Below are 539,170 nucleotides of genomic sequence, written 5' to 3' on the forward strand. Positions count from 1 at the left end.
AGTAAATATGGATGAGCCAAATGTCTTCAGGTGAGATGGAGAACTGCACGATGTTTTTTAATGAAGTGAGAAAGGTGGGACAAAGAACGCTTAGCAATCAATAAGAAGAAATTTTGCTAAAAGCAGAGGATAACAAGTCAGTTGGAGGGGATAGATGTGTCTGGATGTATTGATTAACTGGAGGTGGTTGTACCTGCTTCTGCTGAAAAAAGACCCAAGGGACAGGGAAATACTAACATTCTTCTTCATGGCCTTGAAGATTCATTTAGAATAGTATGTTTAATCCTGGTTGCTTCAGACAGATGCACTTGAACTGCACAAAATGAGTGGTTTAGCTTCATGTGCAACCTATCTATGGTGTAGAAGAAAGTTTTTCACCACCTGAGAGATGAACTTGTGGACAATAAAAAAAGTCATTCTGTACATCTGAGAAAAATAATCCAAAATCTAAGGTAGGGCTTTGTAATACTACAAAAGGGATTTCAAGCAAGCAGAAAATACAGGTTGTAATTGTGCATTGGTATTTCCAAGGGTCTTTAGAAAGAGGCAGGGTTGCTGTAGCATCGTATTTATATTGTGTCAGTCTCATGCTTTAGGCTTTCAAATGTCTCAGCAAGCAGCCTAAAAGGGAATTTTCTCCTCCTAAATGTAGGAGATGGTGGTGCTTGTGTGTCTTGCTTGGTGACTCATAGTGAAATACATCACCACCTTCAGAAACTGAAAGGACAGTTCCTCAGGTGTGACTGGGAAGGAATACAGATTGCTTTCTAGTTTTTATTTCTAAAGTGGAGTGTGGTTTATCTTGTTTTTCTGGGAGTTAGGACTTAAGACACCAATAACATTCCTGAGATCCCCTAATCTCTGTTGTATCTACTCCCTATGGGTGCTTTTAATCCCTTAATATAAGTCTTAACCTTATTGTCAGGCTCTGATGATTGCTTTGTGGCTTTTGGAGCTGACAGTTTCCATAAATGGATCTTTCCACCCCATTATCGGGATGCTCTCATGCTATGTATGCTTGTTCTCTCTGTTCTCCCATAGCTGGACTTACAGAGCTATTAACTGTTCATTTTAGTCTGAAAGCTGTCTCTGGATTTTGCTTTGTGCAACCTTAATGCATCACCTACATTGGGATTTGTATGCAGGAGAATAGAGCGTCTTTTTTTTGATGCAAGGATCTTTGTGATGCCAGCAGAGGGATACCATTAGTGTTACTGTACCTCTTATGTGAGCTGTTGACTTCAGAGTCATCTTAATGCTTTATTTCATATTTCACTTAAGGCCAATTTCTGTTCACTTGAGGAAAGAATATAGCTTGCCTTGCTTCAAGCTGATTAAAACTTCAGAACAGGTACGCGTTTTATTAACCTGTTGTTTTTTTATGGCTTTTTGTTTTTGCTGGCTTCTTTTTTTTTTTCTTCTTCAGTAGCCAAGCTCTGATCATTTACAGCTGATTGGGAAAAAGAAAGTGTAAGTAGCTGCAGTTTACTTGGATGCTGCCTTGAACAGTTTATAGAAACACTGCTGTCTTAAGGCAACAGAGAAGGCTGGAGCTGAGATTTGGCAATGCATAAGCTCTGTGAGTCTCTGGAGGAGCTGAATGCCATGTATTGCTGGATGCCTTAATCTCTGTGGCTTTTGTGATGTTGTACCAGGAACAGTGCTGTAATCAGCCCTTTGACAGCCTCTCTGGTGTGTGAATTCCTGAGCTGTTCTGTGCCCATGGCCGTACATCTGTGGAGCTATGCTGCTCTCGCTGGAGGAGCTCAGGTATAAATATCTCTCTGTGATTGAAAAAGATGTGCTGGAAAAGAGTTGAGACCCAATCATGGGATGTCAGCACAGCTGTAGCCTCAGTCAGGCAGAAGTTCTTCTGTCATGCCAATGTCAAATCCCTGGTCCATAGACCTCATAGAAATTCAGATGGAGATCCACAGGTGAAGGCTTAGGCTGTTCTTGATTTATCTAACAGGTTTAAAAGCAAAAAATAATAGGCCAAATATCTCCATCAGCTAGCACAGTGACTGCTTTTATTTGTTACTGGTTGTGGGATGTGTACAGCTGTGTGTGGGCTTCTGAGCCTAACAAAGATCCTTCCAAATAATGGCCAAATGAGGGTGGTTTAACCCATGATCTGCAGCAGTCAGCACTGCAGACTAAGGCTTAAAATGATGTGAAGAACAACATGGCAACTGCGAAGGTCCAGAGATCCCCTTTCCACTCCAAAGGACAATTTTTTTTTTTTTATGCTTGTGACGTTTTATGATTTCCAAAAGGAAAGCTATTGATCAACACTGAAGCTTTCTGAAAGGCTTTGGGGTAAATGCAGAGCAAGGGTCTGAGGAAGGATCAAGATGCCACCACAAAAGGCCTGCCACACTGCTGTGGATATCTTGAACAGAAATAATCAACTCTTCATGAATGGTTAAACTGGGGGGGAGTTAAGAGGTGGCTGTGTTCCACAGCCAAATAACTGTGTCCTGTGGGCTTTGCCACCGAGTTAGCTGCATGTGGAAAGCAGGTCCCATAGTTCTAGTCAAGCTGTGCAAATACTCTGAGCACATTTAATATATGCAAATTAAATTAATGTTAAATCACCGTGTCTCTGCGGTAGTGAATAATACAGAAAAAGCAAATGGGATGCACAGCAAATGGAGGTGATTCAGCTGTCAGATCGTGCGCACGAATATTTCCCCAAACTCTTCTCTAAATTGAGAGATTACAAAAGTACAATTTGACTTAAAAGAGCAAATATTTAATGAATTCAAAAACGGTGACATTATTATGTTTCTGCTCAGTCCTGCAGTGCTCCAGCTTCAGCTTTAATGTTCGAGCTTGATAATTTAGTTTTCTAAAAATAGGCTGCCAGACTGTGCCTTACATTTCTTTATTTAATGAGTGCTCCTTTGGACATTTCAGGCCATAAAAATCAGCCCCCAAAACTCACACTCTAAAGCAAATATTGTGGCTTTCTCTGGTAGACGATTTGAGGATGAGCTTTTCGAGGGCAGCTAGTTCTGACGAGTTCAGTTTTGCAACAGGGGCTTTAATCTCGTGTCTGTGAGTTCTTAGTTCAAGCAAGAAGACATAAAAATGATGAAATATATATATTTTTCTAATGCTACTGAACTCTGAGCTAAGAGGAAAGGTGGTAGTTTGGAAGGTCCCCGAGAGCCCAGTGAATGGGGTCAAGGTGGGGGTGGGGGCAGGGCAGCACCTGTGCTCCACAAAGTGACTCAGGTTTCATCATGCTTGATGACTACAGGTGTTTTCTGTTTAAAACTATATATATATATTCTTAAAATCAGTGGATTATACTAATGCTCTTGCATGTTTTTAATGGAAGTGGGTATAGAGACAAGAGCAAGAATACAAATGCTTCTTTCTGCTTCCTTGTAGACAGCACACATTAAGCTTGCATTGAACAGAATGAAGAATAAAGCTGTCTCCAGGATAATTTTTTAAAATGATGTGTAACGTTGTTGTTTTACACATTTAGTTGGGAGGGAGTTACTGAAGTGTGCAAATGCTATTGTAACCGACTGGCAGCAGTGATCAAGCACTGAAGGGCTTTCTCCCCTGGAGATTTATTTCTGGCGGCTTTTCTGTGTTTTAAAGAAAAAACATCTGCCAACAAAGAGACTACGCAAGAAAAACCAAAACAAACAAACAAAAACCCCAATGGCCCAAAACAACTGGAAAAAGTAAACCAGACCTTTCTATATCTTTCTGGTCCTGCAAATGCATGGCATGTCTGTCCAGGGAGGATGTCTGTCCTATATATAGTTGGTGCATCTGCCTTGTGATGGGACATGAGCATCCTTCCAGCACAGAGTGGAATCTGAGCAGGCCTGGAGCACCAGGAATGTTTCTGTAAAGCTGTTTGGGTGAAAGTCATGCTCTTTATGGTCCAGAGTTTTCTGCTCTCCTATCCCTATCAGGGATGTCCTGAGCAGGTCTCTCTGCCTGCATCATTTGTCATCTTGGGTGCTGAGCAGAGTAGTTAGGAGGGCAGAGTGCAAGGAAGAGGGTTGAAGCCAAAGAGGAGGCACTGACTCAGTGTGTATATGCCCAGAGTATGTGATGCAGTTCAAGGTAAGCTGAGGGCATGAAGATGTCAAAGCCAGTGAGCAACTTGTCTCTGCATGGAATGGCTCTCCATCTGGGACAAATGTCTCTGAATCTGGGAAGTGAGCTAAGCCCAGACCCTCAAATGCTGAGCTGACAGCATGGCTCTGGGACACACAGCCAGCACAGCAGCCTGGGGAGCAGCCCGACATCACTGCTTTAACTGGGTCCACTTGAAACATTTTGCAGCCAAGCCAGCTGAAAATATAAGGCTGAGATAGGCTCCAGTTTCCATCCAGAGCCAAACAAAACTCTCAGTTTCAGCAGCTGCCATCCAGCTTCCACACTTTTGGCTGTCATCACTTTCTGTGTTACACTGCCATAAATCCATGTAGCTATTGTTCCTCAGTGAAACAGTGTGCTCTGATGGATAATGCTTTTATTATTCCTAGCAGCACTGTGCCTGTCCACAGCACCAGGAGACATTTATTGTCTGTATATTAGTCACCTAATAAATAATTGGCAGAAAATGAAACGTTTTTGAAAACATATCCAGTACAGATTTACACCAAAATGATTTGTGTTACAGCTGGGGCTTGAGCTGAGTTGAGTTGTACCCAAAGTCAGGTGCAACTCAAAACTGTAGTAAGGCAAGAGAGATGCCTCCATGGGTAATTTAAATAAATCACAGAGGGAAGGGATGGAGATGAAATAGGCTGCTTGGCCTGGTGTCACAGCAGAGACTATTGAAAGGATGGTTTTCTTGCAGAATGTGCAGTTTGTGAAGTTCAGATTTTCACGGGGCTGTGTTCACCTTTTCTAACAGGAATAGAGGAATTAATTCCAATGACAGTGGTGTGTCATTGGACACAGTACAGACAGTGCTTTTAATATATTTACTAATGTTTACCTTCTGTTCAGGAGCTGTGATACTGACAAAGTTTGGCACACAAGCATCAACTTACTTGGAAATTGTTGTTCTGTGAGGACACTTTCTGTATTTCAGAGCTGACACAGGAAAACAAAGCAGAATTCAAAACCTGCAGCTTTTTCTGTGAGCCGTGCTTTCTGCACATTGTTGGTGGTAGAACACAGAAGAGCCCGGGTCTTGAGAAACTCAGCCCTTCTCATGAGAACAAAGCCTTTTAATGCCAGGCTTTGCTGAGTACCCCTTTGTTATCGCTGATGTCTAGTGAATGCGCTTTAAAGTTCAAATCCTCTCTGTGTAGTCATGCTGTGAGATTGGCTACTTCGGCAGGAAACCCTCCTGTGGTGCAGGAAGTCAGAGTACAAGTAGGGTGCATGGTGCTGCTGGCACCAATGCCCCTGAGAGGGGAGATGGGTCTGCGCCTGTTCCTGGAGCATATCTGGGATGTGTCACAAGAATGCTGCTGCTTCCCATTCCCTAGCGTGCTGGGGCTCCTGATGAGCTTCTCTCAGCCTGGGTTTCACCCTGGTGTCTTTGTTTTCCTTAGCATGCCATGGTCATAGTGTCACGTCACTGCAAAAAAATACAGTGAATGGTATTTGAAGCTTTTAAAGCCAAAGAGAGATTTCACCACAGAACTCCTCTTGGAGTTCTGAGGTGTTTTTGTTTTGATTTGCTTTGGTCTACGATATAAAATATCAGAGCACAAGCTGGAGGCAAACGGTGCCACTCTGGCTGCTAAGGACCATTTGCTTGGAGCTGGTAATGACCATGAGACTGAGTTTTGGCACCACGCTAGCTCAACTGGAATGGGAGATGTTCTGGGGTTTGATTTTGGTTTTGTGGATTATGTAAAACATGGATGGGAAAGCAGTGAGAGACCAAGAGAACCCTCTTTTGTGATGCTAGAAGCAAACACGATTTGAGGTACTCTGTCCTTTTTACTTTCCTTTCTGCTACCTAAGTATAACCGCACTTGAAAGGATTGCGTGACATAAGAGCAAATGGCAAATTCTTCCTTTCAGAAATGGGGAAAGGCACTTCCTTATTTATATGTATTTTAAGTCAGGACCAGATTCATTCCTTTGATCACGAATTGCAGCCTGTTACCAGTATTATTTCATACTTCATCTTTTTCCATCTCGTTTCTTTCCCTTTTGATCTTGCTCTGTTTCTTCTGCCAGCTGTGCTACGTGAGGAGAATAAGCAAACTTGAGACCTGAACTGGCGCTGGTGAGACACATCTCCAGCTAGTAAATGACTCGTGTCGGGTGCTGGGAAGTTTGACAGGGATGTGAAAGCTTAGCAGATCTGCTGGGTAGCAAAGGGAGGACTTTGCTTGGAGTCCATCTGACATCCTCTGTAGAGCATTCCCAGTGCGCTTGGCTTTTTGCAGCCTGGTGTGCTGCGGTGCGCATCCAGCACGTGAGCATGCAGGCCTTTATGTTTCCTTTCAGGAGAAAATCCCAGCACAGACATGCAGCCCTGAGCTCTTAGGAACAAGTACCAGACTGAGGCATGTGGGGAGCACAGCCGCAAACACCTGTGGTTCAGCAGTCATCTGAATATCTGAATCACAGAGGTTAAAGGACTGTTTCTGCCTATGCATTGTGGTGGTTATTCTTTGTTTGTTTGGTTGGTTTGTTTTTCTCCTTATTTATATTTTTAATCTCTCGTCTCTATTTGTGTTCTTTTTTCTTCCTGACTGTCCAGGGCTGCATTGAAAGAGGGGCGGCCAGCAGGGAGAGGGAGGTGATTGTCCCCCTCTACTCTGCCATCATGAGGTTCCATTTGGAGTACTGCATCCAAGCCTGGGACCCCCTGAACAAGAAAGACATGGAGCTGTTGGAGTGCTGCAGAAATATTCAGATGGCTGGAGTACCTCTCCTGTGAAGAAGGGTTGAAGGAGTTGGACTTCTTTGGCTTGGAGAAGGGGAGACCTCGTTGCAGCTTTCAAGTACTTGAGTAAAATTTATAAGCAAAAGGAGGAGGACCATCTTTTTACATGATCCAATAGTAATAGGACAGGCTTTAAACTAAAAGAAAGGAAAGTTAGGTTAGATGTTATGAAAGAATTGTTTACTCAGAGGCCGGTGAGGTACTTGCTTAGGCTGCCCAGATAAGTTATGAATGCCCCATCCCTGGAGGTATTCAAGGTTGGGATGGATGGGGCTGAGGCAGCCTGATCTGGTGGGTGGCAATGCTGCCTATGGCAGGAGGACTGAGGCTTGATGATCATTAAGGTCCATTCTATGACTTTGATTCTTCCCTTTAGGTCCCTGTGGGAAGGATGGGTCTGCACTTCTGAGTACTGACAAACTTCTGTTGGTATCATATTGTAAGATACAGTAGTATATTTTTGCAAATCTACCTAGGCACAAATCTGTCATGAACTACCAAAGCTTTTATCACAAATTTCAGCTAGATTCAGCAGCAAGTTTATGTCTTTCACCTCCATTTTGAAGTCCCATTCTCCACTGTCAAATGATTTCTTGAGAACTTCAGCTTTCGTTTATTAAAAATAAGTTTTCAGTTCTCATAATCATAGGTGGACAGTTACAAAAAAATCTTGTGTTAATTGAAGGACCTGGGAAGAGAAGGAGGTTAAGGAGAACAGAATGTTGTTAGTTTACAAGTAATTGGTTTTAAGAATACTCTCCTGACCAGTTGGATTGAACTTTTTGATTTCAGAGTGCCACAGACTTTCAATACCTGTCTCCCTTAAAAATCTTTTCCTTACTCCTCTGATTTTTAAGCCTGGTCAGTCTTATGCTAACCTATATTTTAATTCATTTTGCCTTTGTTTATGTAACATAAGTAGTTGTGCTCCACATTATACTACTATAAAGCTGCAATTACTGCATATTTTACCTTTGATGTGTTAGAGTTATCTAATATAGACAGGAAGGTCCAAATGCATACATACTGCATGGGGTCTGCAGCACTTGGAGAGTCTACAGCTGTGCACTCTCTTCAAATCTGTTTCAGATCTGCTTCCAGCCCATTGTGACTGAGGTGTTCTGCTGATATTTTAAGCAAGCCAGTGTACAATGTTCATTGAACAAGCCAATGTAAGGATGAGAGCAGGCAATACACTGACTCTATTTCTCTCAATTTCTTATATTCTGTTTTATTTATTTATTTATTTTTAACTCCCGAACCACTGAATATTCTGGCCAAAGTGAATCTCCTTACCTCCCACTGGATGGGTTTGACCTCATTTTACTGTATCAAAATACTGGGTAAATAGTGATGTCCTTTGCATCTTGAAAGGAGAGCTGATGGCTGATGGCTGCCCAGTAGTCATTCAGCAGACTTAAATGAGAATACTTAAAGAGCCAAATTTAACATGTCAAGACCATGACTCGTTTTTTTTCTCTACATTTTTGTGGCTGTCTGAAGCCAAAGAGTGCACACTGGTACAGGAGCAGGCAGTAGGCTGTAGTATACCTTGACTGTAGTGTTGATCATGCCTAGGTTGTGGGTGAGACACTGGCACAGGCCTCTCAGAGGAGCTGTGGATGCCCCATCCCTGGAGATGTTCAAGGCCAGGTTAGATGGGACTCAGGGCATGCTGATCTAGTGGGTGGCAGCCATGCCTATTCCAGGAGAATTGGAACTGAGTGGGCTTTAAATACCCTTCCAACTCAAGCCATTCTATGGTTCCCATGAAGGCTGTGAGGTTTTTCTGATTAGCGGTGATTACAGAGAGAAAATAACCCAGCTAGGCTGTGTTCTACAGGTGTTAAACAAGAAGAAATAAATATGAGAATGGAAAACTTTAATTACAAACAATAATAATAATCTGGAATTAGGGAACTTTCTGCATGATCCCACGGGCTTGGAAGAAAGCCCCAGAGCTATTTTTTGCTAAGGTGGGTAATTATAGCAATAGCAAACACAGGGACCTGAGTTGGAAGTTCGTGGTCTGGTAGTTCGTTAGTGTTCTGGGTAACGTGGGCATGCACAATGTGTGAGACTGAGAAAGAGGGTTTCTTTGTTTGCAGATCTGCCTGCTTGTAAGCCTGCTGGAGCCTAATTGTTTTAGAGTGGAAGCAGAACAAAGCAAACAGGCTGCAGAAGGGCACGTGCAACTCTTCTTTAATGCTGAGAAGGGACGAATCTATTCCTTTGGGGAAGCATTTCAGAAGATGTGGTTGATCTATATTGTGATGGTTATTATTATTCTGGGGTGATTTATGTATCTCTAGCCTCATGTCTTAATTTTTTATTTGAAAACATAATCCTTAAAAAGCTTTGATGCAGACGTGTAATTGAGGAAAGAAGGCAATAAAGGGAAAAACATAAACACTGAAGTAAAAAAATTAAAAAAGAGTAGAGGCGAATTGGTGTAAATGAGAAACAAAGAGATGACTGATTCCTAATCCTGTCAGCAATCTGGAGTATGAAGACAGAGGAGAGATGGTCACAGCTTTGCAGCAAAGGTGAACCCTGTAGGAACATGGGAAGTGTTGGAAAGAATGGTGCAAGGCAGTTCCAAGCATCTCCACAACCTCCCAGGCCTGGAACACCCTCAGGGGTTCTGCCTCAACCCCAGACAGTGTGAGTGCCACTAGCCACCCCTCTGAGGACATGGATGAACTCTCTTCAGTCTCTTTCCCCCCGGTGACAAATGAGGGAAGGGAACAGCCTCAAGCTGCGCCAGAAGGAGTTTAATTGGGCATTGTGAAGAAGTTCTTCATGGAGATGGCTGTCAAGTATTGGAATGGACTGTCCAGGGGAGTGGTGGAGGTATACAAGATGTAAATGTGGCACTGAGGGACATACATGAGTTAGTGATGGTACTAGATAGATCAAGGCTCATGATCGGACTTGGTCCAACTAGGCATTGCCCTTCAGTGACACCAGCTTTTCAACAGCTTGCTTGTTTGCTAGCACCTTATTTCCACAATATGTGACTTTTGTTGCACAAATGAGCACCAAAACAGCTCCAAAACAAATGCTGCAGAAATTTTTGTAAGTTGCTGGAAAACAGCCCGATAAAATAAACAGATTCTGTCATTAAAAATAAAGCAGGAAGCCTGCTAAATAGAGCTGCCCCTGAAGAAAGAGAAAATATCTCATGCCTTGCACAGTGCATTAGCTGGTTTTTATTTTGGTAATTTTGAACTTCTTGATCTAGGGTTACCAAAGCCTCAGTTGTGTGCTTGCTGTTGTCATGCTGGGGAGGGCTACAGACCCCATGCTGTGGAAATGCGGTGCCTGAATTGTCCAATGATACCTTCACTTTGGCACATTGCATGCTCTGGCTTTTTTTAAGAGAAGCTGGTTATTTTGTTTTACATGCAAAGAAAAATAGTTGAAGCATATAAGGTTTGGACTCAGAGGTTTCCAGCCATTCCTACTTTTTTTTTTTTTTTTTACTTGAAGAGAACAAGGCTGCTTCTTACGGGACAGAAAACCTGCCAAGATGAAATTGGTAGAAGATGTTGAGAGCAGGCCTATGGTAGGGGGTATGCTTAAATGACTGTCCTAGTGCTCTGGGACAGTCACAGCTCTCTGGAAGTAAAAAAGGATAAGGACAGCTTCATCCTCTCATCCTTCCTGAGGATAAATATGACTGTTGCAGCTCAGGGGAAGTGGCAGAAGTGCCTTTGCAAACCTCAAGCTGTTTCCTGAGGAAGGTGAGAAGAAGGAAATCCTGCTTTCCTCAGTGGTCTACTGATATAAGCCAGACTTTGATGTTATAGGGAAGACAATAAATGATTTAGTCTGCATTAAATCTGCCAGTTTTATTGCTATGTGGCTGAATTACTGCTTCCCTGGAGGAATGCAATGAAGACTATTAATGAACAGACCGGGAGGTGGTAGGGTTGGTATGGTAGCAGTGATCCCGAAACAGCACTAATATCTGAGCCTATTTTCATCCCCCTCATGTCATGTCACTGCTAGTTTAAGCTTTGCTGACATCTTATTTTGCAGAAGACATTCCCATTTTAAGGTCTTGCACTCTCTGTGATTGCTTTTTTTTTTTTTTAGTGACTTTTTATTATTATTTTTTTTATACAGTCTAAACCATATTTGTTAGGTACACTGCAGCCAGCAGTCTATTTGCCAGTGAGGTGCTTGGATATCGTGGTGTCTGGAACATTTGGGAATGCACTTAGCTCTCTGTGAAGCTTTTTGAGTAGTTCCGTTCAGGAGGCTGCTTTGGATGTGGCTGGGCTTTGGCTCTCACTGTTATTCTGTAGGGAAACTCAATCAGGCCCGAAGTCGAGCAAACAAATCCATGTTGTAAGGTTCTTCTGATAATTATTTTTACAGATGTTAGGGGAATTAGTTCCATAACTTCTGTGTAGTTTGAATTTCCCATTCCTTGTCAACGCTTCAACCTCTTCTGAAGTTTTGATTTTTCTGAAGAATTTTCCTAGGAAGCCGATGTTGGAAAACTTTTCCCTTGTTATTTTTCTCTTTTTAAAGAATTAACAGACAAAAGTCTTGTAAGCGACAGCATTTAAGGCTAATCTTTTTTACAAGCCCACAAAAGCAAGGAAATGGAAAATGGCACTCTCTCTTGTTTCTTGTTCTGGTTACTAACAGGGGGAACTCCCAGCCTAAGAGCACTTCTCCAGCTCCAGCTAAGCTTCTCTTTAGCTCTGATAGATGTGCATTTTCTGTGGGTCAGGGAAGTAGAGGATCCAAGCAGCTAAAGTTGTATGTGCCAGTAGCTCTGATCAGAGAGCAGACCATTTTATCCTGTAAAAACATTGAGACTTTGAAGGAGCTCCCCTTCCTCACTTCAAATTAAGCACAGAGACTGCAAGAACTCATTTTATTTCTATTTTAGACTTCAGAAGAAAATGTAATGTAGTCCATACGGCTAGAAACTGTATGTTTTTGGTTTTTTTAAAATCCATATTTCAATATTTCTTTCTGAAACATTTGTGACAGAATAAGGCCCAACTTCATGAGATCATTTCCCTTTATTTTCTTCCAGTTTTGGTAGAAGCAGAGTAGCATTTCCCACTGAAAAGTTGTCAGTGAAAAGCCATCTGGTTTCTGGCCACCTCCTGTATGTGCCCCATGCAGGGATCTCCTGCAGCTATGGACCCAGTCCTGTCCTTAGACAGGCAGCCTTCCTGTATGGCCTTCACTGAACCTCCCAGAGCTCACAAAACTTCTTTGCTCTTCCTTGATGCTTCTCTGGACTTTGCCTCTACGTATTTTATGTAGAGCTGGAATTAGGCTCATCATTCCTCAAAAAGTAAAATACTTCTTATTGTGGGACCTTTTGCAGAGGTTGTGACTATTGTCAGTGAAAAACTTTTTCTTACTGGTGGTAGTTAATCATGTATGGGGGGTACATTAAGCTCTTCTATGAGAAGTATATTCTTTCTGATGGGAAAGGATGATACAGTTACCACACAGTCACCATCGCCTAGCTGTGCATTATGAAATGATTGCAGCACTGCCATGATAAAATCCAGATTGTGAGTACAGAAATGAAAGTTATAAGTAAAAATGTTAAGTTAAATACACTCAGGCTATATTTGGCAATGCATTAAGGCATCCAAGAAGGCTTGGAAAGATACCCTGAATCCAGAAAGTGGTGGTGAGTGGCTCATTGTCTGGATGGAGATCAGTGACAAGTGATATTCACAGAGGTTAATATTAGTTATTGGTTACTATTGGTTAGTATATCTATTTTAGACATAAGGAAAACTTTTTCTCTCAGAGAGTGGTCATGCACTGGAATGGCTGCCCAGGGAGGTGGTGGAGTCGCTGTCCCTGGCAGTGTTCAAGAGGCATCTGGATGAGGAGCCATTAGATATGGTTTAGTGGCTTGTGGTAGCAGTGGTAATGGGAGGACGGTTGGACTAAGTGATCTTGTAGGTCCTTTCCAACCTTGTGATTTTATGATTCTATGATTGGGACTGGCACTGTTTAAGATCTTCATCATCAGTGACATCAGTGACATTGGCAGTGAGATTGAGTGCACCCTCAGCAAGTTTGCAGATGACACCAAACTGTGTAGTGCAGTCTGCATGCCTGAGGGATGGAATGCCATCCAGAGAGAACTACACAGGCTTCAGCTGTGGGCCCAGGATGATATCCTGAGGTTCAATAAATTCAAATGTAAATTCATGACCTAGGTCATGGCAACCCCCATATCAATACAAACTGAGTGGTAAAAGGATTGAGCACAACCCTGCTGGAAAGGACCTTGGAATACTGCATCCAGAGGAGGGCCACAGAAATGATGCAAGGGATGGAACACCTCTCCTATGAGGACAGGCTGAGAGAGCTGGGGCTGCTCAGCCTGGAGAAACGAAGGCTCTGGGGAAACACAAGAGCAGCCTTTCAGTATCTAACAGGGGGCTATGAGAAAGAGGGGGACAGACTCTTTAGCAGGTTCTGTGGTGACAGCGCAAGGGGAAATAGTTTCAACTAAAAGAGAAGAGGTTTACATTAGGTAAAAGAAAAAAAAAATATACAATAAAGGTGAGGAATAGGTTATCCAGGTTGTACATAGGGGTGGTTGATGCTCCATCCCAGGAGACATTCAGGGTCAGACTGGATAAGGCTCTGAGCAACCTGATGTAGCTGTAGATATCCCTGTTTATTGCAGGGAAGTAGGATTAGATGATCTTTAAGGGTTCCTTCCCACTCAACCAATTTCATATTTCTATGATTCTAAGACTGATCTTGGTTGTTTTTTGGCACTCTGTTCCTTCTTAACTTTTCAACTTGTAAATACGATTTTTTTTTTATTTATTTGTCTTCTTTCTCTTTGTTACTTTGGTTTTCCTCAAAACTAGGTAAGCTTTTTTTTTTGCCTGACATTTTTTCTTGCATTAACTTTCCTCCAGTTCAGCTCAAGGGACAGCAAACAGTTGTGCCATGCTTCTCAGAGCTCACAGCAGGGCTCCTTGACCTTGGCACCTGTACAGAGAAGGACTGCCACCTGAACATCACTTCTCATCCTAGCCACTTACTGGCATGTAAACAATTTCTACTGTTACTGTTTTATATGCTGAGCAGATGGTCTTGCTGAAGCAAGCCGTGGGGATCAAGGTTTTTTAAAAAGTTGCTTGTGTTTTTTGGCAAGTAATTTTGATTCTCTAGTCCCTGATTGAACAAAACAGCATCTGTTTTCATAGTGGTGACAATTATGAAAGGGACAGGATCCTGAGAGAAGGCAGGGAGGTTGTTGGCTACTTTGGTTCTGAGAGGCACATCTGTATCCCAGCTGTTCCTCCATGCCATGCCAGCCTCTGCCCAAAACCTGGTGTTGAATCTGGATGCTCCCTGGACTTGCAGAGGGAGGCCAGTGCAGGACCCCTCTCATTTTATGCCAATGAGAAGGAAGCATAGTGCAGAGATGCTGGGGGATTCAGGGTTCCAATATGCATAACCCAGTGGAGGCAAGTGTATGCAGCAAGGTTTGCTCCACAGCTTGACATCAACTCCCACCCTGATCACAAAGAGATCTTTGTCTCCCTTAGCACCTGAAGATGCAAATGGGAACCTAGTGATTCAGCAGACTAAAGTGAAGCTTGCAGGGTCTGATGGCTGTGCTGGTATAAGGAGAAAACAATACCACCCATGTTGATGTTATCACTGCTGGTATTATCAGCACTTTCCAGCCATTAGCTCCTTTAACCTCTTCGCATTCTACACAATGTTATAAATTTGCAGAGTACCTTTTTTTTGTCTCCTTTCATTATATTTTGCTCCTGAAAACAAGCTTAATCGCTTTATTCTTATAGAATGAAAGGCAATGTCATGGGAATTGTGTCAGAATTGAAATGAGGCTTTTTTGCTAATGTGTTGTTGCCAGTAGTTTTTTGTTCGGTGAGTTTTGAGTTTTGGATAAAATGGAAAAGTCCAGAGACAGCTGGATGCACATTAATCTCAGCTAAAAGCTCTTCAGCAGATTAACCCTGGAAAGCAGACAGGATGTGAGCACAGCTGGAATGAAGGGTTGCTTTTTTATTTCAAAGGAGTATACATAGAGCTCTTTATTTTGGGGGATTCACACTATGTGTTACAAAATTCTCTCTCTTTGTCTTTCTTCAGACTTGTCTTTTAAAGTGTCCGGAGACTGCCTCACTACATACATAGATTTTTGTGGAGCTGTTGAAATACTTTGCCACAATCCTTTCAACCCCTCTTTTGCACTATTGGTGCAAGCTCTGATTTCCTGGAACTTTTATCTTTTTAAGCAAAGCATATTGGGAATCCTTTAGCTGTAAGACTAAACACTAGAATCACAAGGCATTCATGTAACTCAGTGCTTGCTTCATACTACTGTACTGGAAATCTTGTCTCCTAAAAGTACATCCTTTGGTGTTCCATCTTGGAGGGAAGCCAGAGTCCTCTCTCTAGGGTCTGAGGTTTAGTTACTGAGCAACCTGCGCCAAGGAGGAGTCAGAAAAAAGATGTCAGAATTTCATTTTAGAGGCAGAAACTGGATATAGGAGAGTAGTGTGAAGGATTTGAACACGCCTTTCACCTTTGAACAAAGCCTTTCTCCCTCCCAGTGCTGTACTATGCATGTGCAGATGTGCTCTTGCACACATGTGCTTGTGAAGACAAAGTTCTGATGCCTCTGCTGTGTGCTGCTGAAACACAAAACAAGATGCCAAGGAAGCCCCAAGAACCAAACTGAAAAGCAAAATGCCCACATTGCTCTTATGCTGAATGTTTCTACCTCTCCTTTACAGGTGACTTTGGGTTGGCTTCCCAAAAAAGCTCATTGCAAAGGAGCAGCTCAGCTTGTCTACAAATGGGCTCTAAGTGCTGCTGTGCACGCCAAGAGCATGGAGTTCTTTTATGGTGGTGCATGAAGGGTGTTTCTGTGGTTACTGATGAATGCAGCACTGAGAGGTGAGTGTTGCAGTAGGGCTTGAGGGACTTTACATGTGGAGGGAAACAGGCACTGGAAAAGGGCATGTTACTTACAGAGGCAGCATGATCTCTCCTTTAGTGGCTCTGTGGGTGGAGCAAGGAAGGGGTGAGGTGCCCATGGTGTGGAGAAGGGGGCTGGGGAAATATGCTTCAACTTGAATTACTGAGAAAATTTTCAGAGGCCTAAAACAAAGTGCATATAGAGTGTCTGCCTTTCTCTCTGCCTTCTCCATCAGAGCATCAGAAACTTTGTAAGGATTTCCAGGTCGTTCTTTCACAGTGCTGGGCTTGGATGTGCAAATTTCCTTGTGCTCATTTATGAAGGACCTGCAATAGCAGGAGAGAAGCACTGCACAGCCTAAGGGCCTGCAGTTAGCTGCTGACAGCCAAGAGATGACCAACCTCACACTGTGCTCACATTGAAACCTGAGGAAATAAAGCAGGGTGGATTTGGAGAGGATTTTTTAGATGAAAGTGGTATTAAGGAGTACTGTGAGGCAAAAAATCCCTGGTGACTTTTGACAAACCATTATTAACCTGTAATATATATATACATATATATATATATATAATATATATATATATATTTGCTACTGCTTAACTGGAAAAAATATAACAACAAAGGATAATAAAAAAACCTAAAACTTTTAGTGCCTGTATGACATCAAATGTCCTGTTGAGCTGCGGGATTTGATGAGAAAACACTGCAATTATATTTTAGCTGATTCTCCAGTGTCATTTCAGTGGGGATTAACCACAGGTGCTGACTGAGGCTGCATGTGCTCCAGCTGCCTGCTTTGTAATGGAGCTGCAGCCACTGCAGCTTATAAGGGAGGATAGGTTGTTCTGCTTAGACCAATTGGAGAGCTTCATTATTCTAGTTGAAATTTCAGATTCTGTTCTGAAAAATGGTGAGAGACTGCTGTTACAGCTACCTAGCCTACACAGCTCTTTTCTGTCACCTTCAAGGATGTTAGAGATTTCTTCTTGTATCTTTCCCATTGCTGGAGCAGGACACGGGTGGGCTGTTGCTTGCCCAGCATGGTTTGACATACAGTGTCCTGGTGGGACTTGGTCCTGTGCACCTTCTGCCCCAGCCAAAGCACCCTGGGTGCTTCAAGCTTACTGCATCAGTGCCTGGAGCTGGAGGCACTGGGGATGTGAATGTCTTGCTGAATTTCCAATGAAGAAAGAATCCTTCCCTACTGTTCATTTATCAGTGTTACCTCAAGCTCCTGGGGGAGGGAGACCTCAATATGCTTCTATTATAGTGTAGGCTCGTAATGAAATTTTGACTTTTGTTTCATGATCAGCATTTATCTCTGTTGTGCATTTCAATTTGGAGAAAACAGGGAAGAAAAACCTCAATCTGTTTTATTTTTCCTGGGGTTTATTAATCACCAGGGAGCAAGAAATATTTTCTATGGAAAGTGGTTATTATTGTTTTGTTCTTGCTTATGATATAATTTCTTTTCTGTGAGATATACTGATCCTCTGAATACGTTTGCACTAAATCAGTAGTTCTGTTTTGTTTATTAAGAACAAACTCTTCCTTATTGTCTATTGTTGTAGAATTAATTACCGGCCTTTATTGAATTCCTTCCTTTTTCAATAAGGAAGCATTGGAGCGGCAGACTCTGAGGATACGTGAGCCAGAGTGGTTTTCATAAAGCTCTGACAGGGCTGTTTTGTCATGCACATGGCTTGACTTACGTATTTCTGTATCAAGGCGTTAGAAAAAACCCCTTACATTTACGTTCAGTAAGTCTCTTCTAGGGTGGTCTGTAAAGAAGGCAGCACAATATTCTGCTGAGCATTTTCTGTTTTCTCCCTCTGATACAGCCTATGGCAAGAAGTAGCTCAGCCTTTTTCTTTTTTCTCTCTTCCGTGGAAGTGCCATGAAGAGCAGCACCCATGCTGACCTGCTGGATCTGACTGCTACCAAAGTTGGCTCCCAAAGCTCCCTGTGCTTTTGTCACACCTCGCTGTGGCTTTTTGGCACTGAACAATATGTGCAACTTTTTTTGCAGAAGTTCTAGTACAATCTGATTGTATATTGTTCTGTGAGCTCTGACATGAAACAGTTTGGGAGGTATTTGGGATGCAACTTACATGTGATCATGGCGGCAGAGTGGGTGTCTCGTGCTGAGACCTGAGCCAAGCAAGCTGGAACACTCAGGCCTCTATAAGCACCAGTCAGATTACTCCTAATGCTTCCAAGCCATCCTTGGTATGTGCTTCTTTGCATCTAGGACAGCCTCCTAATGTTTGACTTTGTGGTGGGAAAAGGAGCTTGGCTGAGCTATGTGGCTGATAGTTAGATATAAGAAATTAGCTGTGCTAACAGGAGTTGGATTACCTCTAGGCCAAAGCATCTCCTTTCCTAGTGAGCAGACATGCAGTTTGGCCTTCTTTCAGACTCTGTCATTTTTACTATGCTCTTCACCAAAGTTTGTTCCTGTTGCCAGCTTGCTGAGATTTGTCTCTTTGGTTCTTCTCCAGAGAGCCTGGGCAGGAACAAACCCACAGCATCACTGCAAACTGTACAGTATTTGGGCAGCAGAGTCTGGCTTTAAAAGGCAAATGCCAGGTAGACACTTTGAAGTGTTTTCAGTTTCAACAACTTCTTTGCTCCTTTTGTGCACTGGCATTTTTCTGGCTTAAGGTGGAAAGGAGTGAAGTGTTGTCTGGAGATACAGCAAGGTCTACAAGCCATAGTGGGGTGGAAAAACATATGTGCGACAAGGCAGATCTTGGCCAAGGCAGTTGCAAGGCTTCAGAATTTAGGCTCTTGGAAAGGACCCAGCAGTAGGGAACACTGGACAAAGCTGCAGAAACACGGCTCTAGCATCCAGCTGCAAGATCCCTCCACTGCTCTTGAGGATGCTCTCTGGAAAAATGTCTGGGCTGGAGCATGCTATCTCTGCAGCACTGACCCTGCAGCACTGGCCCTGCACCATGTGTCCTAGGGAGTTCAGGTGCAGGCTTACAAGGCCTGCAAAGGAGAACTGGAGCCTAACACCAGCTGGAGGAGTGGGAACAGAGACCTCAGTACAGACAAAGTACCTTTCTTTTATCTGTCAGGAAAGAGAAATGGCACTGAGAATTAATTTGCTCAGTTTGTTCATTCCTGCTGAGAAGGAATGTGTGTCTGTGCAAAATGATGCTGGAAGCTTTAATGCATGCTTTCATCCACATCATGGGTAGAAGGTGAAAAGAAAAGATTTCTTAATGTTGCTGAGTCTCCCCCATAACGCCATGACCTGATTTCCTGAGGTCTGACCATTGGGAAGCTGGAGGAGGAAGTAAGAGTAAGTGGTGTAAGAATGTGATGCATAAGTAACCCAAGTAATCTATTTTGTCTCAGTCCCGAATCAGTTCCGATGTCAGGTATGTCTGAGTGTCTGCGGTCCCTGTCCCCTTGCTGTGAGGCATGGCACTGCCACAAACACCTGGAGCTGCCTACTGTGCAGCCTGCAGGCTTTACAAAATCTTGACTGTGGGCCTGTGTGGTGTGTTTGTATGAGTAGCATAACTGAACATAAAATCTATGAGGCTGACAGTGTTGCATGGTTCATTCTGCTAGGGCTTGGGGCTTTCCACTTAATTTTTTATTAGCTACAAGGAAAGGATGTGGAATGCCTTTAACCCATTTCCGCAGAATAACAACAGACATAGCGCAGGGATGCTGTGTCTCTTTGCTGGATAAATTCCCAATTGGCTTTTTCTGTAAGAGTTCATTCAGAAAAGAGGATGTGTACTATGTAGTTAAAACTATAATTGCATATAGAGCCAGTCCTTGCTATCACATTGTCAGCAGGAGTGGTATGTCCTGCAAGGCTGCCACCCAGTAAAGGACTTCCCAATAAAAATGGTAATGCTGGAGGAAGTGAAATTCACAGTGAGCAGTCTGACAGCATGTAACATTAGTTATCAGTGATAATTAATATATTAATGATTGGGCTAGCAAATACTAGAGAAAGAAGCAGGTAGGTTCTCTGTGGAGGAGGTAAATCTTGAGGTCATCTGAAAATAGCTTTTTAGTTGCTCGAGTAAAGGGACAGAGATGGTTGAGAAGTATTAAGTTAATATTCCCTAGCTTTAAAAAAGTAGATAAATCAGAAAAATAAAGCAGCCTTGCATAATAAGAAGTATGTATGCAGGTGCACAACTGACATTAAGGAAGCTGTGTTGTTTTGGTGATGAGCACCAGCCCCTAGGAAGTGTGAGCTGCACTCCCACTGGGAAGCTGGAAGAGTGAGTACAAAGGCTAGGTTATGGAAGGATATTGATAAGAGACACGAGTTTCTTTCTCTCTAGGTGATTCTTCAGTTCATCTTAAAATCCAACAGATTTCTAATTATCCGTATAAATAAATACCGAAATTCTATCCTGAAATAAATCCCAGTGATTGCACTTCAGGATGAAACGATGCACTGAAAATGTAGAAGACCTTGAGGCTCTGTACAAAGCAGCATTCCAAAGCACAGGGTCAGAATTCTGACTCAGAAATTCAAGACATGATATGCTTACAACTGAATGCCCACACATGCCTAAAAGACCAGTGTCCCCCCAGTCTCCATTTTTATACATGGACTATGTTAACTGATGAGAACATCTTAAGAGGGCTCGACGGGGCTTTGTCATCTCAGAAGTAAATGTCAACTCTGAAGACATTTTTCTCTCTTTGTCTTTCTGTATGTGTGCATGGCGAGCGGCTCAACATCATCCTTTCTTTCTAGCAAAGCAAGCATGTAATTTAAAGGAACTGATGCTCCTGTTTGTTTATGAGTTGACGATAATGGCTTGGTAATGGCAGTCTCTAAGTCACTATCGACATCCTAACATCTTTTGTGGACTTTTCAGAGATATCTCATTTGCTCGCTTGGTATATAAAAGCTGTTCCTGCTGAGCATAATGTCTTGAATATAATTCTTACTCAATTACTAGAAATGCGCTGTAAACATTGTGGAAACTCGGTAAGGGAGCCGTAGCACACTTCATCTATCAATTTACAGCTTTTCTGCCATTTGTCTGACCTTATGAATGGATCTGTCTTCATAACTGCAAATACAGTTTGAGAAGGGAAGTGGGCTATGATTATTTGTAGCTATTTTTAAAATCATCTTTTGTCCTCCCATTCTTTGCCATATGTCTCTGTAACTGAGCACAGTGGGAAGTAATTGCAGTTGCAAGTAAAGGAAGAATTATTAAAGTGTTGCTTTAATGAAAATGTTCCATTTCTGAGCTGATGTGCGTAGATATCAAAACTGCAGGAGTGATCTTTATTGTAGGAAATAACTGCCATTACAATGGATTTTTCAGATACGCCTATACTTTAATTTTGATTTGATTTTCTTCTGCCTTTTCCAGTGTAGGAGAACATACATGGGAGAACCTGGGAGCTGCATGAGAGGAGCTGCTTCTGTCTGGGGATGCAGCTCACACCAGAGGGCAGGAAGTCCCTCCAGCTCTCCGTGCTACCATGCATTGTGCTAGGGCCCAGGGTCACTCTGAGTGCTACTGAAGATGCCTGAGACTTTTTCTTGAGGAATGGGTGAGTGGAGAAGTAACATTAAGTATAAGCAAGGCTGCCAACGCAGAACAGCAATTGTGTTTGTGTCTGTGAGTTTGTATGGGTACAACTTGGCAGTCAAAAATGCCCCCTTAGACTAGTCCAAAAGCTGAAATTTCAGCTAGGCATGCTGAAGATTTTCTGGAATATTGGCAGTGATGCCTCTTAAATGATGTGTGACAAAGGGAGTTGAGAGAGCACCATGTGCTTAGAAAGTCTGAGCCTTTCTGGGAAACTCCTTTGGTCCAACAGAAGAAGAAGAACGTAAGTCTTGCCTTGGTAAGCTGTGGATCCAATCTTTTTTACAGACAAGTTGAATCGTATTCACCTCACTTCAGCTGGGGTGGTGGGTCTGCCATCACACATGTGGAAAGCAGCATGGTGCATTACTTCTGCTCAGTTGCACATTTGGCTTCTCAGCTAGTCCTGAGTAGTGGAAAGATTATGTTTATTTCTAGGAGTCTTTGTTAAACATCCCACACTTTCCCCTTAAGTACCCGGTATTAGTAGCTGCTGGAAATGTGATGCAGAATTAATGGAGCATGTGTTGGCAAGTGCTACCTGTGACACCAATCTAAAGGCCTTAGCCATTTTTTTTTTCCCTTCCAAGCCTAAGCATCATTCCTTGTGCTAAATACACAGTCTTCTTCATTTCCACTTGTATAAACTACAGTGTACTGGTATCTGGGGATTTCCCTGCACGTGGAGAGGGAAGACATGAAGCCTGAAGCTACTGAAAGAAGTTGGAAACTCAGACCTCTAAAGCTATTCCAGATGGTCTTGAAACATTAAAGCAAGTTTTATTACAGAGAATAGTTTACATTACACTCATTTATTAAAACCTAAGGACATCTTTATAAAAACTACTGTATATAAAGACAAGAGCAGTGCAATAGCAGTGTAAAACACGTTTTTGGTTTACTTGGCAATCACTTTAGAAAGACAACATGATTCATAATATGAAGTTAAGTATGCTGCAAAAAACAGGACAGGTTTAGATCAAAAACTAGATTAGCAAATCACTGGACACTGGCACATATTGATTTCAAACATCGAGTGTTATGTAAACAGTATTATCGTCAGCATATCAATAGTGAGAAATCACTGTAACCCTAGAGTTTCTAGTTAGCTTAATTAGCCTAAAATTTGACTGTAGGCTATTAAAATGGACTACTGTACTGTATATACTGTCTTCTTAGTGATTTACTACTTATGTAAAAAGAGGACTAGAAAAAAATGTCTGTCTTACGCAATAGAATTTTCAAGGATGAGAAAATATGTTTCCTTCCAGTGAGTTGGTTGGGTTTTGAGTTTTGTTTCACTTGCCCTAATTTTCAGACATCACCGCTGGTAATTAAATAGAACTGGCTTTAAAAATTGCTTTGATGCACTACTTCAACGCTTCTGCAAGTGGACAGTCCTCGTATAGAAATTACAACCATAATAAAACTATTAAAAACAGTTATCTAAAATAGCTGCTACAATATGCTGATGTATACATTAAAAGGCCAGGTTGTTGTCACTTTCTGTTTTTGTACAATCGATAACGAGGCACGAAATATGGTTAATTACAACACTAAGTCCTGCACAAGCTGTATTATGTATCTTTTTATGTTCTACGTTATGCACAGCAATAATTAAGAAGTTGGACACTCAGTTCTCAGTGAAACGTAGGAGAGAAGATGAGTTGGACAAGGAAGGAGGCTCCTGGGACACGAGTGTAATTAACAGCCACTGAAGTAGCTGCCGTTGGTGTACAGGGTGTACAATGAAATTATGCACTTTTTGTTAATTTTATATCCTTTGATTTTTTCTAACTGTATCAGGATGGACACTGAGAAATATATTTTAGCCCAGGTCTTTTCTTTTATAGAGAAATTGTGTTTGAACCAGGCTCTTTCTGCAGAAATAATTGATTCATTGCAGTTCTGGTACACCACAATTACTTAGGTCAGGTGAATGCATGATGCTATCAGAGCTCTGCTATGCAGAACTTTTGCATGCTCAGGCTATCTTTTGTCTAGCAGTGCTCTTCTGCAATATCTTGTCAGTACAGGAAATCACTATGGGAGAAGGGCTGACAGCAGTTGAGGCTGGGAAACATGTATGTACTGTTTCCCCTTAGTTTAAGGCCCAGCAAGCGTTAGTCTTATTCAAGGTCCTATTATTCTGCAAAACTAGGTAGGCTATCAGGTGATAATAGCAACACAGTTGATGAACATCATCAGCTACTACGTGGATTTATCCATAAATTAATTGGTAGGCAAAATCAGAACTTCAGCCAGAGAGCATCTACCTTATATCAACTGGCTTTTATATAGAATCAAAGGAAAACAAAGAAAACCGCTCATCAATTACAGGGTATACATGTACTAGAAGTAAAGCATAAAACTGCTCATTAATAACACACAATTCCCAGAGGGAAAAAAACCCTTACAAAATACAGTAATTCACACAAACCAGTATCTAATACAAATTCCTCCATGAACATAAGTTTTTACAAAGCTCTCTGTGGCCCATCGCCTCACAATGAAAGAAGATGCTGACAGAAGGCCAAAGGAGCAAACAGCTACTACAAAACACCAAGGTGGGATCGATTGCTGTAGGCATAGGTACTTTGGTGGCTGCCTGCAAGGGACTGTGAATCTTGGAGCCATTGTGGAAGTGGGAGAGGACACAATGCCTGTAGAGGCATGGATAACGTTGTTTCCAGCTACTTGGCTTCCTTGCTGTTCTTGCAAGGTGGCCCTGCTAGCATCACTATGCATCCTCGCTGTGAGAGATCTGCCAGCACTCAGAGCTTAGCTCATGCCTCTGCTGAAACTCCAGGCTCCCACAATAGAGTGATCGGTGCCATGCTGATATCTGCAAGCTACTTACAGTGCTTGTTTGAGGGAGGTTCTTTTTTGTCCCCAGCTGAAGTTCCTTGAATGCTTCTGCCATGCGCTAATGAAACGTCCTTGTGAAAAACTAAGGTCTGCTGTGTTTGGAGTGAAACAAGGTTTAAAAAGTACTGACTGCTTTTTATTTGAAATGCTGCAAAGAAGAACACACACTGTGTGAAGAGAAAGGGCAGCCAGACTTCTGCTTACCTAGAGCAAGATGGAGCCTAAAGCCTGCAGGCTGGCAAACTTATCTGTAGCATTTGAGCTCTTGATAGTTAGTTGTTGCCTGCCTTTATACAGAGGTGCTCTGCTTTACTTATTTTTATCAGTTGGATTGCAAAAAAAAGGGACTTCATCATATCAGTATCTTCTTCAGATTGGGTCTTCTTTGGAGACTGGGCACTCCTATGCTCTCCAGTCCTGCTGGTTCCCCCAGCAGTAGTTGTTCCTGGGGGGTTAAGTTGCATACTGTCACATACTCCAGTAGCTGTGAATTAGCTCAAATCTCTCAGGAATTTATCCCTTTTGAGTTCGCCTTAAGACTAAAATGCTCTCAAATCAAAAAGGCTAACAAAAAAAATTAAATAAAAAATTCATTATTCACAAGGTGCTTCCTTATAATCACTGTCAAGGTGTTCTTCGTGCTGGCTGTACAATAAAATATGTTATTATTATAAAACTACTTGTATCTGCAGGACAAGAGATTAGGAAGGAAAAATTAATTTGGTATTAACATGATGCTGTGTTGCAATTTCTAGCTGAACTCTTTTCAGTTGTCATTGCCAGGTTCTCCATACATAGATCTTAACAAATGATTATATTTTACAGAATTTGCTTATCTAATTGATACTGTGTGATTTCTAAGTAAACCCGTCCTGTGGAAAGTTAAGCTATCATAACTTAGTGACCAAGTACTCCATGTGCTTCTGTGGCAGCATCTCTTTTGAATTACAAATGAACCCTTAGATTTGAGAGGGATAAACTCTGATGCCAGTCAGTGGCTGAGGGAATTGGATTATTGCCTTGTAAAGCAGAGGGACAATGGTATTATTGCTTTTGTAATATAAAGGTTGTTGCTTGCCTTCTAATATTCTTTCAGCTTCAGTGAGTATGGGGGAGGAATGGGTTGTCTGTTGCTTCTTAATAAAAGCCCCCCTCTTCAAAAAAGCATGTGAAGCTGAGATGTATTCAGATATTTGATATCTTAGCAAAATCATTGCCAATGATCTTAAAATGTGCGCTGAGGCTGAATCAGCTGCTATCCTGCAGTTTGATTGGTGGTGAAGGCTTCACATACCTTGTTATGCATGACAACACTGGGACTGCCAGCATCTACTCTATTGTGACAAAGTAATCACCAGAGAACTCTGAAAAAACTCACATTCCTTATTCTGACATTTAGATTAGGCTCAAATGGCAATAGATGGATGGGGAGGCAAAGAAAAGTTATCTACCAAAGGTTTGTCTCGTGATCTTTTTCTACCTTTGTCCACATTTGCCAGAGCAACTTTATTTTCTTCCTACTGAGCACTTTCTCAATCATTATGTTTCCTTTCAAACATGATATTGTTGATCTAAAATTAAAATATTGCTTACGGACTACTTGCTTCTGGAAACTCTTTCTACATTGTTTGCCTACAGAGGTTCCCTAGAAGACATTTCTCTCCAGGTGACTTGGTGAACCTCCATCCCGTCGTTTTTCTCTCTCTGCTGCTTATCCACCATTTCTTAAGCTCTTGTCATTGAGTTGGTTTCCTTGAAAGCTGCTCCGTGGAGTCTGATCTTACCTCTCCCATCCTGAGGCACATCAGTATACTTTTCTGGAAGACATAAAAAGACACAGGTTCCCACAATGTTTTGTAAGCATTCAACATCAAAGCATTTTCTGTAAAGACAAATGTGTCGTATTCTCAGGTGTGGATTTGATCTGGGAAGGCAAAAAAAGAGCAAGGAAAAGGGTGAGAAAGAACAAACTACAGTCTCGGATCTGAGGGAAAGACAAGAATCAGATTATATTCCATATCTCTTTTTTACTATGTGTATGTGGGTTTCTGTTTCACACTGTTGAGTTGCCTACTACCTGTGCGATGAAAAAGATAAAATATTTACTTAAAAGGTAACAGCTGCTGAATTCTTCATTTCTGGTGCAAGCTGTCAGTACGAAGTGCAGAGAACTTCCTTCTGCAACTATAAATTTACTTTGAAGTAAATTTTATTTGCCTACATAATCTTACTATAGCTGTTTACGTGAGCAAAAGGGTATTTCTGTGACCATATTGTAAATGCCTTTAGCAAATATCATGGAGTTTCCTTCTTGCACTTGTTACCAAGATATGCATCAGGCCAAAAACAGACTGCTTGCTCCAGCCTCAGTTCCTTTCACATCATGAGAAAATGCTGTTTTTTCCACTTCTGCATATGTACATGAGGATATGTTATAGTTATGCTTTCCTTACAGAAGTGTTGTGTTTATTTTTTTGCTTGCAACAACAATTCTGTAATTCCACCCATCTTCACATTGTGCAGAGTGTGTAACTGTGATATAGGAACTGTGGTAGCGTGTATAGTTGCCTAAAGACAGAAAGTGTTGAGGTAGATGGGGACTGCTAATAATAATGATAAGTTGAAGCGATGCATCTGCTTGCTTGAGTAGGAAAGCATTAAGGGTGTGAGTAGAAGCTGTTAAAGGCACAATTAAGTATCCTAGAAGCAGCAATATTTTATTAACTTCTCCCAGCAGATTTCTTTGCATATTGGGTACTCCCAAGTCCATGTGCTACATTATACCCGTTGAATTTCATTAACATATAAAATGTAAAGAAACATCTGGTTCAGACAGCAGAATATCCATGGGAATCAGCATGCTTTAGGTTGTTGATCTACCCATTAAGTCTTTTTGGCGTATGAGGCAGTATATGCTCACTATATCCTTGATAACCTTATTCATATTAGAAACAGAACAAAAGTACTTTGGATTCGGTACCTTCTTTTCACTGTTTTCTGGAGTGCTGCATGTGCTGTAGCTCAGATGGTATCAGACCCGTAGCATCACAGAGCTGCAGAATACCCTGAGTTGGAAGGTACCCCCAGAAACCATTCAATCCAAACCCTGGCTTCACCCAAAGTCCAAACCTTATGGCTGAGTGTGCTGCCCAGATGCTTCTTGAACTCCAGCAGTCTGAGTCTGTGCCCACTGCCCTGGGGAGCCTGTTCCAGGCCCTGACTGCCGTTTTCCTAACCCCCAACCTGACTCTCCCCTGATGCAGCTCCATGCCATTCCCTTGGGTCCTGTCACTGTCCCCAGAAAGAAGAGATCAGTGCTGCTCCTTTGTGCTCCCCATGAGAGGAAGCTTTAGGCAGCCACGAGGCCAGGCTTTTGCACCAAGCACAAAGCACTGGCCCACTGCTCTCCCAGCTCTGGCTGTGGCTGGTGAAACTGAGCCCAGTCAGCAGAGACGCCAGGTTAAGTGTTGCCAGAAGTGCTGCTAAAGGTGCGACCCTCTGCTCACAAGCTGTTGAGTGACACAAAGGCCTAGTAAATTCCACTTCATGACCATGTTCTGCTTCCTCTCAGCTTGATCCAAGCCCCAGAGTGAGAAGTGAATGGGGGCAGTGACAGAAACACTGATTTTCAGGTATGGTTAGCCAGAGTTCATTTGGCAACAGAAGCCTTGTCTTGGTCACTTGTGGTCTCTTCTGTTGGGTTTTTACGTATTAAGAGTTGATGTGTGTGCTTGGTGCTGGCTCAGCTTGCTGTCACTCACTAGCACAGGTCACCATCCATGTGGAACCCAGACTGCCATCATTACAGCACTGCCTGGCCATTTAGGGGACAGACCTGTCATGCCCTATCCATTCACACTGACAGACACGGAAGTAGCTAGCTAAGAGATTGCCTCTTCCTTCACAGCAATGGCTTTGCAAAGCAGCTTAGCTCCACAGAAGAAAATGACATCCATTAATAACAAAGGAGTGATTCAGAGCCTCTGGAGACAAGGCTTTTGGGGGGAACTTTTGTCATTTTCTGACAAATGAAGTAAACAGTTGCCACATTCCTGGTTCCAGGGCCTCTTGCAAAGTCAGTGTTCACATAAAAACACTATCAATCACTACAACCCCTCCAGAGCTGAGATAACAAAGCAAACAGCCTCTGCAACGTTGTCATCTCTCGCTGGTATAAAATTGTATTATGCTGATCAAAAACACCCACCCTGATCTTGAGGTTCTGGTGCAATGCCTTCAGCTCTGCTTGTGTTGGGAACAGAGGAAAAGCTTTTCATAGGAGGAGTTCAGCTGCTGGACTAAAAGACAGCTTTCTACAGCAGGAAACCCTGTGTGGATGCACTGATTGTTACAGGCACCAGGCATGTCCTCGTTTCCCATAAATGGAAGGACAAGAGAGAACAATGCACAATGCACTAGGTTCTGATAAAAAAGCCTTGCAAGTCTGAAAGGAAAGGATATGGGAAATGAATTGCAGGACAAGTACCAAATGAAAAGCCTTTCAGTCATCCAAATATATTGCAAAGCAGAAAGAAGTAGAACATAATCTAATCCCTCTGCCTATGGACTATGCAAAAACAACAACAACAACAAACAAACACAAAGGGAAATAATTTCCGTAGTTTGGCACCTGTACTATCCAATGATTATATTATACATAGCAAATAACATCAAAACTGTATGCTGAAGGAGTGCTCAGGTTACCAATTCTAAATCTTGAAAGCGATGAAATGCAAGAACAAATACTGCCTCTGCTGTCTTAATTTGGCCCTCTTGTTTGGGTGGAGAAAAGCAGAAAGCCTCAGACTTTAGATGGTTCTTTCTTTGGGAAAACTTTTCTTTCTTCAGGAGAACATCAGAATAGGTGAATGAATCAGTTTTTCTTCCAGCTTAGTGGCAACACTTCAGGCACAACTAACATTCGCTTCAGGTTGGAGCAGTAGCCTGAAGAGGTCACAGTTTTTGTTTCTCTGAACTGACTGAGCATTTCACCATCAGGCAGTGGCACGGGATGTTGCTTTTGACATAGAGGAGCATCAGCGTGGCCCTTGTTTTCAGCCCCAGGCTGTGATTTCTTGCTGGCTTACATCACCTCTGGGGCCTCACAGATTCTCCCCATGCATCATAGCACCTGCAGGGGGTCAGATAAAAGGGCTGCCTTTGAATGGAGGCAAATTGGTTTTGTTACAATCTTCGTGCAAAATTACAGCTGTCACTGGTAGCCATTGCTAATGTTTCTAAAACACCAGTTGGTTCAGGGCAGAGACATCTGCTGCTTAAGAGTTTAAACAAAACCCAGGCACTGGAAATTTTTGACTTGAGAAACAGACTCTGATCTTTCAACTCTTATGTGTTCTTTCTACTTTAGCTGATAGTTCTGCAAAGGTGGAAATGTCTAGAAGTGTTTGAAAGCCAGTACCTCAGGAAGTGTTAGGGACTGAATGGAATGAATACGTAGCAAATGTCAGGTTGATCAGAGTGAAGTGTATTCCTATGCTGCAGGCCTAAGAAAAAGAGCCAGAAATACCTGTGATGTGTGAAGAACAAAACCAGAAGCTTCTGCCCTGGTAGGGGGCATCTAAATGATGCCAATTGAGAGTTAGGCCCTTTACTAAGCAGTCACAAATGCCTGAGAAATTGGTGTCCATCAGCTGTTAAGATACACCATGGGACATAATGGCAGGCCCACAAGCCCAGGGGAGGCACAGAACTGATGGGTATTCTGAATTTTGCTCATATTCTTCTGGGGTGTTTATTAGGGCTTCCTTTTTTGAGGCATACACCAACTGCATTAAGCTGGTGGGCCATGAGTTACCCAGTGCACGTGTGAGAGCGTGAGTGGTGACTAGAAAGGTTACTTCATGCTCTGGACTAAGTGTAGATGGAGAAATGTGAATCACAGTTATGTTAGTCTCAGTTCTGGGGTGTAGCACCAGAGTGCTTATGAAACTGAATAGTTCCCCGCTGGTTTAAAAGATAGCTTACTGGCATTTCTCTGCCTGGCCCTTCTGGAAGACATAACCTGCTCTTTTGCTCTCATAGCTCATGAGCAATGATTCAAGCCATTCAAGAGCATCACCAAAAGGGTGGTGATGTACAGGAAAAAGTTGCCCAGGGAGATTGTTGATACCCCATCCCTGCAGGCATTCAAGGCCAGGCTGGATGTGGCTCTGGGCAACCTGGTCTGGTGGTTGCTGACCCTGCACATAGCAGGGGGGTTGAAACTACGTGATCATTATGGTCCTTTTTAACCCAGCCCATTCTGTGATTTGCAATGTGGATTGGAAGAGATCGCCTTTATCTGGTGTGTTTTGGAGGGCTGAGGCCTACTGTTAAGTCTTCTGCAGTGTGCTCAGAACAGTATTGGCATGTGTCAAGGACTTCAACACAAGGAGAGAAAACTTGGGGGTTCATTGCAGTCCTACTGAAGCAAATTGTGAAACTGAAAGCTTTGTTAGCTGTCTTCAATACTGGAGCACTGCAGCAATACATTCAACAGTAGCAATGATTGCTTATAATGCTCGAGAAAGGACTATGCAAAAAAAAGTTCAGAGTTTTTTGGTAAGCAGAGCTTGGGATGCGCTTGGATCCCAGGTCTGCTATTAATTAAGCTAACGGAGAAAAAGGGTTTTAATAATATTTATGATTGCACAAATTAAATACATCTTATGTCTCAAAAGTGGGGCTGGGTGGGAGAGGGAAGAAGATAAACAGGATACAGTTTTCTCTGTATTTTACTAAAGGCTGTATTTTACAATTCTCACATAGCATAGTGTATTGAAATCAATAGGGTGGCTAACATAAGTATTACTTACTGTGAATAATGGTTCCTGATCTGCGAATGATGGTTTCTGAAGTAATTCTATGCTTCTGAAAGCATGTATTTTTCAATTAGTAGTCATGAGTTTCATGTGATGGTTTCTGGCAGATACTCCCCACACAAGCACTCAGCTGGGGAGGCATTGAGTATTTCCAAAGGAAATACTAAAGTGTTCAAACTTCTGATTTATGAGCATTGAATAGAGAAACAGATGAAGGTTTGAGAACATAAATTGAAAGATGATCACTGAAAACTCTATGTGTTTTCCTCCACTGAAGTATGCAGATTCTTTAACGACTTGATTTTTTTTTCTTCCTTCTATTAATGCTATTAAAAAAATAAAAATAAAAAAATACTCCAAACACCCTGGGACTACCAAAGCACATTAGAAATGTGAATCACCACCTGTAAGTAAAACAGAAGCAAGCCTGACTGCCTGTTTTGCCTTCTGAAATCCATTGGTCAGTGTCTGATCAGCAGGGTCAGCTGAGGCTGCAGTTCCTCTGGCTGGTTGTTGCCCAGTTTCCCTGCAGGCTGATGTGTAGCAGCCATTAAATAACCGATGTACTTGAAGGCCAATTAATTTGCATAGTTCACATGAAAAACTGGCTTTATTATGTGCAGTTTGAACTACTTCTGATTTTTGTCAAGACTTCAAGGAATTCTGATGACAAACTCAGTAGGGGTATGTAATTACCTCAAATTTCTTGTTCCATTTGAGGCTGGGGTCATTCTCACATATTTTTAGCTAACTGGAGGGACCAGCATTTTTAATTGCATTTATATCATACAGGGAGAGATGACATATAGTATTTGGGCATGGAGAGGCTAAGAGGAACCATTGCTAGAGGCAAGATAATTGTGAGGGTGTTTTTTTTTCCTGCTTCTTTGAGCTCTGGGTCACATTTGCTGCTTCAGAAAGGAGATTCCAGCTATGTGTGATTTGTCTGTATAGATACTATCAGTGAATTTCACCTCACCCAATTTTAGACATCAAAATGACCAGATGTCCTCATTTTGAAAGAATGACCCCAGGCCCCCCACTGCCACCAGTAAGAAACAGGCATCTCTGCAGAGTGTTCTCCTGGGCCAGGCACTGAGCTGGGTGGGTGATGCAGTGAGAACTCTCCTTTGTCTTTACCACAATGAATGGTGCCATGATGACTTCAGGTGCAGATATTTGAAAGTAGGATGCCTATCTTAGGGCATCAGTAGCCCCACTCACTCAAAAAAGCTTAATGATAAAAATTTCTAACACCATTATGGATTTCCACTACCATCATGTTCAGGCTCTTGCTGACACAGGCCAACATATAATTTCCCATCTAAATATAACCGACCATTCTGTTTACTATCCAGTATTACTAAATGGAATCTGTTCTGCTGTCTCCATGTTTTGGCTAGAATAAGCTAATCTGATCCGCGTGTTTAAGACCCATAATATATAACAAGATTCTGATGGAAAACCCAAGCCAACCCAAACCAAACTTACTCCCTCACACACTACTGCATCTAGAAAGACAAGCAACTTCTTATACTGGATGTGCATGTGCAGTCCCAAATGTTTCTCCCCTCTCTTGTGAAATCCCAGTGTCTCAGAGGTGGGATGAGCGCGTAGCTGAGGATATACCACAAGCACAGTTATTCCGCAGGTGCTGCAGTAGATGGGCAGTGGATGAGCACACTCTAGGGCAGGCCTTGACATTCTTTTTATTATTATTTTTTAACAGTAAATGCTCTTTAAAACCCTTTTAAAAAGTCTGAGAACCTTTGAATATTTCTATGTCAGTGGTAAATGATCTGAATGATTTGAATGTCTCCAATTTCAGCTCATCCCGGTTTCCCAAAAGCTGATGTTACAGGCTTTCAAGATCTGTTTTCACAAAGGGGCCGTGACATACATAAGATATTCAAGTGTTCTTCACATTTGCAGAGCTTTAACACAGCAGTGTCAGATGTAACACTAAAATCCAAGAGAGCACAATGAGAAGTACAAGAGGCTTTACAAGAGCATGCCCTTCTATGTAAAATTGAAGTACATGATATGAGAAAAAGGCTCCTTTCATGCTGGCTGACAATTTGAATTTAACAGTTCCATATAATTTATGGGATGATCCATACGGTTTAGGAGTTGACGTTAATTGAGCTGCCCAGAAAAGATACCAAGCGAATGAAAAATGAGGTAATACGTAAGTATTGCAGGTAGATGTATAGAAGTATGAGTACACATGCATATATTTGTATGTACACCTGCATATTACATTGACAGCATGCCTAGTATTCATCATTTATATTTATCAGGCTGACAGGTTCTGTATATACTCTGCCAGATTCTTTAAGTAACTGGACACACACGGTATAGACACTCGCCCTCTTTCTTTGTAAGATTCAAGAAGGACTGACTGGGCTAACCTTCACCTGGTGACTAGCTTGCTCCTGGCATCCTATCTCTTTTTGCCCCTGTGCTCTTTCCCACCTTGGCATCAGCCAGATGCAACTTGTGTATTAGTGTTGCTGCCTGGCACATCCCAAGGGCCAACAGAAGATAAAACCCCTGTGTTCCAGGAAATGGAGCAATTAGAATCTTCTGAAGAGGTTTAGATTTGAGTGTGCTTGTGCTGTCTGCAGAGCTGTAAGGTTCTGATTTCTCTCAAGTTCTTTGGAGGTCAATAAAAGCAAAAGACATTGAATTTGCAGAGGAATTATATTAGAAGCAGGATATATATATATATATATATATATATATATATATATATATATATATATATATATATATATTTTCTGGATTCCACCACAAAGAAGGCAAGGTTGGTTTGCAAAGCAGAGAAGACAAATGTACTGCTTGGATCTCAGCTGGATCACCCACAGTAGCTCCTAGTGCAGTGGAACAGTCCAGGCTCTTCATTCCCTGATGGCAAGGTGGATGTGCAGGGATGGGGGGCTGCATGGTTGCCTGCAGACGGAGGTGGCCAAATCCTGCATCACCCAGCAGTCAGGGAGCTCCTGGGTCCCTCTGCATGCTGGAACCACTCCTCAGTGCCCACTTCACCTCAGCCCTTGTTTGACTTCCTCAGTTATGCTCCTCTCTTGCTTTTGTTTCCATCTTTTTTTCTCTCCTGTATGTTGAAGACTTTCTAGAGCTCTCATTTCCCCTCCAGGAGGGTTGGAGGCATGTGCTACGTCCCTCAGCCCTGTCTGAGCTGAGCTTGCTCCAGCTACAGAACAGTCAATGAAGAGGGAGAACTCCATTGCAGCACTGGAATTCTGATCCCCAAACCTCAGGGTCTTACATTTGCTCTTTGTTAAATCAACTTTATAAAATGTATCTTGGCAGCATAGATGAAATCCATCCATTTCTAGAAATTAAATGCTTATTGGTGACATATGGGAAAAAATCCACAACCCATGTCTCTTGAAATAGTTGTTCCTTTTACCAAAGAGGCTTACTTTCTTCTTACACTTTTCAGTACCAGGAAGGCTAGTCTGTATAGTGTAGAGAAAATAAGGTAGCAGTTTCTGTGATGAGAGCTCCGTTTCAGTGTAGGAGGAAGCATCGCAGCATTGTTTCCTGCAATTGCTCTTTTTCTGCAGGATTCTTTTTTTTTTTTTTTCCCAACAGAATTTGTGTGTCTTTTCCAGCAGTCTGAAATTTAAACCCGTTTCTGTTAAAATAAAAGTCTGAATACACTTCAGATAGGAACATTTTTAATGTTAACAGAATGATCGCGGCAACAATTAAATAGAAGAAAAGCAAAGCTGTGGTGGTGTAATCTGGTTATGGTGTTTGGTTTCCTGTTGTAGATCCAGTATATGCTTGTTTTGCACATAACTACTAAAGCAATATGCAGTTCTTAACTTTATTTGTAGTTAAGAGCAAATGCTGCAAGAGCACAGTGCTGCCTGGAGAAAATTTTCCTGCAGGATGTCCCTTCCTTCTCCCTCCCTACATCCCCCAGAAAGAGAGACCTGGAGAAGTGGAGATGAGTTGGTATGGACAGAAGAATCCAAGGGCCCTGGCTAATTTCAGCAGAGTGAGCAGAAACTTCCTTTTTTAATGTGGCTACCTGAGAAAAAAGCTTTGGTTCTGGTGGTGGGACTGTGACTGGCTTATTGCCTTCATATTATCTCATGGCTGTATTGGGTTGCTGGGGCAAAAAGCTTGCTTTGGTTGCAATAGGAGCTCTGTGTATGTATCAGTGACCGCACATCACCCCTGCTGAGGAGCAGTTCTTGAGTGCAGAAGAAGAAAAGCTGTGCTTGCCTGGTGTCATCTGGCTGAGGTGTTGCCCACTTGCTGTGGCTTGATTTGAACAATCATTTATGAAGCATGGAAATGTATGTTTTGAGCAGTTACGATGGCCAGCTGGATGTTGCTCTGTGTTCTGTGTTATTCATCATTATTTGTTCACTTGTTTGTGTATATACGTGTTTGTATTGTGGATCCATTGCATGCTCATTTTTTCATGACAGATATTCATGCTTTTTGCAGCTGCCCAGTGTGACTGTGCTTTTCGGGTTGTGCACTTTAATATTAGATGAGAGGCAGAAAGGAAGTAATAACTCAGAATGAATAATTCAACAACAGGTATCGCACGCATGCAGTGTAATGGAGAATCGTGCTGTGCTGTGTCCGTGTTCTCGTGTCCACTACAATTTTAGAGTACTTCCAAATAGAAAATGGGAAGCTGACAACAGACAAAAATACCCTTCACTTCCTCATCTCTCCTACCACCATGGGCTTTCTGTGCCCACAGAACAGAAGGGACAAGGAATTAGCAGGTAATGCTATGATCAGAATTTGCCCAAAGATTTTCATGCTTTGGTTTGCTTATGCAATCACCGCAGAGTCCTGCTGGCATCAGCAGCTATTGTGCATCAGCTGCATAATCAGGAGTTTATTGGTGAGATGGGGAGGAAGAAGGACATGTTTGTCCCATGTGTTCCCGAACAGAGGATGAAACAATTGGAAAAAGCATTGTGTGATTTTGATGTGCAGCTGTTGGTCCCTCTTCTCTGTAAGTCTGATGAGAATGCATTATTAGATAAACTGATGATGGTCCGTTGGTATGTGTCTTCTGGGATCCCAGCCTCACATGTTCCCCAACTGTTCTGCTTATGGTCCTCTGTTTGGCCTCCTGTGCAGTTTAGGATGATATAACCAAGCCAGGGACTCTTGCTTACACTCCACAAGTAATGCCTTGTTATAAAATCATACCTAAGGGGTATTTTGGTGCATATCAAGATATTTCCTGTCAGAAATGTACACTTAAATGAGATGAACACATCTGCCAAACTCCAGCTGCTTCATTGCTAGTGACACATATAAGCTCATCTTCCATTTTACTGACCAGAAACGAAATAAGAGTGAGAAGCACCCAAGTGATTCAGTCCATCCTAAGTGAAGGGAGATGAACAGACCTCTGGAAATGTTTCTCTCAGTGTGTCAGGCAGGATGTCTAAATAACTGGCTTGGGGTAAATCGAGTTTCAGATGGCTAAACTGACTGAGGTTAATCCTTCTCTTTATCACCACTCTAGATTTGAATAAATTGATCAACCAGATATTAGACATTTTCCGTCTTTGTTTGCTACAATCCTCTTTTATCTGAAATCTCCACACAAAGAATTTACAGACTGGGATCAAATTAACTTTTAATGCTCTTTTAGCCTTCAGCTTCTTAAAATTCTTACAGTTTATCAGACTTTCCGAAAGTCAGACCAGCCTACAGCTCTTTTCTGACTGCTTTCCAACCTGCTATTAGCATGTTTCCTGCTACAGGTGGTGAAGGTGATGTTTCCCTCCAGCACTCTCACCGCTGCTAGTGGGATAACAGCTCTCTACCTCTAATTGGCATTTCCATCTTTATATACTTAATAATTTATTTAGCTCACTTAGTCGTGATGCGGTGCAGGAAGCTCATAGTGGCTAATTACCTATTGTATTCCTGGATATTTTAAATGTAATCAGCAATGCCTGCAGCAGAACAGTTAAGAATAGGTTGTGCTTTTTTCCCTGACTCTTATATACATACCCTCCTTCTGCTACATAATGCATAATGTGCTCCTAGGTGCAATGAGGCAGGATCCTCCTACAGCCTCCAGTAAGGCAGGAACCTCCTCTGTCAGCCTCCAAGAACCTTGCCCTAGCATGAGATTTATATATGCAGATCCTCTCAATGTGCTGCCGTGTGGTTTCCACAAAACCCAATTGGAAAAACTAGTGTTCACCTATGTTGTATGCAGAGCAGGCTGGAGCCACAATCTGCAGACATCTACACACCTCCACAGTCCCAAGAATTACTGCCTGCTGTTTATAAAGGATGGGTGATCCCTGGAAACTGCGGTATTAGTTTGGGGGAAAAGGGCAGTGTCTGATTCTTGCCCTTGTCAAATACATCCTCCAGTGGGGCTTCCAGTAGCCAGGTTAGCTTTTCTGCCTCATCTGTCACACTAAAATAACAGTACTGTGAGCACTGTGAGGATAAATACATCTCAGAGCATTAAGCATTCATTTCCTTTTATAGCCTACAGAACAGTGTGTAACTCCAGTTATGGCTAATGGTCACGAGAACTGACTTCAAGAAAGATAAGGAAACAATAGCAAAGTCCTTAATTTTTCACTAATTTTGTTATCTAAGTTCCCCAGAGCATGTTTGCAGTAATCTAAATGGGAGAAATGGACAAAGGAAATAAGGCAGATTGCCCATGCAAACACTGGAAGATCAGTACTTGTAATGGGAACTGGATCACTCCTCACTACCCTAATGCTTAACAAGCTTTTTTGCTGCTATTGTGCTTCTCTGTAAACCTTCCCTTACACCTAGCATTATTTTGTGGATTACAGGTAATAGTGTAGTTGCGTCACTGCTTCAGGTATTCTCACTCTTTGAGTTCCTTTTACTTCACGTGCTCCCAGGGAAAAGAGGCCACCTAAGCAACAGCCAGCAAATACTGAACCAAATTCATTTTTGGTTTCAGTAGCACCACAGCCTGCTTGTATTTTTCACACATTCACAAAAATTCATCCCCATTTTTATCCTCTTCTAGTTGTACAAACAAACAGTGGGGCTCTTTTAGTAGGGACACACGTCTTGCTCTGAGCTTTCAGAGGCTTCATGGAAGAGTAAAACAGAAACAAAAGTAAAGAAGTCAGTCCCCATCCGCTTGTGTAATTTTCTTAAATGCCTGAAAAATGTAAATTAAGCAAGCATGTCTGCAGATTATTTCACTTAGTAACTTCAGCAGCATAAGAGAAGTCTGAATTCTTTAGAGATTGGAGAGGATTCTGGCCACTTTCCAATCAGAATTTCTTCAGAATATTGCAAGTGAAACTGTGATCAAGATGAGCTGTTTGTAAAAGTACGATAAAAGGTTCTGTGCTCAGAGCTTCAGTGACTCATCACTTTCAAGAGATGAGAACTTGGGAATGCAGTACAAAATAACGTGCCGCCCTCATCTGCGTGACTGATTAAAATCTGTATCGCTAATCAAGCTAGAATATAGTTAATGACTTTAATTAATTTACTGTAATTTTTGATGAAACTCACTGCAATTACTTGCCCACATGCTGCTACGTGATAGTAATGATTTTCAACAGGAAGAAGGCAGACTTTTCAGCGTGTTTCAGCTCTCCTGGCAGCATCGCTTTAATGACTGCAAGGAATTGCTCTAACGCAGAGCTCGCCTCAGCGGTGTGATTAGTTCCCATTAACACACACAAACTCCCTTAGCCATGAAGGCTCCTTCATGCATAACCTACTCAACATTGTGCCGTAGCATCAGTCCTTCAGAAAGAAAAACTGTAGGCAGTCCTTGTGCCCCTTAAATCCAAGGCCATCATCAGTCTCTGCTCTACCGGGTGATTGCATGACCCTTGGAGCAAACCCCTTATGCTGCTATAAAATCTGCTGTAAATGCTCATGTCTCCACCATCCTTCCATCTGCAAAGCTATTTGAAGCCTCGGGGTACCAATACACACAGACAGAAGGAAACAGAAGGTAGTAAAGAGAGGTGGTCTGAGTATTTCCCAGCTTCCTGTAGTTTCAGATGGGTGCCCACTTTCCACCATTTATTCCTTTGATGCTGCTCTGTGGAGGCAGCGTAACACTGTGCTGATTAGCATGTCTTCTCCAATGTTTAATGTCACGTGTTGCAGGTTTGCCTCCCTGTTATGTCTGGGATCACGTTATTACCTGCCGCTGGACTAACATTATTGATATTTTTAATTGCTTGAGCTATATTTGTCATACTCCTGCTGCTTAATGTTTCAAACAAAGTTCATCTCTTCAGCATTTCTGATTTCCTAGGAACTTTTTATGGCAAACTTTAAAGTCTTTCCAGGGGAATTTTTTTTCCCTGCAGTAAATAGATTTCCTTTATAATTACAGTTGTAGATATCTGTGAACACGTAGTCATAGAATCAGAGAGTCGTAGAGTCATCGAGGCTGGGAAAGACCTACAAGATCATCTGGTCCAACCACCCCCCTATCACCAAAAGATCTCACTAAGCAGTAACATTGTTCATGTAACTTCTCCAAAACCTTTTAAATGCTTGAAAATAGTTTGCTGAATGACACAAATATTCTCTCATGGCTTAGTGGACAGTAAAATGACTCTAACGTTTCTCAGATTTCAAAGGTTCTTCATCTATTTTGCTTTTGAGACTAGAACAACCGTTTATCTGATATCTTCCTAATGATGAACACACTGACTGTGTCTAATTGCTGGCCTTTTCTTGAACTGTGTGGTGAAAGATCAATATAAAACCAAGGTCATACAAACATGTTTTATCTCTTTTCTGATGGAATGCCTAATTGCTTGCTGTCCTTATCTGCATCATGAACTAATCAGCAACAATGACAATAGAAATAATGATGTAGCAGATCCCTGACCTCATCTTTCAGTGCAAATAACTGCCTGACACTGTTACCATTTATGGTCACGTTTGGCATTGTTAAATAAGATTCTGATGTTTTGATTATTTTTTGGTATTCCACAGCATGCTGTTATTTCATGTTAACACACTCTAAAAGATCTTCTGCAACTCTATAAAAGGTTTATTACTTATATCTTTTGCTTAGTAATAATTCTGAGATTGATAAGCTGCTCTGTACATGACCTACATTGTTCCTACTAGAGTTAGGAAGTAAGCTATCTACTTCTAAAATCTATGTTGGAGGTGACTTTCCAAGACACTGAAAGCAATGAAATTTTCATTTAATGTCTATGCTGCTGAGTGTCTGGCTCCTAGGAGGAGGTAATGGGTAGGAGAAAGAACTACTTAATGAACTATCCGTGACTTGAAAATTAAGTGGTATTTGTTGTGACGGAAATGATGGGATTTGTTGATAAAACTTGTGATATCTTGCCCATTCCTGTGTATGTCACTATAGTATTGTGACATTATGCAGAAAAATTGCAGGTTTAGTTGATTTCTTCTGATTTTGTATGGATTTTATGCTGCTATCTGCTAATTCAGCAGAATATCTCCAGATTTGTTATTGTGCAGGTGAACTAAGGATCTGACTCCAAGATAATCTAATCAAAATATAAGGGACAAATTGAAAATGTAAGTTGTTCAGGATCAGTTTTCAGTATTTTACTAGCTTTCATTTCTCAGTGCGCAGAGTTTATTTAGCAATTGTCTTCAGATAATCATTTAACTACACACTTTTCTACTAATTGCTGTTTTCTGACAATTTGTTGTCTCATTTAAGTTAGTTAAACGACTTTACTGGATCATTTAAAAGAAAAGACTTTCATGAAGTTGCTAAATACGGTAGTCCCTGTTTGATGGGAAGGTTGAGAAGTAAGTATGTAGACAGTATTGATCATCCCGTATCTAATGAATCTGCAGGTGGCAAGAACATACAGAGATAAATGTTGCAATACTGGGTTTGACTTAAGAAAAAGAAAAGGAGAATAGGTATTGTCTATTTGTGTCCTTGGTTTCCACTCATGACATCAAGTAGCAGCCCAGGCAGAAGGGATTTGCAATGCAAAATCATTTTCATTGTCTAGCTCTACTAGGAGCAGAAAGCGATGTCCCATCCCTAGCTTTGTTTTTAAGGGATTTCTGTTTCTCCAGTTATGCCAGTTCCTGGCAAAAACAAGAATATTCAGACAAAATCTGTTTAATAATATCTTTATTCTAAATAAATAAATTATGAAGAGAATGGATGATGTTACCAGATACATTTAACAGTTGTTACTAGACAGATATTCCAGGACTTTGTATCCTAGGTAGCCCTCTCATAGAAGCTCTAGCAGATTATTTCACTTTCTTTCTTTTCTTTAAAAAACAAACAAAAACTATTGGTGCTCTAGTTTGCTATACTTAATCTTGAACGTAATACAACAGTCTAGCTAGGGAGTTGTTAATAAAATCTGCCTTGAATGGGGCAGATTTTGTTCAATTTGTTGCTGTAAGTATCGTCTATGGCAGCAGCCTCTGCCCAGGATCCTCTCACCACCCCAGCACTGAGTACTTTTGCTGAACTGTGGCCATGGTCACATTGCACAACTGCCCCTCTTTAGAGCGAGTGTCCCTAGTGAGGTGACAGCAGCAAGGCTGCCTGGGCAGCTCTTAGTAATTACTGAATCAGAGGGCCCACCAAACGTGGATATTTAGATACAGAGGTAACACATGTTGTGTTTCAAAAGGTAGCAACAAAGGAATTATTTCACATTGATTTTTTAGCCACCAGCAAAGTGGCTGTGGCTTTTCTTGCATAGCTACTGTGGATGTGCTTAGTTATCCGCTAGCTTTTGTACTCAGCGAGTATGTTTTTGTTTTCTTCCCTCTCTGCAAGAGGTTTGGTAGTCATTGGAAGAAGCCTGAGGTACAGGTGTGCTAAAAACATTCTACTTTTTGTCTTAAAGACAATGCATCTCAGAGGAACTCACAGCAAAAGCAGGCTGCGACATTTCATGTAGGGAAGTTAAAACAGACTTGCTTTTGTCTAACCCATTCCAACTGCAAAAAGGAAATAAGCACAAGCTCACCCTGCTGGGCTGACAGCTTTTCTGATCCAGGGCAAGCAGCAAATTTATGAAACTGTGATTCATGTAGCATAACATATATGGTCACACACAGAGTAGACACGGCCCTGAAGACAGAGGCAGCAGTCAGCCTTCATGACAGCATCCCTGCACTATGCATCCTTGATGGATGTGGGGAGGAGCTTCACATCACCAGAACAGGGCAGATAACGGTCATCTGTTCCACAGCTACAACACAGCCACAGGAAATCTGGAAAACACTGCTAGGCTGCCCTTGTGCACAGTGCTTTTGTGTGATCACCCTGATCTTTTTTATTCATTATTGACTAATAATATTCCTGGGGTAGCAAGACCATTTTTTATCATTGGTCTGGATTTTGATTCTTCAGATTAGAATACATTTCCTTGTGTTGCTCCCTGGCTTGAACACACTCCTACTCAGCAGAAAGGGTTTCCATGCTGCTGGTTGCTGTTTGATATCCAGCTCTTAAAAGCCTGCTTGGGTTGCTCTGCCTGCAGATTCTCACATGGACCAGTAAGCATGGAAGGACACAGCTCACGCACCTCAGCAAGGACGTGGAGAAACCACCACAATTGCTTATGCTCAGCCACTTGCAGGCTGCTTTTTTGAGTCTGTGATGGTGTTTGTGCTGCAGGAGGTACATCCACCAGGACCTGGACTCAGACCACACAGGCTTTAGGACAGCCTTCAGATGGTTTCCATACTAAAGAAGAAATCAACATTAGTTGGGCTACAAAAATCTATACACTACATGATGAAGCAATGTTCTTCTAAATCAGACTCGATGTTTCTGAGATTAACGATTTTTCTTCCTGTCCTTACACAACACTGCAAGCCCTCTTACACATCAGCCAGCAGCTTGTATAAATGATTCCAGACTTCTTTAGCTATAATAATTACGACTATACATGGTGCTCCTTGTCTCAAATAAATAATGAAGTGGTCTGCTACAACAAGATGTTTAAACACCTTGGAGTTGGTTCCACCCACCATATTCTATTGGCTTGCTTTACCTTTTCTCTCTGACATCTCTGCCTCAGTTATTGGTTTCATAGCCAATTCACAATATATAAACTAAACATTAAATGAAATGATAAGAGAACAAGCATTTACATGATTTTTTTTTAAATCCAAGGAGACCCCGTGTTGCTTTACAAGCTGTATTTTAATCCTGCTACTTCTTGGGATATTTGCTTATACTGTCAGTCCTGTGCAGGAAGGAAACAAAGTCTGCAGTGTTGCTTTGATTCTTCATAGAATGATAGAATCATTTGAGTTGGAAAGGACCATAAAAGATCGTCTAGTCCAACTGCAGTGAACAGGGACATATGCAGCTTGATCAGGATGCTCAGAGCTCCATCCAGCCTGTCCTCGAATGTCTTCAGGGACGGGGACCTACCAACCTCTCTGGGCAGAATGCTATGCAAGATATGCAAGAATCACATTCCTGTTATCATAGAGTACTATCTTCTAGAATGAAGATGGTTTTTAACTGTATTATGAAAAACGCAGTACAGGAAACTAAAACTTTGACATCTTTTGTCATCATGGAACCCTGCAAGCTTTTTTGGAAAACATTTTTAACAATATGCAAGTACATGCATATCTTACAGGGCTAACAAAATCTGTTTTGCATTTTCATGTAGTATTTTATCATTTTTGAGCAGAAAGAAAGTTCATTTATAAATTGGAGCTGTTCTTATGGTATGACACCAACTGCATATACATAATTGTATTTGTGCGGTGTTAAAAAGAATTTTTATTTTCTCTGTGGAGGAAAAAGAAGGGATAAGTTTGAGGTTTTAAGTTGATTTTATAAAGTGAAATCTTGCTGTTAACAAAGCAGATCAAGAGGTTGGTGCCATCATCTGGAATAATGGAAATTCATGTATAAAATACAAAACTAAAAGAGACTAATAACTCAGCAGTCTTAAAAGCAGTGATGGAAATGATAAATCCAGTAGCTTCATTGCACTCCTTCACTGACAGAATGATTAAATTTTGAGAAGACAGTACTGAGATCATTTATCAAACACAGACTGCAGCAGACACATACTTGGAAACTAAATCTAATTCATACATATATTGCAAAATACCCATATTTTCATGTAAATAACCTGCAGATTATCTAATAGGGAAATAAATAGCCAGGCAACCTACACTTATTCCTCATGTCTTAGCATGTGCTGTAGTAGTCAAGAGTTGATTTTTCTGAGAGAGCTCCCTATTCAAATACCTCTTCCACACACTCATCACCTGCTCTGTGATCATCACTGCCTACTGTTCTTTCCTCTGTATATTCTCTGTGTTAAGTGCAGACTGAGACATCTGTGAATTTGGTTCAAGGGCTGCGAGTTTTCAAAAGTTGCAGGTTATAAGCTTGAAAATATGGTATCTTCTGCTGTGTCCTGAAATACAAGGGATAAGTACAGACTTGCTAAAGAAACAGCTACTTACTTCTTTCATTGAGCAATGAAAGGAACTAGAAAAAGGAAAAAAATTAATGGGAACTAATAGGGCCATAGACAGACAGTGAAGTGGGGAAGGGGTCAGTGTTACTAGAGTAATTTATCAATGCTCATTGCCTGCAAACACAGGAAAAAGAGCATGTGATATTCTCACCTGATCCTAACATACATTCTCCGCTTAATGCTTCAAAAAAAAAAAAAACAACAACAACAACAAAAAAACACAAATAAACAAAAAAAAAAGAAAAAAGAAATAAAGAAAAAAGAAAAAAAAAGATAAAAAAGAAAAAGAACAACAAAAGTCAGTAAAGGAAAGTGATCAAGAATTCTTCAAAAATTACTGGACAGTTTCCTTTCATATAGCAGAACTACCAAATGATATAGCTGAACCTAGTATTTTAAACATAAGTACGTATATTCACGCAGTCACATACACACATGTATTAAGCTGAAAATACAACCACCGTATGACTGAAGTGTTGGTTTTAACTTGCATGAAGTTCTGACTAAAGACTGGGAATTCCAGATGCAAAAAAGCTTCAGGGATTGAAAGGAGAAGAAAAGAGAAGAAAAAAAGAAGTAGAAGAATAGAAAAGATGAATGCTTTTATCTAAGTACAATCTTAAGTGACACTATTAGGATTCTTCCATTTGGACAGGACCTGCTAAGTCTAAGCTGCACCATATACACCCAGTACTGACTGCTATGACAAATGAGCTCCTCTTTCACTGATCCTTTTCATCACTAAATTTTCTGTCAATCACAAAAAAATCTTCAACAATTTTCACTCCAGATTTACATTTAAAGTTAAGGAGCAAGTTATGTAATAAAAGTACTGTTTCTAATATCACACTGTTTTCAACACAGTACTCCCCATATGTTTCAGATCAAGACCAACACTGTGACTTTACATGCTTCATGATATCAAGATTACCACCATCTTTTACACCTTGCTCATTCATGCATCACTTTACTTTGCCAAAACTCCACTTTCTGGAGCACTTCTCAAACACACTGGTGCAACCTTTTCCCCAACCTGAGTCTGTATGCTGTGTAGGAAACTCCTCTTGAGAAGCAAAAAAACCCAAAACAATCACCTGCCCCACTTGACATCTTATTCAGAATATCACGTTATTCGGGTCTCTTCCTTTGATTTCTTTTTGTTTAGTAAAAACAGTCAAAAATCATTTTGCGACAATTTGTCCCATGGTTATTGGTCTTTAGTTTCTTGTGTTTGTATTCTACGTTCTCACTGTTTCTGAACCTGTCTCCCATTTGGTCTCGTTGTGGAGTTTTTGTTTTGTTTTGGTTGCATTTAACTTTACAGTAGCCTACTTGTGTCATCCTGTCAAATGAGATTAAGCTATACTTTTTCAGCTATGCATATAAAAAACTAACCCGGTTTTCATGTTGTTTCTGTGTCTCATACCCCCAGATGAAATTGTGACATCTTATACTGAAGCAAGTGTTGTTATTTATACAGCCTTTTAAAACCAGACCAACAGACACATAGATACACATGGGAAATAGTCTTTGATATTAAGAATATCTTTGATATTCTATGATATTGAAAATTAACTTTATAATGGCTGATGTAGAAAAACAATTTATAATTGCTTTTATTTATACCACAAAATAGAATCTTTGAATGATTTAGGTTGGAAGGGACCTTAAAAACAACCTGGTTCCAACCCTATTGCTGTAGGCAGGAACATTTCCCACTACATTAGGCTGCCCAAGGCCACATCCAGTCTGACCCTGATATCTCCAGGAATGGGGCTTCCACAGCTTCTGTGTGCAACTTCTGTTGTACTGCCAGTGCCTCATCACACTCCAAGTAAAAAAAAAAAATAATCATAATATCTAAACTGTATCTACTCACTTTAGCTTAAAGTGAATACTTGTAGTGACAATATTTTTTCTGGAAATGAATGTATCTTTCCTATAGGTACCCTTAAGGCTTTCCCCCCAGAGCCTTCTCTTCTCCAAACTGAACAACCAAGTTCCTTCAGCCTGTCTTCATAAAGGAGGTGTTCCATCCCTCTGAGAAACTTCATGACCTCCTCTGGACCCACTCCAACAGCTCCATGTCTTGTGCTGGGTGTCCCAGGCCTGGATGTAGTACCCCAGACAGGGCCTCACAAAGGTAGAACAGAGGGGGACAGTCACCTCAGTCACCTCTCTTGCCGTGCTGGCCACCCTTCTCCTGATGAAGCCAAATTTACAGTTGCTTTTCCTGGCTACAAGTATACAGTGTGGGCTTATGTCCATCTTTTTGTTGACAAGAACCCCAAGTCCTTCTCTGCAGGGCTAAATCCATTTTTCACCCAGCCTCTACTGATGTCTGGGACTGCCCCTACCCAAGTGTAGTTCCTTGTACTTGTTGAACCCCATTTGATTAACATAGGCCCACTTCTTAAGCGTTGCCAAGTTGCTTCTGTCATACCAACTGCACCCTCATCTTAGAGTCATCAGCAAATCTGCCGAGGCTGCACTCAATCCCACTGGCTATGTCATTAATGAGGAGAGCAGATAATACCAATCCCTCTGTGGAACACTCCTTATTACTGATCTCCACCTGGACACAGAGCAGTTGACTGCAACTCTTTGGATGTGGGTATCCAGCCAATTATTTATTTAGCAAATAGTCCACCCTTCAAATCTCTCTCTCTCCTTTTTAGAGACAAGGATGTTGTGTGGGAGTAGCATAACTATTTACCTTTGAAAAATGGCAGCATCTATTTCTCTGACAGAACAGTATTACAAGATGATATAGGATATTCCAGAATAACAAATCACTCCTAAGCAGCAGTTACGTAAGACGATTCGTAATACAAAGAATTACGTCTTAGGTACTCAAATGGTACCACACACCCTGAATTTGCAGATGCTTCCAAACGCAAATGACTGTTCACACTACAAACTAACAGAGTCAAAAAATACATCACAGTATGGCTTAATTTACTTACCAGGCAGATGTACTCTGAAAAGACATCAAGGGTGGGCTTAAAGCATCTCCTTTTAGAGTATGTACTGTCTGTGATGTCTGAGGCTGTGGCTGAGGCTGAGTTTGAGGCTGTGTCTCTGGCTGAGGCTGAGTCTGTACTTGGCTTGGGTCCTGAGCAGAATTAATCCATCGGCTCTGTCCTTGTGTCATCCACTTTCCCTGGATTCCCCACCGTGCTAGGTAAAATTTGCAAATATCATAGTTCATTGAAGAATAATATAAAAGGTCCAGTATCAGCAAGATCACCACAAAAAAACCATAGATCCACACCCCTAACAGTGCACTGTAGTTGCTGTGAAAGAAAAGAAGGGAAAACAAGTCAGGTAATACATCAGTATTAGGTAATATGTCAGTATTACGTCATTGTATTAAAAGTTATTTGTTTCTTTAATTATGTCAGTATAATACATAGAAAAAATATACCTATTTTAAAGTACATAATTAAAAATTATAAATACTGTGTGACATGGGAGGCTTTTAAAAATGAAGACTTTCTGTCCTGCAAACGTTTAGATTTCTCTCTCATCTGCTCACATACACCAATGTATAAATGTGGTCTATGATTAACTCCAATGCTTTAAACGAGACCACATACGAACAGTTAATGATGTTAGGCATGGTAAGGAAGAGCAATGAGAGTGAATGTCCACCTCTTTTGGCCTAGGTCTACTCCTTCTCTGCCATGGGGTGCTGCCCAGTTCCCTGGGGTCTCTGCCCAGGCTGAGGGATAGGGTTGCTGCTTCTCCCTTCACAGATTCAGCCATTAGCAAAACTGAGCATACATTCCAGAGTCACAGATAGGTTGCTCCAGACAAGGGCTGCCTTCAACAGCACTTACACGCAGCACTCGTGTAGAACAGACATAGATGGCCAAGACCCCTTCCTCCTCTCTGCCTGGCAGAGACAAGGTCACCAGTACAGGCATACACACAGCTCTCTCTAGGCTCATGGACACACATACATGCAATCCTTCAAGCACCTGGTATGGGTCCTCTGTTCATCTAGCACTCCCCCAGGCCCCACAGGTACTGGCATGGACTCCTCTGCCCAGATCCTTGAGTAACGCTGGCACCCCTTCATGCATCCCAATCATCACACCTTCTCCATGGGTGTCCTACTTGCTGGATGGTCCAGCTTGAAGTTTGCTGGTGAATATATACTACCCCTTTCCCTGCACAGCCCCTCGAGTTTGCAGAGCTCTGTGGCATACTCCCAGTTCAGGCCCTGCTGGATCACAGTTGTATCAGCTGCAAGGTTCATACTTCCTAGGATCAGTGCCTGTAGCTCATTAGCTTGCCAATGAGTGTGACTGGAAGGTTTGTTTCTTGTGATGATTCCCACCTTATAAGTCATCCATCAGATAACTCTACTGGAATAAGCATTCCTACACTCTTGCCTGCCCTTATAAGTTAGTGTGACTGACTAGCTTTGGTGCATATCACTGTTTCCTTGTCTTATTATCTCTTGTTTCATTGAAAGAAAGAGGTTCTTGACCAGATACCCTTAAAAAAGCAGACATTCTCTTTCTACATACTGTTACAGACAGGTCCTATGCTTTATTCCACAAATTCCCTCTTCCAGAGAGTAACTCCTTTGGAAGAAACAAGGTGTTTATATAGAATCATAGAATCACAAGATTGGAAAGGACCTACAAGATCATCCAGTCCAACCATCCTCCCATTATTGTTGCTACCACAAGCCACTAAACCATATCTCAAAGCTCCTCATCCAGACACCTCTTAAACACTGCCAGGGATGGTGACTCCACCACCTCCCTGGGCAGCCATTCCAGTGCCTGTCCACTCTCTGAGAGAAAAGATTTTTCCCTATGTCTAATCTAAACCTTTTCTGGTACAACTTGTGGCCATTTCCTAGGGTCCTGTTTGAGGTATGGGAGAAGAGGTCAATCCTCTCCTCATTAAGACCTCCCTTCAGGATGTTGTATAGTGCAATGAGGTCTCCCCTGAGCCACCTGTTCTCCAGACGGAACAATCCCAGCTCCCTCAGCTGCTCCTCATAAGACTTGTGCTCCAGAACCCTCACCAGTTTCATTGCCCTTCTCTGGGCACATGAGTGAGAATAACCATAAGAAAATATGTAGTAATCATTGACCCTGAGTAGTAGGTTCTACTACTGAAAACAGTCACTGCTGACATGTATTACAAACCTCTAGTCTTAAAAGTTGCTTATTGTACTTGGACTTGCCTTCAGCGTTATGACTAATTATTGTTGGATGCAGCAGATGCTATGACAGGTATAGTCTCTCAAGTGCAACTGCCAAAGATCCATTAGTTTCTGGGTACTAAATTTAAGAAGGAAAAATACTGACAAGATCTTATTGTATTACGCATTCAATGGGAAGAAAAATTATTACTACATTTGTATGTACATGTTGATGTAGCTATAGGGTGTATATGGGTAAAGGCAGTAAAAATCATCAGCTGCTGGCATGGTACACAGAGCTTTACAGCTAAGACAGATGAGTAAAGTTATTAAAAGGAAAGAGAAAAGAAAGAAAAGAGGTCGAGAACTGGGAGATCAAAAAGGGGAAAAAGCACTAAAGGTCCACAGGTGATGCAGTGCTAAAAGAAAACAACGACTATCAGGTGTAAGTGCAGTCTGGATTGGAAACTCTGTGAGTAAGGAAGATGAGGTGAGAGCAGAGGAGGAAAGAAACAATTAGGTGTACAGGAAAGAACACTGATCTAGACCTAAGAGCTAATGTGGAAATAGGTGTAGAGACTATGAAAATAAACAAGCAGAAGAGATACTAATAAATAAATGTCATTAGGAAGACAATCATGGGAGAAAATGATCTCAAAGTAATACTACTATGTAAATACCCCCATCTGTTTGGAACTGAGTTTACACGGAGAGAATCTAATGCCAGCTCAACCACGCTCATTCATGGGAAACTTTGAGGGAACTGCATTTCATCATAGCGTCGATCAAACCTGAAGTGCTTTGCAAAGAAAAAAGGCTGGGAATGTGTATCATTGACACAAGAAGCAAAGATATTTTGACAGTTAAAAAAAAAAAGTCCCAAACTCTTTCAAACCTAAAACATTTCAAGATCCTGCTTTGAACATTCGCTTCTGTTTAAACTTTTGTGTGGCTCTTTCATTTTATACTTCAAAATAAATAAATAAATAAATAAAATAAAACAAATCAGTATTTGAAATAATAAATCATATGAGAAATCAGAATTTTAATTTCTGTTGCTGCCTGTGAGCACATAATGAGACTGATTCCCTTCTCCAGTGAATGATCTTTCCACTAAACTGATAAACATGCGTAGATTAAATGAGGTTCCATAGCAAACACTTGTGAGGAAGGAGAGGAAGGTTGGGGCTGTTAAAAGGCCCTTTCTATGTATATTGCAAGATCATTATCTGTGTAATTGGAAGAAATTCCAAACTTTTCAGTAAATTCCTGGAAGGATTGGAAGTATACAAAGCACAGTGCTCATGAGAGCCCTTAACTCAAAAGTCATAAAGAAATCCACTGTGACAAATCCTGTCCTTCTGAACCATTAATGCCAACAGGGTCTGTGTTATGAAGATGTGAGCTGTGTTTGATCCACAGGAAGAATGGAAATATTAGAAAACATGTTATTTTTGTTTGGGCAGCAATTTGAGAGGGAGGAACATTTCTTACGGTTACCCCAGAAGAATTCATTGCTATTTCAGGCATTTAGTTTTACCCATCAGAATTTTGGTTAGTGAAAATTAAGAGTTATTTTGAGTGTTCCAATTTAAAGCAACAATTTATTAATCATGCTATATACGAATTCTCCATCTGTTCCTTCTAAATAACATCTGTTCCTCGCAAGTACAGAAATGAAAGAGTGCCTTATTTAACTTAACAGACAGTGGGACAGCATCACTATCAAAGGAGCCTTGTGAAAGATCACAAGCAAAACTAATAGTGTGCTTCATACAAAGAGAGAAATGCTGCATTTTGATACACTTTGTTTCTCACACTATTGAGTTGGTAGAAAATACTAATTTTGCTGATCTTCACCAAACACATTAAAAATTAAAACTTCCCTACAAGTTGAGAAGATACCTTAATTAGATAATAAACAACCTTACTTCTGTACCACTGAATAACGGTAGGGCCAGAGACAGGGCAAAGAACTGGGAATCAAAGCACTTAGGACTCACTCCCATTTCATTGAGCGGAATGATTTAATTTTAAAAGTTTCACCCTGCAATTGGATTTTTCTGTACTTTTGTGCAGAAGTTTCATTTTAATCAAAAATAAGTCTGAATGGATTCCACATCTGTCAAGATTCCAATTATTGGAGTTTGTTCCTTCACAGGGACAGTCAAGTCTAATTGGCGTCTTTGGCATGGCGGTATCTCCTCCTCCCTCTCTCTGGATGAAAAGCCTGTCTTCACCTCCTAATTTGCCCACCCTCCTGGTAGGTGATTTTGGAGCTTTGCTTTTAGCTTCAATACAAGGCTTAGCATTGTAACGCTGTAAGTGATTTCCAAGGCCATCCTGCCTAGTCCTCTGCTGTCGCAGACCCACAGACAGAAAAACTGAATATGGAGTAAAGTTACATGATCATTCCCTCCTAGCTTGTACACGAAATAAGAATAGTTCATGGGTCTACCACAAAAGCTTAGGAGCTCTTTATTTCAAAGCACTTCGGCTTTTACAGAAATAGAATGTATATATGCTATAGAATTGATGCAGAGCCTACTTATGTAAAGATTCACTCTGGCTTCAAGAAGCCTTGAATTGGGCTCTCTGAGGAAAATAAAGACTTTTTACCCGTCTCATCCAATTCCATGTACAAAATCCTACACAGATTTCTCTGACACCCCTACAAAGAAGTGAAAACAGACAGATTATGTTATTATTTTTGCCCATGCAATTCCTTCCATCTGATTTATTAACTTTTTGATAGAGATGGCAGGCAGGTTTTGGACTACACTGTTTTTCAGAAGAGTTTGTTGTTTTTGTTTTTGTTTTATATGCTGCACACGAACAAAATAATTCATTAAGGAATTCGGACTTAAAAAAACACAACAAATCAAAACAATTGTGAGCAGAATTCTACAGCTGCAGAATAAATGTGGGCAGATGGCCATGGAAAATGCTTCTTTCCCTATTCTAGTTAAAAAGGACTGTTACTTGCAGTAGTAACACGTTTTAAGTGTTGCCCCAAGCAAATGCAAGCTTACCTCCTTGCAAATTCTGTGGTACTTCTATTAGTGAGGAAACCTCGCTATTTTTTACATGCACATTAAAATAGAAAATACCTAAAGGTATTTGTCCCGTCTTCTATTTTCCTGAAGAATTCACTGATGATGCAGTACCTAAGAGGTCTTCCCAGCTAAATTACATCTTTTTAGAACAGTTGGTGGTGGAAGTGAAAATTTTATGTATTTATTTAGCTTTGCTTTCTTGTAAAGAAGATTTTCTGGGAGATATTTAACCAAATGCCAGCTCTGCAGGGGACATGCTGCACATGGAGAAAGATACCGCTATTCTGTTCTCACACTGCTTTTGGTGCAGTGTTGTGTGCTGTGCTAAAGCCATTCAACTCTGAAAAACTGGAATAAAAGATAAGAAAAAACATGGATGCATTACAGACTGCCATAACGCTGTTCCAGTGTCAGATCAAGGACTCCTAACACAGTACTGCTGCTGATTCCCATCATGCAAAATAGAAAACCTGAGAGAGGACAAATTCAAGAATCAGGTTAATACTATTTTTAAGAGTAATCAAATAACTTATTAGACAAAGGGTTACAGAAAAAATTTTGGATGGCAGAACTTTTTTTGTCTGTTAGACATCACTGGTATTTCTATACTTAATACTACATGAATTGCTAACATCTAAAAATATTATAAACTGATTGGTCTGTGTGATTGCAAAGATATAGACCAGTATTCTGCGCTTACTAAAATGCAGAGATGTTTAGTTATGGAAATTTAAGTAATGTAAATAAACCTGCTATGGTTACACTGTATGACTATAGAAGAGAAATGTGGTTTTTCAGCTATGTCACAAGAAAAGAATTACGTATGACTTCATTAATTTTTCTTCTCAATGGCCTGATAAAACAAGAGATGTGTTTTGATGATCACAAGAATGGCAAAGGGGAAAAATAAGCCAAATATTAATAATATTGAATCACTCTTCCCTTAAAACTATAATGTTTTTTTCAGCTCGTTGCTACTCCCATATCCTAAATCATTCATTCTCTCCAGCCACAGTCCAATAGGTTTCACCAGAATTATTATTATTTTTTTTTTGCAGTGGTGTGTGAAATTAGATCTAAACAAATAGCTGTCTCTGTAACAGTATAGTGAAACCTGGATGTACTGGAATCCAAATAAGGTTAAATTAGATACGTTAAATAAAGTCTGAGTGTGCTAATATATTTATTATGGTGACCTAAGTGCAGGCATCTAGGCTTCACTTCTTTCAGTTCCTCTACAGCACATTAAAATCATAAGAAAGTCTTCTGCCAATCTCACTGAGCTCAGGATGAGGAGATATCTCTCTGTCTCTATACACTGGAGGATTTTTAATAGAGAGTTAGCTTCTCTTCATTTTTCTGATTCATCAGAAGTAATATTTCAGGAAGTTACAAAAAGGGAACACTGGTTTCACTCACGCACTTCTCTAAACTACATCTCCAAAAGCTCTTTATTGTATTTAACATGTTCACACACACCTTTGTTTTGCACCTTTGATCAGCACATGACTAATGTCCACAAGAAATTCTGGACTAAAGATGTATATAAGTTATGCACTCTGCAGGTGATTCTCAACGACTCATACCAACAAACACTACCAAGATAGCCTTTTCTCCACCACAACTATGTGAAATGGCTTTTAATGAAATGACTGCTGGATTAAAACTAAAATAGAGCTTACACTAGGTTCTAAGTATTTTAATTAAAGCAAGATCCCATATCCCATAGAATACCAACTAACATTCTTTCCCATTGATGAACTGCTTGCACATCACAGCCCTGAAACAGAAAGAACTCTATGTTTATTTCTGTTGGTGTGAGCATGTGTCTGTACATGCGCATGTGAATGAACATGTACACAACAAGGCAGGTGGCAGAGAAATATTCTACATCCCAGGGACTACTTTGCAAGTATCACTCCTTTACAGTATATACTCTACAGGCTCCTTTATTCTATGTGGTTGTAGCTAGCACCTTTTAAGTTACAGTATGCAATTTCTACATCTATACAAGATTCAAACATCAGAAGGCAGAGCTGTAGGAGAGGTGTTAAGGGAGACAACACCGAGTTGGCTGCTGCTTGCTGCAGTTAAAAGCTAAAGGAGCCAACATCAGTATTCCAGCTCTGCACCTTGTCTCATATGGATGAATGACAACAAGCTGACCAAGGTTTGCACCAGAAAACAAAACACCGAAATCCCTGTAGTAACCAAAATCAATAGGCTGGAATTCCAGTAGTCTTTAATCTGCCCCTTTCTTGCCCTGGATGGCCTGGATACCAGAATAAAATGTCAGAGGAAAGCAAAGAGATCAGAATTTGACTGTGGGAGTTTACAACAGCTGAAAGTGGCTGCACTAAGAGAAATCACAGTGGATTAGTATGGCCAGAATATCAAATAGTAATACAAGACAGATCACAAGTGAGTATTTTGCCATCATAAATAAGTAATCAGTAACAAACATCTGCTTGCCACAGATTAGCTTCTTATGAAAAAGAAAGAACAAAACACAACCAACAAAACAAAACCAACTGATATTTAACCTAAGGATAGGTCCCAGAATGACATGGAAGTATCTGAGGTAATAGGCAAGGAGACTGCACAGTGTAGGTATATAAGCAAATACATTCTATTCCCTTAAGGTCAGAGATTACAAGAGATTTACATGTGAAATATTAGAGATTCAATACAGGGCTGACATGGAAAAAAATCAGCTCCCTCCCTCTTCCCCCATGGACATGGTTTTGGTTTACTTTTACAGATGTACATTTAAATATAGTTCAAATAAGTCTGAAGTTGGGGAGAGACTGTTCATTTGTAACTTTTATATATATATTCATATCTCTTGTATTTATATGCAGCTTTTACTTACATACTGTCCAAACAATGTTTATAGTATACACTAAAGCAAAGCTAAAATACAGTTTCTTTTAAGAGTCCTGTAACAGCAAAAACCTTTCAGCAATGTTTCTCTATGTGTGATTATTTTGATTGCTCCCATCATTAAGCACACCTCAAACGACATTACTAGACCAGGAACAGTTTGGTTAAGAGCACTTAAAACTCATGTACTTACTTATGCATATATCCATCTGCATTCCCTGTTAAATTCATCTGCATAACAGTCTGAAATTCTGTCTCATTGCAGCAGTATTTAAATACTGTGTTGTTATGGTGACAGCAAAAGATGTAAGATTTATTGTCAGAAAGACGGGGGCAGTGAAAACCAAAGTGGTAGCGTCCTTTGTAGTCTGTATATGGCTCGCAGACCCGAAAATGCGCGGACAACACTGCAAAACAAAGAACAATATTAGAGTGGTGAGTCATTTCTGTCATTGGTGTGCTACGAACTATCGGTTTTTATTGGTTAAGCTAAAGCAGCTGTTCTTTGATTTCTGAAAATGTTAATGTTTCAGAACTTTCAACATTATAACATTTTATACTAAAAACCATAGCATTTAGAATTTGTTGTGTTGTTTTTTTTCTTACTTTTACTACTGCCATGATTCTGATAACTGTCATTGATTTCAAGGGAAGAGACTAACTGCCTTCCATGCCAAGAAACACAGAAGTATTTAGGAAAACATTTTCATAGCGTGCATATAGATATCCACAAAGACCCAACAATGCTCATGTTTGATTTTCCAGCAATGACTTCATGAAAACAAAAAGCTGATGTAAAAACTGCAACAAAAGTTTGAAGACGCTCGATCTACGGACACTGTTATTGATAGAAATCTCTCTTCCACTGTGAAGGTAGTTCTCCAGTAAGGATTATTCTGTCAGGAATGGGAAGTACAAAACTGTTTAACAGATCTCACCAGCTTTGAATTTGCAGTGAGACAGAACTAACAGAAATACAACTACTCCTGGGAATTCTTACAGATCTTCTTATTAAATTCTCATGTAAAGTGTTTATTACACCTCTGAGAACATTTTTTCCAGGACTGCCACAATGATTTTACCATCACTTTTCCTGAAAAAGACATAAAAGGAAGGCCATCTACACCCTTTGAATGTAGCTGACTGCTGCTGTGACTGGCACACTATGGTTACAGCTACATGGTAAGACTGCAGGAAACCATACTTGTTACCAGCAGCTCTGAACTGGAAGACATGCGTGCAGAGAGGCAGAAAGGAAAGATCTTCCAACATAGTTGTTTATCACTTACGTGTGAATTCTTTTTACACCTGAAAAGTCCAGTACAAGAAAAGCTCCATATAGTGCCACCATTCTAACTGATTCATTTTTGTGGAAGGCCATGTGCTATTAAAGGCTATATGTACCACAATGTGCCCAAAGGCCTTCCATTCTAAAGAGAACAAAATGTAGATGCTGAGAATCTGAATGCACAAGTGGTAGTGAAATGTTTTTACTTTGTTTAGAGAACAGAGGCACGGCAATGCTGTGGGCAGCTATGCTTCGTGAAGTTACACAAACTGAAGATGCTCATTTTAGGCTGGCTAACTCTACTAACTTGATGTATGATTCTCGTATCTGTTTATCAGAACATGAGGATACCTATAATGACTTGCATTGATTGAGCTTAGCTATACAGCATCTCTCCACACACATTTCCTGTTCACTGGAAATCGTGTTTTTTCATTATTATTTTTAGGTTTCTCACACTCTTTTACTGTGGGCCTAGTCAAATTTTAATGATCATTGCAGTGCAAACGACTTCTTTATTTATGTGTATAGAGGGGAGTATAGAACAAAGCATTAAACTGAGGAGAAAACAAGGTCACATACTCCCTTCTGAATGAAGGAGAACCACACTAAACTTTTTACAGTCTAAAATATGCATTTTTTTTTAACTAATTTTTTTTTTTTTTTTTTTTTTTTAGCTAAACTAAGGCCTAAAAAAATTTCACGAGGATCTCATGAAATGAGTGCAGGAATTCATTTGCATCCTCTCATGCCAAGTTTAGTTTTTCATTTACCTGAAATACAGTCCTCCTTGGTAATAGGATGTGTGGCTAGAATGCAAACTTAGGTTTTGTAACCACAGATTTCTTGAGGAAAAAAAAAAACACCAAACGAGATAGATGAAGGCCTCCAAGGACAATCAAATGTCTATAAAATCTGATTCACTCTTTATGAAAGTTCCTATCTCCACTTGACTCTGTTTCTACTGATTGAAGATCTTACAGCAGTTATCCTCCCAAAACAGTCCTTGAGCGCCCTTTGTATCTGTTATAATTTCCGCAGAAATAAAAAGGAGCCATATCTTTCAGAGCAACCTGCATACATATCTCATTATGTCTTCATTTATCACGCTAACTTGATATATAATTAGATTAATGTTATGACATATAATAGCATGGGTTCATGAAAGGCAGATCGTTCTTGACCAACCTCATTTCCTTCTATGACTAGGTGACCAGACTGGTACTTTCTTGTGCAGACTGGTAGATGAGGGAAAGCCTGTTGATGTAGTCTACCCAGACATCAGCAAAGCCTTTGACACGGTCTCTCACAATATTGTCCTGGGGAAACTGGCTGCCTGTGGCCTGGACAGGAATACCCTTCTTTAGGTAAGAAGCTGGATAGAGGGCCATGCCTAATGGGTAGTGGTTAATGGAGTTAAGTCCAGCTGATGACATGTTACAAGTGGTAACCCCCAGGGGTTTGTACTGGGGCCCATCTTGATTAATATCTTCACCGATGACTTAGATGAGGGGATTGAGTGCATCCTCAGTAAGTTTGCAGATGACAAACCTCCTGAAGGGAGGTTGTGATGAGGAGGGGCTTGGCCTCTTCTCCCAGACAACAAACAGGACCCGAGAAAATGGCCACAAGCTGTACCAGAAGGGGTTTAGATTAGACATAAGAAAGAACTTCTTCTGTCAGAGAGTGATCAGGCACTGGAATGGCTGCCCAGGGAACTGGTGGAGTCGCCGTCCCTGGCAGTGTTCAAGAGGCGTCTGGATGAGGAGCTACGAGATACGGTTTAGTGGTTTGTTGTAGTTACGGTAATGGGAGGACAGTTGGATTAGTTGATCTTGTAGTTTCTTTCCAGCCTTGTAATTCTATTATTCTATATACATGTAAAATGTAGGCACAATTATTTATTTATTTATTTGTTTGTTTGTTTATTTATTTATTTTGTATGATGCCCTTTTCCTTTAAAAATGTTACATTACTTCAACTACATAGTAATTTTTGCAGTGTTTAGTATAGATTGTTGTTTCAAATTTCGGACATTTTAAGAGAAAATGCTAGAACTAGCTTTGAAAATAATAGGATAGCAAAACTACTGGTTTTCATATATAATTCCTACAGCTTAGCTTGGGTAAATTAAAGCCAGGTTAAACTACTGAGAGAGAACAACAGCCCCGTGAAGTTAGGCCTGAGTTGTATATGGCTCTTGTGCATGTTGTTATAACTGTATCTCATTCTTTTTTTCATAAGCAATGGAATACTTCCACGCTTCTGAAACTATCCAGTGCTGAGAGAGAAACTGCACTGTGAGAATGAATTAGAGGGCTCCAGGTCTTTGGAAGGTTTAGATTACTCCTCACTGCAAAGCAGTTTACTTATCAGCATGTGAAATGTTCTCCGATCCCTAAACAGGTTCATTGACCATTGTAGAAGGAAAATTAAACACAGCTGACTTTGGGGATGAAAAGATGGAGAAGGCTGAGTACAGAGAGGAGGGAAAATAGAAGGTAACACTGGGTCAGAGTGTGAGTTAAGCTTCTAATAAAATATATTCCCAAACAAGCCCTTAAATAGTAAAATGTGCGTTAGTGATTAAAATAAATAGAAAAGAAAAAGCATGAAGTGATGTTTGAGTTGCTCATAAACTCCTCCTCCCAGTGAGGGGTGGGGGGAGAGAAGATCAGAAGGGCAAAGTGAGAAAACTCGTGGGTTGAGATAAAGGCAGTTTAATTTGTGAAGAAGAGCAGGAGAAAAAAAAATAGGTGACATGAAGGCAATCATGCACCGCCAGTGGAGAGAGGTCTATTCCATTCCCCAAGCAATGGTAATTATAGGAAAAACAAAAACAAATAAACAACAAACTTCTGTCCCAGTTTTATGGCTGGGCATGACATTATTTTCTCTGAAATATCACTTTGGTCAGTGTGGTTCATGGGGTCCAGCTGTACAGCCCCAGTGAGAAACAGAAAATGCCTTGATGCTGTGTAGGCAGTGTCCAGCAACAGCTGCAGCGTTGGTGTGTTATCAATGCTGTTTTGGTCACCAGTCTAAAACACAGCACCACAGAAGCTGCTGGAAAGAAAAATAATCCTATCCAGCCAAATCCAGTACACCATGAAAAAGCATTACACAGTTTATAATAAATCACTTATTTCACTTGCTGTATTTGCTTATTGGATCTCTGATTCCAAGAGCAAACTAAAGTATAATGTTTTACAAAGTATTTTTTTCTGAAAATAAATTAAATCCGAGCGTGAAAGAGCCTTATCTCCACAGCAATACTTAGGATAAAAGTAATGTAACTGAAAGGCTGTGGGTTGTCTGTTGCAAAGATGGCAGCTGTTTCTGGAGTGGATTTGCATGTGCAAATTCTCTTCCTGTTTTTGAAAGGCATTACTGAACAGGTTGATGATATAGATGCTCCTATCTCTGTTCCTACCAATTTCCAGAGAATAGTCTGTCATGCTTCAAATGACTGATTTGAGCTCATCTTAAAATGTATCCAGTCTACCATAAAATGTAAACAGCCACTGTACATCAAGCTGCTGCTTCCCTACCTGTTCATGGTTAAACTGCTCAATGCTGATTTTTTCCTAATTTAGTTACATAATTTTTCAAGTACTTATGTTTTCAGATTGGCTGATCATTATAAGCTTTCCAGATAAATCCATACAAATATTCACATATTTACATTTTACTTAGCACAACACCAATCATTTGAGAGTCTCTGACAATTTTACCATGTAAATATCCATAATTTAATTGAAAGGATAATTACTATGACATGCAAATAATGTCAAATTTTGCTTGCTAGTATAAGCTTTGATGCCATCCTGATGTATTTTTCAATCCATTACATGAATTTAACTATCAGTATTCCTGGAGAGTAAAAATAGGCAGTACAGTGGTCTGAAAGGATATTCTGACTGTATGACTGCATGTTGCTTTTCCCTCATTAGGCATTCCCTACTCAGTTAGTACAATTAATATATGTCCAGGTATCCTGAAATTGTGCATTACACCACTGAAACAAAATCAGTCTGAACTTTCAGTATGTCCAATTTGATTTTATCTTTTTCTCCTTTTTTCTTTTTCTTTTTTCTTCATGAGACCCAATGTCTATTTCTCCCTTCTCTGAGAACATTTTGTCCATGTTGGGAAATTATATCTCCTTTCTATATATTCTAACTACTTCTGCATGCATGAGGACGGGTTAGGGGATGACCTAATGGAGAAGGACATGGGGGTCCTTGTGGACCACAGGCTGGTCATGAGCCAGTAGTGTGCTCTTATGGCCAAGACAGACAAAGGCATCTTGGGGTATATTAAAAAGAGCGTGGCCAGCAGGTTGAGGAGGCAATCCTCCCTCTCTACTCTGCCCTGGTGGGCTATGTTTAGACTACTGTGTCCAGTTCTGGGTTTCCCAGATCAAAAGACACAGGGATCTCCTAGAAGTTGTCCATCAGAGGGCCACAAAGATGATAAAGCTCCTGAAGCATCTTCCATATAAGGAAAAGCTGAGTAACCTGGGTCTGTTAAGGGAAAAGAAGACTCAGATTGGATGTGATAAATATTTATAAATATCTAAAGGGAGATGGGAGGCAAATGGATGGGGCCAGATTCCTCTTGGTGATGTGTAGTTATAGGACAAGGAGCAACAGCCTAAAACTTGAACATAGGAAGTTCCATACTAACATGAGGAAGATCTTCTTTATGGTAAGGGTGATGGAGGTGCACTGGAAAAGGTTGTGGAGTCTTCTATGAAGATACTGAAGATCTTTCTGGATGCCTAGCTGTGCAATCTATTGTAGGGTACCTGCTTTAGCAGGGAGGTTGGACTTGTTGATCTCTTGAGGTCCCTTCCAACCCATGTGATTCTGTGATTCTAACCACACAGCTCAAGCTGCAGAATTTTATCCTCATCCTTAGCCACCACCACAGTACCAGACCTCCTGCCATTGTTTCCCTTTCTGACAAAAAAGAGTTTGGGCCCTGAGATCAGCTATTCTGGGAACTCTCCTGTTCCTTCTGCCCTTTCCTTCTGCCTGCAGAGCCAATTCCAATTCCAATTGCTGAGTGCAGTTCACAACCATGCATATAGATTTAAGAACGTGAGTACTAAGGTGGCATGTATTTGTACATCAAAGATTGGAAGTGAGGACAATCTTACAGATGGAAATCTGAAAATCTAGGAAACTCAAGATGTTTTGCCTTTAGATTTTCATTTCAGCTTAGTTTAAGAATGCTGTTTGTATAATTTCAGTGAGAGTAGCAGTCTCTTTTTTCCCTGTCATTCTCAGCACATGAAGCCATTAGTTTTTCTTTATGGCAGCTGATCCTAGGCAAAAACAAAAAACAGTATACTCATGCTGGTTGCAAAATAATAATAAATAATAAATTCTATCCTTTCATCCATGTCCCATGAAAGGTCATATAGCAATGGCTTAAACCTAATCCTACACATGTCAGTAGATGAGTGGAACTAAGCTAGCATGAAAGACTTGTGGTGACTCCAAATGAAGTCTGTACTCCACACACTGACGTTAGTAGCTAAATCATGTAGGAACTAATGGTCGTATATAACCAGTTTCAAATGAAAATCTGTATTTCAGAGGCACTAAATTTTGTTTCCTAAGAGAAAAATATGTCAGGCCACTGGCTTTTTGTTTGTGTTTGAAGTAAAAGGTGTTTATGTAGCAGCAGGTGACTACTACTGTTTGCATGCATATTGCAAATTCATTCTATTGGAACACAGTTATACTTAAATTATCTTGAGGAAAATGATTGGAAAAGTGAAGTCTCACGTGGTTTCTAGTGGAAGTCCCCCAGAATGAGCAGTAAAAATATGAAAACATAATAAAAATCAAAAGAAGAGATCAGAACAACTTTGTGATGTTTGATAGGTTGGATATAATCACTGAAGTCTTCTTGAATAACTGTCTTTTCTTTTATACCAGGGAAACAGCTTTCTGAAAGACTTTAACCTGAAAAAAGACAAAGAGGTTGCTCTAAATCCCCCATGCCTGATTCTTGTGCACAGAAGGCAGGTAGTTAGATAACTAGGGATGCAGAGCTATACATAGGGATAGCAACAAAAAGACTCCACAAGAGAATAACATTTTAAGATTACACCAAGAAGTAGTTTAGCTGATAATAGTGTAACATTTTCCACAAAAGGAGTGTCAGTTATACCTGGATAATGATTTGTCATTAGTAAGAATTAATCTGAACACTAGCAAACAGGCATCAGTGGGCAAGAAAATCCTCACATCACATAACTGATGGGGATATAACACTGCATATTACAGGCATCATACATACGTGATAACATGACAACTCTTACTGAATCACAAAGGTATCTGAAGATATATAATCCCTGGTAAAGTGGTAAGTATGGTGATTATGGATATGGTGCAGTGCAAAGGAATATAGAGCAATAATGGAAAAAATATATCAATCACATTTTCAGTTAAAAAGCACTTCAGGAATGGAGGGCAAAAGAGGTCTTACTTAGAGTTAAAAATTCATAGGACCAAATCTGTCCTGTGAATATTCACCCCACCTTTTTGTTGTTTAAACATTCATCTATCATTATAAAAAAATTCCACGTCTTCAATGTCACAGATAGCTTCTGAAGAACAAATGCCACTAGCAATCATAGCACTCAACTAGTTCTCAGTACAACAGCTAACAGATTGTTGCAAAATCTGTGTGCTAGTACCAAATTCCTAGGGCAGATCTGGTAAATATCTACAGAAAGAAACATATATTCCCTCCTGGTTCAGTCAGTTTTTCAGATTCTGGAAAATAATGATACTTGCATAATATGATGTCATGTATTTTTCTTTAAGTATGTGCGTGTATATTACATATATGTATATTTGTATGTAATATGTATGTATGTGTGTATATATCTATATATATATGCAATGTAACTTACATCATACCTAACGTGTACTCATTTCAAATACAGTTAAAGTTCCATCTTCAATCTTTCACCTGCTCATGTGTTTTTGTGTACACATATAAAAACATACATTTGGTACCCAACTTGCTTTTTTTTTTTTTTTTCTAAATAGACCGTCACTCAGCAAAATGGTTGGATTTTATGGTGGTGCAGATTTTTCCCTTTTTCTTTTAAGCAAGCTGAAAAACTACTGTAGCAAGAGTGTCTTTTTCTGTTGAACTATGTCAGTGTCCCACCACCTTTTCTTTTGTAAGCTCAGTTTTCAATTGCATTTCAGCTTTAGTTGTTAGATGCAAGCATGCTTTACTTGTTATTCAATTAACGATTCATTTGAACATTTTGGTTTTGTAGGAATTCGATATCAGGTTGTAACACCTTTTTCCTCGTGACGTTGATAGAGAAATTCAAGATATGAAAGTCATTTACCTGCTGACAAGAGTAATGAAAGCAGAACCATCAGCACATTCAAGGACTGTTGACCACAACTTGTCATTGTTGGCTTTCATTGGTCCATTAGAGAATCACCTGTTTGATGAGATGCAACACTGTGGTTAATTGTCTGTTTCATGTCACTTTCATTTGTTCAAACATTTACTTCTCCGCAAAGCTTTGGTTAATTGAAATAGCTTCACGCAACAAGAAAACAAACAAACAAACAAAAACCCAACAATATGCTTCTTTCTGGACCGTGTTTTATAAGAGAAAAAATATTCCTATTATTCCTTTCTCATTTTACCCTGAATGTACAGAGCTATTTACATACTTTTCATTAACTCAGGGTATAGAGAAATCACATAAAGTTTTCATTGGATATTCACACTTCTCCTGTAATCTAAGATCAGCAAGACTGTGCTTGTTTTATTGTCACATAAATGGGCTGTTGTATTATGTCTGTAAGAAGTAGAAGGATATAAACAACGTGAAAATAAATTATCTGCTTTGGAAGTTGGTCTGTTTTACCCCAATAGAGGGTGCAGTCGTTCAGAAAGTGGGCTGAACAACTGAGATGGCTGGAAACACTTGAAAAAATTGCTTTGATTCTAATGGACAGACTTTTGTAGAATCACTCTTATTTCTTGGTTTTCCTGGAAGAGAGGGTGAGATGTGATCAGTTTGGCTGGTAGTTATTCATTAAAAGGATAGCCTTGTTTATTTTGCAGAAAAGCCCTCCAAGTGGGGAAATGCATCTTACATCTGCATTGATTCAGCATCACCAGCTGTATGGCACAGCTATGGCAGAAGTTCCATCCCAGCACAAACATCATCAACAACACCAGCAGGAACATCTGCTACCTGTTGTCATTGCTAATGCAGACTAATGCTGGTCTTCAGCATCCTGAACTCACGTGGACATTGGAAAATAATAAGGAGGTAATTTGTTGGCCTGTATGACAACACTGGGAGCTCAGCCTCTATATCAGAAAACATAGTTTTTACTACTGAAGGCTGTTGGGGAGCCTCCTATACTTTGTCTGTAAAAAATACATATATAATTATGGCTTTTATAGGAGAGTGACTTGAAAAAAAAAAGGAAAATGACATTTAATGTCAAAAATTAAATTGATTGTTTTTGACATCTCAAGAGCAACACAGTGCCAAATGCTTATGAAATCAGTGCTATAACAGATAAATACAATGTAGTTTACTGATTGATGCCCTACAGACTACAGCAGAAAACTAAAATCCAAAGACAGTGGCACCTGCATTTTAAAAAGAAGGGGAATAAATCAGTATTATAATATATCATAATAACTGCATTATGAGTAACATTTGTGGGCATGGGAGGGGAGACAGTTCTATTTACAGAGTGTTTAGAGGCAACAGATTTCTCACTAAAAAAATACTGTGTCCAGAACAAGTAGATTTTGTAAGAAATCATCTTAGCAGATGAAGAAAACGGATCACAGACCTACAAATCAGTGGTAACTTCTGTATCATGGATGCTAATTAGGAGCATATTAAGAATACTTCTAAGCATCAACACTGCTTGAAAAAGTCATTACCTTTCTCCAGAACGAACATCACACCAGTTAAAACACCAAGCAGATATAAAGTCAGAATTTCATAAGAAAAGAGTAATTCTGATCATAAGACAGAGATTAAGATGTGGAAGTTTAATCAAGTAGAACAGGTACAAAGAATGAGTTACCTACTATATTGCGTAAGGAATAATTTCCTGAGTAAACCAAAACTGCAAGAATTCTGATAGTGATTAATTACCAGAAGGGAATCTTGGCTTTAGTGACAGTTAATTAAAGGGATCAATATGCATTTCTGTTGTGTATCTGGGAAGAGACAGATGTTTGGTAGGGCTGAGACTATTAAATATTTCCATATCAAGAATAATTTAGGATGACATTAATGAGTTGACACCAAAGTTTATAATTTTAAAACTGCAGTTCCGTGTAATTTGTAACTCTTTATTTTAGAAGGGATGGTGGGGGAGTATATAGATCCTTTTTTTTCCCCCCATTATTCCAATTGGAAAAACACGGTAGCCTTCAGAAGAATCTTAATGACATTTTAAGCAGTGAATTGGATAATCCAGGTAAATATAAGCTTGTAAGCCTGATGACAATACAAAAGAAAATGAATGGGATCATTAATGTAAGAAAAAATTAATAATTAACTATGGAGAGTAATGTAATTAACGTACATCTGTGGGCTTACAGAAAGTACATGTTATATCTCTCAATTCCGTTGTTGATGAAAGTTGCCTAATTAAGATAGTGATAATGTAGCAGATTTATCTCAAATATTTTGTTCAGTAGTATGCATTTTGATTAAAAATGACAAAAATGCAAAATAATAATAATGCATGTCAGTTGTCAACAGAAGATTAACTCAGACAGGAAAAAGGATGCTTTTTTTTTTTTCTTTTTTTCTTTTTCTTTAATTTCCACTCTTATAGGAAACAGAGTACAACCTTACAAGCAAACATAAACCTACAGAAACCTAGAACATTTTCAAGAAGAGGAAGATTTTACTTATGTCCAACAGAAGTAACAACAGTGATACTGACACTTTAATCCAAGGGGCCTATTTTGTTAAGTGCCAGCTCAGAAGGTAAAAGTGGGGAGACAAAAACAATAAAGACCTATAACAGAGGGAAATGACAGAGTTGGGTATGTTTGTGGATAGGAATGATACAGTGCATCATGTATCAGTCATTGCATATATACACACATGGTCATATGGTTTATCATGAAACCAGAGTGAGTATGTGATTATTGTTCCTATGAGGGATACAAATATTTTTATATGCATATATATATGCTATATGTATACATACATACACACACACACACATATATATATACACACACATACTTGTGTGTATATATATAGGGAAATGGGAACATAGGGAACATATGAACATATAGGGAACAATGGAAGATAGGGAAATGTTCTGATTTTGTAACCACTGATTCAGTGCATTACACTGAATATGACCATTTCAATGAGATGGAGATATAACTAAGCATTCACTACTTTACAATTTATCCAAATGGTGTTGTTCAACTAAAGCAATCATATTTAAGTGCAGCACTTTGAAGATCTCTCTGAGCTATTATGTATGTTGCTCCAAAAATAATGTCTCTGGAACATGGTTTGTCTTTCACATCACTGTTGCCACTGATGAAATGCAACACCCACCGTTTCACTATGTTCACATACACTGTTTGGGCTCCATGAACATTCAACAAGTATTGATGAGATTTTTTTCTGTATGGAGGAATTCGATGACACATCTTTGCTTCATATGCACTTCCAAGTCAGATACCATTTTGTCAGAAGGCCTTTCTGCTGCCATTTGTTGCACAATAACAAAATGTAATGGAATGCTGTTGGCAAGGTTCAGCCTGTATTGCCATAACACCAATACCTCTGATGCTGTGGGCCAACACAAAAAAATAGGAAGCATTACTTTTGGAGCAACCCTCATAAAACTCAATCAGCCAGGTGGAATGGATGGGGAGGAGAACTGGTAGTATAGAAAAAGAAGGGACTGAAATCATAAAGAAATCATCCTAATGTTACCCCACACGATGGAGTGATATAAGTATATATTAACAGTGATACAAGTATATATTAACAGTGATACGGCTAAATAATTCGTTCTGATTATTATTAGTCAAGACTGACAGAATGCTTTATAAATTTTATATATATATATATATATATATATATATATATATAAGGAAAGAGGAACTTTTCTGTTATTTTAATAAAATTTGAACAGCATGTGGCTAATCCAATAGAGAAGGTAAAGGGCTTGGAAGCTAAGAGGTTAGCTTTTCTTCCTCATTCTGTAAATCAGTGATAAGACGTGAGGTCTAATGCACCAATTTTAAATTTCCATGCAACATTTCAATTTATTTGAAGTTAATATGGTCATCCTTCTCCTTGGCTCTTGACAACCCACATTCTGTTTTCTGCTAGCAATCATAGGTACCACTACAGCTACACCATAAAGTAGGCTAACAAAACAGTTGAGGAATCATTGCTTTAGAGGGTAGCTGTTTTTTAATTCTCTGCCTGTTTCAACACTTCTAATGTGAAATAGAAGTAGCGGTCCTTACACATTTTTCTTAAGCTCTCTTTTTACAATATAGGGGTTATGTCAGGGATATTGCTTTCCCTTGCTAAAGATGCAAGAATGAATGATTCAAAGAGAACAAAATTCAAAAGAAAGGTGCTGTGATGTTAAGATCAAGGAGTACAGACATTAATATGAGACACAACAGGTGGTAGCTTTTTGTTCCTGCCAGCAGAGCCTGTGTTTGCCCTGCACTTTCTACTCCCACCACCACTACAGAAACTGAATTCATTTCCCTACCCACTCGCCATGTAATCAATAGATGTAGATATATGTATCAGAGCATTGCACCAGACTTTACTCTTTAGTCCCACACTGTGACATTCTAGCTTGTTCTTTGCTACTGTGTACACCGCTTTAGTTATCCGTATGGTTTCAACTAGCAGAGTGTTCTTGAGGGGAAGCGGTGAATCATTTGAAAGAAAAGCTGCCAAGAGAAATAACCATTTCATGTAGCAAGATTTTAGGCAGAAATATTATTCCCCTCAATTCAAAGGAAGAGACAAGTGTGTTTAGAAGAGACGCTGTGAACATTTTGCATTATTTATTTATTTGTTTGTTTGTTATTATAAAGAACAGAAGGTGCTAGCTAGAGGATTATTAAATACATCAGCACTGTCGCGGAAGTTAAGGAATAACAGAAGTCTAGTACTGATTCAGAAGATCACCTAACTCAACTGTCACAGGATCAAGTGCACCTAAATCATAGGTAGCACCACCACCAGAGCGGCTTGCTGGACTTCCCAGGATATTCCCCTTCCAGCACTTCTCTAATCTCATGGCTATGCCTAACTCATAGCTCCTTTGCTTTGATTAAATCTCTTCTTGAACTCAGCAGACCAGAAACAATTTGCCCAGACACACATCAGTTACACCACTCCATGTCACTCTTCAATTACTACATTCAAAAAGTGCCATCCTATCTATTCACTCAGTCCTTACTTAGGTTAGCATCTTCCACTTCTTACAATTTTTCATTTAAAATATATTTTCTATGCCATATATCTTGCCGTACGGTTTATGGTAAAGATGTAATATAGTTCTGTGCGCATGCCTTCAGTTGTTCAATTTATATTTTATCAGTACCCAGAAGGTCCTATTAAATTCCCCTGTGGTTGCCAACTCTTCCAAGTTAGATAAAATTACAGCATTACAGATGTGCAGAGAGCCAAAGATCTACTAATCCTCAGAGTTAATCAAAAGATATATAGGTATGCTGTACTCAGGTATACGTCTCTACATGTGACATAATTAAGGATGACTGTCTTTTCTCACCAATCTCCAACAGGCCTTCCAATCCTGGTAAGTACCAGCGACCTGGCCCCAGGAAATCATGCCAGTGGCAAATGCAATGATGGGCTTCCTTCCTCTTCATCTTCTATTTGCTGCAGGGCACTGAAGCCATCTTCTACATCACTTCACACACTGCTGGGACAAGGAGGGTCACTAGTATGGAAATGGCCTCCTCTCAACCTATTAGCTCTCTTCAAGGCAACAGACAACACAGCCTGGATTGTGACTGTAGTAAGGAGACTAATAATGTGGCCAACGCAGTCACAGTGGTTGAGAAAACTGTTTAAAATTAGATGCAAAAATGAGGCTGTGATCTAACCCTAACTTCTAGTTCAGCTCTACTAAATTCTCACATTAACTCAGAGTGAAAAAAATGCATCTAGAATGAATTCGTGCATGCTACTATAGTGAAATTACAGTCATATTACAAAGGTAGTAATGTAACTGGAAGGATAAAAAGAATGGTTTACACTGCAATAATCTCAAAAAGTGTTTGTGAAAAACAGGTACCAGTTTTAAGTTGACAGTTAGCTTACTTTAAATAACTAAGACAGATCTATGCAAAGGAATTGCTGGGAGGAACCCTTCTAGATTAAAGTTCACCATTAAAATGACTCATTACTTCCCCAAAAGCATCTTAATGCGTATATTCAAAGTTCAGCATGCAAGATGCAGAGATACTTATGTCTCTACACAACTGCAAATAAATTCCTGGCCATGAAACTCTTCCTCCTTACTTCATAAAATTTAAAATTGAAAACATAGATTTGTTTCACATCTACCCCACTGCTACAGTTATTATTCCCCCTTGCTAAATAGCTATGGGGAGACAACATGCATGAGTGCTAAAACATAAAGCTATGAATGAAAGACTTCCTGCAGATCATCTTGCAAGCTTCAAGTAGTCTATTGTTGCTACCGATAAGAGAAAGCCAAGAAACTTGTATGTACTACAACTGTCAGCTACACCAAGAAAAACCAAAGCTGCTCATTTATCTCCTGCCAGTCTTGCCCATTTCCCATTTCAGCCATACACTTAGTACTTCCCTACACCCTGAGAGACACATGTGAATGCCAGGTGGAGATGGATTTTAGCAGTTCCTACTCTGACCACGCAGTACATTGCACAGCAGAATGATAGACAAGTCAGAAAGATTTGTCAAGAAAACAGTATAATGGATTTTAGAGAATCAATGGCATATTCAGACTTCAAATTCACAAAACAGAGCTGATGAGAAAGTTCCCTAAGCTAGCACGAAATCTTTGTTGGCTGCCGAATTCCTTACCATCTCTGTTAGAAAAGTAAAGATTTTAAAGGTATTATGGCAATGCAGCTTTACTGCAGAATTCCTAAGAAACTTCAGGTAATTTCTTGGTGCAATTCATTTCCTGTTTGCATTTGATAGAATAAATACATTATTTCCTGAATTTATTGCCAATGAAGGTCAGAAAGTGATAGATGGCTTTCTGTCCTACAATTACCTCTCCACTGTGTGCATTAGAACTCAATTTAGGGAAAAAAAAATACCTAAATTACTTCATGGAGACAGTCAGATGTGTAAAAATAGCAGCTACAGTTGTGATGATTTACCGACATCAGTAACTAACTTCAGCTACAAGTTACTGGCAACTTTCTCGCTTTTCAGATGCAAAATTCCCTCTGCAGACAGCAGCAGCAACCTCTCCTAATACTCTGAACAGAACTTTTCTCTCTTTTTGAAGACTGAAATATTCATATGTTCTCATTTCCATGTACTGTATCTGCACAAGAATATGCAGCTGACAAAGACTTATTATAGCCATCCGGGATCCTTATTTTTAATCAACTCAACCCAGTTTTCTGAAGGCACACCTCAGTTCAGAAATGTACCTGGATATATATCTGCATTAAGCAAAGCAGCTGAGTGGTTCTGTGCAAACAGCTTCCAGTTCCAGCTCACACAGGTGGCTAATAGGACTGCTAGATTAAATTAATTAATACATACATACATAATCAAGGTGAAACTGTCAAGTCTGTTCTGATATTCACAGAATGAAGTAATCCGAAACAACTAAAATTTGACTCTGAAATTATGAATGATCTTCTTGGTCCCTCATGAGTCAGGAATGACAATGAAACATACACAGATTTGCAATAAGAGCTAAAGAGCAGGATGGGAATCAGTTTAAAATTATCACAAATCTCTTCTGGTTATCAAGATATCATTTCATTATGATGCCAGTGGTTCTCTATGCCAAATTCTCTAGGGAAAGTTAAGCTTATATTCTGAGCTATGTCCAGTGCAGAGCAAATATTTTAATTTAAAATACCACATCATCCCAATTCTTTAATGAAGCAAATTTTTACTACTTCATTGGAAACAGTTTTTCCATGAGATTTTAAAGCTGTTACAGAAAATTACAATGAAGTTGTGAAGGTAAGACTGCATACAAGCTTTATTATTGGCAAGTTTTGAAATCTCCCTAGTCTAACAGACAAATATTGCCATATATTTAAAAAACACTCCAGAAAGCTGGCTTTAAGAACATTACGTGCCAGTGCTACTGCAATTGCACTAGTGTATTGCCATTCTGATAAAAACAAAACACCAAGATTTTGGAGCCTTCAAAACACTGAACTGATAATAAGAATGCCAGTGAATCCTTTTTTCTCTCCTCTTAGGCAGAAATACTTGCAGGACAAAATGAAAGAACTTTGTTAGTAGTCAGACTGGCAGGTGGGGAGGTGTATATTTTTAAACTGAAATACCAAGTAAAACATAGCCGTGCTGCTGGTTGTGACATCAAAGGCATCAACATATCTGTTTCACATTATTTGTTTTACAGGTTGCAAAAAGTGCTTATTATGTATAGCTTAAGGTTTCTGCACGTTTTCTCCTGCAGAGGCAGGTGTGATAGAAGCTACTTGAAATGATCTTGTATGAGTTGAAAATGTTATTTCTTGATCACATATGGTAGAGAAATGCCCACCTCACTGAATCCACAAGAGCCGAGCAAAAAACCCCCAGTGATCTACCAGAATCATTAACTTCAGACTGAAGCTACAGCTTTTTAGAAGTGACATCTTTTGTTCAATACATATGTGTGTTCTTTGGGTGTCCGTGCCTTACATATATACTCCTTGGTGTTTAAGCAGCACAGTGAAACCCAGTCATAAGCCACAGACATCAGTGACATACTGTGCTCCACACAGACACATATCTAAGAAATAGCTTCTACCCCAAAAACTTGCTATTCATGTGTCTTTAATTATGGCAGTACACATGGCAATGTGTATCAAAAGAAGCTCAGAAAGCCTAAGATAAGCTAAGAGAGTCTGAAGGTCAGTTTATGCCTGAAACAGATTCTAACATGCTATTCTGAATCATACCTGCACAAAGCTAGCACTGATGATGTGACTTATATGTACACTTCTCTCTGCATAACCAATTGAATCGTACACTTTGTTGAAAAATTCCAATATTGATAGGCATTAGCTTTGCATTTTTAAATGGTGCAGCTTAAATGCAAAACAAGGAATGCCTAAAGAATGCAACTGCACTAAATGCTGTTATGAAGATGGATGAACATACTTTGCTTCAGATATTGAATGCAGCAGGACACCAAAATGTGCCACTGCAGATATAAAGTTTTGCTGTCACCTACACTTGAAACAATTTCACTTTGGCTTGGTACATGTGCAAGTCTGGTAGGAAGTTGAGGAGCCCACACTTTATTCTTGATATACTTTGATACAATTGTCCCACATTACAGTCGAGAATAAATGATCCATGAGCACAGGCTCATGACTGCAAAGCAACTAAGTGAGGAATTACCACCCTTGTGCACATGTCAGCTGCTGAGCTGACAACTGTGCACAGTGGTAGAAAACAAAGCATTCCTATAAAACCATTTATTCATCTTTAAGCCAGTATTTCATTTCCAGTGTCAGCATCCTTCTAAATCCAACTTAACATCAGCATGCACTGACAGGAAGCACCTTATGACTTGCAGATGGAATCTGCATTGAGTCACACATAAAATAAACATGACCCATACACACATTTTTATTTGGATCAATTGGTTTATGCTACATAAATTTCCTTCACATAAAAAAAAGGGCATCTATTTCTGCATATTGTGCAAACTTACTTTACCACAGAGTTTTGATTAGCTCTTTAGGTAACTTATAATTAAGTTCCAGGGTAAAACACTGGTTTTATGGAAGTTGGTGGAATTTTACTCCTAAAGTCAATAAGATCAGCTGCTTGCACCTGCAGTAACAAACTGTGTAGGTCACTCCAAAAGCAACAGCACCTATTTCTTTCCATGGAAACTACAACAGGTACAAAGAGCATAATAACATTATTTGACAGAGCAAATTCTCATCTACAAATGGCTATTTTTCAACACCAACCTTTTTAACAGTGATGAACAAGAACATGCATTCCACACTCATAAAAATCTACACCAGTGCAGATGACCCCACTGTTTCTGTGGCCGTTGCTGAAACACACCACTTACCATCTCACTGTGCTCACAACTACTGTTTAATCTCTGCAAACATTCAGTAAGAGTCGATGAATGTCAGTGGTTGCAATTTTTATACACGAAAGAATGCAATGACACAACTTTGCTTGATACCTACTTCCATGTCAGTTACCATTTTGTTGGGCTGCCCCTCTGGCCATCCCACCAACATCTATCTATGATACCATGGACCATCATAATAAAATAGGAAGCATTACTTTCAGAGCAACTCTCATCTTACTTGACTTCTGGTTGCAGTAGCCAATGTAGTTCCATTTGACAAACTCTCAGAAACTGCCTTTTTCAAGGTAACAATCACTTCCTCTTTACCTTGCAGACCAGCACACAGAACATCACTGACAAAACTGTAACTCCCAATAATTCATACATAAGGAATAAAATATGGCATTCATTGTACATTAGACAGCAGATATATTAGTAGAAAAGCAGTAATGCAGACAACAGTGAAGAGTTGGCAAATATATTTTGTTTCTTATATACATTAACTATACCATATACAGCCCAAGAATATTCCCAGGCAAGCCAAATTGTTTAACAGTCACGCTTTAAACCATCTTTGTACAAAACATACTTACAGATGAATTAGAACTTTCATATACAGATACATCAAGGAACAGGACTCGACTTGGATGCAGTAGCAAAACCAAATAGGTATGCAGAATGATCTGAAAAATTTGATGATATTTTTCTCTGGAAGTTGCTGTTGAAAGACTGCACTTCCTGCGCAGGAATATGACATCATATGCAATACCTTACTAAGGTCAAGGTAAAGAATCTCTTAACTGCACATGAAACTACTTCTCACAGTATAGTCCCAAAGATCCATTCTTTTGGGCATTTTAGAAAAGTGAAATTAGTTAATTTGTTAATTGCCGATTTTATTATAACACAAATAGCTCTAGCTATTTTATTTGAATGAGCAACACAAAAAATTGATCATAACACTTCGCATACAACAGAAAAGATGTTGTTACAGCTTCCAAAGGGAGAACACTGTGCATGCAAATTTTATGAGCAGAATATTAAGATTAAAGTAATATCTCTATGGGTTTTCAAGATCTGTTCACAAGCATTGTATCTATTGTCACAAAATCTTTGGATCCTCTTGTCTAATAGAACTGTAATTCTTTTGGCAGCTTCCACAAACACTCATTTTGCAGTGATTTTCTTTTCACTAACCATAAGGTTTTTCATACCCACTATGTAATATATTTATCAGTATGGATGAATATACCCCAGACAGTCAATTCTGTCTTGAGACAGTAAATCAGATTCAAAATACACTGAATTATGAAATCCTTAGAACTCAAATGTAGTTAAACTGACTCTAATGAGGTCTGTGAAGTGCAGAGTAGCTTTTCATTTTGGATTAACTCACTTCAGCTATAGGTTCCAAATCAAATTTCCAGTGAACCCCCAGAAGAAAAGGCCTGGTATTCAGAAAGAATAACTGAAATCTGTCTTCCTCATTTTACTTTAAGTATCAACTCAGAGAGACCTTTCTGGAAAACTCTGAGGAAGAGATAATTAATGTCTTATGAGGCAAAAGAGAAGATAAATTAGAAACTAAGTGACATTCTAATAAAAAAATGGGGTCTTCCAGTAAGGAAGTATGAGCCAGATGATGAAGTGATTTCTCCTCTCGTCTAACCTATCTTACTCCTTTCCAGTTTCTACCCACTTCAGCTACTAGATTCATGATTGAATCCTTATAGCCAAAATAATGGGAATAAAAATGACCAGAGGACTTCTGAAGAGCATTTCCAAATCTTGAATTCCATTGTTTCTGGTTGCCTCCAAAATCCTTCTCTATCTACTTGTCATCTCTAAAGCTTATTGATGTATGATCTTTTCTAGTCCAAAAACCAAGCCACAGTCCATTCTTCAGCTTCCTTGGTAACCAACTATTCTCTATTTTATAAATAACCTGTATTCTTTTGGTTGTGCTTGCCCATTTTCTCACACAAAAATCCTTACACTGATAAATTTCCCAGCCCCTTAACTCTTGTGTTATAATACCTGGTCTCCACATCAGTTATAAGGGTGGATACAGACTGCAATGTGTTAAGGTACACCTTGTGGCACGCCATCGCCATTCAAGATTACTACCCTGTTTTGAGGTCTGATAAACCACAAGCACTACAACAATAGCAAAGGACCCACTTCAGCCTTTTCCAAGGGCTTTTGAATAGCCAGTGCATTGGCTGTTGTAGCTACAATAGTTCTTAAACATAGCCAGGTAGCTTTGTAGTTATTATAGCAAAATGTATCAAATGAATGCAGCATTCCACAAGGAATCCAAGGTCTTCCACTCAAAAATGAATTTTGTTCCTATTTAGCATCTTATCCATTCTTTGATAATACAATTGAAAAGTTGAACCTGTCCCATTCACAATATTGAAAACATTCTAAGCACTGAAATCTTACTGCTTACGGGAAATCAGTTCCCCTAAGGATGGTTTATATTGTTCTCAAAAGCCAGAGTGATATCTTATTCTGCTTGCATGAGTTCTAAGATTTTTTTTTTTTTTCCTGCCTCTTATTTGCTCTCAGAGGGCTATACTCTAGACAGTTCAGCTCCAATCTATCTTTTAATACAAGAATCTACTTCTCTCCCATGTAATTTAAATCATAAGAGTTTACACAAGTTACCGTTTTTTATAAAGTCTACTCTGAACAGAAGAACCATTTCCTTTGTTTCCTACTAGTCTGTAGCATACATCAGGATAGGCTATTTTACCTGTAATTTATGCACCAAAACTTAAGATTTCTAAGGAGAATAATTATTCCCAAAGTCAGCCAAAATTGATGTTTTTTAAAAAATGGTGTTTCACGTCCTAAATGCTGGCACTGAAGAAAAATAAAGCAAGAAAAACAAAAACATAAAATGTTCTCCTAGTGCTTATTCTATTCCTTTCTGATTTATAGCGTAAGAGAAATGCGCATTACCCTGGGTCAAATGAAACATTCTTGGTTGACTTGACAGCTTTTTCTTCCTTCCCTGAAAAGGCAAAAATGTTTCTCATTAACCCTATTTAACGTCACTCCAGTCCCACGTATAATATGCTTCAATTTTACCATTTAACCACTAACTCAAAAATCTAGTTCTAACACCAACTTCATTACACTAAAGTCGATACCTTAAGTTTCAATAAAAGAACAAGAATGGAAGTTTCCATTCTTAATAGTTGATTTTTAGAAATATTCCAGTTGATCAGGAGAGATTACAGTGAAATTCCTAACAGAAATGGCTGTCACACCATTTTCCATTTCCATTTTCTTTTTCCAGACTAGACTGCTAGATATTTGAACATGGACATGAGCAGAAATTTGTCTTAAATTTCCTTGATATGCCTGTAATTAGAGGCTCACAATGTCTTGAAGATAAAATCTACTCTTGAAAACTCTAATTATTGTAACAGTGAATTATTACGCAGTTATTTTATTATTTCTGTGTTTGCTCTTCCGTGGAGCTCTTATCAGCACAGACCTTTTAGCTCAATTACTTCTCTTGATTAGTTTTAAACAAATAGTAAGTGCTATTTGACTAGTCTAACATCCTCTTTGTTATATCACTCCTAATTTTATATGACCTTTTTGAAGCCTATTTCCCAATATACAATCATTTCAGTACAGCGTCCTGTGAGAATATGGGGGTTCCAAAGTCTTTGATTAGAAAGCTAGAATTGCTTCTTCATATAACTCAGTTATAACTTGGTGCTTATTTCAGAGATACACTTAGAAAATGAAAATGTATTGAAACACCACTAATTTGAAGACATAAAGAAATGATTTCAAAGTTATTACATTAGATTGATGTTTACATAGCTGAAAAATTGTGTTTTCCTTAAGAACTTACATCATAAGTAGCTCAGAAACCCTACCAATTACAAATGCCATTCAGGAAATAATAAAGTCAATTTAAAGGACGCCTTGTTCTTAACCTAATATACCCCTAGCTAGAGCTGTTTTCTTGGGATGCTTTCAGCTCATATTCCCACTTTACCCAAATCATTACACTAACTGTATACTGAAAATGCCCAAGTAACATGATTGAAATCACAATTTCATCTTGCTTCTAAGCTCTACGTGTAGCAGTTTCTGAAAGGCATTTTAAACAAATTAATTTCCAAAGCCACTCATACAATCACCTTCCTCATACTGTAAGGTAATTCACAATAATTAGGAAGGTTATTCTAACTTACACACAACACAAATTCCTTTCACTCTTAAAAGAAAACTCACCTAAAAGTATAACACTGATTAAGAAATAATTTAAGAAAATCACACTTTAAAAAGTATTTCTTAGTTAATCAGGCTTGCAGCTTGAAACTGCACCAAGTTCTACTTAATCCTTCACAGAAAGGTTCATAATCAGGCTAAGCATCTGTACTGGAACTGCAATCTAATGTCATAAACATTTTCAAAAGGGTCTCTTGAAATGAAAACAACTGCAAAATATGCTCAGAGATGAGATCAAATTTCATCTGAAGAAGTGACAGTGAAACGAAGAAGTGTTTCTGTTTCCAGGGAAGTCAGGAGGCAAGAATAAGGAATTAAACTCTGCAGTCTGCTTCTTTGTAGGGCACAGTAGTTTGATAATTTTTAAAGGTAAAAGCTGCAAAAAGCACACACCTAAGAATTGCCAATGCACATGAAAGAGTAAACCAATTCATTTATCTAATAGGAATATATCTGGGATCTTCATCAGGAAGCAATTCATAAGAAAACTACAAAACACTGTTTGTTACAGCAAGCAAAAAGGAAAACTGTACATGGATGAAGACAAATATGACTACTCGTGTTTGTAACCCAAGAAGCAATGAAAGGAGCCAAGCAGCAGTGCATGTGTTGGCAGTGCATAGACTTCGAAACTAAAGACCTGTGATTGAGTTCTAAACACATGTAACACAAAACAAATAGAGGCACTTTAGAAGGGACCTGTGGGAATATCAACTCAATGAATTTGAAACAAGCTGTTAATAAAGTGCTGCCTCCACTGCAGCCATATAACAAAACCAGTTGAGAAGTGTATGCATGTTAATAGTTAACAAAGCATTTGCAATTGAAGTTATACACTTAAAAATCCAGGTGGTGTACTGGTATGACTACCCACAGACATTTACATAAACTCGGTGAGAACAGAGTAATCAGCATGGTTTTCTGAAAGCCAGCACAGCTCTTAAAAAGGCAGCTCTCCCACAGAAGTACATATACAAGGTTTCTCAGCAAATTAAGGATCAAAAGCCTGTTAACCTAAGGCAAGCATTTAAGTTCCGTTATTTGTCTTAAAGTAGGAGGAAAAAAAGAGTCAACTAAATTCAGCCTTACTCAGCATACCAGCACATTGGTGGAAACCTGAAAATACATAAACGTCAGTACCATCAGGAACATTAATCATGAACACTAGTGACAACTTTTATCTTTGTCTCATAACAAGGCAATAGCATCCAAATTACCCATGGTTTCTCCAGTCAAACCACCATTAGCATTACTAAGCTACTAGATAGCAAGGCAGCTGCAGGGAAGCAGCTGAGATAGGTGCCCCCTCCAGCACATCTGCTAGTTACAAAGCCTGGTCTTCCTGCACGCGAGAGAGTTTCTGGCAAAGTGTAAGCAGAAATAGACAAGGGAAAATGTATATGAGTGTCTCTGTATTTAAGAGAGAAAACACGTTGCAGTATCTAAGTTGTTTGGTTTTATTACAAGTAACATAGCAGGCATTACAGCAAAAGCATTTCCACTATTATGTATGTACCAACCTGTCAGCACCATACCACAGCACCCAATTAGCCTGCTACTTTTTATCCACCTTCTGTTATATTTCAATTTACCTCTACAGTTGGAGCATTAAAAGCAGATCTGGAAAGATCTGTCATACTCTAAGAAAAAATATACATACAAGCCTGAAGTATGTGTATTACACAACATATATTGATACCACCCGTTCTAACAGCTAGAAAACAAACTGCAGACTTTTTTGCTTTTAATAAAGTTTATTTTGGGGGAAAAAAAAAAAAAAACACAAAAAACTTTATATATTCTGTGTAATTCACATTGTTCTGACATACAAATCCAGTAATCATATTGTCCTTTGACATGGAGATAAACATGTTTATTATTCCACTGACTCAATGCTATGAGGAATTTGATTCAATCTAAAACTATATAACTTGAAGCGTGTGATTTAACACCTCAGAATTTTCTTACTGGAAAAAGATAATTGCATAAATAAATAAACCTGTTTTCCATCACGAAAATCATCAGTGTTGCAGTACAATACGACTACTGGTAAAAAAATGCGTCGTTTTTTCTCTACTATTGCAAACCTGATTCAAATTGAAAGTGTGTATACAGATTATTTCCAAATACTTAAGCACACTCTGCAGGCAGCTACTAGCAGCCTTAAGAGGTACTCTGTTTTCACCTACACAGAGGCTAAAAATCTGTCCAGTTACTTAAGCACTCCATGACCAATTAAGAACTCAGATCTTCCATTTGACAATCGAGTGGTTGACAGATTACTGTATGCACACCTCTTTCCCCTTTTATCTCTGTCACAGCATTGCAGTATGTAAGCATTGATGAAGTCTGGTTTATCAGGCTTCCTGAGAAAGCGAGAGCCAGATTGAAAAAAATAAAGGATCCTACATCTCTCAATGGTCTTGCACCTTTTAAAATATCTCTCCTTTTATGAATAAGTTTAATAAAAAATAAACAAATAAAATGCTTGTGCCACTAATGCAGGCAGCATATCTTTTATTCAGATGCTAGGAAATTTTACATCTAGAAAAAAGGTGCATGCTATAAAGTGATTCTCTATCACCCCATTACTCAAAAGATTCTTGTAGGATCTAGGGACAACATATTTTCAGGCATTCATCTTAAGTGTCAGAGATTTTTCCTGGATATTAATGTTCTTTCCCACTCCCCACAGTATTTGTAAAGGGTTTTAGAATCTGATGTATATATTAATACTGCCTTAACAACAACAAAGCCCCCACCTGCATGTAGTAGCTCAAATTTAACCCTTTGGATTCTGCAAAGTCACTGTTACGCTGGTTCTTTTGGTCATGGAGAAGGATTCTGTGTTGGAGAAAGTCAGAATACTTAATGCAAGCAGCAGATGGGAGCAGAAATGGATGCCAAAGATTTGGCAATGTTCTTGATTTTAATTTAATCACGGAAAGCTTGCCTCTGAAAGTTTATTGTTACACATGCTTCACAACGCAATGGAAATGGCATTTCAGGCTTTTCTGCTTTATTGTTTGTCCTCAGCTGTTTGTGCTGAAGTGATTCAAAAATCAGTTACCTGTTTTTCTTAAACAAGGCAACAATTACCATTTTCTTAAACAAGCCATAATGCTAGGATCCTTTTTCAGCAATGCTACACCCGCACCAATAATACTGTGCAGGTGCCCACTCTACTGCTGCTGTACTCTATAATCTGCAAAGCATGACACACTATCCTGAATGTTATAAAGAGGCCTTGTTTTTTTGGTAAACCACACTCCATCAGAGTAACTTCTCCTGTTACCCAGGCTTTTTCTACTTTCTGACAAGGAAGCAGGACGGGTTCGTAGAAACAGTAGTCACTTAGGACATAGCATTTAAAGCTTGAATGAGCAGCAAAGCGATGATTTACATCACCAAAACATATATTACATATTCGGTGTCATAAAACTTTAAATTTTGGTGAGCTCAGGAAGACATGTTCGCTTACTAGCTTGATCTTTTGGATCTGCACAAACTAAGACAATATAATACACTGTCAAGCTGCTAGATGTGACAAAGCAAAGTTTGTTTTCAAACCCACAAAAAATGTTTTAAAATCTATTCCAAAAACCTTCTTATTGTTTTTTAGCAGTGTCACCTAATAACAGTACTGGAATATGGTACATATGCAATGGGGTAAAAAAAAAAAATAACCCACCAGTAATATGAGGTGGGATATTAATAAAAACGAGGAGTGACAAGATGCTCCCATGAGTGAGAAAGCTTCTTAGCAACATGATACAGAAGTGAAAATGGTGCTGCTCATGAGGCAAGAAAAAAGTTTCCTACTGAAGAAGTATCTGTTTTTAAGTAATGAAAGCAAGGGAAATGTACTTAATAAAAAGTGTTGGCACTTATTCACTACTGATAAGTCATTTATGAGGTACAGACAAACTATTTTTGAATACTGTAATGGTTAAAAGGGTATTCTGCCCTAAATACAATTTGAAACTATGACCAGTTATGCAGGAATAAAATTCAAAGTCTGTTCCAATTCTTGTAAAAATCAGTGCAGCCGAAAGACTTAAATGAAGATAACAAGAGCAGTGTTTTGTATTTCCACAGTAATAACTATTGAGCAAATGTTATAAGTTGAATCACTTGTGCTTTCAAAGCACTGTCAGAGTTTTGTTATCCAGTATCTGAGATGCAAGTAACTCTTCTAATGTCTGTTTTGTTTTGGCAAACATCTAATCAGTACCACACAACAGGCACCTTTGCATGATCTTCACAGACACGTCCCATTTCCCCAGTTTCCTATCTCCAAAGAATGTGATGGTTGACAACCATGATCAGCCCCACAGAAATTACGACACTTAAAAACAATAAATAAAATATCATTTATAAGATTATCTGGCTAGATCATTTATTAGCTGCATGTACCTGTGAAGGCCCTGGATTTTCCATGCCCTAGGTGTCCCACTTTACTTCTCCAACTTTGTCAAAATGATGGACTGAATATTTATCTGGTATTAGTTAATAAGAAGAGAGGCATACTAGAAATAAGTCCTGTGAGTAAGCTTACACTGTGTGAAGCTGTCTACTGGCCTATCAATGTGATCATTGCTCTTGTTTCCCATATCTAGGTCCACTTACCATGCCTGGTGCAATTTGTTGGAAAGAATGCTGGGCTCCCAGCTTATATTATAAAAATCAACTATGTAATGGTATTCTGAGAAACAAAAAAGAATATAACAAAAGACCCAAATAAGTGAAAAAAACGGAACATGCTGTTGACTCTGCTCCATGATGGTGGATGGAGAAAACTCCACTGTGCATTAATACATCCAGTTTAACAAATCACATCCTACCTGCTAGAACTGAGCACCAGCAAGGGTATGTTGGCTTTAGAAAATCTTATTTATTCTGAAAGCAGTTAATTGCCTTTTAAACATTTTATCCCAGTTCAGCAGATGCAGGAAGCTATGTAGCATCCTTGGAGATAAATGAGGAATACTGTACTGACAAGGCTGATGTCTTGGCTGTAACTACAATAGGAAGCTAAGAACAACCACAGGAAGATGAAAGCTTGACCATTCGCAAGTAGATGAGGATTTGTCAAGTGAAACAAAGTTAAACATATGGTGGACAGACACTATACAACTTGCAGAGAACCGAAACTACTAAAAGCAAAAGAAATCTGATACAGAAAGCTGCCTATGAACCTATGGTGAACTGATGGCAAGATAGCTTCTTGCCTTATGAAGATTCAGTATGATGGAATCACATAATTTACCAAGAGAATTCAAAGCACCAGAAGTTGCACAATCCTGTCAACAAATAATTCACAAGTATTCTAAGAGTTACAGACAAAGTTTAAGCAGATGATAAACAAAAGTGTTGGGCTGAAGTCAGATAGACCACTTATAACCACCGCATTTGGAACACATGTAAAAGTTATCATGATTTGACTAACCATCAAAGCTCTAAAGTCCTCACAAAAAGAAGTTGAGGTTCAAGCGAACTTTTTTACATGTCGGGAAAAAACAGAATAAAATACTTAACTAGATAAACTGAGAAAGATACAACTGAGAACAATAAGACAGAGGAAGAATTATCCATCATTTTTATCATGCTGCTCACTAGACAGACAATTCATGTGTATCTAAAAGTGCTAATGAAAGATCGAAAGACATTGTTGTCATGACAAAGGAAAGGACAGAAGAGAACTCAAAAAGATCAAGCACTCTACAATCTATGCCTTAAGACAGACTTCAAAAGAAGCCTTTTGTCATTTGGCTACTGGATTAAAAGATTCAAAAGAAAAGAATAAATGCATTTGTAGTATAAAAGAACGTAGAACTTAAGGTACTGCCTCAGAAGAACCAATCAAATACACTGAAAAAGAAGTGGAGAGACCAATGACTCCAAGTATTTCTTATGCCCTAGGCAAAACAAGGTTATGCTTAAAGCTCTTAGAGAAACAGAAGGTATTTATGCCTTCTTGGTACCTACCTCCTATATTCTGTAGATTAACAGAAAATCATAGATATTTTCATTATATAAAAGGTTAATGCTCACAATGCTGATGCCTCAATCCAAAAGAAAAATTAAAAAAGGAGTATGATTAGTGAGTCTGAACAGCACTGGAAAAAACTATAATTAAGAGATAAAATCAAAGCAAGAAAATACGTCACCTAAAAATAGAAATCCCATTAATATACTTGGAAATTAAGGTACCTCAAAACGTTGAGTATGACCATGAGGATGCCACAACAGACAAAAGAGTACTGCAGAAAGGACTGCATTTTCTTTGAAATCTGATCTGAACTGATACTGTCCTGTGTCTTTGAAATAAACTGTCGTAAAGACTAACTGATCAGTAGACCCCTTCAGCATTTTGACTAGGTACATTTTGTGTAAACAGACACCAAACGAGATTATTTTTTGCAGTTACAGAATTTTACCTTCAGTAGAGCATGAGTCATCATTACCCTTTGGAAAAGTAAAGACTGGAGGAGGGAAAACCCCTAAATATCTGATGATACTGCTTGTTTCCCAAATGGGAAAAACTTGAGTTGAGGATTTGATTTGACAGCCTTAGAGAATTCCTTCATTTTGTGAGGAGACACATCTTGAGATTCTTTTACATGAGAAGGCCGAGTACCACACACAGAGGCATAGTATCATAGAATCTTCTGAATAGGAAGGGACCTTTCAGGCTCATCTCATCCAACTCCCCTGCAATGAACAGGGACATCTACAGCTAGGTCAGGTCACTCAGGGCCCCATTCAGTCTGACCTTGAACTTCTCCAAGGACAGGGCTTCCACCACATCTCTGAGAAACCTTTTCCGATGCCTCAGCACCCCTACTGAAGAAAATTTTCTCCTAATCCTCAAATGAAATCTCTTCTCTTTCAGTCTGAAACTATCTCCCCTTGTCCTATGACAGTAGATCCTGCAAAAGTCTGTTCCCTTCCTTCTTATAGCCCCCATTTAGGTATTGAAAGACCATTATCAGGTCCCACGGACCCTTTCCTTCTTCATCCTGAACAGCTCCAGCTCTCTTAGCTTGTCCTTGTAGGAGAGATGTCCCATCCCTTGGATCATTTTTGTGGGCCTCCCCTCATCACAACCCAACAGGTTCACGTCTCTCTTGTACCGAGGACTCCACATTTGGATGCAGTATTCCAGGTGAGGCCTCACCAGCACAGTGTAGAGGGGCAGGATCACTTCCCCCAACCTGCTGGTCACAATTCTTTTGATGCAGTCTAGGATACGGTTGGCTTTCTGGGCTGCAAGTGCACACTGCTGGCTCATGTCCAGCTTGCCATCCACCAGTACTCCCATGTCTTTTTCAGCATTCTTACATCCCCCAGCTTGTACTAATAGTGGGTGTTGCCATGACCCAGCTGCAAGATCTTGCACTTGTGCACAATTGAACTTCATCAGGTTCGCCTGGGCCCACTGCTAGAGTGTGGTATTCTGTCCCTTGGTGTGTTGACTGCACCCCAGAGCATCATCCGCAAACTTGCTGGATGTGCACTTGATCCCACTTGTTGATGTCACTGATGATGTGAAAGAGTACTAGTCTTGGTAATAACACATGAGGGACACCACTCATCACCGATCTCCATTTAGACACCGAGTAATCGACCACCACTCTCTAGGTATGATCTCACTACCTGCCCCTTGTCCACTGAACATCTCACCCATCAAGTCTGTATCTTTCCAGTGTGGAGAGAAGGATGTTATAGGAGCTCATGTCAAAGGCCTTTTCTCACATCCAGATAGATGGCACCAGAGGCTCTTTCCTTGTTCACTGATGCAGTTACACCATCATAAAAAGCCACTAGTTTGGTCAGGTAGGACCTTCTCCTGATGAAGTCATGCTGGTTATTCCACACCACCTCATAGAATCACCAAGGTTGGAAAAGACCTTAAAGATCATCCAGTCCAACTGTTCACCTATCACCAATAGTCATCACAACATCTAAATATTCTTTGAACACCTCCAGGGTTGGCAACTCCACCACCTCTCTGGCAGGCATTTCAGTGCCTGACCACTCTTTCAGAGAAGTAGTATTTCCTAACATCCAACCTGAATCTCCCATGGTGCAAATCGAGGCCATTCCTGACAGTCCTATCACAAGCCACAGGACAGAAGAGGTCAACTCCCAGCTCACTACAACCTCCCTTCATGTAGTTATAGAGAGCAATAAGGCCTCCCCTGAGCCTCTTGTCCTCCAGAGTGAACAATTCCAGATCCCTCAGCAGCTCCTCATAATGCCTGTGCTCCAGCTTAGTTGCCCTTCTCTGGACCTCCCCTCTCTTCCATATACCTTACCATAGCTTCCAGGAGGATCTGCTCCATGATCTTCCACAGCACTGAGGTGAGGCTAACAGATCAGTAGTTCCCTGTGTTATCCCTTCTACTTCTCTTAAAAGTGAGTGTAACATTGACTTTTCCCCAGTCGCAAGGGGCTTTGCCTGACCACCATGAGATTTCAAATATTGTAGAGAGTGAACAGGCAACTGCATCAGCCAATTCCCTCAGGACTCTGGGATGCATCTCATCAGGATCCATGGATTTTCAGGTTCCTCAAGTGGTTGTTTTCACTTACAGTGGGATGGGCAATGCTTTCCCAGATCCCACCTTCCAAATAATCTGCTTGAGGACTGTAGAGCAGTTGCTCGTGAAGACTGAGGCAAAAATAAATAAATAAATAAAAATGTTGCTGAATACTTCAGTCTAAATTTTAAACTAACCTGAATAGCACGCAGTCTCTAAATCATTTTGAAGGTCTCTTCTCCCAGCACTAGGGGTGTCTAATTCCTTCTACTGACCAAAACGCTGTGTAGCAACAAACTTCAAGTACCACTTCCATCTCTGAAACTGTCATCTGTGCAATAAAAATTGCACAGAGTCACAACATAGCACTGTGGAAAGGGAACAGAAGAGAATAAGGATAGTAAAAGGTAAAATATTTTCAAGCAATTAAACGAACAAGGAAGATTCAGTTGTAAAGGGAACTCAAAGGTCTATATGAGTGGCATGGATAAGCTGAATAAGCAACAGTTGTGCATCACTTCTCATGATACCAAGAACTGCAAGCCAAACAGTGTTGTCAGGCAGCAGTTCAAAAATAAACAAGAAGAGGTGCGTTGTTTTTTTCCCCCCACATAACATACAGCTTAACTGGATTTGTTGATGACAACAGCCTACTTAGATTCTAAAAACAAACACATTTCATGGATAAAAGCATCCATCAGCAGCTATTAAACTCCAAGCTATGATCCCTAATGCAGAAAGTACCTGTGGATGAAATTGGCCTGGAGCTGGGAGAGTATATATCTGGGACAGTGTATATCTAGAAGTAACTCCAGGCTGCTTGTGGGCAAATACAAACTGTCAAAGGCTCAAGATCAGAAAGTCAGGAAAAAAGATGTCACCAGTTGATACTTAGAACCTACTCTCCATTGTGTCTTACTGAAGAGTTAACCCACCTTTGAAACTTCTCATACCACAGTATTCAATGAAGCCACAACTAAGGGTCAGAGCACACAAGAGAACTTTTCAAATGGACTTTTACATCTTGAAAATCGATGCCTGAAAAAGGACAAAGTTCCTGTATTAACATGCATTTATCATTACGTATAGAAAACGACTATCTTTTTAACTCAATTCTGCATAACCTTGCACAGGGTATACAGCAGATAAAAACTTCAGCAGATTGAAGTGATTAGTCTGCATACTACTAAGTTGTTAGCTTCTGAAGAATAATGTCTTCAGGAAAAAAAAAAAAAAAGGCAAGAATTGTGCTTGTGCTTAAATTGCTTCAGCAGCAGATCCCGTTTGTTATCATAAGGAGACTGGAATTAGAATCTTCCCATTGTCTCGACTCACAATCTAAATCTCAGCACATATACTTCTTACTTTTGTCTTGCTGATTACCTGTGTGCTTTGAGAGTTCTGCTTTCTATTGCATTTTCATTTATTTGTTGATTGTGAGACTTTATCACCTCTAGCTTACAAAAGCATGTTCTTTAGACATTATTCCAGCCTTCTAATGGGGTAGATCCACAGCTATTTATAACACTGCATTTTCAGAGATCCTTCACTGTCCTGATAGAACAAAGCACCTCAGCAATATTGAAGTAACTTATGTGTTTTAAAACACTGACAAGTTTAGTCTTGATGCAACGTCTGGATCCCTTTCACAGGTACAGGAAGGTCTAAGTCTCTACCATCCCACTGAATATCAGTTACATCCATCATCACTCAGTGCTTCAAAATCCAGGCTCTGAATTTGCTGTATCATTACATTTATTACCAGTAACAAGCTGTGCAACAGATGGCTTACTTCTTTGGTTCTGCTTTGCTACTAATAGCTAGGTAATTTAATTCAAGCAACTTCCTCTTCCAGGCCCACTAGCCTCCTCCCAAAAGGAGCAAAATCTTTGTACTGATAGGTTGTATTCAGCATGGATACACAAATTACATACAAGACAATGCCGCCATATGACCCAGTTGGTATCTATAAAATTATTCTTTTACAGAATCACAGAATTATCACCAAGGTTGGAAAAGACCTAGAAGATCAGCCAGTCCAACCAATACTTCTCAGCTAAATCATATCCCTCAACACAACATCCAAATGTTTCTTGAACACTCCCATGGTTGGTGACTCCACCACCTCCCTGGGCAGTGCATTCCAGTGCCTGACTACCCTTTCTGAGAAGTAATGTTTCCTATTCCTTACATATATTTCATAGTAAGAACACTTTATTTGGACTTGTGTGACAAAGTGATTCTATAGCAAGTATTGCCATTAAGGGTATAGAATTCAAATTACAAACTTTCTTAAGGACCATGACTCAACTTTGTTTCCAAGAAAATGCTATGCACAGTTTACTTCCTTAAAACAAACTCTTATCTTTCTATCATGATAGTCTTTCATACAAAACATCTGTTTAACTGCTGTTTACCTGTAACTGTGCAATTGTATAACTGTGCACCATGACATCAGTATGCTACAGAACACAGTCTTGATTATGATAATTTATTAAAAAAGAAAAAAAAAAAGACAAACGTCCCATATAGCTCTCCACTATATGCCTGCCAAAACCCATCTAAAGAGAGAGACACGATTGAGAAGGCAGGAGGAAGAAAGGAAGAGAGTGCTCAGCTTGGTCTGTTAAGTAGTATCACTACAGCTTCATCTGTATTATTTGTTATACATGCCTTTAATTGCTTGTTGTAGGTAAATATAACTATTATGCAGAAAGTTGCAAAAACAATGCTTGCTTTGAAGGTCTCATTACCAAAACAGACAACACTATAAACAAAGCCTGATTAAGAAAGGTGTTGAATGCATTGAAAGTATTGCTCCTCTCATCTTTCCTTAAAAAAGCACCTAGCACCAAGAGTCTTCACTAAGGCTTACTGTGAGACAGGTGCAGTACAGAGCACATCTGAAATGCATGTGTGTATTTTTAGAGCTCTTACTTGATGTTTTAAGGCTGGACTATAAATACCAGTGATTAGATTGTACTACTGGCTTAAATTTCACATTTCAGAGAAGAACAGAAGGCAAGAAAAACAATTTATTAAATGTTTTAAACTATTGTGAATATGTTTATTCCATATTTCAGTTCCACCGCCACAGGAAGTTTAGAAAGCTGTTACTTACACTCAAAAGGTAAAGCAATAAATTTTGTTCCTACCAGTAATCAGTCATTTGGATCTGTGTTCAAGCTACTATTAATCTTCCACTGTAGCCTGAAGTCAGAAGATGTAGGGAGAAGTTAAGTGGAGTTGGAAAAAGTCATAATAACTGTTTCAAAATCTGGATAAAATTTGCCATAAGCAGTAAACTTGTTCCACCTCTTGCATTATCACTGATTAAAACAATTACAAAAGTACAAAGGGAACATATATTATGCAGATTCATTTAAGTGAAAGCTATGCACATACACCTATATGAGTGTGTGTTGATATATTAATTTCTCTTGAATATAATAGATTCTGTGGAAAAGAAGAAACAAAGCTTCAGACTCTGGCCTTCGGGCTTAAGACACTAAAGTTGGATAAAAACTTCCCCTGCTATGAATATGTCATTATGAGAGAGGATAGAGTCTAAGAAAGACAATTAGTGGACTGAACAGTTCCCTGCAGAGAATGACTCCAAAACATGAGATGCTAGCTATAAAGAGTAGAAAGGCAAAAGAAGTATTATTAATATCAGTACCCTTCTTCGCAAGTATCACGTTGTTATATTTAGATTATTGGCCAGTAGTTCCATCCTGATTCCTGCAGAGGGGACTCAGAAGGGATTTGGCTTTGCTTTCACAGTAGCATCCCTCACACACCTGGGTCTTGCCTCTGCTTCCATTCAAATAAATAGGAATTTGTCCACAGTCATGTAAAATTAGGGCCTGTGTCTTGAAAACAGTTATTTCAAATTAAAAATAAAAGTTTGAGCCTTGTTTAGTAATTCTTCACCTGTGCTCTTCTATTCTGAATGGGAAGGAGGGGGAGAAAAAAAAATGAGTTTTTTCTTTCGTCCAATATGAGCTTTTAATTTTTAAATACAGTTCTATTTACGAGGCTCCAAAAAGTAACGTACGATGTGGGCCAGTTTCTCACATAAAGTATACACCTCTACAGTCAACAGATGAATGGCAGAATGCATAAAGAGTCTTAAAAAAATAATAATAAAATAAAATAAAAAAGAATAGGAACGGGAAATAACTAAGAGTGACTGAATCTGATCTTTGCAGCACAGGTTCAGACTGCATATTATTTGTACACTTTGCCACTTTTCTAGCAAAAGAACAACTTGAGAGCTGTTGCAAATCATACATATAAGAAGTAGAACAGCACTGAGCTCAAGGATCCTTTCCATTTCCACAAGTCCTGAAAAGACCATGGGTCACCATGTGATCGAATAAGTACTGCACTGGCTAATGCCCCAATGCCCCTGCCCTTGTTGCATAGCTACTGAGTTACTTCACACGGGAATTCACAGATTTGCCCAAACACAGAAGAGAGCTTGCAATGCAAAGCAATAATTAACAGTCTCTGACTTGTGTATATAGAATCTCCTTGCATAGTTGGCTTCAGCGGATTGTTTATTCTCTGGCTAGAATCCAGCTTTCTAAATCCCTGCCAATAGTATTTCTAAGCATGAAAATTCAGCAGCGTCTTAATCAGGGAAATACTGCTGTGTCACCATATTTTACAACAGGATTGCAATGAATTGCTCAATCTCCACATAATCAAAAAATGATAACAAGGATGGTAATACTGAACTTACTTTGGAAACATTGTTCCAATATGGAGAAGAGCCCAGACCTAGTTCTCTCATGACTTTTCAGTTCTAGCCCAACATGTCAATGCTCAACATTTCCACTAAGCCGTAGATGCAACTAGCACTTTACTTTTGTCAGAGCTCCTATATGACTATATCTATAAGTGGAATTTAACACTTGATACAGTGGAAAATATTGTACTTAGAAGAATGGGCCTTCACATTTTTCATGACACAGCAATAAAGTATATCCTATAAAGATATAATTATTCAGTTTCCCATCAGTTTGGATAGTTTAAGTTTTCCATGAAGTCTCATGGTGTGGGCTAATTCTACTTCTGCCTTTAGATTTATGTTGTCTCTTACAGCTTTAAAGAAGTATATCAGTCAGTCAGTTTTGTATTCAGTTCCAGTATTTAGGGATGTTTTGTGTGAATACCTTCTCATTGAATCTATTTTGATAGCTTTCCATCCAAACTACACACAACTGAAAAGACGAGGCAGAAAGAAAGAAAAACTCATCCTTAACCACGTAGTGAAAAGACAGTATTTAGGATATTATTGCGTACTGAAAATTTATGTTTTCCACTCAAGATAAAGTATCTAAAAAGAATAATATCTCCTTGGAAAAGTTTACCTCTGCAGAACTTTGCCTATGTTTTTGAATATTCAAGATGAACAGTCTGGGAAGTGACGTAATGGGAAAGTGACATAATTTTAAAGTATAAGTATTGATGGTCAGAAGTTGGCTCTCAATACTGGGTGGGGAAAGAATACAAAAAAAACCAACTCACAAATTCTCACCACAAAAAGCAAATCAGTGCAAGATGAGAGATTACCATATGAAGCACGTTTAACAAAGAAAGGTGATCAAATTACCACAAGCTGAAAACGGTATGGAAAAAAATCAGTCCTGGCATCTTCGTGTCTCAGAATGTTACACAAACAAACGTGCAGAGTATATGACCCAGGCAACTACCTCCTTATACTTTGATAGCTTTGTGCAGAACAGTAGCCCTCTAGCAGCAAAATTAGCGAAATACAGAGATTCTGAAAAGCAATCATGGAGCTACAGAGTTCTGCAAAACATACTCTCTTCCTCCCATGAGTTCTAGGCACTTCAGCTCCTCCCAGCCTGTAACTGAACAAGTTACTCTGTTAAGTGAGCCATAGGAATGGCAGCAAGGCAATCACCAAGAGTAAGATTAAGAGAAGAAAGGGAAAAAAAAAAAAAAAATAGATAAGAAAATAAGACTAATATCCAAGCAGGGGAGAAGGATGATTGTTTAGGAATATGTCTAAAGTATCACAACTTCAGACAACAGCACGCAATCCAACGTTTTTCTTGGTATCTTCCCAACGTCTCCTCCATCAGTGCTGGGCCTTCTCCTTCACCAGGTAAACAGCAATCCCTCTGTCTTTTCTCTTTGAGAGAGTGAATCCTTTGTGTAATGCCGCTGAGTCAAACTTCACTGCTACTAGATTGTATCAGGAATGGAATTCTAATGGACTGAATAGTGCCCATTAGAATAAGTGAAGGTTTTTTTTTTATCAGTAACATGATCAAGACTCAATTGTTTCTCAGCACAGGCTGAGAGCTGGCAATCCTCCACAGTCCTTCCAGGAATGCCCTGAGGTTTGTTGTTTGCAATGCTTGGTCTGCAAGCATATTACTGTCCAGGGGTTTGAAGCATAAAACAATGCTCACTGTTATGCGCGATGTTATAGTCTGGTTCTTTATTAGGAAGTTTCTTTCTAGCTACTGAAGTATGTTTAGGAACACAACTTGTTCCTATGGAAATTAGTGAGAATTTTGCCCTTGACTCCAAATATAACAGGAACAGACTCCCTGTCTGCAACATCAGACATCCCAGCATAAAGTGACAAAATCGTGTGGGCCTGCTAAGCTTCAACGTTGTGAAAAGGTCAGCCTACAAATCAAGAGACTCAAAGGGAGAAGCACAGATGCCGCTGCTGGGGCTGCTGTGCACACAGACATTAGGTCTCTCCCTGCTTAACTCCAAAGAGCGCAGAAAATCAGCACCTTAAGCTTCCACCATGCACTGCCTGGTAGATCCATCGGCTGTTGTGCTCAGAGCCTATTGCCTGCAAGCCAAGAAATCAAGCACACCAGCCATAAAAGCATCAATGTGCTATTGTCAGCTGAAGATAGGCATTCAGATGCAGCATCAGCATCAAAAAGTTGTGATGTTACCTGAGGTACTCAGTGGCCCCTCTGTTGCCTTTCAATGTTGATAGGGAATATTGAGGTGTACCTGGGGAATACTATCTGTGTTGCATGCTGCTACTGATTTCTCAGGGGTGGGGTGTTCCTACTCCTCATTTCCACTTTGGTGTACACCTCGGGTACCAGTAAAAGCAGAAATCTGACCTGTACTGTAGAAATTGCTAATGGGTTAATTTGCCTTTATTTTTCCCACCATTGTAAAAAAAAAAAAAATAAAATAAAATCAGATTTAAAGCAAATTAACTGCAAGAAAGGTTACACTATGCTGTTCTTACATTTTCAAGATGGTTGAGGATTCTCAGGTCTACTGGATATTATCTGCCATATCGTATGTTTTGGCATTCATGTGATTTTTGCTTCCCTCTTGAGAACAGACATCCTCTCTCAATCAGACTTACACCACAGACATTTCCAGTCCCAGAAAGATGAGCTCTTTACAACTGAGGCTAAGTAAGGCATGCAGATCATGAAGACTTCATATGGGGGAATCTACAAAAGCCAACTAACAGCTTTATTTTCAGTGTCTTTGAAAATTCATTGTTTTGTTTGGTTTTTCTGAGGCAGAGGCAGCAGTCAACTTGCTGCCAGGTCTGATCCCACTTTTTCTGGGCTTCTGGTGATCATTAACACCACTGTTACTACTTGCACCCCTGGTATCTGCATAAATCTTTTGAAATGTCAGTCTTCACAGAGTGCCATATGCCTTTCTGAATTTTTAAGTCTGTATAAGCTCCCATGTATTCTCTTCCTTCATGTAGGAGTCCATATCACATCCAGTGGGACTTTGTGATAAGGAATATTTGCCTTTCTCTTCAGAGTTCCTATAGTTTATACTGCAATGACATACAAATTGATCACTGGCTGAGCCCTACAGCCACTGAACTCCATTGCCTAAGCAATAAAATTTGGAGGTAACGAATTTAAGCTGATGTATCCTTTCACCTGTCCATTTCATAAGTAGGAAATAGACCCAGGTCCAAAGTTTCCCAAGTCACTAGTGAATTTATGAGGGTCAGCTTGCAGACTTGCAACATCAAGTGTTTTAGAGACCTGTCCTTTCCTCTGCCAGGCATATTTAAAACAAAAAATCCTTTGGGTTGTTTCATATTCATGCCTTAAAATTCTAGTCACTTTGAAATCGTTCTACAGAACTCATTAAAAACAAGGCAAGTAAATGAAATGATGGAAAAGAGCTTTTCTAGATCTCCATATGTAGAAGTTCCCATCTTTAAGAAGAATACAAAATGGAAGAGATTTACTTCATCTTCCAATAATATGCAAAAAATGTATTCCTCACCTTATTTTACTTTATTTTTTCAACTAAATCCTGACAAAAGAAGTCAATCTATTATCTACAGCAGAAATGCGATTAGTTTAAAATAAATAAATAAATAAATAAATCAGTTTTCATCTGTAAAACTTTCCTAGAAAAGGACCTCAGCCTAAAAGCCCAGTTTGTCTGAAATCTCCAATATCCATTATGAGAGTAATGTTGAAAAGTATGACCAAACCAAAAAAGTTGTAGCTGGATTTACCCCAAGTATATCATATTTTGAAGTATAAACATTCTTACAGTAGTTTAATCGAGAGCATAATTAAGCTCCCAGCTGGAATAATACAGCGACAGCTCTCATACCTTCCTAATGCCATTACTTACTGCTGTTATATGAAGCTGTGTGCTTTATAAGCTTGAAAAGGATACTTGGAAACTCATCTGCCTTTCTCCCACCTACAAACACAGGAAAAAGAGAAAGAAAGAAAAAATAAATAATATGGATTCTACTCCTTTCTTTAGTGCTCAATTCTTCTGTTGACGAGCCTTCTACCACCACCATGCAAATCTTTAATTTATGACTGCATTGTTTTTACCTCCAGAAGCCTAGTACATTCACCCCAACAGCAAACATACACATATACAAGAAAAGCAGGAATGAGACACTGCTCAAATTCTGTGAACTTTTCCTCCAGAAGCTTTAGCAAAAGGAACAGAAAGGTACAAGCAATAGAAACAATCCCCCCATTATACCTTCACACTGATCTGTAACAATCTTACTGCCTCTCAGACAGCAACTAGTTTTCATAAACAGCTCGGTGACTGATACAGAAAAAAATGTTGCCTATCATTTCTCATATCTTACTGCTGTAACATTTTGCTGCTCCAACAGAGATCTCTCTGGGCACCATACCTGCACAAAAGAAGATTTTACACTGAAGCACCTACACTCCAAACAAACAAGACTGAAGATAAGTAGAGGGACAATGAACAGAGAAAAGATGAAATAGGGGGATAAAGCAATTTGCCCAAAGCAGATCAGTTACAGAGAAAGTAGCTCAACCATCTCCTGTATTTACTTCTTTCCCAAACCACCTGAAGGACTTCCAACACCAAACAATGCTAAGTTTACTTCTACGTGTCAGTAAAGTTGAAGCGACATACAGCTTGAGCAGCATGTAGCTTGGATATGAACACTCCCAGAAGCACTTTCGTTTATATAAATGAAAAAAAATACAACCAGTGCATTGTGACCAACTTATGTTGGAATAGTAAAACATAGAACTCTTATTATCATCTACAACTATGGGTTTAGACTTCATATCTATTTGCTTCCCCCACCCTTTGCTTCTTCAAACAGAACACCCTTAGCAGTAGCAGCTCATACAATTAGACAACTCCAGAGAATAGGAGCCTCAAAATCAACTATAGAAATCATACAGACTTTATAGAAAGTATCTTTCCACTCTGTTATCAGTCTTAAGAAATACATATTTCTCTGCCCTCTCATAGCAACCAGGGTCAGAGAACTGAAATGGAATACCTGTTGGTCTTACTACTACAAGTAATAGAAGACTGAGCTTTACAGAGGGCACGAAGCACAGAATAAAACCTGGCTCACTTTTTGTCTACCTGCATTAACTATGCAGCACTAAGTAGTAAAAATTTAATAGTTCAATATAGAAGCATTATTCAGTGACAACTAAAGGAGATGAGATACTCAGACGTCATTTCTTTTTCTTTCTTTATGTAGGTTTGTCATTAAGTTTCTTCACTAGGTCTGGTAACGGTCAGAAGGTTCTCAGTTCCTAAGTGATGTTTTCAGACATATGTTTCACTTCCAAGCTGCTAAGAAGACAAGGTCACAGGCTTGATTCTTTAGAATATTTAAGTAAGTGCTTGAAGCACAGTTTGTCTGCTGATATTAGAGAACACTAATGCATTTGGAATGAGGCATACGTTTTAGCACTTTGCTGAACAGAGCTTGGGATAGGCTCTTCCTCAGGGTATGAAGGAGATACGTATTTTAGAACAGATACGGTTTATTCACTTGAAAGGAGCATTTCAACAAAGAAATGTACACTTCCTACTGAAGTTCCCCTGCTATTCTAACATACTACTGCTATCACCTTAGATGTTTATTGCCAAACATCAGTCAGGCACTGTTTAGGTTTAGAAATATATAGCCTAAAGCATTTTACACACTCCCTCTCAATGCTTCTATGAAGAATGCTATGTATCAAAATGTTTCTTGGAAAACTATGAAAATTGGTTGGAACCATTTTAGACGTTTAACTTGACATACAGTTAAAAGCGTGCGCTCATTCTCTCTCTCTCAAAACAAAACACCCAAGAAAGAAAAAAGCTTTTCAGTCCCTCTTTCGTTGCAATTCTAAGTGACCAACGTCATCAGTCAATTCTACAGAATTTTCTTTCTCTGCTATTTTATCTCCTTGCTAGATGTACACTCTTTGTCATAGTTGATATTCCTACAAATTTAAAACTGCCAAAGAGTTCCATTTTTACCTGAACCCGACAGAGTTAACATAAGAAGGCAGTCACTGGTTGTTCACGTAAATGGGATTAGAGTTATTGATTTCAGCTGGATAATGACAGGAGAGAGCATCTTGAAGAGGTAGGGTAACCACCCTATGTTAAATAAAGACTGGAATTAAGAAAAAAAAAAAAAAAGGAGGGGAAGATTTGCACCTAGGTCATTACAGAAAAGGAATGCAAAGGATGCATTTACTGCTCATAGCAAAACGATATGTTCAAATATAACACTACTTCACCTCAGAAGAACCGTTTGCCTGATTAGCTGAGAGCACCACAGGTACCAGTGGGCAGTGTTTCCTCCTATTAAGACCCCAGAGGTTACAGGGAAGTTAAGGACTTGTCAAGGTCACACCACAAGAAGGTGACAAAGTTACACAGTAAGTCAAGAAGCCGATCCCCACTTCTGTGCTGCAGCAATAAACTACAGAGATCCCAGCACAGAGCCACTCGGATTTGAGGGGGGGGGGGGGGGGGGGGAGGAGGGAGGGGGAAATCCGAGCTCATCAACGACACACAAAGACAACGAACATCGCACTTCCCCAGTACTCGCGTCTTGAAGAACTGGAGCAGGTGACGATTCAAACTATGTTTTAGTCTGAGCTTTACGGTTAGAGAAGTAAAACAAACACTGAGAGATCTAACACAACTCACACTACTGCTCAGTCCCGTCCATGCATCGTTAAGGAAGGCACCGCAGCCGAGAACGCTGAACTGGGGCCGCGGATCGCTCCGGCTTTATTGCTTGTTTTCCTTCTCGGCGGCAAAACACGACAGTGGCATGAATCCATCTCACGAACAGGAAAGAAACGACGGCGGGCAAACCAATAACCCCGAAGCCTCAGAGGGGTCCCGTTGTCATGGAAACGAGTCACCACTAATGAGCCTTCTAAGACGCAAGCGGTTAATACCTGAGTCCCGCAGATCAATATTGATTCACAAGCCCAATGCACACACAACAATCTCGCTGCCAGTAGCCCGGCTCGTGGCCAAACCAACCAGCCGCCCCCGGCCGCTCGCACACCGCACAAAGTTTCCGGAGCGTGGCAGGTAGCGCCCGGGAACCAACGGGTAAAGCACAACCCCTAAACAGCGAAAGCACCCCGACATGCGGTCCGCTCACCTGGCACCCAGTCGCTCCCGGGGCACTTTTTCCGATGGTCGCACGGGAAAGCCTCGGGGGCAGCCCGCAGCCGGCGCTGAGCCGCTGCCGAGGCAGCACGTCAGAGTCCGAGCCGGGGGACGAGGCGCTCCGGAACCTCCACCTCCCACCCCATCGCCCGGCTCCGCGTCCCCGCCCGCGTCCCCACCTCCGCGTTCTCCCGCCGCCCTCCCTCGCCCCGCCCCAACCAGCCGCTCTCCCTCCACCTGGGCCGGCTCTCTCACGCGCGGCCCCTGTGTGCGACGGGAGGAACGCCGGATCGCCAGCTCCGCCTCTCCCCGCACCGGCTGCCGGCTGCGATCGTCCCGCCCGCAAACTTCCCCCGACCAGCTGGGAAGGACGGCCGGGCCAGGTGCAGCTCCCCACGACTGAGAACGGGAGGTGCGGAGCTCCGAGGCGGGACGGCGCCTCAGGGTGGGGCCGCAGCCGCCAGCGCTTCGCCTCGGTCTTGCGGGGCGGGCACCGCACGGCCCCTTCCTAACGGTACCACAGGGGCGGCTTGAGCCGGACAGCAGCCGGGCGCTGCTCGCTAACGGCGTGACTCCAGGAGACCGGGAGCTCCATGCGGTCTATAGAGCCGCACTGCTGCTGTAGCAGAGCCTACCTCCGTAAGACAAAGCAACTCCGAGAGAGGAAGAGGAGGGTGCACGCCGCTTTACGGGCTCACTTTGCTAAAAATGGCAAAGCTTCCCTCCGCCCGCCCTCCTCTTGTGTCGCAGCCGCCCGGCCCAACAGGAGCCGCGATCGCGGAGGAGACGGCCCTATAAGCCACTGCCTCGGAATGGTCTCTCGTACGGATTCGATGTAAAATAAAAGCTCTCTTTCATTTACACTTTAATGCGTAAACCGTGCAGAGCAGGGAGCTCCGCTGACGCGGTTGCGGGAGCGATGACTCATGCCCACCACATGTACGTTATTTACTGTTTGGGGATGGAGCTATGCTAAATGAGGTGGCCGGATAACACAGTGTTCAGGCTCTAACTGCTTCCCTACAGGCGGGATCTCTCTCCCTGACATATGCTGATTGATATCCCCGGCTGAAGGTATGCTTTGGATATCCGAGCAAGTGAAGTGCACTTTTTGCACAGGTGTTGCACACGGAAAGGAGCAGCTGCAGATGTACCTCTGAAATCAGACAGCAATATAAGCTCTCGCTCTCTTCGCATCACCAAACTCAGCCAGTTGTTTAAATCTGTAAGCTGAATGATTCCAAACAGAAATCAAAGCCCCCTGTCATCTTGTGCCAGCTTTTTGCAGGAGGATCCCTCGTTACGCAGCCACATGAAACTAGGCTATACTGTCCCAGTGGGACTAATTCTTCTCCAGACACCAGATACAATTCCTTATGGCTAGGTGGGTGCTGCTGTTCTTTCATAAAATAATTACAGAGCACAGGAATGGCGGACCAGCAGTTAATAACGTTTGTTGTTTTGCCTATGATTCTGTGGTAGGGCTGATACCTCAATTTAACTCAGCCCTGATAGGACAAAAGCAATGAACCGTTTCCTATTTCTTCCATTTATTTTTCTTAAGCAGATGGTAGCATGGAACCTCTCCCCACGTGGATGCAGATTCACAGCCACTCTCATGTAGGGAGATGCTCAGGCTTCAGACATTCCTGTTTCCTTTCTGGGCTTCTCTATTAGAGTGACGCTTTCACTCCATTGTCCTTAGAGATCAAAGGAAAAGCTCCCTTAAAGAAGACACAAATGATTGTGGATTATTTATGCCTATTTCCTGAGGAGCAGACAATGTGGAATGCATGTATGCACGAGAGGAAAAAGCAGGAGGGAAGATGTGTATCTTTGACTCTTTTTTCAGGACAGAAGGAAATACTGGACTTTTACTGGTGTGAGCCTTCAGCTGGTCAGCTCCCAAACCCATGGGCCCTTTAGTTGCAAATTAGGGCAAGAAATGGAAATTAAATCCTGATCAGAGATTTGACCATCCTGTGCTAATTCCAAATGCAGCAGGCATTTGCCTGTGTCCCAAGTGCCTCATCATCATCTATTCAATGCTATGGCTCTTGTGCAGTAAATATAAAATTTATACTGTTTTTTTTCTTAAATAGTGACAAGTCTTCCTGCTCTAGCACTGATGTCCCATACAATAACATCTCTAAAATCACAACTTCAGTCACTGTGTAGACTTGAAGTACATGCCTTGCTAAGGAGAGTGACACTAAACCAAAAAGAGGAGAAGCGACTGATGCATCCTCTCACCCCTACCTAAACTAGTGCTGAAGCTGATATTAGGATCAAGGTCTGATGGTGACAGAGCTCCCAATGAAGCCCAAACTATTTCAAACTTACACCATTTCAAGATTTCAAATACAGAGTTCTGTATAAAAATACCAAAAAAATATGGTTGCATTCCAGGCAGCAATTGCTTGTGACTTTGTGGTATAAAGAAGGCCTTGAATGGGAACCTCATTTGTGCCTTGAGATGATACCATAGTCAACAATATATTCACAAACCTGTGTAGCATTACTAACTGTAGATTTAGATTTCTTTCTCGTCCCAAACCAAAAGGAAAGCACTATTTTAAAGTTCACAACATCTGTGTAGCTAATTTACTATGTTAGCCATGTCCAGAACAGTGATGCTGGCTCACGCAGATAACTTGGCTCACAGTGAAAGTCCCATCCACTAACTCCAGTAATGGCAAGATCACACCTCAGGCTTTAAAGCACAGAACACTGTGCTGAAGCAGACATGGCAGAGGCCAAGTGGAATGATTTGCACACACAAGTTATGCATAAAGATAAGCATATGTGTAAGCCTTTGTAGGATCGACCCCAAGTTTCTCAGGTTTTCATCACTAAGGATCACGCTCTGCCAAACCCAACAAGGATGTAGTGTTCCATCCTTGCAATACCATGTGTTTTTGCCCTCTGTGTAACTAATATCATATACGCTGCTTTGTTACTATGCCATCCAAGGGAATCTTAATAATGCCCTATAAGCACAAAAGTATAGATATGTCAGTATCAGATTCATTTCTGAAGTGGCTAATTCACCTTTGCTACTTTGAATAGCTTTCATTGGACTGTTATGACATGGAACACACAGAGTTTCCACACTGTGTTTGGAAAAGAGACAGTGTTCTAGTATCGTTTCAGCCATCTTTTACGACTCATCTTTGAATATCATCGAGGGGGAACTTCCATGCAATTTTTTGTGAGGCACTTGCATGCTAACAAGTTATACTCAGAGCATTAGATGAGAAGTGTTGACATCTGTAGTGAATTAATAATCAGAGCGCTGACTGCCAACAGGGAAGTCCAAACTCAGGTGGTTTGGATGTAGCCCTGGCTACCACATGGTCCTGAATAATTGCCAAAGATGTTTTTCAAAACCAAATGTCAAGGAAATGACTCAGGGACAGACCTTACTATTTCTCTCCAAGCAGTGTATTCATGAACACGTATATGTACGTGCTATTTGCAAGAAGAAACTGATACTTAACATGGGTGAGAATCAAAACCACTGGCATATACTTCTGTGAGCATTACTGGAGCAATGACTTTGGAAGGATTAGCTATAGCTAAGACATTTTGTTACTGTTTTAATTTGCTTAGCCTTCCGAAAGAAACATTAAAAAACAAACAGACAAACAAACAAACATAAGATACCAAAGGTAAAACAACACTCAGTGATAGCAGTGCAAGCAGGCACGGTCCTGTGATTTACAGAGGAGTAAATACATGCAGATATGCACATGTACACGAATATACATTTTTACTTTCAAGCCCCTGTCCAGGGAAGCAGAATGAGTCACAGCTTTACACAGTGCTGGTGATGGATCGTGGCAAGGATTTGTACTGGTAAATTCACCTCAGAACACACCCTGATACCTGGGACTGACATTAATCCTATAATCAAGGAGGGAAGGACATGCAGGGAATGCAGAACTCCATCTGATTGCCAAGCAAGTCAGACTGCAGCACTTCTCTCCCACTCACGTGCACCCCAGGCAGGTGCTGTTCAGCAGGCAGCGACAGGAGGGGAACTATTTTTGTGAAGCAAATAAAAAAAATACTGGTTATTTCTTTGCGTAGATGATGGGCTACACTACAGCACCTGACATTTAAAACCCATTAGCACTTGTCATAGAAACATTATGCAGTGGGTTGGTTATCCTGCAACAGCTACGTGGGACCATCCCCAGCCTAGCTTACATCTTTTCTTTCTTTTAGATACTTTTTGCTCTTTCCTTTTCCACTGAATATCTAAGAGAAAATGTATGATTTTCATTGTTCCCAAAAGGTTAATAGACCTATCTGTGCTTTTTATGGGGTTACAATGGGCTTGTAAAGCAGAAGGTAAAGAGCTGGAGCAGTGCTCCTGTCTGACATGAAAAGCAAAAAGGGATCTTCTTAACTTTTTTTTTTTCAGAGACAATCCACCCTTCTGAATCATCCTGCACATGGCAGAGAAGGAACAGGCTCCAGAGAACTCAGAGCTAGACAGGACCACTTAACTCTGAGTCGGTGAAGATTGGAGGAAGGGAGTGGAAAGGAAGAAAAAGAATTGGCTCTATAATACCGCAGCAGGTCTTTGTGGCCACATGGCCCAGACAAACCTTCCAGTTCTGTAAAAAAAAAGATGCACCTAGATGCAGTTTTTGGACTTCAATATGGAATCCTTAATAAGGAAACTATAAGTGATGGAGAAAAATTGCAATGTAAGTGAAGTTATTCTAATTAGATGGAGAAGTGCGAAGGGAAAAGTCAGCAAACACTGGGACAAGTTTTATATTCTCTACAATTGATGTTTTAAACTACTGTACAATGTGTCTCAGCTAATACTTTTTCCAGAAGTTTCATTTTGTCACTGTTCGCTTCCTGACAGGGATTACACAGAGCTGGATTGCTTAGCAGTGGCTACATTTCAGCTTCAATAAGGCTGCACTTAAGGGGTGGAACTGCGGCTGCTGAGTGGTATCTTTTACAGTTTTTAGAGGAGTCTGCTATCCTTGACATGGAAGGAGCCAAACAGATGTCTGATGACTATATTTTAATAGGAAATACTAAACCAAGGCAGGGAGAATAGCAAATAGGGTAGGTTTTCTTGTGGTTACTGCACAATCTTGGGAATTGTTGTTTCCCCCGATTCTCTGAATACCCTTGAAGAGTGGATAACATTTTAGTTTAGCTACCCATAACATAGCCACAAAAATATACCTGTTCTCCCAGATGCGCTGGGGACACACTGTTTGTAAGCTATTTTAAGATTCTTCAAGGAAGAAGGAATTGGCATTGTTGCAACTTGCTTAACATGAGCCAACAGGAGCTCTCCTGCAGTTAAAACCCTGATGGCAGGCTCACTTTAAGGGGTTTGGAATCTGGTAGAGACGTGTGGCACAAGTGAGATGGGCTGCAGGCACATGGGACTGAATGTATGTCCCAACTTCTTAGCTGGAATAAGTGACCTTTGCATGATAGATTGTCTAGGATTTTGCTAGGAACATAGATTAGGTTCACCAGTCTCCAATCCAGTGGTTGCTGTAGTGCAATCAATGATCTGGTGTAATGAGAGAGAGAAGGAAGGCTGTTTTTCTTTAAGACAGGAGAGGTTTTATTTTGATGGGCACACAAAATGAGATATCCCCCTAATCTCCCGTGTAATTCATTCACATAATCTCTTTGTAGGCACATTATATTAATCCCTGTTATTAAGAGAGAAAACCTAAAACATTGAAAGTGTCAAAATGTACCGCTCAGCAGAAGAAGCCAAGATATTGAATGTCCCTCCTCTTTCTACTACAGTAAAGATTTGCATTGTTTATGTCTCAACATATCACTGGGAATATTGCCTGAAGTTGATATTCTCAACTGGGTGGAAAAAAAAAAAAAAAAGAAAAAGTAATTGAATGAGAAATACGTAACAGAGCTACCAATAAAGGGATTTTTCTATAGTAATGCAATCAACTGCAAAAGCTGGGTCAGAGGACTTTTAAGAGGTGAGCTGAATCCAGAGACTGAAGTACAATTCACAGAGTTGCTTACGTTTTCCTTTATAGTCAATTTCTCTGGAATCTGTCAGTGCGGAGAAATGACACAGCAAAAATAAACTGTAAGACCATCATGTAAATAGACTTCTTTTGCACAGTGTTCCACGTTCACAGGCCCTAGGCTGCCAACCTCGTGCTAGGGATTTGTATACAATAAAAATATCTGTACTATTAATGAGAGTGGTTGGTAATCTAAAACCTCTGTGGACTAATAGCCAATTACGTCCAGAACAATATTCCGTCATTCTGTTTAGGATTCGTTACTGATGGGCCAGGAAAGGATGCAGAGGTTCCTTTAACTCCACAGAACAATTCGTCTCCTGCCTGAAATGGAATCTCGCTGTGATGGCTTATTTCTTCCTCATGTTCCTGTTGAATCCTCCCTTCTGCACGTAGAATCGCAGAATCATAGAATATCCCATGTTGAAAGAGAACCCTAAGGCTCACTGAGCCCAACTGCTGGCTCTGCACAGGACCACACAAAATTCAAACCCTATGTCTGAGAGCGTTGTCCAAATGCTCCTTTAACTCTGGCATCTTGGGGCCATACCCACTGCTCTGGGCAGCCTGTTCCAGGTGGAGAGCCTATCCCTAACCCCCAGTTGCCCCTTCCCTGATGCATCTCCATGCCGTTCCCTCGGGCCCTGTCGCTGTCACACAGAGCAGAGCTCAGTGCTGCCCCTCTGCTCCCTGTGAGGAGCTGCAGTTGCCGTCAGGCCTCCTTTAGCTCCTCTGGGCTGAGCACACCAAGGGACCTTAGCCGCTCCTCAGACATTCTGCCCTCTAATCTCTTTGCCATCTTTGTAACGCTCCTTTGGGCACTCTCCAGTAGTTTTATGTCCTTTTTGTACCGTGGCAACCAGAACTGCACACATTAATGAGTCGGTGCTATTGCAGCTTAGAGTGAGACAATCACTTCCCTTCCTTACTTCAATCATTTACAGAAATACATATGAAGAGCCAGTAAACCAAGCTGCACCAGTACTTTCACCATTACACAGCTATTTCCTAGTCATTCTCAGGAGTTTGTACAATGTTTTCATTTCTCTGTTATGCACTGTAGTACTCTCTAAAGCATTTTCCCCTTTGCAAGCCTTTCCTTAAAGGAATACACTATAGTCTGGAGGACAGAGTTTTAGCCATCCTTCTAAGTAATCCCTACTCATAACCTTAATATGATTTAGGCATGGGAGTAAAACTTCTACATCTCCTTGAGGATCTGGGTCACAGATGTATTAGAAAATGTTATCTCCACTTTGAAGTGCAACTTCAATACAAATCTGCTTGCTTCATGCTGCTCCTTTCCCTTCTTGCATATTTATTCCAGAAACCTTTTTATTTGTGAATAGGAACTGAAGTAGGTTACTTGGCATTTCAGTCCCTTAACCATGCACTGTGTTTATCTTGAGGATAATAATAATAATATTTTATGTGCTATACCAACATTAAGACACTGCACATCACTGACAGAAAACAAATTGTTTTGACTAATGGGCTGGGAGTCAAACCCAGGGAGAAAGCAAGCAGAGGTGACCTGAGTGCATTAGAAGTTCTTGCACTTTCTGAAGCACATGTTGAAACTCAGCCACTTCTGTCTCAGCAAGATAAATCTTGCTCTTCTTCTTGTGGGAAAGGATTATGAGTAAGACTTAAGAAAACCTAGAGTTCTTTTCTGTTCAACACAAGTCTAACAAGATGTTTCAGTTTTGCTACCCTTGCTAAATGATGGTTGTAGAGCTATGGTGTTTTGTGTGCAGAGACGGAGTTTTTTCAGGATGAAATATATTAAATAATATCAGCTTATGGAAGTAGTAACCAGCTATTTGATGTCATAATATTAAGGTTATTTTTCCATGATTGTCATAAAAAAAGAGGACTGTTTTGAATGCTGCTTTACTGGGGAGATTTTGATTTATCTAGGTTAAAATATTTTTCTTTCTTGTGGAATAAATTCTGTATTTTTCCAGAAAACACATCATTTTGGTATTCTGTCATATTCAGGTTGCCTGAACCACTGAGTAATATCCTTTGCACTGAGCTTCCCTTCGTGCATGAACAGGGAGAGCAACTTGGATCTCTGGGAAGTATGTGGGAAGGGAGAGGCTTGGGAAAAGAGAAAAGGCAGGTTTTGCAGGAGAACAGAGGTTGGAAAGATAAGAAGGAGATAAGGGGTTGCAGATGCAAAGGGAAGAAATGTAGAATTATAGGGAAAGTCAAGGCAGAAGAGAAGCAACTGAAGATATAACATGCAGGGAACTGTAAGGGCTGATATGAAAACCAAGGTTTTAAAGGCTCCTGCATGACACGTGTTCAGAAGTAGAAATCTTATGTTTTTTAATGTTAATTATGGTGATAGTGACCACAATTCTCTCTTACCCAAATGCATGGTGGCATTTACACGTCAGGGTTTCTGAATCCTGTTGTGTGGACACTCATGCTAAAGGTAGCTAGGGATTGCTACCAGCATGACCAGACATATGCAATGAAATTCCAGACACTCTCTTGAGTCAAAAACACTTGCAAAGGAAAATGTACAGATAAGTAAATAAAAAGAAGTCACAAATATTTTCAGAGCTATTTCTCAGTTGTGAAAGCAAATGTTCACAAATACATCCCCCTCATCCCTCCCACATGGCAAGTGCTTGTCCTAGTCTACTGAGGACCAGAACTGAGTGCGAGAGGAATTGCAAATAGTTGCAGTAGGGCATAATAATATCTCTTCTGTCTTTATTTTACACAGTTCTAATATTTTTTTTTTTTTCACAGATTTTTCATATATTCTTCTTGTACTCTTGCATGCATCTAAAATGATACGGTTTAATCAGTGATTGTTACTGCTTTACTTATATTAGCAATATTTGCTCTACAAAGATATGCAAATCAGGCACTCTCACACTGTGATGCATTCCATTTATTTGCAGTATTCTTAAGAGTCTTGTAAGAATTATTTAAACTGCCTCTAGTCCTTTCTACTGAAGGAGAGATTTGGCTGGATCTACAAACGAAGTCAGTATAGCGTTATTCTTCTCTCAGGTTGGTCACAGCCCAGTTTGAGATGGGGACAAGATAATAAGATTTTCTGGGAAACCGGTGTCTAGTGCTGCACAACAGTAGGTAAAAAAGTCACACATTATTTTCTGCTTTTTCCTTCTTTGCCAAGGCTTGCCCAGAATCTGGGTGGTTTAGGCAGAGCTGCTAGAATAAATACAGATTCAGCTGATAGTTCCTGCTGTGATTGGTATCAATTGGTAAGGGCTGAGAAGGCCATTTTTGAATATGCTCAAGTTGCAGATATGAGGTTAAGTATTAATAGCAGATTCTAATAAATCTTCATGGGACCAGAATCAACATCCAACTGTTGCAGCCTTTTAAGCACATGCAGTTGTGGCAGATCCTGCAGTCCTGACACAGAAAGATGTCCCACTAGGATTACTAGGCATTTGCCTGAACCAGGATTGAACGCCTGCAAACTTGCGGCCCAGTCTTTCCTCATGACAGCATCCAATTAAAATTAATGAAGTAACTTGTTTGGGATCACCCAAGGAAATGATGGAAGAGGCAGGAGGGGAACTCAGAATACGTAAGTTCCAAGTCTTCTTGATGCTGCTAAGTCAAAAATATTTAGAAAGCCAAAATACTGAAGAATACTGAGAAATGAAAGCCATTAGTTAAAATGTATCCCAGGAAATCAATCTGGCCTGATCAGTTTGTTATGAATCACTGTATAGGAACTGTTGATCATGGACTGAACCACTGATGGATTACCACAGGCAAGTAATGAGTCAGCTGTGGGAGCACAGGTGAAGGCAGTTCATCTGTGCTACTGGAAGGGGGGGAGCCTGGCTGCACCTTTCCTAGATCCCATTTAAGGAAGGATCTGTCTCTGGAGATTGCTCCTTTGTTTTACTGTGAGCCTTCAACATCAGTGAGCATTTCCATTTATTGTTACTTGTCTTTCCATCACAATAATCTTTCTTAACCAAACATATGTTTAACCTCTGTTTACTTATTGATTGTGCAATCACCACTGAGGTAAAATCTCCTGCCTTCCAACACTAATTCTAGCCTGTCTCACATGTAATTGGGTATTTTGATTAAAACATAAAAGTATATTGTTTTTTATAAAGGAAAAGAATTGTCTTAACATGTCAGGTTAAGATTTCTTCTATGTTATTTTGACTGTCCTCTGACATATCAGAGCAGTCTGGAGATGATGCTTTTTCACGTGCAGCTGGCTGGGCCTGATTTTGCTCTTTGCCTAGCTCAAAGTATTAATTTATATTCTGTCCATGCCCAACTCTCCTAGTTTGTTTAGCTCAGCTTAGATGTAGATGAAGGGTGACAATGTCCCTTTGCAAGCTAGCTGGAAAGACATCAACTAAATGTTACCTGTGGCTTTAGAGTGGTATAAAGGTAGTGTGGGAGATGTAAGGTTTTGGACTGCTACTTGTAGAATAAGTGAGTTTGTTTGTGTTGCAAATGCCATGTGGGAGTCACTAAAAACAGGAATAGTTTCAGAAATCTAATTTACTTTCATTGTATATGCTGTTTGATTACCTTGTACATTTCTTTCTGTTTGCAATAAAAATAGTTATTTTACAGTCATTTTTATTTTAGGTCTCTCAAGCGCCCACACATCAGTATAACATTTGAATTGCAAATTGTGTAAGAAATATTTATTAAAGACAGTAATTTCCTTTGGCATTTTATGTATATTTGCATCTATATCTTACTATTGTTTTAAGTTACTATGAGGGCTTATTCTAGCTGTCTTCTAGCAGGCATGTTTTAACTAGCTCTGTGTCTCTGTGTAATGACAAAGTGTATTTAATGTACTTTCTCAGAATTCAATCATAATTTTGAAAGAACAATCAGAGGATTGTGCAAGAACTTCAATGCACAAAGTCTCCTTGGCTAGGCAGACAGCATCACCTTGTCTGACACAATGCAACTTGAATGATTAAATGAATTCAAGAAGATGTTCCTAAATTGGATACTATATTTCCGTGCTCCCATTAGCATGAGTGTCCATGCAACAGGATTCAGAAACCCTGATATATAAATGCCTTCCAGTCAATTTTACTCAAAGAAAGGAGCTTTCGTGCTGTTGTCCACTAGACTCTGAAAGTATAGAAGAAAGATTATCTGAACCATAAATTAAAAAAATGTCAACACATTGGAGGAAGTGTTGATCTGCCAGAGGGGAGAAGGGCACTACAGAGGGACCTAGATAGACTGGATCGATGGGCCAAGGTTAACAGCATGAGTTTCAATAGGGCCAAGTGTCGGGTCCTGCATTTTGGTCACTGCAATCCCAGGCAACCCTACAGGCTTGGGGAGGTGTGGCTGGAAAGCTGCCTAATGGAAAGGGACCTTGGTGTGCTGATGGACAGTTGTCTGAATATGAGCCAGCAGTGTGCCCAGGTGGCCAAGAGGACCAATGGCATCCTGGCTTGTATCAAGAATAGTGTGGTGAGCAGGACTAAGGAAGTCATCCTGCCCCTGTACTCAGCATTGGTGAGGCCTCACCTCGAGTACTGTGTCCAGTTTTGGGCACCTCAGTACAAAAAAGACATGGAGGTACTGGAGCAGGTCCAGAGAAGGGCAACGAGGCTCGTGAAGGGCTTGGAAAATTAACCCTATGAGGAGAGGCTGAGGGAGCTGGGGCTGTTTAGTCTGGGGAAAAGGATGCTGAGGGGAGACCTTATCACTCTCTTCCAGTATCTGAAGGGTGCTTACAGTGAGAGTGGGGCAGGTCTCTTCTCACTGGTGACAGGTGACAGGACAAGGGGAAATGGCCTCAAGTTACGCCAAGGTAAGTTTAGGTTGGACATTAGGAAACACTTCTTTACAGAAAGGGTAGTTAAACAGTGCAATAGGCTCCCCAGGGAGGTGGTTGAATCACCATCCCTGTATATGTTTAAGAGCTGTTTGGATACAGTGCTCAGAGAAATGATTTAGCAGAGGATTGTTAGAGTTAGGGTACTATGGTTAGGCTGCGGCTGGACCTGATGATCTTTGAGGTCTTTTCCAACCTGAGTAATTCTATGTCAGTAAACACCATGATAGTGTAATCCAAGTATCTGAGCTCCTGAATGCAATGTATTTTCTCCAGAATGCTACTTTTTCTCCTGGAAACAGTACAAGAGGATTAAATTCTCCCTAACATGCAGCAGGACAAATCCACACAGACCACTGCTAAAGGCAAAACTGCTAAGTCCCTCATGGGAAACACGTCTTCCCTGGTTTCTTCTGGGGGGAACTGGATGCATTTTTCCATTAATATGGACACTGTTAACTTCTTCTGAGAAGGACCACACTGGATTTTCACACCTCTGAGCTGAAGTTGCAATATTCTGTGTGGCTGTACAGGTGGAAAAAGGAAAATGTGGTTCATAGTGAAACACTGTGTTATAGAAATAAGGTCTTAGCTTTTTGCTCAGTGTTATGACCAGCATAGCACAGCAACCAGAAACTTATATTTGCTGCTTGGTGAATATTTTGGCTTTGAGGAACCTGGTTAGACTTTTTAGACTTTGGTAATACAGTAGAATGTTAGCAATTTGTGTCTGTAGGAACTGGCTTGTCTTTCATAAAAATCAGTTGTAAATACAAACAGCTGGTATAAACCTTTCTTGTTTCTGTAAGGTCACTGATCATGGTGCTATTGCCTATGATGTGGCCAGTTTGTCTGGTTTCAGTGAAATTATTCATTACAATCATCAATACAAAGAAGATTAGGAGAATCATAGAACCATAGAATCACAGAGTCATAAAAATGGTTTGGGTTGGAAGGGAGCTTTAAGATCACCTAGTTCCAACCCCCTGCTATAGGCAGAGACACCTCCCTCTAGACCATGTTTCTCAAAGCCCCATCAAGCCTGGCCTTGAATGCTTCCAGGGAGGGGACATTCACAACCTCACTGGGCAACCTGTTCCAGTGTCTCACCACCATCACAGGAAAGAATTTCTTCCTACTATCTAGTCTAATTCTACACTCTTCCAGCTGAAAGCCATTTCCCCTTGTTCTGTTGCTACCTGCCCTTATAAAAAGTAAGCTTTTCTGTAGGTCCCTTTTGGGAGCTGAAAGGCTGCTATAAAAGCCCCTGGAGACTTCTCTCATCCAGACTGAAGAGCCCCAGCTCTGTCCTCACAGGGGAAGTGCTCTAGCTCTCTAATCATCTTCTTGGCCCTCCATTTAACCTGCTCCAATAGGTAGATTCTTTTTTGTGTTGAAGCCTCAGAACTGGACACAGTGCTCCAGGTGGGGTCTCTTGAGAGCAGAGTAGAGGTGCAGAATCCCCTCCCTCGATCTGCTGGTCACACTTCTCTTGATACAACCCAGGATACAGTTGGCTTTCTGGACTGCAAGCACACATTACTGGTTCATGTTGAGTCTTCCATCAACTGACATCACCAGACCCCTCTCCTCAGGGCTGCTCTCAAGCCATTGAGAAGACCCATTGAGTTTCTCTGTTTCTGTATTTTTCATCTATTCCATTTGCAAATCAGAGATTCTATCTTTTATTTTTTATTTTTTTCTTAAATACGTTGGTAGAATGTTGTCAGCTTAGGTACTTTGCTACAGCTTTTTCCATTGATCTCATTTGAAATGGAAGGAGATAAGAAATACTAGTCTGAAGCTATCAGTTTGCCAAAGCTCTTCATCGATCATTTGCAGTGGTGAAAAGGAGGCTTCCACCCCTTCACAGCTATCCCACAATGGTTACAGAGAGTCAGAACATCTGGCTTATATTCTACAGGTAATATTCATGTTGCTGTCAACTCAGCTAATGTGTACTGGCTTTCAAAGTGCACAATATTTAGCATTGTATGGTAGGCTGCCTGATATATTATGTAGCATGATACTACAGTGTAATACAGATGAAAACTAAACAGCAAATTATGTTAAATGTTTTTTGAAATTGTTCAGTGATACACAAAAAATAAGCCAGAGATTCAAGTGAACAGAATAAGCTACTTTCAGCAAAGCCAGTACATGCAGCACACTGCTACACTGCAATTCCCAATTAACTCTTGTAGCTCTTAGGAAATATGGCATGGCAGTGCATAAGTCATGAAGCCAAAGAAAATGAAATACTATTCAAGAATGGAACAGTAAATCGTAATGTGGAATCATCAGGAAGGCATACATATACAGGCTATACAAAATATTTTTGTTAGCAGTGCTTATAATTTCAATTAGTCTGATGGTTTATCTCTAGAAGTAATTTACACCATGTACATGTAAATCTAGTTCCTGATTTCATTCTTCCAGCCTCTATGATAGCTTCAGTTGTGATCACACTAAAAACAGGGACATGAACTCAAGAAACAGACATAGCTTTGGTCTTTCTTCCTTGAAGAATGTTCACATTGTTCACAATAAATACAAGCTCACCTTGACTTATCTATGAAAAAAAAAAATTACTGGGATGTTTTATTCTGTCCTTCTTAAGAGGAAAATTGCTTTGCCAAAATACTGGCTTACTACAGACTGGAAGAACAAATGCTCTGCATTTGTGGACAAACATAAATCTCAGTGTCAGTCAATAAGGAGAGAAGGGAGAAAGGAAGATTTTGGTGGGGCCAAAAGGTGAAGACTTGATATTTGAAACAACTTTCCATTTTCATTCTTCCATATAAGACTAGTTGGAGAGAAGTCAGAAGTCAGGCTAGGTTGGTGATGCTTGTCTGAATGAATTGAACCTTCCTTTCACTTACAGAGCAAAATAATATGATTTACTTCAGTCACTTTCATTTCTGTAAGATGCTTGTGCACTTTACCTCAGACCCTGGCAGAAACTGGATGACTTGTGCTGAGAATATACTTTTGGTTTGTTTGTTGTCCTTTGTTTTTATTTTTTGTATTTTTTATTTTTTACTTTTTTGTGCTTATGCCATTGTCGGAGCACACAGGAATACATTAAGGCCTAGCCAATGTAGCCTTCACGCTTGCCTAGGAAGCAAGACATTAAAAATATGTGTTTGGGAGAGTCACCTTTCTGGCTATTCTGCCATGGAGTTTAGGTATTTCTGTAATTTCTGCTGACTTGCATTTAGTAGTGTCTTCTGCCACTTAGATTAATAAAAGCCTGTTAAAATGAGCGGGGCTGTGTTTTGGCAATAGAAGGAGCTCGTTATTTGGTCACAGTGAACTAAGCTCTTTCAATTCTGACTGAATGGAAGTGCTACTTCATACACTAGGCACTGTCAAACATCATTAGTGAGTCAGAAAGAGAAATGCTAATATTCTAAAGTGGAATAATAAAACTACTGTGACATCATGCCATTGCCAGACTGTCTTTTATAATGACCATGGCTTTACTGGGGGGACATGAGAATCCAAGTCTCTCTTGATGCTAACCATATCTTCTCAAATCTGATGAATGCTGAAAATAAATTCGGAATGCGGACAATAGTACAGCTCCTTATGCATTTTGAGACACAATGTTGTTAATTTGAGAAAAGTTGGTTCTGTTTTTGACATTTGCTCATATATTCATGGCAATAAAGCTCTGGAAATCTTTAGAAGCATTTTCTTCATAGTTTGGCTTTAAGAAAAAACCAAGAATACCCAGCCAGCTAGATAGTCCAACCAACAACATATGTCAACTTTACTACTAATTGCCTGTTTTAAGCCATACCAGCTGAGTGTCTGCTACCTTACATTTTTACTGGGCTAAACCCAATTAGTTTTATTTTGAGTAACAGTTTGTAAAAGAAATCATTCCGAGTTACTAAATATTTTGGCTGACCAGAATAGAAGTGCAGAAGTGTTACCCTTCATTTTTACTCTTTACGTTGGCAACTTCAAAATAATTTTGAAGGCAAAAATAGAAACATCTTGTTTGAAAACATTGAATTACAGTATTTTTATACTTCCAATATTTTTCTTTTTTTTTTTTTTTTTCATTTTTAAGTTATCAGCCAAGTCAGTGAAGAGCTGTGACTATTGAACAAATGCATTTTTTGGTAAATAAATCATTAGTCAAATTTATGAATCTGAGTCACTCCACTCAAGGCATTGCCTGTCATAATTCTCCAAAATCATTCTTTGCCTAGCAGTATGTCTCAGCCTGATCCATTTGTAAAATACTAAGTGTATATATCTAACCTTGAATCATGCCACTGATTGATGAATGCTCACTAAGATTTTCAGTTTTTACTAGAGTACAGCCCAACATCCCCACTAATATAACTCCCACTGAATTACTCTGAGCAAACAAAAGTGGTCTCTCTGTTTAAAGCATTCATAACACAAGTGCTTATAAAACATCAGAGTAGAAGAAGAAAGTTCCATGATCTGCTTTTTAGTTTAGAATGATTTGTCTTGTTTTGCCAGAAACCTGTAGAAAACATCAGAAATTGAACCAACATCTATTGAGGTCTCTGGCAATGCTTTACTACAAGACAATCCTTCCAGGAAAGAAAGGACAAGCTCCAAATATATGGAAGCTGCTAGGGCAAGGATCGCTGCTGTCTCCAGTCCTGCATGAATGGAATAGTTTTCTCATTATTATTTGCTATGTGCATTGGCATGTTGTCTTTGATTTGAAGCTATTGATCCAGATCAGACTGCAGTAGACACTATACAATCACAGACCAAACAAAAGAGCACTTTCTAAAAAAACCTCACACACTAAGCACTACTGGTACCTCTGCTAACCCATGTGCTTATGACTGCAAGTGAAATCAAGAGTGTAGAATCATGACAGATGTAAGACATCATTATTTTTATAAATAGTGATGGGCTGAGAGGTGCATGAGGATTTGAGTTTTAATATGTTGATGAAGGGTTCTGTGTTCATATTCTCATAAATAGAAGTCTTTGGGAGGCATTTATCAAAACAGAAAATTCTTCCTTTCTCCTACTTGGCCTGTTTTTGTTTTTTTTCTTTGGGAGGTTTTGAGTCTTGACTTGCAATAAAATTTCTGGGAAAAAAAGAGACAAAGGAAGAAAAGATGATTTAAAAAAGAAGAGAAATTACCGGGGAACACTTTGACTTCATGGGAAAAAAGAACGTCTTAAAGAAGATGGTAGAGAAACCATCTGCTTACTGGTGCTTGATTCCTCACTTTGCAAACACCAGTGGGTTTGTAACTGTATTAGCTGGAGTAAGAGATTTCAAATAAAGTTTCCTTAATGTAGGAAGGCATGTTATATGCTTGAAATCGTCACTGGAATTTTCTCAGAACAGATTGCACTGCCATTTGCTTTGAATTATTGATTTTTTATTTTTCTGGGGGAGAGTGTGATAAACTAAAAATGACATCCTGAGGTTTCTTGCAGGTTCTCTTTTTGTTGTTTCAGTCTTTGCTGGTAACTCTTTCTTTCAGGAGCTCTGTAAGACCATGTGTTTCTCATGGTGTTCTAACACAATTCTTTGTCATGGTGGGAACAGTTGATATCATTCCCATGGCTGAGTTGCTGTCAGGCCTTAACACTAAAGATGGGTAAGAATGAGTTGAAGCTGGGATAGAAAACCTTTGGAGAACACAAAGTTACTGAGAAACAGTGGAAAAGCTGGAAAATGATGGGACTGTTGGCTTTAGCATGAGACAGAGCATCACAGTTCCAATCACTTCCAGCTATTGTTCACATCACCACACTGGCTTGATGGTATGCAAATATTCTTTTCATATTCAGAGTTGGCCAAACATTTCTTGCTTCCTAAGCTCCCTTTGTGATTTAGTTGCAAATAAGAAAGTTCACTCTTTCTGCCCCAGCTTTATGCTTACTATATGATTTCTGACTGCCAGGATGGAAGGTCCACAAGCAGCTCTGGAGCAATGAGAGCTGTTCCTTGTCTTAATGGCTTACTGGGAGAGGATTTTTCTATCAACAAGTTGGAGTTGTAGCACAAACACCTTGTAGACGTGCCTCAGCTGTCTCCAGAAGAACTGGTAAAGTGCCCAGGTGAAGTATCAGGATAAAGGAAACTACATTGTATGTAGATAACACAGACAGGTACCTAGTTCAGGAATCTCTTTTTACTGTATTGATGTGTATTAACTTATGTGATGAACAGTCAAGGTTGAGATCTACTGGTCTTGTGTTGAGTTCCACTGTTAAACTGAGGCTATACCCATTCAGTGACTGAGATTACTTATGGGATGAGAAGTCTCTACTACACATTACAAAAGTTCATCTGCTGGGGACTGGAGTGGACTCTAGTGTAGCCTTCCCAGGTAAATAGCATATTATAGCATGGCCACTAGCATTTTTGTGAAGTTCTGTCGACACTCTCAAGGGAAACAGTCAGTATCATGGAAGAAGTGGAGGTGAGGCTCTCTGGATGCATATGAAGATATTTGAACAGGAGTCTTATGTGTAAAATGAGAATATCTGGATATTCCAGACAAAAGAAACTTGAAATAAGTACTGAAAAATATTACTTTTTGGTAAACCATTATAGTTGGTTTACCAAACACAATATGTTTATGAATCATCTCTTCATAAAATAAAAACCAATTTGGTAAAATCATGAGAAATAGCACTTAACCCTCATATTCTGTGTGGATATTAACAAAATGGTTAACAAAACTGCTCTTACTCATCTAATAAAACTCTTCAGAAAATAAATAATAAATAATGGTTTCCAGAGCTCTGCTGCTAGAGAAAGAAGCAATACTATACTGATATGATAACAGTGTGTAACTGTCCTTTGCCAAGTAAAAATTGTTATGTGATCAGTTTTATGAATCATATTCCATTAGTCTGCTTACAGGAGACCTCAGTTATGCATCTGCTTCTTCTTTCTTTGCAAAATGCAGAATTAAGTTATCGTGACATTTTATTGTGTACAAAATTAGCTCAATTACTAAATCAGAAAGGAATTCCAATAGAAACGGATATAACAATAGTATGGCAAATAAAACCCTTATGGCTTCTTCTTATTGTACTTGGAAAAGGAAGAATGATAAGTCACGTCAAGCAGGACCTGTACTGTTGGCTATTTAGTGGAAAAATATTTGTTTTACATGGTGTTATATGCTGTCTATTCTGCTTATTAAATTTGTTCTTTTTATAATGTTCATCTTTTTATAAAAACTAATTGGAAACGGAGGATTCCAACCTTCCTTTTTCTTTTTCTTTTTTTTTTCCTTTTTTTTTTTTTTTTTTTTCTTTTTTTAAATTATATATTTAGATTTTACATTTCTGGCACAACACTTATATCATGGTTTCTATGGATTAGAAGTTTGAAAGAGGCACTGACTTTTTACTACACACGCACATAATAAATCTCTAGAATGCAGGAACAAGGGTAGTAAGTTATGTTCCTTGCTAACTCGAGGCCCTGACAAGTTAGACATTTAGCTGATGTGCTTAAATTAGAAACAAGGTCATGCTAGGCTTTCTACATAGTTAATTCATACTTCCTGAGGGAGATGCAGCCCACCTATGGAATGAATCACCCACTGGAGTTGCATCACTTTCTTCATTGACTGCAGAGAGACCCTATGGTGACCTTGATCCAAATATAGATTCTTGTGCTTGATACTTGAAGTTAGGTTAAAGGAATCCAGGACTCTCTAGATGGTTAGGTCATTTTAGATTAAATAGGGAAAAAAGGCAAGATGAAATGAAACACGCTGAGTTTAAAGAATTCATACACCAAGGTGTATGGGGTTTTGAAAAAAAAAATAAAAAAAATCAGCACCTTGCAGAAGAACTTCTGTTCCTCATTCTCAGTGTTCCATTTTGGCCTCTGACCTGCTATCCCAAAAAAGAACCCAAGCCAAAAATACCTCCCCCCAGTGAAGTTAAGTGGGTTATTTGCTGAGGGCTGTAAGATAAGACACGTCCTGGATCAAACCAATTGCCCATCTCTGCCAGTACTCTGTCTCCAGCAGGAGCCAGAAATACCTGTAAAGGGGGAGTGTAAGTACTGATACAAACAAAGCATGACATTTTCCAGCAACATTCTTTCAGTTTCTAAAAGCTTGTTGTTTAGGGGCATCCTCTGTATTTAACAATCTTTGATTGCATTTCTCTTATATGAACCTGTCAAATGTCCTTTTTAAGCTGTGTAAGCTGCTGTCACCCACTATTTCCCAGAGCAAGAAATTCTACTGCTTAATGAAAATGTTGTTTTAAGACTCCTTTTAGTTCTCTTTCATTTCATGGTGTTTTCTGTACTGCATCCTCTTCCAGTCATCACAGTGAATTCCTGATGGCCCTTCCCTTCTTCTAAACCTCTGAAAGGTAAGTGGGTAGCTATTTGCTGCAAGCTGACAAGGGGCTGAAAGGAAATGTGCCTCCTTTTCCTCTCTTGCCTGGCTCACACAATTACTCAGCTGGAGGAAGTGGCTAAGATACAAACTAAAGGACTTGTAAACACCAATACTATGAAGGAAGCAAGTCAAATGGAGCATGCTGGTGATGTGCCAAGTACAAGAGATTCAAAGATATGTCAGACCTAAATGGGAGAATTTCAGAGATTATTCTGCAGCTGTAGGAGTTCCTGAAGAGACAAGACAACAGCACTCTCCGAAACTACATCCCCTGCTTCATGAAGAACTTTTAGATTAAAATAAACTTAATTTTGATAGGTTACAGGCTTCTAAGCCAACATTGAGTGCTTAACTTCAGGAATTGATTGATGCAGCTAGTCTGTGATAAGTAAGGAAACTGTATTAGGGAACAGAGATTATGAAGACAATTGTTTTTCAAGATTTAGGCAAAAGACATGGAAGACGATAGATGAGACTTTTAAAGGGATTAGACTAGGCAGGGAAGACCATGTTTTTCCACAAACTTTTCAGACTGGTTTTAGTTCAAGATTCATTTTCAGAAAACAAAGAAATATATATATATATATATATATATATATATATCCATGCTAAATTATTTTTAGTTGTTACAGTTGTCTATCTTACTTGTGTACAAAAAATTAACCAATGGCTGTGAATGATGCATCTAGTAACCTCTTCTGCTCCATTCTGCTACTTGATTATCTCCTGAAATAGGTACAAGTTTACTAAATTGCTGAATCAGGAAGGGAGTAAAAGGAGAAACTAATTCCACACAGCTCTTAGGGGAATGAAGTATCAATGCATTTAAATTGTGTTATCTGCTACATGAGCTTTCTGTGAATCCTCTAGCCATAGCAGTGTTAATGACATGTTGGCAGACACACCTAGCTAGACGGATCAATACGGATAATTTGTTTGCAGATACTGCAATGTTATCTCAGCACTGAAGTACACCGAAGAGATGGTTTCCCTGCAGGAAAGCACTCACTTTCCTTCAGAGAATTAGTGCTCACAGAAACCCCCTCCATGCCATCATGTCTGACTTCTCAGAGCCCACAGAAGTTTGTGACTGCATGTGCTGGAAGCACAGATGAAAACTGCTCTCACAAAATGGCATGATGTATGAATAACCTGAATGACACACTGATGGGACAGCTGAAAGAAAACAAATGTAATTACTGGTTGTTGACTACGGAGTACAGTGACTTCTATCCATCTAGAGATTCTCCTCTGTCCTTCTTTTGTTACCTTTGACTTTTGTCCCCTCAAATGTTCCCCTGTTTCTCCTACCAGTCCCCTCTCTTCCACAGGCACTGACTCTTCTCCTGTTTTCCAACCCCTCTTACCCAGTATCTGAGATTCTCTGTCCCTGACTTTTGGCCAGGGCTCAGTAGGCGTGCTTTGATCCTGAACATAGCAACAACGATTATGAAATGCACTAAAATAACCTTAAGAAGAGAATTTACACTTTGGGACAACAGACTTATTTTTCTTCAGTGCCTTTAAGAGAAGAAATGATCTTTGTGTGCTAAGTTTCCTTGTGAAGAGAATAAGTTCCCAAGGTGTCTAAGATCTCAGTTCAAACCCAAGCTACTGTGACTGCTCTCTTAGGAAAAGGTATTAATATGAAGCAATAATAGGCAGAAATATTTTGACATCAGTTAAAGAACACCACATTTTCTAAGTTTCCAGGTTCTATGCCCCTACATATGTCCCTTATTGTCCTGCCACGTGAAAAGCAGAGAATCTGAAAAGGTACTAAACGATAGAAAGATTCCTGACAAGCACGTCATGCCTTTTTGTCTTGTCCCACCTCCGCCTCCATCTCAAATGCACAGGTTAGTAAGCTTGATTGGGATGCTTTTTCATCACAAATTGTTATTTAGCTGATGAAAGAAAGGATGTTAACAAATGTCAAGGAGATACGTCCACTGTGATGGTGAACTTCTAGCCACCAAGCTGGGAAGTCAAGCCATGAAGACAAGATCAAATCAGCGCATGTACAGCTTAAACAAGGACCAAGGATGAGGCCCGAGCACAATGTGGATCCCAGGATAGAAGGGGAGGTCTCCAGCAAGGTTTCTCACAGTTCTTCCTCCTGATCTAGCTGCTTTCCCAGCAGCCCTACCTAATATCTGCATCACATCAGCCAAACTCCCAGGGTGAGAGAAGAGGTTGCGAAGCTTGGTGGTGTCCCTAGGGTCCTGACACCAAGATGAGGATGGATCCAATGAATTGCTGCTGGTCTGTATGTATTAACCCAGCTTCAGGGGTTAGGATGCTTTTCCAGCTATTTTTTTTATTTTTATTTTTTAATATATTACACACATGGCTGCTATCATTGCTTTGGTATTTTATTTCCCTTTATGGGCACATCTAGCCCCTAAAGCTGTAAGCCAGTCAAAACTACAAGGCTGCTGCAATAATATTTTGAAGATGGACATGTAAGTAATGTCTGAAAGCTCATGTATCCAATAGACAGAGATCATTCATACTTTTGTTATTATCTTGGTCCTGTGCTCCTATTGATTTCTTTCTGCTTTGCAAAAGCTTGTTAATTTTCTAGTTGACTTCCCTGTTGCCACAACTATTTTCTCTGATCGAGCATCTGTAATGCTCTGGATGGCAACAGATCCAAGCAATAGACACATGGGAAATAGATTAAAAAAAAATAAATCCAAAAGCTTTATGGAGGAAAATCAACTTTCTAGTGCAAACTGAAGAAATAAACTCCCTCAACATGTAGAACATCCACAACCAGATATGTCTTGCTGAAAGGTTAAAATGTACTGTTATGGAAAATTAAGATACCTTGGTGGAAAAAAACAAAACAAAACAGAGGAACTTTGATTTAGCTGATGTTGTAGACTGTTTCCAGATATGTAGCAATCTTTGGCTAATAGCGGTATGGATTCCAAAAAGTACATGCATGTCAAGCTGAATTTCTCTTTTACAGATAGGCATTAGTTGAAAACATAGGCATTTCTCAGCTGATTAAGGCTGAAAGATCTGATTGCTTTAAACAGACCTTTTGAATAGGATAGCAGCGCTCTATAACAAGAAAAGGTAAATTATTAACATCATCTGAAGGTTTCTGGTAGAACGGAAGAATCATTTCAGTTCTCAGAACATGAGGGCTTAGTGGGTGTAAGCACACCAGTGTAGTGAGGTCAATTATCCCAAAATTGCCAGGAGCTTAAGGCAATCCAGCTGAGAAGCTTTCATCAGTGTGTGCGAGGGCTCTATATTAAGATCTTGAAAGTGAGGAAAGCCTGGAGGACATCACCACAAGAAACTCCACATCATGCCTTACACTTCTTTCCTTAATAGATACTTGGATGGTTTAAGGAATCATTTTTGGACAGTGATAATGAGGAAAGTCCTAATAGCGTGATTGCTGACTAAAGCAGGGAAGTCATGCTATCTGTGTTTGAACTTCAATTTAATATTTCTGTTAAACAGTGTTGTCAGAAGGCTGGTTAGAAACTAATATAGATAGAATGAAGTCCTAGCAAAGAGCCTGAAAATGCTTTTGGGCTCCTTTTTTTCCACATCCAAATCAAGTTGGATTTGTTAAAAATTCTGACAGACATTCACCAATTATTTGAACCTTAGCATGAAACCCAGTGATCTCAGTGTGATATATTGGGCGTATATAAGGAAAAGGAGACTTACCCACCATCTATAAACTTTTGGATTTGAGCCTGTGCTTAGCTCCAGCATCCAGATCTTGTATTCTCACAAGCATCTCACACGATGAGATAAAGAGTCTGTCAGTTTCATTACCCTTAGAAGCATTAAGCCATCATCATGTTATTTCTTTTGATTTGCTTCTGAGGGAAAAGCTTGGTGAGTTCATTTAGACAGCAGACATTACAGAGTCACTCAATAGGACATACATTAACAGCATATACTGATAATACCCCATGGTACATATATCTGACTCTCCAACTCAAGAATTCAGTCCTATTATCATCTCATTCTGAAAATGAATGAATATTTGAGTCTGAAATTAAGTGGAAAAAATGTGAATTGTTGGAAATCTCCCAGCAGCCATGTAATGGAGAATCTCTCTCCAATGAACCTCCACAGGGAAATGAATGCAATTAAGGACCAAGGTAATGAACTGCCAAGAAATTTTAACTTGCCAGAGAAGACTTATTTAAACCCTGAGTTTCCCCACTGAGGCTAACAGGGAGTGCCATCTCTTCCTGTGCTACTGCAGAAAGATTTTAAGTATGAAAATGAAGATGCTGTATAAATATATCTACATTTTTTTTTGCCTCCCTGTGTATACCATTCTAACTCATCAAACAGGAATTTATAGCATTTGTTGGGGTCTCCTGTGTGATTCTGGTTAGCACCCTGTCCATTATTTGAAGAAATCAAATAGTATTATGGGTAAAGTGGCGAATGTATTCTCCCTTTCCCAATACCGAACAGTGTTCTGACTTAATGTCTTTACTATTGTGTAGATAATTAAAGCTAAGAAGCTCAGTCAGATACTCTTGAACTGCCACAGGTCCCAGAGTGCCCTACAACTTCTCTCACGTATACTTTGCTAATGAAGAACTTGATGTGCCTGCTTTATGAAAGCAGGTTTTGACACAGAAGGATCCCTGTGACAGAGTGTATATTGTAATAGAAAAGGTTTTTTTTTTAATGGCTTGTAGAATTCTTCATACAACAAATATTAATATCAGACACTATCCAGTTTGAGCTAGGCAAAAGCCTTTTTCACTTGGGAGCGTTACAGCAATGAAAATAGGTCTGTCCAGCAGCCTGGCAGCTGAAGGAACAGAGAGAGACTCAAGAATTAAAGCCATCTTCAGTAGCCAAACTTCTGTTGTGAATCACATTCACTTGTTCATTTGCCAAAATATATTAAGTCAGACCATGATGAGTTTGGTCTTTGACAGCTGCAGAGATCATGCCTGCATCAAGTTCATGAGTTTACAGAAAACCAGGAAAGAAGGCTGAGCCCAGAATAGAAAAAGGGTACTTGGATTTTCTGAAGGAACAGCCAAAGAGTGAAGAGCTTTCCACCCCAGAGAGCAATAAGACAAGCTCAGAAACACTTGGAACATGCAGCTAGATACAATTGTTTAAGAACCACTGAGGCTGCTGAAGGAATTTCAGTCCTCCATTTCTACCCCATGCCCTCAGTTCACTCCTTTCCCTATTATGCATGTTGCCTCTTATTTTATAACTAACAGTCTAATGTGTTATGTCTAGGCTGTATTGTCTGGTCGTGCATTGTTTGCAGCTTTGACAAGTTTTAAAATTGCCTAATTACATAGCTCTATTTGAGATACTGGGAAGCATGCAGCATTTAGAAACATTAAATATATGGCACTTTTAACTTGGTTTTCTGACTTTGTAGAAAAAAATAAGTAAAATGGCTGCCCCAAAAGGGTCAGAATATAAATTATCTGAAGAGAATTGTGGTAAAACTTTCTAATCACATTAAGAACTTAGTGTTTGCTTTACACTGTAGTCACCAGGAGCCACTTTACTTCCACTGCACATAATTGTGAGCAGAGAGCAGCAGCATAAGTGCGCAGCGTGGCAGAGGCTGGTGCTGGAGCAGGGGCAGGCACTGCTCTGCTTCTGTAGGAGGAGGTCTGCTGAACCATACAGAGAAGGAGCTACATCTCACAGTTGCAAGAGTAGTTTCAAGGGCAAAATAAAAAGACAAGAAGATATATGTGCCTGGAAGCAATGGGATGGGTGCCAGGTAGAGACTTGAGTCTAAAGACAATAGTGTCTAAAGACAATCACAAGACAAAAGATTGCTTAAAGACAATCTTGCAGGAAAGCTCACGAAAAACAGAAGTTTTTGGGAAGATACAGTGCTCTGGAAGCTGTGAAAGTGAATAAAGGGAAGACAGTGTGACTGCATCAGTAGAGCACAAAGTATAACATACAAAGACCTTGTGTAAAAATAGATGAGTTAAGGAAACAAAAATAGAGTCAATGACTTGGATGAAAGATGCAGTCAGTCCAAAGTGTAAAGTTAAAGAATGCATAGATGATTTTGCCAACTCAAAGTATTGTAAGGTTGAATACCATAAATTTGATATTTTAAAAAAATCTATTTTTCTATGTATTTCAAGATACATATACAGTAAGAAAAAGATCATTGTCAAATTAACCATGAAACTATAATCTAGAGCAGCAGCTGCTATGTTTTCTGTCCTGTAAAACTTCTCAACCATCTGAATTCCTTGTGGGCCACTATCTGAGTAGAAAGCATATCTTGTCTAAAACTTATATTGTTTCCTAGACCAATTGCCATTGTTTCATGGACCAGCTGTTTGAGAAATAAACCATTTCAGAGGCTCCAGAGATCTTAAGTCTGAAGAAAGAAACAGCAGAAGGAGCTGGGCAGTATCTTTGGACAAGGAAAAGAGAAGATCTGAGACTGGAAACACGGGGAATCGAAGATGAAGGCAGAACAGCGGGATATTCTGAACCAGGAGGCTTAAAATGTGGATGCAGGACAAGAGATGGTGGATGTGGAAAGGGTTTACCTCAAAGACAGGCAGGTAAAATGGGGCAGGAACAGCTCAAAATAAGGAGGGCTTTGTCTCAGGAGACTATACTGATCTGAATCTCATTAATCTCCTGATGCCAACAAACTTATTATGTCTACTGATGGAGTAATCTGGAATTGGTCTACACAAAGGTTAACCATCTTTGTTACTACTGTCAGTGGTAGCTGACAGCTGTCCTAGCTCAAGTAGTGTAAGATATGAAGTTTGACTGAAGATTTCCATCTTTGGTAATGGAGCACACTGAGTCAGTAGCTATATATCTGATTATTCTGCTGATCCTGTTCTTCAGTATTTTCATTTTGATATTTTTACTGAAGCTATAATCACCAAGGCAGGTTTCAAGAAAGTACTCACAGTAAGTCCAAGATAGCCTTCCAACTTTTTCCCCTTAAAATATCAAGACACTGAGATGCTTGCGTTAGTGTTATACTGAGAATATCATGCTCACACTGTGCAGGGAATGACAGCCCTGAGAGGACACCAGCTGGCAGACAGATTTGCGCTTGGTATCTCTAGCATGAGTTGTGGGTCTGGCTTGTGCTCTGCATCTGTCACAGTTTTTCTGCTTTCCTGGTCTGTGTTATTGCTTAAGTTTCCTTTCGAGTGCTCAGAGAAAGCTGCAGGTGGAGACAACAGAGAAAAGACTGCCACAGACTGTACTTCATGTACTGCAGAAAAATTCATTAGGATCTAGCACTGTGAAATAAGAAACCTAGTACTGCCCTGGAGTACAGTAATGAAAAAATTAGTATGTACAACATTAACTGCTAATAGATGTGTAAATCATTTCAGAATAAATGACTGTCAGACCCCACATCACTGCTAATTTTCCTTTAGCTTAGTGTCCCCATGCTTCTACTGAATTTCTGACCGGGCGGTGCGCAGACAGCAGCAGTGTTACTGTAGCTGTAATTATCTTCAGCTAGATAAAGATTGTCCACCAACTAGATAAAGTCGGTAAGGAGTGGTAATATTATAGTAACTGATACAGCTGGGCATAAAGAAGCATGGACAAAACCACAGGTGCTCTTTATTATTATTTTTCATGTATATGTCTCTCGTTGATGTAAATCTATGATTTTCAGAGAAGACGCTAGGAATTGGTCTGAGATTTTCCTTTCTTGCTGCCTTTTGAAGATATTCATCAGAATGACATACACATGAGAAAACTATATCACGACTTCTGGTTAGGAAATCAAAACTCTGTTGACTAAAGTATAAACATACGCCACAGAGACGAATTAATCTTTACACAATTTCTGAACGTACAAATAGTTGGAGCTACAATCCTAGAACTGATTTTCTTATTTAATCAGAACCAACATAAAGACTATTCTCCTCTGAAGCCATAAATTTACGGGAGCATAAATTTCCTAGACACAATTGAGACCCTACCAGAACACACTGGCTAGACAATACAAGGCTATTTGTTCTGACTGAATTAAAAAATTCCCTTGTTTGTGTATTCATAAATTGAACTGAAGAGCTAGACTCTTATGTTAAGAATGTAACTGCAGATGTGAGGAGCCTAAGTTACATATGGAAGGACAAAAACTTGAGTTCAAATATCCCATATTGATTAAATTCATCTGCTTACTCTCCAAAAAATCCCAACTCATTTGGGAAGACAAATGCATGGGTTAAGTCTCACTGAGGAATAAAGTTAGTTTCATGCAAGGAAATTTATTAGCAAAATTAATAGCAAGACCAAGAATTCAGGTTGATGTACAGCAGTGCAGCTGTAGAGTTACGCTGGCTATTCAATATGTGTGCCAGCAGAGTTCTAGCTCCAAATAAATAAACATAATATAGGCTTTGCCTGCAAAAGAAAGCAGCAGTGGTTTCACTAGGGTTGTTTCTTTAAATCAGTTTCATTAAACATGATGCAAATCTACATGTGCACACAGTTAAATTGATTTACAACTGGCTTATGTTTATTTAGCTTAATTCAAAGGATGGAATTTTATATGGCGACTATAAATTGATTTAAGTGCATCTACACATGGCTACAATGTTTCAGTAGACTTAAACCAGACTTCACTTAAGCTGCTTTTACAACACTTCAAGTAGCAGGTTAGATGTTATGGAGTAAACAAACACACTGGTAAGTGAGGGCTGCATTTCCAAGAACAGGACATTTACATCAGCCCGAGTTCTTCTTAATGGTCTTGTCAGTGGTTAGACTTGATTATCTTAAAGGTCTTTTCTAAACAAAATTACCTTATGTTTCTATTTGTACAAAACTACCAAGGATTAATTTAGAGGCTAACTTGAAAGTTTCCTTTATTGATCCACAACCAAGCTGTGGGGTGTGGTTGACATGCCAGAGGAAGGGACACCATCCAGAGGGATTCAGGATTTAGTAATGAAACTCATGAAGTTCAACAAACTCAAGCTTGAGGTCTTGTACCTGGGTCAAAGCAACATCCATTACCAATACAAGCTGGTAAGAATGTGGTGGGGGACCGTGTTAAAAGACCTTGCACAAGTCCAGGTAGATGACATTGGTAGCCTCCCCTTCGTCCACTGATTTCATAAAATCACGACATATAACTATCGTATTAGAAGCTGGTACTACTTTTAAAAAGATTTAATATCTTCCAGAGATCCTTTATTTGGTCTTTATTTACTTATTTCTTACACCTATATACAGCATCCTTCCATTCCCATAGTGACTTTTAGTTTGTATCTACTGAAAAGCCATATTCAATATTCAGCAGCACAGAACATTTTTTGCATAAGAAATTTAAAACCTACCATTTTTATTACCACAATGATTTTCTACAATGCACAGAAAGAAAAAAAAAAAAAAAAAAAAAAGAGAGAATTTGATGCAATACTGATTACCTTTTTTTCATTGATATGTTCAAGTCATGCTCCTGAAGCAGTTATTTTGTTGCACTCCCAGTGGAGGATCTAGGCCATGTAGCATGGAGCAGAGGAGATTACTGATTTTCATCTGCTTGCAATCCTCCAGCTAAATTGCCAATCCTCATTTCACATCTAAACATATGGGGAAAAAAAACACAGAAGAGAAAGGGTAGTTTTTATATTATCATTTTTGGCAAGTTTTTAAAATTACTTTTTCACTAAAAAGTTTCCTGCAATGTGACAGATGCAAAAAGACAAAGTAAATAATGCTTACTTGGACTAAATACTCACTTGTCCATGTATGTGAGAATGAGATACAGTGACTACTCATTGCAGTGGTGTCATCAGAAAAAGCCAGCAAGCATTCAACCCTTTTGAAAAAGCAGACATTTATTTCAGAGTCTAAATCTGCACTTGGGAGCTGGAATTCAGGCATATTTCTTGGTGCCATGCCTGCTAGCCTCTGAGATGCAAAACCCCAGAGCGGTGATCCAAATAAAATCTTAATGTTTTATCCTGCTGAAGGCAGAGGAGTTTTTAACTCTTCCAGTGTTTCAAGATTTCATCCTCTATTTTTTCTGTGTTTAGTTTAATGCTTAGCACACCTTCAGCAGTTAATACACACGGGATTCACTTATTTGATGAGAGTGGGACTGTGGTAATTGTGATTTCCTCATTTATCAGCTTTAACAATAATTGTTTGCTTGTTTGTTTTGTTATCTTCCTGTCATAACTAGTGAAGAAAACACCACTAATTTTCAATAATTTTATAGTTGAAAAAAATCTTAATTTTGATATTGTTCTTTAGTGACTGTATAGTTGGAATAATACAAATATAGTTGTAATTACAGAGTAAATGGATAGTCAGAGGGTATCTAAGGAAAATCTCACCAACACTGAGGCCTTTGGTCAAGATGGACACTCACCATACCACAAAAACTCCACACAAGAACAGCCTCCAGAAAGAGAGGCTACCTTAGTGGTGGTCAGCCCTTACATGGGACCTAGGAGAGGTAGAGACAAGTTCCACCCCTTCTGGAAGCACAGCTGAATTACCTTCACCTCTGCTCCCGCAGCTGACTTGTTGCTTGCCTCAGATGGTTAATCAGAGGTTCAGGCAGTTCAACAGTGTCCCTTAGAGTGACCATTGTATGAGGTTAGAAATGAGGGATGAGGGACTTTTCTAAGGGAATCAGGAAAGTCAGCGCTACTGGGAAATATTCAGGTTCCTTTCTCTGGGAATTTTTATACGTCACATCTCTTAACATTTTACACAGTATAATGCATGTCACAAGGCTAAACATTTTTATGAGCCTCAGAGGTAAGTCATCTTTCATAGTCACGGTTAAATGATACGTGGAAAATGACTGATCTCTGAGGCAAAGAAATTTCCACTTACAAAAGTAGAATTTTAACAAGACGAGTTCCCTCCTAGCACAATTCTTGGAAAGACTACTTGCGTCATTACCAGTCCCCTAAGCTAATGACTTCTGCACCAAAGAGGCTGGTGCTCGAACAGATGGCAATACAGACCTGCATTCAGTGGCCAACCAAGGCACGATGGCACTGCTGCTGATGCTCCTTCATGGATCTTTGGTGACCTTTAATCTACTCCAGACCATACACCCAATCACAAAAAGAGCAATATATTTACCATGTATTCAGAAGAAAAGAAGTCTGTAGTTAGTCTTTGAGCATGACAGGACACTTGGAGTCTGCCTACAGTTAAGAAATGAAATAAAAACCAGTACACTGTAGAGTGGTATACTGATTGTTAGAAGAGCCATCAGAAAGGAAGGACAACAAATACTGATCAAAGTGGGACAAGTTGGATTTCTGAAAATTTTCTGCAGTGTCCAGTGGAGTAAATACAAAACCAAACATGCAGACAACTTAAATCCTAGTTCCACTTAAGTCATGGCAAAACTGCCGTTAACTTCAGCAAGACCAGAATCACTTTTACAGCAGTCCAATGCTTTGTCACTGTTATGAGATGCCAGCCAATAAAATACTCTGCTGCAATTATCATTAAGATGTGATTGAACCTGGAAATATTTTGCTGTAATCTTTCCCCCTTATGGTCCAATTTCAGAGTATTTCCACTTCCCAGAGAAGCACACATCTTTAACCTGATTCAGATCACAGAATCAAAGTTTGTCAGGGATTGGAAAGGACCTCCAAAGATCATCTAGTCCAATTTCCCTGCTGGAGCATGAACACCTAGATTAGGTCACACAGGAACATGTTCAGGAAGGTTTCAAATGTCTCCAGAGAAGGAGACCTCACTGTTCTATCAACCTCACCTCACCATAAAGAAGTTTTTTCTCATATTTATGTGGAACCTCCTGTGTTCCAGCTTGAACTCATTGCTCCTTGTCTTAATGGTCTCTGACCATGGCTTGACCAAAGGGAAGTCTTCCATTCCCCACACTCTCTCTCTTACCATTAGGGTCTGGGGTTCCCAATGAGAAATCTTTGTAGTACAGACTAAAGTAAAGAAGGTGTTCAGGATCTCTTCCTTCTCAGTGTCCCCTGTTTACCAGGGCAACCCCCTCATCTAGAAATGGAACACTGCTCAATATTAGGCTCAATTCTGTAAAGCATAGTTACGATAGTTACAGGATGAATGTTTATCTCATTTCAGAATTTACATGATGTCAACACCTGTGTTCATTTATTACAACTAACACTTTAAAATCACAAAATCACCTGACCTCAATCAGGAATTATGGATTTTAGCATCTAAAATGAATGGGTATTAACTGAATGATTGGTTTCTATTGTACAAACAATTTTTACATTCAGGATAATTACAGAGTAACTGGAGCTAGATTGCAAAATAATCATTTTTGTTAGTTGAGCTTAATTAAACTGCAGGATCTGAGGATGTGAGATCAGTTCCTGGAAGGTGTTGGGCTGGGGGTATCATATGGTTGAATGCAACACTAAGGCCCAGTAGTGTTGCTTAGCAACTTCTGAGGGCTGACTTTGGCAGTTGATTACTGTTTGTGTTGTAGATACACCATGGCTTTATTCAGGAAGAGAAAAGGTGGAGCAAATGGTCCTCCAGGAGAAACAACAGCAAAACTGGGACTTGCACTGAACGGCACTGTGAAACAAGGCCTTGTGCAGTAGCTGTTTCTTGACAAGTTCCATGCAAACATAACATGCTTTTGTAAAGGATTAATCAATATCAGACTGCACACATTTGTTAAAGAACAAGAACAAACATGCTTCAAAAACAGCTGTTTCATTTTACATTCGTACTTGAATCTAAACTTGCTTTCAAGTGCAAAAGCTGCAACCTATGACCTGTCCAAGAAACTGTACTGCTTGTCAGACTAAGTATCATTTTATTCTTTGTTTGAAATTACGCTTAATTTTGCCTCAGTTTGAGCTAAGGTTACCGAAGACACTAGGAATGGACAAAGAGGTAGAAGGAGATAATTGTTCCCTTTTGCTCTGCTCTTGCAAGGGCCCACTTGCAGTACTGCATCCAGGCCTGGGGTCCCCAGCACAAGAAAAATGTGGAGCTGTTGGAGCAGGTACAGAGGAAGGCTATGAAGATGATCAAAGAGCTGGAGCACCTCTCCTATCAGAAAGGTTTAGGGAGTTGGGCTTGTTCAGCCTGGAGAAGAGAAGTCTCCAGGGAGACATCATTGAAGCCTTCCAATAGTTGATGGGAGCTTGTAAGGAGGTCTGAGGCTGACTTCTTACACAGTCTGATAGTGATAGAAAATGGGAGAATGGCTTTAAATAAAAGGAGGGGAGACTTAGGGTAGATTTTAGGAGGAAATTTTTACTCAGAAACACTGAAACTGTCTGCCCAGAGAAGCTGTGGACACCCCATCCCTAGAGGCATTGGAAGCCAGGGTGCATGGGGCCTCGGGCAGCCTGACCTGGTGTCAACCCCTACCATGGGAGGAAGGTTGGAACTAGGTGATCTTTAAGGTCCCTTCCGACCCAGCTACTTTTATGATTCTGTAAAAGAAAATGCTGAGTCTATGTTGTCTTCTCAGTGACGGTACCAGGTTGCTCCAGTGCCCTTCTCCTATGTCCAAGTCTGAACAAATCTTCCCAGCCTTCTCCACTCCGCAGGCAACTCACTTGTTCTTCGGTCTTCTGTGATGAGGGGGGCCTCAAAAGAGGGAATAAAGCTCGAAGGAGCTTCTAACTTCTCCACCTAGTGACAAAAGGTGGGTCACTGAAAGTCCTGTTTGCAAGCACAAAGCAGCAGTATTCCCCATTCAGCAGCCAGCTTTATGTCATTCCTACTGGATGCCCACAGTGTATCAGTTGTGTTTATTTTGCCCTTCGGGTGGAGGTGGAAGCAATGCTATCAGTGTGTGGGTACATTCAAAATTCTGATTCATTTCTATAAAGCTTTTGCGTAAACACATACAACTGAATTATTTATGAATTTCTACCTTCTCCTCCCACAGTGATAAAACAACTTGCTGAAAAAGGCCAGAATATGGCGGAAGACCTTTTATAAAGAACTAAAAAGCATTTCTTCTGTGCTGGCAACATCATTTGTTAAGGATTCTGAAAGCAAAAATTATTGCAGTGAAAAAAAATATTGCAGTGAAAAAAATATTACAGTGAAAAAAAAAAACAACCTGGAAGTCAGAAAGTGAGGGGAGCTACAATTCTCCTTCATCCAGAGTTCTGAAGTTATAATGTACTCTATATCTGAACTATGGAAAGAACGTGACAATACATCTCAAAAAATCAACTAGCTTGTTTTATAACAGACAAAAATAACTACTATATATTTTTTTTTCTTCTTTATTTCTGCACTTGAATCATTTGGAATTTGACAGCGCTCTTGTCTTTCAGCTTTCCAATTGGCATTTGCAACAAGATTGATGCCTTGTTATTACAAATGCCTCTTTTGTCCACGGAGTCAAGCTGTTTGAAAAATTATTTCATGATGGAAAACTGCCCTAATAACAATGAGTACTATTTTGAAAATTATTTCATTGCATAAAGAATTCTACATGACTTACACACATTAACCGATTTTTAACTTGCCAGTGACTTATGAGGCATGAACCAAAGAAAATACCCAGCAAAAGACAATGTCTTGTGAAGACTGCTCATTTACATAGCGAGTTGACATTTAACGAGTAGTTGATCATGTAGAATCATGGCCCTTTAAACAGGCTGAGCTCTGCCTAGATATGCCAGCTGTTAAGCACAGCGACAACTAAAGATATGCTATTTACTGGACAGCTATCTGGGGCTAAGCAGCTCTCTGCTCACCACACCTGTTTGGATCACCCACCATGTGGGGCATGGACATGACCATCCAAACCCACCAGGGAAGAGAAATTATTCAATAAGTATAGCAGCACCTTGCTTTCTTTATCATCATGAATAGACAGAGAGAGAAGGGAAATAAACAGTCCTAAACTACGATTGCTCTAATTATTTAACATCAGGAAAGGACAATTTGAGATAAGGTTTGAACTGGAAACACTCTACCTGCCTGGATGTCCCCCAGCCAACAACAGGCTGATGGGACTCTACAGCCTCTGCTTCCTTATTTCTACACTTTTTATTTGCCTGGTAAACATTTTTGGCCTTTTGTTGTTGTTGTTTTGCCATCTTTGACAGTAGGGTTTTATCATCAGTCAGAAATAAATTGACCTAAACATGTAATCTCTCTTATGGGAGCTTCAGTTATTTCAGCTTTTGAAGAGAGTGAGTATGTGGGAGTGCCAGGAAGAAACAGTTCCTTCTGCCAGTGCAGCTTGAACATTCACTTTTTGTTTTCAGGCAGTAGTCTCAAAGACAGAAATTCCCATAAGCTTTGGGCTGCAGATATTCGACCCAAACTTTGTTGAAGAAAATTGATTCTGAAGTTAGTTTTTCAGCTGTTACAAATGTTCCTGTTTTCTGAAATATAACTCAAACAGATATGAAAACCTGTGTCATCGCCTCATATTTGTCTTCCCACCCACACACTTTCTAGCTAGATATTATGTTGTCTGTCTGGAAATCGAATTAGTTTCCAGGTTGAATGAAGTTCATAAAACTTTTAGCAAAACTGGGCTGAATTTGATAAGCATTAATCCATGTTATGGCTTGAGAAGGAGATCAGAGAGCTCACTGTAATTGCATTGCTTCACCAGAAATCATACAAAGGTTTTCAGATTTCTCTGTATTTTGCTTTAAATTCATAAAATTTCTAAACTTCTAAATAAAATATAGGCTTGTAATTTGCCTGAATTCACCACGAGAGCAACATATCCATGAGCTACCCCTCAGCTCCTTCAGGCCCAATACACTGATCTCTGTACACGAGATCTGACAGCATTCCCAAGCAGCAGAGAAAATTGTATTTGCAGCCACTGTAATCTTAAAAGATTTTGTCCCATTTGCAGAAAACTTGTATCATAAAGAATTCTGCTGTGTTCCATCCTTCAAAGCATAAACGTTTCCTTCTACAGCACGGTGTTCTTTGTGGAAACACCTAGAGCACTTTGTATGTTCACAAGCTGTACTGACTATAAAATCTGTGCTGTAGAATAGGAAAGTCCTTCCTTCAGCACAGACTGCAAGATTTCTGTTAGGAAAAGGTAGTTTACATCCACTTTGGGGGTACGGAGAGGGATATCCACAGGTGTTTGCTCTCCACAGAATCACAACTGAGGGTGCATACGGTACTAAGTGACCAAGGAATGGCAATGTTTTTTGGCTCATTAGTCAATAACTCCACTCCAGCTGTCACCACTGATGCTCATAGATAAACTGGTGAAGTACAGCCTAGAGAAGTCAGCAGTGTGGTGGTCTGAAAACTGTCTGAACCTCCAGGCTCAAAGGGCTGTGACCAGCAGCATGAAGCCCAGCTGGAGGCCAGCCACCAGTTGTGTACTGAAGAGTTCTATATGTCAGCACCTACAGCACCAAAGTGTGCCACAGCCATCAGCTGTACCTTACATAGCTTCTATTACAACATGGCTAGCAGTTTCAAGCAGTCGACTCTAACAAATACTCCTCTTCACCTTTTCTAATCAGATTAGGAGGCATGTAACAAAGTATCAGCTTTTACTAAATCAGCAGATTGATGACCTCTTGTTAAGTATTGGCAGGAGGTGGAGCTGGAAAACCTCTGTGTATTCAGTGGAAGGAACCAAAGGATGAGGTTCAGGAGTATTATAATGTCAGAATGAATTATAAAAAAGAAACTCAAACAAATTCCATTAAAATAAAATTGAAGATTATGCTAGGCCTCTGAAACAGAGCAGAAATACGCAGAACTCCATTCAGGGCACACATTCTCCCCTCAAATGATGCCCTTTGAGTGAGAAGCACAGCATATTGGTAAGAGGGGAGAAAGCTTCTACTGTCTGTACTGGTGTATGATGTTACTTTCCCATGAAGGAGACAGTTTGGTCCACAAGGCTTTCAGTTTTACAAACTCATCACACTGAAGCCCTGCGGTACTCTGTTGAAGAGAACATTTTCTGCTCTTCTCAACAGTTACCAGGCCCAATTATTGAGAAATTAACTCAGGAACCAATACAGATTTTGAAGCAGCTTTCACCTCTGACTTCATCTTGCTCTGAGTCACAGGCTTTCAAAAACTGTTTTAAAGAGCTGTGCTGCTGTTGTGGCAGCTGAGAGTCAAATTATCATTTGTTTAACAGCACAAGCAAAGCAAAAAGCATTCAGTGGTCCAGCAGCTGGGTGAGGTTAAATATCCCTGCAAGAGATGTCCTGGTAAAAGCAAGGTGCCCTGCCAATGGGATCCTGAGCTCCATCAGAGGAGGGGTGGCCAACAGGGACAGGGAAGTGATTGTTTCTCCCTATTCTGCCCTCGTGAAACCCCATCTGGAATACTGCATCCAGGTATGAAGCCCCCAATACAAGAAAGACAGGGAGCTGTTGGAGAGGGTCCAGAGGAGGGCCACAAAGATGAACCGAGGCCTGGAGCACCTCCTCTATGAAGACAGGGTGAGGGAGCTGGGCTTGTTTAGCCTGGAGAAGAGAAGGCTAAGGAATGACCTCATTGCAGCCTTTCAGTATCTAAAGGGAGTCTATAAGCAGGAGGGGAGTCAACTCTTTGAAAGTGTAGATAATAGCAGGACAAGGGGAAATGGTTTTAAGCTGAAGGAGGGGAGATTTAGGTTGGATATCAGGGCAAAGTTCTTGACCAACAGAGTGGTGAGGTGCTGGCACAGGCTGCTCAGAGAGGCTGTGGATGCCCCATCCCTGGAGATTTTCAAGGCCAGGTTGGATGGGACCCTATGCAACCTGGTCTAGTATTAAATGTGGAGGTTGGTGGCCCTACCTGTGGCGGGAGGGTTGGAGCTTGATGATCCTTTAGGTCACTTCCAACCCAAACCATCTGTGATTCTAGGAAAGCAGGGTTGGGATGGGTACAAGCTCACTTATGTCCAGACACAGAGTTTAGGAAGTTCAGACTGATCTTCCCTTCATCATTCTTAAGTCCATAGCACTTGACAATGGTACCTGTCACTGTTCAGTGTCAAAATCTGGTCAAAGAAAATTTGGTCTACTGACTTATGACCAGGGATACAAAATGAAGGCACCAGGGAGAAGAAAATTAATTGTGACTGTTAATGGATTTAATCTGAGCAGCTTTTATCTCATACATCACACATTAATGCAGCCTTTAAAATTTTATTATTTCTTTTTTTAAGTCAGTAACAGCAAAAATTTAACTATGCATCATTAATAATATATCTTAAAAAGATACTAAAGACATTCAAGAAGGTAAGAAAGGATTTCCAAGTTTCCATTGCAAAAATTGAGATTGTGGTGCTATCTATGGAAAGAGATATTGGAGTCCTTTTTAAAACCTCTCCAAAGCATGTCTCTGGATGCTATCAACATTTTCTGCTGGGGTGGCAACTCTCAAGGCTGATGGAAGAACAAAACTGGAAACAAAGCTGGATTTGCTTTTCAGGTCTGGTTGCCAAGAAGTCCCCAGACAAAGTGCATGTCAGGCACAGATATGGTTTATACAGTAACATTTGTTGAAGTGAAAGGTTGTTCCATGGGACTCGTTGGTCTGAAGACAATTACAGACCTCATAAAAAGTAATTGTCATGAAAAGCACCTTGCTTCACAACAGAGATATGGAAAACAGAAAATCAAGCCTATGAGGGAGTCTGTTGGAAGGAAAATCCCCACAGAAGTTGCTGTGTCAATGTTATGGAGATACATGAGCTTAAGGAGATACATGCAATATCTCATACATGTGAGGTTAAACATCAAACAGAACTAGGCAATTACAAGTAATCTCATGCCCACAAAAACAGTGAAAAAATAGGATTCACAAAGCTCTATCATGAGAAATTGTGCAGAAAATCTGAGTTGCAAGCCTATAATTGCCCTGAGCATCAGCCCTGCTCATCCCAGTCTCAGCACACTGCTCAGGGGAATAGGCAGAGCTGTGCTCCATTGCCTTTTAGAGACCTCCAGGGCCTCACTGCCTCAAGGCTAGTGCTGTAGTGCTGCTCTAATAGTCAAATCTCTGCTTTAAAAGGCATTACTCCCACTCCATTTAAACACCTTGTTCTGTGTTGATATGCATATTGAACTGCTTTCTCTACAAAGTATAATATATGGAGCAGAGCCCTTCCTGTAGCATGGCTAAATGGATATAGACATATTGCTATTTCACTGTTACTGTTATCTAAAGGTAAAAGAAGAAGTATTGACAACAGTGGAATGGATCCATACTAAGGATTCTATCAGTACAACCATAAACAGATCCCTCCTTAGCTATGATAGCTACGCTAGCACAAAAGCTGTGCTAAGATGATTGTAAGCCTATGGTCATACAATCCAGAGTACAGAAAGTACTGGGATTTGTGTTGCTGCTCATCAACAGGTACCATGGTAATCTATAGTCTTTGTTGTATGCTAACTAATGAGTGCATAGTTTCCTTAAGCTAATTTTACTTCTCCATTCAGATGGATTAAAAAGAGCATGAGCAAACAGAAATTTGCAAAGTGGTGGTAATTTAATAATTGTAAGTCACAAAGCAGTGTTCTACTTTTCTTATGCTGTCAGAACTGAGGTGAAGCAACTGCAGTGAAAAAGAAGAAGATGGCTCCTGAAGAATTCCTGGTGTACAGACAAGGCCTTTCCATGGGGTAGACCATGTCAAACAAAATCAGCCCTCCTTCCCTACTGCAGTAATAAATAATAGCCAAACCAAAGCAGCCAAGGGCAATTGCCAATGATCTTAAGAAAGGTTATTTTAAGAAGAAACAGAGCACTGCTGAAGCAAGTACATTGTTGTAAACAGCAACAACAAAACACAGAAAACTGCACACAACAGGATTTCAGCATCTGAAGGTTTGTAAACCTATCAATGCTACTGCCATATTTTCAGCCAGGAATGACTTTACACCATGGCCCTAATCTATTCCACAGTGCTGCTTTCTCTGTCATACTCCTTCTCCCCAAAGCCCATACGTGCTTTAGCAGTGGAAGGCAGCAATCCCTGCCTGCCACAATGATAGGTTATACAGTCACCCTGCCACACAAGGAAAGTCTGTCTCAGATCCTCAAGTGTTTCCTTCTGAGAAGGACTGGGAGTCAAGAAAGGAACTGTGTGCCAGAGATCTGGGAGGGAGGGAAGGTTTTCTGTAAATCACAACATGTTTAATAGAAGAATATCAAAGTGACAAACCTTGAATTCAATTCAGGACACTTATCCTTGGATTGAAATTCCACAATAAATAAATAAATAAATACATACATACATAATTATAACTAAACAAAGCAATAAAACACAGCTTTGTTACGTGCTCTCAGTTTGCATATTATGTGTGCTTAAGTTAGATTAGAAGCATCCAGTATTGAACTGAACTTTTTGATTATGTGAGTTATGTTTCCTCCCAAATGAACTACAGTATAGAAAATAACTGAGCATTTTTCCTTATATATTGTCAGAAGCTTTCATTATATTTTCTTTTCATTGTAGATTTGTGTAGGATAACATGAGATAACACCCCGACCTTTATCTTGAGTCTTCACCTATTTAGAGTCTCCCAAACACCAGTAAAAGAGAGAATGTTTTCCTCTTCTTCTCTTGCACATATTTCTGGAAGGGGCATCTAACACTCAAATGTGGATGAACTGCCATGTAAAGGAGCACTGGATGTGCCCAGTCTTTTCCACGTGTGGGTTCCCTGCAGGTGGATTTGCTGCCCATGTTCAGCTGAGATTCTATAGGCAGCTTTACATTGTGAGGATCTTTCTGATTAAATTTCAGGGGCTTTAAATGCTAATACTGCTTATGAGATTGACTTCCAAGCCCTTGGAACATTTCTCTTCTTCACTGTCTTTTCTCTAATACATTTTTAGAGAATTATCCCACTAATGAGGGGATTAATATTAAGTCATTTCATTTTAAATGGGTTGGATGCACTGTTAATATCTCAAATTAATCTGCATTTGGCAAGCACAACCCTGCTTTTGTCCATCTTTCCATAATATATTTAGAATGACAGGTTTCTTAGATGACATAAATAAAACTACCAAAGGTAACCGACTTGTGAGACAGGTCTGAATACATTTTACAATGAAGTAAACTAAGCACATCTCCCAGGAAGTTATGTAAACTACACAAGGCTGCGTATTTTTTGTTTGCCTGTTTGTTTTTTTTTTTTCCTCATTTTTTTCCCAAACATAACCGCATAAATCCCGAGGACTCAGCTCTTATTTTTTGTCAGATGCTGTATGGGCAATAACAACGGAAAGGCTCACACATTTTTCCTTGAGCTTGCCAAATATGGTGAGATTGCTTTGAGAAGGCTCTTGCCTTCTGGCTTGTCCAGTTCCAGCCACTGCTCAAGCTGGAACCCTGTTGCTACAGATGATACCTGCACAGATGACACCGCTGACTGCACCGGTAGCTGATCACCCACGCCTGTCCCACAGCCAGCCACCTCCAGGCTCTTGCAGTACACAGGCTCAGGATGAAGCAAACTGTGTTCTGGTTTCTGGAAAGGGATTGGGGAATTGGGCAGCACTAGAGGAAAAGAAAAAAGACTTTGTGAGTCATCTTCCCCTTTGCAAGGCAGCCAGCTAAATGCAGCCTCCATCTTTCCTTTTGGTGCAGGGGCATCTGGAACTGGATCTTGCTTCCTGTGAGAGAGCAGAGGAAGCTGTCAAAGGGATGAGAAATGTTCCTTCTGAGGAGGAAATCTGCCCTCTGAGGGTAGGCTGTGGACAGGCTGATCTCCAGGATTCACCTTTTGACAATGGTACAAAAGCTGGTTTTGAGGACTTGTTACTAAATACTGTGCTACTGGCCCAGTAAATCAATAGATCTTCCTAAAGTAGCAAAGGAGCTGGACTCACGCACCAGGCAGTGCACTGGATGAACTGGGGTGCAGGAAATAAGGGATGCTACCTCAGTCTTCTACTAGCTTTGAAGTGAACTATTGCAGGCAAGAAGAAGAAAAAAAAAAAGTCAGGAGAAAAGGAAAAAAAAGATTGATTTTCCTTTTGGCAAATATTTGGCTACAAGGATGTGCTCATCTGTCATTTGTCTTGTCTCAAGAATTGGCCTTTTCAGAATGAAACAAACAAACATTGCTACACTGTATGGCATTTTGTATTGACACAAAAGCCTCACTGAGGATAACAGACATTTATAGAGCAATTCACATGACTTTAAAATTATCCACCTTTGCCTTTGCTTAGTGATATTTCATCTAATAGTTTGCATTTGCCATTTGATGTGCATGCAGAGTAGACTGCGCTGCAGACAGCAGTGTGAAAAGCCTGCCTTCTTTTAAGATGTACCATTTTTGTATGTCCTACATGATAACAGGATTTTATGTAGACAGTCAGAAGAAGACTACACACTCCACCTGGTTCTTAGAGGGGGCAGAGAATGGCTGCAGCAGCCAAGATTCCCTAGATGATATATATAACTCCCCAGAAGATCCACACAGAAGTTTTCCCTTCTCACACTGTATAGAGCAGGTTGGAAATGGAAAATACAAACAATTGCTGAAGGTTGGCATAATACTGTAGATTCTAGAAAACTCTGTGTGGCCAGGCAAAATTCAGGGAAATGAGGGTAGCTTGCTTGTACCAAACTTCCCAAGGGCTCATCCTTTGTATTTCCTATCGCCTGATCACAAGTGCTTCAGAGTGATCACAAGTGATCAGGAGCACTCCTTATTTCGTGGGTGCTTGGTGAAACAGGGAACTGAGCTTTGGTTGCCAGAAGCCTTATCCTGTGCGTCCCTCCTGGGAGATAACTACTCCTGTGATGCAGAGAGGATGTGGTCACCGGGAAAAAAAAGACAGAAGAATTATTGCATCTTTCAGAATAATTTGATTCTTGGATCTTCACCTCAAGTCCATTATCCTTCACAAAGAGTTAATCTGGATTATTAATATCTGCATTCTGATCACCATCCCCTCTCACGCTCTCCTCTACTATCACAAAGCAGAGATGTGGATAATTTAATTGTCTGGCTGACAACACATACAAAGAATACTCTGTGAATAGCATTACCTGTGCCTGGACGTAGGGCTTGCATTCCTGTTTAGGTAGTTGGAAAAGCACTTTGATTGTTGGGGTTATTATCACATCAAGAGTTTAATGGCAGCTGATCCTAATAGCTTATGCAAAGATGCCCCATAGGCCCAGTTTTTCCTTCTTCTTTTGAGGATCTCTGAAACCCACAGTAAGCAAATGATGTACAATTTGGTTTGATACTGAAGCAACATGTTTTACTGACAATCAGTGGAAAGCGTAAAATTCACTGAGCACATCGCTATTTTTGCATGAATTCTAGGCTATTTTCTGCAGAGTATTAACCTCTGAAGTACAAGAAAAGTCAGTGAGAAGCTGGGAACACCCTAGCCATCAGAGATTTCATGTCCATACCAAATGATTTGATCAAGGATACCTCTAAGGGTAATCTGGTATCTTCAGTGCTATAAAAGGCAAGACAACCAGGGACTACTAATACCAGCGAAGAGCAGCAAATCATCAACATAGTATCATAGTATCGTGCGAGTTGGAAGGGACCTTAGAGATCATCGAGTCCAACTCCCGGGTTTCGAGCCCCCTGTGTAGCGAAGCGGCACTTCTACCCCTGCGCCACAGGGGGGATTCGAACCCGGGCCCTCCAGTGCCGCAAGCAGCAGCTTATACCACTGCGCCACTGTTTCTCAGTTGCCTAATCTAAGGTGTTCCAAGGTTTCAGAGGAAAACCTTATATCATTGTATAAGAACACATGTCCAAGCTTTTGGTTAGACCTTGTTGGTGTGTACGTGCATGAACTAGCAAATGCATTTAGTGTAGGATTTACCAGAGATATCTGACTTCAGTGTAAAGACATGGCATATCAATACTACGCTGATAAAGGAAACATTTTCTGTTTCAGAGAGTCCTTTTCAATAATGACAGAGCAGCTGTTTCAGTAAATAATGACAGATATTCTTAAAAAGTCATTTTCTAGGTATTTGTTGGAAAACCAGTGCTAATACCACTCGAGGAACAGTTTAGTTCTTCCTTTTGATGGGGGAGAAAAGCAGTATGTAATACCTCAAAGCCAGCATCAGTTCCCCATATAAAATGGTCTCCACTCTGTGAAAACCCTCAGCACTAGCAGCAGTGCAAGACAAGTGGGAGCAGCAGCCTTTATAGCTAACCGCAGCTGAGTGTAAATGCAAGTTAGCAGACTTCTCTGTGTTAGACTGCTTATGTTAATCATTTAGACAATCTGAATGAAAAGGTGGCTGGTACCTGTGAAATGGCATGAGGGACTGAAGCATGAAGCTGGCTGAGGCTGCTGGAACAGGGAAGCACTACAGCTCCTAGCAGAGATGCCTGAGATGCCAGGATTAGGATATGTGACGTTTTCACAGCGTGAGCCTCATGCCAGCGGGCTCTTAAATCACTAAATGTCCAGACAATTTTCACTGTGCTCTCATCCATTCCCCACAAAGCAAGATCAGCAGGGGAAAAACTGTCACTGTATATGAAGTGAGACTAGTGAAACACCTGCTGGGACAGAAACCATATTCATGAGGTATGTAAATGAGGTGACAACAGGAGGACGATGTAACTGGTTCTGAAGCATCAACTCTGCTGCACTGAAAGCAGCTTCTCTAAGCATATGAGGCTTGTGAATGAAAACCTTGCTGTTACAGAGGCAAGCAGCATGTGCTGCTCAGGAAGTATATAAAATGCAGGGCAATTAGCCTCATCTCAGGGAAACAAACAAAAACAATGAAAATAGCATTTCCAGAGCATCAGAAAGGCCTAAGAGACTTGCAAATAGCCATCCACAGAAGCTAAGAAGTACCCAAACCTGTGAAAGCTCCTGCTGGAGCTATCTTTCCATCAGAAGCAATACAGCCACACGAATAAAACTGTCATCACCAGGATGACAAACCTGAGCAAGGTGGCACGCTAATTCACCTCCCAGCACACAGACTGGGTTTGTCTCTGCCTGACAGAGGGCTGGGGGCCCTCTGAAGTCTTTTCCAACTTGAATTACCTTATGGCACTACAAATAAACCATCCTAAAATCTGGTAAAAACAAACAAACAAACATAAAAACCTGAAATTAAAACCACATATCTGATTTCTGCTATTTCTTCTTCCTGAAGAGCATGTTTTTGTTTGTTTGTTTGTTTTTCTCACAGGCCAAAATAAATATTTTTCATATAGATGTCAAAATACATTGCAAAATTATTCCCTCCATGGGGAATTCATTTCAGTGAGACTTTTGCAGTAAATAAATGCTTATCCAATGGAAGTTTTGACCATAGTTTCAAAATGAGGAGGAAAAGATTTTGCCATAAATCATATCAGCCAGCGACTAGATACAAGCAGCATGTCAACAAAATGCTGAAGGACTTTCACTGCCAGAAGTAATTTCTGGTTCCATTTCTATTTCCACCCCCTCCTTCTTCTTTCTGAAATTTTGTCATTATGTGAACTGATGTATTGATAATGAAACTTGTCATAACTCCTTTTCTAGGACATTCGTCAATTAAACTAAATATAGCCATAAAATCCTGTTAGATAAGATAATAGAGTGCTGCAGTAATAGTGTGCCAGCTGTTAACAAGAGCTGTTAGCTCCCTCTGAGAGTGTCAGAGGGTCTGGGACTGCTGCTATTGATGAACTGAAACTCTCCAGTGACAGTACAATACATGTAGACCCAACCAAGAGTGGGCTAAGGCAACACCAGCATATGTACTGCAACACCTGCTCAAACTTCTAAAGGCCAGCTTAGCTCTGATGTGTTTCTGGAAGACAGGTAGAGTTTAAATGGAATAAAAACTGATGCAGACAGTTCGTATCACATAATAGAGATGAACAAACTAGCTTCATTACTGTTCAAGCAGTGCTGAAATATTTTTCTATAAGCTATTAAGTTCCTAAATTAAGAAATGTCTGGTTTAGGTAGTGCTGGGTGGTAAGTTCTTGCTTTTGGTGGAGGGTGAACATGACTGACAACAAATGCCTTTTCATTTCAAGAAAATGTCCAGACATATCCAGGCTACGAAGGAGAATGAGTGGCTTAATTCACAGCACTCAGGCTGCTGTTAAGGTCTTGTCTACAGAGCAAATTTTTCTGCTGTTGTATTGTAACTATATTGCCGTTACTGTATGTAATGCTATGGTCTGTACATATCATAGACTGAACACAGCATACTTGCACAGTCACAGCTGTGAACACTGTGTGAAGGACATAAAAAAAACCCAGAAAAGTAATAGATGATAGAGAAAGGAATAAAGAGTGAAAAATAAAGAGAAGGGAAAAGAAGGGAAAAGGAGTAAAGGAAAAGAGAAAAAAGGAAAAGAGAAAAGGGAAAAGGGATCAAGGATGCCTACACAGAAGTTTACAAAGTTGTATGTCTTCTTAGTACACATTTCTGAACAGGCAAGGATCCAGGCAGCTCTGACTGGTGGGAGGCTGGAGCCAGTTCTTTTAGTAGGCTGCTTGGGGAGGAGCACTCCCTTTCCTGGACACAGCTTCCAGTTGTACCAAGCCTCTGTTATTAATATACAAACATCGCTTTGATTTCACATTCTAATTCCTAACAGTAGAGCTTCCTACAGATCAGTACTGAAGGGACAAATTTGGGAATGTTGGATATCTTTGGGTACAAAACATCTAAATATTTTAGCCTTGCCTCAGTAAGAATAAAAAGAAAAATAAATAAACACTAAGAAAATCAAATTCTCTAGGGTGCTTCCTTGCTTCCTCTGAAAAGATATCAACTGACTATGCAAAAATTATTTCTCCTATGCTGAGGAATTTGACCTGGCGGTTGCTATTGCTTTGCATGGCCCTTTGAGACAGAAAAGCCTGAATCTTATACTGTAGCTATCCAGGATCATGAGAGCAACTGTGGGCTGCAGAGAATCTGAGGAGAAAAACACACAAACTGAATGAGTAGTAGATTTGCCAGGCTGATATAAAAGGCCTATGGGAATGGCTATACAAATAGAGAAGGGTTTAATTGGAGTTGTGCCTTTAAAAAAAATGACCAAAAAATACCCAAATTGTTTCACTTACCTGGGCTACCAAAAAGTTAAGCCTCCATACAAATTGTAAGCAAGGAAAAGGTGGTGAGCACTACATCCATTTATAAGCTAGATGAATCACCAGTGCAACAGTTTGCTTTGCTATGCTGATGAACAAATGAAGGCTTTATCTTACTTGGTTAACACACTTACTGTTGAGGAAGATAGTGCTTGCTGCAAGGCAAATAGTGACTGATAGAAACTCAGCTCTCTCCCTTTTGCTCAGAAAGGAAGAATGAGATGGGACAGCTTGGTATGCAGTTAGTGACTTGTTTGCTAGGACTTTGCTGCTGTAAAGTCCAGTATCACCATGAGCATATCTGTGCAGTGCAGTTCAAGGCACAAATCACTTATTGCTGTGCTGCTGCATTAGGCTGGGACTGCATCCAGATAAGAGGCAGGAGCACTCTCAAAAGATCTCATTTCTAAACTGCATTACACCTCCAGAACATTCAGGTAATTGTGGTGACACTGATTCTAATAAGGTCAGAGTGAAACGGTGAAATATGGGCACGTCAGAGAGATGTGAGGAAGAAGAGCTTGGGTGGAATGAGGACAAGGGGAAAGAAGTGCAGAATGGCTGTGGACTACCAGCACTTGCCTTGTCAAAACTGGAATACCTGAAGCAATCCGGCTATTTCCTTCATATAACCTTAACCTCTCTCTGCCTACATTGTGGGGAAAGCTCCCCACATTGTCCCATTGAAGGAGCTTTCACAGAGGACTTGTATAGCATGCATGGATACTTTTGCCAGACCCCCTCTGAATGAAAAAGGAAACTGTTCAGCTTCCAGCATCACCTGCATTTGGTTGAGAAGTACGGTGCCTGCAGGACTGTGACTTGAAGCTGCTGCCAAAATGCCCAGTGTGATGATGACTCACACCCTCCAGGTACACCCTGCAATGTTAATTGTGCAGCAAAAGGCAGTAAAAGTGCTTTGCACCGTGTGGTATCCAAGGTTTGGCAGCCATGGGAACAGATGGGAGGGAGGTGTGAGTGAGGCTGGGAGCATTTGCACTTTGCAGGACTGTGGTAAAGATGACATCCAAACGTAAGTGCCCAGTGTCTCAAGAGTGTGGAGCATCCTCACTGCACAGAGTGTCAGTTCCTTGCCCTGAGCCTCTGGGTGTCTAAGCTGTTGGCACAGGAAGCTAACAGCCCTCTCACATCTTACTGCAGTACAGCAGGTGGAAAAGGCAGCTTCAGCTTAGCCAGAAGCTCATTCCTGCTCTCACCTGCTCAGTTTCATAGTGTAGAAAGATTGTGTAACTACCAAATCTGTTCTGAAGCTAGTACGGAAAGTAAGTTTATACTTGAACCAGAAGAAGCTGATGCTTCTCCACTCAATAAATAAATAAATAAATAAATAAATAAAAATTATACTCCTTAATGGGGGTGGGGGGTAGAAAGAAAAAAGAATAAAAAAAGAAAGGGGTAAAAAGAACACAAGAACTCAAGAAAGCTATTAGAGACAATTTTGTCATACTAATTCCTCTTCCCAGCATTTGGATGGAATGTGGCTCCTGCGGACTACAGATGGACTGTAGAATATTTCACACGCTATACATGCCAGGCTTAAGTAGCCCAACCAAAAGAGTAAAACAGCTTTAGTACAATAGGATTCAATAATCTCAACTCATTTATTTACATTTTGAAAACCTCACTTAGGCGCTTTCCGTTCCTGTCTTTGTAATGTTTCAGATAAAAACTTTCATCAAACAATTCTGAATTTTTATGTTGTCGTTGTTAAAACCAATGATGCCACATTATGAATGCACAGAGTAGCTACTTTGGGGCGTTTCTACTATTTACCAAATATTCTTTTCTCTGTCTGATGTTTCAAAATTCTGAAATCGCTTGAGAATCTCTGGGAAGTGAAGTTTAATTCAGCCTCTTGGCATGTGCGATCAGTTGGTTGCCTTAGCTACTTCTCAGATAAATCTGTGGCATCCAAATGAAGGCTGAGCCAACACATCTATGTTGAATTGTTGGTTAAAATGAGATTTAGAGACCAATGTGTATAGGGTTTAAGCAACACCAAAAATTCTGATAGCTCATCAAAACCTCACTGTGCTCATGTTAGTGGGAGCTTATCATGATGTTTAACGCACTCAGCAGGATGAAGATTTTGCTCTCCAGCTTTATTTGCACGCAGGGATATCAGCCTTTTTTTGAAGTATCAAGTGGAAGTTGATATTTTATTTCAAAAGAGATACTGAGATATATGTGCTTGGATAGATTTTGGTAATGCCAGTGCATTTTGCTCAAAGCAGTTTGATCTCGGCTTGGAGAGCCTGTTTTGAAGATCTTTTTAAAAGAACAGGATATTGATCCTTCTCATTCGACCTAACATTGAAATATCAAAATGCAGAAGGTTCAATCCAATTGCACACATGTAAGCCTTCATTGCATGCCTGGCAGCCACTGCCATCCCAAAAGAACACTGGTCTCATGCACATCCTGTGTCACATTTGCCCCATGGATGTCCCTGGCACCACATGGCATCACAAATGCACTACGAGCATAGACTGCGTATTTTTTTCTTTTCCTGTGGTCTCACAAAGGGCAGCTAGTACATTATTAGATAAATGCATGAAATTGCTTATGTACATTAACCAAATACTTGGAAAATCTGCAGTTGTTTTTAAATGCCCCTCAAATTAAGTGTGCTCAGAATGACTGTCCATTTGCCTATCCCCTTCCCATAAAAAACACACTGGCATGCAGCCCCTCCACTAACCCACATACTACAAATTTTCTTTGCTGAAACACGGGTTCCAGTTCTAGCAAATACTTGCTGTTGGGTATGTCTGCTTAGAGAAGTGTAACTATGCATGCTAGTAGAACTAACTTGTACTCAGTCTTAATATGGGGATGACAGCTTGAGGACAAAACTGAGCTGGATATTTCTCTGCTGACTTACTCCAGATGAAATCTCCGGGCTCTTGAGCAGACTGCTTGCAGTACCCTCACTCTGATCTCAGTTACCTTTGACAGGGCATAAAGACCTGTCTGTAACTGAGAGCAGAATGGGCATGAAATTCAGTATTTCTGCTGATACTATGGCAAGAAACTATACTTCCCTCACAGCCACATTATTTCTATTAGATTTGATCAGGGCTTTTGTGTCAATTTATGCTATTTATACAATATACACATATATATTTGCATATATATTTGTATACATATTTATGTATACAAAGGTAGCTATAACAACAAGAAACTATTAGGGCTCCAACCGACACTGCTTAAACAACTGTATCAACTTCTGTCAGTGTAAATGCATCAATGTTAAAATATGGATTATATTTCATGAAATGCAAAAATAACATGTAGCTTTAGTCTAAATCAGGACAGAACTCTGAATGTGTTTAAACAGCAGAACTCTTCATTCACATGGGTACTCTTCCCAAATTCACATCTCAAGAGTGTAATTGTACTTTAAGCCGTGCTTCAATCCACTTATGCTTCCCAGTTATAAATTGTCTTTTTTTTTCATTATTGCCTAACATTTGGTGGCTTCCAGCTTACATTTCTCCTTGACAGACTGAACTTAAATCAAAAGGACCACATACTTATTCTCTTCTATAGGCAGCTCAGCAGTGAAGTGCGCTTGCTTCTCACGTTCTGTCACTGACAGTTACTGTAGAAATAACTCAGAAAAATGTTGTCTAGTCCAAAGGTCCTTTTCAAAACTATGGTCTGCAGTCAAGATGTAATTAACTCACTGTACTGATTCAAGGTTCCTGTCGTGGAGAGAATCCCAGTAAGCTACCAGCAAGGCTGCCCATGAAAATTTCATATTTCCTGATAATACATTCTAGGAAGTACTGTGTGGAAATGAAAAATGCGTTGCTTATAAATTTGAAACATTTTCATTTAGAGTTGGCTTTAATGGCTCCTTATTTCTCAGCATTATTATTAATATGCAAATAGGAAAGCAGTCTTGTATAAGCAGTGACTGTGATTTATGCTACCCGAGCACATTTTCTGTTAGGAACAATGACATTTGTTATCATGAAAAAGCAACGTGATGACAGGTTAGGGAAGAGAAGCCAACAGAAAGTGGTTATAATCTCTTTCTGATGTGTGTGCTTCAAGTTTCTGTAGTTCCAATGAAAAGTACAGAATTATTTTAAGAAGGTCTTGTGGACTCAATGGCTTTTGCTGTATCCTAGCCCTAGCTCTGTTTGCAGGATGTTCCCACTTGAGATTTTGCAAGATGTTTTGGTCAGACGTTTTTCTTTCATATTAGACTTGAGGACTTCAGATGGCAAGGGAAATACCTGTACGTTTGTAACATGTCAGATAAGAGGGAGACTGAATGAAATATTTCCTCTGCTTCCCTAAACACTTTCTCACATACGCAGTTGCTTGAGAAATATAAAACTACTTAGGAAAAAAACATATAGCGTGCATGAGCACTGGACTGAAACAAAACCCAGCACTGTGAGGGACAAAGCATCCCATATAATTGTAAAAGAAATCATTTGAGAAAGCTGGTTCCTGAAAACATTATTCATTTTTTTGTATTAAGAGCCTAATGCTGCACAGGGATTTTGCAGGTGGCTTGCTGCATATTTATTGTCTCCATTTAATTAAGCATTGCACAAACTTGGTGCAACTGAGCTAGAGTCTCAAGGCCCATGGTCCTGACTCAGAGAACATTAAAAGCAACATAAAGACTTCCATCACCTCTGATGGTTTTAGGTCAGGCTACAAATGAGCTGAAAATCTTGAAAATACATTTCTGAACTTGTCTGGAAATTTCAAAGTCATGACACTGGCACATTCTCACTTTTCCCTTTATAACAGAAAAGCATCTTTTCATTGAAATTAAATCCATCATTCTCCTCATAACATGTCTTAAGAATTTTTACTTTATTTTGACTTACTGAATTGACTGAAATATGGAAGAGAAATAGAGCTACAAGGAAAGGAAATCATTTGTAAATTGCCATGTGTCATAACAGAATGCAGCACATCTGCATCACTTAGAAAGGTTTTTTCACTAAAATACTCTGCAGGAGAAAATGGCCAAGGAGATTAACTAAATGAAGAGATGAACTTAACCTCTCACATTCACCCCTTTGCCTCCTTCTTATCATCATAACTGTCCCTTTTGCATACATGATGTTTTCTAGACTTATCTCCTATCTTGGTTTTCCAAAGCACTGCTTTTCCCTTCCATAGCATTCAAGGAACTACGTGATCCACAGCCCAAATTCCTAGACAGGGAAGGCAGCTCACTTTGCCTCAGAGAGCAATCAGTATGAGCACTCCTGACCTCAGGAAGAGCCAGGCATGGAGGCAATATCAGATGTAAGATGCTTTCTGTAGGGATCCCTGGGAGTGGCAACAGGTTTGCTGCAGGCCAACAAGCCAAAGACAGATGGCAGACAGTCCTGGAGGAAAGGACTGGGCTTGTGGGATGCAGCGAGCCAAGGAGAAAGTCCCCTTGCTTTCTCTGTTTTTTGGATTTCATAGTTGAAGGAGATGATCTTACAAGTCTTTTCCAACCTTAAATATTCTATGATTCTATGACTTTTTTGGGGGGGCTGGGGGGGAAGGGAGGGAATACTCTTTTTTTCTTAAGTTCTCCTATTCATGGACCAAGAGTTCCAACTAGTTTAAGGTTTCATCATTCCTTCTATGAAATGACTTCTGCTTTTAGGTTGATGTCCAAAAAAGCTCTAATGAACAAATAACTGACTACATGCTTTTGCCAAGAACAAACAACAGAAGTAAGACTGCACATTTGTTCCATTCTTCATCCTTTCTCTTAAACCTTCTGCATGTTGTAAGAGTAGAAAAGGGGAGAAGAGGGGGGTAGCGATTCAGTGGGAAATAAAAAAAAAACAAACCCAGAAAAGACAAATTTTTTTTGGTCATTTGTATAGGAAAATGAAAAATGGTGAAAAAAAAATCCATCAAATGACTTTCAATGTTCTAGTTATAATGCAGTTATTTATCATAGTTGGAGACTGTCTTTTTGATTTATGAACTGTGAAGTTATTCATTGAAACAATATGTAAATATCTATGACCTGAAGACAGAAAAGTGAGCAAAAAAATAAATAAATTAAAATTCAGCTCATTGGTTTGTTGTGTGTTATTTACTGAGCTACAGTGCTGATACCTTGCTTTGATTCTGGGCAACGACCCCAAGCATCTTGCTTTATGAAGATAAGAGATTTGAACTGGAAGAAAACTTGGTTTGTGGTATCTGGTGACAATGCAGTGACTGCACCCAGTTATCACAATGGACAGGTCCAGCACAGCATGTGGAAAACTGCTTGCTGTGCTGAACTGCCCAGAGAGGGCACGAGTGCAAACTGCTGCTGTTTCCCTGTGAAGATAACGGTGATTTATTGGGCGAGGTAGCAAGGCTTGTTCTGCTGACACTAACCATCTCAGGGACTGCTGGCTGAGAGAAAGCATTAATCAGCAGGACATCAAGGTGAAGCCATTTGTGGCTCTTATGTACACCAAACCGGAGGTATTTTTTCCAGGTACAGGGTGCAAAGACTCAGTTGCAGTTATTGCCTGCTCAGTCTTGGCTTTTAACTGAAGTTCGTGGCAAAATAAAGAAATGCCAAGTTCAACTGCTGTTTCAGGAAACTACGTGCTGTACAATCCTTTCAGAGCACTGATACAGACACAGGGCATAGAGAGGATAAAGCTCTGTGAAGGAAAAACTCCTAGGCAGTACTGCCTTGCTGGTGGCCATTTAATATTTTCTGAGGTCTCCAGCGTTGTTCAGTTCTGCAGGGTAAAAGCAGAAGATTGGCCAGTCTTTCTAAAAGGGCTTCTTAATTAAAGCAGATGGACAGGGAGGCTGCCCAGGGAGGTTGTGGATGCCCCGTCCTTGGAGGTGTTCAAGACCAGGTTGGACGGGGCTCTGGGCAACCTGATCTAGTAAAGACGTATGTTTGGTGGCCCTGCTAGGCAGGGGGGTTGGAACTACATGATCCTTGAGGTCCCTTCCAACCCGGGTCATTCTGTGACAGATAATGCAATATGGACACAGAAGGGCCTTTCTGAAGGGTCTCAGAGTTAAAGCAAAGTTTTCAATGTACTCACAAAGTATTGCCACTGGAGAAGCACCCCCCTACCCCAGCAACAATATGTAATTTCTTATACAAAGTACAGAGGGAGAAAAGAAAAAAGATGGAAAGATTTGAGAGTAATGAATATGATTAACGTCAATATGATTGTTATTTAACCGTATGGTTATTATTTTACCATATTGATGCATGAAAAAGATAACAAGGTGTGGCGCACAAAGCCAAAGCCTAGCGTCTCCTCATGCTGACTCTGAAAACTCTGCAGAGAAGGAACATGTCAGGTAAACGTCTCTGTTTTACAGGCCTGGGAATGCGTGCCCAGTGAGATGAAATTATATATCAAACTGTTCAACAGATAGCCCCAGAATGAGGAATTGGAACTCATGCCTCTTGAGGCAAATGTAACATTCTATTCCCTACACATTTTCTTCTCCATTAAAATATACTCCTCCATAAAGCACCCACTGTGCGGAAAAATCTGTATTAGGTCAAAAGAAAGAATTGAGAGAAAACACTATTAAGAGGGAAACTGCTTATTCTGTCACTTAATATTGGAATTGCAGAAAGCTGGTGAGGCACAGCCTTCACTATATGGGTACATATAAGCACTAATGGCATTCATTTAACACACACACTGTCGAGTCACAGCCCACTGAAACAAGAAGAAAAGCAAAAACTTGATTTTCATAAGCTTTGCATATAGTTTGGAAAGAGAAAGGTAGAGCAAAATCTTCTTTCGGACTGAGGCACAGAGCTAGCAATAGAATTGTAAGAGGGCTGCTCTGAAAGTAATGCTTCCTATTTTACTGTGTTGGCCCACAAATTCAGAGGCATGGCAGTAGAGGCTGAACCTTCCCAACAATATTCCATCACATTTTGTTGCTGTGTGACAGATGGCAGCAAAGGGGCAGTCTGATAAAACAGCATAAGATGAAGATGATGCGAAGGTATGTTGGCAAACTGAAACAGGTTGCGCAGAGAGGCTGTGGATGCCCCATCCCTGGAGGCATTCAAGGCCAGGGTGGATATGGGCAGCCTGGTCAGGTGGTTGGCGACCTGCACATAGCAAGGGGGTTAAGACTAGATGATCACTGTGGTCCTTTTCAACCCAGGCCACTCTATGATTCTGTGAATTCCTCCAGGTGGAAAAAAATGGCACCCACTGAAATTCATTGATGCCTGCTGAGCATTTATGGAAACCAAATGGTGGGTGTGAGCAGTGAGCTGATTGGCGGCTCTTGTTCATTGTTGGCAAAACTGTATAGCTAACGGTTGTGACTATGTTGAAAAAGAGCACGCTGTAGCTGAAAAATTGGTCTATCAAGCAGTATTATTGTGCTCTTTGTATCTGTTGTGATTTCCGTGGAAATAAATAGGAGGCATTACTTTCAGAGCAACATATGCATCAAGCCAAAAAAGGAAAAAAAAAAAAAAATCATAAAAAGGAGACCTTGTGGCAATGCCTAAAAGTTTCCTTTTACGTGCATGGACCTTGTTCCACTTGAAGTTCACCATTTGCCTGCAAAGCAAGATTTTTCAAAGGGGAATAAGTAAGGGAAAAAGCAAGTATGGCTTATAATAAATCAGACTCAAAGTTCATGTATCTGATCTGATGAACTTTGCTTTAGGGATTTTAAAATACTCAAATCTCATTGTTGTTTTGGTTAAAAGTTACTGTCAAAGCAATGTCCTGTTGTGTTACGGTTATTTTTGCTGCAAGGTACATGATTCACTACAAAGGCGCTCTGCAAAAGGTTCCTTATCTCAGTGTGCTGCAAACTGTGTCTTCAGCAGTTTGCTGTTTGTAGCTCCTGGATGCATCAGGAAAAGTCAAGGCCAGGAGGAAAATGGGGATGCTAGCTCTGGTTACACTGGCAGAAGCTATCAGGTGGGAATTCACAGATGGACACTTAGCACTCAGGTTTGATGAATTAGATTCTGTTTCTTAAGAGATTTTCTCTTCCTTCTGAGAATTAACAGATGTTTATACATCAAAAGCACTCTAAGCCTGGTCACTGCCTAATGGCTCCAAAATAAGTCAAGAAGCCATCCTAGTGAGGCAATACACCGACACTGTAAAAAGCTGTAGTTATTTGTGAACAAAAGGGAAAAGGGAAACACTTGCTGCATATGGGTGACAGTTAAATTGTACTAAATAGTAGCTTGTTAAGCCATCATTTGGCTAGACAGTCTTTACCATGCTTAAATACTAATTAAATACTTGCATGTCATATGGTTCTCTCATTCTGTGTTACTCCACCAACCCTTTTCTGCCTTTCAATAACAATTTAACACCCTCATGCCAAGCTGCAGAAAATCAGCTTGCAGATGCAGCCTGTGCTCCCAGGGTGACTCTATGGATAGGTGTGGTTACGGTACTAAAGCTACAGCTTTGCACACTGTTTTACTAGCAGCTAAAGGACTGTGGGGTCTCTCATTTCCTCCCCAGGTTTCAAATGAGAGGCGTTTGGTCAGAGTGTGTGTAATAAATGCAGTATAGCTATGAAAAAAAAAATAAAGAAACAACCACCCCCCATTCATAACGAGTTCTCTTGTGGGGAATATTATTCTTTGTTGTGCTGAGCAGAATGAAAGTATGTGTTCATTTTGGGAGAGATCAACTTTAAGACAGGAAGATCACTTTCAGCTTCTGGCTGGTGATGACTTTTAATTGAACATAATATTCTGCCATGCTCGCCATGGATACATTTCAATTGGAAAGAGCACTGAAAACAAGGGTGTATGTTATTTTCATATTGCTTTTAAGCTTGAGCTACCATTTTCCCAGTGTAACTAATAATTTCTGCTCTCCACCTCTTAGTACCTTCAAACAATATGTTTCCCCAAATTCCAGAGCGAGAAAGCTTTATGAAGCCTTATGTTAGTGGAGTTCCTAATCATCATTTTTTGTTTTTCAAAACAAACATACCTGGTCTTAGTATTAGATTTGGAGGTTGGTGCTCTGCATGCAGCAGGGGAGTTGGAGCTTGATGATCCTCAAAGTCCTTTCCAACCCAAGCCACACTATGATGCTATGAAACAAACTGTGGTAGCTCCCAGCTATTCAATCTCACAAACATACTGTGCAAGACATCCACTTATCCGTGGAGAAGTTGTGCAATGACAAAATGCTTACATGTGGATTCCAGGTGGTGAGCCTACAGGTCTGTTCTGTGTAATGCTTTCATTTCCTGATACTATCTTTAATAATGCATTATTTCTGCTGCTTCTAATCATGGGCATCTCTTCTGGAAGGAAAACCAATCATGGCTTTTTTTTTTTTGTGATAATTTCTTAAAAGCTCAGCTTTTATGGTCTCCTAAAACAAAAGCTAGTGCATATTATGGAGTTGGTCAAAGTGGAAATACATTAACTATTTATTTTCTAACAGCTGTGCTACCCAAGCACAACAGTCATAGCCTGAAACTTCTGTAAAATGTATAGAAAAATGATGCATCTTAATAGGAAAAAAAGAAAAAAAGAAAAAAAAAAGATTTTGTTTTATGTCAGATTACATTTGGATTTTGTTAGAGGGAGGACGGCCTTAATAACAATTGCAGTGTTTTCTTCACCATCCTCCAGATTATTTTTTGTTTTGGGCCTTTCTTAGAGTGAGGAGAAAGATTAAGAGCTACATTTCACAGCTGGCATTCCCTTCAGTTTGTAAACAATCAGTTACAGAAGCCCTGATCCTCCAAAATAAATTTCCATTTAGAGTACCTTGTAATAAATTATGTTCCATCACGATGTTGTTTTTGGTACCTACAGTCAATCATGAAACACAAGCATACAAAATTAGAGCTGGTTAAACGTCATCCATCTTTCCCTCACCTCCAACAAACACTGTTCGTGTGTGTATAGTTGGAATAATACAAGTGTTGTAATTACAGAGTAAACGGGTAGCCATAAGGTAACTAAGGAAAGACTCATCAGTGCTGAGGCTTTCAGTCAAGGTGGATGCTCACCAATGCTGAGGTTCACCACAAAAATCTTCACAGAGGAGTGATTCCCAGAAAAAGATGCTACCTTAGTGGTGGTCAGTCCTTAAATGAGATCTAGGAGTGGTGGTGTCAAGCTCCACCCATTCCAGTAGTACAGCTGAATTATCTGTGCTCCCGTATCTGACTCAGATGGTTAATCAGAGGTTCAGGCTGTGATCAACAGCTTCCATTACAGTGTGAGAATAAATGGTTCAGTAAGAGAATTTCAAATTCACAAACAGGTGACAAAAATACTTAAAGATTTAAAAACAAGTTCCCTGTTGAAAGATGAGCAGCAGATGAACTGAAATCAGTATATCTTGGAATCTTGTCATTTGAAGAAACAAGGTCTATTTTTGCTACTTCTTTCATCAGTCCAGGAGATTGTGTATTTGTTTTCAGAAAAGCTGTATTTTTTTTTTTTTTGCAAGATATAATTCCACGAGTTTTTATCACTTTGAGCTGCAGTGGGACTCCCATCATGGACTGATTTTTATCATTCAGGGTTATTGTTACATTATGTTTCATGGTATTAAAAAAAGTAATACTGAAAGAGCCTCCCAAAGAAAGCTGATTACAGCCAGCTTCCTCCTGCCTGAGATACAGGAGTGTTTAAAGTATTCTTTACTTATATTATCCACTTACAAGCTCATGTAACTGTTCAAATACACTAATTTAATTTACATGATAGCATTGTTCCTATTTTATGATCACATACTGAAAACCTATTATTATGTTTCATGATCTCATTGTAAGACTATTACATTTATCTTCGCTGTTCTACATTACTACCATGAATACACTCCACCTACGGTCTGTGATTAGCTCTTTTATATTTCTTGTCGTATTAAGAATGCAATAAAGAAATGAATTTAACATCACCCAAGAAAAAAAAAAATAATAAAAAAAAAGAAAATAAGTTGTTGGTGTTAACTTATCTAGATGGTTCCAATGGACGCATTTTTTGAGTAATTGCTAAAGAAGAAACACGTAGTGGCAGAAGTTGGAATACTGTATTTTAATCATCTTTCTCCAAAACTGTTGTTACAACAAAGGTAAAAATGCAAAGCCTGTATAAGTCTCATGCAGAATGGGGTTTTGTTTGCATATGACAGTACCAAGATTTCAGTGCTAACATGCAATTACATATAAGGTAGAGTGCCCTCAATGGTCAGAAGATGTGGTACTTATAGGAAATCTGCTGTTCTCTCTGTAGACCATTCAGTCTGAGTTTCTGAGGATACCTGGGGCAATCATGGGTACAGTCTCAGAGCCCCGTGCATGTGCATTTTGTATTGAAGGGTGGAGAAGGTTGCTGTCTGCGCCCTGGTCATGAGCAGCAGTGGAGCTAAGGGATGGGTTGGGTACATAATGCTGCAGCAAAGAGAGACTGCAGTCAGAAGACATCAAGTGAAATATATTCATCGTCCTCCTTTCTTTGCTGCTAGCTATACATTTTCCTTGACAATAGCATATCTCATTGCTTATTCAACAGCCTGTTTCTTATTTCCCACTTTTTATTGAAATCTTCCTCCCTTCACGATTGCCCTAAGCAGTAAGTTTTTAAAGGACTCAGCCAGGCATCAGCATTATTTTATTTTTAAAATTGCTTCTTCTGTGTGGTTTAGGATTTTCAAGGCAATGTGCTTGAGGGAGCTGAGCTGGGTGCCTACATTTTTCTCTCATGAAACACTGCCACATGAACAATTTTGCTTCATCTGATGCTTCTTCTGAAACTGATGATTTTTAGGACAGCCCCTCGACTGGCAGAAATTGAAACCATTTATTGGTGGCCAGCACAACTTCTGTCTGAAGAAAGTGCAGCCCTTAACTCATGTAATCAACAAACATTCCTAGTCTGTCAAATATGTTGTTCCACTGTAACACAACTACAGTTTTTCTTGTCTGTAACATCAGATCATAGAATAGAATCACAGAGTATCCTAAGTAAGTTGCAAGGGACCCATGCGGATCAGAGAATCACAGAAGGGCTTGGGTTGGAAAGGAACCTAAATGTTGTCTAGTTCCAACCTCCCTGCCATGGGCAGGGTTGCCCAGGGCACCATCCAGCTTTTCCTTGAATGCATCCAGGGATGGGGCAGCCCCAGCTTCTCTGGGTAGCCTGTGCCACTGCCTCAGTGCCCTGTCACTGAGTCCAGCTCCTGGCTCCACACAGGATAACTCAAAATTCACACCCTTTGGCTGATTGCATTGTCCAAACGCACCTTGAACTCCAGTAGCTTAGTGCCATGACCACTGCCCTGGGGAGCAGTGTGATGTTAACAAGAGTTTTATTTGACTTTTATTATGTCAGGAAGTTGATTACTGGAAGAATTTGCTCAGTGGAACAATTGTAATGCCACATGAGGGTGCTGAGAAGATGCACTGAGGCTATGGAAGGAAAAGTTTTGACAATGTCTGTAGCACTGGACATGGATACATGTGAACCACCTGTATGATCACAGCAGCATAACGCTGCATAGCATCACGACTAAACATTCTTATCCTTTAAGAAGTGATGGAGGTCCAGGTGGGCTGGGAGCATGGCCATTCCCAGACCTATAGGCATGTAGTATGGGCAGATGCCTGTCCCCTAATCACCTTCAGCTCCCTGAGAAGTGCACAGAGTTAAGCTGCAGTAGACAGTAAATTTATGTTTGGCTAGAAGATGATTTCAGTGGGAGCCAAATGCCCAAGGAACTGGACCATTCCATTATGAAGCATTAAGATGAGTTATCTCTCACAGATATTCTCCAGGATATATACTTAAGAGAGAGAGAGAGAGGATGTTTCTCCTTTTGGTACACTATCATTACTCTGACAATTTAATGCAGTTTCTTATAACAGTTTCTCTCTTCTTTGGCTACCACTGTCTAAATGCACAATTCATGTCTCATATAAGACATCACTATGGGATCCATCACTTCCTTTTCCTGATCCCCAGGGTACCCTTCTATATAATGTACTTCAGGAGCTCTAGACCCTGTTTCCATCAGCTATCAGCTCATCCTGGCTGGGCAAGAACAACACCTGGCCTTAGTACTTGGCCATTAAATAAATAAATCTTATTTAATGGGTCCCTCAGTTGCCCTACTCAGGAAGAAGGAATGAAGGAGCAGCCAGGCATATTTTTCGACATCCTAAAGCCCCTGCAGAAAGGATGCTGTGCTGCAAGGCTCCCAGGCACAGCAAGGTCCCACAAGCTGCTCTCACCACCCATTCCATTCTGCTGGAAGATGATGTCCATCCTCAGGCTGGGCTACCTGATTCACAGAAACTGGCATGGTCAAAAGCTAGAGCTAGCTCCTGCTCCTGAGGGCTAACTCCACTTCTTCAAGATGTTGCTTTGTTTTCATGGGATACAAATAAAAAAGCACTGTTGAAGCTTCTCGCACCCAAAGTCATACCACAATGATCACAGGAGACTCCAACAGATTTACTCAATAAGCATGTTCTTTTGTCTACTCCAGTTTAACAAACTACATAAATATGCATTTCATCGGTTTAAAAGTAGCCAGATGCTTGAATGTGCAATCCACTGGCATTCTTGACTGAGTTGATTATTACAAATTGAGCTTTTAAAATACCAAGGCCAGAGGGAGGCACCACAAAAGGTATTTTCTAACAAGCCTGAGCATGCTTATTTTCTATTTCTGAGCTGTTTGTGCCCACTAGAAGTTACTCCTACACGTGTTTTGCATACAAACAATGCAGATGGTTTCTCCCCTACTCCTTCAAAGCAGATCTTCCTGGAGCAGTGGTGCTCAGCCCATCGGCCCACTTCTCCCCTCCATTGACCGGTTTTCCTTGCCTAGAGCCGGTCCATATTGCCTTTCCAGTGTCAGACTGATTAGTTTCCACATTATTGTGCAATTCCACAGCACAGTGATGCAGGACTGCCTCCAGGAGACACAATGATCCCAGGAGAGGTTTGTTAGCAATGTGCATGGCTCACTGTTAGGGCCAAAGCTGTTCAAGCATTATAAATCCAATTTCTACAAAGCACAGTGTTCCCTACTTTCACTTAAATGAGCATTCCTGTGCTGGGCCAATGGGTTTGAACACTTCCTAGCCTCTTACCACAGCTTCAGAGACCACCTGTTATATAAAAGCAGCTACAACATATAAATATACAGAGTTCTTTTAAAACTAAGCCCCATAAAACAAGGATTGAAGCACAGGCCTCAGTATATATGGGGCAATATTAGCTCCACGCTTAACAGCCCTTCTAGAATCAGGGCCTCAGAGTTCCCAGTAACCGTTTGGATGGAAGTGTTACCTCAAAGAAGGAGCTGAGTATGTCTGAGAAATAATCTGAAGCAGCACGCAGAAGTGATGTTGCACCAGTCTGGGTTAGTAAGGGTCTTAATAGCTACTTCACAATAACTCTTGCTTCTGCTATCTATTCATTTATGGTGCAGTTTATTATTCCCAAGCATGCTATTTAAGTAAACAGTGGGCAGATACAGCCAGTTCTGTATGTGACTTGTTAAAAGCTTTTAATAATACATGATGAACCAGGCTGAAAAAGAGGTCAAGTAAGTAGTTACAACAAGACTCTAAAAAGTATGTCACATTAAACATTAAAACCAGTTGCTTTCCTACTACTTAAAACTGTTTACTTTGTGCTGTTGCTCTGCAATATTTTAGAAACAAATTGCTTTACGTTTATCGTGATAACATGCTGCAGATGTGCTAAGACTAGCCATGAAGTGCTGGCAGTGGAAGTCCCGGGGATCTGTCAGCTTGCATTATGTAGTTTCTTAGTATTTGTCATCTTCTAATAAGACATAGCTTCATTCCCATGGTTCCACACCCAGAGACAGATATTCTACTTGTTTAACATTAAGTGACACCAATGAATGGAGCTCAAGTGCTCTGCAACCAGCAAGGGAATTTTCAGAGGACAAGACTGAAAGTTTCATTTTTGGCTTTTGTCTATTGTTAAAACCAGTGGGGAGTTCCAGACATCACTTACTATTACTATTTCATTTAAACATTTAATGACAAACACACAAAAAAGGGAAGGGAAGGGAGTGGAAGGGAAGGGAGTCTCAGAATTCACTTACTGTTTCTTATTTTTGTCTAGACTCTAGGTAACTTTATCAAGTCATGGCCGGTTACTTATCCTAATAGTTCTAAGTTAACCTTTTACCCCATTGAAACTTGGAGGGAAAGACCAACAGAAAGAGAGACAGAAAGGCTGAATGATTAAGGATTGCAACCTGAAAATTGTGTATGTCTTAAGTTAGCATCTGGGTATCATGAGTTGTTTTTTGAATGTATTGAAGTTGGGTCCGTGGTACTCAGTACAGACAGAAAACTCACTCTGCACCAAGAAAACAGGAAAAAAAAAGGAAGTTAATGCCTCAAATAATCTATGAATTTGTGGCTATATAGCTTAACCTTCTTTATAGCAGTGTGCATAGGTAATGACTTAATTTGGGGCCAGTTATTAAACATCTGGTTGAAGAAATGGATTGAAAGAGTTAACTCTGTTATATAAATAAATGAGATCATGACCATAATTATTGTTAGGTGAGGTATTTTGCTTTATTGCATGTTTTTCTACCCCTGACATCTAATTTTAATCACCCCAGAAGAAGTATGTAGCTAGATAGGTAAAGGTGGATTCAGTCTACCCTACGATCACATTGTTTTGTATGTATTTAGATTTTGAAGTGGCAAACATTAAAGTTAGCAAAAGGAAACCTTATATGAAGTTTACCATGTAGGCCTTACATGTTCAATAGCCACCAGTTTTTCAGGCAAAACCACCAATATTATTCAGCTGAGTCCTCAGCTAAGCCTCCAAAAATGACAGAAATTTCACTGGATTTTGGATCAGGCTCTTGACATTTATTCAGCTCTGCTTTTGGCACATTCGAAAAATGTATTCAAATAACATTATGCATGTTTACAGCAGGATTACAAGTACTTCAGGAGGTACTGAATAATTGCAATGCTGAATAATGAAGTGTTTCAAGGAAGTGCTTGCATATGCAGATAAGAATGCAGTACCCCAATTCCTGAATTTGGAAAATTATTCTATGGATTTGTGAAGAAGTTGCATACTCAGAGAACAGCTTACCACAAGCTCATTCAGAGAAACTACAGCAACACCAACAACAGCAAATGGCTTGAAGTGTTTGCAAGCTGTCTTGTCACCCAACAGTGGACAATGCAGTGTATGTCTGTCCCTACCCTACGTGATGGCTGCCTAAGCGCTATGTCCAGATGTCCTGTAAATGCAATTTTTTTCCCCCAGTTTGAATGGTTAGCAGGGATCATAGCTAGGAGTTGATGAACTTCCTAGCTGGAACAGATCATCAGAACTTTCACCTGTAAATAGAAAACAAACTTGTGCTGTTTAACCTTGTTTTTCATTTTTTACCTTTCTTGATACTCTTCTTTTGTTCCTGGTGGCAGAGGCTGTTGATGTGTATGAAGAACATGAAAAGAAGCTGCAGCTTTGACAGCTGAGCTCTGCAAAACCTTGTTGTGAATATTTAAGGTGTCTGTACTCCCAGCTGCCAGCCCAGCCCTTCTGGTAGAAGCTACTGCAGTAAAGTAAGCAGAAACAATCTAGCTAAGAGCCTGGTATCCTAGAACACATTCAGTGGGTTAAGATAAAATACTGAAACTGCAATGACAAGGTGTGAGTTTCCTTGCAGGCTGCAATAGAAGGCTTGTGTGACTGGAAAGAAAGCTGGGAACATGTAACCTCCTACAGCGAGATATACCAAGGCACATCAGTCAAAACCCACTATTTTATTTTCTATTTTATTTTAATAGTGCCTGCAAATCCCATTTTCATCTAATGCAGCTGTGTTATATGTTTGTGGATTCTTTTTTTTTGGTCCAGAATGGCTGTTTTCTCATTATGGAATGCATGCCTTGATAAAAGTCCCACACATTTTACAAACCTGTGCCTCACTGGATTTCCAACCAGAATGAAAATCGTAGCCTCATCTGAAAAAAGGGATGTTAACTGCACCCCTTGCCCCATCACAGAGGAGCTGCTCCCTGAGGGCTCACAGGATAGGGCTCATAGATGCTTAGTTTCATAAAAACAATTAAGTCATGCTGAGACAGGTGCCAAAAGGAAGAATCACACCGGTTTTTCAGCTACACGCAGAACATTCTTGGGAGAATTAAAAAACAAACAAAAAACCTTTTTCCTAATTACCAAAAGGATCCACAGAACAATGCTAGACTGCAGAGACCTCTCCTTCGTTTTACTGTGGCTCACATCACCCTACCTACTACTGCAGGCAATGACTGGCTCATATACCAGCTGATGGAGGCTCATTAACTCATTTTTAGGTGATGCACACCTGAACTATTTTAAGAGAAATAGAAATAAAATCCTTTCTGTGGCTATGTTACCGTAAGATGGTTACCCATAAATCTCTGGGAAGCTATGAAAACACTCCTCAGGGACAAAATAATTGCTGATGACTCAGACAGAAAAGTGATAGTAAAGGTTAACCGTCTCAAAAAGAAAATTTCTCTCAGAGATGCAGTGTGATGAAAATGAAATCAGAATTCTGTAATTTCTATAGCATTGCGGAACTGAATCATGCATCTTTCTAAAAAGATCAATATAGGCAAATTCAAACTATTAAAAATGTTATAAACAGAAGAACACAAGTGTCCATGCATTTAACATCTAAAACAAGAGACTGATGTATAGGTGTGGGTGGAAAGGGACTTCAGTGCAGACCTTAAGACCTTCCATGGATAAATTCACTATCATTTTAAAGAAGTTCCTAGCAGAAATGCCTGTGTCCTTGAGGCATTTTCTTCTCTTTTGAGTATACTTTTGTGAACTTTTTTGTTGGTTTTCAACCTACAGACACTGCACAGAAGCCGTACCATACTGCTGATTACTGTTGCCCATCCCCTACTTCTTTTCTAGGAGTACCACTGCATGCTAGTTAAAAAAGAGAGGTGGGAAATCAAAACTGTGCTTAGCATTAAAGATGAAAGCACACCATAAATGTATAGAGCTGTTTTATATTACTGTTTACTGGTTTCCTAATAATATAAAATGCTGAAATTTTGGTTGTCTCTGAGCAGTTGTGTTCCTACAAGTCTTATAACTCTACAATCTCTTTCCTGCATGGAAATAGTACCTTAGAGAGCCCCTTGCTCTTCATATATAACTAGAACTTTGATCTTGTCTGGCAGCACAATAGATCCTATTGGTTGAAGACCTCTTGATGAAGACTGATAATTCACCAAAGGGAGACACTGACCAGAACTGTAACTGTGTGTATCCCCATACTTAGATTAAACCATAAGTTAAACCATTTATCAGCTGATGTAATGTCACACTATAGGGATAGCCTTAACTTACTCATAATATGAAACCAACAAATAAAAGACTGAAAAAAAATTATATTTTAAGAGAAATAAGTGACTATTTCCTTAAAATCTTAGATGGTATCCATCTTTTCCTTCTAGTGTCAGACAAAGGAAAAAAAAAAAAAAAAGACTTGGCCAATCTGAGTTAAAGAAAGTTCCAAACACAGTATCTGCCCACAGTATCTTACCATATCTTTTCACTGGCCTACCCCAAACATACGTTTGAATTTTGAGCATCACTTCTTCATGCCCAGCATTCAAAATGCTGAAGTATGGCTCTAGATATAGTTAGACGTAGCCAGAAGACAGCAGACAAGAAGGAACAGCAAAGTTCTTGAAGAGATACTAGAGTGGGGAGTTATAGACATTAGAAAGATGAATTAGGTGAAAGGCACGGTTTAATAATGGCCTATTAAAACCTAGTTTTGATATACTTTGCTAAATTTTCCAGACTCTGAGCAAACAAAATTTTTAGAGCTGAAGACATGATCTTCTTGTGAGGATCCTAGAGAAAAATCTCAATTTTTGATATATTCTTATATGTTTACAAGTTTATCACTGCAGTTTACAGTTTGCAATTTACCACTGCTACTGGTTGCCATTTAAAATGTTTAATAGGCTGTGGTTGAACTTTATGATCTTCAAGATATTTTCCAACCAGGGTAATTCTATGATTCTATGATTTATTACAGTCATTGACTTTAACTTCCTATGTACACTACCTTAAGTATAATGAAATAATTTTAAATCAATGTTTGTAGTTGCTAGGTGCAACCTCTACTAAATATAGTGAAAACTTCCAATACTGAAGTCATACTACTTGCTTAGTAAACGTGAAATTGGAAAGTGATAATTTATAGTTTTTTATGAGCAGGGAATCCAATAGATAGACATGTTAATGCCACTCAAATGAGAAAAAAAAAAAAAATAAAAAAGGAATGGATTCAAATCAAGCATATCAGCAGTTTCATTAAGGCACTTGAAAATTCATGGAGATTATTAATTTCATTCATTTATACATCTTGCCTCTCTTCTTCTCCCTCATGCCACCTTTGTCTCCCAGCACGCTTCTACATACACAACAGTCTTCTGCAAAGAAGAAAAAAATCATTCTCCGTCCCTAAACAAAAAGGAAAAGTCATTTTCTTGCTACATTTTGTTATCATTGTTTTGCCGTTACCGCTTTGCACTTGCATTCTGTCAGCTCAGCCAGCGGAGCTTTCCAATTTACCCTGTGAAAGTGGAAAATGCAAGTGGCAAGACAGATGCAATTTGTGCAAAGATTGGCATTCAGGTACAGAGTTGAGATATTAAAAGGTACAGGAAGTTATGAGTTGCTATTGCTAGCCAATGGGCCACCTGCTTCATCCATTCTTCTCTAACATAACAACTTATTAGCCTAACCCCTTCTGTATATTCCTGAATTATAACATTGGTATATTCATTGATTACACACTTGAGTTAGATGTTATAGGTAAGAGGTGGCAACTTTGCATTGTGTGCTATTCTGTTTGAAAGAAAATTGAATTAACTCCATTAATGGGAGAACAACTGACAAGAAATTCTACACAGAAATATTTCTCACCAAAAGGCACCCAGAGGTAACGCTGTTTAAAAAGGATGGGATCACAATAAAAAATATTTGGAAAATATACATTTCTGCTAATACTGTTGACATGCCTTGTTTTAACATACTTATAAATGAAACTAGTTTTATAATTCATTCAGGTTTGTAATATGTGTTAGTAGCATAGGAATTAATCTTTTTAAGGATTTGTATTCAAAAATAACTTCTCAGATGACCATTGCAAAATAAGGCCCAATCAGGGAACTTGTGGGATTTCAGAGGGAACTGTTGCTGACTGGAGGCAGGGGAATTTGTTATAAATCTCCCCTCTTGTTACCTGTGCACAAAATGCCATCATGCAGCATCACTCATGGGAGATGGTTTGCTTTCACACATTAAATGCAGCATATTTTCACAAGAAGAACCCGATGCAGTGAATATACATATATTTCCCCAGGGAAATATATACATATTTTTCCCCAGGGAGGTGGTTGAATCGCCATCCCTGGATGTGTTTAAGAGCCGTTTGGATGTGGTACTCAGGGATATGATTTAGCAGAGGTTTTTTTTAGAGATGGGGTACTGGTTAGGCTGCGGTTGGACTTGATGATCTCCAAGGTCTTTTCCAACCTGGGTAATTCTATGATTCTATGATTCTTGTTGTTGTTTAAGACAAAAGTCAAAACAAATCCTTTCAATAGGTCTAATTGCACGAGACTTCTTTGAACATACTTACGCAGTTTTGATTTTTCATTCTCTACCAAGACGGAATGAGCATGTCTTTTTTAATTCTGACAATTAGATCTTGCAGTACATTAATTATCATTTGACTATAGAATGCCTCATGGAGTTCATATGTTGAGGAAAGATTGTCTACTCCATTCATATCAACTTAAGAAGAAAAAAGACATGAAGAAGAGAGGAAGAAAATACAGTCTTTTCTACATATCCCACAAGTGTCTTCAATTGTGAGGTCCCCAGGAGGTCAGATGCTCAGATATGCCAGCAACAAGAGAAAAGCTGCGATGACTGCATTCTTTGCACGTGCTGGAACTTTCATGCTACTGACAGGAATAAAAGGCAAGAAAAAAACAAACAAGCAACAATGAAAGCACCAGCACAAAACTAAGCAAAGCATGTAATATTTCCTATTTTTATATTTCCATGCTGAGGAATACAATGCCTTTGAACACTAGCCTGGAAGGCGGCAACTGCTGAGCACTTAACATGCTGAATAATAGAAAGGGGTGGTGAGTGCCAACACTTCGTCTCTTCTCCTGGCACACAGCAGAAGTAAACCCAGTTTTGAATACTTAATGACTATACATTAATTAGTATAATTAGGACTTCAGATTTTAAGTAAATTACAGTTCTAACTCCATAGTGGTTTGAGAGAGTGATTCAAGTATTTTGATAAACGTGTCCTGTGCTGTTTTAGGTACCCCATGATATCCGAGAAGTCTGTACAGGTCTGGCAGATATCAAGCAGTAACTATTAGCACTTGCAGAAGGTAGTGGATGTGCTGATCAGTTGATGCTTGACGATCTTAGGTCTTTTCCAACCTCAGTGATTCTATGACTATACCATGATGAATGCTGATGTCATGTTTGTCATCACTTACTACCTACTATACCAATGACCAGTATAGATACCATACCTTTAGTTTGTAACGCAAATGAAATACAAAGCAACCTTGCGTTCCAAGCTTTAAAGTTAAAATTTTAAAGCTGTTAATAAGATCTCAAATTTTTAATAAGAATCAAAGAAAGGGAAGGATTTTTAGGTGGATTTCCTATAGTGGATTTCCTATTTTCTCATTTCCTTACATACGAACATTTTCAAATTCCCTTCTCTATCCGATCTACAGAATTAAAGAAAAAATAAATCAGAGACCTACTACTCCAACTGGACTGCCACAAGTCCATGGGACCGGGTGAGATCCACCCGAGAGCGCTGAGGGAACTGGCGGAGGTGATAGCTGAGCTGCTTTCCATCATCTTTCAGTGCTCCTTGTTGACTGGTGAGGTTCCAAAAGACTGGAGGCTTGCCAACGTGATTCCCATCTACAAGAAGGGTTGTAAGGAGAGTATGGAGAACTGCAGGCCTGTTAGCCTGACCTCAGTGCCAGGGAAGGTTATGGAGGAGATTGTTTACAGGGAGATCACGTGGCATGTGCAGGACAACCAGGGGATCAGGCTTAGCCAGGATGGGTTTGTGAAGGACAGGTCCTGCTTGACCAATCTGGTCTCCTTCTATGATCAAGTGACCTGCTTGTTAGATAAGAGAAAGGCTGTTGACGTGGTCTACCTAGACTTCAGCAGAGCCTTTGACACTGTCACTCACAGTATTCTCCTGCAGAAGATGGCAGCCCATGGCTTGGACAGGTATGCTCTTGGCTGGTTAAGGAACTTGGTGATGGGTAGATGGCTGGACTAGGTGATTCTGTGATTCAAAAGAGGAACAAAAATATATAACTAGTGGAATTTTTGACCTTGTATCAGTCTGGTTTGATGGTAGTTGTGACAATTCTTAGAGTTCTTAAGGAGTTCATCAGAGATTTTTGATGAAATTTTACTCATTCTGTGCTTCATCCTTAACAATTATTCACAAATGTGCATACTGCTAGAAACTGATGACCTGAATCAAGTGCAGTTGTCAAACAAAGGATATTTCTCTCTGATAAGAAAGGGATTATGAAAGTCTGTTAAAGAGACACGATCAGATTTTTCAGTTAAATGTCTGATTGCAGCTCTATGCATTCTATTTGAAAATTTGCAGATGACATTTATAACAACTGAAAATGGTCTTTGCAAATATAAATTGATTATTTCTTTCAGTTTTGAAACCTATTCTCAAATTCCTTTGTCAAATCAGAAAGCATGGCAGTGTATCCTTTGCTGTTCAGAGCCCTTTGTTTAGCCAGTGTATCAGAATGCATACAGCTATGTGCTGCTGTCACTTGAGTCAGCACTGCACAGTGTTGCCTTTCCAGTGCCCTGCTTTCAGTTGACACAGTATTAATAGTATGCTGATGGCTTGTCTGCTTCTGAGTGATGGGAATTTGGGGCCACCCTACACTGAAGAGTTGCCTCTGTTATAACATGGGGCAGGAGGCTGGCTGCATTGCCAGCCAAGCTGGGCTGCATGTGGCCTGTGGGCTGTAGGTTGAACACACGTGTGCTAAGCTCAACTTGATGGCATTCCTTTCTGCAGTAGGTTGACAGCTGAAGTGCATATGCAGTCAAAACATTTTAGACAGGATTGTGATTATTTTGGGAAAAGAAACAAGGAACCATAAGTGGGAAATGAGCCTCAGCCTTACTTCCAGGATTCTCTGTCCAACTCCCCCCCTCAAAGAAACAGCTGATCACATCTATTAGCAATTTTCTGCCTACTCATCCTTCAGCTCCATCTGTCCTCTCAGTTGAAGCATTTTTAGCTGTTTCACTCTGAAAAAGGTTATGAATGAGAAAAAAAAAGGAGGAATAGGAACAGACATGCAGCCAGTTGCTTCAGAAGAATGAGTTACACCAATGAGAGACTCTCCAGAAAGTGCTCAATAGAGGAATTGAGAGGAAAATGGACGACAGCATGCAATGATAGGTAGAAGAGCACTTCCAAGGCACCTTCCTTGAACCAGCTGCTCATAAGAAGCCTCAAAAGAAATACAAGAATGGGATGACTCTTCTACACTTCACAAGCTCAACCTATGGGAGCTAGTGAGCACAAGTCCATTAGTAAGGATTGCATTATATAGATCACTATGGTAACCATCTTGTTTACTCTTCAGAACTTTTACAATTAAGAATTAGGACACAGCATGTTAATCAGCATCTGGTTAAGAAAAGCTATTTGTGGGTTAACGCAGCAGGGGTTCTTCAGATGGAACAATAAATACCTGCAACTGCAGCCCTTCAAAATGTATGCCAGTGAACTTTCACGGTACTGACAGTGGTGTTCTCATCCCTTCAATACCTGCCATTCCTTATTTCACACATTCTCTAGAATAATGAGACCCATCTTCTTTTGATGAGGCCGTGGGAGTTGATATTCCCAAAATACAGCATTACACTATCAGATAATCACCACTACTTAATACTTTCATAGGGAGACTATTTCTAGTGAAAGCTACTGGGAATACAATAGCAACATGGGAAGTCAATACAAAAAAGTATCTCTCTGTTACTACAGGGAATAGAAAATGTAATTAGGGACAAACTCAGGTGTAGACTTTAAGACCCTAGAAGTCCGCAGCTGGGCCAATTACCGAAATAACACCAAGAGGGTGAGTGGTAAAATGGCGATTTCTTAAAGCAAACACACACTTATATAACCTACGCCCTTCGTGTACGCCTCTCTTGTACGCGTCATCGATCCTTCCAGAAATTAGGGAGGGCCTGTCGCGTGACAGCCCGATATCCCCGTATTTCGCCTAATACAACACTCAGGTAGAAACATTAAATACTTCTAAATCTGCTTTTGTAAGACTGTAAGTCTTCTGAGTTGAACTAGGGACAGAGGCCAAGACAAAGGAAAGCTCACCCTATTACATATACAACAAAACCACTTATGAAGTAAGGCCCAGACCATCTTGGCAAGGCACTGTATTTTTGGATGAACTAAACATTCCAGAAGTACAGGAAAATGTACTTGAATATCTTATAGCAGCACAGAAGTGGGGCAACACTGTTTCTGGCAAAGATACGAGAAAGGATGTGGCTAGAACATATGGAAAAAGTAAAAAGAATCAGGGAATATTCTTCCTTCCTTGAATTATCATAAGCATTTTTCCAACAAAAAAATGTAATTGATAAACAACTTCTGAGATTATTGCAAGTGGGGAAAAAAAATGTGGCTAAAATTTTCATGGTAAGATTTTATCATTTTTATTCAGTCTAGCACGTATTGTTACTGATCCAGGCTAGTATGCAGGCAAGGAGTGATGTAAAAACATACAAATCCATAAGCCTCAAAGCTTCCACTGGGAAGAGAAAAACTCAGAGTTCACTGTGCTAATGGGGAAGACAAGCATTCTTCAAGTCTTTATGAACTGTCAAGACTTTCATAGAATCATAGAATCACCAAGGTTGGAAAAAGACATAAAAGATCATCCAGTCCAACTGTTCACCTATTACTAATAGCTCCCACTAAACCATGTCCCTCAACACAACATCCAGTCTTTCCTTGAACACCCCCATGGTCAGTGACTCCACCACCTCCCTGGGCAGTCCATTCCAGTGCCTGACCACCCTTTCTGAGACGTAATACTTCCTAATGTCCAGCTTGAATCTCCCCTGCTGTAGCCTGAAACCATTCCCTCTGGTCCTATCACTAATGACACAAGAGAAGAGGCCAACTCCCAGCTCACTACTACCTCCCTTTAGGAAGTTATAGAGGGCAATGTGGTCTCCCCTGAGCCTCCTCTTCTCCAACGCTGAACATTCCCAGCTCTCTCAGCCTCTCCTCATAAGGCCTGTGCTCCAGACCCCTCACCAGCTTTGTTGCCCCTCTGTGGACATATTCCAGGACTTTGATGTCTTTCTTGCAGTGAGGGGCCCAAAACTGAACACAGTACTCGAGCTGGGTTCTCACCAGTGCTGAGTACAGGGGAACAATCATTTCCCTGCTCCTGCCGGCAACACTGTTTCTGATACAAGCCAGGATGCCATTGGCCTTCTTGGCCACCTGGGCACAATGTCGGCTCATGTTCAGCCGAGACCCCTAGGTCCATTTCCTCTATGCAATATTCCAGCCACTCCGCCCCAAGCCTGTAGCGTCGACCAGGGTTGTTGTAGCCAAAGTGCAGGACCTGGAATTTGGTCTTGTTGAACCTCCCCATTGGCGTCAGCCCAGCTCTCCAGCCTGTCCAGATCCCTCTGTAGGGCCTCGCTACCCTCAGGCAGATCCACACTTCCAGCCAATTTGGTGTCATCTGCAAACTTACTGAGGGTGCACTCAATGCCCTCATCCAGGTCATCAATAAAGGTATTAAAGAGGACAGGCCCCAAAACCAACTTCTAAGGAACACCACTTGTGACCAGTCACCAGCTGGATTTAACTCCATTCACCACCACACTCTGAGCCCAGCCCTCCAGCCAGTTCCTTAACCAGCCAAGAGCATACCTGTCCAAGCCATGGGCTGCCAGCTTCTGCAGGAGAATACTGTGAGTGAAGTGTCAAAGGCTCTGCTGAAGTCTAGGTAGACCATGTCAACAGCCTTTCTCTTATCTAACAGGCAGGTCACTCGATCATAGAAGGAGATCAGATTGGTCAAGCAGGACCTGTCCTTCACAAACCCATCCTGGCTAAGCCTGATCCCCTGGTTGTCCTGCACATGCCACGTGATCTCCCTGTAAACAATCTGCTCCATAACCTTCCCTGGCACTGAGGTCAGGCTAACAGGCCTGTAGTTCCCCAAGTCCTCCTTGCAACCTTTCTTGTAAATGGGAGTAGCGTTAGCAAGCCTCCAGTCTTCTGGGGCCTCACCAGTCAACAAGGAACACTGATAGATGATGGAAAGCAGCTCAGGTGTCACCTCCACTGGTTCCCTCAGCACTCTCGGGTGGATCTCACCCGGCCCCATGGACTTGTGGCAGTCCAGCTGGAGCAGTAAGTCTCTGACCGTTTCTTCCAGAATCACAGGGAGGTTAGTGTGCTCCCCAGCCGAGACTACCAGGTCAGAGAGAGGAGTACCCTGAGGATAACTGGTCTGACTTTTAAAGACAGACGTAAAGAAGGCATTCAGAACCTCTGCCTTTTCCTTATCCTCAGTGGTCACATTCCCAGCCTCATCCAGCAAAGAGTGGATATTCTCCTTTGTCCTCTTCTTACTGTTAATGCATTTATAAGAGTTTGTTATTCCTTTTCACCCCAGCGGCCAGGTTAAATTCAAGCTGGGCTTTTGCCTTTTGGATTTCACCTCTACACATCCTAATGACTTCCTTGTATTCATTCTCAGTTGCCTGTCCACAGGCAGTAGATTCTCTTTTTCTCCCAGAGCCTCAAGAATAGCTCCCTATTCATCCACACCGGTCTTCTTCCCTGCTGGCAGTTCCTCTTGTGGGCTCCCTGACCAGCTGCATCAGTAAGTTATCCTCTATGCATTCCAGAAACCTCCTAGACTGCTTCTTCTGTGCTGTGCTGTACTCCCAGCATATGTCAAGGAGGTTGAAGTCCCCCATGAGGACAAGGGCTGGTGACCATGCAGCTCATGCCAGCTGCTTATAAAATACCTCATCTGTTATCGCTGTTTAGGTGGGATTTTGACTTAGAGGCATTCAGTCATAATCCCACAGATGGTAGGCTTGTTCCAGTGGCTTCTCAGCCAAGCACATGCGCCAAATGTCTGAACCTGCGGTTCCTCTTGTACTGAGCAGGATTACTAGTGCAACAACACATCATCAGTAGGGTAAAACTAACCTGTCTCATGACGGTCTAATGCTTCAGCTCAGTCTATTAGTTAAGAAACTCTGGATTTCTTTCTTACTAGTTTTCTTTAGAGAATAATTTGACCACCAAAACAATCTAAATAATCAAAATAATCTGTTTGTGCAGATTATTAAACTACATTTCACCTTGTTAAAAAGTTGGTACAGGTTTGGTAGGTTCTGTGGCTTTGCTGAAGCCTAACCTGACAATACATCCGGATGATAGAAACTGTTGCACATAAATGAGTTGAGAGCTTCATTCTAGGCTGAGTAACCCTGAATGAGAAGGAACCCAATAAGCACAGAGAGGAGGAAAAGAAAGTCTGGGGCTGACTTTTCTCTTGTCATTTTCTCTTGAACACTAGAGCTGAGCTCAGTGAAAGTAGAGTTTCACAAAGCATACAAGTTGCACTTACTGTGGAAATTCCACTTGCTTATCCTCACTGTCAGAACCATAGAGCTGTTTTCCAGCTCGTGGCAAAGCAGTTGAACAAAGAGAAGAGAAAGCAGTGTTGATAGGGCTTTTGAGAGTTACAAGAGCAGTAGTAGGTCTTGATGCAGCTTCCATCACTGCAGTCAGCGCTTATCTCAGCTAGAGACATTGCAAAGTCAATCTGTTTCTAATACAGGTGCTTTAAAGGCTTGTCAGCAGTTACAAACATGATTGGTAGTTATCACCAAATATGGCCTGTCCCAAATGGGATCATCTGGGTCATTCTAACATTTCCAGGGCCTCACTGAGTTAGCTGAAGGAATCTCAGATCTTTTTCAATGAGCTAATCAATGAACTAACTACTTACCCCCTTGGTGTAGGTGATCAAGACACTCATTCAGGGTGAAAGTAATATGCTGAGTGGTCCATCTACCCCTACAATTGCTTACTTACCTGTGTGCCATTGTCCAGCAACTGCTTGATTAGGCCACCTGATTGCTGCAGCTCCTGACTAGCTGGAGCTAAATCTGCTCTTGGCTCTGAACATCCAGCTGGAAGTGCTTTAACTGGAGAAATTTCTACCTGAGAGACATGTCTGTAGGACAAGATGGTATCTGACTCCTCTAAGCCATTAACAACTAGGGTTTCCATTACTGTAACCAGAAAGAGACCTCAAACTGGGAGCCACATCATCTGGCTGCAGGATGGGACTACTCTTACGCCATGGATTGCCACCTAGGAGCTTCAGCATGCACAATGCCATCTGCATTGCATTACTCCAAATGATTCCTGCAGTCCTCAACTTATAACTTCTCACTGACATAGGACAGAATAACATGTTCGTCAAGATCTGTGGCCTAGCTTCAGGAAGCTACATGGGAAAACTTAAAAACCAAGGAGTCTTCCATCTCATCTCCCAGATTCAGTCAGCCTGCAGCTACGAAAAAGACAAATCCAGAAGAAACAGACCTCACTTCAGGTCTCTCATTAACGAAGACAAGCAGCTCCCTCTGACTAGAGGCAAATTGTTAGTTGCCTTTGAGACTATCAACATTAGAGCAGCAAGACTATTGACTATCAGCTGTATTGGAGGAGGAATGGGATACTCGTACATTCTCTCAAACATATGGGCAAGACGAAATTCACTGGAACTGTCTAGGACTTAGAGAAATTCATTCAGGAGCAAGCTGAGATGTTTCCTTTCTGCTGTGTAATAAGAAAACATAATGTACTCTGAGTTCCTGTGCACTTCTGAAACCTACTGAATATTGTGTGTCATAAAACACTGAACAAAGTCTAATATGAGAATCAAACTACACAAGCACAGCCAAACTCTCCCAGAATTGAAGATATGCCTTGATAACCTTAGGTGAATCTACTTGTAAATACATAAAGTATCTGTCATCATTTCTAAGGCATTAATAGAACCATAAGACTCTTGATTTTTATTTTTTCCTTCAGTAAAGGAGATGCATTAAATTCCTCTAATGTCTACATGTATAAAAGGTATAAGCACAACACTCTGAAAATCTTGGATTTTCTGAAGTCTATCAAACATATCTGACAAAGAAATCACCTTATTCTCTCAGCAAAATTACTGAGATTACTGGATTACTTTGACCAAGTCTCAAGTTCCTTAAAAGGTCAAACAATCTGGGAATTTTAAGCTTGTAGTCACAAATTCCTAGAACGCTTTTAAATTCAATATTTTGGTTGACATTTGCTCATTTATAAAGAAAGATAAACGTACCATCTGTTTTCCAACTTGAAACTCAGAATATAACATTCTTTACTCAAACAAGAAAAGTACCAAAAAGTACCAAAATCCTTAGCTTTCTGCAGCCCTTCTTCAACAGAGCTGTAATCATTTATTGTTCCTATTTATATATAAACTCAACAATTTACTTGGTTAAGAGCATTAGACAAACTTGGAAAAAAATCTGTATTTTTTAGAGTTCAGTTCCCTATTAGCTACCTTCCTCCCCCCCCAATTGAGAAGGCAAGTTAATTTTTTTTAGGTACATTCATATTTTACTGCATAGCCCAAACTGTGGGTCCCCTCTGAAACAGAGGATATTGCTTTCTAGGTAATTTCATCTAATTTCAACTATGAAAAGAACAAAGCAGAGAAGATATGTTCTGTTAAAAGCTAAAGTTATGTGCAAGAGATTAAGTGCTGAAGGTGAAAAGTAAAAAAAAAAAAAAAGGGAATTCTTTAAGATATAGGCTATTAAAAAAATAATCTGTTCAGTAACCGTGTGGGAACAGGTATAAAGAGGCTATAGAGGTCACAGATTTAATCTTGATGAACTACTTAGATGACTGTCCTAAACAAAGCTCACACATTATTAGTAGCTTAATTCATCGTTTTTCCCTAAGGAAAGATTAGCATGTCCTCATGTTACAGGCTCTCATGCTTGCTGGGAAGAAAGGAATAAGTCCTAGTTGGGGTTAGATGATCTCCAAGATCCCTTCCAACCCAAGCCATTCTATGACTGTGATTTCAAGGAACTGGGATGCAGGGAATTCTCCAAACCCATGATAGGAGCATCACATCAATCTATCTCACCTTTCAAGTGTTAGTGATGATGCAGTTTGTTCCTAGTATGTAGCTCTTCCTCATCATTAGATAAGCTATCTTAGATAAGCAAAGCGTCTGAACTCTGAACATCCTGATGAGATGTACCACAGTGACCACTGGGAACTGAATAGGGATGGAGTGGGAGGAGAGTTCAGCTCTCCTTCAAAAAAATCCTTTTAGCGGTGCCTCTGTGTACTTGCCTGTTCTGTTGAAACTCGTACTAAGCCAGTGCCACCGGTGTGCAATTTGATTATGCTTTCACTAAGAAACAGGCTGAATGAAGAGTTCTATCATTCATTTTGTAGGCAGTAGGAGGAAGGGAGTGACTTACATTTAGTACTTAAAAAAAAAATAAAAATAAAAAATAAAAAATAAAAATAAAAAGACCACGAACTGTGAACCAGTTGTAAGAGATAATGCAGGAAGGAGGAACAGCTATTTCCAAATAATTAATTGCTATAATTGCTGTCTCCCCAAACAAATCTCCCTCAGGTCAATTTTAATAAAAGCCAAGAGCAATTCTAGGTCTACAGAACTAACCAAACCTTTCTACAGAAAAGACAGAATTCTCCAGTGCAGGCTTATAGGTGAAGAAAGATTAACTAATTATAAATCATTTTAACAAATATTTGTCAGGGCACTTAGGAGCACTAACAACAGTTCAGAATTTAGGATTGTGGATGTATTCTGTGAAGCACTCCAGCTGTTTTGCCTTTCTCTGGCAATACTCAGAGGTTATAAAACTGACTTTGTTTGGCTGGTGTAAGAAGTTTACAGCCCTCCTGCATCACCAAGGCTGCACAAAACAACCAGACTGGTGAGTTCAGCCCAGTATCTTAGCTTTAAGGTTTAATAAATGGAAGGAGGAAGGAACAATCTTGTTTTGTTTCAAGGTCAACTTGCTAAGTAACAGAGCTATCAGAGTGGAGTTTTATACACCCCATTATAAGAATGGTTAATGGCATTTGGAAAGTACAGGAGCTTCATGCATGGCTGTAGCTGAAGAAAAGTGCAGGAGGCATTTGCCTCCTACTTCTGTCCAATTTTGTTAGAATATCTTGACTAATGACAATTTATCTCATACCTTATTGAAACTTATTGAGCCTACTAACATCAGAAATGGGATAACTTCATAGGTGTGTTTCCACTCTACAAAATCCCTTTACAAATGTATCAGATGTTCCTGTAACAGATTACTAGTAAAGATTTGCAGTCTCTAAGACCACTCTAAATCAGAACTCCTTAAAACTTCAGTTTCTAAATCCTGTGCTCTAAGCTATGTGCTGCTCACTGAAGTTAATGGAAATTATTTTACCCTCTTCTTCATTTTTGTAGCTTGCTAATGCATTTCAAGAGCAAAAGAACAGATGTTTGACAATTTTGGCTCTAAAAAGAAACATAAAACAGTCAAAATGGCATCTGCAGCTAACAGAAAACACCGGTATATTTCTCATACATAATTCTTGAGGAAAACTCATTTTTGTCACATATCACACACGCACAAAAAGAGAATTTATAGTGAGTTATGCTGCTTAGAGGAAAGGCAAAGGAAAAATGTTGGCTAGTATGCAGTATCAGATTAGCAGAGGCCCAGGCTCTACCTGCTCCTAGAGTAGGAGGACCAAGAGTTGCACTGTTGCCTTTGAGTCTTCAGAAGAAAAATAAATAAATAAATAAATAAATTGATTTGATTCTGCACAGCAAAAACAACCCAGGATTATTTTTTGTGTCCTTTGACACAAGGACATCTGCTACTACAGATGAAGTCAAAATGCATTTATACAGCAGTGGGCCTACAAAACAGCAAGGTTTTAGGCAATGCCAGCATACATCAGTAAATCAAATGGAAACTATGCTAACGCACGTGGAAGAGAAGGAGATAACATAAGAGAAACTATACAGCTTCACCAAAGGAAGTCCTGCCTGACCAATCTAGTCACCTTCTACGGTAGCTTAACTGCACCAGTGGACAAGGGAAGAGCCACTGATGTCATCTATCTGGACTTCAGTAAGGCCTTTGACCCTACAACATCCTTCTCTCCATATTGGAAAGATATAGATTTAAATGGGTGGAATGTTTGAGGGATGAGGAACTGCTTGCAAGTTTGTACCCAGAGAGTGGTGGTCAATGGCTCAATGCCTGGATGGAGATCAGTGGTAAGTGATGTTCCTCAGGGGTCAGTACTGGTACTGATGCTCCAATGCTCTTTAATAACATACTTTGACAGTGGGAACCAGTGCACCCTCAGCAAGTTTGTGGATGACACAAAACTGTGTGGTAGTATCAGTACGCTTGAGGGACAGGAGAGACCTAGACAGACTTAAGCAGTGGGTCCAAGAGACCCCAATGAGGTTCAACAAAACCAAGTGTAAGATCTTGCACCTGGGTCAAAGAAACATCCACTACCAAAAAACAAGCTGGGGAATGAAAGAACTGTGCCCAGCCCTGCTAGAAAAGACTCATGGGTGCTAGTGGATGGCAAGCTGGTCATGGGCCAGTAACATGCCCTCGCAGCCTAGAGAGCCAATCGTATCCTGGACTGCATCAAAAGAAGTTTAGTTGGCAGAGCAAAGGAGGTGATCCTGGTCCTCTTCTCTGCACTGAAGAGACTTCACCTGTGTCCAGATGTGGAGTCCTCTACAAAAGAGAGGTAGAACTGTTGGAGTGCATCTAAAGAAGGGTCTTAAAAAGTGTTTTAAGGGATGGAACACTTCTGCTAGAAGTACAGGCTAAGAGAGCTGAGGCTGTTCAGCCTGTAGAAGAGAAGGCTCTGAGGAGACATGAGAGTAGCCTTTAGGAATCTAAAGTGGGACTATAAGAAAGAAGGAGACAGAGTCTTTGAGAGTCTGTGTTGATAGGACAAGGGAAAATGGTTTCAAAATAAAAGAGGGGAGATTTAGATTGGATAGAAAAGCTTTTTACTGTAAGGATCGTGAAGCACTATAACAGGTCGGCTAGAGAGTTAGTGGATGCCCTATCCTTGGAGATATTCAAGGTCAGGCTGGACAGGGCTCTGAGCAACCCGTGGATGCTCCTGTTTATTGCAGTGGAGTTGGATTAAATGGTCTTTAAAGGATCCTTCCAACTCAATCACGTAATTCTATAGTTTTATGATTCCACTTTGCTTTACCCTGGAAGCCAGGATCTTCAAGGGCAGGAGGGAGGTATTTAGTATAGGATCCTTTATTATTCTTCTATTCCCAAAGTAAGATCCACTCTTTCCTGTCATTTCTGACAAATTTATTCAGCTGCTCTTAAAGGACTGTAACAATGGAGACCCCACAACCTCCATAGCTCTCACCAGTTTCAATACATCATTCTCTTTGTTATAAAACAATCTTCCTTGCTGTAACACTAGCCTGTTAATTTGCAGTTGCTCAACATTAGTGGTTTCATTTACATAGTTCAAGAAAATCTGGTCATTGTGATTCGTTCCTAGCAGTAAGTAAATGTCAAACTACCAAATGTCCCATTAACAATAACATATTCCTGACAAAGCTGATGAGATGAGAATGGATGTTGTATGAATGCCTCTGCCAGGCAAGCATCATCAACTTTTTTTTTCCCTCTCAAAGCTACCAATTCTAATTTGATTGAGCTTAAACAGTAAGATTGTATAAACTGCTAATAAGTATTGATGAGTAATGATTGACAAGTCTCTCCAAAAATCCCTCTATTATTCAAAACTTATAAGTATGGGAAATAAACCAGCCTTGATTGCTTAATCCAAATTCCAATATTAAATAAAAGCCGGAATGAAAGACAGGACAGTTGGCAGTTGCTAGAGGGTCCTCATCTTGAGATTTGGTGCTGAAAGATTGTTAGTTGCTCCCTGTGTCTCAGTAAAAACTTAATATAGAGCCTCTGCCAATTTCACTGCTTACCTTAAAATATCTCAGCTTCCCTTGGGTTTGGAAAGAGAGGGTTATGTTACAAACATAAACTTAGTTCAGAAAATATTTGATCTAGCCCAGGTTTGTGGGATTAAGCAGATGGAAAGATTTACCTTTGCAGACAAGGAACATAACTTGTTCCTTTTAATTGGCAGAGTATGCAATAAAGAACAACATGGATTTGTAAGCAGTAAATCTTGTGACAACTTTGCATTTATATAGAAAAGGCCTGAAGACTGGTTTTAGTACACAACTTTAAATGTCAGCCTTCTGTTTTCTATCCAGTACTTCCTTATCCATATCAATAACCTACTACCTGTTTTAATAACATGAATATATCCACAAGGGACAAAGAGTTTCTGAGAACCACTAATTCAAATCTAAATTTCAGAAACATGTCAAAGGTTGAAACTTAGCTGAAACCAGCTATAGGAAAGGATGCGCCTAACTAGCTCAAGAAAATACTGTCTGAAAACAGACATGTTTCCATGTGAATGCAGAACATACAGACAGTTTTTTAAAGATAGATGAAGAATTAGTTGTGTCTTCAAGGAGATAAATAACTTCATCTCCTGGAAAAGAAACTAAAAGATTATTTGTATTTTCCAACTAAAGTTTTAGTACCACCCACATGTGATCAACGTGGAAGACTTGCAGCTTGAGACTTCTATAGCAACACACTTGCTAAACTGGAAACACAAAGAGGTTTCACATTCTCCTCTGAGTCTGGAAGCCCAGTCTTAGGAAGGAGCTCAGGACAGCACTCTTGGTCTCCAAGGTGGATTTTCACCCTTAACATAAACACACACACACAGTATCAGTATCTGAAAAGCGATTGCTATTCAACTCCTAACCTTAGATTTTACTCACAGAAATAATATATGAATATTTACTAATATTCTTTTGTTTACCCACTGGGGTCAGTATCTCTAAGATCTTAAACCTGGAAACAATTTCCTATGGGCTCACATCTGCACTCAGGCCAAACCTCACTGATATCAAATTTACCTCCTGGAAGGAAGTTCCCACATCGCTTCTCTTTAGCACCAAGAAGTGTGCTGTAAACAAACCACTAGCCCCTTATTTCTGCATCTAACCTGGTTATGTGGAAATGAAGCAGTGCTATCTTTGACTCACATATGAGCATAATGAACAAGTGCTGCTTTTAAATTATGGCCTAAGATAAAATGCAAAGAGATTTCTGCTTGCTCTCCCTAGATGCATTAATGCTACCTTATTAACAGTAATAACAGTGATTTCTTCTTTTGAGAAATGAAAAACTTTAGATAAAGCTTGGAGCCCACACAGGAAAGAACTTTCAGATGTAATAGCCTGAGCTCTGAGGAATACAGACTGACTGATTCACTAGCACACTCAGTGTCTTTGGAACTATGCACAGTCACTAATCAGGCAGATTTTGGTTTCTAACAGCTTGGTTTCCAGCCAGTTTACATAACTGGCCTGGTGCAACATCATCAGCATGTTGTGGTGGGTCTGGCCCTAAGTCTCAGTTACTCATGAAGCCAAAGGTTTTTCTGCAAACTATAGATTTGCTCGTGATAAAAAGCAAAATATGCCCAAATTCAACTGTGGGTGACTAAGATTCATAAAAAAAAACAACTATTCAAGATGCAATAATTAGAGCAATCACTGCATTTTGATTAACTGATTACCACCTTTCAACTGCCAGTGGCAGAAATAACATCCTATAAAATCACAAACTCATCCAGATTAAATTGGGAGCAGATGGAAAGTTGTTTATGTTGTTGACATTTCAATTCCTGAATACCCTTCAAAAGCATGTAGTACTGCTATATTATAGTGTAATTAGAATAAAGCAACAAAATCAATCTCTTTTCACTCCACTTATACAAAGACTATTATCCAAAAGGTCAGCCTGGCATATAGCAAAAATATTGACAGCTAGAAATACATAGCTTTCCAAATGTCCTTCAGCAGTGTTGTCATGTGTACAAATGGAACTAGATACAGATTCATTCAGAAAATTCATAGTATAAAAAGATTTGAGGATTACTATACAAACAGGTTTATACCATCTCAGTCCATTTGATGCATCTCAAACAAGTTTCAGCAGATTTTCTACTGTCTTTTATACTATAAGAGAATGTGGACCACAGACATTTCGAAAGAAGGCAAGGGCGTTACCAAACAGTTCAGTTTGAGAAAGCTGTTTTGAATAGACTCTCAGCTGCTAATCTGAATTTTGCATGATTTTTCATAGAATCATAAAGGTTGGAAAATTCCCCTAAGATCAACTTTGTCCAACTGTTCACCTCCCACTAACTTTGCCCACTCAACCATGTCCCCCAGTACCGCATTATACTGACCTACTCTGTTTTCAGTGAAATGGCAAACATTCCTCTCTTCTGGGAAGTGATTGTGGTATCTACTGCTTTAAAACATTTCTGCTTCCCACCCCCCACCCAAAAAAAAAGAAAATTAAGCTTTGAATATTATTTTTTATTTTGAAGACATTTGTCTACATATAGATCCAGGGGCCACAAACTCAAGTGCTGAGTTTTCAACTGAACAATCTTCCCAGAAGGTTCCCAAATCTTCCAGCAAAGTCAAGGTCATTTATTTCAAGTGCCACTAGGCGTATACATGGAATGCATTCTAATCACATCCTGTTTCAAGCTTCTTCATATCTAGATAACTAATTCAGGAACCACTTTGGAAAGGACATATAGGCTTAGACATAACTGCATTCTGGATAGTTCTGTTACAGTTAACACAAAGGAGCATTATTTGTGGACACCGTACTCATTATACAATGTATAACAGCACTACTGAAATAGTTATTACATGCATGATTTTCGCATTCCAGTATATCTGAGGAAGCAATTTGCATCAAATGGACAGATACTAACACAGGTATAGGCTTTCAAAGCCTTAAAATCACAGAGTTGGTTGGTTGTTATAGAGCTAAGCTGTGTTAAAATTCCATTCAGCATCAGTATGATTTCATTGAAGTCCATACAGTGTCCTTTGGACTGGCAGTGCTTCTAAGTGTGGAACATAAAAACAATGCTAATACTCAAAAATGCACTGAAGAGCTGAGATGAGTTGTAATCTTGAAATCATTGCCACAAAACGTAGCTGTTTAGATATTATATTTAAAAAAATACAAATTCACTTTAAATATACTTTCAATTTCTTAGAGCAAAGACAGTTTTAAGGTAAACTAAAATATCTTTTTCCTGCTTCAATTCAAAATTCAAAACAAATGTTTCTGAGTTTTAAGAATGTTTTCTCAGCACTTTCATCATGTATAGCATCAAGGATGCTTTCTAAAATACTGATAACACTATTGCTCAAATAAAAGGATTGGTCCTTTTTAACTCTGAAAATACAGATTAAACAACCTTACTTGCAGCAATATAAAACGTTCAATTATCTTGCTTCTACAACCTAACTTTAAAGGCAATACAAAATCCTTTGGATTTTACTGTATGAAACAACAGATGTTAACCAAAATAGGACAAACTGAACAATTTTCAGCATCACTGTTGTCGTGGGTTACCCTAAAATCTACCTGCACCCATGACAGGGGGCAGTCAGCCCGCAGGCCGCTGGCCCAGAAAGGAAAAAAACACAGGGAAAAGGAAATAAATACAGTGGCAGCGATCTAAGGAGGCACACTTATTTACTAAATACTATATCGGAATACAGAATAACACAATATAATACAATATAATTGGAATTAAGGCTAACAAATCAAGTCCCGAAACCGAGAGGCCTACTGTAACTCTAGGCGAAACGGATGGAACGCTCCCACATGGCTCTCCCCCTGGCTGGCAAGGTCCAAGAGAGCGAGTCCAGCACTGAAGTGAGATTATATAGTCCGTGTCATATGACTGACCGTGGTGTTCCCTGGGACATTCAGTCTTCTTTTGTGAGTAGCAGATTCGTCAAAATTATCTATGCTTAACATGATGTTATGATGTGGAATACTGATAGCAAAATTACAACATTGCAAAACCATGACAACTGTTGAGTACCATACAGCACCAAATCAATACAAAAAGTCTGCCATTATTTGGCTGTAGTATGTTGATAATTAGTAGAGGACTACTATATGAAATATGACTACTTACCCCAGTACCGCCTTTTAACTTGTTTTTACAGGCTTTGCTGTCTAAGGCAGAAAATCCTGACTTCAGGTCACTCTAATCTTGTTACAAAGTGAGCACATTCCTGCATACTGTCTCAGTTTGTTCTTGTACTGTCTTGATCTCAAATATTCATTAGGTGTTTATCTGTAGAACACAACATGCTTTCCTCCAAACAAAAGAAAACTAGTCCCTAGAGTGACCAACAAGAGAACCAGGACAAAGGTGGGAGTGGGCATCAGGACAGGCTACAAAAACAGAAACCCTTTTGCCATTCTTTTCCTCAGAGTTTTAGAAAAGGCTGCAGAATTAAAGCTTAGATTGGCTCCATATCAAGAGATGCTGTTCCACTGATCTAATCACCAGTAATTAAAAACAGTACAGAAGCCAAGAAGGCATTTCACATACAGAAACCTTATGAAGACTTGAACAGGCTGAGAGTGATATTCAGGTGATCTAAAGGACCTCAGTGCTCATCACCTTCTGGAGGCATTCCCAGCTAAGACAAGAACCAATAGCACTACACTGGAGATTTTAGAGTCATCTTAACAGATGAGGACCATAGATTCTTTAAACACAGAGGATACAAATATTTACTATTAATAAAGGTTTCCAGGGAAAGTATGTATCTCAATTAAGATGCACAATTAAAAATAAAATTGGTTCTATTCTTATAGTGCTTTTCTCTCATCCTCCAGACTGCCGAAGTGAAATGTTTCAGCAGTAGCTGGTGTTGCCTGACACCAGGGAGGTTTTCCCTCAGCAGATCCTATTGCCCAACACTCCGAAGAAGGTGGTGGAAAGAGATGAGGATCAAGCTTCCTGACCTTCCTCAAAAGTTAATTCCTTGGATAAGGGTAGGGAATCAATACGTTCATTATCAGCACCAACTGTTAGTAAATAGGTATGACAACTCTGTAGCTGTAGCATCAGCTTCTACAGATAAGAGATACTTTGAATTAGGCTGTCAAATCTTTTCATACCCATTCACTCATTCTGAAAGGATCACACTGTAGTTGCTGAAGGGCATCTTGCCAGCACTAACAAGAAGCATTTCAGAAGATCCACTCATATGCAAGTCTTAAGTTGAAGTGCTTCAAGCATTGCAAATTAGGAACAAAATAATCACAAGCATTGTCTAACTCCTTGTATGGAATACATACTGCAGGCATTCTCTCTTTTTCATTGAGTTTTCTGTTATTTAGTTGTTTCTGGACTTCTGTTGCTTTCTGCCTTATTGCTATCAGCTATAGAAGTCTACGCAAGTGCTGGAAACAGTCCACAGTAGACAGTCTCTTGTGTCACTTACTACAGTTAATCTTTTAAACATAGAGATGATTGCTTAGTTCTTCCTAGGAAGACTAAACAGAGTTTGTGTGCTCCACACAAACCTTCTTATGCCCCCCTCATAGTTCCAACAAACAGCAGGGAGTGAAGCCCAGGAGCCCCTCCTCTGCTGCCTCATCACTTCTTATAGAAAAGGTTCCCTGAATGAAGATAAAAGCATTTAAATGTAAAGCAAAGGCCTTAAAGCAGAGTGGTGAACTTAAGTGTGAGCTGGATAGCTTTGCTGAACCAAGACTTTCTACAGGATGAGCGTGCAAGTACATAAATCAGAAGGCCCACCATTGGTGAGGACAGGTGAATAGCTTCAACTAATCAAAATAACCCCCAGAGCTGAGTGAAACTGGTAATTTTTTTCCAGTAGTTAGCAGATCAACTAGTACTGTTATGCTGGATCATGGCGCATTAAATAGGCTAAGTATTATATTAAAACAGAAATCTTTGGTTATTCTACAACAGGTCACTAACAAACAGCATTGAAACATTAACAAATGCCATAGAACTCTCTCTCACATTGTTATGCATTAATAACTTGTTGATTTCAGTAACTTACTTGAGATCAAATGTAAGTCATGCTTCTAGTTTTAGATTGGCTAGTTTGAAATTTTCTTCACTAAGTGTTAGTTCATTTTACATTTAGGAGCTTGAGTAATAGGAGAAGATTTTTAACTCCTAAACCAATCCTTCTGCAAAGCCAAAACCATTCACAGTTGACTATCAATTGGTATACTCAAAGTTATCAATGTGAACAATATAGTGGCTGCTTCTTCAGTGCCCTGAGTGCCTAATTTGCTCCTCTGAGTAAATAAAACACTGGGGTGATTTATGAGTACAGAGAACACATTTCCCCATTTCACTCAACTACTATTAAACTGAATTCACAATTTTGAAATTAAAATGACAACAGCTATGTTTAGTATTATGCACACAACTGCACCGAATTAAACTGATATTGCATTTTGTGTTGCATTAGTATAGCTAAAGCATTTATGAACAGTTTATAAGCAGTAAACAGTATTTCTTTATACTAACTGGTCTTGTTCATGAGTTCAAGTCGTTTTATAGAAAAATGAATCAACATGCTTTCCCAGTGAAATGACTTCAGCACATACTAAGATTCCTTCATTCAGTTACAAGACCCCAGAGATATTTCATGAATAAATTTACAATTAAAGAAAAAAACCATCAACTTGTTTTCCCTACTGCTTTAACTAAAACATTGGTTTTACATGTAGCATTAGGTAGAAGGAATAATTTTAGACTTATTTTCATTATACTGTTTATCAGTTCTGTCTAAGGAAAATCAACTTTTCCATAATTACCAATATGATGGAACAAAGAGAGCTCAAATCCAAGGTTTACACTAATATGTAGGGACTCAGACTTCATTACTTGCATTTGACTTATACCAGCATAACAGTTCCTAATCTCATTCTCACTTTGAAACCATAGACAAATGGCTGATTTCTGACTTATGCAGCAATTCCTTTCTTTTGCAAACACCACTGAGATCTCAAAACAAAATAAAACCCACCACTTTCAGGAAAGCTGAACAGTTGGCTATTCATTACTGATTAGGTAGAATCATTCAGAAGAGTGTTTTGGTGGGAAAGGGAAGGATAGCTAATACTACAAGTTGCAGAAGCAGTTCTAGATAGAATTTGAAGGATTAAGATGCTACTAGTAAATATACAGATGTTAGATCCTGTTGAAATACATCTTTTGAATTCCTCCTAGGAAAGAGTGTAAGTGTACCCATATCTTATTTCCTTTGCCTCTTTCTTGCTGAAAAAGAAATGGAAGAAAGAATTCCCGCAAATGCCAGCAAGGTGGGATGCCAAGTTGCCTGTGGACTGCTATCTTCCCTGCATCTTTGTTTTGCCTCATTTTAACCAGAGCTACAGACAGAAAGACTAGGTAAAATTTTGGATAGCATATTCTGACATAAATTCCTATATTTGCTTTCATACAGAAAAGAAGGTGAATCCACACAGATATACCCCTTACCTCTTTCCAGTAAAGACCTATAAAACTATTTATCTTGATTTGGCTTACAGGTTTAAAGCTGGAATACTTCCCATTTGCTGCATCTTAGAACAACGAGTGTTTATTTCCTGCTGTTCTGTCAGTTTTACCTGATGCAGCTCAGAGATGAATGAGAAGTTCACAATCTCTGGGAAAATTCTGTCTTAGAAGCTTCATGTAATGATCTGAATTAGATACATTCAATTCACATTTTCCCTCCTCTCCAAAAAACCGTATCAGGCAGAAACCTGCATAAACCAAAACATAAGGACAGAAATTCTGGGGAACAAGGTAACTTCAATTTGGTGTATGAGCAAATGGCATCTGTTTCAGGGACATGCTGATAAATAGAGGCTACTACAGTGACTTGACATAAAAATTATTAGTTAGTTCTCCTTAAAACTACAAGGACTCCTTAAAATGAGGACATCTTTCTCTGGCATTTGTATGGCACTTTACAAAACACTGTGCAAAAATAATATTGCTTTAAAGCTACGGAGCAAAATGCAGACAGTTCTTCCAAACAAACAGCAAATGAATCCAACACAAGTACACAAGTAACACAAGTACACAAGTAACTCCATTATGCTTGAGATGATGAACATCAGTACAGAAATGAGTAAGCCACTTAGAGAAGAATAAGCCATGTGCTACTTTCTTCCCCCCCCACCTCATTCAGGTTTGAAATACCAGTTTTCTCCATGTGCAAGTGAAGGCATTGCAATTAATTAATATTATCTCTCAGAACATATAACACAATATCTTTTATGTATTTCTTCCATATCCAGCTCTGGAACTCAAAACTAAACAAGAACTAGCTCCAGCTTAGCTGCGCAAGATGCATTTCTTCCAAACACCTCTCCATAAAGGGGAACCAAGGGAAACTTGTGTGCTAGGAAGAACCAAGGAGAGAAGAAAACCAGAAGGCTTCAAATAAAATGAGTGATGCTGGAGGGGGAAGGAGGACCCAATTAACTGTGGCACAGGCAGACTGATGCACAGTGGAAGAGTTCTTTGTGTATTATGGTTTCTAAACTAATAACACTTTATACACCAGACTCAACAGTGGAGAAAAGGTCTCTGTTGGATGATGCCCCCACACCAAAATGCATTCAAAAGCCTATAAACCAGCATGTTCTTTTTGTTGCTCAACCCAGAAATTGCTTTGCCTGAAGCCTGACTCTGGTTTACAGCCTATCTATTACTTCTTTTTACTGCAGTCTTTCAGGGGGTCATATGCCTTATGAATAACCAAACCATTCAGTTCTGCCATCTGCCATTGTCCATGTTATTTTATTGAAAGCTCTAGCTGAACTTGTTTTCTGGGAGATGGCCATAAATAGTTTCATTATGATTTGCAGCAGCTATCACAGAAGGGTAAAACAGAGGCAAAGACAATACATTCAGTCACCCGTAATATACTGATGACACCAGCAAATTATTTAATAAGTCATTTGGTCTGGTAGAGCCTAGCCAATACCATTACAGTTTCCCTTTTCTGTCCCTATTTTCTCCTGTGTACACAGAATCACATCTGTCCACTGGTGGATAACACATGAATTTGTAGAGGAATAAAGACTATACAAAACAGAGCTGAGCATCAGCTTCTTCACAGCATATGTGAAGAATCAGAGATGCAACATACCCTGGGACTTTAAGACCCCTACAACTCAGTGATTCTGCAACAAGGCAAGGCATCTGTTGGAAGACACTCACCATAGCCAAGCATGGTGCTTTCTGCCAGGAACAACTCAAGCTCAGCACAGAGCATTACTGGAAGGATAATCCAGAACAGTTATATGGGCATCAACTGATAGCAGTCTGAAATCTTATATGTGCAGTTACCATGGCTCTGTTTTGCTACAGAACCCATTAGACACAGTTCCAAGGGCTGTAGAACAGTGCTGATATTCCCACTCAGTGTGGCCTCATAATCAAAGACTGTACAAGGCATGGAAACATCCCATAAATATCACAAGTACCTACACTTGCAGGAGGAAAACATTTGTTGCTTTGTTTAGCTCCAGAACAAGCAAATCCTGTAGAGTGAACCTACTTCAAAAGTAAAATAATAATAATCATCATCATTAATTTTAGGCTTTAAACTCCTGATCTTTGGTGATTGACCTATTTTATGATCTTTCTACCAGATTAGTAAGCCTTTACTAGCAAGTGGGATTCTATCCATCCTCACATGACTTCCAGAGGCAGAGAGAGGCATGTGAAACTAGAGGCAGTTCATCCAGTTGAGTTTAACCACGCAGAAAGATCACAGTGGCTGTCAGTTGTGAACAGAGAACAATGATTTGTCACAAAGGTGGGTTTTCTCCTTAAGTTTAGTTTTATCACTGACTAGTAAATCCAAACAGTAACACCAATACTAGGGACACCTCTCTACCTTTTTAAATGTCTTGGGGGCAGCAGCAAGAGATGAAAGGGTTCTGGAAGAAGTGCTTGCCTGTCACAGAAACCCACTAGAAAACAAAAAAGCAGAAATCAAGTGAACCATCTCTGATATCTCAGGTGTGTGATGATGCTCATATACACCACATTCTTCACTCTTCCTTAGTGAGATTGCTACATTTGTACCCTAGACCCTCACTTACTTGATCACTATAGCACAATTCAAAGCACCACAGCAACATCTCTGCAAGAATGCAACAACTCTGAGTGCACAGGCATTTTAGCAGTAGGAAAGTGACTGTGGCAAAGCAGTACTAGCAGCTGGGCTTCAGGCTGTTGGTGACTTAAGAGAACAAGACATGCTTCAGTGTGAGGAGCATGAGGCAGGCATAAAGGCACCACCTTGAAGTTACTGCACAAAACAGTGAGCCTGACTGCTGCTCAGCTGCATGCCAGCAGCACTGCTGTACCTCCTCTTGCCCTCAGCATTCAGATCTCTTGGAGGAAACCTGCCTTGCAAAATGCTTCATTTTGATTTCTCCTGCCTACTGTTGTTTATTTGCTGTTTCCTACCTGCCAGATACAAATCATGTTTGTCTGACACTCATTTTGCAGCAGTATTGAACTCATATTCTTCCAGGGCAACAGTGGAAGTATTTTCACGCAGCAAAGTATCATGCTTAGACCGACACCTGTGAGCACTTTCAAGAGCTGAGGAAGTGGTAGCAGTAGCTTAAACACAATGGAAATGCTGTAGGAAGCACTCTTCTGCCTGGTACTTACTCTTATTCACTCAGGATGAGGATGTGAATGTATATCTTTCTCCTGCAGACAAATACTTTATCTTAGGTCTTCTTGCCAAAGTTATTTTGCTTTGTTCAGAAAGTGCCTGTATTATCCAGCATTAGAACAAATTAAAGTCACTCAGCATTCAGTCCCTGTCCCAGAAAATATTATTTGTGCAGAACGTTGATTGTGGAGTCTTCTTACAGGCTTTTCAGATCTGACCCTGAATTACTCTGTAGCATTACAAGATCACCAGTTACAAGATCAGCACACTGCCCTGAGAAATCAATAATACAAGCTCTTTAAGCAGCTGGACTCTAAAAGCTAGCAAAATGCATAAGCAGTAAGCTATAAGGCAGAGATACTAATGAACATTTTTTCTTTCCCCAGCATATTTTATATAAAATATGTTTACTATCCTAAACATTGCTCACTAGTATTATTTAAGAATAAAGCAAGAGCATGGAAGAAACATTAAGACACTACTGCTTTTTCCAGTTAGATACTGTAAATATCCTCAAGTTAAAACTTTTCCAGATACGCAGCCATTTAGGATGGCAAAAGCAGAAAGGGTCCCAAAAGAGTGTTAAGAGCGTAAAAGGATCAAGAGAAAAAAAGTCATTTTGCAATGGGTAAAATTCTACAGCATCAACATAATACCTCACTGATATTTTCTCACTTGTACTTCCTATATTGGGCACAAGTAGTACAGGTCTTGGTTATGAACTACCCATTATTAATAAGCCATTAAACTCCTAAGTTACCTACAGTTTATTATTCAACACTTTATTGAAGTAATTACTGGATTTGTTTCCTTTTCTTTTTTTCTGCTTCCTTTGAGCACAACACTGTTCCACATTGGATCTCCTGGTAATGTAAAACAAGTTAATGGGAAAAAGTCAGATGTCACGGCAAAAGTCTTTTAATGAGAATGAGAAAATACAATTCCTGAAAGTTTAGTGTTAATCCAAATTGAAAAAATAAAGAAAGGAGAATTAAAACTTAATGAATGAAGCATTGTGAATGATGTTATTCTGCACACATGCACCACAGCAGTGGAGGAAGAGAGGTGCTGTAGTGGAATTGAGAGAAAAATCATAACTGCATTGTACCTTGCTCTCAATAGCATGACTGAAGCATTAACATTTACTCAAACTAGAATAAACCTTTAAGTTCGTTCTGGAAAAAAAAAAAAAAAAAAAAAGACTATAGAATCAGAGGTATCAGAATTCATCATCAACTCCAATGAGTCATACAAAAGTGAAAGGTAGCAACAAAGAATTCTAGTGAGCGCAATATTATATTCCGATATTCACTACTGCCTTCCTACTTCTGTGAAAGTGCATTACTCCATAAATGAACAGCTACAACCATTTATTATATTTTTTTAAAAGGAGCTGCACTCTGTTTGGAGATAGATACTTCCAACACTGCCAGCTGGAGAGCACAGATGTTTGAACATGCCTGCACTGCCTTGCTAGTAAGAAATTTCCCTACATAATCTTGGTTTTATGCTCTTCTTGGCCACCATCTCTAGAAAAATGCTCCCTGTTTCCAGTTCCTTTGGCCCATTCAGCATTTTTCTGAAGCTAGAAAATACTTTTTCCCCCCATACAAATTTTTTACCTTCAGTAAAAACATACAGGGATTGTTCCTTGATCCACTGTGTGCAACAATCCTGGTTTACTACAAGTTCAGATTGAAAACCCAGGTCTGAGTGGAAGGCATTTATTATGCTCTCCCATTATGTACTCTCATTATGCACAGTACTTTTTTGCTGCTTATATAATCAAGGACATGCTGCAATTAATAAAAGAGCAAAAAGAAGATCAAAGAAACTCCACCTCCTACCTACATCTCAGCTTCAGCTCTCTGCTATTGACTCACCAACCATCATTCAACTACTTCAATTCCTTCAAATATTTTCCTAAGTTAATTGGTAAAGGATTTCAAATACTTTCACACAGCAATTACACAGAAACAATGACCTGAGCAAGAAATCTCTATCTACTAAGGACAACAAACAACTGGCAAATGTATAGGCTACAAATATTCCCTAAAAAGTGATTTAGAAGATATCAATGATACAGAGTGAATGTGGACTTCAATACAGCTGTTCGCAATGCATACTGCTCTTAAAATATAGCTCTTTAAACATGCCATGTATTACTTGCAATACTACTCCTGTTTCCTATCAAACCATTTTATGAGCAATGATTTAAACTGAACTCTTCCTGCCCTTAAATGCATTATGCTCCATTCTTTAAACCTCAGAAATGAGGAAAGCAATTCAGCTCCCATGATCAAGAAATCATAACATATAGAAAATAAGGGAGAGATGCTCCAGGTTGTAAAAGAAATATGCTAAGCACTGTAGTCAAAGTTGTTCACAACCAGATACTTCAGAAGCTAAGAAGTAATTTTGGAGTGTGCAGCTCACGTGGGAAATAAGATAGCCTCTAAAAAACATGATGCAACATATTCTGTTCTAGGCACTAGCAAGTTTACCCTTGTTATCCATGCATGTCCAACATGATGTTACAGAAAGGAACTTCCTAGGGGTGTGTACTACTCTGCTTGCTACAGTGTGTGTTTTATACTATATTTCAGGAGCTTTTCCTGCTTATGGTTTTACTTTAGAAAAATAAAAACTTTTAAGTTTGCCAAATTTCCGTGGAACTATGCACACAAAGCTCGTACGAATTACTGGGGGGATGCTATATGGTATTTAATGAACTGGTAGTGAAATTTGAACTAGACTGGTGGGCAAGGTGTGAAGAACCTTTAAGATAATGCCAATTCAATTCCATAGATTCAGGAAATGAATGGCTTTGAAATGAAATAGTCAAGTTATTCTTTTTCCCTACTTATGGGCTAAAAGGGGGGTGATTGCTGTACAGCAGTCAAGCAGTAATAGGCTGATGTTTGGTTTAAAGAAAATGAGATCGAGAGCAATATCTTCTAGCAAATTCAAACAATTATTAGCCAAACTGTATCAGTATTTGAGCAGCTTTTACCTGTATTCTGCAAAATCAGAAAAATATAACTTACAGAAACACTCAGCATCACTATACCTAACAGTTACTGCAACTCTGTATAACAGATATGCAACATTGGCAGGACTACCACCTATACTCTTGAAGTTAGATCATACCTAACACCAATACCAAGTGATCTGTTATAATATGTTACTGGGCATGCACATGAAGGAGGCACTATCTATCTACACAATAAAGCTGCATATTTTATTCAACATAGGAATAAAGCAACTGTAAACATCTTATAAAACATCAACATCTGTTAGAATGAGGAAAGCCTCATCTTTCCTCAAGGAAAACATAATCCTAACAGACAACTAAGAGACAAAGAGGAAAAGTCCAGTCTGTCTTTTCTGTATGGGTGTAACACTATAACACAGTGAAGAACACACCAATGATAGCAGGGTAGCAAAGTCCTAAACTGCAACAACCAAGGATATGCTCAAATACAGCAGCTACTGACACAAAGGGGAAAAAAAAGCTGCTTACCCTTAAAAAGCCCCAGATACACAGCAATCTCCAGTAGGATGCCCTCGCTTCTTACTGCCAACCCATAAATGAGGTCTGGGAAGGGGTGGATCCTGGCTCCACTCCTTCCAGTCACTCAGCATGTACCTGAGCTCCCTTGGGTTGGCCCTGCCTTCCCACCAGGTGCTCAATCACTGGTTCAAGCTGTGACTCAGCATTACCACTACAACTGGGTACTTTCAGATGCAGTCTGAGTACAACTACTAGTATCAGGTATGTAACAATGTAGGAAGGTGTATGTACCTTAGTAATCACTAACACACTTTTTTAAAAACAAAGTTTAGCAAGATAACAGGGCATCCTGTAAGCAGATAGAAAGCACAAGGATGAAAAGTGTTTATATGAAAAAGGCCACAGATAACCACAATGAACACTGAAGACCACATTAGTGCTCTTACGGTTTTACTCCAGTCAGATTTTAGGATAAACAGATCTGGAAATTTAACTCTAATTAAACAAGGACAAATATAATCTAGTGCAGAGATAGTTTTAGAGTTAATTCAGTGAACCAGAGTTTATATTTTACAGAAGAGAGAGAGATCTCTGTAGGTAGAAAACATCTCTGTAGAAGACAGGGGATATGCAGTCTGCAGAAGGGGTTCTTTATGGAAGTTAGCATTACTTTGATTCTGTAGTGATTTTGTTCCCTGTGCTGGAGTAGGAAACAGAACAAGTCTGTCCAAGTAAGAAAACAGCTTAAACAGAACTAGAAATGAATTATTTTACATGACATAACAAGCTATGTAGCAGTTTTTATGCAATTTTGCTTCATAACTTGAGCGCTCGGTAGACTTTCCTTTTGCTTTAAGAGGAGCTTTCATTAAAGGGGGCTATGATTTAATCTAATTACAAGAAATTTAAAGAAAACCAGTTTAGAACAGCTCTAAACTAAACCTAATAAAGGGAGAAGAGCTCATCTAGAATAAAAATCTGTTTAGCATTTAGAATTAATGCTCAGAATACATTTAAAAAATCTTTTAGAAACTGAGAATTTAGGTGATAAGATTCCTGAAGCAGCTTAGAAGACTTAGCATTAGAGCAGTTCTTTCAGTGAGGCATTAATGCCATCCAAGATATTTTAAGCAGCATCTGTCCAGTAATCTACCTCAGTGGCTGGATATTGGGACTTTAAGTGTTTTATAAATATAATGTGCTAATAGCTAAGGTCTTTTTGTTTTGGTTTGATAGGTGCTTTTTGTTTTTTAACAGCTTCTCTGCAGACACTCGAGAAATTCCTTATCCCTCTCTTCCTTAAGAAAGATGCAGTACAATTAAATGTATTTATCATAGTTTTCTCCACCAAGCGGGGAGACTCGAAGGCTATTTGAGATTTATTTTTTGACCCTTGTAGCTAAATGAAAGCACAGGGGAGATCACAGAGAAGTTGAAAGTCAAATCTTCTTTGAGGATCTCGAAGGATGTGTAACTGAGGTTACCATTTCAGTTTTAGGCCACTTTTCAGCAAAAACAATAGAAAAAAGAATTTGACACATTACATTGCCCCATTCTCCACGTCATTTTTAGCTAACAATATTAAGAGTTCTGTGTTTGCTGTAGAGACATCAGACACACCTGAGAGCATGTGGAGCTTATGCAGGCCGTCATCCCAGCAAACTTTTTCTCCTCTGTGAAGGGGAAACAAATAGGAGCTTGGCCAATCCATTTGACTCCCATCTGTTACATATTTAATCAAGAAACTGAAGCCCTTCTCCCATGAAGAAAAGCTGAGGGAGTTGGTCTTGTTTAGCCTGAAGAAGAGAAGGCTCCTGGGAAAACTCATTGCAACCTTCCACTACTTGAAGGGAGCTAATAAACAGGAAGAGGAGTGACTATTAAATGGTCTAATAGTGATAGGACAAGGGGGAATGGCTTTAAACTGGAAAAGGAAAAAACAGGTTAGATGTTAGAAAGAAATTCTTTACGCAGAGGGTAGTGAGGTACTGGAACAAATTATACAGAGAAGCTGTGGATGCCCCATCCTTGGAGACATTCAGTGCCAGGTTGGATGGGGCCCTGGGCAGACTGACCTAGTGGGTGGCATTCCCACTCATGTCAGAGAGTAGGAGCTTGCTGATCCTCAAGGTCCCCTTCCAAACCAAGCCATTGTAGGAGTCTGCGATTCTATAATATTTATAAGCATTGAGATAAGATCCTCCTCAGTTTCCTCTTCTCCAGGCTGAGCAGTCCCAGGGCTCTCAGGCTTTTCTCACGAGACACATGCTCCAAGACCCTAATAATCTTTGTGGCCCTCCACTATACTCTCTCTCAATGTTTCTTGTCTTTGTTGAACTGGGGAGCCCACAGCTGGACAAAGTATTCCAGATGTGGCCTCACTCTGTAGAGGGGGAGGAGAAGCTCCCTTGGCCTTTTGGTTATGCATGCTCCTTCTAATTCTAAGGCCAGAATACCACTGGTCTTGGATTCAAAGGCACATTACTGGTTCATGGTCAACCTGTTGTCCACCAGGATACCTAGGTCCTTATCTATAGAGCTTGTTTCTAACAGGTCAGCCCCTAATCTGCGCTGATGCATGTTTTTATTGCTCCCTGGGTGCAAGACTCTACACCTGCCCATGTTGAACCTCATCAGGCTCCTCTCCACTCAACTCTCCAGATCTCACTGAATGGCATCACAGCCTTCTGGTGTGCCACCCACCCCTCCCAGCTTTGTGTAATCATCACTTGCTGACAGCATATTCTAAACATTCATCCGGGTCATTGATGAAGATGTTGAACAAAGCTAGAATGAAATGGCATCATCTGTTTTGCCATATAGCTGCTACTTTCCTTATAGGTGATTAAAATATGGGACAATACCAAGAAGGAATCTAAGAAATATCATTCAATTCCAATTGAAATAATTGGAATACCGTGTTATCTGGAAAAGGAGAAAGTGGAGAACTTGTGATTCTGAGGCAGCAAGAAAAGTGAGATTAGGAAAAGTCTTTTGTTTTATAACAGCCATAGACTTTCGGCATCCTTACCTGTAGCCATTCTGCTAAAATCCAGTCTAAAACAGAGACACAATGCAATAGCTTTCTTAAATTAAAAGCAAAGAGTGTTCCCCATGAAGTTCCATTCAGTTACTTTGATGTTGCATGTGTTTTGAAAGTAAACTATGTATAAGGCCAGCTGTAGAACTCCATTAAACACTGTTTAGAAGGTCATTGTGATTCACAAGGTTTTTAACAAGGTTAACAAAAACAAAAACCCTTGTCTCCAGCTTTATAACAAAGAATCTTGGTTTGTTGTTGTTTTAATCAGAATAAGTCCATAGTACATTCAACTTACACAGGTTAAAAACAAGAGCAGGTGAAATTGACAAAAACTGTAGTTATTGGCATTGCTCTGGATTGAATGGATATACTACTGACACACTGTCTTCCATCCCAATGAGATCATAAAAATTCCAGCAGAGCTGTTTTTTTGTTGGTGTTTTGTTGTTGGTGTTTTGTTTTTGTTTGGTTTTGTGTTTTTGTTTTGTTACCATGAGATCTGATAATACCTTCAGCCACATTCTGCAGAGAAGTCTTTCTGACAGAAACCACAACAGTGACTTTCCTTCCAGTAAGAGATGATGACATTTGGGCTTCTGAAATACTGCTTGCTTGGACTGTTTTATGAAGGCCCATTTATGATGGTATGACACAATGGAAGTGACCTAAAACATAACATAAAACATTTCATTTCAAGTAATTCTTTAGTGCTCTGCTAGTGTAAATCAAGTGCAGTATGTAGGAATGAAGTCCGCTAAATGTCAAGTACAGCAATGACCACATATCGCCTTTTCAGTGGCAGAATCATAACTATTCTGTTCCACTGTTCAACTAGACTCATTTAATTATTAATTGTGTTAATTAACACCAAAGTTAAAAGCTTCAATAATTATTATAACCTTAAACAATGTTTTCAAGTAATTCTAAAGAAGCTTTCTTGATGCTTTGATTTTATGCAGAATGGCTACATTTACAGATAATCAAACAATATCAACTTTGTTTTCTAGGTGTGCTGAGCAAAAAAGGGATACCTCTACCTGGAAATAATGACTTTTGGACAATGTGAGCTCATTTAAATTCCAAACTACTTCAATATTACAATTTTCATTATAATGGCCATGGGGTTATTAAGGGAATAGTTGCTCTAACAGTTGCTTTTTAGCTTACAGAGCTAAAGTAGAGCTTAAAACAATGACGTAGGATTTGTAGACCAGAATGAAAAATGTATTATTAGGCACAGTGAACATGGCTTATCAAGGGAAAGTCCTGCCTTAGTAATTTGACCACTTATGATAAGGTCAGATGCTTAGTAGATAAAGGGAAGATGGCAGATGTACTCTTTCTGGATTATAGTATTGCCTTTGATGCTGTACCTCCTAGCATGCACAAACTGCCCAGCTGTGAGAGGAACAAATCCATGCTACGTTGCGTGCTAAATGCAAAGCTCAAAGGTTTGTTGTAGTGAAAGGGCTACATTTGGCTGGCAGCTGGTCACTAGCAGTGTTCCCCAGGGCTCAATTCAAGGACCAGTTCTGTTCAACATGTTATATCAGTGATCTGGAGGCAAGAGTGAAGCACATCCACTGCAAGTTTGCTGATGATACTGAGCTGGAAGGTGCTGCTGACTCTCTAGAAATATAAGACTCCAGTGGAGCACTGGGCAATAATCAGCAGTACAAAGATGTACAGACAAGCCTGATGCTGCAGCTGGAATAGAGCAATTCCAGAAAAGTACAGAAGCAAGATGCTGGAAAACAGCTTAGCAGGAAGTAATCTGAGAGTTCTGGAGACAACAGGTTTAGCATGAGTCAGTGGTGTGACAGTCGTGGACAACCAATCCAAAACTGCATTTTGGAGTGTATTAAGCACAGCACAACCAGCCAAAGAAAGTGATTCTCCCCCTATATTTAGTATTGGTGTAGCCTCATGTATTAAGAGCAGCTCAGCTATGGTTGCTCACCAGTCACACAGCAAAGTTTTTAAGGTTGAAGTGTAATATTGCATAATCAGCTAAAGAAACATTAGCCTTGAATCAGAGAGCCAGGAAACAAAGTAATTTTATGCCCAACCAATGATTTTCTTGAGGCTTACTGTGAAGCAAGTGCAAATATATTCAGTGATATTATGCTATTCCAAAAAAAATTTAACTAGTCTTTTCATCATCTTATGTATCGGGAATGTCAAAAAATACCAGAGTTACTGCAGTTAAATATATTTTAATGGAAAATAAACAAACAAACAACAACAAAACACCAACAGAAAAAAAAAAACCCAAACCTAACTGCAATCTCCACAATTGATACCTAGGCTTTGGAAAGCCTATGAATGCTAGTATATCTTCAAAGCATTTTACAGATCTGTCCTTTTTAGCACCACTCCAAGAGTAGAAAGAATACCTTTATTTAATGGAGAAACAAGCTGCAGCACAAAGACACGGTGACTCATCTGCCAGTTAAGTGCCTAGATACCATGGGGATGATACAAGAGCAGAGAACAGAGTGTCCAGAGCAGATCACATCCTCTGCAGCTAGTTTCCAGTACATTAATCACATCTCCTTTCTATATTTATTCTTTCATTTATTTGTTCTGTTGAGCATTTTCTATGCCCATGCTGCACTGCAGTTTGTTCTCTTCTCATACCTGCGCATCATCCAACCAGTTCCATCACATAGGATGTTTAGTTCCCCTGCCAAGCAGTTATTTGTCTTATACCAGTGGTTCCTGGAAACTGCAAAGATTTTTATCCCCCTGTATCTTCTGAGATTCCTTTCTCAGTTGATCCAGGCAGCTGGGCTCCTTTGAATTTCCAGTGGCTCTTTGAAAATACCACAGTGGAGAAGGGCTTCACACTGAAAATCAGTTCTGCTGTTTTTTGTCCTGAAGGATAGCCATTTTCCAGTAAAATTCTAAGGGTGCAAGCCTGAAGCAGAGCTCTCTGTTCATCAGCTTGTGCTCATTTTTCAAAGCTTTCATGTATTTAAACATCTTCAAAATTCTCTTTTGCCGTCAATAATTCAACACTTTCTAACTATTCCTACTAATCTCACTGTTTATTTCATATATTGCTCATACACACAACACTTTTCTTTAGCCATTCAAAGAATTAGAAAACAAATAAATAGATAATTTGAGCTCTACATAGAGACTCTTCTTTCAGGTGTTTAATTGTACAGCAACAATCGAAACCAATGATGCTTTCATATACAAATAATGTAAGAAACCAACAACTGTTGATATCTATTTCTGCTTCTGGGTATGCATTTCAGAGTCCAAATTTAGGCATTTGGGGAGATGGGATGAAGGCAGATGTCAGCTCAGAAAATTAATGCCAAATTCTCTGTGCTTCATAACACTTTACCAAGACCAATCTTATTTAGCAACCTCTAGTTGCCACCTGTTTCACTTAATTTAGGCCTAGCAATCTCATCTTGCTTTAAGAACAGCTTGGAAGAGACTTAGGCAGATTACCTTATCTTCTTGTGTTCATGAGATTACAGCTCTTTTGTTCTTATAGATAATCATATCTGAAGTTCTGATAACATAATTATACGAATTACGAACTTAAAGACTGGAACTGCCTTCTGCTACCCAGATCCATATCTGTGCTTAAGCTCTATAAAAGCATTTGACACTCAGAGAAATATGTGGGGTAAATATATACTCAAAATATGCTAGTTCCTCCTCTTCAAGATGTTCTTAGTTCCTCATCTGTGAAGTACTGTGATATCACTAAGACTGCAACAAAGCTGTTTAGATTTACTGGTTTCTTGTATCTTTTTTTCTTTTTTCTTTTTTAATTTAAAGGGGTTCTTCCTGATAAATGTTCTTTTAAACTCTGCAAGGCACCTTTACCTTTGAGGACAGAGTGACCCTAACACTTAACTAACTGGGAAATTACTATAATATGATTTTATCTAACATGCATCGTTAAGATCATCACGTCCCTCTTTTTGGCAGAAAACTTTCTACCAAAAGACTTATTTCAACATATACTTTTAGTTCTGTTTGACTTCAGAAAAAGGCTACAGATATGAAACAAGATTATTATCATTCTATAGGTGCCATTTTTACACACTTTTCCTAAGCATCTAATGTTGTTTGGACAAACCTAAGTGGATTTGGTGCTTTAGGACTATTCCTAGACTCATAATGAGATTATAATCTAGGCAAAGCAACAGATCGAACAAACTCTGAGAAGACTGTTCCTGTGTTGGATGGATGCCTCAATAAAAGACAGCAAAGCAAAAATGCAGAAAATACATGATCTAGATAACCACTGAGGCAGAGTTATGCAACCAGAAATATATATTATTATGGCAGCAGCATTATTAACTTAGCCTTCAACTTTTATTTAAATTCAAAATAGTAGCAACAACTGGCACCACAGTAGTTAAATCAGTGTGGAACAATTACATATTCATTCAAAACAAACCAAACAAAACCAAAAACCCAAAAAAAAACCCCAACCATCTATTGTATCACCACGAAAATGGTAACATCTTCTCATTTTATAATGCCCTCACTGCAGCTTTACATTTCATTACATCTTAGTGATGGAATCCTCTTCTGTAACAACTGATGGTTATTAGTATGCTATTTAGACAGCTTTTAGTATAACGGTTCTTAAATCAGGCTTCTGGAATTATACATAATGCATAGCAATAATCCCTATATTCTTTCAGTACTGTAACAGGTAATTACAGAAAAATTCATGCAGTTGAGTAGTAATGAGTTTGCCAGTGTACACTGTACAGTCACATGCAACTGAGATTTAAGTAAATAAGCCTGTAGCCATGACCATTATTGATGTGGCCAAAACTTTTGCTTTGGAGAAAGCCTTAAAAGCAGCAAATGTCAAACAGAATTCACAAGACACTGGAAAGTCCTCCAGTTCGGTGTTGTTTTCTTTCCCCCCTATGCCTGATGTTTGCCTTCTCATCTTACCCTACTCAGACCCCTGGCTAAGAGAAGAAAGTCCTTACACAGCAGTTAAAAGAGCATGGCATACTCACACACTGGAAACAGACAATCATCAATAATGTTCAAATTCAATAATTCCAACATGGCTGCAACTATGCAGGACAGTCCCTTATGGAAGACTACTTCATCTACATGCAAAAAGGATTGTCTAACATTTACACAGAAAGGGAAAATCTACTCTAAAGCTTCCAATGATAATGGTGCAGGAGGAAACATGGCATACAGATTTCATATTTAGCTGTTCTTTGCAGTTCACAGGGGCCACGTGGTTCATGCAACCCGTATTTTCAGTTAGCAGGAGTCCATTGTCTAAAGACACTTCTACAGTCATGCCTTAATTTTATACTCTGAAGTACTGGAAGCGTAACAAATCCCTGCTGTGAGCTCGTTTGCTAATGTGCCTGTCAAAATGATTTTTTTGTTTATTCATCTTAAGAGTCAGATAGTTCAAATCCACTTGCAATTGGTTCTGGCCATCATCAATTTAGGAAGAAGTCTAGCAAAGAAAAGGGTATCACATTTGCATCCTAGGAACAGAAGCAATCCTGGATGCCTCAAGATTTTAACAATCTGCCTTTTCACAAGGGAATTTGGATCAAACCTAATCTTTTTTGCCTTAAATGTCCCTTATACAGATCAGGCAAGGAATCCACTTAGGGAGAAATTTGTATTCAGTTGTGTTCAAATATAATAGGATAAAGCAAGCTCCCGAAGCATCAAAGGAAACCTTTTCAGTCAAACAAGAAAAAAAGGTAGTTTATTAGAATTGTGTCACTTTACATGGTTCATCCATAATATATTTTTATCACCCACAAAAGTAATTGCTTTCAGTAACTGGATAACCTGAAGTGTCTGATCTGCTTTCACTGAAACACTGACATGGCTATTTCTCATCGCTAACAACTTGCCCACTCCCTTCTCAGCATGCTGAGTGAGGACAAGAAGTTACCTTTTCCAGTCTGATACAATGGCTTTGGACTCTAGAGACTGGAAACATAAATCACATTTTTCTAGGCATTCATTTTGAACCAGGATGCTGTTTATTCAGAAATTAAAAAGCTTCAGGAGCTCATATATGATATATTGAACATTCTATTGTAAACTATTCTACCAGACAAATTTTTCAGCTTGCAGATTTCTCAGTTCCCAAATAATTTCAGTTTTCTGCTAAAGACCACTTTAAAAGCAATCTAACGGCAATTTCTTAAGTACACATAGCATCATTATAGATTAGAATAACATTACAGCAGAAATCCCAGGGAAATAGCATTTGTTATCCTCAGGAAAAAAAAAGAAATAATAATCTTAGTCATTTTGGACCATGCAGATGGTCTCCTGACAGAGAAATCTAGATTAATTTGCCGGTTTGATTAAAAAAATTAAATCTCTAACTTAACGCCAGAAACTTCTCTGCACATATCTCACAAGTTTGATTTTTTTTTGGCATGAACTAAAGCTTTCAAGAAAAGCTACTAGATTTCAAAATCTATTTTGTTTTAATGCAAGTTCCAGACATCTGTCAAAAAGCTTGATTTTGGCAATGAGCGTTAACTCGATCATTGCACTTCAAGGAACTGCTGACAAACTGAAAGGGAAAAAGTGCTGCCAAGTATTTAAGAATGAACACTGACCAATATTAATGACAGTCAGTTTTTTTTTTAATAGCTGCAAGAAGGACTATAAATAACATTACCTGTTAGCAAGTCAGTTGTCACCACTGATGTGTCTGAGAAACAAATAATGGGTTTCAAAGTGGCTGCCTACTGATGAACATAATCCAAGCTTCACGTACGTTCAGATGAACTGCAGGTCTGAATGAAAAATCACTTCAGAGAGCAGATTCCCTTGGATGCCAGCTTTGTAACATTCCAAAATACAGAAAACTCTCCATCCTCGCCCAGCCAGAAGGGCAATGTCAGATGTCCTCTCAAGCCACCTGTCTTCACATTTTCTAAAGCACTGCTCCAATTCAAAAACAGCTCAAATCTTAAATGCAGGTTAAATTGATACATAGCATTTGGTAATCTGCCATCAGAATATTGGTTCGGAGATTCTTTTTCTAACCGTGAGCTCCTTGACTGTTTCTCTTCGTACGTTGTCTGAAAAGGTTTATATTTAGCACACAACCCCTTTCAACACAGGAATTACGGGAGAGATTTATGAAGATTTTAAAATTGAGAATTGCAGCCTGTCAGTTTTTCTACATACAGCTCTGAGCCCAGTTGTGAATTCATGGAGGTGGAGGTGGATGTGTGGGGGAGTTGCAGGCTTTCTTTTCCTTCTTGCCGATGGGGAAAAAATAGGCAAGAGAAAAGGAATACCAGGTTCATAACATAAGGACCCTAATGTTCATATTGCCACAGAGCACAGCAAGCAGATGGTGGTCTCTAAGGGAGAGCCATATATCAGTGCAACCACTCAACAACCCAAGGGTTGCCTAAAGCTGCATGCAATTTTGAACACTAGAGTCGATGAGAGTGAGATGTGCTTTAAAAATAAATAAATAAATAAATAAACAAAGAAAAGCTGCACATAATATAAACATGTTTGGCTTTAAGGAGAAAAAAAGATGCCTATTTTTAAAAGCATAAACAGGTTCATATGGTGTATGACAGCTTGATATACTACCTTCACATTTTAACTCCTAGTCCACTTCGGTATTTTCAAGAGGACTACATTCAGTATTTCACTGGGTAAGAAGCACTGCATTTAAGCCTTCAATTGAGAATCTCTCCCATACTCTAGCGGACAGAACTTTCCATTGGAAGAACACAGATATTTTCAGAATATGGCGTAGTTTGGCTACAATTAGGAAAATTAACTGCTGAACTACCTTACCATGACACGCTGTATTCCTCGCTGTCAAACATATTGAAGGCCACAATGTTTTTCTACAGCATGTCAGAGATTTAAGCGCAAGAGAAGGGAAATAGGGTCCAGGTGCTGCACCAGCAAGATTTGGGCTTCTAAGATTAAGTGATACTATTTAGGGAGCATCTGGGGAGAAATGAAATCTCCCTGGTAAAATAGAACAAAAATATCTTCAACAGGTTTTCTAGGCTATACGGAAGTCTTGAAACTGAACTTAAAGTGAATCTGAAGTCCAAAAAGGGAAGGAATGAGAAATGGAGGAAGTGTGGGTATACCCACCATATACCCAACAAATCAGTGGAGGCTTTCACTTTCGCCCTTGTGAAATGGATACAATCAGGGACCCATCTGAGGTGTTTGTACAGGAAAAAAGGACAATCAGATTTGCATGAACCTGAGGAGCTATGACCATAAAAATGATATGAAACATGTTGGGATAACTCAAAGAGCCTTAATAGGTGGATAGATGTTTTTTAGAAGAAAAGACTGAAAGGGCAAGAAGGAGATGTGCACAATATAAGCACTCAGTAGCAAGATCGTTGCTACAGGATTGCCAGTAGGGGGTGGGAGCTTATGGACCAGAATCAGAAGGATGACAAAGCAGGGGTACCTACAATGGATGCCTCCTACAAACCTCCAAATCAAAGCCTCATCTGATCAACAGGAAGAAGCCTAATGAACAAAGGCCTTTGTTTCAACTACCTTAAAGCATAATATAGTGACATTCAGGCAATTCAGGAGATTTAAGTAGCTTATCCAGGAGAATTTTGATAGAAATGCTGACAAATGGCTCAAGATAGTACTCTGCTGGACCTGCTACTTATGACTAAGAAAGAAGTTGCTGGGAATGTGCTTGGTTCAGCCTTTACCACAGTGATCATAACTTAACAATTTCAGATCTTAAAGGAGTGAGGAAGACAAGTTGCAGGGCAAGATCCTGGGCTTCCAGGCTTGTTTGTACAGGTGTAACCCTATGAAACACTGCTTTGACAGGCAAGGAGGCTTGGAAAAGCTGACTGATCTTTAAGATCTACGTTCCAGGAACAGAAGCAATCAATTCTGGTGAGCCAGAAACTGAGTAATCACACCAGGAGTTCAGCTTGCCTTAATACAAAAACTCCTGATTAAGAAAAAGGGGCGTATATGGAAGTTGGAAGTTGAGACGGGTGACCTGGGATACATACAGAAGCATTGCCTGTGTGAGGCGTAGCTGGGGAGACAATGTTGGACTGAAGCTGAAACTCAGTGAGGGCTGTGAATGAGTCTAGCAGCTGGAGATGGTTAGCTAGTGGTGACAAGTGCTATGCCACAGCAAAGAAGAAGCATGTTGTGAACCATTTAATCAGCATTTTATTACCCAGATCTATGAGACCAGAAGAAATGCATTCAAAGCTGGCTAATGCTTCCAACAAAAATAAATAGACTGATTTAGTTCAGATAGCTTTTACTGAGAATACAAAATTGAATACTCAAAGTTCTTCCCTCTCAGATCAGAAACCTCAAGATGGTCAGGAGGAATAGAGGAAAAACAAGTGTGGTTTTTAAGGGAGGATACCTGAAGGGAACCATTTTGTTTCAAAGGATCTTTTTTTCATTAGAAACAATATCAGAACAAGGCAACTTCACAGCTTCCAATAGAGAAAAAATAAAAAAATAATTAAAAAAAAATAGAGTAGATTCAGTGTTTTCAAGTAAAACTCTAAGGTTCCACTTTTATTTGATCTTCCAATGAAGATACTGTACTCATATCCAGAACTAGGTGAACCAGGCAGGAAATCACCTCCTTTCTTACTCAAAACAAGCTTCAAAACCATATTCAGTCTGAAACCTTGAGGACAGATCATTAAAACCACCTTGCCATATCTGAAGGGTCTAGCAATTTCATTCTATTTTGAGAATATCAAGAAAAATGTGGGGGCTCTATCACCCCCCCCCCGAAAACATATATATATGGAGGAAATACATGTTAAGTTGTAGCTGACAATGGAAGTACTGTATACCGGGACTAGGCAAGTAAGTTTCCCTTAATCTTCAATAAGATCCCTGCTAGACTTTGGATAAATTTTCTGTCACAGATCTCGTTTCAGAAGAGGGCATATAAAATTCACCCTAACACAGACCTTCTGGGACTATGTTAAGAATTCTCTGTTGTACCATAACACAAGTAAACAGCAAAACATTGGATAACTGGCCTTTCTGGGCTGAAGTATACGTGGCAATAAGAGAAAAAGCTCAGAGTCATTCAAAGGTGATACTTCCGAGTTTGTTATTTGGCTTTCTATGCTCAGAGGGATGGCAGGGTCTTCGTGCAAATTTAAGGTCAGTACTTAGAAACATTTCTGCATGGAATGGTAACATACACAATGTAAAAATTCAGACCAAAACAGTCTTTCAAATATAGCTTCAGTGTTTGGGTATTTGAAAAAGTTTCTAGTTTGTTCCCATGCAGTACAACTTGTGATTTTTCCATTCGAAGTTAAAGTCATGAATCTGAAAGTCTCTCTTTCTTTATGTAAACAATCAGCATTCCTTTTAAGATTCACTTTTCTTTGAGTAAATACTCTGTCTCAACTATAATTTCTAGCTATTTAATCAGTAACAGGTTTCCTAAGAACAGAAAGCAGAAAGTGATTGGTTTAAAGTAGAACCCGTTTTTATGAGCATCTCCTTCAGCAAGCAGATTTTCTGTAGCATATATATTCCTAAAGGTTTTTCAGTCTTGGTATCTAAATAAACAAGACTCCTACAGGATGAAATGCACATTAATAATCCCAGTTGTAGATACATCATTACCTCTTCATCAAACATGCTGCAGGTTGATTATCAGTATAATAAAAATTCCCAGGGACAGCTGGGCTTTTGCTTTCCATTTCAATTCCACTTATCCCATTCCATACAATTCTAGCATCAAAAACATTTCTGTACACAGCTGGAAGTACCTAAAATGTCTGCTCCTTCCTGTCAGGACACCCATCTCAGACTGCCTCAATGCCTCCTGAGGGGAAGGAAGTCAACATGAAGCCTCTAGAAGAAGAAAGGGCTTTTCCTCCCAGGGATGCAGTTTTATCTCAGGCTGAAAGAGGATTAACAGGAGCAATTGCCTAAAGACCCATAATAGATTTGTTGTGAAATGGGAAACAGATTAAAAACATATGTGCTTTCTATGCTTTCTGTTGTCCATACATGGCACTGAAAAGTCTTAGTTTAAAAATAAAAAATAAAAAATTGAAGATCTTTTAAAGGAAATGCTTGCAAAAGAAAAATCTACAAGGTAAGGTAAATAGTCAAATTAGATCCTCAATTTTTCTTATAAATCTCGTCAAAAAGGAGAACAAAATTCCAAGCCACCTTCATTTCAGTCATCCTTACAAAAGTATGCTTATACTGGATGAAGAAATTGAAGATCATAGAATCATGAAGGTTTTCTTTGGGCACACTCCAGGGCCTCAGTTTCTTTCCTGCAGTGAGGAGCACAAAACTGAACACAGTACCCACAGGTACTGCCTCACCAGAGATAAGTACAGGTGGGTGATCTCTAGTCCTTCTGACTACACTAGCTCTGACACAGGCTAGAATGTTGTTGGCCGTCTTGACCACCTGGGCACGTTGCTAGCTCACGTTCAGCTAACTGTCAGCCAGCACTCCTGCCCTTTTTCTTCTGCACAGCTTCTCAGCTACTCTGTCACAAGCCTGCAGCATTGCATGGGATTCTTGTGACAGAAGTGAAGGACTCAGCACTAGAATTTGTTGAACCTCAGACGATTGGCCTCGGTCCATTGATCCAGCCTATCCCGATCCCTCTGTAGAGCCTTCCTACCCTGAGGCAGACTGAAACTTCCTCTTGACTTGGTGTTTCATTTAAAACCACATACTTGCAGTACATTGTTTTTCAGATTCTGTTTTTGTCTACGTATATTACTGAAAGAATAAGGAGACACCCACCATATCAAAATTCTCCTAAACAGGAACTCTCATCATTAAATACAGATAGCCAATGTGTTCAGCTGAATGGTATGAAGTCCTTAACTCATGTACAGGTAAAAGAATAACACTGTTAATGATCTGCCCATTAAAGTCAACCACCTACATTTCATCACCTGAGATAAAAGTGGTGAAGGAAGAAGTAATGCAGGAAAAGTCTAGGCACGGATCTAGTTCCCGTCTTAACAGTAAAGCTGTGAATACAACCCTACCTTGTGATAATGGAGTATATACCACATTGTCTACTGTTGGTGAATTGAAAGAGTGCTCAGATGCCTTCCTTTTTCATCCCACAAATGTGCCATACCATTTTTATTCCTGAGGTCTCACAGGATTCTTTTTCATTGCTTTAGGACTTACACATCCATTTTAATGACAACATTAATTGACGTGTGGCACCGAATCACATGAAAATGAGAGAACAGGTGTTTCCAGGGGAGAAGGCCTGTTGTCAAGTTAGCAGGCAAATATTTAATTTTCAGACTTCAGAGACAGTTATTCAGTATGTATTATCAATGTAGTACACAGCCTAGAAATGATTTCAGAGTCTGAATCCTCAGTTTGCTTGTTATATCTGGTAGCTGGAGGACATACAAGGGAAGGTGTCTGATTAACAACATGGCCTGACACCACTGAGATTCCTCAACAATATGGAACTGCACAGCGCTACAGGTAAGACCTGAGCTTGCAGCAAAGTGGCATGCAAATGTCAGTTCTCAAGAGGGAGCAAACCTGTGAGTAAGTCCTCAAAAACCAAACAGTACTTGACCGAACCTAAGTCACTCTCTGTAGAAAATAAAAGCTCAACAGTTTCAGTGCTAGAATCATGGAATCTTCAGAGTTGGAAAGGACCTCTGAGGGCCATTTTAGTCCAACTCCCCTGCAATGAATATGCACAGCCAGATCATGCTGCCCAGGACTTTACCCAGGCTCACCTTGAAAGTCTCCAGGGATAAGGTACCAACCACATCACTGGGCAACCTGTTCCAGTGCCTCACCATCCTCACTGTGAAATATTTTTTCCTTATAGAGAAGGTGGATGTGGCCGTGCAGAAGGCAAATGGAAGCCCTCATGTGTAAGCCTAAAGGCCGAAAGGAAACATGCAGAACATTATTTCTTTGTTTCAATAAATATTCAGAAAATAAGTCAAGACTATTCCAGTTCTGGAGCCCCCAACACAAGGACATGAAGCTGTTAGAGCAGGTGCAGAAGAGGGCCATGAAGATGATCAGAAGGCTGGAGTAGCTCCACTAAGAGGATAGGCTGAGAGAGGAAGGTTATAACATGTCTGCTATGGGGTTCTGCTTCCGCTTTCCAGTTTATAGAGGGATCTGAGATTAACCGGAGAGGTGTGGTGACACTGCCTGTATTTAGAATGATGGAAGAATGAACCGACTGAAAGGAAAATTCACTCTGTGTTTTGAACTAAGTCATGGAACAACCAAAACTTGCTGATGGACTTTGATATTTTAAATAGAAAGGAGGAAACATGGATACTTATTTCAGTAGCTCAGTACACAAACCCTCAGAGAGGTTTCCTGCACAACCCGGCTGGTAAAGATCTTATAAAACTTTTCCCAAACCAAATAATCTTGCTATTCAGTGTAGTTTACAAATTAGAAATGACAAGGGAACATGACTTGGTCAACTCTAAGGACTAAACAGCTGTTCCCTATATCATAAGATCATAGAATTATTAAAGTTGGAAAAGACCTCTAGAATCATCTAGTTCAAACATCAACCCATCACCAACAAACCAAGTAAACCATGTCCCAGAGTGACACATCTACTCATTTCTTGAACACCTCCAGGGACAGTGACTCCACCACTTCCCTAGGCAGCCTGTTTCTCTGCCTTGTCACCTTTGATGAGAAGTTTTCTTCCTTCCAACCCTTCCTGTAAATGAATGCTACACAGGAGAGCCTCCAGTTGTCTGGGACACCTGGTTGACCAGAACTGTTGATAAGTGACAGAAAGTGTCTTAGTGAGCACCTCCACCAGCTCCCTCAGTGTCCTGTGGTGGATCCCATCTGACCCTATGGACTTGCAATTGTCTATGTGGGGTATCAGGTCATTAACTGTTTCCTCCCGAATCGTGAGGGGTTTATTCTGTCTTCCAGCTCAAGGTTCTGACTACTCTGAGAATAACTATTCTGACTACTAAAGACAGAAGCAAAGAAGGTATTCAAACCTCAGCCTTTTCCTCATCCTGGTGGCAACGTTTCCTGCTGCATCCAATTTTGTTGTTAACATATTTGTGGATCAGGCTTTTCCTTGAATAGTCATACATACATTGGAGGCTGCTCTTATAATACACTGCTGATTGTTAACTATCAAAACTGGAATCCACTGATTTTCAGAGAACAGAGCAACTTAAAAATGATCTCCCTCTAAAAGCAAAGAAAGCAAAGTACTTTTTAAAAATAAACAGAAGTTGAGGAAGAACATCTACTACATTGTGGCTTCAAAACAATAGCAGCAATTCTTACATGGTATCAGGCATTTTCTAAAGAGGTTATTTAAGTCACTGGAAGACCTGCATCACACTTCTCTTTACATCAAAGAAATTACATTGTTTCTCCTAATTTAAACGCATACAAGATCCTGCCAAATCTGATAACTGTCCTGGTTTAAAAGTCTGTAAATCATTTTAGATAAACAAAATCCTATATTCTCCTTCGTAACAAAAATTCTTCATGCTTACTGAACTTTCATGACCTGTACCTGCTGTATAGTAAATGGCACATGTATCTTAGAACACCATTACTTAGTCACCATAAAGTCCTCACAAGTTAGAAAATTTAGGCTTTTTCTGACCTGAGGAATATGTAAGGTGAATGCCAATTACGCTTGAAAAATGATGAAATACAAAAACAGCCAGCCATAGGATATGACTATAGGGTCATGTCTATCTATTTTAATTCATATGATCTCATAAAAACATCACACTTTCCTTTCCCATTGGGAGCAAGAGAGCTATATTAATTCCTTCAGCTCAGATATATTAGGATAGCAGTACACATGATGGACATTACCCATGTAGCTGGTTTCAAGGCTCTTGGGAAGTTTCTGGCCCCAAGCAGAAATACACCAGAAATTTGTCACAGGAGATGCTTATTTCAGTATCTGAGGGAGCTGAAATCTTTCTCAGGCACACTTCCATTAGCAGTGTAGGTTATTAGCTTGGCCAGTTATGTCTTATCCTATACACAAAAGTGTCATTGTGAAATCCCCCATGACTTGCATCAGGATGTCAATGCTAAAAGCTTAACCCTACACTTAACCTGTATCTCTGCTTCTGAATGTCCAGATTTCTGGCACGAGTACACCTTGGTAGGCAAAAATATCCAGAGAAAGCCAAACTAAATAATAATAATAATAATTAAAATAAATAAACAAATCAATGTTCAAGTTTCCAAACAGGCGTTTCTCGCAAATGATTTGTGAAATTAAAGAGCAACAAACAGCAACATCTTGTGCTATCTCGGTCTACCTCTTTTTCTGCTCTAAGAAGTAGGTTATAAATATCATACTTGGGCAGTATTTCCTGTCAGACATGTGGATGTCATGCATTTACTATCAAAGCAAGTATAAAATATTAATTTCTTATTAAAGATTTAGTTAAGTCAGATATGATTTCTGCTTCATTTTATCATTGGGATTGGTGGTGAAGAGTGATTTGTTTTATCAATACCAATATCCACAGGATACAGCAGTGCAGAACCTGTGCTTTCCACTGCTGACAATCATTACACTTAAGTAACTGTACTTTCTCTTAGTGTTCAGAATTTCCACAATTGTCTGGAAATGTCATTGAACTGTAAAAATTCAGGGGTTTCTTCCCCTGCACAACAGCAAAGTGGCTCAGTCTTCATGTCTTCTAAACATCTTTACTTGCTCAAGGAATTAATTGTTAGCAACTAAGTGCAAAACAGGCCATTACATAGTACCAGACCATTTAGTGCTACGGTAGGGCAGGCATTCTTTTTTCTCACTGGGTGTCCTGTGGGGGAGAATGGTGGCCATCAGGAGACAATTGCAGCATGATAATAGATTGAGCATATTTAGCTCTGAAACTTTGGACTAAGGTTGCCAAGAGGAAAGTCATGAGATTTCCACCTTCCCCTGGACCCCCATGAGATCTTTTGCTATTTGTACTGTTCTTTAAGCTTTTCCTTGGACAATGGGAAGGGGAAGGTGAGCAGGTGAATGCAAGCCAAACAAAATTACACTTTTTTTCCCTTTCTCATAGAATTGCTGAGCATTGAAGCTTTTAACTGCTGCATGTGGAAATGAAAACACTTATCCATATTCTTTCTGCTCTCCCCTATAGATAAGTTTTTTTTTTTTAAGAAAAAGTTTGAATTTTCCATGTTCCTTTTCTCTGAAGTAGGGACTGCATTCCTTTAAGGATAATTCACAGCCTACAACTGCAAACAGTGGCCCTTCAGTAAGGGAGATCACAGAATCTGTTTCCTTAACCCCTAATAGTGCAATATTTCTGTAGAAATGTCCTTTCCAAAACCCTAAATACTGAAAAAAATATGCCAGCCTGAAGCACAGCGCTGACAATAGGAAACAAAATGCAAATATCCTCAGTTGCTTCCAGTTCTGAAATCTTGTTAAGAGTGCAAGGTGCTTCAGTTCTTTATTTTTAGTAACAGAGGCCATGCATGCAGAGGGATTTCCCCCAGCCAATCCATCCCAGACGGTGTGAGCTGCTAGATACAGCAAAAGATTCTGTGGAAGAGGAAAGGCCAACCATCTGCTGAGAGAACTTAGGGCTTTGTGTGTGTTTTTCCTTCTGACCTAAAGGGCAGATGCTTCTTAATAAGCTTCTAGCATGGCACAACAAGATAACAAGTGTTAAGATAACAAGTAGCTTGCTGATGCAAGTGTGAGACAGAAAAGATAAGTTCATACAAAGCCTATTCACCAAAGGCAGACATCAGAGGTAATGCATGTACAAGTGATGTCCACCTCTTGCAATCTTGCCGTAACATGTATGCAAAGCTGTGAGAACTGTCTATGACATGAGTCTATAGAAGACAGCAGACTGGGATCAAAAGTACGCAACACAGCAGGCAGTGTCTTGCCTATTTTTCCAAGCACATCCATCTGCAAAAAAAAATAGTAGTCTTGCTTGCTTTCATGGGTATCTCTCAACACAGGACAAACATGCCTAAATTATTAAGAGTGAGCATGCAAGTGTGCATAGTCTGCATTAACAGACTAAACACAGCTGAGGATATTATTCCTTCAAGAGGCTGTTTCCATTTTTGCTATAGAGGATTCCCAGGAAATATATGAAAACTGAACACAATATTCAGGCATCGTAGCAAAGAGACATATGGAGAGAAGGAGTGCTACTTTTCAAGTAGCTTAACTAGACAAATATGGCAGCTGCTTTCAAATAGTTCACAGGTTTTAAAATGCTGCAAACAGTCTTGAGATGTACTTTTACACAAGGTGTGAGCAAGCAGTGGAGGTTCGGGAAAAACTGCATTTGATTCTTCAGCATGCATCACCCGCTTATTTCCGTGGATATGAATACAAAAACATGCTCAGTATCACAGATGAAAATGCAGCATATTTACAGTTCTTTTGTATCTGGAGTCAGAGTTAGTTCCTAGGAATGGGTATGAAGCAGTCAAAAGAATATAACCATGGACATATTTTTAAGAGACTTATTATTTAGACATTTTTTTTTTAGAAATAGCAGAGTCTGCAGAAAGATGAAGCCCTGTGACAGATGGCAACCATTATCACCTAATGTGGCTCTGCAAGGCACTTCACTGAGTGTGATACACAAATATGAACAGAATGGGGACTAAATGTAAGTAGATACTAAAACTACCAGTACAAGCAAATTAAGAACGTGTAGACCAGTTTTGGCCACTGGGATCTAGCAGCAGTAGATTTAGAATGCAGTCTACGTATAACAGTGAGGAGGCTAAGTAAGGCTGGTATCACTGCAGTAAGCTTGTTTGGATTTAAGCCAAAAGACACTTACTTGATGCATGCTACTGTACAAAAAATATACACAAACATTAGAAGCAGCAGGAAGCTAAACAGCTTAGCAGGACATGCAAAGAACAGCAGATAAGTAGGATGAACATGAAAGTGTATGCTACTGTGAGAACAGTCCAAAATGATTAGCGATCAATAGTAAGATATTCTGCTTAGAAAAGGAATCCAGAGAGTTACCTATTTCCTTGCTTCAATGAAAATGGCCACCCCTGAACTGAACTTGAAACAAAGAGCCTAATACTGCATATTAAACTGGGCAGAGTGTGACCTTCTGTTAGCTTGGTAAACGTAAGTGAAAAGTTTCACTGAGAATTAAATGCCAAAGTGAAGGCAACCTTGTCATCAGCATGAGGGCCTTTCCAGAGACTACTAGGATAATGCTTATGGGAACACTACACCATACAGTGGCTGTCAGACAGATCTTTCACATCAACCCAACAGAAGGAAAACAGAATACAAATGCCCCAATTTTGTCCTGGGCATAGCCCAGTGTACCTCACTGGGCTACAAGTGAGGTCAATGAATCATGGCGCTATCTTGTATTCCTGTTTTGAGGCTCTAATCCTCAAAAGACTGACCAGTGCCATTAATAAAATCCCCAACCATGGCTCCTCACATTGTTTGAGCCTACTTGTCATGTCCTTTGTGTTACCAGTTTGTCTGAGCTAGATACAGACATCTCCCTGTGAAGCTTTCCGCTGCAGATCATGAATGTCCATCCTCGTTCCCCTCAGAACACATTGCCCTGATTGTAGCTGCACACACAAACTCAGACATCTCATTAAAATCCATCAGTGAACACAAAAATGACAACCTACATCTTCCACCAGCCCAGCATTCAGCATAAGAAAAACTGAAGTGGCCATGATCTTTGCCTCAGAGGACTCTGATTCTTAGATGGTGATTGCTTCACTACTGCCCTTCCTGTTTGACTCAGAAGATATCACTACTTCAGAGAGGCTTCATCTTCTCACAAAACAGCTGCAAAACTGTCAGAAGTTACCATGCTACAAGAACATGAAATCATTTCCAATTTACCTGAGTATCAGCTGTACTATGGCAGTTCAGCAGCTGTGCCTGCAGAAGGGGCAGAAATGTTTTTGAAAGGATGAGGGAACAGCTGGGGACAAGAACAGCTAGAGCCAGCCTACAGTAAGACACCTCCTAATTGTTAATTGAAGACTTGAAAGGGTGAAACTGCCATAATTAATAGACTGAGAATCAGGAAAAACAAGATTAGGCAGAAATTCCCTTGAAGTAAATTCTGTGAATATAATAATGCAATTATGAAGCATTATTGCTCAAATACATGAGAACCATGTAAATTGCATACTGCAAATATCCTCAAAGTTACACAGGAATTAAATGCTATTTATAAGTCACTTCAGCCCAAGTCTTATGTCTCATATCTTAAAAGTGACGAAATGGAGAAAATCCAATGGTTGGTGATAGCTGGTAATTATTCCACATGAGATGGAGATCCAATCCTCCAGATGGTTCTCTAGATTCATGTGAAACTGAAAGCTGTTTCTTTTATTTAAGAGAGAAAAAACTTTGTGGCAATGCTTACTGAAGTCATTTCCACTCTGTGCATCTCATTTGTAGCCCCTGGCACAACAGAGCATGTGCCTCACTTTGAGCAGCCGTGTTGTGAACAAGGTCAAGGAACTGATCCAAAAAGACAGACAAATATCAAAATATTATTGCTGATATCATCATTGTCAAGCGCAGTCTTTGAGCACACTCATTTTGAGGAAATCAGGCTGTTAATTATGATAGTCAGGTCTATCAACACAACCAGGCAACTCAACATTCTAATATACTGCAAAGAGTCCTCAAATACTCTTTTTTGCTGAAAATCAGATTAGAAGCAAAACCTAGCCTGATCCATACCAGAGGGAAACATCCTCTGAATTCAGAGCCAGCAGCTCACCCTCATGTTTACAGGACCCTTGTGAGAGCTGCTGCAAAAGTAATGCCCTCTATTTTATTATATTGACTCAAAATTTCAGATGTAGATGTTGGCGGTCTGGCAGTAGAGGTTGACTCTTCCCAGTAGTATTCATTACATTTCGTTGCCATGTAACACATGGCAGCAGAGGAGTGGTCTGACAAATTGTCAGACATGGAAACACGGATAAAGCAAAGATTTGTCACCGAATTCCTCTCTGGGTAGAAAAAATGGCACCCGCTGCCATTCATTAATGCTTATTTCAGGTTTTTACAAAGACCACAAAAGTTTCTTTTGTTTGTTTGATTTTAACTACTTTCGTTACATACTCAGGGTGCTTCTTTTTAGTGCTACAGGTCTCTCTATTCACCATGACCAACACTTCTGTAAGAACCTCCATTTCCAGAATCCCAAAGCTATGTAATAGGTACTGTTGAAAAGAGAAGTGAATGTGAGCACAGTGAGGTAGTGAATCATGCATTTCAGCAGTGGCAACAGTGACATGAAAGATAAGCCACATTCTGGATGGCTATGTGGATTTTTACCAATAGGGCATCCAGGCTCTTGTTCATCAGTGGTGAAATGCATAGCAAATGGTGGTGACTATGCTGAAAAATAGTGCTTCGTAGATGAGAATTTGCTCTATCAAATCACAGATGTTCTATGTGTTATTGTGCTCTTTGTGCTGGTTGCATTTTCAGTGGAAATAGTCAGGAGGCGCTACTTTCAGAGCAAACTATGTACATCAGAAGCAGACCTGCAGAGATTGCCTTTTCATTTCTGAGGGAAACCTAAAAGCATCCAGACTCCAGAGTAAACATCAATAAATAAATAAATAAATAAATAAATAAATAAAATAAAATAAAAGGAAGTTCTGACAGTTTTCATTTCCACATTTTGGACCCATTTAACAATCATGAATCAGAAATCTCCCCCTCGTGTTCATCAATATAGTTCTGTTCTTTTCTAAAAGAAAACTTTGCAAATGGACACGATCACAGTTTCAGACAGAATGAAGACACAGTCTGTCAGAAAATTCTGTATAAATGCTCATCAGAAAACAGGAACTACAGTAAAAATATAAGATCATCATAGAAGACAGCTTATAAAAACATCGTAACTTCCCACAGAGCTTCATTGGACAACATCTTAAGGAACTTCAACTAGCTTTCAACTGCAGTAGTTTGAATGAAGAGTCTCCAAATTACGGATTTCATGAAAAAAATTATATTCATTTTCAGGAGTTTGACTAGTTGAGTACATACTATAAAGCTGTTGCTTGAAGAGAATTTTGAAAGTTTATACCGTGTAATGCACTACCAGTTGGAACAAATGGACCTAGACCTTAAGATTGCTTTCCGTCTAGCTGTGAGTCAAATTACATTTCTGCTTTTAAGATTCTGATTTAATTCATACTCCCCAGTAGCAGGTGATTTAATAAAATGAAGTCTAATCTTTGCCACTGAAATATAGGCTTAGTAAAGTAGCAAATGGTCTGGCCAACAAAGCACAAGAAACAGGAGCTAGTTATCTGGGATAAGGCTGGTTATCCCAAGTGTCACAGTATCCAGTTAAGCCAACACAGCTCTACCTCTGGCTATGGAAAGGTGTCCCAGCGTACTCAGATTAGACCCAGAGGACCTCTTGTGCACCCTGAGCTACCCAGTACGTTTGCCACCAACAGGAGAACACAGGCTCTCCTTCCGCTGACCCAACATTTAGAGCACAGGTTTCTTCCTAGGTAAAATCCAGTGTTCAAAAGTATAATAGGTATTCCTACAGTTCCCTAAAGCAACCAAGTACTTGTTCTCAGAGGATAAAAAGAACACATTAGGTTCCTTTTGTTCATTTGTTTTTGACTACAGTAGTTAAACACTCAAGGTGCATCTTATTTAACTTCTGAAGACTTTGGTGCCACAGGTCTCCACTGGTCATTACCAGTCCTGCTGTAAGGACCTCCATTTCCAGAATCTCAAAGCCATGTAACAGGTGCTGAAACTGCTGAAAAGATACTCGATAGGCAGCAGCTCATCACTTCCAGAAAGTACTTCACGATGAGGAAGAGAGCGTCGCCAAGGTGGGAATCGCATTCACCTGGGGGAGGGCAATGCTGCCCCTGTAGTGCCCTCCAAACACAGGGGACTGCAGCCCATGGCAGCATCAGCCCCTGCTGCATCCTCTCTGTGGATGGGCTCCAAGGAATGCAGTCTCTGCTGCTGCTTGGGCTGCGGTACCATCCCAGCTCTTTGGCAGGCCTTCCAGAAAGCCTTCCTTAGTGCCGCACAGTTCCTGTGCTGGAGGCGGTTGGAGCAGCTGGCAGAGGTGGCATAGTTCTGGCAGATCAGCGAGTGCACAGTATGCATATTCCTACAGCCCAGGACTGGGTCGGGACCACCCTGCGCTCACCCCATGCCCTTTTCTCTCCAGCTGGTGGAGAGGAGGAAGGGTGCAACACAGGACTACCTGGGCCAGAGCCTGCTCTACCTACAGAGCCCGCAGGAGCCCCTGCAGTGGGAGGCTGGGAGGTTCATCAGTGAGCCACGAAGCTCAGGTTCCCCAATCCCTGGCCCTCCATGATGCACACAGCCTGAAGCTGGGGTTGGTGATGGGGCTGTATGTCACCAAGACTCTTAGGGCAGCACAAGAGGGATCAGCAGCAGGCTGAGAGAGAGAATATCTACCAGGGTGAGCCAGCAAGTGGGATATCAGGGTAGCTGGCAGGTGATGTGCCTGTACCCTGATCCCTCCTGCCGGTGGGGAGAGCTGGGAGCCCTGCAGGTACATGGCTGTCATCAAGCCTCTGTTCCTGTGTTATCTCAGGCCTTCACAGCGTGCAGCGAGACCCCAGTGGATCCATCTCTTTGCAGGCCCTTCAGACAGCACGGAGAGAAACAAGGCCACCACCACTGTCAGGCTTCAGCTTTTGGCAGCTCTTCTCCAGACTCCGCAGTGTGTGGCATTGGTGGCACTCCTCCCCGGTAGACAGCTGAGCACACTGGAAATCTCTTGGCATCTTCTCCTGCCCTCTGCTCAGCTCTGCTCCTCATGCATCTCCTCCTGCCCTCTGCTCAGTATGTGAACCTGAAGCTAAGGGTTGTGCAAATCAGGCTTTGGCCATTAAAAACGGAGAAAGAGGATTGGGCAAAAAAACCAATGACTTCGGATTCCTTAAAGTGACGCTTTGAGCTCTCAAAATGGCAGTTTGATTGGCAAAAGAGACTTTGAGCCCTAAAAATCAGGCTTTGGCCCCCAACATGCAACTTTGGGCCCTCAAAAAGGGAGCTTGAGGCTACTGAGGACATGTTGGGCCTGAAAAGAATGAGAACCAAGAATGGTTCCCTGAACTCCAAGCAGCAGCTTTGATCCTACAGGAGGGACAGCGGGTGCTCCAGAAGAGGCTAGGATAACTACAACAGAACATTGGGTCTGCATGTAAGCATGTGAGCACATAAGCAATACAATGGCATATTTGGATCCAAACCAGAGGCTCAGGGCCCTGATGACAAGACTTTGGTCATGAAAAAGGAGACCCTGAGCCCCAAACCTGAAGGTTTAAGTGACCTGAGCGTATTTGGGCGCACCTCTGTTTGCGGGAGGTCATGGCTCAGCCCTGCACAGCTCTGCCTCAGCCTCACTATTGTGGTGGGCAGCCACAGTGTTTTTGCCAATGGAAGGCTGCTCCCTGCTGCACTCAGAGAAGAAACCTCACAGGAACAGCACTCGTTTGTGTTACAGCACACACGCACCCCACCACTGCTGCTCCTGCCCTGTAACAACCCGATGCTTAACCAACAGGTTCGCTTTTTCCCTTGCCAGAGAAATACGGGCTACAGATTAGGGACACTCATATGAAAATAACACCCTTGTGCTGATTTACTGGCACTCCTAACATCTTTAATGAGAATGCCTGGGTACCAACGGGTGCAAGCAATTGTTTGCATTGCAGTACTAACACCACTGAGGAAATCAGGCCCAGGGGAGGCCTCACTTCATGGAACTCCCGGAAAGGTGTTCCATGGTGGGAGTCGGCCTCTTCTCCCAGGTAACAGCGATGGGACCAGAGGGAACGGCCTCAAGTTGCAACAGTGGAGGTCCCTGTTGGATAATAGGAAGAACGTCTGGGCTGAAAGAGCAGTCGGGCACCGGCACACCTGCCCAGGGAGCTGGGGGAGTCAGCGTCCATGGAGGTGCTCCAGAAGCGTGGGGATGTGGCCCTGAGGGACGTGGGCAGTGGGCAGCTGGGGGGTGGTCGGTGGGACTTGGTGATTTTAGAGGTCTTTGCCAACCAGAGAGATTCTGTGATTCTGTGAGTCGTTTATTGCAATGAGTGGTACAACTATCAGCGGGCAACAGCCCACAGGCAGAGCCTGGAGAACATCACGGCAAGATGTAAACGCTCGACTGGGACACTGCTGGAGCCACAGGCCCTGTAGCGTTCAGGTGGGGCCAGGAGGGTGGATGTGCCGCCCAGTGCCTTCGGCAGCACCAACACGCCGGGTTCCAGCAGGGCTGCGTCCGGCACCGGGCCCCTCACTGTGCGCTGGCTGCAAGAGCCGCCTCCCCCCTGCAGCCCCTCCATCTACAGCTGCAGCACCATTCCCTCATGGCCAAGGGCATCTAGACGTGGTGCATGACCACCCACACCGGCACTCGGCAGAGCTCGACCAGGCGACACCAAGCTGAGCCTGCAGCTGTGCTGCTGTAACCGTGCCACCCTCTGTGACACCATCACACCTCCCAGGGCTGAGGGCACCCATGAATGACATCAGAATGGAACGGCCATTGTGACACGCGGGCTGCGGAGCAGAGCTGAGGCTGCGGGGCTCAGTCCCAGCTCAGTGCGACTTGGTGAGGTGAGCAGGGAGGAAGGGGCTGCCTGAGGCTGCCGAGGGAGGGAGGCCGGTTCCCCAGCGCTCGGGGGCCTGAGCCGCCAACTCAGCCTCGTCCCTCTTCTCCCATAGGTTTGCACGCAGAGGACGGATCCCAGCAGTGATGGGTCAGAAACTCTGCAAGTGGTTGCGGTCGACGCGCACGGCGTGTGCGGAGACACAGGAGGCTGCCGGCTCGGAAGAGCCAGGTGAGAGCCAAGTATCCCTGCATGCGCGGCCTGCGGCCCTGCCCCTCAGCTGGCACAGCCGGCACAGAGCAGCCCCTGGGACAGCCCAGGGGGCACCTGGCCCCGCAAGGCGCTCACTGCTGTTACTCTCTCCTCTCCAGCATGCGTGCTTTGTGGCCGAGTGGATGAGGACTCGGGCATCCTTGGCTGCAAAGTAGAGATTGATGGATTGTACATCCATGAGTTTTGTGTGGTGAGTTCCCTTGTGGCTCCTGCCACCTGCCTCCAACCAGTGATTCCCTCCTTTCTGCCCCAACTAGACCATGCTCTTTCCCCTTGTACAGATATTTGCCAGCGGCCTTTGTCAATACATGGAAGGCAGCAACGAGGCACGTTTTTGTGCAGAAGACATCACACGCACAGTGAGGGAGGCAGAGCAGACGGTGAGCACTGGACCGGAACAGGGAGCTTGGTGCCAGGAGAGCTTAGCCTGGTCCCAAGAAAGCAATCCCAGCCCCTCCTCCCAGCTCCAGGAGACACTCCTGCACTTGCAGACCAGCCCTGTTCACCAGGCAGCTCTGCAGAGTGCCGCCCAGCCCTGCCCGCATCCTGCGCCCTGCCCAGAGGTGCGGGGCCCGCTGCGTAGGCCCTGAGCCTGCAGCTGATGGGGGCTGCTCTGCTCTTTCCAGCTCTGCTTCGTCTGTGGCAGTTCGGGGGCCACCGTCATCTGCGCAGAACCGGGATGTGAGCGGAGCTTCCATCTGCCCTGCGCCTATGAGGGTCAATGCGTCACCCAGTTCTTTGGAGCGCTCAGGTAAGAGCTGCCAGGTGCGGCCTGTGGCCTCCAACCCTGCTGTCAGCACCAGCCAAAGCAGCGAGGAACGCGCTGTGAACCTCCCAGCAGCCTGACAGAGCCAGAGCCAAGGCCTGGGGCTCCTTCCCGTTCCTCTGCCCTCCTCGCAGCCCTTCTCACCTCGCCCATCCCTTCCATCTTCCCCCAGGGCCTTCTGCAGGGAGCACAGCCCGCAGCAGGCAGTGCAGGCAGAACCGGCGCCGGACACGACCTGCCTCATCTGCATGGAGCCTGTGGGTGACAGCAGGTCGTACGGCACCATGGTGTGCCCAGCCTGCCAACACGCCTGGTTCCACCGGGCCTGCGTCCAGGTAGGAGCCCTCCCCTCGACCTGCGGCACCGCAGGCGCTCAGCAGCAACAAGCAGCACTCAGCTCACACCCACACTGCTTGTGTTTCTGCTGCAGGAACAGGCACTGAGCGCAGGGATTTATTGCTTCCGGTGCCCCCACTGCAGAGACAAGGAATCTTTCCTGCGAGAAATGCTGAATGTGGGGATCCGAATCCCATTCAGGTTGGTGTCCTTCAGACAGCTCTTGAGATGCCTGGCCCTTGGCAGCCATTAACGTGGGCCTGAGCATCATTGGGAAGCTGAAAGCAGGGATAAGGTGGATGGGGATGGATGGATTTCAGGGGTTAGTTTCAGTTCTGGGCCAGTGAGTGCTCATCACATTCTCTCCCTTCTCTGGCAGAAAACCAACATGGGATGACAACTATACCTATTCATCCCTGGGTGTTCGGTACGAGCGCTGCGTGGCCATCAACTGCCTTTACCCCCTTGGCAGAGGGCATTCAGGAGAGGGGTGAGTGAGCTCAGCTGCCCTCTGGGGCTCTGCGTGGCATCGCAGCCTCACCACAGGCTGGGGGAGCACAGACTGAGCACCAGAGCTGTGCCGGGCACTCCCTGGCTCAGGGCACTTTGTGCTCACGGCCACAACCCGTTGCTTTCCACAGACCTTGGGAGATGCTCCTCTGCAGCTCCTGTGCTGCACGAGCCACACACCGCCGCTGTTCCCAGCTGAGTAACAGCACAACCAGCTGGGAGTGCGACAGCTGTGCTGCTGGAGAGGGCACCGGTAAGAGGAAAACAGCCGCGTGCTGCTGGGCTGGGGACAGGCGAGGCCTGGCAGCGGCTGCTCAGAGCGGCCTTGCTCAAATCCCTCCAGCCCGGGACAAACAGGAGCCAGTTCCACCCCATGGCTGGGATGCCATCCTGCTCACCTTCCTGCCTCCCCTTACAGCCTCCAGCACCAGATCACGTCTTGCTGGCCTCGGCACCACCAGCCAGCAGGGACTGCGGCCATCCCGAGGATCCTCAACAGAGAGCAGCAGTACCGGCACCTCCATCCAGGCACCATCGGGGCCAGCTCACCGCTCCGGTGTGCCTGAGAGCAGCGGCCTGTCCATCCAGCGAAGGACAGACCGCAGGAGAATCGCTCCACGTGCACGCCGGGATGCAAACAGCTTGAATGAGTCCCGGGGACGCCGTGGAAGAACCCGCAGTGCTGCCCCGATTGCCGGGAGCAGCAGCACAGACTCTGCCAGCCAGGGGACATCTCGGTCCTCGAGGCGCTGCCCTGCACTAAGATACAACCGCAGGTGCAGGCAGGGACAGCGGGCCCGGACAAGAAGCCGCTCTCCGTTGCGGCGCCGGGCCCCAGCATCTCCAAGCCGGCCCCAGAGACACCGTGGACGCAGGCAGACAGCAACCCCAGGTGCTCAGAGCTGCACCCGCAGCTCCTGCACACCAGCAGCACCGGGGTCCTCCAGGGCTTCCCCAACGGCCCACGGAAGCCCATCCAGACATCCGGGGCGGGCCCGCACTCGCAGCCGCTCGCCTCTCCATCGCCGGGCTGCGGACACCGACAGCCAGCCCCGAAGACGCCGCACCAGCCGGTCCAGGCGGCGAGGGCCAGCCCAGGGGCGGAGCCGCTCCCGGGTACCACGTGGGGCCCAGCACATCACCGGCCGGCCCTGCTGAAGCCGTGGGAGCAGCCATCTACAAGCTCCGTTCCAACCTCTTACCCTAAACCCCATCCCTAATCCTATCCAATGTCATCCAAACCCATCTCAATAAAACTTAAATCCCTTATGCCACTGTCAGTTTTGTTCTTCTTTGCCTTTCCCGAGGTGGGCAGCTTTAGGGCCTGGATCCGCGGGCTTCCCTTCCCCAGCACCCAACCCATTCCTTCCTCCCCACAGCCCGGTTCATGCTGAGCTGGGTTCTGGCCCCGACTCCAGCGGGGCGCAACGTTTCCAACGCACACCGTGGAGGAGGCCAGGCTGGCAGCTGCAGCCCCGTACTGGGGCGCACATCTTCCACACACTCTAGAAACCTCCCAGGCTGCTGCTTGTGCACCGTTCTCTATTTCCAGCATAGATCGGGGAAGTCCAAGTCCCCCATGGGAACAAATTCTGCCAGCTGCTCATAGAGCGCCTCGTCCATTTATTCATCCTGGTTAGGTGCTCTATAACAGACCGCCACAAGGCTGTCAGCTTTGTTGGCTTTCCCCTTGATCCACATGGACTCAACCTTATTATTCCCAGGCCCAAACTCAGCAACACACTCTTATAGAGCCCTTATGCCCCTTCTTCCTTGCCTCTCCCTTCTGATGAGTTTATTGCCCTTCACTGCAGGAATACAGTCATGAGAATTGTCCGACACTGTCTCATCAATGGCAACAAAGTCACAGTTTGCCTGATGCACAATGGCTTCCAGCTCCTCCTGCTTGTTGCCCATGCTTTGTGCATTGGTGTAGAGGACTCAGCTGAGTCACTGGCCTCCCCCCCAAACCCATCATTGCTCCCTCAGGCTCATCTAGCAAACCTTGTTTCATCCCTTTCCCCCTTCATACCTAGTTTAAAGCCCCAGCTCCTAGGCTTGGGATCCACTTTTCCTTTTGAGACAGATGGAACCCATCTTCAGCCATCAGGCCAGGTGCCAATTAAATCACCTCGTGTCAAAGAAACCCTGGAATTCCTGCAAAAATGCTGGAATTTAGTCAAATTAATTCTTTATGTCCTACAAAGCTGAACTAGATTTCTTTCTGAAACTTTCTTCTTGTGACTCTTTTTGAGAGGGCAGCTGCAGTGTGTGTAAGCCTCATTCAGTGACAGGGAAAGGTGAAACTCAGCTGCTTAAAACTTTGCAACTCTTTAAAAACTCTTTGCACCTGGACTGTTTGTCTGTAGGTCCCCTGCTACAGCAGATGGGTGCAATGGGCAGCAGTGTTTTCTGCAGTGTGCAACTTCTTTGATTCTGTATCAAGATGAAAACAAGAGAGAAGAAGAATAGGAGCCCAAACCAGGCAGTACTACAGTGAACGGCCTGTACATGGAGTCAGGGCTGCCCCATGGACACAATTCAGCACATGCTCTTGTAAGACATCATATGGCTGGTGATTGCACAGCCATTCCACTGGACAGTACTAAATCATAGATGACAGCATCACAGAATGGTCATGGCTCAGCCCTGCACAGCTCTGCCTCAGCCTCACTATTGTGGTGGGCAGCCACAGTGTTTTTGCCAATGGAAGGCTGCTCCCTGCTGCACTCAGAGAAGAAACCTCACAGGAACAGCACTCGTCTGTGTTACAGCACACACGCACCCCACCACTGCTGCTCCTGCCCTGTAACAACCCGATGCTTAACCAACAGGTTCGCTTTTTCCCTTGCCAGAGAAATACGGGCTACAGATTAGGGACACTCATATGAAAATAACACCCTTGTGCTGATTTACTGGCACTCCTAACATCTTTAATGAGAATGCCTGGGTACCAACGGGTGCAAGCAATTGTTTGCATTGCAGTACTAACACCACTGAGGAAATCAGGCCCAGGGGAGGCCTCACTTCATGGAACTCCCGGAAAGGTGTTCCATGGTGGGAGTCGGCCTCTTCTCCCAGGTAACAGCGATGGGACCAGAGGGAACGGCCTCAAGTTGCAACAGTGGAGGTCCCTGTTGGATAATAGGAAGAACGTCTGGGCTGAAAGAGCAGTCGGGCACCGGCACACCTGCCCAGGGAGCTGGGGGAGTCAGCGTCCATGGAGGTGCTCCAGAAGCGTGGGGATGTGGCCCTGAGGGACGTGGGCAGTGGGCAGCTGGGGGGTGGTCGGTGGGACTTGGTGATTTTAGAGGTCTTTGCCAACCAGAGAGATTCTGTGATTCTGTGAGTCGTTTATTGCAATGAGTGGTACAACTATCAGCGGGCAACAGCCCACAGGCAGAGCCTGGAGAACATCACGGCAAGATGTAAACGCTCGACTGGGACACTGCTGGAGCCACAGGCCCTGTAGCGTTCAGGTGGGGCCAGGAGGGTGGATGTGCCGCCCAGTGCCTTCGGCAGCACCAACACGCCGGGTTCCAGCAGGGCTGCGTCCGGCACCGGGCCCCTCACTGTGCGCTGGCTGCAAGAGCCGCCTCCCCCCTGCAGCCCCTCCATCTACAGCTGCAGCACCATTCCCTCATGGCCAAGGGCATCTAGACGTGGTGCATGACCACCCACACCGGCACTCGGCAGAGCTCGACCAGGCGACACCAAGCTGAGCCTGCAGCTGTGCTGCTGTAACCGTGCCACCCTCTGTGACACCATCACACCTCCCAGGGCTGAGGGCACCCATGAATGACATCAGAATGGAACGGCCATTGTGACACGCGGGCTGCGGAGCAGAGCTGAGGCTGCGGGGCTCAGTCCCAGCTCAGTGCGACTTGGTGAGGTGAGCAGGGAGGAAGGGGCTGCCTGAGGCTGCCGAGGGAGGGAGGCCGGTTCCCCAGCGCTCGGGGGCCTGAGCCGCCAACTCAGCCTCGTCCCTCTTCTCCCATAGGTTTGCACGCAGAGGACGGATCCCAGCAGTGATGGGTCAGAAACTCTGCAAGTGGTTGCGGTCGACGCGCACGGCGTGTGCGGAGACACAGGAGGCTGCCGGCTCGGAAGAGCCAGGTGAGAGCCAAGTATCCCTGCATGCGCGGCCTGCGGCCCTGCCCCTCAGCTGGCACAGCCGGCACAGAGCAGCCCCTGGGACAGCCCAGGGGGCACCTGGCCCCGCAAGGCGCTCACTGCTGTTACTCTCTCCTCTCCAGCATGCGTGCTTTGTGGCCGAGTGGATGAGGACTCGGGCATCCTTGGCTGCAAAGTAGAGATTGATGGATTGTACATCCATGAGTTTTGTGTGGTGAGTTCCCTTGTGGCTCCTGCCACCTGCCTCCAACCAGTGATTCCCTCCTTTCTGCCCCAACTAGACCATGCTCTTTCCCCTTGTACAGATATTTGCCAGCGGCCTTTGTCAATACATGGAAGGCAGCAACGAGGCACGTTTTTGTGCAGAAGACATCACACGCACAGTGAGGGAGGCAGAGCAGACGGTGAGCACTGGACCGGAACAGGGAGCTTGGTGCCAGGAGAGCTTAGCCTGGTCCCAAGAAAGCAATCCCAGCCCCTCCTCCCAGCTCCAGGAGACACTCCTGCACTTGCAGACCAGCCCTGTTCACCAGGCAGCTCTGCAGAGTGCCGCCCAGCCCTGCCCGCATCCTGCGCCCTGCCCAGAGGTGCGGGGCCCGCTGCGTAGGCCCTGAGCCTGCAGCTGATGGGGGCTGCTCTGCTCTTTCCAGCTCTGCTTCGTCTGTGGCAGTTCGGGGGCCACCGTCATCTGCGCAGAACCGGGATGTGAGCGGAGCTTCCATCTGCCCTGCGCCTATGAGGGTCAATGCGTCACCCAGTTCTTTGGAGCGCTCAGGTAAGAGCTGCCAGGTGCGGCCTGTGGCCTCCAACCCTGCTGTCAGCACCAGCCAAAGCAGCGAGGAACGCGCTGTGAACCTCCCAGCAGCCTGACAGAGCCAGAGCCAAGGCCTGGGGCTCCTTCCCGTTCCTCTGCCCTCCTCGCAGCCCTTCTCACCTCGCCCATCCCTTCCATCTTCCCCCAGGGCCTTCTGCAGGGAGCACAGCCCGCAGCAGGCAGTGCAGGCAGAACCGGCGCCGGACACGACCTGCCTCATCTGCATGGAGCCTGTGGGTGACAGCAGGTCGTACGGCACCATGGTGTGCCCAGCCTGCCAACACGCCTGGTTCCACCGGGCCTGCGTCCAGGTAGGAGCCCTCCCCTCGACCTGCGGCACCGCAGGCGCTCAGCAGCAACAAGCAGCACTCAGCTCACACCCACACTGCTTGTGTTTCTGCTGCAGGAACAGGCACTGAGCGCAGGGATTTATTGCTTCCGGTGCCCCCACTGCAGAGACAAGGAATCTTTCCTGCGAGAAATGCTGAATGTGGGGATCCGAATCCCATTCAGGTTGGTGTCCTTCAGACAGCTCTTGAGATGCCTGGCCCTTGGCAGCCATTAACGTGGGCCTGAGCATCATTGGGAAGCTGAAAGCAGGGATAAGGTGGATGGGGATGGATGGATTTCAGGGGTTAGTTTCAGTTCTGGGCCAGTGAGTGCTCATCACATTCTCTCCCTTCTCTGGCAGAAAACCAACATGGGATGACAACTATACCTATTCATCCCTGGGTGTTCGGTACGAGCGCTGCGTGGCCATCAACTGCCTTTACCCCCTTGGCAGAGGGCATTCAGGAGAGGGGTGAGTGAGCTCAGCTGCCCTCTGGGGCTCTGCGTGGCATCGCAGCCTCACCACAGGCTGGGGGAGCACAGACTGAGCACCAGAGCTGTGCCGGGCACTCCCTGGCTCAGGGCACTTTGTGCTCACGGCCACAACCCGTTGCTTTCCACAGACCTTGGGAGATGCTCCTCTGCAGCTCCTGTGCTGCACGAGCCACACACCGCCGCTGTTCCCAGCTGAGTAACAGCACAACCAGCTGGGAGTGCGACAGCTGTGCTGCTGGAGAGGGCACCGGTAAGAGGAAAACAGCCGCGTGCTGCTGGGCTGGGGACAGGCGAGGCCTGGCAGCGGCTGCTCAGAGCGGCCTTGCTCAAATCCCTCCAGCCCGGGACAAACAGGAGCCAGTTCCACCCCATGGCTGGGATGCCATCCTGCTCACCTTCCTGCCTCCCCTTACAGCCTCCAGCACCAGATCACGTCTTGCTGGCCTCGGCACCACCAGCCAGCAGGGACTGCGGCCATCCCGAGGATCCTCAACAGAGAGCAGCAGTACCGGCACCTCCATCCAGGCACCATCGGGGCCAGCTCACCGCTCCGGTGTGCCTGAGAGCAGCGGCCTGTCCATCCAGCGAAGGACAGACCGCAGGAGAATCGCTCCACGTGCACGCCGGGATGCAAACAGCTTGAATGAGTCCCGGGGATGCCGTGGAAGAACCCGCAGTGCTGCCCCGATTGCCGGGAGCAGCAGCACAGACTCTGCCAGCCAGGGGACATCTCGGTCCTCGAGGCGCTGCCCTGCACTAAGATACAACCGCAGGTGCAGGCAGGGACAGCGGGCCCGGACAAGAAGCCGCTCTCCGTTGCGGCGCCGGGCCCCAGCATCTCCAAGCCGGCCCCAGAGACACCGTGGACGCAGGCAGACAGCAACCCCAGGTGCTCAGAGCTGCACCCGCAGCTCCTGCACACCAGCAGCACCGGGGTCCTCCAGGGCTTCCCCAACGGCCCACGGAAGCCCATCCAGACATCCGGGGCGGGCCCGCACTCGCAGCCGCTCGCCTCTCCATCGCCGGGCTGCGGACACCGACAGCCAGCCCCGAAGACGCCGCACCAGCCGGTCCAGGCGGCGAGGGCCAGCCCAGGGGCGGAGCCGCTCCCGGGTACCACGTGGGGCCCAGCACATCACCGGCCGGCCCTGCTGAAGCCGTGGGAGCAGCCATCTACAAGCTCCGTTCCAACCTCTTACCCTAAACCCCATCCCTAATCCTATCCAATGTCATCCAAACCCATCTCAATAAAACTTAAATCCCTTATGCCACTGTCAGTTTTGTTCTTCTTTGCCTTTCCCGAGGTGGGCAGCTTTAGGGCCTGGATCCGCGGGCTTCCCTTCCCCAGCACCCAACCCATTCCTTCCTCCCCACAGCCCGGTTCATGCTGAGCTGGGTTCTGGCCCCGACTCCAGCGGGGCGCAACGTTTCCAACGCACACCGTGGAGGAGGCCAGGCTGGCAGCTGCAGCCCCGTACTGGGGCGCACATCTTCCACACACTCTAGAAACCTCCCAGGCTGCTGCTTGTGCACCGTTCTCTATTTCCAGCATAGATCGGGGAAGTCCAAGTCCCCCATGGGAACAAATTCTGCCAGCTGCTCATAGAGCGCCTCGTCCATTTATTCATCCTGGTTAGGTGCTCTATAACAGACCGCCACAAGGCTGTCAGCTTTGTTGGCTTTCCCCTTGATCCACATGGACTCAACCTTATTATTCCCAGGCCCAAACTCAGCAACACACTCTTATAGAGCCCTTATGCCCCTTCTTCCTTGCCTCTCCCTTCTGATGAGTTTATTGCCCTTCACTGCAGGAATACAGTCATGAGAATTGTCCGACACTGTCTCATCAATGGCAACAAAGTCACAGTTTGCCTGATGCACAATGGCTTCCAGCTCCTCCTGCTTGTTGCCCATGCTTTGTGCATTGGTGTAGAGGACTCAGCTGAGTCACTGGCCTCCCCCCCAAACCCATCATTGCTCCCTCAGGCTCATCTAGCAAACCTTGTTTCATCCCTTTCCCCCTTCATACCTAGTTTAAAGCCCCAGCTCCTAGGCTTGGGATCCACTTTTCCTTTTGAGACAGATGGAACCCATCTTCAGCCATCAGGCCAGGTGCCAATTAAATCACCTCGTGTCAAAGAAACCCTGGAATTCCTGCAAAAATGCTGGAATTTAGTCAAATTAATTCTTTATGTCCTACAAAGCTGAACTAGATTTCTTTCTGAAACTTTCTTCTTGTGACTCTTTTTGAGAGGGCAGCTGCAGTGTGTGTAAGCCTCATTCAGTGACAGGGAAAGGTGAAACTCAGCTGCTTAAAACTTTGCAACTCTTTAAAAACTCTTTGCACCTGGACTGTTTGTCTGTAGGTCCCCTGCTACAGCAGATGGGTGCAATGGGCAGCAGTGTTTTCTGCAGTGTGCAACTTCTTTGATTCTGTATCAAGATGAAAACAAGAGAGAAGAAGAATAGGAGCCCAAACCAGGCAGTACTACAGTGAACGGCCTGTACATGGAGTCAGGGCTGCCCCATGGACACAATTCAGCACATGCTCTTGTAAGACATCATATGGCTGGTGATTGCACAGCCATTCCACTGGACAGTACTAAATCATAGATGACAGCATCACAGAATGGTCATGGCTCAGCCCTGCACAGCTCTGCCTCAGCCTCACTATTGTGGTGGGCAGCCACAGTGTTTTTGCCAATGGAAGGCTGCTCCCTGCTGCACTCAGAGAAGAAACCTCACAGGAACAGCACTCGTCTGTGTTACAGCACACACGCACCCCACCACTGCTGCTCCTGCCCTGTAACAACCCGATGCTTAACCAACAGGTTCGCTTTTTCCCTTGCCAGAGAAATACGGGCTACAGATTAGGGACACTCATACAAAAATAACACCCTTGTGCTGATTTACTGGCACTCCTAACATCTTTAATGAGAATGCCTGGGTACCAACGGGTGCAAGCAATTGTTTGCATTGCAGTACTAACACCACTGAGGAAATCAGGCTCAGGGGAGGCCTCACTTCATGGAACTCCCGGAAAGGTGTTCCATGGTGGGAGTCGGCCTCTTCTCCCAGGTAACAGCGATGGGACCAGAGGGAACGGCCTCAAGTTGCAACAGTGGAGGTCCCTGTTGGATAATAGGAAGAACGTCTGGGCTGAAAGAGCAGTTGGGCACCGGCACACCTGCCCAGGGAGCTGGGGGAGTCAGCGTCCATGGAGGTGCTCCAGAAGCGTGGGGATGTGGCCCTGAGGGATGTGGGCAGTGGGCAGCTGGGGGGTGGTCGGTGGGACTTGGTGATCTTAGAGGTCTTTGCCAACCAGAGAGATTCTGTGATTCTGTGAGTCGTTTATTGCAATGAGTGGTACAACTATCAGCGGGCAACAGCCCACAGGCAGAGCCTGGAGAACATCACGGCAAGATGTAAACGCTCGACTGGGACACTGCTGGAGCCACAGGCCCCGTAGCGTTCAGGTGGGGCCAGGAGGGTGGATGTGCCGCCCAGTGCCTTCGGCAGCACCAACACGCCGGGTTCCAGCAGGGCTGCGTCCGGCACCGGGCCCCTCACTGTGCGCTGGCTGCAAGAGCCGCCTCCCCCCTGCAGCCCCTCCATCTACAGCTGCAGCACCATTCCCTCATGGCCAAGGGCATCTAGACGTGGTGCATGACCACCCACACCGGCACTCGGCAGAGCTCGACCAGGCGACACCGAGCTGAGCCTGCAGCTGTGCTGCTGTAACCGTGCCACCCTCTGTGACACCATCACACCTCCCAGGGCTGAGGGCACCCATGAATGACATCAGAATGGAACGGCCATTGTGACACGCGGGCTGCGGAGCAGAGCTGAGGCTGCGGGGCTCAGTCCGAGCTCAGTGCGACTTGGTGAGGTGAGCAGGGAGGAAGGGGCTGCCTGAGGCTGCCGAGGGAGGGAGGCCGGTTCCCCAGCGCTCGGGGGCCTGAGCCGCCAACTCAGCCTCGTCCCTCTTCTCCCATAGGTTTGCACGCAGAGGACGGATCCCAGCAGTGATGGGTCAGAAACTCTGCAAGTGGTTGCGGTCGACGCGCACGGCGTGTGCGGAGACACAGGAGGCTGCCGGCTCGGAAGAGCCAGGTGAGAGCCAAGTATCCCTGCATGCGCGGCCTGCGGCCCTGCCCCTCAGCTGGCACAGCCGGCACAGAGCAGCCCCTGGGACAGCCCAGGGGGCACCTGGCCCCGCAAGGCGCTCACTGCTGTTACTCTCTCCTCTCCAGCATGCGTGCTTTGTGGCCGAGTGGATGAGGACTCGGGCATCCTTGGCTGCAAAGTAGAGATTGATGGATTGTACATCCATGAGTTTTGTGTGGTGAGTTCCCTTGTGGCTCCTGCCACCTGCCTCCAACCAGTGATTCCCTCCTTTCTGCCCCAACTAGACCATGCTCTTTCCCCTTGTACAGATATTTGCCAGCGGCCTTTGTCAATACATGGAAGGCAGCAACGAGGCACGTTTTTGTGCAGAAGACATCACACGCACAGTGAGGGAGGCAGAGCAGACGGTGAGCACTGGACCGGAACAGGGAGCTTGGTGCCAGGAGAGCTTAGCCTGGTCCCAAGAAAGCAATCCCAGCCCCTCCTCCCAGCTCCAGGAGACACTCCTGCACTTGCAGACCAGCCCTGTTCACCAGGCAGCTCTGCAGAGTGCCGCCCAGCCCTGCCCGCATCCTGCGCCCTGCCCAGAGGTGCGGGGCCCGCTGCGTAGGCCCTGAGCCTGCAGCTGATGGGGGCTGCTCTGCTCTTTCCAGCTCTGCTTCGTCTGTGGCAGTTCGGGGGCCACCGTCATCTGCGCAGAACCGGGATGTGAGCGGAGCTTCCATCTGCCCTGCGCCTATGAGGGTCAATGCGTCACCCAGTTCTTTGGAGCGCTCAGGTAAGAGCTGCCAGGTGCGGCCTGTGGCTTCCAACCCTGCTGTCAGCACCAGCCAAAGCAGCGAGGAACGCGCTGTGAACCTCCCAGCAGCCTGACAGAGCCAGAGCCAAGGCCTGGGGCTCCTTCCCGTTCCTCTGCCCTCCTCGCAGCCCTTCTCACCTCGCCCATCCCTTCCATCTTCCCCCAGGGCCTTCTGCAGGGAGCACAGCCCGCAGCAGGCAGTGCAGGCAGAACCGGCGCCGGACACGACCTGCCTCATCTGCATGGAGCCTGTGGGTGACAGCAGGTCGTACGGCACCATGGTGTGCCCAGCCTGCCAACACGCCTGGTTCCACCGGGCCTGCGTCCAGGTAGGAGCCCTCCCCTCGACCTGCGGCACCGCAGGCGCTCAGCAGCAACAAGCAGCACTCAGCTCACACCCACACTGCTTGTGTTTCTGCTGCAGGAACAGGCACTGAGCGCAGGGATTTATTGCTTCCGGTGCCCCCACTGCAGAGACAAGGAATCTTTCCTGCGAGAAATGCTGAATGTGGGGATCCGAATCCCATTCAGGTTGGTGTCCTTCAGACAGCTCTTGAGATGCCTGGCCCTTGGCAGCCATTAACGTGGGCCTGAGCATCATTGGGAAGCTGAAAGCAGGGATAAGGTGGATGGGGATGGATGGATTTCAGGGGTTAGTTTCAGTTCTGGGCCAGTGAGTGCTCATCACATTCTCTCCCTTCTCTGGCAGAAAACCAACATGGGATGACAACTATACCTATTCATCCCTGGGTGTTCGGTACGAGCGCTGCGTGGCCATCAACTGCCTTTACCCCCTTGGCAGAGGGCATTCAGGAGAGGGGTGAGTGAGCTCAGCTGCCCTCTGGGGCTCTGCGTGGCATCGCAGCCTCACCACAGGCTGGGGGAGCACAGACTGAGCACCAGAGCTGTGCCGGGCACTCCCTGGCTCAGGGCACTTTGTGCTCACGGCCACAACCCGTTGCTTTCCACAGACCTTGGGAGATGCTCCTCTGCAGCTCCTGTGCTGCACGAGCCACACACCGCCGCTGTTCCCAGCTGAGTAACAGCACAACCAGCTGGGAGTGCGACAGCTGTGCTGCTGGAGAGGGCACCGGTAAGAGGCAAACAGCCGCGTGCTGCTGGGCTGGGGACAGGCGAGGCCTGGCAGCGGCTGCTCAGAGCGGCCTTGCTCAAATCCCTCCAGCCCGGGACAAACGGGAGCCAGTTCCACCCCATGGCCGGAATTCCATCCTGCTCACCTTCCTGCCTCCCCTTACAGCCTCCAGCACCAGATCACGTCTTGCTGGCCTCGGCACCACCAGCCAGCAGGGACTGCGGCCATCCCGAGGATCCTCAACAGAGAGCAGCAGCTCCGGCACCTCCATCCAGGCACCATCGGGGCCAGCTCACCGCTCCGGTGTGCCTGAGAGCAGCGGCCTGTCCATCCAGCGAAGGACAGACCGCAGGGGAATCACTCCACGTGCACGCCGGGATGCAAACAGCTTGAATGAGTCCCGGGGACGCCGTGGAAGAACCCGCAGTGCTGCCCCGATTGCCGGGAGCAGCAGCACAGACTCTGCCAGCCAGGGGACATCTCGGTCCTCGAGGCGCTGCCCTGCACTAAGATACAACCGCAGGTGCAGGCAGGGACAGCGGGCCCGGACAAGAAGCCGCTCTCCGTTGCGGCGCCGGGCCCCAGCATCTCCAAGCCGGTCCCAGAGACACCGTGGACGCAGGCAGACAGCAACCCCAGGTGCTCAGAGCTGCACCCGCAGCTCCTGCACACCAGCAGCACCGGGGTCCTCCAGGGCTTCCCCAACGGCCCACGGAAGCCCATCCAGACATCCGGGGCGGGCCCGCACTCGCAGCCGCTCGCCTCTCCATCGCCGGGCTGCGGACACCGACAGCCAGCCCCGAAGACGCCGCACCAGCCGGTCCAGGCGGCGAGGGCCAGCCCAGGGGCGGAGCCGCTCCCGGGTACCACGTGGGGCCCAGCACATCACCGGCCGGCCCTGCTGAAGCCGTGGGAGCAGCCATCTACAAGCTCCGTTCCAACCTCTTACCCTAAACCCCATCCCTAATCCTATCCAATGTCATCCAAACCCATCTCAATAAAACTTAAATCCCTTATGCCACTGTCAGTTTTGTTCTTCTTTGCCTTTCCCGAGGTGGGCAGCTTTAGGGCCTGGATCCGCGGGCTTCCCTTCCCCAGCACCCAACCCATTCCTTCCTCCCCACAGCCCGGTTCATGCTGAGCTGGGTTCTGGCCCCGACTCCAGCGGGGCGCAACGTTTCCAACGCACACCGTGGAGGAGGCCAGGCTGGCAGCTGCAGCCCCGTACTGGGGCGCACATCTTCCACACACTCTAGAAACCTCCCAGGCTGCTGCTTGTGCACCGTTCTGTATTTCCAGCATAGATCGGGGAAGTCCAAGTCCCCCATGGGAACAAATTCTGCCAGCTGCTCATAGAGCGCCTCGTCCATTTATTCATCCTGGTTAGGTGCTCTATAACAGACCGCCACAAGGCTGTCAGCTTTGTTGGCTTTCCCCTTGATCCACATGGACTCAACCTTATTATTCCCAGGCCCAAACTCAGCAACACACTCTTATAGAGCCCTTATGCCCCTTCTTCCTTGCCTCTCCCTTCTGATGAGTTTATTGCCCTTCACTGCAGGAATACAGTCATGAGAATTGTCCGACACTGTCTCATCAATGGCAACAAAGTCACAGTTTGCCTGATGCACAATGGCTTCCAGCTCCTCCTGCTTGTTGCCCATGCTTTGTGCATTGGTGTAGAGGACTCAGCTGAGTCACTGGCCTCCCCCCCAAACCCATCATTGCTCCCTCAGGCTCATCTAGCAAACCTCGTTTCATCCCTTTCCCCCTTCATACCTAGTTTAAAGCCCCAGCTCCTGGGCTTGGGATCCACTTTTCCTTTTGAGACAGATGGAACCCATCTTCAGCCATCAGGCCAGGTGCCAATTAAATCACCTCGTGTCAAAGAAACCCTGGAATTCCTGCAAAAATGCTGGAATTTAGTCAAATTAATTCTTTATGTCCTACAAAGCTGAACTAGATTTCTTTCTGAAACTTTCTTCTTGTGATTCTTTTTGAGAGGGCAGCTGCAGTGTGTGTAAGCCTCATTCAGTGACAGGGAAAGGTGAAACTCAGCTGCTTAAAACTTTGCAACTCTTTAAAAACTCTTTGCACCTGGACTGTTTGTCTGTAGGTCCCCTGCTACAGCAGATGGGTGCAATGGGCAGCAGTGTTTTCTGCAGTGTGCAACTTCTTTGATTCTGTATCAAGATGAAAACAAGAGAGAAGAAGAATAGGAGCCCAAACCAGGCAGTACTACAGTGAACGGCCTGTACATGGAGTCAGGGCTGCCCCATGGACACAATTCAGCACATGCTCTTGTAAGACATCATATGGCTGGTGATTGCACAGCCATTCCACTGGACAGTACTAAATCATAGATGACAGCATCACAGAATGGTCATGGCTCAGCCCTGCACAGCTCTGCCTCAGCCTCACTATTGTGGTGGGCAGCCACAGTGTTTTTGCCAATGGAAGGCTGCTCCCTGCTGCACTCAGAGAAGAAACCTCACAGGAACAGCACTCGTCTGTGTTACAGCACACACGCACCCCACCACTGCTGCTCCTGCCCTGTAACAACCCGATGCTTAACCAACAGGTTCGCTTTTTCCGTCACCAGAGAAATACGGGCTACAGATTAGGGACACTCATACAAAAATAACACCCTTGTGCTGATTTACTGGCACTCCTAACATCTTTAATGAGAATGCCTGGGTACCAACGGGTGCAAGCAATTGTTTGCATTGCAGTACTAACACCACTGAGGAAATCAGGCTCAGGGGAGGCCTCACTTCATGGAACTCCCGGAAAGGTGTTCCATGGTGGGAGTCGGCCTCTTCTCCCAGGTAACAGCGATGGGACCAGAGGGAACGGCCTCAAGTTGCAACAGTGGAGGTCCCTGTTGGATAATAGGAAGAACGTCTGGGCTGAAAGAGCAGTCGGGCACCGGCACACCTGCCCAGGGAGCTGGGGGAGTCAGCGTCCATGGAGGTGCTCCAGAAGCGTGGGGATGTGGCCCTGAGGGACGTGGGCAGTGGGCAGCTGGGGGGTGGTCGGTGGGACTTGGTGATCTTAGAGGTCTTTGCCAACCAGAGAGATTCTGTGATTCTGTGAGTCGTTTATTGCAATGAGTGGTACAACTATCAGCGGGCAACAGCCCACAGGCAGAGCCTGGAGAACATCACGGCAAGATGTAAACGCTCGACTGGGACACTGCTGGAGCCACAGGCCCCGTAGCGTTCAGGTGGGGCCAGGAGGGTGGATGTGCCGCCCAGTGCCTTCGGCAGCACCAACACGCCGGGTTCCAGCAGGGCTGCGTCCGGCACCGGGCCCCTCACTGTGCGCTGGCTGCAAGAGCCGCCTCCCCCCTGCAGCCCCTCCATCTACAGCTGCAGCACCATTCCCTCATGGCCAAGGGCATCTAGACGTGGTGCATGACCACCCACACCGGCACTCGGCAGAGCTCGACCAGGCGACACCAAGCTGAGCCTGCAGCTGTGCTGCTGTAACCGTGCCACCCTCTGTGACACCATCACACCTCCCAGGGCTGAGGGCACCCATGAATGACATCAGAATGGAACGGCCATTGTGACACGCGGGCTGCGGAGCAGAGCTGAGGCTGCGGGGCTCAGTCCCAGCTCAGTGCGACTTGGTGAGGTGAGCAGGGAGGAAGGGGCTGCCTGAGGCTGCCGAGGGAGGGAGGCCGGTTCCCCAGCGCTCGGGGGCCTGAGCCGCCAACTCAGCCTCGTCCCTCTTCTCCCATAGGTTTGCACGCAGAGGACGGATCCCAGCAGTGATGGGTCAGAAACTCTGCAAGTGGTTGCGGTCGACGCGCACGGCGTGTGCGGAGACACAGGAGGCTGCCGGCTCGGAAGAGCCAGGTGAGAGCCAAGTATCCCTGCATGCGCGGCCTGCGGCCCTGCCCCTCAGCTGGCACAGCCGGCACAGAGCAGCCCCTGGGACAGCCCAGGGGGCACCTGGCCCCGCAAGGCGCTCACTGCTGTTACTCTCTCCTCTCCAGCATGCGTGCTTTGTGGCCGAGTGGATGAGGACTCGGGCATCCTTGGCTGCAAAGTAGAGATTGATGGATTGTACATCCATGAGTTTTGTGTGGTGAGTTCCCTTGTGGCTCCTGCCACCTGCCTCCAACCAGTGATTCCCTCCTTTCTGCCCCAACTAGACCATGCTCTTTCCCCTTGTACAGATATTTGCCAGCGGCCTTTGTCAATACATGGAAGGCAGCAACGAGGCACGTTTTTGTGCAGAAGACATCACACGCACAGTGAGGGAGGCAGAGCAGACGGTGAGCACTGGACCGGAACAGGGAGCTTGGTGCCAGGAGAGCTTAGCCTGGTCCCAAGAAAGCAATCCCAGCCCCTCCTCCCAGCTCCAGGAGACACTCCTGCACTTGCAGACCAGCCCTGTTCACCAGGCAGCTCTGCAGAGTGCCGCCCAGCCCTGCCCGCATCCTGCGCCCTGCCCAGAGGTGCGGGGCCCGCTGCGTAGGCCCTGAGCCTGCAGCTGATGGGGGCTGCTCTGCTCTTTCCAGCTCTGCTTCGTCTGTGGCAGTTCGGGGGCCACCGTCATCTGCGCAGAACCGGGATGTGAGCGGAGCTTCCATCTGCCCTGCGCCTATGAGGGTCAATGCGTCACCCAGTTCTTTGGAGCGCTCAGGTAAGAGCTGCCAGGTGCGGCCTGTGGCCTCCAACCCTGCTGTCAGCACCAGCCAAAGCAGCGAGGAACGCGCTGTGAACCTCCCAGCAGCCTGACAGAGCCAGAGCCAAGGCCTGGGGCTCCTTCCCGTTCCTCTGCCCTCCTCGCAGCCCTTCTCACCTCGCCCATCCCTTCCATCTTCCCCCAGGGCCTTCTGCAGGGAGCACAGCCCGCAGCAGGCAGTGCAGGCAGAACCGGCGCCGGACACGACCTGCCTCATCTGCATGGAGCCTGTGGGTGACAGCAGGTCGTACGGCACCATGGTGTGCCCAGCCTGCCAACACGCCTGGTTCCACCGGGCCTGCGTCCAGGTAGGAGCCCTCCCCTCGACCTGTGGCACCGCAGGCGCTCAGCAGCAACAAGCAGCACTCAGCTCACACCCACACTGCTTGTGTTTCTGCTGCAGGAACAGGCACTGAGCGCAGGGATTTATTGCTTCCGGTGCCCCCACTGCAGAGACAAGGAATCTTTCCTGCGAGAAATGCTGAATGTGGGGATCCGAATCCCATTCAGGTTGGTGTCCTTCAGACAGCTCTTGAGATGCCTGGCCCTTGGCAGCCATTAACGTGGGCCTGAGCATCATTGGGAAGCTGAAAGCAGGGATAAGGTGGATGGGGATGGATGGATTTCAGGGGTTAGTTTCAGTTCTGGGCCAGTGAGTGCTCATCACATTCTCTCCCTTCTCTGGCAGAAAACCAACATGGGATGACAACTATACCTATTCATCCCTGGGTGTTCGGTACGAGCGCTGCGTGGCCATCAACTGCCTTTACCCCCTTGGCAGAGGGCATTCAGGAGAGGGGTGAGTGAGCTCAGCTGCCCTCTGGGGCTCTGCGTGGCATCGCAGCCTCACCACAGGCTGGGGGAGCACAGACTGAGCACCAGAGCTGTGCCGGGCACTCCCTGGCTCAGGGCACTTTGTGCTCACGGCCACAACCCGTTGCTTTCCACAGACCTTGGGAGATGCTCCTCTGCAGCTCCTGTGCTGCACGAGCCACACACCGCCGCTGTTCCCAGCTGAGTAACAGCACAACCAGCTGGGAGTGCGACAGCTGTGCTGCTGGAGAGGGCACCGGTAAGAGGCAAACAGCCGCGTGCTGCTGGGCTGGGGACAGGCGAGGCCTGGCAGCGGCTGCTCAGAGCGGCCTTGCTCAAATCCCTCCAGCCCGGGACAAACGGGAGCCAGTTCCACCCCATGGCCGGAATTCCATCCTGCTCACCTTCCTGCCTCCCCTTACAGCCTCCAGCACCAGATCACGTCTTGCTGGCCTCGGCACCACCAGCCAGCAGGGACTGCGGCCATCCCGAGGATCCTCAACAGAGAGCAGCAGCTCCGGCACCTCCATCCAGGCACCATCGGGGCCAGCTCACCGCTCCGGTGTGCCTGAGAGCAGCGGCCTGTCCATCCAGCGAAGGACAGACCGCAGGGGAATCACTCCACGTGCACGCCGGGATGCAAACAGCTTGAATGAGTCCCGGGGACGCCGTGGAAGAACCCGCAGTGCTGCCCCGATTGCCGGGAGCAGCAGCACAGACTCTGCCAGCCAGGGGACATCTCGGTCCTCGAGGCGCTGCCCTGCACTAAGATACAACCGCAGGTGCAGGCAGGGACAGCGGGCCCGGACAAGAAGCCGCTCTCCGTTGCGGCGCCGGGCCCCAGCATCTCCAAGCCGGCCCCAGAGACACCGTGGACGCAGGCAGACAGCAACCCCAGGTGCTCAGAGCTGCACCCGCAGCTCCTGCACACCAGCAGCACCGGGGTCCTCCAGGGCTTCCCCAACGGCCCACGGAAGCCCATCCAGACATCCGGGGCGGGCCCGCACTCGCAGCCGCTCGCCTCTCCATCGCCGGGCTGCGGACACCGACAGCCAGCCCCGAAGACGCCGCACCAGCCGGTCCAGGCGGCGAGGGCCAGCCCAGGGGCGGAGCCGCTCCCGGGTACCACGTGGGGCCCAGCACATCACCGGCCGGCCCTGCTGAAGCCGTGGGAGCAGCCATCTACAAGCTCCGTTCCAACCTCTTACCCTAAACCCCATCCCTAATCCTATCCAATGTCATCCAAACCCATCTCAATAAAACTTAAATCCCTTATGCCACTGTCAGTTTTGTTCTTCTTTGCCTTTCCCGAGGTGGGCAGCTTTAGGGCCTGGATCCGCGGGCTTCCCTTCCCCAGCACCCAACCCATTCCTTCCTCCCCACAGCCCGGTTCATGCTGAGCTGGGTTCTGGCCCCGACTCCAGCGGGGCGCAACGTTTCCAACGCACACCGTGGAGGAGGCCAGGCTGGCAGCTGCAGCCCCGTACTGGGGCGCACATCTTCCACACACTCTAGAAACCTCCCAGGCTGCTGCTTGTGCACCGTTCTGTATTTCCAGCATAGATCGGGGAAGTCCAAGTCCCCCATGGGAACAAATTCTGCCAGCTGCTCATAGAGCGCCTCGTCCATTTATTCATCCTGGTTAGGTGCTCTATAACAGACCGCCACAAGGCTGTCAGCTTTGTTGGCTTTCCCCTTGATCCACATGGACTCAACCTTATTATTCCCAGGCCCAAACTCAGCAACACACTCTTATAGAGCCCTTATGCCCCTTCTTCCTTGCCTCTCCCTTCTGATGAGTTTATTGCCCTTCACTGCAGGAATACAGTCATGAGAATTGTCCGACACTGTCTCATCAATGGCAACAAAGTCACAGTTTGCCTGATGCACAATGGCTTCCAGCTCCTCCTGCTTGTTGCCCATGCTTTGTGCATTGGTGTAGAGGACTCAGCTGAGTCACTGGCCTCCCCCCCAAACCCATCATTGCTCCCTCAGGCTCATCTAGCAAACCTTGTTTCATCCCTTTCCCCCTTCATACCTAGTTTAAAGCCCCAGCTCCTGGGCTTGGGATCCACTTTTCCTTTTGAGACAGATGGAACCCATCTTCAGCCATCAGGCCAGGTGCCAATTAAATCACCTCGTGTCAAAGAAACCCTGGAATTCCTGCAAAAATGCTGGAATTTAGTCAAATTAATTCTTTATGTCCTACAAAGCTGAACTAGATTTCTTTCTGAAACTTTCTTCTTGTGATTCTTTTTGAGAGGGCAGCTGCAGTGTGTGTAAGCCTCATTCAGTGACAGGGAAAGGTGAAACTCAGCTGCTTAAAACTTTGCAACTCTTTAAAAACTCTTTGCACCTGGACTGTTTGTCTGTAGGTCCCCTGCTACAGCAGATGGGTGCAATGGGCAGCAGTGTTTTCTGCAGTGTGCAACTTCTTTGATTCTGTATCAAGATGAAAACAAGAGAGAAGAAGAATAGGAGCCCAAACCAGGCAGTACTACAGTGAACGGCCTGTACATGGAGTCAGGGCTGCCCCATGGACACAATTCAGCACATGCTCTTGTAAGACATCATATGGCTGGTGATTGCACAGCCATTCCACTGGACAGTACTAAATCATAGATGACAGCATCACAGAATGGTCATGGCTCAGCCCTGCACAGCTCTGCCTCAGCCTCACTATTGTGGTGGGCAGCCACAGTGTTTTTGCCAATGGAAGGCTGCTCCCTGCTGCACTCAGAGAAGAAACCTCACAGGAACAGCACTCGTCTGTGTTACAGCACACACGCACCCCACCACTGCTGCTCCTGCCCTGTAACAACCCGATGCTTAACCAACAGGTTCGCTTTTTCCGTCACCAGAGAAATACGGGCTACAGATTAGGGACACTCATACAAAAATAACACCCTTGTGCTGATTTACTGGCACTCCTAACATCTTTAATGAGAATGCCTGGGTACCAACGGGTGCAAGCAATTGTTTGCATTGCAGTACTAACACCACTGAGGAAATCAGGCTCAGGGGAGGCCTCACTTCATGGAACTCCCGGAAAGGTGTTCCATGGTGGGAGTCGGCCTCTTCTCCCAGGTAACAGCGATGGGACCAGAGGGAACGGCCTCAAGTTGCAACAGTGGAGGTCCCTGTTGGATAATAGGAAGAACGTCTGGGCTGAAAGAGCAGTCGGGCACCGGCACACCTGCCCAGGGAGCTGGGGGAGTCAGCGTCCATGGAGGTGCTCCAGAAGCGTGGGGATGTGGCCCTGAGGGACGTGGGCAGTGGGCAGCTGGGGGGTGGTCGGTGGGACTTGGTGATCTTAGAGGTCTTTGCCAACCAGAGAGATTCTGTGATTCTGTGAGTCGTTTATTGCAATGAGTGGTACAACTATCAGCGGGCAACAGCCCACAGGCAGAGCCTGGAGAACATCACGGCAAGATGTAAACGCTCGACTGGGACACTGCTGGAGCCACAGGCCCCGTAGCGTTCAGGTGGGGCCAGGAGGGTGGATGTGCCGCCCAGTGCCTTCGGCAGCACCAACACGCCGGGTTCCAGCAGGGCTGCGTCCGGCACCGGGCCCCTCACTGTGCGCTGGCTGCAAGAGCCGCCTCCCCCCTGCAGCCCCTCCATCTACAGCTGCAGCACCATTCCCTCATGGCCAAGGGCATCTAGACGTGGTGCATGACCACCCACACTGGCGCTCGGTGGAGCTCGACCAGGCGACACCGAGCTGAGCCTGCAGCTGTGCTGCTGTAACCGTGCCACCCTCTGTGACGCCATCACACTTCACAGGGCTGAGGGCACCCATGAATGACATCAGAATGGAACGGCCATTGTGACACGCGGGCTGCGGAGCAGAGCTGAGGCTGCGGGGCTCAGTCCGAGCTCAGTGCGACTTGGTGAGGTGAGCAGGGAGGAAGGGGCTGCCTGAGGCTGCCAAGGGAGGGAGGCCGGTTCCCCAGCGCTCGGGGGCCTGAGCCGCCAACTCAGCCTCGTCCCTCTTCTCCCATAGGTTTGCACGCAGAGGACGAGGCCCATCAGCGATGGGACAGACACTCTGCACTTGGTTTCGCTCCATACAGGAGGATGTCGGCTCGGAAGAGCCAGGTGAGAGCCAAGTATTCCTGCATGCACGGCCTGCAGCCCTGCCCCTCAGCTGGCACAGCCGGCACAGAGAAGCCCCTGGGACAGCCCAGGGGGCACCTGGCCCCGCAAGGCGCTCACGGCTGTTACTCTCTCCTCTCCAGCATGCGTGCTCTGTGGCCTAGAGGATGAGGACTCGGGCATCCTTGGGTACAATCAGAGCTTTCGCACATTGTCTTACCACGAGTTTTGTGCGGTGAGTTCCCTGGTGGCTCCTGCCACCTTCCTCCCACCAGTGATTCCCTCCTTTCTGCCCTAACTAGACCGTGCTCTTTCCTCCTGTACAGCGATTTGCCAGCGGTCTTTGTGAAAACGTGCAAGATAACAACGAGGCACCTTTTCATTTTGAAGACCTGACGCGTACAGTGAGGGAGGCGGAGCAGAAGGTGAGCACTGGACCGGAACAGGGAGCTTGGTGCCAGGAGAGCCTAGCCTGGTCCCAAGAAAGCAATCCCAGCCCCTCCTCCCAGCTCCAGGAGACATTCCTGCTCTTGCAGACCAGCCCTGTTCACCAGGCAGCTCTGCAGAGTGCCACCCAGCCCTGCCCGCATCCTGCGCCCTGCCCAGAGGTGCAGGGCCCGCTGCGTAGGCCCTGAGCCTGCAGCTGATGGGGGCTGCTCTGCTCTTTCCAGCTCTGCTTCGTCTGTGGCAGTTCGGGGGCCACCATCACCTGCGCGGACCCGGACTGTGAGCGGACCTTCCACCTCCCCTGTGCCTATGAAGGACAGTGTGTCACCCAGTACTTTGGGGAGTTCAGGTAAGAGCTGCCAGGTGCGGCCTGTGGCCTCCAACCCTGCTGTCAGCACCAGCCACAGCAGCGAGGAACGCGCTGTGAACCTCCCAGCAGCCTGACAGAGCCAGAGCCAAGGCCTGGGGCTCCTTCCCGTTCCTCTGCCCTCCTCGCAGCCCTTCTCAACTCGCCCATCCCTTCCATCTTCCCCCAGGGCCTTCTGCTGGGAGCACCGCCCGCAGCAGGCAGTGCAGGCAGCACCAGAGCCAGAAACGACCTGCCTCATCTGCATGGAGCCCGTAGATGACAGCAGGTCGTACGGCACCATGGTGTGCCCAGCCTGCCAACACGCCTGGTTGCACCGGGCCTGCGTCCAGGTAGGAGCCCTCCCCTCGACCTGCGGCACCGCAGGCGCTCAGCAGCACCAGGCCCGGCTCACACCCACACTGCTTGTGTTTCTGCTGCAGAGAATGGCCCTGAGCTCTGGGATTCGCCGGTTCCACTGCCCCAACTGCAGAGACACGGAGACGTTTCTGCAAGAAATGCTGAATGTGGGAATCCGAATCCCATTCAGGTTGGTGTCCTTCAGCCAGCTCTTGAGATGTGAGGGCACAAGAGCTGTGCCTGCCCAAGGACTGCCCCGGCAGGCCTGGCCCTTGGCAGCCATTAACATGGGCCTATGTGTCAGTGAGAAGCTGGAACCCGGGAGAAGGTGGATGGGGATGGATGGATTTGAGGGTTAGTTTGAGTCCTGGGCCAGTGAGTGCTCATCACATTCCCTCCCTTCTCTGGTAGAATTCCAATATGGTGGGAAAACACCGCTTATACAGGACTGGCAGTATGGCACCGACGCTGCATGGCCAGCGACTGCCTTTACCCCCAAGGCAGACTGCGGTCAGGAGAGGGGTGAGTGAGCTCAGCTGCCCTCTGGGGCTCTGCGTGGCATCGCAGCCTCACCACAGGCTGGGGGAGCACAGACTGAGCACCAGAGCTGTGCCGGGCACTCCCTGGCTCAGGGCACTTTGTGCTCACGGCCACAACCCGTTGCTTTCCACAGGCCTTGGGAGCTGCTCCTCTGCAGCTCCTGTGCTGCACGAGGCACACACCGCCTCTGTTCCCACCTGAGTATCAGCACAACCAGATGGGAGTGCAACGCCTGTGCTGGAGAGGGCACCGGTAAGAGGCAAACAGCCGCGTGCTGCTGGGCTGGGGACAGGCGAGGCCTGGCAGCGGCTGCTCAGAGCGGCCTTGCTCAAATCCCTCCAGCCCGGGACAAACGGGAGCCAGTTCCACCCCATGGCTGGAATTCCATCCTGCTCACCTTCCTGCCTCCCCTTACAGCCCCCAGCACCAGCTCAGGTCTTGCTGGCCTCAGCAACACCAGCCAGCAGGGACTGCAGCCATCTCAGAGCTCTGTGGCAACAGAGAGCAGCAGCTCTGGCACCACCAGCCAGCAGGGACTGCAGCCATCTCAGAGCTCTTTGTCACCAGAGAGCAGCAGCTCCAGCACCTCCATCCAGGCACCATCGGGGCCAGATCACCGATCCTGTGTGCCTGAGAGCAGCGGTCTGTCCATCCAGAGCAGGACGGACCGCAGGAGAATCTCTGCACGTCAGCGCCGGGATGAAAACATCTTTAGTGAGTCCCCGGGACGACGCAGGAGAACCCACAGTGCTGCTCTGATGGCCGAGAGCAGCACAGACTCTACCAGCCAGGGGACATCTCGGTCCTCGAGGCGCTGCCCTGCACTAAGATACAACCTCAGGTGCAGGCAGGGACAGCGGGCCCGGACAAGAAGCCGCTCTCCGTTGCGGCGCCGGGCCCCAGCATCTCCGAGCCGGCCCCAGAGACACCGAGGGAGCCGGCAGACAGCAACCCCAGGTGCTCAGAGCTGCACCCGCAGCTCCTGCACACCAGCAGCACCGGGGTCCTCCAGGGCTTCCCCAACGGCCCACGGAAGCCCATCCAGAGATCCGGGGCGGGCCCGCACTCGCAGCCGCTCGCCTCTCCATCGCCGGGCTGCGGACACCGACAGCCAGCCCCGAAGACGCCGCACCAGCCGGTTCAGGCGGCGAGGGCCAGCCCAGGGGCGGAGCCGCTCCCGGGTACCACGTGGGGCCCAGCACATCACCGGCCGGCCCTGCTGAAGCCGTGGGAGCAGCCATCTACAAGCTCCGTTCCAACCTCTTACCCTAAACCCCATCCCTAATCCTATCCAATGTCATCCAAACCCATCTCAATAAAACTTAATTCCCTTATGCCACTGTCAGTTTGGTTCTTCTCTGCCTTTCCAGGCATCGCTGTGTTCATCATCCTGCACACAGATCTGGTTACTGGGGACTCTGCTTTTATGGGGTGTCTGGGACCCCCCTCTGCTGCACGCACCTCGTTGGGGTCTTCCTGCCCCTCGGTGTGCAGCAGCACCAGGGTCACTCCGGGCTGGTGTGGGTGGTCATGCACCACGTCTAGATGCCCTTGGCCATGAGGGAATGGTGCTGCAGCTGGAGATGGAGGGGCTGCAGGGGGGAGGCGGCTCTTGCAGCCAGCGCACAGTGAGGGGCCCGGTGCCGGACGCAGCCCTGCTGGAACCCGGTGTGTTGGTGCTGCCGAAGGCACTGGGCGGCACATCCACCCTCCTGGCCCCACCTGAACGCTACGGGGCCTGTGGCTCCAGCAGTGTCCCAGTCGAGCGTTTACGTCTTGCCGTGATGTTCTCCAGGCTCTGCCTGTGGGCTGTTGCCCGCTGATAGTTGTACCACTCATTGCAATAAACGACTCACAGAATCACAGCATCTCTCTGGTTGACAAAGACCTCTACGATCACCAAGTCCCACCGACCACCCCCCAGCTGCCCACGTCCCTCAGGGCCACATCCCCACGCTTCTGGAGCACCTCCATGGACGCTGACTCCCCCAGCTCCCCGGGCAGCTGTGCCGGTGCCCGACCGCTCTTTCAGCCCAGATGTTCTTCCTGACATCCAACGGGGACCTCCCCTGCTGCAACTTGAGGCCGTTCCCTCTGGTCCCATCGCTGTTAGCTGGGAGAAGAGGCCAACCCCCACCTGGCTACAGCCTCCTTTCAGGGAGTTACATGAAGTGAGGCTTCCCCTGCACCTTCTCCGTACTGAACAATCCCAGTTCTCTCTGCCGCTCCTCATGGGACTCTTCTTCCAGACCCTTTCCTGACCCATTGCCCTGACACAGTGCAGGGTGTCCCTCTGTGCTCCTTGTTCCAGTGATGTTCTTTTCTTTTCCTGAATCTCTGGAATCATCTGCATGGAAGGCAGACTGGAGCTTCCCATTGTACTTTATCCCAGTAGTCCTTGAAAAGCAGGAGTGTACCTGTAGAGCAGAGGGAGCAAGGCTTTGAGATTATCTGGTCCTGCTCTGATCTGGAGGACAAGCCAAACTGTTATCTCCCTCCTGGTCGTAGGTGTAGAAAACTTTTTTTGTGTGACTGTTTATCCAAATGTCCTGTTTAATCAGTTATCTGCTGTATGATTCTGTTAATGGATATTCTCACATAAAGATTAGGGTAAAACAGTTGGGAAAGAAGGGAAGGAATTGCAGCAGGTGGTGAGAAGGAAGGAAGCACAAACAAGCTGAGCATGACACGTCCTTATGAAGCCTGCCTTTTATTTCCTGTGTTTAGAGAAAACAGTTCTCACTTTATGACTTTTGTTCAATCAGAGAGAAAATGAGCTATAAAAGCAGAGATAGGAAGGGGTTAACCAGCTTCCAATTCAGTGTGTTACAATTTGCTTCAGTAATAATAATAATAAAAAAAAAGAACAATCCTCGGAAACATAATTTTTAAAACAAAGACTACTAAATCAATAAGCGCTACATGACTAATCATTTGCTGCTTTCTTGGTGGAGGAAGGTAGAGCTGTGATCAGAAACCAAAAGCGAGGCCCCCAGCTTCTCTGCAGTCCTGACAAATTCTGCTTTGCTGTAATCCACGAGAAAGGAGATTTCCACAAAGAGCGTAAACTAATGCTGGTAAATGGCATTAGGATCTCTGCCCGCTACTATCGCCTCGTTTTGTGGAAAGAGAATGAAATCCATCTGATGTTAGAGGAGTTAATTCTTAAGATCACAGAATCACAGAATCACAGAATTATAGGGGTTGGAAGGGACCTCTAGAGATCATCGAGTCCAACCCCCCTGCCAAAGCAGGCTCCCTACACCACGTCGCACAGGTAGGCGTCCAGGTGGGTCTTGAATATCTCCAGAGAAGGAGACTCCACCACCTCCCTGGGCAGCCTGTTCCAGTGCTCCGTCACCCTCACCGTAAAGAAATTCTTGCGCACATTCGTGCGGAACTTCCTATGCTGAAGTTTCAGCCCATTGCCCCTAGTCCTGTCCCCACGCACTACTGAAAACAGACCAGCCTCGCCACTATAGCTCCCACACCTCAGGTATTTATAAACCTGGATCAAGTCCCCTCTCAGCCTTCTTTTCTCAAGGCTAAACAGACCCAGTTCCCTGAGTCTCTCCTCACAGGGGAGATGCTCCAGGCCCTTCACCATCTTTGTGGCCCTCCGCTGGACTCTTTCCAAGAGATCCCTGTCTTTTTTGTACTGGGGAGCCCAGAACTGGACACAATATTCCAGATGAGGCCTCACCAGGGCAGAGTAGAGGGGGAGGATCACCTCCCTTGACCTGCTGGCCATGCTCTTTTTAATGCACCCCAGTATGCCATTGGCCTTTTTGGCTACAAGGGCACACTGCTGGCTCATGGCCAACCTGTCGTCCACCAGGACGCCCAGGTCCCTCTCAGCAGAGCTCCTCTCCAGCAGGTCTTCCCCCAACCTGTACTGGTGTATGCAATTATTTCTACCTAGATGCAAGATTCTACACTTGCTTATGTTAAACCTCATCCGGTTTCTTACTGCCCAGCTCTCCAGCCTGTCCAGGTCTCTCTGAATGGCCGCACAGCCTTCAGGCGTGTCAGCCAATCCTCCCAGCTTCGTGTCATCAGCAAACTTGCTGAGGGTGGTCACTATCCCCTCATCAAGGTCGTTGATGAAGATGTTGAACAAGACTGGACCCAGCACAGACCCCTGGGGGACGCCACTAGTCACAGGCCTCCAGCCAGACACCGCACCGCCAATGACAACCCTCTGCACTCTGCCAGTCAGCCAATTCTCGATCCACTTCACCGTCCACTCATCTATCCCACACTTCCTCAGCTTTGTTATAAGGATGTCATGGGGGACCGTATCAAAAGCCTTACTGAAATCAAGGTAGACTACATCTACCGCTCTCCCCCCACCCACCCAGCCAGTGACATCTTCATAAAAGGCCACCAGGTTGGTCGAGCACGACCTCCCCTTGGTGAACCCATGCTGAGTACTCCTGATAACCTCCTTTTCTCCCAGTTGTCTGGAGATGGCATCCAGCACAAGCTGTTCCATCACCTTCCCTGGGACAGAGGTGAGGCTGACTGGCCTATAATTACCCGGGTCATCCTTCTTGCCCTTTTTGAAGACTGGGGTGACATTGGCCATCCTCCAGTCTTCAGGCACCTCCCCAGTTCTCCAAGACCTTTGAAAAATTACAGAGAGCGGCTTAGCAATAACCTCCGCCAGCTCTCTCAGCACCCGCGGGTGCACCCCATCAGGTCCCATGGATTTATGGACATTAATGTTTCCTAAGCACTCACGGACCACCTCTTCCCTGACTAAAGGGAAATCTCCCATTCCCCAGATTCTCGCATCAACCACCGGGGGCTGGGATTCCTGGGGGAGAGCCCTTTCACTAAAGACAGAGGCAAAGAAGGCATTCAGTATTTCCAAAAGCTGCATTTGTTGGCAACGGAGTGTTTCAGGCTGAGATGCAGAGGTTGGGGGTCCCCAGCTGTGGTGGGACTTGATGTAACAGCTACCTAAGCATGGGTTTGACTTAAGGCTCGTGGGCAGTCCTGTGGGCTTCAGTAAGAAAGGCAGGTCCTTCCGTGCTGCTGCTGTGGGGCTCGCGCTGGAACAGTTATGGGCAGCCAGAAATAACACACAAAAGCTTTTCCTTCGTAAGCACACGAGCATCTTACCTGGTGTGGGGAGCAGCCTTAGAGCCTGTTGCACAGATACAGAGGAGGAGGCAGGGGCTGTCTTCTGCTAGGGAGCAGAACCGGTTGCTCTCTCTCCTGCATAGCTATGGCCAACACAACAGCTTTGTCAGCTGCAGTACACAATCCCCTCTGTTTCACCAGAGCAGTTTTTCAAAGGTCCATAGTGTAAAACACATCACCCAAAAGATACAGATTCACCTCTTTGAAGAGTTTTGTTTTTCACATGGTCCCGTTTGCACAGTTCCCCACATGACAGCAGGCTGAGCGGTGCTTACCATACGAGTGATGCTATCTAAGCACATCCAAACCCATGATTGCTTCTGAGCAGAGATGGAGAAATGGACATCAACAAAAGCAATTCTGGTTTGCCAGGAAGACCTGGTGTGTGATTGCAGGCAGGAGAAAACAAACTCCAGATTAGCTGAACTCCTTCTGCAACCGAACCTGTGTTTTTGAAAGAGCCTGCTTCAGTACCCAAGCGTTTGTGGGCGATTAGTCCCTATTAACTAATAACCTTTGATTATGTTTATTCCCACAGCTGGTTTGCTCAGGTGTTTGTCACACTAAAGCAGAAGTATGCTTTGGTGACACAGCTTGTTCATGGCTCAGCCTGCAGTTCTGTGATTTCTTGGCACCTGAATGATGGGTTACTATTTTCTGAACGAATCTCTTCTCTGAAAGGCCTTCCATGCAAGGACTCTGGAGGAATTAGGAAAACAATAACCTTGGCATACCGCCTTGATTTGTTTTTAATGAAATTAGGTGTGGGGAGGGTAGATGCTTCGTCCAGAGTCAAATAGTGAGTAAGTGGCAGAACTGACAGTCCTTGTTTCTGCTCCGTGCCTCCAACAAGCAGTCCAGCCGGCTTCCCCTGCCCTCCAGGCTATTGGGTGGCTAGGATTACTAGCGCAACGACACATCATCAGTAGGGTAAAACTAACCTGTCTCAGGACGGTCTAACATCTTGTGTGGGGAAGCCTTGCACTGACACAGACTGGATCTGATTAATTAACAGAACGCACACCGTGTCCTCAGCCAGTGCTCAGCAGCTCAGCTGTAGTAAACTGAGCGCATCCCAGCCATGTATGGATGTTACCTTTAGAACAACCCTGTGAAAGCATCATCTCCATAGGGATAGGGAAATGTAAGCAGAGTGAATGAAGTTATTTGCCAAATCCACAGAGGGAATCTTGGCCACAGCTGTGGTCTCCTCTCTGTTAGACTGCACTGCTTCTGGAATTAGCACATCTCTGCCTGGCTGCTAAAACCAAACGGAGCTCCTGGACAAATGAGTGAGGAGCTTCCAGGACCTCAGCCTTGAATTTGAAAGATTCACATTTGAAAGATTCACATTTCTAAAATGTTGCATGACTTGACTATTCATAAGAGTTCACCTCTCAGATTCTCAGAATCCCACCTCTGTGACCCAAACCACCGTTTTCCCACTCTTATAAAGTTGCCTGGAAGCTCTTTTCCAGTTGGACTAACGTAGTTCATCTCTGCAGTGGTTACTCGGAATTGTGACATTCTATGAGAGAGCATTCCTTTCTTCTGTGCAGCATCAGCTACCACTTCAGTCCAAGGCAGACTGGCACTTGCATCCTCTTGCCTTGTAAGAGGACCGGGAAAGCCCATCTCATAAATATGTGGATGAGAGGCTGGTGCAATTGCAGGAATTCCCAAGTTTTTTTGACACGAGGTGATTGAATTGGCACCTGGCCTGATGGCTGCAGATGGGTTCCATCTGTCTCAAAAGGAAAAGTGGATCCCAAGCCCAGGAGCTGGGGCTTTAAACTAGGTATGAAGGGGGAAAGGGATGAAACGAGGTTTGCTAGATGAGCCTGAGGGAGCAGTGATGGGTTTGGGGGGGAGGCCAGTGACTCAGCTAAGTCCTCTACACCAATGCACAAAGCATGGGCAACAAGCAGGAGGAGCTGGAAGCCATTGTGCATCAGGCAAACTGTGAGTTTGTTGCCATTGATGAGACAGTGCCGGACAATTCTCATGACTGTATTCCTGCAGTGAAGGGCAATAAACTCTTCAGAAGGGAGAGGCAAGGAAGAAGGGGCATAAGGGCTCTATAAGAGTGTGTTGCTGAGTTTGGGCCTGGGAATAATAAGGTTGAGTCCATGTGGATCAAGGGGAAAGCCAACAAAGCTGACAGCCTTGTAGCAGTCTGTTATAGAGCACCTAACCAGGATGAATAAATGGACGAGGCGCTCTATGAGCAGCTGGCAGAATTTGTTCCCATGGGGGACTTGGACTTCCCCGATCTATGCTGGAAATACAGAACGGTGCACAAGCAGCAGCCTGGGAGGTTTCTAGAGTGTGTGGAAGATGTGTGCCCCAGAACGGGGCTGCAGCTGCCAGCCTGGCCTCCTCCACGGTGTGCGTTGGAAACGTTGCGCCCCGCTGGAGTCGGGGCCAGAACCCAGCTCAGCATGAACCGGGCTGCGGGGAGGAAGGAATGGGTTGGGTGCTGGGGAAGAGGAGCCCGTGGATCCAGGCCCTAAAGCTGCCCACCTCGGGAAAGGCAGAGAAGAACCAAACTGACAGTGGCATAAGGGAATTAAGTTTTATTGAGATGGGTTTGGATGACATTGGATAGGATTAGGGATGGGGTTTAGGGTAAGAGGTTGGAACGGAGCTTGTAGATGGCTGCTCCCACGGCTTCAGCAGGGCCGGCCGGTGATGTGCTGGGCCCGACGTGGTACCCGGGAGTGGCTCCGCCCCTGGGCTGGCCCTCGCCGCCTGGACCGGCTGGTGCGGCGTCTTCGGGGCTGGCTGTCGGTGTCCGCAGCCCGGCGATGGAGAGGCGAGCGGCTGCGAGTGCGGGCCCGCCCCGGATGTCTGGATGGGCTTCCGTGGGCCGTTGGGGAAGCCCTGGAGGACCCCGGTGCTGCCGATGTGCAGGAGCTGCGGGTGCAGCTCTGAGCACCTGGGGTTGCTGTCTGCCGGCTCCCTCGGTGTCTCTGGGGCCGGCTCGGAGATGCTGGGGCCCGGCGCCGCAACGGAGAGCGGCTTCTTGTCCGGGCCCGCTGTCCCTGCCTGCACCTGCGGTTGTATCCAAGTGCACACAGTATCCGTTCCGTGCCACCCTCTGTGACGCCATCACACCTCCCAGGGCTGAGGGCACCCATGAATGACATCAGAATGGAACGGCCATTGTGACACGCGGGCTGCGGAGCAGAGCTGAGGCTGCGGGGCTCAGTCCGAGCTCAGTGCGACTTGGTGAGGTGAGCAGGGAGGAAGGGGCTGCCTGAGGCTGCTGAGGGAGGGAGGCCGGTTCCCCAGCGCTCGGGGGCCTGAGCCGCCAACTCAGCCTCGTCCCTCTTCTCCCATAGGTTTGCACGCAGAGGACGGAGCCCAGCAGTGATGGGTCAGAAACTCTGCAAGTGGTTGCGGTCGACGCGCACGGCGTGTGCGGAGACACAGGAGGATGTCGGCTCGGAAGAGCCAGGTGAGAGCCAAGTATCCCTGCATGCGCGGCCTGCGGCCCTGCCCCTCAGCTGGCACAGCCGGCACAGAGCAGCCCCTGGGACAGCCCAGGGGGCACCTGGCCCCGCAAGGCGCTCACTGCTGTTACTCTCTCCTCTCCAGCATGCGTGCTTTGTGGCCGAGTGGATGAGGACTCGGGCATCCTTGGCTGCAAAGTAGAGATTGATGGATTGTACATCCATGAGTTTTGTGTGGTGAGTTCCCTTGTGGCTCCTGCCACCTGCCTCCAACCAGTGATTCCCTCCTTTCTGCCCCAACTAGACCATGCTCTTTCCCCTTGTACAGATATTTGCCAGCGGCCTTTGTCAATACATGGAAGGCAGCAACGAGGCACGTTTTTGTGCAGAAGACATCACACGCACAGTGAGGGAGGCAGAGCAGACGGTGAGCACTGGACCGGAACAGGGAGCTTGGTGCCAGGAGAGCTTAGCCTGGTCCCAAGAAAGCAATCCCAGCCCCTCCTCTCAGCTCCAGGAGACACTCCTGCTCTTGCAGACCAGCCCTGTTCACCAGGCAGCTCTGCAGAGTGCCGCCCAGCCCTGCCCGCATCCTGCGCCCTGCCCAGAGGTGCGGGGCCCGCTGCGTAGGCCCTGAGCCTGCAGCTGATGGGGGCTGCTCTGCTCTTTCCAGCTCTGCTTCGTCTGTGGCAGTTCGGGGGCCACCGTCATCTGCGCAGAGCCAGGATGTGAGCAGAGCTTCCATCTGCCCTGCGCCTATGAGGGTCAATGCGTCACCCAGTTCTTCGGAGCGCTCAGGTAAGGGCCGCCAGGTGCGGCCTGTGGCCTCCAACCCTGCTGTCAGCACCAGCCACAGCAGCGAGGAACGCGCTGTGAACCTCCCAGCAGCCTGACAGAGCCAGAGCCAAGGCCTGGGGCTCCTTCCCGTTCCTCTGCCCTCCTCGCAGCCCTTCTCACCTCGCTCATCCCTTCCATCTTCCCCCAGGGCCTTCTGCAGGGAGCACAGCCCGCAGCAGGCAGTGCAGGCAGAACCGGCGCCGGACACGACCTGCCTCATCTGCATGGAGCCTGTGGGTGACAGCAGGTCGTACGGCACCGTGGTGTGCCCAGCCTGCCAACACGCCTGGTTCCACCGGGCCTGCGTCCAGGTAGGAGCCCTCCCCTTGAGCTGCAGCACCGCAGGCGCTCAGCAGCAACAAGCAGCACTCAGCTCACACCCACACTGCTTGTGTTTCTGCTGCAGGAACAGGCACTGAGCGCAGGGATTTATTGCTTCCGGTGCCCCCACTGCAGAGACAAGGAATCTTTCCTGCGAGAAATGCTGAATGTGGGGATCCGAATCCCATTCAGGTTGGTGTCCTTCAGACAGCTCTTGAGATGCCTGGCCCTTGGCAGCCATTAACGTGGGCCTGAGCATCATTGGGAAGCTGAAAGCAGGGATAAGGAGGATGGGGATGGATGGATTTCAGGGGTTAGTTTCAGTCCTGGGCCAGTGAGTGCTCATCACATTCCCTCCCTTCTCTGGCAGAAAACCAACATGGGATGACAACTATACCTATTCATCCCTGGGTGTTCGGTACGAGCGCTGCGTGGCCATCAACTGCCTTTACCCCCTTGGCAGAGGGCATTCAGGAGAGGGGTGAGTGAGCTCAGCTGCCCTCTGGGGCTCTGCGTGGCATCGCAGCCTCACCACAGGCTGGGGGAGCACAGACTGAGCACCAGAGCTGTGCCGGGCACTCCCTGGCTCAGGGCACTTTGTGCTCACGGCCACAACCTGTTGCTTTCCACAGACCTTGGGAGATGCTCCTCTGCAGCTCCTGTGCTGCACGAGCCACACACCGCCGCTGTTCCCAGCTGAGTAACAGCACAACCAGCTGGGAGTGCGACAGCTGTGCTGCTGGAGAGGGCACCGGTAAGAGGCAAACAGCCGCGTGCTGCTGGGCTGGGGACAGGCGAGGCCTGGCAGCGGCTGCTCAGAGCGGCCTTGCTCAAATCCCTCCAGCCCGGGACAAACAGGAGCCAGTTCCACCCCATGGCTGGGATGCCATCCTGCTCACCTTCCTGCCTCCCCTTACAGCCTCCAGCACCAGATCACGTCTTGCTGGCCTCGGCACCACCAGCCAGCAGGGACTGCGGCCATCCCGAGGATCCTCAACAGAGAGCAGCAGCTCCGGCACCTCCATCCAGGCACCATCGGGGCCAGCTCACCGCTCCGGTGTGCCTGAGAGCAGCGGCCTGTCCATCCAGCGCAGGACAGACCGCAGGAGAATCGCTCCACGTGCACGCCGGGATGCAAACAGCTTTAATGAGTCCCGGGGACGCCGTGGAAGAACCCGCAGTGCTGCCCCGATTGCCGGGAGCAGCAGCACAGACTCTGCCAGCCAGGGGACATCTCGGTCCTCGAGGCGCTGCCCTGCACTAAGATACAACCGCAGGTGCAGGCAGGGACAGCGGGCCCGGACAAGAAGCCGCTCTCCGTTGCGGCGCCGGGCCCCAGAATCGCCGAGCCGGCCCCAGAGACACCGAGGGAGCCGGCAGACAGCAACCCCAGGTGCTCAGAGCTGCACCCGCAGCTCCTGCACATCGGCAGCACCGGGGTCCTCCAGGGCTTCCCCAACGGCCCACGGAAGCCCATCCAGACATCCGGGGCGGGCCCGCACTCGCAGCCGCTCGCCTCTCCATCGCCGGGCTGCGGACACCGACAGCCAGCCCCGAAGACGCCGCACCAGCCGGTCCAGGCGGCGAGGGCCAGCCCAGGGGCGGAGCCGCTCCCGGGTACCACGTGGGGCCCAGCACATCACCGGCCGGCCCTGCTGAAGCCGTGGGAGCAGCCATCTACAAGCTCCGTTCCAACCTCTTACCCTAAACCCCATCCCTAATCCTATCCAATGTCATCCAAACCCATCTCAATAAAACTTAATTCCCTTATGCCACTGTCAGTTTGGTTCTTCTTTGCCTTTCCCGAGGTGGGCAGCTTTAGGGCCTGGATCCGCGGGCTTCCCTTCCCCAGCACCCAACCCATTCCTTCCTCCCCGCAGCCCGGTTCATGCTGAGCTGGGTTCTGGCCCCGACTCCAGCGGGGCGCAATGTTTCCAACGCACACCGTGGAGGAGGCCAGGCTGGCAGCTGCAGCCCCGTTCTGGGGCACACATCTTCCACACACTCTAGAAACCTCCCAGGCTGCTGCTTGTGCACCGTTCTGTATTTCCAGCATAGATCGGGGAAGTCCAAGTCCCCCATGGGAACAAATTCTGCCAGCTGCTCATAGAGCGCCTCGTCCATTTATTCATTCTGGTTAGGTGCTCTATAACAGACCGCCACAAGGCTGTCAGGTTTGTTGGCTTTCCCCTTGATCCACATGGACTCAACCTTATTATTCCCAGGCCCAAACTCAGCAACACACTCTTATAGAGCCCTTATGCCCCTTCTTCCTTGCCTCTCCCTTCTGAAGAGTTTATTGCCCTTCACTGCAGGAATACAGTCATGGGAATTGTCCGGCACTGTCTCATCAATGGCAACAAACTCACAGTTTGCCTGATGCACAATGGCTTCCAGCTCCTCCTGCTTGTTGCCCATGCTTTGTGCACTGGTGTAGAGGACTCAGCTGAGTCACTGGCCTCCCCCCCAAACCCATCATTGCTCCCTCAGGCTCATCTAGCAAACCTCGTTTCATCCCTTTCCCCCTTCATACCTAGTTTAAAGCCCCAGCTCCTGGGCTTGGGATCCACTTTTCCTTTTGAGACAGATGGAACCTGTCGCCTCCCGATCCGGCGACAAGTTAAGTCTGCCGTGTGAAAGTACCGTGCCTCAGCACACGGGGAACAGACAGGACTCACACACAGTGCATAACGCCGAAAGTACAAGTTTAATGCCTCACAACAAACCCTATATAGTGGTCCAGGTGACCGCCCCTGTGTGACACTCGTGACCTCCCTGACTCCACCCTAGGTGCACGCAGGCACCACCTACCCAATACCCAACATCTCCCCCCTCTTTATCATCTGCAAGTCCCTGTAAAGGTTTCCCCGCTTACTCCCTGTTACCCCAAAGTTGATTCTCACATTTAAGGCTATTCCGCAAACAAATCAAACATTAAACATGTGCAAAGAACAATTAAGCCGTCACAATAACATACCAAAGAGATGCAGCTGCAGCGCCTACAAACCTGAAAATACATAACAACAGCTATCTGCCTAACAGTTTTTGAAATGCTGTATGGCAACACATAGTCAACATGAAAAGAACAATGCATTCAAGTTCAAGATAACAGCACAGTACACAATGGAGTTACAGTTTTTCCAAGTTCAGTGTAACACTATTGTAAAGAATCTTCATGGCATTCCAGATCAGTCCAGTGTGCATTACAAATATCACACTCCATAACCAAATAACAAGACACAAACATACTGGTTGTGCAGAATCGTTCCAAATGTCCACTGCTGGGGAATTATCCAGGAACAAGGTCTCCCCCGCTCATGAACTATCAGTCTGGCATGAAGGCTGGATTCCCAGTTCGTACCTTCAGGCACATTGGGAGCAACGCTGTCTCATGTGCTGTTACCAGTAAGCTGCTGGCCAGTGCTGACGTCAAATCACTGGCTGCACTGGAGACATTAACCAAGGAGACGTTGACCAAAACCTGGTGCTGAAATGTTCGGATCCTCACGGTGCGCAGGATGGCTCGTCGTTTGGTGCTGGCTTAACCCAACGTGCCGGCAGCCAGCGGGGCCCACTTGGGGTCCCGACACAGGCGTATCCCCTGCCCATGACAAGGAGTGGCATAGAGACTGGGAGCCATGGCCCTCCGTCAGGTCTGATCAGGACCTGACCTATTGGAGTCCGTTCAGTCAGCTGATGGTCTCCCATCCGATTCTCCAGATGATTTAAACTGAACAGTGCACACAGGAGGAGAGCATGTGGGCACAGCTCAAGTCCCTCCAGCCCTCCCCCCTCTTTAAGTGCACGAAGACGCCCCTTCAAGGTCTGATGTGCACGCTCCACAATAGCCTGGCCGGTGCTGTTGCCAGGAATACCAAAGGTATGCTTAATGCCCCAAGCTGTACACCAGTGTCCAAAACGTGCACTTCTATATCCTGGGCCATTGTCAGTCTTTAACTCCTGAGGTGCACCCATGATAGCGACAGCCATGTGCAACACTCTTATGCACTGCATGGCAGTCTGTCCAGATTGTGCCACAGCCCAGAGAAAACCACTGCATGTGTCAACTGTGACATGCAAGTGATGGAAACACCCAAACTCTGGGAAACCCGTAGCATCCATCTGCCGAACCTTATTTGGTCTCAAACCTGTGCAACAACAACTGAAATGTGAAACATCTAGAGTTTACCCCTGCAGGAAACGTGTTAGCCGAATGGCAACCTGGGCAATTCTGTACAACATCACATGCAACAACAACTGAAATGTAAAACATCCTGTGTAGTGGCCATGCTGACTGCTGGAACCGCCCACGTGACACTTCAGCAGCGGCACACAGACCAACCGCAGCCATGCAGCAAGCGGCACCAGCACACACTGATTCCCCCCCACAACCCCGGACGCCGTCCCGACCACCCCTCCCACAAACTGCACCGTTGGCTCCAGCGGCCACTCTCCAGGCCAAGATCACAATGGGAGTGTGGCAACGTCTGCAGCAGTATCCACCAGAAACTCCAGGGTCGTATGGGGTCAACAAACCAACAATGTCTATGCAGACCCGGAGACCCCCAGCTCCGCAACCTACTAGCACTGAATAACACAATCTACGGGCATTTATCTCAGGGATCAGATCGCACCCGGTCAGAATGCATTCTTGTGCCTTGATGGTCCAGAGTTCAGCAGCCTTGGCTGCTTCCCTCCCCAAGTCCCGATCACTCGGACTCCTAAAGGCTTTATTCCGACAGCGCAAGGATGCCTCACTGCCTGAGGCTGACAGCTTTTTTATCTGCGTTAACTCTGTTTCAAAGTCTGCCTCCTCCCCGCTAGTCGAGGACTCCTCGGCGCCACTCCGTTCTGCTTCACCTCTCTTCTCTGTTTCCTCAGAGACCTTTAGTTGAGGGTACGGGGGCTTCTGCGCCTCCTCGTCCCCTGCACAAGCTCGCTCAAAGAGCTCCTTGCTAGCTTTCTCTAATGCCGACCGACTCACACAGTGAGAAACTTCGTCAGCCAGACCTCTCCGCATCATCTACTTAATAAGCGGATCGAGGTCCTCAACATCCACTTCACACCACACCCGTGAAGCCATCCCCCACAGCATACTCACCCACTGTCCCATAATCAGAACTATAATGGAGTTGCTGTCTCACACACACCGATCTGGACCACTCTCACCACATCACGTCGGGGTCACCAATTGTCGCCTCCCGATCCGGCGACAAGTTAAGGCTGCCGTGTCAAAGTACCGTGCCTCAGCACACGGGGAACAGACGGGACTCACACACAGTGCATAACGCCAAAAGTACAAGTTTAATGCCTCACAACAAACCCTATATAGTGGTCCAGGTGACCGCCCCTGTGTGACACTCGTGACCTCCCTGACTCCACCCCAGGTGCACGCAGGCACCACCTACCCAATACCCAACAGAACCCGTCTGCAGCCATCAGGCCAGGTGCCAATTAAATCACCTCGTGTCAAAGAAACCCTGGAATTCCTGCAAAAATGCTGGAATTTAGTCAAATTAATTCTTTATGTCCTACAAAGCTGATCTAGTTTTCTTTCTGAAACTTTCTTCTTGTGACTCTTTTTGAGAGGGCAGCTGCAGTGTGTGTAAGCCTCATTCAGTGACAGGGAAAGGTGAAACTCAGCTGCTTAAAACTTTGCAACTCTTTGAAAACTCTTTGCACCTGGACTGTTTGTCTGTAGGCCCCCTGCTACAGCAGATGGGTGCAATTGGCAGCAGTGTTTTCTGCAGTGTGCAACTTCTTTGATTCTGTATCAAGATGAAACCAAGAGAGAAGAAGAACGGGAGCCCAAACCAGGCAGTAGTACAGTGAACAGCCTGTACATGGAGTCAGGGCTGCCCCATGGACACAATTCAGCACATGCTCTTGTAAGACATCATATGACTGGTGATTGCACAGCCATTCCACTGGCCAGTACTAAATCATAGATGACAGCATCACAGAATGGTCATGGCTCAGCCCTGCACAGCTCTGCCTCAGCCTCACTATTGTGGTGGGTAGCCACAGTGTTTTTGCCAATGGAAGGCTGCTCCCTGCTGCACTCAGAGAAGAAACCTCACAGGAACAGCACTCGTTTGTGTTACAGCACACACGCACCCCACCACTGCTGCTCCTGCCCTGTAACAACCCGATGCTTAACCAACAGGTTCGCTTCTTCCGTCACCAGAGAAATACGGGCTACAGATTAGGGACACTCATACGAAAATAACACCCTTGTGCTGATTTACTGGCACTCCTAACATCTTTAATGAGAATGCCTGGGTACCAACGGGTGCAAGCAATTGTTTGCATTGCAGTACTAACACCACTGAGGAAATCAGGCTTAGCGGAGGCCTCACTTCATGGAACTCCCGGAAAGGTGTTCCATGGTGGGAGTCAGCCTCTTCTCCCAGGTAACAGCGATGGGACCAGAGGGAACGGCCTCAAGTTGCAACAGTGGAGGTCCCTGTTGGATATTAGGAAGAACGTCTGGGCTGAAAGAGCAGTCGGGCACCGGCACAGCTGCCCGGGGAGCTGGGGGAGTCAGCGTCCATGGAGGTGCTCCAGAAGCGTGGGGATGTGGCCCTGAGGGACGTGGGTAGTGGGCAGCTGGGGGGTGGTCGGTGGGACTTGGTGATCTTAGAGGTCTTTGTCAACCAGAGAGATGCTGTGATTCTGTGAGTCGTTTATTGCAATGAGTGGTACAACTATCAGCGGGCAACAGCCCACAGGCAGAGCCTGGAGAACATCACGGCAAGACGTAAACGCTCGACTGGGACACTGCTGGAGCCACAGGCCCCGTAGCGTTCAGGTGGGGCCAGGAGGGTGGATATGCCACCCGGTGCCTTCGGCAGCACCAACACGCTGGGTTCAAGCAGGGCTGCGTCCGGCACCGGGCCCCTCACTGTGCGCTGGCTGCAAGAGCCGCCTCCCCCCTGCAGCCCCTCCATCTCCAGCTGCAGCACCATTCCCTCATGGCCAAGGGCATCTAGACGTGGTGCATGACCACCCACACCGGCACTCGGCAGAGCTCGACCAGGCGACACCAAGCTGAGCCTGCAGCTGTGCTGCTGTTACCGTGCCACCCTCTGTGACACCATCACACCTCCCAGGGCTGAGGGCACCCAAGAATGACATCAGAATGGAACGGCCATTGTGACGCGCGGGCTGCGGAACAGAGCTGAGGCTGTGAGGCTCAGTCCCAGCTCAGTGCGACTTGGTGAGGTGAGCAGGGAGGAAGGGGCTGCCTGAGGCTGCAGAGGGAGGGCGGCCGGTTCCCCAGCGCTCGGGGGCCTGAGCCGCCAACTCAGCCTTGTCCCTCTTCTCCCATAGGTTTGCACGCAGAGGACGGAGCCCAGCAGTGATGGGTCAGAAACTCTGCAAGTGGTTGCGGTTGACGCGCACGGAGTGTGCGGAGACACAGGAGGCTGCCGGCTCGGAAGAGCCAGGTGAGAGCCAAGTATCCCTGCATGCACGGCCTGCGGCCCTACCCCTCAGATGGCACAGCCGGCACAGAGCAGCCCCTGGGACAGCCCAGGGGGCACCTGGCCCCGCAAGGCGCTCACGGCTGTTACTCTCTCCTCTCCAGCATGCGTGCTTTGTGGCCGAGTGGATGAGGACTCGGGCATCCTTGGCTGCAAAGTAGAGATTGATGGATTGTACATCCATGAGTTTTGTGTGGTGAGTTCCCTTGTGGCTCCTGCCACCTGCCTCCAACCAGTGATTCCCTCCTTTCTGCCCCAACTAGACCATGCTCTTTCCCCTTGTACAGATATTTGCCAATGGCCTTTTTCAGTACATGGAAGGCAGCAACGAGGCACGTTTTTGTGCAGAAGACATCACACGCACAGTGAGGGAGGCAGAGCAGACGGTGAGCACTGGACCAGAACAGGGAGCTTGGTGCCAGGAGAGCTTAGCCTGGTCCCAAGAAAGCAATCCCAGCCCCTCCTCCCAGCTCCAGGAGACACTCCTGCACTTGCAGACCAGCCCTGTTCACCAGGCAGCTCTGCAGAGTGCCGCCCAGCCCTGCCCGCATCCTGCGCCCTGCCCAGAGGTGCGGGGCCCGCTGCGTAGGCCCTGAGCCTGCAGCTGATGGGGGCTGCTCTGCTCTTTCCAGCTCTGCTTCGTCTGTGGCAGTTCGGGGGCCACCGTCATCTGCGCAGAACCGGGATGTGAGCGGAGCTTCCATCTGCCCTGCGCCTATGAGGGTCAATGCGTCACCCAGTTCTTTGGAGCGCTCAGGTAAGGGCCGCCAGGTGTGGCCTGTGGCCTCCAACCCTGCTGTCAGCACCAGCCAAAGCAGCGAGGAACGCGCTGTGAACCTCCCAGCAGCCTGCCAGAGCCAGAGCCAAGGCCTGGGGCTCCTTCCCGTTCCTCTGCCCTCCTCGCAGCCCTTCTCACCTCGCCCATCCCTTCCATCTTCCCCCAGGGCCTTCTGCTGGGAGCACCGCCCGCAGCAGGCAGTGCAGGCAGAACCGGCGCCGGACACGACCTGCCTCATCTGCATGGAGCCTGTGGGTGACAGCAGGTCGTACGGCACCATGGTGTGCCCAGCCTGCCAACACGCCTGGTTCCACCGGGCCTGCGTCCAGGTAGGAGCCCTCCCCTCGACCTGCAGCACCGCAGGCGCTCAGCAGCAACAAGCAGCACTCAGCTCACACCCACACTGCTTGTGTTTCTGCTGCAGGAACAGGCACTGAGCGCAGGGATTTATTGCTTCCGGTGCCCCCACTGCAGAGACAAGGAATCTTTCCTGCGAGAAATGCTGAATGTGGGGATCCGAATCCCATTCAGGTTGGTGTCCTTCAGACAGCTCTTGAGATGCCTGGCCCTTGGCAGCCATTAACGTGGGCCTGAGCATCATTGGGAAGCTGAAAGCAGGGATAAGGTGGATGGGGATGGATGGATTTCATGGGTTAGTTTCAGTTCTGGGCCAGTGAGTGCTCATCACATTCCCTCCCTTCTCTGGCAGAAAACCAACATGGGATGACAACTATACCTATTCATCCCTGGGTGTTCGGTACGAGCGCTGCGTGGCCATCAACTGCCTTTACCCCCTTGGCAGAGGGCATTCAGGAGAGGGGTGAGTGAGCTCAGCTGCCCTCTGGGGCTCTGCGTGGCATCGCAGCCTCACCACAGGCTGGGGGAGCACAGACTGAGCACCAGAGCTGTGCCGGGCACTCCCTGGCTCAGGGCACTTTGTGCTCACGGCCACAACCCGTTGCTTTCCACAGACCTTGGGAGATGCTCCTCTGCAGCTCCTGTGCTGCACGAGCCACACACCGCCGCTGTTCCCAGCTGAGTAACAGCACAACCAGCTGGGAGTGCGACAGCTGTGCTGCTGGAGAGGGCACCGGTAAGAGGCAAACAGCCGCGTGCTGCTGGGCTGGGGACAGGCGAGGCCTGGCAGCGGCTGCTCAGAGCGGCCTTGCTCAAATCCCTCCAGCCCGGGACAAACAGGAGCCAGTTCCACCCCATGGCCGGAATTCCATCCTGCTCACCTTCCTGCCTCCCCTTACAGCCTCCAGCACCAGATCACGTCTTGCTGGCCTCGGCACCACCAGCCAGCAGGGACTGCGGCCATCCCGAGGATCCTCAACAGAGAGCAGCAGTACCGGCACCTCCATCCAGGCACCATCGGGGCCAGCTCACCGCTCCGGTGTGCCTGAGAGCAGCGGCCTGTCCATCCAGCGCAGGACAGACCGCAGGAGAATCGCTCCACGTGCTCGCCGGGATGCAAACAGCTTGAATGAGTCCCGGGGACGCCGTGGAAGAACCCGCAGTGCTGCCCCGATTGCCGGGAGCAGCAGCACAGACTCTGCCAGCCAGGGGACATCTCGGTCCTCGAGGCACTGCCCTGCACTAAGATACAACCGCAGGTGCAGGCAGGGACAGCGGGCCCGGACAAGAAGCCGCTCTCCGTTGCGGCGCCGGGCCCCAGTATCGCCGAGCCGGCCCGAGAGACACCGTGGACGCAGGCAGACAGCAACCCCAGGTGCTCAGAGCTGCACCCGCAGCTCCTGCACATCGGCAGCACCGGGGTCCTCCAGGGCTTCCACAACGGCCCACGGAAGCCCATCCAGACATCCGGGGCGGGCCCGCACTCGCAGCCGCTCGCCTCTCCATCGCCGGGCTGCGGACACCGACAGCCAGCCCCGAAGACGCCGCACCAGCCGGTCCAGGCGGCGAGGGCCAGCCCAGGGGCGGAGCCGCTCCCGGGTACCACGTGGGGCCCAGCACATCACCGGCCGGCCCTGCTGAAGCCGTGGGAGCAGCCATCTACAAGCTCCGTTCCAACCTCTTACCCTAAACCCCATCCCTAATCCTATCCAATGTCATCTAAATCCATCTCAATAAAACTTAATTCCCTTATGCCACTGTCAGTTTTGTTCTTCTTTGCCTTTCCCGAGGTGGGCAGCTTTAGGGCCTGGTTCCCGGGCTTCCCTTCCCCAGCACCCAACCCATTCCTTCCTCCCCGCAGCCCGGTTCATGCTGAGCTGGGTTCTGGCCCCGACTCCAGCGGGGCGCAACGTTTCCAACGCACACCGTGGAGGAGGCCAGGCTGGCAGCTGCAGCCCCGTTCTGGGGCACACATCTTCCACACACTCTAGAAACCTCCCAGGCTGCTGCTTGTGCACCGTTCTGTATTTCCAGCATAGATCGGGGAAGTCCAAGTCCCCCATGGGAACAACTTCTGCCAGCTGCTCATAGAGCGCCTCGTCCATTTATTCATCCTGGTTAGGTGCTCTATAACAGACCGCCACAAGGCTGTCAGCTTTGTTGGCTTTCCCCTTGATCCACATGGACTCAACCTTATTATTCCCAGGCCCAAACTCAGCAACACACTCTTATAGAGCCCTTATGCCCCTTCTTCCTTGCCTCTCCCTTCTGAAGAGTTTATTGCCCTTCACTGCAGGAATACAGTCATGGGAATTGTCCGACACTGTCTCATCAATGGCAACAAAGTCACAGTTTGCCTGATGCACAATGGCTTCCAGCTCCTCCTGCTTGTTGCCCATGCTTTGTGCACTGGTGTAGAGGACTCAGCTGAGTCACTGGCTTCCCCCCCAAACCCATCATTGCTCCGTCAGGCTCATCTAGCAAACCTCGTTTCATCCCTTTCCCCCTTCATACCTAGTTTAAAGCCCCAGCTCCTAGGCTTGGGATCCACTTTTCCTTTTGAGACAGATGGAACCCATCTGCAGCCATCAGGCCAGGTGCCAATTAAATCACCTCGTGTCAAAGAAACCCTGGAATTCTTGCAAAAATGCTGGAATTTAGTCAAATTAATTCTTTATGTCCTTCAAAGCTGATCTAGTTTTCTTTCTGAAACTTTCTTCTTGTGACTCTTTTTGAGAGGGCAGCTGCAGTGTGTGTAAGCCTCATTCAGTGACAGGGAAAGGTGAAACTCAGCTGCTTAAAACTTTGCAACTCTTTAAAAACTCTTTGCACCTGGACTGTTTGTCTGTAGGTCCCCTGCTACAGCAGATGGGTGCAATGGGCAGCAGTGTTTTCTGCAGTGTGCAACTTCTTTGATTCTGTATCAAGATGAAAACAAGAGAGAAGAAGAATAGGAGCCCAAACCAGGCAGTACTACAGTGAACGGCCTGTACATGGAGTCAGGGCTGCCCCATGGACACAATTCAGCACATGCTCTTGTAAGACATCATATGGCTGGTGATTGCACAGCCATTCCACTGGACAGTACTAAATCATAGATGACAGCATCACAGAATGGTCATGGCTCAGCCCTGCACAGCTCTGCCTCAGCCTCACTATTGTGGTGGGCAGCCACAGTGTTTTTGCCAATGGAAGGCTGCTCCCTGCTGCACTCAGAGAAGAAACCTCACAGGAACAGCACTCGTTTGTGTTACAGCACACACGCACCCCACCACTGCTGCTCCTGCCCTGTAACAACCCGATGCTTAACCAACAGGTTCGCTTTTTCCGTCACCAGAGAAATACGGGCTACAGATTAGGGACACTCATACGAAAATAACACCCTTGTGCTGATTTACTGGCACTCCTAACATCTTTAATGAGAATGCCTGGGTACCAACGGGTGCAAGCAATTGTTGGCATTGCAGTACTAACACCACTGAGGAAATCAGGCTCAGGGGAGGCCTCACTTCATGGAACTCCCGGAAAGGTGTTCCATGGTGGGAGTCGGCCTCTTCTCCGAGGTAACAGCGATGGGACCAGAGGGAACGGCCTCAAGTTGCAGCAGGGGAGGTCCCTGTTGGATAATAGGAAGAACGTCTGGGCTGAAAGAGCAGTCGGGCACTGGCACAGCTGCCCGGGGAGCTGGGGTAGTCAGCGTCCATGGAGGTGCTCCAGAAGCGTGGGGATGTGGCCCTGAGGGACGTGGGCAGCTGGGGGGTGGTCGGTGGGACTCGGTGATCTTAGAGGTCTTTGCCAACCATAGAGATGCTGTGATTCTGTGAGTCGTTTATTGCAATGAGTGGTACAACTATCAGCGGGCAACAGCCCGCAGGCAGAGCCTGGAGAACATCACGGCAAGACGTAAACACTCGACTGGGACACTGCTGGAGCCACAGGCCCCGTAGCGTTCAGGTGGGGCCAGGAGGGTGGATATGCCACCCGGTGCCTTCGGCAGCACCAACACGCTGGGTTCAAGCAGGGCTGCGTCCGGCACCGGGCCCCTCACTGTGCGCTGGCTGCAAGAGCCGCCTCCCCCCTGCAGCCCCTCCATCTCCAGCTGCAGCACCATTCCCTCATGGCCAAGGGCATCTAGACGTGGTGCATGACCACCCACACTGGCGCTCGGTGGAGCTCGACCAGGCGACACCGAGCTGAGCCTGCAGCTGTGCTGCTGTAACCGTGCCACCCTCTGTGACGCCATCACACTTCACAGGGCTGAGGGCACCCATGAATGACATCAGAATGGAACGGCCATTGTGACGCGCGGGCTGCGGAACAGAGCTGAGGCTGCGGGGCTCAGTCCCAGCTCAGTGCGACTTGGTGAGGTGAGCAGGGAGGAAGGGGCTGCCTGAGGCTGCCAAGGGAGGGAGGCCGGTTCCCCAGCGCTCGGGGGCCTGAGCCGCCAACTCAGCCTCGTCCCTCTTCTCCCATAGGTTTGCACGCAGAGGACGAGGCCCATCAGCGATGGGACAGACACTCTGCACTTGGTTTCGCTCCATACAGGAGGATGTCGGCTCGGAAGAGCCAGGTGAGAGCCAAGTATTCCTGCATGCACGGCCTGCAGCCCTGCCCCTCAGCTGGCACAGCCGGCACGGAGAAGCCCCTGGGACAGCCCAGGGGGCACCTGGCCCCGCAAGGCGCTCACGGCTGTTACTCTCTCCTCTCCAGCATGCGTGCTCTGTGGCCTAGAGGATGAGGACTCGGGCATCCTTGGGTACAATCAGAGCTTTCGCACATTGTCTTACCACGAGTTTTGTGCGGTGAGTTCCCTGGTGGCTCCTGCCACCTTCCTCCCACCAGTGATTCCCTCCTTTCTGCCCTAACTAGACCGTGCTCTTTTTTCCTGTACAGCGATTTGCCAGCGGTCTTTGTGAAAACGTGCAAGATAACAACGAGGCACCTTTTCATTTTGAAGACCTGACGCGTACAGTGAGGGAGGCGGAGCAGAAGGTGAGCACTGGACCGGAACAGGGAGCTTGGTGCCAGGAGAGCCTAGCCTGGTCCCAAGAAAGCAATCCCAGCCCCTCCTCCCAGCTCCAGGAGACACTCCTGCTCTTGCAGACCAGCCCTGTTCACCAGGCAGCTCTGCAGAGTGCCACCCAGCCCTGCCCGCATCCTGCGCCCTGCCCAGAGGTGCAGGGCCCGCTGCGTAGGCCCTGAGCCTGCAGCTGATGGGGGCTGCTCTGCTCTTTCCAGCTCTGCTTCGTCTGTGGCAGTTCGGGGGCCACCATCACCTGCGCGGACCCGGACTGTGAGCGGACCTTCCACCTCCCCTGTGCCTATGAAGGACAGTGTGTCACCCAGTACTTTGGGGAGTTCAGGTAAGAGCTGCCAGGTGCGGCCTGTGGCCTCCAACCCTGCTGTCAGCACCAGCCACAGCAGCGAGGAACGCGCTGTGAACCTCCCAGCAGCCTGACAGAGCCAGAGCCAAGGCCTGGGGCTCCTTCCCGTTCCTCTGCCCTCCTCGCAGCCCTTCTCAACTCGCCCATCCCTTCCATCTTCCTCCAGGGCCTTCTGCTGGGAGCACCGCCCGCAGCAGGCAGTGCAGGCAGCACCAGAGCCAGAAACGACCTGCCTCATCTGCATGGAGCCCGTAGATGACAGCAGGTCATACGGCACCATGGTGTGCCCAGCCTGCCGACACGCCTGGTTGCACCGGGCCTGCGTCCAGGTAGGAGCCCTCCCCTCGACCTGCGGCACCGCAGGCGCTCAGCAGCACCAGGCCCGGCTCACACCCACACTGCTTGTGTTTCTGCTGCAGAGAATGGCCCTGAGCTCTGGGATTCGCCGGTTCCACTGCCCCAACTGCAGAGACACGGAGACGTTTCTGCAAGAAATGCTGAATGTGGGAATCCGAATCCCATTCAGGTTGGTGTCCTTCAGCCAGCTCTTGAGATGTGAGGGCACAAGAGCTGTGCCTGCCCAAGGACTGCCCCGGCAGGCCTGGCCCTTGGCAGCCATTAACATGGGCCTATGTGTCAGTGAGAAGCTGGAACCCGGGAGAAGGTGGATGGGGATGGATGGATTTGAGGGTTAGTTTGAGTCCTGGGCCAGTGAGTGCTCATCACATTCCCTCCCTTCTCTGGTAGAATTCCAATATGGTGGGAAAACACCGCTTATACAGGACTGGCAGTATGGCACCGACGCTGCATGGCCAGCGACTGCCTTTACCCCCAAGGCAGACTGCGGTCAGGAGAGGGGTGAGTGAGCTCAGCTGCCCTCTGGGGCTCTGCGTGGCATCGCAGCCTCACCACAGGCTGGGGGAGCACAGACTGAGCACCAGAGCTGTGCCGGGCACTCCCTGGCTCAGGGCACTTTGTGCTCACGGCCACAACCCGTTGCTTTCCACAGGCCTTGGGAGCTGCTCCTCTGCAGCTCCTGTGCTGCACGAGGCACACACCGCCTCTGTTCCCACCTGAGCGACAGCACAACCATCTGGGAGTGCAACGCCTGTGCTGGAGAGGGCACCGGTAAGAGGCAAACAGCCGCGTGCTGCTGGGCTGGGGACAGGCGAGGCCTGGCAGCGGCTGCTCAGAGCGGCCTTGCTCAAATCCCTCCAGCCCGGGACAAACGGGAGCCAGTTCCACCCCATGGCTGGAATTCCATCCTGCTCACCTTCCTGCCTCCCCTTACAGCCTCCAGCACCAGCTCAGGTCTTGCTGGCCTCAGCAACACCAGCCAGCAGGGACTGCAGCCATCTCAGAGCTCTGTGGCAACAGAGAGCAGCAGCTCTGGCACCACCAGCCAGCAGGGACTGCAGCCATCTCAGAGCTCTTTGTCACCAGAGAGCAGCAGCTCCAGCACCTCCATCCAGGCACCATCGGGGCCAGATCACCGATCCTGTGTGCCTGAGAGCAGCGGTCTGTCCATCCAGAGCAGGACGGACCGCAGGAGAATCTCTGCACGTCAGCGCCGGGATGAAAACATCTTTAGTGAGTCCCCGGGACGACGCAGGAGAACCCACAGTGCTGCTCTGATGGCCGAGAGCAGCACAGACTCTACCAGCCAGGGGACATCTCGGTCCTCGAGGCGCTGCCCTGCACTAAGATACAACCTCAGGTGCAGGCAGGGACAGCGGGCCCGGACAAGAAGCCGCTCTCCGTTGCGGCGCCGGGCCCCAGCATCTCCGAGCCGGCCCCAGAGACACCGAGGGAGCCGGCAGACAGCAACCCCAGGTGCTCAGAGCTGCACCCGCAGCTCCAACACACCGGCAGCACCGGGGTCCTCCAGGGCTTCCCCAACGGCCCACGGAAGCCCATCCAGACATCCGGGGCGGGCCCGCACTCGCAGCCGCTCGCCTCTCCATCGCCGGGCTGCGGACACCGACAGCCAGCCCCGAAGACGCCGCACCAGCCGGTCCAGGCGGCGAGGGCCAGCCCAGGGGCGGAGCCGCTCCCGGGTACCACGTGGGGCCCAGCACATCACCGGCCGGCCCTGCTGAAGCCGTGGGAGCAGCCATCTACAAGCTCCGTTCCAACCTCTTACCCTAAACCCCATCCCTAATCCTATCCAATGTCATCCAAACCCATCTCAATAAAACTTAATTCCCTTATGCCACTGTCAGTTTGGTTCTTCTCTGCCTTTCCAGGCATCGCTGTGGTCGTCGTCCTGCACACAGGTTACTGGGGACTCTGCTTTTATGGGGTGTCTGGGACCCCCCTCTGCTGCACGCACCTCGTTGGGGTCTTCCTGCCCCTCGGTGTGCAGCAGCACCAGGGTCACTCCGGGCTGGTGTGGGTGGTCATGCACCACGTCTAGATGCCCTTGGCCATGAGGGAATGGTGCTGCAGCTGGAGATGGAGGGGCTGCAGGGGGGAGGCGGCTCTTGCAGCCAGCGCACAGTGAGGGGCCCGGTGCCGGACGCAGCCCTGCTGGAACCCGGTGTGTTGGTGCTGCCGAAGGCACTGGGCGGCACATCCACCCTCCTGGCCCCACCTGAACGCTACGGGGCCTGTGGCTCCAGCAGTGTCCCAGTCGAGCGTTTACGTCTTGCCGTGATGTTCTCCAGGCTCTGCCTGTGGGCTGTTGCCCGCTGATAGTTGTACCACTCATTGCAATAAACGACTCACAGAATCACAGCATCTCTCTGGTTGACAAAGACCTCTACGATCACCAAGTCCCACCGACCACCCCCCAGCTGCCCACGTCCCTCAGGGCCACATCCCCACGCTTCTGGAGCACCTCCATGGACGCTGACTCCCCCAGCTCCCCGGGCAGCTGTGCCGGTGCCCGACCGCTCTTTCAGCCCAGATGTTCTTCCTGACATCCAACGGGGACCTCCCCTGCTGCAACTTGAGGCCGTTCCCTCTGGTCCCATCGCTGTTAGCTGGGAGAAGAGGCCAACCCCCACCTGGCTACAGCCTCCTTTCAGGGAGTTACATGAAGTGAGGCTTCCCCTGCACCTTCTCCGTACTGAACAATCCCAGTTCTCTCTGCCGCTCCTCATGGGACTCTTCTTCCAGACCCTTTCCTGACCCATTGCCCTGACACAGTGCAGGGTGTCCCTCTGTGCTCCTTGTTCCAGTGATGTTCTTTTCTTTTCCTGAATCTCTGGAATCATCTGCATGGAAGGCAGACTGGAGCTTCCCATTGTACTTTATCCCAGTAGTCCTTGAAAAGCAGGAGTGTACCTGTAGAGCAGAGGAAGCAAGGCTTTGAGATTATCTGGTCCTGCTCTGATCTGGAGGACAAGCCAAACTGTTATCTCCCTCCTGGTCGTAGGTGTAGAAAACTTTTTTTGTGTGACTGTTTATCCAAATGTCCTGTTTAATAAGTTATCTGCTGTATGATTCTGTTAATGGATATTCTCACATAAAGATTAGGGTAAAACAGTTGGGAAAGAAGGGAAGGAATTGCAGCAGGTGGTGAGAAGGAAGGAAGCACAAACAAGCTGAGCATGACACGTCCTTATGAAGCCTGCCTTTTATTTCCTGTGTTTAGAGAAAACAGTTCTCACTTTATGACTTTTGTTCAATCAGAGAGAAAATGAGCTATAAAAGCAGAGATAGGAAGGGGTTAACCAGCTTCCAATTCAGTGTGTTACAATTTGCTTCAGTAATAATAATAATAAAAAAAAAGAACAATCCTCGGAAACATAATTTTTAAAACAAAGACTACTAAATCAATAAGCGCTACATGACTAATCATTTGCTGCTTTCTTGGTGGAGGAAGGTAGAGCTGTGATCAGAAACCAAAAGCGAGGCCCCCAGCTTCTCTGCAGTCCTGACAAATTCTGCTTTGCTGTAATCCACGAGAAAGGAGATTTCCACAAAGAGCGTAAACTAATGCTGGTAAATGGCATTAGGATCTCTGCCCGCTACTATCGCCTCGTTTTGTGGAAAGAGAATGAAATCCATCTGATGTTAGAGGAGTTAATTCTTAAGATCACAGAATCACAGAATCACAGAATTATAGGGGTTGGAAGGGACCTCTAGAGATCATCGAGTCCAACCCCCCTGCCAAAGCAGGCTCCCTACACCACGTCGCACAGGTAGGCGTCCAGGTGGGTCTTGAATATCTCCAGAGAAGGAGACTCCACCACCTCCCTGGGCAGCCTGTTCCAGTGCTCCGTCACCCTCACTGTAAAGAAATTCTTGCGCACATTCGTGCGGAACTTCCAATGCTGAAGTTTCAGCCCATTGCCCCTAGTCCTGTCCCCACGCACTACTGAAAACAGACCAGCCTCGCCACTATAGCTCCCACACCTCAGGTATTTATAAACCTGGATCAAGTCCCCTCTCAGCCTTCTTTTCTCAAGGCTAAACAGACCCAGTTCCCTGAGTCTCTCCTCACAGGGGAGATGCTCCAGGCCCTTCACCATCTTTGTGGCCCTCCGCTGGACTCTTTCCAAGAGATCCCTGTCTTTTTTGTACTGGGGAGCCCAGAACTGGACACAATATTCCAGATGAGGCCTCACCAGGGCAGAGTAGAGGGGGAGGATCACCTCCCTTGACCTGCTGGCCATGCTCTTTTTAATGCACCCCAGTATGCCATTGGCCTTTTTGGCTACAAGGGCACACTGCTGGCTCATGGCCAACCTGTCGTCCACCAGGACGCCCAGGTCCCTCTCAGCAGAGCTCCTCTCCAGCAGGTCTTCCCCCAACCTGTACTGGTGTATGCAATTATTTCTACCTAGATGCAAGACTCTACACTTGCTTATGTTAAACCTCATCCGGTTTCTTACTGCCCAGCTCTCCAGCCTGTCCAGGTCTCTCTGAATGGCCGCACAGCCTTCAGGCGTGTCAGCCAATCCTCCCAGCTTCGTATCATCAGCAAACTTGCTGAGGGTGGCCACTATCCCCTCATCAAGGTCGTTGATGAAGATGTTGAACAAGACTGGACCCAGCACAGACCCCTGGGGGACGCCGCTAGTCACAGGCCTCCAGCCAGACACCGCACCGCCAATGACAACCCTCTGCACTCTGCCAGTCAGCCAATTCTCGATCCACTTCACCGTCCACTCATCTATCCCACACTTCCTCAGCTTTGTTATAAGGATGTCATGGGGGACCGTATCAAAAGCCTTACTGAAATCAAGGTAGACTACATCTACCGCTCTCCCCCCGTCCACCCAGCCAGTGACATCTTCATAAAAGGCCACCAGGTTGGTCAAGCACGACCTCCCCTTGGTGAACCCATGCTGAGTACTCCTGATAACCTCCTTTTCTCCCAGTTGTCTGGAGATGGCATCCAGCACAAGCTGTTCCATCACCTTCCCTGGGACAGAGGTGAGGCTGACTGGCCTATAATTACCCAGGTCATCCTTCTTGCCCTTTTTGAAGACTGGGGTGACATTGGCCATCCTCCAGTCTTCAGGCACCTCCCCAGTTCTCCAAGACCTTTGAAAAATTACAGAGAGCGGCTTAGCAATAACCTCCGTTAGCTCTCTCAGCACCCGCGGGTGCACCCCATCAGGTCCCATGGATTTATGGACATTAATGTTTCCTAAGCACTCACGGACCACCTCTTCCCTGACTAAAGGGAAATCTCCCATTCCCCAGATTCTCGCATCAACCACCGGGGGCTGGGATTCCTGGGGGAGAGCCCTTTCACTAAAGACAGAGGCAAAGAAGGCGTTCAGTATTTCCAAAAGCTGCATTTGTTGGCAACGGAGTGTTTCAGGCTGAGATGCAGAGGTTGGGGGTCCCCAGCTGTGGTGGGACTTGATGTAACAGCTACCTAAGCATGGGTTTGACTTGAGGCTCATGGGCAGTCCTGTGGGCTTCAGTAAGAAAGGCAGGTCCTTCCGTGCTGCTGCTGTGGGGCTCGCGCTGGAACAGTTATGGGCAGCCAGAAATAACACACAAAAGCTTTTCCTTCGTAAGCACATGAGCATCTTACCTGGTGTGGGGAGCAGCCTTAGAGCCTGTTGCACAGATACGGAGGAGGAGGCAGGGGCTGTCTTCTGCTAGGGAGCAGAACCTGTTGCTCTCTCTCCTGCATAGCTATGGCCAACACAACAGCTTTGTCAGCTCTCATATGCTGCAGTTCACAATCCCCTCTGTTTCACCAGAGCAGTTTTTCAAAGGTCCATAGTGTAAAACACATCACCCAAAAGATACAGATTCACCTCTTTGAAGAGTTTTGTTTTTCACATGGTCCCGTTTGCACAGTTCCCCACATGACGGCAGGCTGAGCGGTGCTTACCATACGAGTGATGCTATCTAAGCACATCCAAACCCATGATTGCTTCTGAGCAGAGATGGAGAAATGGACATCAACAAAAGCAATTCTGGTTTGCCAGGAAGACCTGGTGTGTGATTGCTAACACGTACCACACAGCAGGCAGGAGAAAACAAACTCCAGATTAGCTGAACTCCTTCTGCAACCGAACCTGTGTTTTGAAAGAGCCTGCTTCAGTACCCAAGCGTTTGTGGGCGATTGGTCCCTATTAACTAATAACCTTTGATTATGTTTATTCCCACAGCTGGTTTGCTCAGGTGTTTGTCACACTAAAGCAGAAGTATGCTTTGGTGACACAGCTTGTTCATGGCTCAGCCTGCAGTTCTGTGATTTCTTGGCACCTGAATGATGGGTTACTATTTTCTGAACGAATCTCTTCTCTGAAAGGCCTTCCATGCAAGGACTCTGGAGGAATTATAACAATAACCTTGGCATACCGCCTTGATTTGTTTTTAATGAAATTAGGTGTGGGGAGGGTAGATGCTTCGTCCAGAGTCAAATAGTGAGTAAGTGGCAGAACTGACAGTCCTTGTTTCTGCTCCGTGCCTCCAACAAGCAGTCCAGTCGGCTTCCCCTGCCCTCCAGGCTATTGGGTGGCTAGGATTACTAGCGCAACGACACATCATCAGTAGGGTAAAACTAACCTGTCTCAGGACGGTCTAACATCTTGTGTGGGGAAGCCTTGCACTGACACAGACTGGATCTGATTAATTAACAGAACGCACACCGTGTCCTCAGCCAGTGCTCAGCAGCTCAGCTGTAGTAAACTGAGCGTATCCAGGCCATGTATGGATGTTACCTTTAGAACAACCCTGTGAAAGCATCATCTCCATAGGGATAGGGAAATGTAAGCAGAGTGAATGAAGTTATTTGCCAAATCCACAGAGGGAATCTTGGACACAGCTGTGGTCTCCTCTCTGTTAGACTGCACTGCTTCTGGAATTAGCACATCTCTGCCTGGCTGCTAAAACCAAACGGAGCTCCTGGACAAATGAGTGAGGAGCTTCCAGGACCTCAGCCTTGAATTTGAAAGATTCACATTTGAAAGATTCACATTTCTAAAATGTTGCATGACTTGACTATTCATAAGAGTTCACCTCTCAGATTCTCAGAATCCCACCTCTGTGACCCAAACCACCATTTTCCCACTCTTATAAAGTTGCCTGGAAGCTCTTTTCCACTTAGACTAACGTAGTTCATCTCTGCAGTGGTTACTCGGAATTGTGACATTCTATGAGAGAGCATTCCTTTCTTCTGTGCAGCATCAGCTACCACTTCAGTCCAAGGCAGACTGGCACTTGCATCCTCTTGCCTTGTAAGAGGACCGGGAAAGCCCATCTCATAAATATGTGGATGAGAGGCTGGTGCAATTGCAGGAATTCCCGGGTTTTTTTGACACGAGGTGATTGAATTGGCACCTGGCCTGATGGCTGCAGATGGGTTCCATCTGTCTCAAAAGGAAAAGTGGATCCCAAGCCCAGGAGCTGGGGCTTTAAACTAGGTATGAAGGGGGAAAGGGATGAAACGAGGTTTGCTAGATGAGCCTGAGGGAGCAGTGATGGGTTTGGGGGGGAGGCCAGTGACTCAGCTAAGTCCTCTACACCAATGCACAAAGCATGGGCAACAAGCAGGAGGAGCTGGAAGCCATTGTGCATCAGGCAAACTGTGAGTTTGTTGCCATTGATGAGACAGTGCCGGACAATTCTCATGACTGTATTCCTGCAGTGAAGGGCAATAAACTCTTCAGAAGGGAGAGGCAAGGAAGAAGGGGCATAAGGGCTCTATAAGAGTGTGTTGCTGAGTTTGGGCCTGGGAATGTTGAGTCCATGTGGATCAAGGGGAAAGCCAACAAAGCTGACAGCCTTGTAGCAGTCTGTTATAGAGCACCTAACCAGGATGAATAAATGGACGAGGCGCTCTATGAGCAGCTGGCAGAATTTGTTCCCATGGGGGACTTCGACTTCCCCAATCTATGCTGAAAATACAGAACGGTGCACAAGCAGCAGCCTGGGAGGTTTCTAGAGTGTGTGGAAGATGTGCGCCCCAGAACGGGGCTGCAGCTGCCAGCCTGGCCTCCTCCACGGTGTGCGTTGGAAACGTTGTGCCCCGCTGGAGTCGGGGCCAGAACCCAGCTCAGCATGAACCGGGCTGCGGGGAGGAAGGAATGGGTTGGGTGCTGGGGAAGAGGAGCCCGTGGATCCAGGCCCTAAAGCTGCCCACCTCGGGAAAGGCAGAGAAGAACCAAACTGACAGTGGCATAAGGGAATTAAGTTTTATTGAGATGGGTTTGGATGACATTGGATAGGATTAGGGATGGGGTTTAGGGTAAGAGGTTGGAACGGAGCTTGTAGATGGCTGCTCCCACGGCTTCAGCAGGGCCGACCGGTGATGTGCTGGGCCCCACGTGGTACCCGGGAGCGGCTCCGCCCCTGGGCTGGCCCTCGCCGCCTGGACCGGCTGGTGCGGCGTCTTCGGGGCTGGCTGTCGGTGTCCGCAGCCCGGCGATGGAGAGGCGAGCGGCTGCGAGTGCGGGCCCGCCCCGGATGTCTGCATGGGCTTCCGTGGGCCGTTGGGGAAGCCCTGGAGGACCCCGGTGCTGCCGATGTGCAGGAGCTGCGGGTGCAGCTCTGAGCACCTGGGGTTGCTGTCTGCCGGCTCCCTCGGTGTCTCTGGGGCCGGCTCGGAGATGCTGGGGCCCGGCGCCGCAACGGAGAGCGGCTTCTTGTCCGGGCCCGCTGTCCCTGCCTGCACCTGCGGTTGTATCCAAGTGCACACAGTATCCGTTCCGTGCCACCCTCTGTGACGCCATCACACCTCCCAGGGCTGAGGGCACCCATGAATGACATCAGAATGGAACGGCCATTGTGACACGCGGGCTGCGGAGCAGAGCTGAGGCTGCGGGGCTCAGTCCGAGCTCAGTGCGACTTGGTGAGGTGAGCAGGGAGGAAGGGGCTGCCTGAGGCTGCTGAGGGAGGGAGGCCGGTTCCCCAGCGCTCGGGGGCCTGAGCCGCCAACTCAGCCTCGTCCCTCTTCTCCCATAGGTTTGCACGCAGAGGACGGAGCCCAGCAGTGATGGGTCAGAAACTCTGCAAGTGGTTGCGGTCGACGCGCACGGCGTGTGCGGAGACACAGGAGGATGTCGGCTCGGAAGAGCCAGGTGAGAGCCAAGTATCCCTGCATGCGCGGCCTGCGGCCCTGCCCCTCAGCTGGCACAGCCGGCACAGAGCAGCCCCTGGGACAGCCCAGGGGGCACCTGGCCCCGCAAGGCGCTCACTGCTGTTACTCTCTCCTCTCCAGCATGCGTGCTTTGTGGCCGAGTGGATGAGGACTCGGGCATCCTTGGCTGCAAAGTAGAGATTGATGGATTGTACATCCATGAGTTTTGTGTGGTGAGTTCCCTTGTGGCTCCTGCCACCTGCCTCCAACCAGTGATTCCCTCCTTTCTGCCCCAACTAGACCATGCTCTTTCCCCTTGTACAGATATTTGCCAGCGGCCTTTGTCAATACATGGAAGGCAGCAACGAGGCACGTTTTTGTGCAGAAGACATCACACGCACAGTGAGGGAGGCAGAGCAGACGGTGAGCACTGGACCGGAACAGGGAGCTTGGTGCCAGGAGAGCTTAGCCTGGTCCCAAGAAAGCAATCCCAGCCCCTCCTCTCAGCTCCAGGAGACACTCCTGCACTTGCAGACCAGCCCTGTTCACCAGGCAGCTCTGCAGAGTGCCACCCAGCCCTGCCCGCATCCTGCGCCCTGCCCAGAGGTGCGGGGCCCGCTGCGTAGGCCCTGAGCCTGCAGCTGATGGGGGCTGCTCTGCTCTTTCCAGCTCTGCTTCGTCTGTGGCAGTTCGGGGGCCACCGTCATCTGCGCAGAGCCAGGATGTGAGCAGAGCTTCCATCTGCCCTGTGCCTATGAGGGTCAATGCGTCACCCAGTTCTTTGGAGCGCTCAGGTAAGGGCCGCCAGGTGCGGCCTGTGGCCTCCAACCCTGCTGTCAGCACCAGCCACAGCAGCGAGGAACGCGTTGTGAACCTCCCAGCAGCCTGACAGAGCCAGAGCCAAGGCCTGGGGCTCCTTCCCGTTCCTCTGCCCTCCTCGCAGCCCTTCTCACCTCGCCCATCCCTTCCATCTTCCCCCAGGGCCTTCTGCAGGGAGCACAGCCCGCAGCAGGCAGTGCAGGCAGAACCGGCGCCGGACACGACCTGCCTCATCTGCATGGAGCCTGTGGGTGACAGCAGGTCGTACGGCACCATGGTGTGCCCAGCCTGCCAACACGCCTGGTTCCACCGGGCCTGCGTCCAGGTAGGAGCCCTCCCCTTGAGCTGCAGCACCGCAGGCGCTCAGCAGCACCAAGCAGCACTCAGCTCACACCCACACTGCTTGTGTTTCTGCTGCAGGAACAGGCACTGAGCGCAGGGATTTATTGCTTCCGGTGCCCCCACTGCAGAGACAAGGAATCTTTCCTGCGAGAGATGCTGAATGTGGGGATCCGAATCCCATTCAGGTTGGTGTCCTTCAGACAGCTCTTGAGATGCCTGGCCCTTGGCAGCCATTAACGTGGGCCTGAGCATCATTGGGAAGCTGAAAGCAGGGATAAGGTGGATGGGGATGGATGGATTTCAGGGGTTAGTTTCAGTTCTGGGCCAGTGAGTGCTCATCACATTCCCTCCCTTCTCTGGCAGAAAACCAACATGGGATGACAACTATACCTATTCATCCCTGGGTGTTCGGTACGAGCGCTGCGTGGCCATCAACTGCCTTTACCCCCTTGGCAGAGGGCATTCAGGAGAGGGGTGAGTGAGCTCAGCTGCCCTCTGGGGCTCTGCGTGGCATCGCAGCCTCACCACAGGCTGGGGGAGCACAGACTGAGCACCAGAGCTGTGCCGGGCACTCCCTGGCTCAGGGCACTTTGTGCTCACGGCCACAACCCGTTGCTTTCCACAGACCTTGGGAGATGCTCCTCTGCAGCTCCTGTGCTGCACGAGCCACACACCGCCGCTGTTCCCAGCTGAGTAACAGCACAACCAGCTGGGAGTGCGACAGCTGTGCTGCTGGAGAGGGCACCGGTAAGAGGAAAACAGCCGCGTGCTGCTGGGCTGGGGACAGGCGAGGCCTGGCAGCGGCTGCTCAGAGCGGCCTTGCTCAAATCCCTCCAGCCCGGGACAAACAGGAGCCAGTTCCACCCCATGGCTGGGATGCCATCCTGCTCACCTTCCTGCCTCCCCTTACAGCCTCCAGCACCAGATCACGTCTTGCTGGCCTCGGCACCACCAGCCAGCAGGGACTGCGGCCATCCCGAGGATCCTCAACAGAGAGCAGCAGTACCGGCACCTCCATCCAGGCACCATCGGGGCCAGCTCACCGCTCCGGTGTGCCTGAGAGCAGCGGCCTGTCCATCCAGCGAAGGACAGACCGCAGGAGAATCGCTCCACGTGCACGCCGGGATGCAAACAGCTTGAATGAGTCCCGGGGACGCCGTGGAAGACGCCAGGGGACATCTCGGTCCTCGAGGCGCTGCCCTGCACTAAGATACAACCGCAGGTGCAGGCAGGGACAGCGGGCCCGGACAAGAAGCCGCTCTCCGTTGCGGCGCCGGGCCCCAGCATCTCCGAGCCGGCCCCAGAGACACCGAGGGAGCCGGCAGACAGCAACCCCAGGTGCTCAGAGCTGCACCCGCAGCTCCTGCACATCGGCAGCACCGGGGTCCTCCAGGGCTTCCCCAACGGCCCACGGAAGCCCATCCAGACATCCGGGGCGGGCCCGCACTCGCAGCCGCTCGCCTCTCCATCGCCGGGCTGCGGACACCGACAGCCAGCCCCGAAGACGCCGCACCAGCCGGTTCAGGCGGCGAGGGCCAGCCCAGGGGCGGAGCCGCTCCCGGGTACCACGTCGGGCCCAGCACATCACCGGCCGGCCCTGCTGAAGCCGTGGGAGCAGCCATCTACAAGCTCCGTTCCAACCTCTTACCCTAAACCCCATCCCTAATCCTATCCAATGTCATCCAAACCCATCTCAATAAAACTTAATTCCCTTATGCCACTGTCAGTTTGGTTCTTCTCTGCCTTTCCAGGCATCGCTGTGTTCATCATCCTGCACACAGATCTGGTTACTGGGGACTCTGCTTTTATGGGGTGTCTGGGACCCCCCTCTGCTGCACGCACCTCGTTGGGGTCTTCCTGCCCCTCGGTGTGCAGCAGCACCAGGGTCACTCCGGGCTGGTGTGGGTGGTCATGCACCACGTCTAGATGCCCTTGGCCATGAGGGAATGGTGCTGCAGCTGGAGATGGAGGGGCTGCAGGGGGGAGGCGGCTCTTGCAGCCAGCGCACAGTGAGGGGCCCGGTGCCGGACGCAGCCCTGCTGGAACCCGGCGTGTTGGTGCTGCCGAAGGCACTGGGCGGCACATCCACCCTCCTGGGCCCACCTGAACGCTACGGGGCCTGTGGCTCCAGCAGTGTCCCAGTCGAGCGTTTACGTCTTGCCGTGATGTTCTCCAGGCTCTGCCTGTGGGCTGTTGCCCGCTGATAGTTGTACCACTCATTGCAATAAACGACTCACAGAATCACAGCATCTCTCTGGTTGACAAAGACCTCTAAAATCACCAAGTCCCACCGACCACCCCCCAGCTGCCCACGTCCCTCAGGGCCACATCCCCACGCTTCTGGAGCACCTCCATGGACGCTGACTCCCCCAGCTCCCTGGGCAGCTGTGCCGGTGCCCGACCGCTCTTTCAGCCCAGATGTTCTTCCTGACATCCAACGGGGACCTCCCCTGCTGCAACTTGAGGCCGTTCCCTCTGGTCCCATCGCTGTTAGCTGGGAGAAGAGGCCAACCCCCACCTGGCTACAGCCTCCTTTCAGGGAGTTACATGAAGTGAGGCTTCCCCTGCACCTTCTCCGTACTGAACAATCCCAGTTCTCTCTGCCGCTCCTCATGGGACTCTTCTTCCAGACCCTTTCCTGACCCATTGCCCTGACACAGTGCAGGGTGTCCCTCTGTGCTCCTTGTTCCAGTGATGTTCTTTTCTTTTCCTGAATCTCTGGAATCATCTGCATGGAAGGCAGACTGGAGCTTCCCATTGTACTTTATCCCAGTAGTCCTTGAAAAGCAGGAGTGTACCTGTAGAGCAGAGGGAGCAAGGCTTTGAGATTATCTGGTCCTGCTCTGATCTGGAGGACAAGCCAAACTGTTATCTCCCTCCTGGTCGTAGGTGTAGAAAACTTTTTTTGTGTGACTGTTTATCCAAATGTCCTGTTTAATAAGTTATCTGCTGTATGATTCTGTTAATGGATATTCTCACATAAAGATTAGGGTAAAACAGTTGGGAAAGAAGGGAAGGAATTGCAGCAGGTGGTGAGAAGGAAGGAAGCACAAACAAGCTGAGCATGACACGTCCTTATGAAGCCTGCCTTTTATTTCCTGTGTTTAGAGAAAACAGTTCTCACTTTATGACTTTTGTTCAATCAGAGAGAAAATGAGCTATAAAAGCAGAGATAGGAAGGGGTTAACCAGCTTCCAATTCAGTGTGTTACAATTTGCTTCAGTAATAATAATAATAAAAAAAAAGAACAATCCTCGGAAACATAATTTTTAAAACAAAGACTACTAAATCAATAAGCGCTACATGACTAATCATTTGCTGCTTTCTTGGTGGAGGAAGGTAGAGCTGTGATCAGAAACCAAAAGCGAGGCCCCCAGCTTCTCTGCAGTCCTGACAAATTAGAGCGTAAACTAATGCTGGTAAATGGCATTAGGATCTCTGCCCGCTACTATCGCCTCGTTTTGTGGAAAGAGAATGAAATCCATCTGATGTTAGAGGAGTTAATTCTTAAGATCACAGAATCACAGAATCACAGAATTATAGGGGTTGGAAGGGACCTCTAGAGATCATCGAGTCCAACCCCCCTGCCAAAGCAGGCTCCCTACACCACGTCGCACAGGTAGGCGTCCAGGTGGGTCTTGAATATCTCCAGAGAAGGAGACTCCACCACCTCCCTGGGCAGCCTGTTCCAGTGCTCCGTCACCCTCACTGTAAAGAAGTTCTTGCGCACATTCGTGCGGAACTTCCTATGCTGAAGTTTCAGCCCATTGTCCCTAGTCCTGTCCCCACGCACTACTGAAAAGAGACCAGCCTCGCCACTATAGCTCCCACACCTCAGGTATTTATAAACCTGGATCAAGTCCCCTCTCAGCCTTCTTTTCTCAAGGCTAAACAGACCCAGTTCCCTGAGTCTCTCCTCACAGGGGAGATGCTCCAGGCCCTTCACCATCTTTGTGGCCCTCCGCTGGTCTCTTTCCAAGAGATCCCTGTCTTTTTTGTACTGGGGAGCCCAGAACTGGACACAATATTCCAGATGAGGCCTCACCAGGGCAGAGTAGAGGGGGAGGATCACCTCCCTTGACCTGCTGGCCATGCTCTTTTTAATGCACCCCAGTATGCCATTGGCCTTTTTGGCTACAAGGGCACACTGCTGGCTCATGGCCAACCTGTCGTCCACCAGGACGCCCAGGTCCCTCTCAGCAGAGCTCCTCTCCAGCAGGTCTTCCCCCAACCTGTACTGGTGTATGCAATTATTTCTACCTAGATGCAAGACTCTACACTTGCTTATGTTAAACCTCATCCGGTTTCTTACTGCCCAGCTCTCCAGCCTGTCCAGGTCTCTCTGAATGGCCGCACAGCCTTCAGGCGTGTCAGCCAATCCTCCCAGCTTCGTATCATCAGCAAACTTGCTGAGGGTGGCCACTATCCCCTCATCAAGGTCGTTGATGAAGATGTTGAACAAGACTGGACCCAGCACAGACCCCTGGGGGACGCCGCTAGTCACAGGCCTCCAGCCAGACACCGCACCGCCAATGACAACCCTCTGCACTCTGCCAGTCAGCCAATTCTCGATCCACTTCACCGTCCACTCATCTATCCCACACTTCCTCAGCTTTGTTATAAGGATGTCATGGGGGACCGTATCAAAAGCCTTACTGAAATCAAGGTAGACTACATCTACCGCTCTCCCCCCGTCCACCCAGCCAGTGACATCTTCATAAAAGGCCACCAGGTTGGTCAAGCACGACCTCCCCTTGGTGAACCCATGCTGAGTACTCCTGATAACCTCCTTTTCTCCCAGTTGTCTGGAGATGGCATCCAGCACAAGCTGTTCCATCACCTTCCCTGGGACAGAGGTGAGGCTGACTGGCCTATAATTACCCAGGTCATCCTTCTTGCCCTTTTTGAAGACTGGGGTGACATTGGCCATCCTCCAGTCTTCAGGCACCTCCCCAGTTCTCCAAGACCTTTGAAAAATTACAGAGAGCGGCTTAGCAATAACCTCCGTTAGCTCTCTCAGCACCCGCGGGTGCACCCCATCAGGTCCCATGGATTTATGGACATTAATGTTTCCTAAGCACTCACGGACCACCTCTTCCCTGACTAAAGGGAAATCTCCCATTCCCCAGATTCTCGCATCAACCACCGGGGGCTGGGATTCCTGGGGGAGAGCCCTTTCACTAAAGACAGAGGCAAAGAAGGCGTTCAGTATTTCCAAAAGCTGCATTTGTTGGCAACGGAGTGTTTCAGGCTGAGATGCAGAGGTTGGGGGTCCCCAGCTGTGGTGGGACTTGATGTAACAGCTACCTAAGCATGGGTTTGACTTGAGGCTCATGGGCAGTCCTGTGGGCTTCAGTAAGAAAGGCAGGTCCTTCCGTGCTGCTGCTGTGGGGCTCGCGCTGGAACAGTTATGGGCAGCCAGAAATAACACACAAAAGCTTTTCCTTCGTAAGCACATGAGCATCTTACCTGGTGTGGGGAGCAGCCTTAGAGCCTGTTGCACAGATACGGAGGAGGAGGCAGGGGCTGTCTTCTGCTAGGGAGCAGAACCTGTTGCTCTCTCTCCTGCATAGCTATGGCCAACACAACAGCTTTGTCAGCTCTCATATGCTGCAGTTCACAATCCCCTCTGTTTCACCAGAGCAGTTTTTCAAAGGTCCATAGTGTAAAACACATCACCCAAAAGATACAGATTCACCTCTTTGAAGAGTTTTGTTTTTCACATGGTCCCGTTTGCACAGTTCCCCACATGACGGCAGGCTGAGCGGTGCTTACCATACGAGTGATGCTATCTAAGCACATCCAAACCCATGATTGCTTCTGAGCAGAGATGGAGAAATGGACATCAACAAAAGCAATTCTGGTTTGCCAGGAAGACCTGGTGTGTGATTGCTAACACGTACCACACAGCAGGCAGGAGAAAACAAACTCCAGATTAGCTGAACTCCTTCTGCAACCGAACCTGTGTTTTGAAAGAGCCTGCTTCAGTACCCAAGCGTTTGTGGGCGATTGGTCCCTATTAACTAATAACCTTTGATTATGTTTATTCCCACAGCTGGTTTGCTCAGGTGTTTGTCACACTAAAGCAGAAGTATGCTTTGGTGACACAGCTTGTTCATGGCTCAGCCTGCAGTTCTGTGATTTCTTGGCACCTGAATGATGGGTTACTATTTTCTGAACGAATCTCTTCTCTGAAAGGCCTTCCATGCAAGGACTCTGGAGGAATTATAACAATAACCTTGGCATACCGCCTTGATTTGTTTTTAATGAAATGAGGTGTGGGGAGGGTAGATGCTTCGTCCAGAGTCAAATAGTGAGTAAGTGGCAGAACTGACAGTCCTTGTTTCTGCTCCGTGCCTCCAACAAGCAGTCCAGTCGGCTTCCCCTGCCCTCCAGGCTATTGGGTGGCTAGGATTACTAGCGCAACGACACATCATCAGTAGGGTAAAACTAACCTGTCTCAGGACGGTCTAACATCTTGTGTGGGGAAGCCTTGCACTGACACAGACTGGATCTGATTAATTAACAGAACGCACACCGTGTCCTCAGCCAGTGCTCAGCAGCTCAGCTGTAGTAAACTGAGCGTATCCAGGCCATGTATGGATGTTACCTTTAGAACAACCCTGTGAAAGCATCATCTCCATAGGGATAGGGAAATGTAAGCAGAGTGAATGAAGTTATTTGCCAAATCCACAGAGGGAATCTTGGACACAGCTGTGGTCTCCTCTCTGTTAGACTGCACTGCTTCTGGAATTAGCACATCTCTGCCTGGCTGCTAAAACCAAACGGAGCTCCTGGACAAATGAGTGAGGAGCTTCCAGGACCTCAGCCTTGAATTTGAAAGATTCACATTTGAAAGATTCACATTTCTAAAATGTTGCATGACTTGACTATTCATAAGAGTTCACCTCTCAGATTCTCAGAATCCCACCTCTGTGACCCAAACCACCATTTTCCCACTCTTATAAAGTTGCCTGGAAGCTCTTTTCCAGTTGGACTAACGTAGTTCATCTCTGCAGTGGTTACTCGGAATTGTGACATTCTATGAGAGAGCATTCCTTTCTTCTGTGCAGCATCAGCTACCACTTCAGTCCAAGGCAGACTGGCACTTGCATCCTCTTGCCTTGTAAGAGGACCGGGAAAGCCCATCTCATAAATATGTGGATGAGAGGCTGGTGCAATTGCAGGAATTCCCGGGTTTTTTTGACACGAGGTGATTGAATTGGCACCTGGCCTGATGGCTGCAGATGGGTTCCATCTGTCTCAAAAGGAAAAGTGGATCCCAAGCCCAGGAGCTGGGGCTTTAAACTAGGTATGAAGGGGGAAAGGGATGAAACGAGGTTTGCTAGATGAGCCTGAGGGAGCAGTGATGGGTTTGGGGGGGAGGCCAGTGACTCAGCTAAGTCCTCTACACCAATGCACAAAGCATGGGCAACAAGCAGGAGGAGCTGGAAGCCATTGTGCATCAGGCAAACTGTGAGTTTGTTGCCATTGATGAGACAGTGCCGGACAATTCTCATGACTGTATTCCTGCAGTGAAGGGCAATAAACTCTTCAGAAGGGAGAGGCAAGGAAGAAGGGGCATAAGGGCTCTATAAGAGTGTGTTGCTGAGTTTGGGCCTGGGAATGTTGAGTCCATGTGGATCAAGGGGAAAGCCAACAAAGCTGACAGCCTTGTAGCAGTCTGTTATAGAGCACCTAACCAGGATGAATAAATGGACGAGGCGCTCTATGAGCAGCTGGCAGAATTTGTTCCCATGGGGGACTTCGACTTCCCCAATCTATGCTGAAAATACAGAACGGTGCACAAGCAGCAGCCTGGGAGGTTTCTAGAGTGTGTGGAAGATGTGCGCCCCAGAACGGGGCTGCAGCTGCCAGCCTGGCCTCCTCCACGGTGTGCGTTGGAAACGTTGTGCCCCGCTGGAGTCGGGGCCAGAACCCAGCTCAGCATGAACCGGGCTGCGGGGAGGAAGGAATGGGTTGGGTGCTGGGGAAGAGGAGCCCGTGGATCCAGGCCCTAAAGCTGCCCACCTCGGGAAAGGCAGAGAAGAACCAAACTGACAGTGGCATAAGGGAATTAAGTTTTATTGAGATGGGTTTGGATGACATTGGATAGGATTAGGGATGGGGTTTAGGGTAAGAGGTTGGAACGGAGCTTGTAGATGGCTGCTCCCACGGCTTCAGCAGGGCCGACCGGTGATGTGCTGGGCCCCACGTGGTACCCGGGAGCGGCTCCGCCCCTGGGCTGGCCCTCGCCGCCTGGACCGGCTGGTGCGGCGTCTTCGGGGCTGGCTGTCGGTGTCCGCAGCCCGGCGATGGAGAGGCGAGCGGCTGCGAGTGCGGGCCCGCCCCGGATGTCTGCATGGGCTTCCGTGGGCCGTTGGGGAAGCCCTGGAGGACCCCGGTGCTGCCGATGTGCAGGAGCTGCGGGTGCAGCTCTGAGCACCTGGGGTTGCTGTCTGCCGGCTCCCTCGGTGTCTCTGGGGCCGGCTCGGAGATGCTGGGGCCCGGCGCCGCAACGGAGAGCGGCTTCTTGTCCGGGCCCGCTGTCCCTGCCTGCACCTGCGGTTGTATCCAAGTGCACACAGTATCCGTTCCGTGCCACCCTCTGTGACGCCATCACACCTCCCAGGGCTGAGGGCACCCAAGAATGACATCAGAATGGAACGGCCATTGTGACACGCGGGCTGCGGAGCAGAGCTGAGGCTGCGGGGCTCAGTCCGAGCTCAGTGCGACTTGGTGAGGTGAGCAGGGAGGAAGGGGCTGCCTGAGGCTGCTGAGGGAGGGAGGCCGGTTCCCCAGCGCTCGGGGGCCTGAGCCGCCAACTCAGCCTCGTCCCTCTTCTCCCATAGGTTTGCACGCAGAGGACGGAGCCCAGCAGTGATGGGTCAGAAACTCTGCAAGTGGTTGCGGTCGACGCGCACGGCGTGTGCGGAGACACAGGAGGATGTCGGCTCGGAAGAGCCAGGTGAGAGCCAAGTATCCCTGCATGCGCGGCCTGCGGCCCTGCCCCTCAGCTGGCACAGCCGGCACAGAGCAGCCCCTGGGACAGCCCAGGGGGCACCTGGCCCCGCAAGGCGCTCACTGCTGTTACTCTCTCCTCTCCAGCATGCGTGCTTTGTGGCCGAGTGGATGAGGACTCGGGCATCCTTGGCTGCAAAGTAGAGATTGATGGATTGTACATCCATGAGTTTTGTGTGGTGAGTTCCCTTGTGGCTCCTGCCACCTGCCTCCAACCAGTGATTCCCTCCTTTCTGCCCCAACTAGACCATGCTCTTTCCCCTTGTACAGATATTTGCCAGCGGCCTTTGTCAATACATGGAAGGCAGCGAGGCACGTTTTTGTGCAGAAGACATCACACGCACAGTGAGGGAGGCAGAGCAGACGGTGAGCACTGGACCGGAACAGGGAGCTTGGTGCCAGGAGAGCTTAGCCTGGTCCCAAGAAAGCAATCCCAGCCCCTCCTCTCAGCTCCAGGAGACACTCCTGCACTTGCAGACCAGCCCTGTTCACCAGGCAGCTCTGCAGAGTGCCACCCAGCCCTGCCCGCATCCTGCGCCCTGCCCAGAGGTGCGGGGCCCGCTGCGTAGGCCCTGAGCCTGCAGCTGATGGGGGCTGCTCTGCTCTTTCCAGCTCTGCTTCGTCTGTGGCAGTTCGGGGGCCACCGTCATCTGCGCAGAGCCAGGATGTGAGCAGAGCTTCCATCTGCCCTGCGCCTATGAGGGTCAATGCGTCACCCAGTTCTTTGGAGCGCTCAGGTAAGGGCCGCCAGGTGCGGCCTGTGGCCTCCAACCCTGCTGTCAGCACCAGCCAAAGCAGCGAGGAACGCGTTGTGAACCTCCCAGCAGCCTGCCAGAGCCAGAGCCAAGGCCTGGGGCTCCTTCCCGTTCCTCTGCCCTCCTCGCAGCCCTTCTCACCTCGCCCATCCCTTCCATCTTCCCCCAGGGCCTTCTGCAGGGAGCACAGCCCGCAGCAGGCAGTGCAGGCAGAACCGGCGCCGGACACGACCTGCCTCATCTGCATGGAGCCTGTGGGTGACAGCAGGTCGTACGGCACCATGGTGTGCCCAGCCTGCCAACACGCCTGGTTCCACCGGGCCTGCGTCCAGGTAGGAGCCCTCCCCTTGAGCTGCAGCACCGCAGGCGCTCAGCAGCACCAAGCAGCACTCAGCTCACACCCACACTGCTTGTGTTTCTGCTGCAGGAACAGGCACTGAGCGCAGGGATTTATTGCTTCCGGTGCCCCCACTGCAGAGACAAGGAATCTTTCCTGCGAGAGATGCTGAATGTGGGGATCCGAATCCCATTCAGGTTGGTGTCCTTCAGACAGCTCTTGAGATGCCTGGCCCTTGGCAGCCATTAACGTGGGCCTGAGCATCATTGGGAAGCTGAAAGCAGGGATAAGGAGGATGGGGATGGATGGATTTCATGGGTTAGTTTCAGTTCTGGGCCAGTGAGTGCTCATCACATTCCCTCCCTTCTCTGGCAGAAAACCAACATGGGATGACAACTATACCTATTCATCCCTGGGTGTTCGGTACGAGCGCTGCGTGGCCATCAACTGCCTTTACCCCCTTGGCAGAGGGCATTCAGGAGAGGGGTGAGTGAGCTCAGCTGCCCTCTGGGGCTCTGCGTGGCATCGCAGCCTCACCACAGGCTGGGGGAGCACAGACTGAGCACCAGAGCTGTGCCGGGCACTCCCTGGCTCAGGGCACTTTGTGCTCACGGCCACAACCCGTTGCTTTCCACAGACCTTGGGAGATGCTCCTCTGCAGCTCCTGTGCTGCACGAGCCACACACCGCCGCTGTTCCCAGCTGAGTAACAGCACAACCAGCTGGGAGTGCAACAGCTGTGCTGCTGGAGAGGGCACCGGTAAGAGGCAAACAGCCGCGTGCTGCTGGGCTGGGGACAGGCGAGGCCTGGCAGCGGCTGCTCAGAGCGGCCTTGCTCAAATCCCTCCAGCCCGGGACAAACGGGAGCCAGTTCCACCCCATGGCTGGAATTCCATCCTGCTCACCTTCCTGCCTCCCCTTACAGCCTCCAGCACCAGATCACGTCTTGCTGGCCTCGGCACCACCAGCCAGCAGGGACTGCGGCCATCCCGAGGATCCTCAACAGAGAGCAGCAGCTCCGGCACCTCCATCCAGGCACCACCGGGGCCAGCTCACCGCTCCGGTGTGCCTGAGAGCAGCGGCCTGTCCATCCAGCGAAGGACAGACCGCAGGGGAATCACTCCACGTGCACGCCAGGATGCAAACAGCTTGAATGAGTCCCGGGGACGCCGTGGAAGAACCCGCAGTGCTGCCCCGATTGCCGGGAGCAGCAGCACAGACTCTGCCAGCCAGGGGACATCTCGGTCCTCGAGGCGCTGCCCTGCACTAAGATACAACCGCAGGTGCAGGCAGGGACAGCGGGCCCGGACAAGAAGCCGCTCTCCGTTGCGGCGCCGGGCCCCAGCATCTCCAAGCCGGCCCCAGAGACACCGTGGACGCAGGCAGACAGCAACCCCAGGTGCTCAGAGCTGCACCCGCAGCTCCTGCACACCAGCAGCACCGGGGTCCTCCAGGGCTTCCCCAACGGCCCACGGAAGCCCATGCAGACATCCGGGGCGGGCCCGCACTCGCAGCCGCTCGCCTCTCCATCGCCGGGCTGCGGACACCGACAGCCAGCCCCGAAGACGCCGCACCAGCCGGTCCAGGCGGCGAGGGCCAGCCCAGGGGCGGAGCCGCTCCCGGGTACCACGTCGGGCCCAGCACATCACCGGCCGGCCCTGCTGAAGCCGTGGGAGCAGCCATCTACAAGCTCCGTTCCAATCTCTTACCCTAAACCCCATCCCTAATCCTATCCAATGTCATCCAAACCCATCTCAATAAAACTTAATTCCCTTATGCCACTGTCAGTTTTGTTCTTCTTTGCCTTTCCCGAGGTGGGCAGCTTTAGGGCCTGGATCCGCGGGCTTCCCTTCCCCAGCACCCAACCCATTCCTTCCTCCCCACAGCCCGGTTCATGCTGAGCTGGGTTCTGGCCCCGACTCCAGCGGGGCGCAACGTTTCCAACGCACACCGTGGAGGAGGCCAGGCTGGCAGCTGCAGCCCCGTTCTGGGGCGCACATCTTCCACACACTCTAGAAACCTCCCAGGCTGCTGCTTGTGCACCGTTCTGTATTTCCAGCATAGATCGGGGAAGTCCAAGTCCCCCATGGGAACAAATTCTGCCAGCTGCTCATAGAGAGCCTCGTCCATTTATTCATCCTGGTTAGGTGCTCTATAACAGACCGCCACAAGGCTGTCAGCTTTGTTGGCTTTCCCCTTGATCCACATGGACTCAACATTATTATTCCCAGGCCCAAACTCAGCAACACACTCTTATAGAGCCCTTATGCCCCTTCTTCCTTGCCTCTCCCTTCTGATGAGTTTATTGCCCTTCACTGCAGGAATACAGTCATGGGAATTGTCCGACACTGTCTCATCAATGGCAACAAAGTCACAGTTTGCCTGATGCACAATGGCTTCCAGCTCCTCCTGCTTGTTGCCCATGCTTTGTGCATTGGTGTAGAGGACTCAGCTGAGTCACTGGCCTCCCCCCCAAACCCATCATTGCTCCCTCAGGCTCATCTAGCAAACCTTGTTTCATCCCTTTCCCCTTTCATACCTAGTTTAAAGCCCCAGCTCCTGGGCTTGGGATCCACTTTTCCTTTTGAGACAGATGGAACCCATCTGCAGCCATCAGGCCAGGTGCCAATTAAATCACCTCGTGTCAAAGAAACCCTGGAATTCCTGCAAAAATGCTGGAATTTAGTCAAATTAATTCTTTATGTCCTACAAAGCTGAACTAGATTTCTTTCTGAAACTTTCTTCTTGTGACCCTTTTTGAGAGGGCAGCTGCAGTGTGTGTAAGCCTCATTCAGTGACAGGGAAAGGTGAAACTCAGCTGCTTAAAACTTTGCAACTCTTTAAAAACTCTTTGCACCTGGACTGTTTGTCTGTAGGTCCCCTGCTACAGCAGATGGGTGCAATGGGCAGCAGTGTTTTCTGCAGTGTGCAACTTCTTTGATTCTGTATCAAGATGAAACCAAGAGAGAAGAAGAACGGGAGCCCAAACCAGGCAGTACTACAGTGAACGGCCTGTACATGGAGTCAGGGCTGCCCCATGGACACAATTCAGCACATGCTCTTGTAAGACATCATATGGCTGGTGATTGCACAGCCATTCCACTGGACAGTACTAAATCATAGATGACAGCATCACAGAATGGTCATGGCTCAGCCCTGCACAGCTCTGCCTCAGCCTCACTATTGTGGTGGGCAGCCACAGTGTTTTTGCCAATGGAAGGCTGCTCCCTGCTGCACCCAGAGAAGAAACCTCACAGGAACAGCACTCGTTTGTGTTACAGCACACACGCACCCCACCACTGCTGCTCCTGCCCTGTAACAACCCGATGCTTAACCAACAGGTTCGCTTTTTCCCTTGCCAGAGAAATACGGGCTACAGATTAGGGACACTCATACACAAATAACACCCTTGTGCTGATTTACTGGCACTCCTAACATCTTTAATGAGAATGCCTGGGTACCAACGGGTGCAAGCAATTGTTTGCATTGCAGTACTAACACCACTGAGGAAATCAGGCCCAGGGGAGGCCTCACTTCATGGAACTCCCGGAAAGGTGTTCCATGGTGGGAGTCGGCCTCTTCTCCCAGGTAACAGCGATGGGACCAGAGGGAACGGCCTCAAGTTGCAACAGTGGAGGTCCCTGTTGGATAATAGGAAGAACGTCTGGGCTGAAAGAGCAGTCGGGCACTGGCACAGCTGCCCGGGGAGTCGGGGAGTCAGCGTCCATGGAGGTGCTCCAGAAGCGTGGGGATGTGGCCCTGAGGGACGTGGGCAGTGGGCAGCTGGGGGGTGGTCGGTGGGACTTGGTGATCTTAGAGGTCTTTGCCAACCATAGAGATGCTGTGATTCTGTGAGTCGTTTATTGCAATGAGTGGTACAACTATCAGCGGCCAACAGCCCGCAGGCAGAGCCTGGAGAACATCACGGCAAGACGTAAACGCTCGACTGGGACACTGCTGGAGCCACAGGCCCCGTAGCGTTCAGGTGGGGCCAGGAGGGTGGATGTGCTGCCCAGTGCCTTCAGCAGCACCAACACGCCGGGTTCCAGCAGGGCTGCGTCCGGCACCGGGCCCCTCACTGTGCGCTGGCTACAAGAGCCGCCTCCCCCCTGCAGTCCCTCCATCTACAGCTGCAGCACCATTCCCTCATGGCCAAGGGCATCTAGACGTGGTGCATGACCACCCACACCGGCACTCGGCAAAGCTCGACCAGGCGACACCAAGCCGAGCCTGCAGCTGTGCTGTTGTAACCGTGCCACCCTCTGTAACGCCATCACACCTCACAGGGCTGAGGGCACCCAAGAATGACATCAGAATGGAACGGCCATTGTGACGCGCGGGCTGTGGAACAGAGCTGAGGCTGCGGGGCTCAGTCCCAGCTCAGTGCGACTTGGTGAGGTGAGCAGGGAGGAAGGGGCTGCCTGAGGCTGCCGAGGGAGGGAGGCCGGTTCCCCAGCGCTCGGGGGCCTGAGCCGCCAACTCAGCCTCGTCCCTCTTCTCCCATAGGTTTGCACGCAGAGGACGAGGCCCATCAGCGATGGGACAGACGCTCTGCTCTTGGTTTCGCTCCATACAGGAGGATGTCGGCTCGGAAGAGCCAGGTGAGAGCCAAGTATTCCTGCATGCACGGCCTGCAGCCCTGCCCCTCAGCTGGCACAGCCGGCACAGAGAAGCCCCTGGGACAGCCCAGGGGGCACCTGGCCCCGCAAGGCGCTCACGGCTGTTACTCTCTCCTCTCCAGCATGCGTGCTCTGTGGCCTAGAGGATGAGGACTCGGGCATCCTTGGGTACAATCAGAGCTTTCGCAGATTGTCTTACCACGAGTTTTGTGCGGTGAGTTCCCTGGTGGCTCCTGCCACCTTCCTCCCATAAGTGATTCCCTCCTTTCTGCCCTAACTAGACCGTGCTCTTTCCTCCTGTACAGCGATTTGCCAGCGGTCTTTGTGAAAACGTGCAAGATAACAACGAGGCACCTTTTCATTTTGAAGACCTGACGCGCACAGTGAGGGAGGCGGAGCAGAAGGTGAGCACTGGACCGGAACAGGGAGCTTGGTGCCAGGAGAGCTTAGCCTGGTCCCAAGAAAGCAATCCCAGCCCCTCCTCCCAGCTCCAGGAGACATTCCTGCTCTTGCAGACCAGCCCTGTTCACCAGGCAGCTCTGCAGAGTGCCACCCAGCCCTGCCCGCATCCTGCACCCTGCCCAGAGGTGCGGGGCCCGCTGCGTAGGCCCTGAGCCTGCAGCTGATGGGGGCTGCTCTGCTCTTTCCAGCTCTGCTTCGTCTGTGGCAGTTCGGGGGCCACCATCACCTGCGCGGACCCGGACTGTGAGCGGACCTTCCACCTCCCCTGTGCCTATGAAGGACAATGTGTCACCCAGTACTTTGGGGAGTTCAGGTAAGAGCTGCCAGGTGCGGCCTGTGGCCTCCAACCCTGCTGTCAGCACCAGCCACAGCAGCGAGGAACGTGCTGTGAACCTCCCAGCAGCCTGACAGAGCCAGAGCCAAGGCCTGGGGCTCCTTCCCGTTCCTCTGCCCTCCTCGCAGCCCTTCTCACCTCGCCCATCCCTTCCATCTTCCCCCAGGGCCTTCTGCTGGGAGCACCGCCCGCAGCAGGCAGTGCAGGCAGCACCAGAGCCAGAAACGACCTGCCTCATCTGCATGGAGACCGTAGATGACAGCAGGTCGTACGGCACCATGGTGTGCCCAGCCTGCCGACACGCCTGGTTGCACCGGGCCTGCGTCCAGGTAGGAGCCCTCCCCTCGACCTGCGGCACCGCAGGCGCTCAGCAACACCAGGCCCGGCTCACACCCACACTGCTTGTGTTTCTGCTGCAGAGAATGGCCCTGAGCTCTGGGATTCGCCGGTTCCACTGCCCCAACGGCAGAGACAAGGAGACGTTTCTGCAAGAAATGCTGAATGTGGGAATCCGAATCCCAATCAGGTTGGTGTCCTTCAGGCAGCTCTTGAGATGTGAGGGCACAAGAGCTGTGCCTGCCCAAGGACTGCCCTGGCAGGCCTGGCCCTTGGCAGCCATTAACATGGGCCTATGTGTCAGTGAGAAGCTGGAACCCGGGAGAAGGTGGATGGGGATGGATGGATTTGAGGGTTAGTTTGAGTCCTGGGCCAGTGAGTGCTCATCACATTCCCTCCCTTCTCTGGTAGAATTCCAATATGGTGGGAAAACACCGCTTATACAGGACTGGCAGTATGGCACCGACGCTGCATGGCCAGCGACTGCCTTTACCCCCAAGGCAGACTGCGGTCAGGAGAGGGGTGAGTGAGCTCAGCTGCCCTCTGGGGCTCTGCGTGGCATCGCAGCCTCACCACAGGCTGGGGGAGCACAGACTGAGCACCAGAGCTGTGCCGGGCACTCCCTGGCTCAGGGCACTTTGTGCTCACGGCCACAACCCGTTGCTTTCCACAGGCCTTGGGAGCTGCTCCTCTGCAGCTCCTGTGCTGCACGAGGCACACACCGTCTCTGTTCCCACCTGAGCGACAGCACAACCAGATGGGAGTGCAACGCCTGTGCTGGAGAGGGCACCGGTAAGAGGCAAACAGCCGCGTGCTGCTGGGCTGGGGACAGGCGAGGCCTGGCAGCGGCTGCTCAGAGCGGCCTTGCTCAAATCCCTCCAGCCCGGGACAAACGGGAGCCAGTTCCACCCCATGGCTGGAATTCCATCCTGCTCACCTTCCTGCCTCCCCTTACAGCCTCCAGCACCAGCTCAGTTCTTGCTGGCCTCGGCACCACCAGCCAGCAGGGACTGCAGCCATCTCAGAGCTCTGTGGCAACAGAGAGCAGCAGCTCTGGCACCACCAGCCAGCAGGGACTGCAGCCATCTCAGAGCTCTTTGTCACCAGAGAGCAGCAGCTCCAGCACCTCCATCCAGGCACTATCGGGGCCAGATCACCGTTCCAGTGTGCCTGAGAGCAGCGGCCTGTCCATCCAGAGCAGGATGGACCGCAGGAGAATCCCTGCACATCTGCGCCGGGATGGAAACATCTTTAGTGAGTCCCCGGGACGACGCAGGAGAACCCACAGTGCTGCTCTGATGGCCGAGAGCAGCACAGACTCTACCAGCCAGGGGACATCTCGGTCCTCGAGGCGCTGCCCTGCACTAAGATACAACCTCAGGTGCAGGCAGGGACAGCGGGCCCGGACAAGAAGCCGCTCTCCGTTGCGGCGCCGGGCCCCAGCATCTCCGAGCCGGCCCCAGAGACACCGAGGGAGCCGGCAGACAGCAACCCCAGGTGCTCAGAGCTGCACCCGCAGCTCCAGCACACCGGCAGCACCGGGGTCCTCCAGGGCTTCCCCAACGGCCCACGGAAGCCCATCCAGACATCCGGGGCGGGCCCGCACTCGCAGCCGCTCGCCTCTCCATCGCCGGGCTGCGGACACCGACAGCCAGTCCCGAAGACGCCGCACCAGCCGGTCCAGGCGGCGAGGGCCAGCCCAGGGGCGGAGCCGCTCCCGGGTACCACGTCGGGCCCAGCACATCACCGGCCGGCCCTGCTGAAGCCGTGGGAGCAGCCATCTGCAAGCTCCGTTCCAACCTCTTACCCTAAACCCCATCCCTAATCCTATCCAATGTCATCCAAACCCATCTCAATAAAACTTAATTCCCTTATGCCACTGTCAGTTTGGTTCTTCTCTGCCTTTCCAGGCATCGCTGTGGTCGTCGTCCTGCACACAGGTTACTGGGGACTCTGCTTTTATGGGGTGTCTGGGACCCCCCTCTGCTGCACGCACCTCGTTGGGGTCTTCCTGCCCCTCGGTGTGCAGCAGCACCAGGGTCACTCCGGGCTGGTGTGGGTGGTCATGCACCACGTCTAGATGCCCTTGGCCATGAGGGAATGGTGCTGCAGCTGGAGATGGAGGGGCTGCAGGGGGGAGGCGGCTCTTGCAGCCAGCGCACAGTGAGGGGCCCGGTGCCGGACGCAGCCCTGCTGGAACCCGGCGTGTTGGTGCTGCCGAAGGCACTGGGCGGCACATCCACCCTCCTGGGCCCACCTGAACGCTACGGGGCCTGTGGCTCCAGCAGTGTCCCAGTCGAGCGTTTACGTCTTGCCGTGATGTTCTCCAGGCTCTGCCTGTGGGCTGTTGCCCGCTGATAGTTGTACCACTCATTGCAATAAACGACTCACAGAATCACAGCATCTCTCTGGTTGACAAAGACCTCTAAAATCACCAAGTCCCACCGACCACCCCCCAGCTGCCCACGTCCCTCAGGGCCACATCCCCACGCTTCTGGAGCACCTCCATGGACGCTGACTCCCCCAGCTCCCTGGGCAGCTGTGCCGGTGCCCGACCGCTCTTTCAGCCCAGATGTTCTTCCTGACATCCAACGGGGACCTCCCCTGCTGCAACTTGAGGCCGTTCCCTCTGGTCCCATCGCTGTTAGCTGGGAGAAGAGGCCAACCCCCACCTGGCTACAGCCTCCTTTCAGGGAGTTACATGAAGTGAGGCTTCCCCTGCACCTTCTCCGTACTGAACAATCCCAGTTCTCTCTGCCGCTCCTCATGGGACTCTTCTTCCAGACCCTTTCCTGACCCATTGCCCTGACACAGTGCAGGGTGTCCCTCTGTGCTCCTTGTTCCAGTGATGTTCTTTTCTTTTCCTGAATCTCTGGAATCATCTGCATGGAAGGCAGACTGGAGCTTCCCATTGTACTTTATCCCAGTAGTCCTTGAAAAGCAGGAGTGTACCTGTAGAGCAGAGGGAGCAAGGCTTTGAGATTATCTGGTCCTGCTCTGATCTGGAGGACAAGCCAAACTGTTATCTCCCTCCTGGTCGTAGGTGTAGAAAACTTTTTTTGTGTGACTGTTTATCCAAATGTCCTGTTTAATAAGTTATCTGCTGTATGATTCTGTTAATGGATATTCTCACATAAAGATTAGGGTAAAACAGTTGGGAAAGAAGGGAAGGAATTGCAGCAGGTGGTGAGAAGGAAGGAAGCACAAACAAGCTGAGCATGACACGTCCTTATGAAGCCTGCCTTTTATTTCCTGTGTTTAGAGAAAACAGTTCTCACTTTATGACTTTTGTTCAATCAGAGAGAAAATGAGCTATAAAAGCAGAGATAGGAAGGGGTTAACCAGCTTCCAATTCAGTGTGTTACAATTTGCTTCAGTAATAATAATAATAAAAAAAAAGAACAATCCTCGGAAACATAATTTTTAAAACAAAGACTACTAAATCAATAAGCGCTACATGACTAATCATTTGCTGCTTTCTTGGTGGAGGAAGGTAGAGCTGTGATCAGAAACCAAAAGCGAGGCCCCCAGCTTCTCTGCAGTCCTGACAAATTAGAGCGTAAACTAATGCTGGTAAATGGCATTAGGATCTCTGCCCGCTACTATCGCCTCGTTTTGTGGAAAGAGAATGAAATCCATCTGATGTTAGAGGAGTTAATTCTTAAGATCACAGAATCACAGAATCACAGAATTATAGGGGTTGGAAGGGACCTCTAGAGATCATCGAGTCCAACCCCCCTGCCAAAGCAGGCTCCCTACACCACGTCGCACAGGTAGGCGTCCAGGTGGGTCTTGAATATCTCCAGAGAAGGAGACTCCACCACCTCCCTGGGCAGCCTGTTCCAGTGCTCCGTCACCCTCACTGTAAAGAAGTTCTTGCGCACATTCGTGCGGAACTTCCTATGCTGAAGTTTCAGCCCATTGTCCCTAGTCCTGTCCCCACGCACTACTGAAAAGAGACCAGCCTCGCCACTATAGCTCCCACACCTCAGGTATTTATAAACCTGGATCAAGTCCCCTCTCAGCCTTCTTTTCTCAAGGCTAAACAGACCCAGTTCCCTGAGTCTCTCCTCACAGGGGAGATGCTCCAGGCCCTTCACCATCTTTGTGGCCCTCCGCTGGACTCTTTCCAAGAGATCCCTGTCTTTTTTGTACTGGGGAGCCCAGAACTGGACACAATATTCCAGATGAGGCCTCACCAGGGCAGAGTAGAGGGGGAGGATCACCTCCCTTGACCTGCTGGCTACGCTCTTTTTAATGCACCCCAGAATGCCATTGGCCTTTTTGGCTACAAGGGCACACTGCTGGCTCATGGCCAACCTGTCGTCCACCAGGACGCCCAGGTCCCTCTCAGCAGAGCTCCTCTCCAGCAGGTCTTCCCCCAACCTGTACTGGTGTATGCAATTATTTCTACCTAGATGCAAGACTCTACACTTGCTTATGTTAAACCTCATCCGGTTTCTTACTGCCCAGCTCTCCAGCCTGTCCAGGTCTCTCTGAATGGCCGCACAGCCTTCAGGCGTGTCAGCCAATCCTCCCAGCTTCGTATCATCAGCAAACTTGCTGAGGGTGGTCACTATCCCCTCATCAAGGTCGTTGATGAAGATGTTGAACAAGACTGGACCCAGCACAGACCCCTGGGGGACGCCGCTAGTCACAGGCCTCCAGCCAGACACCGCACCGCCAATGACAACCCTCTGCACTCTGCCAGTCAGCCAATTCTCGATCCACTTCACCGTCCACTCATCTATCCCACTTCCTCAGCTTTGTTATAAGGATGTCATGGGGGACCGTATCAAAAGCCTTACTGAAATCAAGGTAGACTACATCTACCGCTCTCCCCCCGTCCACCCAGCCAGTGACATCTTCATAAAAGGCCACCAGGTTGGTCAAGCACGACCTCCCCTTGGTGAACCCATGCTGAGTACTCCTGATAACCTCCTTTTCTCCCAGTTGTCTGGAGATGGCATCCAGCACAAGCTGTTCCATCACCTTCCCTGGGACAGAGGTGAGGCTGACTGGCCTATAATTACCCGGGTCATCCTTCTTGCCCTTTTTGAAGACTGGGGTGACATTGGCCATCCTCCAGTCTTCAGGCACCTCCCCAGTTCTCCAAGACCTTTGAAAAATTACAGAGAGCGGCTTAGCAATAACCTCCGTTAGCTCTCTCAGCACCCGCGGGTGCACCCCATCAGGTCCCATGGATTTATGGACATTAATGTTTCCTAAGCACTCACGGACCACCTCTTCCCTGACTAAAGGGAAATCTCCCATTCCCCAGATTCTCGCATCAACCACCGGGGGCTGGGATTCCTGGGGGAGAGCCCTTTCACTAAAGACAGAGGCAAAGAAGGCGTTCAGTATTTCCAAAAGCTGCATTTGTTGGCAACGGAGTGTTTCAGGCTGAGATGCAGAGGTTGGGGGTCCCCAGCTGTGGTGGGACTTGATGTAACAGCTACCTAAGCATGGGTTTGACTTGAGGCTCGTGGGCAGTCCTGTGGGCTTCAGTAAGAAAGGCAGGTCCTTCCGTGCTGCTGCTGTGGGGCTCGCGCTGGAACAGTTATGGGCAGCCAGAAATAACACACAAAAGCTTTTCCTTCGTAAGCACATGAGCATCTTACCTGGTGTGGGGAGCAGCCTTAGAGCCTGTTGCACAGATACGGAGGAGGAGGCAGGGGCTGTCTTCTGCTAGGGAGCAGAACCGGTTGCTCTCTCTCCTGCATAGCTATGGCCAACACAACAGCTTTGTCAGCTCTCATATGCTGCAGTTCACAATCCCCTCTGTTTCACCAGAGCAGTTTTTCAAAGGTCCATAGTGTAAAACACATCACCCAAAAGATACAGATTCACCTCTTTGAAGAGTTTTGTTTTTCACATGGTCCCGTTTGCACAGTTCCCCACATGACAGCAGGCTGAGCGGTGCTTACCATACGAGTGATGCTATCTAAGCACATCCAAACCCATGATTGCTTCTGAGCAGAGATGGAGAAATGGACATCAACAAAAGCAATTCTGGTTTGCCAGGAAGACCTGGTGTGTGATTGCAGGCAGGAGAAAACAAACTCCAGATTAGCTGAACTCCTTCTGCAACCGAACCTGTGTTTTTGAAAGAGCCTGCTTCAGTACCCAAGCGTTTGTGGGCGATTGGTCCCTATTAACTAATAACCTTTGATTATGTTTATTCCCACAGCTGGTTTGCTCAGGTGTTTGTCACACTAAAGCAGAAGTATGCTTTGGTGACACAGCTTGTTCATGGCTCAGCCTGCAGTTCTGTGATTTCTTGGCACCTGAATGATGGGTTACTATTTTCTGAACGAATCTCTTCTCTGAAAGGCCTTCCATGCAAGGACTCTGAAGGAATTAGGAAAACAATAACCTTGGCATACCGCCTTGATTTGTTTTTAATGAAATGAGGTGTGGGGAGGGTAGATGCTTCGTCCAGAGTCAAATAGTGAGTAAGTGGCAGAACTGACAGTCCTTGTTTCTGCTCCATGCCTCCAACAAGCAGTCCAGTCGGCTTCCCCTGCCCTCCAGGCTATTGGGTGGCTAGGATTACTAGCGCAAAGACACATCATCAGTAGGGTAAAACTAACCTGTCTCAGGACGGTCTAACATCTTGTGTGGGGAAGCCTTGCACTGACACAGACTGGACCTGATTAATTAACAGAACGCACACCGTGTCCTCAGCCAGTGCTCAGCAGCTCAGCTGTAGTAAACTGAGCGCATCCCAGCCATGTATGGATGTTACCTTTAGAACAACCCTGTGAAAGCATCATCTCCATAGGGATAGGGAAATGTAAGCAGAGTGAATGAAGTTATTTGCCAAATCCACAGAGGGAATCTTGGCCACAGCTGTGGTCTCCTCTCTGTTAGACTGCACTGCTTCTGGAATTAGCACATCTCTGCCTGGCTGCTAAAACCAAACGGAGCTCCTGGACAAATGAGTGAGGAGCTTCCAGGACCTCAGCCTTGAATTTGAAAGATTCACATTTGAAAGATTCACATTTCTAAAATGTTGCATGACTTGACTATTCATAAGAGTTCACCTCTCAGATTCTCAGAATCCCACCTCTGTGACCCCAACAACCATTTTCCCACTCTTATAAAGTTGCCTGGAAGCTCTTTTCCAGTTGGACTAACGTAGTTCATCTCTGCAGTGGTTACTCAGAATTGTGACATTCTATGAGAGAGCATTCCTTTCTTCTGTGCAGCATCAGCTACCACTTCAGTCCAAGGCAGACTGGCACTTGCATCCTCTTGCCTTGTAAGAGAACCGGGAAAGCCTATCTCGTAAATATGTGGATGAGAGGCTGGTGCAATTGCAGGAATTCCAGGGTTTTTTTTGACACGAGGTGATTGAATTGGCACCTGGCCTGATGGCTGCAGATGGGTTCCATCTGTCTCAAAAGGAAAAGTGGATCCCAAGCCCAGGAGCTGGGGCTTTAAACTAGGTATGAAGGGGGAAAGGGATGAAACGAGGTTTGCTAGATGAGCCTGAGGGAGCAGTGATGGGTTTGGGGGGGAGGCCAGTGACTCAGCTGAGTCCTCTACACCAGTGCACAAAGCATGGGCAACAAGCAGGAGGAGCTGGAAGCCATTGTGCATCAGGCAAACTGTGACTTTGTTGCCATTGATGAGACAGTGCCGGACAATTCTCATGACTGTATTCCTGCAGTGAAGGGCAATAAACTCTTCAGAAGGGAGAGGCAAGGAAGAAGGGGCATAAGGGCTCTATAAGAGTGTGTTGCTGAGTTTGGGCCTGGGAATAATAAGGTTGAGTCCATGTGGATCAAGGGGAAAGCCAACAAAGCTGACAGCCTTGTAGCGGTCTGTTATAGAGCACCTAACCAGGATGAATAAATGGACGAGGCGCTCTATGAGCAGCTGGCAGAATTTGTTCCCATGGAAGACTTCGACTTCCCCGATCTATGCTGAAAATACAGAACGGTGCACAAGCAGCAGCCTGGGAGGTTTCTAGAGTGTGTGGAAAATGTGTGCCCCAGAACGGGGCTGCAGCTGCCAGCCTGGCCTACTCCACTATGTGTGTTGGAAACGTTGTGCCCCGCTGGAGTTGGGGCCAGAACCCAGCTCAGCATGAACCGGGCTGTGGGGAGGAAGGAATGGGTTGGGTGCTGGGGAAGAGGAGCCCGTGGATCCAGGCCCTAAAGCTGCCAACCTCGGGAAAGGCAGAGAAGAACCAAACTGACAGTGGCATAAGGGAATTAAGTTTTATTGAGATGGGTTTGGATGACATTGGATAGGATTAGGGATGGGGTTTAGGGTAAGAGGTTGGAACGGAGCTTGCAGATGGCTGCTCCCACGGCTTCAGCAGGGCCGGCCGGTGATGTGCTGGGCCCGACGTGTTACCCGGGAGCGGCTCCGCCCCTGGGCTGGCCCTCGCCGCCTGGACCGGCTGGTGCGGCGTCTTCGGGGCTGGCTGTCGGTGTCCGCAGCCCGGCGATGGAGAGGCGAGCGGCTGCGAGTGCGGGCCCGCCCCGGATGTCTGGATGGGCTTCCGTGGGCCGTTGTGGAAGCCCTGGAGGACCCCGGTGCTGCCGATGTGCAGGAGCTGCGGGTGCAGCTCTGAGCACCTGGGGTTGCTGTCTGCCGGCTCCCTCGGTGTCTCTGGGGCCGGCTCGGAGATGCTGGGGCCCGGCGCCGCAACGGAGAGCGGCTTCTTGTCCGGGCCCGCTGTCCCTGCCTGCACCTGAGGTTGTATCTTAGTGCAGGGCAGCGCCTCGAGGACCGAGATGTCCCCTGGCTGGTAGAGTCTGTGCTGCTCTCGGCCATCAGAGCAGCACTGTGGGTTCTCCTGCGTCGTCCCGGGGACTCACTAAAGATGTTTCCATCCCGGCGCAGATGTGCAGGGATTCTCCTGCGGTCCGTCCTGCTCTGGATGGACAGACCGCTGCTCTCAGGCACACAGGATCGGTGACCTGGCCCCGATGGTGCCTGGATGGAGGTGCTGGAGCTGCTGCTCTCTGGTGACAAAGAGCTCTGAGATGGCTGCAGTCCCTGCTGGCTGGTGGTGCCAGAGCTGCTGCTCTCTGTTGCCACAGAGCTCTGAGATGGCTGCAGTCCCTGCTGGCTGGTGTTGCTGAGGCCAGCAAGACCTGAGCTGGTGCTGGAGGCTGTAAGGGGAGGCAGGAAGGTGAGCAGGATGGAATTCCAGCCATGGGGTGGAACTGGCTCCCGTTTGTCCCGGGCTGGAGGGATTTGAGCAAGGCCGCTCTGAGCAGCCGCTGCCAGGCCTCGCCTGTCCCCAGCCCAGCAGCACGCGGCTGTTTGCCTCTTACCGGTGCCCTCTCCAGCACAGGCGTTGCACTCCCATCTGGTTGTGCTGTCGCTCAGGTGGGAACAGAGGCGGTGTGTGCCTCGTGCAGCACAGGAGCTGCAGAGGAGCAGCTCCCAAGGCCTGTGGAAAGCAACGGGTTGTGACCGTGAGCTCAAAGTGCCCTGAGCCAGGGAGTGCCCGGCACAGCTCTGGTGCTCAGTCTGTGCTCCCCCAGCCTGTGGTGAGGCTGCGATGCCACGCAGAGCCCCAGAGGGCAGCTGAGCTCACTCACCCCTCTCCTGACCGCAGTCTGCCTTGGGGGTAAAGGCAGTCACTGGCCATGCAGCGTCGGTGCCATACTGCCAGTCCTGTATAAGCGGTGTTTTCCCACCATATTGGAATTCTACCAGAGAAGGGAGGGAATGTGATGAGCACTCACTGGCCCAGGACTCAAACTAACCCTCAAATCCATCCATCCCCATCCACCTTCTCCCGGGTTCCAGCTTCTCACTGACACATAGGCCCATGTTAATGGCTGCCAAGGGCCAGGCCTGCCGGGGCAGTCCTTGGGCAGGCACAGCTCTTGTGCCCTCACATCTCAAGAGCTGGCTGAAGGACACCAACCTGAATGGGATTCGGATTCCCACATTCAGCATTTCTTGCAGAAACGTCTCCGTGTCTCTGCAGTTGGGGCAGTGGAACCGGCGAATCCCAGAGCTCAGGGCCATTCTCTGCAGCAGAAACACAAGCAGTGTGGGTGTGAGCCAGGCCTGGTGCTGCTGAGCGCCTGCGGTGCCGCAGGTCGAGGGGAGGGCTCCTACCTGGACGCAGGCCCGGTGCAACCAGGCGTGTCGGCAGGCTGGGCACACCATGGTGCCGTACGACCTGCTGTCATCTACGGTCTCCATGCAGATGAGGCAGGTCGTTTCTGGCTCCAGTTCTGCCTGCACTGCCTGCTGCGGGCGGTGCTCCCAGCAGAAGGCCCTGGGGGAAGATGGAAGGGATGGGCGAGGTGAGAAGGGCTGCGAGGAGGGCAGAGGAACGGGAAGGAGCCCCAGGCCTTGGCTCTGGCTCTGTCAGGCTGCTGGGAGGTTCACAGCGTGTTCCTCGCTGCTGTGGCTGGTGCTGACAGCAGGGTTGGAGGCCACAGGCCACACCTGGCAGCTCTTACCTGAACTCCCCAAAGTACTGGGTGACACACTGTCCTTCATAGGCACAGGGGAGGTGGAAGGTCCGCTCACAGTCCGGGTCCGCGCAGGTGATGGTGGCCCCCGAACTGCCACAGACGAAGCAGAGCTGGAAAGAGCAGAGCAGCCCCCATCAGCTGCAGGCTCAGGGCCTACGCAGCGGGCCCCGCACCTCTGGGCAGGGTGCAGGATGCGGGCAGGGCTGGGTGGCACTCTGCAGAGCTGCCTGGTGAACAGGGCTGGTCTGCAAGAGCAGGAATGTCTCCTGGAGCTGGGAGGAGGGGCTGGGATTGCTTTCTTGGGACCAGGCTAAGCTCTCCTGGCACCAAGCTCCCTGTTCCGGTCCAGTGCTCACCTTCTGCTCCGCCTCCCTCACTGTGCGCGTCAGGTCTTCAAAATGAAAAGGTGCCTCGTTGTTATCCTGCACGTTTTCACAAAGACCGCTGGCAAATCGCTGTACAGGAGGAAAGAGCACGGTCTAGTTAGGGCAGAAAGGAGGGAATCACTGGTGGGAGGAAGGTGGCAGGAGCCACCAGGGAACTCACCGCACAAAACTCGTGGTAAGACAATGTGCGAAAGCTCTGATTGTACCCAAGGATGCCCGAGTCCTCATCCTCTAGGCCACAGAGCACGCATGCTGGAGAGGAGAGAGTAACAGCAGTGAGCGCCTTGCGGGGCCAGGTGCCCCCTGGGCTGTCCCAGGGGCTGCTCTGTGCCGGCTGTGCCAGCTGAGGGGCAGGGCCGCAGGCCGCGCATGCAGGGATACTTGGCTCTCACCTGGCTCTTCCGAGCCGACATCCTCCTGTGTGGAGCGAAACCAAGTGCAGAGTGTCTGTCCCATCGCTGATGGGCCTCGTCCTCTGCGTGCAAACCTATGGGAGAAGAGGGACAAGGCTGAGTTGGCGGCTCAGGCCCCCGAGCGCTGGGGAACCGGCCTCCCTCCCTCGGCAGCCTCAGGCAGCCCCTTCCTCCCTGCTCACCTCACCAAGTCGCACTGAGCTTGGACTGAGCCCCGCAGCCTCAGGTCTACTTCACAGCCCACGTGTCACAATGGCCGTTCCGTGCCACCCTCTGTGACGCCATCACACCTCACAGGGCTGAGGGCACCCAAGAATGACATCAGAATGGAACGGCCATTGTGACACGCGGGCTGCGGAGCAGAGCTGAGGCTGCGGGGCTCAGTCCGAGCTCAGTGCGACTTGGTGAGGTGAGCAGGGAGGAAGGGGCTGCCTGAGGCTGCCGAGGGAGGGAGGCCGGTTCCCCAGCGCTCGGGGGCCTGAGTTGCCAACTCAGCCTCGTCCCTCTTCTCCCATAGGTTTGCACGCAGAGGACGGAGCCCAGCAGTGATGGGTCAGAAACTCTGCAAGTGGTTGCGGTCGACGCGCACGGCGTGTGCGGAGACACAGGAGGCTGCCGGCTCGGAAGAGCCAGGTGAGAGCCAAGTATCCCTGCATGCACGGCCTGCGGCCCTGCCCCTCAGCTGGCACAGCCGGCACAGAGCAGCCCCTGGGACAGCCCAGGGGGCACCTGGCCCCGCAAGGCGCTCACTGCTGTTACTCTCTCCTCTCCAGCATGCGTGCTTTGTGGCCGAGTGGATGAGGACTCGGGCATCCTTGGCTGCAAAGTAGAGATTGATGGATTGTACATCCATGAGTTTTGTGTGGTGAGTTCCCTTGTGGCTCCTGCCACCTGCCTCCAACCAGTGATTCCCTCCTTTCTGCCCCAACTAGACCATGCTCTTTCCCCTTGTACAGATATTTGCCAGCGGCCTTTGTCAATACATGGAAGGCAGCAACGAGGCACGTTTTTGTGCAGAAGACATCACACGCACAGTGAGGGAGGCAGAGCAGAAGGTGAGCACTGGACTGGAACAGGGAGCTTGGTGCCAGGAGAGCTTAGCCTGGTCCCAAGAAAGCAATCCCAGCCCCTCCTCTCAGCTCCAGGAGACACTCCTGCACTTGCAGACCAGCCCTGTTCACCAGGCAGCTCTGCAGAGTGCCACCCAGCCCTGCCCGCATCCTGCGCCCTGCCCAGAGGTGCGGGGCCTGCTGCGTAGGCCCTGAGCCTGCAGCTGATGGGGGCTGCTCTGCTCTTTCCAGCTCTGCTTCGTCTGTGGCAGTTCGGGGGCCACCGTCATCTGCGCAGAGCCGGGATGTGAGCAGAGCTTCCATCTGCCCTGCGCCTATGAGGGTCAATGCGTCACCCAGTTCTTTGGAGCGCTCAGGTAAGGGCCGCCAGGTGTGGCCTGTGGCTTCCAACCCTGCTGTCAGCACCAGCCACAGCAGCGAGGAACGCGCTGTGAACCTCCCAGCAGCCTGACAGAGCCAGAGCCAAGGCCTGGGGCTCCTTCCCGTTCCTCTGCCCTCCTTGCAGCCCTTCTCACCTCGCCCATCCCTTCCATCTTCCCCCAGGGCCTTCTGCAGGGAGCACAGCCCGCAGCAGGCAGTGCAGGCAGAACCGGCGCCGGACACGACCTGCATCATCTGCATGGAGCCTGTGGGTGACAGCAGGTCGTACGGCACCATGGTGTGCCCAGCCTGCCAACACGCCTGGTTCCACCGGGCCTGCGTCCAGGTAGGAGCCCTCCCCTTGAGCTGCAGCACCGCAGGCGCTCAGCAGCACCAAGCAGCACTCAGCTCACACCCACACTGCTTGTGTTTCTGCTGCAGGAACAGGCACTGAGCGCAGGGATTTATTGCTTCCGGTGCCCCCACTGCAGAGACAAGGAATCTTTTCTGCGAGAGATGCTGAATGTGGGGATCCGAATCCCATTCAGGTTGGTGTCCTTCGGACAGCTCTTGAGATGCCTGGCCCTTGGCAGCCATTAACATGGGCCTGAGCATCATTGGGAATCTGAAAGCAGGGATAAGGTGGATGGGGATGGATGGATTTCAGGGGTTAGTTTCAGTCCTGGGCCAGTGAGTGCTCATCACATTCCCTCCCTTCTCTGGCAGAAAACCAACATGGGATGACAACTATACCTATTCATCCCTGGGTGTTCGGTACGAGCGCTGCGTGGCCATCAACTGCCTTTACCCCCTTGGCAGAGGGCATTCAGGAGAGGGGTGAGTGAGCTCAGCTGCCCTCTGGGGCTCTGCGTGGCATCGCAGCCTCACCACAGGCTGGGGGAGCACAGACTGAGCACCAGAGCTGTGCCGGGCACTCCCTGGCTCAGGGCACTTTGTGCTCACGGCCACAACCCGTTGCTTTCCACAGACCTTGGGAGATGCTCCTCTGCAGCTCCTGTGCTGCACGAGCCACACACCGCCGCTGTTCCCAGCTGAGTAACAGCACAACCAGCTGGGAGTGCGACAGCTGTGCTGCTGGAGAGGGCACCGGTAAGAGGCAAACAGCCGCGTGCTGCTGGGCTGGGGACAGGCGAGGCCTGGCAGCGGCTGCTCAGAGCGGCCTTGCTCAAATCCCTCCAGCCCGGGACAAACGGGAGCCAGTTCCACCCCATGGCTGGAATTCCATCCTGCTCACCTTCCTGCCTCCCCTTACAGCCTCCAGCACCAGATCACGTCTTGCTGGCCTCGGCACCACCAGCCAGCAGGGACTGCGGCCATCCCGAGGATCCTCAACAGAGAGCAGCAGCTCCAGCACCTCCATCCAGGCACCATCGGGGCCAGCTCACCGCTCCGGTGTGCCTGAGAGCAGCGACCTGTCCATCCAGCGAAGGACAGACCGCAGGAGAATCGCTCCACGTGCACGCCGGGATGCAAACAGCTTGAATGAGTCCCGGGGACGCCGTGGAAGAACCCGCAGTGCTGCCCCGATTGCCGGGAGCAGCAGCACAGACTCTGCCAGCCAGGGGACATCTTGGTCCTCGAGGCGCTGCCCTGCACTAAGATACAACCGCAGGTGCAGGCAGGGACAGCGGGCCCGGACAAGAAGCCGCTCTCCGTTGCGGCGCCGGGCCCCAGAATCGCCGAGCCGGCCCCAGAGACACCATGGACGCAGGCAGACAGCAACCCCAGGTGCTCAGAGCTGCACCCGCAGCTCCTGCACATCGGCAGCACCGGGGTCCTCCAGGGCTTCCACAACGGCCCACGGAAGCCCATGCAGACATCCGGGGCGGGCCCGCACTCGCAGCCGCTCGCCTCTCCATCGCCGGGCTGCGGACACCGACAGCCAGTCCCGAAGACGCCGCACCAGCCGGTCCAGGCGGCGAGGGCCAGCCCAGGGGCGGAGCCGCTCCCGGGTACCACGTCGGGCCCAGCACATCACCGGCCGGCCCTGCTGATGCGGTAGGAGCAGCCATCTACAAGCTCCGTTCCAACCTCTTACCCTAAACCCCATCCCTAATCCTATCCAATGTCATCCAAACCCATCTCAATAAAACTTAATTCCCTTATGCCACTGTCAGTTTTGTTCTTCTTTGCCTTTCCCGAGGTGGGCAGCTTTAGGGCCTGGATCCGCGGGCTTCCCTTCCCCAGCACCCAACCCATTCCTTCCTCCCCACAGCCCAGTTCATGCTGAGCTGGGTTCTGGCCCCGACTCCAGCGGGGCGCAACGTTTCCTACACGCACTGTGGAGGAGGCCAGGCTGGCAGCTGCAGCCCCGTTCTGGGGCACACATCTTCCACACACTCTAGAAACCTCCCAGGCTGCTGCTTGTGCACCGTTCTGTATTTCCAGCATAGATCGGGGAAGTCCAAGTCCCCCATGGGAACAAATTCTGCCAGCTGCTCATAGAGCGCCTCGTCCATTTATTCATCCTGGTTAGGTGCTCTATAACAGACCGCCACAAGGCTGTCAGCTTTGTTGGCTTTCCCCTTGATCCACATGGACTCAACATTATTATTCCCAGGCCCAAACTCAGCAACACACTCTTATAGAGCCCTTATGCCCCTTCTTCCTTGCCTCTCCCTTCTGAAGAGTTTATTGCCCTTCACTGCAGGAATACAGTCATGAGAATTGTCCGGCACTGTCTCATCAATGGCAACAAACTCACAGTTTGCCTGATGCACAATGGCTTCCAGCTCCTCCTGCTTGCTGCCCATGCTTTGTGCACTGGTGTAGAGGACTCAGCTGAGTCACTGGCCTCCCCCCCAAACCCATCATTGCTCCCTCAGGCTCATCTAGCAAACCTCGTTTCATCCCTTTCCCCCTTCATACCTAGTTTAAAGCCCCAGCTCCTGGGCTTGGGATCCACTTTTCCTTTTGAGACAGATGGAACCTGTCGCCTCCCGATCCAGCGACAAGTTAAGGCTGCCGTGTGAAAGTACCGTGCCTCAGCACACGGGGAACAGACAGAACTCACACACAGTGCATAACGCCGAAAGTACAAGTTTAATGCCTCACAACAAACCCTATATAGTGGTCCAGGTGACCGCCCCTGTGTGACACTCGTGACCTCCCTGACTCCACCCTAGGTGCACGCAGGCACCACCTACCCAATACCCAACATCTCCCCCCTCTTTATCATCTGCAAGTCCCTGTAAAGGTTTCCCCGCTTACTCCCTGTTACCCCAAAGTTGATTCTCACATTTAAGGCTATTCCGCAAACAAATCAAACATTAAACATATGCAAAGAACAATTAAGCCGTCACAATAACATACCAAAGAGATGCAGCTGCAGCGCCTACAAACCTGAAAACACATAACAGCTATCTGCCTAACAGTTTTTGAAATGCTGTATGGCAATACCTAGTCAACACGAAAAGAACAATGCATTCAAGTTCAAGATAACAGCACAGTACACAATGGAGTTACAGTTTTTCCAAGTTCAGTGTAACACTATTGTAAAGAATCTTCATGGCATTCCAGATCAGTCCAGTGTGCATTACAAATATCACACTCCATAACCAAATAACAAGACACAAACATACTGGTTGTGCAGAATCGTTCCAAATGTCCACTGCTGGGGAATTATCCAGGAACAAGGTCTCCCCCGCTCACGAACTATCAGTCTGGCATGAAGGCTGGATTCCCAGTTCGTACCTTCAGGCACATTGGGAGCAACGCTGTCTCATGTGCTGTTACCAGCAAGCTGCTGGCCAGTGTTGACGTCAAATCAGTGGCTGCACTGGAGACATTAACCAAGGAGACGTTGACCAAAACCTGGTGCTGAAATGTTCGGATCCTCACGGTGCGCAGGATGGCTCGTCGTTTGGTGCTGGCTTAACCCAACGTGCCGGCAGCCAGCGGGGCCCACTTGGGGTCCCGACACAGGCGTATCCCCTGCCCATGACAAGGAGTGGCATAGAGACTGGGAGCCATGGCCCTCCGTCAGGTCTGATCAGGACCTGACCTATTGGAGTCCGTTCAGTCAGCTGATGGTCTCCCATCCGATTCTCCAGACGATTTAAACTGAACAGTGCACACAGGAGGAGAGCATGTGGGCACAGCTCAGGCCCCTCCAGCCCTCCCCCCTCTTTAAGCACACGAAGAAGCACCCTTCAAGGTCTGATGTGCACGCTCCACAATAGCCTGGCCGGTGCAACAACAACTGAAATGTGAAACATCTAGAGTTCACCCCTGCAGGAAACGTGTTAGCCGAATGGCAACCTGGGCAATTCTGTACAACATCACATGCAACAACAACTGAAATGTAAAACATCCTGTGCAGTGACCATGCTGACTGCTGGAACCGCCCACGTGACACTTCAGCAGCGGCACACAGACCAACCGCAGCCATGCAGCAAGCAGCACCAGCACACACTGATTCCCCCCCACAACCCCGGACGCCGTCCCGACCACCCCTCCCACAAACTGCACCGTTGGCTCCAGCGGCCACTCTCCAGGCCAAGATCACAATGGGAGTGTGGCAACGTCTGCAGCAGTATCCACCAGAAACTCCAGGGTCGTATGGGGTCAACAAACCAACAATGTCTATGCAGACCCGGAGACCCCCAGCTCCGCAACCTACTAGCACTGAATAACACAATCTACGGGCATTTATCTCAGGGATCAGATCGCACCCGGTCAGAATGCATTCTTGTGCCTTGATGGTCCAGAGTTCAGCAGCCTTTGCTGCTTCCCTCCCCAAGTCCCGACCACTCGGACTCCTAAAGGCTTTATTCCGACAGCGCAAGGATGCCTCACTGCCTGAGGCTGACAGCTTTTTTATCTGCGTTAACTCCGTTTCAAAGTCTGCCTCTTCCCCGCTAGTCGAGAACTCCTCGGCGCCACTCCGTTCTGCTTCCCCTCTCTTCTCTGTTTCCTCAGAGACCTTTTGTTGAGGGTACGGGGGTGGCATAGCGGAGAACACAGGCGGCTGAATAGGGGCAGCCGCGTCCGCCACCAGTCCTGGCAGTTTCTCCCCCGGAAAATAGATAAACCCTCGCCCCCCCATAGCCCACAGCCCTCCCGACTCATCCTCCCCCCACTTCAAATGTCCCATGGGGGGAGCAGAGGGGGCTGTTGGAATCTGTAAAAAGGCTAATAATGGGGTTTTCTCCTCAGCTATTGAGGCCCTTTGTTTCTCTAACTCTTCTACCGAGTCTCCCTCTTTTGTCTCCTCTCGATCATCTAGCTCCTGTCGTTGAGTCTTCTCCTCCTCCTCCCCTTCAGAATCAATAGGCCCCAACGAGGTGTTAACGGCTCGCCATAGCTCCTGCTCCCCCTTGGCCGATCTAGTTAACTTTCTAAGAGCGCCAAGGGCGGGTAGCAGCTTCTGCGCCTCCTCGTCCCCTGCACAAGCTCGCTCAAAGAGCTCCTTGCTTGCTTTCTCTAATGCCGACCGACTCACACAGTGAGAAACTTCGTCAGCCAGACCTCTCCGCATCATCCACTTAATAAGCGGATCGAGGTCCTCATCATCCACTTCACACCACACCCGTGAAGCCATCCCCCACAGCATACTCCCCCACTGTCCCATAATCAGAACTATAATGGAGTTGCTGTCTCACACACACCGGTCTGGACCACTCTCACCACATCACGTCGGGGTCACCAATTGTCTCCTCCCGATCCGGCGACAAGTTAAGGCTGCCGTGTCAAAGTACCGTGCCTCAGCACACAGGGAACAGACAGGACTCACACACAGTGCGTAACGCCAAAAGTACAAGTTTAATGCCTCACAACAAACCCTATATAGTGGTCCAGGTGACCGCCCCTGTGTGACACTCGTGACCTCCCTGACTCCACCCCAGGTGCACGCAGGCACCACCTACCCAATACCCAACAGAACACGTCTGCAGCCATCAGGCCAGGTGCCAATTAAATCACCTCGTGTCAAAGAAACCCTGGAATTCCTGCAAAAATGCTGGAATTTAGTCAAATTAATTCTTTATGTCCTTCAAAGCTGATCTAGTTTTCTTTCTGAAACTTTCTTCTTGTGACTCTTTTTGAGAGGGCAGCTGCAGTGTGTGTAAGCCTCATTCAGTGACAGGGAAAGGTGAAACTCAGCTGCTTAAAACTTTGCAACTCTTTAAAAACTCTTTGCACCTGGACTGTTTGTCTGTAGGTCCCCTGCTACAGCAGATGGGTGCAATTGGCAGCAGTGTTTTCTGCAGTGTGCAACTTCTTTGATTCTGTATCAAGATGAAACCAAGAGAGAAGAAGAACGGGAGCCCAAACCAGGCAGTACTACAGTGAATGGCCTGTACATGGAGTCAGGGCTGCCCCATGGACACAATTCAGCACATGCTCTTGTAAGACATCATATGGCTGGTGATTGCACAGCCATTCCACTGGCCATTACTAAATCATAGATGACAGCATCACAGAATGGTCATGGCTCAGCCCTGCACAGCTCTGCCTCAGCCTCACTATTGTGGTGGGCAGCCACAGTGTTTTTGCCAATGGAAGGCTGCTCCCTGCTGCACTCAGAGAAGAAACCTCACAGGAACAGCACTCGTTTGTGTTACAGCACACACGCACCCCACCACTGCTGCTCCTGCCCTGTAACAACCCGATGCTTAACCAACAGGTTAGCTTTTTCCATTGCCAGAGAAATACGGGCTACAGATTAGGGACACTCATACGAAAATAACACCCTTGTGCTGATTTACTGGCACTCCTAACATCTTTAATGAGAATGCCTGGGTACCAACGGGTGCAAGCAATTGTTTGCATTGCAGTACTAACACCACTGAGGAAATCAGGCTTAGCGGAGGTCTCACTTCATGGAACTCCCGGAAAGGTGTTCCATGGTGGGAGTCGGCCTCTTCTCCCAGGTAACAGCGATGGGACCAGAGGGAACGGCCTCAAGTTGCAACAGTGGAGGTCCCTGTTGGATAATAGGAAGAACGTCTGGGCTGAAAGAGCAGTCGGGCACCGGCACAGCTGCCCGGGGAGCTGGGGGAGTCAGCGTCCATGGAGGTGCTCCAGAAGCGTGGGGATGTGGCCCTGAGGGACGTGGGCAGTGGGCAGCTGGGGGGTGGTCGGTGGGACTTGGTGATCTTAGAGGTCTTTGCCAACCATAGAGATGCTGTGATTCTGTGAGTCGTTCATTGCAATGAGTGGTACAACTATCAGCGGGCAACAGCCCGCAGGCAGAGCCTGGAGAACATCACGGCAAGACGTAAACGCTCGACTGGGACACTGCTGGAGCCACAGGCCCCGTAGCGTTCAGGTGGGGCCAGGAGGGTGGATGTGCCGCCCAGTGCCTTCGGCAGCAACAACACGCCGGGTTCCAGCAGGGCTGCTTCCGGCACCGGGCCCCTCACTGTGCGCTGGCTGCAAGAGCCACCTCCCCCCTGCAGCCCCTCCATCTCCAGCTGCAGCACCATTCCCTCATGGCCAAGGGCATCTAGACGTGGTGCATGACCACCCACACTGGCACTCGGCAGAGCTCGACCAGGCGACACCAAGCTGAGCCTGTAGCTGTGCTGCTGTAACCGTGCCACCCTCTGTGACACCATCACACCTCCCAGGGCTGAGGGCACCCATGAATGACATCAGAATGGAACGGCCATTGTGACGCGCGGGCTGCGGAACAGAGCTGAGGCTGTGGGGCTCAGTCCCAGCTCAGTGCGACTTGGTGAGGTGAGCAGGGAGGAAGGGGCTGCCTGAGGCTGCCAAGGGAGGGCGGCCGGTTCCCCAGCGCTCGGGGGCTTGAGCTGCCAACTCATCCTCATCCCTCTTCTCCCATAGGTTTGCACGCAGAGGACGGAGCCCAGCAGTGATGGGACAGAAACTCTGCAAGTGGTTGCGGTCGACGCGCACGGAGTGTGCGGAGACACAGGAGGCTGTCGGCTCGGAAGAGCCAGGTGAGAGCCAAGTATCCCTGCATGCACGGCCTGCGGCCCTGCCCCTCAGCTGGCACAGCCGGCACAGTGCAGCCCCTGGGACAGCCCAGGGGGCACCTGGCCCCGCAAGGCGCTCACTGCTGTTACTCTCTCCTCTCCAGCATGCGTGCTTTGTGGCCGAGTGGATGAGGACTCGGGCATCCTTGGCTGCAAAGTAGAGATTGATGGATTGTACATCCATGAGTTTTGTGTGGTGAGTTCCCTTGTGGCTCCTGCCACCTTCCTCCCGCCAGTGATTCCCTCCTTTCTGCCCCAACTAGACCATGCTCTTTCCCCTTGTACAGATATTTGCCAATGGCCTTTGTCAGTACATGGAAGGCAGCAACGAGGCACGTTTTTGTGCAGAAGACATCACACGCACAGTGAGGGAGGCAGAGCAGACGGTGAGCACTGGACCGGAACAGGGAGCTTGGTGCCAGGAGAGCTTAGCCTGGTCCCAAGAAAGCAATCCCAGCCCCTCCTCCCAGCTCCAGGAGACACTCCTGCTCTTGCAGACCAGCCCTGTTCACCAGGCAGCTCTGCAGAGTGCCGCCCAGCCCTGCCCGCATCCTGCGCCCTGCCCAGAGGTGCGGGGCCCGCTGCGTAGGCCCTGAGCCTGCAGCTGATGGGGGCTGCTCTGCTCTTTCCAGCTCTGCTTCGTCTGTGGCAGTTCGGGGGCCACTGTCATCTGCGCAGAGCCGGGATGTGAGCGGAGCTTCCATCTGCCCTGCGCCTATGAGGGTCAATGCGTCACCCAGTTCTTCGGAGCGCTCAGGTAAGGGCTGCCAGGTGTGGCCTGTGGCCTCCAACCCTGCTGTCAGCACCAGCCAAAGCAGCGAGGAACGTGCTGTGAACCTCCCAGCAGCCTGACAGAGCCAGAGCCAAGGCCTGGGGCTCCTTCCCGTTCCTCTGCCCTCCTCGCAGCCCTTCTCACCTCGCCCATCCCTTCCATCTTCCCCCAGGGCCTTCTGCTGGGAGCACAGCCCGCAGCAGGCAGTGCAGGCAGAACCGGCGCCGGACACGACCTGCATCATCTGCATGGAGCCTGTGGGTGACAGCAGGTCGTACGGCACCATGGTGTGCCCAGCCTGCCAACACGCCTGGTTCCACCGGGCCTGCGTCCAGGTAGGAGCCCTCCCCTCGACCTGCAGCACCGCAGGCGCTCAGCAGCAACAAGCAGCACTCAGCTCACACCCACACTGCTTGTGTTTCTGCTGCAGGAACAGGCACTGAGCGCAGGGATTTATTGCTTCCGGTGCCCCCACTGCAGAGACAAGGAGTCCTTTCTACGAGAGATGCTGAATGTGGGGATCCGAATCCCATTCAGGTTGGTGTCCTTCAGACAGCTCTTGAGATGCCTGGCCCTTGGCAGCCATTAACGTGGGCCTGAGCATCATTGGGAAGCTGAAAGCAGGGATAAGGTGGATGGGGATGGATGGATTTCATGGGTTAGTTTCAGTTCTGGGCCAGTGAGTGCTCATCACATTCCCTCCCTTCTCTGGCAGAAAACCAACATGGGATGACAACTATACCTATTCATCCCTGGGTGTTCGGTACGAGCGCTGCGTGGCCATCAACTGCCTTTACCCCCTTGGCAGAGGGCATTCAGGAGAGGGGTGAGTGAGCTCAGCTGCCCTCTGGGGCTCTGCGTGGCATCGCAGCCTCACCACAGGCTGGGGGAGCACAGACTGAGCACCAGAGCTGTGCCGGGCACTCCCTGGCTCAGGGCACTTTGTGCTCACGGCCACAACCCGTTGCTTTCCACAGACCTTGGGAGATGCTCCTCTGCAGCTCCTGTGCTGCACGAGGCACACACCGCCGCTGTTCCCAGCTGAGTAACAGCACAACCAGCTGGGAGTGCGACAGCTGTGCTGCTGGAGAGGGCACCGGTAAGAGGCAAACAGCCGCGTGCTGCTGGGCTGGGGACAGGCGAGGCCTGGCAGCGGCTGCTCAGAGCGGCCTTGCTCAAATCCCTCCAGCCCGGGACAAACAGGAGCCAGTTCCACCCCATGGCTGGAATTCCATCCTGCTCACCTTCCTGCCTCCCCTTACAGCCTCCAGCACCAGATCACGTCTTGCTGGCCTCGGCACCACCAGCCAGCAGGGACTGCGGCCATCCCGAGGATCCTCAACAGAGAGCAGCAGCTCCGGCACCTCCATCCAGGCACCATCGGGGCCAGCTCACCGCTCCGGTGTGCCTGAGAGCAGCGGCCTGTCCATCCAGCGAAGGACAGACCGCAGGAGAATCGCTCCACGTGCTCGCCGGGATGCAAACAGCTTGAATGAGTCCCGGGGACGCCGTGGAAGAACCCGCAGTGCTGCCCCGATTGCCGGGAGCAGCAGCACAGACTCTGCCAGCCAGGGGACATCTCGGTCCTCGAGGCACTGCCCTGCACTAAGATACAACCGCAGGTGCAGGCAGGGACAGCGGGCCCGGACAAGAAGCCGCTCTCCGTTGCGGCGCCGGGCCCCAGTATCTCTGAGCCGGCCCCAGAGACACCGAGGGCGCAGGCAGACAGCAACCCCAGGTGCTCAGAGCTGCACCCGCAGCTCCTGCACATCGGCAGCACCGGGGTCCTCCAGGGCTTCCACAACAGCCGATGGAAGCCCATGCAGACATCCGGGGCGGGCCCGCACGCGCAGCCGCTCGCCTCTCCATCGCCGGGCTGTGGAGACCAACAGCCAGCCCCGAAGACGCCGCACCAGCCGGTCCAGGCGGCGAGGGCCAGCCCAGGGGCGGAGCCGCTCCCGGGTACCACGTCGGGCCCAGCACATCACCGGCCGGCCCTGCTGATGCGGTAGGAGCAGCCGTATGCAAGCTCCCACCCAGGCTCTAACCCTAAACCCTGACCCTAATCCTATCCAATGTCATCTAAATCCATCTCAATAAAACTTAATTCCCTTATACCACTGTCAGTTTTGTTCTTCTTTGCCTTTCCCGAGGTGGGCAGCTTTAGGGCCTGGATCCGCGGGCTTCCCTTCCCCAGCACCCAACCCATTCCTTCCTCCCCGCAGCCCGGTTCATGCTGAGCTGGGTTCTGGCCCCAACTCCAGCGGGGCACAACGTTTCCAACGCACACCGTGGAGGAGGCCAGGCTGGCAGCTGCAGCCCCGTTCTGGGGCACACATCTTCCACACACTCTAGAAACCTCCCAGGCTGCTGCTTGTGCACCGTTCTGTATTTCCAGCATAGATCGGGGAAGTCCAAGTCCCCCATGGGAACAAATTCTGCCAGCTGCTCATAGAGCGCCTCGTCCATTTATTCATCCTGGTTAGGTGCTCTTTAACAGACCGCCACAAGGCTGTCAGCTTTGTTGGCTTTCCCCTTGATCCACATGGACTCAACATTATTATTCCCAGGCCCAAACTCAGCAACACACTCTTATAGAGCCCTTATGCTCCTTCTTCCTTGCCTCTCCCTTCTGAAGAGTTTATTGCCCTTCACTGCAGGAATACAGTCATGGGAATTGTCCGACACTGTCTCATCAATGGCAACGAAGTCACAGTTTGCCTGATGCACAATGGCTTCCAGCTCCTCCTGCTTGTTGCCCATGCTTTGTGCACTGGTGTAGAGGACTCAGCTGAGTCACTGGCCTCCCCCCCAAACCCATCATTGCTCCCTCAGGCTCATCTAGCAAACCTCGTTTCATCCCTTTCTCCCTCCATACCTAGTTTAAAGCCCCAGCTCCTGGGCTTGGGATCCACTTTTCCTTTTGAGACAGATGGAACCCGTCTGCAGCCATCAGGCCAGGTGCCAATTAAATCACCTCGTGTCAAAGAAACCCTGGAATTCCTGCAAAAATGCTGGAATTTAGTCAAATTAATTCTTTATGTCCTTCAAAGCTGATCTAGTTTTCTTTCTGAAACTTTCTTCTTGTGACTCTTTTTGAGAGGGCAGCTGCAGTGTGTGTAAGCCTCATTCAGTGACAGGGAAAGGTGAAACTCAGCTGCTTAAAACTTTGCAACTCTTTAAAAACTCTTTGCACCTGGACTGTTTGTCTGTAGGTCCCCTGCTACAGCAGATGGGTGCAATTGGCAGCAGTGTTTTCTGCAGTGTGCAACTTCTTTGATTCTGTATCAAGATGAAACCAAGAGAGAAGAAGAACGGGAGCCCAAACCAGGCAGTACTACAGTGAATGGCCTGTACATGGAGTCAGGGCTGCCCCATGGACACAATTCAGCACATGCTCTTGTAAGACATCATATGGCTGGTGATTGCACAGCCATTCCACTGGCCATTACTAAATCATAGATGACAGCATCACAGAATGGTCATGGCTCAGCCCTGCACAGCTCTGCCTCAGCCTCACTATTGTGGTGGGCAGCCACAGTGTTTTTGCCAATGGAAGGCTGCTCCCTGCTGCACTCAGAGAAGAAACCTCACAGGAACAGCACTCGTTTGTGTTACAGCACACACGCACCCCACCACTGCTGCTCCTGCCCTGTAACAACCCGATGCTTAACCAACAGGTTAGCTTTTTCCATTGCCAGAGAAATACGGGCTACAGATTAGGGACACTCATACGAAAATAACACCCTTGTGCTGATTTACTGGCACTCCTAACATCTTTAATGAGAATGCCTGGGTACCAACGGGTGCAAGCAATTGTTTGCATTGCAGTACTAACACCACTGAGGAAATCAGGCTTAGCGGAGGCCTCACTTCATGGAACTCCCGGAAAGGTGTTCCATGGTGGGAGTCGGCCTCTTCTCCCAGGTAACAGCGATGGGACCAGAGGGAACGGCCTCAAGTTGCAACAGTGGAGGTCCCTGTTGGATAATAGGAAGAACGTCTGGGCTGAAAGAGCAGTCGGGCACCGGCACACCTGCCCGGGGAGCTGGGGTAGTCAGCGTCCATGGAGGTGCTCCAGAAGCGTGGGGATGTGGCCCTGAGGGACGTGGGCAGTGGGCAGCTGGGGGGTGGTCGGTGGGACTTGGTGATCTTAGAGGTCTTTGCCAACCATAGAGATGCTGTGATTCTGTGAGTCGTTCATTGCAATGAGTGGTACAACTATCAGCGGGCAACAGCCCGCAGGCAGAGCCTGGAGAACATCACGGCAAGACGTAAACGCTCGACTGGGACACTGCTGGAGCCACAGGCCCCGTAGCGTTCAGGTGGGGCCAGGAGGGTGGATGTGCCGCCCAGTGCCTTCGGCAGCAACAACACGCCGGGTTCCAGCAGGGCTGCGTCCGGCACCGGGCCCCTCACTGTGCGCTGGCTGCAAGAGCCACCTCCCCCCTGCAGCCCCTCCATCTCCAGCTGCAGCACCATTCCCTCATGGCCAAGGGCATCTAGACGTGGTGCATGACCACCCACACCGGCACTCACCCAGCTCAGTGTGACTTGGTGAGGTGAGCAGGGAGGAAGGGGCTGCCTGAGGCTGTCGAGGGAGGGAGGCCGGTTCCCCAGCGCTCGGGGGCCTGAGCCACCAACTCAGCCTCGTCCCTCTTCTCCCATAGGTTTGCACGCAGAGGACGAGGCCCATCAGCGATGGGACAGACACTCTGCTCTTGGTTTCGCTCCATACAGCAGGATGTCGGCTCGGAAGAGCCAGGTGAGAGCCAAGTATTCCTGTATGCACGGCCTGCAGCCCCTCAGCTGGCACAGCCGGCACAGAGAAGCCCCTGGGACAGCCCAGGGGGCACCTGGCCCCGCAAGGCGCTCACTGCTGTTACTCTCTCCTCTCCAGCATGCGTGCTCTGTGGCCTAGAGGATGAGGACTCGGGCATCCTTGGGTACAATCAGAGCTTTCGCACATTGTCTTACCACGAGTTTTGTGCGGTGAGTTCCCTGGTGGCTCCTGCCACCTTCCTCCCACCAGTGATTCCCTCCTTTCTGCCCTAACTAGACCGTGCTCTTTCCTCCTGTACAGCGATTTGCCAGCGGTCTTTGTGAAAACGTGCAAGATAACAACGAGGCACCTTTTCATTTTGAAGACCTGACGCGCACAGTGAGGGAGGCGGAGCAGAAGGTGAGCACTGGACCGGAACAGGGAGCTTGGTGCCAGGAGAGCTTAGCCTCGTCCCAAGAAAGCAATCCCAGCCCCTCCTCCCAGCTCCAGGAGACATTCCTGCTCTTGCAGACCAGCCCTGTTCACCAGGCAGCTCTGCAGAGTGCCACCCAGCCCTGCCCGCATCCTGCGCCCTGCCCAGAGGTGCGGGGCCCGCTGCCTAGGCCCTGAGCCTGCAGCTGATGGGGGCTGCTCTGCTCTTTCCAGCTCTGCTTCGTCTGTGGCAGTTCGGGGGCCACCGTCACCTGCGCGGACCCGGACTGTGAGCGGACCTTCCACCTCCCCTGTGCCTATGAAGGACAGTGTGTCACCCAGTACTTTGGGGAGTTCAGGTAAGAGCTGCCAGGTGTGGCCTGTGGCCTCCAACCCTGCTGTCAGCACCAGCCAAAGCAGCGAGGAACGCGCTGTGAACCTCCCAGCAGCCTGACAGAGCCAGAGCCAAGGCCTGGGGCTCCTTCCCGTTCCTCTGCCCTCCTCGCAGCCCTTCTCACCTCGCCCATCCCTTCCATCTTCCCCCAGGGCCTTCTGCTGGGAGCACAGCCCGCAGCAGGCAGTGCAGGCAGCACCAGAGCCAGAAACGACCTGCCTCATCTGCATGGAGCCCGTAGATGACAGCAGGTCATACGGCACCATGGTGTGCCCAGCCTGCCGACACGCCTGGTTGCACCGGGCCTGCGTCCAGGTAGGAGCCCTCCCCTCGACCTGCGGCACCGCAGGCGCTCAGCAGCACCAGGCCTGGCTCACACCCACACTGCTTGTGTTTCTGCTGCAGAGAATGGCCCTGAGCTCTGGGATTCGCCGGTTCCACTGCCCCAACTGCAGAGACACGGAGACGTTTCTGCAAGAAATGCTGAATGTGGGAATCCGAATCCCAGTCAGGTTGGTGTCCTTCAGCCAGCTCTTGAGATGTGAGGGCACAAGAGCTGTGCCTGCCCAAGGACTGCCCCGGCAGGCCTGGCCCTTGGCAGCCATTAACATGGGCCTATGTGTCAGTGAGAAGCTGGAACCCGGGAGAAGGTGGATGGGGATGGATGGATTTAAGGGGTTAGTTTCAGTCCTGGGCCAGTGAGTGCTCATCACATTCCCTCCCTTCTCTGGTAGAATTCCAAGACGGTGGGAAAACACCGCTTATACAGGACTGGCAGTATGGCACCGACGCTGCATGGCCAGCGACTGCCTTTACCCCCAAGGCAGACTGCGGTCAGGAGAGGGGTGAGTGAGCTCAGCTGCCCTCTGGGGCTCTGCGTGGCATCGCAGCCTCACCACAGGCTGGGGGAGCACAGACTGAGCACCAGAGCTGTGCCGGGCACTCCCTGGCTCAGGGCACTTTGAGCTCACGGTCACAACCCGTTGCTTTCCACAGGCCTTGGGAGCTGCTCCTCTGCAGCTCCTGTGCTGCACGAGGCACACACCGCCTCTGTTCCCACCTGAGCGACAGCACAACCAGATGGGAGTGCAACGCCTGTGCTGGAGAGGGCACCGGTAAGAGGCAAACAGCCGCGTGCTGCTGGGCTGGGGACAGGCGAGGCCTGGCAGCGGCTGCTCAGAGCGGCCTTGCTCAAATCCCTCCAGCCCGGGACAAACAGGAGCCAGTTCCACCCCATGGCTGGAATTCCATCCTGCTCACCTTCCTGCCTCCCCTTACAGCCTCCAGCACCAGCTCAGGTCTTGCTGGCCTCAGCACCACCAGCCAGCAGGGACTGCAGCCATCTCAGAGCTCTGTGGCAACAGAGAGCAGCAGCTCTGGCACCACCAGCCAGCAGGGACTGCAGCCATCTCAGAGCTCTTTGTCACCAGAGAGCAGCAGCTCCAGCACCTCCATCCAGGCACCATCGGGGCCAGATCACGGTTCCTGCGTGCCTGAGAGCAGCGGCCTGTCCATCCAGAGCAGGACGGACCGCAGGAGAATCACTGCACGTCAGCGCCGGGATGAAAACATCTTGAATGAGTCCCGGGGACGACGTAGGAGAACCCACAGTGCTGCTCTGATCGCCGAGAACAGCACAGACTCTGCCAGCCAGGGGACATCTCGGTCCTCTTGGCGCTGCCCTGCACTTGGATACAACCGCAGGTGCAGGCAGGGACAGCGGGCCCGGACAAGAAGCCGCTCTCCGTTGCGGCGCCGGGCCCCAGCATCTCCGAGCCGGCCCCAGAGACACCGAGGGAGCCGGCAGACAGCAACCCCAGGTGCTCAGAGCTGCACCCGCAGCTCCTGCACATCGGCAGCACCGGGGTCCTCCAGGGCTTCCCCAACGGCCCACGGAAGCCCATGCAGACATCCGGGGCGGGCCCGCACGCGCAGCCGCTCGCCTCTCCATCGCCGGGCTGCGGACACCGACAGCCAGCCCCGAAGACGCCGCACCAGCCGGTCCAGGCGGCGAGGGCCAGCCCAGGGGCGGAGCCGCTCCCGGGTACCACGTGGGGCCCAGCACATCACCGGCCGGCCCTGCTGATGCGGTAGGAGCAGCCGTATGCAAGCTCCCATCCAGTCTCTAACCCTAAACCCTAACCCTAATCCTATCCAATGTCATCCAAACCCATCTCAATAAAACTTAATTCCCTTATGCCACTGTCAGTTTTGTTCTTCTTTGCCTTTCTCGAGGTGGGCAGCTTTAGGGGAGTCAGAATCCATGGAGGTGCTCCAGCACCATGCGAATGCGGCACTGAGGGACATATGCAGTGGGCTGCTGGGGGGGATGGACTTGATGACCTTGGAGGTCTTTGCCAGTCTTCATTCCTTGACACGAGTATCCGATGGGTTTGGGATACATGTTTACCCACCTTCACTACTACTCACATGGAAGTCAATGCAAAGACAGCCTTAGTTTAGGTGAGGCTCCCACCAAGAATGCGTCCAGCCAGGGTAGTGCAGCGTTGTGGGAACAAACCAGCCAGCTGAACTCTGTGGTTTGGTGGTACAAATCCAAGCTAAGGGCTCTGAGCTGCTGTCACTCCACTCACCCCTGCTCCACAGCCAGGAGTGCCCAGCTACGGCAGCAAGTGCAGAGTCTGACAGTGCACGCTGTGCTTACATTGGGACCCCACTGTGTGCTGCCACTGCTGCATTTCAGTAAGGGTAAGCAACCCATGCATCAGTTTGGGGGTATTCTTTAATCGCTCTGCTCAATTAGAAACCCCACTTTGTGCCAAGCGTCTCAATAAGTGAAACTGCTCTTAAACATCACATCTCCTCACACACAGAAGGACAGAGAGTGTGCTAAGTTTGGACGCCTGACAGCATCCTTGTGAGCAAACAGCTGCGTGGTGATGTGAGCGGCTGCAGGCCAGGCTGTCCTGCACTGGATGAGCCCCAGCCAACCCCATGGCTTTTGCACAAGTGCAGTGCAGGCTTTGGAGCAAGTGTCCTTTTGTTTGTTCCTACACAGTCTGATGCTTTCTGGTCAGTTCTGTACACTGCAGCATGCAGTCTTTTAAAGCACAATAAATGTCAGATCAAGCCTTCCTTCAAGACACTGCTCAGCAGAGAAGGACCTGGGGGTCCTGATGGATGAGAAACTTAACATGAGCCAGCAGTGTGCTCTTGCAGCTCGGAAAGCAAATGGTACCCTGGGCTCCATCAGGAGAGGGGTGGCCAGCAGGGACAGGGAGGTGATTGGCCCTCTCTACTCTGCTCTTGTGAGGCCCCATCTGGAGTACTGTGTCCAAGTATGGAGCCCTCAGTACAAGAAAGACAGGGAACTGTTGTAAAAAGTCCAGAGGAGGGCCACCAAGATGATCGGGGGGCTGGAGCACCTCCCCTATGAGGATAGGCTGAGGGAGCTGGGCTTGTTCAGCCTGGAGAAAAGAAGGCTGTGGGGTGACCTCATTGCAGCCTTTCAGTACCTGAAGGGAACCTATAATCAGGAAGGGGAATAAACTCTTTGAAAGGGCTGATAATAGCAGGACAAGGGGAAATGGTTTTAAGTTGAAAGAGGGAAGATTTACATTGGATTTTAGGGGGAAGTTCTTTACTAGGAGAGTGGTGAGGTCCTGGAACAGGCTGCCCAAGGAGGTTGTGGATGTCCTGTCCCTGGAGGTGTTCAAGGCCAGGTTGGATGGGGCCCTGGGCAACCTGATCTAGTAAATGTGGAAGTTTGGTGGCTCTGCCAGACAGGGGGGTTGGAGCTTCATGATCCTTGAGGTCCCTTCTAACCCGGGTCATTCTGAGATTCTGTGATTTTGTGATTTGGAAAGCAGTTCAACCAAAAACATATTCCAGGTGACTCGAATAATTTTCCAAGGATGTGAATACCCTTATAAATAATATCAATAAATGAAATTAAGCTGGAATACAACATGACTCAAGGATGGATCTGACTGGCAGGTAGCCTATAAGTCATGAAAAAAAAAAAGGTAAGGTATCAACACTCCAGATTACATCTACATTGACTTGGTTTCCTCCTAAGTGTAAATAAAAATAATCAGGAAATTGATATTTCATGTCTGTCATTCTACTCATCACTTAATTCCCTCAACATGCAGTGCATCATCATCATTTAGCATATGGCATTAATTTTAAACATACTGTGACAGTTTTTGACACAGATTAATGATTTCATGGTAGCTTCTGTGCTAGTGACTGCTTTGATTTTTTTGGGAGAAATTTCTCCTGCAAGCATTAGGAAATGCAAAGGCCTGAGCACCAAGACCTGCTGTGCTTCTTTATTCCTGTTCATTCTGCTTTCAGTCTCTTTACCTAGAGAACCTTACAAACAGCAGAGAAACAGAAAAAAATGGCTATCATATTCCCCAACCTACACACCAATAGTGCATCATCTGCCTTAAGCCTTACAAGGGAAAGCTGAAGCTCTGACAGATGCATACACCAAGGCTGAAGTTAGTGGCATAGCAGCCTCTAACCCACACCCCATTACAGGAATCACACTCTGCCACAAAACAGACTCCATGCAAAACCACTGACAGCTGCATTAGCAAAGCACCTCATGGTTCTCTGTATGGCCATTGTGGTAGTACTAAACACTGCTGACATTTTTCTTCCCAGGGCAGGGGGAAGATATATTCAGCATGTAAGACAGTTTTATTACAACCATCTCTTAAATAATTTTGAAGTATGTTTGTCATTTTCTGTAAGTTATGCATGCCTCGGGAGCATAACCCTGTTAAAAACAGAAGGGTGGCTCTGACACGTAAGCTGAAGATATTTTAAAAGGCAGCTGAATAAGTGAGATGGCTCAGGAAATAAAATTGATAGACAGAACATCCTGAGCTAGAGGACAGCTCTTATTTCCTAACGCTTAATGAAAAAAGAATAAAAAAACATAATATTGTAAAATATGCAGCCATTCCTCCTTAGAAGCCATATTTGTGTCCATTTATCTTAGAGACACCAACCAGAGCCCTGAGGAACCTGACCGACAGACTTAGGAAAATCAGACAGAGAAAAATCAAGCAAGCACATGCTCTTCCCAGAAGGACCAGAGGGTACAGGGCAGATCCCAGGCGTGCAGATATGTACCTGTGTATCAGGCTTCTAAGAGTGACTGCAAAACCAGTAATAAATAATTACTGTTTCTGATCTCTATTGCCAATTTCTGTTTTCTGAAAAGAGTACTGAGAAAAGGAAGGGAAAAACTCTATGGGTAAACACATTTGGTTTCTGTCTCCTGCATAAATGTTAAGATTAAAAGACTGAGAGTCCCCCAGTTCCCCCAAACTTTGCAAAACAAAGCAAAGCAATTCTTTTTGAAAGGGAGAAACAGTTTTGTTTTTATTTGGAAAAGTCAGCAAATAGCCTACAAGGCCTAAATTATAGTTAATGACCCACATGCTTTACTAGCATTAGGATAAAATCCAATTTTTATATCTTTATGAGCTTACAGAATTGATCTAGGTGGAATCAGAGTAGCTGGAAATGATCTGGGATGTAAATAGCTGATATTCCCTGGAAAATAACCGTTCATGGCTATTTTTTGAGGAAGACTGATTAAATTGCCATGCCTCTTGTTGGGAAGGGAATATCAGCTGAGTTTTTTCCTATGATGCTTCTGAAGTTTAGACTGACCATTTTTCTTCTTTGTTAGGAAATGTGTTACCCCACAACAAATAGTGGTATATTCATTGTTTGGTTGCCACTTATATTTAAATCCAAGATTTGTTACTGAGTGTATTGGACAGTATAGAAGAAATTTTGGTCAATTATTCTTAGCAGATGCACAGGAAGAGAAATCTACTGAATTTATTCCTAACTTTTCTCCTGGATAGTCTGATTTACTGAAATGAAACTAGCTAGCGTAGTAATAGCTAGCTTTCATATAGTACTTCTGTCCTTCAAACGCAAAGGTTTAATATATATATTTATAAAGTGAGTCAAAACTATTTGACCAGGGTCACAGATTGTATCACTGACAGACTAAGGAAAATGATTTCTGAGTCCCAGAGTATCATTCACTTTGGAAGAGAGACGGAAAACATCACTTCAAAAGGAAATATCAACCCCTCAGCAATGAATTTAGTTAAAGGAGAACTTCCACCTCCTTCTCATGTCAATTATTTTGATTTACTTTGAACTTTGTTCATCCTATTAATATCTGTGTAGCCTCAAAGACAAGAGCAAAGCAGAAAAGCATATGGCTGAGAAGCTCATAAAAGGTCACCATGCCCTCTAGAATTTCCAGGCATAAGCACAGTGCTGAAATATTTTTTCAAACAAAGCACAGAAAGTAGAATTTCTTTTAGATTTGCTTTTGAATGTCAACTGGACCAACACCTTAACCTCACTGCCACCCATTCAGGAAGTACTCCCACAAATTTCAGACTTAATTGAAAGCCTTCATTTGAAACATTTAGGGCATAATAAAGGTAGGAAGTTAGCTTAAAAAATAATAATAATAAAATAAAGAAAGAAAGAAAAAGAAAAAAAAGAGTGATCTAAGACTGTTTATGAATTCCTATAGGTAATACAATAAAAGTAGGCTTTCAGTAGTTTGCAAGCCTGGTCTGCAGATGAGGACTGAAATTATACTGGGGCTCTGTTACTGACTCCCTTGTAGCTCTCTGGATTAGTCACTTCATCTTATTTCTTTCTCTCTTTCCTTTTTCTCTTTCTCTTTCTTTTTCTTTCTCTTTTCTTTCTCTGTCTTTCTCTCTTTCTTATTTCTTTCTCTCTTTCATTCTCTAGCTTGTCTATTCAGCTTGAATGCTATTTAAGGCAGAGACAGTCTCTCTTTTCCTGTATAACACCCATCCTGATAGGACTGTGGACTGAGATACTTGGCTTCCTGAAAGACAATATTAATTGTGTTGGGTTTTTTTTGACGTCACGGCCTTTGTCTCTTGTGCATACACTCTGCATGCACCCAGCTTGAAAAATGCATTTGAAAGAGCTATCAAAGTCAATCTCCCAAGTTCTAACTGTTAATTCAAGCTGTGGTCATTTGCATTCAGCTAAGAGCTTTTACACACAATGTTGGGCAAAGTATTGAAACTGACAGGCAGAAGCTGGTCTTGCAGCTGGAAACCACAATTAAGCAGCGTTAATTCCCAAAAGAAAGACTTTCATGTTTCATTTTCTTCATCCAAAGAACTTGAAATATTTATTATATCAATGTATGCTATTCACAAAATCAATTCCAATGCAATTTAGTCTTACAAAGGGCTGCTTTTTCTCAAGCCTGTTTATTCTTGCAAAATGTTGCTGGCGCCAATAAATGGCAGGTTGCTGTAAGTAGATACAACTGCTTTTGTCAGGGCATTCTGCAAATGCACCAAGGAATACTGTATTTCACACCTCTGACATGAATAATTCTTGGGAGTACTTTGAGATGCCTGACACCTATTTACAGTAGAGGTCCTTGCAAAATAATTAACTCAGACTATGCAGTATTTCTGGATAACCTGACTGCTTTGAAGGGTTCCAGATTAGGGCTCAGTATTTAAAGGAGGAACAGGCGGTACTTGCAGTATTTCATTCTGTTAGCAATTACTTTTTCTATTAGGTTTGCATCTCAATGTCAGTAGTCAAGGACAAACAAATATACCAAGGTAATATACCGAAAGGCATGATTACACTTCAATCTGCCTTCATACTTCATAGACATACCTGCATTTGTAAAGTTCAGTTTTTCTCTGGTGCTGTGTTGGAAGAAGTTGAAAGACCTAGTTTATCAGGATGAATGTTTTGCCTTTATTTTAGTGCTGTTTCAAATCAGACTCAACGAATACTTCAGCAAAATGAGGTTGTTTATTAGGAGAACCAGAGCTCGTTCTTCTGTAGCAGTGTATACAGTAGCATAAACTAGAAAATATGGTCCCTATCAGGGTTCATCGTCCCATATGAAGAAATCAAGTTCCCTGTGTAGAAACAGGAAGTTAGGATTCCAATCTGGTGCTGATGCAGGAGGCAACTTAGCCAGAGTGCTGGTTTTTGTGGCAAGAAGATCTTACGCTGTGAGAACAAGCTCTGTGCATGGAACATCTGCCTCTGGGTTACCCTAAGATCATTTTCATTTACTTTTAAAATCATCACCAGCACCAAAGTGATTGAAGTTTACATTTTTTTCACCCTGTACCTGTTTTGCTCTACTCTCAACATCCCTATTCACATCACACAATTGCAGTGATGGTGACTGAAAAAAAGAGGTGTGTAAGATGTGAGCTGCCCAGGGAGGTGACAGAGCCACTGCCCCAGGAGGTGTTCAAGAAACATTTAGATGTGGCATTAAGGGATGTGGTTTAGTGGGGGAAATACTGGAGGTAGATGTCAGTTGGACTAGATGATCTTGGAGGTCCTTTCTAACCTTGGTAATCCTATGATTCTATGAGGAAAAACTGAAAACGAAGCAAAAAATGTCAATAAAAAGATAAAAGCGTTCACAGTTTTAAAGGTCATCAGTCTGAAGAACTCCCAAGGACAGTAGGAATAAGAGGTTCTCAGTAGAAAAGGATGCAGATGTGAAGGAATAACAAAACAGTTATTTTTAGTCACATCTGCTAGTTGCTTATATAAGTGATCTCATAACAAACAAGAAAGGTGCTTTGAAGTAGAATTCTACATAAAAGGAACTTAAGATTGACAGAATAATGGCATACCTAGTTAATGCACTCCTTTTTGTATTTGCTAATTGGGGTGCTGTAGAGCACCAAAGATAATTTGAGTTACAGGAGTACTAGCATTGATCTAATAGCATTATTTATCTATCTACCTATTTATTGACAAGGGGGATCAAAGCACTGCAAGACTTGTATGTTTTCTTTCTGTAATTTTGGAAAATACTAGAAAAGCTATATTGAAGTGAAAATGCATCTGGGAGCAAGCTGAAGATTCAGGACAATCAGAATAATAAAACACTCTAGAAATAGGTGATAATAGACATAGATAATAATGAGGAACCATTGATTTCAGGCGAATTTATTCCAAATATTTGTCAATACAGTTTTATGCTATAAATCTGAAGGCCAATAATCAAAATACATTAATGTCATAAAAACAGAGAGTTCTCATTCTTGACTAAAACTTGCATGCACTTCTTTCACTTTTACCTAGCTGAAGCAGTCTCAGTTTTCTATGTTGACACTTAGTCACTTGTTTATTTCAATAGGTAACTGGAGATCTGACTGGCATCAAAATGCCTGGAATTATCCCTTTGTACAAACAGCTCACATCCATTTTGAGATCAACTGCTGGCAAAAGCATACCAAGGCACCACAGAGAGCAACACTAGCTGATCATAGGCACTAATTATAGCTTCAATGCCAGCTATTTTCTTTGACTTGAGTAAATTCCTGCTGTGGACCACAGTCCTCCTATCTTCTAACAGGAGTTAAACTCTTCTATGTTGGAAGTTGCGAGGATTAGTTAAAGTTTGCAGAATACTTGTCATGTGACACAGTAATGACTATCCTTAAAGTGACTCCCTCATTTTAAGAATCAGTTGTGTGGCCTGGGTGATTTAAAACATATGCAATTTGTTTTAAATATCCACCCATTTCAATGCAAAATTAAGGAAAATTTATCAGTTTCAAGTCTCTGCTTTTGTAATGCTAAAGCTCCCTAAATAGGGAAGGCTTCTTGTAATAGAAACCTAAAATAAAATACCGAGAAGAAATTGGATGTAAGGGGAAAGAATGCTGAAATAGTCTATATGGAAATCACACAATTACCTACTTTATGATTTTCTTGCTTTTTATGGATCTTCCTGGGCAAGAAAGCAGATTCATGTTTATTTCAGAGATAAGAATTTCCTTATTATTAAGTCTCTTACCTTGCTCACATGGCTCTTTTCTCCTTCAAGGTAGAATTGTTTTTATTATTCATTAAGTACTAAGAATGTAAGTGGCATCAGATGAGACATGCTGTCCCATGCAGCTAGGAATTTGGATAGGTAGACTACATAAATCATGTGCATAGTGCAATGAAATACTTGCCCAGGAGAATGCCAGAATAAAGAGGTCAAATGACCTTAGTTAGAATCAACACCAGAATTAAATTTAGAGCACTGCAAGCATTGTATGTCAAATACTATTTAAAATAATATCCTCTTGTTTTTGTTTTTGTTTTTCCTTGAAGACAGTAGATCTGCATAAAAATGCAAGATTTCAACTGGATAATCAAGCATTTTTAAGGAAGCGGTGTAATATGCGATATCAGCTAGTCTTATCTTCTGCATAATTTCCATAAAATAATTCTAAAGCTTATAGAATCATATAATGTTTTGGGCTAGAAGGGACCTTTAAGATCACCTAGTTCCAACCCCCTGCTATAGGCAGGGACACCTCCCACTAGACCAGGTTCAAAGATCCATCCAGCCTGGCCTCAAGGGCTTCCAGGGAGGGGACATTCACAGCCTCACTGGGAAACCTGTTCCAATGTCTCACCTCCTTCACAGAACATAATTTCTTCCTCATATCTAGTCTAAATCTAACCTCTTCCAGTTTAAAACCCTCATTCTTATTTCCCCACATCCTTTTGCTACATGCCCCTTATCAAAAGTCCCTCCCCAGATTTCTTGTAGGTCCCCTTCAGGTACTGGAAGGCTGCTATAAGGTCCCCCAATGTCTTCTTATCTTCAGGCTGAAGAGCCCCAGCTCTCTCAATCTGTCCTCATAGTAAAGGGGAGGAGTTCCAGCCCTCTGATCATCTTCATGGCCCTACTCTGGACCTGCTCCAACAACTCCATGTCCTTCTTGTACTGGGGACCAAGAACTGGATGCAGTACTCCAGGTGGAGCCTCATGACAGCAGAGGGGCAGAATCCTCTCTTTTGACCTGCTGGTCACACTTCTCTTGATACAGCTTAGGATACTGTCAGCCTGCTGGGCTGCAAACACACATTGCTAGCTCATGTTGAGACTTTCATCAACCAACACCTCCAAATCTTTGTCCTCAGGGCTGCTTATAAATCAAGCCTATAACTTCTGGTAGAAGCTGTTGTTTAGCTGTTTTTTTGTTGTTTAGCATGACAGTTTGGGAAGACAGAGACAAGAGGCAATGAAGGCTTCTGTCTCAAGGATATGCCTATATGCTATCCCAGCTAAACAGTTTGTTTAGCAAATAATCACCTAGGTAGGCTAAGAAACACGTCATCCCTACCAGAAGGTGCATAATGCTTTTCTGTGAGCACAGTTTGTTGCAATGTTAAAAGTTCCTTCCCTGTCAGCATTGCTTAAGGATTGTAAGATCTATTTTTGTGCATACATTTCCGTGTACAAACAAAAGTGAAGCACTGCAGTACTAATATCCATGGGAGAGGAGGGAAGATGAAAATCACCAAGGTTTCCTTCGGAAATAGACACTTATCCAAACTGAAAACAGCAAGCCTAAATTCAGAAATCAATCTGTTAAACCTACAGGGCTAACTGACACAGACTTGCAGTGGCAGGCAGACAGACATGTTTACTCACACAGGTACAAATTCCTGTCAGCTCCACTTCACCCTCATGTAGTACAGAACTATGGGTATTTCACTACATCATCCTCATATGAAACAGACCTGACCGCAGCCCTTGGAGTTTCCATTCCTAGGCCAGGCCTGTCCTTTCCTCTGCCTTGGCCTTATGTAAATCTCTCTGTTAGGTCTGTTGTTTTCATTTCATCTTGAGTGTTGTTCGTAGGTTTTATGGAATGTACAAAGTCTTATCGCGTGCCCTATCTCAAAGCAAGCACATTCATTTTTCATTAGACATAATTGACATAAAAACCACTTCAGCAGCTTTGCTCCAAAGTAATCAGAAGAAGGAAAACCAGCTGACAAATTGGAAACCACACTACGTTCCATGAAATGAGTAGATGAGGAACAGATGCCATTGCTGAAAGTGAGAGGTTAACCTGACATAAATAAGGAAGGGACATCAGTGGGGAGCCCAATCAAGGCTGAATCACTGCTCTGATCTTGCACAGCCTGACAAATCTCTCTTGCTATTTATGGCTTCAAGCCTCCTCCGCACTCTGGGATTGCAGGTGGCAATTATGGGAATCACTCTTCAGGCATTTTTTTCTCATTTCTTTTGTCACTGTCCAGCTCGTGAAACCTGCCAAAGATTGCCACTAACTGAGGAAATGGAGTTTGTCAGCATCATGTCCACAGCTGCACAATCTAAGTTCTGCATTGTCTATGGCATGTCTTTTCCTTGTTAGTTACTATGAAAGACAAAAGACATTTATACCCTTCTTATGCAAAAGGACCAGTGTCAGCCAGAAATGATGTTACTTAATAAATCACCTTGTTGTATAAGAACACTATCATACAAAATAAAACTAAACATGGGTAGTGCTTCTACCCATCAACAGTTAAGTGCTTGCACTGTAAAATCTTAAATACAATGTTCACAATAGAAATTGGACACAGCTTAAAATATATCTTAAGTGATGATGTAGTTCATCTTTCCATTAGCGGAGCTCATGGAAGGCCTTGCCTGGTGTTATAAATAAGAAAAGCAGAAAAAGCATGAAAGGCAAATTTTACCCAGAGTTAAAAAGCCTTTCAACTTAAATGATCCCTGCCCCAACCCACCCTGCCAAAATATCAGGTCAGAGAACAAACTGTCTCCTAGGCCTAGACCCTGTTTGGAGACACCGGATTCAAACTTCATCCTTGAGGCAATTTTGCCTTCTCCTCCTGGAAGACATCTGCATATTGTTTCCCAGTTCAGCCTCATTGTCCCACAGGGAAGATTGCTGTGACCTTATTTGTGGCTTTCAAGCCTGCCAACATTTTTCCCCAAACACAAAGCCATAGACTCCACTTGGAGCCTGCAGGCAGGAGAAGGCAGACAGGGGCATCACTGCATCATCTCCTGCTGGAAAAAACAACTTTTCAAAGGGGGAAACTGATAACAAATTACTAACAACTCAACGTCTCCCTCAGAGTATGTCTGATCCCGTAACAGAAATACATCTTTTAAACTCATGAGCATTTGTTCACACTTCAGTGAACAGAACTGAAAGACATAAAGGTAAGACTGTTAGGCAGGGCAATGAGCAGTTCTGAAAGGCTGCAGAATTGTTTCACTTCCAGCTGGTATAAATAAGAGAGTGCCTGGAAGAACAAAACAAATGGAGTTGTGCATGTTGATTGTGGTGGCAGGGAGAAGGAGGGATGTGAAGCCACTGAGAAATCTCTGGTAGAGACAGAAAGTGAATTTGGCATGCAGGGTCTGATAAAGTCTCCAACATTTTCTAAGTCCTCTCAGTAATCGCTATACCACGGCATCCTCTGAAATGCACATCCTCTTCTTCATTATTTATTTTTTGTCTAAAACTACAATCATGGTGGTCTCAGATGTAGCTGCAATGTATAAGCAAATGCATTTCCATCAGAGGAGAGGCATACCAGTGCAGGATGAGCTGTGTGCACTCACTAGTTTCAGCTGTCTGCATGTGAGCTGGCACAGCGCAGGGAACACTGCCGACATCTGTAAGTGCATGGCTTATTAAAAGGTAGGTCAGACTGATACAGAACAAGAGAAAACTTTCTTCTTGAAGTCTTAAACAAAAGGAAGACCCATCTTTGGACTCCATTCCTTTAACGAGTACCATTTCTCTGTTTGCAGAACTTTAGACTGCAGTACTGCTCTGCACAATGGTACAATTGTACTTTGCATTACAGATGCTATTGCAGATTCACTATAGACTCTTCATGTTGATTACATACTATTTCTCAGTGTTTCCCCCCCCCCCGCCCTCTGCTTAGTCAATGTGATTACCAGGCTGCCACACAGTGAAATACAAGGCTCTTTATGCAACTCGATCTCCATAACATTTCTGATCATAATTTCTGACCAATTCCATTGTCAGTGAACCCTGTAGCTTTACTTCCATGATTTATTCCAGTTTTACTCACGCTATCTGCTTTTTCAGGCCCTTCTTCCTAACCCCAGTGCAACAGATTCTCTCTAATATATATTTATTTTAAATAGATATTTCTGCATGGGCCACAAATAGTGCTCTGCTTCAGCAAAATTCTCTTTCCTCTTCCCCCCTTAGGGATCTCTGAAAGGCCACCAGCTTGTGCATTTCCCAGGGTGCAGTGGTGTAACCTTTCTGTGCAGAACTGCAAGCATGTAAGAATAAAAGGTACAAAGCATGCCTCCTCAGCTACAAAGATCCCCAAGGTATTTTCCTTTGAAGTAACCTCCCATTAAACACCTTTGTTCTACTGTTTTCAGGAATTCCCCATCCACTTACTTTCTGATTTTCCGTACGCTTATGCAACGCTCTTTTTTTTTCAGAGGGGAAAGAAAACAACACAGCGCTAAACCTTTGAAATTAGCTTCTTAATATTATCTATACCTCTTCTACAATCTCTCTTTAAAAACAAGCCTAAAAAAAAAAAAATAGAAAGAAAAAAGAAAAGTAAAAGAAGCATCCTTAAACTCCTCTGATTTTAATGATCAGACTCACCATGGGATGTTGCTGGAATACAAAAAGAAAAGATCAAATTGCAGCACGAGGTGAGTGAGGACAAAAGGCAAACCAGGGGAAATTGAGGGGAAGGAATGACAAAACCAAAGAAAATAAAAACGAACGAATAAGGCTGGAAGGGAAGTGGGGATGGACGGAAAGCTAAGACGACTGGCATGCTATCAGGGAGAAAACCTCAAAGCTCAGAGATGTGTTTAAAAATTTCGGGCTTGCTGAAACTCAACCCAACCTCCAAACCAACTGACTTAAGTATTCTAATAGAAGACATATTCCTGCATAATTGCAAGTGACACATGGAGAAAATGTGACTTTCAAAGTAATAGTTCTTGTAAGCCATTTAATCTTTGCTTTATTGAAGGCAAAAGAGGGAAAAAGTAAAATGACTGTCAAAGAGGGAACACTGCTGTAAATAGCATTTAAACATCATGAACCCCATGGATGAGTAATGCTTATGTTCAAGAACAACTGCTGAATACAGTACAAAGGCTATTTCACACTTCCGTGACCTTTTTGCCGAGGGAGCTGCTATTTCACTTCTGAATAATGAGATTTCTTTAGTGCTTAGAAATTCAGGTTGAATTGGGAAAGCCACAGGAGCCCTGATGCAAGGTGTTTTTGCTGAAAGAATTATCCTTGCATTTTATGAGTGAAAGATCAATATTAAATTATCCTTCTCATTGAAAGAATGGTGCTGTTTCCTTGCAGCAGGCTATCACTTCACATCACACAAATCAATATCTAACCATCAAGAAAGCCCCTGATAGCTGTAAAAGCAGCCTGAATAAAAATCCCACATGACGCTTGGTTGTTTTATCTTCCTAGAAAACAAGCTAAAGAAATGTACTTGATCCAAGAAATGTACTACAATCAGATGGGAATTCTGACTTCGTTTCTGGCTCTGAATCTTCAGTCTAAACACAAACCAACAAAAATGGCTGGAACTATGTATGACATTATGTCAGTGGATCCCATTGAACATGCACTAACATCAGAAAATGCCAACACTGATTCACTACTGACACCCCCCCAGGAGGAGCAGTCTATTCTGGCTCCCTGCTATGCAGTGAGGTTCACAGATATTAGTTACATGCAGAAATCTGTGTGGTGTCTACACATTAATTATTTTCTTTTCCTGGTACCTCTGCTACATACTGGGCTTGATAATAAGTTGTACTAGTGAAAACAAAAGCTTTTACTGCCTGATTTTTGAGGTCAATTGCTATGGGGAATTGGCATTTAATCTACTATTACAGGCCAAACCTACAGAACAGGAATCACAGAATCACCAAGCTTAGAAAAGATCTCCAAGACCATCTATAGTCCAATCATCCACCTACCATCAATATTTCCCTAGTTATGTTTTCTTAACTCCTGTAAGGTTTGTTAGGTTTTTTGTTCAGTGTTTGTTTGGCTTAGGAGAGGATGGGAAGCACTTGGCTATTTCCAGGATGAGAATCACCTGAGTTCCAAGGCTGGCTGCATTTGATTCATCTCTGATTCTTGCCGTTCAGGAGAAGTACGTTTGTTCTGCCTAATTCTCTTAACAGATTTGCTGCTTAAAGACATTATTGAGCATAAATTTCATTAACACTACCTTCTGTGAGTTTGTACTGTAGGTATCAGGAGCTGAAGCAGCTGCCAGCTGTTGCACTGTCCCAGGTGCCACTTGCCCACCTGTGCTCACCTCTCAGCAGGCAAATACTGCACTCATTTAGAGGGATGAGATCACGCAGCATGGGGATGTCACACAGGTTTGGGAAGCTGAACTGCAGCAGCAGAAAGAACTGGCATTAATGTAGAACTGCTGTTTCCAGCATTCCAAAGAAGAGAGACGAGTTTACTTGAATCAGAGGGAAAGAACACTGAGAATGAAGTGTAGCATCAGTCAGTACAGCAGCCCCAGGAGTGACACATCTCCTGTCTCAGGAACATAGCTGTCCAGGATGCAGTGGTCACTGCTGAAGTGTTTGCAAGCATGTGTTAAGTTAAACCTCCATTAGGCTCCCCTGAATATTTTATGAAGGGAGCTAAAAGGTTTTCATTCTCAGTCAAACACAGCATTTACTTTTGATTTTCTCTCTAGCAGCTACTGTTATGGGAGGTGTGTGTGAGGGGGGGGAAGGGGGGGAGGAAGGGGATCCTAAAACATGTGCAAACTCTGACAACTTCAATTTCCTGACAGGTTTGTGAAATCATAAAATGGAACATTTATCAAGTAATAAAGGAAGAAAAAGGATGTAAAAAGGATATACATCTAAAAGTTACACTTAATGTATCTGGGACCCCCACCACAAGAAGGGCATGGAGTTGTTGGAGCAGGTCCAGAAGAGGGCCACAAAGATGATCAGAGGGCTGGAGCACCTCTCTTATGAGTACAGACTGAGAAAGTTGAGAGACTTTTCAGCCCAGACAAGAGAAAGCACTGGGGGACCTTATAGTGGCCTTCCAGAATCTGAAGGGGGCTGTCATGGTTTTGCAATTTTGTAATTTTGCTATCAGTATTCCACATCATAACATCATGTTAAGCATACATAACTTTGACGAATGTGCTGCTCACAAAAGAAGACTGAATGTCCCAGGGAACACCACGGTCAGTCATATGACAAGGACTCTATAATCTCACTTCAGTGCTGGACTCGCTCTCTTGGACCTTGCCAGCCATGGGGGAGTGTGTGGGAACGTTCCATCCGTTTCGCCTAGAGTTACAGTAGGCCTCTCGGTTTCAGGACTCACTCTCTCTTATTTTACTTGATTTCGTTAGCCTTAATTCCAATTATATTTTATTATATTGTGTTATTCTGTATTCTGATATAGCATTTAGTAAATAATTGTGCCTCCTTAGATCATTGTCGCTGTATTTATTTCCTTTTTCCCTGTTTTCTTTTCCTTCTGGGCCAGCGACCTATGGGCCGACTGCCCCCCTGTCATGGGTGCAGGTAGATTTTAGGCCCCCATGACAGGGGCCTACAGAAAAGCTGGGGAGGGACTTTTTAGGAGGGTAGGTAACAACAGGATGAGGAGAAATAGTTTGAAACTGGAAGGGCTGACAGAGCTCAAGAATCAGGGAGGAGACGGAACCAGAGCAGCTAATGTGAACTGGCCAAAGGGATTTCCCATGCCATATGACATTGTGTGAAAAAACTATATAACTAGGGGGAGTCAGGTGGGCAGCTGCTTCTCAGGAACTGGCCGGACATCAGCCAGTAGATGGTGAGCAATTGTACTGTGCATCACTCATTTTCTATATACCTCCAGACACCATTAGATAAAGGCAAGATCCTAATTTGGGGTCTTGCAAGGTGAACAAGGTGAGCTGATTTATAGCCATTTCATGTCTATGCATTCAGCAGAGGCAGATAAATCTAACTGAACTGAGAAAAACATGAACTCAAGATGAAGAACACGGAAATTACCCTAAGCTACAAATCATGTTCTTGCCTGCTTAGCTTCCTGTTATATGGCCTCTGTTGACTTCAGAATATCAGCAGAAACCTTTAAAGATGACACCTTAATGAATCTCAGAGGAAAAGATTTAAAAACTCTGGAGTTCTGTGCCACTTGCTCCTTCTGCACATCTCCAGTGCAACTCTTGAGTAATCCTATGTATCTTTCATGTCAACCTTACGCTGACATAAGCCCTTGGCTTTAAGGTACAACTGAGTAAAAACAGTGTACATGAGCATTCAGCAAGACCCACCAGACCTCACAGATGATGTACTACTAAAATAATATTCATTGTTGTTAAAGGATCCCTTCCAAGAGGGGCTTAGTAGGAATGAAGAAATGCCACAACAATACATATTCACATGCAGAACACCTGAAAATCATCTCTTCCCATGAAGGAGAATCAGGGACAGGACCATATACAGAGATCAGATAGATCAGTGCAATGAATTCCAGCTATCCAACTGAAATGAACTTCCTAAGACAAACCAACATGAGCATACACCTCCAAGATTCATTCAGAAGCCAGCTATACCCAGCTCCTGCTTGCAAGAACACAGAACTGCTGCCTCTACACTTCATGTCTAAACTTCGAAGCCTGTTACGTGTATCAAGGTAAAACAGCACCAGCAACAGAAGATGAACCAAATGAACCTTAATGCAATTTGGATTAGCAGAAAACATTGCCTGTCAACTTAAATAATTCAAATAATTATTTTCCATTTACAAGCATCGTAAAAGACACAGAGGGTAGCCAAGTCACTGACAGCTGCCACTGAGCACTTGTCTCAACCTGGCTTCAATATTAGAATGACAATGAAGTACCCAATACAAGCATAGAATATTATAGAATGGGAAGTTTAATGCAGCAGGGAGTGCTCCAGATTCAGCTATTCAGCTGATAAATGTTGGTGGAGCTCTAGTGACTGGACTGGGATATGCCATTTCATAGCAAGATAAGATTTAGCTCCAGGTTTATGGTTGTCCTCCAGCTTTTCATGTTAGAAGAGAAACGCTTGCAAACAAAATGCACAGTCTTTCAATGTAAAGGTCAACATTCTAGTTGTTAACAAGTGTTCAGACTAGTAAATAATGTATTCCTTGCCTATTCTGAGGTATGATGGCAGAAAAGTTTGCTGCATAAAATAGCAAAATATTGAGGTCTGATGCTTTGGTTCATGGTATGGCTGAGTTTTAATGCCTTTAGTAAAGTAAAATGATCTCCTTTCTCAGCATTCAAGTATCAAGGGAAGACTCACTTCACAGGCATGAGTCATTTAACTGAGATGTCTAGGGGAAATGTGGAAATGCATGATGGCCCTCCACTGACAAATTAAGAAGCAGAGAATCACTCGTCTTTCTGGATTTGGATGCACCAACTTTAGAGGAAGTTCAAACCAACCAAACTGAGGTGAATAACCTCAGACCTATTCCCAACCCCAGGTGAATCACAGAGCCACAGAATATCCCAAATTAGAAGGGAACCACAGCAATCATTGAATCCGACTTCTGGCTGTTCACAGGAACACTCAAAACCAAACCCTGTGTCTGGGAGTATTGTCCAAATGTTTCTTAGTAGAGTGGAAAAGTCAATTACCTCAGTAAGGTGAGCAAGCACAAATGGAAACATAACACACTTCTGCCTTGATTATATGATTATTCCAGTTGGGATAAATTCCAATATTAAGAAGGTATATTCATTTAGAGCATGATCTGTTATCCCATACTCTTGTAGATCTGCAGAAACACCTTGGGACTCCATATTTGCAAATCTTTACCAAAGTCTGTCTGGATGCCTTTATGACTGATGATTAGTTTAGTCAGCCCACAAATGGTTTTACTACTGCTAATAAATATAAAACATTTTTTCTCTTCTGTAAGGGAGAAAAAGCAATATTTGAAGGCCTTAAGCACAAATTACCTATAAACTCCCTGTTTCAAACATTTAGAGATCTCTAAGTACAGCAATGCTAGAAAACCAAAGGCAACCTTAAATGTTAGTGCAATGGTAGGTTTGAGAACTCTGTACAAAAAGCAAAGTAGCTGAAATATATAATATTAACCACATAACACGATTCATTTCAGTGACTTTCTGGATACCGTACGGAGAGTTACTGATTTCTTTGTAAAGACTGGTACAGCATTTCTTCTTTTAAATTTGTGCTTTACAGATTTAAAAAAACATCGGGGAAGGTAGATGTGATTAGAACAGCGATCTAGAGGAAAGATACATAACTATTAATCAAATAAAATCTAAATAACTGTTTCAGGAAAAAAAAAAAAGGCAATTAAAAAGAGAGGAAGGAAATCTGTGATATCAGTCAGGTATAGGCAAGATGGAACAGCTCATGCCATGAAATTTCATGTTTATTTCAAAAATCCTTACATGTGAGAAGCTGTGAATTATCACTCTATTCCATCTTGATATTTTGCAGCTTTTTAGAATTGCTACAGCTCTGTGACCAAAGAAAAGAAGGGCGTGTTTGAAAGTGCTAAATGCTATATTCTTTCTCAAGTGAAATACTGAGTCTCAGCATCCCTCACTCACATGTCTCTCAAGTCCCATAAAATATTTACCAGCCAACACAAGTACTGGTCAAGCAAAAGCAAAGCATCTCCCCTCTTCACTTCCTTGTACTAATAAAACCCTGTCACAGGATTCTCTCTAGAGCTCCCTCGTGACAGAGGAACAAACCCAGGGGAGTAGGAACAAAAGTACCTCCCTTCCCTAACAGCGCGGTGCGGCGCGGCGCGGCCCGGCCACGTGCGCTCCGGGAGAGGGGACGGGAAGGGAGACCGCGAATGGGTCTAGGAGGGAAAAAAAAAAAAAAAAGGATGATCTGAGAACGAACGGCAGTTTAATAAACCCAGTAACACTAAACAACAACGAGAGAGTTTCAACAAGGAGAAAACCAAATCTCACCGACGGGCTGCGGGAGGCGAGAAGTTCCGACCACGCTGTCTCCTCGCAGGGCCAGAAACCCCGTCCCCTTCCCGACCTCCCCTCCGGTGCCGCTCCCCACATGCCCCACGTGGCAGTCCGCAGGAAAAAACTTGTCCCCTTAACTCCCATTATCCTACATGATGTTCTGATGTGGAATACCAACACCAGCCAAAGGAACATGATTCAGATTGCAAAGCTATTTATTTATTTGGCGTTCAAATGCTACAGTCCTGCTTTAGTTCCATGATCAGATAGCATACTTTAAAGGACATGCAGCACTGAGTACTGTTCAATTTTTATTCTCATGATGCAATTTTTGGTGCATGCCTTTTTAATTGAAAAAGAATTTAGACTTCATTTTGAAGACGTAACAATTATTTTCATCCAGGACATTTTGATGTCTCTCATGTTGGGATTCACAAATGTTAATTGTAAATTATAAAACACATGGGACAAAAAAAAACCTTGAATTCTACAAAAAGGAAAAAAAGCACAGATAAAAAAGAACCATGATATTGGGTGCCCAAAGCACGCCTGTGAGCTGAAAAATCCCCTTACTGTGATATGTTCTCAGCAGTGCAAGTAAATAGCTGACTGTAATGGCTTGTGGATTCATCAGATCTCTTAGGCTGAAGGTCTTGCTGTCACAGATCTGAAGCATTAGGCAGAGGGAAGAAGCTCCAATGCCAAAAAGGATTCTTAATCATGCATACGATTATCATTACAGCGATAGTAAATTTGAAACAGTGGACACCTAGTCAACATTCAAATAACAAGGTGAGAAAAGATGGGCATTTTCAAAAGCCACAGGGAAAAAAAGAAGTGTGTAAGCTAAAGGTTGCGGTTCTACAGCAACACAGAGGCTCAGATATAACATTTCAGAGTATTCAGATTCCACTTTTCACAAGAAGATTTGTGTGGTCAACCAGGCATAGGTCAGTCGGTTTCACCTGACATCATTATATTCATGTTTGTTTTCAAATGGGGAGGTTATTTAATGAAAATGGCACTGGAGGACACTAGAGATCCATAAGGGTCTTTAACAACAACACAATTCTCCTTTATCATGTCTTTTTCCCCCACCCCATTTCCAGAAGTACTGCTATTTTGCATTGTAAATTCAAACCTAGATCCAGATATGATTCTCCTGTAATACAAAGATATTCAGAAAAGAATGAGATTACAGTGCTGGTGAAAGCAGGGGAAATACTTAAATTTCATTACAGCCAGGATTTTATGTAACTGTCTGAGGCTGACCTTGGCAAACTCTACATATTAATTGCTAATCAATGGAAAAATCTTCTCTGAACGATACAAATGGAATACGGGTTGTTAAAAGATGTTCTGTTAGGCCCTGGAGAATAAGAAGACTTTCATTGCATAACCTCCTCACCTGAAAACTCATGTAAATATTGCTATGTCTATGGCCCCTTTGTATTAACTTTCCAGATATTTTAATGGTTTTTCTTTCTTTAACTCAAAATACATCAAGTCCCTGTGTTTGAATATCTGCCAGCTTTTATTGCACAGCTATGATATTTTCAGTTCTCATAATTTAAATCCACAGTGTTTTGTCTGGGCTTGCAAATTATCTAATTAGTAAGGCACAAACAATCCCAGTGATTTACAAAACCTAGAGACCATCATCAGGACTGAAGTTCAGCTATTCACAATGAATTACTCACAGGATATTCACATGGAAAACCTGTTTGCAGGGAATGCACAAATCATCTCAGACCTTCGTAATGAGCTCATAACGGAAGCAGACGCAGTTAGACTAATTGTTCATTATAAATTATTCACTCAGCTCTATGCCAGCTAATCTAATGTCAATTGATATTTACGTGGAAAAGGAAGAAGATATTGCACTTCGTAGACTGGCTGGCTTCAGCCATCATGTATGGTTTGTTGTGATTTATGATGGCTTCACCTCCGCAGTTGCCTGAACTACAAATTGAGCAAAATCCCCACTCGCAGTCCCTGATGCCTGGAGGTGACACAGCTATATTATGCTCACAGAAACTCAAATACATTATAGAACCCTAAACACATAATAGCTAAATAAAACATACATTACTCCGTAATGTAAAGGACTAGGTGTCTTCAAGGGATACTTTCTTCCTGACAATGATTAATAGCTTTTTTTTTTTTTAAGCAAGTCAGCACTATTTTTCTGAAATCTGATTTGAATTAAGAATAACTACCTCCCAGAGGGAGTAGGGAGCAAAGTTGTCATCCCTGGGAAGACAGCTGTCAGAGTTCAAGCAACAAAACCTGCAGGCATTCAAAGCAGCAGAGAAAACAACAGATCAAATGAAAACTGCTGTACATAATTTGAATGGATTGGCTATTTACTTTATTGCATATGGATATATGAATATGCAGATAGAAGTGTTTGCAGTAGTTGAATACCTTTGTGACATAGTATTTAGCTTACTTTTCATAGATCCCTCTTACAAAGAAACTTGAGAGAAGAAGCTCTGTAACTTTGGTTTCCAGTCACAGGATTTCCTCGCTTCTGTTCAAGATTAATTTAGATTGACATATGGAATTCTAAAGCTGTCTTCAAACACACAAAATACATTAGAAAAGAACAGCTTTTTGAGCTGACTTTAAGAAACACTCAAGCCCACCTTCTACTTTCTGTATCACCTGCGGCTAGAGCAGGGAGTGGTGGGGAGCAGATAAGAGAATGCACCTCCAAGTTAAAAATCACCTGCTTCCCCTCTGACCTGGGTAGCCAACAAAAGAAAATATGAAACATCCTACAGAAGTTTGGTTTATCAGCTTAATGGCTATTTCACCACCTGTAGGGTAATCCTGTCTCACTCACTGCTAAGAAGGTTAACAACAGAGAGGTCTGTTAAATAGAAAACATTCTTTATAAAAATCTACTCCATTTGTTATCTCCCCCTCACAGAGACTGAATGAAGCCTGGTGGGTTCTGATAAAAAGGACTGTGCTAGACAAATGAATGGAAAGGTGCTGTGCCCAGCCTTTAAAACTTGTCACTCAGTCTAAGCAATTCATTGTGCAGATAAGCTTTCTCTGTGAAGGCCATTTAAAGGGGGGGGATGCTTGAATATTCTTATTTTCCAGAAGAAGAGAATTGATACAGACTGAATACAAACTGCATAGCCAAAAGCAAAGATATTGTTTGGATCATCACTAATCATCTTTTCAGCATAGACCTCATACCAAATAAATAATGTATATATATGTATTTTTTTGTAGTCACTTCATACCAAACCAAAATCATAGAATGATAGCTGTAATGTAATGGAAAGCACAGCAATGACTGCAAAGCAGTAAGGCCCTAGGTTGCAGCAAACAAGGATTTGCTCAAACCATAGATACAGAAATTAAGGAAAGAAGCTATTTACCTGTAGAAGGTCTTGGATATGCAGGGATCTCCGGCAAGAAATCCTTACCTTCACTGCCAACCCTTAAATGAAGTCCAAAAATGGTAAACTATCAATGCCAAGTCATTTCAGACTGCTGTTTGTTTTTCCACACAAGGATCCAGATCCTCAGCAGTGTAAATGTAGCCAACATCATGAACACCAGTTATCACCAGGAAAGGGGCTGACCAAAGATCTTAGGAATACCTAGAAGTAATATTTATAGCATCTATAAGATCTCTCTTCAATGCAGCCTTACAGCAGATCTTTAAAGACATTTTCATTGTTTCTCTGAAGGTCTGTCAGGTCCCTTACAAGATATGTGATTGAGCACATTTGATTTTTTAAATGTCTGTTCGCTATATACTTGATTCCTTTCATGGTCTCTGTCCCGAATCTGCAAAGACCACAAACCTCTTCAGTTTGCAAATATCCAAACTGCAGCCTTGCTCCATCTACTTGAAGTCAGTGTCAAAAAACTAAATTCAAAGAATGGATCTTGCCAGCCTTGTAGTACTGTGTTAAAAAACATAGGAAAAGAATATTCCTTAGGCAAAGGAATATTTAATAACAGGCCATCTTGTGGTGTCTTTGAATCAGGTGAGACTCCACTTTAAACAATGATACTATTCACAAGCATATGAATGCGCAGGGATAAAGCAAGTTTCAGGACTAGAAGAGAAGTAATAAGATGCATGCTATTTACTTAAAAAATATTTTGGGGACAGAAATCAAAGTACTACGTCACTAACATCTAAAGAGCCAGTCTTTGCCTGATTTTCTAGTGAAAACCACTTACTTACTGAACTTAGGATGTACTCGTTCAATAATACCTATATCTGCACTTTCTTGTCTTCAACAGCCTGGTGAGCATAATCTTTCATGTTTATTGTCAATTTCACTTTCTGGCTTATATGGATGAACTTCTTTATCCATTCTTGTAGTTCTTGTCTGCTTTGCACAAAGAAAGATATTATCCTGGAACCTGAAATGATTCAGTAATATTTTTTCTTCTTCTTGCTTCTAAAACCTCCAGTTCTTTGCAAGAAAAAAAAAAACATTTCATCCTTATATATATATATATATATATATATTTTTTTTTTTTTTTTCCAGAGGAAAACAAAAAGTCTGAATGAATAAGAACAGTTCCTAAAATCATAATACAATTAATGTCCAATAATAAAGAATTTATTTTATATGCTGAAGAACAAATATATGCAGTGTGCAAGAGAACGAGAGTTCATTCGGTATATTTCAGTGTTGCCACTATGACTGTTCATGGGCAACTCTGAGTCTATTTTGCACAGTAACCTTGTGAGGAAAGGGAATGTTATTCCTATTCCACAGCCAGGGGTTCAAGGTCTAGAGAAGACAGAAGAGTATTTGTAAGACATAGAGACAGCCTTTCTTCCACAGAACAAGGCAACACTGGAGTTTGAATCTTGTCTTGCACTGTAACTGGAGAAACTTCAGTCTGTCCACAATGATTATATAGGAAAATCTAAATCTTCTGGAGTTAGCAGTTAAACCAAGTGCCTAGAAGTATATGTTGGGAATATATTAAAGGCCAAATATCACCACACCAAAAAATGAAAAGAATCAGAGTTTTCTTTGCATGTCTTCTGTACAGCAGACTCGGTTTCCTAGCTTTTATGCTAGAGAGCCTATAAGAACACGTCTGGGAGTTGGTGGTTGTGCCAAAGCAGAAAACTGTAAGTTCCAGAGATGAAAAGCAGATGATATGTCCAGTGGTTCTAGATGGGTTAGCCTGAACTGTACAACATTTTTAAACAGATTTCTGAAAAAGTCACAAAATGTCTCTTCTAACTTTGTAGAACTTATTTCTTGTTGTACCTGTGTTTCTGTTCCTGTAGAATCTTGCAGAAACGCAGCATGTTTCTCTTGTACAGAAATCCTTTCTGGCCTACTAGGAATGCTCTAAATACTGTCTGTCAGAAGGTATACAATGACATGGGAAGTCTTACAATAAGTATTTTGAAAGCCCTACACAAAGGTACGGATGCAGAAATAGTGTACCTTTGAAGTATCCAACACTGTGATCATTTAAGAATAGCCATCCACTTTCAGCTGATTATATCAATCATTCTGTTACTTATTGATGTATTTTCCAGTGACTAATTCACATCTCTGTTGGTAGGAAGCCTGTCCATCCCTATGCAGCAAAAAAACTAGCTCTGCAGGGAGTTTTGTCTATTTACAGTCAGGAGAACCTGCAAACAACCTTCTCAGGAGCAACTACAGTCTTCCATTTATGTCACTGCTGATCAAGAAATTAGTTTATACTAAGTATAAATACTTGCAAGAAGTATTTATTCACCCTTCTTTGTTGTTGTTGTTGTTGGATGTTTTGTAGGATGAACCTATTAAGGAATTTTCATTTGAATGTGTAATGATTGTAATGATTACCTTACAGTGGCTCAAATACAATTTACCACAGCATCTATATGCCTGTACTACATAGTTGTTGGGGTGAGAAACAAGAAATACTGAGACTTTCTCAGGTAGATCTAAATAAACTAGGTTAAAGCATTCATTTGGGACTCAATGAAGATACTCCACGTAAAACAACAACAACAAAAACAAGAACAACAACACAGCAAAATGAGTTTATATTTAAAGTATGATACAAGAAGAACCTCACTGATAGTTCTTCATTGGGTAAGCCACAGGAAGATACAAGCCCTCTGATTCCTATTGTAACTTAATCAGTGAGTTAAAGCAGAAAATAGTTTCCTCTTAAATTAATCCCCTCAAGATTATTCCAGAAATCTCTTCTGCAGGCTCAACATGCTGATTCCAGCCTCCCTTCCCACACAGAGTATTACTGCTTTTCTCAAAGATGTTATTCAAGCCACAGTCTGGATTGGTGGGAAGAGAATACTGAAGTCATCAGGTGGGCTGATGAAGCAAGGTGTCACATCACTTTGTGCTACATGTGAGTGACAGTACTGAAATATTGTTTGCTTAAATACCAAAAAACAATGTAGAGCCATCCAAATCAAGATTTTTTGCATGTTTCCAAGGAATCTTGAAGTGAACTAAATCAGCTCTAAGCTTAGCTTCTGTGAGCTACCCGAGGGATATAAAATTGAGAAGACTTCCTTGAATCCGACTGAATCATAGAACTGCTCTGGCTAGAAAAGACCTCAAAGGTCAAGTCCAATTGCAACCTAACCATACTACCTTAACTAACAACCCTCTGCTAAATCATGTCCCTGAGCACCACATCCAAATGGTTTTTAAACATATCCAGGAATGGTGACTAAACCACCTCCCTGGGGAGCCCATTCCAGTGCTTAACAACCCTGTCTGTAAAGAAGAGTCTCCTGATATCCAACCTAAACTTACCTTGGCACAACTTGAGGCCATTTCCCCTCATCCTGTCACCTGTCACCAATGAGAAGAGACCAGCCCCGCTCTGGCTGCAATCACCTTTCAGATAGCTGAAGAGAGCAATCAGCCTCCTCTTCCCTCAGCCTCCTCTTCCCCACACTGAACAGCTCCAGTTCCTTCAGTCTCTCCTTGTAGGGTGCATTCTTCAAGCTCTTCTCAAGTCTTGTTGCCCTTCTTTGGACATGTGTATTTAATTCTGGAAAAGATTTTTTAAAGACAGACAGTATCCTGCTAAAAAAATCATCATAAAAAATAAAAAATAAAAATAGAAAGGAAATATGTATAATCTTGGGTCTACTTATTTACATACATTTCCATATGAAAGTAGGTAGGTCACTCTGAAAGTAATACTTCTTATTTATTTCCATGGACACTGCAACAGATACAAAGAGCGCAGTAACATTATTTGTTAGAGCAAATTCTGAACTGCAAAACATTATTTTTCACCATAGTCACCTCCATTAGCAATTCACTTTTGCCAGTGATGAATAAAAGTCTGCCTGCTGTGCTTGTAAAAATCTGCATCAGTGATGGTACTGCTGTTGCTGTTGCTGCTACTGAAATGCACTACCCAGTTCCTTACTGTGCTCACATCCACTGCGTACTTGCCATAAACGTTCAGCAAAAGTCGATGAATGTCAGTGGACACCATTTTTTTTCTGTATGGAGGAATTTAATCACACAGCTTAGATTTGTATGCTCTCCTGTATCAGATGGCATTTTGTCAGACTGCCCCTCTGCTGCCGTCTGTCACTCAGCAGCAAGATGCAATGGAATACTGGTGGGAAGGTTCAGCCTCTACTGCTATGCTACCAACACTCACCTCTGCCATTGTGGGTCAACATAATAAGATAGGAGGCATTACTTTTGAGGCAACCCTTGTGCATTTCTTCCCATTTTTGCTGAAATTCTTGGACTTTGCTTGCTAGGAAATGCAAATTAAGCCTGGCAGGAAATGTTTTTCTGAATAAACCAAACCTGAACTGAAATCACTCATGCTCTGTCCTTTTTGTCTGAACGCAGAATAGAAGACCGACGGAAAGCACTCGAGCTGAGTCTTCTTTGTGTTTGGTGCCAATTATATTAAATGAAACGTACAGTTCTGATAGTTGGGCAGGGAGTATATTAATGAATTCTGAAAAATGAAGTACCTCGTGGGAAGTCCCTGAGCTTTTACTCCCCAGCTGTGCTTAAAATGGACGCTTCATTATGTGGACATTACAAATACGTGCTATGCAGCTGACTTTCAGATGAAAGTCAGTCAAGGGGGATGGGAGCCCAAACTTCTTCATTATCTGTCCAGTACTTTCTGCTACTGCATAATTATTTTTTTTAACATTCAAAGCACTATGTGGAATGGAAAGGGCATACTTCATAACAGCCTTCAGTAGTTAATGAATGTAATTGAGAGACATTTCTTCAGCGGGTCTTTCTGCCTTATCATACTAGCTCTACTTTTTCAGCATGTTCCAGGAGAATGTTTACTGGCATTAATAACTGTAATTTCAAAAATATCTTTCCTATGATTCCATATGAGTCTCTATTATTTCCTTGTAATAAATCCCCATCTAACTGAAGAGCTTGTCAGGACTACCTGGTATTCCTCTGCTCTAAACAAACTGGGAGGTTTTGAGGTTACCTGTCCTCGTGATTGTCGTATTGTTACTCATCTACATTATCCAGAGAAGAAAGCTTTCAGTAAAGCAATTTTAAGATTGTAAGCTGCCTCACTGACAAAAAGAATTGGATCCATCTGCAGAATCATTCGGGATTCCTGGTACTTCAGGCTCAAGACTGACTGAATTTGAAAGCCAGTCATTTGATTGTTTTACCTCATTGTGCCCTCTCTGTGTATTAGTACAGAATGTACACCTGAGTTAAACAATGCTGGTATTTAGAATTGATATATCTGTTCCTCCTTCCTCCTCACTGACTCAGCTGGTATTTTACAACCTGATTGAGTTAGTGATAAGTAAAACCCATCAGCTACTGAATCTATCCCAGGAATATAGTAGTTTTCCATCTCTCATTGTCACCATATTCATTTATTGTGCTAAATTTTGTACATACAGATAAAGTTAGCATGGTTCCTTTCTGCTAAACAACAGTATCTGTCAGCAAAAAGAATAATATGGAAGAATTTAACAGAGTTTGATTCTGATTCTCATTAAGATGAAATAGTGACTCTCAGTGAAAAATCAAGAAGTTGTTACAAAATTTATCAGTGACTGTGGGGTAACTTGTTATTGACTAATCTATCTTTGCTGTGTATCTGTCTTAAGCATTTCCATAGCTTCCACCCTGCTCTAGAGCCTTAAAGTCTGTAGTATTTTAAAATCTATAGGAAGCAGGAAATAATAGAATCTTAGTATAGCCTGAGTTGGAAGGGTCTCACTGGGGTCCATCAAGAACAACTCCTGGCCCCACACAGGACCACTCAAAAAAGTGCCATAAGGAGATGGCTGAGGCACAGAGTGATGGGAGGCCAGTGGTCAAGTTGAGAAACTGTGCATTTCATACTCGGTATTTCAGTGCGTGCAAAGTAGTTGACTGGCTGCAGGTCAGTAACATGCTCAGGCCAATGCAAGATCTCTCTACCAGTAAAGGGTAAGAATCCAGCATGGATATAGCTGCTGCAGAGAGCACATTCACTCTTTTAAAAGGCAACCAGTAATTCTTTAGCATGATAGATAGCAGGTAGGACAAAGCAAGCAGTGGCTCTGGGAGATGTTAGCCTTAATGTGATGAGAAAGTTAGACCCCCTTTTTTAAGTCTAATGCAAGAGTACACATAATTATAAGGCTCTAGATTTGGTTGGGGAAATAAATAAAATTTTCATTGTAGAGCTGTTTTCTCCTCGAGGATTGCTTATATATTTTGTGCTGATAAAGGAATTATTTTCTTAGAAAATAAACACGGATTATTTTTCTTTCAGATAGGTAATTCCATGTATTCACATGAATGACAAAAGATTCCTTAATTTTTAATAAAGTAGATGTATTTTCTCCCTGCTCAGAAGTTTCTTAGCTCTGTTCTTCTTCAGTAAATGTTCAAATAATTCACGTTGCTTTGTCATACAGCTTTTCAGTGGGTGCATCTCCAGTTAACCCTCGTTTCCTCATGAGCACATAAGGCCTCCTTCCTCTTCATTCTGCTCTCTTCTTCCCCGACTTCATACTCTTCAACTTGTTTATGTTAGAATTTCACCTGTGGGTGAATAGGCTTTCTTTAGTATTCATTACTGGAAGCTATTTACCAAGGAGGCTGCACGATCACCTAATAATTATGCAGGTGATCACCCAAATACTTAAGTTGGCTATAACATAATAACACATTAGAGGAATACTCACTGCATTTATGCATGAACTGTAGAAAAGCTGGAGTGCTGTGACTACAAAAGGAAATCATAAGCCACCAAGCCCTGTCCCATATTTTCAAAGTCCTCAAACCAGTTCCTTTACGTTTTGTGGTTTGTTTCAACCCCGGTTTTAGTTCCTAGGGCAGCAAATATCTGTATGTGCATTGTCACTCTGAGATCCAACTGAGGGAGCAACCTAACACTGATTCTAAACTCTGGCATTCTGCTTGCAAGAATTAAGGCTTTATCACACATTAAGAAACAATGCTGGATTTTGATGGAGTTATAAACAGCTTATCATGAATGTATTAAGTTTATTAAAGCTCAAACCCTTATGTCTGCTGTGAACTTGCTAAGGCAATCTGTTGTTCATACCTTGCAGGTTTCAGCAAGATTGTTCATTATCCTAAGGCAGGGATAAAATGATTCAGGAAAAGAGTAATGGACATTATTTCACTTCTCTGTTATAGGTGGCTGAACAATGAATTTGTTATAAATCACTCTTTTCTGTTTCCTACTTGGCCATAGGAATCATTCAATTTAATTTCTATAAGATATGCTGCCTATTTTTTTTTAAAGGATTTTATTTTATCATATTCTTGCCCACAGCTTGCTCATTAACTGTCTCAGTCCAGCCTTGCTTTCGGCATTCTTTAATTTTAATGTGCTGTTCATGCAGTGCTGCTACCTTCTTAAATCCCAGGCTGTTCATTTGGATAGCTCCATCATCCAATCACATTTCTAAGGTAAAAGAAAAACTTCAGTAAGTTTTGTCACGTGAAAATTCATGCAAACACAGTCATCAGAGAATTCACATCACTTTCAGGGCAAATGCATATTGGCTTGATTAATTTCAGGTTGTTTTTTTTTTTCTTAAAGAATGTTATTGCTAAGAAAAATGCAGCTTGTATGAATATTCATGGGAGCAAATAAACTTTCAAATACCAGACTGAACTAATTTCATCAGAATGCATTTTCATAATGGCATTTTGAAGAAGTCTCACAGCTCTCGTTTTAATTATTTAATTTTTTAAAAGCATTATTATTTCAATTTCCATCTGCTGGTGCACTGACATATCAGTGGTAATCTGAATAATACTGAATAAAGTAAAGTAACCTCGCAAATCTTTAAAGGCTTACAAAGGGAAGAGCCGCATACATTCTCCCACGTTAGGTCTATATATGTTGGATGTTTTGGAAAGCATAATTGTAAAAATTATTTCTGCCTGTTAACAGCAAAAAATGCTGGATATCTGAAAAGATGAGAACATGGATCTTCAGACCCTCAAGATAAAACTTGAATTATGGAAGGACTTTTCAGAGAATATCTTCCTTCACCTTGAGTTTGTATTTGTGTGATCCAGACTTGGTGACTGAGGCAAGCCAGCTGAGTCTGCCTTAAGAATTTTAGTGTGCACAGTCTGCTTTGCCAGCAAATTCATGGGATGGCAATCTCAGTGAGTGAGGAGAAAAGGAGCAACTGGGAATCCCCACAACCATCAACATTTCTGTACCCACAGGAAGGTATTTATTAAAAGACCGAGATGCTGGAGGAGTCTCCATACATTTGTGTATGAATTAAATTGACACAGCTTTTCAGTGAAGATCTGCATTGAGAGTGGAAATGAACATTTCTGTTGGAGCTCTGTTGGTATCAAGTCAGAATCTACTGAGAGAAGGGACATGGTACTGAGTTTTGTGGCATCCCCGTCATTCACAAGAGTCCTAACGTCTATGCCAACTCCTGTATTCTACAGTTATAAAGACTGGGTAACCAAAAACATCCAGTCTGAACACAGCAATTCCCATGCGATTTCTTAAGACTGTAATCTCTCACATGCATAGCCCAGCACTATTGCTGGAGCCATCAGAACAGCAGCTGTCAACTCCTGTGAAACTGGGGTGCCTGAGGCTGATGGCTCCAGCCCTTCCCATTGCCTTTGCACCAGAAGACAGCAGTCAGCAGGAGGGCTGGGTGCCACTCCAGCTGTGGGAGGAAGGCTTCCACATTCTCACCACCCACAGCTGTGCCCTGCAAACACTGCTTTATGGCCTGTCTCTTTCATTCTCATTCTCATTCACTTTTTCTTTCTAAAACAAAATAACTTGTTCTTTCCTGTTTTCACTCACCACCCACTTGGCCTTTATTCTCTACATTTTTGTAGACTCACAGAATGGTCTGGGTTAGAAGGGACCTTAGAAACCACTCAGTTCCAACTCTGCCACAGTCAGGGTTGCTACTCAGCAGCTCAGGCTGCCCAGGGCTCCATCCTACCTGGCCTTGAATACCTCCATGGATGGAACATCCATAGCTTCTCTGGGCAGCCTGTGCCACTGCTTCACTGCCCTCCAAGTAAAGTTATATCATACCTTATCACCACATCCCATCCTGCTCCTTGTTTTCAGGTCTCTGCCTTTTTCCTTAATAATAGGAGTAAAAAGAATCTCAGGGGACACAAAGCTGGATTTCAAATGAAACACATACTGTGGATATGAGATTCTTCACCAGCCCAGGTCTGTTTGCCAGAATGAAGAATACCTCCAAAAACAGGTACGTTATGAAACGTTATGAAACATGCCAGATTCTTCTCTGAGAAATACTATAATCCAGTACATAACACTACATAACTTATCAGATAACACCTTGTGATTATGCATTTCATATATATATAATATGATAATTATGCATCATATTTTGACCATAATTTCTTTTATTGATTAGGAAATAGATGTTTCCTTCCCACAGAATAGGTCAACAAGGTGAGCATTTGCTTGTCTGCTGCCTAGCTCTTCATCCTCTGCACTTTCTCACTCCCAGTCCTATGGTTATTGACCTCTGGGCATTTATTCATAGTTATCAAACAATGGACTCTTCAGACTGCTCAGGTTTTCTTGTGAGTGTTGGTGATAAAGATGAACTCAGAGGGAATGCTGATATAGAAAATAAATACATACAGAAATTAGAGATGAGAGCTGAGGACTTCAGAAAGACGATGCATATGAATATGGCATAAATTAGAGCATCTTGGTATTTAATAATTTGCTGGCTTTGATATAATGCTAAAAATAATTAACTCAGCTCCTCTAACAGTACTTGCAGATCTTTATTATTGCCAAACTGTATAATCATTCGGATGATGATGGATCCAAATTAGTTTGCCAGATGTTTTTTTGGTTTTCATTTTGGTAATAACAGTAAAGCTCATTTCTGAACTAAAATTCAGAGCAGAAATATGCCATATTTGCATAGAAATATGTACATAAAACTGAGAGAACTGACAGATATGGATCTGCTTTTAGTATTTATGAATGAATATCTATTATTACTGTTTTTTCAGTTCTTTTTTTTACTGTATGGTATGTTGTGTTCAAAGTAATTGGGAGTATTTTGGGGGAAAAAACAGGATGGCTCACAGTGACCATTTTACCCATTTTACCATTCTTCTTTACTCGGGGTGATACAAAAGATTTTCTGACAGGGAAAGGTTAAAGGCAACAAGAAAATGAAAGGAGTCTAACTTTCCTAAAATGTCACACTCAGTCAGTGGGGAAATGCAGTTGTTTAGATCTGAAACTGAAACTATGGCATGTGCACACAGATGTTCTTCTGAAGAAACTCTATACATTTTTGGGGCGGGAACTCACCAGGAGTGACAAAAAAATAACGTAGGTCTTGTTATATGAAAGTCTTGTATTGCTCAGAATAAGAGGTACAGCAAGATCTTCACTTGTAACTACATATCATAGAATGGCTTAGGTTGGAGGGGACCTTAAAGATATCTTGTTCTAACTCGCTGCCATCGGCAGGGTTGCCAAATACCTGGCAGCCCATGTTTTTGCTGGTAGTACAGGTTAAGTTTTTCAGACATGACTCGTGATTTGCTGTGTTTCTGATATCAGATACCCAGATGCAATTCAGCGGAAGACTGATTTTTAGGAAGTACTCAGAACCTGTCCATTGAGGAGAAAGCCTCATGCACTGCCTTAGCACGGGACATGCAGAAATTTGACTACATCAAACATGTCTGAAAAGCTTGACTGCTGAGTGTGGCTAAATGGTTGCATTAGAACAAAGTTTAATTAGGAGTTCCTATGAATCTTCTCAGAAAACCCCACGAGGGAAAAAGCTTTCCAAACCAGAGAAGGCAGTCTTCTCTATCAAGTCCTGATCAAGCTTAAAAAATAAAAAACAAGGCTGACTTATTACAAAGTTGTTTTTGCCTAATTTCAAAGATTTTTTGAGCTACTGTAAATGCATTTATGTAGCCTCCTGTATGACACAGTATGCATCAGACTTGCACACTTTTTCTGCTTATCTGTAACTAACACCCTCTTTATTCCTCCCTTTAAATCCTCCCTGTTCTCTTGACAGTTCTCAGCAATACTTCTGTTGTTCTGTTATATTGACTCTATTGACTATTGACTGTTATACTGACACAAGCACTTTGTCTGAAATTGTATTACTCTTCCACATTTCTATATTGTGTACTCTCTAAAAAATATGTCTGGCTCTACTGAGTCCTGTTTTCACTACACCCTTACTGAAGTGAATAGAGTCAAAGTAAAATAACAGGAATATGTTTGAAAGATACTACAGAAAGTAAGATGAAATGGTTCCCCTCTTCAGCAGTCCATTCAACACTCTCACAGCGACTAAGAATAACTATCCTACTGAAATCTGACTTTGATGTCAGTTAGGTGTGAAAAGTTCTATTAGTTAATCAGGTACAAATGAAGCCCGGTTCTGACAGTGGACTTGATAAAAAATGGAACCCCAGGTTCCCATTGTTATGGTAATAGGTTATCCAGCTCATGTGTGCTATTTAGAAGAAAAATATCCTTTTACTGCCACCTGCATTGCACAGTTCAGATCAAATGTTCATGTCAAGCTGTCCTCTTTCATTATTGTTTTTAATCAGCAAATTGTTTGAAGTTCTGCAAGCCACCTTTGCAATCTCTTTGTGTCATCTCCTGGATGATATCTCTATTATATCAAATGCATAGTTAGCCCCTACGTAATCAGCAAGTTGGTTTCCCACTTGTATTCATGATTGATTTGCTTTGCCAGTTTACCTACCAACAGCAATCCAACATTATTCTTCACACAGTCTCATGGATCAGAGAGATTCACAGCTGTATTCTGGTGATTAACAAAAGATGGCAAAAGACAGGCCTGCCTCTCAGTGCTCACTGTCCCTTCTGCTCTGAAGCAGGAAAACTATGGGTTATGTGGGGTGGCAGACTGGACTCTGAATATGGGACATCGTTGGGTAGTCTGTATGATGGCTTAGCAGAATGCTGCCCTTCTTGGTTCAACAGAAATGAAGTTGTACATTAACATGGTAGTCATATGTGGCATCAGATGTCAGGAGGGAGATCTAGAGGGGGAAGTAAAAATCATACAAATCTGAAAAAGTTGTCTTGCCACTCCTTCACGTTATGAAAAAGCTTTACAGCAGATTCCTCCCTGCAGTCACACAGATCCAATTTATATTATTCCAGTGACAGGTTAAATATTTATGATGTAACAGTGACATTTCCACTTGCATCGTTTGGACAGTTTCATTCCAGTTTCTGCACAGATTAGATTAGCATAAGTTGCATTCATTCCACACTTTTTATTCTCTATCATAAGTCCAGTGTATTTTTGTTTCTCTAAAAATGATATTCCAGTTAGCAGAAGGAGGCATCCGCTCAAATTGCTCATCACTGCTTGACATAATTCAGACAAAATTGATATAAGTTTGGAGGACTAACTTTAATTGCAAAACAAGCACAGCAAATAGTACTGTTTGGGAAACAGGCCTAAGAAAAACATATCAAAAGAGGTGAAAATAACCTTTTTGCGAAAGCTAGCACATAATAATACCAAAACTTTGCTTCCTTCAAGTTTCAGTATTGTTAGCTACATGTAATTTTTGAAATATTCACTTTTCTTTGTCATAGGTTACCCTAAAATCTACCGGCACCCATGACAGGGGTATAGACGGCCTGCAGGGCCGCTATCCCAAAAGGAAAAGAAAACAGGGAAAGAGAAAATAAATACAGCGGCAACGATCTAAGGAGGCACACTTATTTACTAAATACTATATCAGAATACAGAATAACACAATATAATACAATATAATTGGAATTAAGGCTAACGAATCAAGTAAAATAAGAGAGAGTGAGTCCCGAAACCGAGAGGCCTACTGTAACTCTAGGCGAAACGGCTGGAACGCTCCCACACGGCTCTCCCCCTGGCTGGCAGGATCCGAGAGAGCGAGTCCAGCACTGAAGTGAGATTATATAGTCCTGGTCATATGACTGACCGTGGTGTTCCCTGGGACATTCAGTCTTCTTTTGTGAGCAGCAGATTCGTCAAAATTATCTATGCTTAACATGATGTTATGATGTGGAATACTGATAGCAAAATTACAGAATTGCAAAACCATGACATTCTTATAGTAGTTGCTTTGGGGACATATGAATAACAGTGGAAAGCATCCTTTACTTCCTTTGACTACACTGAAAACTGAGGATGTGCTGTATTCTCTGTCAGCTACCTGGTGGTCTTGAGTTTAAGGAAACACAGGCTCTAAAATGTATTATATTTAGAGAAAATGCCACACTAAACACTTTCCTGAGCGAATTACCCTAGCAAACCCTGTCTGAATTGGGCAAGTGGACGACGCATCTCAGAAGTCCCCTCTCAGCCTAGGTGTCACTGTGGGACACAACTCACTGATTATTGTTGGAAATGGACACAGGGCATCTGGTGTTCACTTAATGAATGCTCTTGTCCTTGTGATTCAGACTGTGCACAGAGAGCTCAGTGGTGTGCATCTCCCTAATGATCTCATTCTTGAATCATGTTAATTGATTTCCTGAGGAGCTCACCTAACATGCTGTTTACTTTATAGCTGCCCTATAGTATGTCCATGTGCAATGTCCTGTATGTGATTATTAACTTCACAGCTCTATGTCCCCTGGGCTGATGCAGCCCGGAGTAAGTTCTATGGGGAAGTCACTCTGAGTTCTGACTGGATGAGAAAATCTAGTTTTCTCTTTATTATTAAGTCCTGGTGTCTAAATACAGTGCTATTCTTTAGAACTATTTACTGACCCTGGAAGAAAAAGAAATCAGGGAGATACTTCAAGCCATCCCATGTGTTCAGGCTGTCCTGCAGCCACTTGATGCCCCAAATCGTCATAGCAGACCCTCTGCCCCACTAAGTGGTCTGGCCCTACTCTGGGTGTGTACCCATTGCTCAACAAAAAACAAACACTGTTGTGTCATTGGCACTGGCTGGGCTGAAAACAGGGCATGGGGAGGATATACAGTGTTGTGCTAATTCAAGTTATGGAAAATAATTATACCCTCTGATGCTTTGCCTGAACACCGTCTTGTGAAGAGTGAAAAATGTGTAGCTGCGCTTTTGATAAAGGAATTTGAGACTGGGTTTCAAGATCATTGAAATAAATAAATAAATAAGTGTATATATATATGTGTGTGTGTGTATATATATGTATATTTGTATGTTAGCAGTTCCACTTTCAGTTGACATAAATAGATTACCTGTGAATTTTCAAATTGAATGCATAGAGTTGCAATCAGATATTAAACTCAAAAATCTGACCATGTCTTTTTACCAGGCTTTATATAAGACCTCCCTTATCAGATGGAAATAGCCCTCACTTCACAATCACTTCTTATTCATGTTGTTACTTTTTGGCAGTATGTACATTTGTGAGGAACTCTTTTCAAGGATGAAGCATGGGAAGAGTAACATTTCATCAAAGAGACACCTTGAGATCTCACTAAGAATTGCAGCCACTGCCATCAAACCAGACTGATGCATTAATTTCACAAAAACAAGATCAAATATTCCATTGCCTTTTTTGTCCCTATGTTTTAATAAAAAGTATTAAAACTTTAAAGATGTGTTGTTACTTACATACGTTAACTGTATTATATACTTTATGAGGGCTGCTCTGGAAGTAATATCACCTCTTTTATAATGTTGGTCCATGACGTTAGAGTTGGATGATGGTGGTATGGCAGTAAAGGTTGAATCTTCTGCCAATATTCCATTACATTTTGTTGCTGCGTGACTGATGGCAGCAGAGGAGTAGTCTGACAGAATGATTTCTAACACCGAATTTCGTATGAAGCAAAGGCGTGTAAGAGTTACTCCAACAGAAGTAATGGTGCTGATTGAAATTCATCATGGTGGACATTTATGGAGACTAAACAGTAGCTGTGAGTACAGTGAGGAAGTGGGTAGTGTGTTTCAATAGCAATGAATAAACGTGGTACATAAGTCATGTTTTGTATTGCCTTGCACAGCTGTCTCACTATGAAGAGCATTTCAATCAGCTCATACACAAATCTGCCATAGGTGGTACTTATGTGGGAAAATAAAAATAAAGTGTTTTGTAGCTGAGAAGTTGCTCAAACAAGCAGTGTGACTGTACTCAGTGAAATGGTTACAGTTTTCATAGAAATAGAGGCAACATTTGGAGAAAAGTATAACTCTATTATTTCTGTTTCCACTCAAAATGCTATCCACCTGCTTGAACAAATACTGTCAGGTAGCAGAATGAGCTGGCTACCATTTCTTAGAGCTCAGATGTTTTAGCGAGAATTAATCCCCATGTCTTCAGTTACGGCACCTGTAGAGCAGCCCAACAACCGTAACCAGTCCAACTGGTCAATTGCTGCTCAGCCCTTCACATGGATTTGCATCTGGTTCTGCCCCAATAACAGTAGCAGCAGATCCACGTCCAGGTGGTTCCACCTGCCAGCATAAGGGAGGGGATAGTGGAGATCCCTCAAGCCATTTGGGACACACTGTCCACCCTTTCATGGAAGGGATCCCATGAATGGGATGAAGAGGTGGCTGGAGCCCCTAGAGTTGCCTGTGCCCAAGGGGAAGACATTCTTTGTAGCAGGAAACATGGCACGGGAGAGCCATCCCCAGGAAAGGGAACCTCAGCACCCCCATCCTTCCTCCTCCTTCAAAACCAGGGCAAGTCTTAGACCCAAGCCCCAAATCCCAACGCTGCCATGTTTTAGTCACCATTGGACATTCTTAGAATGGCATCACCACGGCCTCCTGATGTCACAAGTCACCTCACAGCCCAGTGTTCCAAACCCTATCAATAGGGGGACCCTGCGCCCAGAAGCCCAGTCGCTGAGCCAGAGACGCCAGTGGCAACTTTCAGCTTCAGAGCCAAGTGTTGGTTTTGGTTTTGTTTTGTGAAGGAGGCAGGATGGATTGCTCTCCTCCAAAGAAGAGGCGGCTAATTGAGAGGCTCCCCACTATCGAGCCCATGGAGGTGGACCCTCCTGAGAGCGATGAGGAGCCCATGGAGGTGGGTCTGGAGACAGACGAGGAACCAATGGAAGTGGATCCACCTCCAGCAGGGCAGAGCCACCACCAGCCCGTCGCTCTCAGGAAGTGGCAGAGAAGAGCCAGACCCAGAGCCCACCCCTACTACTGGAGTGGCCTGAGGTCCGGTCCACCTCCCTGCAGATAGCCGCCTCGATGCCAACCCTGATCCTCCCATCCTGTAAGTGTGCAATTATCTGATACAGCCCCAGCTTTCAGATCTCTCTGCAGGCTCACATGAGGCATTCATTTCCTGGGCATTCTTCTTTTGACAGCCAATGTTCCTGTGGACCCCTCCTTCCCGTCCCCACCTCTTGTCCCTCCCCAAGTTCCCTCATCTCTTCTTCACCAAGAGGAAGAAGGAAGGGCAGGGACTGGCATCCTCGGAGCTGCTGCGCTGGGGCAACAGGAGGAGTCCAGCGGAGGGACCTGAGCTGCCCGGGGACATGAGGAGCTGTAACAGGTGTCACAGAGGGTGGCTGCTGCTGTGGAGAAGCAGAAGGCTTTGGCTGTGACAGGAGCAAGGCTGACATTCAGCATGGAGGATTTTTGTCAAGCTTGGACAACAGAAGATTTAACAAATAAAAAACAACAACGAAAAAAAAACTATGAACAAATATATCAAATAAGCAAGCAAAAAACCCTAAAGCCATAAACACAACTATAAGAATAAATGTTTGTTTTGAACTTGAGAGTATGTGTGTATATTCCTGCATTCTCTCCTGGAATAACACAGGCATACAGGGTGAGGGCCCACTTAGGGCCTCAGGGCTGGGTTGGGGCCAGGGCACCTGGCATCCCAGTGATGCCAGGAGGGGCAAGCTGGGGGTGGAGATCTCAGTTAGGTTGAAACAGTGTGCTAATTGCAGTGAGGAGGGACGCTGGAAGCAAGACTGTCCTTATCTATATAGATGTAGGAAATCTGATCTCTCTGTGTTAGCCATCAGAACTAGGGACTGAACAGGACCATAAGAATCTTGCCCAGCAGAGCCTCCGGTTAAAATTAAACTGGGGTAAGATTAAACTGAAATAGGATGTTTGGTTGGCATTGGAAGTATTTATTCTGTTTCAAATGCAAGAAAACACAACGGTGATATGTTGAGGAATACCCTTTTGTAGCTGAGAATTTTCTCAATGAAACAAGTGTTGCATTGCTTTTTGTATCTGTTATAGTTTCTGCAGAAATAAATGAAAGGCATTACTTTTAGAGTAATCTATATATGAGTGGACCAAGATAATTCCTCATCACTTAACATGGCCTGGGCAGGCCAAAGTATTAAACATCCACGGTTTATTTGGAAATTTAGAATACTTAAGCTTCTTCCATACTAATATGCTCGAATATCAACTTTAAGTCACCCCTTTTGCATACATCAACTACTTTTTGCCTTCTCCCATGCAAACTCTGAAAACATTCCCTTTCCTTTTTGACAGCCTCTTACATATCTTAGTCATGTCATTCTTCAGCCATTTTTCTCAGGTAAAGTGATCCCCACTGTCTCATACTTTCTCTTTAAGATGTCTTTTCCAGAACTCTGATTACACTGCTCTATGCTAGAGTGTCCCCAGTCAAACTGCATTTTACATGAAGTATCATGTACCAAGCTGGTCACTGCTTCATGTGAAACTTCCCTGGTACCAAACAGAAGTAAATAATTTACCTACTTTGCAAGCCAAATTTATCCTTCTACAAAACTACATATTTGCCCTGTTCTGAATATCTCAAAAATAGTACTCCTGCTTGTAATCTACTTTAATCCATAGTTCCTCATTATTTCTGATCAAATATAGAATTTTTTGTTCATCTCTACTAAATAACGTTCTATTTTTGTGATCACATTTGACAAAATCTTGGTCCTACTATTGGCTGATACACAGTCTCATAAGCAAGACTTCCATTAGAAATGCGTGATATTTTAATTGTTGTACTGTTCTGCAAGGAATCAATATTTAAAATGAACCGGGCTGTTTAATTCAAGATGGAATAGCACTGAAAGGCTTAAAACCATATATTGCTTGTAAAATTAAAATCTTTCCACTGTGGTTTTGCCTTGACCACGTTATCCTGGAGGCTATTGATAATATTGATAGTATAAATAGTAGTGAACTGTAGCCAAGCCTCTGTGGATGTGAAGGTTTCAGGATGGGAAGAAGCAAAACAAAAATCATTCTATTTGTAGTGCTCTTTGAATCCTCTATTTTGCACATTTCCCACTTTAATGGCAATTTGCCACTTCAGAATTATGAGCGTATGTATCTGCTATTTTGCTTTCAGTACTATTTCCTTTACCAAACCCGCCTCACTGGCTTGCCTCCCTTCCCTGTTGCATTTTGCCTTATAGATAAATCAAGGCACTATAATTACTTCTCATATTAGAAGCTAATATAATAGTGCTCATCTGCTTGGTATTTAGTCACTACAGGAAAAATATGTCAAATAAAGCAAAAGGGCTGCGACCTTCCTTAGACCCACAAACACTTTAAATCAAAGACTATTTAAAAATGTAACTGCTGTAAATATCTTTGCATCTCCAGCGCAAGCAAAATGAACAGATTTATCAGTGGAAGCACTGCAAAGCAGCAGAGGAAATCAAGGAGTGATAAACAAGATAGTTTTAAGAGGAAAATAAATTCTGCTTCATAAAAATGCCAAGTGATGCAAACATTCCAAAAGCAAGGAGGAATCTGGTGAAATACATTCAGGCCACAGGAGAAGGTTATAAATGAGGTAGGAGGCCTGAATCAAAATTGAATCTGATCTCGGCATTTATTTGACACAACAATTACAAGCTATCATTTCAAAGTGAAATAATTCATTTCAAAGCATGCCTATAAATCATTATACAAGCAAGTATATATAGATACATTTTTCAGATGTGTGAGAAGTCAAGAGATGAACTCAATAATTTCTTAAACAGAGATTGTCTCCTCTGATGTTCTTCAGTGTTTTTCATCTCAGGGCTCTAAGGAAGATCTGACTGATATTGCTAGCTTGTCTAGCAGTAGTACTGAATATAAGCAAAGACATCTCTGGGGAATTTTAAGCTTCCTCAAAAGTATTTGGTGCCCTTATAAAAGCAGAATTTCTGAATCTGAGGATACTATCCTAATGGTGCCTGTCAAATCAGAGGACAGATATTCTGGAATAACAATGCAATATGATCAATGAAAATGAAAAGAGGAAAAAAAAAAGGAGAAGAAAAAGCTCATGTATTTCAGGTAGGGTGAGATCATAGCATATGCTTGCACAGAGTTGACAGAATGAGAGGACTTCCAGCTTTTTGTTTCTATGATATTATCCATCCTTGAGCAGACCCAAAGAGTTTTGGTATGTATTAGCCAGAAAGTCTGTATAAATAGTTGCATAGGATCAGCTCTCAATTTTCTTGGTTCCTTGAACAACCAAGGGAGAAATACTGACACTAAAGCCAATGGAACATTTATCCATGCATTTCAAACACAGCTCTGCCAGCTGTTGGGGGGACTCCCTAGCCACATTTCCTGTATTCTCTCTCAGTCCCCATGCCCATTTATGTGTGTTTCAGCACTCAGGAGCCTTTCTTTAAGATTAAAAACTAGGATGCAAGCACAATTTCTTCTGTCTACAATAAATTAAAACTGGAAGTAAAGCTGATGATCCAATGTATTCTAATAAGGATTAGCATAATTTATCAGGTGTGGCAGGACAAAATAGTTCACAATGTACTTAAGAGTTCATTCCTTATTGGCCATTAGGCCCTCAGAACAGTAATTCTATATAAAAAATACATTTTAACTACTTTACCTACAAACAAGGTCATCTGTCAAGCTTATCCTTGTGCACTACAGAGAAGCAACAGACCTCACGCCTCAAGAAAAATTGTAACTTGGTTAGCTTAAATACAGAAGTGTTTCCAGTGAGATGAATGAGCTTTATATCTCAGAGAAGTGCATGAACGTGTTTTATAATCAGTGCCTTGTTATAAACGTATATTAAATGCACCAATGCATTTAAACAGAAAGGAAAGGAAACTTTTGGCTTACCCCTTCTGAAATCTTGCTGCTCCATTTGTGAAGCAGGTACTTCCTTCTGAAGGTTTTTTACTGCTGTGAAGAAGCAACCATTAAGGTTGTGAGGAGCATTAGTTGTGCTTCTACTTCACAACAGTCATATTTGTTGTGAAATAATGTCTGAGGAATAAAAATGGTGATAGAGTAGTATTTATTCTACAGCATACAGATAAACTCTTCTAACTGTGACAGTCTGAAAAGAGAGGCTAGAATGGCCTCTTTTTAAGTCGATGCATTCAACTGTGTCAAAATAAAGTTCATTACTCACTGATCCTGAAGGAAAAAATATAACTGCATTCAGGTTCAGAGTGTGTGTGTGTAGAGATCAAATATTAATAAAGATATCTAAGGAGCCTGTTCTCTGTAGGAAAGAAATAGGCAAATACTTGATGATACCCAACATTAAAAAAAGATTTGAATATTTGCAGAAAACTTAACGAAAATACACTCTTATAGCCACAGGCCCACCAGACAGAGACAGGGTCTTCTGTTGGACACTGCTGTATTCCCTCTGATCTGTTCTCTGGGATTCCTGACAACCTTAGTGAAACATGCATAGGATTTCTCACAAAGAGCTGTGATGAGAATGATTTGCAGCAGCTTCCATTGTACAATAACATAATTTTGTGCAAATCTGATATATGGCGGTACAAGTCTAGTTTAGGGGAGAATGAAGTCAAGTTCTGTTGTGCTGTGTTGTGCAAAGGTTTAGCCCTTTTGGTAGACAAAAATAGCATTTATTGTGATGCTGTCAGGCAGCTGATAATAGTGTGCATATGAGTGGGTGTGGATGAGTGTCTAAAACTGAACTTTTGCACTCTCAGGAGCAAGCCAATCTGCTTGCTGGCCACAAACACTAAGGGCTGATTGTAGATTCTGATAATACCTAGACAAAAACAAAGGTGATATTCGAAATCCTTCAATTACTATAAACCAGTTAAAGCAGTGGGTGCAAGCAGGTCTAGACTCAATCTGGAGACTAAAGGGAAAGAACAAATAATCACAAATACTGCAAAGGCTGCAAAATCATGAAAATTAGTCAAACTTTCACAGGCTCACTGAGATCAGAAAGTAGGAAGGAAAGATGAAGAGATCTCAGCATATCAGTCTGCACAGTTAATCCTGAATGTCAGGCAAACACACTGACAAGCTGATCATAACTAACAAGTCATCCAGCAACCATTTCTTAATATTGCCTAAGGACACTTAAAGGAACTGACTCAGTAGAAACAAAATCTTGTTGCTGGCTCTGAATTATTTTACTTTTTGTTTCTTTTGAACAGCTTTTTTAAGGGCGGATCAGATCTATTTTCCCAGATTAAATGTTCCTTTAATGACTGACTGCTGCTTGTTTAGAAAGCAGGTGCATACTTCTTAGTTCCACTAGGCTTTAGACTACTGCTTGTACCAAAACTAGAAGTCAATCAATTGCAATACATGGGAATGCACGCAGCCATTGCCACAGTGGCAGGTACAGGCGGTATTGCCTCTCATTTTCATCTTGCTCAGGTTTATTATTTTACTGACAGAAGTGCAAGACTTTTGGTATTTTTTGCTAATTATTCATCTGTGGCATTTTGTCAACTGCAGTGTTAAATCCACTATAAGCCTCATGTTTACAAAGGTGCAAGAGCAAAAGGACAAACTGTCAGTATGTAACAACATGTCTAACTGATCTTATAATCTATATGGACAACATAATCTTATTAGAAGTACAAAATTCTGGCATCCTGGAGGCCTGTGCCCTGCTCCTGCTTCATTTCTATTTACTGGGTTGCATTGCTTTGCTTTTCTACTTGTAAAGCATGGATAAAGGCACTGATCTGACTTATAAACAGCTTAAGGATCCAAGGCTGAAAAGTCTTAGATGATACCTAAGAATTATTATTCACTTATAAAAGAAGGAAAAACTACTAAAAAATGTGTGGATCTCTGACCCACCTGGGATTTGTGCCCTACTGCTTCAACTGTGTTGAAGTCTCTTTCTCCATGTTTCCTACTTAACCCTCTAACAGTGTCATGGCATGGCCAATTATAGATATCTCATTGCATTAGAAACACTCAAGAGGTAGAAAACTGCACAAGAATATTCCAGGGACTTATCAGGGATGGATCAAGGCTGGATCTCCTCCATTCAAATCACAGTGAAGCAACTGTAAAGATATGGACATAGGTACAATTGGACTAATATTGCTGTTTGTCATATTTAAATCAGATTTACATCTCTATGCAAAAATGTCCTCTGCGAATAGGCTTAGTTAGTTAAAATCAGTGTACAAATAACTGATTTTAAGGATCACAGCTTGGGTCATCTCAGCATGGCAATTACTACTTTGGAAAGAACAATTTTTACTGAAAATTTATTTTATATGTTCTTAAAGAATCCCTGACAGTTGTGTAGGTTAACAGATATAATATGTAGAACAAGAGTGTTTAAAAAGCCTGGCCTGAGGATGATCTGGGGTAGGGCAATGGCAGGATAATATACTTACTGTCACTGAAAACATCTGACTAGGATGTTAATTACTTGAAACACTGTGTACTTAATTAGTCCCCTGGGTCTTCAGGCACTGGCTTTTGTCCCTATGTCTGCAAGTTAGTGCATGAATAAAGGGAACTGAACAGTTCATTTCAGCTTTAATTAACAGATTCTATACATAAACAAAGATTATGGCCCTGACAGATGACAAATACGCACAGAACCATCCTGTCATCTCCAGACTGCTGTCTTTTCCTTGGAGTTTTCCAACCAGCAGATTCTCACTTCTATGTATTTTCAGCCTCCACAACAGCTGTGCCAAATTTCCTTGACATCTCAGCAATGTCAGACCGAATAACTTTTCAAAATATTTCTTCTGGCTATTCTTTAAGATACTGGATGTAAGATATCGGATGTCAAGCCATCTGCAGTCTGCCAGGTAAACACAGGGCAAATGAGCTGATGAGCAGGTAAGCAAACACTTGTTGTCTTACTCAGTTGTCCTCTTCTACCAACTTACTGTGCACTTTTGCATTTCACAGCAACATACACATGCTTTATTCATGAAAATGGGTAAAAGTAACTCAAAAATATGCATACAGCTTTACATGCAGGCAGATCAACAAAAATGCTGAGTACTAGACGCTACCAGTTAACCTATCTGCAGAATCCTGATGATGTATGACATCATGTTTGGCTTCCTTCCGCTCACGCTTTCACAAACAACACAACAATACAGTTTCATAAAACCAAAAGGCTTGCATAGCTCTCTGAGCCTCTATTCCAGATGGATTTTCCACAGATGTTATAGAAAGTTTAACATATGTGAAAGCATAACATCTGTGAAAATGCCATCAAAGTGTTGACTTCATAGGGCTACTGTGATTTCTGTTAAAAATTGCATAGTGTTTAGCAGCAAAGAATCATAGACCACAGCAAGGAACTTTACAACTACTTGCTATGCACACATTCCACCTGCTCTTCAAAAAGACTTCTGTACATCACATATGCTACACAAAACAAGAGAAGTCCTATGGAGTTGTGCAATGCTTTAGCTGGCCTGTTTGAGCTCAGTGAGCCATACATATGAGAAAAAAACATAACCTCAATTATTTTTAGAGGTGTATAATCCAAGTTTGTATGTATAAATTAGGCTGTCTGCACTCAGTATTAGCTGTATTACCTCTGAAGGGTCAAGAGGACTAACCACAGACAGTGCAAAAGTCAAATGACAAATATGAAGAATAAATGGGAATTACTCTATGGAAGTAGAAGAAACCCGTTTCGTAATCCCATATCAAATCAAGTCCACATTTCCAGGATAAAAAATTTATTATTTCTTAGTAAAATTTTGATTTTGAATTCCAGGAAGGTGAAAGTACCATTCAGACACTGCCTGATATGAAAAGCAATGGGATAATCATATCATAGATGAGAGAGTTTCAAAATGCATTTTAGAGAACAAAAATCAGTTAAGCCAGTGTTCTTACTAAATGTTTGTCTGGACTTCTGCAAGATTGGATCGTTCTTTGTTTTGAATTCATACTTCTGTCTGCATGTGATTAACAGAGTTGAAGAAAGGGGAAGAAGACCACAAAGTCTTGTAATTCTGCATCAAATACCAAAACCTATTGTTTTAAGGCAGAACGTTACAGAATGCCAGCTCTAATGGTTTTTAGAATCCACAGGGATTCTTAGAACTGTTTGCTTTTGGTGTGCTAGTGGCTGGTAGTTAGGCCCTCCATCCTTTCCCCAAGCAATTCTTAACAAAGTATATTTCTAACAGGAAACTTTAAGTCATTCTCTGTGATTGGTGCTAAATATGTTTACTGCAATATCTTCTTGTCTTCTCTAGAAATCCAGAGCAAACAGCATTTCATTTTGGGCCAGGGTTATGTATGAAGATACCTCAGATCCTAAAAAGGCAGATTACAAATTGCTCATGACCAGACTTCTTGTAATCATAGAAACATAGGACCATTAAAGTTGGAAAAGACCATTAAGATCATCTAGTCCAATTGCTGGCCCACAACCACCATACCCTTAAACCCCCAACCCACATCTACACATTTCTTGAACACCTCCATATACGGCATCTCCAACACTTCCCTGGGTAGATTGTTCCATTGCATCACCACTCCTTCTGAGAATAAACTTTTCCTCAGATTTAACTTGAACCTCCCCTAATGCAACTTAAGACCATTCCCTCTTTGTCCTGTTGCTGTTACCTGGGAGAAAAGACCAACCCCTATCTCAGTACAACCCCAGTTCCCTCAGTGTCATGGTTTTATAATTTTTGTTGTCGATATACCACACCATAACATCACACAAAGCACTCAGAGTTAAAGCATTAACACCCCACTTCCACGGACTGCTGATTTTCTGGGTACCTGATTCTCAGGAGAGATGAAGAACGACATACCCTGAAGGACTTTGCATTCAGAGGGAAAGACAAAACTCCTTGCAAGTCACGAGACTGCTCTCTTTCTCGCTGCCTGGCAGAGTGTGGGTGTGCTCCCCAGCCTTTTTGCCTTCAATTTTAGAGTAAGGCCTTCGGTTTCAGAAACTCATGTTATTTATTAGCCTCAATTCTAATAATATGTTGTAGTATATTGTGTTATCTTGTATTACAATAGCATACTAAGTAAATAAACTTTCCTCCTCAGATTGTTGTTGCTGTTCTGTTTTTAGGCCCATTTCCCAACCCTTCCATTGGACATGGGTCTGTGGGTTCCCTGTCCCATTAGTCACAAAACTGCAGACACCTCCCCCCCTATTTCCCCTTTCCAGGCTGGTGGTCCTGCTGCTCCCCTGTCAAGGATACATGTAGATCTAGAGATAACTCTTTGACAACCTGCTGGTCCTCCTAAGACCTGTTTTCCAGACCTCTCACCAGCTTCACAGCACTTCTCTGGACACAGTCCAGGACCTCAGTGTGTTTCTTGTAGTGAAAGGCCCCAAACTGAACACAGTACTCAAGATGTGGCCTCATTAGTGCTGAGTACAGATCACTCTCCTAGTCTTCTTGACTGCATTATATCTGATACAAGCCAGAATGCCACTGATTTTCTTGGCTACCTGGGCATACTAGTGGCTCATGTTCAGCTAGTTACGTCCAAGCCTTGAATCATTTTCCTCTATGCAGCTTTCCAGGCACTCTGCCCCAAGCCTGTAGCAACATGCAATCTTGTTGAAGCTCATACAATTGAGTTGAGCAATCCATCCTATCCAGATCATTCTGTACAGTCTTTCTACCCTCAGGCAGATTAACACCTTCACCTAACTCACCAAGCTTACAAATGGCACTGCATGTGCACTCCACCCCCTTGTCCAGATGCTCATTCTTTGGCGCGTCATCAGAAAACAGAGCTATACATGCTCAGCTCATTTATCTCATTGATGCCCACTTGTTTTTGAGAAGGACTCAGCCCCTTGAAGGCTTGCAACCCAATCAGCCTGTGGCACTGTTCCCCTGAGGTGTTGGCACGGTTGCAGCTGGCTGATGGGTTACCCCGAGCCTCCTGGTGCTTAAGGCCCCAGCAAGTTGCTCAGCTGTGGGGTGGCAGGAGACCTGCTGCTGGGAGGCAGGCCTGTGCAGGGGGAAAGCTTAGCCACCCGTCTAGTAAATATTTTTCAATATTTCACTGCTTTCAGTAGCACTTAAATTGAGGCTAAGGGGTTAGAGAGAAGAAAGGATGTTACCAGCATCACTAAAGAGTATTTAATCTTTTCTAACCTTAAAAAAGGGTCAGAAACAGTTTATCCTTTGTTCCCTTTTTGAGGGGAAGGATGGCTGTGGGATTATTGTTATGCTCCACCATCCACCCCAGAGCAGAACAAAGGCAATTCCTCTCATTGTTTTCCTCCCTAATTCTGCCTTTTCCCTCACAGCAAAGTGCAAATTAAAGTATTCAGAGGTTGAATATAATGAGGCCCTGTTCTCTGCTACCTGAAGGACATAATCACCACTTCTTGGAAACAGTCTTTCGCTGACCAAGGTTTTGTTGCTATGGCGACTTCGGTCACCATTTGCTTTGGTGTTTACAGTCTGACAACGCGTCAAAAGCTTTAGAAAATAATAATAATCCTTTCTCTCACCTTCCTAACACGTGGCAGCTTCTGCTCTCCTTACCCCCTGCCCCAGATTTTTTGGGCATATTTAAGCATGCAAGTAACATTTGGCATTCCACAATAACATTTTTAGAGTAGGAAAAGCTGCTTCAGGTTGTTAAACCTGAGTATCTTATGCCCTGCTGCAGCCTTTTAGCTCAGGTACTTGCTTGCTACACGCTGCGTGCCACTACAGACAGTGACAGCTGAGGCTCCATAGAAAAGTGGGGTGTTGTTCTAAAGTTTCACATTAAAAGGCGAAGAATGAAATGAGAATATATTTGACACAAAAAGAAGATTTGAATGATCCAGATGTGGACCCTTTGAATCCAGTTGCATTCTGAATAGTGCTGTATATCCACTCTGAGACTTGGGTTGTGTTTCTGCAGATGGGCTGATGCCAGTTTTGGCAGAACTGCTGTGACAGGTCAGTACCATCCTTCAGATTTGCTTGGTATACAGCAAGCATGGTTAATTCAAAAAGTGGCCATATTAATGCAGTGCACAATCTAGAAGCATTTATATTAATATACTATAAAAGCATACTAGATTTTCTTTTTTCACCTACAAATATTGTACTGACTGGAGGACATAGGAAGAGTAGTAGAGATGTTTTATGGCAGACAACAATCAGAAGCAATTACATGCCATCAAGCAGACAGAATGTTCTGCTGCACCTTCTTACGTATGCCTCCATCAGGTCATGACAGCAGCTTCCCTGCAGTCCCAGTTCCTAGTGGATGGCTGCAAGAGCTGACATTCCCAGCTCAGTCCACCCCAGGGTGCTGCTCACTCAGGCCAGCAACAGTAGTCAAGCCACTTACACTATCACTGTGGGCCTTGTTGATCTCAACATAAACCATAGACTGATGTCCTATCTCCACCCCTGTCCCCACAGAGATGTGCAATAGCCTGGGTTCAGGCTGCCCCGCACCATTCTGCTGTTGGCCATCGGGAGACCTTAGCTCCATTGCACCCTGGTTCTATGCAAAGACAAAGCATCACAAGGAAAACATATTTTGGTGGTGCTTCTGAGAATTATGAGGTGAAGCCAAAATGGGTCTCCTGACATGAAAAGCAGATATATGTGACAGGCCTGAAGACAAGGGTTGGGGCAGCACGGCAGGATTTGCACTGCTCCCCTAATGAGATTGGGTGGAAACCCCTCAGTTTCCAGGGATCATCGCCATGGATATCCATTGTCCAAAATTACTTCTGCAGACACAGTATACAATTATACAATTCACTTTTGTACAGAGCTTATTTCTCCTCTAACCTGTGGTAGCTATCCTGGCTAATTAACCTAAAACCAGTTCTTTAGACCAGAATTTTTCTTTTTATCATTTTTCTCCCTCTTTTTCTTATGTTTCTCTTTTCCCTTTATTTATTTATTTATTTATTTATTTATTTATTTATTTATTTATTTATTTTCCCTGATGATTTCTCAAAATTTAGTAACAAATTTGGAGACACTGTGAAAAAGAGCTAGCAGAAAAACCCAAGCCATCATGAGCAATATTCAGCCTGCCTCCAGATATTTTGCTTGACTCATGACAGTTGCTTCTAGGTTGCCTCCAGCTTGTGGGCCACTTATGCATGGTGCCTGTGGCCTAGTTATACAGATAGGTGACTATGCCAGGTCACAAAACTGGCTCTCACATGCCTACCTCAGTACTTGGACATGAAACCCAACACACTTTGTAGATGCGGGTGATTCTTCTGCCTCATTACAGATACTGATCATGATACTGGGAGGTTATTTATGTGCTGAAGTCTCAGGATGATCTTGCTCAGATCAATTGTGTACATCTAAGCAGAGTGGATCACCTATGCCGTTCCTGCTGAAGACAAAAATCACTCATGCAGCGCTTTTTCTTACGGATTTTACTAGCAAAATCCAACCTGACGCTTCTATTGTTTACAAGAAAAAAAATCCATTTCCAATCTAGAAAATCTGATGGAAGCTAAGTAGACATTTTCATTGATTTAAAAACAACTGATGAAATAATAGGAAACAAAGGGGTGGAGAACAGATTATTCTTTGAGAGCTCAGACACCAAGATGCCTTGTATGAGAAAACTTATTAGTGATCTGATAAAGAAAATGCAAAACAAGCTGTTCAATTGCATGGAAAGTAAGACTTTCATTTGATGGGCCACAGAGGCAAGTAAAAAAATTCCACAGCCATATGATGGTAAATGATGAATACTATCCTTTGAATTACCAAACCCCATTGAGTTTTGAGGTTTTACTCCTTTGGAAATTCCTGCTGTTTTGTTAAAAGACCAAAGCACTCTATATACGTGCCCAAATGACATCTTCTGCACTTAATAACATTACGTATTACTATGTCCTTCTGTTCCCTTTGGCCCACTGACCCAGCAGCCAAGTTTGCCTTGATAATCTTCATGGACTGCCTTGGATCCCATCATCATAAATCAATTTCTGAATACTTCTGCAGCCATCTTGCCCTTGCAGAGGCAATGCTTTCTGTCAAGTGGGTGGTGACATACAGATGAGGAGAAATAAGGTGGTTTTTTTTTTTTATATATGAAGATGGACATCTGATCATAGATTAACTATCAAACACTAGAAGTCCATGGCTCAGAGGGGATAGTGTGTGGTTCTCTGTTTAGGATCTTCGAATACTGCTAGGCTGGCAGAAATAGGGACCCCTCTCCTCTGTTCACAGCTGGTAGTATTTTGGACATATTTTATGTTGAGTGAAACAAATACTTTATGCAAGACAGTTGAGGTTTGGTCCAGTATTAGCATATTAGTCCAGATATTGGTAGACGCTAAATATTACCGAGAGTACATTAGTCCGGATACTAGTGTATGCTAAGGATCTGTAAGTTAAATGAGTTTCAGAGTCATTTGAAAGTCTGGAGGCATAAGTAGGGTACCTTGTGTGGGTTACAACTCCTAATTTACATAAATTTTTGTTGAAGATGAAGTGGATCTCATTGAGAACAAAACAAATTTAAAGCAAAGGATCACAGAACAGCATCTTCCAGACAGTCTTATCAAGAAAGCACAGCACCGAGTTTGTATTATAAGACATTTAAACATTTTTCCTGAGCACTGGTTTTAGTTCATGCCAAAACAATTTGATATTCCAGTGCTAGCAGTCACTGAAATTGAGTTTGAACTATTGTATATTGACTTTTTATGGTCAGTTACCATGAAAATCTTTTAGAAAACCTGTATTTTCTTAAGATATGTTAGGGGGAAAACTCCTAAAAGTTAAAATTTATGAGTTTTGTGGCTGAATATTACAGCTCTTGTGAGTAATCCAAGGTATTTTGTGAGTGATTTGTTATAAGTGATTATGCAGCTGAGCTCAGTTGTTGAAACAAAGATTAAATGCTTATAGGATTTCAACTAAGTTCATGTCTTCTGAAGTTAATATTCTACAGACTACACAGATACTAAGAAGCACAAGAATGTGCCTTCTGATGGAAACACTTTCTTTAAACTATTTACTTTCAGAAGAGGCTCTATCCTCTTTGCCATTGAGGCTTTCAAATTGTGATCCATAGATCAATCTGAGAATCCACAGAGACTTTCTAGGGAGCTGCATATCGTAACTAAGAAAGCATTTTACTCCTATCTGTAAATCAGCCTTATTGAGCCTACTGTTGCATATTTTAGGGTTTGATAGATCAAGAAAGATTGAAAATGCCTGGTTCAGCAAAATTAAACTAACCAAAAAGAACGAAAAACAAACAACAAAAAAAAAAAAATAATTCAAAAAGCAGTATTCACATGGGACATTCAATTAGCCCTGGATTCTGCCAAAAATAATTCCTAAAACAGGCTTAGTAAATAAAACAGCTACTAATTAGTTGACCTTCATTTCTCTTGCAGCAATTGCCAATGGAGAAGCGTTGTTAATGTTGAAGTAGAAAACCCTCCTCACAAATGAGGAGAAAGTTTTCAGAGAAGGTTATTCTACCTGTCCGCACTTCAAACTGCTTCAGCTCTGTTCTTTCCTCCTGGGTTACTCTTATCAGAAAGATTGTAGTGACAGACAAAAAAGCAGAAATCTGGGGGACATGTCCGAGGAAAGAAAATACCTCCAAACTTCAAGAGAAAAATCATGAAATACACAATCAGACAACAGTTATTTTAAGACTCATTAAAACAGAACAGAAATAACATCGTTTATAGCTCTAATTAATATTAACTAACCCCTTTTAAATTTTCAAATCAAAGGCTGCTTATCTGCAGCCCATAGCAAAGGAATTACTAGGACAAAACTAGACGTGCTTTTTGAGGAATGAGCTAGTTCACTAGAAAAATGGCCAAAGAGGCTTAGGACAGTCTGAAAGATGGAAGAGAAGTTTCCTGGACAGTGCAGTGGTGCAGTCTCTCTGTCTTACTTTCTCCTGGCCACATTTGATAATGCCAATAAAACAGTGGTTTTAAAAAATAGTTATGCTTTCAGTGGTACTTAGTGCTTTTTTACAAGCCTCATTTAGACATCTCTTGCCTCATCAAAATCTATTTTTCACCTGATCCCTGTTCACACCATATCAGGCCTGGAAGTATGCCTTTCTCCCAGTGTGATAAAGTAACACCCTCCGAGTCTTCTCCTCTGTTAGCTGCCCACACAATCCTGACCATTAATCTCTTTGGTGTTCCTCGTCTCATAACTGGCTGAATTCATCCATATGACCAAAATAAATATTTTAAGCAGTTACAGCAAATGAGAGGCAAACTGTGACTGGAAACATTTCATAAATTAAACATGAGAAAGAAGAAGATATACTTTAGATATCCTTTCAAACAACCACTTCACAGGTTAAACAGTGTTCACAAGTGCTTTTATTGTAACGGTTGTCATGTCCACCTCAGTGCCAGAATCAGAATGTTAGAAGTGTAACATGTTAAAGTGAGTTGAAATGGTAACCTCAGGACCATACAGGTGGTAACTGACTAAGTCAGGAACATGACCAATGCCATACTAACAGATTAAATCTTCCTGTCTGACAGAAATTTTTATCCAGCTACACAGCCTTTCAGTATCCTTCTACTTAATAAAAAATAAAAAATAAAATAAAATAAAACAAAATAAATCTTGGCACATGCTCATAGTTCACTTAGCAGATGAGCTGGAGGGGTTATTGTCTTCAGAACCAAGGGAGATCTCTAAAGTGGAACATAATTAGCACAGTCCTTCTCCTGGTAATGCTGAAAAGCACTAGTGACACACTGACATCAGGAAAGCAATAGATGCTTAGCACAAGCTACATTAGTGACTAAGCATTCAAAAGCAAACCTATTTGATGTACATCAAATAGCAACTACATATCCAGTATAAAAATGTATACAAGTAGAATGAGGACATACTATTCCAAAATGAGGGCATGTTATGTTTTGGAATGAAATAAAAAGTATTTGACAATTGCATGTCATCAAGAACAGTAAGATCTTGCCATGAAGTTTAAAATTAAATGTTTCAGTGCCAGCCAAAGGCATTCCAAATATATAAATAGGATCTAAGAACTTAGAAGTGAAAACCGTAATAAAAACTTGTCACTGGCAGACAGTGTATTTCCCGGTTCTACTAACATGATCAGGATCACAGAACCTCAGAAGGGATGGGGTTAAAGGCATTTCTAGAGATATCTATCTAATAAACCCTGCTTGAAGCAGGGCCAAATAAAGCAAATTTCTCAGGATCATGTCCAGTTGGGTTTTGAGACTTCACAATCTCTCTGGCCTACCTGCGCTAGGGTTCAGTCATCCTCACAGTATCAAGGCTTTTTCTTATTCTTGGGTGGACATACCAGTATTTCACTTTGTGGACACTGCCTCCTGGTCTGACACAGGGCACCACACAGAAGGGTCTGGCTCTGTCTCCACTGCTCAATCTCAGCAGATACTTGTACACACCGATAAGATTCCCTCTGGACTTTCTCTACTCTAGACTGAGTAATCCCAGCAATATTGGCTTCTCCTTGTATGACAGAGCCTTCGATCCTTTAATCACCTTTGTGGCCCTGTTGTGGACTTGATCCAGGGTGTTTACATTTCCCTGGTACCAATGAGCCCAGAATTGAATGCATAACCTTCTAAGACATCTCAAGCCAGGGCTAAGTAAAGGGGAAAGATCACATTCCTCAACCTGCTGAAGAATGACCTTCCTAAAGAAGCTCAGGAGGAGGCTGACTTTCTTTGCCACGAGGGCACATTTCTAGCTTCTGTTAATTTTTTTCTTTCCTTTTGATAGGCCTGTGGCATGCACTGGTGCATGGGATTAGTCCTCCTCACATGCAGAACTTTGCATTTCCCTTTGTCAAATTTCTTGAGAGCCCTGTCAACCTTCTTCAGCCTACTGTACAGCAACACAGCTGTCTCATGCATCAACAGCTTCTCCAGCTTTGTATCATTCACTCATTTACTGAGGGTGCACACTATCCTATCAATCATCCATCTCATTAACAATGACATTAAGCAGAATTGGCCCCAGTATTAAAACTTGGGGCATACCTCTAGCAACACGCCTCCAACTGGACTTCGTGTCACTGACCATAACTCTGTCAGCTTGACAGTTCAGTCAGTTTTCATCTTACCTCATTGTCCATTTACCTAGTTTGTATTTCATCAGATTGTGTATGAAGATCTTATGGGAGAGAGTTGAAAGCATTACTAAAGTCAAGATAAACTACATTCACCGCTTTTCCCCCACCCAACGTGCCAACCATCTCATTGCAGAAGATGGTTGGGTTGGTCAGGCAATGCTCCTCCTTCTTGAACCCATGATGACTACTTGCAGTCACTTTCTTGTTGTTTATATATCTTGGAATGTTTTCCAAGGTTACTTGGAGTACTACCTTCCCAGCAACAGACATGAGGTTGCCTCCACCTCTGGGTCTCTGTTCTTCAGCAACAGCACACACCAGGAGCCTGAGGGCTCCTCACACCCTCTCTCTTAATTCTTCCAAAATGCATTTCCTTCATCACTGTTTCATCTCCTATCTTTACCTGTCAAACTTTTCTACTCCTTTCTTCTCTTTCTCCTCTCCATTCCAAGACCATGTCCAAAAAGTTCCTCATCATCCTTTATAGCATCTCTTTCAGCAATTAATCCATATGTATTAAGTGGTGTGTGTTACAGAATAGAATGGTCTGACATATTTAGGAATAATCCTATAACACCAGGATCTGATTCATTCCCAAATATGGCTTTAGGAATTTATTTGTGCTGGGGATGGACACTGAGGTCCCACTGAGACCTGGTACGACAAACTTTGCCCCCAGAATGGCCTTCTGGTGGATTGTGATTTTCTCTGTAGCCCAATAGGACATCTCCATTACCTGAAGGTAGGAGAACACTACTGTGAAAACAATCATGCAGCATGTAAATACGATCGCAATAAAACATTTAGGAATTTGCTCTGAGGCTTTATATTTCTCCATAATCTTAACAATCACAATGAATTTCTCTGCTGCTAGTGCCAAATTACATACAGCTCAGCATCAGCTCTTGGGAAGACTGTTCACAGTAACTACCCAATTTTTGACTGATTTGTTTGCTCTGTGTTGCCACTGCCCTAGACTCATTCAGTTGTCTTAGTTCTGTGAAAATAGGCCCTCAGGTTTGATTTCGCTAATTAGGAGTGTATTTTTGAGAGCATTGACCTGAGGAACATAACTGAAGACACTGTTAGTAAGCAAAGTGAATAGCATATCATTTAACTAATGAATACTTCTAATGCCTTCCAAGGACAGAGTATCATGTTTCCTCTACTCTAGCATTTATGATTTTCAAAGAACTGATGTTACTCTCTCAGCCTAACTGTGCCTTAGCTTCTAAAGTAATATCACCAAGCAGATGGCATGAAAACCTTATGATGAATCAAAGCTGTTAATGCATGCACACATCACTGTAACTTTTTGCATGTAGCAGTACTGAAAATTCTACTTTCTCTTCAAAGCATTCACAGTCAGAGGCCAAACACACACGTTTAATCAAGAGAATGCTACTTCTAAAAGCATTACTGGGGAAAAAAAGAAGTTTTAGATGTCTGCAAAACGTATTCATACTGGGTTATTTATTTTTTTTTAGTTCTGCGTGTAAGAAAACTTGGTTTTCCAACATATTAATTTCTTAATTTTCTTCTGCTTTTTTGAAGAAGATAAGCTAAAATCTGACTGATTTAAAAGCTGTCATTTGGAGTCTCTTATTATATTCTTATATTCTGAATATACTATTACTTTTGTGTAACTATGTATGAAATAGAGTAAGTTGAATTTTATCTACATGGGCGCATGGTATGAAGAGTGACGTAACAGTCACATAGTCATATACTAAATTAAGAAGTAAAATTACTAGAAAACATAATTAAAATGCTCTTAGCAATACCTCATGATCCAGTGATCAGTTTTAGAGACTCTATCACTCAGTTCAGAATTCAGTAAAGCACACCAGCCTCCATTAAGTCATGGTGTAAGAATTTGGACTTCTAATATTGTTTTGTAACTGATAGTCATCAGATTTCTTTATACTTCCTATAGAATTCTATAATAGTAACATTGTAGATAGCATTTTGATAGAGGCAAATTAATAGAAGTATTTAACATTTATTTATAAACAACAAACAGATGGTAATAGAAGCCCATAGATGACAAGCTCTTGCATGAATTTTGGTTTCAGCACTACATCTCCAGCCTCCTTTTTCTTCTTGCTGTTTCCCTGCCTAAAATGCTGTTAGTTTCATTACTCAAACACCATCAGTTACATGGGAAACAGCTTAGTTCATGCCTTCTTCATCCTGCTCATGTCAGAATACAACAGGTTTCCTTTGCCCTTTTCAAAAATCTTCCTGAACATATATATAATATGTTATATAATATATAATATAATAATTTTCCCCCCAAACAGCTTTATTGCAACTGTACTGTCATCTGTTGGTGTCAAAGCACCTCAGAGTCTCTCTGAAGGCACTGAATCCTAAAGATAACAGCTTCCAATAACTCTGGTAAATTCCTTTCTTCCTTATTTTTCATTCAATCACACAGAAGAATAGCAGGTAAAAAACAGCAATTTGATTAGCTCTGACTGATGTTTCTGGAAATTAAAGAGCAGCTGTACTCTGAAGTGTATCTCTTTGAAAACGGTACTTTGTAGTATCTCATTACAGTACCTCAGTGATTTCAACCCTGAAAAGTGATCACAAATCCTGCTCCCTATTGCTTTCATGTCGCTACTGGTAAAGACCAGTAACAAAGCAATGTTTACAAGAGTGGAAAAAAGAAGCAATAGTCAAATGCATAAATTTGTCTGGTGTTCACTAAAGAACCATGTAAGAATCCATCAGGCTTGTTCTGCCATGCTATGATTTCATGTTTAACTCTGCTAAAAAAATCTTTTCACAACTATCCTTCTCTCTAAAACAAGGTGAAAATCATTGCTAACATTCAATACTCGAGTATTTATTGATAAAAAAATTAGTTCTAAAGCTGACTCAGATGCTACTATCAATAAGAGATGGTTACATAGAAATCCTCATCTTTCAGTTTGCCTCTTTATGTATAATTCACTGTGCCATAGGTAACTTTTTATTTCACAAGAGAGGTCATCTCAGTACACTGTGGAACACTCTTACCATAGTATCTAGTCTGCTCTAGAGGCAGCTTGTAAATTGTCATATTCAGAAAAAGATTTTTTTTTTTCCAGTAAAATATTAATGATAAAATAATGAAAATACTTTAAAAACAGCATCTGGTGCTGAAAATCCTGAGACTATTGGCTGTTTCCCCAGAAATATTCCTTTTCTCTGCAGTATCCACTTTACTGTCTTCCCTTTGAGCACTTTTGTAGTTAGAGAGGAAATCTGAGCCAGACTTCTATGCCCCAGAGACTCCTGGCTCATCACAGACATGTTGAAGTCAGAAAGGTGTGTGTGTACCTGCAGTATGTATATTACAAGGGGTTCTCTGAAAGTAATGCTTCCTACTTTATTATGTTGGCCATAACATCAGAGGTGGATGTTGGTGATATGGCAGAAAACACTAGCAATAAAACATCGAGGTTGCTATATCCTTCCCTATACTTCTCACATCCCTTGAGTCTTGTCAGCCTAGTGTGTAAATGTTACCATATATGTATATGGAACACCATATATACTCAATCAGCAAGCAACTTAATTGTTTTCTTCCCTCTTCTCTGTGAAAGAAATTCCACAACAGAAGGCAAGTATTTAGGAAAAGAGGATTGAATGTTCCCAAAATGACACTCAACATCCTCTTTTTTCATATACTAGGTAGTAAGGCATACATTTCTGCAACATATTCATATTATTTGGTAGGACTTCAGCCTTTTTAATCCAGTCTTTTCGTGTATTGTACTGCCCTTCCCCACTCCTTGCAGTTTAGGTGGTTGTTCCTGGTAGCTCCAACAAGCTTCTGTATATGGATCTGTTCACGCAGAACTCAGTGCAAATGAAGTCAGAGGAAAGAGCAGAACAATGTCATTGTGAGTGCTGTCCAAAACAGTGAGTAAAGCTTAAAAACTTTACTTAAAATATCCAATCTTAAGTTATTAACACTGATAGCATGTTAAATAGCTAAGACATTCATGCAGTAGATTAATTGCTTTGTGTTGTTTGGAACTACTCGTGTGTATATGTTATGAAAGTAATAGCCTTAATTGCTTTTTATCATTTATACAGTTTTACTATTTGCACCAAATTCAGATATGTTCAAGTTCTGGAAAGAATGCATTAGCACAATGCTGAAATATTTACATTGCAAGAACAGCAGAGAACTTGTGCCCAGTGAAAAGACTTTAAAATATTTGTCAATATATCTCTATTAGAAGTTCCAAACTGAACACTGAGCAGGTACATAAACTTTCTTCCATCAGAATCAAAGCAAAGCAACAAGGCAAGGTACATATAGCATGTATTTTTAGATTTTAGAACAAGAGAAGCTGAGTAAAGGAAAAAAATCTTTCCTTATCCTAATGTTAGGAACTGTAGTAAGACCAGGTCCTGACTTTGAATGCATCACTGCATACAAAAGGAAACTGCCATCTGTTTCATAGTAAACTTTTTTTCACATCACAAATATCAATGCAGTGCTACTTTTGGTGTGTCTTTTGATGAATCCGACAATATCTTGGCAAACTTAATTACAGAGATCCAAAACAAAAGTTGATAACAAACATCTGAGCCTTACCAGCAGCTTTGCACTACCTATGCAGCATACAGTTTTCATCTATCACATTTATATCTTCTCAGGATACCAATAAAAACCTAGTTCTCCCCTTAAATCATAATTAATAGAACTCAGGTATTTAAAAGCATTTCATTCTGCTTAGTGACAGATACTCCTAACAGGATTTTTCCACTAACTTGTGCTCTGGGAGTTGCTAACTCAGTCCTGAAGGTCCATCACAAAACATGTTCTTAAACACTGTCTATTAGAAGTAAAAGGGGTTCTTTGACAATGAGTCTTTTACCAGGATTTCCCAAGAAAGAGTGTCTGAGGAGAGAGGCTGGGCTGCTGGAAGGAATCGCATATGGCATTACCCATCCCACCTGTCAAACTCAACATTGGGGTGTTTGATAGTATCTGAATCCCAGTTTTTGTTCTTCTCAAGAAACTTTTGTATGTTAAGCCTCTATTACAAGACTGTATTGCAGATGATAGTTGCTATACATCAGCCCAACACAGCTTCATTCCAGTTCACTTATTCATGAGTTCCAGATTTGATTTCATCACTTCTCATACACAGTTGATTAGAATTTCAGTACTGTTGAAAGCTGTTATGATTGAAAGTTCACATTTATATTACAAATGCTGCACGGAGTGATGCAATTTCCAAAAAGAAAAGAACAAAACCCAACGATACAAGAACTTACAATGAATACAGCTATGTGGCACCTTTTTATAAATCTTGTTTGAATTCTTTCATTAAAGGCCTCATATGGTGAGGAACTGAATGTAAATTGGGTCAACAAAGAGATGCATACATTCTTCTCTATTCTGTTATGAAGACAAGACCAGACTCAGTGCTCCTTATTACAACTCATTTCATAGAATCATAGAATTCTGTAGGCATCCCTCTAGAGCAGGTTGCTCAAAGCCCCATCCAGCCTGGCCTTGAATATTTCCAGGGAGGGGGTATCCACAACCTCACTGGGCAACCTGTTCCAGGGTCTGACCAACCTCACAGTAAAGAGTTTCTTCTTAATACCTGGTTTAAATCCACCTTCTTGCAGTTTAAAACTGTTTCCCCTTGTCCTGTCGCTACATACCCTTGAAAAGTCTCTCCCTCATTTGTGCCTTTTAGTTTTTAACTGCCATTACAATGGCAAGAGTGAGATCTAACATTTTCACCTGAAAAACTGTGAATAGAAAATATTGCTAAAGAAGTAAGAACAACATTTTTCCTGTTGTTTTCCCCCTTGATCCAACATTTATTAGCATTGTGAAAATTTGTCAGAGCTCCCAGACTGGAGTACCACTTTCCTGATTCTACCAGCTTCATGTTTGCCTATACATTTGTCTCATGTACTGGCAATAGTGTCATCACCCACGTGCATGGTATATACACTCACCCTTTCCTAGAGCACAGCATGATGATGGTTACAGGAACATACGTGGGGCAACAGCTACAGTTCTAGGTAGTTACATATGATACTCATCAACTTTCACTTAGGCAGATAACAAACAAGGTAGCTCAGAACAACCACTAAAGCTCCCTTGCACCAGTGGGAAACCCGTTCCCAGACAACTCTCTGCAATGCAGAAATCCCTTCACATCGTTGGCTACTGCTGCATTTGCCATACAGCTCACATCACAAGCTGTGCTCTTTCTCCCTTCTCATTTTGCTTTTCAGGGGCCATAAAAGTAACGCAACACATATTTGAAACATAGCTGACTCATATCGCAATTGAATTCTTCTTTCAGACTCTGTTTCATGGGAAATCTCAAGGAAAGCCCCTTGGAAAATACCAACCATTGTATTTGCACAACTGTGGGGACAGAAGTCACATTTTAGATATCAAGTTCTAAGGCCATTTCTCAGAGCTTTTAAAGAAAAAGTCACAGGTAAATACTACATCATTTTGCACTGGAGGAAGAAGTAACATCTTGGATGAAATATCTCAACAGATTTTGCATTTCATTAGCTGAAAGAAACAATTATTTCCTTTTTTCTTCAGTGAAGTTACTAATTTTTTTTCTCTGCCCACAGAAATGCATTAATAAACTAATTCATTTCTCTCTGAAAAAATGATGTTATAATAATTTCTTCTCATTCTAAGGCTCTTAGAGTCTTCCAGAAAACACTGCCATTGAAAAAAAAGAAAACACTAAGAAAATATGAAATATAGGTCTTCTTTCTTTCCTTCCTTCCTCCCCTCCTTCTACTTTACAAGATGTTTGGTATGGTAACCTTGTCTTACTCTGATTCTGTAAATGACCATCTCATTATAAAGGCTCTATGCTTAGGAATTGAGGAATATATGAAATGGCAAAATTCATGATGAACTATCTGTGAGAGCACTGGTAGTCCTACCCATTTAAATTAGTTTGGCAATTACTTTGGGAAGAGCTCAGCTGAGATAATCATCCAATGTATTTTAGTTGTCTGCCAATTATTTCACAGATTTCTGCCAGCTCTTTTTAGCCTATATTGCAAACGAACAAGTCTTGCTTACTGGATGCAATTACTACCACTATCAACTTCAGCTGGACTACACCGGGAATACAAATAAGATTTGGCCTGTATCACTGATAGCCAAAGTTGACAATTAGTTCTCAATTGTTTCTTTCTCAATTTTGAAAGCTATAAGTAAGGTGACTGCAAAAATCATCCTCCCTCCCACTCCTTTACCCAGGATGTTTCAATACCATTGTTTACTATAAGGCATCCTCACAGCAGTGTAACTCAGTGAGAGATGCATGAATAGACTTTTGTCTGTTCAAAGGTTGCAGCTGTATTGTTGCCAAATGAATTCAATAATTTACCCCAGTGTTTAAATGGGAAGCTATATGCCATTCCCCACCTGCTGGAGTAAGCTGGCTAGAGACATTTACAGTACAGATGACAAACAAACACCGCAGGAGAGCAAAAAGTTTGACTTCCAGGTTCACCCAGACGATAACAAGACCTGTCTGCTACTTGGGAACTGGGGACAAAGATCCACAGGCTGCAAAATAATTTGACAAGAGCAAAAGGGCCATCTCAGTAATTGCTGCCGACACCAGTCCAAATCGCTGCTCGGGATGCTTGTGCTAAAAGGGTTGTCCCTTGTCTCACCGAGATTGATTTGAAGGCAGTTCTCCAAGAACCTTGGCATGCTCTTTCATCAGCCAACTTGTCAACTAGGTGATGAGAAAGCCGTAATGCTGTTGCTGCTTATCTCAGTGGAAAACAGAGCTGAGCACTCAGCATGCTGATAACACTGCAGCCTCATCACCCAAGCCCTGGCTTTCTCTAATGACCTACCCAGCGAGGAGAGTTGAGGCACAGCTGGGCTGGGGAAGGCTAGAAGGTGTCCTCATCATATGCTGCACTTTATTATTGCAAATAAAAGTGGCACCCTCCCCCCAGCCTGATTACTGACAGCAAGTAATTTCCTGAAACACATTCAAAAGAAACAAAAGGGATGCTGTTGAAGTGAAAAATGCCTGATACCAAGACCTGTCAGGGGAAAAGCTGAGAAATCTTTCCACCAATTATACTGTTTGCACAAGAGAGTTACTTTTACTTGGTCCTTCTACCCACCTTCTACCTACTTGGTAATCCAGCTGCAGCTAATAGCAGTTCAGAGATCTTGTCTAGAAATAGTGTTTGGCTTGCACTGCTTTAAAGGGAATAATGTCCTTGTTTAAGTAAGATGCAAACCATTCATTTAGATTTTAAAAATGCAACTGGTGTTTTTTAAGCTTTCACTTTTCCTTTGCAATGTTTTTTCACATTTTTTCCTCACAATTTTAACTCAAAAATATCAATTCAAAATTAACTGGCAAAGTGTCCTGTAACGACAGATTCTGTCAACAGATACAAGAAAAAGCTCCTGAAATATGAACACAACGCCTGTGATATAATAATATATTTTGGAACAATGTTAGCATTAAGAATTGCATGGTATATCCATTCAGAATCAAAAAGTTGCCAAATGCAGAAGGCAACAGCAGACGTTATCTACAATATTCAGCACTGCCTCTACTCAGATGGAATTCAAATGCCTCTAATGGACAACAATTTCCAATGCACATTTGGCTTATTCACACAGAGACGAGGTTGAATTCTCCCTGCAGCAATCCTGGGCTGTTTCTGGCAGTCACAAATGCCTGTGCTAAACAATGGAGCAGTTGCCACGCAAGCACAAGGCCTACCTCCAGCACTGGCAATTCACTCCCAAGTGCACAGTTTCTGAGGGGTGTCACACACTGCTCAGGAGACATGACTTGGAGCCTGGGCCAGGCTCAGAGCATGTCCCACAACACCTCACTGCCCGCACCTGTGACACACTTGGGCCTGTGTCTACAACCATGTACAGAGGCTGGAAAAAGTACAAGTATTCAAGTACACCTTCCTAACATTATGACTGCTGGACACAGGAAAAACAGGGCATGTGTACAGTTGGAATAATACAAGTATATAGTTGTAATTACAGAGTAAATAGAAAGTATCTAAGAAATGATTCACCAACACTGAGGCTTCCAGCTGAGATGGATGCTCACCAGTGTTGAGGCTCACTGCAAAAACTCCACACAAGAGCCATCTCCAGAAAGAGATGCTACCTTAGTGATAGTCAGCCCTTAAATGGGATCTAGGAGAAGTGGAGTCAAGCTCTACCCCTTCCAGGAGCACAGCTGAATTACCTTCACCTGTGCTCCCATAGCTGACTCACTGCTTGCCTCAGATGGTTAATAAGAGGTTCAGGTTCAGGCTGTGATCAAGTACATTTTAGGATTCCCCATATTGCATGAAGCATCCCTAACCAGGGAATGGGATTATAGCATTTTGTCACAGACTGACAGAAATCTGATAACAAAAGAACATTAGCTATTCCATGTAGGTGACTGGCTTTGTTCCATAAGCTTCCCAGTTTGCTTCCCATTGCATTTTAATACTCCTGTGCTGAATAGATAGATACAAAGGGTTCTGTCATCTGACACAATGGGAGCAGAACCAGAGGGCACTGAAATATTAGTATACTCTGTGAGTAGAGCGTATCTGGAGGCACAAGTAAGTGTTTAAGTTCCACTTGGCTGATTTAAATATTTCATCATCATTTACAAAAGGACAGAGTTTAAATATCATTTGTAACTCTACCATTCCCCTGAAGCTATGCTTTGTGAACAGGTCTCATTCATGATACAGGAACTCAATACAAGTAGTCATGCTTCCAGGCAGGTACTCCTGGATGACTGCAGGGCTGAGTGAAGACACCTGTGGGATCGTTTCAGGCTCCTGCCTGCAATGGATGCCCCTGGTGAGCAATGTGCTGCTCAGCCAGGCAAGAATGCCACTGGTTGTAGGAGGTTTCCTCTGCCCTTACTCACAGGTCATGTTTCCAGCCAAGCAGTCTGAGTTACTCAGGCACGTGAAAGCACTTGCCTTTGGCAATTCAGTCTCTGTTTTATCACAAGACTTTTCACAAACTCAAACCTTTCTAACTTACTGTTCTGAAAACAGACTTTGTGTTGCTTCCCATCAGTGGTCCACCGTACAAAGAGACACAAGATAAAGGTACTTTTAAAGTTACCTTAGACTTGGGAAAGGCTATGTAAAAGACTAATGAAAAGCATTTTCTGAGTATGTAAAGTAACTTTCTCAATAACATCATTCAGGTATTCAAAAATAATCACCTTAAGATAAATTAAGAAATTGCAATACATTCTGGATATTATCCTTTGCCTTTTTTTCTCTCTTGGTTTTAAAGATTTGATATTCTCAAGTGTTCTCCCTCAGTATGAAATCTTCAAAGTAAATCTTCTTACAAGGAAAAGTTTGGAGCTTTGCATACTGTAAAAAAGCTTTTGTAACACTATCATATTTTAGTCGAAACACTTTCAGTTATTTTATAAATACCCTGAAGAAGACAAATCCTTTATACACATACATAAATACTTTATACATATATGTACAAAACTGCAGTCTTCACTCGAAAGGATTTTACACTAGAGTTTGAATAGGAATAAGTGAAATAGAAAAACAATATGAACTAGAGTTATTCTTTCTTTCAGCCACAGCCAAGCACCGACAAGTACTTCTATATAATTTCTATTTTTTCAGTAGCACCACTACATCACACGGTCTCTTTATAGTTGCTGTATAGTTGCTGAGAAGGCCCAAACTCAATTTTGCTGTTTCTTCTCTCTTTTATTTCCTTGTTGTTCTTCTTCTATAGTTTTACTGTTCCTTCTCTTTCTTTTTTCCTTTTTCTTTCTCTTTCTTTTTCATATCTATTTCCTCATCCTCTTCTTTGCCATTCTACATTCTGTAATAGCGAAGTGGAAGAAGGGAGGCTACGGTCTGGAGTGATGACCCCAATTTTAGCATTGGCTTTTGTTTTGTGAGCCACTGTAGATAAATTAATTTCTAAAATAAGAGAATCTGAATTATTATTTACAGATATATTTTTATAGCACAATACTTTTTTATTCAGACTCCAAGTCAATAAATTCAAGGTGCAACAAAACCCGAGTGGAAATATTTTCCATTGCAAAGTTTCACGGTTGTCTTCTTTTTCCAAGATCTTCCCTAGTTTTCTGAGCAGTGCTTCCTGACAGCAAAGCAGGACACTAAATGATCAGTGAGAGCATTTGCAAATAGTCCAATTGTAGAGAACAGCAATGCTTCAACTGCCACATCATTTCTCCTTTTCAGTAGGAGGATGAGGTCAGTCTTGAGGAATTTTTTCTGATGTTGAATTTTCAGAAACAACATACATTTTGAATAGGTCTTTGGAATTTTTCAGGTTTCATTTAATGCAAATCTTTTCCTTGCCTTTCCTACCCTTGTGTAAATATTGCTGCAGGAACAAAATGTTGTAGGCCATGACATTGTGCAACACAACTGCTCCAAAAAAAAAACCAACACCAAAACATCTAGGCACTCCCTGTTGTTTTTATTAGTAGTTTATCTATTTATACAGGAAAGAAAATCAGATTTCCAGTCATCTGTTTTCTGATAACTGAAAGCTTGGAAGTTTGTTTTACCCTTTTAAACCTACTCATTAAGATATAGAGAGTTTGCACTCCAGAGACATCTGTTCAGCTACTGAGTGAATTATTTATAACCCATTTAAAGGCAGTATTGCTGTAAAATATTTAAATGTAGTTTAGCCTCTGTATCAGAGTCAATAAAAAACAGACATGGTTTTCCAAAGGGAATTCCATACTCTGCAGAGTTCCTTTCCATTCTATTTTCTTTCCTTTATGACACTTTTTTTTTCAGCAGGATGTCTGTCTCTAAAAAATCTTTTCCAGAATTAAATACATATGTCCAAAGAAGGGCAACAAGACTTGAGAAGAGCTTGAAGAATACACCCTACAAGAAGCGACTGAAGGAACTGGAGCTGTTCAGTCTGGGGAAGAGGAGGCTGAGGGGAGACCTTATTGCTCTCCTCCAATACCTGAAAGGTGCTTGCAGTAATAGCAGGGTTGGTCTCTTCTCACTGGTAACTGGAGACAGGATGAGGGGAAATTGCCTCAAGCTGCACCAAGGTAAGTTTAGGTTGGATATCAGGAAAAATTTATTTACAGAAAGGGTTGTTAAGGACTGGAATAGGATCCCCATGAAGGTGGTTGAGTCACCATCCCTGGATGTTAGCATGGGTAGGTTGTGGTTGGACTCAATGATCATTAAGGTATTTTCCAAAATGAGCGATTCTATGATTCTCTGTTTTGTTAGGGAAAAGAAAGCCAAAAAACTGAAGCTGTGTTGAGAAAAACAAAACAGAACGAACAAAAAACACCACAGATCTCAACCAAACCAGAAAATTTTACACACAGCATTTCTCAACTCTGGCCAATCATGTTTCACCAGGAGTTATAAACTGCCTAGATTTACTTCAACTGACACATCTTCTGTAGCAAAGAATATTTCATATTTTCAGGTAATTTTTTTTAAACCATTACTTAACTTTTGCAAGGTTTATTTGGGACAATGGATGTATATGTTATTATTATGCACATGAAAGACAAATAAACATAACCAAAGTGTTTTATGGGAAAAAAATATGTTCCCACTCTTACAACTTCATCCATTTAACTCATCAAATTACTCATGTAAATAATAGCACATTTACACATTTACAGTTACTAGAAATGTTCATTTTTCTAAAGGTAGCCATGAATTTTTGTAGGCTGAAAGCCAAGACCTATGTAATGGAGCAGGCATCAAAATTATATTGAATTTATTCCAGGAATTTGGGAAGTTTGCCATTCTTGACAAGCTTAGAAGCTCCAGTAAGCTGATATGATTCTAGGTTTATTTCAATCATAGGTGACATCTTAAAATGCATAGATATGTGTATGCACAAACATATCAAAATTCCTCAGTGTTTCTACCAATATACTAAAAACAACAAAAATAAAAAAGACATAAGTAAAGCAATTTCTTCTTGTAAAAAAGCAAATAATTAATTCTGGCAAGTGTTTCCACTATAGCATTGCCATAGGCAAGAACATGCCTCACCACTAAATCTCTGAGTAAAGAATTTCTTCCTAACTTCTAATTTTCCCCTTTTAATTTAAAGCTATTCCCCCTTGTCCTATTGTTGTGGTTTAAGCAGGTGGCTCAGCATCACACAGTAATTCACTCCCTCCCTTCCCAGCGGGATGGGGGAGAGAACTGGGGAAAAAGAAAGTAGAAGTCATGGGCTGAGATTGTACTGTTTACTAAGACAAGGAAAAGGAAAGGGGTTATACACATATATATGTATAAATATATATATGAACGTATGTAAAAAGCAATGCATAAGCAATTGCTCACCATCCCCTGACCAAAGCCCAGCTCACCCCTCAAGCAGTGAAAAAAAGTGACTGAACTCACCTCCTCATCAAAACTCCTTCAGTTTGATGCCATATGGTACAGAATATCCCTTTGGACAGCTTAAGACAGCTGTTCTAATTCTGTTTCCTCCCTGCTCCTTGGACCTTTGCTGTGAATGGCCTTGGCTCTGTACAACACTACTTAGCAACTATAAACATCTGTGTGTTATCAACTTTGCTTTTCTCCTAGAATCAAAAACGTAGCATCATACCAGACACTCTGAAGGAAATAATTCCATCCCAGCTGAAACTAAGAGACCTATCATAATCAAACCATGTAAAAAGTCAATCTCCCTTCTGTTTATAATCTATGCCCTAGTACTGGAAGGGTGCCATGAGTTCCCCCTGGATCCTTCTCCAAACCGAACAAACCCAACTCTGTCAACCTCTCTTCATAAGAGGGGTTCTCTGATGATCATTGTGGCCTTCTCTGGTCCTACTCCAACAGTTCCACATCTTGCTTGTGCTGGGGACCCCCGGCCTGAATGAAGTACTTCAGATGGTGCCTCATGAGGGCAGAGAGAGGGGGACAATCACCTCCCTCACCCTGCTGGACACTGAGCTGCAAGTGTATAATGCTGGCTCATATCCAGACTTTCACCCACCAGAACCCACAAGACCTTCTCTGCAAGGTTGCTCTCAATTAGTTTTTCTCCTTTTATTATACTAACTGCACAACTCAGCTTAATATAATCAGCAAACTTGCTTAGGATGCAATTCACCCCACTGTATACGTCATTGACAAAGATGTTGAAGAGCACCAGTTCCAAGACAGACCCCTAGGGGATGACCAGCCTCCATTTGGACATAAATCCATTGATCATAATCATATGGTTATGACTATCCAACCAATTATTTATCTATCAAATAGCACAGACTTCAAATCCAAATCTCTCTAATTAGGAGATGAGATGTGGCATGGGACCATGTCAAAGGCCTCACACAAATCCATGCAGACAACATCATTTGCCCTCTCTTTGTCTACTGATGTTGTCTGTAATAGAAAGCCACAAGAGTGATCAATGAATGATCACTCAGTGAAGCAGTTCTTACTGTTTCATATCAAACCTGCACCTCATAGAATCATGTGAAAAAGATCATAGGGTTGGAAAAGATCATGGAGATCATCTATTCCAATTGTCAACCCATCACCACCATGTCCACTAAACCACGTCCCTAAGTGCCACATCTGCATTTTTCTTGAACACCTTGAGTGACAGTCCAGGATATCCCTGGGCTGACCATTTTTATGTATTACCACTCCTTCTGAGAATTTTTCCTAACATCCAACCTGAACCCTGAACCTCTCCTGGTGCAACTTAAGGCCATTACCTTTCATCCTGTCACTAGCAACCCAGGAGAAGATGCTGATCCCCACCTTGCCTCAACCTCCTTACAGATGGCTGTAGAGAGGGATAAGGCCTCTCCTATATACTTCTTCTCCAGACTAAACAATACCAGTTCCCTCCATTTCTCCTCATAAGACTTGTGCTCCAGATGTCTCACCAGCATCGCTGCCCTTCTCTGGATGCTCTCCAGGGCCTGAATGTCTTTTCTGTAGCGAGAAGCCCAAAACTTAACACACTACTTGAGGCATGGACTCAGCAGAGCTGAGTACAAGGGAAAAATCACCTCCCAGGTCCTCCTGGCTATACTATTTCTGATACAAGCCAAGATCATGTTGGCCCTCTTGGCCACACAGGCACACTACTGTCTTATATTTATCTGGCCTTCAACTTACATCCTCTTCACAGCTTTCCAGCCACTTTACCCTGAGCCTGTAGCATTACATGGGATTGTTGTGATCCAAAGTGCAGGACCCAGCACATGTTCCTGTTGAAGTTCATTCCATTGGCCTCAACCCATTTATCCAGCCTGTCTAGATACCTCTGTAGGGCCTTCCTACTCTTAGGCAGTTCACCACTCCCATGTGACTTAACATAGCTTAAAGGAAGGAAGCACAGACATGAGGCTCTATGGATCTATTTGGTTTGCTGGAGCTGAACAAAACCAAAATGGTTTTAAAATAACAACAGCTACTTACAATAAAATAAACATATTTTTTCCCCCATTTGATTAAAAACAGTTACTTTTCAAATGAGTACAATTCTAAATTGTGATGATGTTTTTATCATTCTTAGTATTACATCAAATTCCATCTTTGGCATATCATTAATATAGTCTTTTTATTTCTAAAACTTTCTTCCACTGACTGCCATTATGTTTGGACCCAAACAGCACAAAACTCATTTTATTACTGAGGAGATTTTTCTCCTCCATTGGCAACCCCATCAAAAGGATGCTACTTATGTTACCTTAAAGTTTAGCATTAATATTTACTGTGCATCTTCCTGTATCTGAGAGAAAGATACATAAGCAAAGAGGTCAGGATAGAAAGTGACAGCAAAAGGGATAGAGAAAGAGCAAGAAGAGTACACGGGTGACTGCACATCCTTGCCTGACTTAAATAGTAAAAGGAAGGTGAGCTGGATTGCCACAGTGATCACACACTCTGGTATTCCCTTTTCAGCCTCCTGCTCAAAACACTCCCGCCTCTCTACTGGCTTACCGTACAGCCAAGATTCACAGCCTTTCCTCTGGAGAAAGGTGATTTTTATTGCTTCCTTTTTTTTACAGAGAAAGTGAGAGCTGGGAAGCTGCTGCTGTGGGCAGACTGCAGTAGATATCTGCCCCCTTGCTTCTGAGCATTTTCCCAGCACCCAGAAGGCACATATTAAGCTAACTGGTACAGTTATATGCAAATTATTACCAAATGTACAAAATAGCTTAGTCAATATTTTGCATAAGTCTTATCCAGAGGTTCACAAGGCTTGGCAGCAATGTCACCACTATTGGTGAAAATGTAAGGGAGAAGAAGTAGTAATGAAATCCTGATGAGCTGATTGTGAATAGCACATAATTTCAGCATTACCCGAGGAGCTTTGAATTTGGTACGGGGTGTGTGTGTGTGTGGGGGGGGGGGGGGGGGGGGGCATTGAGGGGATCGTCAACCCCTCTTTGCCAGGCAGAAGATAAATGGGACATGAGAGATAAGGAAGAGGCACTGGGTTGAGCTCAGTTTTAATTATAGATGGAGGAAATCACTGTGTGAACAAATTCAGCTTCAGCACACAAAGCATACTGTCCCTTATTCCCAGATTTCCACTGTCAACATACCTGACAGCTACTCAACGTTTTCCAGCATTTATCACAGTTCAAATCCGCTGTGCTTGGAGAAGCTCAGTGAGAAACTGCCACAAGTTCCCATCCTGCACTGTTAACCAACCAGATAAACTTCAGACCTGCAGCATTTGCAGTGATAGTAGCCCATTACCACTGGAAGTGCCTGGAAGAAGTAAAGAAGCAACGAGTTACTATTTTGGAATGTATTTGATTCACAGATTATTTTCATCCAACTCCATTTGCTGAACAAATTTACATTATTAAAGCTCACTGTGTATTTGCTTTTGTTTGGTAACTCACAGTTCAAACATTTACAGGGTAAATATGCCCTGGTTAAATGGGTTCCCCTAATGAAAGCCTTGAATAAGGTAACCACAAAAATGACAAGAAAAGTAGGCCTTTCCAAAAGCCTTTATTGATGAAAGTAGTCCTTCATAAAACCAGTGAGACAGTTCTACTCTAGGAAGGAAGGTCTTGCAGCAGTGAGTCCACAACACACAGAGATTGAAGACCCCTATTCCAAGGTGGAAGCATGCTGAGGTGCCTAGCATCTGCAGTGTTTTCCAGTGCCTAGAATATCCAGTGAATGGGAATTGTTCAAAACCTTACTGAAGACATTATTTGGCTGTTGGTTGACTTGTAGCCCTGTCCAGCCTTTAGGAGTGTCTTTTACTTATAACACTGACAAGTTTAGCCTTGCATATGCAGACCATTAAAGTTTCAAAAACAAGATTTATTACCTAAAGTGAAAATGCTAACTATATGCTTGGTTCCAGAAAAAGACCCAACACAGATGAATTCTTTATTGCGTAAGTCAACAGAGTGCTGGAGATTACCCTACCAATGCCAATGTTAGATAAATTCCATCAAAAATTATATGTGAGGATTTTGCTGGACAAAAGCTGATTAATATTTTGTAAAGTAAACCTGACAAATTAAAATTAACTCAGTGAATTTGCTAAAGTAGAGGTCTTTTGACTTAACTGTTCCATAGGAAGCATAAGTTAGGTTCTTAATTTGGTAATAAATTTCACATTTCCTGGCATCTGAGTATTTAGCTATGAAACTTTATTTAGTATTAACAGAGAGGGTTTTCTGCTTGTGTCTTTGTTCTCTGTGTGTTTACAATGTGTTTAGAGGTAAATAGGCAGCAAGAAGAGACAGCTGTGTCCATAGGATCTTACAAATTTGTTTTGTGCCAAACAGAGCAGTACAAAGAACACATTTGTAGTTGAGCTGTACATATTTGTCCTAGGCATACCAGATACCTTACAGTGGCAGCAAGAGAAAACACGAAATGTGGTACGCTGCTTTGATCCAGGAGTACATCAAATTCAACTTGTAACTGAAGAAGGCAGATAGAAAACTGGGGAATGACAAGATTTGTAATGGTGAAAAGAAGTGAGGTAGATCACACACAGTCCAGTATTTTTTCTTCTGCAAGAGATTAGCTGCTTATTTTGCAGAGAACCTAGATTTCTGTAAAAAACTATTTTCTGTAGAAAACTGAGAAGCTGAAATAAACAGTGCTTCACCACTCTTATCACAAAAAAAAATGTTTTTTTTACATCCAATCTAAATCTCCCCTCTATTAGTTTGAAACCATTTCATCTTGTCCTATTACAGCAGACCCTGCTGAAGAGTTTGTCTCCTTCTCTCTTATAGGCGCCCTATAGATACCAAAAGGCCCTTCTGAGGTCTCCCCAGAGCCTTCTCCAGGCTGAACAGCTCCAGCTCTCTGTCTGTCCTTGTAGGAGAGGTGTTCCATCCCCTGGATCATATTTTTGGCCCTCGTCTGGATGTGCTCTAGCAGGTCCATGAGGATTCCACCTCTGGATGCAGTACTCCAGATGAGGTCTCACCAGCACAGAGCTCCCTCACCCTGCTGGTCACGCAGCTTTTGATGCAGCCCAGGATATGAATTAAGCAGTTAAATGCGATGGGGTGAAATCTCGTCTGCAGAAATTAAACTCAAGAGGCTGGTTTGCTCTCAGAAAAAAAACAACCAAACTCATCACCAGTTAAAATTTCTCTTTCTGGGGAATATTGCAATAATAGTGAACTGCAATTAAAAGCAGAGTAAAGATGGCTAATTCAGCCCTGGAGGCAGAGGAAGATGAGAAATACTGTATTTGCTAGCAGGTTAACAGTCTGTATACAGAGATCACCTTCAATCACATAGAGTTATTAACTTTTGAGCTCCAAAAACTCCACTATATTGTATGCTGAACTCCACTAAAAGTTCAAAAATGCATTTTTTTTTCCTCATTCTCCAACAAATACAGTACAAATGCATTTATAATCCATATGGACTTCACTGTTTCAGACAGATAGGGAAATCTTCAGTAAAATTAAACATAAGATTACAAAGTTATTTGTGTGAAAAAAGCAATTGTAGATAGAAAATCAGTTATGAATGTCACAGAGAGGTATCAGAGGAAAAAAGCCATTTCTTGCATGGAAAAATTGTACAAATGGAAAACTGCACTGTGGGAATGCTTAGGGTATGACGAGAGAAGCCCTGTTTCAGATTCTTATTCTAGACACATCTCCTTTGCTTCCTAGTTTCACTTTCAAGTTAAAATAGGAGTTGTTTGTGAAATCTATCTTCTGTTTTTCAGAAAACAAATTTATTTAAAAATACCTGGCCTAGATTGCTAACAAAGGAACTTATCAAAATCCCCCATATCCTAACACTGTTGATTCAGAAATATGTGAAAATTGTACTAAGGAAAACATTAACTCAAAATACTTACACATTGATGCTATCTAAAGAAAAAAACAAAGAACTTAGAGAGGGCTGCAGGGCAGAGCCAAAGTCTAGGCCCTGCTGTTTGAGAAGTCCTAGGAAGCAACATTTTCAGAACACAAGGAAGATGCTTCTGGAAACAGAGAGAGCTTCCTTTCAACAAGTAAGGATTTATTCACTTGTTTGATTTGCTTTAATCTTTTAAACAATTGACCAACCTAATCTGATTATTTATCATCCTAAACAGGATGGCGGGGTTGTGGAGCATAGAACACTTTGAAGGAACAGAGTGGCATTTGGATCAGATAACACAAATGAAGTATAAAACAAAATAAATCACCTAAACCCCAAGGCAGACACTGAATGGATCCTCCAGCCGCTGGCAACTCATCCTGCTCAAATCTCATTATTCTGCTATTTAAGACATTGGAGGAAAGAAAAGACTAAGCACTGGCTGATACATATAACAGCACTGTGTTTCACTAGATGAGGAATGAGATGCAACAGAGATATTCATGAGACAAGTGCTTTTTTCAAAAGCTAGTCTGATCCAGTCATATATTGTGAGTATTCTTCATGTTCTTTCCAAACAACTGCTTCCAGATAGACTATTTCCATCTGAAAATCACAGTTTAGAGGACTTAATATCTGTGCTCCTTGTCTGTTCTGTAGTCATCATCTATTCAAACATTATAAAGACAAAGTTTGAATGAGAGAAGATGTAGAATCAAATCATCTGTCAGACACAAGCTACCTCAGAAGGAGCTAAACTTCCATGTAAATACATCTTCTAAGCTCTATAATGGAGGGAGTTTGCAACTCTATAGCTGATTGCCTGACTTGTGTATTATTTCAGTGTGCCGTATGATGGGCTACTGGTGCTGCACACCATTGTAAAAGATGTTAGATGTGGTATATGAAATGAATAGATGTGTGAGAAAACAGTTGTTGACGAGCTGAGAGTGAACTTTCCCATTTGCTCTGAGCAGCCGATCATTCATGAAGGCACAAAGATTGTCTCCAGCAAATCTGAGAAGCACCAAGGATAAGCCTCCTTGATTATGATGGCCCTGTGGTATCCCAAATGTAGGATCACCATTTGAATTTGGGAAGCACTAGGAAAGTTCAATAAAGCTATGGGTCGGGGGAGGTCACAAAGCAATCATCCTTCTCCAACCAGACTGTTACGAATATGCCTTACAGGAGCACTTCCAGTTCTTTCCTACACTGCTTAAGTAGCGGAGCCCTACACATTTATTTTAGAGGCAAGCTAGAACTACTATTGAAAATTAATGTAATTATTACAAACTTCATAATTATGGTGATGCACTGCTGTGCTCTGTGTGATATATATGAAGTCTGAGAAAATACTAAACAGAGATAAATGAGCTGAATTTTGGACTCCCATGGATTACCTTGATAACTTGAGTCAGTGATAAAAACATCCATCTTAATGTACTCCCTATCAGCAATACAGACTCAGGTTCAATACTGGAAAATGAAAATTCAAAATGTCTTCTGCGCTCGTATCCTTCTCAGTTGTGGTGATCTGATGGTTGTTTTCTCTCAAATGCCAACACTTTGTTTCCTCTGTAGTTTCTGCTTTATTGTGGAATACACTGTACTCGTATGTTGCAGAACTTTAAATCGGTTGCCGTATTTGGCAAGTTTAAGGTTCTTCATCCTGTGGAAAGGAGCCACTAATCTTTATAAAGTATATTGTTTCTCAGTAATTATAAGGATGACATCGGTGCAGGGTGATTTCTTTAGGATATAAAATCTTGCTGGGAATCTCAGTGACTGCTGGTTTATGTTCTTGGAGTGCCATCTAACTGACTTACACAGACTTCTTACAGTTTTTCGATATTAAACAAAAAACCTTTTGTCACAGCGGTGGTAATTTACTTTTTGTACGAGTAACAACACACACTAAACACAGGCACAAAGAGGAGAACAGTAAATGTCAAGCAAAACTTTACTAAAGTCACAGTTATAGTTCTGGAAGAAAAATTAATGTGCAGTGAGCGGAGCTGGCTGCTTGTCCTCATTAAACAGCCAAAGAACTGTAGAGTGTCACACAAAGTGCAATAAATTAAAATGCAAATCAGAAACAATTAAACAATTCCCAGGTTCTGCCTGTAATTTCAAACTACATGTAGATGGATTACAGCATCTCTGCCCCTTCCAACTTCTTTCTGGAAGCCTGGGCATCATGATGTTGCATGTGACCCAGGAGCATAAGAGCTGTTCTCCCTCTTGCAAGATTTTGAGCCATCTGTGTCCTGAGAAACACATCATTTCAGCTCCTAAGGAGCCAGCAGAAATGCTCTGCAGAGTGCTGCAGGGGGAGCATGAGCAATTCTATGTGTTTGACCAAATACAAGCAAAGGAGCTTGTTTTGCCAGAAGGACTCTATCTTCTCTGGTGACTCACTGAATGCAAGGCTCTGCCCAGAGAGCAGACTCAATGCAGGGTCTACTGCTTGGGTCATGCAGAACCATCACATAATCCCAGATTGGTCTACAGTTCACTTCTTTTTTCAGTACATTTTACATTCTCTAACATCCTCTTCTCCTTTTCCTCTTGTGTTTCCATCTCTGGGAAGCACCTGGAGCTTTGTACTCCTGTTCAGCATTTTCAGAACAACGACATCACACATTCCTTCTCTTTTTCCTTTCTTGGTGACACAGATGTGCTTAATCTCTGAAGTGGAAGATCCCTAAGTGACTGCAATGGCATATTACTTATTGTTCTTCCTTAAAGAAGGGGAAAAGAAGTATTTATTTTCCTTACTTTGGTTCTGCATTGCAAGACCACAGCTGACACGCTGTAGCCATTTTATATTCTTTTTTTGTTGGTGAACTCATCTGCCTCTGAACTGCAAGTGTCAGCCAACAAGACAAACAATGGCACATATCAGAATAAGATTATTGAAGAAAGTGTTATTTTATTAAAACTTTCTTGAAAGTCCAAAGTAAATATGACATTTCTTCTTCCTGAAAAGGTGGTGGCTGGATAAGATTAACAGATTTTCTGTTGCTGACCCCAGTTCCAAAAGCTGCTTCAATACAAGCAACACACTAAGCACATGGCACTAACAAGAGAAAGCATTAACAAGAAAGAGAGAAACTAAAAAGTAGTCTTGGATGGAAGGTGCATAAATCCTGGAGTGTCCTCTCCCATCCTCTCTCATTTATAGGAGAATACTACCATGGGCAGGGATCAGTGAATTCAGCTCTTGGGATACTGGCACACACTTTGTCAGCCTTCACACAACAAAAATTATGCTGGTCATCTCCTCTTCCTCACAGTATAGCTGCCATGGCATACCTTCACACAGTACATGTTTCCACTGTGCTATGTGTTCCTATCACTGATGTCAACAGTGTTTTTCTTTGAACCCTACTCCAGGTGCTAGGAAGAATGTGACTCACTTTCTGTTCAAGGGTTGCACGCTGGCAGCATGCTCCTAGCATGGCAGGCCACATGATGACCAGTGGTCTGGAGTGTCAGCATACTGTGCCCACTGTCTGGGGCAGCCCCAAGGAAAATATGCAACCAAACCAAAGAATGTGATAGAAAGTACCATCCATCTCCCACAAACTAGAGGGCAGCGGAGTAGTCTGCAACAATAAAAGAGCAATGAAGGAGCTATTAAGAGAACATCTGTAAAGAAATACTTATTTTTCATGTCCAGATGCTTCCAGATGTGCTGTAATAACACTTCAGTGCAATGGAGTGGAAAGGGTAAGGACAGCTCAATTGGCTGCATACTTGAAACCTGAACAGCACTTACAAGCTCAGACTATATTCAGTCAGGGAAGGAGGATAAAGTTTTTTAGTGTACATGGGCACAAGTAATTATGTAAAGTCCAGAAATAAGAATAGAATTTGTTTTCAGCTACAGAACAAAAGAGATTCTGTCCTGGCATTTGTAAATACAAAACACTCCTTTGTGCTTTACACCTCACATAGATGAGAAACATATCTTTATGATGTAATTACATAAAGACTTAAAAATATTTGTTATTAGTGCTGGCAATATATAATCTGTTACATTTTACATTCAGAGTAGGGGAATTAATGGCTTTAAGACAAAAGTCAGCAAAAATTTAACAGCTGGTATTTATAATATTTGTAGTAGTTCAGCTTTTTATCCACACGAGGCCATTCCTTAGGTCATATGAGCAAAAAATTATTGGTCTTTTTCAAACTTTATTGTTTTAGTCACAGGACAAACAGAAAGGAAGGACAGTACTGTGTACCAGGTAGGATACCTTTCCTTACCTAGACAAATTTTGTGTCTTTTCAGCTCCAGAATATCATAAATACAAGTTAAAAATTACCAAAGGTCTTGGGAATCTCTGGAGGTCCCTGCTGACTGGAAGCTTGCCAGTGTTACACACATTTACAATAAGGGCACAAAAGAGGACCCAGGAAACTAGAGACCTGACAGTTTAACCTCATCACCTAGAAAAGTTATGGAATATATCACAGAATTATAGCATCATTGAATCATTAAGGTTGGAGAACACCACTAAGATCATCTAGTCCAGTCATCGACCTACTAACAATATTGCCCACTAAACCACATCCTTAAGTACTACATCTACCCTTCCCTTGCACACCTCCAAGGGATGATGACTCCACCACATCCCTGGGCAACAAATTTCAACACATTATCATGCTTTCTGGGAAGAAATTCTTCCTAATATCCAGCATGAACCTTCCCTGGCACAACATCCCCTCTCATCCTGTCAATATCTAAATGGCAGAAGAGGCCAACACTGACCTCACCACAGACTTCTTTCAGATAGTTGTAGAGTCTGTTCTTCAGACTGAACAGTCCCACTTCCCTCAGCTTCTTTTCATAGGGTCTGTGCTCCAGACTCCTCACCAGCTTTGTTGCTTTTCTCTGTAAACACTCCAGAGCCTCGATGTCTTTCTTGTAGTGAAAGATCCAAAACGTAACACAGTATTTGAGATGTGACCTCACCAGAGGTGAATTACAGGGAGATAATCACCTCCCTGCTCCTATTGGTTACACTATTTATGATACTAGCCATCAGGACACCCTGCTGGCTCCTGTTCAGTTGAACTTTGCCTAGCACCCCCAGGTCCGTTTCTTTCACACAGTCCTCCAGCCACTACCTGTATCAATGATGGGGTTGTTGAGACCAAAGTGAAGCAACTGGCACTTGCTGAACTTCATCCCATTGGCCTCAGTCCACTGATCCCACCTATTCAGATCCCCCTGGAGGGTCCTCCTACCCTCAGACAGATCAACATTTGGTGTCATTTGCAAACTTACTGAGAGTACACTCAATTTGCTCCTAGTGAGATGGTTGCTGCCTCATTTCTGACAGTGTTCAGGAGGCATTTGGATAATGCCCTTAACATTTTGTTAGTCCTGAAGTGATTAGGCAGTTGGATTCAATGATCTTTGAAGATCCCTTCCCACTAAACTGTTCTATTATTTTGTATTATTAAAAGGCAGCTAATGACACATCATTTGCAGTCTTGTGCAAGTTACCATTAAAAAAGATGCTCTGAAGAACTTGCATCAAATATTGTGGATAGCCTCGATCATCCAAGTCAAGGAAGGACTAACTGAAAAAGGGCACAGAGGCTCTTTAAGATGAACAGGGGCTGTGCAGCCCTTCCATAGCCAAACACATTGTAAAGCACCCCAAAGAGAGAAGACAATGACAGGAATGTCGTCTCATCCTTGCTTACCATTCATTACCTCATACCCTCTTGTAAGTGTCATACAGGAAGAAAATTATTTAATCTGGTGGATAATATTGGAAAAGAATAAATAAATATAATCTGACTGTAAATAAACCTACCCAAGGAACTAAGAGTGATCCATAACAGAAGAAAGGCATGGCTCTGAAACATTGTCCCAGGTGACACTGAAAAAATTGAGTTGAACTGAAAATGTAAGATGTATTTTGGTAGTAGACAGTGTATTACTGCATATCATGCCTCTGAGAAAAATAAATTAGACTCAGCACCAGAAAGTCCATTCAATACTAAATTCCCCACGAAAGCTACACAGGAAATATATCTTTCCATTCTTTATCTTTTTTTACTTGTAAAGTCATAAGTCATCTGTATCTACAAGGAAACAAAGTGATTATCACCAACACAGTGCTATAAATAACCTCAGTGCAGGAGCACTGTAACGGGGTCGTCAAAACGGGCTCATACTTGGACAGAGAAGGATTTTATTTCATAGGCAACATCTTCCTACCACAACAATCTTTCAATGGCATATCTCCATGCAACTGAAATTCAAAGCTCAAAAAACTAATGTGAACATAAAATACTTGGGATTTATAGCAGATTTAGAGATTTCTTGCCTTATATTTTCAAGACGGAAGACAATTTTTTTCTGTTGCTAGGAGTTTTTAGGTTGGGATGGGGGAAGAACAGAACCCTAGGCAGTGGGGCAGTGCTACTTCAGACACATATCTTTCCCACATCTCAACAAGCAGCTCCATGGAAATTTTATGTGGGAAGTTACGTACAGTGATGTTACATTGCTTATCCTTTGAATATACTCCTTAAGACATCACTCTGTAACTGAGACAATCTCTACTCTGGAAGGTGAAAACTAAGCTGCCAAGAAGTGTGGTGATATAGACATGAATACCTCATTTTATGCTGATCCAGCTGGCTTGGAGAACATTCCAGACTTGTGAAAGGAGATTAGCATCCCAGGTCACCTGCTTGCACCATATAAAAAGAATGGAAATATCACTGAAGGAAAGTGACCAGAAAGGAAGGACAGGCAAATTTCAGAAAGGTTTCTCACTTACCCATGTTTCCAGTAATTTGTGTGTGTGTGTGTGTGTCTGACACATGACATGTCTCTGCAAATATGGGCTGCAAACTTCACAGGAACACTTATTTCTATGGGGAATTAGTCTAATAGTAATAGTTCACAGTGAGTCATTTTTAAATAGTTCAAGCTTTTATCTATTCATGAGGAATATTATGTCTTCACATTTATTTACTACCCAGAACTATTCATTTTATGTCTATTTATCTGTGAAGATTGTTCTCAAGTGAGTTCATTATGTGTGCCTAGTATTTCAAATGCCAGGTTTACTGGTTATTGTAACATTATACTATTCCCTTAGCAATGCTCCTGACTGAATAACTACTACTACCCTTAAATGATCTTAGATAATATTTAGTGGAAGTAATATTTAAATACACAAAGCTCCAGACATACTTTTAGAAATATTCTCTTTTTCTCAGGTTACTATCTGACACTTTTGTGGACACTCTAACAAACAGTTCACTGTTGGGAATATTTAGAATAAATGAGTAAGGTCCAAAAATGCCAAGACCCAACTTTGCCTTCTTTCATGATCAAATAAGACCAACACTGTGGTCTATTTGACTGAGCAACTCTTCTGAGACTTTCACTCGTATTGATCTTTGATCCTAACCAGAAAATACAAGTCTCTGTGTGCTGTTTTTTGTTGTTGTTGTTTTTGTTTGTTTGTTTTTTCCTCTTCTCAGGGACAGAAGTTAATAAACAACTTATTTCAGAATTTCAATTACAGACTTCCTCTCTTAGCTCTAAGCTGCCTTCAAAGGCCACAGAATCAAGAAGGGCACTGACTACCTAGCCTTCTGGTCCCCAGACGATTCATTAATTTTATGTAGGGATGCAGATAACAGGAAGTCAGCTCTGGTTCATGAATTTAGAGAGGCAGTGGTTCCAGAGAGGCACATGGTGGTAAACACAAACGAATTAAATCAATAGCAAAGATTCAAGTGACACTAGCAGAGTAGGATTAGTGGTACTATAAAATTAGACTTATGTAGATATCAAGAATTTTTAGCTTGAATTTGAATAAGACACACTCCTGTGCACTGTCAGAATCCCAGCTGAGCTGAGCACAAGTTTTATTTTAAAGCAGTCTCAGAATTTTTCTGTGTGGAATTTGTAACAGCTAAACTAAAATCACCCTTTTCCTCATTAGCTTACATGGAAACCTTCCTTAAGTACAACATATTAGCACCTTTCAGTGTTCTTTTGTTTGTTTTGTTTGTTTGTTTGTTTGTTTATTTTTTAAGCACTTGCAACACTGAAAGAAAAGTGCTATTTTGGCTTTAGCATTTATATAGTCATCCCTAAGAAGATCTCAGAGTGTACAAGGACAATATTTATTCAGTGCAAGTAAGGGAACAGCAACTAGGTGTCAGTAAATAACTTGATCCATCCACATTCAAAAACCGGTTAGGATCAACAGGTTCAAGAGCACTTCATAGTATTTTGCTACACACCAAAAGGCTTTGCTGGCTGCTATGAGTTACTGGAAATCACAGCTTTTCACAACTCTGTTTTAAATAATAAAAATAATTTTGTACTAAATCCAGGCATGATGGGGTTTTCAACATTCCTTTAGCTTCCTAAGGATAGAATACCTTATTTTTCCATGAGCAGATCAGAACCTCCCCTTTCTCCAACAGTTAACAATCAGCAGAATCATGGATGAAGAGCATTCTGTTTAAAGATGCTTTTACTAATACATCATAAATTCTAGAGCAGCTATGATCTTAAACAAGGAGAATCATAGATGGTTATTTGTTCCCCCCATTTAGGAATTACTCCCGGGTTCATGTTGTCTGTTTTCTCCTTCCCCTGACATTTTCTGTCTGTCCCTTTGGCAGTGTGTAGCACCAAGGGTCCACTCTTACCATTCTGCAGGCAGAAAACATCCCAAAAATCCCAAGTGTGCAAGCCCCAAAGAGTAAAGGTGAGAGGTGCTTCAGTTCCATCAGAATGGAGCTAAAGAACACGTACTACCTACTCTATTCATATACCCTTTACCTTAACCAACAGCCTATATTTTTTAACAGTATGTTATTGGGCTTAACTTTTATAGAGTGGTAATTGTGGGGAACAAAGAGAAGATAAATCGTCACATTAGCATCTGTGAAATAATGACTCATATACCCACAGACTCGTTGTCTTACACTAACAATTTGCAAAGCCCACAGAAGCTTTTGTTAATGATCTCTATTGATGTTAGCAGGAATGGCTGGCATCTGCTGTTCCAGAAATGAACTAAATGAATTTAATTTCTTCTCTTGAAAGAAAGTAATATCCAAAGAAGTGTCAGACACAGTTTCTCTGTGATTCTCTTATTTTGCAGACATTCACATTCATTGCAGTGACAAGCTGGGCATGCAAATATGAGGCTGTAAAGAAACTTGTCAGCCTTTGAAATGGGAAATCTTACGAAGCAGACACACGAAACAAACTGGAAATGGACTGACATACAAGTGACAGTATAGTAGCACAAAAATGGAAAAAGGAGAAGAGCGAGTAGAAATCATGCTATGATGGGAGGATTCATTACCTCAGATTTGCATTGTCTGTACACTGGAGGACTCTACTGAAAGTCATCCAACAGTAAGAATCTGGTTTTGCTTAGCAGCTGGTACTGCCTAGCCAATTGATGCATGAGAAATTATATCTTATGACCTCAGTAACTCCCTGAAAAAGCATTTGAGAAATCACCAAGTTCAGTGCCTGCAGTAGAGATTCTCATTTGTCCCCCTCAGCTCTTGTGAGGCCCCATTTGGAGTACTGTGTCCAGGCCTAGGGTCCCCAGTACAGGAAGAATGTGGAGCTCTTAGAGCAGGTCCAGAGGAGGGCCACTATGAGGAAAGGTTGAGGGAACTGGGATTGTTTAACTTGGAGAAGAGAAGACTCCAGGGAGACCTCATTGTGGCTTTCCAATACTTGAAGAGAGCTTATAAACAGGAGGGGGAACATCTGTTTATGAGGGTGGACAGTGATAGGACAAGGGGGAATGGTTTTAAAATAAGACAGGGGAGATTTAGGTTAGATATTAGGAGGAAGTTTTTCACACAGAAGGTGGTGACACACTGGAACAGGTTGCCCAAGGAGGTTGTGGATGCCCCATCCCTGGAGGCATTCAAGGCCAGGCTGGATGTGGCTCTGGGCAGCCTAGTCTGGTGATTGGTGATGCTGCATATAGCAGGAGGGTTGAAACCAGATGATCACTGTGGTCCTTTTCAACCCAGGCCATTCTATGATTCTATGAACTCAACTAAAAGCAAACAATCTCCATCCCCCTTCAATACAATTGCTTCTCATTGCCGATTATAAAAGAAAGTTCTGCATCTGGGATCTTGGGTCCTTTGTGTGTTTGAAAATGTTTTTTGTTCTAAATGTTAAAGAGCATAGCACTGAAGTAAGAGAGTGGAAAGTAGTTATTAGTAGCCAGTATCCAGACATCTCACTGCAAAGAATCAGACCTTTGCAGACTCCTATTCAGATACACAGATGTTAAATTATCATATTCCCTATTGTACATTTGTATTACAACAAATATTTTAAGGACTTACTTTTTTTCTGTATCCTACCTTCCCACCATAGGTGATTAAAGAAGTACATTAGGTTGTATAGTTAGACCTCAGCTCCTTGAAAACTGACTTTCCATCCTGAAGTGTTTCATATTACAAAAGAAAACGGAGGTAGCAGCTAAAATACCACTAGATCCAAATTCTTGGCTGAAATAAATAAACAAATATCACTAATATGAACAGTGCTGAAGTGATGGGTCCCAACACAATGATTCTTAATCATTTTAACTGCGCTTTATCCATTCATTTTATTTCCTGTTCATTCCCATGCCTTCTTTTCCTTGATGTAAGGAGTATGTTTGTTTGTTTTTTTTTCTCATAAACCTCATCTATTCTACCTCTAGAATTTTCTGGGAAAAATAAAAAATAATAAAAAGGAACAATGCAAGAGCTACACAAATTCTGCCAGTAGTATCAGGCATGCTAGAGCTCCATTCTAAATTGTAGTTTGATGATGACTCATCTGATACTACACCGACTTCCAAATCTGACAAATTTTTTTAGACAAGTGGTGACAGATGTTGTGGATCTGAGTCAGGATAACAGTCTTTAGTATTTAATGCGGTAATGAGAAATTAAATTGCCTGAGGCATGAAAAATAATTGTTCATTTACACTGAAAACATATTGATGCAAAATAATAATAATAATCATTACAGTAATGGATTGACAAAACAGTAAAACAACAGACCCAAATCTTCTACTAAACACTGCGCTGAAACTTTAATACCTTCTCAAGTCAGTAATGTAGCTCTTGTAAGCTTGAATTCCTTGCCCACATCCAAAGCAGATAGAAGTAAAAAATGCAGCACCTTAAATTCAAACTTCTGTGCGAAACTTCATACTACATTACCAAAACAACTGTGAAAATAATGCTGTCATTATTAACTTTATTAACTGGATCTTCCTGTTCAGAATGAACTATTCTGATCCAATATATTACCAAATATTTGCATGCAATATTTATTTATTTATTTATTTATTTGCAGTCTGCCTAGTAAATGTCATACAAAAAGAACTGATGGAATTTCAGGAGCTCAATTGCTTTGAGCTTTTATACTAAGAAGGGTCTATCTGCGACTATATTTGACTTGGAGCTAAACCTATTAATTAGATACAATGGAAGCTGTTTGTTTGATTGTGAAGCAATAAAGCTTCCAGCTTCTTACCAGGGAGTCAACAGCATTATTATTTGTCACTGTAATTTTCTTCCTCTTTATAGACAGGCAACAATAGATCTTGCTTGTAAAATGATGGGCAGCAGCTTTACTCCCCACCAGTGTCTCTCGCAGGGAGCTGTAGGTGGTGGCACTGTTGACTATTCCCCCCAGTTCTGGATGCCTTCCATAAATAATGAAATGTCACTTCCACGATGCTGGCTGGTACAGTAAACAATTAAATAACTTCTCCACCAATCCTCCCTGGCAAAAAGCCGCTGTCACTGAGGGCTCAGTGATTCTGTCTCTATGCCTTCAGGCTCAAAATAAGGAGCTATCAGCCTCTGGGTCAGTAACTGCAAATGGACAAGTCAGCAAAAAAAAAAAAAAAAAAAAAAAAAGAGAGAATCTATCAGTTCACAGAGGAATTTTACTCCTTCCCCTACTTCAGAGAAAACATCTTCCCAAAACAGTCTCCCATGGAATTTAATTCCTTTCTTCCTGGAAAGGAAAATAGACACAAAAAGCACAACTTTGGACCAAAACAAAACAAAACAAAACCACCAACAACAAAACAACACAACCACCCAAAAAAACCAGATTTTGTGCTGTTGATTTTGGCCAGTTTCGTTTTTATTTTCCCCCTCCTTCTTTTCTACTCTCATTAAGGGAACAGTATAGCACAGAAAGCTTTTGAAAAACAGTAGATGCTTTCAACACTCAGTTTGTGAAATACTAGTTTTTCAGGAAGTGCTGTAACTGAAATGTAGCTTCCAGATGCAAGAAGAGACACTGCTTTGGAGAGAAATATATTGGTCAGGCAACCAAGGCCTAATGTCACCAGATGCTCACAGGGAGCCAACAAATTCCCATGATTAATGTCTGTAAGAAGCAAAGCAAAGGTACGTTCAGTGAGGGGAAAAGGTAAGTACTCCATCTGCCTCAGAGCAATCAGATGGCTAAAGCAACTGACAACATATTTTTCTAAGCTATATGATACTGTAATTATAGAAAGAAAAACAGGGAACACTACTGGATGAGAGCTGAATGTGATACGTGGAGTAACGTTGAAATAAAAGGAAAATATTGTACAACTAAAACAGATATTAGTGCTATAAACAGATGGTCTGAACTAGAATTATATTTCATTCATTCACTAAAAATAATGAGTATTTGGGGATTATGTAAAACATTTTTATTTTTTTTTCTCCACAAAGGAAACCACAAAATCAGCTTGTACCACGTGAAAGAAAGCAGTCAAATAACAACTCCCTTCCCTCCTGAAATCTTTTTGTTCAAGTAAAACACACTGAGGAAAACACTGCAAGGAAAAAGAAATGTTTCAGTTTACCCTGAAATAACATTTTTTCCATTAGAAAAGGAAATAAAACAGGCCAAATCTAGTACGAAAGTGAGTTAAATTTCCGAAGTTAAAATTGGAAGTAGAAAACGTTGCCTTCTTCATTTTGTCCCTAGGATATTCTGAGTTAAAGACAACAACAACAACAACAAAAACCTCAGGAAATCATTTAACTCTATAATAACAGCACATCATTTCTGGACAATATTCAGACTCTTTATGTTCATAAAATCCCTTCTGATTTAACCCTTGTATCATTAAGGTAGTGCTTTATATGTTCTACTTGCAAGTGTGTCTGCTTGAGGTTCTACTTATTTCCTAAGGATATCATGTGGCTGTATATTTATCTTTATCAAGGAATTTTCCTATTCACTTAATCTATACCTATGTTTGTTTGTTTGTTTGTTGTTTTTTTTTTTTAATACATTTGACTATTTCATAATTTAATTGCATACTTGTGGTATAAAAAAAAATCTACTTTCATCACTGAAGTAAGCTGTGACATTCCTCTATTTTTCTCTTTGTTTCAATCATTTCTCAAATGAAGGACCCAAAACAACACAGACTATCCTCACTTACACAATGTACAGTAAGTTATTTCACTGTACTCTGTTGTTCCACAATACTAATTGAATGCAACCTTTTTCTCACAGAGTACTGTCGGCATTTTTTAGCCTAAATTTTCAATAGAACTGTTCCTGGCACATAGGAATTTTAGTACAAAATCCCCTGTCTCTTTAATAGAAGGACAAGACAGGATGTGCAACACTATTCCAAGCAACAACATTAAAGTTTTATTAGATGTAACCAACTGTTGTTCTTCCTTGTTGAAGCAAGGAATTTCTTTACCCAGTAAGGCATTTAATAGGTTGTGGCTTGACTTCAGTAGAAAATGACTCCCTCTAAAACAACCCCCCAAAAATTTATAAACTCCATATGTTTATCAGTTACCCTTGTGCAGAGATTTCTGATGGATTCTTTACTCATGAAATAAAAAGGAGATGCATTTAAGCCTGCAGACACTTTAAAGATGGTGTTGGTGGAGAACACAGTCTTACATGCTCACTTAGGGCTGGCTAGCTTAGATTATAAATAGGCATTGAAATGACTTCACGGATCCTGTCCATCACATCAGTAGTTCTACTGTCATGCCACTTTTCCTGTCCTCTCCAGCTGCCACTCCATTTCTCTTTCTTCTGAGAGTCAAAAAATATAACTTTCTGATGGGAAAAAGCAAACTACTTTAAAATACAATAAGAACTTTTAGGTGGCTTTGTTCATTTGACAAAATGAGCACCTCTCTTCTGCTCTGCTTTCATTTTATACTCAGCTCTGATATGGACTATAAAATTACTTACCATTTTGTGATAAGTGCATCATCCTCGACATAACACAACGTAACTAGACAGACAAGCACTCTATAGCTCACACATAGCTTTGAGAGCACTTTAGGAGAGCTGTTCTTTCCTAAAATCAGTCTGAATGCAGTCACTGAAAAACAAGCCATAAAATGGCTCTCTCAGCTAAATTTATTCAGGTTGTACATCAGATGGAGAGTGTGTTGCTCTAAACTTCAAAGGAGAGGAAAAGATGAAACACAAGTCTTCTGTAAGCATTCACTGATGTAAAAGAGTATATATTTAAACAGGTACAGTTTGAGTTGATGCATCCACAGTTTCAAGGTGAGACTTTTAATCTTTGCATTGTTAGTGTTCCTCTATAAGTAACTGCTCTTTCAATCCATCACCATTTTTTTTTAGAGAGATCTTTTTAAATGATAAACCTTACAAAAATATAATTATAATGTGTGGAGCGACAGATAAGTGACACATATCCACTTCGTGCTGATTTTTGGTGAAGAATGAGCACTGAAGCACAGTTTCTGTTGTAGAAATGTTGATTCCTACCACATAAACTTGCATCTTTTACCTTCAGAAGGAAGAAAGAAGGAAAGTTGTTTCAAAAGTAGGATAACACTGGCAGAGGTTATTATTTGTCATTTTATTTGTCATTTCAAGCAAGAGTTTGCAGGGATAGTTAAGAATTTATGAACTTGTTTTCCATCTTAGTAAAAGAAAAACTAACAAACATATGGCCAAAGTACATGTCTCTTCTCCTAGTCTCGCTTTGGAGGTTTTCAGCGTGACTTTGCCATTAGCGTTGAGCCATGAAGAGAGATAAAAATACATGCTTTCAGGGATTTCCTAGAACTTACATCAAAAGCAGCTGCAATAAAAGTTGTTTTTCATTTCTTATTTATGAATAGCGAATGGTAGCTAACAAGTAGAGGAAGAAAGACAATGGAGAGGCATCCTCCTCCTCCAGAGATGGTGTAATGGAGAAGATAAGACATTCATCATTTTTTTCAGGCATTAGCCACTTTCAACCTCATGCATCACTTGCAGATGAATTAAACAGAAGAAAACAGCATCTGTTTATTTCTTTAAGATAACAAAATGCTATTATTAGGATTAAAAAAATTTGATGAAGTCTCTTCTCCAGCAAAAACTTTGTTTACTTCTAATGTATCTAAACAGTACAAACAATTCACTGAAAACCCTTTTTTTGTGTGTGTGAGTTTATAAGTGGGAAACTGAGCTTATGAAAAAAACATCATGGTATTTGGCATGCAGCTACAAGCCACAAGACATAGGACACAACCACTGTCACCAAACCAAGGGAACAGTGTTACTCCAGAAGGGTACACTTTCTAGCTAACATCAAATCTTCAGGGGTCTCACCTCCTCAACGTAGAATAGTTCCTCAGCAGCAATGGTGTTGTGTTCAGCTTCCCCCAGCCTTTAATTAGAAAGACAATCTTTACAAGATCAAGACTATCAAGACACCATAGGAACTGTGGATAGCTAAAAACTAGAGAAACGATAGAAGCAACTGGCTGAGGGAAAAGACATCAATGGGAAATATCAAGTAGGAAAATAAGAACTGCTTGAGGAGACAGCAAGTAACACAAGCAGAAGGAAAAATATCCAGAAGAAGAAAAAAATATATGAAGCTACTGTTTTGTGTTTTCTTTTTTCTTTTTCTTTATAGCCTGACTGTTTGGGTGGTATTACTCCAGCTTTTAGATTTCAAAATTAGGTAATGTATTTGCCATGCAGGTCATGGTGCCTCATGCTGAACTGGAGCAGTCTTCAACAATTTCCATTCTGCTGTGATCCAGCAGTCTTTCTTATCTAAGCTAAATGCTGCCCTCCTCATGTGTTTAAGAACTACGAATTGCATTTCTTCTAATCAGTTGAGCTTCTTTTAATCTTAAGCACAGATGAAAGGTTTTCTGGCAGTCCAATTCATTATCTGTAACTGATATTACCAAAGGCAAAGTAGTACTGTCCGTGGGTCCAAACATCCTCAATCTCCTTTCAGGGGTCAGAGTTATGATAACTCAGTTAGATGAGAAGATTTGGTGAGGACAGATTTGAAGTAAAGGATCTGGAGGGTTAGCAGCTCCAAAGCTGTGGAGAGAATTATAAATGAGAGGAATAAATGCTTAAAATTGGCAGGAAATGCAAAAGAAAAATCAAAAGCAAAAAGTGGCAGAAAAAGTTTTAATATTCTACAAGGATTACTAGACGGTAAAAGTTGATTTAGGTGAGTATGTTGAATTTAATCAGATTTTCTGCCCAATATATTTCCATGCATCATTTAGGTTAAGTTCTCATATAGCTGATAAATGAATAGCACAGTAGGATCTCTGCTATGTGATAGAAATACCTGAATTGTCAGGCTGGATCAGATTAGTGGCCCATCTCATCCAGTCCCCTTTCTCCAAGCAAAGCTTTAAGCATGCTGAAAAGCATAAAGGAAAGAGATACTCTCAAGTTACTCTTGCTACAAATAACACAAGCAGAATAGCTCTGTGAATACTGCTGTTTTTTCATTAAAAAGAAGACTAGAGAGCAGAACTGCCCAACTTTAAATGAGCTGATAAATACACACAAGCTCATGGCAGGAAATTCATTGTTTTCCACCTCAGACAGAGATATTAATTCTCTTAACTCTCATTATTCCTGCTGCCAATAAGAACTACTGCCAAGCATCAAGCATGAATTTTTGCTTATTCATGGATGCTACTCTTTCTGACCAGACTTGTGAATGTTCTTTTAAGAAGGAAACAATAAATCAAGCATTTTCATTACAGAAAGGACTTCTTGGTCTCTGCTTCATTAAAATGAGTAAATGTCTTCCTGTCTCTGCCTAGAAATCACCAACAGTGATGGTGCCATTTAGGCTGAAACTCTTTATAAAGAGAAAGAGAACATCACCTTTTTCTGCAGTCCATTCATATTCCTTTGCATCTAGAAGGGTCAAATGGGAGGTGTTAGAAGGCACATCCATGCCTCAGCCATTTAGAAACATTTATGAGACTTTTTTTCAAGGAATTTGTTTAATTCTTTTTTTGACAGTGTAAATATATATTCACTTCTCAAAACACCAGCAAGCTCCAGAAGTTATCTCTCAGCAATGGAATGTTCCCTCAGTTTCAAAGTCATTTCCTACTGTTTTTCCATTTTCTAATGGAACAAGCTGGACCTACTGTATCTAAGGACGAGACAGTGAATGTTACTTCCAAAAGGGATTATTAGATTCCATTAGAGTGAAGTTAGACAAAGGTTTGCATAGTAATTCCTTTAACGGTTGCTCTGTGCACAGAGAGCTTGAGGCTCTCTCACAGAATAATGAAAACCGACCCAAACTTTGATATTATGTACAGATTCTCCACATTTCTGACTGATGCCACAAAATGGAAATGTAGACATTGCAGACATGACTTCACGCAAAGTTACTCTTTTTGCAGAGTCCTCCATGTAAAACATTACTTGACCTAAGCATCATTGCAGAAAGCAATCTATTTTACCCTCTAAGCAACATCATCAAGTTTCTCTTGCAACTGTACAAGAAAAGGAAAAGCTAGTGCTGGCAAGCAACAACCATCCTTGTCACCCCGTGTGCCAACTTTCAAAGTGTATGTATTTCGTGGTTCACAACATGCTACCTGACAAATTGTTTTGATATCAAAATTACGAATAAAGGTAGATAACAAAGTTATAATCAGCTAAATAGAGTGATGCTCTGAGGACTGTATTGCAGGCAGATCTCAGTTGTTTCTGCTTTCTGCCATTTGGTTAAGGCTGCTGGAGAGGCAAGATGGACTAGAGTAAGCGTTGCTGTGGCATCAAGACGGCAGATGTTCTTATCTGAGAAAACTGCATTTTTATTTCTTACTTTTTTTTTTCCAATTCAGTTCTGAGAAGGAGATGCTGAAACACTGAAAGCAGTAGCTTCAAACGTAAGGAAAAAGACTGAAAAAATTTAAGAAGGGTGAGTACTTCTCAACTGAATTCAGAAATAAATGTTTGTGCCTTACTTTCCAACCAGAGCTGAGAAAGAAGTGGCGCCCTCATTTAATGAAACTGAGGTTTATCTAAGAGTGTAATTCAATAACAAGTTGAAACAGAACTGAAGAAAGGAAGGAAGAAAGCCGAGAGAGCAAACAGTCACAGTTAGGTTACTAACATACTCATACATGTCTCAAACCCTTTCAAACTGTGTAATATAGACCAGAGATTTCACCAGGGATCCTTGATATCTCATCTGAGCACTCCAGATATCTAATTCTTTGTTATGACATGAGAGTGATGCTCTCAGTTTGGTCATAAATAGAAATTTTCCTTGATGTTAATCAAAACTGTCCAAGTTTCCACACGAAGTCTCTGTTCTTGCTTACTAGAAATAAGATTTCTAATAAAGTTTATTCTATTGGTAAGCTTTCACCTCTTTCTAAGTATTAAATCAGTGCTAAAATTTATAAATTGAAGCTCTTCAATAAATACAGAAAAATAAGCAGAAAAAAATAAGTCTTACAAATCCATTTTTGTCTACTTTTGAAGACAGGGACATGTACAAGAAGAATTGTTTCTCAGACTAGAATGACTGTTCCAATGGAATTCTTCAAAAACTGCAGAAAATTGTGCAAGGTACTGTCTGTTGATGGATTTTATTGACATGTACATTTGTGTAACAAATATGCAATAAATCAGGTTTTTTGTTGTTGAGCACTGGATTGCCTTTGCTAAATTTTATCCAAGTCTTTTAAACTGGCTATAATAGTACTGACAATCGTGGTTAGAAAAGTGCTTAAATACCTTGCCAATTAGGTATGCAATATCAGAGCACAAACATTTTGAGAGGAGGCTCCTAACATTCACACGTTCAACTCTGCTTTAAACGTCCCCTTTGCTCTCTCTTGCAGTTCCTTACCTCAGAAGGCAACATGGGGTTGTAAGTGCTGGCTCCATTTTTACTGCTGGTATACCTACTTTTAAGGTAGGCTGTCCAAAAATCATCCTTATTCTTTTCAGTAGGAAAAAGGAAAACAAAAAAAAAAAACAAAAAAAAAAAAAAACAAATCAAGCATAGATAAAACTTTCCAGCCTCAATAGCCAAGCTTTTGCCAACTCAGGACAATCTATGTGCCTGAGTCTCAGCCACACTTTGGGGAGCGTCAGAGCCATCTATACAAGCTTAAGAGCAGCTGGATTATATTCAGGAATAAATGATAGAGAAATATCTATCATTTTTAGAAAGCAAACATGAATCCATGGACATGCACAATTCAATTCCAGAGTCCTCCTCTTTCAGAGAAGTCAATGTTAGAAACTTATCATTGTTGATTATAGAACACGACTGAATATACAAAATCATCAAATCAATCGAATTAAGCATTTTTGAAGGACAGAGACAGTTTCAGGATCTATAGTAGATGAGGCTGTGTCACAGAAAATGAAATTATTTATATATAAAAATACAAGTTAAATGACATAAGATCAAGGTAGAATAACATAACTATGTATTATCATTAGTTCTTCATACATTCAAGCAAAGGGAAGTTTGTTCATTCCCAGAACCACTGAGTTGGCTGAGTTTAATATCTAAGACTGAATACCTAAATATTGTGCAATTCCTTATCTAATCTCCAGAAGAAATGAGTTTTACTTAAAAGGGCTTAGTACTTAAGCACTTGTACAGAACGTTTGTGAACAGACTGCCAGCCCAGAATCCCATCATACGGATTTACAATTAGACCCTGTATGTTTTTATCTCCTCACATACTGCAGTGGACTAAGCAGCTGGTTTGTCATTTCTATTTTACAATTGAAAATATCAGACCAAAAGCCTAACATCTTAATGTCTTCAGCATGGCTAAGAAATATTGCCTCTGCTCTCCAAATTACAAAATGTAATATTCAGTCTTCAGTGAAAAAAAAAGTCATTTCAAGTTTATAAAGCAAGTCTACTTCTTCACTCGCAGTTTATTAAGTAAGAAATTCACACAGTGTCTACGAATTACTTAGACAGACATTGATAACTTTTTGTGCATACCTTTCCTGAGGATGTACGGCACCTGAACACATTGTTAGCATCTGTAAGAAGGGGTTTGCAAGGGAAGAAGAATGTAACTTGATTGAGGTTTTGTGCTTTCCCTCAGCATTGGGTGAAGGAAAGGCCACCTTCGGAGCAGAGAACACAGAGAAGCAGAGCTCTGTTCTCTCTCTTTCCATTTGCTGGTAAAAGATGCCCCAGACTGCCACGAACCCTGGTTTGGATTTGCCCTCCTGCAGCTTCCCAGCCTATTCCACTGCAGCTCAGTACAGAATCAGATTGTGTACTGAGCTGATGGGCCAGGAGAACAAACACAACAAGAAACCTGGGAGTCAAACAGGTGAACAGCAAAGCAAACAGGTGATGGTCTAGAAAAATGAAACGTCAGTAGCAGAAGAAAACAAAGAACATAAGAAGGGAACAAACATGCAAAGAAAAGAAAAGAAAGCAAGAAAGAGGATAAATAAAGAGTGGGAGAAAAAGAGGACAGAGAGTGCATTTTCAGCACAGAAAAGGGAAAAAGAAAAAATAGGAAAAAATATTATTAAAGTAAAAGGAAAAAACAATGCAGTGCTCCAAGCTTTATTAGAGTAATTGCTAACAAAACCATCCTAACTCACAATACAGCTGCAAAAATTGATATTGGTATGAGTATTGTACAGGGTTGGTCAAAGTCCTCCTGTGTACTGGTGTCCTATCACGTATGTGCCCTGCCTGTGCTGGTGGGACACATCATTACCCTGCCTGCAGCCTCTGCTCTCAAATACCAACAGCCCGCTTGGGATTTCCTTTTTTGCTTTCAGTCTTTGTAATGCAAAGGAGAGTGGCAGCTTTGTCAAAAAGGATTAAGATTAGAATTGGAAAAAAACAATTATGAATTTAAACTGACCTCGGTGATTTCAATCTGCATAATGAGGACAATCCTGATAAAGACGCTACACAACTTCAATCAGTTGAATGCGTAATCGCATGCTACGTTAATGGCAATATTATCTTGAATTTACATCTGTTCCAACCTGCAATAGTTTGAGGTTCAGACAGAATAAAACATTATGTCTTAACCAATTTAAGCCCAGTCTTGTAAGTGTACATCTGCAATGTAATTAACTGGAATTAATTATTCTTGGACAGCCCAAGATACTTAAAATTAAAAGAACAGAACCGTCTTTTCTACAAGAAACATAATATAGCCAGCACAACAGGTTTTTATGGTGATAAATCTTGGCATGTAGAACACTGCACAATGCTAAAGTAATATGCAGATGAAAAGAGTTTTCAAATTTTTTATTGTATCTTTCTTCACTATCCAAGGAAAATTCAAGATGCTAAACAACATCCTGGATCATCGCCACAGGAGCAAAACCTGAAGCTTCTCTATACAACAGAGAAAAAAATATATGAAACTGGAAAATGCAATTGGAGGATACGTAGGAAATGTACATGCAAGGTAAAACTAAGAAGAAAGCACAAAACTGGAATGAGTGACTGGCATGTAGATGGAGGCATTCAGGACTGGGTCAGGCCCTCCCTTTTATCTTCCCTCTGATACAGAACAGCTGCAGACGCTAAGGAAAGAATACAAGCAGGGAGGATGGATACTTTTCTACAGACACTTTCTATAAAACACATATGACTTGTTTAATAGCCCTGAAAGCAATTTTGCATAACTTCACTTGTCTGAAGCTTGCTGAACAAAAATAGTTATATGTTCATATGCATATAACCTGCAAATCACGTGTAAAATATAACATCATCCTGCTCAATGTCTAGTTATACACTCTGAGCCTCTTTGCATTGCCCCCATAAGTTGCTTCCCTCCCACATGTAGCCACTCAGTGATGAACTGGCATGTTGTTAATCTGCAGGACAATTTCTATCTTCTCATGCTTGATATCTGTTTCCCAAAGGAGAAATTATTTTACAAGCACTTATATTTAATAAGCAGATTGTTTACAAATATGAATGTGAGCGTAGTTCTGCTGCCCTAAGGAAGAAGGAGAGTGAAAAAGAAATTGTTCACGCTGTAATTGTCCAATCTTGTTTCTTCATCCCCTTACAAATTCTGGTTTTATTTCACATAGTAACTGATAATAAATTGTGTTTCTATACATGAAACAGTAGAACAGACTGTTCTGTAATTTCTGAATGAGTTGCACATGGTTAGGCAGATGCATGGCTTGCACCGTGGTGATTCACAAGGAAAGAGTAAAGAGTACATAGTAAATGGACAGCAGGGAGATTCCCAGGCAAATAATCCCTGTTTACATGCAATCACTGAAGCTAAGAGATAAACAGCTTTATTTTAATCAGGAAACATGAAAAGTTTAGATAGAGTGGATGCGTTTATTAGACAGACAAATCCCTCTGATGAATCCCAGACTGAGAGTCACGCTACTGAGAGAACAAATGGGTCCTTGATGCTAACAGGGCATTATGATTTCAACCAGGACAGAGTTGATTTTATTCATATGTTTGGTATGATGCTATGTTTTGGCTTTGGGAGAAAACCACTGTTGATAATACATTTATACTTCAGTTGTGCTGAGAAGTCCTGCACAGAGCCAAGGACTTAAAAGAATTAAATGAATCAAGGACATTTCAGTTTTTCAGCATCTCATAATGTCCTGCCAGCAAGGGACTGAGGGGGTGCAGAACCAGGACAGCTGACCTAAACAGGCCAAAAGGATATTCCACACCATATGACATCAAGTGAAAAAGCTATAAAACTGAGGGGAGTTGTCCAGGGGGGCAGCCTCTGGTCAGGGACTGTCTGGGCATCAGCTGGTGGGTGGTGAGCAATGACATTATGCATCACTTGCTTTGTAGTTGCATCTTTACGTTGACATAATTGATTCAGGACACAGGGCAGCATTTACCCAAAATCTATTTCCATGCTTCCAGGATGTTTACTACACAAACTTCTGATACCAAAGAGATTAAGAGAGCATTGCAAACATTTCAGTTGGCTAGAAGATAGCTTTCTCAGCCTACAGCTGGTCAAAATTGGGCTTCAAGTGATAGCAGGTAACATAAAGTTGCTGAATACGTTGGTTATTGGAATAGCAACTCACAGGAAACATTGAGTTTGATGCATTTTCTGTGTTTTGTTGTTGTTGTTGTTGTTGTTTTGTTGTTTGTTTGTTTTCCTTTTTAAAGATTAGGAGATTGCAATATGTTATCATTTTTTAGTGAAGAGGTTCCTATGTTTCTATTCCAGCTGATGCAAGATTTCTTATTTACTTGAGATAAAACACTAAAAAATCACATTCTTAAGTTTTCTGCTAAAGAGATTTTCACTGACATGATACTTCTTTCCCACACCTCCTCCCCTTTGATTTGGTTTCTGACAATTTCAAAGTCTTAGGGCAGCTCTTCCACACCAAGAGAAAAGCATTCTTGTGCTGGCTTCAGCAATGCCTCAGCAGAATTGGGGATTTCCACTCCCAGTGGTACAGAATGAGAACACTCAGACAGGGACAGGTCCCAAGTCTCTTCTCACTGGTAAAATGTTTTATATTAAAGGCATTCTAGAGCTGTGCTCTGAAACAGGCAGCACAGGGAATCCCTAAGATCTGATGATGCCACACAAAGCACTGTGAAAAAAGTATTTAAACAAGAGATGTGTATAGATGTGTATTGCTAATCCTACGTCATTACTAGGAAACAAGTTCACAGTGCAGCAACACAGTAGTGATTTTAATGAAAAAAATAACAGCATTTTTCACATTTATCTAAAACAAATCAGGCAGATTCAGTTGCATAAGACCCTTTATGTTATCCTACCAAATCAGCACAGGATGCATATGCAGTAAGAAAATTAAGGACATGAGCCAAACCTTTTCTTCCATTGTATCCCCGTGCAGCTAAATGCTGACAGTAACTATGAGTTCTAAAGCAGAAAAAAAAAAACCAAAACCAAACAAAAAGAAATCTCAAAATGAAATTTCTATTCAGAAGAACTACATATGATAGAATACAGGGCATATATCTGCATACTGAAGAGAGAAAGGAATAATGTCTTGTTTACCAAACCAGAAGTTTTGTGCCACACACGTGCTTTCCAGAACTCACAGGCTGGCTGCCACCCATGGGACCCACTAGTGATAAGATCAATAGAGAGACTCTTCCTGCACTACCAGTGTCAACTGAACATGGACATGAGTGTCATGGTCCAGTGCATAGAGCCCAGCATGGGCCTCATCACTGCACTGCTGATTGATAACTTCATTGACAACATCACCAGCTGGTGCAGATGAGAGGCCTGGAAGGTGCTGGGACATGAAGGGCACTACCCAACTTCACAACCACCTTCTCACAGGAGACACTTACCCCCACTGTCTCACCACTGCACCCAGCCCTGGTGAAGAGGAACAGCCCTGGGAGGAGTCAGGGCAGGAACAGCAGGTCCCCGTGCCCATAGCTGCAGCTGCAGTTGTAGCTGTTCCGCTCCCAGCTAGGGCATGTAGTGATCCTCTGGAGCAGCTCAGCACCCTAACAAGTGGCATTGTGGCAGTGCCCAGGATGCCCCCCTGCCATACTAGAGCTCACCTTCCTGGCCTCTCTAGCAGAGATGACTCTTGTTTTTAATTAAATAAAAGAAGTAAAAATTTAAAAAGGGCTGCTCTACTGACTGTCTTCTTATTCAAAACAGAGCTAGTGCTGCCATGAGCATGCTGGTTCTATGTGGAGGCAGTCAAAAGTTGTGCTCATGTGGCACTCAGGGGCATGGCTTAGTTAGTCACTAACCTTTAGTGCACAGATGTCCAAACATCTGTTTGGGTTGTTTGGGCTGCATTGAGTGTGGAAGAATTGTCTGGGCCTGCATATAAAATATATACTATAGTTAATGCACGTAAGCAACAAAACTTCTTTTACTAATGTATGTTTTTTATTAAAACATAAATAAAAGAGAATGCCAAAACCATAATATCGGTGGGCTAATTGACCTTGTTTTTTGTTAAATCATTGAATGCATCAGTCTGGTTCAGTGCAGTGGTTGCAATTCTTAGTGAGCTTTCAAGGAGTTCTTCAGAGATATTTGAGAAGATCTTACTCTTCCCTTCTTCTGATTATTCTTTGGAAAGCTAGGTCTCCTTTGAGACCGGTAACTGTAATCAGGATCTCATTCACTGAAATGGATTAACATCTTTATGTCACCATCAGAGAAAAATATTTATATCCAAAAAATCAGCTCTTAGACATCTGTTAAAAAGTACTATTCTTCTGGATTTCTTAGTTTAGAGACAAACTTTTGGAAGATGTCTTATTATTTATGTATTATGTATTATTATTATTAAAGAAATACTCATTCCTCATACAGTCTTGGGGATTTCAGAGTTCTATCTTCAGATATTGGATAGGTAAGCTCTATTTATGATGCAGGTGACAGCAAATGAGAATCTTCAGACTATACTCTGTTGCTGCTGTACCTCATAGAGAAACTTAATTATGAGAAGACTTTAACAAAACAGAATTGAGGGTAAGTCTTATTACTGTTACACAGGAAATATGATCCTGGGCAATATGCTTAATCTATAGTTAATATTAATTTTGCAAATGACAAGAGAAGATATAATTTGATACAAACCAATTAACATTTTAAATGAGACAAATGATTATAATTATGTGAAAACCCACTAAAACCTTCTCTGAACACATGGCAGTTTCTATGATATAAAAACAGAAAAATCCCTGAGTCACTGAGATGAGTAGTAATATGTTTCAATGATAATATTACCAGGAATGTGTATTTTGAACACGGGTTATATTTGCTGAAGTTAAAATTTCTCTTTACTGGAGCTGACTTTGGGTCAGCCTCTTGTCTGTTTTCAGAGATACGCTTACATGCTAGAAGCATTTGGCCATTGTCTTTTATTGCCACATTGCATAGTACCACATGTTGTGTAGTGGTGCTGTTGGAAATAATGCATTTTTCCATCAGCATAACAATTTTTCTTAACGTACTGCTTAATGGTTCCACAAAATGTATACATTTTTTTCTACCAATTGCTGCTACTTTTTGATAGCAAAATAAACTGTAACAGAGCTTAAATGCAAACTTGCAGAGGGATATCAAATTTACCACAACACCATTTTTTAAGCAGCACTTAATGAAATTACAACATGAAGGAAAAATAAAAATCCCATATTAGCTCTAATATGCTAATCAATAGCAGTAATAGGAGTTAGTTATTACCTGGCCATGATCCTATCATATATTCAAATTGGAGGGTTGAATTAGATGAGTGGTTTTTGTCCAGGTGTGAGCACAGGTGCTATAGAGAACTGGAGGACAAGGCTGTGCAAAGCTGCTCTTAAGGAAAGAGCTCCTAATCCTTTCACCCTAAGCCTTGGGACATCAGTCTCTGATTTTGAGATGATCTTCACCAGAGGGCTGGATTTTTTACGCATTGGCTTTCCCTTTTTGAGGCTAGGATGGGTCTCTGAGCATAGTAGAAGTTACTTTGCTTTTGTTAGACTTAGTTGTTTATCTGTGCTCCATTTGGTGCTATTCCTATGGAGGATAATGTCTTGCTAATACTACGGAGGAGGATACTCTCACATGCAGAAGTAGAACTGCAGAAGTACTGCAGTAACTGAGAGTAGTACAAAGAGCTTCAGAGAACACTTTTTCCTCTTCTCAGATCAACAGTGACAATGGTAACTTTTGATAATTTTACAAGGGTTGCTCCAAAAGTAATGCCTTCTTTTTATTACGTTGGCCCACAACATCACAGGCAGATGTTTAAAAACAAACAAACACGAGAGGTAGGACCAACTTTTGAGGGTTTGATTTTCTAGGAACAAAAACAAATAACACCACTCTGTAGGCACCCCTTTTAAAAATCTGCTTTTTTCAACTGTTGCAACTTGAGCACTCAAAACCTATGGCACCAAAGACAGTGGAATTTTTGCTGACAGGGATCTTTCCAACTTTTCTAACAGATTACTAAGGCAGCTGGGGGCGGGATCATTTGGGATTTTGTTTTGACATTTTCCCAAGAAAAACAATCAATCAAAATAAGACATTTCATTTGTGCTTTCATTTCATGCCTTTCGAGTTACTGAAAGCAGAAGCTACGTAGATGTTTATTTGTCATTACAAGGAACAACTTCTCCTACAGCAATGCCATCCATAGCTGTCTGCAGATTGCTCCATATTGTATACTGCACACACCAGTGTTACCTCAGGCAACACATAACCTGACAGTTGCCAAGAGAGTGGTGAGGTGCTGGCACAGGCTGTCCAGGGAGGTTGTGGATGCCCTGTTCTTGGAGGTGTTCAAGGCCAGGTTGGATGTGGCCCTACCCAGCCTGGTCCGGTATTAGATATGGAGGCTGGTGGCCCTGCCACTGGCAGGGGGCTGGACCTTGATGATCCTTTTGGTCCCTTCCAGCCATTCTATGATCTATTAGTTATAGGAGAGAGATTAAGCCCACTCATTGGAAGGCCCTTAGGTGTTTCTGTTCCCAGTAATCATCTCATCTAAGCTTATAAATCTGCAAACTGTCAACACAGCAATCATGTTTCCCAATTGACAAAGTGACTTAAAGTGAAATTTTCTTATCAAGAAAGAAATATTCATTCAGGTGTAATTGTTATTCCTTTGACGTTTGCACCGACTGTTTTAACAGACTGCTGTTCATCAGCTGTATCCATGAAAACATATTTCCCTAGAAGAACAAGTACCTGTGCTCTAAGTTTCCATGTTAGTTTGCATGAATGTTTTATGGGTTTCCTAAAACAGAGTTTTGAGACCAGATTTTCAAAATCACTTAGAAGGTCATTAGAGTTTTAACTTACAGAAGTAGGCGAAGCACCTCATTGACATCAAAAATAACTAGGCACCACCAAATTTAAGAAAAAAATTCTTCGTTTCTGACCCTCCATCACAGTGTTTCCTCATTTCACTTCAAAGGAACTCAAATGACAGAGACCAAATGATTCTTCCAAGGCATACACTGAAGCAATACTGCAGCTGGGTTTAATCCTGGCCCTCAAATGCACTTTATGCTAGAGGCAGCCAGAGTTTTCTACAACATAGATTTACTTAAAATAAATCCAATAGAAAAATTTAGTTAAAATCCCAAATCACTGATGTGCAATATCCTACTTCATTACCAAGGTGGTATAATTACAAGTAGCATTGAATGTATATGCTGGTTGAGTACTAATTACAATTCTACCATACTACAGTTGAGAAAAACGCATCAAGCTTAATTACAGAGAAAATGGATATCAAGAGATTTGATTGCAGCTCATTTTTATTTATTACCCTTCCAGCTACTTTTAAAAGGAGATTGGTTTCTTCCAAAAGGGAAGTTTCTCTGCTTTCAAACTTGGTGGAGGGGTTGTGTGATGCTTCATATGTTGTTCTTTCTTTAAAGTTTAAAGCCACTTTTCATTGAATGCAAGTTTCAAAAAATAAAAATAATCTCCTAGCCATCATCTGCATGAAACATGACAACAAAATTCTTAGTCACAACACTGGCAGAACGTGAACTTTGCACTGTTTTCCTCTTGAGCAAGCTGGGCTATGTACCTGCAGAGCGCTGCTAATTGCTGCGGTTACAGTACTTCCCATAAAGTCCTGTGGTAGCTGAAGATTTATTAGAGATTAAAGCAGATTACGTTTTTTCAAGGCATAAATTGATTGTGCCTAAGGAAGTTGTAGCTATCCTTGCCTAGAGTTTGTTTTATTCTAGTTAGTATTCTCTAACCATCACACAGCTTTGATTCCTTTTGTGAGAAGTCCCCTGGGTCTTCCAGATACTGAAAAAGAGTGTTTATTTAATAATGAAATTAAGACTATGTCATCTGTCACATGGATCCAAAATGAAGACAACTCACAAAGACCACAGTGACTTCACAGAAATCTGAGTTTTGTTTTGGATGTTTCATTTTGGATGAGGCTTTTACCTCAGAAAGGTATGTTAAAACAAAAGCAATTTGTATTATAAGAATTTTCTCTGTGAAATAAACACTGAAAATTCAAAACAAGGAAATATCAATGCTTTGTTCTGTTAGTACTTCGGCACTGGGAAGGCAACTCAAAGGTTTGTTCTGTAAACAATATTTTCATTCATTTCTAATATGGAGATGTAAAATGTTTTCTGATCAAACTTTAGCACAGCAGCAAACATTTAAATCAGGGTGTACTACGGGAAACAACAGCAAGACGGACTGTACTCTAAAACTCTCTAATGTAGCTTTCTTACACAAGGGATAACATTGAAGAAATCATTCCTTTGCAGTTGAATAGCAAGGAAACAAAATTAGAGTTTCTGGATGTCTTCCATATATTTAAGGCACTCATTTTATGCAGTGATATATAACAGCCTGATATAGAAATGATTTCTCATCATTAAGGATGATGCTGCAGCCTTGTTCTTAATACTTCTCAACTGATCTGAGTTGCATTCTCTTTGTACATTGAGAAAGATACTGAAATTTAAGGTACTTTCCTGTGCATAGACAAGGGTACATAGAACAAGAGATTTGCCTATCTTCAATAGGTATTTGGCAAGGAAAAGAAAAATAAAACAACAAAAATGGTTGACTGCAGTAAGTGCAGTGCTACTGGATTATACCGTTAGCAATTTAGTAGTCCTACATGTGTCACCATCTATCTTACTTACCCATCACTCAAGGCAATTTTTTGTTTGTTTGTTTGCACTAATACACAGAGCAGCACAAAGTAAAAAAGTCTAATGACTAGTTGTATCACTCTATCTACTTCAACACTACCATTAGCTGTGCATCTTCACCAGGCATGAACAAGAGCCTGCTTGCCATGCTTGTAAAAATCTGCACCCACTGATGCTGCGGCCACTGCCAAAAATGCACCACCCACCTCCTCACTGTGCTCACAGCCACTGTTCGGTCTCCACAGATGTTCAGCGAGTGTTGCTGAATGTCAGCAAATGCCATTTTTTTCCACATGAAGGAACTCAATGATACCTCTTTTCTTCACATGTACTTCCATGTGGGACATTGCTATGTCAGATTGCCCCTCTGCAGCCATGTCTCACAGCCACAAATTGTAATGGAATATTGTCAGAGAGGTTCAGTCTCTGCTGCCATACCAACATCCATCTCTGACATTGTGAACCAAAGCAATAGAACAGAAGGTATTCCTTTTGGAGCCATCCTTTGTATTTCTGGGCCCTATTCTATTTCAGGTAGAAATTTTCTTACTCTTCAAATGTTCTGAGAGTTTACTTTACACTTGAAGCAGTAGCCTACACGAAAAGCAAAAGAAAATCTTACCTGGTGGACCTTCCCAAGTGCTGATGGTTCAATTCACACTGATTTTAGAGAAGATATACCTTAGCCATGTGTCCTTGCCAAAAAAATTTGAGGACTGACAGCAGTACTAGAGTCTTATTAAGGCAACTATACAGAGTGAAATGTGAAAATTAGTAGGCAGAGAAGGCACTTCTTTGCAAGACAGCGCATGCAAAGATTTAGAGAAAAAAAACAGATGCTTATAGGAAGTTAGGCTTTAAGATCTAGATGTGGGATGAGCCTAATCTGAGAGGATTTCAACAATAGAAATATTGCAGAGCATCAGAAAAAAAATGACATGGAAAAAATCATTTCAGTTTTACCTCTAAGCTGCCTATACAGAATTACTGAGTGTTGATTAGGATGAACATAGTGGAAGATCAATCTCTGCAGCAGAATGATCTGTTTTCTGCTTTACATTACAGGAAAACTGTGATACAAAAGAAAGAAAAATAAATAAATAAATGCAGGGGAAAGGGACAAGAGATTTTCAGCTTGTGAGTCTCTGGCCAGGAAGAAGTTAATAGCATTAATAGCAAAACCACAAGGACTACAGGAAGACAGTTCAAAGAATTTTCCCCAATAGTGAAAGAGGAGTTCAGCTAGTTGCTAAGCTATCTTTGTTGTTTGTAGGTTGTTTTGTTTTGTTTTAAGAGGTACACATTTCACATTTAAAAATCTTCCTTTACTACACAGAGGATTAACATTTCATTTTTAGAGAGGTACTCTGCAGGTTTGGTCTAATTAAAATACCTTTTCTCTTCAAAGGTCAAGTTAAACAAAGCTACACCAAACCAATACCTAAGGATCCACATTCATTAAACACCATTTTAACAAGTAGACTCCTTTATTTCATAGCTGGACTCAACTAAATCTGAGGATTCCTGTAAGGAATATTAGTTATAAATAAGACATCATAGTCTTTCTAATGTTTCTGCATATTGTATTTCTCAAACTGCAGGTTTTTTTGTTGCCCGCAAGTAGAATGTATTTTGTAACTCAGAGGATAATAAATTTAAGTAAAGGCATGTATGTAATAGGTTTGTAACAGAAACTCTGCCATTATGCTTGCTCTATATAACTTACTGATAAAAACAAAATTAGTTAATAAGTTGCTGAAAGAACTACTATGATAGGTTTCTTATCTCATTCACAGAGTATTAAGTAGGTAATCTACTAGCCTTGGACAAAGTGAAGCTTTGAGAGTGAGAGTTCTCCAAGAGCTCTAAAACCATATGGGTCTTGCCTGCAGGCTGCATGTGGCTCAGGACAACTAGTAGTATGGCCCCACAAGGTTGTAAACTTTTAAAAGTATTATGTAATGTTTAGCAATATTTTTCATGAGTCAGTTGCACATAACTGAGTAGGAAACAGTGGCAATACTACTGGGGGGAGGCTCACTGTGGAGTTGACTTGGCCCACAACACACATGGTCAAAACAAACTCCACATAAATTGCATGTTGCATGTGCTTATACAGCTTGATGATTAAAACACAAGGATCACCAGTAACAGTATTTCAACCTATGTACACCTATGTGTGCTTGTGAAGACACACAGGTTTTGTTATTTTGCAGATATGAAACCCTTCTTATTTATTATGCTTGGGCTTGTGTTGTTTCAAAATATACTGTAGTAAGCTACCAAGTTAACCCATCTATTAGTTTTATGAAAACAACGTCAGATATCTCACTAGATTAATACTTTTGTTGCCTTCTCTTTTTGTGTTTTAATAAAAAACAATTTAAAAAGGAAGTAGTGCATGCTATCTGTTTCCATGGAAACTACAACAGACACAAAGAGCACAATAACATTATTTGATGGAGCAAATTCTCAGCTGCAAAAGTATATTTTTCAAAACAGTCAACACCATTAGCTATGTATTTTCACCAGCCATGCTCATTAAAGTCTGCACCAGTGAAGATGATCCATTGCTGCTCTTGCCATTGCTTCTTATTGGCAGGAAGGTTCAACCTCTACTGCCATGCCACCAACATCTGCTTCTGATGTTGTAGGACAACATAATAAAATAGGGGACTTTACTTTGGGAATAGCTCTTGTACATTAACTATATTATTTATTCTATATGAGTCCCGAGACAATTCCTCTTCATTCATTGTGGCCCAGGCAAGCAAAAAGGCTGGGCATCCATGCCCTAAAATGAAGCAGATCCCGCTTGTCTGAGATGCTGCAACTTAGGCCAAATCCATTCTGTAAGTCTGGGGTCCAAATCCAGTTACAACCTTTGAACTAGAAGAGATGTTCCTCACATCATAGACAGGCAACTTTTGCTTCCTCATTTCTGTAGCCTAATATAACAAAAAGCTCTTAAAAGGAGTTTATCATTCTCCAGTTCTAAACTCAGAAGGGATTTGTGTTCTGCATATCACATGCACATTTCTTTAAATCCTAAATGCAACTCTGCTGCCAGGCAGAGTAGTTCTGTGAAAAAACTTCCCTCCCTGCACCTGAAACTAATAGTTGAACAACTTATTAATGTCTTTCCTTGTGTGTGTACATTAATCTGTTTGCTTCCATGAGGTTGTCTATACTAATGTAATAAGAAGGAGTGTATATACCTTGGTCATAGAAGGGTTGGAATGACATTTTGCCAAAGTGTAAATAGTTGAACAACAGTACCCAAGACTCTTTTCAATGGTAGGTATATAAATCTACTCTTGGAGCTTATTCCAAGGCAATCCATATTTTATTTCACTGCAGACTAAAACCAGGACTGGAGCTTATTATATCACAGCATTCCCACTATGGGTTAGTGCAATCCAGTTTGGATTCCAAACTAGCTTAATTTTATCTGAGTTCATTTTAATCTTCTCTTCTCCTGAACAAAGACAGCACAGATTGGAAGAGCCAAGAGATTAGTTCTGTGTAACCATCACGGTGATGGGGCAGACTTGTCAAGCTTTCCTTTATTGCAAATAGATGCCTTTTGTTATGTATCCAACATCACCTGCAGTCTTTGCTACTGTGTGCACATCAGCAAACAGCATAACACTTGAACCTCACTAACTGACAGCTATTTGTGACAGGCAGCACTGACTTGTCTATCTTTGGATGCCTCTGTTTTCCTGAGCACTGATATGATGTGATAAAACAACTGCAGAATGGAACAAACTTCAATTAAAAGAGAAAGAGCATAGTAGATATTTACCAAGACCAATAAGCTGGCTGCATACTTTGCCTGCAGCATTTATTTTCTTCATGCTGAACTGAGAAAACTGGGTAGGAATATCACCTTTTTCATATATGGTCTTTGATGCATACAGAAAATAAATGACAATCTTATGCTGGCATCAATGAAGGACTTTTAAATAAATACACTGGAGTTGATCTAAATAGCCTTGACAAGCTGATCACTATCCAGTTCCTTTTGCCAAAGTGTTATGAAGCAAATAACCAAGGGATGTAGCTGTCAACAGGAGGCTAAAATAGCAAAGCATAAATGTGTTCTGTAGAATTGTAATAATTATATTTTTGTTCTGCATACATGTACTGGGATTACATGAAAAGCCAACCAGGAGCAGGTTCTTATTTCTAGATGCTGTTTCAAATAAATTCTTACAATGTCACCTAATGGGGGATAACAGCAATGGTTGCACTCTTCCACCAGAAATCTTCCAGTGGAGCAGATTGCAACTGACAGGTGAGAAAAGTGATCCTTGCAACCGTTATACATCTGAGTAAATTGATTTTCTAGTGATTCTTATTTTAGTACTTCAATGGTTACCAGGCCAACATAACACCTGCTAATTATATAGCTGAAATTCTGTTTACATTAAAGAAGTAAGCTTTGCCCCTTGGGTTTATGAAGGCAGACGATAGAAAGGCATCAAGTCAAATGAGTTAGAAAAATGTTAAAGTGACATCTGATTCTGTAACAACTGGAAAATTATACCTGCCATTAAGTACCACATCCACCCTCCCTGTTCTGAGCATCACACACACAAAAAAAGAAAGGAAGAAAAGAATAGGCACAATGTACAGCTGCAGGGGAATAAGAATCACAGTTATTAGTCTATGGAAGACAGAAATAGAAATAAACCAGTGGAGTCATTGTTGATGCACTGCACAGTTGGGGGAGGATTGTTGTTCTCTTTGGTCTTCGTCAGGTCTTTTTTCAAGTTCCATTTGAAATGTCTCTGTTGCGAGGTTTCCTTTTGGGAATGCATTCCAGGGACTCAAAGATTCTGCTCTTAAAAACAGTCAAGTTGCGAATTCAAACTGCAACTAAGGTGGATATAAACTTCGGAAATTGTTTGCTATGTGGCCTGGTATCTGATGCAAACATTTAAAACAGATACCAGTTTGGTCTCCTGGATATCAACAACTGCACAAAGGATTTAAGAGGTGATTAAGACAAGCAATGTCTGATCTCATGTAAACTCCCTAAAGCTGTTCTAGTAAATATTTAATAGACATATTGCTCACTGTCTACAACTATTTTCTAATTCATTTCTGATATATCTATTGCAAAATCTCTGTGTTTATTTTCTCAGCATTCCTGGAGAGTCACTCAGACAGCAGCAAAATAGAGAAAAATAGCATTGAGCCCAGGAGAGCTAAGTCCGAGGCCTGAACTAGCAGACAGGATTTTTAGGGGATAAGCGTGAAATATTGGCTTTTCTTGGTTCTTTAACACCTAAATATTTTGAAAGGGGAGAAATAGAGATGATTCACTTTCAAATTAAAAAATATCAGCCTGGCATTTATTAGGAAATTATCTTCTATTCCAGCTTGGGAAAAATCATGAATATAAAAATCTGCTTTCCTTTTCCCTTTAGGTGCCACTTTCTGGGACTCTCAGTTTTCCTTTCTCATGCCTTTCTCATGTGATACAGAAGGCAATGATGTAAATACGATGAAGCCTGACAGTCGCTTACAAGGCTAGTGAATAGCTCATTCCTCTGAACCCTAATCAAATGATTTTTGAATCTTCATCAACTTTGTGTTCAACCTCTGAGTGTTCTCAGTGTTGTCTAGGAACCCAGTGCATTACAGTGGAAATTGTTTAGAATATTTAGAAGCATTTTAACAATCATCTGGTCATTTTTTCACTTTGTGAAACCTCAAATCCATCTGAGTTGTGTGTCCTACAATCAAAAATAAATGGGCACTGACTTTAATTCAGCCACTTTAACATTTGTGCTATCTCAGAATAGCTTATTAGCTATTTATTCAGCACCAATAAAGCTATTTCAGAAAGATTACATATTCCTTTTATATTGTCCTATTCCAATAGTTCCTTGAAAAGCTTGTTTCAAAATAGAGCTGAGTGCTACTGCTTTTTTTTTCTTTAGAATATCTGCACTTGTGAAAATATAAGTGCTTTAGAGAATAAAATAGTCAGATCATCGTAGTATACCAAAAATAAACATTACACATGTAAGCACTGCCAGCAAAAATCAGCTCTCTTCAACTGACATGGCTCTCTTTACTGATGTATTTAAAAAATAATAATACAAACTCATATGCATGATATAGAAGCAGCTAATGTGGCAACACTCAAACAGCTAGAAGTAGAACCTGTACTTATGGTTAATTTGAGAAACATGAGCTGTAATGCAACCTTGTTACCTACATGCATTTTTCAAAGTAATTATTCTTCAAGCAAATTTGCATTGCTCTTTAATCACAGGAGACAGGCATCCCATGGTAATAAGCTTCAGGCAATTTATGAAAGAAACTCAGCCTTTCTGCTTCAAAATGCACTGAAGATAAGGAGGATTAGGAGCCAGAGGAGAACATTTGCCTCCATGGTGTTATATTGCTCGGATAATTAAACCTGACAGATTTCATTGTCTTTCTCCACTGACATTAAGGCTCACAGCCAAACTTTCAGGCAGCCATGCACAACACAAGGCTGCTACATGCACATTTTGAGTAGAAGTGACCTGACTGACAAAGCCTTGAATATTTGCAACATTTATTTATTTATTTATTTGGGGTGTTCCTAGCTCAAATGTTGCAGTTGTGAATCTTAAGCTGCAAGAAAGACTTTCTGGGAGAAGGCTTTAAAAAGTTCTCAACATAAAAGTGAGTTGTGAATGTGTGTTGTGTGTCATTCTGTTTCTCCTTATACAAAAGATCTGAGATAAACTGTTATCTTCATTTGGAGGAAAGGCCTAGAGCATTGCAAATAACAGAAAAAAAAAGTAGCAAAAATATAATTTATATAGTTTACGAGGGTAGATAGTGGTAGGACAAAGGGGGATTGTTTTAAACTGAGACAGGGGAGCTTTAGGTTAGATATTAGGAGGAAGTTTTTCACACAGAGGGTGGTGATGCACTGGAACAGGTTGCCCAAGGAGGTTGTGGATGCCCCATCCCTGGAGGCATTCAAGGCCAGGCTGGATGTGGCTCTGGGCAGTCTGGTCTGCTGGTTGGTGACCCTGCATATAGTAGAGGGTTGAAACTGTATGATCATTGTGATCCTTGCTGTCATAGGTTACTCTAAAATCTACCAGCACACATGACAGGGGTATAGACAGCCTGCAGGGACGCTATCCCAAAAGGAAAAGAAAACAGGGAAAAAGAAAAAAGATACAGCGGCAACGATCTAAGGTGGCACACTATTTTACTAAATACTATATCGGAATACAGAATAACACAATATAATGCAATATAATTGGAATTAAGGCTAACGAATCAAGTAAAATAAGAGAGAGTGAGTCCCGAAACCGAGAGGCCTACTGTAACTCTAGGCGAAATGGCTGGAACGCTCCCACACACTCCCCCCTGGCTGGCAGGATCCAAGAGAGCGAGTCCAGCACTGGAGTGAGATTATATAGAGTCCTTGTCATATGACTGACCGTGGTGTTCCCTGGGACATTCAGTCGTCTTTTGTGAGCAGCAGATTCGTCAAAATTATCTATGCTTAACATGATGTTATGATGTGGAATACTGATAGCAAAATTACAATTGCAAAACCATAACACTTGCCAACCCAGGACATTCTGTGATTCTATAAGCACAGCTGGATGTCTGTTGTTAGGCAGACGGACACCCATCTGTGCCTTTCCAGTGAGCATACAATAATCCAGTAAATAAGCCAAAATATATGTTTTACAGGCCACACAAAAAGGCTTTCAAACCAATCAGCAAGCCTCAAGAGGAAGTTATCTTTGAAATGCTATTAATAGTCATAGAGATGAAGAGAAGAGCTTAACACGAGCAGCCAGCTAAATTAGCTGTTAACTACGGGACATGCAAAACTAGGAAACAAGTTTCTGTCTCAGGACTTCAAGTCAAAAGGATACATGATCCAACCTTGTACAAAATTTTGTCTAGAAAAAAACATTCAATAACAAATCATGTTTGGCAGAAATTATTTACCTGAAGTAATGAGAGGTATTATGAGAAGGTTGTTGCTCCCAGTGTAGAGACGATATACTCAGATCCCCACTTACAAGCATTTTTATCGAAATGCAAGAATCTGCACAAAACAATGGGAGCAGACAAATTATTTAAGCCAAATTAATCTTGAAATTGTATGCTGAAAAAACAAAAATGTATTTAATTTCTAAAGCATGACAGTGTTTTGGTAACTGCATAACAGACAAGAACCATCTGTCAGAGAAAAGACAGACATTTGGAATTACCCACTTCATTTCTTAGCAACTTTCACAAAACTCACTGATGTACTCACCTAATTCTGTTTAGTAAATGTTAATAATGCATACAAGAGAAACTAAGAGACAACACCATAGAACTGTGCAGCTGCAACCGCCTAAAAAATCACTGCTTTTCTTCCAGACACAGTGACATCATCAGTTCTTCTGCATCACTGGACAGACACTGTTTTGTTTTTTAAACTAAAAAAAAAAAAAACAAACAAAAAAAAAAAACAAAAAAAAAAACAAAAGATAAGGCTATAATTTATTTGTATGAATTAACAGGAAAGACTACTGAATATCAGTCTAGTATGTGAATGCAAGAATACTCTCTATTAAATCTGTCCTGGTTGTGATGCATTGCCTTGTTATTTTCTTGGTACATAGGTTTTGAACACCATCAGAAAGCTATGGGTCATCAATACACGTTTGAGGGCTGAAGGGTATTTGCTTTAATGAAAGCCATTGCATCCAGATCACAGTATGACAGGATTTTGCTTTAAACTGGATCTCACGTTCCTCCAGAAACATGCAGCTGCACCAGTTCAATACAATCTAGCGTAATTGCTTCACTTCTCTTAGGAGCTCTGAATTCATTGATATCTTGACATAACAGATGCTGCCTAAAAGTAAACAGGAGATTAGAGAAGTGATGTAAATCTAGAGAAAGAGAGATATCACTGTTGAAAGGCAGAACCTCAGCAGTTCAGAATATCCACAAGTATAGTATCTGTAAGGCAAATAACTCAGAGCTTAAATGTCTATATAAACAATGTCAGCTGGAATGGCTTTATCCAAAGGATTGTGCCTTTCTAATGTCATATGTTGGTTTGTGTAAATATAATTAATAATTGTGAGTTGCCACCTGTCTTTCTTATCCCCAAACCATTTCCCCTACTTATCTGTTTTCTTCTCCCTTCCTTTTTCCCCTCAAAAAACATATTCAAGTACACAGCGTATTGCAGAAATGAATGATTTTATAAGCAAAACACCATTTCTTTAACAACTTTAAACAGCTAACCAAATGAATGGAATGACTAGTTTACTGAAAACAACTAGGTATTTAATCTGTCCAAAACAGCCCCAAATTTGTCACCAAATCCATTAATCTGTTAATAGAAAAAAAATGGTCAGGTTCCACAGTAGAGGTGAAGCTGTCATCAGGATATCTTATGGACCATGCTATTGAGCATGTTCATACAACACTGGGAAGAGGGGATGAACATTGTGTCAGCACTGATGGCCATTACTGGATTTGTTCAGGATTCTCCAAACCAAAACAGACTAGATGAAGCTACACAAATGTATCATGACAGTATGTTAAACAGAAAGGAAAACATTTCACAAACTCTCTAAATTGGTGACTACCAGAAAATGGAGAGTTGGCTTAGAGAAGGGCTCTGCTGTTATCATGGACATCTCCTATTGACTGTTGTGAGATGGAAGGTGTGTAGGTCTTTGACCTATCCCAGTGTAACAGCTCTTAAGCCTGTGTTCAGAAACAAAATATTCTGGAGTCCTACTTTGTCTTTGGTGATTAAACGAGATTTATTGTTGAATATATAATTATGGAATCACAACATTTAAAGTATCTTAACTATTGCCATTTTTCAATGAATGATCTTCTACTGCATGGTTTTTAAGCAACCCTTGTTAATTAAACTTGCCTGGAATGCCCATTAAGCCTCCCAAAGAGATGACTGGCTAGTGTTCACCCATCTTTTTTCACCAATGGAATTAACGTACTGGATTCTTATATAGTGGGACTCTGGTAAACAGCAGGCATGTGGTTAAATAGTGAGAGAAGTGTACACACAGAAGGCCTTACTATATCCTCAGACAGCGCAGGAATTATCATGTATGTTACTAATACATTTTATTGTAAGTTATAGTATCGATAATTTTTTAAGCATGTCTATAATACAGTATATAAACTTCCAGAATGTGGTATAGTTGCAATCTTCAAAACAGTGAACAGACAAAAAAGCTATTCATAGCTATTCACTGGCAGTCTTAAGGAGAAACAGAAATCAGAATATGTAACTAGGTGCAGGAATATGGATGGCACTATTTTTGAAAACAGTAGCTGAGCTGCTTTTAAAATCTGGGCCAAGTGTGGTGGGCAAGGTATTTCCATTTCCGTAAAAATATGTGGGGATCATTTATCCCTTCTTCTCTATGATTCCTCTTTGCTGTTTCTGCTTTATCTAAAGCCCTTCACTGAAGGCACTTTTCACTGCCGCTATCCTCTTCCAGAAACTAAAGACACCAGATAAAAGACCCTATATGCAAATCAAAATCTAAGGAAAACACAACACGATATATCATCTTGTCTTTCCAAAGGTAGCTGTCTGCTTAAGAGTTGCTTTTACCCAAGAAGTATTTCCTGAGCACATATCAGACTGCTGTCCCAAGTGATGGACTCCTATAATCTCCCTTGCACCAGCTTAAAGGATGCTTGGTCTTTCCCAGCTGCCACAAAAGTGCTAGGCAATGGAGTCAAGGACAGAAACAACATCATCAGAAGCTGCTGGAGCTTCTGCAGGTGCACAGCCTTGTGTCTCTCTATTCCTTGTTCATACCTAACAGTAACAGGCATCCTAAAGTTTCTTTGGGAGTTCCCAGGAACACCATAATGATCTCAGACCACGTTCTCAGAAGATCCAGTAGTTCTCTAATAATGAATCAGGCACGCCTGGATATTATATACAGTCTCAGAATTCCAGTATAACAGAGACATGGACACACTGGAGAGAATCCATCAAAGGGCTGTGAAGATGATCAAGGGACTGGGGCATCGCTCGTATGAGGAGAGGCTGAGAGCTGGGACTGCTCAGCCTGGAGAAGGTTCAGGGTGGGAACCCATACACAAATAAACTCACATACAAACACTTGAAAGGAGGTCACAAAGAAGATAAAGCCAGGCTCTTTACAGTGGTCATAAGTGCCAGGACTAGGGGCAATGGGCACAAACTGGAACATAGGAGTAGCACTTCTGTGCTGTGTGGCTGATGAAACACCGGCACAGGTTACCCACAGGCTGTGGAGCCTGCTCCTTGGAGATCTTCATTAGCTGCATGGACACTGGCCTGGGCACTCTGCTCTGTGAGTCTGTGCTTGAGCAGGTGTTGGATCAGGTGGCCTCCATAGATCTCTAGAAACCTCAGCTGGTCTGTAATTCTATGAAAGTCAGTGGTGCAGCTCTGAGAATCTTTATTTTACATACCAGCTTGTGATATGAAACTGAATAGATTATTTTTTGGCAGAAACATCAGTTAATTACTGCTGCTAATCACTATTGTATACAGAATTTTGTGACATGGCCAGATCTTGAACCTCACCTAACTCAAAATTTAAGATGTGAACTGCATACACACAACTAAGAGTGGTGAACACCATTCACAGGCACAGTCCCTTAGGAATCCCACTTAACACCTGGCTACAGACACAAAACAACAATTATACTCCTCTCTAGTACTTTTGCCATCCTATATGTGGTTTGAGAGATCTGGAATTAGTTCTAAAACATTCAGTTGTTAAGGAATAATGTAAACTGCATTAAAAACACAGGCTACAGTGTAAGTTGGTTGTTTAATGGAAAGCTTATTGATGAACCAGTGATGATGCAGCATGTAACACTGAAATATGTTATACTATGTTTGGCATACGCTGAGCATCTGCTTAATAAAATTCACTCATGAGGATTCTTTAACTGATGCATGTGAATATATCATTTATTACGATGACTCCAGAAGTAATGCCTCCTATTTTATCATGCTGTCCCATGACACCAGATGTGGATGTTGGTGGTATGGCAATAGAGGCTGGACCTTCCCACCAATATTTTGTTGCCACGTGACAGATGGCAGCAGGGAGGCAGTTTGAGAAAATGGTGTATGTGTGCACAGAAAGCAAAAGGGTGTCCTCAAATTCCTCCGTGCAGAAAAAAATGGTATCCACTGACATTCTTCATGCTTGCTGAATAAATATGGAGACCAAAGAGAGGATGTGAGTGCAGTGAGGCATTTCAGAAGTGTCAACAGTGATGTAAAAGACAAGTCATGTTCTGGAAGGCCGTGCACAGCTGTCACACCATGCAATGAAGAACATCTTGATCAGCTTGTCTACATGATGGTGGTGACTATATAGAAGAACAGTGTTCTGTAGGTGACAATTTGCTCTATCAAATAGCGTCATTGTGCTCTTTGTACCTGTTGTAATTTCTTCCATAAATGGGAGGCATTACTTTCAGAACATGTATTTATTAGGGATTTTATACTTTTGACATTGATCAGGAAAAAAAAAATAAAGTTATGTTTATAGAAAGAAGCAGTGGAGTACCTCTTTTTAATTACTTTAGGTCTAGGTCAACTCTGGCTGTATAAATGCAGCTGTACTGTTTTAGAAATAAAGTGGAAAACATTCTATTTCATTACAATTATGACATATAAGTATTGCTTTCCTTATTGCTGCATAACAGACCAGGCTCTCAAGGTAAGACACTTGACTTCAGGTGAATCAGAAGCTGTTCAAAGAATGAAAAAGACCTTTTAACAAAGCACTGCCCCAGTCCCTGCCTCATAATGCATCTTATATTCTTTACATTAAGTCAGCATATTTTAGGATTCCTGCAAGCCTTCGAGCAAGTCTGTGTAAACACAATAAAAGGTCAGAAAGAAAAATCACTTCATATGAGAGAAAGGTAACAAAGAAAAATAAATCAACAGTTGAAAAAATAGAAAAAAAAATAATAATGAAACAAAGATCAAAGCTAAATTATGCTTTGGTAAGTGTGACTGTTCTGACAGGAAGGCGGAATAGCCGCAGTGCAGTATAGGTCTGTTCACTTCTGATTACAGTTCTGAAGCTTCTCCCCAACCTCGGTGTGACAGCAACATTTCAAAAAAGCTCAGCAATGAAGCAGGCTTTATCACCAGGACTACACACAATGCTCAGGGAGTTATCTCTCCTCAGGCAGTAAAAGAAATTTTTATCTATTTCATTTGGCTTTGGACCTAGGCTACAATGATTGGTTTCTAGAGGAATGCTGCCAAATACTATTCTTTTGGAAACAATAGGAGAAGGCTTAAAAGTAACAGCAGAGACTCTTTTCAAGCCCATATTTAGCTACAGGTAACCCCACCACACAGTGGTAATCACCTCCTTGCCTGTTGTACCTAATCTTTTCCTTACCATGTCTTTGATCTGTGGATAAGCAGAGACATCTGTCAAACAATCCAGTCCTATTCAACACCTGATTAGTCCATAACACTACTTTACTAGGATGAAACCCCTCTACTCCTACTCGTATACCAATTTCCAGTAACAAAAAAGTGAGTACCTTTATATTTTGTAATCTATACTTCTTATTAACAGAAAAAAAAAGACCAAGTAACATGATGTGGATGCAAATCAGCCCCCTTACTTCAACAGTAATTGAGTACTGTGGCCAAAAAGGAACCAATTGAATTAGCCCACCTCATAACCTGGACAATACTATATTTGAGGGTGCTGGAAATGCGTCTGATTATTGTGAACAGCTCAGAGAGAAATGCCAAGATAAAGAGATAGGACTTAAATGAACAGGGTAAGCTATCCAAATGTAAATGCCTGAGTTTCCAAAATATCTGTATTATGGAAAAAATGATTTGTAGTGCTAAAGCTAGGGAAAAATATTCTGAGAAGAAGCAAATGAATGCATTCCAATTATCTCATTAAAGTTTCTGATTTCATTGCTTTAATAAATATTTTGACTGCCCTCAGAATTCAATTTTCTGTTCTTAAACTTCAGTTTGGATTATTCATCAAAGTCAATTCAGACTTTATGCTTTAAATGGAAAAAAGGAGATACTAGATCTGCCTTGTTGGGGCCAACTTATGAATAACATTAAATAGCCAAAACCAAATCAGACTTATTGCTAGAACCAATTCAGATAAGAAAGAATGGAACCAGTTAGTCCATTACTACATGTGTTAGTAGCCACTAGTAAGCAGTGGTCCTACACAGGGACACTGCTATCAGCTCTTTTGTATCGAAAGTAGAACCTACTGCTGCTTCCTCCAGCTCCTTCCTTGCAGGCATAGGCTCAAGCTCCAAAGTTATCTGATCCAGCTTGCCATGCAGCAGAATCACACCCATTTTATTTTTCTGAGTTTGTTTTAGGTCTGCATAGCAATTTGAATCAGCTAAAAGAGGACACGGTCTGAGCAAGGTAAGGAATGGGAGCATGCAGCCAAGAGTAAGGTAAGGGGCACCAAAGGTAGGCAAAGAAGTAGGTCAGAACCAGGGGGACATCTTTCTTCAGAAGTTGTTACCTGCTGCAGGCAACAGAAGATGAATAAAACTGTTTGATCCAATAAAAGCTAGTTCCACGTCCAAATGAGGAATGGAAATAAGAGTGATAAGAATCAAGTAAAAATTCAAGCTGATCATAATTTTTAATAGGAAAAAGCTGGCACAACTTCACTTTTTCCTGCATCTGGAAGTACTGAATGCAAGTCCTTTAAATGAATAATTATTAGGGAGTGTTCACCCATCAGTCAACAAGCTCTTTACCAAAACAATGCTTTTAAAACAAAGGCAAACATGTCAAGTGCTAGCTTGGCCAATACCTGAGAAGAAGATACTATAGAGACGATATTGAGTGAGTCTTCAGTGCTCATAACTTTTAAAAATGTAATTTTCAGCCACACCTTATATTTAATCTTATTCACATATAAGGGCTGCTCTGTAAGTAATGCCTTGTATTTTGTTATGTTGGCCCACGATGTGAGATGTGGATGATGATGGTTGAACCTTCCCATCGATATTCCATTACATTTTGTTGGTGTGTGACAGATGGCAGCAGAGGGGCAGTCTGACAAAATGGCACCTGATATGGAAGCACATATGAAGCCAAGGGGTGCTGTTGAATTCCTCCATGCGAAAAAAAAATGACACCCACTAATATTCAGTGATGTTTGATGAATGTTTCTGGAGACCAAACAGTGGATGTGAGCACAATGAGGCAATGGGCAAAGTGTTTCAACAATGATGACAGCAATATGAATGATAAGCCATGTTCTGGATGGCCACTCAGGTTTTTATGAGTGTGGCATGCATCTTGTTCTCTGCTGGCAAAAAAACGCATAGCTAATGGTGGTGACCATGTTGCAGAATAGTGTTCTGTAGCTGAGAATTTGGTCTACCAACAAATGCTATTGTGCACTATGTGTATGTTGTAGTTCCCATGGAAATAAATAGGAGGCATTACTTTCAGAGCCACCTACATAATTACACTTTGAACAGGCAGTTTTCCTGCTTTTTATCATGCAGTATACAACACAGCCTGAAGGACAAGACTCTCTAGGCTTAGCTTCTGAACACCTATGTTACTGTGGTCATGTCCCAGGCACTGTTTAATTAGAATACAAATGTCTCTGAGCTAAGACTGTCAGTCACTGAATTTCCAGCCCATGTGTCATGAGATGGGCGTTAAGATTACAGCTGAGTACAAAAATCCATTTAGTTCCCTGTTGCAAAATACAGTGTAGTTTTGTAATGAGGCACACCATGCATTCATCACTGTTGTACAAAGATGACTGTAAGGTATTTCTTTATGTCTATTATACATTGCTTGCTTCTCTTGTGTATCAATTCATAAGCAAATTCTCAATTAAAAATCAAAATGCTGCAGGGCCTAATTACCAAGGCCCAGATTAGTATTTATCATGCAGTTATTCATCTTTATAATTGCTAGTCCCAAGCTTCCAGGTTTTTATCCCAGAAAGAAAAGAAAAAAAAAAAAAAACAAAAAAAAAAAAAACCAGACTATAATTAAACTATTTTGAATATTACTGAAATTGAACATCATGATTCACTCTTGCAGAAGTTGCTGCAAGTTGCTCTTTTACTCAACAAAACCTGTTAAATAAACCATAATCTTCCTTCCTGCAACCAAGATCACCATACTGACATCCCTCTTCCTGCAGCAGCACAGATTAAACTCTGAAGGCCACAAGAGCAGAGAGACTGAAACACGGGATCAGCTGGAAGCATTTTGCAATTATCGTTAATTTCACGTTTTCTATTCATGAGGCCTTTTCAAAACACCTCAAAAGGGATCCAAGTAACACTCCTTTGAGGTGAGATTCACATGGAAATCTAAATCATAGAAAAAATAAACCATTTTCATTTAGGCAGCAAAGCACAGTCCTCACATCCTAGCCCAAAAAATTCCAGCTGATCTTGGTTTAAAAGAAGATTTTAAACATGCCTTTGCTGTGCAGGCAAGTTTATAGCTGTTCACTTTAACACACAACATGTTGAGAGCCTAAACAGATTTTCTGCCATGTCAGCATTACCACTGATTCTCTTAAAAAATAAAAAAATAAAAAATGAACTTACCATGACAACATTAAAAGATATGTGAAAGCAGATATGTCTGTTAGCTCTGGACTTGCAATAAGTAAAGAGAAAAAATATAAAGAAAGCAGAGCCTTCAGCTGAAATTGTTCGATGACTCTCAACAGGGAGATCGAGTTGCTGTCTCTTTGCATAACCTTCTCAACTTCTCTTTAGCATAAAGCTGAGCCCACAGACAGCATTTGAACAGCAGTATTTTGGCAGTCTCACACAAGACGATGTAAATTTCTATAAAATATTATAGTGATGGCCCTTCGATGAACTTTTCAAACCATGAAAGCTTCACTTTGGATCAGTCTTGGTTTGCAGCTGAGGAAATCTACCCACCTCTGCATGAGCCACCTCTTCAGCAGTGCCGTAAGACACCTGGCAGTGAGACAGCAGAGGGATTTTGCATCAAAGGCAAATGTGGGGCAGCTCCACAATCAGGTGTACTCCCTGCCGTAATGTTTTGAACTTTCAGTTTTGCTGAATCATGCAGTGAGATTAGGAGAATACACAGACACAAGTCAGCACCGTGAAGTCCCAGAACAGATAAAGCCTAGATTGTGGTGTTATGAAAGAACTTGTCAAAACAAACAGCAAAAAAAAAAACAACAACCAACACCCAAGCAAGTCTCATTTTCAGAAGCTGCCCCTGTGATAGCCTTACACCCCGCAGCTCCTAACTCTGGTCGTTCAGTGTCCCTGATGTTGTAAATAGCAGAAACCAGATTAGAAGACAACTGGAGCAGAGCGCTTCATGTAAGTTTCACAGGATCATAGGGGCTGGAAGGGACCTCTAGAGATCATTGAGTCCAACCCCTCTGCCAAAACAGGCTCCTTAGACCAGGTTGCACAGGTAAATGTCCAGGAAGGTACCTGTACTTAAGAATTAACTTATTTATTTATTTATTTAATGTACCACTTTAACACCTGCTTCTGTGCTAGTACAGAACACTGATGTGAGCACAGGTATTGCATTTCTGCAGCGTGTTTTTACTGAAGAAGCAAAGAGAGAGGTCTATCCTCCCACAACAACTAGGGGCACAGTAGCAGTGGAACTGCCAGGGTGGGACATTCTCCCAAACAACTGCTTGTTTTCACAACAAAATCCTTTTAAATAAATAACTTTACCTCATGCCATGGCTTTTCCACAGCTGATTGCCTGCAGCAGCTTCTCCCATGAGGTGTATCCCCTCCTTGTTCCCCTTAAGCCTGATTGGGGCCAGTGCCTCACAGGGCTGCAGCCCACAAGCAGGCCTAGCCCTCATTGCCCATAGCCAGGCAGGGCAAGTCTGTGGGAGCTGTTGGCTCAGAAGTCACTTTTTCCCATCTGTCTCCTTATTCCCAAGAAGGTGCCTAAAAGCTGTTAGAATGTCCCTTTTCTGTGTTTTTGTTTGTTTGTTTTCTCTGCAGCCACAAGATTAAGTTCCCATAGCCTGTCCTTGCATACCCACAGGCAGCAGCCACAGCCAGAGGCCCTCAGTGGGCTCCTGAGGTGCTTCCTGCTGTATTTCTGTAAGAAAACAGATCAAAATTGTGTCAGGAAGTAAAATATGTGTTTATGACGTGGAGAAGATGTACTTACTAATTCTATAAGGCAAGTAAAAAGGAGCACAGGCTCTATAGTCACCCATATGCAATTATCTTAAAACATACTGATAAATCCATCATCAAGGACAAATTTGCCAGCATAAACACAGGAAACTGTTGGAATAACAAAATGCTGGAGCCATTCTTCTTCACGCTATCTCAATTACATAATATGTCAAAATATTTTCTTTTTCCCCTCCTTTAACATTTAGACCTGTTATTTAACGCCACAGGAATGTTAGGTGATTTTATTACTATTATTATTATTATTATGCAATGCACAGTAAAACTGAGGAAAAATAAAGATTCAATAAAAATGAAATTGACTGGAATCCTTTCCATTTCTGTTTTTTACTGTAAACTTTATGTGGAGTGCTTCAGTTGGTGACAACATAGCCAAGCATGCACAAAATTTCAGTTTTCCTTGAAAAATTACTACTCTTTCTCTCACAATTCTTCTTAAGAACATACAGTATTTTCCCTTCCTGTGAGCACTGTGTGCACTAGACTAGCAATATCTGGCTGTCTGGGATGTATGTCCACACAGCAAGGATGACCTTGTTTGAAGAAGATGTCATTTTCTATTATCACACTCTCAGAATTAGAAATCCATAACCTTCTACTTCACTGACAGTTATAAAAAGTGTCATTAAAAATGAATATATTCATGTAGCATGTGCATATTCGTTCTAATACACTGCAATTTTTTATTCATACTTCATTTTCTTTTTATAGACCTAGTTCCCAACGGCATCTTGCACTCCTCGGAAACATTATTGTATGCTATTCCAGTCTTCCAGAAAAACAGTAAATGGAGATGAAAAATAACCTCAGCCAAAGTTCCTGCTTATTCTGTGCAGTCTGTGTGTTCTAATGAACTAATTTTGACTATACTGACTTGGTAGATTGGTTTCATCCTGTAAAATGAACCTTGTCTATTTTGCTTTAGAAGATATGAGACACCAGAAATCTGGCATGTGGGCTGCAGAAGAGGGCTCCTTTTGCCTGAGGACTAGAGAGTTAATTAGAATGGAGCTAGCACAACATAAAGTTGATTCCCTTTACAATATGTTTTTGCCTCTGCTGTAGGATCTGTTTTTGCAGAAGAAGCTATTTGTGAACCAAGTTGTCATGTTCTGTCAGGCAATCTATGACACTACTCCTTCCTTTGATGGCTGCCGTCTCTGATCGCACCAATGACGTTTTGTCTCAGGATGCTCCTATCAATATTTTTCACTGGGAAAAATTCTTGACTTTGATCTCTTTTTCACCTTTTTGCACAAAAATCTTCCTTTCCATCTACAGGAGAAGTTCTAATTGTTAGCTGTGATATTCACCTGATTAAAAAATTACCCTCTGCTTCGTGCTTAGTTCTTATTTTCATAAATATTCATATTTTCATAATTTTCATATTTTCCTCCGGGACTTACTTGGGGCCATCCCGTGGGCCAGGGTGCTAGAAGGCAAGGGGGCCTGTGAGAGCTGGCTAGCATTCAAACGGCTCCTCTTCCAGGCTCAGGATCGGTGCGTCCCTGCAACTAAGAAGTCAGGAAAAGGTGCCAGGAGACCTGCGTGGATGAGTAAGGAACTCATGTGCAAGCTCCGCAGAAAGAAGAAAGTACACGATATGTGGAAAAAGGGTCTGGCCACTTGGGAACAATATAAGAATGTAGTCAGGGACTGCCGAGATGCGACCAGGAAGGCTAAAGCCCACCTGGAGCTGAATCTAGCTAAGGAGATAAAGGATAATAAAAAAGGGTTTTTTAAGTACATTAACAGCAAAAGGAAGGCTAGGGAGAATGTGGGCCCCATACTAAGTGAGGGGGGTGTTCTGGTAACGGGGGATGCTGAGAAGGCGGAAATACTGAACGCCTTCTTTGCCTCTGTCTTTAGTGAAAGGGCTCTCCCCCAGGAATCCCAGTCCCCGGTGGTTGATGAGAGAATCTGGGGAATGGGAGATTTCCTTTTAGTCAGGGAAGAGGTGGTCCGTGAGTGCTTAGGAAACATTAATGTCCATAAATCCATGGGACCTGATGGGGTGCACCCGCGGGTGCTGAGAGAGCTGGCGGAGGTTATTGCTAAGCCGCTCTCTGTAATTTTTCAAAGGTCTTGGAGAACTGGGGAGGTGCCTGAAGACTGGAGGATGGCCAATGTCACCCCAGTCTTCAAAAAGGGCAAGAAGGATGACCCGGGTAATTATAGGCCAGTCAGCCTCACCTCTGTCCCAGGGAAGGTGATGGAACAGCTTGTGCTGGATGCCATCTCCAGACAACTGGGAGAAAAGGAGGTTATCAGGAGTACTCAGCATGGGTTCACCAAGGGGAGGTCGTGCTCGACCAACCTGGTGGCCTTTTATGAAGATGTCACTAGCTGGGTGGACGGGGGGAGAGCGGTAGATGTAGTCTACCTTGATTTCAGTAAGGCTTTTGATACGGTCCCCCATGACATCCTTATAACAAAGCTGAGGAAGTATGGGATAGATGAGTGGACGGTGAAGTGGATCGAGAATTGGCTGACTGGCAGAGTGCAGAGGGTTGTCGTTGGCGGTGCGGTGTCTGGCTGGAGGCCTGTGACTAGTGGTGTCCCCCAGGGGTCTGTGCTGGGTCCAGTCTTGTTCAACATCTTCATCAACGACCTTGATGAGGGGATAGTGGCCACCTTCAGCAAGTTTGCTGATGACACGAAGCTGGGAGGATTGGCTGACACGCCTGAAGGCTGTGCAGCCATTCAGAGAGACCTGGACAGGCTGGAGAGCTGGGCAGTAAGAAACCGGATGAGGTTTAACATAAGCAAGTGTAGAGTCTTGCATCTCGGTAGAAATAATTGCATACACCAGTACAGGTTGGGGGAAGACCTGCTGGAGAGGAGCTCTGCTGAGAGGGACCTGGGCGTCCTGGTGGATGACAGGTTGGCCATGAGCCAGCAGTGTGCCCTTGTAGCCAAAAAGGCCAATGGCATTCTGGGGTGCATTAAAAAGAGCGTAGCCAGCAGGTCAAGGGAGGTGATCCTCCCCCTCTACTCTGCCCTGGTGAGGCCTCATCTGGAATACTGTGTCCAGTTCTGGGCTCCCCAGTACAAAAAAGACAGGGATCTCTTGGAAAGAGTCCAGCGGAGGGCCACAAAGATGGTGAAGGGCCTGGACCATCTCCCCTACGAGGAGAGACTTAGGGAACTGGGTCTGTTTAGCCTTGAGAAAAGAAGGCTGAGAGGGGACTTGATCCAGGTTTATAAATACCTGAGGTGTGGGAGCTATAGTGGCGAGGCTGGTCTCTTTTCAGTAGTGCGTGGGGACAGGACTAGGGGCAACGGGCTGAAACTCCAGCATAGGAAGTTCCGCACGAATGTGCGCAAGAACTTCTTTACGGTGAGGGTGACGGAGCACTGGAACAGGCTGCCCAGGGAGGTGGTGGAGTCTCCTTCTCTGGAGATATTCAAGACCCGCCTGGACGCCTACCTGTGCGACGTGGTGTAGGGAGCCTGCTTTGGCAGGGGGGTTGGACTCGATGATCTCTAGAGGTCCCTTCCAACCCCTATAATTCTGTGATTCTGTGATTCTGTGATAAAACTTGAACAGAACAGTGGGAACAGTTCAGTGGCAGTTATGGCCTTTTTAAAAAGAGAAATAATGGACAAAGCCCTTGTACACCTTGTGAGGATTAGAAACAGGGTGAGGAATTCCTGTTTCTGGTTTTCCTTTTCGGTGCACACAATTACTGTTTGTAACAAAGGCTTACGTTCCATTATTCCTTGGAATTTTGAACCCAGACTGTATCAGATACACAGAGCTTTATATGAACAGGTAAAAATCATCATGACAGACAACTCCTGCGGAAAAAGCATTGCATGAATGATGTACTGTGACTGCCTTCTCCAAGCTTCATGATTATTCTCCACAACAATTTTCTTTCCATGTGTAACTGATAACTCTTCCTGGTTACGTCTCAGCATTTAACATCAGTGAAGCAATTGTTTGATGTGTCTTACTCTTAAAAACAAACCTTTCCATATCCAATTCAGCATATAACTTCTTAACTCAAGCATGCAGTTATGTTCCATTACTTTTGGGTCTTTTTTCACTTTGCAAATCTACAGGTGCTCTTTCATAGATCGTCTATCAATAAAACTGTTAATTACATGGTAGCAAGGATGGCTGCTACCCTCAGTTACATCTTTCAGAGTAAGGAAATAATAGAGTTGTGAGCTAAAAGAATTTGCATTGTCACATATCCACCACTGGTGAGACAAAAGGAGTTACTGGCAGAGAGGAAATCCAGCTGGTTTTCACATCCCTGCCTTATTTTATAGGAAATGCAGTTAGAGAAAAATAAATAAATAAATTATGAAGAGTAAATATCTTTAGGCTTATAAATGGTCAGCAGAATTATGGAGTTAATGAGAATCTTCAAATAACTCAGTAATGCATTAATTTTTCAGTCTCACATCATTCAGCTAATGTTTCCAATTATAAGCTTCACAGTTTGAAATTCTGGCTCCAGCTTAACTAAAATGAGTTCTCTTATTGATTTTGATGGAATGTGTATTTCACTTTTGGTTTTTTATGTATGCATTATTTCTGTAAATATGTTTGTGCATGATTAAATATTTTAAATGCAACTGAGATTCTGATATAATCAGGTGATTCTCACAGACTCCTCTCTCAAAGACATGTATTCCATTGTGGCCAGGACTCAATCAAACAACATATACGATGCTTCCACTGCTTTACTAAATGAGTCCACTAGTGAGGTAAACACCCAGATGTCATTTTAGAGCTAGCACAGGACAGGAACAAGCAATCAAGCTATATTGTCAGCGGTTAAGAGAGATGCGGACCAGCAGGCTCAAAAAGTAATTTTGGTGATATTTTTCCCTGCATCATTGAGCCTGAACCAAAAAAAATCCCAGAAGTTCCCTGGTGAGTGAAGAATGAGAAAGCAATAAGGCCCTCGCTCATGCTGGTTATTTAATGCATACTGATAAGTTCAGTTTGATAGGATCCCTAGCTCTCCTTCTCCTCTTGTCTCTTTAACATAGTTGGAAAATGGGTTTAAGAAAGTGGGTGGAAAAAGAGAAACTGATGGATGTGTTGTAGTTCTTCTCCCCCTGCCCTATCTTATATACAGGTTCTATAAATGTGCTACAAGTTGCTGAGTGGTCTCAAATTCCTGTTATTTGTAGACATTGCTATTTTGTAGTTCTAAAGGCAACCCTGAGCCTGTGAATTATGGTCTTCATGTAGCCATGAAATCAACTTCTATGGGAACTATAAATGCTGCCTAACGTGGTCACTTAAGCAGGTCCCTATAGAGATCAGCTCCAAGAGGAGATGGTTCTTGTCAGACTGCATTTGTCTTTCTAAATGTTATTTATCTTTTCATAAAGCTTATGAAACTCATATCCATTTAGTAGGTAGATAGGAACTGGAAAAGAAAGAATGTTCTACCAAATCCTCAGATTTACAGATTTGCTAAGTCAACTACATGCTTCTTTCACTTTTTCTGTGGGGTGTTCACATAGAAATTATATTTAGCTTTGGGGCAGGCCAATGCATACCCTGTGTAGTCTTGCCTAATAGGTAGCTTGGAAAGATGCAGGCAACCTGGGACAAGGAGCCTTATGGAGACCTTTAGGCGCAGACAGTTCTTCTACGGACCTGCCACTATGTAAATTACAAGCTGCTCTGAAGAGCAACAGGGATATTTTTTTAACAAGATCAAGCTGCTTAGATTTTTAATGAGGATTGTGATGTAAATATGAATTCCATCAGCAGATGGAAAACTAAACAGATTTTCCTCACTGTCTTTTTTGAAAATAACATTTAGAAAACCTGATCTCAGAGTTAGTTTGTTTTGGAAGGATTACCAGTAAGAGCATTTCGATTCACTTGAGACTGTAAAATAGCAGCACAAAAGCATCATTCAGTTCCCTTCGTTAAGTATTTCCTTCTTATAATTAGTTTGGCTTAGTGCTGAAATTTATTTCTCAGAAAAGAAGCTCCACAAAAAAAAAAGTATGATTATGCGTGGCATATCTATTTGTTTTACAAGTAATTGTGGCATCCAAGTAGATTAACAGGCTACCTTCTCAAAATATTTTCTGAAGACCACAAAAATAGAAAGGATACAGCTGATAGGTGCCAACAATTTTTGTCCCCAATATGTTGCTTCTATAGTGACTATTATAAGTGCATAAAGTAATTTCACATTTGACCTGGTTTTATTATTCTTTATAATAATAACATTTCACTTTATAGAAGGTCACACAGGAGAATATTTGACTACTTGAAATATAAGTTATTACTCGGATGAAAGGATATATATATCTGCCCAGCAATTTCTGTAACTACGATTTAAACTCATTTTAGAGAACTTTAGATGACATAGCTCAGGCATCAGCATCACAGTTGCAGCAGGATGGAGCTGTAAGACAAAGGCCTCACTGCCTAAAATGGTGGCACAGGTTTGTGATGTATTGTATGCCATGTAAGGTACTTACAAGACAAGGGCAGAAGTATGCACAAGTAGGTATTTTTCTTAGGTATGTATAGATATGCTCCGTATACATATGTTTATCTTTGTAAGTAGTGTATATATGTACACATATGTAAGGATGTGTAAATTAAATATACATATTCATAAAAGTGTAGCTTTATTTTGTTTTTCAGAAATATTTTTTCTGACTAATAAGTCAGCAGTAGCCTTACTGTCCCTATTTGGTGCCTGTGTTCAGGAAAACCAAACATGCTAGGAGCTCCTTAAGACTCTTTATAGGCAATGGGAACACAGGAGATAAGCAAGTGAGACTAGGATGCATATCAGTAAATTGGTAAATACACTATAGGGAGAAACAGTGCTGGATTTATACTGAGGACAAAGATTACAGCATGATTTAAATATTAAATGTATTAAATGAGGAATGGTTATTCTTTGTGATGTTAAATTGAAGATAAGGGTGAGTAGGTGTCAATGATGGATTTCTTCTAATCTACTCAACTGGGAGCATTCAAAATTCATGAGGAATATTTATAGTCCCAATAAATATTTGACTCCATCTCTGCATTCTAGTTGGGTGAATGTTTTCCAAAAAAACCACCAAACCAAACCAAAACAAAAAACTTTCCCAAACTCTGCAACAAATTTGTGTAAAAAACGTATTGCCAGGCATCCACACCCTCCTTCTTGAAATAAGATGTCTGGATTTTTCCTGTGGATTAGTGCTTGACAGCTTGACACACCTGACCCCTCATGCTGCTCTTGTAGTCAAAGGGATGCACAAAAGGTTTAGCAAAAGATATGACCAATAAGTCTATTCCCTGGTGGATTAACCAAAACACAGTTTAAGAAGTGGAACTGAAGAGAAAAACACCTCTTACTATAAGAGCAAGATATCTATTTGCTATTGTTTTTGTTAATTACTTTTTTTAATGCCAGCCAACATAACTCTCCTTATACTGTACTGTCACATTGTAGAAATGAATACAGTGCCATGGCATAATCTGATAATAAATCTTTATGCTGAGCTTCAAGGTGTGAAAGAGGAGGACTGATGATCAAAGGGCTGGAGCACCTCTCGTATGAGGAGAGGATGAGGGAACTGGGCTTGTTTAGCTTGGAGATGAGAAGGCTCCAGGGAAACCTCATTGTGGCCATCCAATATTTGAAAGATGCATATAAACAGAAGGGGGAATGACTGTTAATGAGGGTGGACAGTGATAGGACAAGGGAGAATGGGTTTAAACCGAGACAGAGGAGGTTTAGATTAGATATTAGGAGGAAGTTTTTCACACAGAGGGTGCTGACGCACTGGAACAGGTTGCCCAAGGAGGTTGTGGATGCCCCATCCCTGGAGGCATTCAAGGCCAGGTTGGATGAGGCTCTGGGAAGCTTGGTGTAGTGGTTAGCAACCCTGCACATAGCAGAGGGATTGAAACCAGATGATCATTGTTGTCCTTTTCAACCTAGGCCATTCTATGATTCTATTATATGATTCTGTGACTGTTTTGGCTCACTGTACATAGCAGGTCACTTTAAAGCTGAAGATCAACAAAACATTCATTGCACTACATTTTTGAAAAAATAAATAAAAATAGAGAAAAACATGTTTTGTTTCTTTAAAAAGAAAGACACCATCATATTAGAGGAGCAAAGAGATGTGAGACAGCAAAGGATGAGTGATACAAAAGAAGAGCCTGGACTTTTCCTTAAAAAGAAAGACACTTTTATCCTGTTGTGTTCTAATTCCTGCTATTTTAGAGCTGAAAAAGAGTATCCCCTGCTGAGCATCTCTGCGAAACTAATGGTGCACCTTGTTGACTGCTGTACTACATTGCTTTTTAAATAGAATTCATGATGGGGTTCAGTTTTAAAATCCTAGAGCTGATGTGCCAAACTCTCCAGCTTCAAATGAAGCGTCAGGGACTAGAGTTACTGTTTCCTGCATTAAATCCATGTGAATTCAGCCATGGATCAGATCATTTCATGAAGTGAGCATCTCAGCCTGCAGATAACACTATCATTTTACTGTTTATGCTTGCTTGAGCTTTCAACACAATGTCTGTTCCACAAGTGGAGATGCACTTCGCACAGCCCTCAGAGCCAGACAGTGCTGCACTTCATGCCTGATAGAGTAGAGAGACGCTGACAGAAGACTTGCAAGGTATGTTTTATGTAGCTTGTGGTACAATATCCCCAGTGTGCAAGTGTAGTTCAAGTACATTTTTGCTGTCATGGTCATAAGTTCTCAGCAGTCTGAACTGGAAAGCAAACTTAAAAGAATTGAAACGACACTACGTTTTTTTGGTTAAGAACCCATTTCCATGAAATGTCTTTCAAGCAGGTGATGGAGCATGGAGGTAAAATACAGGGCCAATAAAATAATTTGAAGATCAGGAATACATCAAATTCTATTCAATTTGCTTTTATTTTAACAGATCCTTCTTTCCACACTGTGATTTCCCTGGAGATGAGTTGGTTTTGGTCAGTAATAACAATGCAAAGTAAACTGTGCTTCAAACACTTTTCCGTTCCTGAAATTCCATTTCAGGATAGGCAGAAGAGGGAACACAACTATGTGCAGGATTTCTCCAGCCCTTCCTTTCAAGTTCAGTTTTGGAGTTCAGCTGCTGATCTGATTCTCAACAGTCACCTGCTTTCTCCTGTGGCCTCACATAGTGCAGGGCATGACTCGTGGCCCTGTCTAAATGAAATCCTCCCTTCTCTTATTTTTCCATACTGTATTTTCTTACTGACTTTTCACCCCATACTACTTGTTCCTATATGTAGTTTATTCATACATGATGTAAACAGATGCATCTAGTACTATTGTCCTCCTTCCAAAGAGCGTATATTGAAAGAGCAGTAAATACTGACCTCTGCCTTGAAAAGGATCACGCATCAGCATAATCTGTGGAACTAAGATATTCTGAGACTGAAGCAAGCATGTCAGACTCTGACCTTGATCTAAGCTGAGTTCTTATTACTTCATGTAACTGGTGTTACTGCAGCCTTGTACTGACTTACAACCTAGATCCTATAGTGAGCTATCCAAGGCAGAACATTTTTTCCACCACTAAATAATTTTATGGACAACTCGAATCAAGTTTTTCATTTAGTACTTTGTGGAAGTTTAAATTTCAGGAAACAGTATCCATACAACCAATCTCTGAAGAGGAATTAAGGCTAATTTGTTGTACATAATTAAATTAGCCAATTTCTTCTCCCATTGGATTTTGTGGACAGGGTCAGGTGCAGGCAGAGCAAGTAGTCAGATGAAACATTTTAAATTGTTCTACCCTTCTGAATATTTTCTGTTGTCCCCTGTTCACCACAATTAACTGACCCCAGCACACCCGGGCACCTGGTTATGACCTTTCCATTTTTTATGATCCCTATGGGTCTCTTCCAACTCTGTATATCTTATGATTCTACGATTTTCCCATCAATCATCCGTGTCACAAGGCACTGAAGTGAAGGCACTGAGCTTGAAGGGCTGCTTGAGGTGTCAGTGAGAAATCTCTGCTGTTTCCTGCACAAAGCCTATGCATGTTGTACATGAGGTCAGGTGGATCAACAGCTTAATGGGAACATTAATGGGAACATCTCTTCACGAAATAAACAGAGGAGAAAATAATGAGGTTACACAGTCATTAAGCTGTGAATTTTCCACTCTGTAAACTGGCCTCTTCAGCCTTACTTCTGCGTTTTCGGAGAGCTTGTTTCCTAAAAATTTAAAGCTCCTGAAATCAGCATGAAAAGGACCTCTTGACTTCTGTGCATATTCAAGTAATTTGCAGATGGTGTACGCACTACCTGGAAGTGTTATAGCACCCAGCTGACGATATAAAACAGTGTTGCTACCTCATCTGTTCTAGTTTTAACTTTACAAGCACGATTGAAGCAAGATAATCTTGGAGTAAAACTTTTTAAAAGCAGCATTTCTGAAAGGTTTATTTTTCCTCTGGACGTCTAAAAGTGCTCTTTAATTTTTTTTGTTTGGTTGGCTTTGATTGGTTGGTTTTTTGTTTGTTTGTTTTTGTTTTAAAGGGAAGAGCAGCTCAGTCAGCATTTTGCTTCAGTTTCCTTTTGAAAATAGCTCATTATGGTCTGCTCTCTATTTGGAATGTTCTACTTTTAAGAACTTTACTGGCATGAGTGTCTTCATTATAAACAGCAGTCACATACTTAAAAATATAGGCTGCATTGTGAATGAAGTAGTTATGCAAGAACAAACAAACAAACAAACAAAGCCAACAAAAATCAGTAGCACAAAATAGATTGGCTTCAAATCTATTGCAGCTGAATAGTTGGGTTTTACACAAATATTTTGCTCTTAGAAGTTCACTATCGTCCTGCTTTCTAGGCCCACAAGCAAAGTACTCATCACCTTATTTGAAGAGACAGTGATTTAAAGACTGTTAGACTGAGAGCAGTTTTCTGAGCCATCATCTCTACTACTGGAAGCAGACATATTTTACATTCTCATTCCTAGGGGATCCATTTTCCCATCTACTGTTTTCCTCTGACCAGTGCTTCAGAACATCACTCCTTGCAAAGACTGAGACCTTTTTTGATGTACTTATGAGTTAGTTGTATATAGAAAAATAATCTTATTTATTAATGCTTTAAGTTCCACAAAATGTAGTAAGTGGTACTTCAGAGGAGGTAGGATTAGTATCTGTCTCAGTGAAGGACTGGAGTTCATGTGCTCAGAAAAAGAGGAGTTTAGGTACAGATACTATTCAAATATATAAAAGTAGACTTTGTAAGGTTTCTTAAGGACATCATTTTTGACCTATCTCTGTGAGTGGACAATGGAAGTCAGCTTTTATAGTAACTTTTTGCAGATATACAAAGGTTGAAACAACCAGTTAATCTTTTGAATATATGAAGTTTGGTAGAAAAAAAATGTAAAAGTTGATTTACTGATTTTCACGAGCATTCTTTTTAAATGTACTTCCATCAGATTTCTTTATCTATCAATTAATGAAGAATGCCCACTAAGAAAGCTGAAGAACATCAGAAGCATGTTGATGCTTGAAAAAGTTTACCCCTGCAGTGCAGGTGCAACACATTGCTGCTTTTGAAGCTTTTGGCCACCCAGTGGTCATTGTATATCTTACTAGTGCAATACTACTTTCTAACCTAACTAGTTATTACTGGGCAATTTGGGTTTGATCTTCAAAGACATTTGTCCTCCTGCTTTTAGTCCCTGAGACTATTTTATTTGACCCTACCTGGAAATGAAATACAAGCAGAACTTTCTGGGAGAAGAAGTCACTCTATGAGCCTCCTTTGTGAGTTTGTACAATTATTTTGTACAATAATTGTGATGTACAAAGTACAATTTTTGAGTCATTTACATCATCCATGTTTTCTGCTTGCTGCACAAGCTTGTCAAAGATCACTTTCAAGAGAAACAGAACTGCACATCCTGTACACATACGTGGTAAGTGCATAGGTACTCATGAATCTGATGTGTGTACATGCAAGTGAATGGAGTAAGAAGCATTTTTAGTAGCAAGGATCAAAAAAAACCCAAATCAAACGGAACAAAAACCAAACACTGGGCCTCTGAAATTCAGGGCATTTCTAGGTTGTCAGAAGTTGCAGAAAGAACAGATTCAGGTTTCTATGCACTAGCCCTGAGCTGGATTGAAATACCGTACACCCACACTGGCTCAATGTTGTGCTCAAGTGGATTTGTATCTTCGGTGTTCAGTCTACACATTGTCCTGGATGTTATCACAGCTCAATGGTCCTCAGATTGGACCTGCTTCTTGACTAACCAGCTTTATCTGCACCTGAATTAAGGAAGTTTCTAAAGCCATCTTTAACATTGGCCAGTCTAGCTATCCAGCTCCATTAATCAGTTTTTAAATCTTGCTCCCATGGCCAAAATCTGTCAAACCACAAAGGGACTAATTGTCAGTGACAGTATAAATTCATACTGCTCAATGTTTAATGTATTCTACAGGATAAGTAAATTAACACAGATAGAAAAAAGCCCCAAGTTCTGAAGCTGAGTTCTGTGAATTCTGGTCATTGTTAACACTACGAGTGAGGCTGGCTAGCTAAATAACAGAGCAACTTAAAAAGATCATGCTAAAAGGTATGGCTAACCACACAGACAAAACAAGCTGCTTCAAAAATGCCAGAATTACCTGTTATTTTCTAGCACATAACAGCAAACCTATGCAAGAACTGAAGGATGCACAATCCAAAATACAGTGTCAAGTGGAGGCTGCACAAGAGTTTGGCTGTTTTGGTTGATAACACGCACACACACACAGAGAAAGAAGAAAACAAACCAAGAAAGATCTGAAAGACACAAGAAAATAATCCAATAGGGAATTTGAAAGGTGAACTTCTCAGATGCAGTTTGTTTCTTGAGTTTTCCCAGGGCTAGTAAGTTTTTGTGGTTTTGGCTCTTTGTCTCAAAAGTTACCATTTGAGCTGACTGCTTCTTTTCTTTCTCATTCCATTTTCATCTTCTACGTTGCTAAGAGGTTTCCATGGCAATTCTAATATTGGATTAAGGAAGACGTGTTACTGAGGCTAGCACATCATCACTGGTGTTGCCTAAACCAGCCTATGTGGCTCTGATATGTGTGAATGGCCCAGACATGTTAAAGACTGTTATCAGCTGATGTTGATAATGAAAGATAGCAGACTAAAGAGATATAATATCAGCAGGCTGCAGGGGAATAAACAAAATGCTACTGCTTAGATCCTCTAACGCAGATTCATTGGTTTTAATGGAACAACACTAATTTCTTCCACATGAGAACTCAGCCCCAACAAATTGTACTTGCCACATTAATTCCATGAGAGGCAATGTAATTAGAATTGCCTGCATTCAAAACTGTTCACTGATGTCAGAACATGTTAATTCAGTTTATCTTTACCATGGAACTGGAGGCATTCCGAGTGGCATTCATTATGTTTATAATACCTCACTTCATCTTTTCCTGCACTGCCTCTGACTTTGTCTTTTAAGCAGTTTCAAACAGCCCAATAATTGCAGTTCCGCTACAGAATTATTATGCCCTGGGTGGGACTGATATTTTTCAAAAGGAATAAACAAATTACAATCAAGCTATCAATTAAATCTCGAGAGGGAGGGAGAAGGGTAGCAAAATGCAAATAGTTGTCTCTTTGTGTTTAGAAGTTAATTTATAACTCCGTGGTATTTTATTGATTCAGCCTCCAGAGTTGTCACTCTGGCAGCATGTACTTGCATACAGGTCTCTTTAAATGGCACCCAGACCCTCATTTGCCTGGCACTACATCTCAGGGCTGAACTGCAGGGATGATATTTTGCAAGTCAGTCTTAACCTTAAATACATGCTCTCTTGAGGGATGTCACTTTCTGGTGCAGGTAGCTGTTCCCCAGAAACTGAAATAAGATCAGAGACCTAATTTTCTCCAGCCAGTAAGCAAATGTCACTGCGGACCTGGTTCACATCGATAACAGCTCCTGTCTTTGACTACATCCAGAAACTCTGAACATTTTTGGGTTATGAACTATCTGTGATAATCTATAAATGGGAAGAATGTTTTGGTGTGGTGAGGCTTTATCTGGTCCAGTTCTGGCTGACTTCAGAAGCTGATGTACTCTCCAAGGGGAAAAAAAGATACTCCTTAAACAGTCATTTCTAAAATTGCAAGTTTAACTGATTATCTTTTGCTTTTTTTCCCATAGAGTCTTAATAAAGATGCTTTTAAAGGCATTGTGTGCAGAGGTACTATCCATACTGAAGAGTAGCCTTTCTGCTCCTCTGTGGGGAAGACCAAACCAAAACAGGTTGTTTGTTTGTTTGTTCAACTGATGTTTAGATTTTTGTTTGGTTGATGTCGGTGGTGATGCTTTGGGAGATCAAAGCAGAGGATGTTTCAGCTCTCTGTTTTTGACAGTCATCTGTATCACCTCACGATGCCTCATAGTGTGCCTTTCAGCCCATATAAGTACTTGTTTGTGGGCAGTCTTATGGTTGTCACAGTGAGATTAAGGCTTGTCCAACTGATGGGATCCCAGTTTTAGCTTCCTTACAATTATGGCAATTTAAACACAGTGCTTGTGCTGTGCGTCGGATTTGTTGTCTCAGAGTTCCAGTGTAAAATATAAAGTCATGCAGCTGGGGAGACAGGAGACAGCGCTCAACCAGCAGCTTTTCTAGAAAATATTTGAAGTCACAGCCCCACCTGCTGGAGCAAAGCGAGATTGCACTGCACCAGGGGACAGAAACAGAAAACTGTGATTCCACGTACACTTAAACAGCAAAATTTCTTCTTTAGCATCATGCCCATGCCTGCAGGATTCACAGATTATTTTCTATTTGCAAAGGCAAGGATTTTCACGAGGTTTGGAAAGTTACATGATGTGAGATCTAAGATCTTCAGAGACCTTCCTCACAAGACCTGCCAGAAATAAGAGTAAGGAGGCACAAAGCAGCCTTCCTTCATCAAGAGAACTGAGCAAGGGCACAGGTGGGCGACAGCACTACTCTGTGTTAGTCTCCTTTCAAGTTTCTTGTTCTGGCTGTTATAAGGTATGTATGGGGTCAGACACTTCCCTATATTCTAGCAAACAGAAAACAAGAATATCAGGGTAGTTCTTGGATAACATTTTCAGAAGCACCAAAGTGAATCAGACAGTATAACCTACTGTATTGCAGACAGTAGTGCTGTTTTTGTGAGAACAGCAACAGGTAGGAGTCATATCAGTCCAAATAAACTTTTGCACTCTTACAGAAATGTATATATATATATATCTGTAGGATTTATGTTTGTTTTGCAGAATTACAGAATTGTGGTTCACAGAATCAGAGAACTGTAGGAGTTGGAACCTGCTAGAAGAGTATGTTACACAGGAAATTATACAAGTGGGTTTTGAATATCTCCGGAGAAAGAAGCTCCACAACTTTGTAGGGCAGCTCTGTCACCTTCAAAGTAAAGTAGTTTTTCCTCATGTTCAGATGGAACTTCCTATGTTCCAGTTTGTGCCCATTCCCTGTTGTTCATTAGGGGGCTTTGTTGAAAAGATCCTGGCCTCATCCACTTGATACTCACCCTTTAGATGTTTATAAGCATTGACAAGATCCCCTCTCAGTCTTCTTCTCCAGGCTGAACAGTCTTAGGTCTCTCAGCCTTTAAACATAAAGGAGGTGCTCCAGACCCATCATCATCTTTGTGGCCCTCTGCTATAGTTTCTGTAGTTTCTATAGAGGTTCTCTGTCTTTCTTGAACTGAGGAGCACAGAATTTGAAACAGTATTCCAGATATGGTCTCACCAGTGCAGAGCAGAGGGGCAGGGACACCTTCCTCTCTCTGGTAGCCATGCTTCTTGTGATGCAACCGAGGATACAGCTGGCTTTCTGGGCTGTGAAAGCAGATTGCTGGCTCATGTCCAGTTTGCCATCTACCTCCACAAAACAGCAAGTCCAAAAACTCAGCTAGAGTTGTTTTTCCCTCCGTATGACATGTGCATGTATGTATATTCTATACCCATATATAGGAAATGTAGCATTTAAATGCTACATTCTTCAAGGCTGAATATGGAACAAGTACCCTCCCGGTCTACAATGATACTCAGTTTGAAAAAGCCCCAACACATATTCACACGGTCACTAAATAAACAGCTGCTCTGCCTTATGAGATAACAGCAAACCAAGAATCCTTCCGAGTTGCTGCTCCTTTATGTTTCGCAAAACATACATGTTTTGCATCTCTCATGTAAGCAAAAACAAACAAACAACACAACAAAACAAAAACAAACAAACAAAACCCCACTTATGTCTGATGTAAAACAGAGGTGGGGTTAAGTAAGAATCAGAAACCTATTTTTAATCTCCTCTGTGGCTTTTTTCTTTTTTTGTTGTTGTTTGATCAGAAAGGAGAGTTTGCTGCCCGATATGAAGGATGGTTACTAGAAATCAGAAGGATACAGTGAGTATTTATTCACAACTTAATTGTTACAATCAATGAAATAGCAATTTGGATTACCTCAGTAGAAGCTCTTTGAATAATACAAAACAATCAGAATCCAATCTTCTGAGTCTTAAACCTGTACTATATGCCATGTGTACGTATTCAAGGGGAAAGCATATTTTTTCCAATAGCACGGTTCACAAACTTGCACCGTAAAGCGAACTGGATTTGCGTATTTAGAAGAGGCAAGAAGAAATCCAGTCTCCAAGAAAAAAGAAGAAATTCAGTCTCATCTAATGCTGAAGTAAATTCACAGTCCATTTCTTCCTGTAACTTGGGAGTTATTCTTAAACTGGGATGGGCATCCTTTAAAGGGAAGCGATTCACAGACATCTGGAGTGAAACTGTGTTTTACTGAGTGCTGTTTTATGCGATGCCTCTGCTGGAGGGAATCATCTTCTGGACCAGAAAAGAGTCTTTTAGCTTTCATTTTACATCAACCCAGCCCTCTGATGCAGAGGCCAAAGTGAGACTCTTTTCCAGGGTTTTCATCTGGAGTGAAATCCTGGCCCCTTGATGTCCGCAACAGAACTCACAGAGATAGCTCTCCCAAGGCCTGAAAGATTGGCTTCTCTTGCAGTTAGAAAGCCTCCAGCATTACACTTAAAGGAAAACTTCTATGGCTTTTTGCTTACCTTGGGCGAATCCAAAAATACAATTGGACCATTACTGAACAAAGCACATGATTGGCCCCTGCTCCCATCCTCCCCCCCCAAAAAAGGTACCCAAAGCAAAGTATTCCATTTACATAATGTTATGCACAAATATAAAAATGCTTGCTTCTCAGTGTTAATCACTGAAAGACACTTCTTGTCTTGAAATCAGGAGCTTCAATTTAAAAATCATGTCAAAGCAAAAAGAAGCAAAGGAGCAAACTATTGTCTGTCCACGGTCCTCTCCCCCTCCAAATTCAGTGGCAACAATTTAGAAGGCCACTGCAATTTTGCTGGAAACAGTCTTTTAGACTAGAAATGGATTCCGATTGTCATGGAAGCTAATAATTGGAAGGGCTATTTGTTTTTGCTTTGTGTGACAGTTCGGTTTCCCAAAGCTTCAGGTGTCCTTAGTTTTAAAGTTTTAAAGGATAATTTGAGGGTGAATGGACAGTGTTAAATGATGGCTGCAGACTTGAAAATATCACTGGTTGAAGGCACACAAACATATAAACTGAAATGTGTGGGAAGCTACAATTTTAGTATGTAAGGTTAGAAAGTCAAGGAAAACATTCATCTATCCATCTGAGGCATTGATAAGACATACCACCATATATTGTGACAATTATGTGCAGCTGGTATGATTACTAAGAGAGAAAACCACAGACATTTCTGTTACCAAAACAGAAATACGGAGTATTGCAAGTTAAAAAATAAATTAAAAAAATAAATAAATAAAAAATCATGAGATGAAATTCTTGAAATCATTGGAAACAATACAATCAGCTTTTTCTTCTCAAAAATTATTCAACAGAAGCTAGGCACGCAGTCACATCTGGCAGTTTGCTGCTACTTCTTACACTCTAAACTGTGAACATCTGAAGTTGAGAAGGAATCATAAGTGAAATCAGTTCTGTCTTGTGGTCATTTTTGACTAAAATGAGAAGTGAAGTATGTCTGGATTTTTGCAGTGCCGATCCTGCTTGATAAGAAAGCCTCGACAAATGCAGACAGAAGTGAATGTGGGAAACTCTCTGAGATGGGAACCACATTCTCAGAAATTTCTATTTTGATCTTAAACCAGTTCAAGTTTGTGATGAAAGTCTTCCAGAATTCTTTTGTATCAGCTGAAATGACTGTGATTAAAGTGCAGGTAGAAATGTCTGATGAGCCAGGAAGGTCTTTCATAAGCATAGGAGCTGAATTGTGTTCTTTATCTTTGTTTTCACATAATAACACAGTTCTTCAAAAGAAAAAGAAAAAAAGAGAGAGAGAGGCTTTCATTTCTTTTCAATGAATTTTGAGCAAGTTATTTTGAAGCAGTTGTGAGATTGCTTGGAGAGACTCTTTGTTTCAACACTGATGAAATGCAAGCATCTCACATTAGAAAGAAAAGTAACCTTCTGCTAGCTCAGTGTGAAGGGCTGGAACAGGAAATCAAAGAGTTCCCCTCTCCGATAGCATGGAAGCATGATCTTTTGTTAAGAGAAAACAGAAGGTGGGAATTGGGTTTCCATAGTGATCAATGAAGAAAGTACGTGGTTACCTGGAAACAGGATATCTCCCATCCACCAAAATTGCCTTTCTTGTGTTTATTTCTTGATGGAAGATCATAGCCAGCTCTTCAGCAGGCGGCAGGTTTGAGGTTCCATTCCCAGCAGCTGCTCTGCATCCAATTTGAGGACATGTGCGTGGAGGAGACACCTAAAACTTTTTGTAGGACCTCCACCACATCTGTTTATAGAAAATACTATTTCTGCTTGTAAACGAAGTCCTTATTGACAAAAGGCTAAGCAAAGCAGATACTAATTTGAAATAATTGCTGCAGTTGCTGTTGCATGAGACTGACCTGTCCACGCAGGGGCCACTGACATTGCTTTGAACAGTGGATCAACAACACCCATGTCTACCTCTGGCAACTGCAATTGTGTTCTACAAACATTTACAAAGATGACAATGTTACCTACTCCTCTCCACGGGCCTGGATACCTACATCCTCTTTCCCTGAAGCAGTGGGAACTGCATTTCTTGGAACTGAAGTGTCAAGGAGTTGAGATCTTGGAGAAGACTACCGTGAGGGTGTGTGGAATAATTGATCTCTGCATGTTGTAGATGGTACCCACACGTGATGAAGGTTGTAAAGAATCTACAAACAAAACACTGAGTTATTTCTGGAGATCTCAGTGAGTCTTCTAATCATGAAAGAAATCTAGCCTTAAAGCTAAGTCACTGGCCTTAAACCCTTCCGTATAGCTCTTGTCTTTTTCTAGGCAGGCCAATTAGTCTCTAAAGGTCTTGTAGGTTCTCCATGTTCTTGGGGAATTTACTTCCTCTGTTAGAAAAAGGGACAATAAGCTACGCTACTTCTTAGAATAAAGCACAGACACACATAAATTAGTCCAACACTTTTTGTAGCATGGCAGTGAAAGTATGGGAAAATAGTAGTTTCAAGCCTTCTGACACACTGTGCTGCTCCTACACTCAAATTGTATATTCTTCCAAGGAAATGCCAAACCATTCATCAGCACTCAAAAGAACAGTGTGAGATTCTGGAGAAAGTATTATGTTGTGAATCCTACACTTACCCTGGCCCTTAACTGCAGATACTGGTGTACGTTTATACCCATAAGGTGATGATAAGTTTTACAAACGTTCCTCTCTGAGCTGTTGTCCATTAATTTTCTGAGGGGCTTCTCACAAAATATGTTGCCTATTCTGAACCTTAGGCACTCACCTGCTTAATTCTCCTGATTTCCACACAGAGATCTCTAGATCTGAGCACTGGCTTGTTAATTCTCCTCCTGAAGGCAGACACTGAAGACCCTGTTTAGATATAGCCTTAATCCAAAAGGCTAAGCAACCATGGTCTGTAAAACAAGGTGGGTGTCTGGCTGCTAACTCTCAAAACAGCCAAACTACTACATTTTTCCTGACAACATTTCTATCCTCCAGCATACATTCTGCCTTGATTCTGGCCCCTGTCTCTTATGCATTCTGGGAAGATCCTGATCTGGCTGCAAGTGTCCCAGTTCATTGGAGGAGAGTTGGACTAGATGACCATTAAAGATTCCTTCCAACTGAAACAATTTTATGACTCTAAGAGTCTAAGAATTTAACGTAATCAAAACCAGGTGCAAAGAAATAGCCTGGATGAGCTCTGAGAAATAATAAAAGAAATCAAACCCAAGAGATGTGTTGCTGTTTAATAGGTAAGACAAGGATGAAAGCCAAGATCTTCTGTGGTAAATATGCACCTCGCCTTCCACATGCCTAATTTCATCTTTTGGATCCCAGTATTAACATTGAAACTCCTGACTAAATTTTTGTATTTTTTATGCATGTACACAAATATCTCGACAGTACAAAGAAATTACACTAAAGTAAGCAAGTGAGGGACCTTTTTTCTTATACTTTCTTGATAGGAAGATCTTCAAAGTAACTTTTTTTTCTGAAGTATTTGTTGATCTTCTTGTTGCATATATCTAAGAATCTTTGCACCCAAACTGTACATGTTTCCAAAGAAAGGCCAATGAGTAGAGCAGACACTCAAGTTAGACTAATAAAATCAATATCAGAAAACATTTCAACCAAGTGAATAGGAGATATGTCCCTTGCATCAGCACAAATCAGCTAGTTTCACCAGAGGGAATCAGTTCTCTGAATGGAATCATGCTGGGCAATGATTTCAGCTCACAACAGCCATACTGCTGGTATGTCTTAGTATGTGCAGGCTATTGTATCTCTCTGTCTGTAAAGAGTAGAAATCCACATTTACACGTTGGGATCCTGTGTGAAGACAACAGATGCCTTCTGCACTTCAGTTCTGGCTTTTGTTTGGCTGCTGTTGAAAGATTTATATAGTAAGTTGACTGGACTTCTCCTACAGCAGGAATGTCCAGTCCATGGCCTGTGGGGCACATGTGGGCCTGCACTGGTTGCAGTGTGGCAGCTCTTCCCCACCAAGTGGCCCAACCCACTTTTTTGAAGTATTTGGGAAGTAAACATTAAAAAAATACACTAGAAGAATCCATCTATCTGTGTAATGAAAAAAAACTAGGCAGGCCGAGCTCTAGAGTACTACTTTTTTAATTGTTATAGTATAGCTTTGTCATAGTCTTAAGATTATTTCACTCACTTTCTGTTTATTTAGAGAAAAACTGCACAATACAGCGTGTCTTACATAGTCTGATGGCAAGCACTTTCCTAGAATGAGAGTTAGAGTTAGTTAGGGTAGTATGGTTAGGTTGCAGTTGGACTGGGTGATCTTGAAGATCATTTCCAACCTGAGCGATTCTATGATTCTAATGACTTGATTTTCTAAAATGGAAATATTACTTTTTTTTCTGCTTTAAGATATGCTTCAGTACAAGCTTTCCACAATTCTATTTCTTTTGGTAGAGATAAGAAAGATTTTTGATTGAGCACCAACTGTGTATTTATTTATACTTATATATGTTTTAAACATCTGTACTTATTCATAGATGTATGTATATTTGAGAAAATTACATTCTGAAACAGATTGCAGAGGGGGCCAATATGCTTAAAAGTTTTGTTCACCTAACACCACTATAAATAAAGGCCTTTATTTTCCTTAAATCCTGTTGCTTCCCAAATTACCCTCGAAAAAGAACACTATAATGTGAAAACTATGTGCTGCTCCTGGCAAGTTTCTGCTGTCTTTCAGAATCACTGCAATTCAGCGATAAGGATGCTATTTATTTTTAATTTATTCAGTCTACTGTTGAGTCATAGCCAGGATTTGATTTTTCTTTCAAATGAAGCAAATTGACAGGGATAAGAGAAATGCAGCTTCTTAGAAAAATAAGTAACCTCAAGAACCTTGACAATTTCTACAACACCCCTGCTCACTATTAGTGTTCAATGTGTAACTCTCCAATTACTCTGTTTGCAAAGCAACTGTCAGGCTTTGGGAAGATATATCAGCGTAACTCATTACTGTCATTCAGATCCTTTGGAGATCACACATGGCAAGTTTCATGTACATCAGCTACTGAAGGCAGCTGCTGTTATCTGCTAATCGATTAATTCAGCACAATGTCAGGCTTTGAGTTTAATCCCTGGCCACGTGCTGCTTTCAGAAGATCACACAGTCGAATAGCATTAAGAGTGTGCACAGAAAAAGTCTGTGTGGAGCAAAGTGTGTGAGGAACAAAAGAGTATTCTAGGTGTCAGAGCACAAGAACGCTGCATTTATTTTTTGAGCTGATAGCAAATGGAAAAATGAAAAGATCACAGAATCATAGAATCACCAACATTGGAAAAGACCTCCAATATCATCCAGTCCAACTGTCCACCTACCACCAATATTTCCTTAGTAAACCACGTCCCTTAGTACAACACTTAAATGTTTCTTGAATACCTATGAAGGGTCACTCTACCTACTCCCCAGGCAGCCCATTCCAGCAGCTGACAACTCTTTCAGAGAATAATTTTTTCTTAACATCCAACCTGAATCTCCCCTGGTGCAACTTGAGGCCATTCACTGAGGTCTTTCTGTCTAACTGCATTACAAGAACTCAGAGAAACTCCAACTAAAATGTCCAAAGCTCCATTTTAGTAGATACTGTACAACAACAACAATAATAATAATAATAATAAAATTGGACACTTTGCAGGAGTTGCAAATTGTTCTCATTAGCTGTAGCTAAAGACTTAGCCACCATGCTACTACCATCCCATTATAGCATTACAGAAGATTAACAAGAATGCATGTGGGTGAAAGGCAGAAAAAAAGAAACCAGAGTCAAATAAGCTCATTAATGGTGGACAAACAGCAGTTTTTTTGTTTTGTTTTGTTTTTTTTTAAAAAAAGTCTCTCAGTTGAACTGCAAATGACATTCAAATTCAATAAGCAGCATGGGGAGAAGGAAAGAGACTACTGTATCTCTGTAAATGCGATTGCATAATATATATTGGCCTCTTTTCAAGAGAAGAAACAGCAGTACTTGAAAATTAAGGGTCAGATTGTGGCTCTGGTTTTGGCGTGATAGGACTGTGTGTGTAAAATCATAGAATCACAGAATTACCCAGGTTGGAAAAGACCTTGAAGATCATCAAGTCCAACCGCAGCCTAACCAGTGCCCCATCTCTAAAAAAAACCTCTGCTAAATCATATCCCTGAGTACCACATCCAAACGGCTCTTAAACACATCCAGGGATGGCGATTCAACCACCTCCCTGGGGAGCCTATTCCAGTACCTAACCACCCTTTCTGTAAAGAAGTTCTTCCTAATATCCAACCTGAACTTGCCCTGGTGCAACTTGAGGCCATTTCCCCTTGTCCTGTCACTTGTCACTAGTGAGAAGAGACCTGCCCCACTCTCACTGTAAGAACCTTTCAGGAACTGGAAGAGGGCGATAAGGTCTCCCCTCAGCCTTCTTTTCCCCAGACTAAACAGCCCCAGCTTCCTTAGCCTCTCCTCGTAGGGCTGATTCTCCAAGCCCTTCACGAGCCTCGTTGCCCTTCTCTGGACCTGCTCCAGTACTTCCATATCTTTATTGTGCTGAGGTGCCCAAAACTGGACACAGTAATTGAGGTGAGGCCTCACCAATGCCGAGTACAGGGGCAGGATGACTTCCTTAGTCCTGCTCACCACCATTCTTGATACAAGCCAGGATGCCGTTGGCCTTCTTGGCCACCTGGGCACACTGTCGGCTCATGTTCAGCCGTGCATCAATCAGTACACCCAGGTCCATTTCCTCCACACAGTCCTCCAGCCACTCCGTCCCAAGCCTATAGCGCTGCCTGGGGTTGTTGTGGCCGAAGTGCAGGACTCAGCATTTGGTCTTATTGAACCTCATCCCATTGGCTTCAGCCCAGCTCTCCAGCCTGTCTAGATCCCTCTGCAGGGCCTCGCTACCCCCAGGCAGATCCACACGCCCAGCCAATTTAGTGTCATCTGCGAACTTACTGAGGGTGCACTCAATGCCCTCATTGAGGTCATCAATAAAGATATTGTAGAGGACAGGCCCCAGCACCGACCCCTGGGGAACACCACTCGTGACCAGAGCAGCAGAAAAAAAGCAGCAGAAGGCACTACTGAAGACTTCCTCATCTATTTTTTTTTTTTGCTTGCTGAGAGACGAGTCATTTACAATTTCTTCAACTGGGTTTTCTGGTTAAAATTAAGCTTACATGACCACACTCAGTTTGTCTGATACTTCAAAAACTGTCCTTGGTCAATTTCCAAGTCATCTAAGAGTAGGCTCCAGAGATATAGTATTCCTTAATATTTCACAGAAGTGTCAATGGCTTCAAGAAAGAGACTGTATTACTGCTGCCTCTGTCAGAATAGCAGATTATGTTTTAGATGTCAGGTAGAATGGAAGGCATTACAAAGGCATGTTAAGGACAAGCTTTTGTTAGTTTTTTCGTGCATGGAAGTCTCTTTGCTTCTTCTATCTTTAATTTTCCTTCATGCTGTCTTTCTAATTTAATGGCAGCAAACCTACCTGCGGTTTTACTTTTAGACCATAGCAATGGTGGGTGCCCTGGTCAAATTCATTCTTATGTACGATACATCTCATAACACAAAACCGTATTTGCCTCATACAAGCAGAGATGAAGAGGTAATTTCACAAACAACATTATTGGCAGAGAATCATCACCAAAAAGAAGCAACAAATGGTTCTGCAAATGTTTCCCTTCTGACAAATATATGAATGATCCTCAGGAAAATGTTATCTGTTTCATAGCTTCATAGGACACACTGATGCAGTTCTATGTGTTTCGTCTGAATTCTGCGGAGAAAAATCATTGTTTACAATATCAAGATGAGAAAGCAAAGGTTGAAAACTAACAAAGTTCTAAACCAACAAGTTCTTTCTTGCTTTCTTGAACAAGTTCTTCTGTAAGATGCTAGAAACAGATCTATGGAGTATTTAATAAGGTCATGACTCTCAAATGTTCAGTTTCTGGGAATACAGAGCAAGTCAGAAGACTAGTAATATCTCTGAAGAGTCTACTGCAGTGCAGGAATTGCTGAGATTAAAGTCATATTGTTAAACTTTATTCTAAGAGAGAGTGGCATATAATACAATTTCTTGAACTTTGGCTTAACGTGAAAAAAAATCATTGTAATGCTAACAGTGTAGCATTTAAGTCAGATTTAAATAAAGAGTATTTTTACCTCTAAGCAACTCTTAGCATTCTTTTATTGGCCATGCATGCTATTTGTCTTTGTTAGGTGGAAAATATATCAAAATGTATTGTTTGAAGACAAAAATATTCGGGTCACATGTAGTACTGGGTCCAAAGAATACGCAATAAACAGTGCCCTGTAGAATGCATTTTCTTGTAAGCAAATGATTTAATAGCTGTCTAGATGTCAGAGAGTAAAGAGATGTGTGGTTCATGTAAGTAAAATTGTAGAATAAGAACTAGATAAGGATTTCTAGTGTTCATGAGCCAGGATATCTCAGAAGTTCATCTCATAGATGTGGAGATTGTTTACAAATAACTTAGAATGCCTGAAAAGCTTGATAACTTGCCTGTTCCATGACTTATCCATGGTGCTGGGGTGGTACTTCTTTAAGAATTCACAAAGATCAAAGTAATTATACACTTGTTAAAATTAAACCACTGTCCCTGAAGGAATGAGAAGGACTGTATTTGTGCACTATGCAATTTCTCCACAGATACGAATATCAGCTTACTTTGGAAACAGTGTTGTAAGGACAAATCTGAAAAACAGGTTTAATTGAAGAGTGAGGAAATGCTGTCTTCAGAAGAAAGTTTTATCACTATCATCCTTCTATGATTTTTATGCAATTTTTGAGTGCAATTTTGAATACTGCCTGGCAGTTCATACAGCAGTTAAGTTAGATCAGTACATGCACAAACTATTTATTGGAGAGGCGTATAATTCAATTTAACTGGAATTTATCTTAGATTGAGGTCTTCTTGCTGAGTTCTTCTCACAGCAGTATAGTGGGGAAGAATTTGATGCAGTCTAGTTTCTTTTAAAGAAGAAATTCTTGAGAAATATTTACTATATGGCCTGTTCCTTCTAAGTCCTGATGAAGGAAAATCTTTCACTTATTTTTCCTCTCAGTTTTCTTATAGTCCTCAAAAACGTCCTTCAACATGGGCATTATCTAAGCCGAAACTGAGCTTTAACTATGCAAAAGCTTTGGTTACCTCAAGGAAGATAATTCTTGAAAAGATTTTCTGATTCTGGTAAATACTTCAGTCTTCAACCATAAATAACTTATAAGATTTAAAAACTGAACTGCTGAAATGCTCCTCTTGTTATAAGAACAGAATCTTTAATTTTTCAGAAGAATAGGCTCTTCCTCTTCATAATAAGAAGGTTGTGCGTCTGGACTCTAATGATTATCTGCAGCATAACTACAGAGCTACAAACAATCCCTCCTTGAATACCCACACAAATCAAGGACATCAAGTTAATCATGCATCTCTGTTCAGGTTCTGGGGGAGGATTGTCACAGAAGATGAAGGGTTTTAATACATTGCCACAAAGCACTTTGTAATATCTATTTTAAAAAAAGGCAAAAAATATTATGTTTGAGGTACAAGTATCCTACTACACGCTTTTTTGACTAGTAAAAATTCCCACTGGTAACAGAGAAATCACAGTCATTTGTACTTTCAAGGGAAGTAAGCACACAACAGAAGAAAGTGGTTACTTTTTATGCTCAATTGATTTGTAATATCTAAGTTTATTCACCTATTATGATTGCTAAAAACCCCTTCCGTTTCTCTTTCCCTTGAGATGTTAGAAGCAAAGAAAACAGCTTTGTGACCAAAGTATTTGCAGGATGAATTGCCAGCCAGTATATGACATCATTAAACACAGTTATTACAGATCTCTTAAAGTTTCTTACTGCACACTTAATCTTTCAGTGAAATAATTGGTACAGGTAGACTGAAAGCTAAAAGCAACCCATGTTGGTGATTTAAGGTAGTGGGTTACCTTAGCAGGAGAATGTACAGCTGAATGTAAATGTTATCATTTTCAAATGGGTCTTTAAATTCGGTTTCCAGAGAACTGGAAGATTCAGAGCAAGATCAAGGTTGTTTTCCTGCTGACTGTGAAACAATTTGTTTCTAGCTAAGCTTCTTTGGGTTGAAAGCAAAGATGTCTCCTGAATTTTTTTCTAGTCATCAAAATACCTGTGCATAGTAAATTATAAGTGCTATGATGTATGTTATCAGGCTTTATCTGGCTTTAGTTGATGTCACAACTAAATAACTAAGTAAATAGTAAATGCGTATACAATCCATTTGTTTTAAAAGGTCTTAACAGAAGGAAATCAAATGTTGATGAAGGAGATATTAACAAGACGCTCTGTGACTTAGGGGAGTGTTAATAATTCTAAGGAAAATACTGAAATTAAAGAATCTGATTAAAATCAAGTGTAGCAGAAATGCTGAATCATGGCTTGAAACAGTGATTGAGTACATGGTGGGTAGGCAGGGAGCTCAAGAGCATGCCAAAAGAAAAAGCTCAGTGATCTGAGGAAATAACCTATGGGTAACAGGAAAAGGACGCAAGGAGCAAGCTGTTTTCACAAGGAGCAAGTCATGCTCCTATACTCCCATCTGTGGAGTGGTTGTAATAAAACCTCAAATTAAGTGGGGAAAGCAGTCCATATTAGTAGCATTGAGTGCTTTACCATGACTCAAGGCTTTCAGGAAGAGGGTCAGAACCCTTGCTGTACCCCAGCCCATTTTCTCTGGAATGATTTGCTTACTTGCAGGGTTCCAGGACCACTAGAAGCAAATGGCTGCAGTTCCGAGAGCAATCAGAGGCAATATGGAAAGGAAACTTGGTAGTGGGCAAGCCACCATAACAAGGATTATTGCTGCACCACTTCAGGGTGCTATGGAGACCCAGGGCAGCATGCGGCAGCCCCACTGCACTTGGCTCTGGATTGGAAATGTCCTGTGTGGGAGCTGCAGGGCCAGTGGGCCCTGGGGTCAGGCAGGGACACAATAGGTCTAGGCAGTGCCTGATGAGCAGGGCAGTCATGGGGGCAGCAGGCTGGGCTGGGAGATCTGCTCCAGGTTTAGCCACCTGGATGTGGCCATGGAAAGACCAGTCCAGGAGTTTCAATTCCATAAATCAAATGACATTTGAAATGACATAAGTCATGGATGCCTAACAGTTTGACATGCCTGGGCTGCACATGCATAGGTCACTCTGAAAGTAATGCCTCCTATTTATGTCCATGAAAATTACTGGGACATTTGCTTGGTTGTTATTTTCTTTGTTTTTACATGTTCATATTTTTCTTGTACTAATTTTTTTAAACTCTTCTATTGTCCGGTGTTAGAAAAGAGTCTTTGATGTTGCCCTTCTCTAGACAAGAAGAGGACACAGGAATCCACACACAGACTCTCAAGGTCCAAATAAAAAGAGGAATATTTATTGTTTTGGCTAAATTTCTGGCTTCAGAGTTCTTTTTTGTATGTTTCTTTTTCTTTTTTCAAAATTGTTTTATAATTTTGAATCATTTATTGTCCAGTCTTAGAAAAGAGTCCTCCATGCTGAACGTCAGCCTTGCTTCTGTCACAGCCAAAGCCTTCTGCTTCTCCACAGCAGCAGCCACCCTCTGTGACACCTGTTACAGCTCCTCACGTCCCCAGGCAGCTCAGGTCCCTTTGCTGGACTCCTCCTGTTGCCACAGTGCAGCAGCTCCGAGGATGCCAGTCCCTGCCCTTCCTTCTTCCTCTTGGTGAAGAAGAGATGAGGGAACTTGGGGAGGGACAAGAGGTGGGGACAGGAAGGAGGAGTCCACAGGAACATTGGCTGTCAAAAGAAGAATGCCCAGGAAATGAATGCCTCATGTGAGCCTGCGGAGCGATCTGAAAGCTGGGGCTGTATCAGATAATTGCACACTTACAGGATGGGAGGATCAGGGTTGGCATCGAGGCGGCTATCTGCAGGGAGGTGGACTGGACCTCAGGCCACTCCAGTAATAGGGATGGGCTCTGGGTCTGGCTCTTCTCTGCCACTTCCTGAGAGCGACGGGCTGGTGGTGGCTCTGCCCTGTTGGAGGTGGATCCACCTCCATTGGTTCTTCGTCTGGCTCCAGATCCACCTCCATGGGCTCCTCATCGCTCTCAGGAGGGTCCACCTCCATGGGCTCGATGGCGGGGAGCCTCTCCATTAGCCGCCTCTTCTTCGTAGGAGAGCAATCCATCCTGCCTCCTCGGCAAACAAAATCCACTCAGCTCTGAAGCTCAAAGTTGCCACTGGCGTCTCTGGCTCAGCGACTGGGCTTCTGGGCGCAGAGTCCCCCTATTATAGGGTTTGGAACACTGGGCTGTGAGGTGACCTGTGACATCAGGAAGCCATGGTGATGACGCTCTAAGAATGTCCCATGGTGACCAAAACATGGCAGTTTTGGGATTTGGGGCCTATGGCCTAAGATTTGCCCCAGTTTTGAAGGAGGAGGAAGGATGGGGGTGCTTTCCTGGGGATGGCTGCCCTGTTCCATGTTGCCTGCTAAAGAGAATGTCTTCCCCTTGGGTAAAGGCACCCCCAGGGGTTCCAGCCACCTCTTCATCCTGTTTGTGGCATGCCTTCGATGAGGGGGTAGACAGCATGTCCCAAGCGGTTTGGGAGATGTCCACCATCCTCGCTCAACAGCCTGCAAGTGGAACCACCTGGATGTGGAACTGCTGCTACTGTCACTGATGCAGATCATGTTGCAAAGCCCTGTGAAGGGCTGAGCAGCAACTGACCAGTTGGACTGGGGATGGTTGCTGGGCTCTATTGGTGCCATAACTGAAGACATGGGAATTAATCCTCGCTAAAACATCAGAGCTCTGCATGGTCATAGCCAGCTCATTCTGTTACCTGTTAGCATTTGTTCTAACAGGTGGATAACGTGGAGTGTTACCTCCAAGAATGCTTTTGCATACATCTATATCCACTATAGCACAAATGTCCTTCAATGTAGAGTTCCAAGAAAAGTCACACTCATAGAGGTGCAGATGTCTTCTTATGTTGTGATTTTTTTGCACTTAGAAGTAGTTTGTCTGGTGTGCAGAATTTATGGTTTTAGTCTTCTGGGAGGTGTCCCTGAAGATCACTGCTACTGTCACTGACACAGATCATGTTGCAAAGCCATATGAAGGGCTGAGCAGCAACTGTCCAGTTGGACTGGGGGTGGTTGCTGGGCAGCTCTATAGGTGCCATAGCTGAGGACATGTTCGCCTCTGATACTGTGTACTTCTTCACATCCCCATTCCACATTTCCACTTCAGCTGCTTCGGCTGTTGTTATCTTAGCAGTTCTTGTGCAATTACTCAGACCAATTCCTTGGTTGGCCTTGTTCCATGACACATAATAAACGGTGACATTACTTGCAGAGCAGTCATTGTAAAATATACAACATGCTAAATGTGTATAAGTAGCAAAAGTTATTTTTTCTGATTTTTTTAATTAAAACATAAAGAAAAGAACAAAAACATTAAAAGTATTTGGATACTTAATCTTGTTTTTGTGAAATTAATGCATCAGACTGTTTTGTTGGAAGTGGTTGCAATTCTTCCTAAGTTCTCAAGGTGTTTGTCAGAGATTTTTGATGATATTTTACTCTTCCTGTGCTTCATCCTTGAGCACAGTTGTTCACAAATGTGCATACTGCCAAAAAGCGATGATAGAAATGAGGAGTGATTGTGAAGTGAGGGATATCTTTCTCTGACAATAGAGGCCTTATAAAAGTCTGGTAAGGAGACATGATTGAGTTTTTCAGTTGAATGTCTGATTGTAACTCAGTACGTTCCTCTTGAAAAACTGCAGGTAATGTATTTATGTTGACTCAAAATGGTGTCACAAATAGTCAAAAAAACAGTGATGTTTCTTGGTACTCTTGAAACATGTTCTCAAATTCCTTTATCTACATGGAAAGCTAATGGTGGCCTTCTGTGATGGAGTGACAGCTTTGGTGGATGGGGGAAGGGCGATGGATGTCATTTACCTGGACTTCTGTAAAGCCTTTGACATGGTCCCTCACCACATTCTCTCTAAATTGGAAAGGTGTGGATTTGAAGGATGGACTGTACGATGGATTAGGAACTGGCTGGCTGGATGCAGCCAAAGGGTTGTGATTAATGGTTCTGTGTCAGGGTGGAGGCCGGTCACAAATGGTGTCCCTCAGAGGTCAGTCTTGGGACCGGTGCTCTTCAACATCTTCACCAATGACACAGACAACAGCATCGAGTGCACCCTCAGCAAGTTTGCAGATGATACCAAGCTAAGTGTTGCCATCAATACATTGGAAGGAAGGGAAGCCATCCAGAGGGACCTGGACAGGCTCAAGAAGTGGGCCCGTGTTAACCTAATGATGTTCAATAATGCCAAGTGCAGGGTGCTGCACTTGGGTTGGGGCAACCCAAGGTATTTATACAAACTGGGGGAAGATCTTCTTGGGAACAACCCTGTGGAGAGGGATCTGGGGGTTCTGGTGGATGATAAGCTGGATATGAGCCAGCAGTGTGTGTCTGCAGCCTGGAAGGCCAGCTGTGTTTTGGGCTGCATTTAAAAAGGGGTGGCCAGCAGGGAAAGGGAGGTGATTATTCCCCTCTACTCAGCACCTGTGAGGCCTCATCTGGAGTACTGCATCCAGGCCTGGGGCCCCCAGTGCAGGAAGGACATGGAGCTCTTGGAGCAGGTCCAGAGGAGGGCCACTAAGATGATCAGAGGGCTGGAGTACCTTTCTTATGAGGAAAGGTTGAGAGAACTGGGCTTGCTAAGCTTAGAGAAGACTCCAGGTGGACCTTGTTGTGGCCTTCCAGTACTTGAAGGGAGCATTTAAACAGGAGGGGGAGGCCATTCTACGATTCTATGATTCTGTGATTCTATGATTCTATACAAGCACAGCTGCATACTTTTTTGCTGTTCACAGAATTGCATTTAACCAATGTACCAAAATGCATAACATTCCCATAACTCTAGTTAGCCCTGCATTGTGCTCTTGCTGTGCTCTGGTTTCAGCCCAGACTGTGCCAATTGCACAGCAATATTTAGTTGCTGTGATCAAGGGGTGTGTGCCCAGGGTTGGGTTGAGCCACTCAGTGGGTCAGAACTCCTGCTGCGATAGCTCGGGGCAGGGGCAGGCTGCAGGATAGACTGAGGCAGGCCACATGCAGCCCACAGGCCATGAGTTGGACATGTCTGCTGCTGTAGGAGATAGATACCTAATGTACAAGGTTTTATTAAACTCTCTCAATAAGCCCCTCTCACCCATTGCCCCTGTGCAAACCAAGATATTCTGATATACCATTGCAATTCTGTAAACCATAGCTATCAAAGCCTTTTGCTATCAGCCTCTAAAGCAAAAAAAGACCCACTTTTGTCTAAATATATCCACAAATATGATTTACTGTAGAATTAAATTGATATGTTGTGGGTCATTGCACAGTAATGTTTCGCCATGCTTTTCGTACTTTCACTGAATGAATTTAATCTTGCTAAGTCTCACCATTCCCAACAATTTGCTATAGCTGTAGATGCTTCTCCCCAAGGTATAGCAAAGGAAGAGATTTTGTTGTCTAAAGATTGCAGTCAGCAGCAAAGGCTTCAGTGACTTCTACTGGATGAGGCTTTAATTAGAGGGAATGTCACCGAGAGAAATTAATGCAGGAAGGCTTTCTGTTTCTTATTATAATTGTTGTATAAACCAAGCTCCTTGTCTCATTAGGTGCCTTAAGTTACACTATAAATACAAATATTTGATGGTGGGACATTATTATCTTATTCCTTCCTGAAATTAGTAGGCTGTTTGATACATCAGTGTCCTCTGGAAGCATGAGCCCCTACTGGGGATGAAATTAATTGCTTAATTCCACTCTCTAAGCTGCAAGCTAATTATCAGAATAGCATTAAGCATTAGTTACCAACTCTACAGTCCTCCTATGAAGTACTGCTAACTTTTTTCACTAGCAGGAAATGTACTGTATGCTTCATTAAGTGATATCTGTTCCCAAGGATAAACACTTGACATAAAATTGTACTTAAGTATTTAAGCATAACTGGAGATGTTTGTGATTCACTCCAGATTTTGCATGAGCCAAATAAATCATTCTTGTAAATACTCCCACACATAACCGTACCTGTTTTCTGGTGAATATTTCCATATACACACACAGAATATACACTGTAATGCAGGAGGTAAATTTTGCAGTATCAAAGGAGAATGGATTACACGTAGTATTTAATCAAAAATCAAAAGATGTGGTATGACTAATAAGATTATCTTGCTTTGAATAGTACTGTTAACAGTACCTAAAGAACAGGGTTGATTTTCTGTATCGTAACCATTGCGTTGATTTCTCTGCTTCACTGCTGCATTTCCAGCATTACTGTGAGACACTGAGTGATGTGAAAGCTTTATAACATTGGGGAATGTTGCTCAGTATACCCACCAGCAATATAAAACATCACGTGTAAACCTATGTGCACACTGTAATATTACAGATAGGACTAACAAAAGTTATGTTTAAAAAAAAATAGGAAAGATCATTTGCCAAGAATGGATTAAAGTAAATTATGGTTATTTCAGAACTCAGTTCTGTTCTGACTCATTTATATTGCTTCCATAATAATAATAGGAGGAGCTCAAATTCCTATCAGTTTAGGTTTGAAAAATTATCAATATGTTTTTTGTCTCCGTATCACAACTTTTTTTGATTCCCTCTCTCAGAAACATCGATATCCCTGCTTTCTTCTTCCCTCTGTACTGGCAAGTGTAGGTGCTGTTGTAATTATGGCTGCAGAATGTGGGTACATCTGTTTCTATAAATGAGCTTAAAGGTGAGACATCTGGATCCTGAAGAGCTAACAAGGCGTATTAATTTCATAGTGATTACTTCTAATGTGATCATTCCCAAATTCAATTTATTATTTCAACGCTTAATAGCATTATGTCCACATGCAAAGTTTTTTAGGTAAAATGTATTCCACGGAGTCTTAGGACAGAGGGTGTTCATATAAAGCCAAATGCTCTGAATTTTAAAACAGATGTAATGATAATATTTGCTATGTGTTGTAACAGGAAGTATCAAAGGAATCCTAGTTATTTGCATTGCAATAGTACCGTGTTGTATGCAGCAGCTTGTGTCTCAGTGTACCATGTATACAATAAATGCAGATTGAGACACACTGCGTCAAGAACTTAAGGTTTAATTATACATTATTTTTCTGGAAATAAATGATAGCTTTTCATCTCTGCTGAAGGATTAGCCTTGTATTAGTGTTGATTTCCAGGGACTAACTCAACTGAACATTGGAAGGAAGCTGTTATGGAAGGCAAGGATAAAGGAAGACGGTTGCGAAGGCTTATTGCTATGAGTTTGGTTTATGCTGCTAAAAATTGCTTATAGAAAGCTTTCTTTGCTGCCACTTCTGCCCTCGTGATAATTAGATTATTAGTTCTATTTGAAAATCAGAATAAAATAGAAGCAAATAGAATAATTACCAGATAGCTAAAACTACCACACTGCCCAAACGGTGACTCATTGCCACTGTGATCTGTACTTTCGCCACTGGATATATGTGAGCTGATGAGAAATCATTACTACTTTAACTTTTTTCCTCCTTACAGACTGTTCCATACCACCAAAAGTATCAGTTCAAATGCACTGTAATTAAGTTTACTGAAATTTGCTTTTGGAAGTAATCTACTTCTTCAGGGCTAAGGAAAGTTTGATTTCTTTATTATGTCTATTATGAAAGATGCTAAGACATGCTTGCTTTTCCTCCATTAAACAAACTTAAATTGATCACTGTTGTCAGGGCATACCTTTTAAGAAATGAAAAGTGTTCAGTGAAAGGACAGAAATGCAAATAAATTGGAAAAACAAAAAACAAACAAACAAACAAAAACAATGTAACAGACATATATATTTTTATTAGAAGGAAACAATAATGGTTCATTTAAGTGACCCAAGGAGTTGTTGATATTTTCATTAGTTAATTGACTTAATCGTATTTTTAAATTATATACAATTTGAAAAATTAAGAAAAGGACTCTACATATGTATTAAAAATATTCCATAACCTCAGTGTGCCATAATTTTTAATCTCTTGATCTGTGTCTGTGTTGGGGATGTCAGGCCCACAAGACCACTGGCCTAAGAGGGGGAGGGAAAGGATAAGGAACAAAAGGCAAATTGAACAGCAGCCATAATCGGAGGAGGAAAACAAACATAGTTTACTAATTATAGTAGTGAAATACAAATTCATTGGGATTGAAGCTAATAATAAGTCAAATAAATGTGAGATAGAGGTTTTGAAAACTGGAGCTCTTTCTCTGATTTGTGAGGGAGCAAAGTGATGGTCTCATGACTTCCAGTCAGATTTAACTTTCCCTCTAAATGGAAAATGGAAATGAAATAATGAAGTCTTCTAGGAGCTGTAGTTTACTCTTCTTTTCTGAGTGCCAGGTACCCTAAAACTATCAACAGTCCACAGAATGACAGCACTAACTCTTTAACTCCCAGTGTGCTACATGATGCTGTGATGTAAAATACCAATGAAAAACCACAAAACCACAACACAGTGAACAAGGTCCCTTTAGCCTCATGTCTCCTGCTAGAAGCAAAGTTTTATGCTATCATAATCTCAGAGAATTCTTCTGTTATTTCTATGGAAAATCATACAGTGCCAGAGTTCCTGAGTTCAAACACTAGCTTTGGCTTTGGTAGGGACATATAGAAATTCTAGCTTTGTTGAAAGTGAATTCAACCTGGTAGTGAAAGCTGTTGGTTTTGTCTTGTGCTGAGTTTACCCTGGCCACAACAGAGTGCTCACCAGCTGCTCACTTGAACTTCCACCCTACTTTTCTGGGAGGTTTATTAATTGAAGAGAAAAAATATGAATGACTTCACACCAAGACTGAACTCTCATATTGAATAAAGTTAGCAAAGTGTTTATCTCTTTGCTACCACTTATCTTACTCTTGTTTCCATCTCAAATTCCCAAAACCATGAGATCAGGTTCCATATTTTCTGCTGCTGTACTTGTACTTGCTTTGTTTCTCAGCTGTACTCCTCTCTGAGGTTTTAAGGTTAAATACATTCTGTAAAACTGAAAGATCATCATCTCTGTGCCTTTCTCAAGAATAGTAAAATAACAACATTTAGCGCAAAAAGTCCTCTGTCATCTTCTCTGAAATTGGACCAGTGATGCCTCAGCTTGTTATTCTTTTTTTTTTTTTTTATAGTTGGTTTATGTTCTTATATCCTGCAGGTGCTTTGCATTCCTCAGTATCTCCTGAGGAAAGTTGGATTGCAAAAATTAACTCAGACTGTGTGGTGAGTTTAAATGAATCAGAGTCTGCAGAGATTTGGGCATTAAGATGAATCAGTGTAATTTACTACATTATAGAAAATAGTTTTCCCTCTAAGAACAATTTTCTATAGTAAGAAGACGGGGAAAAAATGTAACTGTGAGCAATTTAGGAATTGAGATTTCAAGAGAAGTATGGAGTAATAATGGCTTATTATCACTTAAATAAAAGCTGTATTGTAACATATGCGCAAAGTGATCAAGTTAAGGCTGTGCCGAAAGCTTTATTCTAATGTTTCTTCACACCTGAGTTCTTAACTTGGCAGCTTCTATATTGTTTCTGAATAGTTTCTCTTCTCAGCAGTTAATTGTTGTTAGGAATGACATAGCCTCTGAATTTATGCAGTTGTATCTGGGATGCTGGCAGCAAAGCGAGTTCTGTTAAATAATAGATGGTTAACAATAAGATGCTGGGACAATTTCCTCACAGAGGAAGGAAATGTCAAATAGCAATCTGTTTGCATATAATTATGTTACCATCCTTCCGAACATCCTTATGCTTTCAGTGTTAGACACAGTTAATCAAATAAATTAAATAAATCTGCATATGTGATTCCTCTCCACCTTGAGGTCTGTTTTAACATGTCAGTTCCACAGGCAAGAAGACAGTGGGAGAACAGAGACCTGCACCTGACCCTGCCTGTGTGCACAGAGCACTGGCAGCAGATACCTTGGTGTGATGTTAGGGAAGCATTACTCTTCCCAGAGACATTTCCTTACAAGCAATTGTCTGGTGAAAAGGAGATCAGACTTAGAGCAAGATGGAAAAAGACCACATGTGCCTTTCTCCTTCAGCACTGGTTGCTCATGCATTTACAAGCAGTAGAAAGACTTAAGGACTTCTTTCCTTCTGTTCTTGTGATATGGTCCTTAATGACATGGCACAGCAGCGCTGCTACCTCCTGGGCTCTGCACCACAGGCTCCAGTGCTCCAGGCCACCAGCAGCTGGATATTGTTGGATATTGGATATATAGAGTGTGGGTTCAAGCATGCTGCAGAGATTTTCTGTGAGGGTGCTTTTGGCAAAGTTAGACACACAGCAAAATCCTGCATTTAAAAGCAACAGGTGATTCCAGGTTTTTGATAATAACACCCCAGAGCTGAGGGAAAATACTATCCCAGGCTTGCCTGCAGTTCTTCCATGTTCCTCAGAAGAGAAGTTATCTGAGATGTGTTTGAACAGGATCAGATACGCTCATCTCCTTTCCTGTTTCTTTCCTGCAGGTAAGATTGAAGTCCATGTACTGGGCTTCATTCTCTAACTGGTTCTAGCCTTTGACTTTTCCTCTTAACCACATGCCTTTTCACAAATGTTCTCTTTTCTTTAGTATGACAAATTAATTTGATAGGTAATGGCATCATAATGATAATGGGCTATCTGTAGTCCTTTGATTGACAATGGGAATAGTGAAATATGAATGGGAGCCAAGCTGCCAGAGTACACTCAATCCAGGTCAGGAGATCCTTGGGCTAAAGGTCTGCCAGGAGGCACAGAGCTCCTGTCACCCAGGCACTTATCTTGCAATTAGGCTGCATTTGTCTTTTTGCAGCTGAAGAACTTTTGACACTTGCTGGGTGTGGTTAAGAATAACCTCCAGATGTGCTTGGCAGCACCCTATGCCTGAGGTTCCACTGGTCTGTTTTCCAGTGGTGACACCGCATGAGGAGGCCCCAGGGCTTCCAGCTCTCATTTCTGCCCTAGCGCTTCAGTCACATCAAGAAAGCCTTCTGGGTTGCGCTGTAATTCACCTTTCTGAAATGATAAAGCATGGAAACGCAGATAGATGTCTTTCAAACAAATATTTAATTCTAGTGAATTGGCTACACCTACTAACTGGAATTGTGAAATGCAGATAACGTGAAAGCAGGATGTCACTGGAGATGATGTCCTCAGCAGTCCAGCAGAGATGAGTCTGGGCACTTCTCCTTGTGCTCTACTACCAATTTTAATGTTACAGCCTTGTTCCCAAATATACATGCTTCTCCGAAAATAATGCTTCCTATTTATTTCCACAGAAACTACAACAGATACCAAAGAGCATAACAACATTATTTGATAGAGCAAATTCTCAGATACAAAACACTAGTTTTCAGTGTAGGCACCAGCAGTAGCTGAACATCCTCAGCAGCAATGGAGAAGAGCCTGCATGCCAAGTTCCTAAAAATCTGTACCAGTGGAGGTGATTACAGCAGTTTCACAGCTGCTCTGACAGTGCCATTGCTATGAAAATGTTGCACATGCAGTCCGTCTTTCATTGGCCCAAACAGATGGAAGCCAGAAGGTGCCAAATCTGAACTATGCTGTGGGTGCCGTAGGGCAGTCCAACCAAGATTTGGAAAGTGCTTCACTTTGCTAATTCAAAATGGCATGGGGCCTAGTGCTTTCATGCTGCAAGGGAAGGGCTCTCTTCTGATCTGGCCTGACTCTAGAAGTTTCAGCCTTCAGCTTAGTCAGCATCAGTACGTAGCAGCCAGTGTTGATGATTTGTCCAGGTTACAGGAAATCCAGGTAGATCACCCCTTTCCCATCCCAAAGGACAGTGAGCATCACTTTACCAACTGAGAATTGATACTTGAAATTTGTCTTTGATGGTGAATTCATGTCGCCGCTCCATGGACTGTCATTTTGACTCAAACTCAGTGGTGACAACACATCTCATTACTGCTAATGATGCAATCCAGGAAATGGCCACCATCGGCCTCATAATGGTTCAACAGGTCCTGACAGACTTGCATAGAATGTTCTTCCTGTGTATGTGTGAGCATTCATGGGTCTCACCTGGCACAAACTTTGTGATTTTCCTGCATCACCACCATTGTTTCCAACACACTGATGCCAATACTCAGCTCTGTAAACAGTTCCCTGGTTGTAATCTGCCAGTTCACATGGTTGAGCAGATTGAAATGCTCTTCATTTAATGGTGTGACAGCTATGCATGGCAGCCTGGAACTTGGCTAGAAACATTCAGCAAGCATCAGTGAGAGTTAATGAGTGTTGTTTTTTTTTTCTTTGTGGTGGAATTCAATGACACCCCTTTGCTTCATGCACACTTCCATGTCAGACACCATTTTGTCAGACTGCCCCTTTGCAGCCATCAGTCAAACAGCAACAGAATGTAACAGAATATTGGTGGGAAGGTTCAGCCTCCACTGTCATACCACCAGCATCTGCTCCCAACATTGTGGGCAGACATAATGAAAATAGGAGGCATAACTTTTGGAGTAGCCCTTGTACTGGGGTCACAGTTTCCTTTTGTATAGGGGGAAACGTATGTACATATGTGCTGACCCACTGGATTGTATGACAGAGGTATGCTACGTCCAAAGACACCTCTGCACCCTCATATTCTAACAGGCTGAACGGGATAGGTAGCTCATTTACTATGCAGGCTGTTCCCTGAGACAGATGCATAGAATTCTCCAGCTTTTCTGTAAAATATCAAAACTTTAAAAAACTTTGCTCCAGAGTCTTCCACCGCAGTGACAGTAGAGAGTTGTTACTCTCTGCTTGTACTTCTGCCAGGCTACACCACTCCCCCCCAGCACACAAGGGCTGAAGTCACTAGGTAGGGGTGGTCACCAGGCCCCAGCCTCATCCAGTAGCAGCTCTGCATCCCAGGCAATGCTTATTCCCCGGCCAAAGCTGTGTGCAAGGTCTGGTCCACCCCGATAGACCTTGACTCCTGGCCTGGGGAGCAGCTTGCCCAAAAATGCTGCCCATGGAACTGTTTGTGGTGGATTTTCACACTTCACAACACTGCTCAATTGAAGAAAGCACATTTTATTTTTTTTGTTCTCGGGAAACAAATCTGGGTTTCACAAGTTGAAACCCCCCAAGCTCAGACTGCTGTTCTTCACCCCACTGTGAGGCAGAAGTGTGGGCCAAGTCATGAGATATTCAGCCATGAGGGCACCCGTATCCCACATCCAGGTTCTGCTCTACCAACCAAGTGGTTCTAAAACTGCAGGTTTGGGGTTAATGTGCTAAAAGCCATAAAATAGAGATTTGCAAGAGGCAAAATACTGAGTGATCAGGCACATTTTGTTCATTCACTTGTTCTGAACTGAAAGAGACGTTTGGGACAAAAGGAGGAGGATGAGGAATGCATAAAAACAAGCTGTTCAAAATCTGGTTCTGAGAGATCAAAGAATAGCATCTGATGTAATCTGTGGAAGAACAGATAGATAGGTGCTAATGTCTGTGGTAAGGTCCACGCTGGGTTTTGTGGCAGGAAAACATCATACAAAGAGACAGAGACAGTTCCTGCTGACTCTTTTCCTCTAATAATGGCAGAAATCAGAAGTGTGGATCAGCAGTAGCATTCAAAGACACTGGAGAAATAGAGATTTAGGAGTTAAACCCAGGTACATGTTAGCCATCATTAGAACTACTGGAAAAACACTGCCAAATCTTGCAATTTAAATAAAAATTTAAATTAGGACTTTATTCTAGAGGCAGAAATTAGAAGAAATGTGTTAAATACTGGTTACCTCAATAAGTAGAATATGGCGTGATTATACTTGAGTAAACTATGGAAGTTTATCAATCTTAGTAATATAAGTCATCAGAATAAAGGTCTAATTCTGTCCTTGAACATTTAGCCAGAAAGAACCCAAACAGTTCCAGAAAACCATTTGCTCAGTTTAGGTCATTTAAGAAAGATATCTGCCTTAAAGTACTCTTACATCCTTGCAGTATTATTTACTCCTGATCTTTTCTCTTTTACATTTGCTTTTTATTTTCATGCTCTGTCTCTAGAACTTTAATTATCATACAGTTCATATCTGTCACTGTAAAATATTTCTGCTCCTACTTGTCATACTTGCTGAGTTGTTCCCCATTAACTTACTGATATTGCACGACTAAATCACTCTATAACATTTTTTTATGTATTGCTGAGGAAGCCAGATCTGTTTGGATTGGCTCCTTGAATCCTTCTAAAATGTTTGGGGATGATCCACATTGCATTTGGAAATCAATGTTATTCCTGTCATCTTAAGTTTCATCAGAGCATGGAAGTTTTTCTTTCCATCTTTATACAGAGAACTCTGCAGAAGTGAGACTCCATCTTCGGTTGGTCTCCTTTGGAGCTGACATAAGTACAAATAACAAAAATAATACTGTGTGTGATGAGGGATGAGTCTGCAGCTGAAATGCTGAAAGCATCAGTGGAAACTGCCCCAGAAGGAAAGAAATGAGAAGACATGAAGGCAAATGAAAATCTTGTTCAGAGAGATAGCACAGCTTTCCCAAGAAAAGAAAGTGATTGTGAAAAGGCAGGAAAACAAATCCAATGTGAAAATGACTAGAAGGAAGACTGTGATATTCTGCTACAGACAGCAGATATGTCTCAACAGAAACTGCTTGCCCGTGCAAGCCCATGGCATTAGCTTTTGGGCATTCACTCCCCAAAATCAAATCCTGCCTTTTCATGCTGTAATCAGTTTCTTCCACAGCCACTAGCTGACGCTGCAAGTAAAGCTCTCTGCTCCAGCCATCAGTCAAAATAAAACTGCAAACTGTCAGGAATTGAGGTAGTTTAACTTCTTTATTTCTCCCCAATATTTCTCCTCTCCTTTGAAGTGGTTACGATCGAGAGATGCACACTGCTCCTAAAATCTCTGTTTGTTTACAGTGTCACCCATCATAAAGGAATGCTGTTCTCTCTTTACAGCAGTTAAATACCTCTGGATGTTCTACTTTATTGCCTTTTCCTAAAGCATTCATGACTCAATAATGCCCTCGCAGGATTAATGAGCTGTTTTCCTAGAGCAGGTGTGGAAAAAAAAATAATTGTACAGAAAAGATTTGTACAGAAGTTCTATCAGGTAGGTGTAATTGCTCATTAATTGCATGTTTTATCTTTTGTGTTGCCTTGTTCTGTTAGTTCTGCTGGGGGTTAATAGACAAGTTACATTAGAAAGAAAAGTCACCCTTGTGGAAAAAAGAAATAAAATCCCTTACTGTGGATTTTTAAGCACCTGTGCAAAACTGCCAGTTCTTTCCCTGGAGGTCTCATCTACCTTTTATTGAGATTAGAAAACACAAGAAGCATTTGCCACCTGGAGCATACATGCAATATCAAAATAACGAGCATATAATTATGTTTGTATTTGGACACAAAACCCTTCTGTTTCAGACCTGTCTGTCAGCAGGATGACCACCATCCTATAGAGACTAACTTTTATACACTGAATGATTGCATTGATGTAAGCGGAACAACTTACACTGCAGAATAGCAACCGTTAATGTACTTTTTCTTACATTTGGTCTAAATATTTTAAAACATGTTACCTCCACATATGAATGTTTCTTTTTTCTATCTATCAGTTTCCAGAGTTATGGGACAAGTTCTATGATGTTGGCAAAACTGCATATATATATATGCACATATATACTGTGTATATTATTTCTAGAAGTACAAGACAAAAATTAGTGATTAATCAAAGCAAACTATATATATATATTTCAGTGTTCTCAAAGCCACTCCAGTCATGGTTCCATGATCCTGGATTGCTTTATCTGCAGCAAAACTGAAGTTAAAACAGGGCAGTTGTGAATGCCGTGATTCAGCAATAATTAGATTTTGTGAAGTAGGAGAAAGCTGGTCTACAGAACTCTGCTGCTGTGAATTTTCCACAGTCATCCATCCTTCTCTTCCTTCAGCCTTCCTTTTGTTTGTCATCGTTCACTACTGTCTGACTGTGCTTGTTCTTTGTGGATGACTTACCAGGCAAGATCGTATTGTTTCTGAGGTATTTTTATCTCAGCGAACATAGATGTTCAAATCAGGTAATTTTTCTACTATATATAAATACCTGTATCTGAAAGCCCAGTCTCAGAGGAGATCTCCGTGCTCCACACACTTCTGATATGAAATCTGAAGTTTATCCCCTGAGCCCTGATGCAATATGGGCAGTCAGAAGCATGGGAGCCTTTGGAGACCATCACGGTCCACCTCTGCAGTCCATCTTCAAAGGCCTTTCATTTCTGTTGCAGTGAAAAAGAAACAAATGGCTAATCCCCGTGCCAGCTAATTACCTTTCCTTCTATTCCTTCCCAACAAAGCTTTTGGCCATAGCAGAAAGGTTATGTACTGTTGTTGCAATTGATTGTAAAGAGGTGCAACGTGAAGGTGAAAAAAACACAAAAAATCGTGTCTACTCAAAAGAAAGGAGAAAGGTAGAGCAGGCTAAGTGTGTTGGAAGAAGTAATTGATTTCACTAAGCTTTGTTAATTCTAATTATATGCTGTTCTGTTCCATCGTGGTAGAAAGCTGTCCATTTTTACGCCAACTTTGTTAGCATTATCACAGCCTAGGATATCTGTTCCTGCAAAAAAATAAAGAAGACTTCTGGGGAAATAAAAAAGGTTCCTCAGACTCTGAAGGGAGCTTAGGAGGGCATTTAAGAAAGTACTGCATTCACTTCTTCAGTTCAAAAGAGTATGCAATTTGCTTAATGCTTTCATAGACATTTGCTGTAGCCTTCAATTAATTCTGGATTCAAACAAACAGTATGAGGGAAGCCAGAGCACAGATGCTGGGTTGACTCTCCTAAGGCAGCTGGGAAGAGCTGTGTACAAGTCCTGCAGCTTGTTTCATACAAATATTTCAGCTACTACATTGCCTGAGCTTCTTATGTACAAGCTGCAGCAATGCCAAGAGTGTATCTTTCTCCAGGTCCAGACTCATAAGCATGCTCGCGCATCAATCTTGGACTTTTATTATCAATATCTGGGTGTTTTTTTTTTTAAATGCTTTTCTTCATACATTTGTGATGTACATAATGAAAAAATAAATAAATACTGCAAGCAGAAATTATTTAATGGAGAATTTAAATCATACCCTGGGTTAGAAAAATCATCTTAAAAAACAATTCAGTAAAATGTGTAGTCAGTGGGCCAAAATACGATGAAATTAATATCAAAATCTAAATTGTGTCTTTTTTATCCTTTATTCTGCTAAAGGTCTACCTTAAAGCAAGGATATTTTCAAGATGCAACAGAACTTCTCATGTCTCCATTCTGTAAAAAATCACAAGTAAAATAGGAATGGAAGTCCAAGGGACCTTTGGTGAAATATCTGCTCTCTTTGGAATACTTTGACTTGATTCTCACTCATAGAATTCATAATTTAATAAGTGTTAAAGAGTTTTTTTGTCTTTTCAGTTTAGAGCAGCAATTATTTGCAGAACATTATTTTTTTTTTTCCTCAGATAACCCAATTCTTCTACATTGCTAGACTCCATTGCCTGCTTTCTGCTGTCTGTATTATTTTTATGCTAACATATGTAGTAAAAGAGTAACTTGAGAGTGTAAGAGCAATGATAAGCATCTTCTTGTTGCTTACTGCATTGCTAATGTTTTTATGGCAGGTAGAAAATTCTTAAATGCTGAATATAACTTATCCTTCCCTTTAACTATTCCCTTCTCTGTGAAGGATGTAATGAAATATGAATTACACCTGTGTAATATTTTACATACCCTAGTGACTGCCTCAGTTCAGTCATATTACACATGCCAATTCTATGCAAAATGAGTGAGAATCTAGAGCTTAGTTGATGCCATTCTGTTTTTAATACATGTTCTGTGTCTTCCACTGTCACTCAAAATTGCCTGCTAAGCATGAAGATCAAGAAACGAGGTGGGTTATAGAAAGCAAACTCATTGTGAAAATCTCTGTAGTGAAACAAAATATGATAAATTTAAACCCATGAAAATTCAACACCAGCCTTTCATTCAGCTATACAACTGTTTGGAAACCGTGCTTGACCAGTCTAGCCTTCTATGATGCCGTTATGGGATGAGTAGGTGAGAGGAGAGCAGTGGGTGATGCATACCTTGACTTGAGCAAGGTTTTTGAAGCTATCTCTCATAACAACCTCATGGGTAAGCTTAGGAAGTGTGGGATAGATGAGTGGACAGTGAGGTAGGCTGAGAACCAGTTGACTTCTTCCAGTATCTGAAGGGTGCCTACAGTGAGAGCAGGGCAGGTCTCTTCTCACTGGTGACATGTGACAGGACAAGGGGAAATGGCCTCGAGTTGCACCAAGGTAAATTTAGGTTGCACGTTAGGAAACACTTCTTTACAGAAAGGGTAGTTAAACACTGGAATAGGCTCCACAGGGAGGTGGTTGAGTCAACATCTCTGGATGTGTTTAAGACGTTTGGATGTAATGCTCAGATATATGATTTAGCAGAGGGATGTTAGATTTAGGGTACTGGGTACTGTGGTTAGGTGATTCTATGATCAATGAACCTGAGTGATTCTATGATTCAGTGATTCTATGACTGGCAGAGCTCAGAGGGTTGTGATTAGTGGTGCAGAGTCTGGTTGAAGACCTGTAGCTAGCAGTGTTCCCCAGGGACTGGTATTGGATATGGTCTTGTTTACATCTTCATCAATGACCTGGATGAAGGGACAGAATGTGTTCTCAGCAAGTTTGCTGATGGTACAAAGCTGCAAGGAGTGGCTGACACACCAGAAGCGAGTGCAGAATTCTGTACCTGGGGAGGAGTAACAGCATGCATCAGTATAGGCTAGAAACAGACTGTCTGGAAAGGAGATTTTTGGAGAAGGATCTGGGTTGTGGAGTTTCCTTCTCTGGAGGTATTCAGAAACTACCTGGACACTTACCTATATAACCTGCTGTAGGGTACTTACTTTAGCAGAGGGGTTGGAGTAGATGATTAACCCTGCCTGTGGCAGAGGGTTTGGAACTTGATCCTTGAAGTCCATTTCAACCCAAGGCATTCTGTGATTCTATGATCCCCAGAGATCCCTTCCAACTTCCGTGATTCTGTGATTCTGTGATGTTACATCTGGAAGTAGCAGTGGAGGTATCTCATCAACTAGTTTTAGAGACAGGAACAGGATTGTGAAGGGGCCTGTGGGGGCCTGCAGCTGAATAATGGTATCTTTAGTTAAGCTCAGGCTCCACCTCATTGAAGAGTGGATTTATTTGTAAATACGCTTTAGACCCAGCGTATTTACAAAACTGATATGTGTATTGAATGCAACTCTGTGATGAACTCTAATCACAGTGTGTCAGGAGTGGCTTATCTGTTTCCTGATTGCTCTTCCATCTATGGTATGGAAGATGCCTCACACTTGGCACCCTTGAACAATGGCCAAATAAAGATGCTTTTTGAAAGGACTGAATTGATATTGATGCCTTCCACGTTTTCAAATGATTGTGTTGGATAACTTTTTCTTGAGTCATCAATATCAAAGCCTATATTTTCATTCATGGAAAGGAAACTGTGAGTAATTCTTCCCAATTACACATAAGAGCTGCTGTCTTGTCAGAGTATGTTTGATGTATAAGGTTCTTCATGACAGACATGCATAGCAGCCTCTGCCTAGATAACAATTTACATCTAACAAATACGAAGTTATTGTAGTATTTTTCATTATATGGCAGTATGAAGTTCCCTTTAAAAAACAAACAAACAAAAAAAAAAACCAACAAACACACAAAACACAACTAATATTCTGATTTACATGTTTACAGAATAGATTTGCTAATAAGAATCTCGAAGAGCTCAGAATTACCTTAAGTAGAAACCTGTTCAACTGTGTTGTATTTTGTTCTCTTGTGACCTTCATGAGGCCTCAGAGTTTTTGAGCTGTCAATAGTTCCATTTCCTACCAGTTATTTTGCTCTCTTATTTGGGCATGAACAGCTAAATTCAGCTTGTTATTATGGCCTGTATTTGTGAATCGCTACCCAGTGCAAGTGATGTTTTTAAATGTAAAAACATTATTCTTGTATGGGAATCTGTCTAGCTTGGAAGAAATGCTGTTTTCTTTATTTTCTGCCAAATATTCATATATGGAATAAGTGATAACACTTCTATAAAAATATTAGCATATTTGCCCCCAAATGCCCACAGAATCTCATCTCTTTTCCCCTGAGATTTGTTTTCTGCTTGTAGCAGGATGTTCGAGTAGCAGAGAAAAATAAAAATGCTATATTCCAGCACAAAAGAATTCTTATTGAATGTATGTTTTCACATTCTTTCATGTTTGTCTTTCTAAATGCATGGAGAACAGGATAGAAATTGTTAACTCTTTCCTCACTGTCTTCACGTGACCCAATTTATTAGTCTTCCCAGCATCTTCTAATATTATAGCTTGGTAGCACTGCTTGATGCCCCCAGACAGGTTAGCACTCACTCAGACTTCACAGTGCCTTGGTGAAGTCACACTGCTTTTCTGCCGTTGAGTTGCCAAGCAATGTTTATTTAACCTACATGTAGGTGTGGGAGTAGTGAAATCACTGATTGACTTGTTCGTGTCAACAGTGCTTGCATTTGGAAAGTACTTCAGAAGGTTTCTTTTGGGAGCATGAAAGGAACAGGAAGCTTAGGGTGGAAATATTATGGAGACTATAAGAAATCACAAAGCAAGCATCCTATTGTAGCTAGAGAAACGTATACATACATAAAATGGTTCACTGCATGAATGACAAGTTGTTAAACTTTTTTAAAATAAAAAAGACTAACTGCTCGCTGGCTATAAAATGCCATCCTTCCTATTTGTTGCTGTGCTGATCACATGCTATTGATCATACTTCATATTTGCTGTAACTTTCATGTTAGCATTAAATACCTTATCTCTAGAAAGGCAAGAGTGATGAACTTAACTTTGGTGTAGAAATGTAGTCACCATGAAAAAGTTCGAGAGTGGAAGTTAATGCAATCAGAGAGCAGTGTTAATTATCTTTTTATATGAATTTTTTACAAATTTAAACAACATTTTTGTATTTAAAGTGAAAAATTGCTGACTTTCACTATGACTTGCACAGAGAACATACACTTATTTATGAGTTATAAGAAGTTCTTCATAGAGTTTAAAAACATGTATTTCTTGTGCCTTGCAACAGGCCAGACACAAGCATACCGGTTAACTTTCTAAATCTGGATTGCTAAGTTTTGGATCCGTAGTAAGGAAGTTATTTGCATCGTTATGTGCTTTCTAGTGAACAGATGGAACCTCTTACAGGTAACTGACCTTGAAATTACATAATGTTGGCTTGATCAAGCTAGATGCTGCAAAAATTTCAGAAGCAGTGTTTTCTAAACTCTCTCCCAAGATCTTTCCTAATTGTGATTTATTACAGTCCAAACTATCTAATATATATCTTTATATGCATTTTGTGCTGCATGTAGGATATCTTGTGTCTCTCATGAAGCTTCAGCTTATGTTACAGAGAAGCCTAAATCAAACAAGGAACAGAAAGCGAAGAGAAAAATAACAAAAAGAATTCAGTAGTTATTCAAATTATTCCACATAACCTTACATTTCTATTGAATCTTAGCAATTACAATTTCTGTAACAAATAATGCAGGGTTAAATACTAGCAACTCTTTAAAGGACTGCATGATTTATTCTCAACATTAGAATGAGTCAAAAGGTTAGACTGAAACTGAACAAGTTATGCTCCTATATTCCCATCTGCAGAGTGGTTGTAGTAAAACCTCAAATTAAAAGGGGGAAGGGGAAATCAGGCTACGGTAAAGGGATGTGTGCTGTACCATGACTCAAGGCTTTCAGCAGGAGGGCCAGCACACTTGCTGTACTCCAGCCCATTATCTCTGGAGTGATTTCTCTGCTTGCAGGGTCCCACAACAAGATGGGATTTACCACAGGGCCAGCAACACCCAGAAGCAGCGTGTCAAGGAAACTGGTTTCTGGGCAGGCCACCATAACAAGGATTGTTGCTGCAGCACCTCAGGGCGCTATCTAGGCCCAGGGCAGCATGGGGCAGCCCCATTGCACTAGGCTGTGGGTTGGAAATATCCTGTGTGGGAGCTGCAGGGCCAGCGGGTCCTTGGGTCAGGCAGGAACACAATGGGTCTAGCACTGCCTGATGAGAAGGGAAGTCATGGGGGCAGGGGGCTGGGCTGGGAGACCTACACCAGGTTTGGCCATCCAGATGTGACCTTGGAAAGACCAGGGCAGGTGTTTCAATTCCATAAATCAAATGACATTTGAAATGCCATAGGCCATGGATGTCTAACAGTTTGACATGCCTGGGCTGCACTGAATGAAAAAGAATTGTCTTGGGCTACACATACGTAGGTCACTCTGAAAGTAATGCCTCCCATTTATTTCCATGGAAACTACAACAGAGGGAAAGAGTACAATAGCACCATATCACTGAGCAAATTCTCAGCTACAAAATATTATTTTTCAGCATAGTCACCAGCATTAGCTATGCATTTTCACCAGTGGCAAAGAAGAGCCTGCATACTTGTAAAAATATTCAGTCAGCCAGAATATGGCTTCTCTTCCACATCACTGCCACCACCTTTGAAACACACCACCCACCATGGTGTGCTCACTGTGTTCTCATCCACAATTCCATCTCCAGAAACATTCAGCGAGCATCAATGAAGGTCAATGGGTGCTATTTCTTACACATATTGGAATTCAGTGATGTACCTTTACTTCCTGCACATTTCCATGTCAGATGACATTTTGTCAAACCATCTTCTGCTTCCACGTGTCATATGGCAACAAAATACAATGGGGTACTAGTGGGAAATTTCAACCTCTACTGCAATCCCACCAACATCTGCTTGTACCAACACATCAGTCTGATTCAATGGCAATGATTGCAATTCTTGGTGAGTTTTCAACATGTTCTTCACAATTTTTGATGAAATCTTTCTCTTTCTTTGTTTCATCCTTGAAAATAATTGTTCACCAATAATACGTACTGCCAAAAAGTGATGATGTGAATAAGACGTTACTGTGAAGTGATGGATATTTCTCTCTGGTTAGGGAGGTTTTATGAAAATCCTGTAGAGGGACGTGATCAAATTTTTAATTCAATGTCTGATTGCAACTCTATACATTCCTTTTAAAATTTTTCAGGTGATTTATTTATGTTGACTGAAAGTGGAGTTGCAAATATGCCAAAACATCAATCTTTGGGAGGCAATCTTGAAAACTCTTCTCAAATCACTTTATCAAAATGGAAAGCAAGGCTGAATAGAGAGAGAGAGAGAGCTGTTCACAGGACTGTATTTATCCAATGTATCAAAATGCATGCAGTCATTTACTACAACTGCTGCCATGATGGTACGAGACAGGGGCAGGCAACAGGATGAGCTGGGCCATGCTGCATGCAGCCAGTGGAACCAGGGGTTGTACATATTTGGTTTAGCCTGCTGTTAGGGTATCTTTTACACTGCAGTGTCAAAAAAAGGTCAGGAAATACGATCCTGTATTTTTGTGGACTGTGAAATTCAAAAAAGTAAAGCTTTATCTGCATCCACAATGCAGTGTGCTCTTAGTCATATGCCTTACCTGCCATCTCAAGATTAGATGTGTGCTAGGAAAGTGCATGGTGAGTTCTGTCTAATGCATCTGCATTTCTAGATGAAGTCAGGAACCTTTCCAAAGCCAAAGTTTATCATATCAGTCTTCAAACATGACTGGAGCAAAGCATCCACATACTGCATTGTTCCCTTCTTGTTCCACTACAGGAGACCTGTCCCTGTGCTGTGAATAACGAGGCATGTCTGATTATGTTAATCTCCATTATCTCCATTATTATGTGCTTGAAGCATGCTGTATTCCATCCGAGATACAGCTGCATTTAACTCCTTATGAATTTCAGTAAGATGCAGAGGCATACTACTTTTTACTGCTTACGAAAGCCTGTTGAGACCCTGTGAGGAAAAGCAGTACAGATATGTGGTAAAATACAGCATTTGAACTAACTTGGCTAAACTTAGAGAAGAAAAACTGCATTATTTTTGGTTTTGTTTTGTTTTCAGTTGACTTTTTCACTTTTATTCTTTCCGCATTTCAGAGAAACTCTACGATTGAAATTTAAACATGAACTCATTCTTTCTTTGCAAATGCCAGTCTTAAAAAGTAAGAGGAGAAAGTATCTTTAAGCCTTTTTCATGGTCTTAATTGTTGTTTATTTTCTAAAAGTTCTCATAAGAAGAGTTGTATTAACTGATAATTTTTAAGCTGGGCTGTTTGTACTGTTCATGCTCTATTAATTGTGTAGCTAAAACACAAATTCCTGGCCACTAATTTGTACATACAGTTTCTCCAGCATCATTTTTTCTTCTCTGTGTTCCTAGATTTCTTTGTTTACATGAAGCAAATTATTTAAATCCTAAATACTGATGTTTCTGAAGCAATATCTGGCCTTGCATTTACCACAGCTAGGACAAATTTCAAAGACGAAGGAGGAAGGGGCTTATCTAAGGAGGGGCAGGTTCAGAGATTCCAGTGAAGGCTATTAATTATTTTCTCAGGCTGTTGGTGCCTTCTTTTTCCACCCCTTCCTCTTCCTCTCTGCACCACTGCAAGCACCCTTTAGTCTCAGTATCAAGACTAAGGGTTTAAAGGAACTTTAGGTGATTAAAAAACTGGCCCCTGAGCCATGAATGGTGTTGAGCATTCAGCAGATACGATAAAAGGTTTCCAGACTAGAGGAATAACAGAAGGGAAAAGGAGGAAATCATGGATCTGAACAATGGAACCAAGCTAGTGTCACTGCAGAAACAGGAAGCATTGCTGTTTCTGACCTCCTCTTTTGTCCTGTGGAAACTTTTTCAGCTGTACCCACAAGCTGGAAAAAGAGAAATGTGCACAGAGCTTAAAGTACATGCCGGACTTACCTAGGCCCTGGGAATAGATTTCTGTGTGATTTTTGTTTGGAAAAAATAAATAAATCATAATCAAACCTACCAATTGACATATTCCTTACTGAGAAGTTTGTATAGACTTCAAATCTGTCACTTTTGTGGATATTCATAAGAAGGGTAAATAGAGCATTTTATAGTAGGTTTTTTGTTTGTTTTTTATTGTACTCTCTTATCTCAGAATTGTGTCACGTAAGACACAGCAGATTTCTGAGCATTTTATGCTTGAAGCTTTGAACTCCTTGTCTAGTAATGGGGAATTTTTTATGCTCTAGAACATAAGAAGCAGAGCTGGAAAGAAAATGTATGTGTCCTACATCCCAGTCCAGTGCTCTGGGCCATTTTACTAGTCAGAAAGAAATTTACCTTGACTTTGGGCACATCTTCATGGTGATGTGCAAGGCTGAAATGTAAGCTGCGTTGTTTGATCTGTAGTAACAGTTATGTGTAGTTGCCTATGCCACGGCCATTGTAGGTGTCCACAGTTCTGCAGATTTTCAGAATATCTGGTTCTCGTATCTCTCTATTCTTTTTTTTCTTCATTCTTTCCCAGTGGTCAGATTCAACCGAGTTTGTATTTCAAGGATTACAGAAAGTAATTTTGTGGAATATATTTGTCTTTCTGCGTGCGTACCTAACTGAAGAGTACAATTTTGGAGAGGTTTGTTCATCTTTATGCATCGCAGACCTGTGCTGCTATTCCTGCTATGCTATCCAACACTGTGCTTTCAGCAGTACTCCAACATGCAGCAAGGTGTACCTTTACATCAAACAATCTGAAGTATTGCTCTCTTGCCTAGAAGAGGTGGGCCTATGGCTTTCTAAAATAAGGTCATTAACACTACCAGTTTTGTTATGGCTTTTTCACCAACAATGTCTTAGGGATGAGAGGATATGACTTAACTCTTGCTTCCAAGTAAACACAACCAAAAAACTGTTTTCTTTCAAACAGTTCAAGTCTACTTTAAAGACAAACTGGCATTTTGACATAGGGTCATGCCTTCTCGGGCACAAATATGCAAAAATTGTAATTTAAAATTATTAATTCTGGCTCTTGCTATGAAAGTGGCTTTTAACTGGCTCATTTAATGGCACTGTAAACTTATATTATGCCTGTGCAAATACCTTATTTCTCTGCCGGTACCGGTAAGGAAGTGGAGAACTGAAAGTTTAAGAGAATGCATTCGGGTGGGAGATAGCTTGTGTAAAATCCCTGCGGTGATTTACAATAGCATTTCCCTTCCTCACATCCTATCTTTGGACATACCAGTTTGACTCTGCATGTGCAACTTTTTTTTTGTACACAGCTCTCTGCAATTTTTGCCTGATCTTGTTGTATGAGTTGTCCTTCTTTGCAAGAGATGTTCCATTTCACTGCAGCCTCCTTTTTTGGCTTCTGATGAATCTGTCTTACCATCAGCTCATTGCTGTTAGCATGCCCTTGCATTAATTTAAACTAATTTTGTCTGAGCACCTTTGTCTAAGGACTGCTATGTCATCACATATATCTGTGGAGAAATGTCAGATACTATACAATCCCTAGTAGTCTCTAAACTAATTTAGTTTTGCTATGTACAGATGTATGTTCTGCTTTTATTTTATTTTATTTTAGTTTAGTTTAGTTTAGTTTAGTTTATTTTTAATTTGGGGGTCTAAGTTGTAACCTCTAAAAGTCAATCAGAACTGCTTTGTTGCACAGTTTGATCACAGTTTTACCTCTCATTTGTTTAGCTTTTTATAAGTCCCCTGGACTTCTTTGTGGAGGAATGGTACTATGAATGTGAACTTTTACAGCTTCTTTTCTTTCTTTTCCCATGTTTTTTTTTATAGACGATTGTGCTAAACCATGATCCTCATCCCTGAGGACTATTAATGCATCTTCCTGGTAAGTCTGATAGTCTTCTGCTGTCAACTTGATTTCCAAACAACACTCTCAGCTATATGTATCCACACAGCAGTATCCAAATCTGATGGTAGAAATGCATTTTTCCTCCAGTAACTCACTTTGGCATGAAATCCTGGAAATATTCTGCATTAAGCCAAGTTGTAGAGTACTCTTTTTTCATAGTCCTCTGGAAAAGATCTCTTTTTGGGGAACAGGTTTGCTTGATCTTTGCAAACATGAACCTGCTTGACTCCTCAGTTTCTCACATGTTGTTAACATGACAGGTCTTTTAGGAAAGATTTCCAAGTATTATTTTGTCTTTCTTACTTCCATTACTTACTTCTTTGCATATAATTGTTATTTTCAGTAGCAGCATTTTTTACCATCTGAATCATCTTATCCCAGTTGAAACATATTTGGAAACTATCTTCTTTAGGCAAAAACATCAGGATAATCTTCCAGCAACTCTTACAAAGATGTGACAGTGCATTGTCTGTTGTGAGCTTATGTTTTGGTTTCATGTGTACATCCATCCTATGACTCATTTGCATTGGGTTTATTGCCACTAATTTAAAGAATTATTTTAGCTGTCATCACTAACTTCCTTGTTAGCTTTGTCCTTAATTTCGGTGTAAGCACTGTGTGAAATCTCAGTCTTTTTTTCCAGGTAGCCTGCTTAGAATTTAAACCACCACTAGAAGAAGCACTTCATCTCATCATTTTAGCTTGACTTCACTTGGATACATTTTGTTTTCATCTTTTACATTCTGATGGAGAAGACTGTTGCATATTGGGACTGTATTTGGCTTTCATCATCCTGCCTGCTTGCATGCTGCTGCTTTCTGTTGTCCATGCTCCACCAGACTTGGCTAAAGTGACGAATATCTTTACCATCTCTGTCATTTTTAATTATCTTTGGACGATTCCTTTCATGTACTTCATAAAGTTTTTATCTCCATGCAGTGTTCAGTTCTGCACTTTGGTTAAGGAGCATGGGGTAGGAGAGTCCATCTACCTGTGTTCTAACATGATGCAAGTGCTTTACAGTTAAAGCAAGCAGTGGAAACCATTTATTTTTAATGTTTAACATGTTTGAGAGTTCGTTCTCATAGTCACTGGTCGCTATCTTAGCATGGTTCGGCAATCACTTTCAGTTTAGAAATTACATTGCTTAAAGGTATAGCTCACTTAGAGCACAAGTTCAGAGATAGGTGATAAAAAATTCCATAAACCTGACAAACTTTTAATGTGAAACTGATTCATTGGAGACAGTTTTAGGGAAGGGAAAACAGGAGTTTACAAATATAGAATATTTTGCAATATTAACCACAAGGGACTTGTATGATCCAAGGAAGAGTAATAAATCACATTTTTCTACAGAATCCAGGTGCCCTTCCAGATCTCGTAAACCGTGGTTCCCTGTGGTTTGCTCCGACTTTTTAGTGTAGTGTAGCTGTTTAGATATGACTTTCAATTACACAACTATGAATACCTTTCTGTAAGCAGTAGAATAGAAAGCATTCTTTTCACAATGTGGTGGGAAGAAAATTTCACAGAAGTCAAAGTCAGCTGTACTTGGACACTGTGTCATCAAGAAAACTATTCTGCATGCAAGTTCCAATTTGCTGGGCTACACAGCTCATAACCTTCCAATCTGTCAGGTTCAAACACACTTATTTCCAAAAATAAGTTTGTGTTTTTTGTTTCCATGCAATGTAGGAGGAAAGAGGGATTTTAAGATGTGAACAACTTTGGCTTGCTAAGGTGAATTAATCATTAAATTCTTCAGTAGTTAATGGATTTCAGTGAGACAAGAGTTGAGATAACATGGAAAATTTCCAAAATCCTTGAAGTATTCAGGTACATAAAACTAAAGGAATGGCTTCATATGAGTGATTCAAACTCAAGACATTGCTGAGGTTTGCAAATTTGAAGGTGGACTTTCTAAGCATATTTTCTAAGTTTAGACCTGTATATATGAATGTATAACCTAATGGGTAAAAGATGCTGTCAGTTCACCTGTAATGTTAGCCATAACTAGATTTGAAGTTTTGCAAGTATGAAGCCTCTGCGCTGCTTCAGTGCCTTCTCCTAATTCTTTGAACCTTGATCCAAGCAGCAAAAGTTAATCAGTTCACAGTAGGCCAGAAGGGAAATGCAGTTCTACTTCAGTGTGTTTCATTCAGAATTGCTATAGCAGCAGAATCGAAGAGCTGCTGTCAGTCAAAAAATACCCCTTGACAATATCTGAAATTCCTTTTTTACTTTTACTTTCTTTCTGAACATGGAGTTTTCTTTCAATATTAAAGATATATACCTTTTTATAAAACATGAAGTCCTGCATTGAGCAGTAAGTACAACAAAGCATTATTCTAGTCAGTTTCAGCAGAAGAGACTTTGTGGACTTCAGGATGCAGACTATCGTGACCATTTTCAGTATAGCATTCTTTGTTTCTCATTTGACTAATGTAGCCACAAGTACTTGAAATCTGGTAAATTGTATGTAATGACAGTGACATACAGCTGTTTAGCTTGAGAAAGTGTAACTTCCCAGAGAACAATCAGTTTGCTTATGTGATAGTACTTTGGGTGCATTTTTCATCTGATTTATGTAATGGAGGGGAGGAGCGGGGAGTGGAGTAAAAGGAAAAAAGTGGTACAAGTGCTGCTTCAAAAATAATACCTCCTATTTTATTCTGTCAGCCCATGACATCAAAGGTGGGTGTTTGCAATACAGCAGTAGAAGTTGAACCTTCCTGTCAATATTCCATTATATTTTCTTATTGTGTGACAGATGGCAGCAGAGGGGCAGTCTGACAAAATGGTGTCTGACATAGGAGAGCATATGAAGCCAAGTCGTGTCATTGAGTTCCTCCAAGTGCAAAAAAAAATGTCATCATTGATATTCATTAATGCTTGTTGAATATTTATGGAGACCAAATAGTGGATGTGAGCACAGCGAGGCAGTGGGTGGCACATTTCAGCAGTGACAACAACAGTGGGTCACTTCCACTGGTACAAATTTTGATGAGCATGGCATGCAGGCTCTTGTTCATCAATGGCAAAAATGCATAGCTAACTGAGGGGACTGTGTTGAAAAGCAGAGTTTTGTAGCTGAAAATTTGTTCTACAAAACACTGTTATTATGCACTTTGTATCTGTTGTAGTTTCTGTGAAAATAAATAAGAGGCATTACTTTTCAAGTGACCTGTGTATGTTCAGTAATGCAATCAGTATCCTTGGTCCTATAAGCCATGTACTAAAACTCTCTATACGGCAAACATCCACAATACCCGTAGGAAGAAACATAAAATGTGTAAAAGAAGAATAAGTAGATACAAATCACAGGCATAGAAAAGATGGCTTGGTAAACATTTGCTGTAGAATGGAGATGGAATTCTGTCGCTGGAGCATGTCCATAGAAGGGCAATGGAACTGGTAAGGGGTCTGGAGCACAGATTGTATAAGGAGTGGCTGAGGGTGCTGGGATTGTTCAGTCTGGAGAAGAGGAGGCTCAGGGGAGACCTCATTGCACCCTACAGCTTCCTGAAGGGAGGCTGTTATAAGGAGGGGTTTGGTCTCTTCTCCCATGCAGCTAACAGGACCCAAGGAAATGGCTGCAAGTTGTACCAGGAGAGGTTTACATTGGATATGAGGAAGAACTTCTCTCAGATTGGTCAGGTGCTGGAATAGCTGCCTGGGGAGGTGGTGGAGTCGCCATCCTTGGCAGTGTTCAAGAGGCATCCGGATGAGGAGCTACGAGATATGGTTTAGTGGCTAGTGGTAGCAATGGTAATAGGAAGACGGTTGGACTAGATGATCTTGTAGGTCTTTTCCAACTTTGTGGTTCTATGATTCTATGAACTGCTTTGTATCTCATAAGAGATTTTTTTCCCATTCATTTTGACTTCTCCATTAAGTTACTCTGAAAGATCTGCTAATGATCTCTATCCTCAGCATGGAACGTTCTTCTGCACACAGGAATGACCACTTAAGTTGTCTGGGAGCAATGAACTGAAGCACCAAATCCTACCTGGCTTAACAGCAGCACCTTTTATAAATGTGGACAAGCCAGAATCTTAAATTTTCAGCCCAAATAAGAATTTGATGCAATTCAGTATACAAAACTAATTGCTTGCTTTTCTTTTCAGTTGACTGAGTACCGTAAACACCAATTTATGAAAATTGTGCCCCTTATTTTGCAGTCTGTATGTGAACTCTGAAACAAATTCTTAGAAATACTTCGGTTGGTTTATGTTTGTAAAAAGAACAAACAACAAAGTTCTAAAATGTGAAGGATTAATTCAACTTCTGAAACCAAAGGGTTGCTCCAGAAAAATTTATTAAAACAGCATGTTTTCCAGTGCCTAGTCCAGTCCATTTTAATAGAATTGAACATTCCCTTTGACAGATCCTAATGCTGTGTCACACATGATGTCAGCAGGATGTTTAGCCTGATTGAATCCCAGCATTTGTAGGCAAATTCTCTTTCCCTTACCTTCTTAGTCTTCTTTGCCTTGTGGAATATTAATTATCATGTTTGGAATCAAATTGTGGAATTAAATTCACTTCCAGTAGCAGAGAAATATCTTTTGATTGCAAGATTTTACTCTTAATGGTTACGTGTTTCAAGTGCTTGCAGATTATGATTGTATCTGCTGGCAAGTCCATCCTGTTTCTTACATGTCGCTAGCATTCCTTTCCTGTCATCTCTAATTTTGGTATTTTCCCGACTCTTCCCAGTCTAGTGCAATATGCAAAATTCAGAATCACAGAATCACAGAATCACAGAATTATAGGGGTTGGAAGGGACCTCTAGAGATCATCGAGTCCAACCCCCCTGCCAAAGCAGGCTCCCTACACCACGTCGCACAGGTAGGCGTCCAGGCGAGTCTTGAATATCTCCAGAGAAGGAGACTCCACCACCTCCCTGGGCAGCCTGTTCCAGTGCTCCGTCACCCTCACTGTAAAGAAGTTCTTGCGCACATTCGTGCGGAACTTCCTATGCTGGAGTTTCAGCCCATTGCCCCTAGTCCTGTCCCCACGACAGTAAAGTTAAGTACTACTGTGACATGCTTCTGAATTTAACAGAATTTCTGTTGCTGGACAGGGTCAAATTGAGCTTTTTCTTCCTCCTTGCTCCTTTTATCTTGTAGGCATGAACAAAAGCTATGTATCATTAACTTTGATACTGACAGTGTCCACATCACATTGAGCAACACACTCAAGTTTTCATCTATCTTGTACAGTGCAAATATCCAGGATCATTTCTGCTTCAAGTTATAGAATCATAGAGTGGCTGGGGTTGGAAGGGACCTCAATGATCATTTAGTTCCAACTCCCTGTTGTAGGCAGGATTGGCAATCGCTAAATGAACTATGATCTGTGTCCACGGTCTTACAATGTGCCAAATGCAGAACACAAGTCATGATAGAACAGTACACAACAGAAAAGAATAGATCAGCTGGGTGGGATCTGCAAGGATCTTCAGTTCTAACTACCATGTTAGTATATCATGTACTAAAACCAAGAAGATTTTCATGCCTTCAGTGATATCCTCTCAATTTCCAACTGCAGGAACCTCACTCACGGATACCACACTTATACAGAAACCAGGAGAACCTGTCTGTTTCAGTCAGTGGGACTGACTGAAAGAAGACTTCTATTACATTTTTGTATCCTCTGCAAGGTTAACTTTATGACTGTGCTTTTGATGCTGAACAGTACAGAAAGGACAGGTAATATCTCCTCAGTCTCTTGGCTAGGAGAAAATGGGGGAACATTAGTACCCTGGTGACACCAGTTACATTTTTAGTTGAATGGTTATTATGTAGCAGAAGAGTAAGGTTTCAGAGCAGTTTACAGCCGTACCTGTGGGAAGGTTTTGCAGAGTAGTAGTATGAAATGGCTTTTGCAAGACCTGGATCTAATTATCCAAAATGACCACAAATAAATCATTTGGGAGTATTAAGTTCTGAGCAGTACACATCCAAAATCTTAGAGATCATGTACCGTAGATGTAAACATCCTAAATTCTACATGTAGTACTAGGCTAAACAGATAGTGATGAAAGGCTGCATCAGTACCTTTCATCACATAGATTTGATAGATGTGATCCAAAGCTCTGCTGAGTTGTGGTCATAGTCCTGAGACAAGAGTGTGGGGCTTTTGATACGAAACACAATCTCTTTTTCTATATCCAGACCCACCATCTAATGTGGAGTAAAGCTATTTGCTACCATGCAACTCATTCACTTCTCCAAAACAATGGTTTTATTTTGGCTTTTCCCTTTTTCCATCACTTGTGAGGCTTCTGATCAACAAATGCAATGGAAGGAGAATAAAAATGATGGAAAATGCCTGTTCAAGTTGCTATATCTACCTCTTAAGGCAGAAAAATTCCACTTTTTGTTATGTTATATTCATTCCTGGAATAACACCAGATAAGAGCTTTTCTTTGTTAAATGTACATGCAACTCTAAGTTGCTGAATTCTGTCCTTTTTTCTTTTTCTTGGTTTGGGGCAACCAACTACTACAGTCAGCAACCATTTCTTCAGGGCTGTGTTTGATGACTGATTACTGAGCCCAGAAAAACCGTGGTTTTCACACACTTAGTCTTTAATTGACAAGTAAGAGGTATCTTGAAACTGTCTCCGTTTTCTCATTTGAAAAGTACTGTTTTTAGAGGCTCTGATTTAACTAGCTCTGCTACACTGTAATTATCCAACTGCATTGTTGATTTAGTTGAAAGAGTTGTAATTAGGTACATTCTTCTGAAAAGACTCTTATCATTGATTGAAGCCCATCTTCCTGTATGATACAAGCCAGAGAAATACTTTTAAATTAAGCAGAAGCAAATACTAGAGGAGTCTGCTTTTACTACGTGTCAGATTTATACTAAGAAAACAAAACTCATTTTGGATTTTATGCTTTCCAGCAACTGCAGTGTTGATTTTATTATTATTATTATTTTTAATTGAACTGTTTAAAAGTTTAGGAGGGAATGATGGCATTAAATTTTGAAAAATAATGAAAAATGTACTATTACTTGAACTTTTCCTCTGTGAATTCTGGCTGAGCTTGGAGCAGATCTATATAACTGAAGTAAAACAGAGCAACAAAGCCTGTGTCCATCAGCATCTTCACTCAGTGGGATGCAGTCTACTGCTCTGAAGGCTTCATCATCATTGTCAAGGCTTCTGGGTTCTCATGAGCCCAAGACATGTTTCCAGGTTTACCTTCATTAGTGTCCTCTGTAAGCTTCAGTGAAATTTAATTTGATGGCACAAATTTCTGTGTGTCAAAGTTTTCAGAGTCGTTTTTTACCAGGTCCAAAGACACGGGTAAATCTACAATAACTAGCTATATTCCCAGCTTTGCCCTGCTCTTTCTTGTCCCAGCTGACAGTCTGCTTTTCCCCATGGGAACCTACACCCTGCTGATCACCTTGTACTAAGTAAGAGCAAAGAGCATACAAATGAAAGGAAAAATAGGTTTAAATTTGTGGAGGTTATAGGTCTGCAAATGCTGTTTGTTGTGGGGTTTTTTGTTTTTGGAAATCAGAATGACTGAACAGCAATGTAAAATTATTTGTACAAGTCACAAGTCACATGTGGGAGTGCATAGAAGAGAGTGGCAATTCATACCCTGTTAGCACTTCCTGCATTTTAAAGAGTTCTTCAAAGGTTGCAAACACAAGAAAATGATTTATTGAGGATCTCTTTGTTTCCAAAAGTGAATGTTCTTTACCTTCAAAAAGAATAGTGTGTCTTTGTTTCTAGTGGTAGATGTAAAACTTTTCCCACTGGAGCTCAGATTATTTTTTTTCATCTCTTTGGTATTTGTTTTCAGCCTGAATATATATGTATATCGCATTGGGCTAATCTGTATTGAGGCTGATCTCTCAAGAATGTCATCTCATCTGAAAATGAAATGGCCTGGTGAATAAGTGTTTCACTCTGGAGCTGGACATCAGGGAAGGAAGAAACAGTCAGCATCAGTTACCTTGGTATCCACAAGGTAGGACACATCCCCATGCTCCACCAAGACCACATGGCCCAAGGTCTTATCCGAAAGGATCCCCTCTTGTACCCACTCAGTGTGACTAGGGAAAGGAGGGTGGAGCTCCAGGCAGCTCTGCTGAGGTTTGTACCCTGATAGACCCCATGCTTTTCCATTGCTGCCTGCCCCTACTCTGTTATAGGGCAGTTTCCTGTTTGTTATCGTGGGTGCACATAACCCATGAAGGACCTCAAGGTAACTCAACTTTGTGCCAAGAAGATGCATTCCTTACATAGATAACAGAGCTCTGATATCTAAGAGAAGATACCTACCATATCTCTTAGTTGAGATTCAGTTGTTGTGATGGTACTCAGAGTAGCAATGTTTGTGAAATGCTGTTGTGTTTTCTTCCACAGCATGGCAGTTGCCTCAGAGTGCGGCAGTTTGTATCCTGTATTCCCTTAATGAAGAACCAAAGGTAGGTAGGCTGCTGACGTGCCTAAGTGAGGAAAAAAAAAAGATGGCTGATGGGGTTAAGAAAACAACATAAGCACTTGGCACAGACAAATAAACTTGTTTCAGTAGCACCAAATTATTGTAGGAAATGAATCAAGTTAATTTCCATTTCAAGTCTGATAGTGGTCCACCGAATGTGGAAGATTCTACCTCTGTTCCTAAAGAAAATGTCCTGGGATTGTTTCATTTTTGTTTTCTTTGCTGATGTCTGATAGGGAACAATTCCTTTTGTTAGCTCTCAGGCAGGCTTTCATTCACTCAGCTACAACAGCCTGTGACTGTCATGCCTGTTTCTTTTTCTCTGCAGAAAGCACATTGTCTAGTAGCTATCTGGTACTACTCTGCAGTCCCTTATTCTTTGTTCAGTAGCTACCAGTTTATTTCTAGCACTGAAAGGGATTTCAAAATAAGATCTCATGCCAGGAAGCTGCAAGCCTTTTCCCTATTGGCTTTATCCTTTCAGTGTTACATCCTAGAGACAGCAGTGATACCTGTATTAACAAATTTGAGGTTTCCTCAACTGAATAGGATGGCACAAGCTTGAACCTTTCACATTATGAGGTCAAAGATGGATCCTGACTATGGCAGGATGTGCCCCTGTAAAACTGTAATGACAGTAGCTCATATTTATGTCAACGTTAACACTTGTCCTTATTATGTATACATTGCAATAGCTTGTGCAGATGAGTTATCCAAAGCCAGATACATTTAAGATAGTCCTGTTCTTATCAAAACTGCACCTAGGAAAGGAGAATCTAGGCAGAGGCACAGGCTGATAGCAAGACTTGACCTATGTCTGACTGAGACAATGGTCTTCTTAGAACTGGAAAGAGAAGCCCACCTGATGACTATTTGGGATCTTAATTATTCCTGAACTCTCTCAACATTTATATAAAATGACCAAAAAAAACCAAACAAACAAAACAAAAAGGAATGTCTAGAGCCACACTGTCCCACACATTTATGTTTATTTCAACTTTCTGTTCATTTTAGTTTGGCATTGGCTGAGCACAGAACTAATCACACTGGTCATATTTAAAATAATACTCATGCACTCGCACTCTTTTGAGACCTAAAGAAAGTCCAGATAAAATGAGCATTCCTGTGGGTCTTCTGTAGTCTGTAATGTAATAACTCTTGCTTCTTACATTTTTCTTATGTCTGCAGTAAAATCCTATATCTCCTCACATGTCTCATTCATTTGCTTTTCCCTTCTTGCTGAAACATTTCAGTCTGGACAAAAAACTTTCTTTCTTACCTCAGTGCTCTGTTCTTACATAAACGCATGACTGTGTTTTGATGAATTATATACTGCACAAATCTGAGAAAAACTTCAGCATACCTCATGATTGAACCATGATGTCTCTCTCAAGTATATACTTTTTGTCACTTTTCCCACTCTCAATAATGCTTTCACTTTTCCTGAGAGGACAGGCTTGCTGATGCACTGATCCACTCACTATCCCCAGAAGGAGAAGCACCTGAGGAACTTATTACTACAAAGATTACACCCGAAGATCAGCCACTAAGGTGAGGAAAATTATGAATCCTCAAGGAACGAGGCAGGAGAAACATCTTGGTTAGGGCAAAACCACTGAGTCAGAACTGGGGAACAAAATTAGTAATGTCAGATTTTACTGAATTGATTGAACGCGCCAGAATAACATCGAGTGTCAGAAGATCACAGGATCATAGAATGGATTGAAAAGGACCACAGTGATCATCCAGTTTCAACCCCCCTGTTATGTGCAGGGTCACTAACCACCAGACTAGGCTGCCCAGAGCCACATCCAACCTGGCCTTGAATGCCTCCAGAGATGGGACATCCACAACCTCCTGTTCCAACCTGTTCCAGTGTGTCACCACCCTCTGGGTGAAAAACTTCCTCCTAATATCTAACCTAAACCTCCCCTGTCTTAAACCCATTCCCCCTTGTCCTGTCACTATCCACTCTCATAAACAGACATACCCCCTCCTGTTTATACACTTCCTTCAAGTACTGGAAGGCCACAATGAGGTCTCTCCAGAGGCTTCTCTTCTCCAAGCTAAACAAGCCCAATTCCCTTACCCTTACTTCATATGAGAGGTGCTCCTGCCCTCTGATCATCTTAGTGGCTCTCCTCTGGATCCACTCCAAGAGCTCTGTGTCTTTCTTGTGCAGGGGGCCCCAGGCCTGGATGCAGTACTGCAGATGGGGCCACACAAGAGCTGAGTATAGGGGGACAATGACCTCCCTCTCCCTGCTGGCCACCCCCTTTCTAATGCAGCCCAGGATATAGTTGGCCTTCCACGCTGCAAACACAAAGATGAACAAACCAACACCTTCAAGTGAGATCTCAAAATCCTCAGGACCCAGAGCTAAGGAATTGCAGCCAAACCCAGCAAATGCCACACCACACAAATCAGGTCTGTTGAATCAGTGTGGAGCTACTATGGGAAAAAAAGAAAAATATATAGGGGTGTCCTTTACCATAAGCTGGAGGAAAGAGTTCTAATCCAAAATTGTCTAACAATATGCATCTGGTTCTGTCACAGCCAAATATCTGACTGTTCTGTGTTTGAGTTGCTTTCAACACCAGTAGGTGTTACTTCTGGCCTTCTTCTACACAAAAAGTAAACTCAACATTTGCATGGCCATTTAACTGTTCTATGATATTTTTCATTTTAAAAGTAACAGTTGGGATTAAACAACAATTTGAATTAGAACTGTACTGAGAAAAAAAATGAACAGCTATTTCGGTATTAAGTTGACTACTTTTATTTACTAACTCCGCTACTCCCTTTAACTTCAATTAGCTTTCATTCCAAAACATTTCTATGCAATTCTCTGTGAATGGCAATAATCCATATTGAAAGGTTTCTGGATTTTCCTTCCAGTCACATAATATTTCAAATATCCAGTCACCCTTACAGTAGCAATTCCAGTGTCAGGCAAGCTCATTCTGCAGATACTCAGCAGATTATATTGGAGTTGTCTACTCCTTAGCTGGCTTTTTATTCACCTGCAAAGATCAGCAGAGTCCATTTTTCATTTCTTTATTCCTAGAAGACTCTCTGCTGAGGAATCTATAATAGTTTAGTGGCAAATATAGGCTATATATTAAAATATATACTTTATTTCACGTCTCTTCAGAAAGCTTGGATCTTGTGAACTGTAACGTCAGACAATACTATGGTAACATGACATTGCCTGCAGACAGAAAATTTTACTCTATCCAGTCACGAGGATGTCTGTCTGCTGCTGTTGCAATGAAAGTTTAGCAGCACAGTAATAAACACTTTTTGCCTTTTCTGTTAGTGGGCCCCCCCAGCAGCTGTTTAGTTTTCTTTATTCTCTTTCTGATTTATTTTCTGATTATTCTTGCAGTGGACATGCAGGTGCTAGATTTCCTTTCTTAGAGAACTGTGGCAATATTTTTGGAGTCTGCAACAAAAGGCTTTAGAAGGCTTTAGAATAGATTCTCCAGTATCCATGCGTGGAGCAGAAAAGACACAGAAACACTGGATCCCTTATGCGCTCCTCTCTCTGTTGGCAACTGGAAAACAAGCTGCAGCTCAGTCTCTGTTTCCAGAGATGCTGCATCCTGGCTGCTCCACTCCGCCAGAATCCCTGGGGAGACAGTGGAGATTCAGGCCATGAATGTCTTAATGCCTCAGTATCAAAACCAGAAGGAAACGCTGTGGTTTAAAAATGAAATCCAACTTTATGAGCCTATTTTAATACATGAGAATGAGACACAAAGGCAAATTTTTGTTTGTTTGGACTTATTCACATTTTAATGTGATTTCCTGCCTTAATAGCTCATAAAAAATTGAGGCCATGTATTCAGTGGTAAAATCTGATCTAGCTCTATTAATTGCAACGAGGCAACTCTCTTTAGGCTGCTTGAGGTTTTGGCCCATTTAATCAAGCTTCATATGACAGATCCTCTTTGAGCAAAGCTTGATGCGAGGAAAAGAAATATATATTTGGAATTCATTACTTAATTCTGCATTTCTGAAATGTAATTCATACTGCTTTCATGTATTGTAATACCATTTTATTTTTTAAAATGCAACTGGCTTACTTTTATGCCTTTTCTGCTTGTTGCAATGCAATATTTCATGCGCGTTGATTATATTCATAAGTACACAAGTGATAATTTCTCTTTTTTTATGATTACTTTATATCACAACCTGTGAAATTTGATCTGAAAGTTGCTTATTACAATTGATAGCTGAGTACATAAGAACCAGAGCATGTTACCTACCTGGCTTGGTTGTCTTTCTGGTAGTGTCCTGCTCCAGGCTATGCTGTCTCTTTGAAGCTTTTGTCGCCTGAAAAGTAATAATTACACAAAGGTGTCCCTGGAAACACTGATAACAGAATTGGTAGAAAAATTCAAAGTGAAAAAAAGATTGGCTAATTTTAAGTCATTTTCAGTCTACAGGTTTTGAAAGGAAGTTATTGTGTGTGTCTGACACAGTTTGCAAACATTTTCATACAAAATGTTCTTTCATCTCCTTTGTAATATTCCCCCTTTTGTATACTTTTTTGTCTCACCATATATCCCTTCCCAGTCTTAGCATGCAGGTATAACAAAGGAATGAAACAAGGGGAGAAAGATTACAATGTTGCAAAAGATATGATTTAGAATGAAGGAGATGATGACCTAAAACTGCTCACTTTCTGTTCTCCTGCAACAGAAAAGGCAGAACATTGAAAAGAAGAATAGAAAAAGCACTTTTATTTTGAAGCATCTTTAATCAATTGTCTGCACATAATGTTTAGGTAAGAGGGATGTAAAATCATACTGAGACATTGTGTGGAAGAACATGCTGCCTTCTGTACTGCCTTTGGCTCTGTTTGGAGTCCATGCAAATGCTTTGCCCACATTCTGAATTATGCTATATTCTCTGAGAAGTCCTGTTAACAGATGGAGGTCCAGGCCTGGAACAGTACCTGTCCCTAAGGAAAAGAGACTGCTGCTTCTCACCCAAAGAACTGTGCTGAAACTGGAGTTGGTGCCCACTAGCCATCCTGAGTGTGGTTCAGCTGTTCTTATGCTTCATGTTCAGAGGCAATGAGTTTGCAGTTTTTCAGATAAGAATGTACCATAGAGATCATCATTTTGGAAATTCACGTCATGGAACCAGTCTCTTGAGTTGCAAGGGACCAAAACATGGGAAATGTTTTCAAGACCATCTTCTCTTTTCTCTTTTCACTCAGAAGGTGGTGACACACTGGAACAGGTTGCCCAAGGAGGCTGTGGATGCCTCATCGCTGGAGGCATTCAAGGCCAGGCTGGATGTGGCTCTGGGATGTGGCTCTGGGCCTGGTCTGGTGGTTGGCGACCCTGCATATAGCAGGGAGGTTGAAACTGGATGGTCATTGTGGTCTTTTCCAACCCAGGCCATTCTGTGATTCTATGATTCTCTCTGTGACAGTTACCTTTCTACTGCTGAGCAGTACCAGTAATTTCTAAAACACACGATTACAACTGAGCATGTGTTAGATTAGGAAAAAGCCATCAGTAGCTCTCAGTAGAAGCAAAAAAAAAAAAAAACAACACCAAAAAACAAAACAAAACAAAACAAAAAAAAACAAACAAACAAAAAAAAAAAACAAACACCAAAAACAACAAGTAATGTCTTCTTTCTGTGCCCAAAACTGAGCCGTGCTCTGGTTAGAGTGGGAATTGAGAAATGAAAGGATTGCCAGGAAGGTACAAATAGCATTTATGGCTTTATTGCACTTTAGAGAATCTCTGTCAGGGCCTTGAGGGTACTAATAAATAGATGCTGTCCAGCGTCATCTGGGGCCTCTATCATGCCCAGAGATCCTGGGGCTCTGTTTAAGCTCAGGCCTGCGGTTTGTGTTCCTGACTGAAGACTGCTGGAAAAATGCTTCCAATCCACTGCCACTGTTACTGTTACTTGATAGGGATCTCAGCCTGTGGGCTGGTTTCTTAGCTCAATCTGGGACCTTCCAGCTGGTTGATCACTGAACCTGATCCTAGCCCTGGCGCGTGGGCTGACTTCTCAGATTGATTCTGCCTCTGGGTTCTCGGTTGGACTTGGTCACTGTGGGATGGGTAATGCCTATTAAGGCCTCTCCCTGATGCCTGTGAGGCCCCCCTTGGCTTGTGGCTCACCTTCCTTGAGGCCTCTCTGATTATTTCTGGCAAAGACAGGCCTATATACTTAAGGGAGAGATGTTTCTAATTGTGTTAGTTTGCAGAACTCTTGCATATGCTCAGAGTCTGTCACTGAAGTCATTGGGTTCAGACTAGAATGCAAATATCACAGCCTCGAGCAGAAGAAAATGAGATACTGCCTTTTGTAAGCTGTGAAGTGGGGGAAACTATTTTTGAGTCTACTGCTTGCAAGAGACTTTTTTAACTGCTCTTTGCTGAGAGCTGCTGTAGTAGGAATTGTCATCAGAGCAGCAGTGTCTTGTTCAAGCAAGTGGGTGTGCAAGAAAGGATGAATGGTGAGTAGCAAAGCAGGGAGCATCTGGTCATGTTCCCAGAGGAGATGGGATAGCAGCATGAGGACCACCAGATCAGTAGCATCTTGGGTCAGGTCCTGATACCAGCTAACATTAGGCATTCTCAAACCACATAGTGGTACACACAGGAGGGACTAGGAAAGGAAATGACTGGTGAAATGGTCACAGAAACCGTCTCACCAGAGGAGAGCACTCTGGGACACCTATACTCTTGAAAAAAAGGAACACAAAATCACGATGTTTACATCAGAATAGCTCAATGAAACTAAAATGTTTATCTTAACTCTTGCCGCTCTCTTAGTGAAACTTGGCCCATTGTTATTAGTGATGTTTTAAAGCTTGATCTGCAGCTGCTGATGCTAGGCAAGTGGTGGCAAAAAGCTTGTATATGTATACCAAGAGAACAGTTTAGAAAAGTTACTCCAAAATTAGAAATCCCCTCAGGAAAATATTTTGACAGTGACTAAGGCAAGCTTTTAAATAATTTATATAGGGGAAAAAAAATGGTCCAGAATGTTAAGGGTAGCCAAGTGAAGCAAATATAAGCCAGGCATGCACCTCCCACTTATCACCTACAAAATCTCCAGCTGAGAGAATTATATACTAATCAGCCCATATAGTCTTTCTGCGTCTGACTCCTACCTTTGTGTATGAAAAGGCTCCAGGGAATCACTGTGCGATTCCCAGTGTTACATAGGATTGTCATTTCACAGTGAGGATTCACTGAGCTCTGATGGCTTCTGCAAATGTTGACTTGTGGCCAGGTGAGACTTCAGAGCATCCTACACTTTCTATTGTGTTAGAAAATAGAAGGGATGAACACCTAAGTCATGAATTTATCAGGTGCTTTCACTGCTGTAGCTTTATCCTGCTCCCTTCCCACACCTATTTCTGTGCTGTATCCAGCTCTGCTGAATATTGCTGACTAAATCTTATATGGCTGACTCAGTAGCGTTCATCCTGGTTAAGTGTTTTACTGTGTAATTATAGGGTACCAAAGTTATTAATGTTGCTACAATGCAAAGATATTATCTTCAATTTCCAAATGTTCCATCAGAACAAACGTTATTGCAACAAATGACATTTCTGTGCAAATACATACAAATGTAGCTGTTTTCTCCTGCCACTGCTGTTCATTTTTACCTTCCTAATAACTGTTTATGCTTAATAAGATGAAGTGAATCCATCTGTGTTTTGCAAGTAACAGGATCAAATGTCTGGTAGGGGGGTCAGCTGTAGACATGCAAAACAATGGGAGTCAAGGAAAGCAGTGAAAACAGCAGCCGCAGCACTGTCTTAATGATGACAGACATAAAATTTGATGCTTAGCCAAATGCTTGTTCCAGACAATTTTGGAAGGAAGTGCCAATGACTGTCAGAGACATCCTCAGGAAGGCAGAATGTTCCATCCAGCCAAATGCTGAGAATGCTTAGTAACTGACAGTACGTATATGAGAAAAGGGAGGGTGCTGAAAGAAGTAACAGAAATGCTGTGCTGAAGAGAGCAAAAGGGTGGTGTGAAATCACTGCCTTTGCTAAGACTTGTGCTTTGCCACAGGATTTTGGGCCCTTACTTAGCCTACAACTGAAATCCTTTTTTTCTGCCTCCTGGCCTTCTCCATTCCTCACTTTCTCCACTGAGTTGAATCTTACCTCTTGATGTTCACTTATACTGTATTCATGGTATTCATCACCAGTAATGTGTTTCACTTGGCTTACTGAACCCTTCCCCAGAATTTCAGTTCTTTCCGACACCTTTGTTCTTTGTAAACAGAGCTGGGTTAAATATTTTTAGTCTACTGTTCCTCTACATACTTTTTTTACTTCAACAGAGGGCTGAAACTTTTATCCGCAACCTAACTGTCTTCACGTAGCATCCAGAAACTGGGAAATAGATGAGGTTAAAATAAGAATTGAGATTCTCCCAGGTACCTACCACTTGTCAAAGTGTGATGCATCACATTTGACCTCTGATAAATTTATACATACTCTACAGACTCTCATATTGCCAAGACATTTCTAGCAGAGCTGATATTCACAGATAACTCCTCTGTGTGGGTACAGACTTGGGAAAGATCTGTCAGTGATAATCTGATGTAGCTGATTCAGTCACAGGTGTACTGCTGTGCTATTCATACGTTACCATGCCCCATGAATACATTCCTTACAATGCAGTATTGTTATTCTGTGCAGTGCAGACAATCCACCCATTCAAAAATGTCAGAATCCTGGTCTTTGCATTCTTCAGAACTCTAATTTTGTGCAGCTGAAAATCTTCCAGAGCAAACAAAACAATCATCTGCTATAAGTGGATTAATGCCAGGCACAAACTAGTTAATTATAAGGCATTTGTCAGGTTGATATGTGTCTGTTTAGGTGTCTCTGTGCTTACACAGAGATTTCCAGTCTGTCCTGATATGGTAAGAGTGAACTATCTAAAGAAAAAAAAGGCAATTATATAAAGTTAGTTATTTTAATAAAAAATAAACTGCATTCATTACATGTTCATTACTCATAAAACAGATGCAGCAATTCATTTTGAATGCATCTCTTCCAAATAACAGACACAAGACTATTTTCAATTTACAGATGAACTGAAAATAAATGTAATTGTCAATGTGAGTTCATCATAACCACGATTTGTGGCCCAAAAATGGGTATTTAATGGTTATTTATAGAAGTTGTTGTCTTCATATGTGTGTTTGCTGGTGTGCTGTAGATCAGGCTGGCATCCTAATGAATACAGGTTTCAGTCACAGGTTGCGTTTTGACAAAGACTTTAGAATATACACAGTATTAGTACATGCATAAGGGTATTCCTATTCCCTATGGCCTTTGCTAGACTGAAGTCCTCAATTCTTAAAACTTATCATCTTTGGCACACTATGAGATTGTGTTACTGTTACTTGGCAGTTAAATTTCTGCATTATTGAACTGTAATATTTATTTGATCTTTCTCATTATTGCAATGTCATATAGCATGCTATGGCTGTTCCCCTTTAAAACGTTGGCATTTTACATGACGGATCCATGCCTTAGCTTTGCCCTTACACTTCTCATGCCATTATTTTATTTCTTTGTTGATTATCATTATTCCTGTCTAGTTTACTCACTGCTTCAGTTTCATGGTCATCATTCAGGTATTGTTGAAAGCTAATAGCATGATCGCTGCTCTGTTTTAAATAAGGCAAGATATACTGGATATCATAAGTTTATAATTGGAAATAGATTGACAGCCTGCTGTTTCTCACCCAATAACTGCTCAGCAAATAGCTTCTCCAGATTATGGTTCAGTTATTGCCTGTTTACACAGAATGTAAATTCCAGGTGGAAATATTGTTCTTTCACGGGAATAAAAGTAATCTGATTCAGCATATGGCAAGAAAATATCTGTATTCAATGTAATGGAAATAGTGGAAGAGTCCAGTCAAGGGAGAAGAAAGAGATAAGCAGCTGCAGTTAGACAAAGTTGTGAACAATATTAAAATACATTGAGTCCAATAATATTATTAATTTTATCATTATTAATATTATTGTTTATTCTTATTAATAATTCTTATTAATAATAATTATTAATTAAAATTATTATTATTAATAAATAATAATGATAATAATTTTGTAGATTTAAAGGAAGTTCTGCATTGCTCCTAAGACTTGGAATGGGAGACTAAGCAAAGAAAAAACAGTTAATACAAAGTGATTAATTTAGTACAAAGTTATTCATTTAATTATTTCTCATAGTGGTTTCCAGGATGTGATCTAAAGTCTAAGTTACAAGCAGACAAATAGAGAAAGGTTGTGTAAAATATGTGTCATTTTATGGAAGGTTCATTGTATGAAATGTATATGGATAAACTGCAATGAGTACTCAGAAGAATTTCATCCCAAGCAGGAAATAAAATGATTTTTCCATTCTGTAGAAAGCAATTTTCTTTTGCAAATCTTCAGTGTGTTTTATCAGCTCCTTCTGTTGCAGTCACAATCCAGATCCATTGATCTCGCTCTCTTCAAACTTGCCTCTGTTCAGATAGGTAGGTATGTTCTAAGGTCATGCAAGTATTCCTTGAGGACAAACATTGCAAGTAGATCAAAGTCCGTGTCCCCAGTCATTATTGTATTTTTTCATAGGTTTTCTGGGCTTGACTTTCACATAATCCGATGAAAAACAGCTCAGATGAAGAATGCATTGACTGAGAGTATAGTGGAGCCCTGCACGAAGCAATGTACATATCCTAAAAATACAGTGAACCTCTCATCTGCAAATCCCCGTAAAAGACTCACATCAGAAAAGGCTGCCTTAGAGATCCTATAAATAAAGGGAAAAAGCAGAATGCTGGATTAAGTATAGAACTGGAATACGTGGCAAAAACTTGGATTTTCATTTGCCATATGTGCATGCCAAGTAGAGATGCAGAGCGGAGTATTTCTGCACTCTCTCAGCCATGTTTTGTTAGGAGGAATGCCTTTGTTGGCATTTCCTCTGGTACGCTGTGTTTTCAGGTGTGTAGGTTTTAGAAAGAAAATGATTTATGAGACCCATTGCCCCCACTGATTACTTGTCTCTTTTCTTAACAGAAACAAATGCAGCTAACTCTGGAGCAAATAATGTTTAGTTCACTTATATATCATTAGACTATCCACTCAGGCTTTTAATGGTGTCAGGTCTAAAGGCCATAAAATAGCCTAAGTTTTGCAGTGAGAAAATGATTCAAGGATGCCTCACTTCTTTTAAAAAGTTCACAGCTTCTACATAGATAATACACAGCCACTTCTCCTGTGTAATTTTTGATGGCTTGTGAAATGCATTTTGTCTTCAGACTAGCAGATGGGAAGTGGGGGGAACCTTACAAAACTGTCCTGTACATTCAGTGCAATGTTTTCTGAGGCCAAAAAGAAGTAGAAATTAGCCATGTGTTGTGAATCCTGGTCAGGAATTTGTCCTTAGCCTGTGCCCAGAATTCACTGAAGAGCTAAAGATATTGCTTCTGTGTACCGTTAGGCTCTAATGTGTCCTTAGAATAATTCAGAATGAGTCTGCCTTCTCTGTACTGTTCTGCTAGAGAAGACCCCAGCCCTACCCTGGTCAATCCTTCCATCCCTGCATTTCCTATTCATTTTCTAAACATTTTCTTTTCTTTTTCCCCACTGTAAGCCTAATTAAATCAAATTGCTTTGCGTGGATAGCCTTCTACAAAGCTTTGTCTGCAACATCCCATTTGGTTTAACTGCAGTGTTAACTAACTGTGCACGTCCTGCTGAAAGCATATCAAATGAGACAGAGCCCAGGATACTGAATAATGAGAAATAAAATAGAGCACCATAACTTCACTGTCAAATTTCTTTTTTGCTTTGAACTGGAAAAGCAAGCCAATATTTAACTATTTTTACTTTCATTAGTTCACATGCAGGGACTACTATGGGTTTCTGAAGGAAGAGGGGTCGGGTATGAATATGATGAAGTGGGAGAAAATGTCCATCAGAGTTTAAGCGGTGAAGGTTAAGGGACTGCAGGCCCTGTGGAAAGGTCAGAGTTCAGTCAATGTTACAGGACATAGAGCAAGCTCCAGGAGTGCTGTACCCTGCATTACTTTACTTCCCAAATGGGGAAAGGCTCATACTTAGGAGAAGTGTCCACCAACAGTTTGGTGTCTGGATAAAGCCTTGATGACCTTAGGAACTTTACTGGTACCTCCAATTGTGGTGTTAATCTTTGTCTGTAATGATTTTTCACTATATTTTAGCATGAAAAGTATATATCTTAAACTGGTATGATGCTCTTGTTTGGATGCATTGCAGAGGCAGAGAAGAGAAGCCTGCATGATGTGTTCAGATTATGAAAACCCCCATGATCTATCTGTCAGGTGCAATGGACAGAGTGTGCAAAGGATATAGGTTCAGATCACTCATATACCCACCTGCAGAGGCAAGGGGTTGAAGTTCAGTGGATAAAAACTGGGTTTGATATGATGGTTTGCAGGGCCAAGGGGAGAGTGGGATATGTGGTAAATTCAGGCTGTGGAGATGTTGATGGTTATAGTCTGTTTTCTAGAGACAAAGAGTGGAGATATAAAGACAATGCAAATATCATCAGAATATTTATAGAGAGTTTATAATGAGTTTATAATAGCAGGAACACCTCCATGCTAGTGGAGATCTCCATGAGAGCAGTGATGTCCATGAGGGCACAGTGGCTGTGTACGGCTCATACTGGAGCATGAGGAAGAAGAGTAAAGGAGACATGAGGCACAAAAGAAGTGTTAAGTGTGTAACCCAAACCTCCAGAGCAGTCCAACACCTCAATAGAGGAATTGGAATGAACTGAGTATGACCTAGTGTGAAAATTAGGGAAGCTGGAATGAATAAGGAAGAGAAGGGAGGTGTTTATCTTTAAGCTGGGCTTGTAGGGTGAAGAGTTATTACTAAAGCAATAAACTGAATTAAAAAAAAAAAATTCCCTGAGTTGCAAACCCTTGCCTGTGATTTTAGCTGGATTAATTACTTTGCCTTATATTCCTTGGCTAATCAATCAAGAAAAGCAGTCTTTTTGTGACATTCATGTAACAATCCTATGTACGTTACTGGATGTACACGTTTGCAGGCACCTAACACATTGATACAGTTTATCATAAACCATTCAAGTAACGTTTCCATTATCAGTTTGAGGATGTCTTTCATCTGACTCTGACTTTTCAAACTCCCTGTCAGTGTATATTCTATTACTCTACTACTAAGTTTATTATCCATATCATCCACCTAATAGCAAAAAATATTCTATGTAGAGCATCTACATTATCAGAGATAATCAGAGATCTCATTATCAGTTCTCCTTACATGTTTACCCCGTGTGATGAAATGAAAGCAGTCTTTCTAATTCCTAAGACATCCATTTCACTCTTACACCTTTTTCAGCCTTTCAAAAACATGGATACCAGCAGGTAATCTAACTTGGAAAGGGAGACTGAAGTGAATGATCCTTGAACTTTTTCATTTTTTGCCACGGAATGATTTTTAGATTCTTTATCTATTTTGATAATACCAGGCTTGGGCTAGAAAGATCCTAGATTTATTCTTAGATTTATTGGTCTCTGATACAGTCTAGATTCTAAGAACATCTTTAAAAAGGGATAAGCTATTTCTCCAAAAACTGAGAGATGTCTGTTGTCTCTATTTAGTAGCTAAAAAGATCCTGGTCCTTCACAGAACTTCAGCTGAATACATCTGGGAAAACCAAATCAAGTCATCTGCTTCTGGCATTAAATCTCAGCAATTTTGTTCTTCCCTTCCTCCCACCCGGAAAAGTAGCCTTCATTATTCATTGGCTACATAGGCAGTATAAGCTTCTGTCATATTCTGAGCAATAGTGAAGCTGAATGCCTGAAGAAGGTGGCGAGCTTTTTTTTTTCCCTCTGAATACATCCATGTGGCATGCTGCAGTGCTATGTAAAGATATCCCTATTTCCAAGCACTGAAGTCAATGTTTCTGTATCTACAGATCCTTTGAAGCATCATTTCCTCCACTTTGCTTGTCAAAATATACAGGCATGTCACTGTGACCTAGAATGAAATGAGATGGATATTTTAGACATGCATAATGCAGTCAGACTGCATTCTCCTGAATTCTACATCTACAGATTTCTGTTTGTTGGTATGATCTGCAGAAGAAACACTGAAGTGAACTCAGAGAATGAAAACATTCCAGAATTATGTCAAATGCAGTTCAATCACCAAGGCTAAACACTTGTGATGTGCATTTAGGAGGAAATAAGGTATTGTGGCTTAAGACCTATCCCATTTAATTTGAGTTGCTGGGTGGAAGAAGAAAGGAACCGAGAATGCAGGATTAACAGTGGCTTTTCTGGAGCTGTTCTTGTGAGATTCAGCAAAAATGTTTCTCACAAATGTCACAAAAGTTGCATTTACTATTCTGGTATATTGTCATGAATGTATCTTAGATGCAAAAATTGTATTTGATCTCCCTGCTTTCTCTGCAGATTCACTGTAGTGGGAGTAAGATCAGGTTTTTGATAGATATTCTCTTCTGCACTCCGTCTCTGTCTGCACCTCCCTCTCTTGCGCTCTTTAATCTTTCTGAGCAATTTTCTCTCTTCCTGCAGGGGTGACTGAAATGATCCTTTGAAGCAACCAGCTTTGACATTTGGGGAAAAAATAAATAAATAAAAAATGAACGAATGCTCTAATTAAGCAAAACATCAGTTAAAGCTCATGCGAAGATGTAAGAATCAGATCAGTTCTTTCATGTAAGCTTGAAAACTGCTCTGCGTTAGGAGAGAAGCTCATTAGAGGGTGCTGACAAAAAGTCCAGATTATGAAGCAGAGACCCATGTGTGACACCCATGACTATGTAGGAAAAGGTAATACTCAGAACCCTTCACATAACATGAATTGTGACCTACTGCCCACATGGTTCAAGGAAAAATAAAACAATTTTATTTGCAGTGGGTCTGCTAAACACTGATCCAGACTGGAGAGGGGCTCCAAAGGGTGCATAAGTTCTCTTCTGGGTATTTAACTGAGAACTGAGCTCTCTAGTTTCTACCCTCTTGCATACATGTTTAATTGTATCGTCGTGATACCATATCAAATACGTCAAGCTTTACTTAATATATCTACTCATGGCCATGTTTTTCTTATTATTCCATGGTGCTGTGTCTCTTAGGTGCACGGTATGTTGTTGTAGTTCTGAAAGTATGAGCTTCATTTCGTGTTCCTATGTCTTACAGTCATCTTTTGTATTTTCAGCATACAGCTGAATTTGATGGAGAGAGCTGAGGCATTTTTGCAGTCAGTGCCTGCAGCTTGTTGTTTTAGCTAGATGGGATAGAAACAATTTTTGCTGTGAATGTGATGGCATATTGAAGGGATGTTCTGAGTTTCTTCTCAGACAGGCTCTTTGGAGAAAAATCCCTCCCTCTCCTGAATGCAGGGCTAGAGAAGATGTCGCAGTTTGGTCCCATAGTGCCTCAGAAAGCAAGTTTGCAGAATCCACTTCATAACAGCGGTGAGATACAGCTTAAAAATGAATAACTGTGGTGTGCCCACACACCGCCTTTTGAAAAGCTGTTTAAGAGGAGTGGTATAAATCGTTCACATTGTTTTACTCACTTTCCTTTTCTTTTTTTGCTGAGTGAGGAACAAGTTTTCTGTGGTGCACTTTTGCCCTGCTGATCTTTTTTTATTTTCTGAAGCTTTCTTAATTCATTTAGTGTTGTTGGGCAGAAATGCTGAAAGAGCATAATGGGTGGAACTTAGGAAAGTCCACTGCCTCCCTGGGCCTTGGGTGTGCCCAGTTCTTGGCATAGGTTATTTTCATTTTAGTTGTAGGGTTTTCACACTCTAGACCTGCAGACAGTTGCGTGCAGTTTATCACAAGCTGTGGAAAGCAGGACAACCATAGGAGACAAAATGGATGAATCGGGTATAAGTAGATGCAAAAGGAGGAGAGTCCCAGCACTTTGGCTGGACTGGGAGTTAGTTGCCTATGTTAATAACATGCTACAACAGAAGAACTCTGAGAACTGATTCCATGTGGAGGTGTTACTGTAGTGTAAAAAAAATCTTCACAGAAAGGAAACCCGGCCTCTGTCTTGCAGCAGATATTTATCACCAATCTGTGCCCTAGGGATCTTGCTCTTCAGGTCTTTCTGACCTTGCCTGACCTACAGCATTAGTATAATCATACAACAGTTGGGTTGGAAGAAACTTTAAGAACTATTTAGTTCTAAACGCCTGGTAACACTGTCCTTGTGGATGACAGAAGGAGCCATCAGTTAGCAGAGACTGAAATCAAGCATCAGGGTACAAGTCCAGCTGTGCCTGCTAACAGGCCAAGGAAGGTACTTGTCTTCAAAACTCCTGCAAGCCAGGTCTGAAGGTCCTGCTGTAAGAACACCTTGCAGAAGTCCCAAATGAGCAAGAACCTCCTCCCTTGGGCAACATGAATTCTTCATGAGCAGGATTTACTGGTGGATGGTGATGTTTTCTGAGGAGAGAGGAAATAGGAGAACTCCTGACAGCTCTGTTCAGCTTTACATTTTGTGTAACACAGCACAGTGTATAAGGAACAACTTGTAGCCACTTTGCAGTTATATGGTGGTGCGCTAGGGATCATCTTACTGTAATTAAGTCCTGGAGAAGATGTGGCTTTTAGGTATGAATAATTTCCTTGTATCCAGCTACAGAATAGGTAAATAACAAACAAAGGAACAACAAAAAGACAGCACTGGACAAAAACGGGCTTGGAAGTAATAAAGCAACTTGAATTGTAGGCAGAACAAGAAAAAGCCTCTTACCTTTGTCATCAAGCTTTTGTTGGCAATTATTTTGGCAGCATGACACACAGAGACCATGAACTTATACAACTAGGATGGGAGGCTATGGTGATGAGGATTGTGCTGATATTTGATTCAGCAGCCTTCTCTGATGCCCAGCATGATAAAAAAACTCATTTTGACAAAGTCCTGTGTTCCTTTACTTTTAATCACATCTTTGGTTTTACATACTCTCCCAGAAAACTCACTAGCATGTTAAAGTTGACTTCTTCGCCATCCCTGGATGTGTTTAAGAGCCGTTTGGATGTGGTACTCAGGGATATGATTTAGCAGAGGTTTTTTAGAAATGGGGTACTGGTTAGGCTGTGGTTGGACTTGAATATCTTCAAGGTCTTTTCCAACCTGGGTAATTCTATGATTCTATGATTCTTTGAGAGCTTCAATCAGATTTGACAAGGAATCTGCTTGGAACAGATGTTTGTTGGAGTTTCTTGTCTAAAGCATCCTCTCAAACTTTTTACAAATTCAGTGTCTCAACACTATGAATATCACACCCACCACCCCCAAAATTCTGACAGAGCAAGTGGCTTTCTTTAGAAATGTCCTCTATCCAAATTTTGCTTGCTGAAACTTCCTGTTCATAATCACTGAAGTCTAGCTTGTGGGTGGATCTACTGACGTCGTCTCTCTTTAACTTAATCTCCAGCATATCAGCTGTTCCTACCCTACAGACTTGAGGGCTGATTCCTCACCACACACAGCCTCCAGCCTCTACGCACCAATGAAGCTGGGAAGCAAGTCCTTCTGTCTCAGTCCTGTGAGCAGGAACTTGTGCAAAAGTGCTCGTGTCACTACAAGAAGCAAAGACTGAGGAAGTGATGTGACTGGATCACCTAGTACAGCTCTGAGTAACAAATATTAATTGCCATCTGCTGGCAAACAGTGGTGGCAGACAGGACCTATTTGGTTTGCCCTCATTTCATAGATTATCTTCCTGTAGGAAGAAAGTAGCTGAGTGAAGAAGCCTTAGAAGAAGTAATGCTCCTTCCCTTAGGGAGCAATTGAAGGGAGAGACATCCAGACTACAATGTGGATCAGAGGAAGCAGCAGCAAAACTTTAGCAAGGCAGTAATTTGCAGCACAGCAAGGAACTGAGAGTCTGCTGAGAAGCAGTGAGCACACTTTAGTCCAAACCCCTGTGCTGGTATAAGAGAAAATTTCTTTGAGAGCCCTTCAGATAGCTGATACTCCAAAGGAAATTCCAAAACACAGAGAGTGATGGCTGGTCTTTCTCTAGGAAGCAATGGGGTGAGGGCAGATTTGTTCATAAACCCTTTTAACTGCTCCTATCTTAACTAGTCAGTTGTCATCTTCTAAACTTTAAGAGCTTTTAGTCTAATAAGGACTGACTCTTTCCAAATCTGAATGCTTAGGTCCTTTTTGAGGAGCTTCCTATGAAGGAAAAGGTCCTGACAGATTCATATGAAATGTTTGGCCAACCTGGCATCCTATCACACAATCTGATGGCTTTCATAAAATGAATTAGCAGACTGACCTGGATTGGATTGAGCTGAATCATCAGAGTGAAAAAAAAAACACAGACATTTTGTTCTCCTGATACTAGACTTCTCAGAAAATCCTGAGAATGAATCATCAGATCATCATGAAGTGCTTTTTCACTCTCAGTGATGGGTCTCTGCAAATCCTCTGAGGTGCATAGTAGAGTGGAGGCATTTGGTTTGTCTCTGACTGGGTAGATGATGTTCTCTTCAGGGTAGTGGGCACTTCAGTTCTCTTGTTAACCAGAACACTGGACATTCTTAATACTGAAAATGTGTCCCCCTAAAAAAAGCATATCCAATTTTCCCAACAGTTTGAAGTTACTTTATGCAGTCCTGCACTCTGGGAAGTAGAGGGCACTTGTAGGAGCTTAAACAGGAAGAGTAACATGTGCTTGTGAGGCTCTTTCTGCCTGTATGTTCAGCTGACAGCCTCTGGGGAAGGAACTGTCCCATACTGTGTAAAATGTATATTGACGGTCTTGCCCTGCATTGAGGCTGCTGGAAGATGATCTGAAGAGGAGAGATGGGCACTTCCCTTCTCTGACTTTGGTAGATAGGACGCACTGCAGTTGTGTCGCCCCAGACAAAGATATTAGTTAGCTACGTGCCTTCTCTCAGACACTCATTGGGAAATATAAACTCTGTGAGGCAGAAGCACTCACCAAACCTGGAACAACAAAACATTCAATGGGCTTTTGTTAGAGTCACTTGGAAGATATTCACAAGGCTCAGTGAGTTCAACTGCTTGCTCCATGTAGGACCACTCAAAATCCAAGCAGCTGAGAGCGTTGTCCAAACAGTCCTTGAACACCAGCTGCTTGGGGGTTGTGCCTACTGCCCTGGAAATCCAGTTTTATGTCCACCACCCTCTGGTGCAGCCCCTTTCCCTCACCCCCAGTTGCCCTCCCCTGACAGCTCCACGCCGTTCCCTCGGGCCCTGTCGCTGTCACACACAGCAGAGCTCAGCGCTGCCCCTCCGCTCCCTGTGAGGAGCTGCAGCCGCCATCAGGCCTCCATCAGCTCCTCTGCTCTGAGCACAACACACCAATGGACCTCAGACACATCTCATACGTCTTGCCCTCTAGACACTTCATAGTCTTTGTAGCCTTCCTTTGGACACTAGTAGTTTTGTCTTGCTTGGTTCTGTAGCTTTGTTCTCACTTCCCTCCTCCTCAGCTCTCTAAGGACTGAACCTGCCATGAGCACGGGCAGAGGCACATGTTCCTCTCCTTCTTCACATGTCAGCAGAGCTATGAGATTATCTCTGCAAAACAATTGGCCCAGCATCACCATGGTACTCCCTAAGACACTGGTGCACCATTTCTCTCTCTGGATTTAGATACTAGCCCTAAGCTTTTGCAAAGGCAGAGGAAGATTTCCCTGGGAGAACAAGGAAACTCTTTTCTGCACAGTATTCACAAGCATGCTGGTATATATGAGGCCAATACTGTTCATGTGAGAAAGAAGCTCAGTAAAAGGAAAATAGGTACCTCCCACAGGGAAAAAAAAAAAGAAAAGCATCATCAACTAGCTAAAAAAAATGTTATACAACGTCACTCTGAAGCTATTTAGTAGGCTTGTAGCTGGTCTAACTGGTCTTTTCCATCATGGAATCTTCTCATACATATTATTCATGAAACAGAGGTATTTATTAGAGCAGAAACTGTGTTACCTGGGATAGACAATATCTCTAGTGCAGGAAAAAAAGGAGAGGGAGGGGAGGCTCTAACCATTATTTGGAGTATTTCTTTTGTGAATGGCACTTACTGCTACTTCTGAGGTAGGAATGATGTATTACGTAGGATTGCACAAAGGTTTTCCACTGTCTGAACAGTTAGGAGCCAACAAAAGCTCTACTATCATTTTCACACCCTTTGCTCATACATGACTTGCTCTTAGTATGCTCCTCTACCTTGATTTTTCTGCTGAAACTTGAATATTCCATGCAATGGGCTTTCAGCTGCTCCTGAAAGACACTTTTAAATCAGCTGTTTTCTACACTGATTCATGGGCTTCTAGGTGTCTTAACCTTTTTGGGTCCACCCAAATGCACAAAAAAAGGAAGAAACAAACAAACAAACAAAAAAGCCCATTTGTGTTGATAGGTGGGCTTATGTTTGGCATATAGAGTCTCTTGGAAGGCTTTACAATTCAACAGCAAGAAAGATTGAAAACCCTAAGTTAGATGAAAGCAGAAAATGTTCTTATACTTTTGCCTGCCTGTTTTAGCCACCTGATAATGATCCTGTCAGAGCAGACATTCTCCACAGGAACTGAATTACACAGGCAGTGTTTATCATTCTGGTGATGCAGAAGCCTTTCTTCCAGTTATTTGCCTAGGCTGTTCATTTTTCCATACCGATTCATGTTTGTTTTTTCTCTAAAACTTCCTTGAATTGTCTCCCTTCAAGGTATGAACAGGAAATTCCTAAACAACTATGCATTGCTCCTTGATCAAGGTTGTTTCTTAGTAGGCCTTTTTCAAACAACAACAACAACACACACATACACAAACCAACCAATCATCCAACAGAACAAACAAACCAAATCCTTTTCCACAGAGCTGTTCTTTGGAAATGTTCGAATCTATTATTGTGAACAGGGGAGCAGAATTGTTCATGATAGAAAAGATGCCCTTGAACAAGACATCTTCTAAACCTTTAAGTATACACCCATCTACATAAGTACACCATCTGATGCTTTGAAAATACAGAACTTAGAGATTTTGGACCTTGCAAACCACCACTGTCATTTTGGTTTTTACATAATTCCCACAGTCTTCAGCCATTCCCAAAGAATATGATGCTCACCGATAGCTAGAACCTTCTCAGTCTAAATCTATTGGTCCTCTTTCCCAAAGCAAGCTGTATGAAGATGTTTGTATTAACTTCTCCCTTCCTTGTGTAGCCAATAAAGGCTGGAAGTTTAAACACAAGCAATTCCTAACTCATGAATATACAAGATTTGAATTCAATTGTATTTGTTGCTGGGGAGGTATCAGCTATGGATGCTGCTGCAAACAGGTGTTAGACAAATGATAAATGAAATAGAGCTGATCTAAACTGTCCAAGTAAGGCAAGTAATGTATCAGGATACATTAAAGAGATAACCTATCTTTTATTTGGAAATAGCAGTGGCTGTACAAAGAACAGAAGGTTATATTTTATGAGTACTGTAGAAATTTGAGTTTTTTTCCTGGCAATAGTAACATTTTCTAAACAATAAATGTTACAACAGTAGATATAAGGGAAAAAGAAGTGTATGGATTATAATTTATCACATTTAGTTGAGCATCAGATTTGTAATGTTACTTAAATTCATTTAATATGATAGCAAAACTTTTTTTTCTTCAAAAGCCTCTGTTGTTACACACTTCTGAAGCTCACTGTTCTGAAGAAATTAATTATGTTCCACCTTTTCCTTGAAAGATACTCTCGGCACTTGACAAACTTTAGAGCTCATAAGGTATGAGAATAACTTTTGCAGTGGGGGAAATGCAGTCAGAGCTGGGATGGAGAGTGGCAACTGCTTAGTAGAGGGACAGCCATGCTATATAGCATCTCGGTTGTGGGAGGAGTGGAAGGATCAGTTGAAGTAGATCCTGTGGTGAAATCAGAAGTGGTCCTAATATGACGATCACCAAAAGTCTTTAGAAGGATGTCCAGAGTTGTGATATAGCACAGCTCTCTGGGCCAAAGAAAGCTATTTCTTCAGAAAAGCAGGAGCTGATCAAGGAAACACCTGCAACATTCCCCACAGTGTCTATGGCAGAGCAGTGCAGAAATAGCATTTACTTCCTGCAACGTTTCTCAAGATTCAGAACCTTCCTTAGTCTCTCCTGATACAGCTGTTCTGCTCTGAGGAAATCATCGGTTACTCAGCATGACTGAGAAAGTCCTGGTATCTGTCAGCCAGTGAGTAGCAGTGGCACTTCAGGCCCATGTGGAGTGTGAGGGAGGTTTAAGAAACAGAGGGACAGAGGGGACAGTGCTGTCCTCTGATGTATTACCTGGGAAGGGAGAGTGAAGTCCTCAGCAGCCTTTGCCAGTAGAGATGGGAACAGGATGAGTGGGCAGCAATAGCTTTTTTGCTAGATTCATTTTGCCAGCAAATTTCAGATGCTGGGGCTTGAGGTGTTGCTGTAGTTGAAGTCATTGATGTGAGGTTCTCTGATGGCCACTAGGAGCCACAGGAAAAAGCCTGTTTCTTCGATCACTTCATCCTGAACAGTTTACACAACTGAACAGTTCAAAGGTGAGGCAGAGGAAGAAACTTTGGCTCCCTAGAACAGCCAAAATCATGGTGATAGGTTTGCTTCCACAGGAGCTGTGGAAGACCTGCATGCAAATTCAACACTGGAACCAAAGCAAGAGCTTAGGTCTCAGGCATTCTCAGCATTTCTCAGTCCTCAGGTGCCTTGCATATTCTCAGTGCAGTCTCATTGATTTGAAACAAAAGTTGCAGTCTGGATTCAAGAGTCTTTTCCTAATCATAGCTTAATTTGAAAATTCCTTTTGTACCAAATCTTGATTGGTTTCTCAGATGATCTAAAGCTTCTGCTAAAAGCGGAAGTCTCTCTCCCTCTGCAGTTTGTAGCCACCTAGTCTGTGGGATGATAGGCTTAAGATGGCAAGCTTCTGCTAAATTTCACCCCTGTGTATTGGAACGATGCTAAGCATGAAAAGAGCAGTGATCCCAGCTGGCATCTCTGCAGAGTGCTGCAGGACTGCTACCAGTAATTGTGCTCAGAGCTTACATTGCATTGAATTGCCTCATCAAGCACGCTGGTTTTTGCAATGTCAGCTCAACGGCAGTTCCTTTTCCTTCCCTGCAGACTACCAAGTTGAAGCCTCTGGTTTATTTCATGTATCCGCCAGTGTTGGCCCAAACAATTGCAAAATGAAAACTGACTGCAATGTTCAAATCTTTGTATGATAAATGCTTGGTGGCGGCCATCTTCATGTGAAGAACTACTGCAGTAGTCACATTTAACTTACAAATACGTGGTTGGTACAAAGCTTAAAGGTTGGTAGGATTCTTGACCACCAAAAAGCAATGGGAGTTGGAATGCAGGATGTCTAAGATGTGTGCCAGAAGTACAGTGCCTATTTGTTACATGCCCTTCAGCAACTCTTACACGCTCTTAAATTTCCATTTTATAAAATAGCTATCGGTGTTTCAACTGAATGCTTTGAGAGAGCTAATTAATTAATGTTAGTAAAGCATTTGGTATTCTTGGATAAACAACTACAGAAAAATAAATTCCTATGCTTTATGTTGTGAATCAGATTCCACTCCATTCCTAAATACTCCTTTCATCTAAGGCTGATACCAAACCTTAACAAGCTCATTAAAACAAAACAAAACAAAAAAGCAAGGTAAGATACAATTGCCTGGGGGCATTTTAATCAGAAGATCTTTCCTTTTCAGGTGAAAAAGACATCTACAATGAACAATTTCACTAGCCAAGAAACAAAGAAAAGGCTTCTTATGCTAAGTTATATGGGCATAATTGCTTTGTGGCTAGACAGTGGGAATGAGAAGAAGGCATCCCATTTCTGAGCCTCTTAAGAGAAGAAGAGAGCCAGAGTCCTGTGTCTGAATTAAGAATCAGAAATGAAAGGTCTTTATCCCAGCTGTCCTGTAGCTGAAGAAGCTATTTAATAATCTACTCCAGCCTCAGTTGCCTTTTCCGCTGTCTGTCCTATAGCCTTTGTGCTACAAGCCCTATTTCAAGCACTGTGATGATGGTTTGTCTTTGCTTCTGCTGAGTAGGCACAAAAATCTGTCACTCTGGGCAATAAAGTGATTCCAGTCTTGTATTAATTTTAATCAGCTGATGAAAACTGAGCTTTTCTCTTTGCTCACAATTCATTGTTTAGAGGAAAATGCCAGACTGGAGAGGTGTTTTTCTTGCCAACAGAGGGAAATATCTGCTTCCAGTAATACCTGTGGTGTGAAGCTGCCTGGCGGGGCATGCTCAGCTGAGCAGAGGACATAGTGGCAGTGATACTCTGATGGTCTGAGCTGGTAGTTTTCCACAGCACTTACCCAGTATCAGGACATCAACCTTTTTCCATTAACTCATCCTTTTTGCAGCTCTGTGGTTTCCTGTGCTTGTTCTAGTGCAAATTTCTTTCCAATTTCTGTTGCACAGCTTTTACTTCAGGAGGCAACTCTTTTGCCCTCGTTTTGATAACTGCTGAGCTGCTGAGGGCACAAAAAAGGTGCTAACCATTAACACCCTACATTTCCAAGAGCCCTACATACTCTTTCTGCTTCCAGACCTTAAAGAACGCCCCATGAGGCACGAGGAAACATTGGATTAAAATTAACTTTACCAACCTCTACACCCTTTGGCAACCTGAAGATGTTCATGCAGGCAGCCTATGGAAGCATATGGGTGCCTACATTTCATGTTGTGCAACCCCCTCGGATGGCCCCAAGACCTGGAACCTCTTATGGGGGATGTTTATTTGCCTTGCTGATTTGTGCAGTTCCTCTGCCAGGCAAACTCCCTGACACAGAAGGACTTCCAGACCTCAGTATCACTGGAGGCACATTTTTAGGTGGGAGGCTGGCTCTTGCAATGGATGACACACAAGGAGCAGAGAGATCAGTTCAGCTGTTTGCTGGTTCACCTTCTGCTGCCTTCCTGTGCGTGCTTTGTTTGGTCATTTTGAGTGGTTGATATTCCACCCAGCAAGGAGTACTGGAAGGATAATTTCACATGAAAACTAAGCTCCAACCCTGCAAGAGATTCCTACTTGAGGGCATTTGTGCCCACGCTAGTTTTGATGGGATTCATCCAGGCTGTAGGGAGATGCAGAGGGGCCACCACTTTGGATGACCATCAGGTATGACCCTGATACGTAGCCACCTTCAAAATCAACTCTAAGTGCCACTTTTATGCTTGATAGGGAGTATACAGTTTCTAAGCTGAGCTTTCAGAAAACTTCCAGAGAATGCATCTTGTACAATTTGCTGTCTTAAACAAGTGAATGTACATGAGAGTTCTGATGACAA

The 539,170-nt window shown here is 43.2% G+C and overlaps 10 protein-coding genes across 19 annotated transcripts; 9 read left to right on the forward strand and 1 right to left on the reverse strand.

Annotated features, from left to right (window-relative positions):
* Nucleotides 1-22,223: 22,223 nt before the first annotated feature.
* SHISAL1 (shisa like 1) lies at nucleotides 22,224-206,118 on the reverse strand. 10 transcript variants are annotated; one of them, XM_072357796.1, is made up of 7 exons: nucleotides 99,395-99,776; nucleotides 98,681-98,915; nucleotides 95,858-95,929; nucleotides 64,427-64,525; nucleotides 55,945-56,158; nucleotides 47,612-47,941; nucleotides 41,376-42,877 (listed from the first exon to the last, which is right to left on the reverse strand). In XM_072357796.1, the coding sequence occupies exons 4-7, from the start codon at nucleotides 64,491-64,493 to the stop codon at nucleotides 42,862-42,864; spliced, it is 627 nt and encodes a 208-aa protein (XP_072213897.1). In that variant the 5' UTR covers nucleotides 64,494-64,525; nucleotides 95,858-95,929; nucleotides 98,681-98,915; nucleotides 99,395-99,776; the 3' UTR covers nucleotides 41,376-42,861. The 10 variants fall into 10 exon arrangements, with proteins under 10 accessions (XP_072213951.1, XP_072213897.1, XP_072213913.1 ...); XM_072357812.1 differs by lacking the exons at nucleotides 95,858-95,929; nucleotides 98,681-98,915; nucleotides 99,395-99,776 and adding exons at nucleotides 128,868-129,023; nucleotides 205,699-206,118; XM_072357787.1 differs by lacking the exon at nucleotides 95,858-95,929.
* Nucleotides 206,119-224,218: 18,100 nt separating this feature from the next.
* LOC140250196 (PHD finger protein 7-like) lies at nucleotides 224,219-226,728 on the forward strand. The gene is given in 8 exon segments (XM_072332774.1): nucleotides 224,219-224,338; nucleotides 224,585-224,709; nucleotides 224,897-225,113; nucleotides 225,116-225,261; nucleotides 225,440-225,550; nucleotides 225,702-225,823; nucleotides 225,989-226,148; nucleotides 226,551-226,728. Coding segments are annotated over 8 exon segments (1,179 nt in total).
* A 3,260-nt stretch (nucleotides 226,729-229,988) lies between these two features.
* On the forward strand, nucleotides 229,989-232,498 carry LOC140250257 (PHD finger protein 7-like). The gene is given in 8 exon segments (XM_072332907.1): nucleotides 229,989-230,108; nucleotides 230,355-230,479; nucleotides 230,667-230,883; nucleotides 230,886-231,031; nucleotides 231,210-231,320; nucleotides 231,472-231,593; nucleotides 231,759-231,918; nucleotides 232,321-232,498. Coding segments are annotated over 8 exon segments (1,179 nt in total).
* Nucleotides 232,499-235,758: 3,260 nt separating this feature from the next.
* Nucleotides 235,759-238,268, forward strand: LOC140250324 (PHD finger protein 7-like). Its single transcript, XM_072333029.1, is given in 8 exon segments — nucleotides 235,759-235,878; nucleotides 236,125-236,249; nucleotides 236,437-236,653; nucleotides 236,656-236,801; nucleotides 236,980-237,090; nucleotides 237,242-237,363; nucleotides 237,529-237,688; nucleotides 238,091-238,268. Coding segments are annotated over 8 exon segments (1,179 nt in total).
* A 3,260-nt stretch (nucleotides 238,269-241,528) lies between these two features.
* LOC140250402 (PHD finger protein 7-like) lies at nucleotides 241,529-244,038 on the forward strand. The gene is given in 8 exon segments (XM_072333142.1): nucleotides 241,529-241,648; nucleotides 241,895-242,019; nucleotides 242,207-242,423; nucleotides 242,426-242,571; nucleotides 242,750-242,860; nucleotides 243,012-243,133; nucleotides 243,299-243,458; nucleotides 243,861-244,038. Coding segments are annotated over 8 exon segments (1,179 nt in total).
* A 13,537-nt stretch (nucleotides 244,039-257,575) lies between these two features.
* LOC140250477 (PHD finger protein 7-like) lies at nucleotides 257,576-260,085 on the forward strand. The gene is given in 8 exon segments (XM_072333253.1): nucleotides 257,576-257,695; nucleotides 257,942-258,066; nucleotides 258,254-258,470; nucleotides 258,473-258,618; nucleotides 258,797-258,907; nucleotides 259,059-259,180; nucleotides 259,346-259,505; nucleotides 259,908-260,085. Coding segments are annotated over 8 exon segments (1,179 nt in total).
* A 22,143-nt stretch (nucleotides 260,086-282,228) lies between these two features.
* Nucleotides 282,229-284,690, forward strand: LOC140250552 (PHD finger protein 7-like). Its single transcript, XM_072333374.1, is given in 8 exon segments — nucleotides 282,229-282,348; nucleotides 282,595-282,719; nucleotides 282,907-283,123; nucleotides 283,126-283,271; nucleotides 283,450-283,560; nucleotides 283,712-283,833; nucleotides 283,999-284,158; nucleotides 284,513-284,690. Coding segments are annotated over 8 exon segments (1,179 nt in total).
* A 7,279-nt stretch (nucleotides 284,691-291,969) lies between these two features.
* LOC140250624 (uncharacterized) lies at nucleotides 291,970-298,596 on the forward strand. The gene is given in 13 exon segments (XM_072333499.1): nucleotides 291,970-292,054; nucleotides 292,195-292,286; nucleotides 292,378-292,473; nucleotides 292,720-292,844; nucleotides 293,032-293,260; nucleotides 293,263-293,396; nucleotides 293,575-293,685; nucleotides 293,837-293,958; nucleotides 294,124-294,481; nucleotides 297,705-297,799; nucleotides 297,940-298,031; nucleotides 298,123-298,221; nucleotides 298,468-298,596. Coding segments are annotated over 13 exon segments (1,767 nt in total).
* A 12,547-nt stretch (nucleotides 298,597-311,143) lies between these two features.
* On the forward strand, nucleotides 311,144-313,653 carry LOC140250684 (PHD finger protein 7-like). Its single transcript, XM_072333616.1, is given in 8 exon segments — nucleotides 311,144-311,263; nucleotides 311,510-311,634; nucleotides 311,822-312,038; nucleotides 312,041-312,186; nucleotides 312,365-312,475; nucleotides 312,627-312,748; nucleotides 312,914-313,073; nucleotides 313,476-313,653. Coding segments are annotated over 8 exon segments (1,179 nt in total).
* Nucleotides 313,654-319,868: 6,215 nt separating this feature from the next.
* On the forward strand, nucleotides 319,869-322,378 carry LOC140250753 (PHD finger protein 7-like). The gene is given in 8 exon segments (XM_072333746.1): nucleotides 319,869-319,988; nucleotides 320,235-320,359; nucleotides 320,547-320,763; nucleotides 320,766-320,911; nucleotides 321,090-321,200; nucleotides 321,352-321,473; nucleotides 321,639-321,798; nucleotides 322,201-322,378. Coding segments are annotated over 8 exon segments (1,179 nt in total).
* Nucleotides 322,379-539,170: the final 216,792 nt, after the last annotated feature.

The sequence above is a fragment of the Excalfactoria chinensis genome, chromosome 1, assembly GCF_039878825.1.
Source record: "Excalfactoria chinensis isolate bCotChi1 chromosome 1, bCotChi1.hap2, whole genome shotgun sequence".
Taxonomy (NCBI): domain Eukaryota; kingdom Metazoa; phylum Chordata; class Aves; order Galliformes; family Phasianidae; genus Excalfactoria; species Excalfactoria chinensis.

Excerpts from the sequence above, each read along its gene's own strand:
- SHISAL1 (XM_072357812.1), bottom strand. The coding sequence starts at position 64,493 with ATGACAAGTTGTGGTCAACAGTCCTTGAATGTGCTGATGGTTCTGCTT. Across the intron at positions 56,159-64,426 it reads TTCATTACTCTTGTCAGCAG|TGTTGTCCGCGCATTTTCGG; the intron begins GTAAATGACTTT and ends TTTGTTTTGCAG. Across the intron at positions 47,942-55,944 it reads GCAGATGGATATATGCATAA|CAACTACAGTGCACTGTTAG; the intron begins GTAAGTACATGA and ends TTTCTTTCACAG.